Raw genomic sequence first — 576716 nt, 5'->3', positions numbered from 1 at the left:
TATGCAGTGGTCCAGCTTCACCTCAGGGAGGGCAGGGCTGCACTGATCATATGTGCCAGGCTGAGAGAGGGGGTAATAGGGGGATTCTGAGTGAACTGTTTGGGGCCCCATTTCATGATGTTTGCCAGGCATTTAAGACTGGTGAAGAAAGAAGGGATCACTGGAAATGGCAAAAAAAAGGCACAGCTCAGCTGTGGGAATGAAAAGGAAGTCAAAATGTATGTAATGTAGTGGGTCACCATGACTTTAAAAAGAGTCGGCATGCTTAATGGGCACTACCATATATCTTATTCAGATGTGCTGCATTCATTTATCCTTGTGGGAGGTTCCCATCAGCATGTTTGCCCAATACAAGCTATGTGTTTTATGGTCATGCTCAGTGTTGGCTACATTTAATCACCTTCATAGTTGGTTTGCATTATTGAGCCCGTGCTGCTTTTGGCAGCATTTGAATAACAGACAATGGTTTGAATGAGGTTTCTTTGTATGTGATAATAAGACATGGGGCTTTTTTCCCCATGCAAATTGAGAGGGAAAACCTTGTCTTTCATCCATTTTATCTAATACCAAGTTGAATAAAAAGCAGTGGAGAAGTTTCTGCCCCATATGAACCAAACTAGAAACTAGGGGCCCGCTCTCCTCCAGAGCACCATCCCCTCTAGCCTGCGATCTCCCTCTTGGCCCACATATTTCCCTCTCTTGGCTGTGAGTTTTAAGCTAACGAATGGTCATAAACTACTACAAGATCGTTTCAGGCTGGACATAAGGAAGAATTTCTTTACTGTCCGAGCCCCCAAGGTCTGGAACAGCCTGCCACCGGAGGTCGTTCAAGCGCCGTCATTGAACACCTTCAAGATGAAACTGGATGCTTATCTTGCTGGGATCCTATGACCCCAGCTGACGTCCTGCCCTTTGGGCGGGGGGCTGGACTCGATGATCTTCCGAGGTCCCTTCCAGCCCTAATGCCTATGAAACCTAATGTGAGTATAGTACATAAAAAATACATCAAAAGGAAACTAGACATTAGAATGTTTGGGATTTTCGGTTATTTGGGGAAAAATTGAAATGTTAAACTGTTTTCCCTATTCACGAAAGGAAAAGTTTTTGATATCTCAAACATTTTCCTTGGTTGTGAAAACAATTTTATGCCTAGTTCTACCCTTGGCCCTTGGGACAGGGAACCCTCACCCTGTTCCTGAGAGATTGGCGGACAAGCAGGGCCTGGGATGGCCCTTTAGGAGTAGAGTCATTGCAGCTCAGAGGGGAGAAAAGGCAAACAGAAAGCAGTATAGGGAGAAGAGACAGGGTTTCTACAATCACCCACAGCTCTGCGACGGGTGCACCGAAACCAAGCAGAGCGCAACAGCCCAATGAGAAAACCCTGGGTGTGTGCTGTGTGATCGGACAGACTGGCCAGAAGGAAAGGGGCTTCATCGGTATAAGAGAGTCACCAGCAGGCTAGTAGCCCTAGCTGAGGAAGGGAGAGGACCTCCCAGGCATGCTACTGTGGAGTCTAGAGTGATGATATGCAGAGCCCTGGCATGCAGGCAGAGTAGGGTTGCCAACTCTGACTGAAGCTATTCCAGGAGATTTTTTCTTCCAACATGACGTAATGCCATCAATTGTACTCTCCAACCTGTTCACAATATCAAATCTCCCGGACTGCTTTCAATAGTCACCGGGAGATCGATGACAATTCCAGTAGACTCCCAGCCAATCCAGGAGGGTTGGCAACCCTAAAGCAGAGAAGCCTCCTTTTTGCTTTAAGTTTTCAACTTGATCTTTGTTTTGTTAATACCCAGATAGGCTATGTCTTTTGTTCCACACTTGTAGAGATAGCAAATACTGAAGGACTGGATTGTGGCTGAAGGCTGGTTAGGAGGCTGCACAGAGGTGCACTTGGGGGTTTAAGCCCTGCAAGGCACCAGTGATCAGAGACGGAGCCAAAGCTAAAAGGGCTAGAGGCCTGAGTGATGGAACTTGAGTCCACAAAGGCCTGAACCCAGAAAGGGGCCAGGGGCCCAGGGGCAGGCTGGGAATCCAAGGGTTCAAGCCTGAATTCAGAGACAAAATGAAAAAGGGGGCAGGCCATGACCAAAAGGGCCAGGGCCTGAACCCCTGAGGCAGAGCAAGGTAGGCTGGGACAGAGCAAGCAGACCTAGGCTGAGGTGTCCACAGTTAGAGTAGCCAGTGGACCAAAGTCAAGAGGGCTAAAGCCTATACAGGCAGGTGCTTAGAGCAAAAGTAACACCTGAGAGACATGGGCCTGGCTACAGGGGTGGACAGAGGCCATGAACACAGCCCATAAGGTGACTGGTGCCCCAAGTCACTGATGAGGCCAAGGGGACCACCATTTCAGTGACCAAGAGGCAAGCCCAGAACTGGCTGGGCATGGGAAGAACCAGCTGGCTGAAGACCTGAAGCACACTTTGGGACCTAGGGACAGTCTCCCCATACACCACATGATACATCAAGGCATGCCAGATGAGGAGAAAAAGTGGGGGGTGCCCCAAGGAGCCAGAGTAGGGCAGGAGCCAAACAGCCACCAGGAGATGTCACAGAGATGCCTGGTCATGCCACATCCCTGTGTCAACCTATTGTGTTGTATCCAGTCCTCATACTTATAAAACTTTTCCTCTACTTATCCCAAAGTCCAATGTATTCAGCAATCCAAGGTAAAACAATTTTCAATGGAAACCACCGTGCAGCTTTCAAAATGGCTAGTGAATATAGTTACTAACTGTAGAGATATAATGACATGGCCAACCACCCAAGGCAGCTGTCCCACACGGGGACAGAGTCAGCTTCCAGTTGTCACCCCATTGTGGGTGCAATGGCTGCACAGTTTTTTTCTGCCCCTCTCCCCAGTCAGCATCTGGGGTGGCTGCCCCTGTTGTCCTGCCCTAGCTACGTCACTGATTAAACTGCCACACCTTACTTCGGAGTATTTCCAGATACTTAGCTAAGTTGGCCTGCTCTGCTTTCTGTGTGTGCATGAACAAATAGAAAATTCAACTAAATCCATGCCTCCTTCCCTCTATTTTTTTCCTGTTTCTCTGAACTTCGAGATTCAAAGGCTGTAATTAGGGCTGCTTGGAAAGTAAAATATTTAGTCCATGAGAAATTCCAACATTAACTTAATCCGGTTTTATTCTGAATCAGAATGTAAAGCCAACATTTCCTATTACATTAAAAAACTATTCTGAACCAAGAAAATATTTTGATTCCATCAAAGCATTTACCATTAAATATTTAACATAATAGTCATTGTTTTATAAAAAAGCAACGTCAAAACTTAGAAAAGAAAAAAATAATGCTTTTCAAGAAATGAAAGAAGAAAATTCTTCTGTCAATAAAAAACAAAATAAAAATCAACAGCTTCCCGCAAAACATACCAATTTTGATCAAACTATTTTCTGACAGAAAATTGTTCCGTCAAAAACTTTCTTCACCAGCCCTCTGCTGGATAAACATATAGGTTATACGAGCACAGAAGCAAATGTCAGTTTGTAATAATTTCATTAGTTAACCATCTTGCCATAAATATAGAGATCTGTGACTAAGTCCAGGAATTGTTTTTTTTAATTTAGTATATACACATTTATCATCTGATTAAAAACGTTATTTATCTTTATATAAAAACATATATCTCCTAACAAGCCCGGACATTTATAAATAACATATGATACTACAGCTGACTACTAAATGTCATGATTTAGGATGAAAGAAGAAACCTTTCTGATCATTGTCCTTTAGTGTTTCGAAGCCCATTTTTCATGTTTATTTGCTGTCATTGGCGATAAGTGATTGCCTGGCTGCATTGCATTTCCTCTGCGGTGGTAAGTTGTTTGCAAAAGGAACATAGGACAGGCTGTCACATCAAAGAGTAAGGACTGAAGCCCACCAGGAGGTGAAGCAAGGGTTTATGGTCTTTTGCCCTGAGTTTTGACAGTTAATTAGCTCTCATCCAATTTATGTTTGTGTGACAGCTACTATAGGGTCAACAGAAACAACTTCAAGGTTAGGCCAGCGCAAAGGATGCCAGGCAGGGAAACATGCAGGAGGAGCTACAGGAAACTAAATGTGGCCTGGTTTTTTACCCCTCAATCAGGATTGATGGACTCTTATTTTTGTGGCTGAATGGAGGGAATGTTCAGGACTTCTTTATAATAGGCGCGGACCGCAGGGATTTGACAAAATGGTTACTAAATTTAAAATTAAATATAACTGCATCCATTGGGACATACCATTCCCTTCATCACTTACAAGTCACTTGCTGGCACCAAAGAAGAGGAGAGGTTTACTAGCTAGAGGTGGTTTAGGGCTACTTCCAAAAAGGGGATTTTGGTACAGCACCATTGAGCATTGCAATTCTTAGCATTTAAGTGCTGGCCCCCTTGGTCCCCAGAGTGAATCCAGAATCCTGTAAGACACAAATGTCCCTGTATGGTGCTTGGGGAGGAGTTGGGCACCTCCGAATGGCATCCACACAAACCAGCACCCTGAATAAGGAGCATCCAAGGAGGAAGACAATGCAGGAAGGCCGAGGACAATGTGCATCGCATCACACCCATCTCTAGGATTTAGGAGCCTCCTTCCACTTAAAAGTTTCAGGCCTGAATCCTCTTCTGAAGAAAGCCACCTGCATGAATCATTCTTCTCATGCTGGTGAGAAGAGTCCCCTCCCCCCAGGTTCAGCACTCTTCTCTGGATGAAGTGGCTCAAGCTCAAACACCCCACCTCTCCAGACAAGTTTCTACCCACCAGGCTCCTGAGAAGAGGCATACTCCACCCCTTCTGCTGAAGCTCTGCCATTGTGCAGGGTGGGGAGAAAAAAATCAAGATTAATTGGGGTAAAGAAATGGGGCTTAACTGTGGGCCTGTGTGGTCAGGGCTCTCACCTGGCAGAGAATATTCTGATTTCCAGTCCCAGCTCCAAGGATTGTAACTGTATCTTGCATTAAACAGTCATGGGATAAAACGCAATGCATCTGAAGTAGAGACTGCAACTCTGGACCCTCTACTCCCAGATGTGTACGTGAGGCTAAGCACAAAGCTACTCAGCCTTGTCAAGACTGACATATTCCCAGGCATAAGAAGTGATGAAACGTCAGATGCCCGGGGGAAATTAACACTGAGAACTGAGGCACCCCTCTGTGGCAGCTGAACAGGGACTCACGGTTTTAGATGCAGGCACCTAAATTCTGTCTCCGTTCCATTTTAAGCACTTAAATCCTTTTTAGGAGTTGGCTGTTACGCTTTGCTAACATGCATTCTCCCAGCTCTACCTTTCAGATCACAAACAGCTCTTTGGAGGCTGTGCCAACACCCCAGATGAAACATTCAAATACAAAATTTCAAAAGTACCTTGTGAATGCTCTGTAGACTCTGATGCATCTAAGTCACTTCTGAAAGACAGACCGAAGTCCTAACTCAGTTACTCTGGAAAAACTCATCTTAGACATAAATATTGCTTGTTTGGCTTGGAATGAAGCAGTGCAAACCGCGTCTCTGAACTGCAGGACCCCCATCAGGAACAGAGCAAAGGGGCTTGAGCATTCAGAAGCTTCAGTTGTTGTTGGCATTTAATCCATTTCCTAGGGCTAGAAGAGAGTAAAAGGGACACGAGAGGTAATTTCTATTTTAAAATAACTCTGGGGAGAAACTGAACTAGGTCTTAAGTATAACTTATTTCATGGAAAAGTTGTGTAAAACATGCTTGGAATCATCCCCAAGCATATTCACACAACATCCCCTTTTTCCTCTCGTGTCCTTGTGACAAAGGATTTTACCAGGATTTGCAGATTCCCTGGAATCTCACGTGGCCGCATTGCAAGCACTTCTGCTATGACCTCAAACCCTCGACCTCCACACTTCCAGCTGCTTGCCCGCTTGTCTACACCGCCAGAGCAGGATCATGTAATTTCTGAAACAAAGGAAACTAGTTCTGTCATCACTTTTACATTTGCTGTTAAAAAGGGCACTACTGATTTATACCTAGGAACCTACCAAAAATCACAATTTCACGGATTTTATGGAAATCAAGAAATCTGGCATTGCCCACAGATGTGGCCCACTGCTATTTGTGCCCCGAGACATGCGCATTCTATGAACACTATACTGTAAACCTCATACCCTTCTCCTATAGGAGTAATTGGTTGAGAAAAGTTCTTGCCCATACAGGAAGCCACAACACCCAACTATTTATAAAACAGCAGTGGACTATACTATATCATGATTCCAGGTTTCTGCTCTTTGAGGTTTTAAGTGATAAATTATCAGGGGTCAAAATCCAAGACACATCTCTGGACAACCCACAACCCTGAAGAACTGGAAAGTATTATGCTGCTTCTAGTTCCGGTTAGCCTAGTGCAGTACTGCAAGTAGGGTTGCCTCAGCCTGCAGCAGCCTCCAGAACCAGATGCAATATAACCACAGTCATGTGGCACTGCACTTAACTTAATCAGTTGTGTTCTGGAGCACAGGTAATTAGTATAACCCCATTCATACAGAGAGACAGAGTTAATTTGCCTGGGCACAGTGCTACATGGACACAGCTATACTGTTTCTGGATCAGGAGGTAACCCACAGGCAGAGCCTCCTCTCAGCAGGCACAGCAGGAAGCTGCCTGGCACCATGGAAACATTCGTCAAGGGTCAGACAATTCAGGACCAAACTTTCAAATACAGGACAAAAGACCCATTTCTAGGACAGTCTGGGGACACCAAGACACAGACCCAAGATCCAGGACAGTCTTGGAAGATTCAGGACAGATGGTCAGAAGGACTACCAGAGGCAGTGCTAGAAAAGGAAGAGGACATAGACTCCCAGGAAGGTGGAAGATGGAAGTTTGTGACCTCTGGCAACAAGCAGAAATTTTCATCTCCACCTGCAGCCCTAGCAACAGAGGAGAAGGAGCACATTTTGTTGGTGGAAGAGCCCAGGCCAGGCATCCCCAAGGTTGGAAGGATCAAGACCACTCCCACCAAGCAGCAGCAATGGGTGGTTGTGGTCGGAAACTCCCTTCTGTGGAGGACAGAGGCATCCATCTGCCAGCCTGATCTGTTGTCTAGGGAGGTCTCCTGTTTGCCCGGAGTCCAGATCCGAGACATCATGGAAGGACTACCGAGGCTCATCTGGCACTCTGACTACTATCCTATGCTGTTCATCCATATGGACACCATTGATACTGCTAGGGTCAACCCTGAGAAGATCAAAAGAGATTATAAGGCTCTGGGTGCAAAGGTGAAGGGAACAGGGACTCATGGTGGTGTTCTCCTCAATCCTTCCAGTCAAGGAGAAGGCCTGGGCAGGAGCAAATGCATCATGCAGATCAATACATGGTTGCACAGATGGTGTTGCCAGCAGGCCTTTGGCTTCAACCATGGGATGTTATTCCAAGAAGGAATACTAAGAAGAGACGAGATCTACCTGACAAGGAGAGGGAAGAGCATCTTCTTAGACAGGCTCACTAACCTAGTGAGGAGGGCTTGAAACTAGGTTTGCCAGAGGATGGAGACCAAAGCCCTGAAGTAAAAGCACAAACAGAAGGAGAAAACAGGGGGCCTACTCATTCTTCCTGAGAAAGTAGGGCAATCGACTAATTACCTCAGGTGTCTGTACATGAATACATAAAGCCTGGGAAATAAGCACAAAGAACTGGAAGTCCTTGCACAGTCACAGACCTATGGTGCAATTGGAATAACAGAGACTTGGTGGACTAGTTGACATGACTGGAGCACTGTCGTGAATGGGTATAAACTTTTTAGGAAGGACAGGCAGGGGAAAGGGGAGGAGGAGTTGCACTGTATGTAAAAAGAGCTGTATGACTGCTCAGAGCTCCAATATGAAACTGGAGACCAGCCTATTAGGCTGCGCACCAGTGCCCCCACTGCAAGCGCTGGCCAGGAAGCGGGGTCACCAGCAAAAGTGGCTGTGCCACTTCCGGAACTGGCTGCAGGAGTTCCAGAAGTGGTGCGGCCACTTTTTGGTGAGTGAGATTGGCTGCAGGGGATTCCCCCCTCCCAGTCAACAGGATTGGCCACCAGGGGACCCCCCGCCCCGAGTTGCTGACTGGAGTCAGGGGGGGCATATGCCCCCCCGACTCAAGAGGCACCAGACACCCATGGATGTAGAAGTGGATGGCAACTTGGGGTTGGGATGGAGTGCACCCTCAGCAAGTTTGTGAATGACACCAACCTGGGAGGAAGAGTAGATACACTGGAGGGTAGGGCTGGGATTCATATGGACCTAGACAAATTGGAGGACTGGACCAAAAGAAATCTCAGGCAGTTTAATAAGGACAAGTGTGAAGTCCTGCACTTAGGACAGAACAATCCCATGCACCAATACAGGCTGGGGACTGGCTGGCTATGCAGCAGCTCTGCAGAAAAGGACCTGAGGGTCACAGTGGACAATAATATGAATGTGAGCTAACAGTGTGCCCTTGTTGCCAAGAAGGCTAATGGCATCCTGGGCTGCATTGATAGGAGCGTTGCCAGCAGACCAAAGGAAGTGATTATTTCCCTCTCTTTGACACTAATGAGGCCACAACTGCAGTATTGTGTCCAGTTTTGGGCCCCTGTAACAGGCCCCCACCTGGCTTACCTCAATGCTGCAGCTCAGGTGGCCGGGCTATGAATGGTGTAGCTGGCACTCCACAGCCGGAAGGCCCACTCCTCACTGGTGTGGGGCCCAGAGGCCGTGTGTTTAAAATTGGCCTGGAGGCCAGGGGGAGGGAAGGATGCAGCCAGGCACCAGAGACAGAGCTGGACACACTCCCTGCCCCCAGAAGCAACCTGATGCTTCCTCTGCCTGCTGGCAAGCCAAGAGAAGCAGCCCATGAATGCCTTAGCCAGGAGGAAGCTGGGGAAAGCCCAGGCACAGCTGTTAGAGCCAGCTGGGAGCCAGTTTCATGCACCAAGAGCAAGTGACCCAGACCAGGCCAGAGGAACCCATCAGCTCACAGAGGATTGAGGCCGAGGGGCAACACCAACCCTCTCAAGCTCACTCACAGATGGCCTGGTACACCAATAAGCTTGCCCACTGTCGCAGTGGAAAGACCACTCAGTGAATCAAAGGTCAGGTGGGGATGGGAGAGTGCAGCCCAGGGGGCCCTGTGGACACCCAACAAGGGGGAGCCCTGGAGGGACAGCCCACAAATCCCACACGCCCCCACAGTGCAGCCACACACCCAAAGTGTGCCAATGGGGGATAGCCATGATATTCAGCCCCAAGCAGGGTCAGCAGGGAACCCCCTGAGGCCCTGGTACACTTGGCCAACTAAGAAGGACCCACAGAAAAAGGGCCAAGTAGCCCGAAGGGGACAAAGGGTCAGGGGAACAGGCTCTCAATCCCCAGTGCTCAAGATCAAGCAGCCTGGCATAGGGAGCAATGGTGTCCTGCCCAACACTCAGATTGAGCTCTTGTACACATGATGGTGGGGCCATGTACACATGACAAGAAGTGACGAGAAATAATCATTTATCTAACATAATGGTATCACTGTGTACACGTGCACAATTTTTTTGTGCTAAAATTCATTTTGGCATGGCAACTTAGACCACCTCAGATATATTTTCGTTTGATCGGGGTAAATTGTCCCACTGGGGATAAAAAAGTAATGCACGTGTACATGTCTGGCAGACAGAGAAGGAGGTGGGGACGGTGCATGGGGTGCTGGAAGCCCAGGCAGGCTCACAGAAGCTTGGGCTTGGTGGGCTTTCAGCATCCCATGCACCATCTCCGCTACCTTCTCTAGCTGCCAGCACACCCAGACACTAGGGCTGTGCGAAGCTTTGGTTGCTGATTCAATTCAGAGGAGAATCAGCCCGGTTCAGTGGCTGCATCTCTGAATCAAATCGGGAAACCAAAAAAAAGTCCAAAATGATTCAAAGCTCTCTGAATCAATTCCAATGAAAAGATTTGGAGAGATCTGGAGATTCAGGCAGTCCCCACCTGCTGTCGCAAGGAGCTGGACCCAGACTCTGTGCCAGTAAGTATGGGGTGGGGGGCTAGAAGAAGGGGGAGGGGACCAGCGGGGAGACCCCCACCAGGCTCCATTCTCTGCCTGCTCCTCCAGCCCCCCTGAGCGCTCCCTGACCCCCACCTGCTCTCCCAGTCCTGTTACTGGTTGTCCAGCTGGCCCCAGTGTCCTGGCACTTTAAAAAATAAAAAGCCCTGCACTCACCGACTGCTGCAGTGGCCATTGGGGCCTCTGGGGACTCGTAGCAGAGCCCACCCATGCAGCACAGGGCAGTGGGGAGGGGGGTGGACTGCCTCCCTTCCTGGCATGAGCCTGGCCCTCCCCTGCAGTGGCAGCAGCCCCCAGGGCCACCCACGTGGGCTGCTGGCAGGTGGGTGCCACCCAGGGGGCATTGCCATTGCAGAAGGAAGGTCCAGGGTCCCCTGCAGCTGAGAGGCCACCAGCAGCTCATACCCTGGCCACAGGAGAGGTGGACAGGCTCCATGAGGAAAAAAAGGATCAGGCTCACTGCTTCCCACCCCCCCGAGCAGATCCTGTCTGCAGCTGGGGGACAGGAGGTGAACCGACAGCAGGCCATCGCTGTTCCATCGCAGTGATGGAAGCCCCTAAACTGAAATGGTGGGTCACAATTAAAAATCCACAAATTAAAAACCCACCATTTCAATTTAGGGGAACCAAACCCTCCTCACATGTACAAGCACCCTAGGGGCATAGTAAAGCACTGCAACAAATTACCCAGAGAGGTTGTGGGTTTTTTAAGATCTGGTTAGACAAAATTGAGGCTGGGATGATCTAGCTGGGGCTTGTGCTGCTTTGAGCAGGAGGTTGGACTAGATGTGACCTCCTGAGGTCCCTTCCAACCCTAATATTACATTATGATTCTCTCCCACAGCACCCTGGGGTACTGTGGCCCCTTGGTTGAAAATCACGGCATTAGAGTGTGAGAGTATGCTTCTATGAGTTAAACGCGTACTTAATTAGCTATCCTCCTTCTGAAAGAGGAGGCAAAGCAGCAGAGGTTTATATCTGCCATACTTTCCAGCTTTATCTAAAGTAACTTTGGGCAAGCTCGTGTTACCCAGGAACACCCACAGGTGTGCCCGTCCTCATTTGGAAGAGATAGATGAGGCAGGCGACAGTGCTGTGAGAGGGACACCAGTGATTTTGAGCACAGGTCCCTCTTTCCTCTACAGAGTCAACCCCATGCCAATGCTCTTAACTATTTACAGTTTATTGAACTGTAATATGCATAAACATAAAACTAAATATCATATACATATATTTACACAGTGAACATTAACCATTAACCAAGGTCAAACCCTAAATAACACTGTGGGAAAATCGCTCCCAACCACAACCCCCAGAGAAAACAATATATCCACGATAAACCCACAGCTTTCCCACCCCACAAAGGGGAACCTGTACTCAATTAAAGGGTTATGCAAGGTATAAGAGTGGAAATGTCATTTTACCCCTACAGAGGAACAGTTCCATCTTTCTTTAATGCAGACAGATAGGCATCAAATGGACCCCTACCCAGTTAGGGGACCTAGCATTCCAAAAAGCCAACAGTGATAAATTATCAGGGATCAAAATCTAAGACACAGCTCTGGACAATCCACAACCCTGAAGAATTGGAAAATATTATGCTGTTTCTAGTTCTGATTAGCCTAGCTACCTTACTCTGTCCTATGATAACACTATTTACCCATCACAGTAAAACAATTTCAGCAGTATCAACACAATGCAACATTTCAATTACAAAATATATGGTGCAAACATAAACAATCTTAATATAGTCCCTGACCCATGGCAAGAGATAGTCCTTCTTCCAATGGGGTTCCTTGGTGGGGGGTAGTGTCCAGGTAGCACCGGGGACCTCTCCCCTCAGGGCCTTGACTCGGTAGAGGGCTGCTCACCCAGCCCCTTCTCTGGGTTTGCCCACCCCAAACGTCTTTCCCCTGTGGGACCCAAGGGCCCAATGACTCACGCTCCCTCAGGTGGCAGTGGTCAGGGCACAGCTTGATGGGGTCTCCTCTGCTGGAGCGCCTCTCCAGGCCTCTCCTGCGCCAATGGGCTCCTCCCCACCCTGTGCCTCACTCTGGGCACCGAGGGCTCAGCTCCTCTCAGCTGCTGCACCACCGCTGCTGGCTTCTGGGTGCTGGGTCTCATACTGCAGCACTACTATTTCCCCATGCCAATGATGCCTAAGCTGCCCTGCCACGGCTCCCAAGGCTCGGGCTGTGCGCCACCCTGTGCACCGTGGGACCTGGCCGCTTGCCAGGAGATGGGGCCTGAGCCGCCTCACTGCGGCCCCCAAGGTCCTTTTCCCATGCGCTGCCCCATGCACCGTGTGGCCCGCTGGCCCTCCAGGGTTGCAGGCTTGAGCCACCGCTTGCAGCTCCCAAAGCCTGGGCTCCATGCATCAAACCACTCATCATGATGGGCCCGAGCGGTCTCACACCACTCCCAAGGCCGGGTCTCCACGCACCGTCAACAGCCTGAGTGGTCTTGCACCACTGCCAGGGCTGCTCCTCCAGTGGCAGCCTCAGGAGCCTTGGGTCTATTGCCCACTGGGGGAGAGCTCCCCAGCTTTTCTTGGCCCCGCTCTTCTTGAATCCCTCGCTGCATCTGCCCAGCGTGCTGAGCATGCTGGGCTTTTATTTACACCGGAGACCCCACCCCTGAAGTCTGCTGGACCTGCAAAATGCAGTCTTCAATCAGGTCCAGCAGCTCCTTGCATTCCCCACCCCTCTGGGCAGGGGTGGGGCAAGCCCCTCCCAGCTGTTACCTGATTGGTGGAAATGTTCTACCAGTCTGAAGTGTCCTTCTCCAAGCTGAGCTTGCCAAGCAAAAGCAGCCAGCTCACCACACTCGCTACTATCTTATCTGTGAAACAGTGAAGGAGACCTAGCTCCGCAGCACACCGAATTTGGCTCATGAGGGAAACATGGAAACATCACAAACCATTCAGGACCCATCGATTTTGGGTCTGTAGTTCAGTATACCGTCCCCTCACTGGGTATGATGAAATTTTCTCCTTCCCCCTCCAGAATCCCTTGCCCTTTCCAAAATTGTGGTGAAGAATGCAGTATTCCACATCAGGGCCAAAACTTGTTATTCCCTATAACACTGAAGACTTGGGTCATTGAGCAACCATAAAAAAAAAAGTTTTTCAGTCAGTCAGACCTGATTTAGACAGATTCAGCACGGAAATAAGATAAAAACCCTTTTAATTCAAGGTCAGCAATCTCCATTTTCTGATTTGTTGGGGGCCTTTATCGTTTCCACCCCATCTTGAATGTTTTGCACAGTAAAACTGGTGCTTAGTGGCTCTTTCCTTTAAATGATATGATTTGTGGCTGCCGCCTTGAGTTTGATGCACAGCTTGGGAGGTTTGCCAGATGCTTGGGGGGAAGCCATCACCTCTGGAAAGACAACAGCAGGTCTGAACAAGCACATCTTACCCCAGGATTTGAGAAGACTTTAAGAAATCGGGTGTGTAAATTAAAGCACTCCATGGCAGTGTTATCATGCAGAATTGGCACATACCCACAAATTCACCTTTGCGTCTCCCTGACCTGTATCACCGTGTAATAATATGCACGTTGTACATCATAGCATTTGTCAGCTAAGAGTGCACCTCAAGTGCTTTACAAACATTAAGCCTCATGTGCTGTGGAGCCAAAAACCCTTGAATCAATAGACAGCAATCCTCCTGTACTAGAATTACATTAGCATGGAGAAAACCCATTGCCGAATCTGCTCCAAGACATGATACATAACCATGCTGTTCAGCATGTAAACCCTGACAGCCACTATAGAGATGCAGAAAAATAGACATAAACCAAAACTGAACATTAACAAGGGAGAAAACCTACAAACTCCTGTCTGCTTTCAAAAATATGAGCAGCTGCTGCTAAGGGATGTCACGCTCTCTTTGCAATGGCATTTAAAACAATATTCACAGGTAGAGCAGATGAGAGAAAACAGTGCTCAGATGCCCGCATGGGAGCACAATTGTATTTCAGAGGAATGCTGTCCTTGCTAGTACTGTGAAAGGGCACATCCTGTCTACAATAGCAGCTGAACAGCTTCAGCTCCAGGTAAGAGGACACCCAGTGTCAATAATGACTCGTTTTCTTACTGAAGACAGATAACCAGAGTAGAGAGAGTCCGGTATAAAGCAATGCCATGTGGCTTGCTCTTTTAGTTCTCCAGATCTCTTTTGGGGCTGGAATTTTGTTCCTTCCATCTGTTTTATTTTTAGGGAAGAAAGAAACATACAATGAGGAGACTCAGTACCATACAAGGCACAGTAATACTCATCTCCTCCAATAGCAGTTTCATTTGCAAGGGGTGAACAGGGTTGAGGTTTAGACTGATTGTTGGACCAGCCAATCCAGCATGTGCCTTTGTCCCATTTCCCAAGGGGACATACTGGCAGCAGAGAGCATGAGTTTTCAAGAGCACAAGCAGGCAGGGCAAAGAGATCTACAGTTCACAAGTACATCAGGCCTTTAAAGGGTGCTGTTACCCTTAGGAAAGATGTAGGCAGAGCTGTGGATTTAGAAAATGCATTAAAGGAGGTATACACTTCTAAAAGAAGATCAATAATTTCATATCAAACACTTACTCCAATCTGAAACACCACTAAGAGGAACAATCTGACACATGAACCCATCTTTTGTCAAGAAAGCTGTGAATCAGGAATTTTCAGGGAGTCTCTCTCGAGCTCCCTTTCATCCACCGTTTCACACAATGCATTTCAGTTTCTTACTGCACTTGGAAAGCCTCCATTTTCAAGGGAGCAATATCTAAAATGCAGCTGTTTAATAGCTAGAGGCAAGAGACCATAACCATACACAACTATGAAAGGATGACCTCAAAATGGTAAGTAATGCATGAGATGGATTAGCACGTATTAAAAAAAAAAAGAAGTTGCCATGTAAAGCCTTTTAAGTACTTTAAAATTTGCAGCCGGTGTGTCAGAGGGGCTGCTGTGCCAGAGGAGTTTAAACAACAGTGCCAGGTTCCCCTGGTTCATTTGATCTCTGGAGCTTTGCTAGCAGAAAGTGCCCGAGAGAAGCACTGAAACAGTGCATCTTCTGGGCACACCAGCTGCACCCACTTTCTAGGCTATGTCCACCTGCTTAGAGCCCCTCAGAGGCCAAGTGCTTTTTGCTGTTGTGTTCCTGCTACCAGGGGAAGTTCACGCTTTACAAAGTCCTGCCACTTTTTTGCTACATCTCCTGAAGTGGTCTTGGATTCTGGGTTCCTGCAGGGCTAAGACAGCCCCCACAGGCTGCTCCAGAGCCCAGTATCTCTATAGCACTGAGCTCCAAGACAATAGTCCTTCCTGCCCACCCTTACACCAAGGGATAAGGAGGAGGAGGGCATCAACCATATGTAGCTCCCGCATCAAAAGGTATTTTGCTTGGTCTGTCATGGCCCATTTCCGTTTGATTGCATTGTGCTTCACTCATTTATGCTCTTGATATAAAAGACCTGCAGCAGAATATTCTCTGTGGGGATACCTTTTCTCTGGAGTGCCCACAGCCCCATTCGAGACAGCCTGAACCCCTCAGCCTTTGAGCACACCATTACGCCTCATCCAGTATCTGCACAGGGAGGGAGGAGGACTTCCACATGGCAAGAAAATGTGGGGCAAGGCAGGATTTTGCATTTGTACAGGTTCTGTCAAATGTCAATCAGTACAAGAGGTGGATAGGACACAGGGAGCAGAAATATCAATGCTGGACTATGTTCTGATGCTTTCAAAAATACTTCCAAAGACCTCCTATAGCTTGGAATTCATACATCTAAATACATAACTGTCTGTACAACATGCCTTATACATTACTGAGTGCTGTAAAGAAAGCGGGGAAAAAAACCCAACAAGCCCACCCACCATAAAAATATTCCAGAAATGTGTCAAGCCTATCCAACAGAGCCATATTTGATTTAAAACATTCCTCACCATCATCACATCACCAGTCATGCAAGCTACTTTCCGGGTGAGGCTCAAGCTACCTGCAGAGAATCCAATTCTCTTGTCCTCTTGCAAGACACTAATTGGGAGAGAGGGAACCCATCCTTTCTCTTCCCTCCCTGCATGTTGTGTTCTTCTAGCAATGCTACTCTGCATGGCACCGTCTATTAGTAAATGAAAGTAAATGAGAAATGAAGAACACTACCCCAGCCTTTGCCCTACTCTCCTCAGCTACTGACAGACTCCATAATCCACATAGTTCTGAGCTCCAAGACCCCGCTCCTCTAATCTGCATCTGCACCAAGAACTGATGCAAGTAGTGACCGTGCAAAGAAACATTTACGAAGACCTTGATCAGGGCTGAGCTTCTTATTGGGATTGTATCTCAGTTTGTTGCTGATACCTCAACATATGGCTGTCAGTCATGACTACAGCCAACACCTGCTATTATTAATTTCCAGTAGAAAATGCCCTTTTCACATCAAGTTTCTTTCCTCATGGAAAACTGCAATTTCTCAACAACAACAAAAAAATGGCCATTAGGAAAATCGAAATAATGGCAACCAGACATTAACTGACAAGTGCCTTCCAGACAAACAGTGAGGAAGAAAAATTTCATCTGATTTCCAAAAAACCGAAATTCCTTCCCAATATAAAGAAGTGTTTGACTTTCTATAGAATCCTAGAGTAATATAAGATTTGGAAGGTCATCTAATCTAGCCCTCTGCATCTGGGCCGGATTTGCTATATCTAAACTACCCCAGACATATCCTGCCTATTCTTGAAAACCTCCAATGAAGGATATTCTACAACTTCCTTATACAAAAAGTAGCCTTCCTTTTTTTCTTCTACCATTTACTCCTTATTCCTTTTCCTAGTTTGGGAGAAAAAATGTCATATTTTAAAATTATTTTACAGAAAGGGATATTCATTTCTAGTCACGCTCTAGTCTGCTGCCACTGTTTCTCCCACCTGAAAAGCCTCCAACACAATACAGAGATCAGTTTGATCCTGGTAGGTATATACCTCCAATTTGCACTCCAGTACCCCATAAAAGTCCCATCAGACAATTCAAACATTTTCCTTCTACTTTGGAGCAACTGGATTGATAGCAACAAAAACAGGAAACACTATTAGCATATGGTGTAATTCTTCTATTCATAGTTTCCAGTAGTAGCCTTGCAAATACTAAAGAAAGCAATGTCTCTGTCCTGAAGAGTTTACAGAGCAAAGGACAGGCAAAGAGAAAAATTGGAAAAACCACATAAAAACAAAGTGGCTGAAGCAATAATTGGCCAGGATAATACAAGGATCAAGTAACTCAAATCATGTTATATGTGGACAACATTCACAAGTTACATCTAAGTCTTCGCAATCTATCTGTAGTCAGTAATCATCCAATTTTCTTACAGGTGTCATGGTTTTTAGGAAGAACTTGAATGCGGAGAGAATAATTTAAAGCTCTTCATAAGCCCATCATCACAACCTGACTTTCAAAGGGACTAACGCACATGGCAGCCAAAACATGATACAGTCTCTACACTGTTAGAATCCCAGGCATTTTCTGAGCAATTGTTGCCAGATGTACAAGTCTGAAGCCCTGCCCCATCAAAAGAGTGTTAACCTCCTGCTCACATCTTTTCCTGTCACACACCCAAAGAAGTGGAAAGGTACAAAGTCTCCAACTGAAAAATTAATAAGAAATAAAAGATCTATAGCAGGGAGCTTTCTAAAGAAGACTGCATGCCAAAGATGCAACTACTGCACACACACACACACCTTTTGACTGTCTAGTAGCATTCCCCTTATTGTGCTAGTATTTAGAAAGTAAAGGGCAGCTGCAAATAGCAGACTGGTTACTATGGAGTCTCAGAGTTGGAGGATAAGCTTAAAATTCTGTGTAATCCAAGAGCTGGGAGGCATTTGCAATCACAGGTTTTTATCACTCATGCAGCAAAACATTTTGATCTCAGATTTTTTTGTTTATGCTTTCAGGCGTGCACACCAGAATCTCAGGAAAGAGTTATCTGATGCTTGAACCCCCAAATATTTTCAAGGGAAGTACCTGCCCTCTCTTCTGGGCTAGGGTACTTACATCTATATAGCCATATCCTTGATTAAACAATCTGCTAACCATGTTCTTCAACTCAGGTGAAGTATCCCTAAGTACAAATATCACGTCACCTATTTATCATGGATGGGCTGGCTGAGACCTCCACACTAATGCCACTTACAGCCATATTAGTAGTACAGCAGTAGCACCAAGGGAACCTGTCAGGATTAGGGCCCCATGCTACTGGGCACTATACAGTCCAATAACAAACACAGTTGTTGCTCTCAGAGTATGTCTACAATGCTTCTTTGGTACTTCGGAGACCACTACTGAGAAGGATGCCCGTCCACCCAGTTCTGTTTGCATGTACTACATGTGGAAATAAAGCCGCAAAGCCACTCTGAAGGTGTCCTGCCCTCCCTCTTCTCTCAACTAAGCCATAGAAAGGATTCTCAAGAGCAATGGCAGGGGAGCACACTCAGGGCAACTTAAGTGCCTCTCTTCTGTGTTTGACATATGCCAAGCTGGAGCCTTCAAATAAGGTGTGCTTCCTACCAGGTTTCTCAAATAAGTTCCTTAAGCAGCATGGACCAGGCTGTAGAAGCTTATGCACCAAAACAAGGCAGCATCAAGAAGAGGAGATATACCACCACAATCCACCCAGAATATATCAAGGGTTACAGCATAGCTGATGGGGTTGGGCTAGACTGTTTCCATCCTTCCTTCAGTCAATAAAGAAACAGCACAAGCTGGGTTTTTAAAACACATACACACACACACCCCTCCCCTCCAAGAACTGCTAAAACCACCTCATTATTCACAACTATCACAGTATCTATACCTCAGGCTTAAAATCTGCTTTGTACCTAAAGCCAATGTGAGCAGACAAAGCCACCTGCTTATAAGCAAGCAGTTCCCTTTGTACTTTAAAGAAGTTGGAAAAACCACAGAAATTACTGCTGCATATTCCCAAGCCCTTCCAAATCAGATCATGCCAGAGCAACACAGGGCATGTCCTGCAAAGAAAAAAAATGGAAAAATAGGATAAGTGCAGTTTCAGAAATAGGCAAGAGAGAAGGGATGATGAGAACCTATTAATACCCAGGGAGCAGTAACAATAAGAAAAGAGGAGGAATCCTTCAGGGTAATTACAAGGGATAAGACAATGAGTAATGTCCTCAAATCAGCCAAGGAAAAACCAAGATCAATTTGAAGGGGACGTTCTTACTATAGATTGAATTATGAAGGAATAATTTACCAGGAATGTGGAGGTACCATTACTAGAGATGCCCAAAAGAAAATGAAATATATTCTTTATGGAAATACATAAAGGAACTCTTTCTGCACCTAGCAGATTCAATGAAGCTTTATCTAAAAGCAAAAAGAAAAGAAAAATGCCTCATTCACTTTTATGTACTATCAAAACAAATAACAAAATCCCACTGAATTGATGCAATCTTTGGGCCCCAAACCCACAGCGCTGCTCACATGAGTAATGATTTGCAAGACCTGGCCTTTGCTGTGGGTATGAATGCCTAGGCTGGGCATTTTAGGTCCTGACCCTACAATCTGCTGAGAGTTTAATGATCCTCAGCTCCTCCTAGGAGCCAATTAGTACCTTGTAGATTCTAGCCCCAGAAAAGGTTCAAAAGTCCATATTCCTGTAGCCAATGGCACATGTAGCATGATGTGGCTGGCATCATATCTGGCTGCATTGAAGCCCCAAGCTCAAATGACCAAGTACCCGATTTCATCTGGGTTGACTGTAGACAGCCTTTAGCACCAGACTTAAAGCTATAAAGACACCTTAATTGCTCCTAAAACAGCAGTCAAATCCTCCAATTTCTGAGCATCCTAAGGCCATGTGAAATATGAATATGTCTCCTTAGGAGAACAAGGACAGCATCCCTTGCTAGGTCAAAGAGACCCACTTTGCAATTTTTCTGGAAAAGAAAGATCAATGCACAAGCACCATTTTTTAATACACCCAAATGAGAATCACACATTTCTATTTCCTAGAATAAAAGTCAGCTCCTGAACAGCATCAGTTAAGTATCTATTGCTGAGGACAAATCATGTTGTGGAGTGACAGCCAATTCCTCCAACAGTCGCTTGTATTTCAGATAAAATGACTGGCCCAATCCAGCAAGCCCTCTACATGCAGAACTCCCACTGACTTCATCTCAGCCTGACTTCCTCTTACTGCCAATATTTTTGTTACATGCCTCAAAATAAGCCTATCTGTAAAGGAATATTAGGAACGGTTTGTTTTGTTGGGTCAATGCTTAATTGGCCAAAAATGCAGCACAACATGCCCTTTAAAAACTTGGGCGGCAGTGACCATGAGATGACTGAGTTCAGGATCCTGAGGAAAGGAAGGATGGAGAATAGCAGAGTAAGGACTCTGGACTTCAGAAAAGCAGACTTTGACTCACTCAGGGAGCTCATGGGCAAGATCCCCTGGGAAGTGAAACTGAGGGGGAGAGGAGTCCAGGAGAGCTGGTTGTACTTTAAGGAAACCTTACTGAGAGTGCAGGAACAAACCATCCTGAGTAAACTAAACCACAAAAAGCAAGCTTCTAAGAAGTGGAAACTTGGACAAACAGCTAGAGAGGAATAAGAGTATTGCTCAGGCATGCAGGGATGAAGTCAAAAAGGCCAAAGCACAACTGGAGTTGCAGCTAGCAAGGGGTGTGAAGGGTAATAAGAAGGGTTTCTACAAGTATGTTGGTAGCAAGAAGAGGATCAGGGAAAGTGTGGGTCCCTTACTGACTGGGGGAGGCAGCCTAGTGACAGAGGATGCAGAAAAGGCTGAAGTGCTCAATGCCTTTTTCACCTCAGTCTTCACAGGCAAGGTCAGCTCCCAGACTACTGCACTGAGCAGCACAGTTAGGGGAGGAGGTGAGTAGCCAACAGAGGTGAAAGAACAGGTTAGGGACTATTTAGAAAAGCTGGACATATACAAGTCCATGAGGCTGGATGGGATGCACCTGAGGGTGCTCAGGGAGTTGGCTGATGAGATTGCAGAACCACTGGCCATCATCTTTGAAAATGCATGGTGATCAGGAAAGGTCCCAGATGATTGGAAAAGGGCAAACACAGTGCCCATTAAGAAAGGGAAAAAGAAGAATCCAGGGAGCTACAGGCCAGTCAGCCTCACCTCAGTCCCTGAAAAATCATGGAGCAGATTCTCAAGGAATCCATTTCTAAGCACTTGGAGAAGCAGGTGATTAGAAACAGTCAGCATGGATTCACCAGGGGCAAGTCACGCCTGACCAACCTAATTGCTTTCTATGCTGAGATGTATACCTCGATTTTAGCAAAGCTTAAGGAAGTATGGGCTGGATGAATGGACCGTAAGGTGGATAGAAATCTGGCTGTATTATCAGGCCTGGAGTGTAATAATCAATAGCTTGATGTCAAGTTGGCAGCTAGTATCAAGTGAAGTGCCCCAGGGGCTGGTCCTGGGGCAGCTTTGTTCAATGTCTTCATCAATGACCTGGAAGATGGCAAAGAGTGCACCCTCAGCAAGTTTTCAGATGACACCAAGCTGGGGGGAGGAGTAGATCTACTGGAGGGAAGGGCTAGGATTCAGAGTGACCTAGAAAATTTGAGGATTGGGCCAAAAGGAATCTCATGGGGTTCAACAAGGACAAGTGCAAAGTCCTGCACTTAAGACAGAACAATCCCATGCACCAGTACAATCCCATGGGGGCTGACTGGCTGGGCAGCAGCTCTGCAGAAAAGGACCTAGGGGTTACAGTGGATAATAAATTGAATATGAGCCAGCAGTTTGCCCTTGTTGCCAAGAAGGCTAACGGCATACTGGGCTGCATTGGTAGGTGTGTTGCCAGCAGGTCAGGGGAAGTGATTATTCTCCTCTATTCAGCACTGGTGCGGCCACATCAGTAGTACCATGTCCAGTTTTGGGTCCCTCATTACAGAAAGGATGTGGACAAATTGGAGACAGTCCAGCAAAGGACAACAAAAATGGTTAAGAGGCTAGGGCACATGACTTGTGAGGACAGGCTGAGGGAACTGGGCTTATTTAGTCTAGAGAAGAGAAGGATTTAATAGCAGCCTTCAACTACCTGAAGGGAGATTTGAAAGCTAGACTGTTCGCAGTTGTAGCAGATGACAGAAACAAGGAGCAATGGTCTCAAGCTGCAGCAAGGGAAGTTTAGTTTAGATATTAGGAAGGATTTTCTCACTAGGAGGGTAATAAAACACTGAAACAGGTTACCCAGAGAGGTGGTGCAATCTCCATCCTTGGAGGTTTTTAAGACCCAGTTAGACAAAGTTTTGACTGGGATGATCTAGGTGGGGATGGTCCTGCTTTGAGCAGGGGCTTGGAGTAGGTGACTTCCTGAGGTCCCTTCCACCCTCATTTTCTATGATTCTAAACTCCCAGCCCTGCTGAAGTCCATGGGAGCTTTAGCATTGATGTCAGTAGGGTCAACTCATTCCAGGTTATCAAAGCTGTGTTTCAGTATGCTCATATGAAAACAATAACTACCCTTAGCCATATCAAAGAGTTGTCCACATAATCCAACCACCCCTTGAGGTGCTGATGGAGAGATCCTTCACTCTGCCGCCAGTGCTAACTGCTTTACAAAATACAGCTTTTTTCTACTTTCAGCTTGCAAGGTTACTTCACTGCATCGTCTCAGATATAGATCTGGACACAAAAATCCATATGCCCTCACTAATGACTTAACATGCTGTTCCTGGGACTCAACGTGATTGCTCTTGCAGAATGTGGCAGCCTACCTGCTCTGTAATCTAGGCCATTGTAAACGCTTCAGCCCTCAGTTCTGAGGCTTCCCCCGATTCCTTACCTGTTTCCAAATTGAAGCCATCAATGGAATAGAATCAGCACCTGAATCTCCATCCACGACCTGCCAAGCAAGCTGCACTTGTACGAGACAACGCAGCTAGCAAAACCTAGAACCACACACAAGGGTCCAGAGACAAGACATTCTCTGTCCTAACAGTTTGGCCGTGGAATGAACTACCAGAAGTGACAAGGCTAAACTAAAGGCTACCTGCTTTTAAGACTGTGCAAACTTTTGTTTTGCTAAAGATTTCACACCCCAACTGGAAATGTGTCACGTATTAAAATAAAACACTGCAAACAGTCTTCAAAAACCTGAAAAAGTGAGAGGAGGACTCCACGAAGCCCATTATGGGGTTCACTCTGCTTATTTAATTTACCAGTACTTGGGAACCATGTACATATCATGGTGGTAGGTGATCTACAAAGCCCTAGAATAGATCACCTGACCTAAGCAGACAGTTGAGGGTGTTCAGCAGTGGTCTGCTGTGACTCCAGACAGTTCAGTGAAGCATAAGGATTCCCTTTGAACACCCCTTGATGTTTTGGCCACCTCTGCTATTAGGACATATTAGAGAATCAAAGCTCTTTTGCCAGTGCCCCCAACTGAAAAATGTAAGTGCTGCACAGGTAAGGGAATAGATGCTCCAAGTGCAGAGAGCTGGGATAAACACATATTTACTCCTACAGCTTTCTCTTTTTTTCAGAGCAGGGCAATGCCAGGGTCCATAGTGGTGGGACCCTGGGTGCCAACATTACAACTATGGCAGGATAAGAAGTTATTTTCAAGCTTTGTCTCAGTGCTGCAAACACCAGATTATTTTATTGTCTCACAACATTGTCAAAACGGAGGCTCAGCAAGCTGGGACCTGATTTACAGACCATTTTGTGTTACAAATGCAGTTGAGGTCAAGAACTACAAATAGAGCAGATAATTAGAAGGGAAGTTTGTGCTGCTGAGCAAACAGATCAGGCATGGGAACATTTTCTGCTTAGAGATGGCTGTTAAATTGCATTGACAAAGCTGAACTAGAATCACTGTTGCATTGGATATGTACCTGCCAAGAGCCTAAAAATTCTTGCTCGGGACTAACTGCTATCAGCATCACAATACTGCTCTACATCTATGTGAAAGCATCCTTATGAATTGTTTATGCAGTGCAGTTGTTGAGCAGCGTGCTTTACAGACAAGAAAGATGACAAGGGGCTAAATTCTCTATTGGTGTCAACATGCTCTGTTCCATTGACTATGGAGGAATCTCTTATTTTTACCCAAGAAGTATTTAAAGATAACATCATCAGGGGAAAGACCATGGGTAACATCCTCTATTTGGGCAAATGGACAGATTGCCACTGAAATCAATGGACTCGCCCAATATTTAGCCCCTTATCTTCCTCTATGTTCTGCAAAGCAGAGTGCCATCATGTTTCAAAAGGAGTTAGTGCAACTTTGCAAAACTGTTGCCTTGTGTGGAACAAGATTTTATTTGGATGTAGAAATAAAATTTAAATTAAAAAATATAAACCATCAACATGGCAAAGGGTAATCAAAGAGATTTTTGTGCCCAGGTTGGTAAGTTGTCATGACATGTTCACAAATATTGGTTAATTTTCGTATTTTACCTCTCTCTCCAAAGTTGGCACCAAGCTGCCATTGTTAGGGCCCAGTTTCCATACCTGAGGAGATGGTAAACAGACAGTTCTGTATCAAATATTTGAACATGCAGAGACTAGGCAGTGACATAAGCTTTAGAGGACATGAAATCCCTAGACTACATCTTAGCAGTTGTGCAATGCCATGTCACGGAGAAGAATATCTGCATAAACACAACTGGTGGTACGATTAACCCTTGAGGCAGGAAAATTAATAGCTTTGGTGAGCTTACTCCTCTATACCTATGGATTGTAGCTTTATCCACATACATCTAACCCTTTTTTAAAATAGTAATAAATTATACTCTCTCAGGGAAGTGAATTTCACAGGTTAAGATTTATATTAAAAAAACAATAAGCCAAAAAAAATTGGTGTAAAATTTGGACCTACCACCTGATGGCCCAGAGATGAAGACTAGACTGTACAGACACCAGACATATATTTAGGATGACAGCAAACCTCATTAAAAATTGTAGCTTGTATTTTTTTCTACCATACGACAATAGGGACAATTACAGAGAACAAAATGCAAGAAAAATCTCACGGTTGTATTATGAATGTCCAAAGTTATAACATAAAAAGCCTTATCTGACATTAAATGAAATTTAAACAAATATTCTTCGGTGTTACAATAGCTGGAACAAAACCTATTAGCAAATTTAAATTAATTCTGCTCCAGGCATTATGATACACTATCAGTTACTTCCTCATCCCAGGGGAAATATTTCACTATTGCTGTCAGTCAAATGCTTGAATACTTAGAATTTACCAACTGCATTACATATATTGATTTTTGATGAATGACATCTCTCTCTGGGCCATTATGGTTTTGTTTTCAAACCTTATTTAATTGTTCAACTATTTTTCAGAGGAATAGATGCAAAATGTTTATTCTCCAAAGGCTGTAAACAGAGATCTCAGGTCTTGTTTCTATGACAACCCCACTTGATACAGCAAACCTAGATTATCTCTAATGACAGACATGAAGTTTAAATTGCACATTCTGCACAAACAGTGCACTGTTGACCTTTTATTGAAAAATGGAATACAGTGTGATTAGCATAATGTGCTATATGAAAGGAAAATCATGGAATAATGCAGCATGTACCCTAATCATAACTACAATGCTAATCTTGAACAAACTCTCTGCCAAAACATGAAGCTCTAAAAATTAAGATTTACCAAGATATTTTCAAATCCTGTAAAATATGTAATATAATGACATTAAATAATTCTCAAACAACATATATTTCTGCTTCCCCCCCACAACACTCTTAGCAGTGGAATATGAATGGATTGAGGTTATATGGAAATATGACCGTTGTGCACAAGAATCGCAGCTATGAGAACTATTTCAAAGTCTCCTGAAGGCATACTTTCCTCATGTCACCCATACATTTGCAAGAAGAGCTGCCTGCATTTTTCTGTTCCTTTCTGCCAGGTACTCTCTGCGGAAATATGTTTTTTTTCAACCGAGAGTGAATTTGCATGTATGTTAGTAGCTGTTCAGTCATCTAGGACAGAGAGGTTACAGCAGGCGCCCTTGCTTTGCGAGAGCTGAACTAAAAACTGTGCTGGCTCCCTTTGAGCCAAAAGGCAGCAAGTTTGAGCAGGTTTTGACTTGCCAGATGAAATGCGTTAACACTCAGATTGAGTGTCTGCAGCAGTTTACAAAATGCGAGTACTTTAGGGGGCCTCGATGCAGCCATGGAGATTCCTATTCGAGCTAATAAACGTGTCACGTGTACCTTCAGGGGATAGCAAGCCGTTAAGTCTCTCCTTTACTTCACTCTGTAGAATACCTTTCATTTTCTTTCCTTTAACATTAATGAAATAACAGTAAATATTTCTAGCTTCTGAATGGGATTTCAGCTCTGTTGTATTCAGTGTAATCAGTGCAACTGTCTAGAGACTACTGTGCTGAACAATAACAGAGATGAGAAATACCTGCTTGGAGAGTGGGATTGACAGCTCCAGGGACTGGAAGCAGAACAAGGAGCCTTTCTTCTCTAATCACCAATCTAAATCTGGCTTAGGACAAGAGCGTGGTGTTGCTAGTGAGAGGTCAGTTCAGTTCCGAATGAGTGTCGAGGGGGGCAGGGGAAGAAAAACAAGCCGTCATCGCGTTATTGCCAGCCTCAGGATGGAAAGGCCGAAAGACGGATCTTCAACGTGCCTTACTTCCGAGACTGGCCTTGCTGTCAGTGAGTGATAGCAACAGCTCCCAGCCCAAAATGGAGCTGAAACCGATTGTCAACTGCTGCTTTAGATGGGACAAAGCGATTTGCAACATCACTGAACAGCAAGCAAAAAAAATTCCAGGAGGGAACCCAGGTTTCACGGATCCTCCATCACTCTGTTCAGAATGGTTTGAAGCCATTTATAGCGGCAGCTAAATTGCTTTCGTTCCCAACTACAGCATCACCCACAGTGACTGGCTGCCTTCTACAGATTAAACTGTGAAGTTGAGGCACCCTGGATATTTGCCCACGTGTTCCTGTGCTGTTTCTATTCTCAGCGCATGTCGAGAATTTCATGCTTCAGGCCCACTACTTCTTCACAGGCATCAGCAGTATTTTTTTTTTAAATAAATCCCAACAATGAGCTATCTTCCAGTGTAGCAGTCACAGAGGAAAGACTGGCTCAGCTAATGGCATCCTCTTTTCTCCACCCACAGAACTGCCTGGGAGTCTTTAAGAGGAGGCTAGATGAACACCTTGCCAGGGTCGTTTGACCCCAGCACTCTTTCCTGCCATGGCAGGGGGTCAGACCTGATGATCTGCTCAGGTCCCTGCCAACCCTACCAACTATGAAACTATATTTCCAAGAAACACAGCTCCCTGGCTTGAGACCCGAGAGAAGGATTTGTGTACACCGGTGGGGTTCAACCTCCCAGAGCTGCAGCAATTAATGCTGCCATCACTCCCCAGTGCCGAATTTCCAGATCCGCGGGGAGTTCTGCCGTCCAGATGACACGGCCCGACGCACCAGATCATGTCAGTGCAGTCTCTCCTCAGCCATATCTGGCATGTAGGGGCAGATAAGGAAAGCTGGTGCACAGGGTCGTACTGCAGGCAGATCCACTGCATAGGGAGAGACCTCAGGATCCAACCCCTGGACCAATGGGGGGCCACTCATTCGGCCCATGGGGCCTGAGAGGCTGAGCACCACTAACGCAGACAATGCTTCTGTCACTCTTCTATCTATCCACTGCGGTAGTTCTGCGTATTAGTGTCTGTCAATTCCCCAAATCTAATACAGCCAAAAAATGAACTTGGGTGAGGCCACTTTTGGGGTGGACTACATGGCATACACGTTGTTTGACTACCTCACTTCCTGTTAGAATGCTCTCCTCGATGTCGTGGGTTTCCACTAACAGAAGTGTTGTACCAGGGTGGTGTGAGGCCGCTCAGAGCACAATAGTGCTAGCGGATGAACTGGAAGCAGCGTAGCCAGGGGGAAGTGGGCTCTGCTTCTCAGCACCACTCTACCACACCTACACGGCTTCCCAATCAGGAGCTACGGCTCACAGGCACAGCATGTGTCAGCACCGGGAGCATGCTCAGTGCAGCCTGGCTGTTTAGCTCTAAAGAGAAAGGGGGGCCCTGACACAGGCTGACATTTCACAAAGGGCACAAAAAAATCCAACGGTACAGATTTGACTCTTAAAACCAAGTTAAATATTGATAACAAAAAATGCAGTAAGTAAACACGTTAGATAAGTCTTTGTGAGCATTTCCCCCTCCCATCAGGACTAGGTACAGACATTCAAAAAGCCCGAGGAGGAATCAATCTAAGTTACGCGGCTTCCTATAAGCAGTATAGTTTCAATCAGTAGCAAACAGTACACACATTTGCCCTGTGGTGGGGAGGGCAAATCTTAGACCAGGTTCCACCATTTTTAAACCAGTCTGTGTGCGCCAAACTGCTGGTCTGAGTGTAGACCAGTTGTGTGTGTCGAACTTCTGTTCCTTTACAGGTACAGACCAGTTTCAGATCACTTCTACTGTTAAAAGTGTAATGCTTGTACTTTTCCCAGCCTAAGGATAAATGACCAAGTGTCAGCATAGACATGAAAGAAAATACAAATGGCAAATGCAGTATCATACCCTCACTTCCCTCAGGGAACTACCAGTACCTCCCATGACATTTACCTCTCTCTAGCAGATAGGAGGTAACTGCCTCCTTTTGTCACTACTACTTTTCTTCAAATTTACCTTTTAATGCTTTGGGCTAAGACAGAGATTTAATAATTTTGTTTCTTTCTGTTATTATTTTTCCCACTTCATGTTCGTCTAAGGTCCCTGTCCAAATAAGTCTAGCCACTTGTACAAATATTTCAGAATAAGAAATCCAGAAGTCCCAAAAATTTAAGAAGATACCAACCAGTAGAGTTACTATTCACCTGAACCAGACTGTTGGATAACCCACACAGCTATCCATCCAGCATCCTACAATCCATGGCCTCAAAAGGCTTGAGAAAATTATTCCTTGTGCCCATCACAAGGGGCCAAAAGGCATGTCCACACTGCAGGGTGTAAGATACTCCCAAGCGTGCCCCACAGCCATTCCTGCTGACATGCTCCAAACTCTAGTAAAGTTTCCAATTTGGAGTCAAGTTCCCACAAGTCTCCCATGAGTTCCTTTAAGTGATCATTGAAAGGACACAACACTTGAACAGCGGGTTCAAGTAAAGGCCTTCTGGGCAGATTGAACAGTCCATCTCAAATTTAAATCACTCAAACACAAAAAAGGACCTCACTGCAATCTTACCCACTATGCTTCTTTCTGACTTCTACACCACTCACAAGATATAAACCCCACTTGAGATATAAACCCCTATGAGCCATGACCCCCACCTCTCTATCATCATGAATCTTTTACTTTTACCTTAATGGCCTCTTTCCAGCATACCCAGAATGAGGAGGAAGTTCAAATGGATAATAAAGAGAAACCCAGAAATATAATGCGCTATTCCTATCTGAGTAAACTGCATCCTTAAAGATATTAGAAACCCATGCTCACTGAACCATCTTCATGTAGCTAAGTAAACATATCTCCTTCTGAAAGCCAGACAGCAGGATCACCACTTGTCTTAAAGTGAATTTTTAGTCCTACAGTCTAGACAAGTGCCCTCTTATTCACTGTGTATTTATTCTTTGAAATGTAACTGATTTTATGAAATGCCAGATAATCAGAGGAGTTTTTCTTGTCAGGTGTGAAAGACTATCGTTCCCAGGAGATAGCAAGGGTCATCACTGCTACCTACACACGTCCAAGTTTTCTGTAAGGTCGACAAAACAATTACAGATCCAATCTGAGCGATAATTTTTCCATTAAAAATTGAGAACCCTTGGCGTAAATAAATTCAGCAGTCAGAATAGGACACATGGTAATATGAGAAAGAAGACTAGGGAAAAGCATTAAGAACAGAACCAAAATAAGTACTGATCAGATGTGGGAGCTCACAACAGCCTTGTCCTTGCCTGATGTTAGGGCCTCATCTAGAAGATTCCCAGCATCCAGTTTAAAAATAAAATGTTCTTCGCTCTTTTTCTCGTGAACCTAGCCTTGAAAACCCAATACAATGAAAATCACGAACGTCCTGTGGGTTACTGGCCCAAGCGAACTTTTTCTAAGGATAAAAAACCCCCCTCAAAATGTGGCAGGACATCATTAGAAAGTTATCACCAAAACCAAGCACTTAGGGGTGAAAATTCAGGCACCTGACAAACCTATCTTACAAGTATAAAAATAATTAATGTTTTGCTGTTTTATATCTTTATGTATACTTCATCACCAAGGCAAACTCCTTTGTCAATAGATGGCTGCCAACTCTAAGAATGTTATTTGATAACTGTGAGCTTAAGTGGTAAATTTACCCAGCAGTTGTGGTATTAAATTTACCCACTTAAATTGTGAATATGTATATGACAATGCCTAGAAAGACAGTGAATGGAGGGGTTCTTTTGGAGGGTTCCTATGTATGGAAGTCAGTTTCTGATGGTGAAAGGGCACATAAATAGGTGGAGTGTGATATGAAGAGGATGGAGTTTACCTGGGTTTGGTTGTATATAACATTGGTGTCTTCCATGTAAGGAGACTGGACTTGATGACCTAAGAGGTCTTTTCCATTCCTGTGTCCTATGTTCTTAGGCTAGGGACAGACATTACACACAAACCCGTTTAAGTAATCAGAAACTGGTTAAAACTTGTAACAGAACAGATGTTCAGTGCACATAAGCCAGTTTGAAAATGGCTGAAACCAGTCTGAGATAAACCTGGTTGAATGTATCAGCCTGTATAAGTCTGAATCAGACTTAACTGACTTAACTGATTTGGGTCAAGCTGCTTTATGCAATGTCTGTTCCAGACCACTTGCTGATTTAAGTTAAACCAGACTCTCCCAACATCCTAGCATGCTCTCTGGGCTGGGTGGGGCTCTCTGCTCCACAGCAGAGCTGGCCCCTCCCCTCTGCTCCCTGGCTGCAGCTCCAGCAGAGACTTGCAGGCACAGCACCATCTGTCTGGCTTCCTCCTGCTCTCCCTCTCCCCTTCCCTCACCACTCCCTGCTAAGCAGGGATCCACTGTCCCCTCTGCCTTACACAGACACCTCAGCATTAGCTAGAAGACCACATGCCAGCTACAATCTGTGCTGTGGCAGACAGCAATGTCAGCTTAAGGCTTTTTGGAGCTAATCAACAGCTCAGCTGGTAATGTCCCTCCTTTCCTTCTTTGTTTAAAGAGCCTGAACTAATGGGAGAGGCTATTTATTTTCTGATGGGGTGATTAATGCTGATAACAGAGCTGACAAATGCTCTGTTATCAAGGAGTGGGGAACCCCTCCCTAATCCTGCTGGGGCCTGGCCACACCCCCCACAGCTCAGCCTTGTGAAAGGAAAGGGAGGGCTGCTCTAGCACCCCCCGGCTTCTAGCCTGAGCCACTGCAGGCATGTGCCTACATGTCTGGGATGTCTGTGCAGTTACAAACAGGTTCAGCCTAGCCAGGTTAGACTAACCTGCCAAGATTGAATCAATTCAGGCTCAGGCTTTTTGAATGTCTGTCCCTAGCCTTAAAATATACCTGTTTCAACAGTAGCCTAACAGAAACTAGCCAGACATTCCAGTCAGCTTGCTTGATTACCCACATCATGGGTGAGTTGCTCCAGAGCCTGGGTTCCCAGATCTTGAGCAGCCTGTCTAAAGGTCTCGATTCCCAAGGAACAAGTAATTACTCAATTTTCATGCCCATTCAGTGCAAAAAACTCCACAACCTCAGAAAGTTCTCATGGAACTTGAATTGTGGTTTCTAGCCAATTACCAGTATCTGAAATGTAAGGTACCAGTGTACTCTTACCTATCTTGAGCTATGTAAGTAAAATAAACATATAAAATATATAATTGGCTTAATTCTCATTTTTCAAAGTCTAGTAACATTTTCTACATTTGAAGTTTCTATAGTTGATTTGATAAAGCAGTATAAATGTTAAGTATATTACTGTGGTATTTAAGCAATGTTGGCTCCAGTGACAAGCCTGGTATTATTTTTCATGGTATGAAAGCAGGCCAGTTTTTTTTTAAACAAGTCAAATATTTTGCAAGTTATTTTGAATTCTGGATGGAAAAAAGCCCACATACTTACAGAGGAGGTAGTGTGTGTGTGGGGGTGGGAACGGGGGGTGCATACACATACCTGAACACATACATATAAAAACACTCAGCACAACAGTTCCCAGGTCCATTGTGTTTGGAAAGGATGCCCCCCACCCCACCCCTAGCAAAAAAATCCTGCGAATAGTTAATGCTTGTCCTTGGCTTCCAGTTGTCCATTCTTGGAAAAGAATGTATTAGATGCTCAAGTATTTGATCATCAGCATTTCAGAAAAGTGAGAAACAGCTTTTTCTTCCATGAAGAAGATTACTAAACAAAGGGCAAGTCATCTCAAAACTGTAAAAAAAAAAAAAAAAAAAAAATGTTCAGCATGTTCATTTTCTGCTGTGTCCCATTTTTCTTTCCTTTAAGGAACAGGATTGATTGGATGCAATGGATACATTCTTTACTAGCAGATAAAGCTAACCCCATCCAAAATGGCTAAAAGCCTTTATCCATACAGGATTCCAGATGGCTAGAGAGATTCCTGATGCATTAAAAAGTGGTAGCAGAACTGGGAACGGTACTATTAATCATACAGCCCATGGAAAACAAGCTGGAGCTCTCAAACTGCCAGGCATGATAAGAATGTTAGGAGAAGGTGTCTGTAAACTTCTATTGACCCTTGACCCCAGGCAGGTCAGGAACTCTTTCATTAACTCTAATGCTTTTCATATTAGTGCAGCACATAGAGAAATCCTGCTGACTGCTGGGGGCAAAGAGTTCACAAGATGTGTTGGTCACATCAACAATATGCTGATGATTGTTTCTGACATGACCTAAAGGCTAATGAAGGGTTATTTGTAAAGGGGTTGCTTTCCAGGCTGAGAGGGGTTTGGGATCAAGGTAGAAAAACAAGTGGACTAAGTCACCTTGCCTCTGTCATGATGCTGTCATGAACAATTCCCTTAGTGGTATTCACACTGAGTGAGACTTAGCGTTCAGTGCCTGTGAGGAGTGGGTCTGCTCTTCTCCTGACCCTCAGCTCCATGGAACGTGGCCCCTATTCTAGGACACTAAGCTACCCCCGCCTCCGCATTCCAGCTCTGCTTCATCCATGAGACGGGAATTTTAGGAGTATAAATCAACCATTAACTCATCTCTGCCACCTGGGTCCTCTCCTTTGCCTCAGTCTGTCAGGCCTCAGTGAAGGAGATAAATGAGGCCCTGTATCAGAAAAGAGAGGGAACTACTGGAAAACAGAAGGAAATACAAAGGAAGGGACTATCTGGCAATTCCACGCAGTAGCCAGCTGGGTCTAATGGCTCTAAACTAGGCTCCAATTGCTCTACAGACAGATCCGTGGCAAAGAATTCATCATGGACTCATGCTTGCTTCCTAATCCCCTTGTTAAACAGTTACTAATTTTCACTTGAAAGGAGAAAAAACTCCCAATGCTTGCTCAACCTTAAGCCTATGCAGGGAAATTTCCAGCAAAATGTGCCCAAAAGGTCATTTAGTCCATTTTTCTTAAAAGAACCATTGTCTTGCACGTTGTGCCTCTCTAGCACTTTTCATGTCCTTTCCTATATTAAGGACACACCATACTCTTTCAGGATATACTGGACGCATCTACATTTGCATTTACTGTGCATTAAATTTACTGCGCAGTAAGTTACTGCTCAATAAGCAGTTTTTAGGCCAGTGTCTACATGTGCAGGCATTAAAGCACAGTAACACTGTGTGGGGTCTGACTTGGGATGTCCCAAGTCAGTCTGTACACACAGTATTACTGCACTGTAATACTGTACAGTATTACTGCACTGTAAGGTGTCTACACGTGTGTTACTGCACAGTAACTAAATGGGCATAAGTTTGATATCTGCATGATGCAGGGGTCAAATTTACATCCAAGTCAGTGTAAATCACCATATTTACTGTGCAGTACAGGCATGTGCATGCAGACACGTGCCCATAATCCGCAGTAATTTTCATTTAGTGCACAGCAAATGTGCATGTATAGATGTACCCACTGAATAGGTCTCCCTCCCCACCCCCAACTCCTTCCAGCCCAAGATGGTTCTTAGAAAGCCCAATTAGTTTTGTTGATGCTTCCTTTTTGTTCTTCTTTCAAACAGATATCAGCATGGCCATCTCCCTGCTGTCATAGAACCACATACTATTTTAGTAGACATGTATTGCCACAGTCTTGTTACTGCATGAACCATATTCATTAAGCATCTTTAAATTTTAAGGGGTGCTAATTAGTGCCATTTGAGGGGGTAATAATCGATATTGGTTTCCCACAGAAACTGCACAAAAAAAGACTAGCTCGTTTCACATAGAAAACAGCTGGCAGATGGTAATGACGTTAAAAAGACACTACCCAAGCTGATCTGTATTCAAACCCCATGACATTGGAGGTGAAAGGCCATGTAGCCAATTATTACTCCTCTGAGCATTCCAGTCCCCAAACACATGCAGTATATGCATATCCAGCCCTCCCTTTCGCTAATTGGCTTCTGCCTACCCTTCTGGAGAAACAGCACTGTATGCAAGAAAAGCATATGGTTAAGCAGGAGAAAAATGATCACAAACAGATCCTGACAGAATGCACATTCCAAGTGTCCTGTGGTAACACGTGCACCATGCAAACTAAAACTGTAACCAAAAGCAAGAGAAAACATTACAATTGGCCAAACTGATACTCTCCAGCATTGAAGGCAACGGGCAGTGGGGAGTATGGGTGGAGTCAAGAATATCAATATATCCAAGACTTGCTGTTCACTATAGTATTGCATTTTCATCAGATTTAGAGTATATACCAGTTTCAGTGAGTATATTAGGTCTACAAAGACTACAGGTGCAGCCTCACCATTTATAATGGTACAATGCTAGTGCCATTAAAGTTAATGAGTGACCAGTTTACACCAATGGCAGGACGGGCCTTTTGAGAAGATGCAGTATAAAGAAGAACCAAAAAATACACACTGCATCTATCATATCACCCCAGTAGAGCTTCCCTAGCTGGAAAGCTGTCATGACTGGCTCCCCATGTGGAATAACCCCGGTTTCTATTTTCCTGGAACCTCAGGAGGCATCAGCCTCTCCGGCACACTTCCTTGGTGAAGACTGTGTCTACTCCCTTTTCCTGGGTACCAAGAAGGACTCTAGCACAGACGCTCCAGGAGCTTAAGCCCATTCCCTCCCAGAGCTCCAGCTCGGCGTTCTCTGGGCTTGCCTCTTCAGAAGTCTGCTGCAGTGGAAGCAAGCAGACATGCAGGCTCTGTAAGAGGATCGCAGCCAGTCATGCTTTATTTTAGCAAGCACTATTTTAGCAAGCACTTTATTTTAGCATTTTTGGGGTTGCAAGGCAAACTACACAACCCCACAACTAGGCCTTTACCTGCTTCAGTTTCCTCACCAGCTTTAAATATTCTTTGGGCTTTAGTCAGAGTTATTGAAAGAGTTCAGGAACCTTCCTCTTCTCTAACACATGGAGTCAGTATCTCTGCTTCTCCCTTTCCTTACCCCCAGCCAGTGACTGCAGTGGTGGCCTTAGGGTTGTTGGGGCCCTGGGCAAAAGAGTCATTTGAGGCTTAATTTTGATGACCTATGAGCAAGTCGGACATTTTTTATTTCAGTTTCACTTTGGCCTAACCATGAAACTGCAATGAAAGTATCTTAATACAATATTGATAATACAAATATTCAGTGTAATTAATTTTTATTTTCATAAAGTGAGGGGCCCTGGGGCAGTCGCCCAGTTTGCCTCCCCTAAGGCCACTACTGGTGACTGATTCCTATTGTTCTACTGCTTCCTAATTTTTAGTACCCTTTGTCATATGACCCCGCCCTAATCAATCTCATCAAGTGATCAAATTCTTTACCAGGTGATCTGTTACTTGGTTACCTGCCCATTTGTCAGAACCCATTTTCTAGTTTTAGCTACATTCTTTAGCACTGCTAGGATCTGGCAAGCCTAATCTAATAGCAACTAGTCCTAATACTTCATTTACCCAGCCTCAACATGGTTTTGGGATACACACACACACACACACACACACACACACACACTCCACTGACCATCTAACTTCTAACACCAAGACTGTCCTGGGAAAAGAATTAGCCTCTTAAAATCAGCACAGGATAAAACAGATAAACTGTCACACATGATGTTTCACAGAAACAGTGGAAAAGTGTCTCTGATTATCCATAATGTGCTTGTTTATATTTTTAAATATACATTGCATCAAAGAGATTAAACTATTTTCAGAGAAGTAATCATCACATTTTTTTTTGCAGCTTACAAGATATTGTAATACAACTATTATTAACATAGTGCCCACAGGCTGCAGTTGGCCGTTATTTACACGGCAGAGGTATTGTAGGTCAGAAATTAGATATGGATTTTTCTATTTCCTTAAACACCAACTAAATCCACAGAACTTAAAATTTCACCTTGAAAGCTCTTAGATGAGTGTCCATAAATTGACAGAACTTTTTAGCATGGCCCTATGAAACACCATGACTGGAAACCAATAGGAGGAAAAATGTGTATATAGGAGAAATTGCTTATGATTTTTCCTTAGAAAAAAAATTTAATATTTTCAGCTTAGACTCATGAATTATATCGGCTTGGTTAAACCTCTGGCATTACTAATCAGGCAAGTAGCACAAACTGGGGAGTTCATTAGCAAGATCATAGAAGTGTCTTTCTGACAGATCATTTGGCATAGTGATAGGAAGGTCAGAAAATTACATTGCCTAAGGAATGTAAGGTAGGTCTGAAGTAGATCATGACTCAAAAGGAGATATTTCCAGAACGGGTCCAGGCTGGAATTAAGCCCAATGTTCCATATTATTCAGGGAAGAAAGATGAGTGAATATTTCCTCTCAGGCAGGAAAATTAACTTTTCTTAATCAACCTTGGCCTAGTGCCACATGAGGTGTGCAGAACAAATCTTCCTTCACTTATCATTTTGATCTCAGCCCCATCTTGGGCAACCTGCTTTTCAATGGGTAAAACTTTTCAGCTCTCTCGATCAGTCATATGATGCTCTAGGAAGCAAGCATTGCTAATTGGGTCAAATTATGTGTGAAGGGTTTACAATATGGATCACTGCCCTTAGGGGATTAAACTGAGATCACTGAAATAATTTCAGCTAAGGCTTTAAAATAATTTTGAAATCACAGTCCCAGGGGTGACCAGGCAGTTCTGTATCTACTCACCCCCGTTCTACAGTACAAACTGGTAGTAATACACTATTCTGTGCTTTTAAAAATGAAATATGTAGAAAAGGATGGGACCATTTGTATTGTCAATTTTATTGAAAAAGTTTTTCTACTTGGGAAAACTCTGGCAAGCCAAAGCAGCCAATGTCCAATGAGGTTTTACTTTTTAAGCCAATTTTCCAGCCCAGTTGATGGAAGCATGAAGTAGGTCAAGAAGACTGCCCCCAATGAGCCACTTGGTACACAACAATGATAACACACACCTTTTCTGCAGCTCACTTTTCACTTTACACAGTAAGCATCACTGCTTCCTTGTGCAAGAATGTAGGCCAGATCCTGAGCTGCCATAAACTGATATAAAGTGGTTTCAGCTAAGTCACAACAATTGATACAAGCTGCATATCTGGTGTTAGGATTTTATGTTTGTGGCTTAAGATCAGAAAACTTTCAAGAAAAAAAGAGGGGGTGGGTAAGAGGGGAAAGAAAGACTTTATAAAAATCTATTTTTGGGGTTGCAAGGCAGTACTCAAAAGACACTGGTGAGATGCTAATCCCTCTCACGCTGAAGCCAGTTGAAGGTTTTATGCACTGAATACCTCACTAGCAGTGTGCAAAACAGGCCCTATTTGATTTAGATTCAGCCTGAATCAGGGACAGTGATTTGATTCGTCAATTCGGATCACTGTTCCCGATTTGATTCAGCTGAATCCAAATCTGAAGATTCAATGCTGATTTGGAGAATCGGGGATTTGGCCATAGACACAGCTTTAAATGTTTTTTCTACAAACCGTGAGGTACCAGGCATGGCTCATGAACACTGCGATACTGGGGAGGACGGAGCATCCCACAGAAGCATGGGGGGGGGGGGGCCACGTGCTCAGCAGCAAACCCGGAAGTGAACCAGAAGCACTTCTTGTCCACGTCTAAGTCCACTGGGGAGCACAATGGGGGGCTCCCCTGCACCCCCCAGCTCAGGAATTGGTCGTGGGGGGACCCCAGGTGCCCCCCCAAACCCAGGAGGCACCAGTCGCCGAGCCAGGGTCTCCCCCCCCTGTACACTCCACGGTGAACCTGGAAGTAGTCTGGAAGTGCTTCTGGACCACTTCCAGCTCTGCTGCCGATCGCGTGGGGGAGCCCCCCACGTTCCTGTGGAACGCTCCGTCTGTCCCAGCATCGCAGCATTCACAAGCCGCTTGGTACCTTGAAGTATGTAGAAAAAACGTTTAAAGCTGTGTCTATGGCCGAATAGCTGAATCTTTCCAAACTGATTTGGAGGGTTCCGATTCGATTCGATTCAGATTATGAGATTTGGCCATCGAATCGGACCGAATCTCCGCCAAATCGAATCAGCAACTGAAACTTTACACACCCTACTCACTAGCTGCTTATTTCCTTACCAGGTTGGGTCCTATTCAGCCCCTCCCTGCTCTTCCATTTTGAGAACTGCTACGTTTGCAAAACCAATGAAGTGATTTTAAAGTCCAGTTCTGCAAGGCACTAAGTGCTTTTAATTGCACTCAGCACTCACGAGATTAAAATTCAGATGCTGTCAATATCGGACAGCACTTTTGAGGATGCTCCTTCATGATTATCCATTTTCAACCTAAATGCCAGGCAGGGAAAGGAGATCCACTCTATATGAAGAGATAGAGAGTTTTACAATTAAGGTCTATCATGCAATATCCATCTAGATGGATAAAAGCATACTGGGGAGTTGCATCAAATATTGTTTAGCCACATAAAAACTGCTTTAATATTTAAATGGATCCCACGACTGGGCTCTTTAGATTTGCTAGATTCACTAGGGCTATACAGCTATTAACTCACTACATTTCATCTTCAATTCCTCTTCACAGTAGGAGGAACATAAAAATGAGGGTCATCGCTTGGTCATTACATTACCCCTGGCAGAGAAATGTGCTTTGCACAAATAGGGAAATATTTTAGATGTAGAGTGTTGCAAAGTAGATGTGGCAAAATAAAGCCAGAGTAAAAAAAAAATAATGGTATTATAATGGTTACTTTGTAGAATAACATTAAGAGAATATGCAGTGTAGCACTGGTCTCTTTATCAAAGAAACCAGTATATTTCATTGTCATCATTTTAAAAGATCCATTAGGGAGAGTCTTGAAAACGTTTTGCTCAAGGTCACAGCAAAACCAAATGAGATGAAGCAGTAATTCAGAAACGTTAAATTGTTTACAGTTAATAAGTACAATAAATAAAGATACAAACATGGACTTTTCAGTAGATTCTTTTATGACCTCTTATTTCTAAGAAAATTGAATGTCAATCGAAGAAACTGATCATCTCTTTAAGTTTACATTTCATCTAACCCATTTTTAAATTTGGGAGATGTGGGACTTCCTGCCATGAATACGGATTAGAACTGCAGGAACAGTTCAGTGACAAACCTGCATGAGCCTGACAGGTTAGACAGGGCTGAGCTGAACACAGACAGTGCAAATGATATCAAAGTTAGCGGGTCAGAAAATTAGCACTGAAAGAGGAAGTCAAATCTCAGTACCTGGAAGTGGAGGAAAGAGGTGATCCTGAAGTACTCCATGTCAGTGCTGACAGAGAGAAGAACATGGGCAAGGGTGAGAAGGTGACTGTAGATCTCATCCGAGTAATTTTTTTAAGCCAGTGCAAATTAGCTATGAATGCAAAGAAAATGAAAATGTAATCCTGCTGTCCTAATTAATCATTCCTAGAGATAAGCAGCACAGAAAGCAAGGCCAGACCATCCCTCAGCTTTGGGGTGCTTCAAAGTCTGCATCTGGATCTAAATTTTGTGGCCATCCCTAATGATAACTTATCTTTGTAGACCGGCTTTCGTTCCAAAGATTCTCCAGGCACAAAGGCTCCAGTATGCTCTGGCTGAAGCCCAGTGAATTCAACTTGGATGCAAAAGGCTGTATATCTAAATCTATTTAATTAGCTAAAATAAAGAGACTATTTTTAGAGGGGCCCACTAAAGTGAGCTGGAAAAAAAAGGAACAATCTTTTTTGCAGAATAGGGACTTTAATTGCTATGGTCACATGACAGCATCCACAACTGCAAAGTAAAAATCAGAATTGCTTTTCTGAACATTGAGCAAGGAACTTTATTAGAATAAGGATCATCATGTTATCTACACAGCTGCCCTGTACTTATCTCTGTGTTTGGCTGCAGAGCACATATCTTCAGATGTTTCCAGGACCTCTAGACATCTGCAAAAGCAAAGAAGTCAGGGGTATGAAGCACTACTTACTTATTCACTATAATGCAGCTGGGAGTGCAATACATCGTTCTGATTGAAAGTAATCCCTATTTAAGCATGCATGGCTGAAAGCTGTAGTCATAACCCTCCCATTTTGCCTCTCCTCACTTTCCTAAGACTCATAATGAAAGTTTAAAACCTGAAACAATGTTTACAGGATACAAATTAAATTAATGTAAAAACTAATTCTCAGAAAAGAAAATGTGGATAAAATATATTCCACAAGAGCCTGTAAAGGGAATTCAGCCATATTATGTTCAGGTAACTTCTGTGTCTTGCTAAGAACAAGTTTTATTAAGGTCAGCAAGATATTACATTCTATTTACTAGCTGAGAGTGGATACCGGAAGAAGGGTTTTTGCAAGCAGTTGTACTTGCACGTGGCTGTGTTAGACTCCTGGTTAAATAAAATTGCACAAGGGTGCCTTGAAAGAAGTGACATACCTCTCTAGTTGTTTAATCTGAGATAGGGACTGAATGCCTGTCCAACAGTCATCAATTATACATTAAAAGAAATAGTGTTCCATTAACAGTTAAGTAACGACCTCTTGGTAAGTAAATTGTTATCATAACTGCAGACCGTCCACCTTTGTGCACTGACTTTGAGCAGGTGACAACGGGATCAAGAATATCTAATGCTGTCAGACGAAAAAAAAAAGAGAAGAGAGCAACCCCCAAAACCTTTTGGATACTTTGAAGGCATTTCCTTTAATATTTTGTAGGGTGTCAGCAAAATATTTCATCACAACAACTTTCTATTCCCGCTCATGTTGTAACACTACAATGAAGGCTAGATTATATGGTCTATCAGGCATAGCCAGGATTTATATGTCACACCAGCCCAGGTAATAGCTGAGACATGACATTATGCTCATCCATCCCACTTTCTTAATAATCCCATTTCTCCACTTGGGGAAATGCTTAGTCGATAAAATGTAATGATGTTAGTATGGTAAACTCATTTTAAAGTTAAGTGCTTGGGTCTGTCTCTGGACCTTTAGCAACAGGAAGACCTCGTTGTGAGAGCAAACAAAGGTCTGGTTTTCTTTTGTATCTGATTAACGAGAGGGTAAACGCTGGGTTTAAATGATTTTACTTACTAAAGTCCCAATTTCAATCCCAATGAAATCAGTGAGAATCCCTTCACTAGCGGGATTTAGATCAGGCTCCAAAGAAATGGACTTTCTTCATACAAAACTAAAAAGAGCTTCCTTTTTACAGCCTAATTTTTGTTACATATATTGGACCTTGCACATATAATACTCTCTTTTTGGACCCACCTTATTTCATTCCACTGCTCTGCTACCTTCTAATCCTTTTATCTGTACTCTTCATTATCTCACTAGTACGGAAAAACCATGAATGACAAAGTTTAGGAACATAGAAGAACTGTCAGACAGAGTCATGAAAGGACACTCCTGAACTATTAAATCCATTACTTCCAAAATAATAAAAGTCACACATCCACAGCTCTGAGTTCCCAGCCATCAATTCAAAATCATCCACATGGAAATTATTCCATTCAAAAGCATAGTTCTGACAGTCTTACACCTTTAAAAAATGGTGTTTTGAGTGACTAATTGGAGGTTGGCTGAGTAGTCCCACCCATTAGTACAGTTGGCCAACACTTCCCGTTCTATGACTCTGTTTCCAGCTGCTTATGACTTTGCCAGGTTTAAGCATTCAAGCTTAAATTTTCCATGCTGAGTGTCTGTCTCCAGTTGAATTGCTCTGGAAAATTTCAGCCAAAACATTTCATCATTTTGAAGAGTTGGGCTAGGAAGAAATCAGTTTAACTTGCCCTTTTAGGATGTTCTGAAACAGTTTCTTTGAAAAGCACTAATGTCCATGTGCTTAAATTTGAGGGCCTTAAATTTTGGCAAGGGAACATCCTTTATGTTAGGGATATGTCATTTTTTACCTCGCATAATTCACTCAGATTTGGCCAATTTATAAGCCTTTGAAAGAATAGTTTAAACATGCTCTGTGTAGACTCTTTAGAATTGAACTAACTGAAGAGCCCAGTCCGGATCATGCTCCAGTGCTTCATAGCTTCTATAATGCAACCAAACTGCTCATTTATCAATCCTACAGAGTAGCTGTCAGCCCAGGAATATGAGATAAAGTCGAACCTCCCCTCCCCTATAAGGGATGCTCTGTGCCTGGTTGGGCCAGGCTCTAGGACAGAGTAGAGCCTGTTTCTCCTCTGTTTTCAATGGCCTCCTCCCAGGGAAAGGGAGGAGAAGCAAGTCATCTGCATCTGAGTCAAATGCAGAGGCAAAAGCTGCATCAGGCATGAAGGAAAGAGTAAATTGTCCTCTGGCGCCTGAAAAGACTGCAACCAGAGATGAAGAAGAAAAAAATACGACTGCGTGGACAAGGTTCCAGTGTGGGAAACTGTCGGGCACTGTTACGTTTGGCTGGCAGAGAACTGACATCAGAGGAGTTGGAAGCAGAGGAGGTGGAGAAAGGAAAACGTATCAGACAAGGAACGGGAGCAAGGGGAACCCTGGAAATGTCTTGGCACAGAGACAGGGACAAGGGGATTGGGAAAGGAAAATCCCTCTGCTCTTAGCCAATATCTAGGAAACCTACAGCAAATTCCCATACAGTGTGGGCCCGCAGAGAGGATGACAACCTCCTGTTGCCATCAGTTATTCTGTTATCTCCAGTGGCAGAGATCTGTGTTGCGGTACTGAAGTTTCCAAGCCTGCTGAAGCCCCATGTGGGTGGCAATATGACACCGTATGATGGAACTGCTGTTTTTTCAGCTTGCTTTTATAAAGCTTGGAGAAGCCTAACTAAAAAAGTCATTAAAGGTAATTACTAAGGCATCAAAAGCAAGCACTCAAAGCTTCAGCAGTGCTCATCCGTACAGCCTTAGTTCAACACCATTGAGTGTACACATTAGGACCCAGCTATTAATTACATACATTTTTCCACAGGACCTCTGTATCACGTAGCGCACAACTTGACCAGCTTATTGAATGCGCAGCTATTCAAAGTTATGTTTCCTCCTGGCTATCCAGTTTATGTCCCTGTGCCTTATTCACTGCATACTATTCAAAGCCCACTCTGGTGCCCACCACTGCAGTACTGTATCCAAGTGCTTTGCAAACATCAGTGAATGTATGTTGCCACTGCTCCTGTGAGATGAGAGAATATTATCTCCATTTTACAGATCGGGAACTGGTGCAAAGAGGGCATCCCAATACCATAGGGGTTGCAACTGCAGCTTGTACTGAGGTATCCACTAAAGCATGGATTCCACCCATTTCCAGAATGGCCTTTTTCAGCACCACAAATTTTAGGAGATGCTTGGGACTTGATAATTCAGACACTTAGCATTACATAGTATTTCACAGGTGTGGAGTAAGCTCCCTTTAACATCAGCTGGAACTGTGGGTGCTCAGCATTTCTGCAGGTCAGATCATGAGGCACCGCACTGTCCAGCCAGAAAATAAGGAACGTGCATTTTGTGATACCCTTTGAAAAGTTTAATTTAAGTGACTTGACCACCATTACATAGAAAAATCACTGGCAAGGGCAGGGACAGATTTCAAGGACAGCATTCAATTACCATAACTTAAAGACTGAACTTTCTCTTCCTGCAGTTCCTGCCTGATTCACCTTCCAGCTTCTACAGAAAAATAAAGCAGGGATCCATATAGACAATAGCTTCTGTCAATATATAACCTAATTCTCCCCTATTGCTGCTCAATCCAAAGCAATGAATGAAGCAGGAAAATAAATAGGATTCCATGTGATTATGTAACTAAAGGCTGTATCATAATGTATCAAGGAGATTGAATTGAGGTTGCAGGAGCAACCCTAATTCCATCAATTCCTAGCTTTTGAGAGTTTGATTTTGAAACCTCAAAAAATGATCACAGGATTGTAGGACACTAGAGCTGGAAAGGACCTTATGAGATCATCATCTAGTGCAGCCCCCTGCTCAAGGCAGGGTCTTTTCTTGCAGTTTGTACGGGTCTTCGTGTACAAAGCAGAACAGATAAGTTAACCAGTGTCCTGTTCCCCTTATAAATCCCCACACCTCCATTCGCTCTGCAATGCATAGACTCCTGATAAAAAAAAGTAAGGCCTGGCTATGGTAGTCTTCATGTCATCAGAAGCAGCTAATATGCTAAACATATAAGTAAACTTCAAAGCTTAAAAATACACTGTGCTAATACAGTATGTCACAGTATTAGTAACAGGGGTAGTGTTATTTTGGTGCTAGGAGCCTGAATCATGGACCAGGAACCCATTGTGCTAAGATCTGTACAAATGTAGGACACGGATACCCAAGGCATTTCTAATCCAGCCATCTCTGTCGAACATGGGCTCCAGAATCTCAGGACAACTCTCCCCTTACCCCAAGCGCTATCCCTCCAAGTTTTAAAACAGTTTTGCAGGCCCACTGCCAAGCTTGAAATAACGGGGCTTCCTCTGAGCTCCTCCCCACTACTTCTGGAAAAATCACATTTTTTCATCTTTTTAGCCTTCTCTGTTGCCCACATTCCCAATGTTGCTTTTGACTGCGGGTTTTATTTGCTAGGGCTGGGGTACCATGCAGACAACAAGTTTGTTGCTCTTTCTATGACAGTAGTGCCTCATAGTCTTAACTGACAGAAAGACTCCCACTGTGCTTGGAAGTGTACAACATTCAGTACCAGATTTGCCCGGCTCCAAAGAATTTACAAGGTAAAATGACTTTTCCCATCTAAGACTGAGAAAAGGAACACAGAGGCAAAGTGACCTGCCCAAGATCACATAACATATCAGTGACAGCAACAGGAACAGACTCCAGCTCCCTGAATTCCCGGTCTAGGGGCCTGTCCTTCACATGGAAGTCAAGTAGTTGTCTGCAATGTTCGTTGCAAGCATGTAGTGACACACTGGATGCAACGTGTGCAATTAATGCGAGGCAATAAACTACGGCAAATATCACGCCAGAGTTTATTGCTCCCGGGTCCTGCATTTACCTATGCACCCAGAACCATAGCACATTGAGCTGGGTCAGAGCTGGCAGGGGGGCTGGGTGATCAGCCTGCCAGCCCAGGGCTGCTCCAACCTGGCTCAACGTGCTGCGGAGGGGCTGGCTGAGGCACGAAGATGCTCCAGTGCAAGGCTAGCCAACACGCAGCCCCCACTGAACACCCTCACGCCCCAGCCAGCCCCATCAGTATCTACAAACAGGTACTAACCTGCAGTGGAGTTAATTAGTTTCCTACAGCCTAATAGGGCTGCACGTGTAGATGCTGAGACGTTACTGTGGACCTAATTAGGCAGCTCCCCAGTAAATGTCTCATGTAGATATGCCCACTGACATGTAAACCTGTGAATCGAAGAAAAAAAATAGCTCATTCATTTTTTAAAGCCAGGCTGTCGTTTACATGATGATACTTAGTTCAGGAAAAGCATGTCGATATTCACTGCCAAGTGCAGCCAAAAAGGACGGGAAAAAAATGCATGGCTAGAAACCAAAGGCTTTGCTCTTCCTAGATAACACACTGTTTACCAACAGCAAACTAGATTAGAAAAAAGGGATTTATGCAAATGTTCTTAATTTAATAACTTTGATCAGATATGGCTTTGTTTCTTCCATGTAATTTGTGTTATACAAATAGAACACAAGGGCTTTTTTTCCACCGTAGGAAATGAGAATTATTAAACATTGCACTGAAAAGCAAAGGAATGTGTTTGTTGACATGAAAAATGGTCCTGCGGATACAAAAGCCTTTGTATGTTGATTGTAAAATGCCAGAGCTATTTAGAAAGTGATTGCAGAAGGAAAAAATTCTTTTCCAACAAGCCCTGGTTTTTCCTCCACCACCCATCTGATTCAAGCATACATCTTGAAAGTGTTTATGGCTGTGTTTTGAACTGTGACACTGGGTCAATACCCAAAAACATCCCCACTTCATATTGATGTGGTTACTTGCTAGGAGGCATAAAGGAAGCAAAGGATTTCCTCTTGGTTTTATTATTGAATGCTCAAAATGTTTCCTGAAGTAAACAACACTAACACCATCTGGTTCTTCTAAAACACAAATGGGTCAACAGTAGCAACCAGTGAATGGAAAATACAGGGTTAAAGCCATATAATGAAATATATTGTCATCGGAAAGAAGAAAAATATGAATACGTATGCTTTGCTGGAGTATACACTACACAGCATTAGAAGTCTTCAGACATTGTGTCTCTGCCTTTGTATATTTTGCTTCGTAGCAGGGAAGAGAAACAGAAAGAGTCTGATTTAGCTGCCAGCTAGTTAGAGGCACCTTCAAGCAGCTCCCTCATTTGCAAATTTAAAATACAGTTTATTCTACTCCTTATCTTTAACTATTCTAAGCCTATTGATTTACAGCTCAGGAGAATCTTTGCAGGCCTGAAGGAGAAAGGCAGCGAAGCATAAAAGCTGAAACATTTTCATATGGAGGTGGGTGTCTGTCTTTTATCCCAAACTCTTCAAAAACCATAGAGGAGCAGAGAATGAAAGTACAGCCAGCTCTGAGGCACGGGGCTGCAGCCAGCCAGTGCACAGGAAGTCAGTGAAGAGGAAATATTTGGCCCAGGACATGGAAGCAGATCACTTCTCTTGTAAAGCGGGTCATGGCATTGTCGGTGTCCACGGAGCGCAGATGGAAACTCCAATGTTGAAGGTCAAGTCCTAAGGAGGGCCAGTGGCATTGCATTCAGTTTACCTGACTCAAAAGGAAAAACTGACACTTGATCTGGATTTCACCTCAGCCATCCTCTCACACATACCTAAAATGGTTTGTTAATTTACTCTAACGAGCCTAGTAGCAGATCCAGGAACAGGGCAAAGAGGGTGCAACCCCCCCACCAGCACTTTGGCTGTGCCGTAAAGACGCGGTGAGCTCGAAACTGTCTGCCAGTCAGCGTGAGCCCCTGCCAGAGAGGCATATGAGCAGCGAGCTCTGAGCGGGGTCAGGCCAGAGCCTCTGCTTTGGTGTGGCTCCAGAGCCCGGGGGGTGAGCGCCACTGCTGTTCACCTTTCCCTTCCCTTGCCACCCCTACTGAATTCAGTTGCAAGGGAAAGGAAGGGACATGCGCTCACACTCCCAGCTCCTGATATTCAAAAGCAAGACCTCCAGCCAGACCCCACGCTGAGCGCTCACACGTGGCACAGCAAAGCGGCGTGCGACCACACTACTACACCCTCTCTGGATCCTCCCCCGAGTAAGCCATATCCAGCATTGCCCCCAAACAGACTTACTTCATCAATGGTGCAGTACGCAGATTTCTCCAAATCTTCCTTTGGAGGAACGAGTGTTGGACGGTCTTTATTCTTGCTCATAAATGAAGGGGAAAAAACATGACATTTGTGAGAGAGAAAAAACACCAAACCATAAAGTGGGGAGGGGGAAGTCTCTGCTCTTAGAACATCTCTTTAAATGATGGCAAGGCTTGACTTTCTCAGCACTGTTAAAGCCACAGATATCTTTGACCTTACCAACAGTTGGAGATTAAGCAGGTGGGAAAAGATGGAAAATCTTTGAGTGGAACTAGGGGAGACAAATAAAGGAATCCAGTTGAAAAAAGAAATCCAGGTGCTGAGAAGTGGTAATGAAACCCGATGGCTGACTGGAGTAATTTGCTGATCTACTCTAAACCAAGCACTGCTGCTCGGGAAAGGAGAAAAGAGAAGTCGGCCGTTAAGCAAAATTTTCTGAAAAAGAGAAGCTCATTCAGACAAAATGCTTCAACTCCATATAGAGACAAACCTGTAGACTGGGAGATTGTATCCTAGAAAACAGACACTCAGAAGAGATCCCACAAGTCATAATAAATAAGTAATTCAACGAGTTCCCATTCTGATCCTAATGTGATCTTTCGATATATAAATGTGGGTGTAGTGAGTAGAAGCAGAAAGATGATTTTAGCATTGTATGCAGCACTGATGAGACCAATAATAGAAAACTGCATACAGTTCTGCTACCTATCATTTAAAAAAAGATCCTGAAAAATTAGAGGGGTGAAGAAAAGAGCCACTAAAATGATATGAGGACAGGAGGAAAATGACTTACAATGAGAAACTTAAATAGCTCAAGCCATTTAACTTATCAAAAAGGAAGAAATTGATCTCAGCATATAAGTACAGACATCACGGAGAGAAAATACCAGGCATTAAAGGCTTTTTCTTCTAGTCGAAAAAATCATATCAAGAACCAATGGCTAGAAGCTAAACCAGACAAAAGCAAGTCAATAACAAGGCACACATTTTTAACAATGATGGTGATGGACAATTACAGCGAACTGGCAAGGGAAGTGGTAGATTCACCATCTCTTATGTGCCCCAATCAAGGAAGACAGCCATTCAAGTTGTGCTTTGGTCAAGTGAAAGTTACTGGGTTCATTACAGGGTAACCAGTTGAATTGCAAAGACAGGAAGCTGCACTTGATGACTTAGTGATTCTTTCTGGCTTTAAACTCCATGAAGCTACAAAGAATAATATAAAAATGACTGCAGTTTAAGGTGCATACTTAAAACTAGGAACATTTTAAAGGGAAAATAAATGTAATAGGATGGATTTGGACATTTTACCTACAGAGTAAGGTTTACAGAACACTGATCAGGATCAAGGTCATTGACTGAAGTTTTTTCTACAGCATTTGGTGTCCCTGTAATGTTTCAGTCTCTTCCAACCATCTGGCTAATAAATTCTATTTCCTGTTTTGTTTGGAACTGCTACTATGTTCTGAACTTCTTGCATCTGAATTTTGTTGAAAAACATTGCTTCAAGGAGCATTATTACATTTATGCATATCACAAACTCAAAGAAGTCTCACTTGCTTTTTTAAACAATATTATAGCTTTTAGGGAAATTATTTTATTTTTATCCCCTATAACCATTTGGACCAAAAAAGTTTGGCAGAATGCTGCAGGTGCTTGATAAAATGTCTCTTTTCAGCAACCTCAACACAAAACTGTTTGGTTTAATATAGTGGGCGGGGGAAGTCAAGATTGTATCGCCAAAAGATAGTTGGATGAGTTCTAAACATTTGTGCAAAAAGTGCCTGTAATGGTCACAAACCCACTGGGGTGGCGGTGACACCTCCTAGTAGGGCTGCGGCTCCTGTCTGACTCATACTTATGGCTTCTCCCTCTAGTTCACTCGCCCACCATGCCTTGATCTTACTATTAAAGAATGATTAAGGGAGGCTCCCAACAGACCTCGGAATGAGCTTTGATTCTGATATTTCCCTGCCAACTTGACGAGGCACCTGTAGGGCACCTGTAGGCTTAGGGGCAAAGTGTGGGGCTCCTTTTCCTCCCCTACACCACACCCCAAGCCTTGCGGATGTTATCCTAACGTTGTTCTCTCCTGTTGGGACTTCAGCCTCCTCGGCCTCTGCCCCTTTACTCTCACTAGGCCTTTTAGCCTAGGCCCACTGCATCGGACCTGGCTTTGAAGCACTATCATCCATCTATCCCCTTCAGTCTCCTGCCCCCTGGCCACTGTCTGCCAGGCTCCTAACCCACTATGGTTGCACTCCTCTGGCGGTGGGCCCTTGGCCCCTATGTCACCGTGCCCCTTGCAGGCACTGGGCCCCTGGAGCCAGTCTATTCTGTAGCCTTGCACTGCCCCCTCACTGGGCTCAACAATAGCTCAGGTCTTGAGCCCACCCATGACAAGGCTCAAGGCAGTCATGTGCCTCACAGGCACTATTCGGACCTCTAAAACCACCCTTACAATCCCAGCCCAAACCACCGGTATAAATAGTAACAAAACTATAAGCCCCTAGGCTACAACAGAAACACAACAACAGCTGAAACATCTCTCTCTAACCCTTTAAGAGGGCAGACTTTTTTTTATCTCCTCATGGGCATATCTTCCCACCCAGGACTATTCCCTAGCCTATATACTCAACCCTCTTGGGCTCTCAGACCCTCCAGTAGGCACCGCAACCCTCTGAGGTTAACAACCCCAAGGCCACTTGCCCATAAAAGCCCACTCTTTCTCAACGCAGAGCACTTGCCTCAATTCCCCGATTTTAAGTCATTCAATGCAAACCAGGTTCATTCAAGGACACAGCTGCCTTGCAGCCAGGAGCTCCTCCCTGCCTGGTGGCTGGGGAGAGACTACCTGACTGGTGCAGTCTCTGGGCTTATATAGGTCCAGCCTAAGCCCTCTTCCGGTCAGGTGAGCCTCCCATTAGCTCCTCTGTGCCACCTGCAAGCACTCTCTCAGGCTGTTTGGTCCCAAAGAGGAGCAGGCATATCCCAATGCCCTGCTACAATGCCCACTTTGTTTTAAAACCAGATTTTGCCCAGAAAGTGTTTTTGTAAAACATGCTTGACTGACTTTAGCTTGGCACCATTTCTGTTCTCTAGCAGTGTAGGCGTAACAACGCAAGCGTTTGTTTCAAGAAGGATGTGGACAGATTAGAAAGAGTCCATCATAGAGCAACAAAAATGATTAGGGGACTGCGAAGCAAGACGTATGAGGAACGGCTGAAAGAATTAGGGTTATTTAGTCTGGGGAAGAGAAGACTGAGCAGGAATTTGATAACAGTCTTCAAATACCTGAAGGGCAATTAAAAAGAGGATGGAGATGGGCTTTACTCTGTGACCACAGGGGACAGAACTAGGAATAATGGCCTCAAGCTGCAGCAGAGGAAATTTAGGTTGGAGATTAGGAGGAACTTTGGGTGTTTTTACATGTCTTCTGAGGATACCAGGGGGGTGCTTTAATTAAAGCTGTTCCGAGAGCTGCTCTAATCGAAGGGCCTGTAAAGTCTCATGTATCAACATCCCTGTGCTTCAAAATGGCTGTGGAGGCATTTTAAGTAGAGCTCATCAAATGAGTCCTAGTTAAAGCACCCCCACCGCCATTTTTAAATGTGGGGATGCTAATACGTGAGACATGGAGGCTGCTGGAGTGCGCTAATTAGCATGCTCCAGCGGACTGATGAATCGAGTCTGCTCCGATGCATTGTAATTACAGCATGTCAAAGCAGCCTCCCCGCATGTCTACAGGCAATCTTTCTGATTATGAGGGTGGCCAACCATGGGAACAGGCTATTTAGAAAAACTGAGGAATCTCCATCCTTGGAAGTTTTCAGGAGCAGGTTGAACAGCCGCTTGGCTGAGATGGCTTAAGGTGATGTTGCCTTGAGCAGGAGGCTGGACTAAATGACCTTCTGAAGTCCCTCCTAGCCCTGCTTTCCTATGATCCTATGGCAGAAAAGGCTTGTCACTAAAAACAAAAACAAAACAAAACCTAGAAAATTCGAGTTTTTCGTAACTCTGCCAAAGGTTGCCTGAGTGACCTTAATCAATTCACTTATCCTCTCCATGTCTCCTAAAATAGGAGTAATCTTTTAACACTCAGAGGTAGATGACTTAGGTACTTCAAGATGTATTTAGGTGTTTCAGATCAACTGATGAAAGGTCAGGCAGATTTTCAATTCCTAATTCTAGTCTTTCACCCGGAGCTTGAAAATAGAGTTAAAGTTGTGTACAGTCACTTGCTCCTTTAGAATAAGTGGGGCTGGGATTTTCAAAGGATCCTCTGGGAATTACAATCCTGTTGAAATGCACTAGGAAGTGAACACTTCTGAGAATGAAGCTTGTGTGTTCCTGGAGATGTACACTGTTTCTTGAATAGTAGTACTTAGGATCAAATTATTATATTTGTCTTTGCCTTCTTTCTACTTTAGGAAAGGTTTATTGTCTAGCTTCTGCCTCCTTCCCCACCCCCTCATCTACCCAAGTGTCTCACCATTAATGGCAGATAAATACCTAATGAGTAGATTGGACATTTATCTCTCCTTCTCCATCTGGACTTCATGGGCTTTGCTAGATCCTTATTAGATTTGGGTGCAGATTATTGACTTAGGTATATGAGGCTATTGTAACCTCATCTCAGGGTAAAAGGAAGAGGAGGAGGTGAAATATAATTCAGTTCTTGTTCTCTGTGCTAGGTTAAGTCAATAAAAAGTTTGAAAATGCAACCAAAAGAAACCAATAAAGAGAAAGTTAATAATTGTGTCCCATACCAAACACAGCACTTTTATGAGCACTGGGAAGCAAAGGACCTTAGATGGATTATAAAGGCTGAAGCTTTCCCTATATTAGCTCTAAAATGTGCTAGTAAAAAGGGTATAGTGTTAATAAAATGAAAAACTACTCAGAGGGCAAAATGACATCCATTTATGGAATAGGAATACTTTTATCACCGCTCAATAAAAGGAGATCTGTTGCTTATGATTAAGTTATTTCTGCTCATATTAAATGGCCATATTGGCACACAGAGTTCCAATAAAATTGGAGCACAGCACATACAAAGATTTGCTGAGCATTTTGAAGGCTCTCTGTGACTGAGGCACAGAAGTGTCACTACAACTTAGTCATTTGGGGCTAAATCCACAAAGGGACTTAGAGACAGTAGCATGTCTTTGTAGCATGCTCCACTCTCCCTCAGTCTTCACAGCTGAGTTTTGGCATGGAATTCAAATGCAATACCAGCTTGTGATGAAGAAGGGCAGGCGGAGGGACTGAGACATGATGAGCACTAGGAGAACTCGCAATGCTTACATAAAAAGAACTATAGGACTTCATTTAGCACAAGAAGTTGATTATATTGAAAGAAGCCATACAGGCAATCCCATGGCAGCACAGACTATACTTCAGCCAGGGCCTCAAAGGAGGATTTAGCAATAAGGAGATTCCACACCAATTTACTCCTTAGCTTCAGCTGAGATGGCCAATAAGGATGTACTTGCCTGGATGGATTTTTAGGTTGTCAGCACTTGTCCATTAGGGACTGGGCTGAGACCAATGGCTCAAATGAGCAACAGGTAATGGTATTCAGTAATCTGAGATAAAGCCTCTTATTTTTTGTAAACAGAACTACCTGGGATGGAGTTTAGAAGACATGAACAGTCTGTGTTACTACATCCACAGCCAATTCCTGGCCAGATACTTTCCACAGCATACAATACTCTTCAAGAGGAAGTGTCCAGAACCCATGACCTGGAGACATACACTTTTTCTAAAGAGCTGGAGCACCTGTAACTACCTTTATCTGCCCACGCTGTGTGATTTCTGGTGCACTGCCATGAAAATAAACAAGTTACACTGACACCCCATTCCTTCACACCCTATTTTCACGAAGAGATGGAAACATACTGATGCAGGCATAGAAATTATTCCAGCAATAAACTAGTGAGTGAAGTGCCTGAGCCAGCTCTAGGTCTGCTCCAGCTGGTAAAGAGGGAATTGAGGAGGAAGGCAACTTTGTTGGTTGTGTCTCAAATGGGTATTTGATGTTTCTTAATATTTTCCTGTGTTCTAGATATTTCCTAATATCAAGAACACACCTTCTCTTTTTCCTAACAGGCTCAAAAGACTCCCCTTGTGTCAGTCCCGCTATCCTTTCCAGAGCCAGATATCTCCTCTCACCCCACCGCTATTTCTGCCCCTATACCAAAGGGTGTATGCATCCTGAGGACACATCCTGAGGATTGAGCCCCATGTGCCAGAATTGGGCCCAGCTGCCTCTGCCCAGCTCCGTGCACCCAGATAGGGCCTTGAGTGGCCTCAGCTGGCTCCTGCATGCTGGGATCAGGCCTTGGTACCCCTGCCCAGACAATATGCCAGAATCAGGCCCTGAGATCCCATGCCAGGCCCTCCCAGCCCTGTGCACTGGGATCAGGCACCACACCCCAGGATTGGGATCTGGGGTCCCATGTTGCCCCTGCCTGGCCCTGTACATTGGAATTGGGCACTAGGGCCCAGCACTGCTCTGCTCCTGCCCCCCACCTCCCCCCCGGGATCAGGCCTCATGCTGCTCCACACACCTGATCTAGTGCACAGGGCCTGGGACTCCCCGTTGGTCCAGAAATTTGGGGGGGGGGCACGACACACAGTGCGACCACTTGCTTGCCACCAAGTTTTCAAACCCAGGCCAGGAGCTGGATATGGCCTGTGGGCCAGGGGCTGAGTACCTCTGAGCTAGTTTAAGGCTATTTTAGATAGCTCTGCATTAGAGAGTAGTGTATACACTGTTTCTTGTGCCGTCAGGGTGTTATTGTGCAGTAATTTACTGCACAGTAAACCAGCCTTGGGCAGGCATCTACACATGCAGCCATTTGGGAGCAGATTTGCTCCTTATGGCAGTAGCCTGCCTGCTCCAGGCCCCCTCCAGCCCTGCTCCACCCCCTGCAGCAGCCAGGAGGAGCTGGAGGCTCTGGCCACAGCTACTAGGGTGTCAGGGGTACTGTTTAAAAGCCAGCCCCCCATGGTAGTCTTTGGCCACCTGCATTCCTGGCCTGGAGCAGTCTGCATGCTGGCACAGCCCTCTATGACTGTCTGCAGAACCCATCAGTCTCGGCCCCGTCTGCCCGTCCCCCACGCCGCATAGCTAGGCTCACTGCTGCATCTGAGACCCTGTGTCCCCATGCTGATGACAACCAGCCCTTGGACTGCTGCCTGGACCATGGATGCTGATGCACACATGGATGCTGCCATGGATGCCATCCACAAGCTCCTGCAGCTCCAGCCCCGCTGCCTGTGGGCCTGCCCTGTCAGCCAGGACTGGTGGCTACACATCATCCAATGCACGTGGGATGACAAGCAGTGGCTGGACTCATTCTGGATGACCCAGGCCACTTTCCAGGAGCTCCTCAATCAGCTCTGCCTGCACCTGCAGCAGCAGTCTACCACCACATGGCCTCCCCTTCCCACGGAGATCTAACTGCTCAAGCTGGCTACACCCACCAGCCTGTGCTACATTGGCCACCTCTTTGGCATGGGCAGGACAACCATCGGCGAGGCCATCCTGAAGGTCTGTGGCACCCTCCAGGTCATGTTGGGGCATGCTGTGCTATGAGTCCATGACCCCATGGAGGCAGTTGTGGGGTTGCATGCCCTGGGCTTCCTCCAGTGCAACAGGACCCTGGATAGGACCCACATCCCCATCACCTGCCCGCCCCAGGGCAACCACCCATACTACAGTCAGTGGGGCTTCGCCCATTGTTGTCTGCTGGCTCCAGTGGTGCTGTTGTTGACCACTGTGGCACCTTCACCAACATCAGCACCGGCTAAACTGGAAGCACCCATGATGTCCACATCTTCTGCAATTCTGCCCTGCAACCCTGGTGAAGAGCTTCCTGCCAGGGGTGCCAAACCTCCCTCCAGCTCAGCAATGGTTCAAGCAACTCCACATGAATTCTGTGACTGCAGCAAAAGGGTTCTTTCAACATCTAGGGATCACCAAGTCCTGAAAAAAATTATTTTAATGACTAGGCTGGGAGTCCATGTTAAAGAGATGCAAAAACAAATCATACATCATGGTGTTTGCAAAGCATTTTGACATCTGTGGATCAAAAGCACAGCTGGTGCTGGTCATAGCCACCTTTGCTGAAGATAAATGCACTGGCAACCTGCCAGTGTATACACTGCTCAAGATGCTATGGTGAGGAGTGCAGGAGAAGTATTTAAAGCAACATCTGTAAAATACTGATGTAGGTATCTATTACAACAAGCCATTTTCCCTGCTCCCAACTAAAACCATGGCTAAACCCAAGGCCACTTCTCTCTCAGTCTGACTTTCCTGCAGCTGCAGTTAGAAACTCTCCTTGCCTCATTAGCCAGCCTCCTAGCTTGTCATCCGCTGGCTTTGCTGACACTTTTTCCCATCCATACTGCTTCATTGGAAGTCATCCTGCTTCAGTGAGAAAATAATGAAGAAAAATTTGCATCTGATGGAGTCTGCTAAGGCCCGAGGCTCAGGTTAGTCTCTTTTGCTGCTCAATTCCTGTAACATCTACATGGAGGTAAAACCCAGTGCTTCTGCAATTCTGAGGTGTCACGGTTCATAGTCAGTGAACACTACCTGGGAATTTGGAATTTGAAAGACTTCAGGGGGAGTGGTCTGGAATCCGCCTGCCATCACCCTGTTCTCTACTCTAATACAAATTCATGGCAATTCCTCCACTGTTGGTTTTGCAAGTACTTGGGGGCAGGAATCACATCATCTTAGCAGCTATACAGAGCAATAGTTAGGATATCGGCCTGGAGTTCAAATCCCATACTTTGGGATTGAGCTACTTAGACCCAGATCATGAAAGGGGGCTAGATCCCACAACACCAACTATTGTATTTTCTAGGCTCCTGGCCATGTAGTGGCATTCATAGCCCTACGCTAGGTACTGCATCTCCCTATACAATGTACGAAGATAGCCAGGCACCTCTGAATAGGCTGTACAGCAACCAAGACACTGAGCAAGGAGCTGGCCAAGTTGCCCAGTAGGAAATGCTGAAGACAGAGTTTTGTCTTAAATCCTATGCCTCCCTTCTGTCCTGGACGTCAGCTGCCTTTCACAGCACTATACGGAAGGGTTTCCTTCCGTTTGGTATTCTTGTCAGTCAACCCTCCCCTGAAAGTAGGCACCAAAACTTTTTCTCCCCAATCCCGAAGGGGGGTTGCAGCCTTTTAACCAAGGACCCTGCTGTTAGAGTACACCATAGAGGTTTAGGAAACTGGGGTTCAATTCTGTCCTCTGCATGACAGGTTGAAACTCCCACCTCCCAGGAGGCTTACCACCAGGTTAAAGGCTATGCAAGGTGAGACTGGCCCTCACAGCATCCTGTTTAAATATCCCATTCAAAAGTGAACTACTTCTATGCTTGCTGGCCAAAGAGAGAGCATGTCCCAACCCAGTAGTCAGGACATTCACTGGGCGGGGGGCAGAGTTCCAGACTCCGGCTCCAAGGGGCCTTTAAACATTTATCCAGTCCTTGAAGCAGACACATGAACCCAAATCCCCTCTACCCGGGTGAGTGACCTAATCATTTGGTCACAGAGTCATGCTGAAGCTTGCAAGCGCTCCTCTCTTTCTCTCCCCTGCTTAATCTTTAGGTATTGCATGCAGAGAGGAGCAGTTCCATCAGGAGGATGGGAGTATCCCTATCCCCAAATGGCCTCTAGCCAGGTGATTGAAGTGCTCACATCAAGTTAGAGATGAGAGTTTGTGTCCCCTCAGGCAGCCGAGGGAATTAGACCCAGGTGTCCTGCATTCCAACCTGCTGCAGAAACAGAGGGCTCAGCAACCCCAGCCCTATCCTTTGAAAGGAAGGAGCAGCTGCAGTTGTTTTGCACCAAGCCCAGCCCAGCAAACATGCTCTGGGAATGCCTATCACGCAGGGCCCACAGGGCAATGAAGCAGAGGAACCACCTGGCCTCTGGATCCCGACAGGGCTCAGGCACGGGATAGGTAGAGAGCCTGCAGAGAAAGGCACTCTGGGCAGGCCCAGAAGCAAAGCATTAGGTGCCTGAAAACATAGAGACAAAACGAGATGCCCATGCATTCTAGGCACTAATCCCAAATAGGCAACAGCTAAGTAGCGGCTTTAAGGATTGACGACTAATTCCCCACATAAATCTCACTTGAAGACATAACTTCTTTTGTTCTTTCTTCCGGGCTGAAGTTTCTGTCACTAGTTTTCCTGTCGATGAATTGTGGAGGTCAGCACTTCCCTATCTCACAAGAGACCACAACATTAAAAACTACGGCACCCAGATACTATGGTTTTGGCATTATTTCTAAAATCGTGCATACCCAGGCAGGACCCCAGGACTGACCAGATAGTAGCACAACGCAAGTTATTTAAACTTCTGGTTGTAACATGTTTTTTTTGTTAGCAGTCTTAGTTCAAGGGCTCCCACACTGGTAGTACAGCGAACGCATACCAGAAATGCTCTAGTAATAAGAACTTCCTGTGACATTCACAAAGCGGGATTGTAGACAGCAATTTCACTGATCACTAAAGCAGTAAGTAAGAATGCCAAGCATGCACAACCAAACACCAACTGAGGCTGATCTGTAAACCCAGTTAGCATACATGCTGATTCAAGCCTGCTCCAAAAGCATTTTACTGAAGCATGAGCTCCCATCAACACCCTGAGAGTGAATTTCTTGCTTTTATTTGTAAGAACAATCTGAAGAGACTTCTCAGTAACAAACCACTTCTCATCAGGCAGCTCTTGCTGAGATGAAGACAGTCTATAATTGCAGTTCTGAATGGTTATGGTGTATTTGGAGGGGGGGGGTGGTCAGGAACCATCTTATTTCCATTTTGCAAACTTGCTTGATAACTCCACCATAACCTCTAAATTGCCTGCATCTTGCTAAAGTGTTTACACATGTCATTTCTGTAAAACTTCCCTTCTTTTTATAAATCCACCAAAAAGCAGACAGTTCACATTGGTCCACACTTCCAGTTATAAATCATGAGCACAAGCCAGTTAGCCGGATAGTCAGGCTTAATCAGATAACACAGGCAAGGTACAAGCTTTCAGCACTGGGGCTGGGGGGGAAGGAACACCCTTTCCCTCCCCCTCTCCACCTTTCAACAAGCTTTCCCTCTTCCTGAGACAACAAACTGCTGGGCTCTTTGCAAGTACTGATCCTGACCCTTGTCCTGCTGCATAATTATAATCATTAGCACAAAGGATTATTCTTCCATCTTCAAGAGTCTGTCCATGTCTTTCACAGATGGCGGAGGCCAAGATTATAAAGCCCAATGCAGCTCCTTATTTACACTATCTAACTCCATTCACTTCACACCTGATTTACAGCAGTAATTAAGAGAGTCAGGCCATATCTACAATATTTCTCACTTCAGGAAAGTGTCTCAAAGCAGTGCTAAGTGGGTTTTTTTTCCCTTCTCTCTAACCATTTTGCATGTGTAATTGGCAGAAGCAGAAACACGATCTGCACTCCTAGAAACACTCCATGTCACGCTCATCCAGGACAGGCAAATTGGGCACCTATCCTCAGGCCCGATGCCTGCTCTGACAAGCTCTAATTAAAATGTATCACACCAGACTCGATTCATCTAATTAGCATGCTCCAGAAGCCTCAGCAGCATGCGCATTCAGCATCCCCACATTTCGAAACGGTAGTGGGGGCGCTTTAACTAAAGCTCATTCAATGAGTTAAAGCACTCCCCGGCCATTTTGAAGTGCGTGACGCTGAATAAACCAGACACTGAAGGTGTTTTAATTAGAGCTGTCTTGGAGAACCACGCTAATTAAAATGTCCCCCTGTTTTTTCCCCAAAGCATGTGTAAAGATGCCCCCAAAAAAGGACTTGTCTCTCCTTCTGTGCTTCGACAGAAAGCGAGGAACAAAAGAGTGAGAAATGAGGAGAAAAAAGGGATGGCTTTGGTAATGGCATACATCTTGTGTTTGCAGGTGAGTCCTAAACATGCCACAGAGGTGCTGACCTCATGTCCTGAAACTTAATAGGGTTTCCAAGCTCAGGTCAAATTGCCGGGGAGGGGAAAATTTAGAGAGGTTAGTGTAGATGGTCAAAGAGTATGGACTCAAGGGCAACTGTAAGGCCAACCCTAATTAGCAATGTAGATGTAGCCTGAGCGCCTTAAGCCTGTTTCAAATCACTTGGCTACTAGGCAGAGGAGGCACATGATTAAATATTCTGTTACTTCTTCAGTAGCTTCTGAGTTCAATGGGAACAACAGAGAGACTAAAATTGCCCTTTCATACTTGAATCAGTGATGCCATCCATTGAAGAGTGTTGATCTTTGGCACCAGGGATGACTCTTCCTTGATATTTCTAACTCTGATGAGCTTACACCAGGGATGATTTCAGCTTGTTATAAACTAGTCCAGGCTAGAAAGCAGTGTAGGATGTGAATGAGGAGGAAGGAAACCAACCAGGAAACTCAGGAAGAAACCGAAAGCAGTCCTAAAAGTTTATCTGGGTTCATCCAAATTCTCAGTTCGCTCTTAAGAACGCCGGTTCAAAGATTTTGCAACCTGTATAGAGTGGAAGTAACATCACAGGCCGTGTGTAGATGAAACAACAGGCATGCGTGCACAACACTTTAAAGCAGGCTAAATGATTTTGCATCACTTTAATGGTGTCGGTGTTTGCACGCATCAGCGGCATATTGAGCATTAATTCCAGCCGCTGTAAGAAATTCGGCAGTATAACGTGCCATAAATGACTTGGGGCACAGCAAACTAAAACTCCTCCGAGGAGTTTTAGTTTGCTGCCTCTACAGCCACAGAGTGAAGCAGTGGGCTCCGTGCAGCTCAGGGGCCCTGCAGGAAGCCCTGCAGGCAGCCTGGCAGCAGCCAGGGAAAGCATGCCTGATCTTTTTTTTCCCACCCCCCTGGAGTCTACCTGCCTGCCAGAGCTGCGCGGGGGCTTGGTCCTTCCCTCCCCAGCTGGGAGCCTGAGAGCAGGTGCCGCCTGGGGGGATGGGGGGCACTGCTGCCATGGAAGGAAGCACCAGCCCCCTTGCCCCCGCTGCAGCCCAGGGACTGCTGTGCCCACCAGCAACTCGCCCTCCCCTCTCCTGGAAAGGCAGGTAAGCGTGAGGTGTGTGCATGACACGGGGGTTTAAAGGGCCCTAAATTGAAGCGGTGTTTTTAAAAACCCACCATTTCAATGTAGGGCCCCTGTTTCACCTGCACATGCCCACAAACTTTATTTCCCTGTTGATAAGCAGCCAAGCAACAGTTTTTCACTTCATTTGTTTGAAGAGCTCCTGGCTGGTGTGAGTTTTGATTGACAACAGTATTCATTTTGATTATATTATTTTACTTCTTCATCAGACATGTATGAGCACATCCGTACTCTCTTGTTTACATGGAGAACATCAAAATCAGGACTGTATTCTAAATCACCTTTCTTTTTTGCTATTATTATTTTTTGTATTAAAAAGAATCAACCATATCATCTTTCAGCAAAAGATAAAAAGGCACCCATCATGCCTAAACTCAACCCAAAGGAATCCAGATCCAACTTTTAAAAGCCAAACAATAAAAATCCAATTTTCATAAAGCCGAATGTCTGGCAACTGAGGCTTAAATAAGAATTTGTCCTCAGCTAAAACATCAGTGCTCCAGTGCTATAACACTTATGTGCTCTTGAGAGATGTGCACACATACATATGTGGCTATATATATTCAGTCCCTTTTAACCTTCATTAAATTCCAGTAACAAATAAATAAGATAAATATAATTTGCATTTATAATATGAATTAGAAGAGCCTGCCAGATGGGTAGCTATCCTCCAGCAGGGCTGTTGTTTTTAAGGAGAGGAAAGTACTAGCACATCCCAGCTGTTTGGGGCTTGTGATGTTCCCACACTTAGAAAACCATAGCCCCTGGCTTTTCCCTATAATTAGTTAGTGCTAATACCCTTGGTTAGTCTATGGAAAAGTCACATTCTGAAAGATCACCCTTGCGAACAGCTGTACTCATGAGACAAAACGTCACTCCTCCAAGCTGTCAGCCAATTCATCTCCAGCAAAAGTCAACCGGGCCATAAATTGGGAGTTCTTTATCTCAGGACAGCAGGCTGAGCTTGGTTTAATTGCTGAGCTATGCTAATGAGCCTTGTTTGTGACACAAGGTGCTTCATGGTGGCTCTGTTTGAAAACATGGTATTGTAACCCCCTTGAGGGCAAATACAATCAGCTTAAAAACACTGCCGTCTGGATACAGAAAAGAAATCATGTAATGGTCCCTTCAGCATGGCACATTATCAAAGGCATCATTAACAGCTGTTTCATGTAATGGCAGCAGGCTCTCCTGGGTGTGCTCAGTTCATTTCACTCCTATTTTTTTAAGCCCTGAGTTTTGGAAACATGACCATCAAGTTGGCTACAAGAAAAACAGAAAGAAATCAAGATTTGAGTCTTTTCCAGCAGATAAAAGCTGGCTCACTTTTTAAAGGAAGAAATCAAAACAGGGAGGAAAAAAAACAGTAGCAAAGTGTCCCCTCCACTGAGTTCTTCGAACCATAATCACTCAAAACCCAGATTTTGCTTTGGTAACTTCGAATTAGGAATTCTGATACCAAAGAGTTCAGTTTATCATTCAAATTTCAGTCTAGGAAGCCATGATGCTATAGATGTTGTCTTGTCCAATTCTCAGCTGTTATTTTTTTGTGGGCTGGTTTCAAAAGAAACCTGTCTCTGTCTGTTTTAGGCAGAAAACCACAAGCCATCATTTCCATTGCAGGGAGGCCTGTTCTCAGCACCCTTCAAAATCAGAAGTGCTTAAATACAGAAGTGTTGTGATTACAGCTGAGCCTAGACTAACGGCTCCAGTCACAGATCACAATGACTCACATGCTAGGGACTGTACAAACATTTAGTAAAAAGACACCCCCCCAAATCGTATAACTAAGGTCTCTAGCCGTGCGCATGCTTCTGTGAGTAACTCTAGGCATACGAGTGGCTCCACCGAAAACAATGAAGCTGATGAATGGAATGAAATCAGTAATTACCGATGTGTTTAATTATTTGTAAGACTGGGAGCTAAGTGCTTCATTTTAAGTTTTATGTTTGAAAATATTGGTTATAATCTCTCTGCATCTGAGTTTAGTCCTGCAGGCTGATAAGTAATCTGGCCTAATTAAGCAACCGAGTGTTTTATTTTAAGCACATGGGTAGCTCTGTTGACTAATTGCTTTCCTCATTTGAGGCAGGATGGACTGAGCCTTTTTCCTCTAAGATGGATTGGATAATATCTACATCCTGCAGATACTTGAAACCTCATTAAACTCCCTGAAGACCATCTGGTGAGAGGAGGCACTGCCATGCAAAGATATCCCCTGCCATTGCCATGGCCAAGACATTGGCAGTGCCCTTGCCTATCTGCCCTTTACCTTTTGCAGACATGCTTCAAACATGTTTTTAAGGAAGGAATTAAGTACTTTTACACCAGGGAGGGGCTGGGAAGGTAGCTCCACTAGCTCATCACTCTTTTTCCTTGCTATTTTTCCCCTTCCTGCCAGTCCCCTTAATGTGGTGCTGCTCTTCAATACCTGGTCTTCTTATGAGTATATCATTCAGAGGAACCCCTGGGGATTTACTGGGGCATGGAAACTTGGAAAGGGATTCTGGTAAATGGGTCTTATTGACCCATTCTCTCACTGTATTAAAAGACAGCATGACTGGGGCTCTGGACTGGACCTGGGAAGACCCTATTGCATGGCCTTTGACTGTTCTCTCTGTGCCTCTCCCAACATGTCCATCTTGCCTACTTATTTTGAAAGCTTTTTGGGACTGAACTGGACTCTCTCTCACTGGGTATATGGACAGTTCCTGGCATGATAGGTTCCTGGACTTGGATACGCCTCTGGGCACTACTATTTTTAGTAGTGTCAGACTACTATTTTTAGTAGTCTGACACTACTAAAAATAGCTCATTTTTCACAAAGTGTTAGTTTTACACTGTTCATAACATAAAATAATAACAGCTGTTATGAAAAAATCCCATTGGACTAATTTAAAATGTGCTGTGCAATGATGTGCTGACTGCCCCACTTAGTCCTGCTATGTGGGGCAGCCAGTGCTTAAAAATTAGGGCTGTGCAAAGCTTCAGTAACCAATTCGATTCAGAGAAGATTCGGCCCAATTCAGTGGGCGAATCTCCAAATCCGAATCAAATCAGCCCCTTTTGAGGGCATGAAGCCTGCCAAGTTTCAAGGAGATAGGTGCAGGGGTTTCTGTATCTAGAAGATATGGGGTTTCTATATGGAAGATCACCCCATCCCCTCCCTCCTCTCAGTTTCTGTTTGCCAAGAGCCTTCCAAATCTCTCCAAATCTCTCTGAATTGAATTGGAGGCTTCTGATTCGATTCAGGTCTTTTAATGGGTCTCCTGATTCGATTCAGATTCAGAGATTCTGCGCCGATTCGGAGGTTCAGCCTTAGACTATAATGGGGAATCACTAAAATACCTATAACTTTGTCATTTTTTTTGCAGATTTGAATGAAAACCGCAGGGATGATAGCCCCATCTGAGGGCATGAAGCCTGCCATCATCCCTGCTGTTTTCATCCAAATCTGCAAAAAAAATAACAAAGTTATAGGTATTTTAGTGATTCCCCATTATAGTCTAAGGCTGAACCTACGAATCAGTGCCAGATCTCTAAATCCGAATTGGCTGAATCGAATCAGGACAGTGATTCGAATCACCAAATTGAATCACTGACCCTCCGAATCAGCCCAATCCAAATCCAAAGTGAATAATTGCTGTTCACACAGGCCTATTAAAAATACCCTGGACTTGTTTCAGAATCATGGGATGTTACCCCTTTAAAGGAACTGACCGGGGAGGGAGTTGGCTTCTTGCAGTGGGATGGATGGGTATTTATACTCAAATTTCTGGCTGAACCTTCCTTAAGAGTCCATATGTAGTGAGGTAGGGACTGACAATCCTGGATACTGTGCAGCAGACTAGCATCTATGAACCTGTTCTCTGTGGCTGTATAGGATGATATGGATGAGAAGTCAAAAGGAGTCCCCTTATGCTGGGATCCTTTGTGCACTGTCAGATCTGATTACAAGAACCAGGAGAGTGGATTCACATTGCTAGACCCTTCCATATGTGAGAAGAGTGAATAGCATTGGATTAAGCCTTAGACACAAGGTCCCGTCTAGCCAGCAGAGCATTATGCACCTGGTTAGGAGAGGCTGAACTGCACATGCTTCCTGGCTCTGCAGGAGAGATCCCAGCTGAGTCACCCCCCTGCAATTCATCTCTAAATGCCTGGAAATGAAGCATCATTTGAAAGAAGGGGGGGAAATAAACCCTCCTTCAAATGTGACAAGATTACCATAATCTAATACCAGTATAAAACATGACCTCTGCTAAGGAATTCAGAGGAGGACATTCCCCTTGTGACCTGTTATCCACCCAGGTGAGAGCCTGCTCTAATAACTCATTAGAATTGGGGGGAATTGTATCATTGCAAGATTTTCCTGAACTGAAAGAAAATGCACACACACATAGACACACACATATTTTCTGACTAGTGCAATTTCTGAGAGGACACCATGAGAAGAGGGTGAAGGTACCCTCTCAATGCACACACCTCATTGCTGATATGATTGTACCCATTACAACAGCCGTGCAGGGATTAGGAGACAATCCCACTGGACACAATAAAGATTGCAAGCATGCTCTCTCCATAGATCTAGCACACAGGCTTTTTTATTGTGCTGGATTCCTGTTCTTTGACTCAAAGCCACATTCTGCCCCTGCTAATAAATTATACATTATTTTGTCTCCCACGGGTTGTAAAGGGCTTTGAGCGGTTCTGATTCTGACAGAAACTTCCCCAATGAAGTCAGTATTTAACACTGACTGAATTCATGCAAGAACCCATTGAAATACTGTCTTGCTTTTGACTTAAAAATAAATGTAATGAACCGGCTGGAGGAGTGGGGAAAGGAAAGATTTGCTGAAAAGACACACGCCAAAAGCAGGAAGAAAAATCAAGCTCCTCCTGTAACAAAGGCAAGCCCAGGACCTAAACAACAAATCTAGCTCGGTAAATAAAGTCTGCAGGCATGACAGGTTTTCCCCCCACACACAGTTTTGTCCCGTAGAGACATAGAGTTGTGGTTGGGGTTTTTTCCACAATGCACATTATTCCATGTAAATGCTTGTGCATATTTACTAATAGAGGAAAAATGAGCAAACAGTGAGCTACCCCTGGGAATCTGAAACCCTGCACTGTAGCAATGAATCAGAGGGACAAAATCCATTTAGCAAAATGCTAATCTTTAAAGAATGTTTTTCACACTTGAGTTATTTTCCCGTACACCCTCGAACTCAGTTCAAATCTGGTGACGTGCAGCACTGATATGTGATCTCTTCCTCCCCCTCCTGATCTGCTCCATATATATTAACAAGTGTTGAACAAACAAAACCCCCAAGCCCACTTCTACAACCTGTCATGGGAGAGTATGTGACCAGATCCTGTTTTTGGTGACATGCCTGTGAACATCTGTTTTACACAGTATAAATTACTATCATGATTATTTATACAGACATATATTATCTATTATATGGCCGTGGGCATGTTATTTATTTAATCTTTGGAAATGGAGTTCTTAGTCATCAGCTGGCAGCAACTGTTCCTTCCTCAGCCTCAACTCTCTTGCTTAAACTGTCTCTCCATCTCAAGCCTGCAACACTAAAGCCAATGAGAACTTTTCCATCGACTTTAGCAGGATGAGGATGGGCTTTGATGTACAAAAGATGTGGCTTTATAAGGTTGAGTACCCCAAATTCTGAATGCTCATAATAGTACCGTCTTCCTATTCATCCAAAAAAACAGATTGCCTGCTTCCCTAATGAAAGCCAAATTCCTCGCAGTCAACATTCCCCTTTCAAGCAGATCAAAACTGGACCGGCATTTAAGATTGGAGTATATGACTTTTCAAGGTCTACAAACCAGGGGACTAATGCAGTGAGTCACAGTGTCAGCTACCTGATGTGATTTCAAATGAATTTATGCCTCAAGTGGAAGGATGCTCTTGTAATAAAGGCATGAGACAAGGCCTCCGCTCTGGTTTCCATTCCTGGCTCTGTCGCACGCTTTTGATGCGACTGTGGGCAAATCATGGACCATTCTGCGCCTTACGGTCCCCATCTGTAAAAACAAAGATAATATTCCTCTTTCTCCCCGAGCTGTTGCAAGGTGCTCATGTAACAGGGGGATGAATGTCAGACCAAAGCCTAGAAAATAAACACCCTAGGCTTGAGAGGGACTGGCTGCATCGGCTTTAAAAGCCTGTGGGGAATAGCTGGCTTTAAGAGTGATTTTAGTTCAGACTATAAACATGTATCCCTTGTTTCACTGAGCAATGCCATTCAACCAAACAGCCTCTGAATACCTGACAGAAGTGGAAAAGAAAAAGCTGTCCTCACTGCAGCTGGAGCAGCTGTGGTAGGGGAAAGTTTAGGGCTACCCCATAATGTGGAGTTCAAGCCCAGGCAGGGTCCGAAGAAAGTCAGAAAACTACTTCCCCCTTCCCACCATGCGCTCTGTGGTCGCTGGGAGCAGAGATGCCCCATGTTTATTAGTCCATCAGGCAGCAAGAAGGGATGGGAAATGGGTGGCATCTTGGCTCCACAGCTCAAAGCATGTTGGCCAGCACAGCTGAGCTGAGCCAGGGAGGCCAGCAGCAAGCTGCTGCCGGTGGGGAGCAGGGGAGGCACTGGAGAGCAGAGGGGTGTCTCTGAGGTGCAGCAAGGCAATGCATCTCAAACACCAGCCCTCACCTCATTCCTGAACAGATGAAAGGAGCCACTTACAATCATTTCACTTGGATCTGACTTATTTCCCTAAATGGCAGAACTCCTGCAAGCATGAACTGGCCAAGACGGCATGTTTCAAAAGCTACAGATTTACCCACTTTGTTGTGTCAGGAGGAAAACAATGTGCAATACCAGGGGCTCCAGAAGGGTGAACTGATTTGCCAAGAGAGATTTTCTGGCAGATGCTTTCAGGCTCCAGCTCCCTATTTGGCTGTGCAGCCAGGGATTCATCCTGTGAATTGTGTGCACATGCCAATGTGCTGAAAGTGTTGGCATGGATTCCACTGGATTTGGCCAGAGGCTGAGCAGTGAGATCGAGTGAAACATGACTCCAGTGTTTTGGGTGGGTTGTTTTTTAAAAACCAAAAAAGCCTGCATTTTAACCTATAGTAATGGCTACCAAACGTACCAACTTATCTTTGTATTGCACTACTAACAAATAAACTTCTTAGTTGCTGAATACTCTGACCACAGTCCAGCAAACTTAATCCACTGTTTAACTATAAGCTTGTAAGTGATCCCATTGCCTTCAGTGGGCCTTCATATGGCTTGAAGCAAAACAGAGCTGTTGAGCAGGCCACAAGCAGCCCCCCAGGGGTTAATGCACTGCACTTTAGGCTCGCTATGAGCCGTTTCCCCCATCACTCTGGCGGCTGCTGCTGATGCTGTCAGAGCCTCCAGGCTCCCTCTCCCTCCACCAGCTTGCACTTCCCTGCCCCTGGGTGGGACGGCACATCTGAGGGAGCTCAGGGCTCTGGGATCCACGTAGCGCTGCACAGGGGATGCCTATGCAGCAGCAGGAGTTTGAAGTGGCTAATGCGGCATGGGATGGAGCATAGGGAAAGGCCACACGACAGGAGGGAAAGGACAACGTGGGGATGGCAGGGAGCCCACCTGGAGGGCCTGTTGGCCATCATCCACTAAGTAGCTGGACAGCTCTGGAGGAAAACAGGCACTTAAGGCCTTGCTAGGTTTGAGCCAGATTGCTCAGCACCTGTCAATCCCTAAAAGGAGCACCCTCCAAGCTAGGGGCCTGATCCAAAGCTCATTGTCACTTGGAGCCTTCCCACTGATTTCCCTGGGTTTTCAATTTGGCTCCACCAGATTTGAGCTCCAAGGGGTTTCCCAAAATGGCCTGCGTTTTCCAGAGACGAGCCAATCCAGTACTGCCTCCTTGCACAAAGACATTTTTTTTTTCCTTAAAATCGGTGGGAGAAGCTTTGGCTCAAAGGGGGGCTGAACTGGGACTCAGATGAATGTGGCAAAGGAAAATGCGCAACTCAGCAGATGCCATAAGCATCTCCAAAGATTGGGGGGGGGGGGGGGGGGGGGGGGTTTACCAGATAGCCTCAGGATCCTCCCCAATACATTGACTATTGCCCTCAGACCATGGTTCTTCCTACAGCCAATCCTCAAGACCCAACTTCCATCAGACTGGCAGGTTCTCTCTCTCTCTTCCCTTCCCTCTTGCTTTTCCTGAAATGGAAACCGTAGAATTAGGAAAGTTCACAGATAGTCCAACCTTGACCACTGTCTCTCTGTCATTTTCAGTAAAGAATATTAACATTTGTCATGTATATTGAGAAAGAAAAGAATGGGTTCCCATCCTCTGCTTCTACTCAAACCTCCCGTGTGGGCGACTGCCATGACCTTGAGTCATCCCCATCATTTAACTAGCTCAGGCTTACAGACTGTAATAGCTTCAGTGCAAATTCAAGGTGAGGAAGGCTCTCAGGGCCTTCCTCACCTTGGCACCAAGCAACCTGGGCTCAATCCCCTGCTCTGCTATAGTTTTCCTGTCAGTCCCAAGACAAGTCAGTTAGTTTTTTGTGCCTATCTGTAAATTGGGGATGATCATATTGTACAGGGGTGCGGTAAGGATCGATGCATCAAAGAGGTGTTAGTGACTGTGAATAACATTGTCTCTCACTTTTCTGTTCAGTCTGTTGGCACACCCGACCTGACAGGCAGTTAAAAATGATACATAAAAGATAAGAAAGCTCTCCTTTAAACACAGATTCCCTTGGTTATGAAGGCAGTTCGTGAACTTGAAATCCTGTCAGCTTTGATGGAATGAATTAAAACTAGCGTCAGGTATTACACACGCCCCTGGCAATGTGTGCCACTTTTACCCATTTTCCTCTCCTTAAAAATTGTTCTCTCTCCTGTCCCTGCAAAAGTCCCATGCAAGTGAAAAAGCAAATTATCAGTTGATTGTCTACATGAGAAAACACTAGGAAAAGAACAAAAAAAAAATCTTTCTAATTGCTTTCATTTATGGTAATCATAAGAGTCACTTGTAAGAATAGTAGGAGCAAAATTCAGATCAAAACATGATTTTTTTTTTAAGCTGACAGTCCCTTTAAATAATTGTCAACCTTAACAGGAGTTTTCCAGAGTTGACAGCTGTAAGTGTGGCCCATGGAGCATAAAGCAGAAAATATCTGGTCTTGTTTAAGCAATCAGCTCGTCCTTATTCTGGGGCTGTTGGGGGCTTACCTGGCCTACGCCAGCTTTCAGGTTACCCATGGACACTTAGTTAGATCCATGGCATGACACTGTACTGAGCAGCCAGGAAACCCAGACACAGGGGATACAAGATGGGTGTGCATGGATCTTTGAGCAACCAGTAATCAGATCTTTTGTGTTTTCATGTGTGCTTCTAGAGGCAGAGTTTGGCTACATCTGCACAGTTCAGTAAGAGGTGCGACTGGCATACCCAAGATAGCGAGAGCCAGCTTGGCTCAGACACAGATATCCGTGAAGCTACAGCAGCATGGACATCAGCCACCCAAGTTTCAGGTGGATGTGGACAGTGTGCACTGAACCCATGCTGCCCATGTTATTGGTAACCAAGCTAGGTAGCTTACAACGGGTTTGGCTACCCATACCCATGTTGCAGTCACACCTCCACATGTCAAGTAGATATACATGAAGGCCTCTTAAGGAAAAGGCTATAGACTTGCCTACACGCTGTTTTTTCATCCATTTACCTAAATCAGGGGGAAGGAGGGAACTTGAGTTCCTGCACAGCACATCCACACAAGGGGAGTTGCATTAGGTTAACTAAATTAGGTGTTTTTAATGGATTTAGCTGAAATGAAACAAACACTGTGTCAAACCAGCCCAGAGCGCTGTACTGCATTAGCAATGATGCACAAGTTTAATAAGATCAATTTAAAATCGACTGAAGTTGACCCATGCAAATTTTACTAATGAAGGCAAGCTTTAGAGAACTTCGGTAAAATAGTTTTTAATTATCCATCCTCCTTTGCAACACCCATTTTGAAGCTGGGAATATTTTTTTTCTCTGGTCTCATGTAGCAAATGTCATCTCCTCTGGTTTTCCACAGGGTAAAAGCCAACCTGGATTTTTGTATTTTAAGTTTCTCTTTTACATAAGCAGCTTTAAGACTGTCATGAGGCTGAGATTAGCTTGATTGTTTAATTTAGGCTTGCTTTTCAAGCAGCCTACACAGCAAATATTATGGTTGTGCTTTAAAAACAGGACTCTCAATTGTATAGTAGATGTTGGGAGGGAGGAAATCTGGATTTATTTGGCTATATTTATAGTGTAGCCTTATCCCATGCTCCTGTAGAGCTTTGTGCCCAGTCCTCACCATCCACATGCAGATCCTGATGCCCCTGCTTATTTCTGCTCTGAACCCAGTCTTGGTTGCATAGCTGGGGGTAAGTTAAAAGCCAGAGCTGTACTTCAGCTGAAGCTGGAGCCTCCCTACTGGGCAGTAAGATTTAAGTCTCCCAGAGGCACAGATAATTTCCCTATAGTTCACTGGGAATGAATCCTAAACCATCATAGCACAAAGGACATTGGGATGCACCCCCCAGGCACACATGAGCAAATGCAGACTCAGTGAGAACCCAGTAACATGGGCAGGGCTTTGCTGTGAAAATGCTCAAACTCAGCTCGGGTAACTCAAGTGCTCAGACTCAATCAGGCTAACTGTGAAGGGTTGTCATTCTGTAAGTGGCAGTTACAGGCAAATCAAAAACTATACTGGATAATAGATTATATCTATAAACCATAGACAGGTATTATATACCGCCACACACTGCATTTATTCAATGCATCACCTTCCAGCAGATGCTGGATGCAGATGCTCCCTCACCAGGTAAAACAGAAATGCCAAGAAACCTCAGTGCCAAGAAGGTACTGTATTATTGCACCCATTTTACAAATGAGGAAATTTTGTGTAGTCACTTTGGTCTGTGAAGAGTGTGTAAGTGCTATCATTAGTTCAAATAAATGGAGATGTCTCATTTACTATCATCTCAAAGATGCACCTGACTACACAAAGGTGTCAGGCAGTGGACAATCAGGTCTGAGGTGGCTACAGCTAGCATTTTTAGATGTGCCCTACAGCATTACTCTATTTGTGGGTCCACAATTTAAGACACCCCTGAGGCACCTCAAAACAGAATCAGTGGGCCCATGAAAATGTTGACCGAATTGCTCACCCACAGAAACATAGGAATTTTGTGGCCCAGCTGCAAAGAAGTCACATTTCTTGATTCCTTCTTCTGGATCTTATGTGCAAAGCCATTTTCTCCTCGTTTCTAAATGTAGGTCAATTTCTGAGCTTAAACTGCTTGACAGTGTCCCTGGAGTATCTGTAATGCTTTCCCTTGAACTTTATTTCTTTATAATAAGATAAAAATGGCTCTGATCAGATCTGAGCTTCGGCATTCTAGCAGGCAGCGAAAGAAAACAGTAGCAGTACATTTCCCGAGGAAACCTTTTAACATTGCACACTGCTTTGCATAGACATCACAATTAGAAGTATAAAAAGATAGCTTACTTAAGGAACAGTTTGTGACAGTCTTACTTGCAATGAATTGCACCTTACACGGTCCTTCGAGCATGCCTTACAAAGAGCTTGGTTACCTTTTAGCTATGTGATTCCAGGTGAGCAAACTGAAGCAGAAACAATGGGCAGTTTCAGAAAATATATGGGTGAGTAATCTGATAAGATACTACCCTTGAAAAACTCCCACCCTCATGCTTGTGAAATTAGATGGGTGATATGGCCAAAAGCTAAAAAGTAGTAGATCCGTGGTACAGCCGAATATTAATAGCAGCAACAAATTCCATCTAAATTTCACCTAAAGACTTCATAAGCACAGCAGACAGAGAGTTCCCTTCATTGGGTTGGATTTCAGGACAGTTAATTCTTATTTGTTTCCTCCCAAAGTCATTTTGACTTCAGGACATTTTTAGATTTCAAATGACAAAATCATGCGCTAACAAAATCAGGCTGAACAATTTTACACCCAAGAATTCCTGCATCATGAGATTCAGCGACACTTTGCAGACATTCAATGCCTAACTGAGCACATCTACACAAGACATTTACTGCACGGTAGACTAATTAGCAGCACAATAAACGTTGCACCCCTATTAGGCTGAAGTAAACAAATTTACTTTGTAGATACAAGTACTATCCTGCTGCAGAGTTTTTTACTCCACAGCAGTGCACGTGTAGACACTGCCCGGGCTGGCTGGGGCATGAGGATACTTTAGCTAGCCCGGCACTGAAGAACCCTTAAGCCCCAGCCAGCCCCTTCACAGCTGACCCCCCTGAGTTTTTCAAAGACATTATCTTATCATATCACTCATCCATGTATTTTCTGAAACTCTGCCCATTGTTTCTGCTTCAGTTTGCTACTTGTTCACCTGGAATCACATAGATAAAAGGGAACCCAGCTGGGGCTGCTCCTACCCAGCTCAATATGCTGCAGTCCTGGGTGCACGTGAAGACACAGTGCCTGGGAGCAATAAACTCTGGAGCAATAAACTTTGGAGTTTATTCATGAGCATTAATTGAACGTCTAGACATGCCACTGACAGCTAGTTTAATCTGCTAACCAGCTCTATTCTACAATGGACTTTCACCTTCCTTTTCATCCTTATTATTCATTAGTCTTTGGCATCTTCATTGTTTCACCAGGATTCATCTCCACCTATATGAAGTATCTGCCTTAATCTCTGGATATGCTATAACTATTTAAATTAGATTATTATTATTCTGTGCTGGTGAGTTCATCAGACTGTATTAAAAAAGATCACATGCTCACCTGCATTGTGATGTTTGAATGGGAAACCGCAGAAATATGTATAGAGTTGCTCACAACTCAAAATACGCCTTTTGCAGGAAATGACAACATTTCAAAAAATTCCCCCGTCGCCCAAAATAAAAATGTATAATTTCCCATAAATGGCCAAGTGTTTCTTTTAGACTTTATTGTCTCAACAACTACATGATATAAATGTCAAAGCAATATTAATTGAAATGAAGCACTTAGGCCTTATGAAAACAAAGCATTTCAGTGAAATTTCAATGTTTCTTGTAAAACATTTTGATTTTGTCAAATCAGTATTTCCAAGTAGAAAAGTATGCAGTTGAAACATTTTCAATCAGTCCTAAGACTTTCTAACATTTCCACCCTGCACTGGTTAGAAACTTCAAAAATAAAGAGACTTTCTGGGCATTTTTTTCCATCCTTTATGAATTTTCTTGTTATAAATATTTTCTCTTCTATGTTAGAAGATCTGTTAAGAAATATATTCTTCCTTACAGACAAGTAATCAGTAATAACTTACTAAAAGGGGATTTTTTAAAGAGTTAATATGTTCAAGTTTTTTCTACGTCCATTTTTTCACTTATCTCCTCTTTGATCAGAATGAAAATAAGTAAATTCATTTTTGTTCATTTATAGGCAGTTTCACACTCAGGTTCTTAGAACGGTAACATTTGGGTTTCCAACCGCAGGGGCTGATCAATAGTTCAAACACTATTTTGAAGGAGTTCTCTTTTTAAAATTGGGAATGCATTTCTATTAGCCATTTGAAAGTGATAAAACATAGTTACAAATACAGTTAGTGCCCAAAACTTGCAGCGCAAAGAGATCCTTTCAGAAATGTGTGTGTGAACAATCACCTTTCCTTTCCACAAGCATTCTTCTAAACCAAAAAATTACTAACTCAGATTTTCACAGACAAGATTAATTTTATCAGAAGCAATTAAAAAAGGTCAGGACCTAACAGCAGAGTAAATTAAGAGAGGTCTATTCCTGGAGGGGTTTTTGCTGTACTCATCAACATTTAAACAAGACCTAAACTGCATTATAGATGGGAGCAGGCAGCCAGCACATCCTTTAAAAAGAAGGCATGGATCTAGAGCTAGAGATTAGCCTGATCCCATAAGACTTTGAGATGACAGACTATAATACCGACACCACACTCAGTCCCTAATTCTGTGCTTCATTATTTGTTTTCAGTGGATTCTCCCCATTCATGGACTGTAACTCAGAGCACACTATACTGTGTCCACTTTCTCTGAAGACTCACGAACATCTCAGAAGGAGCATAGACTTCCTTCCTTTATTACTAGACAAAATAACACCTCCACACTGTTTACTGGCACTAATAGGAACAGCTGGTCATGCCTGCAGTGCAGTGAGCATGTGCATTTTTCCCTTTGCCTGAGTAATAATGTAAAAACAACAACTTTGGGTTTTTAGCTTGCTCTTATTGCAATAGGATTCACTTTTTTATTGCCATTCTGTCAACAGGACTATTATTATGCCTTTGGTTATTATGCAAAAGCAACTTCTTGAAACAAAGTTGAACTTTCCTACCCTGCTAGCACTGAATATATCTTTGGTGGTGTTGGTTTTTCTCATTAAATTTATGGGAACTTTTATAACCCAGCATTCTGCAACAGTCATCAACATCTGTGGTTTTGCTCTGCTGCTGCTTGAATTAAATAAAATCTCTCTCCTTCCATCCTCATTAGTTACAGTGAAGTCAAGAATGCCTAATTTCCCTGGTAAATTCTTGGTTTTCTCCATCAATTGCCTAAGAAGTCCCCAAATTTTGCCCTGCATAAGTCAGACTATGACATCTTTCACGTCTTTTACTCTTCAAACAGACATTTAATCAACCGTTAATGTAGATTTATAGTAAATTATGGAAGACTGGAGAAGTTCCACAAGACTGGAGGAAAGCTAATATTATGCTAATCTTTAAAAGGGATAAATGGGATGATCCAGGTAATTATAAACCTGTCAGTCTGAAATTGATCCCAAAGCAAAAAAAAAAAAATAGAACGACTGATATAGGACTTGATTAATAAGGAAACAAAGAAGAGAAATATAATTAATGTCAATCAGCTTGGGTTTATGGAAAAGATCTTGTCAAGCTAACTTGACATCTTTTTATGAGGTTACCAGCTTGGTTGATATATATAATAATATTGATATAATAGACTTTTCTGAAGCATTTGACTTGATACCACATGACATTTTGATTAAGAATCGAGAACGATACGAAATTAACATGGCAAATGTTACACAGATTAAAAATTTGCTAACTGACAGGTCTTGAAATGTAATTGCAAACGGGGAATCATCATCAAGTGTGTGTGTTCCCAGTGGATTTATGGAGAGATCCGTTCTGGACCCAGTGCTTTGTAACTGTTTTATCACTGACCCAAAGACAACATAACATAGGCATCCGTTATTTTTTCTTTGCAATCAGGGCCTACCCAAGTACAAAGACCACTCGCAGCCTGAGGAGCAGGCCTTTACCTCCGGGTAGGGTTGGGACCACCCTTCCAGGTACTTCCTCAGAGATACAACCACCTCCATTTCTGCTTTGATAACTCTTTAGTGCTTCAGACACTCCTCCCCACTTTCAAACAAAAGGAAGAAATATCTTTCCACACCAACCTGAGAACAGCTATGGTCCCCAGGGGACCTGAAATAGGCAGCCACAGAGGCCTAATGATGCCCCACAACCTATACTGTGGCACAGAAATGACCCAACCCTAACAATCTTTAGTGGAGACTCAGAATCCTTCCATGATACGGCAATTTTCATAGTGTTAACTGCTTCACCTTGCTCAAAATTCATAAACTCTATGAACAGATTCCCCACATCATCACAGGCATCATCTTAGATCATTATTTAGAGGTAAACTCCCAGTACAATGCACTGGCAACAGTACTACTACTACAAAAGCACTCTTGTAGAAATAATAGAAGCTCCCTATGCATCTCTATTTGCTAGTGGTACACTACTACCGAAATACTGAGTCCACGTTGGGTGTCCACAATCTGAGAAGGATGTTATTAAATTAAAGAGAGTTCAGGAAAGAGCCACAAGAATGAGTAAATTAGTAAAAAAAAAAAAAAAATTTACAGTGAAAAAATCCAGGAGCTACCTTTAGCCTGGTTTAACGCAACAGAAGTTCAAACGATGGCTTGCTCTCACTTTATAAGTACCTACAGGAAGAATTACACTTTGATAATGGGGCTCCTTAATCAAACTGCAATAAAATCCAACCACTGAATGTTGAAGCCAGAGAAATTCAGGCTAGAAATAGGGCACATTTTTTAAACTATTAGAGTAATTAATCATTAGAACAACTTCAAGAGCTGAGCTAGATTCTCCATCATTGGTAATTTTTTAAATTAAGACTGGCTATGGCCCGCGTTACACAGAATGTCACCCTACAGGTCTTTCTGACTTTAAAAAAACTATGAATCTTTTCTGTTTCTCTCATCAAGAAGTCTAAAGATTTGACTCTCACCTGTTCCTGTCCCTTTCACATTTCTTTGGGGGGAAAAAAGACTGGTCTCAGATACATCCGGCAGTTCTAATCTATGGGTCTGTAAAGCACCGCGCCTATAAAAACATTCTATATAATTTATTAAATATCTGCTCTCCCAACATTTTCCATTATGTGCTGAACCCATGGGAGAGCCACATGAACACAAATCAGCATCCTGAGCTGTATCATGCCAAAGAGGAGAATTTTGCCCGTTTAAATTACATCTACTTTATTAACCACACAATATTTTGCACATTCTTATTACTACAATTCAGAAAGGTTTTAGGCAATAATGAGATTTTGCTAAATATATTCCAATAAAGCCCAATCTAGGTTTTACTAACAACATTAACCAGGGAAGGCTGGTTAATAGCTGAAAGTTGCAATCATGCATATAATCTTAACAGTCACTTCTGCACTGCAGTTATACTGTTAAGAACAATAATAATGAGAGAGAGAATTTGTGTGGCTTTTTTCTTTGAGAGGCAATGTTCAAAAGTGCCTAATGGATTTAGGACCCCTATTCTTACAGAAACATCAAATGGCTTTGTATTCCTAAAGCCCTCAGGCACTGCTGAAAATCCTCCCAAAATATCAATAAGCACTGAACCCTCATAGAGACATATTTAATTAGTCAGAGAGACTGGGAGACAGTATTGGCCTTGCAGATGAGAAATACAATTAAGATTTAGGCTCTGGCAGAGGGCTGCTGAACTACGGCAGCAGAGTTCCCTGGTGTGGACACAGCTCTATCAGCAGAAGGAGTTACACAAGCGCCCTCGAGCAGCAAAAACATTGTCAAGAGAAGCCTTCTTCTACCAGCAGAGCTATGGAAACACTGGGGTCTTTGCCAACAGAGCTTCTGCTCTTTAAGGGAGTGGGATCTTTTAACATCCTGGCCTCCAGAACCTGGTCAAACAAACTAATGCCAGAGAAGGTGTTGCCATTAAGATCCAATGACCTTATTCACAGGAGGGGAGATGCAAGATCCAGCAGTCTGGTCTGCCTTGGCTTTCCTAGAGAAAGTATTTAATGCCCCGGAAGATTTTTATTGGGACCTCTCAGGTTGAGGGTGTTTAACCCCTAACAAAGGTTCCCTTTATCCAAAATGTTAATCAGGTATTAACAATTTACATTAGCTTAAACATCTACAAACAAAGAAAATAAAGGCAAAACACATGGGTCTGATTAAAAGTGCCTTCTCTCTCAGTTGCTTAACTAGAATTCACTTGATTCTTGTAAAATGAGTTTTCCAGGACAGACCAGACTTGAATTTCTAAAGAAACCCTTCAGGCTTCCTTTTTACGCCATTAAGCAGTAAGAGAGGGAAGCACAAATCTATTTTTTATATTCCCTAGCCAAGTTACCTTGCCCTCAAATCTCCTAAGTGTCCAATGGTTTGGGGGATGGTACATTCTGTTTCTAGTTTGGAAGGGGGCGGTTGTTGATGATCTCTATGAACCTTGACTAAAGATTTAACTAAATCCCTGTTTATGGATTTTCTAAACAAGTTGTGAAAAAATGACTGATTATTCAGCCATGTGAAACTCTTGAAACTTCAAGTCATGTGTACATTTAGATTGCTTTTCTAAATAATGTCTGTGTTAAACACATAGCATATATTGGTCTCCTGCTTGGTAAAGCTATACCAAAAATTCTTCAGAAATAAATGTCTAGATAAAAACCTAACACCAGGTTCGCTCTGCCTTGGAATTCGGCACACATCCCCACCGGACCAAAGCAGTCATGCAAACCACAAAAAATCTGCAGCTCTTTTTGCAACTATATGCATCAATCTTCATTCAGTGAGGCTCAGACTCTAATACATAAGCCAAAAGCAAGCATCAGACCTTTGAAGGTATTCATTTTAATGGAGGAGAGAATGAGAAGAATATGGACTGCCCCACCCAAACTTTGTTTGAAATATTATTTTCCAATGAAGGCAAACAAAGACTCTTTAAAAATTGAACACTTGTGTCTTGTCAGATTCCCATAATAAACATATTAGCCTGATTTGCCATCTCCATGCACCTTGTATAGGATAGCAAAACTCCCTTTAACTTCAGTGGAGTCAGGGTTTCGTTCTGTCATTTTAATACTCTCATGGACGAGGTCCTCAGCTGGTGTCAGTTTTCACCAGTCATGTTTTGTTCAACAGAAGTGTACCAGCTTCCTGTAGCTGTGTATCGGGCCTTTAGGGCTGTGCGAAATTTCGACAGCCGTTTCGTTTTGGAGGTGATTCAGCCCATGTCGGTGCCCGAAACACCAAATCCAAAATGAAACAGAAGGCTCCAAGACATCTCCGAAATGAAAAGAAACCATCCAAAACATTTTGGAATATTTCGGAGGCGCTCCCGCAGCCCTCCTTTTAAAGTGCCGGAAGGCTAGGGCTGGGTAGGGGATGGGGCCAGGTAGGGAAGCCATGGGGGCTTCTCCCATGGCTTCCCTCACCAGGGCAGAGGCAGGCACAGCTGGAAGAGCCGTGAGAGAAGCCCCCATGTCTGCCCTGCCTGGCCCCATCCCCCGCCCAGCCCCAGTTTCCTGGCACTTAAAAAAAAAAAAAAAGCCCCGCATTTACCAGCTGCAACGATGGTAATCAGGGCCTCTGGGGGCTTGTGGCAGAGTGCCCCTCCCCGGCAACTTGGAGCAGTGGGGGGCAGCAGGGATCCCCCCTCAACTTGGCACCCACATGGCAGCTGCCCCATGGCGCAGGTGCAGCATAGCTTGGCTGGGCGCTGCACACTGTCTGGGAGCTGGGGCCAAGTGGTGCCAGGCTCTGGGTGACTGCTGGAGCCACCCCAGCTCCCAGAAAGCATGCAGAGCCGCGACTGGACAGCTGCCACATGGGTGCCAGGCAGGGGGGGCAATCCCTGCTGCCCCCCACTGCCACAGGCTGCACAGGGGGGCCCTGCCACGAGCCCCCAGAGGCCTGATCCCACTGCCAGAGCTGGAGAGTGCGAGGCTTTTTATTATTTTCTTTTCAAAGTGCCAGGAGGCTGAAGCCAGGCAGGGGATGGGGCCGGGCAGGACAGCCACTGGGGCTTCTCCTGTGGCTACCCCCACCCAGGGAGAGGCAGGCACAGCTGGAGGAGCCACGGGAGAACCTGCAGCTGCCTGGCTGTGCCTGCCTCTCCCCGGCCGATCCAAATCTCTGAAACAGCATCAAAACTCCAAAACAGATTCGGCCAAATTGAAATGGAAAAGTGATCCAAAACACCGAAACAAATCACCATCCTCCAAAATGGCCGAATCCAAAATCAAAATGAAACAGCCATTTAGCACAGCCCTACTGGCCTTGCAGCATCATAGCATTATGGTCAATTCAACCCAAATTTGGCACCGTATAGCCCTGGACCAAGAGCCGACCCGAGCAGGGTGTAGGGCCCAGGGCAAATCAGCCCATGAGGGGCCCTACCCCAACTCCGATCCCATGTGCCCCAGACCCAAAGAAGCTGCTGCCACTACCAGCAGCAGTGGCGTCGGTGGTGGGGGGAGAGATTAGCGAGTGGCTGGATGTGGAGCCGCTGCTCTGCCCAGTTCCGCAGGGCCCCACAAAGCCCAGGGCCCAGGGCGGCCACCCCGATTCACCCTCCCCCCCAGGGATGGCCCTGCCTGGACCCACCTTGCATGCCAATTTGTAAGATAAAATCATTTTGGCTGAGCCTTATACAAGTATGACATTTATAAGAGAAAGGTATTGCATTATTATAGGCCGGGAAGACTTAATCACCTTTGTAAACCAAACTAAATTTTAAAAAGAAATCAGAAAACAAAAGATTCTTCTTATATCATTCAGTTATCTTAAAAATGTGTACAGAAATACACAACCATAACTAGGGCCATCCCTGAGGGGGGATCAAATCAGGGCGACTGCTCCAGGCCCCATACTTTGGGGGGCCCTGCGAAGCTGGGCAGAGTGGTGCAGCAACTCCATGCTGCTGCCAGCTTCACATCCAGCAGCTCAGTGCCCCCACCCCCACTGCCGCTGCCAAATCAGCCGCTGGCTTCCTTGCGTCCAGGGGCAGAGCCCCGAACAGGCTGATTTGCCCTGGGCCCCACACCCTGCTCGGGCTGCCTCTGATCATAACAATATAGTTTTAAACTAGCTATAACACAGACTTGTAAAACACACAATTATTTTATGATATTTCAAGAAAAGGGGTCCGTGCAAAGAATTCTATTTTAAAATTTCATGCTGAACTGATTTCCCATAAAAGGAAAACCACATTCTACATTTCAGATCTGACCCGCTTGTAGAATTTGTCATGTTCTGCTCCTCTAACATATTTGTAAAATGGCATAAGCACAAACTGCTCTTAAATAAAAGAGCCATTTCAGTTTTCATATAGGCTGTTTGATTTTCATTTAAACAGAATATATGCGTTTCAGTGCTACTTTTACATTCATCCCCCAAGCTATCAATGTGAGTTATAATATCCTCAGGAAAACATGTTTCTGCAGATAAGCCATTAGGTTCTCGGGTTGCAGCTATTTTCTGATGTAGCTCATATGGTTAAGCCAACATTTCTGTTACATTTGAAAAACTATTCTACCGCTTCGTATTTAATACATTTAAAATGATAATGGAAAAGATATTATACGTGTGTGTGTGTGTGCGCGCGCGTGTGTGTGCGCGTGCGCACATGCGTGTGCATATGTACGCATGTGCTGTTATAACAGATGGTAGCAGCCACTACTATTAGGGTGGTTAACACTGTCCATTTTAAAGGATTCTTATGATTTTTTTTGACGTACTAGTATCTCCCATGTTTGAAGCAGGCCTTTAAATTCCACCAAAGAGAATGTCCTGTGTGTAGATAAGTGCTTTACTTTACCCTAGGAAAAGCCATTCAGGTTTGGCTAAAAGAGAAACTTTCCAAAAACACCAGTTCTAGCTCATCTGCACTGACATCAAATCTTTGGCATCATACTATATAACACCTGAACATGGATTCTAAACAAAGGCCCTGCCCCTGACAAAGAATCAGCTGCACATAGTGGGAAATGCAGGAACAAACAGTATCTTCAGAAGAAACTGAGAAACTCACCCATCCTCCTCTTTTTGGCCTTAGTAGGCCAACTCTACCATGGGAAGAAAGAACAGAGAAACAGCCTCCTATGGGAAAAAAGGACAGAGAAAGAAAGGATCATCCTGGATCTCCTTTATAGCCTCAGTACTAGTAGTTCAAGTCACACTCATTGATATGATTATCATTTTCTATTGCTGCTAAATAATGGTGTTCAATCCATACTTAAAGCTGTCCTGAAGTGTGAAAGGCTCATATTGAACTCTGCCGTATTAATTGGCCCACCCCCAATTCTATAGGCACAGCTACGTTGCTTCCAAGAGCACATAGATGAAGCAGCTGGGCACAGGAAATTTGCAGTCTAGATGTGGCCTAAGTGAACCTCTGGTTCAGTGTGTGGCCCAAGTCAAACTTCTTCACCTTAGTCTTCATAACTGGAAAATGGGGAAAATAATACTCTCATCTCCCAGGCTAGGGACAGACATTCAAAGAGCCTGAGCCTGAATTGATTAAATCTTTGCAAGTTAGTCTAACCTGGCTAGGCTAAATCACTTTGCAATTGCACAGACATCCCAGACATGCAGGCACATGCCTGTAGTGGCTCAGGCTAGAAGCTGGGGGGCGCTACAGCAGCCCTCCCTTCCCTTCCACAACACTGAGCTGAGGGAGGCATGGCCAGGCCCCAGCAGGATGCTCTGATTAGCCCAGCAACGAATTGATAACAGTGTTTATCACCCTATTAAGAAAACAATAGAGGGACATTGCCAGCTACCTGTTGATTCCGCCTGTTGATTCTACCTGTTGACTCAGCACGACTGTAGTCAGTATGTGATCTGCTAGCTAATGCACAGACACCTCCTCAGCAAGGCAGAGGGGAGGGGGGAATTCCTGGTTAGCAGGGAGCGGTGAGGGGGACAGGGGGAGCAGCCTGCAGTTGTGCCAAAGCTGCAGCCAGGGAGCAGAGGGGAAGGGCCAGCCTTGCTGTGAAGCAGAGAGCCCCGCCCAGCCCAGAAAGCATGCTGGGATGCTGGGGGACTCTGGTTTATCTTACACCAGCAAGGTCTGGGACAGACGCATAAACCAGTTTGACCCAAATCAGTTAAGTCTGATACTACATTCAACCAGGTTTATCTCAAATCAGTTTCAACCATTTTTAAACTGGTTTATGTGCACTGAACATCTGTTCTGTTACAGGTTTAAACCAGTTTCTGATCACTTAAACCAGTTTGTGTGTAATGTCTGTCCCTCGCCCCAATGGCTATAAATTCATTTACATTTGTGACAGTTGTGTAGGTTGTAGCTGTGTTGGTCCAAGGACACAGGCAAACAAGGTTCTTTGGGTGAATCTGATATCTTTTATTAGACCAACTTAAATAGTTGGGAAACATCTTTTAGGAAGTGAAATACGGTAAGGTTCAATATGAGCCTTCCACACTTCGGGACAGCTTTAAGTATGGATCGAACAACTTTATTTAGCAGCAATAGAAAATGGTAAGCATATCAATGAGTGTGAATTGAGCTAAAAAATATGAGATTCACCCAAAGAACCTTGTCTGCCTCTTTATATTTGTGAGGCACTTGGATACTATAGTAATGAGCAACCTAAAAGAGGATGGTGTCCAGTATGTAAGGGAGATGTAATCAACAATGCTCTGGAAAAAACAGCATGTGCTCATTAAATTAAAGTCTGTATCATAACACATGTGCAGAAAGTGGCTCAATTATACTTAGAGAACCTAAATTCTCTAATTTCCTAACTTTTAAGTGCTCATCTTGGCAACCTAAATACCAGTTCATGTGGAAATTCTCAATTGATCGTGTCACTTCTCCAAACAATTATATATACTGAGAAGCATCATTTTTTCTCAGATCTCTTCTGTTTCTGTCTGTTTACCAGGTAGCAGAGCAATGCTTTGCAGAGCCCTGGCTGATAATATGGAAATATAGAGTAGCCCATGCTGCTCTCTATCAAGTGCTGAATAAAGTTAAGGCAGCTAAAAATACACTAAATTCATAGTTTCATAGTTGATGGGGTTGGCAGAGACCTGAGTAGATCATCAAGTCCAACCCCCTGCCATGGGCAGGAAAGGATGCTGGGGTCAAATGACCCTGGCTAGGTGGTTATCCAGCCTCCTTCTGAAGACCCCCAGGGTAGGAGCGAGCACCACTTCCCTTGGAAGCTGGGTCCAGATCCTGCCCGCCCTGACTGTGAAGTAGCGCTTCCTGATGTATAGCCTGAATCTACTCTCAGTCAACTTGTGGCCGTTATTCCTAGTTACTCCTGGTAGTGCTCGGAAGAACAGGGACTCTCCTGTTCCCCGCTGGTCCCCCTTGGTAAGTTTATAGATGTCCACCAGATCCCCTCTCAGCCTTCTCTTGTGGAGGCTGAACAGGTTCAGGTCCCACAGCCTCTCCTCCTGGGTCCTGCCCTGCTGCCCCCTGATCATGCGAGTGGCCCTCCTCTGGACCCTCTCCATGCTAGCCACATCCCTCCTGGGGTGCGGCACCCAGAACTGGATGCAGTACTTCAGCTGCGGCCTGACCAGTGTCATATAGAGGGGGAGGATCAGCTCCTTGGACCTGCTCGTGATGCATCTATGTATGCATGACAAGGTGCGCTTAGCCTTACTGACCGCGTCCCCATGTTGGCGGCCCATGTTCATCTTGGAATCAGTGATGACTCCAAGATCCTTTTCTGCCTCTGTGCTGACGAGGAGGGAGTTCCCCAGCCTGTAGGTGTGCTGCTGGTTCTTCCTCTCCAGGTGCAGCACCTTGCACTTGTCAGTATTGAATCCCATCCTATTCTCATCCACCCACCCCATCCAGATCTAGTTGTAGCCTGTCCCTCCCTTCTACCGTGCCCACCTCTCCCCACATCTTAGTGTCATCCGCAAATTTGAACAAGGTGCTTTTCACCCCCTCATCCAGGTCATTGATGAAGATGTTAAACAGTGTGGGCCCGAGCACTGGGGGACCCCACTGCCCACATCCCTCCAGGTCGAAAAAGACCTGTCCACTGCCACTCTCTGTGTGCGGCCCTCCAGCCAATTTGTTAGCCATCTGACTGTGTAGGCTCGACACCACAGTCACCTAATTTTTTAATGAGAATGGGTGACAGACAGTGTCGAAGGCCTTCCTAAAGTCCAGAAGGACTACGTCCACTGCGACACCTACATTGTTTGTCTGTGTTAGCATTTCCACAGAATTGTCATGCATTTCCTAACAGGAGGATCCAAACAATATTTACAGAGATGCTGTGTAGTCTATGCCATGAAAAACATTGAGAACCCCTTAAATGTTTCATCACCTTGGCTGTACAGAAATGATATTAGTGATCACATTTGAATCTGGAAAAGTCTAAAATGATGGTCATGTCAATGCCTCATTCACAATAGACAAGGGATTGGCAATGTCTTTGGGTTGGGTGCCAAAAACACCCACAACCTCGACTTTAAGATGTTTTTGTCTCAGGGGTGGACAGCAGGGGAGCTGTGAGGGGCCCAATCCTTGTTGTGGCATCGCAGCTGCTTCCCCGCCATCCACCTCAAGGCACATGTGCACCTGCCGGCAGCGACAAGCCGGGATGGGGCTCCACAGACCCTAGTACAGCTGCTTGCAGCCTTCCTTCCAGGCTCTGTGCAGGCCCCTGCTGCCCACCAGTGGGGAGGCTGCAAGCAGCTGCACCAGGGTCCACAGAGCCCAGGCCCGGCTTGCTGCCAGCTGTGGGTGCAAGCATGTCTCATGGCAGACAGCGGAAAAGTGCCCAGGGCTGCACGGCCACAACAAGAATTGGGACCCTCATGACTCCCCTCCTGTCTGCCCCAGTGTGCACATACCAAGCAAAATGCCTTTGCATGCCATGCTCTAGCACACGTGCTAGAGGTTGCCTACCCCTGCAATAAAGAGATTTTATCTGCCTTGAAAAGTCATCAGTTGTGTGCAACTCCCACAAAGAAACAAAAGCAAACCCCTAGTGAAATTCAGGCCAACTTTGGGCATATATTTGCAGCTGGCTTTTAATTAGTAATACAGACCTTTATAAGTATCTCTCTTTCTGAAGTAAAAGTAAAGTTCAATATATACCTTATCAATGCACTCACTATGAGAACCACAGCATGCCAAGCATCGAGTGCTTCCAAGTACTGAATAAAGTTAAACACTCCAAGCACTGATGCCTGGCCCTCATCAGTCTTCTGCTTATAGCTTATCTAGCAAACCTAACCCCTCTTTTTTAGACCTAACAGCTGTTTCCAATCTTTTAAAACAGAGGATAACACTGTACTATAAACTTCTGAATTTCAAAACAAAGCATCATCTGTTAAAACCTAAGGGTCACTAAATACTACCCCAGAAGTCATACCAACACAGTCTCTTTCTTATGTCATTGGACACCTAATGTATTTTTCATTGCTGTCAGAAATAAGCCTCTTCTTGATCCTCTGGTAGAGGTGGCAGGGGGGCACAGGGTGGAATTCATCAGAAAGTATTGGTGAAGCTAATATTTTAAAAGCCCCTTTCAAGAGCTCTCCCATCTCCTGGGTGTGCTTGTCAGCATCTCCCACATTAAATAAAAATGGCTTCATTGTCCATGGAGATTTTTAAAGAAAAAAGCTTGAACATATCAAAGCTACCGGGACTGCAAGCATACATCAACACGCCAAATCCTCTCGAGCCAGAAGAGAACAAACAACCCCCTAGAGAAAAATCTCCCCCTCAATGTCTCTCTATAATGGTGCTCCAACTTGACAGCTTTCTTGGTTGTGCTCAAAAAAAATCCTTCAATCATTTTAATTAAGACAATCATTAGATCACTTTCCCCGTTAGACAGTAAGAAATATTTTCTCTGACCATAATGACTTCATTGACCAGTTGCCCATGCACATGAGACTGCAACAGTAGTGATAACTGCCATGTCTTGACTGTGCGAGGTGGAAAATGCTCAGGGAGCAACACTCTCATTCTTTACCCACCATATATTCAAAGCGCTGGTCTAATGCATTATAAAACAGGATTTGATGCTGGGACATGTCCAGCGGCTCCAACCTACAAGGAACCACCACATGGAAGGTCCTGGAGTATGCTCTGGTTACAGTATCAAGCCCTAGGTTAGGGAAAGGGAAGGACTGCACTTCTCAAATCCTTGTGTTAATGGGATAATGACATGGATGGATTGTGAAAAGGAAGTAGATCGAGGACCTCCAGATCCAAAAGCAAGTGCTTGAGCTAACGGACTAGGTCTTTTAGCTGCCACCGCCCCCTCCCCCCTGCCACTTCTCCCTCATGTTCCTAAAATACTAAAACCTGTAGAAGGCTGACAAACAAGCAAACTGCAGATATGGGCTTGTCCTGCCACTTAAAAATGGGGGGGGTAAAGATGAACATGAAAAAAAAGAAGTTTGAATGCCCCGATAGCCAGAACTTTTATTGGTTTTGCATTATAAAAGAGCATGGAACAGTCCCATTCTTTATTTTCTTCCAGGACTCGTACTTATTTCTGTTTCAAGCATGAAATTGTCCCACCAAACAATTCCAGGTCCCCTAACAGCCTGACTGGTTACACTATTAACAGAAGTGCTTCCTCCATCACATCCCTCCTTCAAAGTTAATAGGAAGAATCTAAGGGGTTTTACTGGTTGTACAGATACCGTACATCTGAGAGCCTAGCACTAGCAAGGAACACATTCATTTGACATATGGAACATGAAAGCTTAATTTAAAGCAATTATAGGGAATATTTCTCTCAACATATTTCATGTACATGTACTGTCAACACACATTAGCTGTCAGAGTGCCAGAGGACACGAGGTCAGTGCTACTGCAGTGATAACAATAGGTCTCCATCTTTTATAGCAGTTCCATAGCAGAAATACTTTTCACATTCCTCTGCTCTTCGTAATGCTCCCCACACGTGGTAGGAAGGCACAGAATGACCTAACCAGCCTTTTCCCTTTCTGACTTTGATACTTGCACCCAAGCATTACAGCACAAATGGCATAAGACCATTTGCTTTTTGAGACTGGCTGCTATCAACAGCTAAGTAAAAAGAGAATGAGCAGGGAAAGCTAGGACTTAACAAAGGTGCTGCCCTCCTGAAGACCTGATTTAGCTGATGGCTTTGCCATTTCCACTGACATCAGTAGAAGCTGCAGGTGTTTGGCACCTCTGAAAATCAGGCCATTAATTTGTGCTCAGAGAGGCAGGCAGCACCTGTATGGCTCATTGAATATACCCTTAAGGCTTCTCTTGCTCTAGCATAAAATGTAGCAGCTTGAAACAGAACTAGACACAAGGCATGATCCTGCACTATTGAAAGCAGGTCAAAATGTCCATTGAGTTCAGCGTGCAGAACCTTCCCCTGTGGTGATAACAGCTCCGCTGCTGTAACACCCCAAAAGAGTAACTATTAAAGCTGTTAATAGCTCCAGCAACTACAATCATATGAATAGGCCCTTTGCAAACAATACACCCACTTAAAAGCCCACTTCAGGCTGCCACCAAATTGCCAGAGTGTAATGAAAATCGGGCCCTCAAGAGTTATTTTGATATTGCAGTTTATTAAATTTCAAAATTTAAGTTGCAAACAAGCCACATTAGAATCCTTGTTTAATTGCCAGGGAACTGTCTGTCAGATACAAGCAAGGTCCTGGTGACAACTGGCAAGATTTATTTCATTAAAGGTAGCTGAACCTGCTCAGTTTAGCCCTACCATTCTGACCTTGGGCTTGAAATTAGTGATATGTTTTAACTGCAGTTGTATTTCTAAACCCTCTTATTCAAAATTAACATTATTTGTTTGACAACCCATTTGAGAGTCTGATTTCTATAAGCCAAATTCATCCATACCACAACAGAACACAGCCCTTTCTCAGGATCTGATCAAAAGCCTTATAAAGTTTGGTATTATTATATAATATTATAAAGTGTCGTAAAGTGGTATTTTATTATTGATCAATAGTATTTATTTGTACCGTGATAATGCTCAGAAGCCCAGTGACGCACCAAAAACGGTCTCTGCCCCCAAGGACTTCACATTTGCAGTGGGCAAAGCATGCACTGACATAGAGAGATCTCTGTCAGACTGTTACTTCCCATCAGTCAGAGACTTTTTCTGGCACCAATGAAGTTGCATACCTGCACCAACTTCCTGCAGACAGATGTTAAGGAGGAAATGCAAGCACCCAAGTGATTAGATGACACCTTCCAGAGCTGCACTCTTCCCATTAAGGCATCTTAGTTTCATAGTAGGTAGGGTCAGAAGGGACCTGAGCAGTCATCAAGTCCAACCCCCTGCCATGGCAAGAAAAAGTACTGGGGTCAAACGACCCCAGCAAGGTGTTCATCTAACCTCCTCTTAAAGACCCCCAGGGTAGGAGCCAGCACCACTTACCTTGGAAGTTGGTTCCAGGTCCTAGCCGCCCTGACTGTGAAGTAGTACTTCCTGATGTCTAGTCTGAATCTACCCTCTGCCAGCTTGTGACTGTTATTTCTAGTCACTCCTAGTAGTGCTCGGGGGAACAGGGACTCCCCCAGTGCCTGCTGGTCCCCTCTGACTAGTTTGTAACAGGCCACTAGATCCCCCCTCAGCCTTCTCTTGTGGAAGCTGAACAGGTTCGGGTCCCATAGCCTCTCCTCATAGGGCCTGCCCTGCTGACCCCTGACCATGCAGGTCCCTCTCAATGCTGTCCCCATCCCTCCTGAAGTGCGGTGCCCAGAACTGGACGCAGTACTCCAGCTGTGGCCTGACCAGTGCCGCATAGAGGGGGAGGATCACCTGCTTGGACCTGCTTGAGATGCATCTGTGGATGCACGACAAGGTGCGGTTGACCTTGCTGACCGCATCCCCACGCTGTAGGCCTATGTTCATTTTGGCATCAATAATGACTCCAAGATCCTTTTCTGCCTCTGCAATGACAAGAAGGGAGTTCCCCAGCCTGTAGGCGTGCTGCTGGTTCTTCCTCCCCAGGTGCAGCACCTTGCACTTGTCAGTGTTGAAACCCATCTTGTTCTCATCCACCCACCCCTGTAACCTGTCTAGGTCCAATTGCAGCCTATTCCTCCCTTCTAGCGTGCCCACATCCCCCCACATCTTAGTGTCGTCAGCAAATTTGAATAGGGTGCTTTTTACCCCCTCGTCCAAGTCACTGATGAAGATGTTGAACAGCGCAGGTCCAAGGACCGAGCCCTGGGGGACCCCACTGCCCACATCCCTCCAGGTCAAAAATGACCCATCCACCACTGCTCTCTGGGTGTGGCCCTCCAGCCAGTTAGCGACCCATTTTTGATACAAGGGAAGTTGCCAATGATTTCTGCAGCTGCAAAAATCTCTCCCAATAGATTTTCTACCTCAGGCCACAGGATGAGGCACCTAGGCCCAGATCCTCAAAGGTATTTAGGCACTTAATCTTCAGAACAGGTGTGAGTATATATATACAGAAAGAGAGAGAGAGAGATAAATATGTGTCTTCATGCTCCTTTAAAAAAAATCATCATTTCAGATTTACACCTAACAATATTTTTCAGCACAATAGATCTTTTTTTTTAAATCCTCAGTTAGCCTCAAGTAGGGTTAGAAACCAAGTAGCAGTGTTGCAAGTGATGCTTCTCTCCTGCAAGACAGCTATAAACAGCAGGCGGCCAGGAAAAGGCCAACTGTAATTAAAAGCTTTATTTTTAAAGCTATTTCATAGGACTTTTTTTCATGGCCGGCTGGGCTCCCAGTTCTTCTCAACTATGCTGGGCAACCTGAGTTGTGGAGTTTCTCAGTTATATATATATATTGCTATCCCTCACTCTTCCTTTTAGTTTATATTGCATGTACATGTGACAACATTTGTGGGTCGTAGGAACAGTCAAGTCAGACTCAAGCTATGCTCAGGTTCTGTTGTGCACCTTCCAGAGCAGCTTATCTGAGCCCCACCAACTAGTGAAGTTCCTAGTTACCCTACACAAACTCTCTCATATTTGTGGCCTTTTGGGGTAAAATTGGTTTGGGGTAGAATCAAACACAGCAGTTTTCTAAAATCAGAAAGCTCTACTCATCCAGAAAGTACCCGACTCTGGGGAGGCATCTGTTGTCCAGTCACTGCCCCTAATACCGCTTGGAATAGCACGGTTATGTGCGAGAGTCCAGGTGAGGATGTTTTTCGGGTGCATAACCACAGGTGGATCCAGGGGGTGCAGTGGTCCAGTTGCACCCTCCTTTGATTCCTGGTATACCTAGAATTTAAAACCAGCTGCCAGGCAGCAGCATTTCTAGTCTGGCAGCAGTGAGAGACTCAATTGACTTCATGGCTCGTTCTAATCTACTCAATTCTTTAAAGAGTGAATTCCACAGGTGTGAACAACCTCTCTCCTTTTTCACTGTTTTCATGTTCTGCTAATCAAGCTGTCATTTCTCACCAATTCTGCTGCCTATTAGCTGCTCCTGGTACCCAGCTACTATTTAAGAGCATTGTAGACCCTCCTTAACTCTAGCTAAACCCATTCACTCAGGTGAAAATTAGCTCAGGTGTGGAAATAACTTCCAGTGAAGCGTTCACTGGACCCACTGCCAAGATGCTGATGGAGACATTTAACTCTCATGAGGACAGGGCCAATGAAACAGTATGTTTTGATCCTGTTTTGTTGTGTTTTTCCTTTCTCTGCATAGTGGAAAATAAAAGCACGTTCCAAAGAAAAAAGCCTCATTTCTGCTTCCATTTTAAAAGCAATGATATTGCCCTTGGCCCCTGTCCTATTAGCAAAGCAACTCTTTACTTCTGTTTTAATTGGGGAAAACTCTATGTTGAGAGTTGTGGGATGACGCACAGGCAAGGTTCTTCCAATAGATGTGATCTCTTTTATTCCGCCAGCTGAGTAGTTGGGAAAAAATTCTTACCCGGCTTTTGGGTGCAATCACCCTTCTTCCAGCATAGGGAGTCCCTTGCTGCTCAGAGACTCCAAGGACTAAGAGAAGCTAAAAGTGTGGAGGGATGTCAGTGAGAATGTAAACAGGTAGCAATTAGAAAAATACAAGATAAAGGGGAAAAAAAACCCAAAGATGAGTAAGGGAGACACTGCAGCACTTTCCACATCCCACTTTTTAGAGCCCCCCCATCCACCCCGGACTCCACGGGCTATAAAAGTGTTTGCACCGAATCTAAAAACAAAGAGAGACACGACCTATTTAGAAGCAACAGCTGCCTACAGAGCGACCCTGGCCCCTCAGCTGCCCGCTAGACCCGCATCCTCTGCGGCCAGCCCCAGAGACAGGGACTAAACACACCGCGGCGAGAGCCAGGCTCCACCTGCGCTCCGGACCCTGCCTACGATGGAACGCCGCCGCGCGCCGCAGCCAATGAGGGAGCGCGGCTAGGGGGGCCGCCTTGGCCGCTGGCCAATTACAGCGCGGCCCTTGGGCCGAGCCGCGCCCTCGCCCCCGAACGCGCCTACTAGAGCGGCGCGCGGGCGCAGCGCGCACAGACGTGCGGGGCGCTGCAGGCTGCCGATGGAGCCGGAGCAGCGCCCCCCGGCCGTGGAGTTCGTGCCGGGCGGCCGCTGCGGCGCCCGGGGCCCCGGCAACGCCTTCAACTCCTGGAACGACTACCTGGGGCTGGCCACGCTCATCACCAAGGCGGTGGGCGACGACAAGGGCTTCCGCGCCGCGCCCGCACCAGGAGGGCCGGCCGCGGAGGACGAGGACGAGGAGGACGACGAGGAGGAGGACGAGGAGGAGGCGCCCTACTTCGAGGGCGCGCTGGACCTGCACGCGCTGGAGCTGTGCGGCCACCGCGGGCTGCTGGAGGAGCGCTTCGCCGCCTGCCGCCCCTGCCCCGGCCGCGCCGGCCCCGCCGCCGTGCTCCTCGACTGCGCGGCCGGCCGGCGGGCCCGGGCCCGGGCGCGCTCGCCGCCGGGCTGGGGCTGGGGCTGGGCGGCGCCGCCCGCGCGGCTGCTGAAGCCCGAGCTGCAGGTGTGCGTCTTCTGCCGGAACAACAAGGAGGCGGTGGCGCTGTACACCACGCACATCCTCAAGGGCCCCGACGGCCGCGTGCTGTGCCCGGTGCTGCGCCGCTACACGTGCCCGCTGTGCGGGGCCAGCGGGGACAATGCGCACACCATCAAGTACTGCCCGCTCTCCAAGGCGCAGGGCAAGGCGCCGCTCAAACACGCCAGGACCGTCTTGGGCAAGAAGCTGCGCTAGGCGGGCCGGCCCGGCCCCGGCACTGCCCGCCGGCACCGGGGTTTTAACGCGGAGCCCCGCAGCCGGACTCGGAGCGGCGCCCCAGGCTGATGCGGTGCAAGGACTCCGGATGGACGCGGGGTCTGGCCCGAGGGAGGCGCAGGATGAGCTGATGCTATAGAGGGTGGGTGGGGTGGGGTGGGATGGGGGGGAAATCTATATATCTAATTTTAAACAGAGAAGAGATGAGTTTAAAGAAATGTGCCGAGGACTGGATTTGAGAAGAGGGTTTTTTTGGGGTGGGGGGGGGTTGTTTTTTTGTGTGGCTTTTTTGTTTTTTTAATCTCAAACGTTTCGCGGTGGCGCCCACCCTCCTTCCCTCCCTCCCTGGTCTTACGGCTTCCCGGAGCCGAGGGAGAGTGCTCTGCCATGGGCTGGAGGGGGGTGGCACTACCCGGCCCGGTGGTTGTAAGTAGGTAGGTAGGTCGGTCCAGCGGATGCAGTGAGGGCTGCTGTGCGGTGGGGGGTGGGGGATGAGGCCGGCAGTGTCATGATGGGGGGGGTGGGTGGGAGGGTGAGGAGCTACCGTGGTCGCTCGCCAGTTGTTGTTTGTGTTTGTTTTTTAAATGAAATCTGGGTTTCATTGTACTGTGTTATTGGAGGGAAGGGGTCTAAAATCAATGCTCCCCCCTTTCATCCATCCCCTGTTTTCCCCGGTTGGTCATATCGCCTGTACTGGCCACAGCTGGCAATAGAGCTGTTTGGATTTGGGGGTTTTTGTTTTTGTTTTTATACAATGAAAGTAAAGGCATCACAGACTTCACCTCTGCTGCCTCTGTCTTGTTTTCCCCACACCCGCACCTGGACCTTGCATCTGTAGGCGAACTGCTCCCTCCCAGAGATGGGTCTGGGAGCTGTAATGGCCATACCTGCAGTTGCCCTGTGCTTCATGAGGAGTGGTCTTTATTATTTTTTTTTATTATGTTTTTTAATACATGTTGTTCAACTGGAGAATTTCTGTGAAAGCCACAAAGTGGTGAATTCCTCTCGGTGAATAAGGTGCCAAGCCCCTGGCTGTCCTTCCCCCTGACAGATTGTTGTGGCTCCCACGAGCTCAGCTGCTTGCTGCTCATCCTTTTTTTTTCTCCGTAAGTAAACAGAAAGCTGCTGTTTTGAATCCTCCTGGAGGAAAGAGAGACTTGTAAGACCTCATTTAATGGAAAGAAGAAGGGGAAATGCGCCCTCTGCTGCCCCATCTCAGTAGAGGCTGCTTGGGAAGTGAAACAGGCTGCATCTATCTGGTGACTTCTTTTACTCCACAGAGAACCTCACTAATCGTCTGGCTTGCTGCTTGTAGTTCGGGTCAGATTGCTGCCATCTAGGAACATCCATCTCCTGAATGTAAACTTTCTTGCTCACTCAAGTGAACCAAGAGGTATTGCAAGAGGGGAGATAAGGAGGAGTGGGGAACACCTTAGTAGTATAAAAGAGGCATCTCTTGGCTAGTGTGTGCCAGGCACAAACATCCTCATTCCTCTTGTGCAAGAAGGGAGTAGTATTACTTACTTTGTGCAACATAGCACTACAGCTTAGAGCTGCCAGCTTCCAACTCGAAAGTATTAAAGAGCAGAAAAGCCCGCACTAAATCCAACAAACCTTGTACGTGCCTTATTGCTTGAAGCCAAATTTTACAGCTGTCAGACTGCATGTTACATAATGTAGTACATTCTTGCACAAGGGATAAGGATATTGAATTAGGGTGGTGTCACACTTGACTTAGTGCAATGAACACAATAGCAGACACACATTCAAGCAGTTTTGCACCTGACAAGTGCCCTCCTGGAGTTCCCTCTCAGGCAAGGGTTCTCTCCTAACTGGGACTAAAGGTAACAGGTCACTGTGCTCGGGTGATCTGCAGTTGCTGCAAGTGAAGCACCCCTTTGCTACAATAACTGACTTTCTGTTCTGAAACCTTGCAGAACATGAGCAATTTTCCAAGCTAACAGATGAACACAGGGCTCAAACAACTCTCCTGTAGTTGCGATATCAGTGTCCAAAACCACAGTCGTTAAAGAGGGCCCTACGGTGCAAGGTCCACTAAAAACCAGTCCCAGCCCCTAAGAGCTTGCTGACACTTGGCATCATGGTTGGCAGTGTTCTCAGCACATCAGTAGCCAAAAGGATGTATTCTACAAACATCACAGGAAAGGATGGACTGACAAGACAAAGAAGGGGCTCGTACTAAACCTTGGAGGGAGTATAGATCCTAATTTTTAAATCTAAGTGACCAGGGAAGACTGATATTGCTGGAGGTAGCAGTTGACCTGAATGAAAATTGATTGGTATTAAAAGCGAAGACAAGTAGCTTAGGCTTGTGACAGAAGAGGAAGCTGGTGAAGAGCTCAGATGATGAAGTGATCTAGTCAAAGCAATCGGTTAGAAGAACTCTTTGTAGCAGCAGGCTGAATAATATTAGCAGGGCAAGATGAGACCAAAGGAAAACGTGGCCACCCTGCAAGATGATGAGAACCTGGACAAGAGTGAACATAACTGAAACGTAACCTGGATATGAAGAGCTAGCATAAGGTCAGAGTCTTAAGATGTTTTCCAGACTATGAGGCTGAGTGGTGATGTTTAAAAAGGAGACAGTGGAACTTGAGGGAAATTAAGATGATTTTAACCATAAGTGAGTTGACTGCTAGATATTTCCAAAGAAATCTTAGATTACTTGAGACTTCAGTTTGGACACAATAATATTAAAAGCATCAACATAGAAATGGTTTGCAGAAGGTATAGAACAGTGACTGTCAAAACCAGGGTCTCATTGCACTCTGGGATGCCTGGAGGTCCTCTCAAGGATGTCGTCCAAAGTCCAGCAGTATAGGGCATGCAAGCATGATAACCCAGAGTTCAAATAGGAATCCATAGTGCTAAAAACCTTCTAACCTGTTGTGGTCTTTCTGAGTTCTTTGCAACAAAAGAATTGCTGTTATTTTTTGGTAGTCAAAAAAGGAGTTAAAACTAAGAGCTGGCATCTTCTGAGTGCCTTGAGTCTAAGACAATTGAGGACCACTGGTGTAGGAGAATAGGAAAGAGCAGAGGACCTTGCTCCGTGAGAAAACCAGGAAGAACAAGGAGACCAGTCATAGTCCAAGAGGAGGATAGGATTATGAGATGATTATGGCCAGTAGCAGTGAGAAGAGGCTTCTTCAAAGAGGATGAGGATGCATCTCTGGTTCTGAGGGCAGATGTTTGAGTGTGATTTCAGTTAAGTTAATGATAGTCTGGAGTTTCTGTCCTTCAACTCCCCCTTCCTGTGACTGCAAGTAGAGTTTGATGAACTTGGCATGAGGGGGGGCAGAGAGATGGGGACCCCACCTAGAGTGCCAGGTAAGGTCCAGAGGGTGTGTATGTTTTCATTTTATGTTTCAGACTAAACTGTATTTATATTTGAGGGGGAAGGAGCTGGAGAAAAGGAAGGGAGGTAGGATGGGGCTGGGAAAGGGCAGAATTTTATGCAGCTGCAGGGCAGGAAAGAGGAGGTGAATTGCATCTGCACTCTTGCACTACATTCCAAGAAGTGACAGTCCAAAAATTGTGAGGCAAGAAGTTCTTAAGATGGTATCTTTTATTGGGCCAATTATGTAGTTGAGATAGACAAGATCTTGAATTAGAGAGAGAGTTCTTAAACTAAAAGACCTGACCATGAAACAGACTCAAAGGTACTGCCAAATATGTGATGCCAGCCATCTAACCTAAGAGTGAGACCTAACAAAGAGCGTCTTGCATTTAAAAGCTTGTCTAACTATGCCAACTACAAAGCTGGTCCAATAAAAATATCATCCTAAGAAATCCTTGCCTCTCTCCCTCAAAAGAATTTCATGAGAGGATGCTTAAGTGAGTCAAAGGACAGCTACTAGGCTTAATCTGGAGAAACAAGGTGGCTCAGCTAGGATGATGGCAGAGCTGAAAGACAAGAAAACGAATTTGTAAATGAGTGAAGAATTGCCTTTTTTGTCTATAACGTTCGGAAGGCACTGTTGGACTTCAATGCAAGTGCCTCTTCAAATCCAACTTTACTTGTTATCTCCCTTCTTCATAATGGATGCTGGTTGATGAACACTTCCACTACAGACTTTCTCGACCTACCATATTCACTGCACTTCTACGTGGGATTTTGCAGTTTTTTTAACGCACACTTTCCACCCACCTTCCCTGTGCCACTTACATTGGTTTAATGGAGCTAACATTCAAGTATATGTGCAACTTCAGCTGTATTTCTTGCTCCTGTAAGCAGAGGGAGGTACCCGTTAAAGATTGAAGTGCTGATCTATGAGAAAAATGCTTTTGGAATATAAGGACTACTGTAGCAGCACCCAGCTTACCCGCAGTAAGTGTACTGAAACACTAGCAGGATTAGCTACTAAGACTTTTAAATTGGAATTGGTGTGAGGTTTTAGCTCAGTGACTCCGCGCACAGAGGTTTTGCTTGTATCCGCTATGTTCAATGCTAGAATCCAAGTTCTTCCCTCGACAACATTTGCCAAGAGGAACGTAACAGGTTACCAATCTTGGTTTTTAATTTCAGGAGGAGGGAGAAACCAGACCATGCACGTGTGCTCTTGGTTCCATGTTTTAGATGTACAGAGGTCAACCTGTAGCAGAAGTGACTGTCCTTCCAGGTCATGCCCTGGTATCAGTAGGACAAGCAACAATGTTAGCTTCTCTGGGATCTTTCCTGCACTGAAATGACCTGGTTTGTTACAGCACCACTTCCTTCCTTCCACTTCAAAACTGTGTGCTTACAACTTCCTTTAATTGTATCTTGATACTTACTCCTACGCTGCAAGGCCTACCTGCTTAAAGTAGCCACCAATTATACTAGTACTATGCTTGCAGCAGTAATTAAAGGACTGACAGGTAAATTTGGTGCTTTCTAATCAAGCCAAATGCTGAACAATATCAGCAAGAGATACAGAAAGGGTGAAGGTTTGTGATTTATTAGACCTTATCTTTTATGAAACATCCATCTGACTTTTATTCTGCTAAGTTTCCCTTAGAAAAACAGCAGTAGTGAATCTGTTACTGAGCACTTATATTTTAATTTTTGTATGTTGTTTTACAAAGATGTATTCCTCCACTCCCATGTGGGCTACTTGAACAGCATATTCCATCTACCAGCAAATCTGGGTAATAATTTTGTGTTAATAAACTCTTCCCTGGAAAGCAGCAGATATGTGATACTTTCTCTCACCTGCACCTTTTTAAGAGTTCGACCATAATGATCAAAAACGCTGCATCTATTTCACTGTAGTTGTGTGACACTACAAATGAGCTGTTGGTATTAAATCCCTTTACTCATGCAAAGAGCAGAGAATTAGTAAAAACAGAGCAGGCATGTTCAGGTGCCTTGAAAGTAATGAAAAAGGAGCAGAGGGAATTTTCTGAGCACATTTCAACATCCCTTCTCCCCATGTTGATCAACACCTGTTTTCCTTCCCAAGTTAATTGCACCTCTGACAACTTACTAGATAAATCTGAGTCCTTTCAGCTGTTTCCTTTCTCGTGGTGGAGTTCAAGACCCTCTCCCTCAGTGCAGCGACTGCAATTCACTGGGACCATTTCAAACATGTTCAGAACCTCCATTTTGTTCTCTCAAAGCCATGCCAGGGTTGACCAGCAACCTGCCAGCATTCACAGTGCAAGGATATTTCCACAAGAGACAAAAGCATTTCAGATAAACAGCTTACAAACATGCCTCGTTTGCAAACCCCAGCAGCTCTAAAATGTCAGGATTCACAGCTTTGTCATCTTAAGGCCAAGTCAAGCCAAGCCTAAGGGCTTAGTGTTTAGAAAGAAGGGAAAGCTAAACCTTCAAAAAGACTTTATGCTTTCATCATTTCAGCATTGGGGATTTGCCTCCTAGACACTCAGTCTTTACCTCCCACAGGCAGCCCATGCTTACCCTTCTAGCTAGCCTGTAACACTAAAAAAGTATTACAGTTTAAGTATACCTTAAACTTACAATGAGATGTAAAGACATTTTTTAATTATTAAAGTGCAATCATCAATCTGATTTTATACAGTCCCTACAGATGGGCTAGCTGGTCCCAAATTCTGCTCCAGTTTCATTGATTTTTTTTTTCAATGAGGATGTTAAGTAAATGTAAAAATGAAATCATAACAGCAGCTCTTACATAAAAAGAAATAATTCTGGAACCATCACTATTCTCCCAGAAAATGCATATGTTACCCTCAACGGAAGATGTCAGGAGGAAAGATGGGAGATTTTATATTCAAACTAAAACTGGTTAGAAGTGCCCCCTGGAAAAGCACTTTAAGGGGATATTTCTATTAAAATGATCAACCAGAACAGTAGTATTTTGAAGTCCCATCTTTAGGGCTCAGAGTCAATGAAGTTAACTAAGGGAATTGATACAGTTTACAGTTCTCAGCATAAATGGTGCCAGTGTTTACACCACCCTATTCACATTCTCGAAGTTTCAAATACGTTAAAAAAAAAACTAAGGTGTAGATACCAGAATGGAGTTATGCAACAAGGAAGATGTGGTACAGTAACCACATATCACATTTACATCAAATAAATACGGCTACAGTCAGAAAAAAGTAGAAATTTTCACTTTTCAGACTGGCAGCAGTCTTCCCCATCAACTCTAAATATCTGAACACACACAGAACCATCCTGTTAGCATCTGTGTAGTTAGAGTGCAGGGTTATTAAGGCTTAGGTCCTACCCTCTGCTTTCATATCTCCCAAGATGGTAAATGTCTGCAAAAAATCCAGTTTTCTCCTGCTTAGAAATGATTCTGGTGGTCAAACAAGGAGTGGAGTTGATGGGCCTCACAGAAACTCCACATCCAGCCTTCAAAAGAAGATCACTATGGAAGTGTAAGCTTTCCTGAAAGGTGAGGGTTTGGGAAGCTTGGACATTAGGGCTCTCCAAAATTTCACCAGCAGTTTCATTTTGACGCTGTTTCAATTCATTTTGAGCTCAAAACAAAATGAGGCAAGTCAAAACGTTTTGAAGCTCAAGCTGGGCTTGCCTGCAGGGAAACAGAAACTAAAGTAAGGAGAGGGAGGGGGAAGAGTGCTCTCATTATTGACAGTGTAGCTGGCCAGTGACTGCCATCCTTTCCCAAGGTCCCCTCCAGCCCCAGTGCTCTGGGAGAGGGATGGAAACCTGCATAAAAGGCAGCATTGTTTGAACCGCCCTGCTTTCTGCCTTGGTGTCTGTTGAGTGAGGGCTCACCTTAACACACATGCAGTGTCACCCACCCATGTCATGAGTTTTGCCTGTTAGCAGCCAGAGGTGCAGGACCCCAGAAGCCCCTACACTTATCCCCTGGACAGCTGGCAAACTTTGTGGTCTCAGCAGGGGCTAGCAGGCCTGCGGCTTTCACCCTGCTGCGCCTTAACACACACAGTGTCACCCACGCCATGAGTTTTGCTTGTCCGCAGCTTAAGGTGCAGTTCCCCCCAAACCCCTGCAACTATCTCCTTGAAACTTGGCAGGCTTCGTGGCCTCAGCAGGGGCTAGCATCCCTGCAGTTTTGACCCCACTGTGGCTTAACACATATATGACATGCGTTTTTTGCTTTCAAGACTTCGAGGTGCAGTGTCCCTGAAACCCCTGCACCTATCTCCTTAAAACGTGGCAGGCTTCATGCCCTCAGAAAGGGCTACCATTCCTGCACGTTTCATCCAAATCAGGCCAGAAATGACAAAGTTATAGGCTGTTTCAAGCTTCCCCATTGTAGCCCATGGGCAAAATGAAACAGCAAACCTGTTTCAACTAAACGAAACGGAACACCAGTTTCGAAGTGAAACGAAATTTGAAACGAAATGCTGTTCTGTCGAAACACAAGTCGAAACAGAGCGGTGCCGTTTCACACAGCCCTATTGGACATGCTTGGGAAAGGACAAAAGCATCAATGTACAAATGCAAGTTCACTTTTGCCTCAACTACATCACTCTTTCAGTCAAAAAAACATCTGAATGGCAAGCTACGTTCTTCAACAGTGACAGAAAAGAATATGCATGGGGGAAGCAGAAGCTAGTTAAGCAGCTGATTTTCTTGAATACATAGCAAAAAGTTTAATTAAAGACAAAACACAGCAAGAGCTAATTTCATAAGTTGTTTATTTATCATTGAAGAAGAAACACACAGCAGTAAGTTCTGTGCTGGCTTCAAAAATCCCCGCTACTTAATCAATGACATTGTTACTGCACCCCAAAATTGAAGTCAACGCAGCCATTACCACAAAGCACTTGTTGAGAGAAAAAGCATTTACCCTGAAGACAAAGAATTGGGGAGGGGAGAAGGGGGGGGGACTGGAGAATCTGAACAATTCCTCCAAAAATCACACATTTTAAATATGACAATATTTATAGATGCTTGAAAGTCATGAATTATCCAGTATGGAAAGCAGTTATGCTATTGGCAACAGAAAATATATAGCCGTATGTTTACCAAAATGCTTGAATTCCAAAAGCCTTATGTTTTGTTGTTTTACACTGCAGCAGTATTCAGTATTAGAACAAAGACTGCAAAATGGCTTTAGAGGCATACGTATTCAAGTAAAATCTACAGAAAATAACCCAGTGTAGCTAATGGTCATAATGTTTATTGTAATTCATTCAAATTTAAACAACTTACTGAATTTAGATAATGATAAAATACCTCTCACAAAAACTTCCTGCCTTCAAAAATACCTAAATAGGGGGACAGGTTTTTAACCAATTTGGCCAATTATGGAAATGGATCCAGCTCTGCCTTTTCAATAATGCCACCATGATGTGAACAGAGATTTGTTTTCAAATGCATGTTCTGTGAGAATCATACCTCATTTCCAATAAAGAAAAAATATTCATTTAAAAATTAAAAGGCCTGGGTTTTTTTGGTCTGAGATACAGGTATTACCCAAGTTAACCACAGGGTTCACATTTTTATTTAGTAACAATCTGTGAAATCAGCAACATTTGAAATTTCAGAACCTGGCATCCAATTCCCAACCTTCTGCTGTGAGTTTTGTGCATGATCAATCTAAATACAAGTAAGTAATACAGGCTCATGCTTTCAGGTTACCTCAAAATATTGGTTAAAGAACTCCAATTCAGAATGTTTATAAGCACAAATATAATCTGTGGATTTCACCAAATCAATGCTAAAATGCCTGTTTAAACTGCATTTTGTTTTTGACTTAACGCCGTACAGTGGTCCATCCATCTTCATCTGTCTCATTTTTAATGCGACGAAGGGATTCTTTCTCTTTTTCTGTTTTCCAGGCAGCCTTCTCTTTCTCTCCATCTCTTTCTCCCTCCTTGGAAACAGAGGGAGGGACAGGGCCAGGGGCAGAGTCAGGGGCAGGGGCAGAAGAAGGAGAAACAGCACGGGCAGGGGCAGGAGGAGCATGAGATGGAGTAGGAGCAGGCGACAAAGCAGAAGCAGGAGCAGGTCGCCGCACAGCTTCACGTTCTTCGCCACGCTCTTCTCTCCTGTCATCACCACGCCGCCATGAGTTGGCTAAAAATATGCAAGGACATGCATTAAAATTGAGTCACTCACCAAGCCTAGCACTGATAATTTAATTCAGTGACGTCTATCTTCCCCTCTTGCACAATTTTCTAAGTGCTTTCAGTCCCAGATCATAAACTAGGTCTGAATTTATATCACTGTAATGGAAACCAACCAATGGTGACCTCACCACTTTTCAGTTGCTCAGAATAGAACCCAATCTCTTGAATCAACACTACCATAAATTCACTGATAATGTACATGAAACAAGCACGAAATTAAAACAAAAATTCAGGCAGCCAATTCCACCAGAATATAAGAAAACAGCTTATAATATCTGTCTGGAAAGAGGTAAAGTTTCATAACAGGACAAATCCTTAAAACTGAAAAATCAAAATGTTAAGGCAACGTGGAGAGGATTTTAAGCATATACTGGTTCAAAATACTACCAGCTATTTTTATCAACTTTCAGGCAATTCCAAAAGTAACAGAAGTGTCACTAGGTTGTAATACTTCATCTTGCTCAGAACAGTGCTACAAAACACTGTTGTGTTAAACATTACTTACTTCAGCAGAAAGGATAAAATTAAATACAACCTCAGTTTGGTATTTGAAAGCATCTATACATTAAAAAAAATAAAACTAAAGAGTCAGATCCTCTTCCTCTCACATACTCAGAAGTGTTATGCTGCTCCTTCTGAGTCATTCTATCAGGTAGGATCACATCCCAACACATTCGAGTCCCCAACTAAATCCACTTGGGTGTAAGTGCATGGTTGAAGCCTGTCAGAATGTCAGCCAACTACCGTAGTAGGTGGAATAGATTTTCTGGTACTGCTACAGACTCCTTTACGCCATGGTACCTTTATGTCACTCTAATATTATAAAGAAATGTTAAACTTGAAATAAAATATACTGCAGTCACTTAAAAGCCACCTTACATGGTTGAAGCAGCATAAAGAAGCCTTAATACAAACGAGCACTCTTACTGTCGAGATTTAAACTGGTAAAGGAAAACACTCTTACGTTCTTCCCGTTCTACTCTGAGTGGAGGTCCTCTTCTGTCCCTGTCATCAATACGCCGATCTCTAAGATCACGACCACCTCTGTCCCACTCATCTCGTCGAGATGAGTCTCGCCAGCTGGAAGTTTCCTCAGCTGGTCCTCGCCTCCAAACAGCTTCTTCCCTTTTGCCATTTAAAAGGAAATGAAAAACTAGGTTTAACTCTTTACATCCTGGCTTCTGCTGCAATGGACAATGACAGTTGGAAGACAAACATTTTCAGTGCAATAGCATCCCAGACATATAAGGCACTTAAGTTTATCAGAGGACTTAAAGACCTCTCCATTACAATGCAAGATCAACTCTTTTGGTAATAAAGGCTTCCAACAATGTTTACATATAGCAACCATTCTGTAATTGCTTCCTACAACTCAGATTTCCTTCATAATATGATTTCATAAAAGCCACACTCTCCTCCTTTAAGAAATCTACACACCACTACGTTTTAAAAATGCTGGTGGTTTTAACAATACTCAGATTTTTGTAAAAAACAGAAAATCAAACCTAGGGCGTCGGAAACGATCATCCCGATCAAAGTCACGATCTTTGTCAAAATCACGGTCCCTTTCATTTTCATCACGATCTTTATCTCTATCCCATTCTCGGTCTGCTGAGGGTCTGGAGTCTCTTGGGGGTCCCCAACTGTCTTCACGAGCCTTTTCTCGTTCTCTCCACCCACCTATACATAACAAAAGGAGTCAGAGAGTCAAGAAAACTGTTCGTTTGCCTTGAAGTGGTGGTTTTCAACCTTTTCCATTTGCAGACCTCTAAAAAAAAAAATGTCAAATGGAGGTGTAGACCCTTTTGGAAATTTTGAATGGAGGTGCAGACCCCTGTGAATTTTAAGTGTGGGTATTCACATACTTTCGACTGATCATGGTCATCTTTCACGGACCCCTTAGTTGGCAGACCCCCTAGGGTCCACAGACAAGAGGTTGAAAACCACCACCGTAAAGAAAGTGTAGCCTTCCTCTTGAGTCTTTGCCCATGCACAACTCATTCAAGGTGGACAAGGACATGTGTGCAGAATTCAAGAAGGAACCACACAGGGACAGAAAAGGCAAAAGACCTTTTGTTTGTAATCCTGATTACATGCCTAAAAGGAAAAGATCCATATTCTCCATTGAAGATCAAAAAAGGGTTGAACATAATCTGTATTTTCTACTCAAATTACACATCCAAACTTCTCCAAGAGCTTACTGATGCATGTGCAAAAACAAGCAAAAGAATTTAGTTAGCCTAACCTTAACCAATGAGTCCTCAGTGGCAACCTACAAGGAAGAAGAGTTTAGACTAACTGAACTTTATTAGGAATCATGGTTCTTTGGACTTGCTCTTACTGTTGTTAAATTTGAATTATTCCAATTAACATCTACTAAATGCTATTTGCATGTATAAGTGTACATGTGCAGGAGGCATTTTTCCCCACTTATATGGATTAAGAACCAAAATGGGAAGAGGGAGGGGGAAAAGGATCCTCCCATATTTTAGCCCAACAATCTAATGGCTAAGACGCTTGCCCAGGGAGACCAAGGTTCTAGGATCCCCTTGCCAGGAAGGGGTTAGAGCCTACATCTCCCGCTTCCCAGCAAAGTGCCCTAACTCCAGGGCCTGGGAGAAGGAGTTCTGGCTCTGCCTCAAATTAAGTTTCTGCATTTGGTGTTCAATAGACATTGGATAAAGTGGGAGGCAGGCCTGGGTGCAGAAGCCAGGGACCCTTCGCTTCCAGGACAACTTCTATTTCACTGAGCTAGTCAGGTTTTTCCCCTCTGTATCAGCTTCAACAAGACTAATGGAGGGCACTGCAGCATGACTGGCAAAAATAGGACCCAAAATCTGCTTAAACGGCAAAAACATGTTAGCTGTCTACACTTAGATATTGTACTTGGATGCCTTCAAATAAAAATAAAAATGTGGGCCTACATCATCCTATGTGCAGTTCTCACAACAAATGAATACACGCTAATATTTTCTACATAATGTGGATTTAAAAAAAAAAAAAATCAGCAAAAGAAAAGTTTCATTGAGAAGAGAAACGAATGCAAATTGATCAAACTGACAGTCACTTACACCAATACAGACCTAGACCCTGTCTCCAGGATCAAATTCTTAGTATACAGCATCTTATTATAGTTAATGAATCTAGCTTTGGGAGCGGGTTTCATTACAAAGGAGTCTCATTTAGTTACCAAATTATTCCTACCTGGTTTACCAAATGGTCTCCAAGGACCAGGTCTTGAGTCATCGCCACGTCTGGGACCTCTGTCATCATCCCCTCCACGCCATGGACCCCTGTCGTCATCACGTCTCGAGAGTCGGTCCTCATCTGAACTACGCCAGGGCCCTCTGTCTTCATCTCGTCTCAATATTCTGTCCTCGTCCAGCCCACGCCTGGGACCTCGGTCCTCGTCCAGCCCACGCCTGGGACCTCGGTCCTCGTCCAGCCCACGCCTGGGACCTCGGTCCTCATCTGCAGCCCTCCAACTGCCCCTGTCCTCATCCAGGCCACGCCTAGGGCCCCTGTCTTCATCCAGGCCACGCCTAGGGCCCCTGTCTTCATCCAGGCCACGCCTAGGGCCCCTGTCCTCATCCAGGCCACGCCTAGGGCCCCTGTCCTCATCCAGGCCACGCCTAGGGCCCCTGTCCTCATCCAGGCCACGCCTAGGGCCCCTGTCCTCATCCAGGCCACGCCTAGGGCCCCTGTCCTCATCTGCAGCCCTCCAACTGCCCCTGTCCTCATCCAGGCCACGCCTAGGGCCCCTGTCCTCATCCAGGCCACGCCTAGGGCCCCTGTCCTCATCTGCAGCCCTCCAATTGCCCCGGTCTTCATCCAGGCCGCGCCTGGGACCCCTATCCTCATCCAGGCCGCGCCTGGGACCCCTATCCTCATCCAGGCCGCGCCTGGGGCCCCTATCCTCATCCAGGCCGCGCCTGGGGCCCCTATCCTCATCCAGGCCGCGCCTGGGGCCCCTATCCTCATCCAGGCCGCGCCTGGGGCCCCTATCCTCATCCAGGCTGCGCCTGGGGCCCCTATCCTCATCCAGGCCGCGCCTGGGGCCCCTATCCTCATCCAGGCCGCGCCTGGGGCCCCTATCCTCATCCAGGCCGCGCCTGGGGCCCCTATCCTCATCTGTAGCCCGCCAGCTCCCCCTGTCCTCATCCAAGCCCCGCCTGGGGCCCCTGTCCTCATCCAAGCCCCGCCTGGGGCCCCTGTCCTCATCTACTTCACGCCTGGGGCCCCTGTCCTCATCCAAGCCCCGCCTGGGGCCCCTGTCCTCATCCAAGCCCCGCCTGGGGCCCCTGTCCTCATCCACTTCACGCCTGGGTCCTCTGTCCTCATCCACTTCACGCCTGGGGCCCCTGTCCTCATCCACTTCACGCCTGGGGCCCCTGTCCTCATCCACTTCACGCCTGGGGCCCCTGTCCTCATCCACTTCACGCCTGGGGCCCCTGTCCTCATCCACTTCACGCCTGGGGCCCATCTCATCAGTTGTTTCTGAGGGAGGATGTTCATTTTCATCAGCACCCCCACGTCTAATTGGTTCATCTCCGCGTCGGAAGGGCCTTTCATCATCTCGTGCTTCTCCCCGACGCCAGTCCCTATTAACCACACAGAAAGAGTGAGTTTACATGGAGGAAAAAATGTATGCGTTAGAGTGAGAAGAACGGTGTTTGTACCCGAAAGCTTGCAAAGAAGAATTGTTCAAACTACTTTAGTTGGGCTAATAAAAGATACCAGATTCACCCAAAGAACCTTGTCTGCCTACGTCCTTAAACCAACACACCTACAACCAGCACACCTTTGTTCAAGTAATGGTATTTTCAGCAAATTGCTTTTAGACTGGGGCTGTAAAGGTATTTGCCAACCCAATGCCATCACTATTTTCAAGTTCACGCAGCCTTATAACTATGGTAAGGAGGCAGAAGGCATCACCTGTCCTACAGGCCTGGCCCCAGGAGCAGGTCTCAAGCAGCTCCCCTGCTGGTGAACTGCAGCACTACAAAGATAAGAACAGCTCTGACTTGAATTACTGCCTGCTTCCAGGCAGGTTTGTGAGAGTCTAATAAGAGCAGGAAAGGAACTGGTATCTAAGTGTATTCCTCTTAAAGCATGGCTCCTGCTACCACCACACATGGCAATCCAGAAAAGCTGCAGACTAACATCTAGTTCAAGGGTGGGCAAAATGTGGCCCAGGGGCCGGATGTGGCCTGCCAGGCCATTCTATCCAGCCTGTGGGGCCCCTAAAAAATTTAGAAAATTAACATTTATCTGCCCTGGGCTGCCTGTCATGTGGCCCTCAATGGGTTGCCGAAACTCAGTAAGCGGCCCTCTGCCCAAAATAATTGCCTGCCCCTGATCTAGTTAATCACAGTTTACCTGCACACCTGCAGAACAATGGCTTGGGGTCACACCAGCTGCTGCTACACCAGCTTGGAGTGGGCAGAGCACAGAACACTCCAGTTTGTTCCTCCCCAAACTTCCTCTGCTAGGTGGCTACAGACAATAGCAGTTGCAAGGTTTTAGTATACCCTCAAGAGCGTCTTGGTGCAAAGGGAGCAAGGAAATGGTAATATTCATCCTATGTGTATCAGCTCAAATATGATTGGCCCTCAACACTCAAAGACTGGACAGTACTGACTGAGAACAAAAGTCTTTTTGTGTCATCATGCATCAAGGCATATCGCTGACTGCAGAACCTCTCCACGTGACCTGCATACACGTGGCCCATGTATTGTAATTCTGTGCTCACACCAGTACGTAGCTCGTTTTATTTACACCTGCAGGTAACAACCCACAGATTTGACAACAAATAATTTTCCTAAATAGGAAGAAAACTAATTTTCCAAAAGCAGTTTCTTCACCAGTGGTCAGGAACAAATGATAAGTTGCCATAAAGATGCAAATGGTGCATATGGTTTTTTGTAGCCCTGGGACAAGGAGATACCCCCTGGGTTTCAGTTTCTCATGGATTGTGATAGTTTATAAAAACAGACCATAATCCCCGGTTGGACATCCAAACTCTCTCTAAAGTCAGTGAGACTTCAGGTGCATAAAAAAATCCAGAATTATGTCCATCATCTCTATTAAAATTAGATTACTAATTTCTCTGTTGGGTCAAGTTAAAAGAATTAGTCGAGATAATATTCAATAGCCTCGTAAGTTTTCAAAGGCTATTTTGATATATGATTTGATTCATTGTGACAGCATGAAAAAAGAAAGCAGAAGTTTGAATTGTTAGACACATAGTACCTCCTATTATTTCTCCCTTTAAGCAGCCTCATTGAAAATTTCAGCTACCAGTGAACATGTTCAAACATCCTAAATATTTGGATGTGAAAAAATAAGCAGCTTCAAAACATCCTTCCATTAAACTCTCCCCTCGCAGTTCTTCTTTTCATTTTTGTTCCAAGTGGCCTTTTTTTTGCATCTTTGTTTCAGTTTGGAGCATACATCTTCAGCCCTCCTTTCACCCACCCTGAACTTAAATCACTTGCAAAGCTTTGAATTCTGCTCCTACAGGGGTTTTGTTGGGGTTTTCCTGACGTCTTTCAATTTCTTACAGACAAATTCTTCAGCAAAGTCTTTATCTAGTCACTATCATCCCCTCATTTTTAGTTCTGCAGCAGATCATGCAAGAGACAGACTACAGATTTTTAGCAAACGGAAAATCTTTTTAGCAGCTGACAATATATTAGATGCTTGTTGGTATCAACTAGATACAATTAAAATGGTTTAACTAAGCCTTGAAATGTATGCAATTTCAGTTACCAGATAAAAGAACACATGAGAAATCATACACCTGAGTTGTCTGTTACCTTATGTATCTCATCATGTTCTGCCCCCCTCCCAAATTTATGCTTCTCACACCTTTTCTCTAATTTTAGAATCCTCACAAAGGATTTTAAAGAATCCCTGGAGGCACCTTCCAAAGGTGCAAATGCTAGATAGATATATATTTGTGGCGAAGGCAACTTTGAAAACAGCAATGGTAAGAGTGCCGACAAGCTGGGCCCAAAACACATTGTGCTCAATTTCTCTATAAACACCTTTCTGGTGGTCCTCTTCTCCAGCAGCTTTCACCATCTCTGTCTGCCCAGCGAGATGACTCCTATATGTACCAAAATAAATGAGAAGAGAAAATTAGGGTGGGAAGGGACCTCAGGAGATCACCTAGTCCAACCCCCCACTCAAAGCAGGACCAACCCCAACTAGATCATCCCAGCCAAGGGTTTGTCTAGCCAAGTCTTAAAAACCCCCAAGGCTGGAGACTCCACAACCTCTCTAGGTAACCTGTTCCAGTGCTTTTCTACCCTGCTAGTGAGTTTTTCCTAATATCAAACCTCAACTTCCCTGCTGCAACTTAGTAGCATCCTCTTTGGTAACTCTAAAATACAGAGTTGTGCACACAATTTCTACACACAGCTTATTCACTTAACCCCATGCCATGGCATCAAGTATTCAAGTGTTGCACTCTACAGGACAGCAGACTAATATGAAGTTCACTGAGCTAAATAGCAGCCCTACCTGATAGTTATCTTGCTTGTTGTGGGAAAGCTTAAGAAACAACAAAAAACGGGGCCCCAACGTGCAAGGCACTGTACAATGTTTTTGAACACTGGGAGGTTAACAGATTAAACTGTTTATTAGATCTAGTGAGTACAGGATCAAATCTGTACCATAAAAAACTGGCAGCTAGATTTTAATCCTAATGTACCAATACTTAAGACAAAGACATTTTACATTACTACCATGCATGGCAGCAGGCATCCAATGATATGGATCTTAGCCTGGTCAAAGTACTATTTATTCATTTCATGACTTGACCTTCTAATAAACAAAACCTTGCAGGACAAACGTTTCGAAGTACTCTAGATACAAAACTTTTTTTTAAACAGGGAGATGACTAGGGTGACCGTATGTCCTGGACTGGCCAGGACAGTCCCAGGTTTCGGAGGCCGGTCCCAGTTGGCTGGTGAAAATTAAAACGAGCGTCCTGGGCATGAGCTGTGAAATAGGAAGCCCTAGCAGACACCAAAACTGCCCTAATAAGTTAGGTTGATTAATGGAAGACCATTACAAAGTGGACTGTTAACACCTGTGACAAAGAACAAAGGGTCATTAACAGGGCCGTTGACACCTTAGCTTAATACCAGTGGTGTCCTGCCTGCAGCAGGGGGGGAGGGAAGCAATGTCCCATATTTCATTGTCCCATATGGTCAGCCTATAGATGACCTTAACTTACCTCTATGTATTCCATTACCATCTTAATGCTAACAGTTTATAGTCCTACCCCACTATTTCACACCTACTTCCTTCTGTCCAAAATGAAATCTTGGCCTCTCCCCCAGATCTCACAGATGTCTTGCTTTGACCTCCAGTTCAACATGGCCCCAAATGAACTCTCAAACCCTGGATCCACAAGTTTGCTCAGGCCCATAATTTCAACATAATCCTCAATTTGGACGACCATCTATTCCTCACAATCGGGCTATGTCTAAATCTTGCAGATTCTTTCTATGTAACACCTTAAGATCTGGTCTTCTCTACCACAACACAATGTTTCACTGTTTCCTTACACTCTTCTCAGTCTGAGCTCTTATCCAATACCTTCATTATAGAGTTTGAGGCAGGAGACATCCCTCTCACTTTGTGTCTGTCCAGACCTAACATAACACATGCCCATGACTACAACTTTTAGAGACTGCAATATTGTGAAGAGCCTCTAAAGTATTTCTGCGTATCAAGCACCCCACTTTACACAAATGTGTATTTGTACAATTATATTAGATGCAGGTGTCAACTTGCGCTTTAGCCTATTTTTAAAGAGATGAACACTCCTCCCTCTATCAAATAAAAGCATATAATTTATAACTATGCTTGAAAAAAGCATTTCAATTGTTAATGAATAGAAGTTCTGTATGAGCTGCAGAAGACAATACAAGAGCTGTCCAACTGGCAGCCCTGGAGAGTTAACATGTGGCCCCGAACTCCCTGTTCAGGCACATCTCCCTCTGTTGCTCTCCTGCTGCGGCTGCCACTGAGTCTTTTGGCTCACCCTCCTTCCTCCTACTTCTGCTCCCACCCTAGGATTATATTTTTGCTTTCCTTTAAGAGCTCTTGTGCTTCACAATTTCATCTTATGTCATTATGGTTTTATGTCAGACAGGCGCCTCACAAAATACATGCTGACCAAACGAAAATCTCTATCCCTTCTACCCTTTCAGTCTTCAAAAATCTCGGTACTCTGGCATAACAGTAGTTTCCTGAGGCCTGCACAGAGTGAACTGAAAATAGCTGATATCCAACCATTAACAAAATATTTTAATTTCTCCCTTTCGGCGAAATATCTCTGCACTGCTTTCATTAACACAACTGAGCTATATTTTCCACTTCTTACAAACCTTTAGCAGAGGAAAAAGTAACCAATCTGTAAACAAACCAGAACCATTACCTTTCTTGAAAATGGATCATCAAGACCCCTTCTCTCCTCCTCTCTGCGACGCTCTCTCTCTTCAATCTCCAGTTCTCTTTGACGTTTTTTCCTCTCCACTTCTTCTAGTTTTCTGACCCGTTCCTGGTATTCACGCTGTTCTTGCTCACGTTTCTCACGTTCAACACGTTCCTTCTCTTCACGCTCTGCAACAAGAATGTGTAAAACATTATTTTTCTTTCAAGAAAGTTTAAATACACAATAAAGCAAGTCCTCTCTAATTGTTTAGAATAGAAGGAAAAGAGGATTCAATCTCCTCTTCACACTCAAAAACCGAGGTAAGCATTTTAGAGTTTATGAACAATGGCATTCCTCTTTTGTAACCAAGTAACTCTCAAGTAAAAGAAAAACATAATGTCTTATGTACAAAATGACTGCCCGAACTCAAATTTAAAACTCAAAACCAAAGGCTCTCTAAATCTCATTTTTTCATGCTCTTTCACTATGTGCCCTTCATCCACATTTGCCTCAGCTCACCCACTCGCCCTTCACACACCTGTCTCTGTTTTTCATTGCGTGTGCACACAGAAAGACTGCCAGAAGGTTGGTTGGTTGGCTGGCTGCACAGTTCAGTTCACAAGATGCAATGGCTGATAAGGAATAGTGAACCTTCTTAATCAGAGAGAAACTGTCTCCAACTTGATGGAATAGGGCAACCTAAAACTGACCTTGTAAGTTTTGGCGGTGGTTCAAGGAGAGATACAATTCTAGTCTGGTCATTCAATCCAAGTGTCTTAATTTTACCTTTAAGCATCTGCTCCTCTCGCAGTCTCTCCTCTTCCTCCTCTTTTTCTCTGTAATAGGCAATCCGCCGCTCCTCTTTGCGCTGTTTTTTGCGTTCCTCCAAACGAGAATGCCTTTCTTCTGCTAACCTGTCTTGGAACTGTTTCAATTTTTCCTAAAACAAATGAAGAGCAGGAGTAAAACCAACGGTCCTTAACTTTTAGTAGCTTCAGAGTTGCTGAGGTTACGGACTTCATCAGATGCCAGAATCACAAGCGTGTTGTAACTTCTTAACTTCACACTGATGATAAACAATGACTGTGTCACCATGTTTTGCAACAGCCATCTTTTTTCCTATCTACTGGCCATTTTACAAGCCAGTAATTCATTTCTGCAAATTAGAAATGAAGCAATGTAACTCCTACCTATGAGAAGAATCAGTTAGTGGTTTGATTCCTGCTTATCTTGAAGGAATTACATTTACTGCCACAAAAGAATCACATAAAGCCAGTTCTTCAGAGTACAGAGATTTTCAGTATTACTCCAAGAAGTTCTGTGATTCTGAATTATAGCCTGTGTATTATTTGTGGCCCCGAAGAACTAACTAGTCATATGGTTCTGGCTCCCTCATCTCCAGCTCCACACTGCATTAAGAGCTAAAATACAGCTTTTAATGCTTACTTCTCCTGCTAAACAACTGTATCACCATGTCAGTGATGGTGCTTAGGACGGGATATGGGTTAATCTTCCAGATCGTTTTGTGGACATCTCTCCTCCCAGCCCTATTCTTAACATAACCTGCAATGAAAGATGGTGAAATGCAGACAAAGGCTTTGGGATATGATAACTCCCTTGAATTATAAAACTGTTGTTTTAATGTTACATTGTGGCAGCCATCTTTTCCTTTTAAAGGTTTAACTTTCTGAATTTGGATTATCCCCTGAAACTTCATGATGAAGCTCTTCTGGACAGTCAGAAAGAGAGCCAAGCACCAATTTTGTCTATTAGTTGCATAAACTAAAACTCCTCCCCCCCCCCGCCCCAGCTGCATACACTAACTCATTCATCCTTTTCAAGAGGAACAGTAAGGATACAAATCAAGTCTAGTACTTCATGGAAGCATTTTTACAACAAGCACAGAGGATCTTGTTCACCTCATAAATTGATCGCCGTGCTGTCTTGAGCCTATCTACAAATAAGTCTCTATCTTCCAGCATCCTTGATAGTCTGTTCTTATGCTCAAGGGCTTTCTCACGTTCCAGCTGCAGAGTGGTGATCTATAAAAATACAAGTAGTAAAAGAAGATAAAAAGCTTTATTACATTTTTTTCAATACTCATAGACCATCACTGAAGACAGCATATCAGATAGCTGCCTACTCTCTCCACCCTGGCTGAAGCAAAAGGGTACTGTTGTCCACCAGTAAGAAACTGAAAACCTCCACATCAAACATGCCGACAAATACAGCTCTTATACAAATTACTAAATGATCCTGCCATTTGAAACGAAAACTTACCCTTTCTTCTTCCTGCTGCTCCCACAGCTCCATATCATGAACCCTTTGTTCTTCATAGGCACTCTTTATTAGAGGAATTTCTTCTAAGCGTTTTGCTCTTTCAAAATAGTCAATCTAAATAGAGAAATATATAAATATGTATGTAATTTTAACCTATCTTATGTAAAAAAGCACCAAACCTGGAATGCTAAAAACATTTGTACTTCACAGATTTGCTTCTCCAGGGGTGCGCAGAGTAACAGGATCCACTCCCCCCACCCACCCCCATCCCGGACAAGCCTTTCATGGCTCTGTTCCGAGCCCTGCCTGAGCAGCGCATACCCCAGCTCCACTCCCATGCTGTGCTGCACACGTGCACACGGCATTTATCAGCAATATTATCAGCCACATCAGCCAAAAAAAGCCAACTGCCAATTATGTCAATATTCCTTCCATTGGTGCTGATACGATACAGACCGAAGTATCAGTGCACATCTAGTGCACATTTGTATACAGACAGAAAATCAATGTAAGCCTGCCTTTATCAGCTTATAATTTGCCCCAGTGAATGCACAGGGGCAAGGAAAACAGGTAATTGTATTAAAACCAATACAACTGAGTACACAAACAAATATAATAGAGTTTGCAACAGGTAATAATAACTGTATACATTTCTGTGGAGACAAGCCATTCCTCTTATCACTCTGTACCAGTGGTTCTCAAATTGGGTGCCATGATTCCAGCCCTGCGCATTTCTTTTCAGGAGGCACATCAGACATAACCTGAGAAGCAGCTGCAGCAGAAAGGAGTACATTATGCAGACAGGCATGTTTCTGCTGAAGCTCTTCTTGATTCAGCTCTGACGTGCCTCCTGAAAAAGGAGGCATGTGGGGCAGTTTCACCCCAAGGTGGCATCAGCCTGGAGACAGATGCCACTTCCACTAGGCAGAACTGTTCCACACGCCTCCGTTTCCAGGAGACATTGTGCAGGGTTGCACACTGCTGCCAGAGCCGTTTCCAGACCTGGCTCTGTAGAAGCTGTGCTGTGCTCTGGTGTGAATATAATTATTTAATCAACTGCCTCCAATTATTTTTAAATAATTGAATTCCAGTATGCATACTACAGTATTACGATATGCACACTATATTTATTTTTAACATTTTTGGAGGGGTGCCTTGAGTCTAAAAAGACTGAGAACCATTGCTCTATACCTTCTTCTCCTGATTCTTCAGACGTTCTTGGAGTTCTTTCTTTTCCTTCTCCAGCTGTTCAACCTGTTTAGCCATAATGAAGTCAGGGTCCAATTCTTCAAGATCCTACAAAGCAGATAAAGATAATTAACAGAACAGAAAGCAAATGTTTGTTTCCTGGCATGAATGCAGCTTCCTCTATTTACTTTAACTTTTCTGCAGTTTCTCACTTAGTCTTCAAACTGGCTGACAGTGGAAACATTTTACACTTATGTGAGTGTCTATTGTACAACCTGTATATTACTTTTAAAGGCATCTAATGGACACTAATCTGAATTTTAAGACAGAGTCCAGACATCACACAAAGGATCTGGATGTCTATGTCGCATCTTATTTGCTATGTAAACAGCTAGACAGAGGAAGTCATCAGACTCCTCTCAAAAAATTCCCTTCATTCCTACTAGAACACAGCTTTTAGTCAAGCTCAGTGTTCAGTTTTACTCCAGAGGCTGAGCAAAATCAGATATTTAAAATCGCCCAAATGCATAGTCTCATTTTTAAATCAGAAAATTATTTTCTTGCATATAGCAAAGAGAGAACAAAGCAGATGGAGAACATGAAAGTTAGTTGTACAAGCACCTGGAAAAATTTGATACTCCAATGAATTGCTTACTTCAATATCAATATCTTTGAATGCCTTGGCTCCCAGTTCAGTCTTCTTGATCTGTTCCAACCTTTCGCGAACAGTTTTCTTTTTGATTTGTTCATGCTCCTGCAGAATACGCTCCTTTTCTCTCTCCTTTGCCTCCTGGCGCAGCCTTTCTTCCTCAGCTTTACGAACTTTTTGTAGTTCAGCTTCACGTTGCTCCAACTCTTCTTTTTCACGCTGAATGTTTAGACTTTCAAGACGTTCCTTTCTCTCTTCTATAGTTTGACGACGAGCAAGGATACGTTGATGTTCTTTCCTTGAATTTTTTAAGTAAGCATTAACAGCCATCTGATGTTGCTCCTCCTTCTCTTGCTAAATGAAAATGAATGGGTAAGTTAAGAACAAGAGACAGCATCTCTTTAAAAGGGATCAATCATGAAAAAGTTAAACACTGAAACCAAGACTTCAAGATTAGACTCTAAGGTCCTTTAAAGAAAATTGTCCACAGCCCATTAGCCAAATATCATAGCAAAATTATGTTATTTTAAAAACATTACAAATGTTAGATAGAAATGTTTTACACTAAATGCTGAAGAGTATGCTCAGCCAACATGAGTTCTGGGTAACTTCACAATGTGTATTTTACGTAGTGAATTGGAATGTGATGTTGCTACTACTCCTATTTAAACTATTTGTACAATAACACTTAACGTTTCAACCAGGATCTACCAGGTGCCTGTAACAAGACAGGACTAATAATCTAATTTGTATTTTTTTCAAATGACGGTTTTGCCTATGGGAAAAATACTTGATGAGAAACTGGCATCTTTTCCTAAGATTGCTAAAAATGAAATATATTAAACACCACTATCATTATTTTAACCTTCACTGTGCATGAATGGGCCTATGTGGCAAGTCATAATATAAGAATTTGGAAGTTACAGATGGCATAATTAGATATCCATTGGAATAGCTAGGGAGAGCCCTATTGACTTAACTAAGCTTTGGAACCAATCCTAAGAAAGCTATGAAACGGTTACTATGGCAACCACTACTAGTACTTAAATATGCAAGCAGCCACCTTTAAAGTTTTGCAGTTACATGCAGATGAAACTGCATAGATAAAAGGACTATACTGAACACAAAATCTGAAGAAGGCACATTGCTAGGACAGTATGTATTAATACTTTACATTCCAAGAGCCATCCCTTCTCAAAACATTACTGCAAAGCAAAAATACACTTGCCATTTATTTCTTTCTGACCAGTAAACACTAACTCAAAAGTAAGTATATTGGCAATATCAGGTTTTGACTTGCCACTTTTTTGCTTGAAAACCTTTAGAGAACCTGGAAATAGGTGATATCACAGGTAGAAGCTGAAGTTCAACTAACAGCCACCATCCTCAAGGAGGGGAGGAAGGAAGTCAATTTTTAGGCTACAAAAGCTTTAGCTCATGGTTTCTAGACTCTGCTGTGAGACTGCATTCCACATCTGTCACAATGACAATTCCAAAGAGCAATCTGATACAATACGGGCAAAAATTCAGAAAAATTATCTTTTTCTTCACCAAAAAAGCTGATAAATCTCTTCCTAGCAATCTTAATTCTGTCCCTCATGCACACGATGACACCGTCTTTAATAATGTGACCGCACAAGAACTGACTGGCTGCATTTGGGGATTTTTGGCTTCTCATGCTGCAAGATGGAGAGGGCATTGTTGGAAGTCAGTCTGACACCTTCCTTATATTTTAAAATACCGCGTTCTTAAGTTTCTTATGTTTTCAATCAATTCAAAAGTATTCAAATATCACTCATTATAACTATTAAAAACAAATGCCACAATGCTAAGGAATGTAAGAGTAGCTGCTAAGGAACAGGAGGAAAAAAAAAGATAGAGCAACACAGTACTAAAAGAAAAAAGAACACAGTCAAATTTTTGACTGTTCAAAACCTAGCAGAGCTTCTTTAACATAACTACTTACAGACAGCCTAATGTATCATAGGAAAGCTAATGCTGAGGAAGTATTCACAGCTTCAAAACAATTATATTAGGCTAACCCAGAAAATCTAGTGCAATTACAAGGATGGAGACAGCATTCTTTCGCTGTCTCAGTTGCATAAGATACATTTAGCCTTTCCCACGAATAATCACATTACAGGTTTCCTTTGCTTTATGCTGTACATGTGTTCCTAGAAAACAGTGCATAACTCGAATTTGCATACAGGGAACCCACTTTACAATGTAACAAACAGAGATATGTTTCAAGATCTTGACTGTACTGACCCCCCAGACCCATGCCTACACCACTTACAGGACAATTTTGGTACTCACCAACAGCAGACAATGCACACAAGTCCAGGGCACTGACATAATGGAGATGGCAACAACAGAAATACGTGTCAGACAACGAGTGAGGAGCACAGATCCACACAGGAGACTATATTTTGGTGCGCATCACTCCTACAATGCACTGTACAGCTGTACACTGTACATCACTCCCACAACGCAGCTCACTGCAGGCTTCCACCACACCGATTGCATGAGAGTGAATTTATCTTGCATATAACAAATTTTTGGCATAAAAAGGGTCATCACGTAATAGCGAATTCACATATGCAGAACTCTCATAAAGCGAGGGAAACCTATACTTCTACATTAAATTTGTACATACTGAACTTGATCAGCTGATTTGTCTGAAGGGGACTGGCAACAATAACTACATATAGTCATGTTGCTAATTAACCTCCAACAGTTTTTTTAGCACATCAGAAATAACACCGCTCATCACTATTCTGAGAGCAGGTCAATGAAATGTGCATTTGATTTGGCAAGAAACAGCTGTACAGCGGTTGTACAAGGATATCAGGTATACATTACACTATTTTGTACATGAATTAACAATATTTGTTGAAGTTTTCCAAGTTTAAAAATACTTACCAACAAGTGAGGGGGTTTAATAACTTCAAGAGCCTTAGCAAGAGCAGAAGACATAGCAGTCAGCTGATTTCTAATTTGCTCAGAAGGCATGCTTTGCAGCTGAGGACCAAGTGGAGCATCTTCTCGAGTAGAATAGTTCAAATCTGATCCAAAGCTCAATTTTCGAGAGGTATGATCAAGGCGAACCTTTACATAAATTAAAGAAGCCCAAGATTAAGAAGGTGACTAGGACATCGCTGGACACATCTACACATGCAAATACTGCTGCATGCGTTTACTCCAGAGTAAATTACTTTGAAGTAAACTCACCTTGGGCAGGCATCTACACATGTGTCCATTTGGGAACAGAATTGCTGCTCCTGGCATCAGTCTGTTCTCACCCCTGCACTGGCCCCCTGCAGCAGCTAGGGGGAGCGCTAGGCTCCCTCTGGGTGCTAGCCCAGAGGCTGACAGGGAGCACAGGACCAGGACAGCTGTCTCCTGGAGGAGGTGCAGAATTGTTCCTCTATGAGCTGCAGGTCCCAGCCAGCTCCAGGCTGGGCAGGGAACTCTCCCTGTGCAGGGAGCTCCCTGCCCCAGCAGAAGGACATTGCCCCTGCCCAGGTTCCAGCGGCAGAGCCTGCCCTGGCAGTAGGCAGCTCCTGGGGACGGAAGCAATCTCCCACCCCCTAGTGCCTGGGAGCAAATTTGCTCCCGGTCAGCTATCTAACTGTGCCTTGCTGCAAAATAATTACTCAGCAGTTAGTTTGCTACTTGCATTTGCAGGTAGAAAATTAACTGCCAAGTAGAGTGAATTACTGCATAGAAAGGGTCTGCACACATAAATGATGACACTTACTACTCAGTAATTTGCTTTACTATGCAGTAAAGTGTCTTGTGTAGACATGCCCACTGAGTCTGTACAACAAGTTAAAGTAAGCTAGAAGACAAGACAAAGCATACCACATATTCAACTCCTGTTACCACTATTGCAATATTTTTCTAATTATTATTTTAAAATAATGTTCTGACTCTTGTTGTGCAAATAACCAAATATCAGACAACTGAAAACATGAAGGCAATATGAAATTACTTAATGCATAAAGTACTATCCAAAGACTAAGTAAACTGAAAGAGAGAACGATATTCTCTCTTCCTTTTGTCATAACTTGGGTATTACTTTTAAGAGTACACAGATGCAATTCTATTATAAGTAAGATTGTTAGCAGCTAAGCTTTTCCATGATGCTATGCTGGAAACCAAAATAAAGAGTTTAGCTACTTCTTCATTATAGGCAAGTTAGTAGAACAAGGTATCTTGGCAGGAGACTGAAATCCTAACCCCAACATAGCTGATAAAAGTTTTGTCAACACCTTCAATGGAGCCAGGATTTCAAGCCATGTGCGTTTTTAGAGGTCTCAATAGCCTCTGAAAATACAATGAAAAGATAAAAAGTATTCTTAGGTTCATATACAAAAAATATGGTGTTGCAGGATTCAGCATTGTTTAACGTGTAATATGCTTATACACCATGTTCTACTTCCAATGCTATCTACAATAGCTGTTAAAATGCCTCATACCATCTGTTGAGATATTTCTATGCCTATAGCTGGACAAAATAGGCATCACGGCTTGTGGTAGCTTGTTTTTAATGAATACATTGGAGTGTTCCTAATGTTTGCAGTACAAATTTGTTTCACTTTCACTTAAGGATGTGTTCTCAATTAGATAGCCATACATCTCCATGATCCTTTGGGCAGTTCTATCAAATAAACTTCATAAATGTTTTTTATTTACGAAGTGCACTCCTCTGTTACTCTAGGTAAGCAACTATTTAAAAAAATATCAACAAATTGACATCACTTGCACCTCTTACAATGATTACTTCTTCCCAGTCCACCAGCATCAAGGCTGTCTTATCTAAGTGGATCATCAGCTAGCTAGCTTTCATCCAAGCCCACAGCTTGTTCAGCACAAGGAAAACTATTAATACACACTTTTACAGGAGGGTATTTATAACACTTACTTGCAAGTCACAGTGTCTGGCTGCATCTACAATAGCACGTTCCAGCTGGAAAGCATCAACAAAGGGAACAAGGGTAGCCAGACGAGAAAAATCGATGGTTTGATAAATCTGGGCCACCTGCACAAAAAAAGAACATTTAATCTCTTGCCCATTAAAAATGAAAGTAAATATATTAACATTGCTACATATGTTGTAAAGCTAACCTAATAAAAGATAGGTAGGTAACAAATCATCAAAATGAGACGAATTTATATTTTATCTAAGTTCCTTTAGGATTTTCTTCCTGGCAAACTTTACTCAGGAAGGTCAATTGATCCTATATTATTTGTCTGAAGGAGACTGACAACAGTAGCTATATGTAGCAATGCTGTTAATTAGCCTTCAATTGTTTGTTTAGCACATCAGAAATAACACTGCTCACCACTTGCAATGAGTGCAGGTCCATGAAATGTGCATTTGGCAAAACAAAACAAAGAAAAGAAGCCTACTAGAAACAAACAGATATGATAAGACTTCAAAGATGAATAAAGAAATGAAAAACCTATACAAAATATATACCATACTATGCAGCCACTATAAGAAGTGCTAGAGTTGTGCCTAATAATTTAATCCAAAACAGAACATATGGAGGTAGGAAGTGTGTGTGCTGGAAAAAACTCTCCCAATGTCGTACTAAGCATTCTTACATTCAAAGACAAATTTTTCCTTGGACATCAAAACTTTTGGCTGAACACCCATCCAAAGCTTTCCCTAAACCATACAACACTGCAAGCATGCGCTCTGTTTGGCCATACCTGCTGCAGGAGTCGAAGAATGGTGTTGTTTTGCAGATGTGGGACATAAAGCTGCAGTTCAGGTTCCTTTTCAGCTTGATCTTTCACCCAGTTCAGGACCTGTATAATACCCAGATTATTTTATCTAAGGGTCCAAAAAAACTATTCAGCTTGAAGAAGTGAAACAAATGACAATCCAGGATAGCTTAATTTCACAATTCATGAAGTAAGGTGTACCTATCAAAGATTCTGTACTAAGAGTCTTTTCAAAAGTTCACTGCTGTTTTTTATATAATAGGCACTTAATAGGTTTTGCACAAAAGTGACTGACAGTGCTAGCTACCTTAATCACACTGCTAACTTTTCTTCTGTTATTTGTTAGCATATCAAGTATCTTTGTTCTCACAGAAACAGAGAAAAACCATTCTGTGCTCCAGGATTTGTGGAAATTAGACAAATTCTGCTCACTAAGCATGTGCTGACTCTTGGGCTAAGTACAGACAGTCAAAAAGCCAAATTCAATCTTTGCAAGTTAGTCTAAGCTCCATAGATTGAACTGATAAGCAAGTGAACAGACATTCATTTTTCATTCCAGAAATGCAGCAACATGCCTGCAGTAGCTCAGGCCAGAAGTTGGGGGGTGCGCTACAGCATGCTTGGCTGGAGCATACAGCTTAAGCCAAGTCTAGCCTGCCCACTTGCAAAGGGGGTTTGCAGGGGAGGTGCAAAGCATCCTGGGATGCTGGAGAACTGAGTTTAATTGAATCTGAAAGGGATCTAGAAGAGAAGTTCAATACATCAATTTAACTTAAATCAGTTAAGTCCGATACTACATCCATCCAAGTTTATCTTGAACTGGTTTTGTCCACTCTGAAAGTAGTCTTTGTGCACCAAACTTCTGTTGTGTTACAGATTTGAACCAGTTTCCGATCACTTATACCAGTTTATATGTAATTTCTGTCCTTAATCATTCTGTGCCAAATACAAACAGATGTTCCAGACTTTCCCTCTCCCCCAGAGTTGAAATCCAGACTCTCTTTACGATAGCAAGAAAGACAGTCACCAACAGTCTAATCAACTACCTCCCCCACAAGGTCACTTTCACCACCAAAAATTTCCCATGTTGGAGCAAATTTCAGTGTTCAGATAATAAAAAGAACACATAATTACAGGTGTTGAGGGAGCTGAGAGGTTAAAATTACTTTTAAAGACTACTTGATGCATCATTTACAGTGATGTGCTCATACAACAGTGCACAATAATGGACATGGCCAAATGACATCCATAACCCTGACCGATAATAAACCAGATGACTTTTATAACAAATTAATATTTATATGAACCATCTACACAAACTAGTGATTCTCCTTATGCAGCTACAGGACTTACCTTCGTTACACGGGTACAAAGCTTTAGGGGGTGGAATTCTACTTCAAGCCAATTGTAAAGTTCCTTCACTTCTGGAACTACATACTGCACCACATTGAACCTCACCTGGAACCAACAAAATAGAAGAAGTATTTTATCAAAATAAATACTTCTTTAATCAATTTGACTTTATATCCAACAGCTTTGTAGCTAGGAAGTAAAATGAGTAACATACTTGCCTCAATATAATGTTTAATTAAAAAGTGTTTATGATTTACGGAACAATTTTCATTTACAAACAGAGGATTAAACGAAAAAGCTTTAACATACTACATTGTGAATTGTTGTTCCGCATCCTATGACAGCTGCTTTAGAGACAAAATATAATTTAGTTACCCCTTCTGCCAAACACTTTTACTTACCATATCATTAATAAGACTGACACGTGTAGGTGGGGCCTGGAGGCCCAGCAGCGTTGCCAGACGTCGCTGTTTTTCAACAATAATGCCGTCCATATCCAGAAGACGAGCAATATCTGTTCGCTCAGGAGTTATAGGGATTGACAGCGTGGCTAGAAGGACTCGGGTAGACATCCTGTTGATGAAGCATGATCAGAAACCATCAACAGTGAAAGAATCATTAATTACTAAATTTCTAATACATTCCAGCTGGAAACAGAAGCACCCAATCAATGCAAGAACAAAGGAGCACATTATTTATTCTTTCAAAACTATTCCATGTCAAAATAAAAGCAATAGCAGAAAAGAAAACACCTTGGCACTTCAGTATTGGCATTCAATACATCAGAATGTATGTAATACTCCTCTTTAAATACCAAAATGCTATACAATACCCAAATAAAAGGGAAGTAGCCGGAACCATTTTAGTCTAATTTTGCAAAACAAATCATGATTGGCACTGCACAACAACACTACTCACTGACTGGAAAGCAGGGGAACCAGGCATGAAGACCAGTGGGGTATTTCTGAAGTCACCACTGCTAGGCACTGTATGTTTGTGATCTAGAAATGGCTGCAGACACTTAGGGACTTACTCAGATTCTCAATCAGCAGAAACAGAATTCAGGAAGTCCTGCTGCTCTCTGTATTTATAAGCTTTGTTAAAGGTCCTTCTTACGCAAGTTGTTTGAGGCAGTCAGTACTTATCGCTTTAATAAAAGTTGCTTACATCTGATGCCAACCCTCTCTCAACCACATATTCCATCTACTTCTTTTCAGACTTGATTTAATTGATTTTTGCTTAAGTGTTTAAAATAAGGAGCTAGGAATCAGGTTAAGCATCTTTCCCCACCTTTGCATCTCCTCTTGCGTGAGATTCTTTCTCATTTCTCTTGATAAATGATAAAGTCGATGAAGCGTGGATGCATGGAAGAGAGCATTTCCAGATTTCCAGAAAACAGTTGAAACTTTGTGATAGTAGTTTGCCATTAACTGGGGTTTGGGTGGTTTCTTAGACAGAGAGAAGAGCCCATGAATATCCTCCACTGCCTTGAAAGCTTCCTAAAATAAAAAATAAAACAATGATTTTTTTAAATAAGTTACTGCAAACAAATAAAAAAAAGTTATAAATTTGCATTCACCAAATCATTAGTTACAATACATAACTGCTAATTAAAGTTGTGCATATTCAACTCTGTCACCCACACTGAGCTAATTACAAATCCTATACATCTGTTTCCTAAAGGTGGGCAAAAAAATCCATTTTGGACCATTTTGATGTTTGGGAAATGTGTCTGACCCGGTATGAAACTCCACCAGTTTTAAAATTCTTCTGACCAGTTCTATTAGCTGACTTTCACTGTCTCCACACAAAACCAGGACACCCATCAGATGTGTAAACAATATCTCAAGAAAGTCTAAAGCACTCTCAGAAATTACTTAGATTTCCCATACTATAAAAGGACCTATCTACCCCTAAAAAGGAAACAATTGAAGGCACACAAAATTTGGAAACGGCATTAAGACAAAGTAAAAACCCTTACATTTGTAACTGTTTTCCTTTGACAATGCTAAAGAAATAAGCCTCTTGGAGTAGTTTTGCTGTCACATGTTAGCAAAGGCTCTAAACAATCATACTTCTAGGCCTTACAAACAAGTAAAAAAGGGACCTCCATCATAAATTAAACTCTCTACTTATATAAGCTCTCTTCTGCATATAAAGTGATCTGTATCTATGGAAAATGTAAATCTTTGAAGGGGAGAGGGTTACCTCTTTTGATTTCTCACCCGTATCTGCCGTCAAAGCAGTCTCAGCCACTGTATCAGTGCCCATAAAAAAAATTATTACTGGTAGTAGCTTGTTTTAAATTGCTGCTTCTATACAACATTAAGAACACTGGATATTTGATACTCAGTATGGATGTATAAATATAGATTCAAGATAATAACATTTAACATGTTATTAACAATTGTTATTAACAATTAACATGTTAATAACAATAACATCTATCTATTAATCAAAAAGTTATCCTCAGAGTATGCACAATGGAATAAATCCATGCCAGTTTGGCATTGAAGCTTCTAAAGACTTTGGAATCACGGGTCTACATACAAATACAAAGTCCTGATATACACCTGCCATAGTTCCATGCTAATAGCACTGTCCAGTTGTACCAGCCTCGTCTCCAGGTGCATAGACTGGCTCTCTGGATTATTGAGGTTGATTGCTGTACTTTGGTTATGATGGCGTTGGATCTGCCCTAGATGCATTCTCAGGTTATCGCATAGTTTACGGAACTCAGCCTTACGAGTGTACTGCAAGCAGAACTTAAAAGCTGTGAAAATGAATGATGTACAAGGTTAGTGTTATTGAATAAGGAGTTTGAATCTAGCCACTGATTTAAACTGCATTAGAACATAAAAGTCAAGTTGTCCAAACAACCTTGATTGGGAACCCAGGTCTCCAATAGCCCATGCAGAGGCGAGCCGTCAGGGATATTGCCTGTGTAGCTCTCCAGCCAGGTGGTCTGGAATGCATTTACACATGCCCCAGCTCCTGGGCTGTCTTCTAGCAGTAGGAATCTCACATAAATTCTTACTGCTAGATACGAACACCTGTCCACGGCCTCAGTCTCATCATAATTTATATTTCACCCTATCATTTTACCTTGTTGTGCAATATCATGGTAGAGGCGTTCCACTCTAGAATTGTTTCGAAGAAGGTCCAAACACTGCCTGTATGATTCCCACAGAAATTTAACCCAAGGTGTCAAAAGCAGTCGATCAGTACGATCTTGAGTGTCTTCCCCACTTACAGCACTTAAGAGAACACTACAATCAAGAATAAAAAAGCAATGTTAGTTCTCACAATTCCTATCTTCTCATCTCATGTCCTCTCTTACAAGAATCTACAAAAAAAGCCAAAAGAACCTGAATAGCTACCAAAAATGTGGTTTATAACCTTTTCCACACTGTCCGAAAAGGCTGACCATCATGAACACTTGAAAAAATAATCCTATGCTGGTTCAGATTCAAACCTAGATTCATTTTAGGGTACAACCTACACAAGTAGGTTAGAAGTCTGCCTAGTAGTCAGGAAGACCCAAGCTTCCTTGGTTTTTTTGTTGTCCCTCACAACACTAGGCAGAAGTAGACTGTTTGAGGTTCTCATCTACAAATTACTCCCTGCTCCCAACAAGACAGGAATAGACTGATCCTCTACTACATTCAAACATCTGGTATTTGGTATTCTCCTTTTACTGGCCCATATTTCTTCCTTGACTTGCCTGCAATACTACTAGAGGGACCAGCAGCTTCAGGACTGCTTCAAGTCTTTTTAATAATTTTAATATCTACTGACATGTAGACAACATAAAAACGTATGCTATGATGTTGCTTAAGAAACAGAATAAACCAAACTGAACAATTTCCACAACAGGTCATCAGCTTTACCCATAACTCTATGCAATATGAAAGGGTTTATTCCAAAAGTCTAAAAGATATATAGTGACAATTTTACTGTGTGCTCGCTCACCTTTAGGCATACTAAAAACAGAAATGTAAGTAAGTTGTGAGAATACAAGATAAATATATTTAATTTCAGGATTATTAAAACAATTATAAACGTGTGAAAAATACCTATATGTAAATCAAAATTAAGTAACTACGCTGCCTACCTGGCAAACACAATAACCCACATTACTGAACACAAGTGTTTATGATGAAACAGAATTTGTATAGTTGGGATAGAGTTAGCCAAACTATAAAATCCAAGACATTCTTAATTGGGTGAAAACTTGACTAACTCTATCCCAACTACACAGTTCATCCAATAACAGTCACCCTAAGAAACCCTAGTGTCAGAGATAAAATGAGACCGTATGGTCAAGCAGTTTAATGTTTAGCTTACTTGAATTAGATTCCCCCTTACACAGGAATGTAGGACTGGGAGGGACAGGGATCTCTTGCATCAGAGTCCAGGCCCTTGCTATCATGTAATCATTTTCAAACACTGACTAAGCTGCACTGTACGCATATTTAGGGCTCTTGCCCCCACTGCTCCTACAGCAGAACTGTTCTAGAGCCTCTCCTATTTATACAGTATAGGCAACCCCCATTTAACGCTGTTTCACTTAGCACTATTTCGCTATAATGCTTATTTTAAATTGATACCTGACTTCACTTAGCGCTCGGTTTCGTTATAACGCTCGTGGGCACCATCTTGGGTCATTAAAAACCCACCGTGGTCGCCATCTTGGGTTGTCAAATACTTGAGGTTTCGTTTAACGCTCATTTTGTTTAACGCTCGGTGTTCCAAGAACCAATTAAAAGCGCTAAGCAGCAGTTGCCTGTAATCATTAGGCCTGTGCAAATAGGGAAGCATTTGATTTAGATTCCAATTCAGAGGAAAGCGAGTCGATTCTGAGATTCGGATCACTGTCCTTAACTGTTTTAGCCAAATTGGCTTTGGAAGATCTGGCGCTGATTCGGTGATTCAGATTGGCTGGGGAGAACCGTAGAAGCCCCCATGGATGCCCTGCCTGGCCACATCCCCTGCCTAGGCCCAGCCTCCCGACATTTAAAAAAAAAAGAAAAAGAAAAAAAAGCCCTGCGCTCACTGGTGGCAAGAGCAGTGATTGAGGCCTCTGGGCACTTGTGGCAGAGTCCCCCCTGTGCAGCACGGGGCAGCAGGGATCACCCCCCTGCCTGGCACCTATGTGGCAGCTGCCCCATGGTGCGGGTGCAGCACGGCTCCGCAGGGTGCTGCACATCGTCTGGGAGCTGGGGCCGCTGGGGCTGAGCGGTGCCAGGCTCCAGCTGACATATGGAGCCACCCCAGCTCCCAAACAGTGCGTGGCACCCTGCTGAGCTGCGCTGCACCTGCAGCATTGGGGGAGGGGAGTCAGGGGGGGGGTCCATCTGCCAACCCAACCCCATGGCACATGAGGTCTTCTGCCTGCCTTGGGCTCGGATTCAGGATGTTACAAGCATGATCCTGAACCTCATTCACCAGTACCCCATGGTCCTAATCCACATGGGAACAAATGATATGGCGGAGAGCAGTCCAGACTGCATCATGAAGGACTACGAGGCCCTGGGGCCAAGCTCAAGGAGACAGGGGAGCACATGGTATTCTCCTCTATTCTCCCGGTAAGCAGATGCGGATGGCGCCATGAGGCCTGCATCGGAGTGGTCAACCAGCGGTTTCGGAGTTGGTACTACCAGGCACGCCTTGGGTTCCTTGACAAAGACCCACATTTTCACACAGGGGGCACGCTCACGTGGGATGGGCTTCACCTCTCCCCTAAAGGCAAGCGTGCCTTCTCTTCCAAGTTGGCTGATCTCGTACAGCATGCTTTAAACTAACTTCGCCAGGGGATGGGGCCACAGGGGTACACAAGGACACTCCCCAGTCAAGACAGGTGACAAGCACAAGAAGTACCCAGGTATGACAGGGGTCCGTATAGTCCTGGGATTGGGGGGGAGGGTGCATACACCCTCAGGAGGCCTTAAATGCCTCTACAGTAATGCTCGTAGTATGGGGAACAAGCAGGAGAAACTTGCCCCCCTGCTAGCTAACACTAACCCGGACATAGTGGGGCTCACTGAAACCTGGTGGGATTCAACCCATGATTGGGTGGTAAACATCAAGGGCTACAGACTGTTCAGACAGGATAGAACGGGGAGGAAAGGTGGAGGTGTGGCGCTCTATGTCAAAGAGCAATACACATCCTCAAACAAACAGCACTGGGTCAGAGGAGGGGCAGACCAAAGTGCTCTGGGTCAGAATACAAGGGGGTCGGGGGGAAAGGGACTTAACGCTGGGTGTCTACTATCGACCACCCAACCAGGGAGAAGAGCTGGACTGGGAATTCTCAGGTCAGCTTGCAGAGGCAGTTGGGTCAAGGGATGCAGTCATCACGGGTGACCTAAACTACCCGGACATCTGCTGGGAGGAGCAGTTGGCCAGGTCTGACTGCTCACGTAGGTTCCTAGCCAAGATACAGGACCTCCACCTAATCCAGGAGGTGAACAGCCCCCCAGAGGAAATGCCTTGCTGGACCTGGTCCTGGCCACAGGCAACGACCTGGTGAGGGGACTGCGGGTTCTCGACCACCTGAGCGATAGCAATCATCGCCTGCTGGAATTCACCATCCAGTGCAGGCTCTCAAAGGCCTGCAGCACAGCAGCAGCCCTTGACTTCAAGAGGGCCGATTTCAATGAGTTAAGGAGATTAGTCGGGGAGGCACTGAGGTCCTAGAGGGTAGAGGAGTTGGGAGTCCAAGACAAGTGGTCGTTCCTTAAGGAGATGATCCAACGAGCCCAAAAGGTGACAGTCCCAACGCGAGTCAAAGGGGGCAAAAGTGCTCAAAGGCCCCCATGGTTCACCAAAGGAATTCAGGAACGTCTAAAAGCTAAAAAGGAGGCGCACACCCAGTGGAAGGGAGGGGCCATCACCAAGGAGGATTATACCTCCATTACTCGAGACTGTAGGAGGGCTGTTAGGAAGGCTAAGGCAGAACTAGGACTAACAACCAGGATCAAAGATAACAAGTCCTTTTTTAAATACACAGGGAGTAAAAAGAAAGCATTGGGCAACGTGAGGCCCCTGCAGGACACGCTTGGCAATCTGGTGGTTGCACCAGACAGTAAAGCTAACCACTTTAACAAATTCTTTGCCTCCATTTTTCTGAGCAGGGACCAGGACATAGCTACCCCCCCCACCAGACTCAGGAGAGGCACAGCCTAGGGTCAGTGAGGACCTAGTTAGGGAACTTCTGGTGGGGCTGGACATGTTCAAGTCAGCAGGTCCAGATGATCTCCACCCCAGGGTGCTGAGAGAATTGGCAGAGGTCATGGCCTTATGAACACTCATGGTGCTCTGGCCAGGTGCCAGAGGACTGGTAAAGGGCCAATGTGGTCCCCATTTTCAAAAAGGGGAGGAAGAAGGACCCAGGTAACTACAGACCCATTAGTCTTACCTCGGTTCTGGGGAAGCTGAGAAAATTATCCAGGAGCACATCTGCGAGGGACCAGCAAGGGAGATTATGCTTAAAGGGCAACCAACATGGGTTCATTAGGGGCAGGTCCTGTCAGACCAACCTGGTGGCCTTCTACAGCCAGGTTACAAAATCCTTAGATGCAGGTGTTGTGGTGGACATAGTCTACTGGACTTTAGGAAGGCCTTTGACACTGTCTCTCACCCCATTCTCATTAACAAATTAGGCAACTGTGGCATCGATACCTACACAGTCAGATGGGTTGCAAATTGGCTGGAGGGCCGCACCCAGGGAGTGGTGGTGGACAGATCTTTTTCAACTTGGAGGGACGTGGGCAGTGGAGTTCCCCAGGGCTCGGGTCTCGGGCCCACACTGACGAAGATGTTAATCAGTGACTTGGATGAGGGGGTGAAAAGCATCTTTTTCAAATTTGTGGATGACACTAAGATGTGGGCAGAAGTGGGCAGGCTAGAAGGAAGGGATGGGCTACAACTAGATGTGGACAGGTTACAGGGGTGTGCAGCTGAGACTAGGATGGGATTCAATACTGACAAGTGTAAGGTGTTGCACCTAGGGAGAAAGAACCTACAGCGTACCTACAGGCTGCGGAACTCCCTTTTTGTCAGCAAAGAGGCAGAAAAGGATCTTGGAGTCATTACTGATTCCAAGATGAACATGGGCCGCCAATGTGAGGACACAGTCAGGAAGGCTAAGTGCACCTTGTCATACATCCACAGATGCATCTAGAGCAGATCCAAGGAGGTGATCTTCCCCCTCTATATGACATTGGTCAGGCCGCAGGTGGAGTACCACATCCACTTCTGGGCGCCACACTTCAGGAGGGATGTAGACAGCATTGAGAGGGTCCAGAGGAGGGCCACTCGCATGGTCAGGGGACAGCAGGGCAGGCCCTATGAGGAGAGGCTATGGGACCTGAACCTGTTCAGCCTCCACAAGAGAAGGCTGAGAGGGGATCTGGTGGCCGTTTATAAACTTACCAGTGGGGCCCAGCAGGGAACAGGAGAGTCCCCAATTCCCCCGAGCACTACCAGGAGTAACTAGGAATAACGGCCACAAGTTGAGCGAGACTAGGTTCAGGCTAGACATCAGGAAGTACTACTTCACAGTTAGGGTGGCTAGGATCTGGAACCAACTTCCAAGGGAAGTGGTGCTCACTCCTACCCTGGGGGTCTTCAAAAGGAGGCTGGATAATCACCTAGCCAAGGTTGTTTGACCCCAGCATTCTTTCCTGCCCATGGCAGGAGGTCGGACTTGACAATCTGCTCAGGTCCCTTCCAACTCTACCAACTATGAAACTATGAATTCAGATTTGGAGAGTCAGTCCCCAAACTGGGCTGAATCTCCTCCAAATCGAATCAGCTACCAAAGCTTTGCACAGCCCTAGTAATCATGTCCCTTCTTAGCCTTCATTCTGCTAGACCAGAGGTATCAAACACATCTGGCCCTGTGGAACAGATGAATGGCACAGGACTGGTCTACAGCATGGATAAACACAGGGCCAGCCTTGCAGGGCAAATTAGGCCCATGGACACTCCCTCTCATGCCACACGCAGTGGCTGGTCCCAGAGTGGGGGAGGGAGGTGCCCCGGACTAGTCCCGTGCAGGTGCCACGTGCAACAGGTGTCCTAGGCCCGGATCATGGGGCTGATCTGGAGCTCCCTGCCAGCATCTGTTAGCCCAGCAGGATGGGAGGGCGGGGGGCTGGAAAGGAAATGGGTCCCCAGCCCACTGAGCCACTTGCCTGTACAGGACAAGGGGAAGTAAAGCCCCAGCAGTGAGGGGCTTTTCAACACCGCAGCAGCCAAGCAAGCAGGGCTGGCATGGACTTAGCCCCACCCTCACCCCACCCCATAAGAGAGAGAGAGACCGAGCAGGTGGGGGTGAGGGTGGGAGGGAACCACACCAGCCTGCCCCAGTCCCCCTAGCCAGGGTCTGCCCAGTGCAGGGGGAGAAGCCACCACTAGGGTCTTTTTGTTTTTCTTCCGTCCAGTTCATGGGGCTGGCATTGACACAGCCCCCTACCAGCCCAGCCCATCATCACTCCCCAACCCAGCCAGGGTCCGCCTGACACAGGGCAGTGAAAACCCCCACTGGGGGCTTTTTGTAACCCCACAGTCCAGCAAGCCAGGTGGGAATCGGCTCTGCCCCCTCCTGTGGAGAGGCAGGGTTGAGGCTGATACCAACTGTGGGGTTACACAAAGCCACAGGTGGGGGCTTCCACCACCTCGTGCTGGGCAGACCCCAGCTGGAGGGTTCAGTGTTATGCTGGGCCTGTGCATTCCCCTCCCTGCCCCCCACCTCTCATAGGTAAGGGCTGGGAAGGGGGTGGGGCTGAGCCCATGCACTGGGCAGACCCTGGCTGGAGGGTCTGGTGCCAGGGTGGACCAGTGCATTCCTCCCCTACCCTACCTCCCTTCTTGGGGGTGGGGAGAGGGTGGGGTTGATCCCAGCCCTGCTAAAGGGCTGCAGGACAGTGAAAAGCCCCTGATGGAGACCTTCCCCCACTCTCACTGGGCAGACCCTGGCTGAAGGGTCCAGTGCCAGGCTAGGGAGATACATTTCCCTCCCTGCCCCTACCACTCACAGGGAGGTCTGGGGAGGGGGGGAAAGCTCCAGGCCCAGATTTTCCCATACCAGACAAACCTCAGCTCGGGGGCCAAGGCCAGGTGGTACATTCCTCCTCCCCAATCCTCTCAGAGGTAGAGTTGGGGAGAGATTTTCTGCTGGCTTCCCCCTCTCTGTGGCTGATGGAGATGGCAGTGCGGGGGGGAGGTGGAAAGAGGCAGGCTATGGTGGCATATGTCCAGCAGCCAATCAGGCCTGGGCTGCCACTGGGCTGAATTTAGCAGCCTTAGGAAGCTGGCCATGAAGGGTGGTGTATGTGAGCACCCCCAGGCGCCTGGCCTGGGCCAGGGCAGGCTTCTGCATGCCTTGGCCACCCAAACACTGAACGTCAGTTCAGTCTGTTATCGGTTCAAGCTACACAGCTTAGAAAATCCGTGAAGACTGAACTGATTCCACCTCAGGCTTTCTGAACCTCTGTACTTAGCCCAACACACTCCCACTTTCTGTGTCAAGGCTGTAATAAAAATATTAAGATTGGTCACATGGCTAACTCAAGAGTAACTTCCCCCCAGTCCAATACTTCCCCTTTCTTAAATTCCCACAGCGCACTCCTATATTAGTGGGATTAACATGAAACATTGATAGCACATGGGAAATTATTAGTTAAAATGGAGAAGTTGGGAATCAGTACAAGAAATGTAAGGTGAGTAAGGAACTGGATATAAGGGAGTGGACTGCAAGAAGAATAAATAACTGGTTGCATCATTGTGCTTAAGAAGTAGTCCTCAATGGCTCAACATACAGTTGGGAAGAGGTATCGAATGGCATTTCCCAAGGGTCTGTCCTAAGTCCAGTATTGTTTAATATCTTCAATGATGATTTGGAACACAGGATTGGACACACATTTGGCAAATCTGCATTTGACACCAAGTTGGACAGAACTGCAGACACTCTGGATGGCAGGGTCAGGATCCCAAACAACCTTGACAGACTGGAGAACTGGTCCAGTCTTCAAATACCTGAAGGGTGGAGAACAGTAATAAACTATTCTCTGTGGCCACAGGGGACAGGATAAGGAACGGTCTTAGACTGCAGCAAGTGAAATTTTGACTATTAGGAAGCATTGTTTTACTGGGAGGGTAGTTAAGCATTGGAAAAGGTTACTTTGAGTGGCTGTGGAAGTTTGTAAGAGCAGGTTAGATGAACACTTATCTAGGATGGTTTAAACCAATGACTGGCAAACTTTTCAGGCTGCAAGCCAGAACAACCCAGCTCTGGTCCAACATGGGCCAGGTCACTTCTGTGGTACATCTGTGGCAGGAGACTTTCCCTGTGCCCACACCAGGGCCAGGCAACTGGGAACTGTGCCTATGATGCAGAGGACTTCTTCCCCCAGCCTGCTGCTCCTCAGCTGCATCCTGGGCACAGCTTCCAGCTGGTGAGGAGCTGTGCTGGGGCTAAGAAGCTGAAAGCTGCATCTATGCTGCTGCCACTTCTGCACCACAGCTGGAAGGCAGGAGTTTCTCCTCTTCTTCTCCAGCACAGCAAGCTGATTCTGCAATTCTGTTTCTCTTCTACTAGCTAGTCTCTTCCTTTGCCTCACTCTAGTATTCATGTGCTTCTAAGGGTTAGGTTCCTCATCCAGGAGTCTGCCATCCAAGCCCTCTTGTTCAGCACATCTCTAACATTTCCTTTCTTTCTGCACCCTCATGTCCTTAACTTCTCATTTGCACTCTGAATGGTCTCCAGCTGCATCTCTAGGTCCCCAGATCTTCTCTTCCGCAAGTTCCATCACATGACACTCCATGGACTAAATAGCTTCCATTAGGTCCCAACCAACTGTCCCTGCATCATCCTATGTTTCCTTCATTAATACCTTGGTCAATGCACTCTTCTTTGTCCTTACCTTTAAATAACCACCCCCCCTCAATTCCTACAAACTTTCGTAAATGTCCTCGTTCACTGTTCTTCATCTGTTGACTCCACTGGTCACTGCAGGCCTAATTACTAAAAATTAGATACATCAGCTACTTTTATAATGTTGTATTAAAAAAAAATACTAGAAAATTACCTGTGCAAAAATTAAATCCACATGTAGAACTTCCAGGAGATCCAGACTTGCCAGTTCTGCAATACTCTTCAGAGTATTACTGATTTTACTCCAAAACCCCTTGAACATAACCAACGTCCAAAAGTACGGACCAAGTGTTTAGTAAGTGAAAACCTATTTTAAAAGTAATTCTCAGAAGAAAGAGCTAAAGTAAGCTTTATCTAAAATATATCAGAAACACAGCACTTAGAAACATAGCAGATCTTTGTATTATGACCCAATCTATCAGACTGAAGACTCTCTGTACTAGTGCTGTACAAACACAGAAGAGAGAGGTACTGCAGTGAAAGTTTACATTTAAAGAAAGACTTCCTACCTCTCTGGAGTCTGAATATTATCCAGGTCTTCAATATCAAGCACCATCTGCTGGGATTCTTCCTTTGCAGCTTCAGTTTTCTCTTCAGCTAATTTCAAATAGGCTCGAACAACATCCTCCAAAGATTTGATGTTCACCTACATTAAAGGCAGGATATCTGAAGTGGCCTGCCTCCAAAATAGACAGCTAATGTTTGAAGTGCAAATTCTTATGAACAGTGCTAACACAAGATGCTATTTATTACATAGATTATTAAATTCCCCAGAAATCCCATTCCCTCACTGGCAGATCCCAAACACAGGATCAAGGGCCTTGATATAAAACAATTACACATTTTTTAAAGATCTGTAGCAGATGCCTGCCATGCTTCTACAGGCAAATTAAGGTTTCACAATCCATACCTGCTGGCAAATATTCTTGTACTGGTACAATCCTTCCTTTGCCAGGTGGCTCTTGCGGAGGTCCACACAGAGCTCCAGGTACTTCAGCATAATCGGCTCGTGGATTTTTTGCCATGTTCGATGTTTTTTACTTTTCATAACATCATAAAGAACATCAAGGGCAGGTTGTTTCTTGCCAACCTCAAGGAATTCTGAAAGTAAATTCCAATGATAAAATTATGCAAATCAAAGAACATAACCTACTTAATATACACTTTTCTGTATTTTCCATGATAATTTAATCAACTCTAAGAGTCAAAGTTAACTGACAGTCCAACCTGGCTGACTGATCTCATTTCATTGACCAGTGAAAGTATCAGTTTGTGTAACTATAGTGTCAATTCTCCTGAATTCTAATTGAAAGCAGAATTGTATAGAGCAGTGGGGGCCAACCTTTTTGGCAGGCATCTCACATCCTCCCCTAGTGCTACTCTGATCACTTTTTCTTACTCAATCTGCTGCTCAGTTTTCTGCTCCCTGCCCTATCTGCCAGGTAGCAGGGGGATCAGGGTGGGGGAGCAGGGAGGGGGTGCACACACAGGGAAGCAAGGGCACAGGAGGCAGGTGGCAGTGGGGACAGGAAGCAGGAGTCAAGCACAGACATAGAAGGGGCATGGGGGATAAGCAACAGGGGTTATATGGGAGGGGGGCAACATGCAAATGGCAGGGAAGACAGGCACAGAAAGAGGCAAGGGGCAAGATGGGCAGACAAGAAAACCAATGGGTGAGGGTCTGACACCTCACCCCCCACCACTACTTCCCCACCACAGCAGTGAGGGGGAGCAAATTTAAGATAACTCTCCAATAATTATAACAAATTTAAGATTTTCCATATACATAGTTTTCCACATACAGAATCTAATTGTTATGGGGGGAGGCGGGGGGGCTATCTTCAACTAAAAAACACCTTGGATTTGGGTTAAAAAAAATGTAATATGTTTAGTGAAATATATGCCCTCAGTTTTAAGGCTAATTCCAACACAGAGGCCTGCTAACTACTCCTCTTATCAACCTCAAATCCTAAGAGATGCAGTTATTAAGAGGACATCACACTGAAATAAGGGGTCTGATTTCCCTTACACTGTGAAGTACAATATGAGGTATGTCAAGCCGTTCAAGAGAAAATGATATCAGAGCAGCACAGACAGCTTACCAGATACACAACCTGTAATAAAGACAATCTTAACTATGAAAGGGCAAGAAAAGTAAACTCTGAGGAAAACAGGGAGAGGATGGAGAATAATATGGTACTGGACAGAACTGGCTAAAAAGCAAAGAACGCAGATGAGTAAAAGCCCTAATATTTTCCATAATCCATGAAAAATGGTGAGGTCCCTACAATTTGGGAAGAAAACAACAAAGGAATAAGGAATTAGAGAAAGAAAGGAATGACAGCAGTAATACACAAAAAGATTTAAGGTATCTGAAACAGGACTACACCTGCTAAACCAGTCTAACAATGGAAGTGACTCACAAAAGAGAACATTTATTTATGGTGGTGGTTGAACTAGTAATCCTATGGGAAGATTACATGAAAATTCACAGGGGCACTCAAGTTTCAACAGAAACTTGAAATCACAATCAGAATGTTTAAACTAAAAAAAATTACCATGGCTGGCAGCTTTGTATTGTCAAAACTATGGTGCTACTGTAATTTTGTGCCCAGATTACTAAATGTTAATTAACATGTTTAGCAAGCAGTGATTTTACTTAAAAGACAAACTGGTTCCTCCAGGTAAAATGTCTGAAGGCCCCATTTACATTTGGCAGCATACAGCACTACAAAATTGTTTTGCAAATTTTGCTACACCCTAACATACAATTTAGACTAGGGGTTTTCAACCTTTTGAATCAGTGTACCCCTGGCAGCAGCACCACCCACCACCGCCTCCAGAGAAACAGGGGGGGGAAGCTTGCCCTGCCATTCCCTTCATCTCCCTTCGCCAGTACCCCACACCACTGCCCACTCCAGTGCCATTGGCCTTGCCCCGCTGTTCCTCTGAGGCAGTGGAGCACCACCATAATGGCAGGGATGGAGCAGGGGGGGGCAAAGCCAGCAACACTGGCCTCACTCCGCCCCGTCTCTGCCGTCATGGCGGCGCTCCACACTGATTGGTTAGTGAAACAACCAATCAGAGTGCTTCAAGAGCATTACGGACAGACAGACAGATGGACTAAGCCCTTTATTATATAAGAACTAGCCAACTGCCGCCCGGGGGCAGGGGAGGAGAAACAACACAAAGACAGAGGCCTGCCTGTGTCTGGCTCCCCCAAACCATGTTTCAGGTCCGGCCCTGCTTCCTCCCAACCCTCTAAATCCAGGTCGGTTCCCACCCTACCTCCCCTTCAGGTCTGGGCCCATTTCCCTCCACTCTCCCACCGCTTCCGATCCAAGCCCATTCCCCCCACCCCCACACTCCGGTGCCACTCCCCACCATCCACATGCTCTGGGTCTGCCTGGCCCATGTCCACCTGCCATCCTTCCCCACTCCCTGCCAGCTGTTGGCAGGGCCTGACAACAGTTGGGCGCTGTCACCGTGCCCCTCCCCCCACTGGCTTTTGTCAGGGCCCAGTGACGCACTCCTCGCTGTCATGGTGAGCGGGGACAGAGTCCCGCATTCGGCCCTGCCCTCACTTCTCATTCAGTTGGGGAGAGAGGCAAAGGAGCCTGCTCCCCACACCTTGGCCCCTGCCACTTTGGGGCCAGGCTTGATTCCCGCCCCCTTTAGGGCTGTTGTCAGGTTGTGGCAGCGGCAAGGCGCTGCCACCATGCCCCCCATCCCACTCCCCTCCCTCCCTCTCAGTTTTAGTTGGGGCCCAATAGCTCAAAGCCTCCCTGTGTCCAGCCCTACCCCGCTTCTTGTCCTTGGCACCACTTGAAGGGAGCAGGGCAAGGGACCCAAGGCCAATGGTGCTGGCCTCACCTCCACCACGCTCCATCCAGTCTTTGGTATCACTTGCAGGGAGCTTGCCCTGCTCCCGCCCACCCCAAGCCCAACCTGCCCACCAGAAGAAACTGACACAGCCCCTGGCCCTGAGCCCACAGCAGGCAGCCTGACCTCATCCTGCACACAAATCCAGTGGGACAAATGCCCCCCATGCCTCCCCTGGGGGTGTGCACAGCAGCAGGAAGCTATCCCCCCTCTGCACAGACGAGCCACCTGCAGCTCCACCCTGTGCCCTGCCCTCACTGGGCAGCACCTGTACATGCCCCACTCCCTCCCTACCGTAGCAGCCTCAATATTCCTCCCCCACGGCCCTTTCCCCACCACCCCAGACTTACCAGCAGCAGGCTGCTCTCCAAGCTGCCGGGTTGTGCTCCTGTAAATCAGCTATTTGATTGTTATCAGCCGATATGGCTAGTTAATACATCGGCCATCAGTATCACCCCAAAAAATCTTTATCGGTGCACCCCTAACAACTACTAATACTTAAATTTAAATACTTAATCCTGTAATGGAATATTAGTACTTGACTGTGGATTGTGTTGGTCTTTCCAACTATATCACCTAATGAAGACTATTAGCTATCTAAGACAAGGGGTGTATTTATAACTATTCACAGGATTTTCTAAACAGAACTGCAACTTGGTGGAGGCCCAAATCTAGCCAGAACAGACATTAGGAAAACTAGCAGAGATTATAGCAGCACCCCTGACACGACCACGGACATACTATTTGTCACATAAGCTCTTACCACAACTGTGAGAGGCAAGGGATTTGGGCAGGGAGTGTTATCTTTTATTAGATGAAGAACATGGTGGAGATGGACTTTGACAAGCCTGGAAATGTAGTGTGTTCTCCCACAAATGTTATTAAATCCAGCTCCTTACAGCTCAGGTGTGGGCAGTGACTGAGAGGGGTTTTCTCCAACTATGCTTGGGAAGAAAAAGCACCCTGTGTTTTTATGCGGATCTCAAAAATCGTCACAATTTTGTTTCTTCGGGATTCGATCCCTCTCTAGGGAGTGAAACCATTCGGAAACTGAAGTACAACAATGCGAACACCTCCTTAAGTTTCACTTGATCAAGTACAAACAGTACGCTGTAACGTGCTGTTTTCCGATAGGTTTCAGGTGGAACGTGACATGTCCACTGACAATTAACAACGATTCGATTTTGTGGATAGCCTTGAGAAAGGTCTCCTCTCCTCTGCGGGGCTCCCACACAGCTGCGACCTTCCCTCAAGGCCCTCATTAGGCGAGGAAGGTCTGAGCTGCGGAATTTACACCATTTGCCTCCCCCCCCAACCCGGGTCATGACCCAAACGTGGGTCACGGGGGCAATGCCATGACGAGCCAAACCGTCACCCCCTAAATCCTGCCAACTGCAACCCCGCGAGGTGCCCTGGGGGAAAGGGCTCAAGCGGGTGAGTACAGACAGCACGTGCTCCACGACGTGTCGCCGCTGGAGGACGGCCAGGAGACGGCGATGCAGGATCCTCTTGATCCCTCCCGCCCCGCACGTGGCATTTCCAACCCGCTCCATCAGGGAAGGCCCTTCCGGGGGCAGGCGGGCGGTAACGTGAGGACCGGCCTTGCAACGCCGGCGGGGCGGCGGCGCCTCGTGCCAGGCCTCGGCCTCACGCGGCCCGAGCCGGGGGAGGGGGCCTGAGCCCGGCTGCCGCGGGGCCCGGCCGCACTCACCATTGGCCCGCTTCAGGGCGTTCTCGGGGCGCTGGAAGTAGACCGGCATGATGGCGGCGGCGCGCTCCCCTCAGCGCGGCCTCTCCCCCGCGCGCCCAGCCAGGCAGCCTGCAGGCCGGAAAGGGAGCGCGTCACGTGACCACCCCCGCGCGCTGACGTGTCCGGAAGCGGAAAGCCCGCCCCTTGGCGCCGCGCGCCGGAGTTCGGGCCGATGGGCGGGGCTCCCGTGTGTGCGCCGGCGTCTCAACCAGTGCTTCGTCACTGGTGTTTGCAACAGAATTTTGGGGGGGAGGGGGACACTTTAGGTGGCCCCAAAATATTGCAACAGATTATTTGGGGTGGGTAAGGGCATACTTTAGGTGTCCCCAAAATATTGCAATTTTTGGGGGGGTGAGGGCACATTCTAGGTGGCACCAAAACATTGCAAGGTTTTTTTTGGGATGGGTAAGGGCATACTTTAGGTGTCCCCAAAATATTGCAACAGATTATTTGGGGTGGGTAAGGGCATACTTTAGGTGTCCCCAAAATATTGCAATTTTTTGGGGGGTGAGGGCACATTCTAGGTGGCACCAAAACATTGCAAGGTTTTTTTTGGGATGGGTAAGGGCATACTTTAGGTGTCCCCAAAATATTGCAACAGATTATTTGGGGTGGGTAAGGGCATACTTTAGGTGTCCCCAAAATATTGCAATTTTTTGGGGGGTGAGGGCACATTCTAGGTGGCACCAAAACATTGCAAGGTTTTTTTGGGGGATGGGTAAGGGCATACTTTAGGTGTCCCCAAAATATTGCAACAGATTTTTTTTGGAGGGGAGGGGGACACTTTAGATGGCCCCAAAATATTGCAACAGATTATTTGGGGTGGGTAAGGGCATACTTTAGGTGTCCCCAAAATATTGCAACATTTTTTGGGGGGGGGGGGGGTGAGGGCACATTCTAGGTGGCACTAAAACATTGCAAGGTTTTTTGGGGATGGGTAAGGGCATACTTTAGGTGTCCCCAAAATATTGCAACAGATTTTTGGGGGGGGGGGTGAGGGCACATTTTGGGTGGCACCAAAATGTTGCAAGATTTTTGGGGGGGATGGGTAAGGGCATACTTTAGGTGTCCCCAAAATGTTGCAACAGATTGGAGGGGCACGCTTTAGGTGGCCCCAAAATGTTGCAGTAAATTTTTTTTGGAGGGGGGCACGCTTTAGACAGCCCCCAAATGGTGCAACAGACTTGGGAGGGGGGGCACATTTTAGGAGGCCCCAAAATGTTGCAACAGATTTGTGGGATGTGGGGAAGGTGAAATTTTTGCAAGGAAGTGGCTCTATTGGCATTGACTATTTATTTGATTCCCCCAACGAATATTAAAAAGATCCACGATACAACTGTTGCAGGGTTATATTTACCTGCGTACCTCTAAGGGGTAAGAAGAGGCCCTTGCCCAACAACCCTAAGGCCCCCACTGATTTCAACCCTTTTAGGTTGCAGGATCAGTCCTAATAACAGTGCGCAAAATGGACGATTTTTGGAGGCAGCTCGTTGACGCAGCATGCAACAGCCAAGTCACTCTCAGGGAGTCTTTTTTTATTTAAATTTTCCATGGTCCAAGCCAAATTAGCCAAAACAAATTTCAAATCCAAAAGCCAGTCCAGAACCATAAGCGGCCCTATTGCCAGCAAACATCCTCTACCCCCATCTGGGGCTTCAGATGTTTCCAAAACCTTTGGCGGGCATCCTACTAGATGCCTCTGAGTTTTGCTTGCCCTTAGCCATAGGGCCTTCGGAGCAAGCAAGGGAGGAGACTCCCATTTCCATAAACTGGGTTTAAAGCCGCTGTACCTTGGCGGGTACTGAACCACTCCAAAAGAGCAGAGCATCTCAGGAAAACTGCTTTCTCAGACACATACATGGTATTTCCCCTGCCAGGTTAAGAAGCCATTATGCTTGATCTGAGTCTTCAAGAAGCAATAACCAACTTTCTACTTTGTTGACTGCTGGCCTTCAACTGAAGACACGCTTCAACTTCGATGACCCAGTTCTTACTTGCTCTCTAGAGTGTTACAATGAGCAATATACAGTAAATAAGACTTATTTGCAAACTTATTTGCAAATTTATATGCATATTTTTTTCCGTGTACAATAGTTTTTCATCAAATATGATCATTTTGAGCTTCCAATACTTTTATATTTAAGACCTGGCAACACTGACTGGTGCTGAGTCCCAAGCGCCCCTAGGGGCCATGAAAGGGCACAGATCCCCCTCCGCTGCGGCTGTTAGTGGCTCAGCCCCCAGGCCTGGGGGCAGGTCAAAAGGGGGGTGTGGATGGCATGCATAGGACATCATCCCATAGCACCCAATGCATCTTGCTCTCCGTCCAAGAGGAGCTAGGGGCAAGACTGTTGTCCTGTTCAAGGTACAAGGAGGAGAAGCCGTTGTATTGCAGTGTGCTTCATTTGCTGCATCGGGTATAATGTGTAAAAGCACAAGGCAGGCATGAAGTAGGCCCCCGCTTTGCAGCTCTGAGACAAAAGCACAACAGAGCAGGCAAGACATTCTCAAAGGATGCTGTTTCATTCAACCCCATGTCATGAGACTGAAATGTCCCTCTCTTGCTCAGATACATAAAACCAAGCCTCACCTCGAGCATCTGGGCAGCACCTTCTCTGCTTGGTGCCAAGTTATTTCCATCCCTGACTTCATGTTTCCAGCTAAACACAGTCTGCAGGGCTGTGAAACAGGAGCTACAGGAGCAGCTGAGAGCAGAATTGCAGAAGAAAGAATAGCTTGGTTAGGGAACCATCAAGACCATTATGAAGGAGAGAGGGTCGTTAACACTTGTGGAATGAAGAGTTCAGAACAGATTTGGTAGACTACAGTGGTTGTCAACTGGGGGTACATATACCCCTAGAGATACTTAAAAAGGTCGTACAGAGTATGCAGAACAAATGAGAAAAAATTACTGTTTTAAAATTATTAACTTTATTGCATTTAATTTGATCTAATAAGCGTACATTTTATCAAATAAGTGCAGCTGCCCCAGGAGTACTGCAATGCCATGTGCCTGGGCCGCACTGCTCCCTCTGCCCACCCCCTGCCCACCATGCACATGGCGTCACACAGCTCCAGGGGCAGCTGCAGTGTACACAAAGCTCAGCGCACAGTGGCTGCCACCTCCACCCCACACAGATCTGAGGGCACATACCCCCCCAGGCCTCCGCCGGGGTGTGTGCAGCAGCAGGAGCCCCCCTATGCCCCTGCACAAGCTGCCCAGGCTCTGATTGTCCCACCACCCAGCCTGGCTGGGGCCCCATTCACCCCAGCCCCTGTCTGTGCCCCAATCCCTCCCTTACCACGGGGGCTCAATCTGCACCCCCCTTCCCCCAGCCTTTTCCCCTCCCCGACAGGCTTACTACTGGTGGGACATGTGCATGCATGCACACGCACGCTCAGTCTCCCCAAATAATTTTTTCTCCCTCTGCATTTAATGTTAATTAGTGTAGCCTTATATCTGCCTGAAACTTTGAGACAGAAGGGGTACACTAGATAAAAAGGGTTGAAAACCCCTGTGGTAGATTATAATGAGCCAGGAAGTCAACTGACTCCCTCAGCACTGCCTGAATAGAAATGCTGTTGCCACTGCCAAACAGTTCATTTTGAACTTTGGGTGGAGCAGGATTCAAAGGCGGGTGCAACTGCACCATTGCGCCTCCTCCCTGGATCTGCCCTTGTCTGCCTCAGACTCATATCACACAAGCTGCATGATACTGAGTCAATAGTTGGTGTAATAAATTGATGTCTTCTCTTCTCACTTTACTTTGCAACCTGGACAGTTGCATTAAAGCTGACATGTCAAACTCACCTGGCCCTGAAGGCTATCCATGGTGTAAGGTCACACTGGGCCAGATGAAGGCTATCCATGGTGTGGGTCCCCCCATGACGCTCGCTCCAACTGGTCTAGAACTGCACCACACCTGGCACCAGATCTGGCCAGATTGGCTCATGAGTTGCAAATGGTGCCCACTCCAGCCAGTCCAGGGAGGATGCTGCATGCATAGTGGGTCCCAGACTGGCTGGAGCATCCACCAGATCTAGCATGCAGGGGGACCCACCCTCTCCCCCTCCCCACCCCATACCAGATCAAGCACCTGCTCTGGCTGGTCTGGGACTGCGTCACACATGGAGCCCACTCCAGGACTTGCACTGTGCATGGCACCTGGCCCAGACTGGCTGGAGTGGGCACCATGTGTGGCTTGCATCCCAGATCAGTCAGAGTGGGTGCCACAGGCACTGGATCTGGGATGCAGGGGGGAGGAGGGTCCTGGATTTGCTCCATGTGGGGCCAGCACCAGAGACCAAGTGATGTGGCTCTGCAGGCTGTTTCTTTGACACCCCTGCTTTAAATGATTTTCCTGCACTACATTATTTAAACCATTATCATGAAAAAAATCTATTGTACATATCTCCACTGATGTCATGTGGGGAGGCTTTGCCTGATATATTGTATTGGGTGTGGTCTGAAGTGCTTGTGCATTGCTGCTTTCTGAAGCATGGAGAGGCTGCCTTACTTAGATGGCTGTGAAATTGCTATTGCATCCCAATAGTTAAGCTGTCTTCAATTTTACACTTAGAGTAACAGTTCCAGTTTTATAAAACACTGAAGCTGCCTGGCTTTTCAGTCCGTAATCTCTTAGCAAAGCTTGAGTGTTCTGAGGGATTTTGAGAAAATCAGCCATTTCCAAGTTCTAATCTATTTTAACCTGAAAAATGTTCATGCTCTGAAGCTTGGGATTTTTCACGTCCCTCTGGCTTAAAAAACTTCAAACTGAGGAAAAAAATTTTAAAATGTATTAGTGAGAATAAGCAAATTTTAACTAAAACTATATTATGGCTTATATACATCTAAATATGTCCGATTTACATAATGGCTGATTTTCATCACAGTTACTTGGGGAAAATTATGGTTTGAGCTATGCTTAGTTAAGGACATGAGGATTTATGCTGAATTTATCTGATGGAGGCAATAGTTTATGAAAATCAGGATCTTCTGTAAGGCAGTAGCTGTTGGTTCAACATGGATCAAGAGTTTACTGGTATCTACATGAGGAAGTTAGTGTGCATTCAGCTAGGGTGTGAATTTAAAACATGCTATCACCTCCACTAACTTTCCAAGTGACCGTTCTCACTTGGAAATGAGAGGTGACTTACTCCACTTTCACAATGGAATAAGCCAAATTGTACATATCAGTCCCACTAATGGTGCCTTTTGCACCTAAATGACAGTTTTCTAGCTACATAAGTAGCCTTCTTGACACTTACGCAGAGTGTGCCTTTTAATTACTGGTGCAGCGTGAATGGTCAGTGGTCTATGCACTGGCTGGACAAGGAAGTAGGTACATACGCATGTCCTGTATACAATCCATAAAAGTGTAACTGGAAAAAATGCATAACTAGTGCTATTGACCCAAGTGCTGACTGGAGAACACTTGCTTAAAAAGCAGCAGACCCAGGTTTTATGTCCTGTTCACCCACCTGGGATTTGACCACATAGCTCTGACTTCTTAGCACAGTGCTCTCACCACCACACTGTCAGGCCCCTCCTGCAGGGAGAGGGAGGCGGAGGTAGAGCTGCATGCTGCACTGGCAGGCAGGGCAACTGCGGTGCCTGTTTGGCTGCCTTTCTGGGGCACCGCACTGTTTCCCTTCCCCGTCAGACTGCATCCTGCACTAGACATTAATTGTAAGGCATTACCAGTATAATTATACTTACCATTTAACCATTTAATTTTTCACATTCCTAGTATCTACACTTATCGCACACTGCACATAGGTGACAAAAGGCCACTTACGTGGCTGGAAAAGTGCCTTGTGGGTCCACAAAGGATAACAGAATTCTGTCCCAAGCATCTACGTGGGAGTTAGTATGCAGTAGCTAGTATTCACTCTGCTAGTGTTCACTCCATGGCTTGCTTTATAACCTCCCTCTGTAGACAGGCCTCAGGGATTGTGTTCAGTTAGTTAAGGACACAACTCCTGAACTGGCTGAATAGTTTCAAAGTGATCATGCAACATGCAGCATTTGCCATTTTAGGAAGCTATGTGAATATTGAAGTGAAGCCAATATTGAAGTAAAGATCTTGGACAAATGACATGGTTCCATGGACAACAGTATCCTTGATAAGGCAGCAATTATTTGCTGCTCTGAACCAAAACCAAGTCTATCCTGACCTCAGCCATTGAGCTCCAATACACTGATGATTCTGTAGCCTGTGCTTTGGGCAATTGTTGACATCTCTACCGAAGCATACAAGAAAATGGGACTCATGTTAACTCAGAAGACTAAGGTCCCCCATCAACAAGCTTTTAATGAGCAGTCCCCAGCTCTGGTAGTTCAAATTCATGATGAGACTGGAGAATGTTGACCATTTCCCATACCTCAGAAGCCATCTCTCGCACAAGGCTAACATCGATGAAGAAATCCAACATCACCTCAGATGTGGAAGTGCAGCCTTTGGACAGCTGAGGAAATGGGTGTTCAAAGACTGTGACACTAGATCCGAAACCAAGCTCATGGTTTATTAAGCAGTTGTGATCCCCATGTTACTGTACAGAGCTGAAAGGTGGACAACGTACAGGAGACATTTCAAGTCGCTGGAAAAGTACTATCAACACTGCCTGCAAAAGATCCTTTGAATCCAGTGAGAAGATAGATGCAACAACATTAGCATCCTCTTGCATGCAAATACCACAAGCATTGAGGTGAAGACATCCAATATCAACTGGGCTGGGCCAGCCACACCATCCAGATGTCCAACTCTAAGCTCCCGAAGCAAGTTTTATTCTCTCAGCTCAGTCAAGGCATATGCTCAAGAAGAGGACAGAGGAAGCACTTCAAAGATACCCTCAAGGCTATCTTGAAAAAATGCAACATCCACATCAACTCATCAGAGACTATTGCCTAGGACCGCCCCAAGTGGAGGAAGACGCTGCTGCAAGGATCACAGTACTGCAAAACTTTACGACAACCACAGGAGACAGAAAAAAGCAGGAGCACCAGAAACAGCATGTGGCGGGCCAAATCAAGAATCTGGAGCTACCCAACCCACACAGAAACAAATGCCTGAGTTGCAGCAGAGTCTGTTGATCCCAGATTGGTCTTGTCAACTATCTTTGGACCCACAGATAAGATAATCCTGGAAGACAGTCATCCGTGACTGTGAGAGATAGCCAAAGAAGTATTTGCTGACAAGAGTTGTTCTTTGTGAAGCTGTTCAGTCTATTCAGGATCTTCTTGTTTTCACAAAAACACCAGTCGCTACGCTGATGATTCAATTCTTCATCAACCCATGGAGCGCCTGAGCTGATTTGCTATTTTAACAAAGATCTGTAAAAGTAGCCGTCACTCTCTGGAAGATACATTTATAATTAAAAAAAGAAAAATATGGATATAACCACATAGCAACTGTACTATGCATCTATGCTAAGATTGTTGTATCCTTAAAAAACTTAACACAAAACTATAGAAGCAAGGAAATGAAAAATGCAGGCATCTGTTTGACTTGCCTTTTATTCCCAGCCCAGAAGCAGACACCTCGTTACTAGAACAGTATGGACAGTCATTTTAGCTGTGTTCCAGTTCAGAACCTAGACTTCCAGCACACCTCCTCCCAATCCAAGTGGTTAATTTTTCTGTGGAAAATAGAGAGCTAGATGAAAGGGATTTCTAGATGCTGGTGTGCTTAGAAGATAATTCTTTTTTCTTTTTTTTACTTTCTATTTTAAATTGTAATAGAATTTTAATTTTTTAACAGAAAAAATTATTTCTTTTATTGATTTTTATGTATTTTTTTACAGTTAAAATATTGTGCAGCCACAAAGACATGTGAAGTTGCCTAACAACGACAGTGCACTATAAATAATTTAAATAGTGGCTTAATCACAGGGTGACTGATAGGAGACACTTTGCATTCCCTCAGATAGCTTATCAAAATAATAGTTTCTTTTTGCTGTGAGAAGGGTGGGGAGGATCGGAAGAGGAGCTGGGTGTGGAATGGAGGACTCCTGAGAAGTCTGCATAGTTGTTTTGGAAATATTTTCCTTCCCGTTCTCCTTCCTGTCTTTTCCCCCCTCCTAGCTCTACTTCTCAAAAAAACAAATGCATTACATAGAAATGACCACTTTGGATTTAACCTCAGGCTTCTGTCTGACTGGTCATTTCTGAAGCTTAAAAAAAAAGAAAGGTGTAGGTACTGTGCAGTAGGCCAATGGGAGATAATCCACCCTGACCATGTTAGATTTCTAATGGAGATTGGCTTCAGCTTGTGGAGTATCACTTTAAACATTCTGTTATTAATTCTAACTGTGGATATTATTGATAGGTACTATTTGCCTCCCTTTACAGATCATTAATGCTAATATTACATATTAATATTATAAAATTACATATTAATAGTAAATGAGACCTAGTATGGAACACCAGGGCATAGTGCTGTTAACCTTTTGCCATGATGAAAATTGACAATTTAATACCTTTGTTCCTTAGCCAGTTCTTGATCCGGTTTTTGTACCTGGCCCCTCAGTCAAGGACTATATGCCTATTTTCATAGCCTCTTACACAAGAACTTGATAAAGGTCTTTTGGAAGTTCCAAGGCAGTCTGTTAATCACTTCTCCTTTATCCATTGCTTTGTTATCACATTCAAAGAATTCTGAGAAATTAGGAAGATGTTATCTTCCTTTTCCTAGAACAGGAAAAGAAAAGAGGCAGATCATCAAGTTAAAAAAATCCAATGAAAACAGCTAGATTCCAGTTCTATAGAGAAGCGATTCTCAGGCAAGATACTGCAGCACCCTGGGGTGCTCTGAGATCTTTTTAAGCGGGGTGTGGAGTGCAGTGCAATATTTGCACTCATAGGTGCGCAAACACCTACACCATTCACAAGATAAAACCAGGATTTTAAATAGGAATATGTAGGGACAAAAACATTCTGACCTGTTACAGTCTTTCTGAATTCTTTGCAACAGAAGAATTGGTCTATTAATCGTCCATGGTAAAAAAGGAAAGAAAGCTAAGAGCTGGCATTTTCTGAAGGGTGCCTTGAGTCTAACACAGGACACCATGAGTAAGAAAAGACTGAGAGAGAACCCTTGCTATAAAGACTTACAACTTGTTGAAAGGAATTTATTTTGCAGTACACTGGGGTGGGAATTTGCAGTACATGCACTATTTTCCACTACATCTGGTGTACTCAGTTTATTAAGATATTTTGAGGCTTGTCTACAGGCAGAGTTATTCAGAAACAGTAATTATGCATGGGCTTGACTTTACAGAAGCATTTGCAGGATCTGTATTTTGTATGTATTTATACAGCACTAAGCATAACTAGAGCCTCTAGACCTAACTGTAACAAAGAGAGCTGATAATTAAATCAGACTTCCCTAAGCAATACAACTTTATTTGATGAAGCATCTCTCACATAAACTGTATCCCACAATTAGCTACAGCGTTAAATAGCACAGAGTTAACTTTACTCTCCTAAACAAGTCATAGAAAAGGAGGGTGTTTTTGCTGTCGTCTAAGGAGGCCACTGTCACTTAGAAGTGCATGACAAGACCCTGAAGCAGCTAAAACATTGCATACTCAGGTGCTGCGTCAGCACAACAACACTTGCCTACGATGCAGTTCGCGCACCACAGAGGCAATCTCATGGCTTGGGTGGACGCTCCCCGATCCTCCTCATAGCCAGGAGGATGAACAATTAAGACTTTTGGGTTAACAGTAGGGGTGACGCATAGGGGGTGCAGGTGGGTGCACGTGCACCCCTGAGCATGGCAGTGCATCCCCTACAAAAAGCCGTTGCCAACAGTACCAGGGGCTAAGACCCCTGATTGGCGCTCGCCAACTCCCCTGCCACTGACAGCACAGATGGCATATGAGTGAGCTCCACGCTTACCACCGCTGCACTCCTGCTGACGCTGTGTCCCCCCAGCCACCAGGGGCACACGCCGTTCATGGTTGACAGCAGTGATGGAGGCAGTGTAGTGGGGATAAAGACTTTTACAGTGTCCTGGCTTTGTTCACCAGTGCTGATATTTCATGTTCAATATTCAGTATTGCCAACTCTCATGATTTTTTGGTGTTGTTCTTAAAGTCTACACTTCGGGAATGTGAAAAAGTTCTCTCTTTCTTTTATTTTCACACACACACAGACACACAGACACACACACACACAGAGGCAACCCCTGCTTAACTCTGTTTTGCTTAGCACTATTTTGCTGTAACACTCATTTTAAATTGATATCCAATTCCACTTAGCGCTCTGTGAGTTTTGTTATAATGCTCATGGTCGCCACCTTGGGTCATCAAATACTTTTGCCTTCGCTTAATGCTCAGTTTTCCAGGAACCAATTAAGAGTGCCAAGTGGGGGTTGCCTGTGTGTGTGTGTGTGTGTGTGTAGCTCTATCTATCTATCTATCTATCTATCTATCTATCTATCTATCTATCTATATCTGTACACACAGGCAACCCCCACTTATATATATATATGTATATAAAAACTTAGATCTGTGTACACACACACACACACACAAAGATCTAAGTGATCTTTATACACACACACACACACACACAAAGATCTAAGTGATCTTTATACACACACACACACACACAGATCTAAGTGATCTTTATACACACACACACACACAGATCTAAGTGATCTTTATACACACACACACACACACAGATCTAAGTGATCTTTATACACACACACACACACACATATATATGTATATATATATATAAAGATCTAAGTTTTTCACATTAGCTCTTTTTATATATGCATGTGTGTGTATACACACATAAAAAGAGCTAATGTGAATATATATATGTGTGTGTACACACACATATATATAATACACACATATATAGAGCTAATGTGAAAAACTTAGATCTTTCTTTATACACACATACATACACACACATATATAAAGAGCTAAGTTATATATATATATATATATATTTAAAAAGAAAGCTAAAAAAAGGAAGCTCTAAGTTAAATATAAAGAGTGACGTATATAATATATATTTAGAAAGAAACAGCTAAAATATATCTCTATATGTATCTATGGAGATAGAGATACATGGAGATATAGATCTATAAGACAGCTAATGTGAAAAACGTAGCTCTTTCTATTACGTATTCTACATAAACAGAAAGCGCGACACGTCCCACATTCCCGAAGCACAAGGCCACCACTCCCGAGAGCCGGCAGCACTGGACACAGCTCGGTCACATCCACCCGGGGAGGGAGGAGAAACCCGGGAGGAGAAACCCGGTGTGCTGCAGGGATCCCGACGGGCCCCGCCCGCGCCGCTGGCTCGCTGCAACATCTGGCCGGCCAGCTGTTCCGGCTAGAAGAGCGCGTGCGAAGGCGGCGCGGCCGGGCCGAGACAGCCCCGCGGCGTGCCCGCGCGTCTCCCAGCCCCGCCGGGGAGGGGAGGGAAGGGGAAGCCGTGCAGGGCGGGCCGGGGCGGGCCGGGGGCCGGGCCGGGCCAGCGGAGGCTGCGCGGGGCTGGAGGCAGGAAGATGGCAGAGCCGGAGACTCAGCTGCTGCTGGGCGTGGGGCTGATCGGTAAGGACGGGGCGGGCGGGCTCTGGGCTTATCCCGGCTCCTCGTCCCCCTGCCCCTCCTGCCCCCGCAGGACACGGAGCCAGGCTGTGCCCGGGGCTGGGGGCTTTTCTGAGACCCCTTGGCCCTAGGAGAGCCCTGCCCAAGCTCTGGGGCTTTCCTCCGGCACCCCAAAGCTCGCCCCCTGTGACACCAGAAAAGGCGTCTCGGAAAAGCGGTGCTTCTGTCGCCCGGGCATAAAAGCCAGCCTCGACGAAGCGATCCCGGCGTGGGGGAGAGCCAGGACCTGCCCTCCGCTTGGTGCCCCCACAGCTGCGTTATTGGAAAGCAGCAGAAAAAGGGGGCACGGGTGCCTCCAAAAGTTTGGGGTGGCCGGCGGTGTGTCTGGGCCCATGTCGTACACCCCGTGTCTATCCTCTGTGCACATAGGAAATGCTGCATCCTGGGGCCGACGGCAGAGGGGAAACACCTAAGACTAGGGTATCCGTTTAGTCCTGCCCAATAATTTCACAACCCGAGCGAGTCCGTTTAACAGTTGAGAGCTCATTTTTGGCCTCCTCAAAGCGCCGTGCTGCAATGGTGGCGGCGGTCAAGGAAGGAACTTAGACCTCATGTTCTGCAAACATTCGTGTTCCTGCTTTATTTTAAGCCCCTGAGTGTTTCCACTGGCATCCATGGGGTTGGTCAGATGTTTAAAGTGAAGTAAGTGTTAAAATATTTGTAGGATTGGGGGTAGGGAGAGCAAAAGTCTTCATCATTAAAAGGACAGGCTTTTAAATAATCCCTCTCTTCAAATGACTGAGATTTTCTGTAGACAAATCTCCAGCAGAGCTGAGATCAGGCTGTTCTGAAGACCAGCCCCTCGTATAAATATAATCTTCAGATTTCAAAGTCCACCGGGGCTGTAAGCGTTGAGTGAAGCACCACAGGAAGAAATCTGACTTTTCCTGAAAATGTGTGTACTGGGTTAATAATATGGGAGTTACTAGAACTTAATGGAGTGCTCAGGAGTTAACTTTCAGTTTCTCGTGGTGCTATGGCCATAAAAAATTGCGTATGCCTCATGTCTGTTTGTAAATGTTTTGTTGTTTTTTAAAATATCCTTGCAAAGGTCAGACATTTGAATGTGTGCAATAGCCAACCGGCAAGAGTTAATTAGGTCTGGCAGCGGATGACTTTTTACTTTATTATTAACTGAGATATATATATATATATATATTTTTTTTTAATGAGATGAACTGAAGAGTAGTTTTAAAGCAGGAGATGAAGCATTATAAGTTACTGAATATTTTTGTTGTTGTTTTTACCTGTGTAAATGAACATTGGTAAAACACATTTAAAGGACTGATTGATTGATTGATTGATAGATATTCTCACTCACTGATATTTACTTCTCACTTCCAAATATAAATGGTATGTTCAGTTCTGGCCTTGAAAAGCACATTTCACTTTCAGTGCACAAGGCTGAAAATTTGCATACCAAGACTTCTCTCAAATAAGATTTTTACAACATTTTCTATATGCCCAAAAGTAAAAGGTTTGTAACTGAAGCATAAATACACAACTTTACTAATAGAGGCATGAGTGGATACCGGTGTGTTTAGGTGTAAAATGGGATGTTAATCTTGATTCCAGTAAAATCTGATTAACCAATCAATTTACTTCCTTGCTGCTGTTTGGCATTCTCACAGTGAACATCTTTCCACCATAGAAAAAGACACCAATGGCGACGCTTTGTGGGTCTGGTGTTTTCCTTCCACCACAACTGAACTGAGGGATCTGTTGCTAAGAAAATGCTGCCTTACAAATGAAAATAAGTTGCTTCACACCTTTTTATTTGGCCAGTATAAGAGGACATGGTTCTACATCACAACAATGGAAGTTCAAGATTCTCCCGTCTTGAAAAAGGTAGGACTGAATTGTGAAGAAGGAATATGTAGGTGCAAGGTTTGCTCAAATACCAGAATTTCACCAAAAAATTGTGTTTTGCACATGTTTTGGTATTTGTAAAAGGAGTTAAAGCCAAGGGCCACATTGTGCCACAAGCTCTGATGATTAAAATGTCCGTTAAAAATAGGAAGAATTTTGCTTAAAACTCAGAGACTTGGTATGAATGTGTATCTTGGGCACAGTGGGGAAGAAAGTTTGTAGAGTCTTTCTAGTCCAGTTGTTCTCCACTTCATTACACTCAAGGCTGACTCTTAGCTTTTGCTCGTTTCCTGACTGAAAAAACGATCGAGCAACTCTTCTGTTGCAAAGAACTCGGACAGCAACAGGTCAGAACATTTTCCTTTCCGAATGGATTACTGTCTGAAATACCTGGGTTTATCTTGTGAATCATGTAGGATTATAACATAATTTTATTACAATGTTTTATTTTTGTTGTGATTTGTGTTTGTGTAGTGTGTATAGAGACGATGGCATAATAACTCAAAATAAAGTCTTATATTGTATGTGCGGGGTGGGTGTATGGGTATGGTGGCATGTGCGTAGGGGGTGGTTTGTGAGGGGGTGTGGCTGTGTGTGTGGCAGGGCGTAGGGTATGTGGGGGTTGTGTGGGGTTTGTGGGGTGTGAGGGAGGGTTGCGAGAACCCCCTCACACTTCCCGTGTTGCAGAGTCCCCGCTGCCAGCAGCAGCAGCAGGTGGTGAGTGCTGGTGGCCTGTGCAGGTGGATAGCTCCAACCAGTGCTGCACGTGGTGGCAAGGAGCACAGCCAGGCTGGCGCACTCTTATGGTGCGGGGCTCTCCGCAGCGTACATGCAGCTCCCAGCACTTGTGCACCCCATGCAATGGAGCTGGCTGCCTGCCTCTCTGGACTCAGTTGGAAATGGAGGGGAGCCCTGGGCCCTGCTTCCTGGTGCAGTCCCGACAGATGTGCACCGGGGGCAGCTGGCTCCATTGCGGCGCGGGGCTTCCCCCAGTGGCGCATGAGTGCAGGGAGCCCGACACGATAAACGCAGGCTGGCCTGGCTGCACTCCTTGCCACCACGTGAAGCACTGGCTGGAGCCATATGCCGGTGGGTGACAGTGCATGTGTGGGTCATGAGTGCCTGCTGCTGCTGCCACTGGCCGTGGGGGCTGTGCATTGTGGGCCATGGGAGTGTGTAGGGCCCCTTACCCACACTGCCAACCCGAGCTCTGCACCCCTGTCGCCTCCCTGGGCACAGGCTCTGCACTTTTGGCAGTCCCAGCTTCGCACTTCCGCCCATCTGCAGCTCTCCCGCCCCTGCCACTTCCCTACCTGCTGACTGGAGCAAGCGCTGCAGCAGGGGCAGGAGGAGGAGCTGCCAGAGGCCAGGGAAGCCGAGCAGGTCCCCTGACATCTTCAGCAATGGCAGCAGCAGCCCCACCTGGAAGCTGCTTGCTGGCTGGGCCAGGCCCTTCAGTGCATGAGGGTGGAAGTGAGGTGTCTGGCTGGGCAGGGTACAATTAGTTGGTGGGTGCCCAGGGGCTGGTTGAAATTGCCTGGTGGGCCGTATTTTGCCCGCCCCAGTGTAGGCGTTTGCATGCCTAACAGTGCTAAGACTGAGTAACACCCCACAGGGTGCCACAAGATCCTTTAGAGAATCATTGCTCTAGCCCAAAGGACCTAGTCTTTAATAGATAACCTTTTCTCTATGAAGTCCTGGGGAAAATGTTTTGTGAATGGCAAATTCATATAATTTATTTACATTTGCTCTTCTGTGGGTAAGCAAAACAGATATAACATCACAGTCCCTCTTTTCCTTCTCTGTGGATAGCAAGAAAAGGGAAAGGCAGGGCAGAGTGGCACCAAAAACTAACTTGTTCAAAAAGGCATGAGCTTTTGAAGGCTACAGCCTATTTCATCAGATGCTAACTGAAAAAAAAGTAGAAGAGAGATATGCATGGATAAAAAAGAGGTAAAGTAGATGTATCTTTGGGAGTTAATACATACAACTCCCTTTTGAAATAGTTGAGATAGCTTGAAGCATATGCAAAGGTGAATTTGACTCCTGGATGCATTAAAGGTATCTTTGTTGGTAGGGCAGTTCATTTAATTATTATTGTCTGCTTCTATATAGATATAGAAATAGGAGGTTAAAATAAAAGTTCTTCCTTGCCCTGACAAGTTTACAATTTGAAGTTTAGGCACAAGAAATGATAAAAGAATAACGGTTATTGGCAGAGGCAAAGGGAGGCGGTTACAGCCTTCTGTGTGGATGGACGGCTTCTGTAAATTGATTGAAAGACAGCTGGTCTCTGCATGGTTTTAAGGTGTCTCCCTCTTTTTTTTTTTTTAATGGCAGGACTACATTTTCTTCCAGTGGAAGATTGGAGCTGATAGACCTGGCAAGGAGGCTGATTTTAATTAGGAAGAGTGGTACTGAAAACAGGGCGGCTACTCCTGGCAGAAGGAGTAATATGGAAGAAGATGTGAAGATCAGTGGGACAAAGGAATGAAATAAGTCAGATGAGAAGCTTAGGGTTTGAAAGGATTGATAGGTAGAAATATAGTAAGAGATCTAGGCAGGGCACCATTATACATAGTTTCATAGTTTCTAGGGTCGGAAGGGACCTGAACAGATCATCAAGTCTGACCCCTTGCCCTGGGCAGGAACGAGTGCTGGGATCATAATACCCCAGCCAAATATCTACCCAACCTCCTCTTGAAGACCCCCCAGGTAGGGGAGAGTACCACCTCACTTGAGAACCCATTCCAGAGCCTGGCAGCCCTAACCGTAAAGTAATCTCTTGATATCTCCTCCCAATCGATTTGTGGCCGTTATTCCTTGTTATCCCAGGTGGTGCCTGGAGGAACAGAGCCTCACCTATTTTCTGCTGGTCCCCCTCGTGAGTTTATAGACGGCCACCAGATCCCTTCTCAGCCTTCTCCTGTGAAGGCTGAATAGATTCAGGCCCTTTAGCCTCTCTTCATAGGGCCTGGCCTGCTGCCCCCGACCATGCGAGTGGCCCTCCTCTGGACCATCTCAAGATTAGTCACATCCCTGTTGAAGTGCAGTGCCCAGAATTGGATGCAGTACTCCAACTGCGGCCTGACCAGCACCGCATATACTTGATGTTCTTGCTGCATCTTGTATCCTGTTGGTTTTTCAGCAGCTTTCAAAACTGCAGGCCAGGCTTTGAAGCTTTCCTAGCTACACCCTGTTTGACTGTATACACTCCTCCTTTCCCTTCCTGACAGAGGGAAATATTTGCAGACTCACAGGATACTACTTGCACCTAATTTTCTGTCAAACCTGCACCATCTCTGAATTTTTTCCATGGGTATCAGATAGCATTTGAAGAGTGTTTGATGGTGCAGAACTGTAGGGTCAAATATGTAAGATCCAGGCTTGAATGTGTGTTGGAAAAGAGCTGTTACATCTTATAGCTACAAACAACGGCAAGAGGTTTTTCATATTATATTAGTTTTCTTAGAAGTGCAGATTACTTTTATCAGAAATGAGCAATGTGCAGAGAGATCTCGTAGTATTTTTTGTGTTGATACATGATGTGTTGTCTTTTTCTGAATGGTTTTGTACATGCATACCTTTACTTATTGGTCATTTAAATACTGCAGATATACTTGTATCCTCTGTTCTTTATGTAGTGTTGAGACTCTCAGCTAGTTTGTTGTAAGGCTTGTACCTCTATGGCATTCTCTAATATGCTCTTAAGGAAAAAGCACTAGACGGTTACCCCTGCTATGCTCTTATTCTAATATGACTCCTCATGCCCTTCCTGCATATCCACAAGGTTATGGTCTTCTCACTGCACTCTAACCTCATCTCCCATATGAGATTAATGAGGGGAAAAGTAACTCTCCTTATAATTTCACTTGGTCCACCAAATATTAAAACTCCTGACTATGGACGTAGGTCAAGCCTATTAGCCATGTCACTTCTACAGTTTTATGAATAAAGCCTATTACTGTGTCTCATTTTCCTGGTACTGTGATGTCTGGCATGAGCGTTGCATTTGAGTTTCTTAATGTAAACATTTACCTCGACTGAAATGGAAATATATAAAGCAACGTGCATTTTTTTTCTGTGTGTTTTGGACAGGTGACTCATTTTTCAATTGTCCTGACTGCCAAAGATTTTAACCCGGAGAAGTATGCAGCCTTCACTAGGATATTGTGTAGGTCTGTATGAAAGCTGTATGTAGTACTAAAGTTTAAATATTTGGATCTTGCCAAAATGGGAGATTGAACTTTGTTTGCATTTTGTCTGGCAGCATGGCAATCTGTTGGGATCTTGGGTTACTATTTGTTATTCCAGATATATAAATTCTAGACTGGTGATTCCTTTGATCTGGTTGTTTTGTATTTGTGCAGTAAATATTAGGACAGAGTCAAATGTTTGACTTTTTTTAACCCATGTGCTCTCGTAGGTTTTGGGCTCTTGGATTTCTGTAGCTTTTGCAGACCAAGCTCACTGAATATGCCATTGAATATCCCCTGTGGCTGTAGCTCTGTGTTCTTGCAATATCTGTCCTATAGCAGAAGGGGAGGAACCCCCATTCCTTTCTGTCCTTTCACATCCTCATCCCCTCATAATCAATGGCCCGTGTGCCAGGCATTCCCCTTTAACAAGATCGTGGTCCCTCATTCCCATAATTATAATTACAAAGAAATAATATTGGATGTCACTATGTTGGACTCTAACGGGAGGAGCTGGAAGGTGCTGGCTAATCAGCTGCCTCATTCTCTAGAATTGGTTAAAGATGTAGTTATGGGCAGTCCCTGAAACTGGGGAATAGATTAAATGCAGCATTTGCATTATAAGCAGACAAGCAAAGAGATGCTATCAAATGGAATGTAAGCTCTATCAGATACTGGAGAGCCTTGAAGATAATTCAGTTTTAGTGCTGCATAAAATAGTTTAGTTGTGGCTCTTTTTGTGGATCACTTTAACATAGATTTATAAAATGATCCCCTTTCCCCATCCAGCTTTGATTTCTGAATAGTCTGTGGGGAAAATACTAGTTGAATTCAAAGTGAATGTGACAGCTTTGTAGCTAAACTGAAATGAAAGATAAACTGCAGCACCATTTTTAAATAAGCTGTTTAAGATTTAAGTATGTTGTCCCTACATCTGAATTGGTTTCCATTTTCCTAGAAGAAACTTGGTTAGAGCACACTGGAAAGAGAAGGATTAACAAGAAGGGAGAGTTTTCTGTATACTAGGGACAGAATTAAAGTGTGTTTGCTTTCTGCCTCCTGTACAGCACTTCTGTCCTAATGTTCCTTTGATAATTCATGATGTAGATAATGCAGCTAGTCGCTGCTTTAAAAGTTGTAAGAGGGATACAAAAATTGTTTTTCCCCTTCCTGAAACACACATCTTATAAAGTTGTGCAGAAATGTTCTCGTTCTTAACCTCGGCCATGTTAATACGGCTCGGGTTCTTGCACCTAGACTATTTCTTTGTATGTGTCAAGGTTTTACCCTGAAATTGTAGCTCTTACCGACTTGTAAAAGAGCAAATTCTATTTGGAACGCGAGTCAACCATCGGTCCAAAAAGACAGGCAAGCTTTTGTGTGCGTGCTGAAAGGCTTTTCTTCTAGTATTTAAAACCAGCATCAATCACATGCCTAAATTCTGAATTCTTTCAAATAAGTGCGTTGGTGACACCATGATTTTTTAATATGTCTGATCATACTATTTGCAGTCATAGTCAGAAACCAGGCCTTTATTTTTATTTTTGTACAGAATCTATTTGAAGTATGGAAGCCCAGTTAAAATGATGGAGAGTTACATTGCAGTTCTTACGAAGGGTATCTGCCAGAGTGAAGAAAATGGATCTTTCCTCAGCAAAGATTTTGATGCCCGAAAGGCTTATCTTGCAGGTTCAATCAAAGGTTAATTATTTTTTTTAATCTAACTACTTTGGGTCTTGTTTAAATACATTGTGAGAACCATTGTAATGTCAGTCTGCATTCATATGAAATAGATTTACAATCATATTTCCAAACAGTGTTTCAATAAGTAACTAATATCAACTCTTTTAATATATTTTGATTATAATGATGTCTGTCATCTAGTCAGTCTCTTTAAAACTACTGCCAGTCAGTACATTTGCAATACTATAATCTGTCTTTCTTTCACTCTCTTAGATATAGTTTCTCAATTTGGAATGGAAATGGTTATCTTATACACTGCACTTATGTTAAAGAAAAGAATCGTAGTGTATCACCCTAGAATAGAAGCCATCCAGGAGTTTACCAGGTACAACATATATTTGTAAATACTGTGAGCCCTGATTTAGAAAAGTATCGAGACCCAGGAAAATGCTCAAGGAAATGTTTTAAGTTAAGCACATGCTAAAGTTGTATTGACATCAGTGGAGCTTAAACACATGTAAGTGCTTTCCTAAATCGGGGCTCTGAGCAGCAGAACTAATAATAAAGTTTCTGCAACCATCAATATTAGAAGAAAGTTCAACAGAGTGTATGGAGGGAGGGAGCCTTGTATTATTGTATTAAAGAGACTCTTAATGTCACCGTTGATATTTGTCTTTAAACATTTATGGCTGTAAGTGCATTGATTAGTACAAGCAACCATAAATTAAGTTTCAAATGCCAACTTCATTTCCTCAGGACACTACCTGCTTTAGTATGGCATAGACAAGACTGGTCAATTCTTCATTCCTATGTACATCTAGATGATGATGAACTGGAAGCATTAAAGACCTGTCCAGGTAGGGGTAACAAGTTACCAGTTCAGCCTGATTCATAGTATTGATTTCATCTTTGGTAAAGCAACACCCTATAGTATTTTTTTCTCCCGAAGAATCTGATACTGTGTCCCTCATGAGCTCACTTCTCAAAGCATAATTCAGTTTGGTTTTCAGATTACTGTAGAAATCAGATTGTACGGTTCTGTTTTCTTTGAGGGGTAGGGAGAGAGAGAGATATTAGTGCGATTTTACCAAGCAAATAAATAGTTCTGTTGCTGATTCCAGATGGTGTCTCCCTCACCCTTCCCCAGTGCATGTTAGAGCTGCAAGTGATTTTTCTTCTTTACTTTTGCTTTTTGCTATTGTTTTAGATCTAATGGATTGAAAAACCTTAATGTGCAGTGTTACATGGAAGTGTTGGTAACAGGCCTCACATTGTAATAGTGTTTGTTACCTTCAAAGACTTTTACATTGGTGATCAGTAACTTCTTATTTTTTGAGTTAAATTAACTCATTAATGGATATTTCATTATATATCTTAGAACTGAGTTTTGACTGTTTTATGGTGATAGTTAAGGACTGTGGGGTTTAGCCAAAAATGGGCTCCAAGTAATAGGAGTCTGATTTATGACTCCACTGTATGGCAGATATTGTAAATTTATATCATGCTTGAAAAAGCTCTTGGCTTGTATGTCTCGTGGGGGCTGAGGGGGGGTGCACGTGCACACATGCTCCTGGTGCTTTATGTAAAAATAAAAAAACCACAAAACATAATTTGCTTATATTTGGTTTAGCTTTCATTTAAAGTCCTGTATATGAAGACTTTTGTCTTCTTTCCGGACACTAGCAATATACTCGTATCCGTAAAGCCACCAAAGAGTTGGGAAAGTTCTGTTCTCTGTTTGTGCCTCTGCAGATTGACCTGAGCAAAGCAGAAGCAATGAAAGAGATAAGGTGATGGGAATACGTTAAAATATAAAGTTAGATATATAGCACCGGGAGTATAAGCCAAGACCTTACACACATCATTTGTGCATGTATGTGTCTATATACTTTGGTTAGTCTATAAGATGTAAATCTACCCTGCCCTATACTCCTGCACAAAGCTGGACATGAGAGAATGAAGAAAGGACTTTATGAACTTCCTTGCTCTTGACTCACACAGATGGTAATTTGAACATTTAATTTTGACCATTAGTATGTGTTTCTGTTCTTCAAAATTGCTAAACACGTTTACAGAGAAGAGCTATTTTGGGAAATGCACTGAGTTGTACCTACTAGCATGCTGTCGATTGGAACATGTGATGCTACAGCTGCAAAATTATGATTCAAACAACAGCAAAGGACATCTGAGTGGAGCCTCTTAAATACAGATTAGCCTTTTGAAAGTAAACACAGTTCCATTTTTAGGAATATTTTGAGCAGTGTGAGTGTTTTGACATTGGAAAACAAACCTCCTTATTACAGCTGATGTTTGTTCTTCCACGCTTAGTGCTATTAAAATTCAATTTTAAATCTTTGGGGGAAACAATTCTTCAGGCCTAGCTGAAAGCCCACTGATCTAGAGAGGGACTCCTTTGCAGTAGCTGTTGAGTCAGATGCTTAGTTTTAAAATAATTGTAGCATACACTGTTTTGTATGTGCACATATGATGTGTGTGTTATCGGAAATTTTCCTTGCTTGGTAACTCTGGTTAATCTCTACCATCCAGGTTATATTGCTGGATTTACAGATCCCGAAGTGAGTAATAGACCGGATCTCTATGACGTGTATGTGAATTTGGCAGATAGCGAAATTACCGTTTCCCCGCTAGTGAAAGGTGGGTTGGTTGCTGTTTGCCTTTGGGATGCTTTTATTGGTTTGCATTATTACTCCAGCATAGAGCCACATATATAAAAACAAAAACAAAAAACCCCCATTTTGATCATGTTTTCATGCATATTCGAAAACTCTAGTTTCTAGTGCTTGATAGTCCTTCCCCATTGAGAGCTAAAAGGCCTGTGGTAAATCCAGGCTATAGGAATGCCTTCCTGGATGTGGATGAAAATGGAGCAGGTAGGGACCTGTATAAATATATAGACACTTTCATTAGCTATATATGGTGCATTGTAAATTTACAGTTGTAACCCATGTGTGTGTGTTCTTTGTGAACTATACCTGGGTCCAGCCTAGTAATGCCCAGATTTCTAGTGGTATGCTGACTTGGGTTCCTAAATCTTAATGAAAATTTGTGGTATTTAGGCTTCCAAGTGTCTAAGGGTTGAAATGTTTAGGCACCTAAATCCTTTCAATATCTCCTTAAAAATGAGACTTAAGCTTTTAAGTCAGTTAGGCAATGTAAGATTGAGCAGAATAAAGTGCCTTTTTAAAGCATCGCAAATTTTTCTTTCCCTTTACATATCCTACTGAACTGGGTTTCGTATCCACTTAGACATTGACAGGAAATGCTGCTTGCAAAACTTGCAGTGCATGACAGATAAGGCATTTGAGCAGTAGGACATCTTAAACTTACTGCTTTAAAAACAGGCAAATTAATTCTTTTATGGATGTTGAATAACTGATATTAAGAAGGGGACTCATAATTTGGTTGCCATCGATTTCAGTTTGTAGTTTGCATACGCGTGTATATATTGCTGCTATGAACAGATAATCATCCTTTAAAAATAAGCCATTCATTTGTAAGTGCCTTAGTAATGGAATTGGAGAGGGGAGGATGTGTGTAAAATATTTAAGCTTTCATCAGAATTGTATGATATGTTGTAAATTGACATTTGAAACCCCTGGGTGCATTTTATTTGCACTCTACCAGGATCCAGTGCATTAAGGACCAGATTTCTGACCGTATTCTGATTTAGGAACCTACATTAAAACTTGGTGGATTTCGGCTCTTATGTGTCAAAGGGATGTACTATTTTTAAATATAAAGAAAAAAATATAACTTGGTTATATTTGGTTTAGCTGTCACTTAAAGTCCTGGATATAAAGATTTTGTGTCTGCCTTCTGGAAACTAGCAATGTACTTCGCATCAATAAAGCCAGCGAAGAGCTTGGAAAGTTCTGTTGTCTGTTTGTACTTTAGCAGATTGACGTGAGCCAAAAGGAAGCAATAAAGAAGATAAGGTGATGGGCATACATTAAAATATAAAGTTTCTAGTTATGGTTTTAATATGAAAGCGGCATAGGAAATCTTACTCCTCCTGCCACGTGTATATACTTTCAGAGAGCTACGGGTACAATCTAGCTGAGTTAGATGATCTGAATAAACATACGATGTATTTTCTGTTTCCCAGAGCCGATGACGATGGGAAAATTGCACAAAGAAATTGGACAGCTAATTGTTCAGTCTGCAGAAGATCCAGATAAATCAGACAGTCAAGTCATTAAGGTTAATCTTTTTTTTAATTTTTACATTATTTTTACCATTAACACTTCTGTTATATTTATTCTCTCTCTTTCTAAATCTAAAGTGCAGGATTCTCTTCCTTCTCCCCCAGGCTCAGATCTGTCACAGTATCTGGTTTATAAATACTACTGTACATAGAATAACACTGCTAGGAAAGTTAGTTATAGTAGTATTAATATTAACTAATGCATAGTGTGTTGGAACACTGTGCCACTGCAGGAAATGTCAGGCATTCTTTCTACGTATTGAACTTGAAGTAACAAGATACTGTAACGGTGTCAGATTTTATGATCTCCCATTTGCTTCACTTGTAGTGTATGCTTCTTCAAAATTTAAAGATTCACCTTTAAAGTGCTGCTCTTTTTATTTCTTCACACACCGTGCATTTGGTTTTCAGAAAAAATGTACAGCCCTGTAAACTCCTGGGCACTTTGCTGTCCCTGAATTAAATATTTTGCCATTTCACAGAAAAAAAAAAAATTTTTTTTCTTATTTAAAAAATGGCATTTTGATATTATCAACCAATTATTTTCCTGGCATTTTATTTGTAAATTATCGATTTTATACAATTAAAACATTGTCCTACCGTTGTATTCATCCCCCGCTTCTCTTTTTGTGCTTTTAAGGATATTTCATTGAAGACAAAAGAAATCTTGAGTACTCTGGCATCATTTACTGAAGCTTCTGATGATGGTGAGAAACCAACACTTAATATTGAAGCTCTAAAACAAAAGCGATTTCCACCCGCTACCGAAAACTTTCTTTATCATTTAGCAGCTGCTGAACAAATGCTTAAGATATGACTACGTCGGTGTACTTCAGTGTTACGGACCAATACAAAACGATTCTCTTTACCATACTGCTATGAATATCCAATAATTATGTAAGAAAATTAAAGATATCAAATGTTATATTTTTAATGATGTAATGCAAGATATAGAAGATCAACCTGGAACGTTATGGACGCGCATTTGGAAACATTTCCAGTCTTTCTGTTTTTTTCTGACAATAACAATTTACATAGAAGGGGCAAATAGTGTAAAGCACAAGTAGGAATGGGGCACTTGGCTCTCGGCTCGTGCCTTTTGAGCCTTTCTCCTTATGAGAGGAGGGAAATGGAAATTTTAGAACATAACATTGGATGTCCTGGTTTAAATAAATGAAATGGAATACTTTCAGCCCAACAGACACAACTGGAAAATATCTAAAACTAAAATTATACCCATTTTTCTTTTTTTGCATAGTCATAAAGTGATAGTTTATTTCAGTCAGCAGCCTGAAACTAACTCTTCTTTCTGAAAGAATTTAGGGTTGTTTTTTTTTTTTAAATGAGGAGACCTCCCTTCTGAGCCAAACATCCAATGTATCTGCAGAAATGTCCACAAAGCCTGTCAAAAGGTTCTGCAGTAGCACTTTGTTATATTCAAAATATAACTTTTTTTTTTCCTGTCCTTTGTACATATGAGCTATAGCATGTGGTTTTACATAGAGATTTTATACTTCTGATTAAAACTTTAGTAATCCATATTTATACTGTTAAAGAACTGAATGTTTGGTATGCTGAAACTGTTAGAGCTCATCACTAATTATGTACAAGCAATATTCATTTGAAAAAAGTTTGTTTACATATAAATTAAGGAAGTCTATTTTAGATTATGGATAAGGAAGTAGGCATTTATGTATCAAATGGCTACTTATTACAGCTAAAAAATCTGAAAGTACTACCTTTTATAATCCCCTATTTTCAGGGGTGTTTAATTCTACTCTGTTCTCTCTGGATGGAAACTTTTTAGTTTGTCTGAATGCAGCTGGTTTTGTCTCTCTAAGAACTGCCCTTGACTGTATTTGCAGATCAGTGCTCCATATCTTTTTCATTTATAAACTTTAAAGGTTGGAGGGGCTGTTGTTCATGGTTTTTGTTTTTTAAAACACTCCTTTAGTATGGCTGCTTTTGTTTTCAGATGTTTTTAACGGTCCAAAATTCAACGCTTAAGATACGTAGAAGGAAATGCATTTAAGGCCTGATCTAAAATCCCTCAAAATCAGTACGTGTCTTTGAGTTGATTTGAATATATTTTGGATCAGATCTTTAACATTGCAGTAGTTATCATACAGTTGCCTGCCTGAAATGATTTACATGGCTTCTTAAAAATTCTTTAATGAGCCTTATGTAAAATAGCGTGTGGTTTTGAATCATCACAAAAAAATCATTTGCAAATTATTATATTTTGTGTTTGTTTAGGTGATTCTCTTGTTGAATATTTCTTTACTGTTTGTCTCAGACATTTCATTGTAAGGGTTTTTGTAAGAAAACAAATGAAACTTAAATTTGCACTTCAGGAATTATACACCTAGCACAGATATGCCTCTAAATAATTATGATGCTATTTGTCCTGAGCTCTTGCCCTGTGTATTTCACGTTGATTGTGCTTGATTAGTCTTGGTCATCAAAAGTCATAGGCTTCATCTCTTATGTTACAACAAAATGGTAATATTTAGTACTTGGTAGCTTAAAGCGTTGAAACATTATAAATACCTAGGTCAAAAAACTAGAATTTATTTTTATTTATATTGTATGCACAGTGAGATGACTTAAGCATGTTCTTGTGGTAGGTGGGAGATAGTTTTGATTCAGTGTGCAAAACTGGAGTTCTCTTCTTTCCCCAGATGATACAAATGTTTGTAGGAGAAATGGGTCACTGGCCTTGTGTTGAAGTTCTGTATCACCTGCATTTCTACAGCCTCTTTTCCAGGAATAGCAAAAAAGGGCCAGTCTAGTAATAATCAGATTGTCTTCTTGAGACACAAAAAATAAGTGATCTTGGAGAGAGAATATCAGCGTGTGATCCTTCAGAACTTGGCAAAACAAACTGTGCCTAGTGGCCAGTGCCTCTCTTCCAAGTGAAGTCTTGACACATACAGACTTCACAGTGTTTCAAAAGGGGATTTTGAATCCAGCTGGTCAAGTTAGCAACCCTGTACTCATCCTGTTCTGCGCTGAATTGTAACAGTGTGAGATACCACATTAGTTCTGGTTTCTGGCCTGTTCTTGATATGTTCGATCAACGTGTTTTGCAACTGTTAGCTCTGGAAACTCAGTCTTTGTATGAAGCGGTATCCTTTATTATTCATTTAGTGGTAAAGATTGCACAGGTTAAATTCTCAGTTACGCCTGCTCACCCCTATTGCCTTTAAGGGTTGTGTAAGTAGGGAGAAGAGGCCTTACAGTTGAAACGTGCTAATGCTGATGCCAAAGTCAGACCAGGATCCAACTCCCTTATAACTGTATTAACTCTGTTGTGTACCCAGGAGGTTAAATCATTAAAAACATATGCAAAATAAAATGAATCCAAATGTGAAGAGAGTCTGTTGAATGAAATGGTGCCCTTTTTTAGACATTTCTTGAACCCAAGAACACCTTAAAGTGGCAAGTGCTCTTCTCCTTCTCCCCTTACCCCCAGTTCCTTGGGGCTGGTGTATGGGTGGGACTAACCTAACTTTCAGTTAAGAACGCGCAGTGTGTTTTTGTTGCTTTTTCTTGGGAGGGAGGGGAAGTTCCCAAATAATTATACCAGGGTAAACCCTGAAAAGTGCTAACACTGCAGTAGCCTGTTGATGTAAGGGAAAGGGAGTAAACTGTACTGATGAACAGCACCCATACAAGGGGCTGTACCCATGTACAACATGCATGTAGAGTGGACTGTGGCCCCTGTGGAGATAAGTGGCTTTATTACACGCAGACCCGGACATAGGCATGGGCAAACTGGGCGGCTGCCTGCAGTCTGGACAGAAAGGGGGCCGGAAAATGGAAAGCAAAAAAAATTAAAACTGCAAAAAAAAGTTTTAATATTGTGCATATATGGGACCAGCAGTGTCATCATTTGAGAACGAACTATTTAAAGACGTCGATACCAGATGTGATAAACACCTTTTGCAACCAAAAATTCATCATCTGTGGCACAGGAGGGCCCGATACTAAAAGCTCACTTGGGGCCGTCAGGTATGGCACTGATTACACACAAACCTATCTTAACAAGCATTATGTTTTTGAAGTTGGGCATCTCCAGAATGAACTTTGCAGAGGCAGCCTTCATTTGGACTCCTGGTGCATGTTGTATCGTGCAACCTGTAATTGCATCATCCCATATTGTCTTTCCACATTCTTTGTCTCATATAGTGCCCGGGGTTGACTTCCTCTGGGACTGATTTAGTGTTGTATAGTGATTCAGACTTGACTGTAGGAACCTTTGCTTCATTCAGTGCAGAAGTGGGAAGCTGTGTGTATTAAGTGAGGTAGGAGTGAGTTACGTGGTGCCCTGGTGATCCCCTTCTCTGTCATTTCCTACCAGCTGGGCTCTAGTCTTTCACCTCGTTTCCTGCTCCATCTGAGAGTCCAATATTTCCAGCCTTTTGTCCCTGCTTGTTTTACCAAGATTATCCTCATTCTTCCCTTGTCCCCACCACCATCTAAGTCAGGGGAAGGCAATTATTTTGGGCAGAGGACCGCTTAGTGAGTTTTGGCAACCCATCGAGGGACACATGATAGGCAGTCAGGGGCAGATAAATATTCATTTTCTAAATTTTTTACGGGCCCCATGGGCTGGATAGAATGGCCTGGCAGGCCGCATCTGGCCCTCGGGCCACATTTTGCCCACCCCGATCTAAGTTCTTCATCTGCTCTGTCTTCATCACCCACCGGCTCCTCAGTTTCTTCCCTTCATCTTCCATCTTTCCTTCCCTGACAGCCTGCACTCCCATTCCCTTTGTCCTTCTGCACTTCAGGTGGCAGCTTTCTCCTTCACACTGCCTGAGCATGACTTGCTCATTAGGAATGTGCATCAAAGCAAGAAACTTGCTCTCAGCTCCAGTGCCTAGACCAAGAGCTTTCCCTGGTATAAACCTCTCCAGGGCACACACAATCTTAAGAGACTTTTTTAGCTGCTAAATGTAAGCCTCTACTGATCATGAGAACTGTAATTTTTCATCAGCTTATTACTTGTCTAACTTTGTGCCCTTATGAAAATCCATCCAAAAAAGCAGACCCCATGACCCAGAATACCCTGCTCATAAGTTATAAACCCTTACTCAGAAGTGTAGGGCCAGGTAGCTTTTCAAAGTGCAGGTGAAAATATTAAAAGTTCAGGCAAAGCAGTGCACTACCTAGCCTTTTTCTTTTCTTTAAGTCTAGGAAGTTGCCTTTCCTGCCTCCCCACCCCCTAAAAAAATCCATCTGAAGTAACACCTGTCATACCATCTTGGACCAGACAGTGAGGCTGGCAAAAATTCCAACCCAGTGAAAACAGGATCTTGCAGGAAATATTGCACAACCTTAGGAATAAGCAAGTATTCCACCTTATGGATATATATCATTCCATAGCTAGAGTTGCCATTGCTTCAGCTATTTACTGTAACAAATACTAATCAAGGGGAGGGTGGTATAAGCCTTATAGTTAGCCTGGCAACTCTAAATGAAGGCCTTGAGGCTTGTCCGAGCTGCTCTGCTAGAGGGTGGTGTTTTTCATGGTCCTTTGCCTTGACTGTGGCTAATAAAAATCAGCATTAAAGCAGATGGAGAGGTAAGTTGTAAAGACTACTCTCTCCTTAGTAGCATTCGGAGTTTCTCTTGTTTATCAAGAGCAGAATTAAATGTTCTGAGTTTGCACTGAGTATATTGTTGGTACAGGACTAATGATGGGGAAAAATAGGTCAGTGTGACAGAAAATGTAACTGCAGGATTTATTCTGATCATGAAATAGCAATTAGGGACTTTAAAGGGAAATAAACATTTCCTGGTACAAAAGGTAAGATGCCAATTTTATTAGAAAATGGATATAAAAATCCCCATCCCTAAACAGTACAGCTAATCGATCCCTGTTGAATGAACTGGTCTAAAATGAGCTACTTGATCTTACAGACCTATACATTGTCATATCAGTAACTCTTGGCACACTTTGGATAGAACAGCTTGTTCTGCTGTTGCTTCTATTTCTTTTTCTTCCTAAGATGATTAAGTTATGTTATTGTCTACAGGAAATCTATCAAATGGAGCTGTCAATGTACAAGAAAATCCTCTGCTGCGGAAAACTGTATTCTATTTTCTCCCTCTATTGAAATTTAAATCTCATGTACAAGGGCATTAGATGACAATCAAGGTCCTGTGTATAATGTATAAGACCATAGCCACCTCCTCACACTTTTGCCAAGATATTGCAAGTAGGCCTGCGCACAGTGTCTAGTATTCGATTCAGATTCGGCCGATTCGGGGAACAGTAATTCGATTCGGTGATTCAAGTCACTGTCCCGAATCGATTCAGCCTAATCTGATTCGGCCACTGCCAAATTGGCTGAATCTCTGAATTGAACAGGCCCCATCCCCTGCCCACTCTCCCAGCCCTGTCAATGGCTGCCCCACCCAGCCCCAGCATCATGGCGCTTAAAAGCCCCGCACTCACTGGTTCCTGCCAGACCAGGGGGTGGGGCAATCCCCACTGCCCCACATTGCATGGTGGGGGCTCTGCCATTAGCCCCCAGAGGCCCCAATGGCCACTGCAGCACCTGGTGAGTACGGGGCTTCTTTTTTTTTTTTTTTTTTTTTTTTTTAAGTGTTGGGATGCTGGGGCTGAGCATGGCAGTCATTGACAAGGCTGGGAGAGTGGATGGGGGCTCAGGGGGGCTGGGGCCTGGTGGGGGTCCCCCCCATGTTTCCCTCTGCCCCCTACTTAACAGCACGGAGTCCGCATCCAGCTCCCTGCGGCAGTGAGCGGGGACTGCCTGAATCTCTGGATCGATTCAGACCTTTTTATTGGTCTCCCGATTCAATTCGGATTCGGAGATTCGGCCGCCAAATCGGGCCGAATCTCCTCTGAATCGAATCGGCAACTGAAGCTTCACGCAGCCGTAATGGCAAGTTCACAGAAATAGCTACTTTATGCCTACCTTTGCCTTGTGCCTCTTCTCATCTACAAGTGGGTAGTGGTACAGGGGCCTACTACCACTATCCTTTCTATTACAAAATGACAGGAAAAGAAATCCTTTAGGTTTAGGATGGCAGTGTTCTGCTTTCTCTCGGTGGCAAAATACAAGGTCTGGAGGTAGCAATCCTAGGATTATTTCTGTAAATGTAAGAAGCTTTAGTCAAGCCTTCAGTGGGCTTTAAGTCAGGCCTTAAAGAGTCATTTAAAAAAAAAAGTTTGAGTATATTAGATGAAAATCACTGTTTAGGTGGTTTCTGGACATATTTTGTCTGGACACATTTTGTTTGCTTTCGCTTAAGTTGACCTTAGTGCTACCATTGGGTTTGCACCACTCAAGTCATTCTGTCAGTCTCTGAACCCATGTCGGTTATAGAAAAAACAAAAACAAAACCTTATTACAGGCAACCCCCACTTAGCGCTCTCAATTGGTTCCAGAAAAATGAGCAATAAGTGGCACTGTGCTAAGCAAAATCCATTTCCCCATAGGAATGAATGTAAAGCCGGGGTCGTTTGACCCCAGCATTCTTTCCTGCCATGGCAGGGGGTCGGACTTGATGATCTGCTCTGGTCCCTTCTGATCCTACCAACCATGAACTAAATAGAGATAATTGGTTACCACCACTTCTCACCACTACCACCTCTCCAGCCCCACGTGTCAGCCTAGACCCGTGCTCCTATTGCCCTGCCCTGGGCTCCCACCAGCCCTGGCCCCGGTCACCAGTCCCATGCTTGCACTTGCTCCCCCACTCGCTGCTTCTCGCCGCTGCTGCCTCTCCTTACCTGCCCACCAGCTGCTCTAGCCTCACGTACCAACCTGAGCGCTCCTGCCGCCCCACCCTGAGTGCGAGCCCCGCCGGCCCAGATGCCAGGCACGGTCACGGACCCTGCACTCCTCGCCACCACTGCTGCTTCTCCCTACCTGCCATGCTCACACCTGCCCCACCACCTGCTGCCGCTGCCACCACTGCTTTTTCCCATCCACCTGCCCACCAAAACTAGCTGATTCCACTTCACGCTATAGCGGAACTGGCTGAGCGCTTGGTGAAATCGGGCATCAATGTTAAATGAACGCTATAGCAAAACAGCGCTAACCAAAACCATATGAAGCGGGGGTTGCCTGTATGGATGGTCTCTCAAAGGGAGGTAGAGGTTACATGTCCAGACAATGTAAAGTACTCGGATACATCAGTTTCTCGGCGAAACGCTACTACTACATGTCTGCCACAAAAGGTGAGGTAGCATAAACAAGGCTTGTGAGAAGGGACAGTACGGCCTTTTTAAGAGCCTACTGAAGTTTATTATTTCTACTGTCACCTTCCCCCTGTAGTATTGCTAAAGGAAGAGCAATGGAAGGAAAAAAAAAAAGAAAAAGCTTTGTCTACTATTCAGTCACAGGCTTTAATGGGATAATCAACCACATGACTGTGAGAGAAAGTAGAGAAGGCAGAATGTTTCTGAGGGGTGCAGTGCTACAACCTCTCTCGCATGAGTCTCATTTTCAGTGCAAGCATTATGCTGCTGTTACTTGCCTGCTTATACATTTGGCTTGTAGATGCTTTCTGTTTTTCTGTCTATTTAAAGGGGGAAAAAAATCGTTCCAAAGCCACTCTGTGCAGCCTCTACTCTCATTACCCAGGATTTCATTATTCAGGATGTAGTCATTTAAGCTTGAAACCTTGCACAGACATGTACAGTTCAGTCTGATCAGGAAGAACACTTAAGATGTTCCCTAAACTCCCCTGTTGTAAAAAAGCTCAGATTCTTCTGTGAGTGACTGAATTCCTGGTTCGAGGTCAGCTCGATCTATCTGAAATGCATACAAATGGATGAATTAAGCCTGCATCAATAGTAAAGGTGTTTCCTACCCCCTACAAGTCAATATTACATTGTACACCAAGCTTAAAACATGATAGAGACAAGCAACATGAGATGTTTTGGCTGGTTTTCAATGTTACTTTCTATGGTCAAATACTGAAAAGAAATGTTCTTTTAGATCACAGGGTGATAATCTCTATCTTACATTATTCCAACATAGTCTGGCAATTGCTTTTTGATATATTGTGGCTGGATCATGAATACTACTGAAGACTTCCACTGCTTTTGCTCATGAAATGAAGAGGAGAAGGACCTAGTCACTTGTATTTTCACTTTTGTAATTTTTGAGAAATTCAGCCTCCTAGTTTTGGTCTGTCCTTGCCATGGTAAGATATAAAGCAGGAGCATCAGACATTTAAAGCTATTAAAGGAAGCCTCTAGAATCTGCACTGTTGCTCTTTGTGATTTTCTAGCGAAGTCATTATGGATTAGAGAGTGATGGCTGAGAGAGGAAATGGTTTCAGCAGGCTATTTAGGAAGAAAGTCTTCTGTCCATTTAAGGCTAAAAACTAGTGTTTCAAGGTGCATAGTGGGTTGGAAGTCCCTTTAGAGACTGCAAATAAGGTTATTTCCTGGGGTTACTGGGATGGCAGTTAGAAAATTGGCAAGGCATGCAGGGAAGGGGCAGGCATTTATTTGAAAAAGATCTCTTGAGTGGGAACACAAAAGATTCAGAGGGATGAGGAAGGAGAGCTGACCTCACTAGATCATTTGTCTGATATACTGGTTTTTATTTTGGACTCTTGCACTAAGTAAGCTGTCAACGGGGATCTCATCTACTCAAGAAATGCTAGCAAGAAATGTTAAAAGGAGTTTGTTTCATCTTAGAAACACCTTCTTGTTCTATCACAGAATATTTGATGTAAGAGGAGTCTATTATTAATCACTGGAAAGATTCCACCCTCCTTTTTTTCTGTGATGAAATGCCTGCAAACCTAATAGTAAATCTCTAGTCATTTTAAACCTAGTGATTCTTTGCTACTTGGTCTGAGATTCCTGGCCCTAGTCATTTGGTAAGCATTACATACAGCAATTGCATTACATAGAAGAGGGGTATATAACAAGCCGGAAATGCACTTGCCTTCCCCAGTTGCGGGTATATGCTAAGTGAAACTGGTATCGTCATTCCCAGTACAGCAATGCTCACCAGTATTCTCAGCATATTTAAAGAGTACATCTTTTGGTGGTTGCTGTCAGGTTAGGAGGATAACTTATTATTCAAGGTATAACTGAGATGGTTGATTCAAACCAGGCTACCCCATAAAACAAAGGGCCTTTAAATTCTCCCTGTAAAACAGTGTTTAAGTTAGGGTGCTGAAGTTAATAAACCATTTTTACATTCCCTGCTGGTATTTCTTTTCCTTTATTTCCTAGATGCTTGTTCCCAATTTCCTGCTTCCTGCCCCTTGGTGTGTGGTTTTCCTTTTGTTATAATATTATTCCATCCCCTCATGTCACCCATTCACACATCACAATACAGGATCAGAGACTAAGTGATAAAGGTGCTGTGACTGCTTTGAAATAACTCAGTTCTTTAATTCAAATGTCTTGGATTACTTTTTCCTGTTGCCGTTATATTTAGTTGTTCTAGGGAGCACTATACTATTATATGTAGTTATTAAACAACGGCATGTCTTACTATAATAGCACTTAGCACCTCCAGTCGAAGATTCTTCTGGTTCTCCATTTACATGCCTCCATTGCCACTGACTATGCTATAACCCCTTGTACTAATACAAGTAAAACCACACAACCAGGAAAAATGGACAAACTCAAATAAATACTACTCAGCAATTCAAAGCCTCCTACTCCTTCAACCTGCAGTCTTGCTTCTTACCATTTTATGAAGTGTAAAATGACCTTGGGAAATTAGTGCTGTCCCGAGCAAGACTCCTTGGATAGTGCCATTTCTTTTACTGCCGAAGAAAAATACCATTTGAGTTGGCGCTGGCTGAAGCTGTAAACGCTCCACTCGTGCACTTTTGCTAGTAGTCTCTAGAACTGCATGCAGCAATTCAACGAAGGTCAAAATATCTGCTACGGTTTTTCACATACAGAATCTATTTATTAATTAGTGGATTGTCTTAAATTCATCCCTATGACCACTCCAATGGGGAAAACAGTGGCAGGGAAAGCAGTGGCAACAGGGGGAGATGCCTCTTGCTCCCCAGCCCCTTGTCCCACCCCTTTAGTGCCACTGCCCCCCGCCCCCTTTGTCATTTCCCTTGTGTAGCGGCTCCAGCCCAGAGCAGAGAGCATATGGCAGCTCTGGGCCTGGGTCAGGGTTAGAGCTGCAGCAGCCACCTGCCCCAAGTCAGTACTCGGATCCAAGACAAGACTTTGCTTGTAGACAATGCTACAGAAGCTACCTTCTGTCTAGTAGTAAGAAGGTCATTAGTGGCTCCTGTGGTCTCAAAAGTGGAGGTGACCATAGCCACATTACACAGCTCACCTAAAATGGCAGCAGCTATTTTAAACTAGTTCAGTTTTGTGAAGGCCTGATTTGTTTAGAGGTGCTGAGCTCCTTTTGCTCCCACTGGCACCACCTACCTTATTTCCCCACCCTCCATAGCGCCTCCCACTGCAGCTCCCCCTGATTTTAACTTGTTCTCCTTCCCAGACGTCAACTCCCTGCTCAAAAAGAGAGAGATGCTTAAGTTTCTCAACTAAATGGTTGTAAGATTTTTCTTTCAAACCACAGGCAGAACAAATTCTTCCCCTACCCCTTTCCCAGAACAACTGAACCTTTCAAAGAAAACACATGCTTGGAAAATTTCAGCCTAAACACAGAAGTGATGGGGTGGGTGGTTATAAAAAACAAAACAAAACAGGATCTTATTATGAGACATTTAGGACAATTTTAAATGTAAGCATTGGTACCTGTTGTGCTTATGCCAACACATGGTCTGATATATACCCCTACTGCTGCCAATGTATCAGGATGTGTATCTGGCCTTGTCAGTAAACGATGCTTTAATCTCCTGAGCACTTTCCAGGTACATAAGAGGGGACATGGGTCACTGGTGGGTAAATTATGCACAGCCCTTTGTTAATGGATGTGTGAAATAACCAAACTAGAGTCCCATGGGCTAATCATTCCCTGCAAGGCACAACCCTTCCCCCTAATTCTAATATGGAGGAGCAGTGCAGAAGCTATTCCACTCTCCTCTGGTGCAGGTCATCCCCCAAGATGCCCTGCCAGAGACACAAGCAGCACAGGCTTGTCTTTGAGGGGGTTTGCATCATTAGGGTTAGTAGAACAAAAGAAATCCTGTATTTGTGCCACCGTGACTGCCCATACGAGACATTGGACTGGAGGAGGCCTTATGGCCATGCATAAAGGAAGGGCCCAACCCCACTCAAAGGACCTGTCCAACACAACGGGGTGATCCAGTGGTTGAGCTAGGGCTGCAAGACAGAAGTTCCTAGTTCCAATACAACTCATTCAACCTGTTCTCAACACAGAGTTCAGCTTATTTCGAAGAAAAAACAAACCCAGCCAACATGACGGCATCCCCCTTTGCCTACCTTGTCTCCAGCTTTCCATGACACTCCTACCACTTCGCCATTTTTGTCCATGACTTCAATTCCTTTGTCCATCTCGGTCTTTCTGACAGAACTTACATTCATTGCAGCCATAACACCTGTGAAGTTAAAAGCTACTCTTTAAGCTCTGTTTCAAAAAGCCACTTTTTAAAACAGAGGGGCCCACTTTTTCAGCAGGCGTACAACAAATTAAGCCTTATTGCTTTAGAAAGCTAACCACCTGTTATCTCATTTGTTCCATCATTAGTGGCTACAGAAATAATATTGTATTTATTCAAATCCAAAATAAGGTTTTATTCCCTGTTCAGTATGAGGGGAAAAGTCTTGTCTTGGATCCGAGTACTGACTTGGGGCAGGTGGCTGCTGCAGCTCTAACCCTGACCCGGGCCCAGAGCTGCCATATGCTCTCTGCTCTGGGCTGGAGCCGCTACACAAGGGAAATGACAAAGGGGGCGGGGGGCAGTGGCACTAAAGGGGTGGGACAAGGGGCTGGGGAGCAAGAGGCATCTCCCCCTGTTGCCACTGCTTTCCCTGCCACTGTTTTCCCCATTGGAGTGGTCATAGGGATGAATTTAAGACAACCCTCTAATTAATAAATAGATTCTGTATGTGGAAAATTAGAACACATTTGTGATTTTCCATGTATAAGATCTTGTTATTGGGAGATCATCTTAAAAGCTGAGTGAGAAACAAGGTGACAGCAGCAATACCTGACCAAGAGCACCCTAAGCAGCAATCTGTAAATCCAAACACTGCCAAGAAGAAACTTAACAAGCGTGAATTTGGGCCCAGAGAGACCAATATAACCCTCAAGGCCTTACTGCACTTAAATCTCATTGTGCTCTCATTACCAGTCTCCCCAAGCAATAAATACCAGGAAAATAATTGTCAGACTTGAAAACCCGCTCTCCCATGAATGCAGCATAAGAGACCATTCCAGTGCTGAACAAGGCCTGCTTATGTCAAATGGCACTGTCCTAAAAAGAAAAAAAAAAAAGGAAGGATACATGCACCCGGTAAGCACAATCACATCAACTGCAATCATGTCCAAAGTGATAGCGTGCAACTAGGTTCAAAATAAAAAGCCTGCCTACCTGAGTCTGAACAGTCCCATTTTCACTGGCTTTGCTAAATCCAGCAATATAGCTATGCAACAGAAACCGAGGAAAGAAGAGTATATAAAAAAAAACGCGTGTGTGATCTAGGCCAACAGGCTTGGTTCTGGAGAATGAAAAAGACTGTTACCTGAAAAAGAAATGTGTCCTTTGGTCCTTTGTGTGTTACTGAACAAGCACCAACGTAAGACAGAACACCCTGGGAAAATTAATCTCAATGAATCCAGGAGTTTGCAGCGCTGGGTTTGACCATGAAGAAGCCAGCTGTATTATTATATGCAGTCTGTGCTCAAAGGCTCCCAAAGATCATTAAGATTGGTGTTGTGCAAACACACTTGAACTTTCTTGCTTCAACCCACGCGTTCACCCTCGGTGGCCAGACAGGCCATAAAACCATCCCCGGGCATGTTTGCTAATATAAAACAGACATTAAGTACTGGGTGCAAGACTATTTGTGCAATGCGTTCTCTCACCAGGAAAAATATTCATAGCCATGGAATTAAAAAATGTATCAAAACAAAGTCAAGTAGAAACATCCAACACAAAGAACAAGATGAAGGTCAAAATACTGGAGTCTTAGTTAGAGGCTATAAAAGCTTGATTTAACTTGATTCCAGGCCTGCTCCTTTATTAATTACTTTCCAGGTGTTACCATTTTAGATGTACATTTAGATGCTACACCTGAATTTGGCTCATAAGTGGTACAACTGGAACCCACAATGGTCAGTGCTTATTACATGGCTCTCCCTGTGCCTGACCTACAAAGGCAATGGCCATAGGCGACTGGTAGAGGGTTCACAGGGGTGCACATGCCCCCCCTGATGGGGCCAGTGCTCCCACTGATGGCTGACACTGATGCTGTCGGTAGGGCTGGTGCCCCCGCTTACAGGGCCGCCACCGTCAGTGGCTTCTGCGGGTGCCCCCCCACAGATTCAGGAGGCACCAGTCACTCGTAGTAATGGATTTATGTTGTCCTCTGCTAAAGAGGCTAGCTCATTTTCGTTGTAAATGCTCTTTGTGTTGATGAAATGATGGCCACTAGCAAGAAAGTGCAGTCTAATCTCACAATGAGAGAGGGAGGGGGTGTGTAGCACACATTTACCAGTGGATTACACAACTCATTGCTTATGCTGGCACTTAATCTTCTTCTCCTTACCAGGGTATGAACTTATGTATTACAAAAGACTGTTTCCACCAGTTTTGCTGTTGTTCATAGTGTAATAGCTATGAAGGTTTTGACCCAAACTTTTTAACAGTACCACAGACTCATGCAATAATCTGAACACCTGGCTAAATATCTTAATGTCATTTCATTTAATTGAACTCCAAAAGTTTTGACAGTCTAACTCTTCTGATTCTTTATGCACATTTCCCTGTCACATGAATTACAGCTCTGGACCCATTATCATTAGAGTTATTTTCACATTATTTGCCCCTGTTTGTCGCCCTTGCATTCACAGTATTTATGGACAAAGAAGATAAAGACTGTGTTCTGAGCAGCAGAATATGAGGACTTCGTTCCCTTCAAATTTAAGGCAGCTATTCTGAGTCTATCACAGAAAAGTCTGCCCTTGATCAAAATGTATCATAGATTTCCAAGGCTCGCCTTTGTATGTGAAAAGCATTCAGGTCTACCCGGTGATTTTGGTGTCCAACCTGACACTTTAAAGAACACAATTCCCAGAACTTTCTGAAAACTAAACTTTTTTTTTTTTTAAGGGACCTCGTGTTGGGCACCCAAATCAGGAAAATCACTCATCACCTTGGAAAACTTAGGTTTTCCACATATCCACATAAGTATGCTGCAATCTCCAATCATTACTCACCGGTGGAAAAGTTATGGGCAGGAGGACTGAAAAAAGAAAAGAAACAGAATAGTTAATGCTACTAAAAAAAGTTTTGTAATCTTGCTAATCTAGTGGCTGTAGGGGCTGGGGAGGAGAGTATGGGGGAGAAAAGGGCTAGTACACTACTAGCCCAGAAGAAAGCAATGACAGCTAAGCCTTGAATTGGGGTATTTTTACCTTTGTCTTTCAACCCCTATGCAACAGGTAGAAACATCACTGAAATAGTATTCACTCTCAGCTCATAAAGACAACTCTTGCAAAAGTCCACATGATCAGAGCTAAGGGAAGAAACATAAATGAGCTCTGAAGGGACTTCACTTCACCTCTCCCAAAGGACAGGGTTGACAACAAGGTTTTTGTAAGGAAAGCGAGAGGCCACATGCAGTAATAAATAAGCAGTCTTCAAGAGAGCATATCTGAGCCTGAATCAGTCTCTATGCTGTCTTGGCTCCCTATTTCAGGATCCCAACCAGATCTTACTCAGCAGGATGGACCCTAACCAGCCTTCAGCATAGCACCTTGTTTCATTCAGGAGCTGTGTGGATTAAGAGAAAACCTAGCACGCTATGACGGATGATTTTGTGTGTAATGGGATATAGGTACGGCATCGCATGGTGCCAAAAACCAGCGACCAGTCAGTGCATTTCCACCTAGGGATGCCCGAGTGTAGATGCTATTCAGAGGAAACAGATAATGTAAAATGCCTAAGTTTTCTTTAGAGGACGATGGGAATAGTTTGAAATTAAGGCAAAATCGGCATGAGTAACACTGGCCTCCTTTTTTTGTAACTATCAAAGCATCACCTTTACCCAGAGAAGCTTTTTTACTAAAACCCAGAATAATTGTGCAATAAACTCATGTTGCGGCAATTACCTGGTGGTCTAAATAGAAACGTAATTACGTCACCAGTATCAGGATGCACAGAGGACTTGAAAGAAAGAAAAAAGACAAAAATGGAAAATTAGGACATCTTTACCAGTCTAAATGATAAAGAAATTAGCAAGTGCATTCCTGAAGTTCTTTTCATCAGCTTATCAGACTTAGCTTCAAGGCTTTCTTTACTTAAAAGAATTTGAAAGTAAAAGATTAGACATAATGTTTCAGAAGAGACAGCATAGCTCAAACCTTGTTTCTGAGTTTATTTTATATATCTATGTAGATATATAGATACCTATAGATAACAACAACAGCATTTATATAGAGCATGTATGCAACCCTTTTAGGCACAAGCCAAAATCCTGACACAGCTGTAGAACCCAACGCTGTTGAGATGCACATGCTTCAGCGCCAGTGCACAGTGCCCCAGTTCAAATAATTTTTTGGCATGAAATTACTTTCTCTAGGACCCTCCTTTAAACTTTCTAGAAGCCACAGTTTGGCCACAGCTGATACAGAGCTGGATGCGCATGTACCTATGTACGTGTTTGATTATGTTCTCCCTAAAACTTCCCCATAGTTTCAATTGAATATGTAATATATCTGATTGCACCATCTAGATGGCACTCAGACTTTCAAGCGTGTGTGATCTTATTCTATCTTGTCTGGGTTCCTGTACTGCACCTTCATCTTAGGTAGAGGCCTGAGTTGCATGAAGTAGCAAGGAAAAGGACTCAGCCTTGCATGAGCATTTTTTAAGGGACTTCGGGCACAGCAGAATAGGATCTTGCTTAGATATGTTAGAGAGAGAATAGGATTTGGCCCTTTTTGTCCTGACTTCTTGTTCAATTCTTGTTCTGTTTTCTTCTGGCGTACCACAAACAAGGCAGCTGAAACAAGGAGAGGCATTTTGAGACTGAATTTGGCCAAGAACCTAAACATCCTGATCATTCACAAAAGGGCCACAAAAATCTTAACTACAACTGGTCACAGTATCATTTTACAGCTCGTTTCAAAAACAAGTAAAAGCACAGGGCTACCCAACCCCAGGCTGGTGCATCTGCGTCAATACTGAACCAAAAGGAAGGAGTCCACCGAATGAATCACCGTTTCAGTGCTACTTCTTGCAGAAGGCTTCATTTGACAAAGAGGTTTCTCATCCAAGCTCTGACTGAGCCCGCCACTGCTTTGCCTGTGAGACCTGACTGACTGGCAGACTGAGCTCATTTGCAGCCCACATGAAGATGCCACCTCACTGACTTAAAATACATTGTGGAGGCTTGGCATGGTCTGTATCAACAGACAGAAAGGTACAGTCTAAGCTGGGGCTGGAGTAAAATGTGCTAGGCAGATAAAGAGGATTGTGCCCTATGATTTTCTGGAAGTTTTGGTTTTTTAAGAGAATCGATGCACAAGCGAGCAATCCTTTTCCTGGCAATGGAAGCAGAATCCAGAATTAAATTTCAGCAGTTACCACGGGAATATTCCTACCAGCTTCTCCGGGAATGAAAAATCTGCATGGTAAGGCACATTTTGAAAGCATTCCTCTCTTTTTGTCCCAACTGCATCATAACCATCTACCCAGTTTTCCTAATACCACATACCCACAAATAAAACACAAACCTTGTTTTTGGAAGGCAGAAACTAGAGGGGGAAAAAAATATGTCCAGTCATGGACAACTGTGTAGCATAAGAGTCCTGGAAGCAGACAGTGTCCAGGAAGTGTGGCATCCCAGGGAACAGTCTCGGTAGGATGATCTTCCATCCCAGCTGGAAATACAGACCCTCCAAGACACTATCCCCCCTCCATCACCCTTTCCCACTGCCCAAGTCAGCGGCCTGCTGCAGGGAGAGGCAGAGGCAGAGCGGTACGCTGCAACAGGCCACCTTCCTGGGCACCAGGCTGCTTCCCTTCTCCGATGGACTGCACCCCGTGCCCAGGACATTTATTTTAATCTGCGCCCCATGCCTGGAACTGGCCTCCAAAATCTGGGACTGTCCCAGGAAAAACTGGGTGGTTGGTCACCATAAGTCTGGGTGAAACAGGAACGTCCTGGCATGGCAGGACACCAAAAAAGCGAGGCCCCAGTCACCATTTTATCTATGGAAAAAAACATATTATTATTACGAAAAGAAGCACAGTTCCTATTTTACTCAGATTGTAATGCTCTGTTTTCAAACCATTACATAACTTTACATAACTTTACTTTTTTGGGGAGAACATAGCTCTTTATTTGCAACACTGTATATTACTTAAGAGGCTTCTAAACTGGAAGTGGAACCCCAGGCTTGGTATGATGCACTCGACTGCTTTACTGTTGTTTTCTCTATAATCTGTTTGTGCATTTATGTGCACTTGGCAGTTAACGGTAACCACAGGAGTCTCAAGAAAACTTCATATATGTACAATTCTTTGGTCATATTCAAAGTATTTCACAGGATTTGTTTCTGTTTGGGGGATTGTTTTGTGTTTCTTGTCTTGGGATTTTTTGTTATTTTAGTGTGGTTTTCTCTTAAAAGTAATTAAAAAAGGTATTTAGAAGAAACAAAAACGCCAGATATAAAAGCCTGCAATGTTTCCTTCCAATCATCTCCCATGAAACTGTACCAAAGCTGAACCAGTAAACCAGAGGGAAATATTCTTCTACATTAGTCAGCTGCAACAGCACCTATATAAAAACCCAGGTATAAAGGTGTTTAATTATAACTGTAAATAGAGCCTAATATTTAAAAAGAGTAAATATATTTAATCTCACTAAATATGATTTTGAGTGGAAAGCCCAAGAAGTTCTACACACCAAGAGACATTTTAAGCTAAAGGAGAAAGTGGTTAGGGCCATGTCTTCCAATATTTATGTGTGCAATCCAGTCTCCAGGTGTGCGCGCATGTTCTCATGCGCACACACACACAAACACACACACACACACACACACTGCTGTTACTCTCAGGACTAAATATGACTCATGTATGTAATTTATCAGACCAGGTCTCCAGCGACAAAAGATCATCGACTTCCATGAAGCTTCAGTGATTTATGCCATCTAAGGATCCACCCACCAGGGTCATACTCAAACCAATATGCCTGCCTTGGGATGTACTGTAAAAAAAACCCTACGCAACTAACAGTGCATCCAGCTAAGTATGCATGTGCTATTTGAGGTGCCCCAAACCATATGTAGTGCACGTGCACCCGTTCACTACGCTGCTAATTCACAGTGTGGCACTAAAATTTGATGCTGGGAGATCCCAGTGTCAAAAAAAAAGGGCAAAGACACGGCAGTAGCGTGTGCCACCAGAAATAAAGCCTGGCCAGCCAGAGCGTGGCCAGTGGCTATGGCTTCTAGCCAGGCTCCGTACTGCTGGACTGGTGGTGCTGCTGCTGCTCTGGGAGGCCCCCGGTTAGGCTGCTGTGGCCAGCACAGATGCTGGCTGCAGCCTCCCCTACCCCGCCCAGGCCAATTTGCTGTGCGCCAGAAAGGGCATGCCCTGGGGCAAAAAGCAGCAGTCTACTTTTTATACCATGGGAAATGTGTGCCCCTACACGTGCACACTTGTCTGGACGCACCCTAAGGTCCCAGCTGGGTGAAAGTAGCCCCTTCCTCAGAGGCACTGTGGAAGGCATGCCACCACTTCAGGAGCAGGTCAGGACTAGAGTGGGAGGAACATGCCCAAGCCAGGGGCAAGGCTGCAGAAAACACTGCAGAGACTCCAGGCAGTGGCAGGGCCAGGAGGAAGCTGAGATTATTTTGATACATCCCAAGCAAAAGTAGACTGCAGAGATGTACGGATGCTGCCCACACACTTTTCCACAGTCTGCTTGGCATGGAGCAGTACCATTACACCCTCACTTTCCTGGCGCCTCAATTCACAAATTTCAAGAAACTTTAAAGCAGCCAGCAATCTGCAGATGACCAAAGGCCAAGCCTGCTCCCACAGAAAGCCATTTAATACTAGACATAAAAAAGTGTGGGAAGGAACAGGGTACTTTTACATAGGACTTTTGATAGAAGGAGCCACACAAGACCACACACAAATACAAGGGAAAATCCCAGCTGTTGCTATTTCAAAGAAAAGAGAAGGCGTTCACTTTGCAGGCCAGGCCTCGCTCCTCCTAGAATTCAGGTGCATGCTCTAGTCCAGCGTTTCTCAACCCGTAAGTCATGACCCAAAAGTGGGTCGCGAGAATATATGAAAGGGTCCTGACCAAACTTGACAAATGGATTCACGTTTAAAGGAGAAAAATGTGGAGAAACACTGTTTTCCCTGGCTGGTTGGCAGAGCTCCAGCCTGCAAGAGGCTGCTCCACACAGCCTACACAACCACCCCCTGCCCCACACGCTGGGAGACTGGGGCTGGGGGGCAGCAGGTTGGGAGTGAGGGGCACTGGCAGGGACTGGCCCTCAATTTTTACAAACAGGTCCTGGTACAAAGGTTGAGAAGCACTGCCCTAGACAACCCCTAGTTGCCTCAGCTGGGCTTCCCTGAGCCTGGGTCCCCTGGCACGTGCCACACGTAACACTGTGGCGCCAACCGGGCACTTACTGTGGAGCAAAGTGTAACAGCTGAAAATTATGTCCATGTGATAAAGGTGCTTGCTGAGCACTCTGTGAGGATTAGACCAGGTGTTTTTGTTGTTTGTTTAGATATTGTAAGCTGTATGTTGCCGCTAAGAGCCTCATTAAAGTCAAAGCTTAGTGAGGCCTTGTATGTAGTGAGGCCTAGTAAATTTAGCAAGGCCTTGTAGAAGTAGTAGTAGGCCTTGTGGCGTAGTCAAAATTAACCTTATCAAAAGAATGCAAAGGCTTGTACTGCTATTGGTCAGTCCTAAGGAAAGTTTGTAGTGGGAGAATCTGAATGGCTGTGAGTTATCAACATAGCTGAGAAGTTATAAATTGGCTAGCACATCCGGAAATCATTAGAAGGAAGATACAGCAGTGTGAGAGAATCTACTGATTTCAAATTAGCTGCTGACCTGAATTCAGTGGGCCCATGGATCTCAAGGATCCTGAGGACTGAATACCAAGGTCCTTCCCAGTACCCCTCGGACAGCGCAGGTCAGGGACGCCTGGCTTCACTGAGCTTTGCAGAAGAGAAAATTGTCGTACATCAGAGGGGACTGCCGATAAGTTGCTGACACAAATTGTTATTGTCTGTCATTGTTGCTTTGTTACTACGCGTAGTTGTGGGTTTTTTTGTTAAGTCAATAAAACTTTCTTGCCTTTTACTCCCGACCACACTCTCAATTCCGAGCCCTCTGCTGATGGCTGAGACACTCAGAAATACAAAAGGGTCCAGATGGTCCAGCCAGTGCTAGAGCCTTTGGAAAAAAGACTGACAGAAAGAGACGTGTTGGGGGATGGCACTGATGGTGCTTTCAAAATACAGGTTTCCCTCGCTTTATGCTGTACATGTGTTCCTTATGTATACATGCATAACTTGAATTTGCAGAAAGGAAACCCACTTTACAATGTAACAGATAGGGATATGTTCCAAGACCTCAGCTGTACTGACCCCCAGACCTATTTCTACCACTTTTACAAGACAATTTTGGTATCCACCAGCAGCACAAGCTCAGGGCACTATCGTAATGGGGACGGCAACTACAGAAGAACATGTCGCAGACAACGAGTGAGGAGCAGATTGACTATATTTTGGTGCATGTCACTCCCACAGTGCACCACACAAAGCAGCTGACTGCAGGCTTCCACCGCACTGATCGCATAAGAGTAAATTTACCTTGCACATAATGCACTTTTGGTAAAAAAAAGGGTCATCGCATAAGAGCGAATTCACATAGACAGAACCCACATAAAGCAAGGGAGACCTGTGCTTACATGAGGGAGAAGCCTGAACATTTTCCCAAGACCTCAAGGTAGGAAAGCTGTTATACAACTCTGAGCAGAACAGCAAGATAAGGAGAGGTTTACTTGAACGTGTCATGATAAAAAAACGTGTAAGGAACATTTATTTTTTTAAAGAAATGTTTTGCCTTCCAAGCCAACTCACACAAATCAAGTCCAAATCCATGAGTCGGTCCAGAACCACAAGTGGCCCTACAACTGGCAAACATCCTCCACCCCCATCAGGGGCTTCAGATATTTCCAGCATCTTTGGCAGGCATCCCACACGCAGGTCAAAGCCCAGAGGAACCGGATGCCCCCAAGTTTCGCCTGCCCTCAGCCATACCGCAGGAGCGAGCTAGGGAGGAGCCAAGAGCACACCTGGAAAATTGACGTATGGGACAGAAGCTGGCATATCAATCCCGAGGGGACAGGGTGCAGTCCTGCAAGGACTTGATCACAGGGGCACAAGGACACACAGGAGGGTTCCCCAACAAGTGGCGATGCCAAAGGGGCAGCACTGCACAGCACAATACAGCTTTAGCCTTTGTGTTGTTTCTGTGCACAGGACAGAGCCAGGCCCAGGGGCCTGGGCGGCTCTTCCTCCCAGCTGGATCATCTTGCAGCCACATGGCTGGGGAAGTCCAGAGCTCCCTCTCTCCCTCCCTCCACCCTTGGTAGCCATCCCACGTGCACCTGGCCACACGCGCTCCAGAACTGCAGGTTCACGTCCATGGTGCCGGCCGGGTGGGGCAGGACGAGCCACGGGGTAGCATGCGCGGGGCTGGGCAGTGCATCTGCATCGTCTGTGAGCACACGCACTCTGCGAGTGCCCACCCCCGGCTCTTAAATAGGAAACTTCCCACTTGGAAACTCAAAATGATTGTGTTTGCTGGAAAAAGCGATCATACACTATGCAAACAAGTCTATGCATCCATCTCCTTCTGTATTTGATATTGCTGGCTGTAAAGAATGAGCAAGAACTGGGCCAGCAAAGTTTTTTTTAAATGATTTTTATTATTACTGATACTTTTTTTATTATGACTGTTCGTACATGGTATAAGGGTTGAAGTGGTCATGCGAATACAGTAATAGTCATTTTTATATATACAATTTGTATCCAAGGTCAAATTAGCCAAAACTAATTCCAAATCCAAAAGTCCAAAACTGTAAGTGGCTGTACTACCTGCAAACATCCTCCGCCTGCACCTAGGGCCATAGGCGACTGGTGCCACCTTAGTCAGGGGGAGCACATGCTGTCCCAGCAACCAGTCAGTGACAGGCGGTGGGGGTCCCCCGCGACCAGTCTCACTGATGGGGCGGGGGGGGAAGGGGGTAGTCTCCCTGCAGCTGATAGCAAAGCTCCCACTCCCTGGCTGGTGCTTGCAGGGGGGGCACCAGCACTCCTGCCTGCGCCCCTCCCCCCCCCCCGCCTAAGCAGCGAGCGTGGCCGGTCAGAGGGTGCACCAGCACTCTCAGGGGGTACACATCCCGTGCACCCCCTACATATTGCCACTGCCTGGGGCTTCAGATGTTTCCAAAACCTTTGGTGGGCATCCTACTTGCAGGCTCAAGCCCAGAGGCTTGGGGTTTGGATGCCCCTGAGTTTTGCTTGCCCTCAGCCATAAGGCCCTTGGAGCAAGCAAGGGAGGAGACTCCCATTTCCAAACACTGGGCTTAAAGCCAGTGCACCTCAGCAGGTACTGAACCACAACAGAGGAGCAGTTCTCCTGCAAAGCGGTTCAGGAAAACTGCCTTCTTGGACACAGAAAAATAGTATTTCTCCTGCCAGGTTAAGAAGCCACTATGCTTGATCTGAGCCTTCAAGAGGCCAAGAAGTGATACAGTAATAGTCATACACCTGGTTTCTGCACCTCTTGTGGGCTAAGATCAAGTGGCTGCACTGGTTTGGTAGTCAAGCATTGTGTAGTGGAGGGTGCACCCTGTCCAAATGCGCTGTGGACAGGACACAAGTCTTGTGGGTAGACCCTATAAGCACGTCTACATGAGCGGGGTCGTGCGGTATGTGGCACCACAAACATATTTGCAGCGCCATGTACTGCGCAGTCTGGTGTTCTTCGTGCTACAAGGGCGTGCTGCCCGAGTGTGCACTGCACTGTTTTATTTTCCTGTGGTTTTTATTGACCCCTGGATATGCAGGAGTAAAAAAAAATCCATGAAAAAAAAACCCAGTACAGTGCATGCTCAGGCGATGAGTGCTGCTGAAAAGCAGAGCTGGGCTGCCTGGAGGCACGCTCCGCTGCTGGCCAGGCTCTGCACAGCAGAACCGCTGCAGCCCCGGGAGGCCCGTAGGACTCCAGGTAAGGCTGCTGAGGCCAGCACACAGCCTCCCCCAATCCCCATGGGGTAACTTGCCATGAGCCAAAGCGTGCATGGCATGGGTGTTCCCCAGGGACAAGTAACTGTGGCACAAGGTGCACCACTGCTGGTTGTCTCCAGGGAACCAAACATCCACGCCCTTCGAGTCTTGTAGCTTCCCACTGGCCAGCTTCCAGTGGGAGGATCTCGGCTACATACCTACTTTATGGAAATGAGGGACTCCTCCCTAGCTTGCTTCAGCGGCCATTGGCTGAGGGCAAATGAAACTCGGGGGCATCCAAACCCCAAACCTCTGGGGTTGGGCCCGCATGTAGGATGCCTGCTGATGGATCTGGAAGTATCTGAAGCCTGAGTATCTGAGGATACTTGCTGGTTGCAGAGCCACATATGGTGTTTTGAATAATTAAGTCAAAAGGATTCAGAACTGATCTGGTTAATTTGACCTGGAACATGAAAAATGTTCCAAAATATATTAAAAAAAACTATTATCATGCACCTGGCAACACTGACCGGGCTGCACATACATGTACATATGTGCACATGTATGTATATACTGTGCCACATATGTATACATATGTACATACACACTGGTATGCACACACTGTACACACAGACTGCTACATGCACACAAGTACACACACTCCTTTTACTGTAATACATATAAACACATGTCCACACACACACAAATACACATTATGCATGTACAGACACTACACATACTGTAATACATGTACACATACACATGTACACACAAATACACTACACACTTATGCTATAATACACCTACACTGTAACGCAGCAGTTCCCAAACTGTGGGTTGCGACCCCAAATGGGGTTGCAACATCAGCACATGAGGTTGTAGGGTTGGGGAGCTGTGGGTTGGGAGTGAGGGGCCATGCTGAGGAAATGGGGCCATAAATGGGGTCGTGCTGAGGAAAAGTTTGGGAAGCGCTGCTGTAATGTGTAAATAATGTGTAAATATACTGTACAAATGCATGTTAATATACATAGACATACTGCACATAAACTGTAATACGTACATGCGCACGCATTGTGATATACATACACGTGTAAACAGTACACATACTGTAATACATACACAATACACAGTAATATATGTACACACACATGCACACACTAATGCACAGACATATGCACGTACACACACTGTAATACATGCACATATGCACACATACACATAGGTACATACACATGTATTCCCTAGGGAATATACCTGTATATATGTGTATGGTTGTATATATACACAACCCCCCCCCCCCATGTGCAGGTATGTGTGTGTATATATATACACAAGCATACACACATGTATGCTTGTATATATACATATAGACATGTATTACAGTCTATATGTGTACATATGGGTATGTCCATAGTAGGGTTGAAATGTAGCTGTGCTGGTCCAGGGAATATGCAAGAAGCAAAGGGGTGGGGAGAGGGGAAGCGGGGGGGAGAGGTTGGTAGTATCTTTTCTTACACCAACAGAATGAGACATGTTATACAAATTTGGGGGGGCAAAAAATGCCTTAAATTAAGAAAAGAAAAAAACACAAACCTTTGACATTGCATTGGGATGCCTGGCTCCCTTACAGCTAACTGAAGCCTCCAGCTTTATAACAGGCAAAGATGCAAAGCACAAGAAGAGCATAAACAACTGGCATACTCATCCTGCCAAAGCAAAAGTTTGAGAAGATGCAGTCCTTGCATGAGACCCTGGGTTTCACTGTTCCTGATCAGAGAACCTTGAGCAATAACTTATACAGATTTACTAGCACATCCTGACCTCCAAGGATGTATGTTTTAAAAGGGATTGTGTTTTAAAAGGACCGTTTAAAATATCCCAGCAAAACAAAACAAATTGAAATTGGCTTCATTTTTAATACAAATATACACTAAGTTCATTTTCAGTGCTCATGTCAGCTGTCTCCAAGTTAAAACCAGTCAATTCAGGCTTCAGTGTTGTGTGCAGTGAGTTAGCAGAGCTCCTAAGTTTTTTTCCCAGCTATTTTATGGACTACCAACAAGCTTCATGCCAGGAACTAGAATGTTTTCAGTTTTGCTCCATTAACATTGTGGTCAAATATTGATTTGAGGAAGAAAGGTTTAGAAACTAAAAAACATATGTAAAGAAAAATCCCTTCCATAGTAAATCATTTCCTATAAACTCAGGAGGGAAAATACTGTGCGTGCCATGCTGTCTGCTCATATATAGCTTATAAATCCTGTTGAGGAAATGTTTACCAACTAATTCACAACTGTAAAAATGTAAGAGCAGATATTCAGTCCTACCCTGGCTAAAGCACAATATAAAAGTAACAAGGTCAACTTTCAGCGGTGGTAGCCCAACTATGGGTCATAGAAAGAAGTCAGGAGAGAACAGAGGTATTGTGCACAATGTATGTTATAAGCAAGAACTATATGGATTATTTACTGATAGTATCTGCATTGCATCAGTTTACTCTACTCCATGTATGCACTGGCCCTAGGCCAGGACTCACTCAGACTGGCACTATAGAGAGCCAGAATAGAGAAAAGGTAGATACAGAGAGATGGATCAAAGGCAGGGACAGGTAAAACACAACCCACAAGCCAGATCCGGCCCGTCAGGCAATTCCACCCAATCCACGGGAGCCCATCAATTGTACCCTGCACAGCTCCTGTGCCCCGCTCCCACACTGATGCATGGAAGGGCCTGGCCCAGCCAGCACGTACCTTCCAGGCGCGGCTGCTGCTGCCACTGCTGTAGCCACTGAGGGCACCTGCTTGGCTTCCCCGGCCTCCAGCAGCTCCTCCTGTCCCTGCTGCAGCGTTCGCTCTGGGCAGCAGGTAGGGAAACAGCAGGGGGAGGGGAGTTGCAGTGGGAGTGGGGAGAGGGGGAGCTGCAGCTGGGTGAGGGCAGGGAGCATGGAGCCCGCACCCAGGGGGGTGGCAGGAGCGTGGAGCTCAGGTGAGCAGGGCATAAGCGTGAGGAAGGATGGGGTGTGGGGACCCTCCATACACTCCCCCCCACGACACAAAGCCCCCACTGCCAGTGGCAGCAGCAGGCAGGGTGCACTCAGGGCAGTCGTGGCCCGTGCAGGTGCTGCTGCCTGATGGCGCACAGCTCCAGCCAGAGCTGCACACAGAGACAAGGAGCACAGTCAGGCCAGCCCGCCTCTATGGTGCAGGGCTCCCTTTGGCACATGTGCAGCTCCTGGCACTCGTGCACCATGGGAGGGAAGCCCTGCAGTCTGGTGCTGGTTGCCTTCCCTGCTACATGCAGGTGCCGGGACTCCGCCAGAAGCGGCAGGGGGCCCTGCACAGCTTCGCCTGGTGGTGCGCAAGTGCCAGGAGCTGCATGTGCGCCATGAGGAGCCCCGTGTGATAGAGGCAGATCAGCCTGGCTGCGCTCCTTGTCACCGTGTACAGCGTTGGCTGGAGCTGCACACCACTGGGCAGCAGCATCTGTGCAGGCCACGAGGGCCCTGATCGCCTGCCCCCTGCTGTTGCCACTAGTGGTGGGGGCTATGCACCATGGAGGGGGGCAGTGTGTGAGGGTCCACCCCAGCCCTCCATCCTCCCTCACCCCCAAACCCCCTATACCCACACTCTGCCCCAAGCCCCCCACATACACACACCCCACAACCTACCCTCCCCCCACAGCCACACCTGCTTACAACCCCCCACACAAAACACAAGAGTAAGACTTTATTTTTGATCTATTATATAGTCACCTCTATATACGCTACAGACACAAATCATGACAAAATATTTTCTGTAATTAAATTAAAATAAGTTATAGATGTTTGACTTTTAGTATATGATTTGGTGTTTTTCTGGTTCAGGTGGCAACCCTCCCCTCCCAAAACGAATACTTCCCAGGCAAGGGGAAGGACTTCCAGTAGCAAAGGTAAGGGTGGGGCTTCAGGTCTAAAGATGGCTGCCAAGGGGCAGGGCACCTGCCAAGGGGTGGAGCTACCCTTGCAGCCCTTGACAGCTCACCAAAACTCATTAGGCAGCCCTCTAGCCAAAATAATTGCCTGCCTCAATCTAAGGCAATATTGGTCCCAATGATGAGAAATGGTCTCAGAGGTTTCTTAAAGCATTTTAGTAGGCATTACACACAATTCACAATTCAATTAGGCAAGACAGGATTATTTCCACTTTTACTAAAAAAGTCACACCTAAATGTGACGTGCCCTAAACTCACTTTTTCAGGTCTAAGTATGGAAAACAGCTGAAAAAGAGGTTCTCTTCTAACTTTTCTCCTAGGAAAAATTTAAAAAAAAAAAGCACTAGTTTGATGTCCGAGTTGGACTATACACAGCACATTAGGGGCAGCTCTTGAGGAAACAGAAATGTAAAATTTTACCAGAGCCCAAACTTGTGTATATTTAATGCTACCTCTTACACTTGTAACAATGGACTACTATGAATGAGAGGTTGAAAGGATTTTTGAAGATATTTGGTTTAAGTAGAAATAAAACTCCTTCTCCCTACAATAAATTAAGTTATAAATATGCAGCTTCTCTTATATAAGGGGTGGGCAATTATTGTGGCTGGAGGGCTGCTTTATAGTGAGCTGTCAAGGGCTGCAAGGGTAGCCCTGCCCCTTGACAGGTGCCCTACCCTTCGGTTGCCATCTAGGGACTGGAAGTCCCATCTCTAACCCCTGACCTTTGCCACCAGAAATCCCTCTCCTGGACCCCAGAAGTAGTCTTTTGAAAAGGGGAGCTTGCCACCTTGGAACTGGAAAAAAATAAAGCATATACTGAAAATCAAACACCTACTACAGTTTTTTATTTAAAAAATATTTTTGTCCTGATTTACATGCGTTTGCATAGTATATATAGATTGCATAATAGCTCAAACTAAAGTCTTACTCTTGCACATTGGGTGGAGGGTGTGATGAGGAAGTGTGTGTGTGTGTGTAGTGGGGTATGAACGTGGGACCCCTTCCCCACATGCCCCCATGGCACACAGCTTGTCACTGGCAGCAGCAGGCAGCAGGTCCTTGGGGTGCTCATGGCAGATGGTGCTCCCCACCAGCGCACAGCTCTGGTTGATTCCTGGGAGCTGCACTTAGCAGCATGGAGCTGGCCTGGCCCAGCCTGGCCTAACGGTGCATGGCTCCTGGTTGGAGTGCCAGAAGCCCCATGTGGCAGCACAGAACCAGCCTGGCCTGATGGGGAATGACTCCCTGCTGGAGTGTCAGGAGCTCCATGTGGGGATCCTGGCTGGAGTACTGGGAGCCCCACGGCAGTGGAGACACAGAGCTGATGGCACACACAACCTGACGGCACATGGCTCCCCACAGCTAGCTCCTGACCAGAGTCCTGAAAGCCACATGTGGTGGCACGGAACGGGGCAGTTGTCCATGGCTTCCCCCCTATTTCCTCAATGGGAAAACCTGGGGCCCTTCTTAAGTTGCACTCTTGCACAGAGGAAGGGCTGGGGAAGAGCCATGGAGTTGCCAGGCAGAAGCTTCCTGTCTCCAGTGTCCCCTACCCTGGGCCCAAGGCAGAGCAGGCTAGGCTGAGGTAGGGCCAGGTTGCTTAGCAGGCAAAGCTCGAGCTGCTGCTGCTGCAGTCATGCCTCCTACAACCAGTGCCTCTGAAAGCCCATACCTCTCACCGGCTTTTAGAGGGGAAGACACACGCCCGTAATAAGTGTCTTTTGGAAGGGGCCCCATGGGCCAGACAGACTGGCCTAGTGGGCCAAATCAAGCCATCTTATGCCTTTTCTGTTTCAGTTACAAAACTGTAACAAATTAATCTTGCAGATTAAGTAACAAAACAAACATACCCCAAAACGATCCAGTTCAGACCAAAATGATTGTTTTTCTATTATATTAACTGCTATAAGTAGCTACAGCTGTGAGTGGTGGAAACTGGATCATATATATAAAGGAAAAAAGGACTAGAGGAGTGAGTGGATTACGCTTTGTTCATCTTTTCACCAGATGGAGGAGAAATCGTGTGGAAGAACAGAGGTTAAAAAGGTGGTAGATGGGGTAGCTGGAAACAGCACGTAGAGTGAACAACACATCTAGCCTCTCCTAATGAGAGTAACAGGAGTATTCTGGCCCACTGTTTAAAATGGCAGATAGTCTGCTTTCTTAAGATTTAATTTATTGATGTTTGCATAGTTTAAGAAAATATGCTCAAGATGATTTCAGAAGCCATATTAAATTACAGGAAGACTCAATGAGTCTTGATACATTATTACATGTCAAGCAATACAATATTTGGAAGCCGTGTCCAGAGCAGACAGTTCAAGTGAACAGACAACTATTTTTGAAATGTTAAGTTGTTAAGCTCTGGTAAATCTATCACAATTAGAGTTCATATATTTGCCAGTTTCTGAACAGAGTGCAGTACTTCATGTTTCTGTTCCTATCCATTTGCTTTTACACTCATATCATCTTGGCTGACAGTTACTGCAACTTCCAAAATTATTTTTGGAAGCATTTTATGGGGACAAAAACATAAATTATGGAAAGAAAATGATTTCTCATCTCCCTTCTCACAGACATATTCACAAATTAAAAAGGAATCAATTCTAAGAAGTTTCCCTGTAGCATCCACACCGTACAAGCCTTCTCAGAACAGGAGTTTATCCTGGCCTTCCCATGTGCACATAATAAACCTGGTACTATTTCCAATTAGGGACTGTATAACAAGCAAGAAAAACTCCACCATCCCCACAAAAAAAAAACAAAAACCAAAAGACACATCGCACACACGCTTCATACTATATGTGAAAGATGCCAGAATAACTGCCAATTGCAATGATATGCAAAACTACGATGTGATCTCTTTGAAAAAAAACCCCCACAGAACTCAATTTAGAGAATTTAACAAGCCAGCAAAAATTTCAGTATTTCCCCCCCACCTGAACAAAAACTTTAACAGCTTGCATTTATTATAGTCATGGCTACTTTCTTGGTAAATCCAGCACATGGTGTCTAAACTAACAGGAACAGACTCCTCCTCTGCTATCCATCTGCATATTTGATGATCTATTTATGCACCTTCTCAAAGTACTCTTTAGAAGCTTCTGGAGTTGGCTTTATCTGTAAATAAACATATTACAAGTTGAAATAACTTGGGTGTACAGGAAGAGACAAAAAGAAATAGGGTTTTAAGGTTTGCACTTCTATTTAACAATTAAGATTTAAACAAATTATTAATTCTGTATGTCCACTTACTGGCATACACTCTCACGAATGTTTATCTTAGAAATATTTTAGAAGTGAAGAAATGAAAACAATTCATGTTGCTTTGACTTGGGCTCTGCACAATACAGAGACAAATTTAAATTACATATAGTTCGAGAAGCTAGGGAAGATTAAGTGTGCATATGGGCAGGAAGGGGGAAGGGGGGGGGGCACCCTGCATCCTCAATAGAGTATGTGTGAACACTTAGTCCTGAGCATAAACATCAAGTTGTTCCAAGTAATCCCATTAATTCCTATGATCAAAGCCATTTCAGAGCTTTAAGTTAACACGTGCTCAGCCTTGCAGGTTTTCCATGCAAAGGTGCCATGACTGGGCCCATATTTTAAATAATACATACCGTGGGGGATTCTGGAGTCCAGTTTGCTGGACAAACCTCTCCATGAGTTTCTACATACTGGAATGCCTTCACCAAGCGAAGGGTCTCCTCCACACTGCGGCCAACCGGGAGATCATTGACACTCAGATGCTTAATGATTCCATTAGGATCAATGATGAAGAGACCTCTGCAAAACAAGTAGTTTGAGCTTTTAGAAAATGAACTCCTTACCATGTTTTTGTGCATGTCAAATTCTGTATGTTGCAGATGCAGTCATTCTAAAAAATAGGTCCTACTGGATCATATGGAGCAATGATATGCAACATTTATACAATTATGAATGTGGCCTTATGGTTACTTCCTTTTACACAAAGGGTGAGAATTCAAGTCACTAATCAGAGCGGGAATGAGCAAAATCTGGCCCACCAAATGCTGTTATCCAGCACGCAGTTGTTTCCCTGAAGGAGAATTGTATCTGGACTGTGGCTGCCCTGGCTTTTGGTGCCTGTTGCCCATTTCCCTTCTTCATGCCAGCCAGCTGCAGTAGCAGTAGCCACCCCCCACCCTGGCCCAGCCTGCCCTGCCCTACTCCCCACCCCACTGTATAGTCCAAGGCAGGGGGTGCCGAGCTCCTGGCCAGGTTTCTGCCCACGAGGCTGTCTCCACATCAGCCGCAGGGTTGGAGCCTTCACAGACAAGACAGCCTGCCCCAACAAGTCAAAGCTCAAGTGAGGTTCCCCCGCATTGGTGGGGAGGGGGTGTAGGAGAAAGGGGGCCAGGATCAGTAGATTTTCTGGGCTCTGCCAGATCGGGGCTTGGTAGGGGTGCAGGCACTGCTAATGAGGTGCCATGCTGGGTTCCCATGCACTGCTTTGGGCTGCACCAAGTGAGTGTAGCTGGAGTGGCTAGCACAGCTGCTGTCCAACCCTGGCACAGTTCCTACCCAACCCTGAGTCCCTGGCACATGGCTGGATCATGCAGGAGCCGAGCCAGCTGCACCTATGTGGCTCAAAATGGCCCACAGGAACACAGTGTAGCACTAGCTTGGCCTGGCCACATATCGGGGTAGTGGTGCAGGAAGAAGGAGAGAACACAGTGCAGCATCAGCCCAGCTGGACTCATATAACCCATGGCTCCCTTCCCCCTTCTTCCTGCATCCCTGTCCAGAGTCCCCAGCACATTGCCAGGCTGTGCTAGTGCCACAGTGTTCCCACAAGCTGCCTTAAGCGCCTCATGGCTCCTGCCTGACCAGGTCACGTGCTTGGGACAGGGGAGGGGGTACAGGGAGAAGGGAGCCAAGAGCTGCAGGTTATCTAGGTATGGCCAAGTCGGTGCCAAACTGCGTTTCCCCTTCTCCCTGAACCTCCTCCCCTACCGTAAGTCCCCAGCCAGGTCATAAAGGAGCCGTTCCAGCTGTGCCCATGTGTCCCAAGGCAGTGCACAGGAACACAGTGTGGCACTGGCCTGGCCACATGCTGGGGACTCAGGGAAAGGGGTGGCAGGGTGCAGGGAAAAGTGGGGAACAGAAGTTAAGTTCTCCTAACCTTTGTCCACCCACCTCCTTGTCCTTTAGCCAGGGGTGGGGAATTATTTGGGCTGAAGAGCCACTTAAGTGGGCCCTCCAGCCCACCCCTGGATTAGAGAAATATAACAAAATAAGAAAATATAACCTCCATCAATACCTTCTAGCTAGGGGAGGAATTCTTCCTGTTTTGGAGCTGGTGGGAGGAGGGGTAAACATAAGGGCATGTCAGCATGGCAAAATGCAGGGCATGTAGAGATACCCAAGCTAGCTCTGAATGAGGTAGCTTAAGTACCAGAAGTAGTAGCCACATTAGTACAGCAGAACTACTTTTCCTGGTTGGAAAAAAAACCACCACACAAATACGGATACAATGCTCTGAATTCCAGGAACAGGGAATTATTGAATTGAGAGCTATGCCTAATTCCAAGGATGCTTTGACTAGACATTTAAACGAACTTCTCAGGATCAGTTGTAATATACTAAAATTGGTTGAGTTTAACTAGATTGGCAACAAATATCACTGGAAGCTCCATCCTAAAAAAGTAAAGCAATTTAATTTAATTTGGAAGGTTCTCTCTCTCTCCCTCCTCAGTAAGAGGAAAAAAAAACCAAACAACAAAACCCCTACAATACACACACACAATGGGGTCGAAGTTAATGAATTATATGGAATAAATAGTTTTCCTTTTAAAACATCAAAAAAAAGGAACTCTGGACTTGAGTACAGGGTGCAAAAGAGATTTTCAGTCCGTGGAGTCCATACAAAAGCTACAAGGAGGAGACAAATGGCAGGCTCCTTTCCTTCTCAGCATGTAGGCAGTTCTGCTGTATCAAACATGTACAGCTAGAATTTCATGGGCATTTCCAAGTTACAGACTGGATTCTCTTTAGACTTCTTTATAGTCATTATTACTGATCTAACTTATCCACCTCTCACTCAGATAAGAAACAAGGACTGGACCTAACTCATTTTGCCTGTACCTGAGCTGAAAACAAAACAAAGCATCCTCTTTCTCCTAAGGATTCCTCAGGAGACTGATTCAGGGCTTCATTCACTGACCTCTGCAAGAACACAACCCCCTTCCCACCCTCTAGAAGAGCGTTCAACAAACTAAAAAGTGAGCCAAGTAGTCTTACATGTTCCCTTTTTTACCCCTAAACTCGTTTTGAGAGAAACGGGGTGCACAATGTTCTTAGAGCCAGTGACCAACAAGAGGTTACCAGCAAACAGGCTCTTACCTTAGCGCTAGACCAGGTCCTTCTAACAGCACGCCGTAATCTCGGGAGATTTGTTTTGTTAAATCTGACAAGAGGGGGATGTTCATGTGGCCCAGACCACCACTCTAATGGAGAGAAATTGAAGATCTTTCATTAAGCTCCTGCTTAGCGTCTTATTTCCATTTCATCACCAAACACCTATCAGAATCATTCATTAACCTACGCTAAACATGGTACAGTTAGTTCAATACTCTAAACAAACCTAATTTCCCGTGTTTAAACAGAAGCGACCGCACACAACTATTAAACAAAACCCCTGTTAAAACCATTCGCACTAACAGTATGAGACCATGGACAACAGCAATGGTCACTTTGGATAGGTCACAACACTGCTATTCAGAGAGAGGACCAAGTCTTCCTCAGCTAGGCCAACACTCATCATTTTTCCTTCCCCATCTACATTACCTAGCAGTGGCTGCATGAAAAGCACAGGAGGAGACACAAGTATCAGGTAAACTGGATTTCTAGAAGGGGTCTCTTAGGCATTAATCTGTCCACTTCTTTTCTTTCCTGTGCTTGGCTCTAATTACAAGCAGTGGAGAGAAGTGGAATACAAAAGGTCTGGAAAGGCAAGGCCAGAAAGTTGTGGGATTGCAGCTGGAAGACTCCTTATGCTTGAAGCACCTAAATGAGTTTTGAATACATTACAAGAGATGGGTCAGGAAGGAAGCACACTTTCAGGTCCCGAAGTTCAGAAGAACTTCCAGGGACACAATGGATTGTAACCAATGGGCAAGCTAAGGGTTTTTTAAAATGTGAATGGTTGGCAGCCTTAAATAGCAGCACAGCCATAACCAACAGAAGCACTGGCTTTTCACCTGTTAACACATACTTAGTATGTATGTGTAGACCATATATTCACAGTACAGATGTTCACATTTGTCCATGATCACAGCATTTTGAACATTTAAATGATCGCTGCATTTAAAAAGAGAGTTGATATTTAATAAAGCTACTTTCCCCCCAAGTAGACACAATCAAGGGAGTCTATTTAAAGTGTCTGCTGATTTTTGCAACACTGAGTGCTAGAGATAAACTACCTATCCTTGAAACAGAACTGATGATTTGTTTGTTTTTCTATTCCTGGCACAGACAGTTAATCATTGTGTAATCTCGGGCATTCAACCAGACCCTGATCTTGAAATGGCTTAGCCACAATAACCTTAATCATGTGAGTAGCTAGCTCTATGTTAGAGAAATCAAAGCTCATTTTCCCCCTCAAATGAAGAATGCTTGCTCAGTTTTGGAGAATGCTGGGAGATCAATGGGAGACCCATGCTGAAAAAACAGCAGCAGGGCACTTTGAACTAAAGCTCATCAAATGTGTTATTTCAAAGCGACCCGTCACCATTTTTTCAGCACAGGGACGTTGATACACATGATGAAAAAGGCTGCTGGAGCACAACAATTTTTATGCTCCAGCCTGGATTTCCCACGTGTCAGAGCAAGCTCCACACATGTCTATAGGAGCCCTTGGTGAAGTTGAAGACAGTCTACTTGATTAACTGTAAAATTCTGTAAGCTTCACTTCAGATAAAGTGAGCTGTTGCTTGCTTATCAATCTCCGAATTAGTCCATACAGTGCAACTCTGCCCTGCCTTCTGCCCAACTTCAGGTTAACCCGTTAACCCGGCTGACTGCCTCTCTGCTCTTTAAAAGTGCTGTTGCTGAGAAAAGAGTCACCCAATTCATACCTTCCTTGGGGTATTTATCCATGCCAGATGACAGAAGTGAGAATCCACAGACACAGCAACCACTTCACAATTCACATCACGAAATTCATTGGCTTTGTCACTAAAAGCCACAATTTCTGTTGGACACACAAAAGTGCTGGACAGCAAAAGAAAGTAAGTTGAAAGTTCAGTACAGAGAACTTTGAACAGAATCAAATACATTTGTCTCTAGGCACAAAACATGCTGCTGAATTGCAGATTTTACAGTTTTGACAGCTTTACAAGTTCTTGAATCACTCATTTGATTTCTAAGATACTACCTGAGTGCCAACAGGTCTTGAAACTACAACACAGTTAGACAACACACCAAGATTGAATGCATTTTTAATTTCATATCTGCAAGATGTTTACACATGTCAATTCTTGGGTGTTATACTAGGGAAGCTGGGACCAACCTATTTGGCAGACCACAAATTAGCCCTGCACTTTCCCAGAGTGCTGCTTTGCTCCCCTTCCCCTGGCTCACCTGCCGCTCTGCTTTCTCCTCCCTGCCCAACCTGTCTGTCACCTTCCCAGTCTGCCGTGTGCCACACAGAGGCTGCTGGTGCCACTTGCAGCCTATCCTCCATTAGAGGATCATGGAGAAAAGAGGCTAAAAGAGAAAAAACACCTTGCCCATCAAGATGCTGGGAAAGACTCCCAAGTTTTTACAGAATGAATACCCAACACTCCCTTTCTGGCTATCTTTGGCTTAAATGAACAGCTTAGTTGGAGATCCACTGGCCGTGGCAGTGCCCTCCCCAACACTGAACCCTTCACATCTTGGAGCTGATACAAGGTGCTGCCCAGCACACCCTCCCTGCACCCAGCACTCCCCTATGTAGGGACACTATGTGAAAAGCCACTGCTGCACTTCGGCAACAGGATTTATCCCCAACGGCACACTGGAGTCGCTGACGGTACTGTTGCTGTATCAAACGGTCGCCTCCCTAAAGCTCTTATCACTCTCACTCCAGAACCAGACGCTCAGGATAAGAGGATGCAAACCACCGTATAAGTCATTGGCAATAGTTTCATAGCTGTTAATCTATGGGCCCCATGCCTAAGCAGGCATCTCAATGAAAGCAGGGAAATAAAAGCCATCGAAACTCACGGTAGAGGTGATCTCTTTTATTAGATCATCTAGATTTTTGCACCAAAAAACCCCAACTGTCTTTAATTGCAATTAAAGACTATTAGACCAATTAGATTTTTGCAAAAAACCCCAATTATCTTCAACTGCAATTAAAAAGACAATATTTTTTGGCAAAAATCTAGTTGGTCGCACCCCCTCTACCACGAGCTTGGATGCCTTTTGCCTCTGGACCGATTCAGCTACAACCCGGATCCCCAACACGTGGGACGTAAAAGCTTGTACTCACAAATCCAGCGGGTAGAAGAAGAGCACCAGATACTTCCCCTTGAAGTCATCCAGGCTCATTTCCTTGAACTCCCCGTTGAGAACCGCCGTCCCTTTGAAGTAGGGGGCGTGCTGCGTGACAGCAGGAACGAACTTGGGACAACCTGGAGGGAAGAGTCACCTTATCCTGAGATGCCGGAGCAGGCGGCGCGCCGGGAAGGCCTGGGGGCAGGATCCCAACCAGCTGCAGCACCTTGGCTTGGGGGGGACGCAGCAGCACCCAAGGGCAACCCCAGCCCAAATCAACCCAGGCCAGGGGCAGGGACCCGCCTTACTGGTGCTGAAGGGGCGGCGGGGCAGGGGCAGCGGCTCCGCCCCGGGCCCGCGCGTCCTCCCGGCGGCGGCGGCGGCGGCGGCGGCGGCGGCAGCGAGGGGCCGCGGGGCGGCGGCGCAGCGCCCCCAGGGACCCGGCCCGGCCCGGCACACCTGCAACGAGACGGGGCGAAGGTGAAAGGGGTGCTCCTGCCCACCCGCTGCCGCTGCCCCTGCCCCGGCCCGGCCTTACACCCACCGCGGCCCGCAGCGACCTTCCCAAGGCAGCGGCCATGTTGCAAGAGGCGGGGACAGCCCGGGGCCAGGCTTTCCCGCCAGCCCCGCCCCCACGTGGCAGCTCCGCCCCGCCCCGTGCCAGGCTTTCCCGCCAGCCCCGCCCCCACGTGGCAGCTCCGCCCCGCCCCGCGCCAGGCTTTCCCGCCAGCCCCGCCCCCACGTGGCCGCCCCGCCCCGCTTGATGCTAGGGGTGCATCATTCATCCTAGGGTAAGTGATGCATTGAGATGAACGTGACATGTTGAAGCTGATTTATACAGTTGTCCAGTGGGGTTTTTTTTGTTTTTTTTTTAAGGGAATAGGTCACGTGCATTTGCCGTCCTGATGGAAAGGCATTACATCATGGGATGAAACCTCAGTTCAGAGTTGGCAACCCTAGGCCTAAGTCCTTGGCTGCACCCATCCATCTCTGCCCCTGGGGATCCAGCTAGCCTGACCCGTACTGCAGCACCCGTCTGCACGACCTGCTGTCTCAGAGATGTTTGCGCCACGGTCCGAGCCAGCCCGTGCAGTAGAGACACGCTTGCACGGCCTCTGAGTCATTGGTGACGTGTTGGGGGTGCACGCGGGGGCACATGCACCCCCTGAGCGTGGCGGTGCATCCCCTGCAAAAAGGCCCCGCGCACCGACACTGCCGGTGGTGTCTGCAGGCAGTCTGCAATTGTGGCATCCGCGTGTGGTCAGTGACCGCTGTCCAATACTTCTAGGGTCCAACTTTTTGACTCCAAAATTGGGATCTCCAAAGCTTTGGCTCCAAAGCTGGGGCACTATATCATTTTATTAAGCTGTATGCAGGATTTGTAAAAGAAATCTGATTTTTTTCCCCTCTCTTTCAGCAGCTTATCAGCAGTGTAAGCTCTGCTGTGTTGATTGCAGCTGTCAATTGCCTTGTTACTACAAAACCCAGAAGAAACCCATCCGCATTCCCACTTCTTGACGAGACATGTAAAGTGCTGCACTTCGGGATGAGCAACCCCCAACACACCTACAGGCTTGGCGGCACCAAACTGACCAGCACCACAAATGAAAGGGCCCTGGGGGTAATAATAGACCACAGTATGAATATGAGCTGGCAGTGCGATGCTGTAGCTAGTAGGGCAAATAATACTCTGGCATGCATCAATCGAGCAATCAAACCATGCATTTAAGCAATCAAACCAAGGAGGTCGGCATTCAATCAAACCAAGGAGGTGATTCTGCCACTGTACTCAGCGCTGGTGAGACCATAGCTGGGGTACTGCGTTCAGTTTTGGGCATTGCACTTTAACAAGGACACGGACAAGATTGAGAGAGTCCAAAGAAACGCCACCCATATGATCAGAGTCTTACACGGCAAGGAAAGCCATACGAGGAAAGTGTGAGGGATCTGGGACTCTTCAGCCTGAGGAAAAGAAGGCTGAGAGGGGACTTGGTAGCAGCTTACTGCTACACTAGGGAAGTACATCAAGGGCTCGATGATCAACTGTTCACCAGGGCACCTGAGGGGAAAACAAGGAGTAATGGCCACAAACTCCTGGAAGATCAATTCAGGCTCAGCATTAGGAAAAACTTCTTCACAGTCAGGGTGTTCAGACTGGAATAAGCTCCCTCCAGAGGTGGTGCAATCACCTACCCTGGAAATCTTCAAGAGGATCCTGGACAGTCACCTCGCTGGGGTCACCAGACCCACAGTTATCTTTCTTGCTTGGTGCAGGGGGCTGGACCTGATGATCTGAAGTTCCTTCCGGCCTTACAATCTATGAATCTATGAATCTCTCTGCTCAGCAGCACTGTACCTAGACTCCTGGTGTCCCCGGGCAAACTTTTAGTATCAGCACCCGCTTCGCCAGAGATTAGGATAATAATAATCAGACAACAACAAAAAAATTACCATTTTTGGTGCTGCCTGGTTCACCCATGCCTGTGCCAGCCCTGCTGCTCAACCCTGCCACTTGGGGATCTGCCTGTCAAGTATATAACTCAGGTATCCTGCTTGTCCATAAAACAGTGGGTCATGAAAAATAAAACCTTCAAGGCATTAGGCCTCAACAATTACATTCTTCTGATTAACACACTGTGTTTCCCTCACTTCCATTCTAGTATGGATTTTGGTGCTATATGTAGAACTACTGGATGCTGTACACAGGAACCCAAATGCTTCATATCTGAGAGATTAGAATACACCCAAATTGTGTCTCACAAATAGAGTTTATAAGATTAGCTGCTGAAACTATGCTGTTATTGAGGGATGTGGGGGGAAAATTCAAGATGGTGAATTTGATGCTTGCTGGCTTGATGTGCTAGGGCTAGAAACACTCCAGTGCATTTGCAAGACCAGTGATTTTTTTTCCTTACGTGCTTCACCTGGACCGGTAATCAGAAATTTAATTATGTTAGTTCATATTGGGACATACAGGGCATGTCTACACATGCATTAATGCACTTTTCCTAATGCATATTAAATTTAGTACCTCCAATACGAGGTACTAAAATGTGCATTAGGCTGCGCTAATACTTGGTAGAGCAAGCACACGCTTTTTAGGTGATGCTTAATGCACAGTTGTCTATTCTGTGCATTACCGTATTGGCACGGTTTTTGACACTGCTTTAATGTGCAGTAGAAAAGGCTACTACGCATTAAAGCGCATGTGTAGATGTGCCCATACAGGCAAGAGAAGGACAGAATGGGCATTTTTGTTTTAATTTTAGTTTTGAATTTTCCCTTTGCATTTTAGGGCATCTCCATGGTTCAATACCTCTGTCCTCTGTTTCATCACCCGTCCTTCTACTTCCTTACTGCCTCCTACTCTAGTTTTGGGTGTACAACAGGTAATAATACAGTTGCCCACTGCTGCTATTCAAATACATTTCCCTCTTCCAATGTGGTCATGTCCTCTCCATAATCTGAATGTGTCCTCAAAGATAGGCTTCTTTACTTTTCATTCCATCCAGGAAGAGCACACACCAACTGCTGAAACTTTCTTAGCCTGATGAAGGGTTTTTGAACCCGAAAGCTTGCTTAATAACTATTCTCCGACTATTTGGGTTGGTCTAATAAAAGATATCAAATTCACCCAAGGAACCTTGTCGTCCTCAAAGATAAGACATTTGCCCTCTTGGCTGTATTTCTCTTTTTCCTCTGTTTTGTTTTCATGCGGAAAAGAGTCCTAATTCAGTTCCAATTATTTCAATATGTTTAAAAAGTTTGTTTCTAATACTTATTTTATTGCCTATATACCAAGAGTCTGGTTTAAACCTAGCTACTTTTTTGGAAGAAGGGTTTTTAAACTAATAACAATATTTAAAACTTTGTATTTTTTCTCAGGATGATCTTGATCACTATGACACTGGCTTTTTGTTCTTGTGCCTCACTTTCCCCCAGGATGTAGAGTGTGGCAGAGAGGTCAGGAAAGAAAAAAAATCTGAATAGGTCTAGGAGTGGTCTGACAAGTCCCTGGCCTGTCATTGGTAGTACATAAATGGACTGCTGGCACTGGATGTGTTGGTATAGCAATGTCTTCACACACACAAGATTAGGGTTTGGAGCCTGATCCAAGTCCATAGGGGTCAACAGTAGACTTCCCATTGAGTGCAATGGGCCTTTTTGCCTACTCTCATAAGCAAAATAGGGGGATCATTTTACTGGAGCCTGGAAGGGCAGGTTCTTCGTTCTGAGCTTTGCCACTTGCCTGCTTGGTGACATTGTTCAAATCTCTTCACTTGCCTGCAACCCCGTAGAATAGTCCTAATATTTGCCTCTTTTGTGTAAGTTCTTTGAAAACTTTTAATGAAATGCCTCATAGAGGAATGGGTTTTATTGCCATTGTTGTTCAGAGAGATGGGGGTTAAAAGCACCTGGCAGAATCAACATTAGTAAAACATTTTTTTAGTGAAAATTTAATTTCCTCCCTGCAAACTTCATAATGTTGGGGGATGAGCCAAATCTCCTGTTGGTGAGTCTGATGTCTGGAGTTCCAAAAAACACACCATATGAAGAAAGGTTGGAAAAACTTGTATTTTGTCAGTTTTCAACTGTGTTAAGGGTTCTTATAAAGAGGACAGCAATAGACTCTGGTTCACAGGGGATGGCATAAGAGGTAATGGTCTGAAGTTACAACATGGGAAATTAAGGCTGGGTATTAGAAAGCACATGCTCACTATGAAGATGGTTAAGCACTGGAACAGCTAGAATGGTTGTGGGAAATCCATCATCACAGGACAGTTTTAGGAGCAGGTTAAGCAAACACTTTAACGGGAAAGTTTAGACAAGGACGATCCTGCCTTGAGCAGGGGGTTGGACTAGATGAACTTCTTGACATCCCAATTTTCCTATGATTCTATGATTTCCTGCTACTACTAGGATGTGGTCACTTTTACAATAACAATTCATATCTTTCCATGTTCTTTCCTCCCCACCTCTGACCCCATTCTTTTAAAATGACTTCACTCCACATGCTTAAATTGCTATTACAGTAATTTGTCCTTTGCTTCAGGACAACAGATGATTGCACAAGGGATTAAGAGAGTCTGCAAGAGGTAACATGGATACAGCGATTTCATGATTTTTGTACATGCATAAGCACAGGGTGGCAAAGACCTGCAGCAAGGCAGCAGCCCTGGACTTCAGGAGGGTGGATTTCATTGAGCTAAGGAGACTAGTTGGCAAGGCACTGAGGTCCCGGAGGGGAGGGGAGTTGGGAGTCCAAGAAGAGTGGTCATTCCTGAAGGAGACGATCCTCCAAGCCCAAAAGGTGGCAATCCCAACGTGGATCAAAGGGGGTAAGAGTGCTCAAAAGCCCCCATGGCTCACCAAAAGCATCCAGGAACATCTTAAAGCTAAGAGGGAGGCATACACCCAATGGAAGGGAGGAGCCATCACCAGGGAGGGTTATACCTCTGTTGCTGGGGATTGTAGGGGGGCTGTTAGGAAGGCCAAGGCGGAGACAGAACTGGGACTAGCAACCTGGATCAAGGATAACAAGAAATCCTTTTTTAAATACATAGGGGGTAAAAAGAAGGTACCGGGTAACATGGGACCTCTGCAGGACATGCTTGGAAATCTGGTGGTCTCGCCAGACGACAAAGCTAACCTATTTAACAATTTCTTTTCCTCCATTTTTCTGAGCAGGGACCAAGTCATCCCCCCTCCGGGATCCCTGATGGACCCAGGGGAGGCGCAGCCAGGCCCAGGGTCAGTGAGGACCTAGTCAGGGAACTTCTGGTGGGACTAGATATGTTCAAATCAGCTTGTCCTGACAACCTCCACCCCAGAGTGCTGAGGGAATTAGCAGAGGTCATTGCAGGACCTTTGGCTCAGCTTTATGAGCACTCGTGGTGCACTGGCAAAGTGCCAGATGACTGGAAAAGGGCCAATGTGGTCCCCATTTTCAAAAAATGGAGGAAGAAGGACCCAGGAAATTATAGGCCTGTTAGGCTTACCTCAGTCCTGGGGAAGCTCTTTGAGAAAATTATCCAGGTGCACATCTGCGAGGGGCAAGCAGGAGAGTGTATGCTTAGGGCCAACCAACATGGGTTCATTCGAGGCAGGTCCTGTCAGACCAACCTGGTCGCCTTCTACGACCAGGTCACAAAATCCTTGGACATAGGGGTAGCAGTGGACTTAGTCTTTCTGGATTTTAGGAAGGCCTTCGACACCGTCTCTCATCCCATTCTTGTTAAAAAATTAGGCGACTGTGGCGTCAATGCCTACACAGTCAAATGGGTCGCCAATTGTCTGGAGGGCTGCACCCAGGGAGTGGTGGTGGACAGGTCTTATTCGACCTCAAGGGATGCAGGCAGTGGGGTCCCCCAGGGCTCAGTCCTCATGCCTGCACTGTTCAACATCTTCATCAGCGACTTGGACGAGGGGGTGAAAAAGCGTCTTGTTCAAATCTTCAGACAACACTAAGATGTGGGGGGATGTGGGCATGCTAGAAGGGAGGAATAGGCTGCAATTGGATCTGGACAGGCTACAGGGGTGGGCGGATGAGAATAAGATGGGATTCAGTACTGACAAGTGCAAGGTGCTGCACCTGGGGAGGAAGAACCAGCAGCACACCTACAGGCTGGGGAACTCCCTCCTCGTCAGTGCAGAGGCAGAAAAGGATCTTGGAGTCATTATTGATTCCAAGATGAACATGGGCCGCCAATGTGGGGATGTGGTCAGGAAGGCTAAGCGCACCTTGTCATGCATCCACAGATACATCTCGAACAGGTCCAAGGAGGCGATCCTCCCCCTCTATGCAACACTGGTCAGGCTGCAGTTGGAGTACTGCGTCCAGTTCTGGGCGTTGCACTTCAGGAGGGATGTGGACAGCATTGAGAGGGTCCAGAGGAGGGCCAACTGCATGGTCGGGACAGCAGGGCAGGCCCTATGAGGAGAGGCTATGGGACCTGAACCTGTTCAGCCTCCACAAGAGAAGGCTGAGAAGGGATCTGGTGGCCATCTATAACTTTCCAGGGGGGACCAGCAGGCAATGGGAGAGTCCCTGTTCCCCTGAGCACTACTGGGAGTAACAAGGAATAATGGCCATAAGTTGATGGAGAGTAGATTCAGGTTGGACATCGGGAGGCACTACTTCACAGTGAGGGTGGTTAGGACCTGGAACCAACTTCCAAGAGAAGTGCTGGCTCCTACCCTGGGGGTCTTCAAAAGGAGATAATCACCTAGCCGAAGTCGTATGACCCCAGCATCCTTTCCTGCCCAGGAGTAGTTTTTCTCAGGATGTTCTTGATCACTATGACAGTGGCTTTGTGTTCTTGTGGGGGTCGGGGTCGGACTTGATGATCTGCTGAGGTCCCTTCAGACCCTACCATCTATGAAACTATGAAACCCCAAAGCAAAGAGCTAGTGTTTGAAAGCCTGGTGCATCCTCAAGTCCTGCTGCTAGATGGCAGCCTCGTTCCTTATGCAAACGGACTTTGTGCACATTGCATGGCCACAGTCTGTCTGCAAATGCTGTTGCATAGGCCAGCGATATAGAATGAAGCCTGCATCGCGGGAGCTGGGGGATTAATTTGCAGGACTCAAAACTCAATTGAAAGCTCAATCTAGCTTGAAGTGATGGGCTTCATTGGGTTAAATCTATATTGAAGTGTGTGAGAGGAAGGGGGGAAGTGGCTCTCATTTGGGGTATGTTCCATGTAGATAATACAGGCAAAGACCTTTCTGGCATCCAAAACATGTGCAGCTTTATCCTGACATTTTACATGTACAGTATTTAGGGCAGAAATCTGCACTTCTGGAGGCAGGATAAAGTTGGGTGTGTTGCTGCAGCATTTGATGGCTGTAGACCTGAGAGCCCACCCTCGCTGGGGATGACTCATCAGTTATAACAGCTCATAATCCAGCACTCTGGTAAGCTGCCCTTTTTTCTTTATTCCAGCGATGCATTTGTGCCTTTGTACTTAGCACCGTCTCAGCGTTTCATTTATAAACCCCTCTTTTCCCATAAATGAAAGATGGCTGCTGGCCCTGCTTCTCCTTGCATCCAGCAGTCATAAAAAAGTGGTTTTATGAGGGCTTCTAAGGTTTTTCTGACCCGCTCAGAGAGAAAAACACCTTTTATTTTTTTTTTTTTAAACAGCCTGTGAAGCAATTTGAAGATTTTGAAAGCTTTTCCTCTGTTTATACCTTTTATTATTCCCAAGATTGAATATCTCCCCACATGACTCAGGTCATTCTTTCCCCAGAAAACATTAAGCCAGTCCCTTCCTTCCTTTGCCAAGAGGGAGCGTATATGTGCCTGGGGCCTGATCCTGTACTACTGGTATCAGAGTGAGTAGGAGACAACCCTAATCACATGAAATGAAGCATATAATTGATGAAGAAAAGGAGCCCACAGGCCCACCTCCCTCTCTCCCCTGCAGGAACATCTGAGGCCGTGGGAGTAGCTACAAGGAGGTACAGTGCCCTAGGCAGTGTACTCTTCTTCCTGGGAACAGAGCAGATTGCCATCCCTGAGGGGCAAACAGGGAAGGAGAAAAGCTCCTGAAGCCACTGGAGGTTGGATCTGGAACAAATGGGGATAAAAGAGTCATGGATAAATTTAGATTGGAAATTTAGACAATGGCTTTTAATCATCAGAACAGCGAGGATCTGGAGCAGCCTCATAATAGGAGCATCGGGAAGGGGATGGGAAGGGGCAAGGGGCAAAAACCTAGCTAGTTTTGCATTGAAGCTTGATACATTTATGAGAGGATAATGTGGGGGTTGTCTGCGATATCAAGGGACTGGAAGATATCTTCCTGCCCTATGTCCCTAACCAGCACATCTATGCTGCTTGTGAATCACTCTGGAGTGCTACGGAGAAGTGTGTCCTACCCACACCCTTCTGCTCTTCATAGGGAAATGAGAGGGTGAAGCTGTCTTAAGGCCCTCTCTTTCCTTCTCTGCTCCCCATCTCAAACAACTGCCCTCTTGATCTCTGTCTACAGATAGATGCAGCCGCAGAGGTGTCCTCAGCAAGGTTTCTTCTCCCCGTGTCTGGGTTTGGCACATGTGGACAGTCCATTTCTTGGCCATGCTCTCCAGAGCGCTGTGGAAGCAATGTGGATATGCCCATAGCACATGCTGTTTGAAACAGCCGTAAGGTCTTGTCTTCTACCTGCTCCCCTCAGGTCCTTCCTTTTGATGTGGGAGGAAGGAGACAAGGACATCCCTAGGGAAGAGCAGAGCTTGGTCAATGCGCCATAGGACTGAAGGCTGTAGCTTGGTCAGCCGTGTAAGTGGAAGGCACCCTGCAGCTGTGAGGCCTTCGCTCCATTTGAACCACTTCCACGCCTTTTGTCCCTCTCCTTTCACCAAGATCTTTATGACAGTTACAAGGAAAAGACAGATTTTAAAGCAGGCCCCACATGTGCTTTGTTCCAACCTTGTTTTACATAAGTAAGACAGGAAATAATCAGAGGTGGCGAATTAGCCACGTATAACCTCCAGCCTTTCTAGGGATTTTGCAGTCAACTGATTGGAGCAGGTCCAAACTGTGTAGGAGGATTTAAAACAGACCCTCCTGCCCCTCCAGGCACAGAGAGGTGAGCTGGGGAGAGGTGCCTTGTGTTTGCCTCACTTCAAGGACATCTTTCCATAGCTGGGAGGGAGAGGAAAGAAAAAAAACATTTCCAACATATATTTGCCCAATGTAAAATATGACATTCATGCAGGCTGGTTCATGCCTTGGCAGTACGTGGGTGCATTTGTGCTGTTAAGACTTCAATGCGTATGTGTGCATGTGTTGTGTGTGCATACCTTCCCCACCGCAGTAGAGAGGCCAGAGAAACAACACTGCCTTCTTCCCCATAGAAGTAGAGCATCTAAAGCAGGGCTGGAGTAACTTTAAAGATGATGGTACGGAGCGGGCTCGCACTGTTTGCAACCTGGTTGGTTGGGGGGGGAGACTTCTTTTATACCTCTGCTGAAAGCTACAATTTTTTCCCCCCTTAAAGTATATTAAAACATGCATACTAAGAGCCCAATCTGTGTTCCCTGTGTGGTTAAGCATAAATAGTCTTCTGAAAATCACCTTCCTGAAATCATTTACCGTTGATTAACAGCCTAATCCTGGGAGGGGCCAGGTGCATTCGGGTTCTGTTGATATGGGCAGGGATTTGTTTTGTGACAGAAAAGGTGGTTTGTGCAGTAAATAATGTTGCTTTTTCTGCTTTCATCAATGTCCTGTCAGATCCCAAATTTCCCATTGCACAGCTGAAAGAGATGTCTGGGACCTTGCAGGTAAGTTTTCCAACAGTCCCTGAAGAGAAATGGTCAAGCAGTGTGCAGCTAATCCTTTTCAGGAGTCTCAGCCCAATACTAAGGCAGGAGAAAGTCCAGAGTGCAAACTCTTCTGATGCTCACACTGCTGCTTTGACACAGAACTAGCATCACAAAGAACTAAACCCAATGCCTCAAGTCATCCCAAGACAGAATAGTGGTTCACATTTAACAAAGATCTTGGAAGACTATGTGTAACCTGTTCACGCCTACCCTATCGATAGATCTTAAAGTTTTAAATTCCTCCTCCTGCTTTGTTCCCTAATCAAGTGGAAAAAACATTTATCATAATATTTTCCTAATGCCAGATTAATTATTTCTTAAGTACAATTGTTAATGTTTCCCGCCAAGATCAGAAAACGCCTATGTTTTAAGAAGTCTGTTAGTCTGGATACTCGCAATCAAATTTTTCTGGTCGTTAGGAAGATGATTGGGCTTGGAGTAGGATCGGCATACCTACAAACACAAAGTAGTGATTACATCTTAGGACAAGTTATTTATTTGTTGGGATTGTCTCAGAAGGATTTAATCAAGGGGGCTATTGAATGAAATTAATTTGCTTCTGCTCTTTTCATTCCTTTGACCTCTGTGACATTAGTGTCTGGTATACACAGGTGCAGGGGAGATCAGAATTGTGCTAACACATAGCACCTGTCCCACACAGCAGATATGTTTAGATACACAGACATGACTTTGGGGAGGGCTCAAGTTGGTTAGCCTTCAGCAAATTTCCTGGATTAAATATTGCTGTTAGTAGAAGTTGGACTGGATGATCTCCTGAGGTCCCTTCCTGGCCCTTCTTTCTATGATTGTGTGAGGGTTGGCAATCCAAATAGTGCACGTCTGTGCTGATGCAGGAGAACCTCTCTGAAATGAAACTGCGGGTGGTGAAGATGACTTGCCTGCATTCATCATCAATAAAATGCAGGAAGAAAACAGGTGGCCTAAAGAGTGAAAAGTCAATTGATTTGCTGTTTTATTATCAAAAAACAGAGGATCATCTTGCAGGCCAGGAGTAAGAGGCAAGACTTTTTTGAGCAATGTCTTTTACTGGACCAACTGCAGACTTGGAAGTAGGGTTGCCAACCCTCCCGGAAGTCTACCGGAATCGGCATTGATCTCCCGGTGACTATTAAAAGCAATCCAGGAGACTGATATTGCGGCAGGTTGAACAGTACAATGAATGACATTATGTTGTGTTGGAAAAAAAAAAATCTTCAGTCAGAGTTGGCAACCCTAGTTGGGGGAGCTCTCGGGCCACCCAAATTGCCTCTCGCCATTGGTGACACATAGGAGGTGCATGTGTGTGCACGTGCACCCCCTGAGCGTGGTGGTGCACCCCCTGCAAAAAGACGCCATCGATACTGCCAGCTGTGCTTGTGTGTGGTTGCCACTTGCCATCGACACTGCCGGCAGCATTTGCGGGTGGTCCGCGATTGCCACTGGCCACCGGTGATGCTGCCGGCGGTGTCTGTGGGTGGTCGCCAACTGCTGGCTGGTGCTTACCACCCCCCCTACCACTGCCAGCACCACGGCCACCTGCGGGAGCTCCCCGCTTGCCACCGCCATGCTCCCACCGTCGACATTCACGCCTCTCGCATGGCCCTCGGGCACACCCCAGCTCTGGCACAACACGCCATTGGGGCAGCACCGCAGAAGACAGCCGGTTGAACGCAGCATTCCCCAAATGAGCAGGTGGCGCCGCTGAATTTTGTATGAGCTACCGTGGGCGCGAGGACGGGGAATGCTTTCTAGACAAAAAAAATGTCCATGAATACCAGCCTGCCTTGGGCTGGAAACGGTTGGGAAACACTGGTTTTTACAAATCAGTGGAGAGGTGCCCAGCGCCCATCCCCTGGGCTCAAGCAGAGGGGCGCTGCGGGTGCTCACCCTGACCCATGCCCGAACTCCCCTGGGCTTCAGCACTGCCTGCACACCGCCCCCCCCCGCAGGGCGGACTACAAGTCCCAGCGTGCCCCGCGGCCGCGCCAGCTGTGCAGGCGGGCGCCTGCGCAGTGCGGCCCCTCGCCCCACACCCCGAGGCCGGGGGAGGGAAGGAGGGAGGGAGCCGCTGCCGCCGCCGCCGCCGCCTGTGCGAGCCGAGCCGAGCCGAGCAGAGCCGAGCCGAGCCGGCCGGGCAGCCCGAGCCCCCCGCCAAGGCTGGACCATGCGCTAGGGCGGGAGGCTGCGCATCGCCCCGCTGCGGAGCCGCCGCCAGCCCGAGCCCAGCCCGCTGCGGCGCCGCTGCCGCCCGCCCGTCCATGGAGCTGGAAAACATCGTGGCCAACACCGTCCTGCTGAAAGCCAGGGAAGGTAGGAGCCGCCGGGCGGGGGATGCTCGCGGGGTCCCTCCCTCCCGCGCTTGTCTCCGCAGAGCGGCACCTGCGCAACATCTGGCGGGGTGGGGCGGGGGGGGCGCAACATCTGGCGGGCGCAGGGGAAAGGACCCTGCCGTGTCCTCCCGGGGGGCTTCTGCAGCCTCTCTCCGCTGTGGCTTTGGGAGGGGATTTAGGAGCCCCATCCCGGTCCATCAGCGCCCACCTCCTGCTGAGATCCGGAATGACCTTTTTTCTTCTTCTTCTCATGATTATTTCCTCGCTCACATCTTCTCCACGGGTCCCTTTTGCTCTCAGATTGAGGCACCTAGGTGAGGAAGCAGCGTTGCCCCCCTCCTCGGAAACCATTTCGGCAGAGATTTGTCACCGGCGGGAGCTGGCAGGTTTGGCGAGGAGCGAGAGAGGAAATGGACAGGTCTATATGGGGGTTGAGTGGGAGAAAATAGGTGGGTCCGAGATTGTTTCGGGCTTCTAGAAACGATCTATCGGAACAAACGCTGGCGGCACGGTGAAAATGGCAGGGTTATCTCGCCGCCGCCTTTGCAGCAGCTGGAGTTGTTGGAGACGGGGACTGGTTTTATATGCAGCTCAGGTCATCTGCAGCTGGGAAATTCCTTTCCTACTGTCTTACGCTATTCTGAAAATGATGGGCAGAGAGGGATCCAAACCCCCGCCAGTCCTAGTCATCTCCATGAGAGAATTAAACTGCAGCCCCCGGATCAAACCTTTTGCATGAGCGCTGAGAGAGAAAAAATGTCAGCACTGCATAGTGACATTGATGTAACTCATGGGGCGCTGAATTTGTGTGGCTTAGTGCAGGAGTGAAGTTTTGAGGAATAGAGTCGAAATATAGCAAGTTCAAAGGACTGTAACTTTTAGTTGGACAGTTGGATTATAACTTTCTGAATCCCAGTGGAATAATATTACGTTCTCTTATCTTTTTATACTATGGTGTGGTTTACAGTTGTTGTGGTCATCAATACAGTCCTATGTCAGATTGACAGTGACTTTACTAATACTTCAAAAGGACCTGCATTAATGGTTGCTTTTTAATAAATTAACTTATTGTGTGATTTCCTCCCCCCCCACAACACGCCAAGTTTCAGCAAAGAATTTGCGATATGCTGCTTTACTGAACAGCCTTTTCTACCCTCATCAACAAAGTAACCATAATATTAAGAGAGAGTTTATTAAACAAATCTATCATCTGGAAAACATGTAGCCCCCATACATATTTTGCCTCCTCCATTACAAATGTTCAACACTTACAAATTTTGTTGAACATGCTTTCATTAATTTGAAAGTAAATCCTTCGTAAAGACTTTTCTTTTTAAACTAAACACAAAATAGAAGTTCAATACATAACTGGCTCCACCACACTGCAAAAAAATGTGCTGTGCGTTTCAGCGTGAAGATTTCAAGAGGTTATTACAAGCACCAGGAAGGAAAGTATTTCACAATTTAGGAGTTCTCTGAAGCAATTGTAAATGAATGAGATGCTTCAGTTTTAATATTGCTATATATCTATTTTAGTAATGCTAAAGTAACTTGAGAGATTTTTGCATCTGAACCTGAATTTGCAAACTCTGGCATTGATCCTATGTACTTTTATGAATGAGCTTAATATTACCACTGCGGTGGCACAGTTAAGAACACGCCTACATCTTTTGGGGGTTAGGGCCTTTACTCATTCCTGTCATGTCGTGAGTGAAGGCTGTATTCACTAAAACAATAGGGGGATTTTGAATATTTGAAAATACAGGAACTCTGGCAGATCAGGAACAGGTCAAGGAGCTGGAAATTAATTTAGTAATTAAATGATACGGTTTGGTCAATACCTGTGTTTTGAGAAGCAATGTAGCATAAGCATGGGGTCCATCCATCTCTCTCTGAAGCTAATGGAGTTTTGTCTGCCATTTTATTATTCTAAGCAGAGATTTCAAGCTAGTTTTAAATCAAGGTTTCCACAAGGCTGCAATGTGAAGTCCAGTAATAAGGATTTTTGTAAGGGCTTTGAAAGTCAAGCTAAGTGAACTCTGAAAATATTTTCCAGGTAAAATTGCCCATTTTAAATAACCAGTTTAAATTGATTTAAAATTTGTAACAAATTTGTTTTGGCCTTGCGCATGGTCTCTTTTTCCTTTATGCAAGCTCATTTGTGATTGAATGGTTCTAGAGTACCTGCCAAGGGGAAGTGACTTTTCAACTGAAAGACTCCTAGACAGCAGATATTCAAGACAGTAGATATTCACTTTTACTTAGACAGTCACTCGGACCAAGAACTTGATGGTTATAATAAGCATCACACTCGTTTGTACAGGGAATGGAGCCAATGCCATGTGTTTTTGTGTGTCCTGTCGTTAATCAACTAACACAGCTCAAATGTCAAGCCAGTGATGAAACACAACTTGCACACAGATGCTGACTAATTCAGGCAAAGTATAAATCCCAGAAAATTTTGATGCGTTTGCATTGATTTCAAGGGCAAAATCAATTGTATGCATTATTTCTTGTAAAATATGCTGCAACAAGAAGTCTGCCCTGCTTGAACATTTTTTAAGCAGTTTGACCATCAATTTCTGTCTCTCTCAGAAATATAATCTAAACATTTTCCTCAATTACCTTATTGTTTCTTAAATGGAAAATCATATTGGACAAAACCAAGCTCTAGTAGGTTTTAATAAAAAATACAAGGGGCTTAATTAAAAAGAAAGTAATGATATGGAAAACAAGATAGCTGTTTGGGGCTGTTTATTGCATCTGAAAAAGAAGCAGAACAGTAGCAAAGAAGCAATTTTGGAGATAAAGGAGAAATCTAAATAAAACATGTAGTCTTATCAAATCATGGAAAGCCAGCATACGTAAAACATACTTACCCAGACTTTTAAGGTAATTGCATGACAGAGAGGCCTTCATGTTTCAAAAACTCCAGATACAGGGTAAAAGAAGTGGCCATCAAGCAGCAGGGAAGTAGACTAGAAATGAGTACCTCTGAGGGACATCTGTCACCCGTTTAATCCTTTTCTTTCCTTCCCATTGGCAAATACTTGTCAAACTCCCTCCTGCCCCCTCCCAAAAAACAAAACAGAAGAGATAATTGAAAAAATATCCCTACAAATTTGTCCATTATAGAAACTGGAACAGATGTTACTTTCAATACTAATATGATGCATCCATTTCAGTGACCTCGGAAAGAGTGGCTAATAAACGTTTAAACACGCATTCAACCATGATGCACACAAAGGCGACTTTTAGTCTGGGAAACTATTATGATGACAGAAGCCCCGGGGTAGAAAAATCATGGTTCACATTGCATGGAGATAAGCATATTTTGCTCATGAAGGGCTTGACTCTCTTCTGGCAAAATTCCTATGGGAAGTAGATTGGTCCCAGGACAAGAGGGGGTGTGAGTGCGTGTGGGGCATGGGGGTAAGGGAATATGTTGTGGATAGTCGCTTCTTCCTGTAGTGCTAGTATCTCAGGGATACTTCATATATTCCTTTCTTATGAAAGTGAAAATGTAAGACCGTGTAAGGAAACCCATAGCAAGATTTGTTAAATGCAAATCATAGGGTTAAAATGGAAGGGATCACTGAGCCTAGATATATGTTAAAGGGTCAGAAACCTATGTTTATTAATTTAGGTTCAAAATGACAGGTAGTTCAAAGATGAAACCCCCCTTACAAAACATGATATGCATTTTTTTTTAAATCATATTTTTTTTGAGTGAAAGCATCCTCATCTACTGGCTGAACATGAACAATGCTTCATGTTTGTGAATGCACTAGAATGTGAAATTGGCCAGTACTGATCCATTTCACATCACTGGTTTTCTTTGCATCTCTCTTTCTTTAGACAATTGGATTAAAGGGTAATAAATGCATTAGATTGTTTTTAGCTATTTCTGTTGTTTAACTCAATATTTATCAGGTAAGAAATGTTATTTAAATATATTTTATTTGGATAAAGCCTTTTTAAATAGCCGTGTGATGGAGAATAGCGAATAAACCTTTGCATTTTTGTTCTCTGTTCCAGTGCCTTAAAATAAACATTGGTATTGCCATGTACTTGAAAACATGGAGCCAGGGCCCTTCCCAAAAATCATAGAATAACTGGGGCTAGAAGGGATCTCAAGAGGTCATCTAGTCCAACCCCGTGCTCAAGACAGATTCATCCCTATCTAAAGCATCCTATACATGTGTTTGTCTAACCTGTTTGAACTGCACTAATAATCCTTTCTCTCAGTTAACAGGCACAATGCCCAAACACAGCCAAGAACACCCTAACTTGCTCCACAGGTAAAGCAGGGAGATGAAATGCTACTAAAAATCAGGAGCCATTTAAAAATAAAATACAATTTGAATTCTTTTTTTATTTGCCTTCTGTCTTTTTGAGGCATCCATTCACATTTCCAGGCTGTGCTTCTGCACCACAAGAGCTAGGCAAGAAAATGGAGATTCTTGCATAAGTGCAGCACTTCAGGAACTGGGGCTTTGAGAAAAACCCCAAAGATCTTGAGACTTTCAATGAAATCACATGTTGGCAACACACAGCAATAAACAAGCAGTCCTGCAGCCAAACTTTCTCTGCAGTATGGTATGCCTGAACAGTTTTTTTTTTTTTTTAATTGGAAAAGGTAGATACTGAATATAAGGGCGATTGAACTAATAAATAAAAAAGAGGCAACAGAACCTCTTAAAGTAGGTTATATGAAGTTCCTTCTGGAAGTCAGGAGGATATCCTGAAAAGAAGCGAACTCCAGTAAAGTCTCTAGATTTCTCCAGAAACTGGTTTCTTTGCTGTCAGAGCCAAAGTTGTATCTATATTGCTCAGTAAAATCCGAATTCCTAACTTCAGCCCTACATAACTAAACCTGTCTGAGGAATAGTTTGGTTTCTTGTATGGGATGTATATCCTCAAACACATCCCATGGTCCTAGCAGAGATAAGTGCCAAGTAGATAGTCCCTAAGTGGCAAGACGGAAAGATATGAGAGGTGGAGAAGAACTGAGCTAAAGGGGAAAGGGTAGCAGGAGTGATGGGGGAAGGTGCCCATCTTCTGTCTGCCCTGCCTTTTCTCAATTTGGAAAGGACAGTATTGAGACAAATGGTGAAAGAGATGACCCTCCTCTGTTTCTGTTTGCTCTGAGAATGGAGAGTTTCAGAAATGTCTTGTGCCCGAGGATAACTCTCTAATATATGGGTCCAGCCACTAGAGAGAGAGTCTCTTGTTTTTAGTTCTCTGATCTGGCAACTGACTGAGGCTATAACTGACCTGAGGCCAGCAACTTTTTTGTGCTAGGGGCCGTACATATGCTTAGAGAGAGAGCCCCTACATTAACGACAGCAAAAGGGTGGAGGACAGGAAGTTTTGTTACCTTCCTTTTTCAGATGGGGAACAAAGATAATTAAGAGAAATTAAGTGACTTGCCCAGGATTACCCAGGACATCTGTGGCAGAGCTAGGAATCGAACTCCTATGGCCCAGTCCAGTTCCTGCGACAAGACCATCCTGAAGGCAGGTGATGCAGATATAGCAATGACCTATGCTGGAAAACTGAATCTAGACCATCAGAAAGGACGGGATCTGGAGTCCTTTAGTTTTAATTTGATCTATATTTAAGAGAGAGGCTATGGGGGTTAGACCCTAACACTTCCCCTCCTTTCCTTCCAAAGCTGAAGGATGTTTTCTTCAGAAAGGCTTGATCTTCTGATTTGCAGCACATCCTCTGACAGTTTTGAAAACTAGGTTTACATCTCGCACAGCACTCTTGGTCATATAGGATGATGATTATAGCAAGCTTCGTGCAGGGGGCTCACACTCTGATTCCTGTGCTCAGGAAGCGATGAGTCCTTCGATTCCCTTTGTCATGTTTCAGCTGTTTCACAGCTGGAAGGCCCTTTTCTTCTCTGTTGTAAGGTTCTGCTTTTGTGTACAGGGATTCTCTTGAATAATATGACCTTGAAGTATATTCTTTATAAACTTGTGTTTAAAGAAAACATTTTTTTGGAGATAACTAAATTGCTCCCCACGGTTATTAGCTTTTAGAAAGGCTGGTCTGGAAGAGAAACTATTAATTTTCTTAAACACTGGGTTCCTAAAGAATGGTTACGCACAAACCCATCAAAACAAAAACACTCTGACCACTAAAAACAAACGCAAATATGATTTTTTGTCCCTCTTTAACTTAGGACAGGGACACTAAAGGAAACCTATACTTATGCCACCCAAGGAGATCCTTTGATCACTCCAACTGGAAAGGAAGACCTCTATTTTTCAGCTCTCAGGTTGTTTGTGACCAGTGTGCCCTGTTGCCTTAGAGAAAGCAAAAAAAAGCAAAACCTGTCAGTCCTGAAACCTCATCCCATGTGAGATTTGCACCTTTCCTTATCAGCAAGATGGTCTAAAGGTCCCTGAATCTTAAGCATGGTCTTTATCCAAGAGCATAGCTGTAGAGCAAGGATGGCAGGGGAAAATAGGTAACAGAACAGTACAAAATGTATTTAGTAGAAGGGAAATTTGCTGGAGTGACAGACTGTAGCTGGCGGCAGTAGCTCACATAACTCTGCTTCTAATGGAACATTAACATACATGGGATTATTGTAATTTGACTTCAGTGGGTTTCTAAACCATTTCAGCTGACTGTAGCATCTGATGTTCTCTCCTGCAACCTATGACTCACAATATTAAAAAAAAACAGTAAGTGAAAACCGGGTTGTTTCTATAACATATAGAAATATATATATTATAGAAACAACTCGGTTTTCACTTTACATATTTTTTTGAATACTGTGAGTCATGGGTTGCAGGAGAGAACATCAGATGCTACATTCAGCGTAGATATATAGAGAGAGGGAGGAAGCCACCATGTTACGAGCCTCAACAGGTCTTTATCTTAATTGAAAGAGAAGATATTATTAGAGACAGTCATGAAATAGGTAGAAAAATTCCCAGGACGGATCAGCAATCAGTTTAGAAACAGGTGCTCCAAATATAATAAATAAGAATAAATGAGCTAGGCCACTTCTATGCAGAGGGTTAAGATTATTTCCTGTAAAGCATATAACTATTTTTTATTCCAAAAAAAAATAAAAAAGGCTGTCGGAGTTTAGAATATTTTTGCGATCATCCAGTTTAGGTGAATCATGGAAACATTTAAAATACAAGCATTTAGGGTTCACAGGAAGAATGAGCAAATGTGTGCCAAGCAGCATGCTGGGAACATTGTGATGGCAGAACCCCTGCAGAATGAGATCTGTGCATTGTAGATGGGAGGCTTGAGACTTCATTTTCTGTCCCCTTCCTCTGCATGGGGCAGCGATTGCGAGAAGAGGGACGTAACATTTGCTCTGAGCCAAACTATTTGGCATTATTTGTATTCTGGGGCTGCTTAGAGGCCAGCCTGAACCTAGAGGCTTCCCTTTCTTACCCTCTTGTACTTACGGCCTGGCCTCCCTGTTGCTGACTGGCTTATCCCATTGTGGTGGAAAGTTTGCACTTGATATGATGGAGCACTCGGGTGATTCAGGATCTTTTCTGTCCAATGTGTTAGGATCTGGATTGCTTTGTTGAAGGGGTTGTGTTCTTGATCTGTTTGACACATATCGCTGCCGAGTTGTCCTTTGTCATTGGGCTATTACAATGTAATTGTCATCCAATTTGCTTGGTTTGTACAGACATTAAAAATTGTTAAGTACTGGGCAGTGATGGTCTGTCAGGTTATTAGCTCCCGATAATATATTGGAAGCTATTAGTTCATGGTATATAGCAGAAATGATGGAACAAACAGTAACTACAGAAGCCTGAATAGGGCTCTTTGTGTCTGCTCCATTAACCGAATGTGATTACTTTCCTCAAGTAGAAAAGAATAAATCTTATGGAGAGAATGCTTATATTTGTATCTTCATGTGTTTCTTTTCAGAGAAGTTATCCAGTTATCTTCATTTAAAAATGTCCATTAAACTAGGAATTTACCATATTTATCTGGGAAGCCAATATCATTTTTGGGGTTGTAGCAATACTTTGCTTTTCTGTATTAAATAATTAAGAATCTGCTGAGAGAGTTTGGGGTACTGATTTTTGAGGAAGATGGTCAGAGAGGTGCTTGTTCTGTATGTTACTAGTCTGCTGGTGCTGAGATCTAACTGCAGAGGCTGTTTTTGTAGGCGAGAAGGAGAGATCAGTACCCCCAAACACAACCTGGGAATAAAAGAAACGAAGAAAAGTATCTCTCTGATCCAGCCCCTGCCAGAGAGCTCCGTGCTTTTGTCACCTGTAAATTGGATTACCGCAGTGCACTCATGCACTTTGAAAGCCACTGGGAAGCGACAGCTTGCGCAGAATGTAGCGACTCTTACTAGAGCAGTGCTAGCCCCAGGGAGCATGTTATACCGTGGCTCCAAGGACTACCCTGGCTATTTATCTGCTCCTGGGTACAGAACAGTATGTTGCTGTTGGTCTTAAAAACCCTGCATAGACTGAATCCTAGCTCCTGGGAAGACTCTGTCTCTTTGGGCCACTCTGATAGTTCAGATCTGTTGAGGAGCCCTTGCTCTCAGTACCTAAAGATGACCATCTACGTTGGGATGGGCCAAACACACCCTGCAGGCTGGATCTGACCCATAGGTGGGCACCCACCAGCTCCCTGAGATGCACTCCCCACCCCGGCCTTGGCCCTGGCCAGTGCACACAGCTACCCAGTGGGGCTGCTCTTTGTGGCTGCAGCTACCTGGGTACTGCTTACCTCCCCTTGCCTCCAGTGGCTCCTCTTCCTGCACTTGCTGTGCTGCTCTGGGCAGCAGGTAATGCGGGGAACCTGGGGATGTGCATCGGGTACCACACCCAGGCAGGCGGGGGGCCAGCTCCAGCTCTTGGCCTCCTTCCACTGACTGCACGCCCAGTGCAATAAGCAGCTGGGTCCATGGGAAGGGACATGCTGGGAGTAGACCACAGCTCTGCCCTGCAATCCTGACCCCAGCTCCCCCCACCTGTCCATCCCGCTCCCCTCCCGCCACAGCCCCATCCCAGCCACCCTGCTTGTGCGAGTCCCAAGCCGGTCTCCATGGCTGGACCCTGGGGCAGAGCCACTTAGGGAGTTTTGGTGAGCTGCTGTGGTCACGGAGGAGGGAGAAGTTGCTGATCAGGCATGGGGGATGAGCGGGCCATGTGACTTGCAGTAGTTTACCAAAACTCCCTAAGTGGCCTCCAGCCCAAATAATTGCCCATCCCTGCTCTACGTGATGACTGGATACTTGCAACGGAGGGCCTAAGGCCTGGATCCTGTCTTCAGATTTGTCAGTGCAGACCCATACCAATACAAATGCTGGGATAGGGTCTAAAATTGACTCTTAAGATGTCTTATAAAGGCCTTCTGCATGAACAGACATGTCTGTGCTGCTTCCTGCTTAAGAAGGATTACAACCCAGGCACTGTTGCTAGCTACAGTAAAGTTACGGTGTAGGCACGGCCGTTTGCTCATCTCAAGGGAATTTTTCCTGATTTGACACTGGCTTAAGCCTAAGCACTTAAGCATGGGCCTGACTTTAAGTCAATGTAGTGGCACTGAAAGCAGTGGGAGGACTTGGGCTTGTCTGTGCTGCAGCGGCAGTAAATTCTGCCGAGGATATTGCTGAGTATGGCTTGGTGAGATCCTGCCCAGCTGTTTTCCCTGCCCTTCCCGCCTGCATGTTCCAAGCCAAGAATTTTGCCAGGGAAGCTGCCCCGATCCATCCCCAGAACCTGCTTTTGGGCATTCTGAAGACTCATAATAGGCCCCACAAATGAATAAAAAAAACCCTAAAAGCCAGCTCTTTCACATTCAGTTGCTTTCCATGTAGAATCTCATCCCCCAAAAATCGATAAAGCCACTTCTATTATTGCTATCCATGAGAGAGCCCCTGATTCCATTGGCAATGGCAATAATTCCTGCTCATCAAAGTAAGATTGCCCCCCAAGGGAGTAATTTTCAATTAAGCTATGTAGTATGTGGTACAGCAATGAGTAGGAATCCACCAAGCATTTTTTTCAGGCAGGCATGTAACCTAACCAAAACAAAGATGGTATAATCCTAATATTTCTTTAGGATACTACAGAATGTGAAATTAAATGAAAAGACCAGGGAAAGAGAGAACTCCACAGTTTGATTACACTGTGCCGGATTATCTTTGCAAGTATTTTGCTTGGTGGATTTAAAAATGCATACTGCTTTGTCTGAAAGATTAGACTGGGAGCAAGTATTTAAGTAAATAGTCTTCGAATGAAAATCTCGCAGGGATAGTCGAACATTTCTTGGAAATTCGGCCAGGATGCGAGTTGAATGGAAAGCACCAAATGCACTGAGAATAATGGACGGGCCTGGGAAGTCAGGAGAACTCAGGTAGTCATAACCCAGCTGCTGCTTTTTCACGTAATGTCTTTTCAATTTATTTGAAGAAGCTGACAAGGACGCTCGCTTAAGGAAGAAATGCCAGTTTGAAAGGAACACAAATACACGCTTGTAGTAAATAAACTGCCCTGGGTTGGAATAATGCAAATAATATTAATAAATCAGAAGCATTGTGTGCTCTAGGATGAAATAAATTGTGTTGTGACCAAAGTTGTGCATGAGGTTTCCCTGTAAGAGGATCTTCAGCCCCAGAAATCCAATCTGGTGAATGCATTTAACCTTAAGCATAATAAAGATTTCATTGACTTCGATGGGACCACTGACCTGCTTAAAGCAAAGTATGTTTGTAGGTGAGCGCAAGGATTGGGCCCGAAGGGATTAGTCGGCTCTTGCTGGCTTTGTTGCAGTCCTGCTGAAGTCAGTAGGTCGGTGGTGGAACTGGAGTGACACTTGTCCTTTAGAACCGGATCTGGCAAAAACCCAGTATGCTGTATTGACAGTCCTCTCCCAGCACAGGATTGCATTCAGCAGAACACGTATTCTACAGTGCTGCTATCAACAGCTCAAATAGTGCGCAGAAGACTGATTAGAGATGCACCTTATCAAACCAAATCAGAGATGCGTAAGGTTTCACGAGCCTGAGCTCATCAAATGCTAACTACTCAGATGGTGGGTTACCTCAAATAGTTCGTACTTCTCAAGGAAGAGTCTTTCACAGTCCAAGAGATCTCATTTTCCTTGATTATTCTGTCTGAATTTGCTGCTACTCATCTCCTTTTTCTTCTTCCCCATCCTGAAAGCTCTTCTTGCTCCCTAGAGCTCACACACTCCAGGTAAATGGCATCCCATTTCCCTCAGTTCATCAGCTCGGGTTCAACAGCTTTAGTTCTCCTCTTTCCAAGCTGTCCTTACTATAATTTTTTGTGTTTTTCTGTGAGTTTCTTTCAGTCGGTCAGTGGGACCAGTTAATTCGAGGCCATTGGACCCCAGTAATAGGTGTTCTGCCCAGGGGATAGCTTTGGTAGGACAAAGAGAAGTGGCACTGCTCTTCAGGACAGTTTATGAACATGTCATTAACCTCCTGGGCCATCAAGTCCAGTCGTCACTCAAACCAAAGCAACTGGCCGTGGGAGCAGGAGAGAAGCCAGGCCAAGGAGGTAACCAGCAGATCTATGGGGAAAAATACTGAGCCAAGCAAAAAGGGTGGGGTTGTACTCTGCTGGTAAAGGAAGCAATATGATTGCTTGGGTGATTGGAAAGAGAATTTCCTGAAATGTGCCCAAGATCACAAGATAGACCATATGATGAACATGTAAGTTAGACACTGCAAAGAAGTGTCATTCTTACTTGCCAGTAGCACTATCCAAGGCCCATCTAAAATTGTTTGCGGGGCCAGCATTCAGTTTATGCCCAGGTAAAGCTTTTTGACACGCAACCCTGTGTAGACTACAGTTAATTGTTGTGATGAAAAGGCTGACCAAGAAAACACCTGCTGATTCCCTATAAGAAATGGCACCCTCAAGAAAGCTCTGTTCTGATTTGCAAGGCTTAATACTAAAATCCTTAGTCAGATTCTGCGCTCGGTGGCAGGTTTTGAGTGTACGTGGTGGCAGTTTTCTGGGCATAGAGTATTTTCTCCAAACTGGGGAGTTTTGAGAAGTAATGAGAGGTTCCTTAATGTGGTTTTTGGGGGGTTGGCAAGTTTGCACTTAGCTAAGTGGGAGGGGGTGGAGGGAATGGCACATCTCTTATTCTGGCTATTTTAATTACCTCAACAATAGCATAACCACCACATTGGTGTACCACAGCTTGTGGTGTTCTCAAATCTTAGTAGTAGTACCCATTGAAATCAGTTTGCCTAGAGACTGATGGCAGGATGTGACTATATAATTGATTAGATGCAACACTTTGCTCCTACTCAGCAGTCTGCTCCTTGAATAGTTCACTGACATTGGGATTATTCATGGACTGTAGGGTACGTGAGTAATGAAATGTGCTATGGCTCTAAGAAAGCAATAGGGAAATAAAAAGAAATACATATATTTTTATCAGCGACTGATGTCAGACCCCTATGTTGCAGCTTGTATAAACAAATTGGTAATTGGAAAGGTTAGAGTAAACAGAAGAGAACCTAAAAAATAACATGTCAAGTACTATGTAAATTAATTCTCTAAAATAAAACCAAATGTGGTATTTGTAGATTAGGTTGACGTGTTACATATACTTTGGAGTGGGATTGTTTGAAAGTATACGTGTACACATTTTTTTTTAATTGAATGTTTATCAATTGGGGGTGGGGGGATGTCTCAGATTCAGCTATTCCACAAAAAAACCTGAACTTAGAAGGTAAGGACAGATCTCATTTTCTTCTGAGCTCTTAATTTGGAAGAGAGACTAACAGTTCGGGACAGGGGTGCCAGGCCTTTTTGGCCCGCAGGTTGGTTAAGTAGTGCTGGGTTTGTCTGTGGGCCTGATCTAGCTTGCAGTGCTGGTCCCAGCCAGTGTCCAGTCCAGCCACATGGAAATGGCCCAGCCAGGGCCCAGTGCAGCCGCATGACCCTGGCTCTGTGCAGTTGCATGAGGCCCTAGCTGGGCCATTCCTTTGTGGTTGCACTGAGCGAGCCATAGGACCTCATCCCTGTGAGCAGGGCCAGCCTGGCCAGGAAGGATCAAGCTATGTAGGGTTTGGAAATGTGTCTGTGGGGAAACTGTAATAATATTAATTCCAGACCCTTGGGGAGAGGCTGGATTACATAACTCCATGGACCTCATCTGTACCCTAGGTTGCAGGGTTATGCATCCATGATTTGGGCTGGTTCAGTTTTTGAGTTAAACTTTTTCATGGGGGTTTCATATTTGGTCCTGGGAGGTTGATGCTTGGCTGTTCAAAAACTCTGCAGCACATGAAATTTTACCTTTTTTTGGTATCCTTTCTATTAATTCTGTCTTTTTTTTTATTGTAATTACAATTAGTAAGGCACCATTACTCCTCTCTTTGCTTACTCTTATCAGTGTGCTAATCCTGGTCATTTTCTGTAAACCTCTGATGACCTAATGCTATCTTTCAGCAAATGTGTTTGAGAAGAGGCTGTGCCGAATTAGTGAGCAGATCTCTGCACTCCATCACCAGAAAGTGAACAAGATAGCTGGTTACTTTCAAGTGGCGGACTGAGTGGTCATCCTGTGGCAATAATTTAAGATTACTAGTAACCTGGGCCTGAACTGACTGCACTACAGAGCTTTTTATTGGTGGGTTCCAGTACCGATACCTTTCGTTGATCATCTTGATCTTGCATTATGATCTTGCCCACCTTTGGATTAAGGCAGACGTTATTGGAAACAAAGCAACGAGAAAAAAAATATGTACTAGGCAAGTCCAAGAGCATTTGCAGGATATGGCCATGTTTCCACATCTGGGTACAGTACCTCAGATCATTCAGGAAAAATTAATACCGTGCTCTAATATTTATTTAGGACCTTTTTAACTTTTTATTTCCATCTTCTCTCTAGGCTTTTAGAAGATTTTAGACGAAAATATTTTGGTTCATTTAAACCGAGCCAGCAAAGGCACTCATGTCCCTTGAAATGAATAAGGTCAGCGATGAGCTGCTCATAACTGCAGGTGAGATCCTGGCAGCTTGCCTGCACAGCACCCCACTGACTTCAAGCACAGCACTCCAGCTTCCCATGGTAGTTGCAGCCTTGATGTAACAGCCTTGATCTTTGAAGTCTGCTAGTAGTGATGGCTCAGGAGACCTTTCCAACCTTAGAATATGCTGCAGCATCCTAAAAATGTAGCAGCTAAACGTACTAAGACTAGAGATGTGAAACCTGGTTATATCTTCCTTATTATACCTATGTTGCTGTAGTAGCATGATCATCATGCTAAGGCAGGGGCGGGCAATTATTTTGGGCAGAGGGCCACTTACTGAGTTTTGGCAAGCCATTGAGGGCCGCTTGATAATCAGCCAGGGGAAGATAAATATTAATTTTCTAAATTTTTTTAGGGGTCCCACGGGCCAGATAGAATGGCCTGGCGGGGCACATCCAGCCCCCAGGCCGCATTTTGCCCACCCCTGTGCTAAGGGCTCCATCCTGCAGATGTCCACGGAGGCCAATAGTTAGTTTGCAGGCATAAATCTCTGGGGCCACGTTGTGAAGCCTTCCTTCCACTGCTAAGCAGTCTGTGGGGTTACTCACGTTGGCAGTTTCTTATCAATGGAAGTAAGGGATTCATTGCTGTGCCTTTTGACTCTTTGCAAGCAACTAACCCTACTAATACAAAAATGTTTGCCAGAATGTGAGTGCCTGGTCCTGCAAAGAGTAAAAAAGGATGTTTTTATTCACAAGAAGAATCTCTCTCTAAGACTGCCTGTTTCATTAAATGTGCAATGTGTAATCCCAGCCCTTTGCAGCATAGCACAAGTGGAAGTGGATTTGTAGATAATGCTATTTTTCAATAACTCAGATTTTGCTTTTATTAGCTTTGCACTTTTTACCCAAGTGGCTTATTAAAAGTTTAAAATGAAAGAATGTTCCTGCTTTGCAGATTTCTTCCTCTAAATTCTCTGACACTGAAATTTCACTCAGTCACTGTGTGTGAAATTCAGCTTGGGGATAAAGTGAGATTTAAATGGTGCATATATTTTCAAAATGCTTCACTTCATGGCTGAAGTCCTTCTCCTTACAAGCCCACATCTTCATCTTTGCTTTTGGAAAGCTCAATACGAATCAGTTTTTGACCTAATGGTCTGCAGGAGTCTAGTGGTTTCACTAGGTCATAACTTTTAAGGCTCGTTTTAGCCCGAGTAACTTGAAAAATGGTCTGGATTTGAAATTTTAGGTATGAGATGTAAGCAGAGCAGTTTTGTTTTGTTCTGGGTGCTTTGTTAGGATTGATGAAATACAAATAAGGGATAAGGGCAGTTATCATAGAGGTAAAAGAGGCAACATCCTAAAGAGCTGGTAAACACAGCTGTTAATATAGGACTAGGTTTTATTTATTTATTTTATTTCTGTGCCACTCTCTCCAGAAATGCTTAGGGCATCTTAAAGCTTAACCCCACCTGCTTGCTGCCTGCTCAGATAAAAAAAAAGTCTTGCACTGAGTCCAAAAGATGGCCAGGCTTGGGCTCTAGCTGGCCTCAAGGGAGTGGGAGTTACGAGCTCAGGAGCAACAGGTGAGAACAACCTCCTAGGCATTTTGGCGAAAGAAACTTGGTTCACAGATGGTACTTGCAGGAGGCTGCTCTTGGCTGACCTTAGGGATTGTAATGGAGCATAAGAGAGGAGATTCTTAGATATGTAGCGCCCAGACCGTTTTTCCACGCTTATTTACCTTGCATCAGAAATAAGCCCACTGAACTAACTCCATGGCAATGTTCAGAGCTAGAATCTGTGGTATTGGCCAGCTTTACCAATCTTTTCATGCTGTCTTTGATACTTACATATGGCTTAAACCATCATTTCTACAACAAGCCCCGTTTAATTCATTTACTGAAGTGTAAATTAATAGTAGATAAAGAGCGAATGAAGGTCTCGGTCTTACCTATCCACCTATCTAAAGGTTTTCTTTGTCTTGAAACGTTTGGAGTGAATCAGTAAAAAGGTCTCCCAGACTTTTAGCAGTATTGACTATTCTCTGGTCTGAATATCCTGCTGCATTCAGCTCCTGGGTTGAAGGAAGGTGAAAGGCTCTCTCCCCGTGTTATGCATGCTCACATCTTGTCATTTTCAATTATTCTCTGCAGTCGTGGAGAGAAGCTTTCATTGGCATTTTTTACATACAGTGTTGTGCCTAACTTCCGACAACTCCTGTATTATTCCACTGTCTCGTGCATATGCATGAAGCACATTTCTTTCTTTTTTCCTAATACAAGAGATTGCAGCTTTTGGGTGGATGCCAAAGGCTTGATTCAAGCTGAATGGTATTAAATTTTATTTAGTGGAATAGAGTGAAATCACCATCATTTGCTGTTCAACCCAGTGATCCTGTCTGTCTTTGTTGGAAACTGAAGAGAATGTGTTTGGGTGCCAGCTTGTCACAGTTTGACAGATAGGCTAGAAGGCCGTTTTACCGCTGACAAGGCAATACTAATGCCATCAGTGAGGTGAATGTAGAAACCATGCATGTGTTCTTTCATGTTCTAGAGTATGGATCACATGGATGTCGCTCCTAAACCACCTACATTTCAGATCTGTGCTCCCACATGGTATCTTGCTATGGCCTTTTGCTGCTATGCTCCTCGTCTGTCCTCTATAGTACCCTGACCACCTTTTAACCACAGAGTCAAGGGAAGTTTGCAGCAATGTTTGAGCCTTATAGAAACCTTGCTCTGCAGCAGGAACCCAACCTCAGGCATGCTGAAGAGAATTACTGCTGTGGCAATGCCATGATCTCTGTGTGGGTTCAGGCATCCACTAACACGGAGCTTCGTGAAAGGTAAAGGCTACCTCCTAAGCAGAACCAGACTGCTAATTTAATGCCATTGAAATGAATTTGAGTTAGACACTTCAATAGGAATAATGAACCTAAATAGTTTTTTTAATCCAGACCTAAAAAGTCTCAGAGAGCAGGAGGATTGTTCAAACGATCTCTTCTCGGTAAGACATTAATGCAATGTTACTCCATGCACTTTAGTGAAGACTGTCCTAACAATCTACTTTCCCATATGCTGTTCTTGTCGGGATGTTTCTCGCTTGTGGGGAAGCAGGGAATCTGCAATGGATAGAGTGTCACTTGGGACCCCAGTTTGTTTTCAGCTGTGCCATTGGCTTGCTGCATAACTTTGCGAATCTTATCTTGAGCCCAGTTTACCCGTCTGCAAAATGGTTTTTGTGATGCTTGGTCCTCCTTATAGAACCGACCCCCCTTTGTTGTTGTTGGACTCAACCTTTTGTAGACTCTAGTGGGCTTGAAGCTGCTCAATGGTTATGTATTATACCATTTGCTTGATCAGAGTTTGGGTAAGAGAAGAAGAGGTATGGGAAATGAGAAAGCAAGAAAATCTCTTAGGTGAGAAGAGGTCAGGTTATCAGAAGCCTGTTCAGCATCGTTGAGTGGTTTTATACCAGCTAGATCTGGTTCAGGGCAAACACAAGTTATATAAGTGATTAAAAATAGGCATGCTTGGCTCTAATATGGTTATATTAGAGTTTACATTAATATTAATGGTGAAATAACCTATTAGGCACATTTCTATATTTTTTGGGCCTTATTTAGCAAGCTTTTGAAGTTGGACCAGGTAATAGAGTTTAAAGCCCAGGTTCGCCTCACAATCTTTGCTCTCAGCCTTGAACAGCATTTCTTGTTGAATGGCCCATCTGCAGGTGAACCAAGATGAGCACTTGTAAGAAACTTTGTGTTTAAACTTAGATCCCACACAGGAAGGAAGAGCAAGCGTGACTGAGCAGCTGCTTCCCTTTAACTCAAGTGGGCAAAGAGTAGACAGTCTTTGGTCTTCTGATGCTTTGGCTCTGGGTTAGAACAGGACTGTCCAACTTCTAAAGGGTCAGGGGTGGCATGCTCTGCAAGCCACACTAATGGGAGCTGAATGCGGTGGGGCCGTGGGCTTCCTGGCTACATGCTACACTTGCTTGGGAACTTTCCTCCTCTGCACTGCGTATGCATGGGTGCTTTCTCTTCCCCACAACACACCAAATGAGTGGTGGGCCCTGCCCCCTTCTCGCTGTGCATGATACCCTACCTCACCTTCAGCTGTCCAGCCACAGGCTTCCCTATTGCACCACACTGCACAGACGGCTCCCCATTGCTGGCACTGTGCACTGCCCCACGCTGTCCCACTCGATCCCCTGGGGTGGAGTCCGGCAGCAGAAGCTGGAGGAAGGAAGGGGGAGCCCTGAGACTCTGGCGGCTGCTGGTGCTGCAGTCAGAGCAGTAAGGGTGGCGGGAGCCCAGGGGCTGTATGTGAAGCCCTCCACCAGTTGGACAGGCTTGGGTTAGACTGCAACTTCCAGAGCTCTGTCCTCTTCCTGGGGTAGTTTCATAGTTGGTAGGGTCGGAAGGGACCTGAGCAGATCATCAAGTCCAACCCCCTGCCGAGGCAGGAAAAAGTACTGGGGTCAAACAGCCCCAGCAAGGTGTTCGTCTAACCTCCTCTTAAAGACCCCAGGGTAGGAGCCAGCACTGCTTCGCTTGGAAGTTGTGCTTGGGTTGCACAACTATATTCTGCTATTTAATTGGGCTGTATGATCAAGTTATCACTTAATCCACGGGTAGATTCATAGATTCATAGATGTTAGGGCCAGAAGGGACCTCAATAGATCATCGAGTCCGACCCCCTGCATAGGCAGGAAAGAGTGCTGGGTCTAGATGACCCCAGCTAGATGCATATCCAACCTCCTCTTGAAGACCCCCAGGGCAGGGGAGAGCACCACCTCCCTTGGGAGCCCGTTCCAGACCTTGGCCACTCTAACTGTGAAGAAGTTCTTCCTAATGTCTAGTCTAAATCTGCTCTCTGCTAGCTTGTGGCCATTATTTCTTGTGACGGAAGCACCGTTGTTTTTTACAGAGCATGGTGTGTGCTCTCATAAATTCTTTGTTTGCTGAATCTGATGCACGAGTGACAGTCCCACCCACAGGAAGGGCACACCCATGCACTAGCGGTGCTTCAAATCTGAGCAGCAGATTCTTTCCTCCTCTGATGCTGGTTGTCACAAAACTTGATCCAGTCCGTCGCACAGCGCCTTGGTGCATCTGGAAGCTGACTTTGCCAACCAGAGCGGTGTTCTGCACTCCTTTCCCAATCATCCACAGAAATTCCAAAGGATGCTGAATCATCTTTGCAAGCATCCCCAAATCCATGCACTGGTCTGCCTGTCTGTCTAGACCAGTGGTCTCCAACCTTTTTAAGTAGCAGATCACTTTTGTCATTTAAAAGCAACCCAAGATCTGCCATGCACTGCTGCCACCCCCTCCCCCCCACCCAGCAGATAAGTCTGTGGGGAGGGGAGAGGGGGGGAGATAAAATTATTTGGGGGCACACTTCCTCAGCAGGTAAATCCCACCTGGCCGGGACCCACACAACTTACCCCTGCTCCTGCCTCTGCGGCACTGTCCCTCACCGGGGGGGCCTTGATCTAGCCCTAGCCTCTTCCCTCCTCCATGGACTGACCACCTGGGCTGGGGCGCTTGCGTGCATGCACGTGGGCACTCAGCCCAGCACCCCAGCCTTAGATCGACTCCAAGAGGCTCCAAGATCTACCGCAAGAGGCTCTGAGATCTCCCAGTTGGTCGAGATCCAGTGGTTGGTGACCACTGTTCTAGACTCTAAGCAAGCTTCAGAATACAACACGCTTTTCAGGATCCTGTGATCTGACATTCGCTTAACATGACCAAGCCACCTGAGTCTTTTCCAACTAATTAACGTTCCTATGAATGGCATACCAGCATGATTTAACACTTCCACACTTGTCACCCTGCCTTGCCATCTTATTTGAAGAATTTTTCACAGGCATCTGATATGAAAGCTGTTTAGTCTTTTGATACATTTAGGGTAGGTTGCCCAGGTTCCTGAGCCACGCAGAAGAGTAGATTAAACGCGTGTCTCATAAATACAGATTTTCACTTTAGTTGACGGTTCCTTATTGTTCCAGGCTCTGTCTAGCAAAAGACCAAAGGTGTATAAATGAGGAAAATGATTTGCCTCTTTGCTTGTGTGCTCTGTAGGTGGGTTCAGCCAACTTAATCCTGCAGCTCTTACACGGCACAGCTCTCTTTGAAGCCTAGAATATAACCTTAGGGAAGGCACCGAGATAGGAGTCTCACTGGGTTATTGGGCAGCCTGAACAAACTACCCCTTTCCCTCTGAATCATGTTGGCACCATCAGGCTACACAAAACATACATTTTTTTATCCTCTCGTGGAACGTCCTGGTCTAGGATTTGAAATGGGAGGAGGAAGACCAGTCAGCTTGGCTTTTGGTTCTACTCCTGACTGCCATGGATTCACTTTGTGAATTTGAGCTGGTTTCTTAACCTATCCATTTTCTCATCTAAAATGGAGAGATGTGCCTGCTTTTTCATTGGCTAGACTGTTGTTCAAACAGCCAGTCCCTCCTTTCCCTCAAAAGGCTTGTAAAAATGTATGTTTAAAATGTTATCTCAGGTGTTTCTAATGGAGTACAGCATTCAGGAGATGTTGTTGTAACTTGGTAGGCCAGCTGAGTTTTCTCTACCCCATGGATTACAAGAGAAACATGTCAACAAACGCCTCATTTGAACCAAATGTCTTCAAAGCCAAAACGATTAAACCTGACTTGGGCTATGTGAGTTCTGTCAACTTCAGTCCAGACGGTAAAGCACCTCCCTGGCTTTTCGCCAATAGATGACGTGAGCTTTGCACATTTCATACTTGGATTCATCCTGTATAGAGTGGTGTAATACAGTTTGTATTTATAGGAATCAAAATATCTGGCAGCAAAGATAATAAATCTTTTGTGTAATGCAAATTAATTGCATCAGTGAAACATGACTTCACCCTTCTGCTGTTCAGTTTAGCTTTGCTCACCACAGTGCGCTATGAACCGTTCCAGAGCTTTCACTGGTGACCTTCATTTGGTTTTGGACTTGAGCTCATTGAGTAGAGTTCTCCTTTGCCTCCAGACTTGTGGCTTCAAATCCTATAAGGGACAATGAATTGGATCTCTTTTTTTCTCTTTAAAAAGCAGAAACTGTAGACTGGTTTGATTAACAGCTCACTTTCTTAAGAGAGGCCTGGGTTGGTGCTAGAAATTAGAAAAGTATTATAAATCATCCTGGATACACACTCCTGGAATGGTTTGAAGAGATGCTGTTAATCATGGGAGACTGGTGCCACCTGTGTCGGGGGGGCATACCGGGGTGGGGGTCCGCCTGTGGCCGATTGCGCCGACCAGGAAACACGAGCTGTGCTTCTGGAAGTGCAAGCTGTGCTTCACCTGGCGCTCCCACTCTCTGGCCGGTGCTCGCAGGGGGACACCGGCGCTCCTGCCTGCCTGTCGCCCAAACAGTACACCAGCGCTCTCGGGGTGCACGCGTTGCTGCTGTTGTTAATTATTTCTTGCCATTTTATTTTATTTTTTTCTCTTCATGGCTTGCAGTCACTTGACTTTTTTATTCTTTTCTCAGCATCCTTGACCTCATGAGTAATGTAACGAGCTTTGGGATGGATGGCGGGTAACTACCATAGGTAAATAAGTGGGGGAGAACCTTACTCATTAGTTTCTGTGGCTAGGGACAGAACGTACAAATAAACCGGTATAAGCTGTCAGAAACTGGGTCAAATCCATAACACAACAGAAGTTCAGTGCACCTAAACCACTTTCAAAATGGCCAAAACCAGTTTAAGAGATGTAATATTAAACTTAACTGATTTAAGTTAAATCAGTTTATTGAACTTCTGTCCCAGATCCCCTCCAGATTCAAATTAACTCACAGTTCCACAGCATCCCAGGATGCTTTTCACATCCCCTGCAAATGCCACCTCTTGCAGGGTAGGCAGGCTAGCGTTGGTCCAAGCTGTCTGCTCCAGCCGAGTAGGCAGGTGTGCTCTAGTACCCCTTGGCTTTTGGCCTGGGCCACTGCAGACATGTGGCTGCATTTCCAGATTCAAAAGTGAATGTCTGTTCACTTGCTTATTAGTTCAATCTGTGGAGCTTAGACTAACCTGCAAAGATTGAATTGATTCAGTCTCAGGCTTTTTGACTGTCTGTACTTAGCCTGTATGATTGTGCCAAACAAGTAGTGAACTGATAACAGCACAGTTTATTTCCAAGCAACTATTTTGAACTCAGGTACTGCTCTTTTCCCCTCACTGATCTACTGAATCATATTCTCTCTTGCTTGCCCCATTGGCCCCATGAGTCTCACATAATTCTTGGATACACAATGGCACAGCTTCAACAGGGGTGATGGAAGGTGGTTCCAATTCAGTGTTGCTTCTGATCTCATGATTAGGTCACTTAATAGGGAGGAGAGAGAGATTGATTTGAACCCCATCAGGCTGAGAATGGCCTAGAGCCTGGGCCCCCTCTTAGCAGGCAAGCAGTCTAATCGCTTCATTCATGTGGGAAGGTGGGTGATACATCCATCTCTGTTTTTAGTAAAAGTGGCTGTGACCTCTGTGTCTTGTCTTTAACTTGGTGCATATTAGGTAGGCTCCAGACATGGCTAGCAGGCCTAGCTCTTTGTGGATCTTAGGTTGAAGAAAACCGAGTCTGTGAATCCTAAGTAGTCTTAGCCACAAGGTAGGTACCAATATATTCAGTTCAGACAAGTGGTACTTCTCGGCATATGTAGTAGCAGAACTATTGGCACCAAAGGCCAGCCCAGTAACGATGCTGTGTTTCAGAGCAGCTTCCTTAAGCACTGTCTTCTGCTTCAGGCAGGCTGGTATGTAAAGAAGGCGCAGTGTAGCTGTGTCCATACAGCTTTTTGGGTAGGCTGGTTGCTATTGCTAAATGACAATGCCAGTTTGCCTGCTGCTATGCTGATAACCCACCTGTGGTGTTGTGTAGCTGTGACTACTGTGGTTGTGGTTTAGGAAGCAGCTTGCCCAGAACAGCACGGCATGCTTGAGGGCGCTGCTCTGGAGCTCAGTGTCTTACCACATAGGGCATTTACAGATGTCCTCTGGGAGACAGGGGGAGGCACTTTAATTAGTGCAACTCTGAGAGCTGCACTAATTAAAGCACCCAGAGTGTCACGTATCAATGTCTTCACGCAGAAAAATGGTGGCGGGAGGATTTGAACTAAAGCTTTTTGAATTAGCTTTAGTTTAAAGTGCCATGCTGCCATTTTTTGGTGCGGGAACGCTGATACACATGACACTGGAGTCTGCTAGAGTGCAGTAATTACCACGCTCTAGCAGACTCCATTAATCAAGTCTGCTCAGCACGTTGGATCAGTCTCCCTGCATGTGTGTAGGAGCCCATAGATGCAGCCTAAGTAACTTGGCTGGTGAAAATTTAGGTACCTGTAGCCTCTCAGGGCAGGGGCTTCTGTGGACTGCTCACAAATACCCAAGTTGAACTAAAAGTGCCTAAGGATTGTTTTTTTATGGATTTGGCTTTAAATGGCTTCCAGAAAGTCTATTGCACAACACCATTTAAATTCAACCTGAAGCCCATGGAAATGCCCATCCTTCCTCTCACTCTTGCCCCGCTACTGTTTTTTTTGTCACAGCTAGCTGCTTTGTAACTCTACTGGTGTTTTGAAGGGCATTAAATTGGAGATGGTTCAGCTTGAAGCTGTTGTTGGGAGTTTAGATGTTATCAGCTCGCTGAGGGTATGTTTTTCATAAATTGACAATTTCCCATCTGATGAAACTAAAGCAGAAATAAAACACCCCCATTTACAGTTTGCAGTACTAACCCCCTCCCACCCCCCTGCTGTCACCCTTTCTCATGGAGGTGTAGATTTTAACAGAGTCTCTTATTAGTGACATAAAACGTTTTGATGATGATGATGTTGAAGTTAACTTTTTCCATGAATTATGGCTCGGTTCCTAAATAATGTTACATTTCATTAACAAGCTTTCTGGCACTATTATCTTATCCAGTTCAGAGGAAATACAAGGTATTTTTTTAATTTCATATGCACTTTATTTATTTATTTATTTATTTATTTTGCAAGTCCTTAGCTCACCAATTTATAAATGATTCTATAAACTCTGCTGCTTATCCCAAGCATGCCTAAGACAAATAGCGACAGAGTTGGATGGAAAATATGCAGCCTTAATAGACGTGCTGTTATGCCCTGTTGAATTTTGTTGTAGTATTTATTTTGCTCAGAAAGAGAAAACAAGTAATTAGCCAAGAAAGCTCACAGCTGCATAGCACACCCCTCTCTCTCCTCTGTATACACAGTGTATCAGTATATGTGCAACTACCCAACGATGAATGATAAACAGATTATTTTTTTTTCTATGAAATATATTGAGATGATAATAGCTATAAAATATTGAATGAAAGGAGGATTTTGTACAAATTTACTCTAATACCTATGGAATTTAGTGGATGATGCTATCTCCATAGTGCTTTTTTTTCTCTCTCTTTGTCATGTAGACAAAGTTTGTGTTTGTTTCCATGTTTCTGGAATACTTCAGCCTTGAAGTTTTCTGTAGAATCTCAGTTTACATTTAAAGTTTATGTATTTTTATGTATTTGTTTATATTGTCTTTCTGATGCAATGGAAGAATGTGAAGTGCAACAGGAAGCCAGCCTAGCTAGACGGCAATCTTTGCAATGAATTGAAACTCAAAAAGGAATCCTATAAAAAGTGGAAACTTGGTCATGGTACTAGGGAAGAGTGTAAGAGTATTGCATGGGTCTGCAGGGAGAAAATTAGAAAGGCCAAGGCATGATTTGAGATGTAGCCAGGGAGGGATGTAAAAGTTAATAAAAAAGGATTCTACAAGTATGTCAGAAGCAATCAGGGAAAGACCAAAGAAACTAGAGCCCCCTTACAGAATGCAGAAGGCAATTTAGTTCTGGATGATGCAGAGACAGCTGAAGTATTTAATGTCTTCTTTAATACCAGTCTTTACAAATAAAGGCAGCTACCAGGTGATGAGTGCAGTTGGCAGCAGAGAGAGGGAAGGAGACAAACAGCTTAGAATAGTAGAAGAACAGGTTAGGGATTACTTGGAGAAGCTTCTGAGTTGTCAAGGTTGGATGGGATCCACCCTAGGGTACTGAAGGAATTAGCTGAGGTAATTTCAGAGCCATTAGCTATCCTCTTTGGAAGTTGGGTGAGGTCCTGGCTGACTGGAAAAGGGCCTGTATAGTGTCCATCTTTAATAAAGGGAGAGAAGAGGATCCAAGGAACTACAGACCAATCAGTCTGACCTTGACACCTGGAGCAGGTCCTCAAACAATCTGTAGTGAAGCAGCCAGAGAAAAACAAGGTGATCAGGAAGAGCCAGGATGGATTCACCAAGAGCAAGCCATGCCTGATCAACCCGATTTCCTTCTAGGATAAGTAAAAGGTTCTATGGGTAGGGGGAGTAGTAGATGTGAAATACCTTGACTTCAGCAAGGCCTTTAACGTTGCCTCCTATGGCATGCTCATTGGTAAGCTAAGGGAATACAAACTAGATGGAAGTACTGCAAAGTGGATATATAACTGGTTGGGTCGCCATGCTCAACAAGTAGTCATCTGTGGCTCAGTGTCTAGCTGGGAGGAGGTATCAAGTAGGATTTCCAAGGGGTTTGTTCTGGGTCTGGTATTGTTAATATTTAATGATTTGGATAATGGGATTGAGTGTACACTTAGTAAATTTGTGGATGATGCCACATTGGGTAGGGTGGCAGATACTCTGAAGGACTAGGATGCAGAATTTGAATAAACTGGAGAAATAGTCCTCAATCAATCAGATGAGATTCAGCAAGGATAAGCATGAAGTCCTGCACTTGGGACAGAATAATTGCATGCTCAAATACAGGCTGGGGAATGATTGGTTAGGTTGCATTACTGCCGAGAAGGACTGTGGGGGGAGGGTTTACCATGGACCATAAGCTGAATAAGATATTAGTTTGCTCTTGTTGCAAAGCAAGCTAACAGCATCCTGGATTGTATTAACAGGAATGTCACTTGCAAATTAAGGGAAGTGATTCTTCTGCTATCTTCAGCACTGGTGAGGTCTCAGCTGGAGTTTTGGGCTCCATACCTCAAGAAGGATAGGGACAGTTTGGAAGATATTCAGCACAGAGTGACAAATACGATTAAGGGTTTTGGAGGCAAAGGCTGAAAGAATCGGGGGTTTTTAGTTTTGAGATGGCAAAACTGAGGGAGGATTTAATAACAGTCTTTAAGTACCTGAAGGATGATTAGAGTGAGGATGGAAGTGCGCTTTTCTCTGTGTCCAAAGACAACAGGTCTAGGGGCAATGGCCTTAAGCTGCAACAGAAGAAATTTAGGTTAGAGATTACAAAGAACAATCTGACTACAAGGGTGGTCAAACATTGGAACAGGCTATCTGGAGAAGTGGTGGAATCTCCACCCTTGGATGTTTTCAAGAGCAGGTCGAATAGACACTTGTTTTAAATGCCTTAGTTGAGGGTGATCCTACCTTGAGTAGGGAATTAGACTGGAACCTTTTTGAGGTTCTTTCCAGCTCTAATTTCCTATGATTCTATGATCATTTAGCTGGCAGGATTTAAAAAAGAAACCCCCAAGCACCAGAGAGTTTGATTTAATCCCCCAGGCCCCTGAGTTTGTTCTGAGATGGGTCAATTGCTCCTCCCTGATCTCAGCAGGGCCTTGTTTTTAAACCTAATGCAATTAATGATCAAGTCAGCATATCTAAATTGCAAATAGATCCCTACCATAATCCCAAAATACCCCTTATACTTTCTCAAATACCCCATATGCCTGAACTCCAACTTCTTCACTGACTGCTTCTGAAATGCCACTTTATGGCTTTCAGTGTAGTACAGTATAGTTCAACACAGTTTTATGGCTTTCAGTACTATTTTAGGGCAGTGCAAAAGACTATTTTAATAGAAAATTGGTTTTAGTATAGATCAACACGGGTTGCTGTACTATTCATATGATTCTTTATATATACCTACATACACACGTATATGGAATCTGTATCAAATTAGATATATACAAATTCAGATTGTATACACACACACATATATCTACACACATACGTACACACATTTATTGTGTTTGTGTGTGTGTGTGTAAATATTCAGTACATATCTCCATTAAAAATAATTAAAAGCAGTCTCAGACTCTTCAGTTTTGTTCTGTATGACTGACATGGATTTCAGAGGCCTGGATGCAGGTTGCATTTACCATGTGGTATTCAGGACCTCGATTTTAGGTTTCCATTGCAGATCTATACTATTAAGAACTTCTCCAAAAGGAGAAGTTATCCTATTTCTATGAAGAAAAGAAAATAATGTGTTGGAAGAAGAAGAGAGCTCTTTCTCCTCCCTCTTATTCAATCCTTCTGTGAAAGAGAGTCTAGGAGGACTGTAGCAGTTTCGGACATTCCTTTGTCTTTTCCTGTGTGCATGGTGTGAACAGGTCCCCAGGGGCACTTTTACAGGTGCTTCAACACGTTCTCATTAGAGCATGTTGGGACGGAGTTGATTAATCGAGTCGTCTGGAGCTTTCTAATCCAAACGCTCCAGTGTGCTGCTGTGTTTCATACATTCAGTATCCCCACATTTCAAAATGGCAGCAGAGGCACTTTAACTAAAGCTCATTGAATGAGCTTTAGTTTAAGCATCCCCACCGCTAGTTTGAAATGCAGGATCTGAAGACATGTGTCACTGCAGGTGTTTTAGTTAGAGCAGTTCCCGAGAGCCGCTCTAAGTAAAACACCCCCTGGAGCACGTGTATAGGGACCATAGTAGTTCTGCATGTGCCTGTTGCAACAGTAGTGCTTGTACTCTGCCTCACCATCCACATTTCTTCATGAAAGTGAATAGTAGCTTCTCCAGGCCAGACCCTAGGCCTGTGCGTGTCCGCACAGCTCCACTGAAGCCAGCTGAGCTGTGTAGTTTTACTCTGCGTGAGAGCATCTGACCATTTGTCATAACACAGAGGGAGGATGACTTCACCAGAAACTGCCTGATGACTGTGAGGAGGGGTCTTGGACTCCCTTTAGTGATGAATTTTGGGCCAGTTGAGTGAAAGATGGAGAAAGCTACCTCCTGTTTTTAAACAGGAAAGTATTGCTCGAGCAGAACGTGCTTTTCCACCGCAAAATCCAGGAAAACCTCCTCTTTGCTCCTGACCTAGCTTTTTACTTACAATGTCTGTCACACATCCCTCCACTCCAGATCCGCTCAGATACTGCCCTGGCCAGTCTTTCCTGGCATGTTTTTCGGTCAACCTCCCAAGTGTAACTTGTTCCCAGAGAGGCTGTTCATTTTGCAACCAGATAGCCCGTTGCTCCTGAGTAAGCTTTGAGTGCTCGTCCTGCTCCTCCCCTTGAATCGGAGTTGTCATGACTTTGAGGCAATAGAACATTTTTTCCTTGTCATAATATTACATCTCAATTGGTTTTACCTGCCAGTCGTATTAGTGTCACGGTCCCTCGTTTTAACTCCTCACCATCTGATGAAGTTCGAGATCTGGCAAATGAGAGCAGTGCTTTCAGCACCGTGCCTCGCACATCCATTCCTTCACAACTCGCTCACCTCCTTTCTCTCCCCACCTAAAATAGCCCTCCACTTACCAAGCCAAAGTCATTTACAATTACCACTACTGCATTTTCTTTTGCTTCTCCATGAAAAATTCTCGACTGGCTCTCCCGTTGTGTTTTGTCCTTTCTTTTCTCTTCCTGAGTGAGAGCCGATAACAAGCAGCATCATTAATTATACCATTTCTTTCTATAAATTATCTCTCAGAGTGTTTCTAATCAGGGATGCTTCGTGTTCTGTGGATTCAGCGTCTTTACCTTGGTTTTGGGTACTGGAGAGGGTGCTGAATGGGATTCAAAAAGCAACTGAAGTTTTATTTTTAGTTTGAAGTGTTATGATGATTTGCCTCAAGGGGAAATAGGATGGATTGGCTTATGTGAATCTGAAGAAATATGGCAAAACCCTACCAACCTAAGGCTTCAATGTACTTGCCCTGCCTTATCCTAGTGGGAAAACTTAGGGATAAAAGGAGTAGGAGCTATCAAGGAGAGTTTCCTTTTTACTTCCTTTCTCATCTGTTGTTTGTTTTTAAGATGTCATTATTATCATCACGAAGTACCTAATCTATACTAGGGACAGCGTGCTGTCTATACTGTTCCTTCAGTCCCCTCCAGTGCTGAGAGGTTTTGTGTACCAGGTCCTGCTTTGCATAGGCCAAACCCTGCAATGGAGACATGAATCTACCCTATGTTTGCTATTGCTCTTGAACTTCCTGCTGCTGGTAAACTTGAAAGTGGTAGAGAGGAAGGGGGCACGTGTGTGCAAGCCAGCGGTGGGTAGGTGGGATTTACTTTCTGTAGGTGATCTCAAGAGCCAGGGAAGAGTATGGACATGCAGGAAGAGTTGAAGTAGGGAGCATTGATTTGATACAATTCCCTGTCTCAATGCTCTGACGAGCCTCTGTGCATAATCTGTGCCTGACAGCAACCTGGGGCTCATTGTAGTCTTCTTTCCCATCGTTTGGCAGAAAAACCTCCTTCAGGCTTTCTGCATGCTGAATGGGATTTCCTTTTCTGTCTGGCTGGATTTTTGGAGGTGTTTAAATAACATCTAAATAACATCATATTGGCAGTGCTGGCTGACTCATCCTGGGAAACCTGGTCAGTATGATACATTGTGTCAGACTTCAGCAAGTGTAGAAAATCAAGTGACAACCAAATGTTGAATATAGATCCATTTGGCTATATGGAGGACATCAGTGAACAGAGATTTTTACCAGTATAGTGTTTTTTACTGCTTTACTGTTGTGTCTTAGCATGCCAGTTGGGTTCATGCAGGGAGGCTCTTCTGATACCTGCTGTTATTGAATCCCTAGTTCTGTAAAACTGCTCTCATTGCACCCTTCAGGTATCCTTGTTGCGGGGATGCTTCCAGCTCTACCTCCCCCGTGTACGTTTACCATTGGATTCCAGTAGGAGAAATGGAGATAAATGATATAATTTTAAGGGGGGAGTGGCTCTCCTTCCTGTCCACACCTAGGGAGTTGTGCATTAATTCAGAAATAAGTGATACCAACTTATATGTCATAGGCCTAATGCATTTAACTGAGGGTGATGAATAACTCAGAAGGGTACCGATGGCTAAATTAGTTGTACTCTGATGTGTCTTACTGTTCTGTTTTAAGCATACCTAATGGTAATGCTCAGGGCTCTAACAATGGCTTTCTTAGAAAAACCGGAGTGTTTTATGTGTCATCGTGCCAGAAAAAATAACTTGTAGGGACAGAAAACAAATTTTTAACTTGCAAAATTGGCTTTTACTCCTGAATCTCTTTCCTCCACCTGCTGGAAACTGCTTAACACTGTGCCATAGGCCCCATGAGACGCTTCTGAGAATCTTCCTGTCCAAGTCGAGTTGTGTGGGCAGGCTGACCAGGAGGTCCTGAGCGACCGTAGGGTGCAAACCAACAGCAGCTTCCTCTTTTGCTGCTGTGCCTGCTACTTCCCGAGCCCATTGGCTTTCTATCTTTGGCTGCACAAAATTCCCATTTTTCCTTATTCATTCCAAGGCCCAATATAATCATGCCTCTGCCCATAACTGCTTGCGCTCATTTACTTTTGTGTATCCTGTTCAAAAGTCACTGGTCTTGCTGAGCCTGGCCATTGGGCTAACATGATTAAGGAACACCACTATAGCTAATGGAAGCTAGGATCATGTCTGGCCACCTTTTGACTCCTTAGCCAAAATGACAAGATCACCATTTACAGCTTGGTCATTGAAGGTTGGCCTATGGTATAAATCCAGAGTAAGGCTTAAGTTCATACTTCTGGAGCCCTGTTCATAGGTTCATAGATTCATAGATGTTAGGTTCGGAAGGGGCCTCAATAGATCATCGAGTCCGACCCCCTGCATAGGCAGGAAAGAGTGCTGGGTTCAGATGACCCCAGCCAGATGCCTATCCAACTTCCTCTTGAAGACCCCCAGGGCAGGGGAGAGCACCACCTCCCTTGGGAGCCCGTTCCAGACCTTGGCCACTCGAACTGTGAAAAAGTTCTTCCTAATGTCCAATCTAAATCTGCTCTCTGCTAGCTTGTGGCCATTATTTCTTGTAACCCCCAGGGGCGCCTTGGTGAGTAAAGCCTCACCAGTTCCCTTCTGTGCCCCCACGATGAACTTATAGGCAGCCACAAGGTCGCCTCTCAACCTTCTCTTGCGGAGGCTGAAGAGGTCCAGGTGCCCTAGTCTCTCCTCATAGGGCTTGGCAAGCCCTTAACCGTACGTGTGGCCCTTCTCTGGACCCTCTCCAGGTTATCCACATCCCTCTTGAAGTGCGGTGCCCAAAATTGAATGCAGTATTCCAACTGCGGTCTGACCAGCGCCCGATAGAGGGGAATTATCACCTTCTTGGATCTGTTCATCATGCATCTGCTGATGCACGATAAAGTGCCATTGGCTTTTCTGATGGCTTTGTCACGCTGACGACTCATATTCATCTTGGAGTCCATTAGGACTCCAAGATCCCTTCCCGCTTCTGTGCCTCCAAGTAAGTCATTCCCTAGGCAGTAGGTGTGCTGGACATTTTTCCTCCCTAGGTGCAGCACTTTGCATTTCTCCTTGTTGAATTGCTTTCTGTTGTTTTCCGCCCATATGTCCAACCTGTTCAGGTCTGCTTGCAGCTGTTCCCTGTCCTCCGGCGTGTCCACTTCCCCCCACAGTTTTGTGTCATCCACAAACTTGGACAGAGTACACTTCACTCCCTCGTCCAAGTTGCTGATGAAGACATTGAAGAGTATCAGTCCAAGCACTGAGCCCTGCGGGACCCCACTTCCCACACCCTTCCAGGTCAATACCGACCCATCCACCACGACTCTCTGGGTGCGACCCTCCAGCCAATTCGCCACCCACCGGACTGTGTAGTCATCCACGTCACAGACTCTTAACTTGTTCACCAGTATGGGGTGGGATACCGTATCGAAGGCCTTCCTGAAGTCTAAGTATACGACATCCACCCCTACTCCTGCGTCCAGGTGTTTTGTAACCTGGTCATAAAAAGAGACTAGATTAGTCAGGCATGATCTGCCTGCTACGAACCCGTGCTGGTTTCCCCTCAGCATAATTTGTCCTGCCGGGCTCTTGCAAATGTGAGCCTTGATAATTTTTTCAAAGACTTTGCCAAGGATGGAGGTGAGACTGACTGGCCTATAGTTGCCCGGGTCCTCCTTCCTCCCCTTCTTGAAAATGGGGACCACGTTGGCCCTTTTCCAGTCCTCCGGGACTTGGCCCGTGCGCCACGAGCGTTCAAATATTACCGCCAGTGGCTGTGCAGTGATGTCGGCCAGTGCCTTCAGCACCCTCGGATGGAGCTCATCCGGGCCTGCCGACTTAAAGACATCCAGTTCCTCCAAGTGCCTCTGCACCATCTCAGGATCTACGCATGGAAGTCTGGCGCCTTGCTGCTGCCTCTCTACAACCCCAGTGAGAGACTTGTCGTGCCCCTCGCTTAGGAACACTGAGGCAAAGAACTCGTTGAGGAGTTCAGCCTTGTCCCCCCTGTCTGTCACCAATTGCTTCTGCCCATTTAGTAGAGGTCCTATTCCTCCCTGGGCCTTCCTTTTACTCCCTATATAGCTAAAGAACAATTTTTTGTTATCCTTAACATTTAAAGGTGTTGAGACATCTTGAAATGTCCCAAAAGAATGCCCAGGTATCTTATTTTACAGCCTGCTCTTCAAAGAGTCCCCCTTTCTCAGTAATTCCCATTCTCACCTTTACCTGCACTTTTGCTTTATGTCCTTGGTTTGTACTGAAGTTAATTAGATTGTAAGCCTTTGGGGCCAGGAACGACTCTTTTAAAACGTTTTACCAAAGACTGTATATGTTTTCTGACACTCTCAAAATATTTTAGAATGATGTTCATGTGCCTTTCAAACTCACCTAGGGAGCACCAAGTCTTTAGTGAAGTCATAAAATTATTTCTTTGGTGATTTGACTATATATCTACCTGTAGAGAGTCAAAATATAAATGTAAGTATTTTTAGTGTAGTATTAGATGTCTAGGAACTAATATACTGGAGTGCACAGGAGGTGTCCATATTTCATTTATCTGTCTGTGGCTGTCCATGGCAGTAACCAACACCAAATACTTCAGGGGAAGGCACAACAGGCATAATAACTCTTCCTCCCAAGCAAGACCTGGCAAAACAGGTACTTTATGATGGTTGCACTGCATTTCATATGAGAGTTTGGCTTCATTTGAAACCAAAACCCAGAGGTTGCAAAGACCCATGCAGTCTCACTTGACGAAGTTACAGCCAACATTCCTGTCCCCTTCAGCTCTAAAGCTGGTCCTCAGTCAAACTACACTGCAAGACATTGTGTTTCATTCTGGACAGCATGTGTGTAGGAGCAGCAAAGCTGTTTGGAGCTTGGCATTTTAGTTATCTGCAAAAGGAGAGCCTGCCAGAAACGTTTGATGACATGGTTCCCAAAGGGAGGCTTGTGCCAAAACGCTGCGGTGGCTGTTGCACGGAGCTGAGCAAAGAGATAGTCTGTGAGTTAAGCATGTAAAAACACTGCCGTTGTTCAAGAAATAAGGAGCCATTCCCAGCCACACAGATACCTTCAAGATGCAGATATTTTTTTAAAAATTATTTTTTAAGTATCAGGAAATTAAACAGTAAAAGCCGTCGTGTCAGCCAAAGTTAACTCTGCCTAATACTTTTGGCTTGGCCACCAGAGGTGGTCGACGAGGTCCGTGCGCAGCTAAATGCTGCTTTGATTACATTTTCATTTCAAACTTAAAGGCCTTTATGCAGGCTGAACATTCTGGTGCTTGTGCTTTCCTGTCATGCAGTGGTGTGCACGGTTCCCGTGTGACCCGCGGGTGAGCGTGGTACAGTCCTTTCTCTGTGTCCGGTCAGCACAGGACGAAAGTTTGTTACTAACCCAGAGAGGGAGCCTTGTGCCTTCTGCTCAAGCTGTAGCCACCTGCGCTGTTACCTTTGGAGGTTGCCCTTCAGTCCCCAGATGTCCTCGAAGGCAGGGGTTGCTAGTACCAGATAGCCAATCAGTTTTTAACTGAGCCAAAGATGCAGCCTTTTACAAAAGACAAGCCAACAATATTAGGCCTGTATTAAACCGGGGTAGAATGTCACCAGCTAGGGCACCTTCACTTGCATTGGAGAAACAGTACAGCCATCCCCTCGGGGCCAGGTACAATTCCACCTGGGCATCTTAAGTTGGCGTTTAAGTAGGTCAGTGGCTCAGAGTCTCGGCATGTCTAGGTCAGGGTGTCCTGAGTTTTCTCTGCCCCATCTCTGCCTGCAGCAGTGGTTCATAATCTTTTTAGTTTCAAGGCACCCCTTGGAAAACGCTTTTAGCTTTCACTTGTTTTTTTGACTACAGAAAAATGATAGAACAATTCTTCTGTTGGAAAGAACTCAGAAAGACCACGACAGGGCAGAATGTTTTTAATACTATGGGTTCCTATTTGAAATCTCTGGGTTTATCTTGTGAATCGCATTGTACACCTAATAGAGCTAATATTGTGTGGACGCCTTTGGCATCCTTAAAAAGATCTCATGGCAACTCTGGGGCAGAAGCATTGGCTTACAGGCATGCTCCAAATCCAGAAATACACCAGTGAAGATGCTTGGGACTGTTTCTTAGCTGCTGTACTTGAGACCTGGATCTCTTGTGTGGTTAAAAGCAGCCACTAGAGATGACTCTCAAGGGACTTCCTCCTGGATTTGGAGTATGTGCGTAGGTGCAGATGGGTAGCATGTGCTCTGCAATGCACTGGTCAGGCCACAGCAATGCAGATGAGCCCTCCATGTGTAAATCTCTGGAATACTGTTAGCATGTCTAGTTTGGTAACTTGCTCTCCCCCACTTCCATCCCACCCTGTCTGTCGTCTTATCCTTGGGGCTGAGTTACAGAAACTAATGCGAAGGTGGAGGACCCACACATCTCTTTGCACTGGTGTGCTCAGAAACTCCAGCAAGTTGGAATAACAGGTGGAATAGGATCTGGCTTTGTGTGTTCTAACACTTATGCTGCTCAAGCTGATTTTCCTTCATCTAGACCGCTGGTTCTCAACCAGGGTACCATAAGATCCTTTCAAGGGTGCATCAGGGTGCCAAGCAATATTATTAGCTCTGTTAGTTATGCAAACATGATTCACAAGATTAAATCCAGAGATTTCAAATAGGAATCCATAGTACTAAAAATGTTCTGACGTGTTATGGTCTTTCTGAGTTCTTTGCTGTAGAAGAATTGCTCTGTTATTTTTCTGTAGTTAAAACAATGAGTAAAAACTAAGAGCTGGCATTTTTCTAGCAGAGTCTATTGAGGGGTGCCTTGGGTGTAAAAAAAGAGTGAGAGCCACCGAGCCAGATGAAGAAGGGATATTTCTGACGTATCAGGAAGATCTATGCTGTTCATCTTGCCGCTGCAGTGGAGTTGAGGAAATGTGTAATCCAGGTGGCAAATGATTTTCCTTCCTCTTCCTCCCACCTCCCTTCAGTACTGCATGGTGGCCAGAAGTAATGCTGAGCTTGTAGTGTATAAAGAGCAACTTTGCAGGCTGGATGGTAGGGAATGGGGGCTGTGGCTGTGGTTGCATATGGGTATCAGCACCCTCTGTTTAGGGGAATGGGGCCTGCGGGATGTTTCACTTTTCTGCATGCCGTATAGGCGATTGATTGCAAAGCATCCACGGTCTTCCTGTCTCGCATTGAATGCAGGACATAGAACAGCATGCAAGCAGTGGGAGTTTGGGGGAAAGTTGGCATGAAATTAAAATGTATTTAGTGATTACTTTGTTTGGTCTAGGGGTAAGTGTATAATGAAAACTAACAGGTGTGGACACGTTCTAGCTGTGCTCTCCTGTATTCAGAGTGGGTGAAAATGTTACTGCTCTTGCACTTCCAACATCTTCACCCTCCTCCTCAAAATTTTTTAAATGTTAAGTGCAGCCACAAAATATTTTAACCCATTGTGTCAGGGATTTAAAAAAATCTTTTATATGGGTATATGGCATCAAACCAGAACTGATCTGTGCAATGCCAAGTCCATTGCTGTTGGCATTCAAGAAATAATAAGACACTTTTTTAGGCAGTTCTAATGGATAATGTCCAAACACAAAGTCTACCCCTATTGATGAATTCAAAGTATATACTGTTCATAAGGTAGAGAGAGGATGATTGTTAGCTCTTTTGGGTACTGAGTGTTTATTTCAGAGTTTTCTAGGAACAAACTTAACTAAACTGGCTTGCAGCCCTCTTCAGGGTTTCATTGGGATCACAATGAAAAGAAAAGGAGAAAAAATTGAAAAAGACTTTTTCTTTGGAAAAGAGAGAACTGGGTTGATTTCACACTTTGAATCTGTGGCTGCACCTGGCAGAGGTCCCGCTACCCGGAATGAAAAGGCACATTGGGAATAACAATATGAACCAAGCAAAGCGGTCTACTAGGACATCTTCTGTCATGGAAATCACTGTTCCATTATTCAATCCTGTTGTATGTTTTTCTTAGACATACTCTACTTCCTGCAGGGAGTTTTAAGCAGATCATAACAACTTGTTCCCACAAATAAAACCAGCAGTCAATTTGCTTCTCAGGTCACATTCTTTTCTCAGATGTAGGCTTAGAGCATCCATTACAGTCAGCTGTCTGCAGTAGGAGATTTAAAAATGAAATCCAAAAGGAAAATTTTAAAAATCTGTCAGCCTCTTAAAATAGACTAGGTTTTAAAAATAATGGGTTTCACCTTGCAGATTCCGTAGGATTTGGGGAAGTAGAAAGCTGTGTGGCTTGCCTGTATCGCTGTTAGACCAAATCTAGCATATGAACACAGGAAGGAAAAGTTCTGTTTTATTCAGACTTTAGCAGGTGCTTACGTTGTGATTTATGATGAGACATTTGACTGTGTTTTACCTTCGCTTTTTCATCTCTAAAATGGGGATAAAAGTGTTGTTTTTTTTTGTGCCTAGAGTCCTATGGGGACAATTTTGCAAAGTGCTTTGAGAGAGAAATCTCTTTAGAAGCAAAACCTGTCACACTATTGCTGTCTATTAGCATTATTGTGATACAGGAGATTGAAACATGTCAATTTATTGATTTATTATGGCAATCCCTGCCCTTGATTGAGATCCTTATTTATACACCTGTTTAGGCATACAAATAATCCAAAAGAAGTGATTACTGAACAGATCTTGCTTCTTGAGTGTTCCCTGGATCATCCAACTACAGCATTACAACGCTAATACAACAAACATTGCCACTTCAACTTCTGACCTATCTGACCCTTTATGTCACTCCATTTTTTCACCAGTTTTTAAATGGAAATATATTTTAAAAGGGGTTATGATTTTACTTTCTTCCACTCGCCTTCAAAGAATTATGGATAGAAGATGAGATGGACTTATTTGTTGTGGGCAAACAAAAAAATTCTGAGGGCAGTAGATGAAAGGCTAACAGAGGATTTTAATAAAGTTTGAGGGTCTTTTAACTTAGTAATTGATTGTGGGTGGATCTAGGATTTTGAAAAGGGGAGAGGGTGCAGATTGTGATGCACTGTCCTATATAACACAACGCATTTTCCAAGTGAAAACTTGGACAAACAACTAGGGAAGAGTATTGCTCAGGCATGCAGGGATAAAGTCAACGAGGCCAAAGCACACTTGGAGTTGCAGCTAGCAGGGGATGTGAAGGGTAACAAGAAGGGTCTCTACAGCTATGTTGGTAGCAAGAGGAGGATCAGGGAAAGTGTGGGTCCCTTTCCGAATGGGGGAGGCAACCTTGTAACAGAGGATGCAGAAAAGGCTGAAGTGTTCAATGCTGCCTTTGCCTCAATCTTTCCAGGCAAGGTCAGCTCCCAAACTACTGCACCTGGCAGCACAGTTTGGGGAGGAGGTGAGCAGCCCTTGTGGTGGAAGAACAGGTTAGGGACTACTTAGCAAGGCTGGACATGTACAAGTCCGTGGGGCCAGGTGGGACATACCTGAGGGTGCTGAGGGAGTTGGCTGATGTGATTGCATGGCCGTTGGCCCTCATCTTTGAAAACTCATGGTGATCAGGGGAGGTCCGGGATGATTGAAGAAGGGCAAACATAGTGCCTATATTTAAGAAGGGAAAAAGGAGGATCCAGGAAACTACATACCAGTCAGCCTCACCTCAGTCCCTGGAAAAATCATGGAGCAAATCCTCAAAAAATTCATTTCTAAGCACTTGGAGGAAAAAAAGGTGATTAGGAACAGACAGCATGGATTCATCAGGGGCAAAGTCATACCTGACCAACCTGACTGCCTTCTGTGACAAGGTACCTGGCTCTGTGGATATGGGGAGACTGGTGGATGTGGTGTACTTTGATTTAATGTACTTTTAATGGCATCCTGGGCTGCATTGGTAGGTGTGTTGCCAGCAGGTCAAGGAAGTGATTATTCCCCTCTATTCAGCACTGGTGAAGCCACATCTGGAGTACTGTGTTCAGTTTTGGGTTGTGTGTCTGTTCCCCCCCTGCCCCCTTACAGAAAGGATGTGGACAAATTGAAGAGAGTCCAGTGGAGGGTGACAACAATGGTGAGGGGGCTGGGACACATGACTTTTGAGGAAAGACTGAGGGAACTGGGCTTATTTAGTCTAGAGAAGAGGAGATTGAGAGGGGACTTAATAGCAACCTTCATCTACGTGAAGGGGGGCTCAAAAGAGGATGGAGCTGGACTGTTCTCAGTGGTGGCAGATGACAGAATAAGGAGGAATAGTCTCAAGTTGCAGCAAGGGAAGTTTAGGTTAAAAATTAGGAAGAGTTTTCTCACTAGGAGGGTAGCAAAACACTGGAACAGGCTACCCAGGGAGGTGGTGGAAGCTCCATCCTTGGAAGTTTTCAAAACCCGGCTAGACAAAGCTTTGGTTGGGACAATCTGGTTGGGGCTGGTCCTGCTTTGAGCGGGGGTTGGACTAGATGTGACCTCCTGAGGTCCCTTCCAACCCTAACTTTCTATGATTCTGTGATCTGCAATCCCTTGTATTTGAGGATGATTGTCTTCCATGATTGCCTTATCAGCAGGTCCAAAGATGACTGACAAGGTCAATCCAATGTCAACAGGTTCATTTGCAACTTGAGCTTGTTTCTAGGGTGGGTGGCTCTGGATTCTTGGTTTGATTCGTGACGTACTGTTTCTGCGGCTCCTGCTTTTCCATCTTCTGTTGTCATTGTAAGGCTTAAAAGCATTGAGATCCTTGAAACATACCCTTCCTCCATTAATATTCACTGGAGGTAATGATTTTAGCTATAGCTAAAAACAGTCTGCTGTGCTGTTAGGTAGGTGTATTACCAGGAGCAGGTAATAGCAGAATTGCCAATGGATATTTCGATTAGCAGAACATCAAAATAATTAAAAAAGGAGAGAGGGTTGTTAACACATGTGAAATAAGTGTTTAGAAGGAAATTATAATGAGCTGCAAAGTCAGCTGAGTCTCATTGCTGCCTGAATAGAAATGCTGCTCCTGCTTGGTAGTTGATTGTAAGCTATGGGTGGACTAAGGATCATAGTAGGAATGCAGCTATACCACTATACCCTACCCCCGCTGGATCTGCTCATGTATCTGAATTTTGAGATTAAGGAATTTTTCCTTCAGTCTTTTCAGTTTGTTTAATCCTGGACACAGAAGTTACTTGAAACACTTACCATTTAAGTACTATCGTATTTGTGGGCCTTTCTGGTATCCACAGTAGCATTCCAGTGTTGTTGCTGTTATGATTGTCCAGTGCTCCCTCTGTCAGTTAATTTATGAATTTTCTCTTGCTATTTACTATGATCATCATAATATTTTTGATCCATAAAATAACAGAATTAGTGTTGGGTCCAAACCAAAAATCTCTGAATCCCAGTACTCTGAACTTGGGGAAAGTTCAGATACAGATTTTGTGGCTTGGCTGCATCTCTAAACAGAATAAAACAGAACATGCCTGGGGTTAAAATCCCTTTATAATTTCTTTCTTTTAAAAGGGATTTATTATTATAACTGTTATTATTATTATTATTTTCTCCTTTGTTTGTGTCATTGCTTAGTAATTTGAAAATGCAAGGCAGATTTTGCACCAGACTTCTTTGTTTTTAACAAATCCTTCTGTAAACAGGATTAATTTTATAGGCTTGTAATAGAGAGGAAGCTGTTATATTTTCTTGGTGTTTGCATCTATACATTATAAGCAGGAATTAACATGGCTCTGAGTATAACGTTCATTGGTTAAATACTAATAGTGGTTGCAAGGCAGCAGGAGTCACACTGGTGTTTGTGACGCAGGAATATGATAATATGACTGTTTACATTATTTTTGCTTTTCATTGCCAGAACTATGGTTATTTGAATTATGGAGTATTGTTTTTAGTTTAAATTAGGCAAATTTAAGGTGTCCCTCTAATGCGTCATCTGAAGGAGAGATTAATGTTACCGGATCACTGTTTGATATATCAGATCTTGTAAAGCCTGGAGTCTCCAAAGCGTATTGAAATCTTGGTTACACATGCTATATTTAAGGGAGGGAATGCTATCTATTAAGAGAGAGGGACTCAAAATTGGGAATCTCAGTTGTGCTCGCTGCAGTAATATCAATTCATAATTTTATGCTGACCCTCTATTTATTTATTTATTGCCCCAAAGGAGCTGAGCATTGCAAATCTCATTAACTGTAGTGAGACTTGTAGGTTAAGCTTCAAGAGAATCCAGAGACAACTCAGCTTTCATTTACCCTCTCTGTTAATGAGACCTCTCCAGCGGGTTGGAGGTATGTGTGAGAACCTGGGACCCCAAGGAATGATGCCATGGGAGGTGGAAAGGAGAGTGTGTGTATGCATGCACTCGCACACGTGCACACACAATTTCCTCTTTACACCTTTACATTTTAACTAATATATGCATATAATGCATTCTATATATTATACATATATTAATTTTGGTTAAATACAAGAGTGTAAGGAAGAAATAGCACTGCTTCCTTTTGTCTGCAGTGGATTGGCATTCACTCTCCTTTCTCCTTCTTGGCATCCCTTGTTCCTATCTCCCATTCTCCATGGCTGCAATGCGGAGCATTCCCTATCTTCTTTCAGTCTAATTTAACCATTCAGTATTGGGCCAAGCCCTCTATTTTTACAAATCAGTGTTGTTCTATTGACAGATTTCAAAGGAGTTGGGCTCATTTAGACCAGGTGAAGATTTAGCACCACACAAATCCAAATCATTTTGAAATGCTGCGGAAATTTAGATCCGGATCCAGTTCTGCAGGTTAGGCATCTCAACTGTAGTTTACAACTTTATGGTACCATATGTGCTTGCATTCAGTACACCCCAGAATAAAATACATACTTGGTTTTTGAAAGGCAGAAAGGTAGAAAAGACCTTACCATATTTCTTGCATATAATGTGCATGCCAGTTTCTAGCAGCTGGTTTTTGAGGAAAAAGGTGCGTGTTGTATGCAAGAAAATAGAGCAGTTTTTGAAGAAGCATCAGCATCATATAGGCTCAAAGGGACTTTACCGCTTTGGTTAGTTATTCCTGTAGTGCAAATCTGAACATCTACTGTATCACTGATGTTCTAAACCATGGAAAATATGAGTTTGAATGGTGAAAATAAGAAAGAAGTCAGAGACTGGTACATTACCTTGATAAAATGAGTGGTAAACCTCCACAGAGATGCATTCCAGACATAGTTTTAACTTTATGTTTGAAGAGAAATAATTTCCTAAGTTCATTTCCTAATATATTATTCAAACCTTCTGGTTTGAACAAAACAGCGAAGGGCTCAGTCAACTAATCTTCCCCTAAAGCTAATATTTCAATAGCTCACATCACTCCGGTATTTTCAACTAGCTGTGTATGCATAGCTTAACACTAAAAGGCTGCGGTAAATTATTTTCATCGAATGATGCCAGCTGTAATAAATCCTCAGCCCTTGGAGCCGTGTCTGCACCACGTGAAATATTAAGCTCCATGCTGAATCTCCTCACCAGTAGGAGTCGTGTTACTGCTGGCCTGCATGTCCTAATGTTCAGTAGTTCGCAATGATCTGTTCCTTCCTCTTCATTGACTAACTTAATAATGGCTCACTTGGAGCTGGAAGGGACCTCACCATGTCCAGCCCCTTTCTCCAGACACAATCATCCTTTCCTAAGCCATCCCAGACAATGGCTGCCACATTCTTGGTCTACAATTTGCCTGGCTGTCTTTTTCTTTCTGGCCGTTATTTCCTGCAGCTGGCGACCGGTATGACTTATCTGTACCATTTTTCTTTTCAATTCAAGGCTTGTCAGATACTGGCTGAGCTCAGTTAGCAGATGCAAGATTGTACTTTTCAGTCTTTGTGACTGTGTTTTTTGACAGTGCCTTGTCTGTACAGCTAAGTGTGTTTTGCTTAGCTAGGTTTTCCCCTAAGAACCTAACAAAGTGATTCACAGGCCCCTCGAGCTGTCTTATGGATGTACAGATGAAGACGGGTCAACATCCTGTATTTTCCTGTATGTCTAGGGAAAGATAATGACTTGGTCTGATTATGAAAACTGCTCAAGCATGATGCCTAAAAGTGTTATATCCCAGGCCAAGCATCTTGCAGCATGACTGGACTCCCTGATGCATCCTCTTAAGCCAAAGACCAAGCTGACGGCCTCTAGGAAAGATGCCTGTTACTTCAGAAAGCTAATAACTATTTGAAATACAATAACCCTGCCTGATAGGCCTTAATATGTTACTTGGGCATTCTTAAAACATTTTCTGTTCTCCTTATTGCCTGGATCCACATGGGCTATCTTGACGTTTAGATGCATTCAAGGTGTTGAGCTATCACTCATGTGGCGCTCCTTGTCATCTAAAACATAGCCCTAGCATCCCGGTAATCGCTCTGGACTCTTTACAATTCTTTCTTAGATATGTTGCTAAACGCCTTGTTGTGTGGTGAATGTAAACTCACTTATTAGGAGTGGGAAAAGACCGCTGAGCTAAATTTACCCATATATTGCTATGATATTATGCTCACTTATCCATAGTATCATACCATTTTTATCACCTTTGATTCATTGTTGCAGTTACATGCCTGTTACCTGCATGTCAAAGTTGTTGGTTTTTTTCCTTTTGTGTTGTTTTTTTCTTCCACAAAATATTTTTTTTTCTATCAATTGTCTAGGACTCTATAATTAAAACCCTTCTGCAACTCAGCATCATATCCCACCAGTCATCCTTCTTTCTCTCTTTTGCACCTTTTAACATACAAATTGTTATTGTTTTCTACTGTGATGCTATGGTGGTAGCCCCAAGCCCTGTAAAATGGAATTACTTTTCTATAAGAGCAAGACTAAATCTGTTGCAAACACAGACGCTTGAATGTTCAGATTGGGGAAAAAAAGTGAGAAATGCAATATGGAGTTGGGAATATATTCCTTGATTTATCAGGTCTGGATACTTGCATTACCTTTATTTCTGTAATAGCTAAGTGCCTCTTGCACTTAAAAAACCAACCAACCAAAACAGAAACAAAACCCTCAGGAGGTAGAAAAGTTCCAGTTTTTATTCCCATTTATGTATAAAAATGTGATTAAATTTTCCAGTTTTAAACTGAACATTTTCAGAGTTTATATGCTCCCAGTTTTGTTTTGTTTTTCAGGCTTGTAGTATTTCAATAAAAGTTCAGCAATCTTCAATAAAACATCAAATTAGGCAAATTATTTATATCAAATTCTTTCAAGGAAGAAGAATAATTTCTTGATCTGCTGCAGACCTCATCTCTCTCTCTTTCCTCTCTCCTAATCTGTAAAATGAAACTAAGGGCCTGTCTTTATTAGGAAAATTAATTCAGGAGAGTTTGGATTTAAAGTGAAGTAGCTATTTCTGACTTGCTCTGGATATGGCCTCTCATTTTCAGAATAAACATGTCTCTATAGAGAGTAAATCAAATAACTCTAGGTGTAGATAAGACCTAATACTTCCCATCTCTCACAACACTGTGGACCATAATGGATCAATCCTCAGATGGAAAGTGCTCTGAGAGCAACGGATCAGGTCGTAATAGTCTCCATTTCCTATAGTGCTTTTCTTTCTTAAAGCTCTTAACAATTGTTAATTAATTCTAACCAATATACTATACAGGAAAACAAGTCTTATACCTGTATTTTTTCTTTTTTACATGTGCAATGCAAATAAGACCCTGTTTTACATTGGGCCTTTTAATCAGTAGAATATTTAGAAGTGCGATAAATCCTAGAGAGGTCCAAGTCTAGAAATAGCTGATCATGCTTTTCTCTTGCATATTGCCAAATGTTCTTTAAATATATTTCACAAATAAATTAAATCAGGCTTTAGCATTTGACAGGTAATACTGTAGAATAAACATGGGTTATGTCTAAACCACAGCCTGTAAGTACAGTGCAGTGTTCGCTGACCCTAGCTAGCTTTAAACATGCTAGCTCAGTTACTGATTAGCCACAGCAGTATGGTGCAGGTCAGTATACCCTGCTTCTTGTTGTGGGGGGAGGAGGAGGTGTAGTCTCCTGTGCTGAGCAATGAGTTGCCTTTGCTAAGCTCGTATATGGTTATCGTATGCTGTAGTTGCTACTCTGACTCAAGTGTGCACGTATAGTTTCCAACAGCAGATCACAGAATCACAGAAAGGTTGGAAGGGACTTCCTGAGGTCTAGTCCAACCCCTGCTCAAAGCAGAACCATCCCCAACTAGATCATCACGGCTAAGGCTTTATCTAGCTAGGTCTTAAAAATTTCCGAGGATGGAGCTTCTGCCACCTCTCTGGGTAACCTGTTCTAGTGCTTTACTATTCTCCTGGTGCGAGAGTTTTTTCCTGATCTCCAACCTAAACTTACCTTGCTGCAGCTTGAGCCCATTGCTCCTTGTTCTGTTATCTGCCACCACTGAGAACAGTCCAGCTCCATCCTCTCTGCAACCACCTTCTTCAGGTAGATGAAGGCTGCTATTGAATCCCCTGTCAATCTTCTCTTATAAGCCCAGTTCCCTCAGCCTCTCCTCACAAGTCATGTGCCCCAGCCTCCTAACCATTTTTGTTGCCTTCACTGGACTCTCTCCAGTTTGTCCACATCCTTTCTGTAGTGGGAGGCCCAAAACTGGACACAGGACTCGAGATGTGGCCTCACCAGTGCTGAATAGAGGGGAAGAATCACTGCCTTCAGTGTGCTGGCAAGTTCTCCTACTCAGTCTCCTACTAATGCAGCCCAGTATGCTGTTAGCCATCATCGCAACAAGGGCACACTCTTGGCTCATCTTCAATTTATTGTCCATTGTAACCACCAGGTCCTTTTCTGCAGAGCTGCTGCTTAGCCAGTTGATCCCCAGCTGGTACTGGTGAATGGGATTGCTCTGTCCTAAGTGCAGGACTTGGCATTTGTACTTATTGAACCTCATGAGATTTCTTTTGATCGAGTCCTCCAATTTGTCTCAGTCTCTCTAATCCTAGCCCTACCCTCCAGTGTATCTACTGTTCCCCCCCAGCTTGGTGTCATCTGCAGACTTGCTGAGGGTGCACTCTGTGCCATCTTCCAGGCTGTTGATGAAGATTTTGAACAAGCTCAGAGCCAAGACCAACCTGTGGGGCACCCCACTTGATACTGGCTGCCAACTAGACATTGAGCCATTGATTACTACCCTCTGAGCCTGGCAGTCCGGCCAGTTTTCTATCCACCCTACAGTCTATTCATTCAAGTAGTACTTCCTTAGCTTGCTTGTGAAAATGTTGTCGGAGACTGCATCAAAAGCCTTGCTGAAGTCAAAGATATATTGCATCCGCTGCTCTCCCCACATCCACAGAGCTGGCTGTCTCATCATAGAAGACAATCAGGTTGTTTAGGCATGACTTGCCCTTGGTGAATCCATGCTGACTGTTCCTCATCACCTTCTTCTCCTCCAAGTGATTAGAAATGGATTGAAGACTTTCTCCATGATTTTTCCAGTGATTGAGGTGAGGCTGACTGGTCTGTAGTTCCCTGGATCCTCTTTTTTACCATTCTTAAAAATGGGCATGGTATTTGCCCTTTTCCAGTTGTCCAGGACCTCTTCCAATTGTCACGATTTTGCAAAGATAGAGCCAACGGCTCTGTAATCACAGCCAACTCCCTCAGCACCTTTGGATGCATTGCATCTGGCCCCATGGACTTGTACATGTCCAGCTTTTCTAAATAGTCCCTAACCTGTTCTTTCATCACTGAGGGATGGTCACCTCCTCCCCAAACTGTGCTTTCAGGTGCAGTAGTCTTGGAGCTGACCTTGCCTGTGAAGACCGAGGTAAAACAGGCATTGACCACTTCAGGCTTTTGCTCATCATCTGTCACTGGGTTGCCTCCCCCGTTCCGTAAGGGACCCACACTTTCCTTGATCTTTCTCTTGTTGCTGACATACTTGTAGAAACCCTTTATGTTACTCCTCACGTCCCCTGCTTGCTGCAAGTCCAAGTGCACTTTGGCCTTCCTGACTTCATCCCTGCATGCCTGAGCAATATTTTTATACTCCTCCCAAATTGCTTGTCCAGTCTTCCTCTTCTTGTAAGCTTCCTTTTTGTGTTTAAGCTCACTGAAGAGTCCTCTGCTAAACCAATCTGGTCACTTGCCACATTTACTATTCTTCCTGCACATCGGGGTGGTTTGTTTCTGTACCATCAGTAAGGTTTCTTTAAAATACAACCAGCTGTCCCGGACTACTTTCCTCTTCAGACTGGCCTTTCAGGGGATCCTGCCCATCAGTTCCCTGAGTGAGTCAAAGTCTTCCTTTTCTGAAGTCCAGGGTCCTTACTCTGCTGCTCTTTTTCCTTCTTCCTTTTGTCAGGATCCTGAACTCAATCATCTCCTTGCCCCTGCTGCTCAACTTGCCTTCCACTTCTACATCCCCCATCAATTGTTCCCTATTTGTGAGCAGCAGGTCAAGAAGAGCATGGCACCTACTTGGCCGCTCCAACACTTTCACCTGGAAATTGTCTCCAACGCTCTCCAAAAACTTCCTGGATTGTCTGCACACTGCTGTATTGCCCTCCTGGCAGATGTCAGGGTGATTGAAGTCCCCCATGAGAACTAGGGCCTGTGACAGGGAAATTTCTGCTAGTTGTCTGAAGAAAGCCTCACCTACCTCATCCTTCTGGTCTGGTGGCCTATAGCGCACACCCACCACAACATCACCTTTGTTTCTATCTCTCTTAACCTTAACCCAGAGACTTTCAACAGGCCTATCTCCAATTTCATACTCAAGCTCTAAGCAATCATACAGCTCTTATACACACAGTGCAACTTCTCCTCTTCTCCCCTGCTTGTCCTTCCTGAACAGTTTATACCCATCCATGACCGTGCTTCAGTCATGTCAGCTATCCCACCAAGTCTCTGTTAGTCCAATCACATCATAGTTCCTTGACTGTGTGAGGACTTCCAATTCTTCCTGCTTGTTTAATATTGTCAAAATCATAAACAGTTTGAAAAATATCAATGGGCATTTCTCTGGAGGCTGGCAGTGATTCGGCATAGTCCAACATTTCAAGCCATGAAGAACATCCCAGAGAACTGTAGGAATTGTAGGATGTTGCATGTGTTTCTAAATTACCAAAGCAGCAGTTCCTGCTGGTGTGTAAAGACAGTGGAAAGTGAGTTCATGTTATCCCCTGTAAAACCAGAGTGGCACAAATGAATATGATATTCGTTAATTTTTATTTGCTTTTTTTCTTTTACGGTGTTATTGGTGATTGAGCATTTGAGAAAGGTAGGAAGTAACAGAGTACGGTTCAGTTAATGGCAGCATGACCATTCTGTAGTTTAAACGTACAGTGTCTGTGTAATCAAGTGCATAGCTGTGAGGGACACGGGTACAAATATTTCTACCTGTATTTAACCTGGTGGGCGCAGGTTGCTTGGTCATAGCAGAGTCCTATGTTCCATAAAGATCTTCTGGCTTGGAACTAATTCTTTCAGGCTTCAATTTGATGGGTATCACATAACCTCTCCGCGAGATGCAGATAGAAATTAACATGCAAATAGATCATCATCTTGAGTAGGGAAGTGGCAATGTGCTGCTGAAAAGTCATTCAGAACATCTGTAGACCTTATGGTATCAAGGCGACCTTTACAAAATGCAGTACATTTTCTGCTTTGTAATGGGGCTCTCCCTAAAATGCCATATTATATTTTGATGTTGCATCCAGTGACGGGTGAATTTAAAGGTCGAGATGCATTTGATTTTGTTTCCTACAGATCCCAGTGTCCAAAAACCCTTTCTGAAACTTTCCTGAGTAATCTAAATGTTTCAGCTCTGTGTATATTTGACAAATCTTTAAAAACAAAGCAACTACACGTCAACCACATTCACCTCAACCAATGGACCTCAATCTGCAGTGATCTGTCTCAGCCTGGTAGCGAGTTGTTGGACCCCAGGAGAGGTTGTCGAGTCTGCTGCAGAGCTTTGTCTTCTATTTTAGGCTGTACAGTTCATGTATTTCTATTTGACTGTCTCAGATTTAATCCCCACTTGTGTCATTCATGCCACAGGTTGGCCACCCCTGATCTAGCCCCTTTTATATGCAGCTTCCAGTTTTCTTCATAGACAGAAAAAAAATGTCCGTATCCAGCTCTTCAGGCCTTTTTTTCTTTTGCTGCAATTTTTGTAGCTAGGATGTAGAAGAATTGCCTTCCACCACCCTGACTCATTAGTAGGCTCAGGAGAGGCACATGGGAGACTACCCTCTGGAAACAAGTGGCTAGAAAGCATGTCTTAACTGTTTCTCTTCCTCTTGCACATTTTGGTCACAGAAATCAAATAAGGACAGGCTGATTCCCATCAGTGTGGATGCTACCCTGAGAGGTTCTCCAGGGAGCACCTTCTTGTCCTAGTGAAGTCAACAGGAGTTGTCGGTGCACAGCATCTCAGTATGCAGTCAGTATGCTGATGATAGGAATGGAGACTTCTATTGACTGGTAGGAGCTCGGCCCATCACTGTAAGGATGTCTAATATCACCGCGTCTGAACTTGAGTACTCGTTACCTGCACAAAATGCTAGTCACCTTGGCTTTGCTGGAATGATGGATAGGAAATTGTACAGTTGCTCCCACTTCTGGGAGACGGCGAGTCCTTGGTGCCCCATTTAATACTCCACTGGCATTTATTTTTCAGATGTTCAGTGCTTTATATTATACATTATCCTAAATATGCATCAAACACTGCCTTGAGATGCTAAAATAAAGTGCCTCCAATGATTTATCTATTTGTTGCTCTTGAATGTCTAGACTTTTGCACTTAACGTTGTGCTCATTTCATATCCATGTGAAGTTTCATATATATAACTATTTAAATTTATAAAAAATCACTTCATACTGAAATTGTATTTATATATAAAATGAATATATAATGAGAGAGATGTGTGTGTGTGTATATATATGTGTGTGTGTGTGTGTGTGTGTATGTACTCTCTCTGTATATACATACAATAAATATAATTTCAAAATGAGGTAATTTATATATATATATATATATATATATATATATATATATATATATATAAACTTACTATGGAAATGAAGTGAGTACAATGTTAAGTGCAAAAGCACACACACACACCTCCTATTGGAATATATACATATGTATGTATATGTATGAGGTGATTTTATATGTATATATTCCAGTATGAGGCGATTTTTTTTTTTTAAATGAGGTGATTATTTTTTCATAAATTTGATTTATTAAAATATCGACTTCCCCTGTTCAGGAAAAATATTTCTGACTATAGTTCTAGGAACAGCTCTGCTGATTTAAGACAAGAAAAAGATAATTATGAATAGTTGTGTGTGAAGCCAGACTGGACTGGTTGGATTGAGAGAAAGTGCACCTTAATCCTTTGATCCTACAGATGTCTGGGAGTTGGAGCAGCAAAGGATTTGCCTTGGGGCTTTTTCATTTATGTAGCAGGGGGGATGTACATCCAACTCCAGGGAGGGCTGCAGTCCCAAATGGGTATTCACCTGTGCTTGGTGAATAGATTTTACACACTTTTTTATAACCTTTATGTATCCAGGATATTTTTGAGTTTCTGGTGCTATTAATGGAGGCAGGGACTGAATGCTTTGCCTACCGATGTGTGTATGAATTTAGTAGCAAGTTAAATGCAGGATTGTTGCCCATATTTTATGCCATATTTATGGCACAGTAGCACCTGAAAGCCCAAATGCAATTAGGATCACATTGTTCTGAGTCCTGTGCAAAATAAATGTAGTATCTGCCCACATAGTTAGCAGACTAAGATAAAAAGCAAAATATAAAAGATGGAGTAAAGTGGTTCTTTCCTAAACATGCCCTTGATTCTTTCCCATTTCTGGTATTAACCTCTGATGCATTTATATCTTTTTGGCCTTTCTTTTGCTAGGCTAGGTGAGCCAAACGGTTCTAATCTCAATTCCAGTTGAAATGCTCTTCATTCCCTTGATCATCCTAGCAGTGCATGCATTATAAAAGCATATTTTCTGTATATATTACAGGTGGCAGGACAATGCCTGCATATCCTACAGTATTATTAGATACGGTTTGCTGAGCATGGATGACTCTCCACAGGCTCCTCTTGGGAAGACAGTAAATCACGTAGTAGTGCTTTCATCCTTTAATGATCAGAATAAGGAAAAGTATGGATTGCAGCTCTAGACTGCTGATAGGTGAAAGCTAATTTGCCCATGTTGTGATATGAAACAAGAAGTAAAAGCTAGACACAATCGAAATGCTAGTAGCTGCCCAAAGGTCCCTTTCTTCATTTTGGTGCTGTTAGCAGAGCCATTTTTGGTTTGTTGAAGATGTGTGGATGTAATAAATCCATAATTGTTTAGTACTTCATAGTTGTCATTGTTGTATGCAAGGGTTCTTCTGAACACCATGACAAAGAGAGGACTCAAATTCTCCTGCTGCCAAAATGCAGGCCAGGTGAGTTTGAGAGAATCCCTGTTAGCATTTAGTAGTCCCGGTCTTTATAATGGAAGAGTGATGAATCTGTTCGGAAGAAGGCAATGGTACACATACCTACATTCATGCTCATTATTTAGTTCAGTGCTGCTCTGCGTTCGCAAGGTGATTTTGTCTTCACCTGCTTTATGAAACAGTTAAGAGATTAGAAACCCCTGGACCTCAAAAGCTGTCACTCTCCTGAATGACACCTGGGAAACCTAGCCTAGAAATGAAGGGTTTTTATATTTTACCCACCAGAAACTCTCATAAATGGCTGCATTTAACAACATATTTCCTAAGAATGCGTTACTGAGCGTTGGCTATTTATCTACAAATAAAACTGCAATTGGAAGACGCGGCTTCTTCAAGGTTTATCTCTGAAAATTGCTGAAGCGTTCCTGGTATTTTTTTTGTCAAGCAATTTGCATATTCATGATCTGTAAAATTGTTCTAGTCACTGAATTCAGTTGATAATGGGTTTTTTAACAACCAATTAAAATGTTCTGATTTAGGTTACACGACAGCTGTTTGCTTAGGCACGCCAGTACATTCGGAACCCTAGTTTACTTGTTTAAATGCAGCGATTAAGTTAGACCTCTCAACAGGTAAGAGTTTTTTTCATGTTTGAAAAATTCTTGAAGGACTTTCAAGAGATGTATAAGGAAGGCCCAAATCCCCAAGGACCTTGAGGGACCTGGCTCCCATGGATTTCAGTTAGTGAGATGCATCCCCATTGTGGACTGCTTAGACTAAGATCCACATGACATCAGTGGCGGAGCGTGAGCCCTGACTTTGTGCTATTCACTTCACCATCCTTGCTGGGCCCATTGGTCTACCTCATCAGCAGTCTCCGATGGAGAAAGATTTAAGACAAAACAAAGTTTATACCAGAGAACCTAGCAAATAATATTAACAGATGGAGGGTCAAGGGGAGAATCATTGACTCTCCTATAAGAAACACCATTCCTTGCCTGGGCAGCTGTTTTTTTAACAGAAGTTTTTTCCTTGCCTTTTTTTTTGTACAACTATGCAGTAATGTCAGATTTGATATTATGAACAAAAAGCACATTGGTGTCTGTACAACAAAAGGCAGCAAGAGAGGAGCGAGGAGCTAAGGGTTAATAGAGTAGGAGGTCATGGTAGCTATGTCCTGATCTGGCTACCACTAATCTATTTCCCAGGAAAAAGAGTCCTCTTGTATTAGTGGGAAGCCTGGTCTGATACTGATCTAAGACAGAATTCTCAACTGCTTACACAGCTGCTATGGAAACTAAAATGCCTTTGGGGTGAGAAAAAGGAATTTCCCCTGGGTGTCTTGTGTTTTCAAAATGAGGGTGTAAGCGGCCTCAAACGGCCCAAGTGAGAACCGGGTGAAACGGGTGCTGCTAGGTGCATGGGTCACGCTTAGACTTGAGGCATGCCTAACCCTGTCTATATGAGTTAACCTCTACAGTGCATCGCTCTACATTGGTGAAGGTAAATACTATACAGCTGCACTCACTGCATGTTAGCTGTAAAGACTCCAAATGGGGTAGAGAACATAGGGCAAGATGTGGGCCTGGATACAAAAGAGGAGCGAGAGAGGTGGTATCCCTGAATAGCTGTGCTTCACGCACGTTGTACAAATGCTGGAACAGTAATATACCCCATCTATAGTAAGTCTCAGTGTCTTTCCCTGTCTCTCTCTCTTATGCGTGGGTGTGCATGTGCACAGACACACGTATGCTTGCATGCACTCATGCACACTGAAGAAATCTGTTTTGATTTACTCAAGTTATTCTAGCATCACTTTCAATTACATCTGCAAACTAAGAAAATGCAGCATCCAGCTGTGGAAATCAACAAGACAACTACAGAGTAATCACGAAAAGAATAGTCAGCAGAGAGAGTGATTTGTTTGCTTCACTTGACAGCTGATAAATTCCTGATACATTTCTAGCCTTTGTCTTTTAGCTGCTGTAAAGAGCTAGCCCACTCGAGGAGCTGTGGCATTGTCTAGTAACCTTGGCCCTATTGGGGGTGGAATGAATGGGTTGGTAGAAGAGAGAAAAGCCCAGGGAGGAAAGGCAGGATTGGCACAATGACTTTAGATATGCCTTGGAGGAAATGTGATTTAGGGTGTAGAAGGAAGGAGTGTCCTTGGCTATAATGGGAGAGGAGACCATACATGCTCAAGGGGTCAGTGACCTGAAAGGATAGTGGTATGACAAATACAGAAGGGAAGTAAGACAGGGCAGCTTGTGGTTTCCGTTATGTTGGTGACTATCTGTACAAACAGCTACTGAGGTAAATGGGGACATATGAAATATGGGATGTACAGAGTGTAGTTGCTTTAAAAAAAATAAAAATTGGGCTGTGCGCTAGTGAGGGGTAAGGGTAAGGGGGAAAGCTGAGAAGATTCCCACTTGACACTCCCAGAGCCCTTGGTGGTAGTTAACCATTCCTATCTCTGGCTAGGGACAGGTATTGCAAATAAACTGGTTTAAGTGATCAGAAACTGGTTTAAACCTGTAACAGAAAATAAGTTCAGTTCACATAAACCAGTTTAAAAATGGCTGAAACTGGTTTAAGATAAACCTGGTTGAATGTAGTATCAGACTTAACTGATTTGGGTCAAACCGGTTTATGCAATGTCTGTCCCAGACCCCTTGCTGGTATAAATTTAAACCAGACTCCCTCAGCACCCTGGCATGCTCTCTGGGCTGGGTGGGGCTCTCTGCTCCACAACAGAGCTGGCCCCACCCCCCTGCTCCCTGGGCAGAGCTCCAGCAGAGACTGCAGACACAGCAGGGTCCCATCCCACCCTGCCTCGCTACTCAAGCAGGGATCCCCCTCTCATCTCCCAGAGCACAGACCTCAGCCCCACAGACCCTAGGCATGTGGTATACTAGCTAATGCTGAGAGGTGTCTGTATGTGTGTCTCCAATTTCACTGGGACAGGCAGACAGGATGGTGTCTGCTTAGGGCTTTTTGGAGCTAATAAACAGGTCAACTGGTAAGATCCCTCCTTCCTTGGAAAAGCTGTTTAAGAACAGCTGAGAGAGGCTATTGCTTTGCTGATGGGGTGATCAGTCCCCTGCTGGCTTGTTTACCTGTCAATTTGCTGCAAACAGTATAAAGAAGCAGGGAGAGGGAGGTTGAAAAGCTTCGTATCATCAGCAGATGCATGCACTGCAAACTCCACCCCCTCTCCCCTTGTCTCAGAGTGCTAACCCGAGGCTGGAGTCTGGCAACACTCCTGCCCCTTGAGCACCGAGTGGGGAAAAGCCTGGGACAGTGCAGGCAGACCTTCCTAATCAGAGTGTCCTTCCAGTACTTGGCTACACCCCCTCAGCTCAGCACTATGGAAGGGAAGGGAGGGCTACTGTAGCTCAGCCTGGCTTCTAGCCTGAGCCACTGCAGGCATGTGCCTGCATGTCTGGGATGTCTGTACAGTTACAAACTGATTTAGCCTAGGTAGGTTAGACTAACCTGCAAAGATTGAATCAATTTAGGTTCAGGCTGTTTGAATGTCTGCCCTAGCCTCTGTGTATAACCATGCTACAGGTCCTCAAAAGCAACTCACCTCTGTCCTTTTCCAACTAGCGCAGTGCCTGAAAGCCCAAGGGTGAAGGAAGCATTGGTGAACATTGGCAGCTCATAGTGCCTGTCTCCACACACAGAATTGTTTCCATAGAAATCCAATACAAGGTCATGTCCTGGCTTGTTAAGTTGGGCCCTGTCAGATGGTATATTTGTTGTGCCTTATATGTAAGTATCGTACAACAACTAGTAACTTGCCAGACATCAAACCAGTTTATTCCTTGATAGAAATGGTGGATCAGCCATAAAGAAGTTGCTTGTTGAAACGGCACATTATGATTTGTCTTGTGATACTCTCATATAATGTTTGACAAATATAATGTCTGCCAGGGCCTTGAGAATTCTGCCAGGATTGCCTTGACCCTCCAAGTGGTGGGCACATTTGGGCAGCCATGTGCGCCATATATTTTGGGCAAACCTAGTTGCCTTGTTTCTGGGACCCCTCCCTAAGGCTGCTAGGATGTGTAGAACCTTCCCTGGCATTCACTCTGGCAAGGATATTATTCCAACCAAGGATTTGGGCCAGGTCCTTGGTTTCTGTTAATTAGATCAATCATTACCTTGTTTTGCTTAATATTAAAAAAATGTGTTTTATGTGTGAGAATGATTGATAAGTGATACGCCGGTGGGACTGATATATTATTCTAACATCTGCCTCTGTATTCTTTCTCTAACTCGCATGCCGTTGCCTTTTATAGAGACTCCAGCTGCCTTCCCTGGCAGTGTCCCTTGTCTTGTAGATATTCTTTTTTTTTCTTTTTTTTTCCCTCCACCCACAGTCATTTCTGCATCAGGCACATCAAAGATTATAGTTCTGCAATGTAATTCAGTGTTTTACTGGTTGTCTTGCGTGAGTTTACTTCTTATCTCAGTTAATCTGTGAAAACACTTAGAAAGAAATTTAATAAAAAATATTCTGTCTTATGCTGGAAATTCCAAAGTCAGGCCGTAAATTAAGAACATGCCCATGGAAGATGCTGGAGTTAATGCAGCTGAAGTAGTTGATGGAAAAATACAGCCTGGGACTCCAACAAGTGCCATCTGACATGGTTTGTTCAGTTAGACATTGAGGCTCCTTCTGTATCTCAGTCTGGCCACCAAGGCAGTTAGGCCTGCTCCTCTGCTCTGTGCACATCCGCTCTATAGACATGGCAGAGAAGGTAAAAATACCCCGGCTCCGTATTCACAACCTGGGATTCCAGTGTGCTGGAGTGCAGCATCTCTGGGGCATCCTCACCAAATATCCTTGGAGGTTGACACGTAGAGTGGGAGCAGGAGCAGGTGTGCTTATTGCCTGGATGGTGAGATTAAATATCTGCAGTAGTGTAGACATACTCCTTGCCCTTAGGCCAGGGGTGGGCAGTTATTTGGGCCAGAAGTCTATTTAGGGAGTTTTGGTGAGCTGTTGTGGGCTGGGTCAGCATTCCCCTGCTTCCCGCCTGCCAGCCTGCAACAGGTCACCAAAACTCCCTAAGTGGCTCTGCCCTGGGACCTGGCCCCATGCTTTCACCACCTGGGGATCTGGACCCTGCCCAGGGTCTCCATGGTGACTGGCTGGGACTTGCGTGGGCAGGGTGTGCTTGGCCAGGTGGATGGGATGGGGCTGCAAGTGGGTGGGGGAAGGGGCTGAGACCAGGATCGCAGGACGGTGACAGCATAGGAATGGGGCCTGGGGCAGAGCCGTGATCTCCTCCCAGTATGCCCCTGCCTGCAGAACCGGTGCCCATCATAGGAGTGTGTGAGCAGTGGATCATGGCCCTGCCCCGGGCCCCAACCCCATGCTGCCACCACCCTGCGATCCTTCCCCACAATCTCAGCCCTGGCCCTGCCCACCTATCCCACTTCTGCATGCCACTCCCATCCATCTACCTGGCTGTGTGTGTCCTACCCGTGAGTGTCCTGGGCTGGTCCGCATGGAGATACTGCCCTCATGATCTGTTTGATGCCCCTGGTGGTGGGTGCGGCGTAGATGGGCTGGGGCTTGGAGCGATAGTGATACTGGCAGCGGCACCTGGAGTGGAGTCCAGCTGCGTGCTCAGTGCTGCACATGCCACACCTGGGCTGGGCAGGGCTGAGGGACATGCTGTGGGCCAGATAAAATCCTTTGCTGGACCAGATCTGGTCTGTATTTTGTCCATCCCTGCTTTGCTGAAGTGTTCGTTGCCACTTCTGGTAATTTTTCTGTGATGATGTGGTTTTGTGGATTAGGTTGATTTGTGAATTGCAACAGCCACGTGAAGGGCTGTCAGATTACAAAGACAGCTGACCTCTAAAACCCTTCTTTAAATTGGTGAAAATGTTGTAGTTGAACCAAATCTCCCATGCATTTAGTTCCTTTTAAGGTTAACCTTTGTTAGGCTATGGGTAACCTTTTCATAAATGTTTCATTGACTAAGGAGATTAAATCCCAGTGGTTTTCAATGAAGTTTAGGCACTTAGAAGTTCAATCACTTTTGACTTACAGGTTGAGGGCGCCTATACACGAGCACTGAGGCTGCTCCGACGCACTGGAATTCCAGTGTGTCAGAACGGACTCAATTTGATTTAAATTAAATTGATTTAAATCACTGGCCAGGAAGCCTCGATTTAATCGTTGATTTCTATGAAAAGTGCATTCTTGTTGTTTGTACTTTTAGAGAAGGGTAAGGGCTTGACTGTGTGTACACAAACGTGCAGACACAATAGAGCTGATGGGTGGGTAATTGGCTCTGTTATCTCTCATCTCTGTATACTGCTGTTAACAAGGATGTTATCCCTGAAGATGATGAACTCTCCCTATACATGAAGAAGGGTGTTTGTGCCCAAAATTGCAAAGAATAATTTTTCCAACTATTTAGTTGGTCTAATAAAAGATATCACATCTACCCAAAGAGCCTTGTCTGCTAATGATCTCTGGAGATAAAAATCCACAATATGAAAACTGAAACTAAGCGTCACAGAGATGCTTAATGGGATCTTCTAGACTGAGCACTGAGTCCCATTGGGTAGAGTAGTTTTCTTTAATATATAGAGGAGCCTCTGGGAACCCCATAAGATTGGGTGCTTTATATAGTCCATGGTCTGTTGTGACCTATTCATAAAACTTCTAAAAAGGTTACATGAATATATTGTCTCAAAAAGTATATAATTTGAAATTATAATCCCTATTCCATAATGATATCTTTGAGCTTTAACATATCTTAAATTAAAACTCTTGATATAAGTTTATTTTATTTAAAGTATCTTAACAACAAATAAAAAATGATTAAATCAAAAAAATCATATTTTAAAATTTTAAAATTGGATTTTTTTTTAAATAATCAATTTTTATCCACCCTGGTCTGCTGGAGCACAGCAATTGCTGCACTCCAGCAGCCTCCTGAGTCTCATGTATCGGCATCCCTGTGCTTCAAAATGGTAGTGGAGGCACTTGAACTAAAGCGCGTCAAATGAGCTTTAGTTCAAGTGCCCCCTCTGCCACTTTTAAGCATGGGGATGCTAATACAGGAGACGTGGTAGCACTTTAATTAGAGTGGCTCTCAGAGTCCCTCTGAAGTGCCCCCTTCCCTCTTCCCCACCTCTGGAGCACGTGTAAAAGTGCCCTGAGTTGGCCTTTATCCATTTGAGTGGGCATTGGCAACGTAGATCTATCCCACAGGCTATACATGGCTTGGGAGCCAATGTTTCTGCCTTCAGAGCCAGGGGAATTTGTTGTTCTGGTAGGGAGAGGCTTTGCCCACTCTGAAGCCTGATGGTGAGGAGCCGTACTTGGGCTGGGTAGCTGGAAGCTGTGCTCAGACTGCCGCTGCTTCACCTTGTCCGTCAGCTGCAGCATGTGTGCAACTTCCAGCTGCCTAGTCCCCATGCAGCTCCCCACCTCATGCACCCCCACCTCAGTGCAGGTGCTAGCAAAGCCCCCAGCTTCTAAAATGCCACTGAAGTCCCATGCTGCCAAAGCCCCCTGGCCTGCATCAGACTGGATCCAGGGTGTTCTGGCCCGTGGCTTGAACAGGTTGCCAGCTGCTGCATTAGAGTGTCTGAGCTGTTAAAGGACCCTGCAGTGAAACACTGGATGCCTATACATGTGCCGCAAGGCTGCTGCGATGCGCTGTAATTACAATTACGATTAATCGAGTCTGCTGGAGCATGGTAATTACTGTGCTCCAGGAGACTCCGGTGTTACATGTATCAGTGTCCTCGCGCTGAAAAATGGGTGTTTTAACTAAAGCTCATTGAACAAGCTTTAGGTAAAGTGTCCCCAGGGGTGCTGATACACATGACACTCTGGGTGCTTTAATTAGAGCACCTCTCAGAGCCACTCTAATTAAAGCACCTCCTCCCACTCCCCAAGCAGGTCTATAAACGTTCACTGTGTCTGCTCCATGTGTGGGATACCTAACAACAGATCCAGCATAGCAGCCTTACAGCAGCTCTAGGCCAGTATGCCAACCTGAGAGGGGGAGGAGAGAAGGAGAGTGAGCCTGTTGGAGCATCCCCACCATCTCTCTAAGATGGCTGCACTGCATGTCCTTCTGAGAGTGGTTTGTGCACAGCGGTGTGCCATGCCTCCCTGTTGAGTTTCCTAGTGCAGTCCTTCAGTGTACATACGTCCTTACTGCTTATTATTATATTTATTTTGTACTTTAAGAGTGTGGTTGGTTGAGCAATGTGAGACTTGAATTTCAGTAAGCTGTAACCAAAGTACTAAGGGACAAATTCAGCTTCCTGATTTGTGGGCCTTTCATGCTGCCACATGAATTCATGCTTTCCTTGAACATTGGATTTGGCAGCATGCATTGGCCTGGCCTAACAGTGCAAAATAAGCTCCTACCCACCCTGCCTCTGTCTGTGGATGGAAAACATGCCTGGAGAGGACAGTAGCACTGGAATGCACGAGAGGTCCCTGGAATTCAATCTGACCATGCTTCTGTAGCCCATTATTATTTAAATATGAACACCAGACACCAGTTTGTTCCTCATGTTTGCCAGGTTGAGTTACCGCAGTGCTGTCCACAGGCTGACTGTTCAAGAGGCTAGTGACCTGTCTTTTGCAATCTCCTGTTTGATTTGCTTTTCTTCTTCTTTTTTTTAATCTAAACGTATTTCCCTATCGAGACAAGCACATGTAATCTTTCTGCTGTTCGCTGTCCCGCAAACGACAGGGCTCTCTGTACCAAATATGCTGAGACCGACCACCCAGGGTTAGATCTTTGGGAAGACAGTCCATTCCTTCATAACAACTTTTACAGTTATGTTATGAACTTTAACTTTACCTGAATTTGTCTTGCCTCCCATTCCACATTTGAAAAACAACTGCTATCATACCCAGTTACCCAGCAACTCTTATGTGATGTGTTATGCTTTCCTTGATACGTCTATCACCATTTGTTTAATTACAGCAAAGGTGCCACATCTAGTTTTATTCCGTACTACACAGATGAAAATGTGACTTTTTTGCAAAGCTATACATGGTAAAGATGCTGCCCATTTAAATCCAAGTTTGTTTAGCATCTATGTCCCAGGGCAAGCCTCCAGCCAATGTTTGACCAGGCATTCTAGGAGAGGCAGCCAACAAGCTATTGAGGCACTTGAGGGCTTTTCCTGTGGAAAGAATGCCTACTGGTCACTATGGGTATAGATGCCCCTTTTGCTCCTTTGTGGCTGTAGTTCAGTTGATGTGGCCTATGACATATCTATTCAAACTTCATTATCCTTCCAAAATGACCCTGCTTACATCCCCTTTTGGAACCAGAAATTTTCCCTTTTAGTTCCATCTAGGCCTCAGAGGGGCATTATAATAATCTTTTCTTGGCTCTGTTTGAGCTCTTTTGCAGGAAGCCTCCCTAGTTTCTGGCCAGAATGGACTAATATGGCCTGGCTTAATTGTGTATCAACAGATCAGTAGAGTGTGGAAAACTTGACATTCTCTGGAGAGCTACTGGGCACAGAAAGGATGCCATCACTTGATACGAAATATAAGCAGAGCCCTAAAGAATCTTAAGCTTCATTTCCAACCCTGACTGTGTTTTTGTTCCTACAGTTTGGGGCTTACTACAGCCAACTCAATTCTGAGGGCACTGACAGAGATGCAGCTCCTCACTGTAACTCATGGCGCTTTACAGAAAGTAACTCATGGTGCTTCATACTGCCATCCCCCACAACCCAACAGATGTTCACTGTTGGGTTGGGAGGGTGGGGATTGAGCTTCACTTTAGAGCCAGTTTAGGAGGACCTACGCATCTTTAGCCTTTCTTCCCTAGCCCCCCCCCCCCCCCACCAGCTCTGGTGCTGTCTGCATGATAGGAGTGGGGGGAAATGGAAGGGAGGGAGACTGGGCTGGGGCTTGCCTAGCCTGTGCTGGAGTGGGGGGCGGGGTGGATTGGAGTCTGGGGTGCCAATCCACTCACCCCCTGTCCAACACAAATTGGGCAAACCTCAGCCTGAGCTACCTTCTCTCCCTTCTCCTCCCTCCCATCATACAGACATCCCTGGGGGTGGAACTGGGCTGATGCAGGCAGAAGTTAATGAAGGCATTCTACTTTGGAGCACCTTAATTTGAACCCTCATGTAATGAGGGTTAATTTGTCATGTGATCAAGCACTTTTAAAGCTCTCTGCAGCCATGCACTTACCAGGGCATGACTATAGAGAGCTTTCAAGGGGCTGATTGTGCAGTGAATGTCACTTTTGTCAGCTCCCTAAGTGTCATGCTGAAATCAGTGACACCAACCAGAATTTTACTCTTATAACAAATAAGTTCCATTCTTGGAAACAGCCTTTACTGGTTTCACATCCAGAAGTACAGAACATCCAGAAATAGCCAGAGAAGGATTATTCCTGCCTTGGAGTTTCCTCAGTTGCCTGATTTAACATCCTGTTGACAAGGGCTGAAAATCCCTCTGTAGGACATAAAATTCTAGCAGGTGATGAAGAAGAAAAGCAGAAGAATACAGCTATATCCTCTGGGGCAGGAGTGTTGAACTCACCTGGGGCCCTCAGCTGGATAAAAACCACAAGGCTCCTCATGAGCTCCTGCTGTCTCTTCATATAATTCAACAATGAGATTGGCTGGTACCACTAGTAAATGAGCAGTGAGAGACCCCAAACTCTCTCAGATGCAAGAGAATCAATAATGCAAAATGAATTGATACCTAAAATTAAATTTAGCAAGGTGTTTTAAGTGCATGCTTTTCTTTATGTATCTAACTAGTCACACTGATATCACATGGCTCCAGCTAGCACTTCCTGCTCCATGGAGGTGCAAGGACCAGATCCTTAGCAATATCTGCTGTACAGAATAGTTGAGGAGCTAGGAGTGTGGCTATGAAGTTGACTTAAAACCTATTTTGCCTTCTCAAATTTTGTGGTGGTTTGGTATTTGTCTAATCCTGAGATGCAGTTTAGAGCAGTGTGAAGGCTACCTGTTGTCTCTGGAGAGCAAAGTGCTTTGGACACTGTGGCCTCTCTTTTCCCATTGCACTGACTGGGGAAGGAGCAATGGCACCTATCATGGAGCCAAGGCTCTGTGTCTTAGGATTTTCCTAGGCAGGGGAGAGCTTCCCACAATGGGCCAAGCTAGCATTAGGGCAGCTTAGTTCCTGTGGAGTGCTGCATAGCTCAGGGAATAGTCTGGCCCCAAATTTCTAAATATTGAAAGCATCTTCCATTTTGGTCACTATTAATGTTCTGGGAAGAGATGTTATCACAGCTAATCCATGTGGTGCTAGTGGAATTTGTTGGCATCTGAGGATTCGTGTTGCATTCATGCATTCCATGAATTGGGTGCAGCTTTTGCTTCTGACTGCAACAGGAATGTTTCAAGGGCATCCTGAGAAGATGAAAGTGTGGTCACTGACAAAAACCACAGTGTCAGACTACGGTCTTGAGGATGTTTTGGGCAGCCCTGTGTTTTAGTTCCTGATTTCCCTTGGTACTGAGACAACTAGCAATTTATGGGAAATCCTAGCAGGGGAGAATAAAAGCAAATGACCCTTTTATTTAAGTGTTTAGCAAAGTGACGCAAGCAGTGTATTAAATCATTATGCTTGTTTTTGAAGCAGAATGCAAAAATGGTTGCGTATCATTATCTTGCAGTTCTCGCATCCCCAAATTTCCATGTTTTCTTGCCTTGCTGAGCAGGTTCCAATATGCTATGGCATATCGCAGCCCAACAGAATGTGCTGCCAAATTAATAGATATATTTAGAGCACATAAACATTGTAAACCTCCTATAGTCAACCTGTGGAACTACCTGCAACTGGGTATTGCTCAGTCAGATTTTGCAGGCAGTTTTGACAAGAGTTGGATAATTCTATCAGCGATAAAAAGTTTGTGGTTTTGCACGGTAGGAACAAGAAACCTGAATCTCGTGCTTTAGGGAACGACATGGTTAAGTGGAGAGGGTCAAGAAATAATCTCTCTGACCTTTTTCTTATTTTTTTGGGTAACACTGCACATATTACCAACAACGCCTTCTGAAGCAGCAATAAAATTGATGGACTGAGTGTGATCCATATTGAGAAACTGTAAGTGGCAACTTGCAACATTATCTATAAACCATAAAGATACACCACAGTGAGTTCCATGACGCAGAAGGCAGCATCAGCCAGTATTTTACTGGAGTGTATCATTTTTCTATTTCTATACTTGTATTGTTCTACAAAGTTTATCCTCTTCAGCTTCTGTTGAAGGAAGAGAGGAAAGAAGGAGCCTGTTGACTCTGGATCAGTATCTTACTCTTTTTGGTTTAACGCATAGTACTTCAGTGGAAAAATCAGAGGAAAGAGTATTTAGGCCATATGAATAACCTTTGCGCCTACAGTGAACTGGGACTGGAAATGACTATTATAAATTGCCTGCCCACACTTCACTTCCAATATTTATTTTTTTTGCTGTGATGAATATGCCTCACTTGCATCCAAGAGCTCAAAACCAGACTCTGAACATACAATCTTTACCGTGTGTGTGTGTGTGTGTGTGTGTATACACTTATGCTTATTACTGTGGGAATAGTAAGGTTTTGAATCTATTTAATCAGGAATTGTAAAGGTTAAAATTCAACACAGAATCTCCACTCTACTGTTTTACATATATGCCTTATGATTCAGCATTGAATTGTATAATCACTACTATTTTAAATCAAATAATGTTGTTTTTGTTTCTGGCTAGGCCTTGAAAGCAACATCTTGTATTACTGAGTAATATTTCTCTGCATACAGTAGACAGCCCATAGAATCATTTATAGGGAAGGGAAAAGGAAAAACAGGCTTAGCCAACATGCTGAAAAAGTAGTATAACATCATCAAGTGACCATGAAAACATTACATGCTGGCACATATAAAGGTTAACGCTTAAACTGCAAAACAGTCTCTTCGTAAGAAGACTGACTAAAAGAGCATGTGTGCAAATAAGATGCATAGTATGCACTATAAATACAATGGCATAGATTTCTTTTCCTGAGAAACACCACGCTAACAATTTACTAGTCCAAGATGTTGCCAAAGAAAATGGAGCCGCCTACTTAAATGTACAAGATAGCAAACCAGATATCTGCCATGACTCTCTAAATGCTATCATGATATTTAGCATGATTTATATCTCATAGCACTTTCCCATCAGTGAATCTCCAAGTGCTTGGGTGCTGCATTCTTCCTACCTATTACTAAGCATGGCTGTGAATCCTGGCGGTTCTTTCACTGTAACTAGCAGATGTATGCTCTGTGGTCACATCCAGCCCCAAAAGGGATCATCAGGTTAAATCTCACCCTGTAAATAGCCATGTATTTTTCAGATTATCCTGAGATGATCTTAATTAATTTGAATGGAGTAGTGCCTACAGATTCCTCTCAAGGCCAGGGCTCTATTGTGCTGGGGGCTGTGTGCAGTATATGTAATAAAGGGAGAGTCCTTGCCCCAAACAGCTTCAATCCTGGATAGACACAAGAAAGTGCTATCAGTGCATTCCCTGTCCAGAAAATGAGGCCGAGGGCAAAGAGAGAAAAATCAACAAATTGATAAATTTTCCCTTACCTGACACTTTCTCTCAAGAAAACTATGACTAATGCTGTGGGTGGAGGGGGAAGGGGAGAATTACTCCCAGCAAATATAGTTAAAATCTGCCTTGCAAATATGCTTGGATTCTTTAGGTGTCTTCAGAGTTTGTTAGTTTGGGTTTATTTTCTTTTTTAAATTGTCTTGTTAAAAAAAAATAAAATAAAAGAGGGGAGTGTTTTCTCCCCACCAAAGTAAACTGGCCTGGTTAACGGCAGCAGACAGCCCTGAATGAAGCAGACCTAAGATAGCCAGGAGTCAGCTGTAATATTTGTGTAATGTTCCTTCTTGCTTTAATCAAAAGAGAAAACTACTAGCCTTCCAGAGGCCTGTGAATTCTTAAAGCAAAATTCCCCACTCGGCTCCACATAGCGGATCTTGCCTCCGATATGCTTATCTATCTACGTGGGCTCAACTCCTGTTGACGTCAATGGGAGATAGATAGGCACTTGCAGGGAAAGCATAAGGCTGGAGTCGCAATCCACCCGGCAGATCTCGGAAGAGAATTTCATCCTTAATTTTGAGGAAGAATGTGATAGGCTTTAGACTAGGCAAAAAGTGTTTGCTCAAAATAATTGCATGATTGGAAAAAATAAATACAGTGAGCTACTTGTGTGAGATCTAATGTGCCTGTGGCTGCATCAGCAAGCTTTAAAAGGACATGGACTCTTCCGTTTGCATATAAAATGTGCTATTTGGCAGTCACGATCTGGATAGAGGCATTCCTTTCATTCCCTGTTACTGGTTTTTAAAGGGACATCTGTCAGCACTGAGCTCTAGACGGCAATCTATAGCTGCATCAAACTGTGTGCATAACCCATGACATTTAAATCTGAACCCTAAGGGTCAGACTTTTAGTTCAACCATCAGAAGACAGGGTGATATTTTTAGAGGGAATTGCATTTATGCTAGTTCATATGAATAAAAGATGCTGTATGCGGCTGCACTGGTGGAGGTTAACCTGGTAATTGTCATGCCGTAACAATAGCTGGTAGCATTCAGATGTTTTTGTTGCATTCGAGAGGATCAGGTGAGCATATTTAAGAATTGTGGAAAATATTCCCATTATTTTTCTTTGATTTATCAGATACAGTGTGTATATCTGGATTTGTTGAGGCATCAGGTTGCAGTGATTGGCATCTTGCCTAGCATAAGCTTTTGAACAGCTTTCAGCACTTAGAGGTGAAACACTGCAATTTCCATCCGAGAGCTCTGTTTATCTCGCTGGCAGCAAACGCAGTGACCTTCTGCTCTGTGGGGAATGATATGAATATTCCCTAGGTAAAAATTCATGATTGTTACAGAGACCTGTGAAGACTAGGACTAGAATAATATCATGGTTCGTAGAGATTGGTATTATGCTTTAATAGTGACCAGAGCTGGATGCTTCAAAGGAAGAGGCAGATGCCTGCCCCAGCACACTGAGCTGTGGAGGAGAGGTATATGTTGAGGAAAGCTTTCCTTTCTCATTTTGGCAGTTGATTAACTCATACTGAGAAAGATGAGAATCGATGGTCTTCATTCATTCTTTCCACCTTAACCACCGTAGCAGCATCTGCTATTGTTATCCACTTTATTAGCATGCCTTTTACTTCATGAAAAATTTGAGCTCAAAAGAGGAAAAACAACAACTTCTTAGTAGATTTGCAAGGATGGTATGTGACTGGAGACTGTTTTTAGCCAGCTCTCGGCACTACCCGCATTTGTGCTTGGCATTTTGTGATACTGGGGCTTCACAAAGGCAAATCCTATTCTAATGTTTAAGTTGTTGACTGGGCCACCTTGAGCTGCTGCAGTATTTATCAGATATTGCAAGCTAAGCAGGGTTGGGTCTGAGTGGCTAATATTTGGACAGGAAAACTTTCAAGGAAAATCAGAAGCCATCAGAAGAGGTAGAAATAAGTCAATGGGCAAAAGTCTTTTTCTTCTTGTTGATGTAACATCTATATTGAGTAGGCTGATAGATGCCTCGTTACCCATTATTGGACTAGTAAATTGCTAGTTACTGTGATGGTTAGAGTGTAAGATCTAGACAAGCACTTCTTTTTCTTTTACGTGCTACTTGTCATGTACATGCGAGACATTTGACATTACTCCCTGTGCTGAGCTTTGTGGTATATTGTTTGCTGATAAATACCTTCCGTGCTGTACCACAAAGGAAGCTGATTTTCAGCAGGTGATTGAGGTGATATACTCGAAAGGGGGTGGGGGGAGTATGTATGCACACACTCATGCAAAAACGCTTATAATATATGATTAATATTCATAATATTATGGTTGGTATCAGGATTTTGCATATCTTGATACCAACCATATATTTTCAGCATTAATGTTCCAGGAGCATTAAATGCCTTGTGTTAAGCCAGGACCTGTGCTATTGTTGATTTCCTACACAGTAACGAATCAGATCTTTGTAGTTGTAATGTGCTCTGGGTGCATTTTTGTTCGTTAGGCTGCTCTGTTGCCTGCTCACAGTGACTGAACTTCATTCCTGTGAAGAGGACTAGCACCAAGCATGTTTCAGTAAAGTCCTAAAAATAAGCTTTTGTGGTGCATAGACAGTGCCGTAGCAAGTTGGGGGGTGAGCTGGGCGACCGCCCTGAGCACCAAAGTGAAGGGGCACCAACGGGTGCTGCCCACCTGGGGCAGAGCCTGGGATGGAGCCACGAGTGGCTTGTTTGGGGGGCATGCGGATGGGGGAAGGGCAGCTCCCACCCCGGTGTGCAGTTCCGGGCAAGTATGGGGGGGCACGTGCCCCCCAGACCTGTGCACGGGGCAAGGGTAGGCTATGACTGTGGGCTTTGCCCCAGGTGCCAAACTTTGTTGCTATGGCACTGTGTAGACCATATTGCTATCTGCTTTACAAAGGTGAATCCCCCTGCCCCTTTCTGAACAAGTTCAGTTTCCTATTTGTGATTTTCAAATTGAGGCTGGGTATTGACGCTTCCCAGTATTCATTATGGTCCTGTACCATCATTGTGCATATTTATGAACTCTTTTTAGATGTCAGGGTTAAGAGAGACCTTGAACAGTCGTTTGCACCTGTGTCAAGTGAAGGACCAGGGGGTATAAATTAATGGCAGTTTGGTTTTTTACCTACCTGGTACTATCTGCACCAGTAGATTTTTTTTCACCTACCTGGTACTATCTGCACAATATGGAGGACAACAGAGACAATATCTTTAATGTAGATATATTTAGAATCAATGAAGCTGCTGTCATTTGTTTTTTCCACCCTGGATTTTAAGCCTATCTAACAAGTTCGATGACTTTTATTGTCATCCCAACAACTGTTTTATTACTCTGCTGGTCCGTCTTGCATGTCTTATGTGCCTTTTCAAATTTGATTTCTGTTGGTAGACTGTCCAAAATGAATACAGAGATGCAACTAGTGGGTTAGTGTACTGATAGGATATTCATTTTGTGCCTGGCCATAAGCTATAAATTACACTCATATTTCCAGAATTGTTTGGTGGGATTTTCTAATTGCTTATGCCTGGATTTTGGGATTACGTTAATATGATGCTGCCGATCAGAGTCGGTTGCAATTTTATCTAAATTATGCTGCTTACAGGAAACTGCATAACTTAGACCAATTCCACCTTGGGCTTTTTGAACGTCTGTACCTAGCCTTAGCATGTAGATGCTATCTATGATCTGCTTTTAATGTCTGGGCTTCTGCGTTTCAAAATTGCATACTGTTGCTGGAGAGAGGATCAAATTCAGGCAGTCTGCATCAGACCCCAGGATTGGGGGGCTGGAGATGCAGCGGGCAGAAATCTGGTCTGATTTTGAGTGCCCAAGAACCCCTAGAAAGGAGGCTTCGAAGATCCCACAGTAGGAATTCACGCTGTTCATAACTTTTAACATCCTTTTTTTAAAACTTAAGTATTCTCCCTCTTCCCTTTTTTTTTTTTTTAAAAAAAGAGAAACTTTACATCAAAACAATCTTTCTTGTTAATGCTCCCTTCTGAAACCTACTCCAATTTCATTAAGTTCTAAATGGACATACTGGCTGCTTACAGATGTTAATCCCCCTCTCCCCCAACAGCGCTTTACTTTAAACTTCGCACACCCCTGTGCTGAATGCAGTGCATGCCCAGAAAAGGCATTGTGTTAGTTGGACCTGGCTTGCCCAATGTCTGTATAGATCAGGTGCTTCAGCAGGGCTATTTTGGCACTTTTATCTAGTAGCTGATTGAATCAGCTGGAGATAAAAGCACGAAAAAGCCCCACTGAAACACGCAATCTATACAGACGCTGTGGATCTGGGCCAAACTAATGCACTGCCTCTTCCAGTAAAGCATGGGGTTGTTTTTTTTCCCCCCACGTCTGTTAGCAGCCATTTTTTTTTTCCCCCCATCTTCATGAATTATTTGCAGGGTTTTTTTGTTTTTAGCTGACTTTTCAGGGAATTTTTAATTTGGACATTTTTTAGTATGTTAATACTGAAAACTAGGTTCTTGACAAAAACAAGTTAACCCCCCACTAAAACGCCCTGTGTTCTGGGGAAACCCCCCCGCCCCCCCGGGTATTAATAAAAAAATTACAGAAAATGTCAGACAATGTAAAAGCGGTCTATTCTGAATCCACTGAAATAGAAACATCTCCACAGGTCTGAACATTTTTCAGAACCGCTTCTCCATTTCCTGTTGGGAATCCTTGCAGAGTAGCCGAAGACCTTGTGGCCTACAGACTACTGACCTGTCTGTTGGCCCCACATTTAAAAAGTGCAACGGTTCGACACTTCTTAAATAGACATACCTCCTCATCACTGAACAAATACAAATAATCTGTATGGGGGACAGCTGTGCTTGACAAAAGCTGGAATTTGAACACCATTTCCTAAACTATTTGCTGTTAGATTAATTCTGCTTCCATTGAGGCGAATGGTAAAATTCCCATTGATTTCAATGAAAGCAGAGTTAGACGTTTTGAAAATGTCAGCACATGCGTGTTCCCATTTCGAAGCAATTTAGAGGATGATATTTAGCCTGTGTATTGCTTTAATACCTCTTGAGGATTGGAGGTTTAAGTCAATCTAAAATACTAACAGTGCCCAGTTATCATAGTCCACTTGATGCTTGTTTGCAGCAATACCTGATACAAGCAACAACCTTTTGTCAGCACATTTCCCTTGGGAGCATTTTCCCTGCCTTGTCATCACATGATTCTTCCTAAAACAGGAGCAGCCAGATAGAAGCAATATAGCACCATTATGTTAGCTGGCATCAACAGAATTTGAGTGCCTTATTCATCTGGATTTTTTTCCTGACAGAACCTGGGATTTCAAGTTTTTTTTCTATTCTGAAACATTTGAAAGCAAAATATTTGAAAATTCCTGAAAAGGAAAGCAATTTATTTCAGGTTGAACTGAGCATTTCATTTGGAAATTTATTTTATATTATGTAACAGCACTATCAATTTAAATGAAAAGCTGTTTTGAAATGGAAAACTGGAGAATTTTGTTTGAAATTTCATTCGGGACAAAGTGGCATAAAAATCAGCAGTCCTCTGTGAAACATTTATTTTCAGTGGATCATCATGATCTGGTGGAAGAAGTGTGCCCTTGTTGTAAGAAAGCTAACGGCATACTGGGCTGCATTAGTAGGAACGTTGCCAGTAGGTCAAGGGAAGTGATTCTTCCCCTCTATTCAGCACTGGTGAGGCCACATCTGGAGTACTGTGTCCAGTTTTGGGCCTCCCACTACAGAAAGGATGTGGACAAATTGGAGAGAGTCCAGTGGAAGTCCTTGAAAATGGTTGGGGGCTGAGACACTTAACTTCTGAGGAGAGGCTGAGGGAACTGGTAGGGCTGTGTGAAATGGGCCCTATTTGATTCAGATTCAGATTTTGGCCTGAATCGGGGACAGTGATTCAATTTGTTGATTCGGATCACTGTCCCTGATTAGATTTGGCCAAATCCGAATCTGAAGATTCGATGCCGATTGGAGGATTTGCCCCCTCTCTAAATATAGGTGAATGCACCTTCAAAAATTTCCATGCTTGCATTGAAGACAGCGTGCTGTCTTCATGTCATGTGATTTTTTTTTCAGTTTAAATAACAAGCGGATGTGAGCAAAATGAATTGCAGGTAAAGTTGCAGGTAAAGGCAATGTAGCTGTAAAAATGCACAAGCAAAGGAGGTTGATGTCACGTGCTTTCATGGCATTTACTCTGAACCTCCTTGAAACATGCAGACTCCCCTCTTTCTCCCCCCATAACATGAAAATTTCATGACAAATATTGTAAAACCCTAATAGTGGTTTAATAGACCGTTTATTATTGTTTTCTATGGAAGAGGGGAATGCAAAGTAAAAGAGAGCTACTTTTGGAAACTCCCTGGAAGGACAAGAATAGACCTGCTGATTATACTGCCCTAGCTTCAGCAGATCACCATGAAGCTTTTTAATTTACTTTTCCCTAATATGTGAACAATCCCCTGAAGTGAAGGGTGCAAGTCAATCCATTTCTTATACTTTAATGCTTGTACAGTAATATATTTTGGGATAGTGGATGAAACACAATAATCTTTTTCACCTTTGGAGATCGCAGGTCTAAGTGTAATCGATGGTTTCATCAGTCATCAAAGTGAGCTGAATGTGTGGGCCAAAAAGTCCCGAGTGAAAAATGTTAGGGAGAGTTTCAGGGTAACTGAGATGCATCATAATAGCTGAGAACAGCACAAGGCTTGTGATTCAGGCTGTGTTCAGGCAAGTGTGCAAACTCCAGGGGCTTATAAAAGAGACCAAAACTCTGCACTGTCCTGCAGAATATAGGCAAGGAATGCAAGTGTCCAGGTTCACGTGCTTCCAAAGGCTTGTACAGTGTAATGTAATATGAGCTGCAGCAATGCTATCAATAGTACTTAGAGCACTTTGCTTTCAAAATGCTGCACAAACATTAATTAATACCAGGGCTAATAACAAGGAGCCATTGAAACAGGACACTCTGACTAATGACATCTAACACATCCTGGATTCTTAACCAATCAACAGTGACTGCTGGAGAAGGAAAGGATTTGGATCTGAGATAGACCAGATCTTTTGCTGGTTAAAAGAAAACTACTTAAACACCCCGCTTATGACTTGGCTGAAGAAACACTTTACTGACACCTGCAAAGCCAATTAAGAGGAAGGCTTTATATTTTTGTAGTCGTATAGTGGTCATGCAGCCCGCAGCACTTCCATAGTGCTCCCAGGTGCACCGCCCAAATGCATGCCATGCACCCCCTTCTGTCCCTATGTGTCACCAGCTGCCACCACTCTAGTGCATCACTGCCAGAGCTCTCTTTGATAGGTGAGTTTGAGGTGGGTGGTGGAGGGGGTGTTTGAACCCTCTCAGGTTGAGGTGAATCTAAAAACCCAGGACATCCACTTCCTGTGGAAATGCTCTAACCACTAAATCATTATAAATTTTGCAAATTTTGCTTTCAGCTTGACCCAGTAAGTGGCAAAACCTGCTCTTAACATATTTTTCACATATTATGTGCACTCCAATTTGCAGTAGCTGTTTTTGTGGGGAAAAAGGGATGTGTTGTATGCAAGAAAATGTTGTAAAAGGAGCAGCAGCAAGTACCACCACCTCCATCCCCAGTAGCCGTATGTTTTGAGTGGAAGTATCCGTGGATGCTGCACTTAGTGCAGAGCCTGCCATTGACAGTGTATGGTAGTGGTTCTCTGAGAACATTTGTTGCATCCAAACAGAAGAAGATCAAGGGGCAGCAGCATCTAGTTTGTGAATCCCAAACAGGCTGAGGCAGTAATCACCAACTAGTGGATCTCGATCCACCGGTAGATCTCGGAGCCTCTTGGAGTCGATCCGAGGCTGGGGTGGGGGGCTGAGTGCCTGCATGCATGCATGTGTCCCAGCCCAGGAGGTCAGTCCATGGGGGAGGGAAGGGGCAGGGGCTAGATTAAGGCCCCTGGGGGTGAGGGACACGGCCGCAGGGGCAGGTTGAGTGGGGCCCTGGCTGGGTGGGACTTACCTGCTGGGGAGGCGCCTCCAAATAATTTTTTCTTCCTCTGCCTCGATCTGCCCCCCTCCTTCCCCCCAGACTTACCTGCTGGACGGCCGAGCAGGGAGGGTGGCAGTGGCACACGGTAGATCTTGGGTTGCTTTTAAATGCCAAAGGTGATCTCCTACTTAAAAAGGTTGGAGACCACTGGGCTGAGCGATGTGACAGGCATTAAGACACTCAGCTCAGCCAAGGTGGCTGCACCTCTGGGCATTCACAAGTTTCCTAAAGAACTTTATTGGCAAAAACATAGGTGTCTCTGAACCCCCTAGACCTTATGTAGTCAGGTGTGTTTATGGATTGTGCTCTTGGATTTAGGTACCTGACTTTCATCTAAACCTCACTGTTGGGGGTTGGAAGGCAAGCTGCATGAGAGAAGCGTAGGAAAACAAGGTACGTTAGCCTTAGAGGAAAGTAGATTAAGGTGGGGGGAACATGATAGCCATTCTCAAATGTTTGAAAAGCTGCCATGGAGGAGGACAACTGTTCTCACTTGCCAGGGAGGGCAGGACTCAAAGTACTGACTTTAAATTGCAGGAAAAGTAGAATTAGATTAGATCTCAGGAAAAACTTCCTAACCCTTAGAACAGTAAAGTGGAGCAGACTGCGCAGGGAAGTTGTGAAACCTTCTTCGTTGGAGGTTTTTAAGAGAAAGTTGGAGATGCATTAGTCAGGGATGATTTCGGAGGGGTATTCATGCAAGGGTTGTATCATGTGACCCTTGGGCTTTTCTAACTGCTGTGATCCTATGATTACAGAGAATTTCTGACGCGTTTTATTTCTATGCAATGTAGGCACCCTGAAATGACAGTCCGTGTGTGTAAATATTGCCCTAAAACTGCAATTGCTCCCGTATCGCCCTCTCTCTCTCCCTTACTGGCTTTGTTTTTAAAGGAGATCAGGTAACCATTCCATGCATACTTTTGCTTGCCAAAATATTACTATTTGAATTAATGATCAGATAACATAGATGACAGTTCATAGTATCATAGTTTCATAGTGCTTAGGGTCCGAAGGGACCTAAACAGATCATCAGGTCTAACCCCCTGCCCCAGGGAGGAGCGGGTGCTGGGGTCATATCACCCCAGCCAAATATCTTTCCAGCCTCCAAGTTAATCAAATTATCATAGTTAATCAGTTAATCAAATTATTGCCATAGTACCTAGGAGCCCTAGTCATGGCCCATTGAGCTAGTGATGTTAAAACCCAGAACAAAACTAACTGAGTATAGGACAAGACAAGTGGATGCACAGGCAATCTTGATTATGTACTGAACAGCTAAACACTTCACTGAATTGTTTTTATTAAGAATTTTGCCCTGTTTTAGGCCTATAATGCTTACAAATTTATGATTATACTGTTTTGTGGTGTTTCTTCTATCACTCAGGGTTAACTTACAGCAGAACATCACTCATCATAGACAATTTTTACTTGCACCTTTTGGGTAGGGACAGATACAGACTGGAGTTATATGCATTTCTTTTGTTTGCTTTCTTGGAGACAAATTTTCAGAAGTGCTGTAAGATTTTCAAAAGCACCCAGAGTTCCTGCTGAGACCAGCTTGATCAGGCAATATTCAGTACAAGTAGAAGTTCAGATTATTATGGCCCACAAAATATCTCTGCACTTGACAGATTAGCAGGCTGCAGTATCTGCTGCCTAATTTGTACGCCATCAGAAAAGAGGTAAATTTATTTTGAATTGAAATTATTGAAATGACATGACTGCTTTTGGGCAGTATTGGAAATAACTGAAAATTGAAGTACGGTAGGGCTGCACGTCTGCCCCATAATTTGAAGAAAATGGCAAGAATTAGTTAAATTTATTGTAATTATGCTACATGTGCTAAAATCATATCCTTCCCTCCCCCATCTTGCCACTTACCTATAAGGATAAGGAACAGGCTTCCGAATTTAGGGATTATGACTCAAAATGACAGAGCTAGTTCCGAGTCGATCCTACCTTTAACACGCCACTGCCCTGAGCGTGTGTCCATCACATTACCTCGATATGTCCCTGGGAGGCTTTACAGCCTCCGACTGTACAACCACAACGAAAGGCAGTCCTTGCTCTGTACGGTTTGAGCAAAGGACAACCTGAACTTTGAGTATCCTCTCCTTTGATTGTTTTTGCACATCTTGCTCTTAAGCAGTGGCTTTTTTTTCTTTTTTTAACTGTAATTTAGAATGTTAACTCCAGCCATCTGAAATTATTTCCCATTTTCCCCCATTCAGGAGGTTATAAATATCACATTACACAGGAAGCAAATTCCCTTGTTATCAGATTGTTCTGTAGTAATTTTTCTTTTCCTCAAAAGCATAATGGCCAACTTTATCAGTGCTCAGTCATTTGTTTCCTATTAAGCCCAAGTGATTAAGATACTGTTTGACTGGCCAGGAAGAGCTACTGACCTATTTTATCTGTAAACATAGCTTTCAATTAAAAGGTACCTGAAGCTGGTTGGAAGTGAGTTTTAATAAGGTTTAATTTCCATGAATGGGAATCGTTTATGATTTCCCGGTGGGGTAGGCTAGGTATCAGTAACAAAAATGTTAATTTAAGTGCCCTTTAGCAGTTGAGCTTGACTATCAAACCAAGGAGGTGCAGAGTTCAGACTGATATACCATTCATGCTATGTCAAGCTGTATCTAGATATCACGGGAGGCCAAGATCAATGCCTTTGTTATGTTACGTTCTGTGTGTGCGGCCGTACATGGTGAGCAAGCCAAGATAAGGTAGTTTTATATTTTCATTGTAAATTCTGAATCTCTTTGATCTTTTGAGCTTTAAAAATCATTGCGCTAATACCATCTCAATGAATAGGTTTTTAAATGCCTTAATCCCCCTGCACCCCTCCCTCTTTCCTTGAAACCCTGGATGCACTAAAAAAATGTTAAAACCCTCAAATCCAAGCACAAATTTTATATACTACATGGCTAAAAAGTGTATTCCCCAGGGCAGGGACTGGGTCAACTTAGAGGTTTGTGCAGCTCCAAACAAGGTGTCAGTTCTGCACAAATAATATTGACTTGATTGATCAGAATTTCTGGTCTATAGACGAAGTACATATGTGCCTTACATTGTTACATTGTAATGTATTATAATAGGATGCTTAGGATGCTGTAAGGTAACTTGTACTGCTGCATCATACCCATCTGTCCTTTTTATGACAGCTTACCTCCTCCAAATCCAAAAATAACTGGCATTAACTTTGTTTAGCTAGCAGCGGTATAGGAGCTATGACTCATAATGGAACAATTTTGATTCTGTCCAGTAGAGGGGCCTGCCGTACATACCTACCTGCTGTTCAGGTCATTACTACAACCTATCAAATCATTTTTAAAACTGTGAGATATTGCCTGAAACAGGCAGATGTTTAATAGGCACACCTCCCAGGCTAGATTCAGGGGTAAAACTTCATATAGCTGGGCGACAACAGGGCTGCTGACAGTTAGCATGCGTAAAATTTTATGTGGCTGGTGTAACAAACTTCCCTTTCATTAAACTGAGACAATGTCAGCCAGGGTGTAAGTCCACTCATTTAGGAGTTAGGATGAAAGCTGACTTAATCATCAAACTTTTCTAGCCGAGTTAGAAATACATGAGTATAATAGTTCACTAGGGAGATGCTGGCAGACATTTGAAGACAACAATGCAAAAGGCATCATATTATCCCGTTCAGAGCGTGTGCACACAGATTTATTTCAAAACCAATTTACCCATTCCCTGGTTGGACTGACCTGTTTGAAAATGCATGGCTGAAAGAATATATAGGCTTTAGTTGCCTGATTCAGTGTTGCGTATCGCTGTTGACAAGTGCTCTGTATTCCATCCATTAATTGGATATATCAACATGTCCCACGTTAAAAGGAATGATTTATGGTGTAAGGAAACACTTTAAAGGTCCCGGAAACAAACTGATACTGTGTCTTTTACAACCCAGAAAAATCTCTTTCTGTGTCTTAAATCAAGTACTAAATCATGAAAAATCTCATGTGTCCTAAATCAAGTACTAGATAGGCTCACATATTTATCAGATGAAAGGGAAAGATGTGCCCTTTAGCCTGTTTCACAGCACTGCTCAGAACTAACACACCCAGCTTTAAATTATAACCTTAAAACAAAGAGAAGCTTTCACATTATTTTTATAGCTCCATTTGCCACATTAAAATCTGAATTGAAATGAGATGTAGATAAAAATGAAAAGCAAGTGGGTAGGCCTCGTTCTCACTGTGAGAGATCCTCACAATGGTAGATTGTTAACAGAATTCATAAAATGTCATTAACAGGATGAAAATGTGTTCCCGGCATTTCCCATTTCTGTTGTTGTTCTCACGATGACATTTGCTTCTCAAAAAACGTGATGTCACTGAGCAGGTGTTAGACAGGACAATGAAAGAGAGGCATTCTCTGGAGAAAGGAAATCCTAAAGAAAGCTTTTACTTACTAATATATATATATTTATTAGTGGTAATATACATCTATATGCAGACTTCTCGATAGAGATAGGGAGAACCACTTTCTTAGACAAATTCTTTTGTCATCTTGTCACTGTATTTCTTTCCAAAGGATGATAAAACCAAATGGCATGGGCAGATTTCCTATTCCCCCCTAGTCATTTTTGGGTTTTTTTCTAGTGCGTTCCTAATTATGGCATTTGTTTAATTAACCTCATGCTATACATCTCTGATTTAGTTAATCTATAAGGTGCAAATCTCCCCTGCCTTTGTGTATTAAATAGACAAGGATGCTAACTCCCAAATTCAACAGAATAGTCTGTAAGCTCTGGGTCACCCCTACATGTTTCCATCTTGCATGCACTGAATATATCAGGAACTTCTCTTCAGCTGTAGGCAGTGAGAGTAGGAGCCGGCCCATGATTTGTCAGTGATCCAGGTTCTTTGCCAAATAATCTCATTTTCAGGCATGAAAACATTCTTTTGCGGACAAATGTCCCGCTGCTTCTGTGAACAAGATTACAAGAGAGGAAACAGGCATTCATCAACATTCGTTTGTTGGTCATTTAAGCTGGTGACCTCTGACAGGGGAAGGATTCCTCCAAACCTCTGCTCACTGTCAGTCCGTGCAAGCTGTCCCCTTTACCCACCAACATGTATGTGCTTTATAATAAAAGCTGTTAATGAGCTGTCCCAGACAGTGATATATTATGGCCTAAAGCCCAGGGCAGCAACAAGCAAAGGTCAGCTGTCAGAAGAGAATGTGTACCTGGTTTATATATTTATTCAGATTTACAGTAAGTTTTACTAGGTCCTGCACTGGGTAGGGTTATCTATGGGGGGGTTAAGGCTTCACCCACGTCACCCATTCCTGCTTGCTTGTTTGGAGATGGACAGCAAGCGAGCAGTGCTTCAGTGCCACTTGGCACCAGGGCTGGGTATCCTGTGTAGGAAGCAGAACTCATTTATGCTGTTGCACATAATTTAAGGGTTTTTTTTCTTTACCACTTCCCCATATCCCCTAGGGTGATGCTGTTGAGATTCTCCCATCTGCTCCTGGTCTTCACATGTGAAACCAGGGAATGAGGCGATAGAGCCATACTAAGAGTACCCCTGCCACTACTCTTGATTGTGTTGGGGACGATGGTGGTAGGGGGTGCCCTCAGAACAACTCCACTGCATTGTTTCCAGGTTTGATGAGTGTGGAGTGGGAGCAGGTACCTCTCACAGGGGTAGAGGATGCTTGAGAAGAGGTGTAGTCCTATTCTAAGCTATTACTATAGGCCTGGAGTGTTCACTTGCTATTGGACCAGAAAATAACAATTGAAAACCAAGCCAAAGATAAGCCCACTTCACCCATCAATCCTGGTTTAGAAGCATTTAGTCATAATCCCATAGGGCACCTATACATGAGCAGCAAGGCTGCTTCGACACAATATAATTACAGCTCGTTGGAACATACTCTGTTAATTGAGTCTGCTGGAGCATGGTAATTACCGCGCTCCAGCAGACTCCAGCATTTCGTGTATTAGTGTCCTCACCCTTAAAAATGGCAGTGGAGGTGCTTTAACTAAAGTTTGTCCGACGAGCTTTAGTTGAAGTACCCCCACCACCTTTTTTCAGCGCAGGGATACTGATACATGAGATGCTCCAGCTGCACTCCCCACACACACACATGCACACACTCCCAGAGCAGGTATATAAATGCTCACAGACAGTAGCTTGGCCACGCTCACTTTTGAGACGAGCACATTCATCAGCTTCCTGAATCCACGTGACAGAGAAATTGCTTGAACCCAGACCTCCTGGTTCCCAGCCCATGCCCTCCTTATCAGGCCATGCTGCTGCCTTGTACCCATAAATACCAGCCTTCACTGATCATGCTTTGCCCTTTTCTAAAGCCAAGGGAAATTCCTGGGTCTTGCAGTGTGCTGTGAAGGACAGGCTGTTTGTGACCAGAAGGGGATAATATCTAATGTCAAGGGCCCATTATAGAGAACACCTTGTTGGCTTCTCCCTTGTGTCTCTCATAAATTGTTTCCATCTCCATCATGTATTTTCACTGCGGTCCTGTAGGCTCATTTCCTGGTCGCCTGCCTGCTGGGTTCAATGCTTTTGGCTACGCGTTAAGATTGCAGAACTTCGTACCGGTACTGGGGTCTGTATTCCTGCCTTGTGGATGCATTGAGTGTAGGTGGAAGGCAGTAGGAAAAGAGAGAACCATCACTGGTATGAAGCTCACATTTTCAGCTCATTAAAATGGTGCTACTTGCCATGAGTTCTTCAGGTGGGTGTTTGAGAGAGGGAGGACAGGCGTGAAGCACCTGCCTACATCATCTGAAACCGAAGCATATGCAACGCCATATTAAATCCCAGCTTTTTGTTGAGTGCTTTCGAAGCACTCCATTAACTCAGTGGCTAAACCCTCTGACTAGCTTGATCTATAATAAGGCTCTTCTTTTACTTTCCCCCTACCTCCTAATTTTCTCTCTTCTGCTGTTCTTGTTGAGCCCTTCTGCACTGGTAACTATAGAAACACCCATGAATGAGTGACTATAGTACGCGGCTACTGCTCACTTCCCTTACCAGAGCTCTGCCTGGTCTTTTCCCACGGCTTGAGATGCATCTGTTGGGGGCTTTTCTATACAAGAGGGACCAAATCTCTTCCCCTGAGAACTGGATACGTTCTGCTAGTTGTTTGGCATTTAAACCTGCCGTGTGTTATGACAGAATGATGTACGTTGTCAGTGCAATGTGTTCCAGTACATAATGCTTAGCTTCACAAATTACCTCTGTTCTTATGCATCTTTTCTCTAACACGCTGCCAAAATGATCCTAAATTCTGCAGAATAGGATTGTACTACTGTAGTGTTTTAGACAGTTATTTTTTTTCCCCTGTAGTGATTTAAAGGCAGAGTTGCTTATGGTTAGTATTTCAGGAATGACTTTTCATGGTGTATTGCAGTGTTCTGCAAAAGGAGCCATTGGGTATCTTGTTGCCAGGCAATGCTAGTGGTAAAGGAAGTCAGGCTGCATAGTTAATTAACAGGAGATACTTATGGGCAATGCCCAATCAAACCATTGAGTGTGCATAAATGGCTCTTGCGTCCCTGAATTCTTAACCCTTTAATCCTCATGTGCCACTCAAGATCTGAGTCAGTGCTGTAGCCATCCTTTCTGCAAGATATCTCCCCCAATTCAGATCCAGAGCTGGTCTCTCCTTGCACTGTCCAGCCAATCAGCAGACCCTTTCTCCACTTTACATAGCAGCAGCTTCCTCTCTTTTCTAGCCAATTAATTGGTGCTGCCAAATGCTTGATTTTAACTGGCATTTTAAGACTGATTTTTTTTTTTTTTTAACAGACAGACCACATTACATATTATTTATTAACTTTTGCTGACCCTGTGGATGTGGTACGTTTTGGAGAGAGGCCAGTGCTCTAGATGGGAATGCTTCCCCTCTGGGTGGCTGTATGGAGTTACAGGGGCTTTTTAGAGCATTTGATGAGAGACTGGCTAAAGATCTAGAGTGCTAAATAAGAGTTATGCAAGGGATGTGAATAGTAAACTCAGCTCCTTTTACTGTACAGGAAGGAGTGCTAGTTCACAGTTTCCTTTGCTTCTTTCCCATCCAGGCTCCTGTCAGTTTGGTGGTCAGGAGACCGTCAGTCTTCTGAGGACTGACAGGCTGGGATCCACAATCCTTTTATAAGATGCCATGTGGCCATATCCTTTTAGTAGTAAAGCAGCTCTTAGACTTCTTCTCCCACATTTAGCCTGTTCCCATGATAACAAGGAAACTATCAGAAGCCAGTGATTAGCAATGGGTGGGGTACCTTGAACAATAAGGCTAGGGACAGAAGTTACACAGAAACCAGTTTAAGTGATCAGAAACTGGTTTAAACCTGTAATGGAACAAAAGTTCAATGTACATAAACCAGTTTCAAAATGGCCAAAACTGGTTTAAGATAAACTTGGTTGAATGTAGTATCAGACTTAAGTGATTGAGGTCAAACCGGTTTATGGAACTTCTGTCCCAGACCTCTTCCCGGTTTAAGTTAAACCAGAGTCCCCCAGCATCCCAGCATGCTTTTCAGCTATCGGCTGGGCTGTGCTGTCTGCTCCAAAGAGCAGGACTGGCCCCACCTATCTCCACCCTAGCTGGAGCAGGGGTAGGGGCATGGCCAGATGCCGGCGGGCATTGCCCCCTGAGGTGAAGGGGTCAGGGAGGGAGTTTATTCCCCCCCTCCCCCTGGGACCCCAGCCAGAGTCTGCCTGGCCATGGCACAGCAGCCCCTGGCCAGGGTCCCTTTCCCCCCGCCTTGTTGGTCCAGGGGTGAGGGTATGGCCTGTCCGGCATCCCCTCAGGCAAAGGGGGCAAGGAGGGGGTTATTTCCCCTCCCTTCCCTCTCCACCCTGGGGTAATCCCAGCTGGGGTTTGTCTGGCCAGGGTGGAGCAGCCACTGTCCGGCATTCCCCACTTCCCACTGGAGTGATGGTGGGGTGTGGCTAGCCCTGGCAGCAGCCTCAAGTGAACGTGGAGGTGGATAGGGATTTAATTCCCACCTCCCTCCCCTATACCACTGGTATGGACCCCATCTGGGGTATGCCCAGCTTTCCCCCCCTGCTTGTGGCTCAACATGGCCCAGGTCCCCCAGAGCCCCCTCCCAGCCAGGGAGTGATCCCTCTGTGCCTTCCCAGCTGCTGGGGCTCAGGGTTCACTTGGGGTAGGCCAACAAAGGCCAAATCAAGGGGAGAGAGGGGAACAAAATGGGGAGAGGGAGGTGAGGGAAACAAATGCCACCACCAGCAGTGGCACCAGGGAAGCCATAGGTACAGCATGGCCCCAGGTGCAGAGTGTTACCCCTATGGCTTCACTGCCGCCACCCCTGTCTACCTGCCTGGCGGCCAACTGCAGTTCAGTGGCACGGGCAGTGCCTACCAGTATGGGCCCTGCTGATGGCAGTGGCTACAGGGAAGCTGTAGGGGTAGAGTCCTGTGGCTCATGCCTGGTGCATGCTGTGCCACCACCGCTAGGTAGGGGAAGAGTCAGCTTGGTGCCCAGTCATTCAGGGGGTGCAAATAATAGCCCCTCCCCAGTCATACTCAGCTTGCCAGGGCCTGCCCCCCCCCCCTCCCAATTTCAGCTTCCCTCCAGCCTGAAGAGAGGGGAGGACTCACTATAGCACCCCTCAGCTTCTAGCGTAAGCCACTGCAGACATGTGCCTGCTTTCTGGAATCAAAAGTGAATGTCTACCCACGTGCTTGCCAGTTCACTCTACTCAGGTTAGACTAACCTGCACATATTGAATCAATGTAGGCTTGGGCTTTTTGAATATCTGTACTTGGCCTTTGACTCTTCACAGTTGAACCTTGGCTCGCCCTGACTCGCACAGAAACTAGACTGATTGAGAAATGTGAAGTTACTTTACTTTTTCATTCTGGCCAGCTCTAGAAGCAAACATGATAAAGTGCCACAGAAGGAGCAATTTGGCCTAGAAGAGCAGGAAGCACAGGAAATTATGCAAGTAAGCCCTTTTCCATGAGACTTGCAGCCCAGTTTTGCAACCCTAAAAGATCTGTCCTCCACAGAAGACCTGTGCAAGTTCTCAGAAACGTTCATCCCAGCATCCCTGCTCAGGCCTTCTCCACACCAGTCACAGCAGCACTATGCAACAGATAAAATGGCCACTACAGGCCATTGAAGTGGTAGAAAAATACCCCAGCAGATAAAAACTCCAGGCACTTTATCTCAGTCCCATGATACTCACCCATTCATACAGCCCCATCAGACTACAGCCAGGAATCGGGGCCTATATAGCTGTGATTGTATTTCTAATTATTGTCTCTGCCCTCTAGGAAGAGGGGATTCAACATGAAGGATCTGGAAGTGTAAGATTGATTCTTCTGCCTCTTCTTGGAGGTTGTCCATTGGTCCCTTCTTGTTTGTTCTTGTTCTTCTGAATATGATATATGTCATCCAGTCTAAGTATAGACAGTCAAAAAGCCTGAGGCTGAACTGATTCAGTCCTTTGCAGGTTAGTCTGAGGTCATAGATTGAATAGATAAGCAGATGAACAGACATTCACTTTTGGTGCCAGAAATGCAGCCACGTGCCTGCAGTGGCCCAGGCCAGAAGTCGGGGGCGCCAGAGCATGTCTCCCTGCTCAGCTGGAGCAGATAGCTTAGGCCAAGGCTACTCTGCCCACCCTGCAAACAGGGGATTTGCGGGGGAGGTGCAAAGCATCCTGGGATGCTGGGGAGGTATGCGTTAACTTGAATCTGGAGGGGATCTGGTGTCAGAAGTTCAGTAAACCAATTTAACATGCATCAGTTAAGTCTGATACTGCATTCATTCAGGTCTCTTTTAAACCAGTTTTGTCCATTTTGAAAGTGGTTTATGTGCAGTGAACTTCTGTTTTGTTACACATTGAGTCAGTTTCCAACCGCTTATACCGGTTTATGTGTAATTTTTGTCCCTAGCCCTAGAGTGAAAGAGCGTGTTGTTACCTAAGGAAAACTCAACACATTTGCCTTTCTGTGTGCTTCTCAGGACATCTGAAAGCCCACCAATCCCAGCAATTAGCTGCAACTAATAAAATAGTCAGTGCTAATAAAACAGTCTGTCCTCTGTCGTTAACTGTTCCTGACATTTACTAAAAGACTTTTTCTCCTTGTAAGCAAGTTTATTTAGATGAGAAAAACATCAGAAAGGAAACTAATTTTCGAGAGTGAGATTCTGAGGGAAAATTTCATCTCCTTCAAATTAGGGCACTGTGGATCTGCCTCTGCACTCCACGGGGCAGAAATACCCCAGTGAAAACCACACATCCGGGGGAGAAAACCTCAGAGATTAAATCTTGTGTCAAAGGCTGTGTAATAGACTTTTTCTTTAGGGGCGGGGGGAGAAGGGGAAGTCCATACAGCTCTTTCCCATATGGACCGGTGGGGTAAATTGTCCAAGCTCAGAGCTAAATTTTCAGCGCCCGTAGCTGAGTCATTTGTTTCAAAAGAGTTCAGTTCTCACTCAATCATCTGCACCCAGGCTATAGTTTCACAAGTGCTTGCTTCACCTTCTCCCAATGCTCCTACTGTCTTTTTAAAGACAGTAGGAGCATTGGGAGAAAGTGAAGCATTTTCAAAAGAGTTTAGCAGCAAATGTGAAAAGGCATTGCAAGAGCAGCTGAGTTCTTTCAAAAATCTTAGGCCTGTCTTGCAGTGCCTGACTGGGACCAGAGCCCTTCAGGAAATCCTGAAAGGCCAGACCAGAAAACACTTAAACGCCGTTATTCAAGTGAGGAGTGTCATTGAGTCCAATGGTTCGGGTGGGTGTGAGTGAAATCACTCAATTGTTTCAGTATTTGCAGGATCAGGCTCTTAAAATATAGCCAGCAACTCCTGTCACTAAAACAAGATAATACATGTATAAGACAGGTCATATGTTTAAAAAGATGTGGCAAAAAGTGGTTACCTCCTAGACAGATGTTATCAAGCTTAGTGGAACCTGAGCTTGCGTTTTATTCTTTCCAGAAAGAAAGTGCTTTCTGTGCACTTTGGTGTTTCAGTTGTGCAAACTGTTCAGCTTAAAGAAACTGGTAGTGAAGGTAGGAGAGCACATGCAATTAAACGTTTAAGTAGGAGGAGAATACTTGGTGGTTTCTGTAATTTTTCTGTGATTTTTTTTCTTCTTTTATGCCAGTGAAAATGCCCTGAATTACTAACACCAGAGTCATTCATCAGCTCTCTTCCCCCCCCAACTTCCTCCCCAACCATTCACTCGAAACAGATGCTGCTAAAGGACCAACAGTGCAAGGTTTTGCCCATGCTGGTCAACTGCGTATCAAAATGAGAACGGCTGGAAAACCTTCAGTGAAACAGTTTTCCCTTGGAAAACTCATTTTTGTAAAAATCAGAACACTTTACCAGAATATGTCAATTTTGATAAATTTTTCTTGGAGAAAGGTCAAAGCAAAAATGTTTTAACCTTTTTTTTGATAATGTAGAAACATTGCATTTCAAGGCGGTAATAAGTTTCATTTTGCCTTATCTTGTTTGTTTCAAATAGCATCCTGTCTCTTAAAGCTATATTTAATAATAGGTTGGCATCAGAAAACTGAAGTGTTTAATTTTTTTTGTTGGCAGTGACTAGATCCAACACTGTCAAAATCAAGTGTTTAAATGCTTCTGAATAAAACATTTGGGGGTTTTCCATTTAATGAAAATATTTTTCTTTTTCTTTCCTATTTTGAATATTTTTTAAATGTTGAAATTTCTCACAGGCCAGAAAGAAACAAAAGCCTGATCTGATTGAGCCACCAGCAAAGGTGGAACAATTAACTAGTCTCATGTTTAGATTTCTGTCTTGTAATAAGGCATAGTAAGGAAGTCCATTGGAGTCAGTGGGAAAAATGCTAGTGATCACCTGGACTTGAACTGTTGCCTTGGCATGTTGTGTTTGTTTTAAAATGAGAAATAAATAGATCCCAAAAAATGGGATTGTGTTTTGGAGAGCAAGTGGCCTGATTGGTAAGATTTAGTTATTTATTCTGAGGCACTCTAAGTGTTTCTTAAATGCATTTTATATCTTTTAGCCTACTTTGGGTTGCACTGGAGGAGCCTCTCCTAGAGACTCTACATGGTGCTGAGTTAGCTGCATCTAAGCACTGCACATTTCAAATATAAAAATACACAACATGTGAAAGAACAACCCAGCAACCGAAATCCCAAAGATGTTGGCAGAATGCAGCCCAACTGGATCTAGGCAAACTCCAAGAACTAATAATTCCCCATTAATACATTTAAATAGGACATGTACCTAAACCATCTGAATGGGCTCCAAAGTTCAAGCATCATTTTGAGCACTGGATGTCACATGGATTAAAAGCAGCCAGGACATGATTCGGACAGGTTTCCTACGGTAGAAGTTTCCACAGATCAGGTTCTGAACTGTTGCTGGGCTGATCCTGACCGGCAATGAAGATGGGGCCTGATTTTCATTTCCATAAAAGTCCCTTCACTCCAACCTAAGCACACCGTAAAACGTTGGAGTGGGTGTAAGGCTTCTTCTGCTGGAGTGGTGTCATGCAGGATTTACTATAAATGAGTCAGGCCATGAGAGTCCATGGCTGATTAGAGTTTGTGGGCAAGAGGACTAGGCAAGTGACAGTTGATCACGAGTATAGTAGTTGTAAAAGTATTCCCTTGAAATGATTTCTTTTCCAGATTCAGGTCATTATTTTTCTTGGGTGGGCAAGTAAGTGCTTGCTTTTTTAAGGGACCGCTGTGGAACAAGGTTGTGAAGGACTTCACTGTAACTTCGACTTCAGTCCTCTGGCAGACAGTGCAGTTTGTAGACAGCTAGCAAAACCCTGCCGTACTCTTAGACTAAAGTTAGGAGTTTTCATGAAATTCACACCTCTGTGAATCTGGAGGACTGAACATGAAATGCATCTGCCGTTGCCTCTCAAATATCAATAGGAAACTTTCCAAGCTGAGGCTGTCAGGCAGGTTGCATCTGTAGCAACACGCAGATGATCAGTGTGTAGATGTTCCAGGACAACAGGCAAGGCATTCACAAAAACATTAACAAAACCTTGCACTGGTCTGAGCACCAGCAAAAAAAAGTGCACAGAAGCCTATGACAGATTGTTGTGTGATGGGAGCTGCAGAATTTAATTCCTTTGAAAGGCATATTTTGGGCCTTTTATCTTATCTTATTCATTTTGGCCTTAAAAACCAAATTTGAATTTTCCCATTGGAAGTTAGGGGCATTTTTACATGCGTTCCTGACACGGCGCCGGGCGCTTTTAATTAGCAATGTACATCATATGTATCAGCAGCACAGAGCGCTTCCGCGCTGAGAAAATGGCAGCAGTGCTCTTTGAACTCAAGCATATTGAATGTGTTTTAGTGCAAAGCACACTGCTGCCATTTTTGCAGTGCAGAGGCACACTGCGCCACTAATGCACATGACACACGAGGCTGCCAGAGCGTGTCAATTTACATGCTCCAGCACACTTGATTAACTGAGCCTGCTCCAACGCGCTGGGTGTCCAGTGCGTCGGAGCAGGTTCCCTGCATGTCAGTGCCCCAGGTGCTTAAATAACTAAAAATCTGACTGTAACTCTGCCTTTACTTTGTGGTTTTGTTTTTCTTTTGAGAGCACTATAGTAAATTAGAGGTTTCTTTTAGAGATTTCTGGTGATTCCACATGCTTCTTAAAGTACAGATGAGCCATAGGGATCCTCTAATGTTTTGTACAAGATAAACAAGCCTTTTGTTTCAAGGATGGTGGAAAGATTGAAAGGAAAGAATGACTGTGTGCATGAAATTAAAAAAAAAAAATTGGGGGGAGGTTCAGGTTGGGCAGCAAAAGTTATTAGAGGCATCAACACATTTCCAAATGAATGGGGACATAACATACTGGGCCTATTTAGAGAGCAGGAGAATAGGAATGAGTATGTAAATGGCACATGAAATAAAATAAATATTGACCAGGAGGTGGAATGGCACCTTCCATTCTCCCTATCTCATAATTAAATCAAAAGTTGATACAGCAAAAGCTGTGTTAGCTGGCACTTTATTAGCCAGAAAACTCTACTATCTGAGGGATGCAGCAAAAGTGAAATTGGAAGTACCACTTCTGGGGGACTTCCAGTTTCGCAGCTGGGAACCAAGGTTTTATTTGTCGCTTCCTCGGCCCATGGCCCGGGGCAAAGCAGCCTGTGTGGGGACCCCCCTTCCTGTCCCCTGGCAAACTGACACCGGGGAGTGCACCAGACGGTGCACATTTGATTACCCGGCATATTTGATTAACTGGCATCCCCCATTCCCGGATAACCGAGCTTTTACTGTAAATAAAATGAAATGTACCTCGTTTAATGCTGATGAAAACTATTTCTTAGTCACAAAATGCACTCTGTCTGTGATCTCATTGAAACCCAAAACTTTACTGATAATCATTTAAGGATTGAGCATGTACATAGACAGCAAAAGCATCCAGAATTATAATAGCATGGCTTAAAGCAAAGAGAGAGAGTTTTGTAGAAGGTATAAGCTCTGTAACTCAATTAGTTGTATCTAATTAATGGAAATGGGAGAGAATTTGTGGGTAGGTTATCTAATAATTGCTTTCCATAGGATTCCTCATGCCTTCTTTTGAAGCACTGGCTAGCAGCCAGTATTAGAAATAAAAGCCTGAACTAGATGGGCCACTAGTCTGATCCAGTAGAGAGGGGAGTGACATTGTTGTACCTGGCGCTGTATATTTCAAGTGATTTTGTTAATAACAATTTTTCATTACTTGTGTTAAAACTGCACATTTATCATAGATTTCATAGACATTAGGGCTGGAAGGGACCTCGGAAGATTGAGTCCAGCCCCCCGACCGAAGGGCAGGAATTCAGCTGGGGTCATAGGATGCCAGCAAGATAAGCATCCAATTTTCTCCTCAAGGTATTCAATGTGGGTACTTGAACCATTTCCGATGCCAGGCTATTCCAGACCTCGGGGGCTTGGACAGTAAAGAAATTCTTCCTTATGTCCAGCCTGAAACGGTTTTGCAGAAGTTTATAACTGTTCGACCTCGTCATCCCTTGGGGCACTCTGATGAACAAACATTCCCCCAGATACTGATGGTCACCCCTGATAAACTTGTAGGTGGCCATCAGATCACCCCTGAGCCTGCGCTTTTCCAGGCTAAAGAGCCCCATATCAAGTGCGAGGAGATCATCTCTCCTAGAGTAGCCCTCCCTTACACAGGGAAGTTGAGCTGGGGGGGCGGGGGCATGGCCAGGCTCTGGCAGGCCCACCCCAGCAGCTCCCTGACAGCTGGGATTACCAGTACACAGGGCTGCCCAGCCCCAGAGGGGAACTCTTCCCCCTGCTCCCTCTCCACCACAGCTGTGGGGCCGGGCGGGGGTCCCTGTTTGGTGCTGGGGGGGGGTCTTCTCCCTCCTCCCCACCCCTGCAATGGGGTTGGGAGGGGGGCTTCTGTGAAGCTGTCTGGCTCCAGAGGGGGACTCTTCCCCCTGCTTCTCCCCCATCACTGCAGGGTGAGGAGGGGGGCCTCTATGGAATGCTGTCCAGCCCCAGAGGGGGTCTTTTCCCCCCACGTCTCCCCCCCAGGGCAGGGGGAGGCTCTAGGGGAGCTCTTCCCCCTCCTCCTCCTCCCAGAAGAGCAGCAGGAGCACAGAGCTCAGCTAGGCAGCATGTGGGGTATGAGGGAGTGGGGGGTGTAGGGACTCCCACATACTCCCCTATGGCATGCAGCCCCTGTTGCCTGGCAGCAGCAGCAGGCAGGGAGGTCAGGGTGCTCGTACCTGGTGCAGGGCTGGCTCTGGCCAGTGCTGCATGAGTGTGTGAGGGAGCGGAGCCTGCCTTATCCCTGTGGCTCTGCTCCCTGAGCCTGCAGCTCTAGCACTCATAGTGGGGGAAGCCCTGCACTGTAGCCCGCTGCCTCCCCAGCTCCCTGGCACTCTGCCAGGGGTGGAGGGAGCCCCTTCCCCAGCTTCCCCACAGAATGGAGCGTGGGGTTTCCCCTCTCTGAGTGTGGAGCTGCAGGCATGCTGTGTGGAGCCATGATAGAGGCAGCCAGCACTGTGCTGGGGACAAGAAGTGGCTGAGCAGGCTGTGTGGGGCCGCACTCCTATCCCCGGGGCTCGAAGCTGTGTGCCTCCACACTCAGAGGGGAAGCCCCACACTGCAGTCTGCGGGGAAGCAGGAAATGGGGCTCCTTCCACCCTTGGCAAAGTGCCAGGGAGCTGGGGAGGCAGCAGGCTGCAGTGCAGGGCTTCCCCCACTGCGAGTGCTGGGAAGAGGGAGGGTGGGGATTCCCCTTGGCTCCCCAGGGTTGCCTGGGCTGGGAAACATAGGCTGGGGGAATCTCTTGGAGGGGAGGCTCCCCCAAGGTGGGCCAGCATCCACACAGGGGGCTCCTGAACCCCCTGTTGGGGGACAGCAGGACTAGGAACAGACATTCAAAAAGCCTGAGCCTGAATTGATTCAATCTTTGTAGGTTATTCTAACCTGCAAAGCTTGAACTGATTTGGAGGCAGATGGACATTCCCTTTTCGTTCCAGAAATGCAGGCACATACCTGCAGTGGCTCAGGCTAGAAGTTGGAGGGTGCTAGAACAGCCCTCCCTTCCCTTCCACATCGCTGAATTTAGGGCAGGGTGTGGCCAGGCCCCAGCAGGACCCCCTGATTAGGGAGGGGTCCCCCACCCCTCCAATGCTCCTCTGACTGAACCAGAAGGGAGTTGCACACAATTTACTGACACAGCAGGGAGTTGCACAACAGTTATCAGCCTATCAGCAAAATAAAAGCTTCCCTCATTAGTTCAATCTCTTCTTAAACAACATTTTCCAAGGAAGGAATGGAGGGACATTACCAGCTACCTGGTTAAGTCTGATACTACATTCAACCAGGCTTATCTCAAACTGGGTTCAGCCATTTTCAAACTGGTTTATGTGCACTGAATGTCTGTTCTGTTACAGGTTTAAACCAGTTTCTGAACACTTAAATTGGTTTATGTGTAATGGTTGTCCCTAGCCCAGGGATTTGGGGGCACTTGGCTGGGCTGGCAGTGGCCAGCAGGCTGGGTGATGTGCTTTAATGCCCCATGTCCACTGGCCTGGGTCAGGGCAGACCTCCCCCTGCCTTTCCCAGTTGAAAACATAATGTCAGTTCAGTTGGTTATTGGTTCAGCTTTCCTAAAGGAAGTTGCCCAGTTTGAATTGATTTAGCCTCAGGCTTTTTGACGGTCTGTACTTAGCCTGGGTGAGCAGGGTCTAGTACAGGGGTTGGCAGCGTTTTTGGGCAGAGTGCCCAAAACACCTGCAACCTTGAACTGTAAGATGTTGGCATGCCAGTGATGGATGGCAGCGGAGCTGCAAGGGGCCTGATCCTTGTTGCAGCAGTGCAGCTCTGGCCTCTTCCCCGAGGTGCATGTGCCAAGCAGATTACCATTGCGTGCCATGCTCTGATGCACATGCCAGGGGCTACCTACCTCTGGTCTAGGGCTAGTGTCTTCCACAACCTGCGTGAGTGCCCTAACCATTAAGCTATTGAACTAAAGCATGAGAGGGTCTTCTATCTCTTCCTCCATTGTGTTGGCAGTAGGTACACATGCAGGAAGGTAGGGTAATTTCTGTTTCATCTATGGATGAAATGGGATCACAAACTGTGCTCGAGTGCCAAGAAACAGCACTTATGTGTCTGGGTAACTGCCATTTAGGTGCATAAAGTGATAGAGACGGAGGCTAAGGGCTAAATTGTGTGGCTGAGTAACATGAAAATATTTTCCTGTCTCCTAGGATTGTTGCAAGGGTAAATGCTCACGTACTACACTGATGGAAGCCACAGAAGTAGCTAGATGGGATTTGAGGGCTGATCCCAATCCCAAATGTCATGTGTACAAGTTTTTTTGTTTACAGTATGTATAGAGCACAGAGATAGCTTTGCCATAAAGGATCAGGGTACATGACACTAGAGACATTACACATGCCTTTTGTTTTTCAGTAAGTGCAGTATAGAGAAAATGCTTTTGTTCCCTGTAGGACTAGTTGACATGATGGAGAATGAGCTTTAATCTGCAGTATGTAAGAGCTGAGTTGTTAAGCAAATGCAGTGCTGAGATTTCACTGTCACTGGGAATTCACCTTGTGTTACCATCAGCAAACTGAGATTTCAAATCAGTCAGGCACTCCAAGTCCACGTGATAAAACTAGCATCTAAAACATGGCACCTCCGTCAGGTTTTGCAAAGAAAAGCTGCCTTGAAGATTGCAGAGGCTCCTGACCAGAACAGACAGCGTAAAGACAGGAATCAAGGCACTGTGTGAAAAGCCTTCACTTCTGCAACCTGCACAATTACCAACCTATTCAGAGAAATCTCCCCTTTTAGCTCTGCTAGACAATTTACCCTGTCTCAGCTGTCTCAATGCATTATGTCCTTCAAACCCCCTAGAATTACATTTGGAGCCAGCAAGAACTGCTGGCTCCATGGGAGAGGCTGAGAGCTGAAAGGTCAGGTCGATTTAAAGCAGTTGATCAGAATCTTTAGCATAAAGACGTCACAGGCAAAATAGTAACAATACTTTATGCTCGGCTAAGAGCCAATGATTCATCAGCAGAGGCTGCTTATTTTTGTGGAACGGTGCAGAAGAAGAAAGAACTTGCTGGCTGTATTGATCCCAGCCGTAACAGGCGACCTGGGAGCCCTTCTCAATTCTGGATGGAAATGTAATGTCGGGAAGAGCATCATCCAATTTGAATATATCAATATGTTTTTAAAATCAGATGTATTTTTTAAATGTTTCTGCCCCAACCTAGTGTAGTCAGTGTCTTCCAGCACAATCTTGACGTTGGCCTTTCAGGTGAAGCTGTTATGTGCTGCTAAATGTGTGGCAGTGGAAGGGATGACTCTGAATACTGAGCCAAGGGCTTTCAACCTTTTTTAATAAGTGTATCTCTGGCGGCCAGACACAGAATGGGACAAGGGGCGCGCTCAGACGTGGAGCGGTGGCAGCGCAGGGTGGTGGGTGGCAGCAGCGGCCGCCACATGCGTGCTTCCCCACTCGCATCCAGCCAGCACCTGTGCAGCCTGCAGAGGGGCACCCCTACCCTTGCCCCCACCCCAGCGGCCTTGCTCCTGGGAGGTGGTGGCGCTGCGTCCCTGCCTACCTGCACATACCCCCTAGGGCCTTCCCGGGGGTACATGTACCCTTGGTTGGCGACCCCTGCTCTGAGCCTTTGTACTGTATGGGACAGATCCTCAGCTGATGTAAATACTTCATTAGTTAAACAGCCAAACAGTTCATCTCCTTCCACCCTTCCACTTGCTAATAGATGTTTATATAGTGCAGTAAATTCCCAGACATTTACCGTCATATAGTAAGTCTCAAAGTCTACAATTCACAGTATACAAGGCAAGTCAGGGAACAATAGTTCAGGGAAGGGAGTGTAATTAAAATTGTTAATGTGGAGAAGGAAGCAAGTTTCTGGAGGAGGAGGTTTACCAAAAGGGTCAGAAAAGGAAGGGGAAAAAAGGGTCAGGAAGTGGAAGCACCAGAGCCAGCATAATAGGAGATGCAAACTGAAAAGTGCCAAGGATTGAGAGCTAAGACTGAGAGGAGCAAAGCAGTTAACTGGGAATGCAGATGGAAATTAGATCAACAGTGGAGACTAGGGTAAGGTCCTGCAGAGCCGCGAAGGTGAGGACTATTCCATGTGTATGAGAGAAAGCAAATGAAGAGTCTCTCAGATAATATGGATGGAGGGATGGAAGAAGAAAATATCTTTACAAGGTATTTTTGATCAGCTAAACAGGGAAAGAATGAGAGGAAGGAAGTAGAGAAAGGAGAACATGATTGTAATTAAGGGAATGGTAATTAAATACACTATTTACCACACAGTAAATAGCAGTGCTTTACTGCATATTGACTGCTTGTGTCCATGTCCACGTGCATGCCCTTATCCCCTGGCAGATGAAAGCTAAACCATGCAGTGCTGTGTAGACACGCAAGCTAACTTTTGAACGACTGAGCTGGGGTAGCAGGAGCAGTTTAACCACAATACATCAGAACTTCGCAGACTAATTTACCTTGCTGAGAAGGGTCCTGCACCTACGCTATTTCCAACACATGCCCTAGTTCATTCAGAGTTACCCCAGGTATTTCTACACAACACTTCCTTGTGTGGCATAGCTTTGGCCTAAGATCCTATTAACAAAGAGCATAAAATCTAATTAAAGAACTAACAATACCATTACTCATAGAGCAAGAGAACCGGAAAAAAAAAAGAACTAGTCAGAGTTCAGGAAAAGGTCCCCTTCATCCGTATATTGTATAAAGGTTCTCTTTACATGGTCAGGAATTCACCATACACAGCACAATTTCTGCAAACTTCCGAGCTTTCCATGCAATATTGTGCTGTTTATTGAATCAATGTACTCCTTATTTAGTCTGCAGAATCATGTAGTATCCAACATGCTCTCAGTCTGTGATTGCGACTCTACTAGCTGCACAACAGAATTAACTTGGCTCTGAATTAGTCATTCAACATGCCTTGGCATCTCAAATAGAATCAAGTGAATCAGATCTTGTGTGTGGGGACTGACTTAAATGCAGTGAGTAGAGAAATCTCAGAGATGGCAGCTGGGGTTTCAAATTCAGAAGACTATGCTCACATAGACCTCACGTAGTTGGACAGGCTACCTGGCAGGGACAGGCACATTAAAGGACTGCAACGGAAGTGAAACCCTCCTCACTACACTTCCTTTTATTTTTGCTTTTTGATTTTATCCTTTCTTTATTTCTTTCCCTTGCTCTTGTCCTCATTGTTCCCTCTTTTGAGGCATAACCCTGGAAAAGGAAAAAGATGAAGAAGATGGAAAGAAAAGTTAGAATTGAAAATACCTGAGGATTTTGATACAAGAGAAACGTAATAAAATATGCCCTCATATTAGGGGGGCTTGCAAGTTGGGTGGACCAGAACCAGATGAAGTTCAACATTGAGAAACGTGAACTATTCCAGGCCACCCCAGACCTTAGAGATCAACTAGTGATACACAAGGAGATAATGAAGCCTAATATGCTGTATTTACTATGTTTCCCTGTGCCAAGATGAGCTGATCTCATAGGTGCTGTAGCCTCTAGTGACCCCAGCCAGAAGAAAATGCTATATATTGAGAATATTATCCCTATAGAGCACAGTGTGAGACTTGAGACTTTACAGCAAGCAGCAGCATATAAAAGGCAGGTACTTTGTGCAACAGTGCTCTTTCCAATAATATTATTTATTTATAAGTCTCCACCTTGAACCACCTGAGGCCTGATGCAATTAAAATAAGGTCATATTAATAAACATCACAATTAACATATCAAAGCCTGAGCTGTTAGAGGTTGGAAGAAAGCTAACTCTCTAATGGAGGCAGATGGATTCCAGGGACAGCATGTTCAAAACTTAAAAAGCCAGGCAACTTCCAATGTTTGGATTTTAATTTTAGTGTTACATGCTTAATAAAGATGTAAGGCTGTGTTGTTTTTATGGCTCCTCAGCAATGAAAGGGAACAAGAGCTGGCAATGAAGAAAGAAATAGCAGTAAGATGAGCTGGGGTTGTGGGGGTGGGTGGGATGTGGAAGAGGTTGAGATTAGAAAACATTGTGGGGAAAGGGAAAGAAAGATGAGATTAGGAAAGCATAAAGAGAGAAGATAGGTAGGTTAAATATTATTAAAGATGTTCATGAGATGGCGTTCGAAGAAGCTAGAGATGCTTGCAGTGGAGGCTGTAACACAGTCATCTCCAACCTTTGTAAGTAGGAGATCACGTTTGGCATTTAAAAGCAACCCAAGATTTACCGTGCGCTGCCGCCACTCCTTCCCCCCTCCCTCCCCCCTGTCCAGCACGTAAGTCTGTGGGGAGGGAAGGGGGGGGGCAGATGAAGGCAGAAGGAGAAAAAATTTGGGGGTGTGCCTCCCCAGCAGCTAAGTCCCACCCAGCCAGGGCCCCACTCAGCTTACCTCTGCTCCTGCTCTGCGGCACTGTCCCTCACTGTGGGGGCCTCAATCTAGCCCCCATCCCTTCCCTTCCTTTCCCTTCCCCATGGACTGACCTGCTGGGCTGGGGCATGTGCATGCATGTGGGCACTCAGGCCCCTACCCCAGCCTCGGATCGACTCCAGGAGGCTCTAAGATCTACCAGTGGATCGCATGGTGCTCTGGGGAGGTCCCCGAATACTGTAAGAGGGCCAGTGTTGTGCCCATCTTCAAGAAAGGGAGGAGGGAGGACCCAAGTAACTGTAGGCTAATTAGCCTAATTTCTATCCCAGGGAAAATCCTGGAAAAATGAACTAAGGAGTCTATGTGTGATAGGCTTGCAGAAGGTAGGCTTCTGAACGACAGCCAGCATGGCTTTGTCACAGGCAGGTCTTATCTTACCAACCTCATCTCCTTTTACGATCGGGTGACTCGCCACCTGCATAAGAGGAAGGAGGTTGACATTATATACCTCAGCTTCCAAAAAGCTTTCGATCTGGTATCCCACAATGTCCTCACAAGAAAATTGAAAGACTGTGGGCTTAACTGCGAGACAGTCAGGTGGGTAGGAGACTGACTGTGGGGCCTGTTTGAATCAATCTCTGTCATCTTGGCAGGAAGTGGTGTCCCACAGGGGTCCAGTGCTATTAAACATCTTCATCAATGATTTGGATTGAGGGTGAAGAGCTCACTGGCCAAGTACGCAGATGACACCAAGTTATGGGGAAGTGTGGTCACGCTTGAAGATAGGCTGCAGATATAGGTGGACCTAGACAGGCTTGCAAGTTGGGTGGACTGGAACCAGATGAAGTTCAACATTGAGAAATGTGAAGTGCTCCACCTGGGGACAAACAGTCCCCTGCACACCTACAGGCTTGGCAATGCCAACCTGACCAGCACTACGCATGAAAGGGACCTGGGGGTAATAACTGACCAGAGTATGAATGTGAACCAGCAGTCTGGCACTGTAGCCATCAGGGCTAACAATACCCTGGCATGCATCAATCGATGCATCTCCAGCAAAACCAAAGAAGTGATTCTTTCACTCTACTCAGCATTGGTGAGACCACAGCTGAAGTCCTGTGTCTAGTTCTGGGCATTGCACTTTAACAAGGACATAGTAAAGCTTGAGAGTCCAGAGAAGGGCCACTTGTATGATCAGAGATTTGTGGGGCAAGCCACGTGAGGAAAGAGTGAAGGATCTGGGACTCTTCGGACTGAAAAAGAGAAGGCTGAGAGGGGACTTGTATGCCTCTGATGTAGCCGTAAGATGGGGCTCAGTGAACAACTATTCACCAGGGCACCCTTGGGAAAACTAGGAGTAACGGTCATAAACTTCTGGAAGACTGTGTCAGGCTCAACATTAGGAAAAACCGCTTCACAACTATGGTGTCCAGACTGTGGAATAAATTCCCTCCAGAGGTGGTACAATCGCCTACCCTGGAAATCTTCAAGAGGAGACTGGATAGGCACCTTGCTGGGGTCATCTGATCCCGGTTGTCTTTCCTGCTTGGTGCAGGAGGCTGGACATCTTCCAAGCTCCCTTCCAGTCTTACAATCTATGAATCTATGAGATGCCCTGGTTGGTGAGCACTGCTGTAACAGTCGTTTGTATGAGGAGGGGCTATGAGGTAGGAGCTTGGGAGTTGCCTACACTTGTATCCTGGGAACCTAGGATGCTGACAGACATGCAGCTCCCCAATCTAACCCATGATGCTTCACAGAAAGCATCATGAGTTGCACTGACCCTCCTGACCCAACAGATATTCACTGTTGCATGTCTTCAGCTTCTCTCCCCTAGCTCTGCCACCCCCCGCCCCCCCAAGCTCTGGTGTTGTCTGCACATGTGGTTGCCCAGGCTGTTCTGGACAGGGGATGGGTGGATTGGAGGCTTCCTGCTGAGTCAAGGGGGACTCCAGTCCCCCTGCCCAGCGCAGGCTGAGCAAACCCCAGCCCCCTCCCTTCTCCCCTCTCTCACTGTGCAAACAGCGTGGGGGGCCAAGTTAATGAAGTTGCTGTGCTTCTGAGCACTGTCATTTGAACTCTCATGTAATGAGGGTTAATTTGTCACATGATTGGGCACTTTTGAAGCACTCTGCAGCCATGCACTTTGTCAGTAGGGGTGTGTGAAATGGGCCCTATATGAATCGGATTCAGATTCAGCCTGAATCAGGGACAGTGATTCAATTAATTGATTCGGATCACTGTCCCTGATTCGATTCAGCCAGATCCGAATCTGAAGAGTCAGTGCTGATTCAGAGAACCAGTGATTTGGACATAGATACAGCTTTAAAAGTTTTTTCTACATACCTCAAGGTACCAGGTGCGACTCATGAATGCTGCACTGCTGGGGCGGATGGAGCATCCCACAGGAGCATGGGGGGGGGGCTTCCCCCACGTGCTTGGGAGTGAACATGGAAGTGACCCGGAAGCACTTCCGATCCACTTCTGGGTCCACTGGGGAGCACACTCCCCCCCCCCCCCGGTGTCCCCCTGGCTCAGTGATCAGTCCTGAGGGGACCCCAGGTGCCACCCCAGACCCAAGAGGCACCAGTCTTTGGGCTGGGGCAGCGTGGGGGAACCCCTCTGCGCGCTGCCCGGCAGACCCAGAAGTGGACCAGAATTGCTTCTGGTCCACTTCTGGGTCTGCTGCTGAGCGCACTGGGGAGCCCTCCATGCTTCTGTGAGGCACTCCATGCGCCCCAGCATCACAGCATTCATGAGCCGCCTCGTACCTAGAGGCATGTAGAAAAACCATTTAAAGCTGTGTCTAAATCACCGAATCTTTCTGAGGTCCTCTAATTTAATTCGCATTCAGAGATTTGGCCACCGAATTAGGTCGAGTCTCCACCAAACTAAATCGGGGACCAAAGCTTCGCACAGCCCTATATGTCAGGGCACAGTTGTAGAGCGCTTTCAAGGAATTGACAGTGCAACAAATGTAACTTCTGTCTAGGCCCCTAGTTCTATCCGAGTACCCTTTGGGGCCCTTAGTAGCCCACCCAGTCTGTCAGAGCAGAGGTTTTAGGGCTCTGACTCCTGGGACTTTAGTGGCAGAGTTCAAAAGATAAAGCGATGGGTTTTAATAACTGCTGGCAACTCTGTGTGAGGAACACTAGGTAGCAATCTATGCTGATCCCCCATGTCCAGGCTCCTCCTCTCATTGGGAACTCTGTTTTTATACACAGTGATATAGAAACATAATTGTTATTTACTAAAAATAAAACCTTTAATGAAAGATTGATAGTTATTGTCTTAGAATTGACATCTTGAAGTGGTGCCTAGGAGCAATAATAGGCCTCAGATTATGCCCTTCCTACCAATCCGTAATCTTTTGCAATGAGAACAGTCCAGTCCAGTCCAGTCCAAAAAAGCTGAGATGGGAGTAGGATCACAGCCCAGTCCAAGAAAGCTGAGGGGGGAATAGTATCAGGAAAGGGAAGAAAGACCAAAATCTACAAAAGTGTGAGATCTCCTGTAGCCCGTGGAAGTAACTTACTTTTCCTTTTCTTTAAAAAAGAAATATGATCCATGCTCTTAACAGTGATCCATGTATGCAATTCCCAAGGCACTGCCACTTTAAGTGTATGTCTCATATAAGTACTGTAATTTGAAGTGTAGACAAGGGGTGTTGAATTTTGATTTCTGCAACCACCCCTTGTGTTCCAGATGAGTTGGACCCAAAGTTAAATTGTTATTCAAATCCACTAGAGAAGTTCAAAGGTAGAAACTTTGCAAACAGGTTGCTTTGTTTTCCATGTAGTGATGGGCTGTTTGCGTTTAAATGCCATGAGAACTGCTCAGTCCAGCACCCTCATATCTGAACTTGAAAATATTGGTCTCATATAATCCTCAAATCTGAACCTCCAGACTTCAGTAAGTCAGATCTTGGTTGAAACATTGCCTTTGTGACTTATCTCAGTGAATACCACTGTCAAATGTCAGTGAAACACTTTGCTGTACCGCCGAGTTTTTGTGATCTACAAGGACTGTGATATTTTAAAATTTGTTTATAGGGACTATTACTGGACTGATCACAGCATGAGTGAAGGGTGCCCAGGTCTGGATCAGCTATGACCCTGAAAAAGGATAGAATCCTGACATCTCTTCTCCTTTTTCTGCAGGGGGTGGAGGAAAGCGCAAAGGCAAGAGCAAGAAGTGGAAGGACATTTTGAAGTTCCCTCACATTAGCCAGTGTGAAGATCTCCGAAGAACAATAGGTAAGAGTCCTTTTCTCTTTCAAAAGCACCGTAGGAAAAAAAGCAGGTATTAACACGGACTCATCTAAGAAGTCTCCATTAAATATGGTCATGTTGGCATGGTTGTCCAGTCTGGGCCGTACTGGGGCCAACATGGTGCTCAGTGGTGGAAAAAGGGCTCAATGGTGGAAAAAAAGTCTTTCCTGCTTCACCCTCCATTGCATGTTTGTTGTCAAAGAGAAAAAATAAATCTGGTAAAATCAGAGATGCTTTTAGCAAGGTTGGACATTCATATTCATTTTATTCTGGTGTGATACGCACAATAGTATACGTTCCTTACAGCCAAGCCAAATGGGTCAGGAGTAGCCATACATGTTACAACATTGTCTTTGCCCATTTTTATGGATGCCTCATAAACTTTCTTCTTTAAAATATTGTGTTTTATTGATGTGAAACAAATATTGAAGGCTTGGAAATGGAGTTTCCGATGGCTATTTCTATATCATTTAAGCTACCCTACTTATGTCTGTCAAGTTTCCTCATTTTCTTAACTGCTACATTACTGAGCAAAGTTAGCAGGTATAAATCCCCTTAAATTGCTGCCTGAAACCATGGCTACTGTTCTTGCCCTAAGGGGTTAACTTTAGCTAAGTTCCTTTTCTCCTCTGTCTTTAAATCCAGACAGTGGCAGAAAATGAATGAAAGGCAAGAAATTGTTATGACGGAGATAGCAAGTGCCATAATTTGTCTGACTTTGGTGGTAATCATGAGTCTGACTGCTGGTGTTATTGCATGATTTATGCTCCAAATATGCAGAGAAAATACATGAAATGTTTTGAAACTCTCATTCATGGTCTCTTCCAGTGAATTTTCCTTTCCCTCACTTTCTGTTATATAGCAAAAGGTAGCTAAAAATGTACAAATGTGCAAGGAAAGGGAAGAGGAAGGAGAAAGAAAGAAAGAAAAGAGAAAGTAGAGCCTTTCAGTTCATGGGCACTTACCTACTCTATGTTCATGCAAACCTTGGAACTGTATCTAAGGATACTGAACCTGCTGCAAGCAAGTCAGCTTAATATATTATCATTTACACAAGGAATTATCTCTGCTGTTCCATTAACCTTGGTTCCTAAAGGGGAAAATGCATCTAATAAGACTCCTGCTGTGTAGAAATGCACAATAAACCATGAAGGAAGATGGTTAAAAATTCAGTCTGCCCCAAGGTTGTTTTTTTTTTTTCTGAAATAATATTTTATGCATGTTATTTCTGACATATATTTGTGGCAGTTCTTTCCTAGATATTTATTTTGCATCTTTTCATTAATAGGCCAGAAACAAAATGCGCGCAAAAAAAAAAAAATCCCTTGGGTGGCAGGTGGCAGATGTAGCTCCACTGCAAACATCATGTGTTTGAGGTATTTTTGGTACAGATGGAAATCTGGAAGTCTAAGGTCCAGGGTCTACAGCCCTCATTCATCTTGTGTTGTGTATCACCTAACTTTAATGAGACTGCACAAAGTTTCATCTCAACCCAAGTACATAAGGCTGTACATAAGCAGGATGTGAAGCTGCTTCTTTAATTAAGTTCCTGAGAATGAAGATCCCATGTAGGGGCTGGGGGAAGAGGGGGTGTTATTTGTATTTGCTATCACATCTTTCAAATGCATTTTTGTAAAAGATGTAGCATTCTCTGGGGCAGCCTGTTACCAAAGGTGAAAATCCTCATTGACATTAATAGGCTTAAATGTGTGAAGGATAGCAGGTTCAGACTCTTGAGGTGGTAAATAAATACCTAAATTGTATGGGTGTGGGGAGGGATGTGGCTGGCGTGTATCCTATTTATTTATTTAGTTGTATATATGTACATATGCACGTATACATACATACATACATACATACATACATGCATACAGTATATAAATGTTTTCCATTTACTGGTTTGGATACTCTTCAACAGCCTACAGTCTGTTCTACCATATAAAGCATTTGTGAGCGTGGGATTTGTGTTCATGCTTCTTAGGTTCTGATGGCAAAGGGCGCCCGTGCAAAAGCATGCTGCTTAATTTTTGCAGACGTGAGCCACTGATTGCAAGTGACCTTCTGCCACTATTATTGTGGCTATTCTGTGTATGCGAGTCTCAGTGCCCACATTTACCATGTGAAATCTTGCATCTTCCTGCACCCCACCGGAGCGCCTTGAAAAGAAGCTGTGTCTAAAAAAGTACAGCACGAAAAGAAATCTGCGAAAAACAGGAAGGCTGAAATAAACCCAGGGTCTGCAACCTCTGTTGACACAATTCTGAGTCAGTTCATACCTTTTGGTTCTCTCTGTTTACAGGAGCCTCTGTGTTTGACTATCCATCATCTGGTGTCTTACTGAAAGACTCGCTTAATAAAACCCTCTTCCTGCCCCCCCCTTTTCTTCACAGATATACAAATCAAAACATTGGGGAGTAACTGTGTTGATAAATAAGCAAATGTTGGAAACATCTTTCTGCAAGTGCTGCTTAGCTAAGAAGCCGTTCACCCAACACTATTTTTTTTTTTTTTTTAATAATCTTTCCTCTTTCATTTTGTTCAAAGTACACAACACCTTTTGCCAGGAAAGTCTGCCTGCATTGTGTGCTAATTACACGGGCAAGTGGAACAGCAGGGCTCTTGAGAGGATGCAACAGTAATGCCTTTACTTGCTCTGAATGAGGCTAGTATATTTATTATGAATGGCTAATGTATGTTTCTGTTTGCAGCTCTTTTCCCTGGGTTCAAAATAGGGAAAAGCAACTAGCTTTTCTGCATTTAAGCAGCTAGTTTTCCAAAAGTACTAAGTAACCCTTTCAATAGATGGAAACATTTATTACAATTAATCCTATTACAAATGCCGTTTGTGAATTTTATATACTGCCATTTTTACAACTCACAGATAATAGATTAGGAAAACAGAGATGTTTTCAGGGGGGTATAGGGAATTAGCAACATACTGCTTTGACAAACACAAGATCAGTTAGTGGCACAGGCGGGAGAGTGAAAAGGCCACAAATAACAGAAGAATTAAGAAAAAAGCCCCCTCTCTGAAAGCTAGAGTGCTTTTTAGATAATAAAAGATTGTTGATGTCTGCAAATATTTTTGAATGACGCAAAAGGTTCTGTTGGTTAAAAGTGTGGAATTTTTATTTATTTTGCTCAGACCCATTCTGTGCTTTATTCTTTCATAAAAAACTGCTTGGGTGAAAGAGTTGATTATTCCGATCTTTGGCAAATTTTATTTCACAACTGTCCAAAAGCTATATAATAAATCAAGATTTTTTTCCAAAAGATTGAAGTTTATGGGGAGGCTGTGCCACAGAATACGTCTGCTGTTTGTTATGTTACACTGATTTGTTGCATTATAGCAGATTGGGTGTCATGAAATCCAGCTTGTAGCATGCCCAGTTTATTACAAAACTTTAACTCCTTCAGTAAAGAGGAGTCTTATCATGGATTACATACAGTAACTAGGATAAGTCTGATGTTTTCTCTTGTTAAACTTTTACACTTAGGTTATACAATCAAAAGGATCAACACCATTAACACTAACTCTTTTTTAACACTTGTAATGTTGCTTACTTTAAGAAAAAAAAATCTTGGGCAGTTAACCTATTTCAAATTGCTGCTTTCCCACATATAGCAGAATTAACTGTGAACTTTCATTTTCAGAAGGGATGAGTTCACTAGTTGTTAAAAATACTCTTCTGTGCGAGAAATGTATTGTAGACAGGATGAACAGACTATGTTGGCTAACAGTCAAACCACAAGATTTGTAAGCTGCCTTTTTGTAAAAACTAGCTAATACAAGTTCACACTCCCAAATATTATTGAGGCCATCAGAAGGGTGACATTTCCACATACTGGGCTTCTCTGAGTTTTTGGTTGTACCTGCACTTTATTTATTAATATTTTTTTAAAAACGTGGGGATCTATGGATGGAAGGCACTGCAGAATTGTTAGGGGGCTTAAGTGTTGGTGTGTCTATACTGTAGACACTGCACTGCAACTGCAGTGTAGTGTAGACCTATTTGATCTAGCTTTAAGGTTGGGTTTTAGTAGTGGCCAGGTCCCAGCAGCATGGGCAGATGAACTGACCAAGTACTTACCCAGCTTCTCAGGGGAATTTTGCTGAGTTCGATGTTGCCACAGCCAGACTGCAACAGGTACCCTAGCTAGCTAGTTTACAGCTAGCCCTCATGTGGCTGAATTATCCTGTAGTGTTAACACAGTGACAAGTATAAACCATAATTATTTCCATAGAGCTTCATAAAGCCAGTGACTTTCTTCCATGCATCTCAAGGTGATAAACACTTGAATAATTTTATTTTCTTGAGTAGTCATTTTGTCTTCTGTTAATATCAGCTGGGCCTGTTCATGGTACTAAGTACTGAACTCTGTAGAGAAGTAATTGTTCATAGGCTATTGCATGTTTAATCATAGAAATGGGTTATTACGGCCTGTAATGGCAGGCAATTGAAAATACCCCCAAATGATCTACCATGTTAAGTGGTCCTTTCCAGAAGCACCATATCCTGAAGGTTAAGTGTCAGGACTAGCAGTTTTATTGTAAGGCAATAGGGTATAAAGATGAGGCAGCCTGTGATGTCCAGCTGCCCATCTTTGGCAGTTTACCTGCCATGGTTCCTATTTTTCTTGGTGGTAGTGTCCCTGGAGATGTATGACTTTTCTTAATCCAGCCACTGACAGCATCGTAGTGACAACTTCTTCCCATGGTGTGGATATACAGCTTTGTTTCACTTCCCGCTCATGTTAACGTCCTGCTGTACCCCCTCTGGACTGCGTAAGAAGGCTTCCACTGTGACACTCAGCATGGAAAGAGAGGAGTCCATGGATGACTGAAATCAAAATATGTCAAAATTGGAGGAACTGCTAAAAACCTCCTAAATGATTTATTGCTCTGGAAAAAGCTATGTGGATTCACGGATTGCATTAATACTGAAAACCTTAAGCTGATTCATTTTTGAAGGAGAAAGGGAGAGTCTCTCCTTCTGGTCATCTGCTGCCCATTCTCTTGATAATCTATGTCCATCTCTTCCCCATTCCTGGGCTCACTCCTTCTCTGATGGAAACAGTTCGCCCCCACTCCTTTACAACACAGCCTTCCTATGAGGGTTTTGCCTTCTGTCTTCATTTTGACATGCTGTCCATGTCAGGCATTCATCTAAATGAAATGATAAACTCCTAAGACAAAACTCTTTGAGACAAGGAACTTGCCTTATGTTATATATACTGACAGCATTTGAAATGATATTGCTTTCCTTAAAATGTTATTGTTTGTCTATAAACCCATATTTATCACAGTTTCTTTCTTTAAAATCCTTCAGACTCAAATGCAATGCTTCCAGAAACATAAGTCTTTAATGTTCTAATGATGGACAAACAGAATAATCTTCAGGGGTGTTGCAGGATTAACTGTATCCAGTTTATGGCAGTGCATGGAATTAAGAAGGGGTTTTTTGTAATTTTGTAATACCATCACAGAAAGTATGTGAAAAACAAGCTGTTTTATGCATCTAGTGAGACTCAAGACTAACACTGGATGAAAAGTTTGCTTGCCGGCAGCCGGTATTTGACAGCTTCCAGGACTGTAAAGGGGACACAGGGGAAATGAGTTTAAATGATCTCAGCCCACATTCTATTTACAGAATTTATTTCACAAGACTTAATCCATTAAGCATTGCCTTGGCAATGGCAACCCAGAAAAAAACCAAGCAAGCCGTTGCTGTTTCCCATAAAGAGCAGGCAGTGGATCCACATCTCCTCCCCAAACAATGCTTGGGAGCTCACATTAACACAGTACTATTCAATATAAAAAACAACACATTTCAGAAATAAAATCACTGACACCTTCTTTTGGGACAAAAGCACTACCAATCCTTGTCTATGATTTAAAAGGAGAAATGCCATAAGACATGCCCAACAGTTTCCAAAATCTATGATAGAAAAAGACAGAAAGGGAATGTGAAGTAAATAACCCCTTTAAAAGATGCTTTTCATCTATCATTTAAAATAGGAATTAGATATTGTAACCCACAGGGGTTGCTTTTATCTTTTTAGGTAATACAAGTCATTAACACTAATTAATACTTGTGCAGAGCTTTGAAATTGTAAGTGCTCAGTGTTGATATAGGGGTTCATTGCTTAATTTTTAAGGAAACACTTTAAAACTAATTCAGTATTTGCTGGGTTTAGGGAGAAAGACGTAGGGATAAATTTAGGATAAAATCCTTCTCCTATTTCTGTTGGAAGTCAATTGGGATTTTGCTATTGATCTCAGTGAAGAAAAGGAGTAAGGCAAAGAAAGCCTTGATTTTGCAAACAGTTAATAAAAGTGTGTGTGTGTGTGTATGTGTGTGGACAAGGTTTTTTGGGTAAATCTGATATCTTTTATTGGACCAATTCAAATAGTTGGAAAACTTCTGCTTAGCAAGCTTTCAGGTTTAAATACCCTTTGTCAGGCTGAGGAAGCATCTGCAGTTGGTGTGTGCTCTTCCTGGATGGAATGAATAGTGTGTGAAAGGATTACTTAACTTTGTGTGTGAACATTTGTGCATGTGTCTAGGTTTTTAGGTGCAGAAGGTTTAGTAGGAGCTGAGGAAAGGTAATTCTGTGGCTAGAATTGTGCTTCGGGGCAATTTGCAGATTAGCTGCTGTATTAATTGACTTTTCCATATATTTTCAAAGGCCACTAGAATAATAGCGTCCTTTTTGTATACTTAAATAGAAATATGTAATTATGGAAATGTTGCTTATTATTCCTATTATTGATATCTGAGTCATTTCTTTGAAAACTCTCCTGTTTTACATATACAACATACAACTATAGATAGCCATAGCTGCAGCTAAATTTATATAGATATACTAGAACTGCTTGATTTTTTTTTTTTCTCCTTACTTTTTTTTTTTCAATTGCAAATGGCTTTTCCAGCTGAAATATATAGATTATGGAAATTTTCTATTAAAATGAAATATTTCTGTTTTTGATGAAAAATTGAAAACTATTTTTTCCATTGTCACCCCTTCCTCCCCTTCTGAAGAATAAAAATGGGGAAACTGGGAAGAAAACAAAGGAAGGAGGAAAACAAAAACTAAAAACAAAGTATGTTCAGACCAAAACCTAGGAATAGAATTCATTTTAGTTTAATTTAAAAAAAACAAAGGAATCTTTAACAAAAATTCAAACTGAGGAAAAAATCAGTTGAATTTTTCAGTATATAACATTTTTGGTAAAATACATTATTACAAATATAATTGACAGATACTGAAAATTAATCTGTACTGATACTAATAATAGTGGTGATGATAATTCACACCCACCCTAAAGCCATTTTTGATGAAAGTATATTCGTGTAAATGAAAACCTGGCCCTATATATTCTGGAAGAGGGGGAAGAAAAGCATAGGATGTTTAAGGTGACAGATACTTGCTCTTCAGTTGTGTGCTGGGATTCTGTTTTTAATGCATGATGGAAACATGAAAAATATTTTGGGAAATTAGTCTCTGACTTCGGAAATGAGAATAATTTGGGGGGGGGGGGGGGCTGGGCAAATCCTACCTTTCAGCTGGTCAGTCATTCACAGGTTCTTAACAAATGGGCTTTGGACACCCTGGGGCTAAGTACAGACAATCAAAAAGCCCAGGCCTGACTCAGTTTAGTCTTTGCAGTTTAGTCTAAACTGCAGAGATTAAGCTGAGAAACAACTGGACAGACATTCGCTTTTGAGTCAGGAAATGCAGCCACATACCTGCAGTGACTCAGGCCAGGCACCAGGGGGCACTACAGCACGGCTCTCTGGCACATAGCCATTATGGGCTGTGTGTTTGCTGCTTCTTCCTGCTGCCCCTGAGGTCTCTGGGATTTGCAATCATAATCACAGCAGCAGGACTCTTCAGGGTTGCTCATCACTTCCTCTTCCTGCTTCCATGTTCCTCTGCGATTTGTAGTCCACAGTCATAGCCAGCAGTAAGTTTTTAGCAGGGCAGGGCAGCTCTGTACTTGGGAGGAAGGGTACTTTAACCCCCTCTCTCTGGCCCCAGACCCCAACCGGGGTTTGCCCCCTCTCCCAACCCTTCTCTGCTGGAGCAGATGGCACATCCCAGCCCAGGGCTGGAAAACTTGCTGGGATGCTGAGGGACTGTGATTTAACTTGAACCAGGAAGGGGCCTGGCACAAAAGTTTCATAAACCGGTTTGCCCCAAATCAGTTGAACCTGGTTGAATGTAGTATCGGACTTATCTTAAACTAGTTTCAGTCATTCTGAAACTGGTTTATGTGCACTGAACTTCTGTGCTGTTACAGGTTTAAATCAGTTTCTGATCACGTAAACCGGCTTATGTGTAACTGCTGTCCCTAGCCCAGGAGTTTAGGTAAATCACTAGAAAATATTGCAAGTAAACAGTAATCAGCACTGGGTATAATGTTCTTTCCGTGCTTCACTTTTCAGCTTCATATAGAATCACAGAATAGTAGGACCAGAAGGGACCTGTAAGATCATCAAGGCCGGTCCCCTGCCATGGGCAGGAGGTAGTTGGGCTCAAATGAGCTGAATGAGGCGCTTGTTTAGCCTTTTCTTGAACACCTTCAGGGATGGTGACTGCACCACCTCCACTGGGAGTGAGTTCTAGATTCTAGATACCCTTATAGAAAAGAAGTTTTTCCTTATATCCAGCCTAAATTTTTCCTCAACTAGCTTGTGCCCATTAGACCTTGTCCTCCCAAGGGATGCCTTTCTGAAGAGTTGCTCCCCTAGATCTTGGTGTTCACCCCTGACCATACTTGTAGGTGGCTATCAAGTCACCTCTCAGTCTTCTCTTATTAAGGCTGAACAAACCCATTTCCTGGAGCCTATCCTCTAGGCCCCGGGTGGCCCTTCTCTGTACCCTTTCAAGCTTATCCACATTCTTCTTGAAGTGCAGTGCCCAGAACTGGACACTGTACTCCAGCTGTGATCTCACCAACACTGAATAGAGGGGAAGGAGCACCTCTCTGGATGTGTTAGCCACACATCAGCTGATGCAGGCCAGAGTTCTGTTTGCCCTGCTGGTGACTTCAGCACACTGTTGGCTCATATTCATCTATTCATCCTCTGGTCAATGCCCCCCCCCCGGTCATGACTCTGAAACTCATGCTAAGCGTGGGCCTACTCACAAAAGTTAAAATGCAGAATAATAATGCTAACTGCATATTGCAAGAGGATGTGAGTTCATGGCTAAGCCATCTAAGAAGGAATAATGAAGTATCTCTTCCAGCTTATCTTGCTATATTCAGAATGATTTCAAGCAGACTCCTAGGTGTCTAGTGTGTAACCATATGAAATGTCTATCCTTAATTAATTAGCATGGTAAATTTTTTTTTTTGCGACTAACTCATGTTTACGTGCAGGAAGAGACATTTTCTGTATGTAATAGATGTCTCCTCCTGATTTAGTATGCTTTTCCTGGCTGTTAATCAGTTTCTTGCTGTTTCAAACTGGATAACCTCTTGTTACTGAAGAAGGTAACTCATTCAAATTAAAAATTTCTGATAACCAATAGTGAGCAAGTTTTTCCTGTCAGTTACTGCTTGGGACTCTTTCTTGATTTACACAACTAAAAAAAATGATTTGAAGATGCTAATCTAAGGGTATAAAAAGGCAGTAAAACAGCAAACAGCTCACACACTTCAAGAGTGAGAAATCTCTCTAACACCAGTTGCTGATGCGCCCGACTTACTCGAGAAGTTGAAGAGAAACAGACCGCCTCTTCATCACCTGTTTGGTGAGAAATCATCACCTTATAATTACTGGACTTTGATTTAGTTTGGGCTCACTTGACTTAATTTTAAATTCTTGTAGTAAATAAAGCCTTTCTGACACTCCTCGAATGAGGTGTCGTATCAATCCCTGGGCTAGTCCGGAATCCTAAATTTTTATTGCTGACACCAGGTCCCTTTCAGATGCAGTGTCAGCCAGTGGACTACCACTCATCATATAGTCATGGCTGATCTCAGGGCACATGGCTGATTTCAGGGGGTGCACGTACACCTACGTGCACCCCCTACACGTTGCCAATGGTATGCACTGTTGGATCCGAAGCCTAGCAGAGATGTTTTATGGCATGACACTTACTGACTAGAATTGAGTATCTAATTTTTATGTAGCATGTTATGGCAGTTTCATGCTGCCAGATTTTATTATTACATCCATTCAACATACAAAATGCTGTAATAGGTTTATAGCTGGTAGCCTTATCTCAAGCTGTGTCCTTGTAAGATCTCTTCAACTGAATATGGTCAGTCTGGGTGAGTAACTCTATGGGTACCTTTAGGGAAGACACAGGTGCTGCAGCAAATGGTGCTGAAGATTAAGGATGTCATAGATGCATAGATACATAGATGCTCGGGTCGGAAGGGACCTCAACAGATCGAGTCTGACCCCCTGCCTAGGCAGGAAAGAGTGCTGGGGTCAGATGACCCCAGCCAGATGCCTAATAGCCTTCTCTTAAAGACCCCTGAGGTAGGGGAGAACACCATCTCCCTTGGAAACCCATTCCAAATTTTGGCCACCCTTACTGGTTTTCATGATATCTAGCGTAAATCTGCTCTCTGTCAGTTTGTGACCATTGTTCCTTGTTACCTCAAGAGGCGCCCTGGTGAGCAGAGCATCTCTGATCCCTTGCTGCGTTCCCCTAATGAATTTGTAGGTAGCCCCAAGATCACCTCTCAGCCTTCTCTTGTGGAGGCTGAAGAGGTCCAGGTCCCTCAGTCTCTCCTCATGGGGCTTGTCCTGTAAGCCCCTAACCATACAAGTGGCCCTCCTCTGGATCTTCTCGAGTCTATCAATATCCTTCTCGAAGTACGGCACCCAAAACTGGACACAGTACTCCAACTGCAGTCTGACCGATGCCACATAGAGGGGAAGTATCACCTCCTTCATTCTATTTGTCATGCATCTGCTGATGCATGATAAAGTGCAGTTAGTTTTGCTGATGATTTCGTCACACTGATGACTCGCGTTCATCTGGGAGTCCACTAGGACTCCGAGATCCCTTTCCACTTCTGTGCTGCTGAGAGGGTCACTTCACAGCCGGTAGGTCTGCTGGATATGTTTGTGCCCTAGGTGAAGCACTCTGCACTTGTCCTTGTTGTACTGCATCCTATTGTGTACTGCCCACTTTTCTAACCCTACCCTCCAGAGTGTGCACTTCACCCCACAATTTAGTATCGTCCGCAAACTTGAACAGAGTACGCTTCACACCCACATCCAAGTCACTGATGTAGATATGGAAAAGTACAGGTCCAAGGACTGAACCCTGAGGGACCCCACTACCCACATCCTTCCAAATTGATACCGACCCATCTACTACCACTCGCTGGGTGCGACCGTTAAGCCAATTTGCCACCCACCAGACTATGTAAACATCTAAGTCACAGCCTCTTTATTTATGAGAATGGGATGAGATACTGTATCCAAGGCCTTCCTAAAATCCAGGAAAACAACATCCACCTCTATTCCTGCATCTAAGCATTTTGTGACCCGGTCATAAAATGAAACCAGATGGTCAGGCATGCTCTACCTGTTATGAATCCATGCTGGTTTCCCTGCTGCATTATTTTTCCTGCTGGACTCCCACAAATATGATCCTTCATAATCTCCTCAAAGACCTTTCCAAGGATGGAGGTGAGACTGACTGGCCTATAATTACTCAGATACTCCTTCCTCCCCTTCTTGAAAATAGGGACCACAATGTCAGATCATAGAATCATAAAAAAGTAGGGCTAGAAGGGACCTCCAGGCTAGGGACAGACATTACATATAAACCGGTTTAAGTGATCAGAAACTGGTTTAAACAGAACAGATGTTCAGTACACATAAACCAGTTTGAAAATGGCTGAAACCAGCTCGAGATAAACCTAGCTGAGTGTAGTATATCAAACTTAACTGGTTTCAGTCAACCCAGTTTATGCAATGTCTGTCCCAGAGCCTTTGCTGCTTTAAGCTAAACCAGACACCCTCAGCATCCCAGCGTGCTCTCTGGGCTAGGTGAGGCTCTCTGCTCTACAGCAGAGCTGGCCCCTCCCCTCTGCTCCCTGGCCAGAGCTCCTATAGAGACTTGCAGGCCCAGCAGGGTCTGCTGGCTTCCCCATGCCCCCCTCCCCTCCCTTCTCATCACTCACTGCTTAAGCAGAGATCCTCTCCTCCTCTCTCCCACAGCATGGACTATAGCCAGCCTGTGGTATGCTAACGAATGCTGTGTCAGGCAGATAGGACAGTGTCCGTTTAGGGCTTTTTGGAGGTAATCAACAGCTCGGCTGGTAATGTCCCTGCATTCCTTCCTTTGGGAAAAGCTGTTTAAGAAAAGCTTGTAATGAATGAGGCTTTGTTTTCTGATGGGGTGTTAAATGCTGATAACAGAGCTGATAAATGCTCTGTTGGGCAGGGGGCAGGGATGACCCCTCCCTAATCAGTGTCCTGGCAGGGCCTGGCCACGCCCCCCTCAGCTCAGCCTTGTGCAAGGGAAGGGAGGGCTGCGCTAGCACCCCCTGGCTTCTAGCCTGAGCACTGCAGGCATGTGCCTGCATTTCTGGGATGCCGGTTTGGTTACAAACCAGTTGAGCCTAGCCAGGTTAGACTATCCTGCAAAGATTGAATCAATTCAGGCTCAGACTTTTTGAATGTCCGTTCCTAGGCCAGAGGCCATTTAGTCCAACCCTTGCCAGAGGCAAGATCATCCCTATCAAAATCATCCCAAGCAAATCCTTGTCTAAGTTATTTCTAAAACTACTCAGGCTCTCCTGTCATATAACCATATCGCCCAGTACCCTAACCTGCCACGGTGGTGGCTAATGTCCTGCTGCTGCAGGGGATGCCCCCAGATAGGCTTCTTCCTAGTTATGTTCAGGAGAAAGCTTTCCTGCCTCTGCAGGACCTTTCCAGCCTCGCACCAAGCCAGTCAAGGCCTCTCAGTGCCATCTAAAATCTGTTTTTGGACAGGGATGGAGGTATGGAAATTAGACTGAAGTGATAGTATCTCTGCTAGTGATGTGCAAGTTTAACAGCATTGCTTCAGTAGAGCTGTACTGCCTGGGACCCTGCTGAATAGACCCCTTTCTTTCTCTGTGGAGGAGAAAACCGTCTGACTGATGTAGCCATGTCAGGGGATCTCCATGAAGGGATCCTTCAGGAGATTTAGTCACTTCTTAACCCTTTCCCAGGGAGGGGTTGATCTGAGCTAATGGTGACGGCATCCTTGCCTTTGGCACTGCTTCAGCATTTGTTGTGGAAGCTCCTGTTAAAAATTTTAACAGCGTGTCCCGGAGCCCCAGTATTACAGTGAGTCAGTGTTTCTAACCGGTGGTAGGAGCCACAGTCCAGAGTCTCACACCTCTGCCACTGGAGAATACCCTCTGCTCTCAGCCCTATCAAAGAAGTCAATTGATTTATTTTATTTTTTTAGAAGTCTGTTTCATGATGTAAACAGAAGTTAGGCTGAAGTGTTTCTTGTGGGGTAAAAAAAAAACAAACTTGTTTAGGGTGAAATCCATAGTTATGGAAGAAGGCTGAATAAGATGCTATGAGCAGTCAGGCCCTACTGAGGACCTGTTAGTATGATGGCCCCACTTGCTGTGAATATGGAAGAGTTTATCTACACCAGAGGCCTGTGATTGGACTGGGCCAGTATAAGGGGAATAGAGCTATGGGAACCACCATTAAACTGATCTCTTGGCTCTAATGCCTTGTGTAAACGGCTCCAACATCTCCCCTTATTCCAGGCTCCGCATTTGCATTACTGAGGACCAATGGCCCTGAGCTGGAAACTGGGCCAGGTTTTACTTTTTGCTCCATAGTACAGTTGAATTACTTGGGCTCTGTGTAGGGAATGTCATGCACACTCATTAGTAAGCATCTGTATAGCCCTTTGAACTTAGAAACAGCTCTGTACATCCTCAATATGAGTTATGGTACGTTGATGGTAATAGTTTCTCCATTAAATATGACGGCAGTAGAATATTGTTTACTCTTCATCCACAAAAAGAGACTTTATGTTGTTATTTCTTGAATCTTTATTAACAATTTTCATCAAACCTCTTGCTAAATGTTAAGGAAGGATGATGTTAAATCATATCTTAAAGAAAAACCTTCCCTGTGACTAAATGAGCTGCAGGCATTCTTATCTCAATGGAAGTCCAATTAATGTGTTACCTGACAGTATTGCAAGGTATTCTGTCCTATCGTGTTCCATTCTTCTAGTAAACTGGTGTCTCGCTAACAAGTACCCAAACCTGGGTATTTCCTAGACTTTTACTTGTTGGTGAGCAGGAATTAGGATGAGGATCTCGCATACACCGTTGACCTACTTGTTGCCTGTGGCCCAAACACATGCTCTGGAAAGGACTAGTAACCCTTCTTGTTTTTTTCAGCTCTTGTAGTCAGGGAAGCCTCTGAGAATTCAGGTCAAGAAGACATGATTGTACAAGACACAATTCATCTTGATTTTAGAATCAGGGAACAACTATACCGCTGTGGTTTTCTTCCCCTTTTCTTCTTATTTGAAGTGACTTTAAGTGGCAGTGGCAGAGACCGCACAGACAGTCCAGGAAACAGATGTGCTCTGTTTGTCCACCAGACAACATCTATCCATCAGGCAGGCATGCTTTACTTGTTCCCCCACTGCCCTACCATTGTACCTCAACTCTGGAAGGACGATAGCAAAGACAGAGAGTCTTGCAGCTCCCATGATCATTCAGCGCTTTGTGGCTGAAACTACAAACCTGGGTACCATTTATGTCGGTGGGCTTTTTTGCAGTTGTGGACAGATGGGCATGCTGTCAGTTTAGCTTGCCAGCTACTAACATATGACGCACACAAATTGTTCTCTAAGAGCAATGCTAGCATACAAGTCAGATTCTTTTTCTTAACCTACTATATCTTACATAGTGGCAGTTTCCAGCTGTCTTCCTTCCTCCTCCCAACAGCTAGGTAATTCAGAAACACTTAGAGTAGAATTGGAAGCCAAGAAAGAACTTTTCAGTTTGTACCGTCAATCTGGATCTCACTAGAGTTGCATTGGTTTGACATTTACTGTCCATGGTCTCATGAGCTGAATCTGTCATTTGCATAGACAGAAGGAAAGGTTTGATTAACGAGAGAAAATTTTCCAGCTGAAATCAGTTTTAAAGGTTGTGGAATGCTTTCATTAAACATACGTCCTTGAGAGAGGTAAAATGGTGGAGGACCTCAGCAAGCAACTTGGCAGCTCCCTAATACAGTATTCACAGTTAAAGTCTCACAGGGAAAACTGAACTGCCTTTTTAGGGTTTTTTTAAGACCTGGTTTACAGTAGGAATGCAATTAAAGAACACTGTGAAGGCCATATATGTGCACTACGCATATGCAGAGAAAGATTAAATTCTAATATTTTGTTTTGGGTAAGCTGCTGACCTGTGTTAAAAGCCTTCTAAGTTAAGGTCATCTGAAGAAAACCAGTCCTAGCAACATACAGTATGATGAGCTGCTTTATCATGTTCTTTCCACTCTACAGTGTAATAGTTTGCTATAAATATAGAAGGAAATGGACTGAACCAAAAGCATAATTCACTTTGAATGGCATAACACAAAGAGGTGATTTATTTTTTTTAAGGAATTAGAAGGCAAAGGGAAGGTGCATTACATATTTTAAATTGGGCTATTTGGAACAGGCTTTGAAAGGAATTAATTTTTCTTCTTTTAGTGTCTGTCTTTATAATTGCAAGATCTATGTTTCCTGCTAGTGTGTTTTTTTTTCTTTTGCACTATGCTTTGTTCATAGGGATTTAAACATTAATCAGTGCTACTTTGCTTATCATGCTATAAAAAATTCTCTCTCTTATGACTGAACAACCAAGTCAGAAAGTATTGAGTTCTTTAGATGGATTACAGTTTTGTCTATCCTGAGCTTGGGGAGCATTTACACGGTATTGGTAAGATCTGTACGCATTGAACTAGGGCCACCAACCTTCCAGCCTCTCCGAAGCTAAGCATCTCCTGGACCCTCACAAACACTCCAACTTTTTTTGTCCCTGCAAAGCCTGTGGAAATGGAAGAGCCTAACCATATGGCCCAAAGGTCACAGAGTCAAGTCCGTCCCCAGTAAATGAAGGGGAGCAGTATGTTTCATAACTTAGGATTTGCATTCAGAACTTTTTGCCGTTGTCTGTCTCCTGTTTAAACCAACGAGCGGTTAGCTAGAGAACGTCAGGAGACGGCATTTGGTATGGTGCGGTGGAAGGAGAAGGATGCCTCACGGGTAGCCAAGTGTCATGTTATTTAGGGCCTTATCAGTCCATGGTTTAACTTCCACCTGGAGCACAAATGCTAGATAGTGCAGTAAGCAAAGCCCCACGTAACAGGTTTCCTGAGCAGGAAGCCCAGGCGGAAAGCTCCATTCTACATTCATTGCCAGTTCTTGATAGTTTGAAAATGGAATAGTTTGCCCCTAGAAGGTCCACCTTCAAAAGTTTGCACCATTCTTGTTAGTTCAGATGGCAACAAGAGAACACCTGGTAACCTGGCAGAACCAAGAGGCTTCCCGTCTCATGAACTCCGGTACATCTACAGAGCACAACATAACGCTCTGTAGAAACACCCAGCCTACTACTAGATGACATACCTCAGCTATCAGAAGCAGTATAGCCATATTAACACAGCACTGCATCCAGGCTAATACCGCCAAAAGCATTTTTACACATGCAAGCACTGCAGTGCCGGACGCAGTCGTATAAGCGGCGAAATGCATGTCAGCGCTGAAAAATGATGGTAGCGTACTTTTGAACTAAAATGCATAGGAGGGGCTTTAGTTCAAAAGCACACCGCTTTTGAAAGTCAAGCTAGAAAACGTCCAGTAGCCATCCTGCTTAGTCTGTTCACGTACTTTGAGGCCAGAGTGGAGAGGGTACTAATATGAAACCGAGAAGGATTGCGAACACTTTGGAAGATAGGGTTAAAATACAGTTTGATTGGGATGAATTGGGGGAAGAAAAGATGCTGAGCTCCCTTAAATTTAGAGCAGCAGTTCTGAACCTTTTTCAGTCAATGTACCTCTTGGTCTCAGAGTGAGACTTCACGTACCCCCTTTCAATGGGAAATTAATTTTTTTTTAGGCCCTTTGACCTGTGTTAGACAATGTATGAAATATATCTCATGTACCCCCGATGAGGCTTCACATCCCCCCTGGGGGGTACATGTACCCCCAGTTCAGAACCGCTGATTTACAGCATTTGAGTCCAGAGCAATCAAGAGGTGAAGAAACTCCACAGCTGCCAGTTAAGTCAATGGGAACTGCATGTGGTCAGCGTCTCTGTATAACACTTTATAAAGAGGTAAATGTAGGAAGCAATGTTCTAAATGCAGAAATGGGGATGCTGGTAGTCATCCCTTGCTTGGAATGGGTGGGGGGGTGATACCAAAGATAGGAGCTGGGGACAAGAACAATTTGAGTACTTCACTAGCTTCAAAACAGGCAAATATTGTACTGATCCTGTCTGTTAGGGGTTCACATGTAAAACAAGTGAGGTGTTTATTCCTATCTAAGCAAGCTGGTGGTGCCCTTGCTCATGTAATTAGTCTCTGTGAGTTCCAGATCTACAGTTTCTTGATTGCGTTGGTAGGAGGGTAATAGATGACGCTCCTGGAGTTTTCTCCCTACTGTTCAGTCATGAGTGCAATCCAACCCTATAAAAGAAGTAAGAGCTTCTGACACCCAAGCTTTAAGATCCTAACAGAGCCTCGGCACCTGCCAGGAGCACAGAGCAGGACTGCAGACTCGTCTGCGGTTCCTGCATTGATGCTTGGGGCTCTGTCTACCTGGGCAACACAGGCCCTAGGGTTTCCTTGCCTATGAATGCTTTGGAGAACCTGTGTAAGCAGGGGTTCAACAGTGCAAAGGGGCAACCCAGAAAAAGTGAATCCTCATGGCATCATTGCCCATTAACAATATAACAGAATAAGCATATTTGGTAACTTGCAGAGCTGGTTTTAGGGGCAAATAACCATAGCACTTGCTCGGGGCTCCATGTTCTGCCCAACTAATTCAGTCCAAGTCGACCAAGATGTTGGTAAGAAGAAGAAACAGCCCATGGCTCAGCCAGAGCCCCCACAAGTCCGGTGCCAGCTCTTGTTCCCGACATATTTAACAACGTGGCAGGTGCATCCCACCTCGACTTAGCTGGAATATTCAGCAGCAGCCAGATGATGAATCATTGCCTTAACTCTCGTGTTAGCCTAATTGATTTTAAATCGAAATAATGAGACACTTAATGTATTGCCAACCATTTAATACATTCACATTAGGTCTAATTGGAATGTTTACTTGAAGATATTGCAGCAAACTAATGAGTTTATCCTAGTGAAGCACCACCCCTTTCTCGCTATAAAAGGAAAGTGAAGTGAAGTGTAGCTGTAGTTTGCGTATGTAAATGTTTTCCTGATCACTGACCTCTGAGGCCACCTCACCTAAACCGTGACAGTGTAATTAGGAGCAGTCAAACAAACTGGGTTTTAGAAGTGTCCTGCACAATGATAGAATCCTACACAGTAACTTGTGTTTGTTAAAGCTTATGTTTTATGCCCTGATGATGTCTAAAATGTAGTGCACTTTATTTCCAGTTCAGTTAATTATGTGAAAATCCAAGCTAGATAGATGAATGTAGATGCTGCGAATCATCTTTCTATATCCATTGTTGCTTTCTGTCTGCCCTGCTGCCACCCTTTTCAAACAGATTAAACTTTCTAATTTAATCTAAGCCAGGAAGTAGAGTTTGAAATCTTTCAAACTGGTTTGCCTATATTAAAGTCCTTCATGGGAATAACATATTTCATGGGTATAAATGTGAAAAGGTAGGAAATTTCACCTCGGGTTGTTCTGTAGGCTTAGTCCAACTAGCACACAATAAAGATTTGCTTACCTCTGAAAGGCTTAACAATCTTGGTAGTCAACACTGAGGTTTGGCACCTCCTATGCAATCCAGGCTGCTTTGATTCTTCCAAGGGATTGGGGAATCCTGCTCCAGGATGAATGCGCCACCTATACCGCCATCTGCAGAGGCTCACGTCACATCTTCCATCAAGGCCATTCCATGAAGAGGCAGTAGGGATGTAAATACTATTTTGAAATGTATTCATTTAACCTTCTCCAGTTATATCAGTTACATGATTAACCGATAACACAGCAGCTGGGATGTAGCTCCTGCTGGGAGCCACTCCTGGCACCCTTTGACTGGGGGAGGAGGCAAGCCCGCCCAGACAACACAGCCCGCTGAAGCCATTTGCTGGGAGAGAGGGAGCATCTTTGAAGGAGCACCTAATTGCTTAATCGATGAGTCATTAGGCTGCTTCCTGTTTTCCTCTTAGGCAGGTGTGGGCAAAATGTGGCCTGTGGGCTGGATCTGGCCCACCAACTGATTGTATTCAGCCTGGGTCAGCGGCCACAAAGTCATAGGATCTGGCCCATAGGGAGCCAGTGATTCTGGCTGCCACATCATGCTGGGTGGGCGGGCACAGGCTGGGTGCACACTGGCATCGGCTGTGGACGCTGCTTGGAGGTTCCCACTGAGGACTGGGGAAACTGCATGGGACTGCAGATGATGCAGCAGTGTCGCCAGTGGACCCAGGAGGACGTCCTGATCCTCAGGGAGAAGCTGTCACCGGCATCTGCAGACCATGCCAGCGCCTGCCCAGCACTGCTTCGAGCGCACGGGACAGGAGCTGGTATAAGCTGCGGGGCTGTGCTGTAGTTGCAGGATGGATGGGTGGGGGAAGGAAGGAGGGGGAAAGGGTATATAGAGAGAGATATCTGTGCCCATGATCAGTGGCAATGGCTGGTGCTGGACACCAGGCAAAACCAGGAGCTAGTAGCAGGCACACTCACCACTTCCAGGGCCCCACTGGCTGGGCTGCCCGGAGCCCATGCCAGGTCTGTCCTGCAGCTCCTCCCTGCTGCCAATGCCCCATGCCACCTTCAGGCCACCCAGGGCTTCTGGGGTGGTGGCAGTGGCAGCAGGGAGGAGTTGCAGGGCAGCCCTGACCCAGGCTCCAGGCAGCCACAGCCAGAAGGGCCCCAGAAGCAGCAAGCGCACCTGCTGCTGGGTCCTGCTTTTCCCCAGCACTGGCCGCTGCCACTCATCACGGGCAGGACCACTGCCTCTCTCTCTGTCCCCCTGCCCCTCTTTTCCTCCCCTTCCCTTTCACTCCCCCGCAATCATACCACACATACAGCATGGCCCTGCAGGTTACACGAGCTCCCAGCCCGTGCTCCGGAAGCAGCGCTGGGCAGGTGCTGGCATTAGCTATGGGCACTAGTGGCAGCTTCCTCCTGGGAATCGGGGCATCTGCCTGAGCCCCTCTTCGGGGTAGAAGGATGGGCTGGAACCGGTTATCACTAGGGATCCTGGCTTTCCCTGATTAAAAAATCACATATCATATGATTAAAATGAAAGGCCTGTAGCCTTCCCAGGCCTGCTGGTATCCCTTGCCCCCCACCTACAGCCCCCTACCGCCCCCAGCTTCCAGGGCTATGGGGCCAGTGACCTGAGTCCGCAGCCCCCTGCCCTGGGCAGGAGGCAGTGGCTGCTGCAGTGGAGCAGAGCCCAGCTCCTCCCTCCTGTGCACATGGCACCCCCTGACTTACCACTCACCTCCTGTTCCCTCACAGCCCCTTGCAGGCTGGAACTGTGCCAGCCTGCAGAGAGCTCTTTGCAAAACTGCAAAATCTGTGGGTTTCCCCGGTAGAATGAGAAATATGTGTTTTTCTTTCAGTAAAGTGGAAAATCCTTGGTTTTCTCCATTTTTACATGGGAAACATAAAACCCGGATCCCTAGTTATCACTGTGCTTATTAGTTAAATGATTAATCCTTTAGGCTAGGGACAGACATTCAAAAAGCCTGAGTCTGAATTGATTCAGTCTTTGCAGGTTAGTCTAACTGTGAAGTTTGAACCGATTTGGAAGTGGATAGACATTCCCTCTTCATTCTAGAAATGCAGGTACATGCCTGCAGTGGCTCAGGCTAGAAGCCGGGAGCCAGTGCTAGAGCAGCCCTCCTTTCACTTCTACAGTACTGAGCTGAGGGGGGCGTAGCCAGGCCTGAGTAGGACACTCTAATTATTCCCCCTGCCTTGCAAGCAGCCCAGCAGGGAATGTTTATTCCTCTCAACTCAGTGTTTATCAACCCATTCAGAAAACAAAGCCTCTTTCCAAGCTCTTCTTAAACAGCTTTTCCAAAGAAAGACATTAAGCTACCTGTTGATTAGCTCCAAAAAGCCTGTATGCCTTTGTTGTCTCCCACAACACGGATCATAGCTAGCATGTGGTCTGCTAGTTAATGCTGAGGTAACTGCATGAGGCAGAAGGGAGTGGGGAATAATCCCTACTTAGCAGGGAGAAGTCAGGCGGACGCTCTGTACCTGCAGTCTCTGCTGGAGCTGTAGCCAGGCAGCAGAAGGGAGGGGCCAGCTCTGCTGTGGAGCAGAGAGCCTTGCCCAGCCCAGAGAGCATGCTGGGATGCTGAGGGAGTTTGGTTTATCTTAAACCAGCAAGGGGTCTGGGACAGATATTGCACAAACCAGTTTGACTCATCAGTTAAATCTAATACTATATTCAACCAGGTTTATCTCAAATTGGTTTCTGCCATTTTGAATTTGGTTTATGTGCACTGAAAATCTGTTCTGTTACAGATTTAAATCAGTTGCTGATCACTTAAACCAGTTTGTGTGTAATGTCTGTCCTTAGCCTTAATTTCTCACATATGTGGAATATGGTCAGTGCATAATGGGACAGCATGTTTAGTGTCTAAAGAAAAGAACCAGGTGTCTTGGGTTCTGTTTTGAGTCTGTTTCTGAGACTAGTTTGTGGCTGACCCAGTGACAGGAAATCCTTCCAGTCATACGTTCCTAAATCACTTGGGGTCAGATTATATCTTCCATTATTCACATTGCTAACTGGTGACTTACGGTGTTGCTTCATTGCCTGAAAAATTTCAAATAGCACATTTAAATGTAAAAAGCTACCAGTATAAATTACAAAGACTTGTTATGAATGTTACCTAGAGTAACTTCATTAGATATAAAATATTATATCCAAATATTCTTAATTTTATCATATACTTTGTCTCTGATAGCTTGCTTCAGTTCCTGGGTAATAGATGAGTCTACATATTTTACTAATACAGTTATCAGGGTTATACCAGATACAGATGATAAATGTCAATAAGTGTCCACAGTAAAAGTCGTGTTATCTGGCACTTCCTTAACCAGCGTGCCGGTTGACATGGCAAAAGTGAAACCAGAAGTCCCACTTCTGGTTTTGCCGAGTCCCACTTCGAGCCACGGCAAATTTATTGATAAATTAATAGAGTTTACATGTAATCCCATATGACTGGAAGGGATTGTTCTCTCTAGGATGTACAGGGGAGGGGCAGCGCGGTGCCTGTCCCCCGGCACACTGACACACTGGACGCGGCGGGAGGCAGGCAAAGACGCCTCTCAGGTAACTGGCATATTTGGTGCCGGATAACAGAGATTTTGCTGTGCTTAATTTGATTTTGGTGAAAATCAATATTTTAACAGGCTTGCAGATCCTAGGACAAAAGGTATTTTGAAAGTAGAAGGCAGGACAGAGTGCAGTGAACTTGAATGGCATGTATGTTGAAATGTATTTCTGTGAACCCTTTTCCATTACATGTCCTCTCTGTTCAGATCTCTGTAGACAGGCTATTTGAGGAAGATTATGTTCTCTGGTTACCGAAAGCTTAAGATCAACGAACTTCCTTGAGCTTTAGCAACACAGACAGCATGGCTAATTTGGGATGGAAACATCCTGAATAGTAGGAGAATTCTTGTTCCCGGCCCCAACTGTTATCAGTGGAACATAAACAGCTTGGCTACTCGCTGGGGGCTTATAGATAGAGCAGGATGGGAATATTGTGATATGAGGAGAAACAGATGCACACAGGTCATGTCTTCACCAGTTCCCAAATTCCCGTGTGGTCCTGTCAGGAGTCCTGATGCATGTCAGAAATAAACTAAAACCTCAGGGCCTGCTTAACTGCTACATTATTTCAGTGCAACCGTATTGCGTCCCGTAGCATTACACCAACCAAACCTGAGTTGCACCGGAGGGAATTAGGCCCTCATTTTTTATCTTCTTAAGGCATCACATTGTTCTCTCTCAAATCTCATCAACACATGATGTAAGGAACTGAAGAAGCACTTAGTTGGGTCACTGCCATTTTCTCAAACGTGAGTGAATTGCCTTAAAATAAACTGCTGTCATAATTCTGACATTTGAGAATGGGGAAGACCATACAGTAGGGCTTGGATAGGAGGAGGCGAAGGAAACAATGCTGAAGAAAAAGATGGTAGATGGATTGGGACTAGAGAAAAAGAGGAGGAAGAAAGGGTAGAACGTAGAGAAGGGAAAAGTAAATAGAAGAAGGTAGACCAGATGGAAGGAAATAGGTGTTTTTGAAGGCAGGAATTTAATGAAAAAGTCCTCTTAAACATGAAAAAATTCCCCCTCAAAATACTTAAAAAAAAAAAAAGAAAAGCTAAAGAAACAATGCGACACAGATATAACTTCCCCCCTCTCCTGCTTCTCCTAAGCGATGGGTCAGAAAAGGGAAGGGAAGGGAAAGGAGGAAGCAAGGCAGCAAATGTATTTAGTTTTAATTTAAAGAAAGTTTGCTGGATTCAACACGTTGAGTATGTGATTTAGCCGTGGTTTGGCTGCTCCCAGCAACAGAGAAATGAAAAGGAAAGAAAATGTTCCTGGCCTTTGGCAGAGGAGAAGGTGACAACCCTCCAGACACCCTCATTTCCTTTCATTTGAAGTCTGGCATCCAGAGGGTGGGGAGGCTGCCGTCACTTGGTGAGCGAGTTCAAATAAGAGCACCAGGGTGCGGACAAGTGAGCCTGAACAACAGCCCAGTGAGAGAGAGGAGCGCCCACAGACACTTTTTTTTCCTTCTTGTGGGACACGACCCAGACCCTCCTAGGACGAGCCCCCTTGCTTTTATCCATAACAAACTCAAAGCTTGCTCAAAACTGCTCCCCTGCATTTGGCAGGGTCACCTCAACCCTTCGTACTTCCCAGGGACATAAATTGTGGTCAAGGCCGTTTGCCCTGTGTGGATCTTTCAGATGAGACCTTGTGTCTGCTCTGCTTGGACATTGCTGCATGTATGGCACTTCTTGTTAGGAGCAGGGTGTTCAACCTGGAGTTCTGGCCAAATTCCATCCTGGGGGTTTACACTGTGCCTGTCTAAATAGCACGGGTGGCTACGTAAGTGAAACAAACTGATAATGAACCATAACCACTAAGAAACTGTTCCTCGTGACCCTGAGCGCTTTTTCAGGGAGGGTCCTTGTTAATCTATTAATTTTAACAGATTAACAAGGACCACGCATACATCTAGATGCAGTTCCAGACCCCTGTGTTATATCCTTTTTCTCCAGGATGCATTTGTGTATGCTCTGTTACCCCTAAGCGTTTCTGTAGTACCTTCACCATAGTATCTGTTAACTGTAAAATGCAGTAGCTCCAGCATAGTATTTGATGCTAGTCTGTGATAGGGGTCAGGGAGAAAAGGCTATCTTTTAAAACAGGGTTGTCCTTCAAATATGTATTTTCTTATGAGGTTCATTATGTTTGTGTTCTTAATTAGCTACCAGACACTGTTTCCAATGTGTCCATGTCTTTACCCAAATCAGTCATGCTAATGGGGTCTCTCTCGGTGGATTAATCACAGCAGTTGAACCTGTGCAGGTTTAGATAGTAGTCTGAACAGCAGCCAGGCAGATGGATGCCTATCCATGTTCTCTTAACTTTTCCACTCTTTGGGAAACACTGTCCTTTCATTCAGTGTTTGTACAGCACACAGCAAATGATCCCAGTCTATGTGGTCTTGGTCTTGGTCCATGCATGGGCATTACCTCAGTATATGTGATAATAAGATGAAGAAGCATTTCTTCCCCCTCACAGCTTTGCTGCCCTCTGGGACATTTCAAATAGATCACAACCCCTTACATAGGACATCTCTTCAGGCAATAGTCCAGAAGCTGCATCCCTATTCTTTGTTGACTCTTCATCCTAAGAGGTGTCCACTCTGTAATTCCTGTGCAAGGAGACCTGCTGGCCCTATATCATTGGCTTCACAGATCTTGCTGTTTTCATTTCTAAAAATCATCTCTGAGTCCCTGGAGAAATCCCACCATCTTCGATTGTCAAGAATTAAAATGGTACCAAAACTCTAACAAACTCATGAAGGATTTTGAAGCTCTCCCTAGGAGTTTGATATCTGACTTCTTCCTCGTTTGCAAGCCAGAATACTAAAAAACAAGTGGAAAAAAAGACATCCTAAACAAATCCCATTTCTTTTTACAGTGTTGATTACATACTCCTTCCTTTAAGCTCAAAGAATTGTCTGAAAAGGAATTGCAGGCACAGCTTGAGTCAAACTGACCGGGCCTGGTCCCGAGATAGGTGGTGAAACCATGGAGTTCCTCATTAAAGAAACCCTGAAACCCTAAAGCTGTAGATTTATTTGGCACATGTACAGATATTTGTGGATGTTGTTTTATATTTCGGGTTTATTTTTAACAGAGACCAAAATTAACTAAAAAAACTGGTTCCTCTTGTTATATTTTTAGATAGGACCCAGGTTGGTTAAGTGAGGGAAATCTTGTAACTTCCTCATACTTGGATTTAATGAAAAGAACAAGAACAATAGCCTTTTGGGGGAAAAGTGAAAGAATTATTTATTTTTAGCGGGCACATACTGATTCTCAGACTCGCACGTTCTTACATAATGCATCAGAGGTTAGAGTTCGGTCCTGGAGAACATGCTCTTCTGTGTATTCTGCAAACTGCACAATAGAAACACTGTACTGCAACTTGCATAACATCCAACCCCGTTTCTCAAGAGTCGAGTGTATGCTGTCTGTCACTAAACAGGATACAGTAACATGTGTTTGAGACCGGATTTACAGCACAAGAGAACAGGTAGTCAGGGGGGTAGGAAGGAATCTGGACTGTTGCTTTGTTTATTTTGTTTCAGATGGTCTACTCTCAGTTGAGCAGTACAATACTCGGCAAGTGGTCGAGATGAAACAATACCAGATGTTGCGTGATATGCGCCTCTCAGTTTGTGTTAATCTTGTGGACCCAATGGCCAAGAGAGAAAGAAATGACTAAAAAATTAGAAGCTTCTATAATTTGGTTGAAAACAATGCTTCGTATTAAAGCACAACATTGTCATTTTGAGTTCCAGTTACCTTGCCAGAGGTAGAAGCAGATATTCTGTCATTACCAGGTGGTGATGCTCAGCCTTCCCAATTTACTAGCATTGATACAACCCCGAAATGCTGGATGGCATATCAGAGGCAGACAAGGTTCCTTGGGTGAATTTGATATCTTTTATTAGACCAACCCAAATGGTTGGAGAATGGTTATTAAGCAAGCTTTCGGGTTCAAAAACCCTTCGTCAAGCTAAGGAAGCTTCAGCAGTTGGTGTGTGCTCTTCCTGGATAGCATATCAGTGATCCAGGACTGCATATTGTCCTCCTTGGGCCTCAGGTGGCTTTGTTTGCTGGGAGAGAGTCCATATGCATAGGGAAAAGGAAAAGCATCTTGGAGGTGTGTTTTCATTTGTCTAAGTGGCAGCTGTTTGAAACCCTGATTCAGTAAAGCATATGTTTAATCCCATAGTTAAGCATCATTGATACGAAACAGATTTACTGAACCAAGGCCTGAAAGTTTCTCGTAAATTTGAAATACTGGAAATGCAGTAATCTGGGGAGGGCATGGGCGAGAGAGCCTTGCAGTTTGTCACATGGATATGAACATTATGCATGTGGTGCTGTATTTAATAGATTGTACGTAATTCAACCCTTCCTGTTTTCTGATATATTGAAGATGTACATTTATTTTTTAAGACAGTAAATGCAATGTGTGTGATTCCTTGAGGCAGCGAATTCAGAAGCTGATGCACATCCTTTATTTTTGTTTTAAATAATTCAGCAGAACGAAGAGCAGAACATTAAGCTGCGTGTTGAGGAAAAAGAATAGGAATATGCACAAGCTGGCAGAACTAGCATTGCTCGGAGAACTGTATTTTTCACATTTTTCGCCTTATGCAATCTTAAGTGTTTCCGAAGCCAGTAGTTACTATTTATGAAGTTTGGTGAAGGGTGTAAGGGTAGGTGGGGAGGGTGGCAAGGCAAGGAGAAAAAGGAAAAGATGACTCTAATGCAGCAGCTAAAAGCCACCAAAAGGTCAAAGTAGTTGTTGGAATTGATGTTGTGGTGTCTCCTGTTTCTACTCTTTGCATGCAACAGCCACGGGAGCCTGCAGACTTAGCAAAGCTAATGTACCTTGGGACAACAAGCTTGCTTCTTTATGCCCACTGAGAGTACATAGGACTTAGAAGACACTTGCAAAGCTGTGGTGTTGTCATGTTGGCCTGGATAAGGGAATTCTGCCTTCCACGGTACTGTGCTACACGGGGACTTTTTCCACTGAGGAAGGCAAGGTAGAGGGAGTGGATTGGCTAATGCATAGTGACTTCATAGATCTAATGGATCTCCTTGTGTGGGGAGAGGCTCAGCCCAGGAAGCAGTTTTGCTCATATTTTCCGATATGGGGAGGAGTCTAGCAACCTACCTTATACCCCTGCTTTGGGTCTTTGTGCAAGGCCTCCAAATGGCATCAGGACACACAAGCCTTTTGCTGGGCTGCTGCACAAATGGCAAGCTTCGCCCACGTCAGAACAGTGAAGTCCTGGAACAGCCTCCTAGTAGCAGGAAGAGAGATACAAATCTCTATGTTTTAAAGACAGAGATTGATCAAGCCATGGAAAGGGATTGTAGGAGGTGACTGCTTGTGATAGCAGGGGACTGGACTGAGTGACCCGGGAGGCCCACTCTGTTCACATGCAGCAAGTGCAAAAAAGCAGAGGACTGATTCTGCAGTAAGTTTCAACTCCTAGATTTCACTATGTTTTTGAAAAAAGAAAGGTCCTGAAGGACAGGTGAGGATGTTAGCATGCTTTTCAGATTCAACTTAAAAATTGTCTGAACATCTTTTGCACAAATATTCCAAACAAATTTGCCTTGAAAAGAATAAAACGTAAATTCATCCCACAAGGAGAGTAGCGAATTCATCATGTAGGAAAGGAGGTTGGATCAGACAGGAGGTGATAAATAGTCTGTGAAAGGACAGGCAGGGGAGAGCAGTGGAAAATACAAAACAGGTTCTTCCCATTGACCAAGCTACCTAGGGAGGCTGAAGCGAGTCCAATAGGTATGTTAAGTTAATGAAGTTGAGGTCTCCTGCCTCAAGCCATCATTCTGCATGTCCTCACTCTCCTACAGGCCCTGTTTTAGAAAGCAGCCGGTGAGTAAAAGCAGAACGGTGGAGAATCATAGAAAATCAGGGTTGGAAGGAGGTCATGTAGTCCAACACCCAGCTCAAAGCAGGACCATCCAAAACGAAATCATCCCAGCCAAAACTTTGTCTAGCCGGATTTGGAAAACCTCCAAGGATGGAGCTTCCACCACCTCTCTGGGTAACCTGTTCCAGTGTTTTACTACCCTCCTAGTGAGAAAATTCATCCCAATATCTAACCTCAACTTCCCTTGCTGCAACTTGAGACTGTTCCTCCTTGTTCTGTCATTTGCCACCACTGAGATCAGCCTAGATCTATCCTTTATCAAATCCCGCTTCAGGTAGTTGAAGACTGCTATTAAATCCCTTCTAGTCCTGTCTTCTGTAGGCTAAATAAGCTCAGTTCCCTCAGTCTCTCCTCATAAGTCATGTCCCCCCAACCCCCAAACCAATTTTTTCACCCTCTGTTGGACTCTCTCCAATTTGTCCACATCCTTTCTGTATTGGCGGGGTGGGAGATGACTGACCACAGTACTCCAAATGTGGCCTGAATGCATATTTTGGATTTTAGGGATAAAGGTTGCTCCTGGCAATAACTGTGATACAATGCTTGAGTAATTAATGCTTGGATTACTCTCAGATTGTTACTAATATTATTTGCTCTCTTGAATACGCTGGTAAAAGACAAACAGTGCGAAACTGTCTGCCTGGCATGCCCAGCCAATTTTCAACCCAATCTTAAATGACCTGAACTTTTGATTGCTCAGGAAATAGATTTAAAAGCTTCTTGTTTCCATTGATCACCCCCAGGAGACAAACCAGGGTCTGTGTTTGCTGCGACTGGATCTGGTCATTCTACAGGCAGTAAAACGTTCTTGCTCAGCAAGCGCTACTTCCTGCATTTTCTTCTGTACTCCATCTCCACAGATGAGATCAGTGGAAAGCAAGATGGGGAGGAGAATAGCCTAGGGATTGCAAAATACACTGGGAGAAATGTACTTTTCCATGCATGTCTTGCTTGCTGGACTGCACATTCCTCTTTACTTGATGACAGTATTATGCGTTGGGTTGTGCTGGTAGCTAGGCAGCTACCCAAAGCAACATATCCAGGTGCCAATGAAACTTTCCATCGACTGAAGTGGGTTCAAGGATAGCAATAACAACTCACAATTCAGTCTCTTGTGAGGCCACAACACAAGGCTTCGTATAATCTTTTTAACCAGAAGTTGTTCTGAAAAAGATCTCAAAATATAACCCATACCTTTTACTGCACAGCTGTTCCAGTGGTTTAGAGAGAAAATGCATTATTATTTACTGACATTTTATTTCACCTTTGCTGGCAAATTATAGCAGTGGTCAGTGGTTCTGCTCCAAATGACTTTTCTTAAGTTTGGATAATCATAAACTCTTGAGATATCTAGGGTGGCTAATATGTGTGTCAAATATTGAGGGAGAAGAGAGACCTTGATATGGACTATGTATAAAGTTGGTATTAAATGGATTTCATGCATGTAAGTGTGAAAGACGATATTAACCATTTATATATGAGTGAATAATTATTGAAAAGTCATGGTATTAAGAAAAACTTCTAAAACTCCTAAACATTCCCTCCTCTGAGATTCCCATTTAGACAGATTAGATGGTATTTAAAGTAAACTGTAAACATTTCAGAGAAGAAGCCAACTGTATTTTGTGTACTATATAACCCCAGACACAGTACCATCTTGGGGCCTGATTTTTACTTCCTTTAGACACGCTGAATACTGGCTTATTTTGTAAGCAGTCCTGCTGATATTAGTGGGACTAATTGCAGAGTTAAGTCCTACTCAGTACAGCAGGAGTAGGTGGGCAGAATTGGGCCCTTAACCCATAATAAATAATAACATAAAGAGGTAATTAGAAGGCAGGGTAGATTTGCATCTTTATACACTAACTAAATTGAAGATGTAAAGCATAAGCTTTTGTAAGCGGAGGGCTTACTTTGTCAGATGCTGTAATAAATAATAACATGTCATTCCAAATCCAGAAACCCCTGAGTAAGGATTGTTACTATGGAGGGATAAGCCAAGGGAAGCTGGTAACACAATCTGTGAATCTTCCCATTATAAGTTCCTGCCAATTTTTAACCATTTAGACTAAAATTTTCCATGATCAGTGTCTTTCATGGGCTCATTATTTTGAGTACTGGGAGAGTTGGGAGCAGAGGGCTGAAGTTGGAACTGGAAGCCAGGACATTCGCATCTGCCACCAAAGGCAATGGGATATGTGCTTTGTGCTTGGGGAGTGCTGTCTAATACAAAGTACTTGGAAACAGATCCTAAACATCTTGTATTGGTTGCCCCAAAATCAGTGAATGCTTAGCCTTACTGTACCTAGGATCCATACTTTAGAATAAGGAATGATGCCACTCTGTTGTCCCGTAGGCTAAGTACAAACAGTCAAAAAGCCTGAGGCTGAATTGATTCAGTCTTTGCAGGTTAGTCTCAGCTGCAAAGATTGAACTAATAAGCAAATGAACAAACATTCATTTTTTATTCAGAAAATACAGCCACATGCCTGCAGTAGCTTTGGCTAGAAGCCGGGGGCGCTAGAGCACAACTCTCTGGCTGTAGCTATCATGGGCTGTATGTTTGCTTCCTCTTCCTGCTGTCCCCAGGGTCTCTGGGATTTGCAGTCCAGACTCACAGCAGCAGGACTCTTGCAGGGTTGCTCTTGACTTCCTCTTCCTGCTTCTAGGTGCTTCTGGGATTTGTAGTCCAGTTGCAGCCAGCACCAAGTGAGCAAAGCAGGGCAGCTCTACACTCCAGGGAAGGGAAGTTTAACCACCCTCCCTGGCCCCAGGCCCCAGCAGGGGTTTGCCTGGGGGGGACCAGTGAGCCAGCCGTCACTGCTTAAGCTAGCGAGACTAGTGAGCCAGCCATCATTGCTCCATCTGCTCATATTAACTGAGGGCCATTTATTCTTTGCATGGGATGAGGCAGGGGTCCTGTGAAAAAGATGCTTTGTGATCATGTAGTGTATCAGAACATACACCCCTGGGGGCGGTGATACTAAATGAAATAGATAGTCAGGAAAAGTTAAGTAGACTCAGGCCAGTAGCTGAATTGTCTCCTATTTTATTCTTTTTTTTTTTTTTTTTTTTTTTTTACTAAGAAGATTACTACTGTTCTCTTCCTAACATGAGCAGTTTGATAATATTTGTTGTTTGCTTTTCACACTGTTGTGGTTGATTGCATTTTTCCTGTGGGTGGAAGGAAACGTTTTGATATCCCATGGCCTTATCCATGAACTGCTTATTCCATGTGGCATGTAAGCAGCAGGGATTTCCTTGTCCCTGGCTGGAGTGCTGCGTACCTCCCCTCTTACCTACAAGTCGGATGACATTAATCAGTGTGGGTTTCTTAGCAAGCAATGGAATTCTCAACCACGGAAAGGTCAAGGACCAACAATTCCCCAAAGGGCAGAGAAGGCGAAGGGAAGAAAACGCAGGAGCGAGCTGGTTGTGCCAGCTCACAAACACTGAACTTGAGTGTATCTGAAGCACTGGGGGGCAGAGTGCAAATAAGCCGCGTGGTCCAGCATACATGCCCAGTACTTCCATGGCAGGTAGCCCATGCTTTCCCCGACCTTGGCAGCTTGACGAGGATAATATTTTTGCAAGGATGAACTGCTCTTGAACAATGTGTCTAATGTTTAAGCGGTGGCACAAACATACTTTCCTTTCAGATCAGGCATGTGGCTCTTCTTTTTCCGCCTTGCTTTTTTATTTTTTCTTCGTCTCGCACAAACACATTTGATGTGGCCAGTGAAAAGGAAATCCTAGTCTTCATTTAAGTTCCTGGAGACATTCAGTGACTCGGAAGATAGCACAATTCAGTCTCTTGGCTTTCTGCAGCAGGCTAAGTTGAAGAGGGATGCTTGGGCTTTGTCTAACCTAGTGGTGCTCACCTTTTTGTTCATGGGGCTGTGCCAGCTCCCTCCACAAGCCGGTGGACCCAAGCTGGCACCCAGGGCAGGTGTGGTAGGGCCCCATCCAGCTGCGCGGAGGCGGTGGGATATCACAGATCTGATCCAGCCATATGAAGAAAAGAGGTTTGAGCAGGTCCCCACCTGGCAGGTGGGAGGAAAGGGGGCATGGCCCAGCCCTGCAGAGGGGAAGGGGGCATGGCTTGGCCCTGAATGAGCCTCACAGTGGGAGAGGGCATAGCCTGGCCACATGGAGTGAAGGGAGCACGACCTGGCCATGCAGGGGAAGGGTCATGGCCTGACTCCAACCCACTTCACAGGGCTTGGGAATTTGATATTGGGGAGAGGGACACTGCTCCCCCACCACCAAATTTTCCCACCCGCTGGCTGGCTCCGCGGGCTACATTTGGCCAGTGGGCCGGAGGTTGAGCACCCCGATCTAGTCTCATCGGGCAGCTCTATTGAAGATGTTGCACATCCCTCTCTGGGGAATCCAAGAGTCTCCCTAAGGGTTGGTCTATACGCTGCACAGTGACTTCAGTGTGGTGTAGACATACCTGAGGTAGTTTTCAAGTAGCCAACTAGGTACCAATAGCATAGCTGTTCTGACTGGCTACATAATATTGCCTCAGAGAGCTTGCTTGTTAAACAGTTCTGGTAAAGACGTAAAAAAAATAAAAAACAACAACAGCCTACAATGCTCAAGTCTATCCATACTGGGCTGGAAACCCACAGTAACCATACTAGCATCAAATGTGTATATAGCCATAGTCGCCTCTTAGCCCCAGGAGGGAAAACAGGATAACGAAGCTGAGTGTAAAGACACTAAAAAGGCTGTAGCCCCAGATCTCTACCCTGAAGTACTGGTGCTGTGTAGCCTTCACAGCCCTATATGGAGAAGGCGTAGTTGCTCCTCACTTACCCAGCTTTCTCTGAAGATGCTGTACCTGGAGCAAAAGGACATGGTGGATTGACTCTCTTATACCCAGTTGACCTCTGGCTGCCATTTCAGGCCAGCTGCTGGCAGATATAATTTAGAGCAGATTTCTGGCATAGGTCTGAGGGCTAGCATAGCACCCCACAGGTTGCCTTTCCTCAGCAGCCCTGCCCACTACTCAGCCCCAGCTTTGCAAAGAGATGTATGGCATTTAGCATGTTTAAAGACCTAGCCAGTGCATGCTTGAAAATGTAGGTAACCTTGAGAAAACCCCATTTCTTTCTTCATTCAGTGAAGTAGCACAATGAGTGAGCAAAGTTTACACATGAGAGTTTACCCTTGAGAGAGCATCAAATAATCTACAGCCACTTAACTAACTTGCAAGTTTTCATGCCACTTTGTCCTGGAACCCTATTAGCTTTTTTTAAGCTAAGAAAAGCATGCTGAGTCAGCATAGGATGGGCGATTCCAGGGGATGCTCTGGGAGGTGCTGGTAATCCAGTAATTAGCACTTCTCATTAGACTCCCTATCGGAGTGTGTTGCTGTGGAGACTGATTCTGGAGACAGATCAAAGGGCTTCTTAGCGATGTTTGCAGAATTAGGGGTGATAGTTAAGCTTCTTCTTTTCCTCTCTGGTTGGTTGTATGCTGTTTCCTGAAACCCTTTGGTAGTTCTGGGTTGCTTATTCTTACTGGAGAACCGTAATGTTGTGTAGCACTCAAATGCTGCTGAAGAGAGTATTTTTCAGCAATTTCTACCTATGCTGCAGTTTATGAATACAAGTTTTGGTGGGGATAAAAAGCACTATGTAATTATAAGACATTATGCGCAGCACAATATGAAACTAACCCAGGAAATGAGCAAGGAGAGTCAAAGGATATAAATTTGAGGGGAAAAAAATTGAGACAGCAACAGATGATCACAAAGAAGGAAAACATTATCAGTTTCCTGAGACAAGTCAGCTTTTATAAACATAAGGAGCTTCCCCATAAAAATATGCTTTCTCTAGCTATGTTTAATATTGTCCAAGGTTTTTACGTGTTTGGATAGCAGCCACTGAGCCCTCTTAAAGTATTCACAATAATACAGTCAGAAAGGCTACTCAGTCCTGTATATGTCTGTTAGAAAGGAAATCAGAATACTTTCCGTTAACAATCCCTGCTTCTCCCGGTTCCTCCTAGTTTCGTCTGAGTTTGCAAATTGCTTTTAAATCGCTTTTCCACTATTATACCAACTTTAGTCGGCACGCTACAACCTTCACACCCACTCAGAGGGGGTTATCGCTCAGCAGGAAGTTGAAGCAGAGAGTGAATATAAATTAAGATAACATCAATGTTTCAATTAGATGTAGAGTTTGTTTTTCAGAGGCTGATTTCTGGGCCATAAAATTAGCTTTGGTGTTAACTTGTCAAGATAGATGCTTTCATCAGAGCAAAATTTGTTCTTTTCATAGAGCCAGGGAGAGATTGATATGTGTGAGTTGGGGTGGGAAGTATTACTGGCCGTTTAATTAGTTGGGTTGAATATTGAACTTTTTTTTGCATAATATTACTTTTTTTTTTAATGGGGCTTGTTAGGCATTTGAAATAATGCTTTCACAGTTTATGACTGGAGGGGTTTGTTTGCTTAAGGAATTTGTGGGTTCAAAAACAACAGGGAGAAAGGAAGCAGAGAATTTTGTTGTATATAGCAGAATCCAATAGTTTGTTTGAAAGAGTCATTAATAAAATAGCTGAGATGTTTAAAACTTGAAGGGGCTAGTGGATCATATGTAGCACAGCAGCCACATATACTGGTTAAATACGCTTTGGCATTCTAGACTGCAATGATTTCTATGCACATCGAAATACATTTAATACACCTGGCAAAGGGTTATTCTAGACAACTCCTTCAGGTCCTACCCAAGTTGGTTCAGCATGTGTCGAGTGGTTTTGCAGAACTCTTTTTAGTTTTAAGAAAACGATTCACAAGATGTCTCCTTTAGTTTCCTGGAACTGAGATGTTTATTTTGTGCTCTGTACAACAGCAACAGTCCTGCAGATTTCATAACCTTAAACATTCAAATTACAACTTCTACTGAAATATTCTTTCAGCATGTATTACTCAGGATAGCACCAGGAGGAAGACTAAATAAAAGTACGAGACAGAAAATAAGTCAAGTATTTCAGGCAATATCTCTAGGACTGGACATAAAAACCCCAAAGGGAAAGTACTTGCTAACAGCCTTCTTTTAAGACAGACCATTAAATTCAGTTGCAACTATCAAAACTAGTGAAAAACAAGAACAACCATACCTTTATTCACAGAGCCTCATTGGACAGCTCTGAAGCCAGAGGTGACTTTGTATATTTTCTTTGGGGGAATTTTTCCATTGATTTGGCCTTGTCGCTCAGGCATTGCTGAATGTCATTTAAGACCAGAAAAATAAACTGTTCTTGTAGTCTGACTTAGCTGAATGTAGACAATATTAGCAGCATCCTGATAATCATCATCTCCTAAAGGCAGATGAATAATAACCACATTCAAGTTCCAAAAGATGGGTTTGGAGGTATCTTATGCCTTTGGCTAGGTATAGACGTTCAAAAAGCTCAAGATGGAAGCCATCTAAGTTATACGGTTTTGTCTAGGTGACATAGTTTAGATCGGTAGCGAACAGAGCACACACTCGCCCTTTTGTGGTGGGTGGGGAGGGAGCCTATCTTAGACTGGGATCCGCCATTTTTAAACCAGTATATGTGTGTGCTGAACTTCTGTTCTTTTATGGGTATAGACCAGTTTCTGATCACCTATATCGGTAAAAGTGTAAGATCTGTACCTGCCCCTTGTGTTTGCTATCACATGGGAAGCTATAGCAGGGCATGAAAGGAGTTCAGCGGTCCACTCAGTAGTTTCATGACCCAATAGTAAACCCAATCTAGGAACTGTACTTAGGAAAATCCCCTCAGAGTTATTGAGCCTATGACATGTATTTATAAAGCATGCTTTGCAGGCTCAGGATCCAATTCCTTCTAGTCCTGATTAAATTTTTGAACAAGCAGAAATATGTAAAAACATACCTGCTCTTGAGATTTTTGTCCTAATTCAGTGCACTAAATGCATTCCAAATTCCTTTGAATTTGTAACCAAACACACCCTAATATAAAGGATTTTTTACGACCAGGGTACATAATGATTGGATGAAAAGATAAGAAAAAATGTCAAATAATTCTACCTGATCAACACATCAAAGAGCTCCTCAACACAGCTCACAAAGACACTCTCATGGACCCAGAGGGACAGCTCTCCATCTTCAGCTCCCTCTGTGCAAAAATGAAGTTTATTTCCTACCTATGGGGACTTTTTACCAGCTTGTACCATCTACACTTTTCCCAGAGCCTGACGAAGGGACTTTGATCCCAAAATCTTGCAGAAAAGGACAGTTTTCTTGCCATTTTCCAGTTGGTCTAATAAAAGGTATAATTTTGGAACCACGAGTTCTAGTTTTTTTGTATATAAATTAAATTTGTTCACTCGGACTCCTGATATCCAACTACAAATCACCTTGCATGCAGTGCTAATGTTAACTGGGTAGCTGAGAGTTGTTGAGCATTTTATCCAAGTTAAATGTACTTCGCAGAGGTGAGAAACCTGAGCTTGATCTCAAACCCACTGAAATCAGTGGGAATCTTTCCATCGGCTTGCAGCGGATTTGGGATGAAGCTTGTTATTTGTGACTATCTATTTATGTATTTGATGCATCACTTCTCCTTGCTCACGTATTTTTGGCAAACAAAGTTGGTTGTGTTCGTTATTTGAAATTACTTGAATGTTTTATAACAGCATAATTCTTTTTTCTGCAAAAAATTATTTTAACTGTATCATAGCAAAGAGGTAGGTAGCTGTGTTAGTCTGAAGTCAAACAGAAGGTAGGACAGGGTGGCACCTTATAGGTTAACTAGTTCGAAGAAGCATGAGCTGTCATACGCAATGGCGTACTGGCAAAGGCAGATGTCCTTTTCAGATAAACTGGCTTTCATTAAGATAAGTTCATCCCCCCCCACCCACATGTACCTGCTCAGTCCCAGAGGAGATGGTTCACCGTCTCACCATTTGCCTGTACTCCTATGAGAGGGCTGGATCACTGCTGCCTCACTGAAAAAGAAGTGCCATCACTTGCTGAACCCTGCTGATGTTTGGAGGGGTGGCGTCTCTACAGCATCCACAACACTTCATTTGCCCCCCGATGCTGCTGACTTTAACAGAAAGTGGGACTACATTGTCAACCCCTACTGCTATTCACCCCAAATTAACAAAGAAAGATCAAGATTGCCACATGCACATTTTGGTACTAATGCACATTTTGGTGATATAACATACTTGTGAAAACTCATTCATACTCTATTGCAATTTGACTTTTCATGGAATTTTTCAAGGGCCAGGGTAAACTACGGCTGGTTATAGAAAGTAAAGAAAGGGACAGTGTATGCTACAATAGTGGATTTAATTGAGGATGTCCCTCCATCCTCTCGCGTCGTCCCAGCCGGAAGGTTTGGAACATTTCCATCTATAGTATAATGCTTCTATGAGGCATGGAGTTTATTCCTGCAGCCTAGCCCCATGAATTGGGGGGGAGGGAGGGGAATAGGGAAGGTACATAAAGCAAACACTGTCTGTTTCTGAATAATTAAATGGGATGATTAAAGATCAGATGATTATTTTTTGTTTGTTTTAAGGGAGACAGTTGACAAGCAGAGAAAATTAAGTTGGCAGGACTTATAACCAGTTTGGAGTAATTCCATTGTCACAGATAATCTTGATTGCATTTGTATTTTTAATTAGTTGAACCAGTGTACTCTACATCAAAGCAACACCCATTTTAAATGCTTAGATGAGGCTCTGTCAGAGTTTCCTCTGTAACGTCTCACATTGGAGAGGAAAATAATTTGGGCATAAAAATGTGTTCCAAGCTGGAGTTCAGAATACATGGTCTAGATGTTTGTAAATTATGATGGTTTGCAGTGCTTGAGACTAAACTTAAATTGCTTACCATTTAAAGTAAGAAGTTCAGCAAGGAATTAATGTATATGGAATAACAGATCTCTGTATATTTTACTTAACTTTAGAAAAATTGATCTTTTCCTACTGATAAATTAACTTCTTCACAGTCCTTGCTTTTTAGGATTGATGGACACCTACTCAGTACTGATACTAGAGTACTAATATATGCATCCTTCAAGACAAGCGGCGGGGTTCTGTCTTTGCTTTTTATCTCTGTAAAGTGCCATGCAAGGTTATCATGCGGCGTAGATGTTTAATATAAAAAGACACTCTTTAGTGATCTGTTGAACTAAATGTCTCTTGTATAGATTTGCATTGCAAGTAAACAGCAGACAAGGACACTTTGGGCTGCGTGGTGGAAGGGTGCGTATTGAGCGGGGGTTCAGTTCTTCAAAGAATAGACATGTTTTGCTCCCTTTTCTGAACCTGTTGTTGTCCCGGGCTTTATTATATTGAACCTGCAGCATTCTTTATGAGCCACCAAGCAAATGAGATCCCATTGCTGTATGTATATATCTTGCCAGCCTGCACAGCACGTGCAACAAAGCCCTTGTTTCACCATTAAGAATGACATAGCATATGAAAAGTGGGACCTGTATTTGGTTTTTTGGTGATAAGTGCTGAGCCCTTATACAACACTTTTCTTATTTTACATTGCAAATGCATAAAGCACATAGTGCATCTTGTACAGCTCCTCTTGAAGGTACAGTGCTGAAGATAAGATTAGAATAGAATGGAAGAGAATAATTAGAGGACCACCAGTGTCAGCAAGGCTGACTTTGGCCCCTCACTTGTGAACATGAGGTTGAACTTTTTGTATTGAAACACATTTAAGATAGATGAAAATCCATTTTTTGCAGAATGTAACAGATGTTCCAGCTTTGCATCTTAGCCTAAAATATAACAGCAGTACAGACCCTCTTAATAATAAAATCAAAGCAATTTAAGTTGTTTTACAGCATACACAAAGAACCCTTTGATAGAAAGCAAACTTCATTGCCCTTAAAGATGAGGTGGCTTAGTATGCACTCTTTATTTAGTTTATATGTAGACAGTTGTAATTTCACATTTGACTAGAGAAGGGCTGCAGTAAATTAGAAAAGATATTTTTAAGCACTAGTGTTAGGTTTGCAGGTTTTAAATGGAAAAACCTATTACTACTTAATGTTTCTTTAAATGGGGGTTATTCACTGTTTCTATTAATGCAGTGACATACACATAACTATTACATATACATTTCAAAATACTGATGTCATTTTTTTGGACACAGAAGAAGCTAATTACTGTAACTACCCACTGCTCATAAGGTAGTCTCTTGGTGCAGCGTTGCTGCATATTTTTTAAACATTTAGCTTGATTCCAGATTTTGTCATCTTTTGTTTTGTGCAAGTCTTTAAAAGAGAATGTTTTGAATGTGGGAAAGGGGTGGGAAATGGATGTGGTTTTGGTTTTGGGTTTGAGTGGTTAAGATCTATTTTATTCACACCTAAGGTGTGAATGCAGGACAGAAGTTGACCCATCTCCAGCTGAACTTCCCATAGATGGCTAACCTGGTTCAGAAATGGGGTTATGTCCTGATGGGTTTTAGTGGCTTTGAAAAAGCTGTAGATTTGGTGCAGCAATGAACCATGAAATCTGAGTTATAGGTCAGCCATTATGTTGACATGATTTGTTGTCATGGGACCTGAAGTAGGGAGAGAGTGTATTTGTCTTTGTTTTTAATGCGCCATTTGTTGGCACAAGTGGAAGATGTCTCTTCCTAAGGAAGCTACAGGATGGGAACAATAAGTGAACTGAGATCAGTCTTCGGAAGATGTACGACTTTGAATCAGCTTTGGGAAGGTCAGACTTGGAGGGTGCAGACAGAAGTGACAATTTTCATCTTATCAAGCCTCAAAAGGTAGTATGTAGCTGTGACTAAACAGAAGTGCATGGCTGCAGAGAGCTTAAAAAATTGCCGATTGGGTGAAAATCTGACTCCTGGTTACATGAGGTATCAGATAAAGACGTTTCAAAATGTAGCGTCTTCTGTAACTTGCATTTGTGGAGCTCCTTCCACTGTTTTCAGAATGGGAGGGAGAAAGGGAACGGAGGGAGTTCAGTCTGGGAGGGGTTTAGCCCCCCTGAGGGGTGTGGCAGGTGTGTTGGAGCCCCCCCTCCAAGTGGGGTTGCAGCTCGAATTCACCCACCCCACCCTTCAGCACCAGCTGGGGAGCCCCAAGAACGAGCTCCTTCCGCTGCCTTCCCCCCTCCCATTCTGAAAGCAGTGAGCATTGGCAGAGAGCCTGGTTGTTGCTATGAGAACCTGGCTGCAGGCTCCCAGCTGAAGGTAGGCTCCCCTCCCCCCTGGAACCCGCCATGAACTTCTGTTTGGTCTGCAGTAACGTTGCAATTTGAAGCACTTTGCAGAAATTGTTCTGAGTTACAGCTTGGAGCTGCACTTGTGTCTGCACCCCAAGAGAGCAGAAGGGTCCTGATCTTAGGTTATTTAAGAAACCCTGCCTCAGCTTCCTTGGAAAAATAGGCATGAAAGGGGAAATACATAATTAATCCTATGTGCAAAGGTTTCTGCCACGGGTAGTGATGGTGGAGATTATAGTTTGAATGCAAGCAGAATTGTATTTCATTTGGACCTGTTAAGTTTTTGATACAGGCTAACCTGGCCGAGGAAAATAAAACTGCAGGCCAGAGTTCCTTTTTTCTCTGCGCCCCCCGCCCCCCTCCCTCTTCCCTCTGCAGCCCCTTCCCCACTCCTTACTGTCAAGACCCTGCTTTCTTTGGGCCACCTATACACGTGCAGCGAGGGCTGCTCTAACGAGTTAATCAAGCATGCTGAAGCGTGGTAATTACTGTGCTTCAGCAGACTCCAGCATCACATGTATCAGCATCCCTGCACTGGAAAATGGCAGCAGGTGTGCTTTAAGTAAAGCTCATTCAACGAGCTTTAGTTAAAGCGCCTCCACCACCATTCTTCAGTGTGGGAATGCTGGTACACATGATGCTCTGGGTGTTTTAATTAGAGCAGCTGTTAGAGCCACTATCATTAAAGTGCCCCTCCCTCCCACCCCCAACACACACACACACTCCCAGGGCACGTGTATAAATGCCCCTTGAGCATATGGAAGTGAGGGACAAATTTGAAAAAACTGACCTTGAAATAAACATAGTTATAACAATTTGCATGTAGTATCATAGACTTAGTTCACCCAGAAATGATGCATTTTACCTTTTTTGAAACTGCTGCAAGTTTTACAACAGGTACTCCCTAAACTCACTTGTAAGTAGCACTTCAGTACCTACTTAGAGTACAAACTTGGTTTTTTTGCAAAGATTTTTATTTCTGTATATATAAATATATATACTGTAACTATTCTTCTACCAACCTGTCTTTTGATGACTGCAGTTTACTTGACAGTCCAAAACCCACTTTTACAGTTACGCCATACTTAGTGGCATTACAAAGACCACACACGCATTCCCGCAAACCCGTGCACCTGTCACCATCACCTTTCAACAGTCATAATTACACAAAGGACTACATCAGTGCTCTACCCCCTCTCCTCCCTCCTTCCCAACTCTTCTGACTTTTCCCAGTCCTTTCACTCATCACTGTGTTAGTCATCATCCTCATCATCACCATCCTTAATACTCTCTTTGGAGGGCTCGCCCCTGAAAAGTCTATGCCAGTCCCCTCTCTTCTATATGATGTCTCCCATCTCCTTCCAATTGTCTTTTACTGTCTTCCTGTAGTACCAGTACACTTCGCTCAGTCCCATTTTAATACAGCTCTTGACTGGCCGATTTTTATATCTGTTTATGAGCAAGTTCCTGGTCTTCCACAGGGTGTTCCTGAAGCAGGAGATGAATTGGTTGAAGAGGGTTATCAGAGCCCCTTGAACCCTGCCACCACCAGGAAAAGTATGTGTACTCTCTTCCACATCTCTCTGATGTATGGGTAGTTCTAGAAGAGGTGGTTGATTGTTTCCGCCTCCCGCTAGTAGGATTTTTCTGTGACACTCTGCCCTGCACTGTTTCTCCATGCCTACATGAGGAGTGCCTGATGGGTTACCTGCCAATTCAAGTGTCTGTGTTCCTTCTGTAGGTCCATGCGGAAGATTCACTCCCACATGGCCTGGCAGCTGTCACCAGATAGTATGTCCATAGGTGATATAATGTCTCTTGCCCTTGCCACCTCCTGTATCTTGCAGTGGTTTGCCAGGGTCACTGGGGCCTCATCGTGCAGTTTGTATTTGTCCTGGAAGTGTTTCAAGAGTCAGCACTGAGTGGGACTGTACTCAGTAGGCATTACCATAGATCTTATTCCATGAACAATGTGTACCCCCGGCGGCTGGGGGAGCATGGCGGTGGTGGGAGCTCGGCGGCAGTGGCGGGAGCACAGCAGTGGTAAGCTGGGAGCTCCCGCAGATGCCACCAGTGGTGTCAGCGGTGACGGGGGGGAGGAGTGGCGAGCACCGACCAGGGGTTGACGACCACCTGCAGATGCCGTCAACAGCACCAGATCGCTGACCACCCGCAGACACCGCCAGTAGTGCTGGCGGTGGGGGTGGCGAGCAGCAACTGCCCGCAGGTGCCACCAACACTGTTGGTGATGACTATGGGTTTCACTAGCCTATTGCAGCATCTGGTCCATACGGACCACATGTTTTATGGTCATGCTCAGTGTTGGCTACATCTAATCAACTTTCCAGAATCAGAAGTGCAACTTTCCCCAGCAACATGAAAGAGAATTTCTCACCTTGATCTCTGCAATGTGCATAGGATGGGAAAACATCTGGGTGTTTTTTTCATCCTTATCTCATTGTTCCTTTCCAGTTTTCCTATAATTTTGAAGAGTTTCTTTTTTTTAATGTTATCTGCAAAAATCTGAATTTGAAAACTAAACAAAGTTGATTTTCAATAAGCATTTTCAGACACGTGGCTTGCTTGTCAGTAGAAAATCACCAAAAGCCAGAACATTTTATTGGCAATGGGTGTTGTTTTTTCTTTAATTTTTTTTAAGTTTCCATGTTATTGAGAAACTGCGTGGCCAAAATGAAATTTTGAAAACAAGATGATTCATGGGTTGAACAGTAGATATATGCTTAGATATTTTGCTGAACTAGAGCCTTAATCAGAAGAGCTACTTTATTGGGATATCGGGAGCTACTTTATTCTTTATTGGGAATAAATTTAGCAGTGAATAGCAGTGACCTCTACTTAATCAAGACACATTTAGCTTCAACTGATCACACGTGTTGGAGTGGTTGGTGCATTTAGTGTGAATTTCAGATACTTTTAAAGGCAATGTAGAAAAATATAAAACGAGAAGAAATTTAATGTAGTGTTTTTACTGCTATGCTTTATATATATATACACACAGACGCACATACTTTATATAAAATGTGTGCATGTATCTGTTTTCTAATTGGCTGCTCTTTTCATTGGCACAGTAGCTAATTAGAATGATGAATAATGCATTGACTGACCTATTTCATATGCCAATTAAGTTTTCCAAGTAAAGTACTCCGAAGGCAAAGACTAATGGACCTTCACAAGTTTGTGGCCCTACCCTCTCTTATGGTCCATTCTGCATGATTTTGTAGCTGGTAAAGCCACATGCCTTCCTAAATGGGATGGGATGGAGATATCACTCTCAAAATTGTTTTAGTTCCACTGCATCATCACAAACATATGGTTTCACTTCCAAGTGTTTAACATTCCCATTTCCTCAGGAAATCATTCTTTCTATTTTTTAAACTTTTGAAGCTGGATGTATATTTTTATTGGCAGCTATATGGAGAATGACACAATGAAACCCAGGCCAAGATTAGTCTTCTAAAAATTTGATCTGTCCAGCAGATCTTTTCCCTTCACAGCGTATAGGGTCTGTAGGCAAGAACTTCAGTATTTTTGGCACTCTCTCAAGTAACCTATGAAGTGATATGCAATTAGAACACTCTTTGCTTTTGTACTTGTCTACCATAACAGAATTGTCCACCTTCTGGGCTTGAGCTAGGAATATATTTTCAATTCTTAGTCCAGCATCTGGTCCATATATCATGAAGTCCTAATTAAGCCCAGGATCCTGCAACTGATTAAGAGTAGTTGAATTGCAAGATCTGGGCCTAAGAAAATAAGTTGTGTCACCTCCTAGGAATGAAAACTGTTATATCATTTATTTATTTTATAAATCAATGTATCCAGTTCTAATGCAGACATTGCCAAGGACTGGCTGGCTCTTATGAAGCTGAGGTTTTCTGGCATTTCCTCACTAAGAATGGGTTAATGTTCTCATGTGTTGGCCAAGTTATATACTGTGGGAGCAGATCTATATCTGTCTTGTCCAGTTCTATGTTGTCCACAGATATGACTAAATTATTAATATATTTCCTTGTCTTGCATATTACAGTATCAGGCTTTTTAATATATGATTATCATGGTTTATATTTACAATATATTACTCTTTAGTGATACCATGTTCCCTATGGGTAAAAATCTAGTTTTCTACATTAGGGGAAATATCCCTCATACTGTTCTTATATTTTTGAATAATTAAGAAAAAGAAGTCCTCTGTATATTTTGTACTGCAAACAATAATAGAATCATAGAAAATTAGGGTTGGAGGGGACCTCAGAGATCGTCTAGTCCAACCTGCTGCGCAAGCAGGACTGTCCCCAACTATCACCCCCAGCCCAAGCTTTATCTAGCTGGGTCTTAAAACCCTCCAAGGACAGAGATTCCACCATCTCTCTGGGTAACCCATTCCAGTGTTTTACTACCCTCCTACTGCGAAAATGCTTCCTAATATCTAACTTAAACTTCCCTTGCTGCAACTTGAGACCATTGCGTCTTGTTCTGTCATCTGCTACCACTGAGGACAATCTAGCTCAGGGGCAGGCAATTATTTTGGGTGTAGGACCACTTATCAAGTTTTGGCAAGCTGTCAAGGACCGCACGGGTAGCACTGCCCCTTGAGAGGTGCCCTGCCCTCTGGTCACCATCTTGTGATCAGAAATCCCATCCCCTGACCTCTGATCTTTGCCACCAAAAGTCCCTCCCCTTGCTCCCAGAAGTACTCCTTTCAGCAAGGGGTTTTGTAATCTCGGAACCAGAAAACTACCAAATTATAGTCTAAAAAGCCAACATCTACAACATCTGTTAATTTGATTTCAAAAATTTTTTTTGCCTTGGTTTACATGTGTTTGTGTAATGTACACAGAGGTGATTTGCACAATAGCTTAAAATGAAGTCTTACTCTTGTATACTGTGGTGGGGGTGGTTGAGCGGGGGGTCGGTATACGTTTGTGGGGGGTTATGGGTGTGTGGGGGAGGGTATGGGTGTGTCTGGGTGTGGATAGGTGTGGGGTTGGGGATGGGGTGAGGGAGCATGTGGATGTGTGGGGTGTGGTTGGATATGGGGTTTGTGGGGGATTGTGTGTGGGGAGAAGGATGGGTAAGGTGTGTGAGGGGTGTGGGTGTCTGCGTGTATGTCAGTGCAAAGGTGGGGGTGTGGGTGCACGTGTATGGGAGGGTGTGCATGTGGGACTCACCCTACAAACACATACACTCTGCCCCCCCATCCCATTCCCCTCCCCACACACACACACACACACACACTGGGTACTTGCGCGGCCCTTGGTCCCCTGGCCTGGCAATGCAGCTGGGAGCCACATGGTGCTAGAGTAGTGCAGGAAAATGGCTGGGGGTGGGGTGGGGTGGGGTGGGGCTGGGCTGCTCAGACCTGCTGTGGGCTCCCGCTGGGTCCTACTTGCCCTGGCTCCTGTCATTTCTAAGAGGCAGCCAGGAGCAAATAAACATTAATTTTCTAAGTTTTTAGGGGCCCCGCGGGCCAGATAGAATGGCCTGCTGAGTCGGATCTGGCCCACGGACCATATTTTGCCCACCCCATTATAGATCCATCCTTGTTGGAACCACCCTTTAGGTAGTTGAAGGCTGCTATTAAATCCCCTCTCAGTCTTCCCTTCTCCAGACTAAATAAGCCCTGTTCCTTCAGCCTCTCCTCAGAAGTCATGTGCCGCAGGCCTCTACCCATTTTCGTTGCCCTCCATTGGACTCTGTCTAATTTGTGTACATCCTTTCTGTAATGAGGGGCCCAAAACTGGACACAGTACTCCAGATTATGCTATGCATAAAATACATATATTCAAAAGGAAACCTTTAAAATAATAAGTAGTCAAATATGTTTGTACCCATCTACTGTGTTGTGCCATATGTTAAATTCACATTAAGAAATCACACCTCTTGTGGTGTTTATCTTATATTGTCCTGGCTTCAGAGTGATCGAAGTAGAGTTTGGACTTCTACAGGGAGTTGATCCTTCAGCTGGGAGACAGATGAATGACAGACACATAATGTGTCTGAAGTGTGTATTTTATTCACATTATGGACACAATTGCCACTAACCTTGAATCAGGATAGCAAAAGTAGCAACAGATCCTTTTAATTCCACCTTTAGAATGCCAATGAAACCACAGCTGAAACTCAAGCATCTTTAGCCTGCCCCAGTTCAGTGTTTCTGCTCCCAGATTGTATTGCAAACCCTGCTCATGTCTTTCTCCCTTCCCCCACCATCCAACTTTCCTGTTTTTCAGCTCATTCCCCTCGCCTTCCAAATCAAAGAATTCACATCCTCACTTGAGGATCCTCACTTGAATTTAGCACACCCTCACTTTGATCCTCTCTTGAATTTAGCACATTTTCCTTTGGTTGCCATTGCTCTGCCTGTCTCTTCATAGGTGTCTGTCAGTATGGCTAGGGACAGACATTCAAAAAGCCAGAGCTGGATTGATTCAGTCTTTGCAGGTTAGTCTAGCCTGCGTAAACTGAATGAATTTGCCGGTGAATAGACAGATTCACACAGATTCACATAAGGTTAGGGATGGATTCACTTTTTTGATCCCACGAATGCAGGCACATGCCTGCAGTGGCTCAGGTCACAAGCCGGGGAGCGCTAGAGTGAGCCCTTGGCTAGGGGGAAACTAAGCTGAGGGCAGGGATGTGGCCAGGCCCAGGCAGGCCTGAGTATGACTAGGGAGGGGTTTAAACCCCCACCCTGGCCTGCAGGGACCCCAGCCAGGGTGTGCCTGGAGGAGGAGGGAGGAACCTGCCCCTGTCAGTGGTCCCCGGTCCCCCCACCCCGTTCACTCATTGGCTGGTGGCAGGAGCAGGGGTGGGGCCAGACTCTCATAGCCTGAGGGGAAGCAGGGGTTTAATCCCCCCATTGCTGGGGCAGGTAGCACAGATACTGATAGACTGGGGCTGTGATGGCCAGACGCCAGTAGCCTGAGGGGAAGGCAGGGGTTTAATCCCCACATTGCAAGCAGCGGGGGCACTACATGGTGCCCTGGGCCAAGTCCTTTCGAGGAGCGGCCATCCAGCTGCAGGAAGCAGGGATGTGACCTGGTTGCAGGGTAGGAGGGAGCCGGGGCTAATTACAGAGCCCAATTCACTGCTGCCTTGTGCTGCAGCAGCATGACCCGGACTGCCCCCTACCAGGCAGCTCTGGCAGCACTCCAGAGTAGGGTTTCGCATCGCCACCCCCTTCTCAGGCAGCCAGAGCAGTGATAGTACTCTGGCTAGGGAGGGGTGGGGTAGGCCCTGCTTGGCAGGAACAGATGGACCAGCCCAGGGCTGCAGAGCATGCTGGGATACTGGAGGACTCTGATTTAACTTAAACCAGGAAGGGGTCTGGGAAACAAGTTCCATAAACCGGTTTGATCTCAAGTGGTTAAGTCTGATACTATATTCAACCAGGTTTATCTCAAACCGGTTTTGGCCATTTTGAAACTGATTTATGTGCACTGAACTTATGTTCTGTTACGGCTTTAAACCAGTTTCTGATTAGTTAAACTGGTTTATGTGTAACTTATGTCCCTAGCCTGTAAGAATAGATTCTGTCCTCTTAAAAAATATACAGGTTTGAGGAGCATAAACTTGCAAGCGTTCTCATGAAAGGATAACACTAAGGCTGTTTAGGCCTCAAATTTATCTTACTGACTTCCTCTCATCATACAGCTGTTGTTGGACCAGGTGATACAAAGAAACCAGCATCACAGGGTTTGGGTTTGTTTTTTTCCGAGCGGGCAATTCAGATATCCCACTCAATTTTGAGCACTTGACAACCTCAGATATAGTCTGAGGGACCAAGGTAGGTTTAAGAACAAAATCAAATGTTCTAAAGAATTGGTTATATGGAAGCTTTGGTAAAGTTCTTAATCTGGTAATAACATTGGTAACTACAGAACCAGACAATATAAATGGTTTATAACAGAAGTCTTGTTATTACCACTACAAGCAAGCAAACGCTCTTAAATCTGGAGAAGAGATGGTTATAAACGTAATTAAAACCTGAAAGGTTACAAATGATTAAGAAGCCTAGAAACCTAGAAAAATTAACGCTCTCTAACATCTGCGGACAGGTTCCTCTGCCTGAATAAGATGTCAGTACAAGAGGAAAACCAAAACCAACTAAGATTAGAACTGCCTTTTTATTGCCTAATTGATGATATGAAATGGCCTAAATACTAAGCTGATCTTCTGTTTTGTTCTCTTGCCATTAGATTAGATGCATTCAGTTTAGAACTGAACTTAAATACTTTCACGTTCCTGTTCTTTCCCTGTCCTTGTATCCTGCCTCACCTTTATCCTGGCCCTGAACATGTCTTGCCTATGATGTTGCCTCGCCTCTTACAAACTCCTTAATTTATTTCCCTTAACCTAACATTAGAACTTGACCTTGCTTAGCCTACCTTATCTTAATCTACTCCTCCAAAGCAGCCTAAAGCTTCCTAAAGTCTATATGGTATGAGAACCATGGTCCAACTAGTTAAGTGTGCTCTCTGCAAAAGCTACCAGTAGCAGATATTTGAGAAAATGGTGCAAGAAAAACTGCATGCCCTACACACAAATGAAGCTTTAAAGTATGGCCAGCCCTTTTACCGGGCAAAGAGAGCTGGGCTGCCTTGACCCTAATACACGCTTGCAAAAGCTGGTTGCAAACTTGCCATGTACAAGGCCCGTATCTGATCTATCTTCTATCTCTGGATCATGGGAGTGGGCTTCATGTTATGTTATAACCTAAAATGAATAGCATCCTATTCTATACCATTAAAATCTCTAGGATTCTGGGGAATGGGCAATGAACAGATAGTTCATTCACTGATTCATAGGTTTGCCTATTTTTTCCCCGGTAGTGGGGAGGCAACATAGGGAGATGGGAATAAACGATGCTGCTTACAGCTATTACAGCCCTGAGACAGAAGTAACCAAAGCACTGACAACTTGTGTGGGTTTTGCATGTCTGTTTGCAGTGTTATGTTATGTGTTTAGAAGCGAGTTGTTTCCATAATAACAGTAACTGCCATATGGCAGCGAGGAAGGCGGTGAGAAGAACGCTTAAGGAAACACAATATGTCGTTTGACATTTTGTGCATTTCTGAAGGAATAATATATCCTAAGTGAGTGCGGCAGCTCTGGGCTGGTTCACGTTTGCTGCTGATCTTTCAAAATTAACGTTTGACACCAGCTAGTTTGTATTTGTGCCATACCAATTAGTGGTGGTTGGTTTCCCTTTCCCCTCCTTTTTCCTATGAGAGATTAACTTGTAAAGCACTTCTCTCTAATCAGGTTGTGGTTCAGAAACCAGGGACGATGCAGGGCAGGCAAACAACATTTGAAGATAATATTTAGGGGGGGGGAGGTAAACAAGCTGCCACAGGAGTAAAGATGATCACGCAACATTAAATCCTACCGGCTGGGTGCTGCACATAGAAGGCCCTGAGCGCTAGTAAATGGTCAATAAACAGATAACGCAGGATTTAAAAGACCTATAAATATACATACATTAGAAATGGACTATGACCTCTAATTTTTTTCCAGAAAGTAGTGGTGTTCTGACCCATAGGTACATGTATGTGAGAAAACTGGCCTGGGGGCTGTCATTACAGTTTCTTAGGTATTCTAAACTTTGATAGAACAACACATGTAAATTTGCATTTCAAGGCGTCTGATAAACTGTGTCTTTAGGATGTTTTCCTATGCCTTCCTTATCCTCAGAGCTAACCAATATGAACAGTGTCTTCCCTAAGTGCATACAACTCCAGCCACGAGTTGTCCTAAATCATCATCTTTTCATGGCAGAATGGCTTTATCAGGACTCTTGCCTGCATTAGCTCAGTAGAGTTGAGCCAATGGTGCTATGCCCTTGTTTCTTGGGGTTTTTTTTTTCCTTTGATGTTTCCAAGGTAGGGTTATGAGTCAGGACTTTGTGCCGTGTTTGCTTATGATGTTTTAAACCCCCTAACCAGTCCAAAAGGAGTAAAGAGGGTCTTCACTTTGTCTCTCACTTTTTTTTTTCTTTTATTGCCTCTAGAGAGAGATTACTACAGTTTATGTGAAAAGCAGCCAATCGGAAGGCTTCTCTTTCGGCAGTTCTGTGAAACTCGACCTGAGCTTGAGTGCTGCATTAGATTTCTTGACTCGGTGGTAAGTCAATTCTTGTGATATTTGCAGTGCTTTATTGCACGCTGTTCCTTGGTAATGAACTTATGCACACTGCTCTAGGAGTGGAAGAAATAAACCGTTGTTATTATAAAATGATATGCTCTATGTGAATGCAAGGATGTAAGCCTTTTATGCATTGTGCTTTGGCAGATCATTTGGTTTGGTCCCATTAATAGCTCTCTAGAAGCTCAAAATATAAAAAAAATGCTTTGCTCTCTTTCCAAAAATCATTGTTCTGCAGTGGTTGGTTTTATGCCTGACAGACCTGAATAGGTCATTTGCAGGGACTGAACTCTGAGGTTCTAGATCAGAAACCATGAATAGATACTGCTTGAACCAGGGGCCTCTTTTGCCACTTCAAAGGCAGTGATCACTTTATAAACCTCTGTATGTGGGCTGGCCACTAGGACAAGACAAATGTAAAATTGCATACCTATCATCCTGGCATCAAGACATAAGTAACTACGCTGGTATTAATGGCTTGTCATGACAACGAAGCCTTGGAGGTCAGTAGTCCCAAGAGGGGAAAAAGGGAAAACTGGATGACTTGCTGCATTGGTAATGGCTGATGTTAATAAGATCTAGCTCTCATATAGTACTTTCTGCCCGTAGATCTCAAAGCAATTTGCAAGGGAAGTCAGTATTATTTCCCCTATTTTACAAGTGGGAAAATTGAGGAACAAGGAGCAGTAATAACTTCATTGAGCTCAGTAGCAAATCAGTGCCAGAACTGATAGCAGATCCCGGATAATGAGAGTCTCATTCCAGTGCCTTTGATCCCTGACAGTCTCAGCCACTGGTTCAGATCTGGCCCATAACATTAGCACCAGATGCTCATTCCTTAATGGGTGGCTGTTTGGCAGTATGCCGCCTTATTCCAGCTTCCAGTGAACAAGTGTATTCTTGACAAAAACACTTTAATCTGGAAAAGAGTCTCATTCTTGCTGGGAGCCTTCTAGATGATAAGGCCTGAATGAGCAAAAGAGACTAAATTACGCTCTTAGCAGCAAATGGAGTTGTCTCTTTGGGAAAATTTGCCTTGCTGCTTTACCAGAGAGTGGGCAGACAACTTTATTCTGTAGTGCTGTCAGTTTACCACAACCATTTGAAAGCAAAACAATGAAAACAGATTAGGATAAAGTTGCCTTACATTAAAACAGTTGTATTATTTAAACTGTAGGCTGGAGTGAGGCCTAAATTAAAATCATGTTCTAAATAAGAGCATTAAGGTAGCCTTTGGTATAGCAGGTGGTCACTTAAAACATTTATTCGCTTTTTAGTATTCATAATATATCTTTGTCATGCAATGTGTTGGAAATCCAGCTGTTTAAGCAGTAATTCATTGGCATTTCTGATTCTGTTGTGCTTTAAAAAGTAACAACTCTTTGTATAGGCCATCTGTGAACCCACGGCGAGAAAGTGCAAGCTGTTCTCAGCCTGATTAATGAAATTAAAAGACTGTTAATATCATGTGACTGAAATCTTTTCCTTAGACGCTAATTCTTAAATTAAGTTTCACAGGTCGGCTACAAACAGGTGTCACATTTGTCCTACAGAGAAACAGGTTTTTTTCCTGGGACAAAGTGTGATCGTTCAGACATCCATGTCTTTTGCCTCAGGACAAACCCTAAAAAGGTTCATGGGATAAGAAGTACTAACAGTTTGTCCCAGGGCATTGACACGCATCTGAACAGGATTGCATCATTGGATCAATGGCAGACAAGCAGCAGTGAATTCAGCTGTTCAATAAACCCTGATTGTCACATACGTATGTGCCAATTCCAGGACGTTTCTGTCCTGAGACAAACACGGGCATGACTGGTCCTGAAAAAAATGCAACATGTGTTCCTAGCCCTACACTGCCGAGTCCTTGCACCAGACTACAAGATTGGGATCTCATTAAGCACTGACCTTTTCCTTTGGATTGGATATACTGATTCTAAAGCAGGCTGTTATTTAGGACTTCTGTATACGTGCAGGTAAAGGTGCGGTAGGATGGGTTCCCTCTGCACCAGCAATAAGGTGTGTTGGGATCTAATGCATGATTGCACAATCACACCTCCTGCCAGACACGTAGCATGGCAGGAGGTGCAATTGTGTGAATCACGCATTAGATCCCATCGAATCGTTGTCTGCATGTGTAGAGGAGCCCAGAGTCCGCAGCTGCCAAGCACTAGTGGGAGTCCCCTCAGCTATGGGACTCCTAGCCCTACCTGTACGTAGTGCACCCCTGCACCTGGGAGCCTGGTTAACTGACAGGGCTCCCAGCCACAGGGGCAGTCCCTTCTACGCATGAAAATTAAAGCTGGATAACAGCTATGAAGCTATGGCACATTTTCCAGCAATAACTTTATAGCTGGTTAGTCCTTTTTATGGTGTGATAGCTAACTTGCATGTGTAGCCAGTCTAAATTAATTGCACAATCAACCTAGTAATTGCATGATATATGTAATGTGTAGAGGTGGCTGTAGTGTGGAAATGAGTTCTTAGGTTAGACTTCTGTAATATCTTGCCATTGTCACAAATTGCAAATCAATTTTTTCAAAAACATACATAATTATGTTTCATCAGAAGGCTGAGAAATGCTCTACGTAGGGCTAAGAGTGGGCAGAATCGTGTGAGGAAAAATGGTCTTAAAATTGCACCCACAATTTTAATGCCAAAGTTATTTTTAGATGTACCAACTTGGATTTGCATGCATAACTGCCGTTTGCATATGACGAGGAGCACTAGGTACTCATTTGGATACAATTGACTATATGTAAAAGAATTATGAAGGTTTCATTTTAAAGACCGTATTACAGTCCTTTTGAATCCTGTGTTCATCATTTCAAATACATTTCCTGGTTTGTTCATGCTAAGGTGTGGAAAAAAATGAGCCGTATGTTATGCCATATCTCTGCCATGGGAGGAAAGTGGAAGAACTAAAGTCACTACTGTGCAATGGCCCATTTAGCACAGGGGTAGGCAACCTTGGGGAAGGGGCTGGGGCTGCCTCTTGCAGCTCCCCCCACTGTCCACCCCTGTATGTCAACATCTGACAAGTCGAGGTTGCTGGTGCTTTTGGCACTGTGCCCAAAAACATTGCTGACCCCTGATTTATCACCTAGATCTAAAAGGTCCAGATCTCAGAGTTTATTCCTGTTTCTGCAGAGTGAAAGGGTCATTATCCAGTATGCAATTCCCATTCAGGGTGGTTAGGAGGAGGTTAGATTGCGTTAAAATTGGCCACCCGGTCTAACTTAGTTCACCCAAGTACGGAGCTTACACATAGATTAACCTAACCAGGGGTCTAAGTGCAAACTGTACAGAAGTTCAGGAAGTTGCATCAGTCTAAAAATGGTCGACCCCAATATAAGTTAACTCTACCTCAGAGGTAGTTTAACGGAGATCAGGTCCAGCAAGACTGATCTAACTGAACTTCTGTACAGTTCCCAGTGCAGTCCTAGGACTGAAGGTTTCCTACCTGCTCCCCTGACATCGGGCTATTTTTAGCCCCCAGACCCTCATGGACCAGGCAGCCCCCTCTCCCCCCCAGACTTGCAAGCCTCCCACCATCCCAGAAGCCGCTCCTGGTGCCATTTTTATCAGTATTCACTGGTGCCGGGAGCTGAGGAATTAAGTTGGGGGCAGGGGGGAGGGCTAGGTTTATGGGGTGGGGGGTCAGAGGGCTAAATTAACCCCTGGTCCCGGGGAGGGTGGAGAGAGCTCTACCATCCCCCAACCCCCCACCCATGGATCCCATTAGCCCCTCTGAAGCCCCCATCTACCCCCCATGGACCCCGTTCACCCCTCCCACCAATCCCTCCAAGCCCTCTATGGAGCCCACTTGCCCCCCCAATCCTGCCAAACCCTCCTGGTCCCCACCAAGCCCCCAGCTAGCTCTGCTGATCCCTCTGATTTTCCCACCCCCATGGTCCCCACTTGTTCTCCTGATCCCCCCTACAGACTCTGCTAGCCCACTCGCCCTGTCCTCCCGTTTGCCCTTCGCCAATCCAACCCCCCTATGGACCCTGCTTGTCCCTCCAGTCTCCTGAAGCCCCCCTGCTAATCCCCCCATCCCAATTTACCTTCGATGGGGTTGCTGATTTTAATTTGATCTAACCATCTCCCTAACCTCTCCAAATGTCTGTACGTACCAAAGGAGTTTTGGGGCAATCAAATACTTTCCATCCTAAACCCCATCCATCCAGGGGGTGATTCTCTGGCCAAACGGGTGGCTAGAGCTACATTCTAGCAGGTGCTTGATACTAGAAAGCCTGTGGCCACCAGCAGGAGAGCAGACCGAAGCTAGCTGACAAAAAAAAAAGTGTTCACCCTCCACTGAAACAGTCATCTTTAGAAGGAATTTTTTGCAATTCATTAAAAGCTACACAACAGCTTAGGACAGGAAATGTGCCCAAGTATTGGGTATAAGGCAATCTTGGGGTATCAGGCCATCTTTGTGTCTCTGAAGAAAGTGCTTTTGGTTGTCCTTAAAAAAAAAAATGTGCATAAAGTGCCTTTTAATTTGAGATACAACACTAACCAAAGACTTGGGGGCAGGGGGGTTGGGGTTCTTTCATTTACAATAATAAAGGAATTGAATTTTTTTACTGCAGAGTGGTTACAAAATGTGGGGTGCTGCTGTATTAGTGGTAGGAGTTGCAGTGGTTTTTGTGTTTCAGTTGTGCCTGGGAGGCTTGAGGAAAAGGGGTGTGCTGGGCTAGTTGCTGTACAGACGCGTAGCAGGAGACAGTCCCTGTTCCTGAAGAGCTTTCAATCTAAACAAAGGCAGGGCCAAAGGAAGTATTATTATCCCCATAAGGGTGTTTATCTTCCTGTGACAACAATATGATCCGATATGATAACCTTTTAGTACACAAAGTCCTGGGCGTGGTGGTTGAAGTTGCTCTCGGATTTAAAAGAGCAACAAACTGCCTTGCTCTCCTGTAGCCCTAATGTGAGCGTCTAGCAGCCACCTAGAGAGTGGCGCCACATGGAGCATTTTAATGCCTTCCTTGCTGAAGTGTAATGTTTCCCGAAAGCAATATGGTGAAACCCTGGGAGGGGGCTGGGATTAATAAGGGAAAGGGCGTGCTTAAAAGCTCCAAACCTGGACAATTAGAGCCTAATACCCCAAGTCCCTTCTACAGGGATCTCCGTGGCGTGCACGCCCCTAGCTTGCTGCTATGTACCTCCCCTGACTTGTGAACTGTTCCCATACTTCAGTGCAGCTGGACTGAGAATAGCAGTGCTGATGTGTCTGCATGGAGGTCTGAGTATTTGGTTGCTTACCTTAAACATGTTTGAGAGGTTTGGGGGATTTTTTTTTAAAGCTAATTAACAATAGTCTCAGTTACCTGAAGATTTCAGTTTTTGTAAGCAGTTGATCTCAACTGGTGAAAGTCCATGTTATCCAACATCAGGTCTAGTACCGCAGCTCATAACCATTACATTGAACAATTGCTTCTGAAATTCACTAGCAGGATCATTCTGTATTGAGCAGGTAGTCGGATTTAAGCCAATTTCAAGCCCAGGCAAAAAACATTGCCCCGTAATGAGAGCAAAAAGTTTGATTTTTATAACCCCATTCAGAGGCCAGCAAAAATGAGAAGCATTCCCTTTTAAAGCCCTGTAAGAGGACCTGCGGCAGCAACAGCTCGGCTTTCCCAGGTATCTTTGATTTGGTTGGTCTTCCTAAAAGAGAAAATATGATGAAACTTTGTTTTAGCTCATTGCAAACATGAATGAAAAAATAAGTAATCCAAAATGCTCAGGTCTTGAATAAATGAGCTCAGGGCCCTTTACATTAAAAGGTGTTCCCACCTCGAGTGTACAGAGAGAGAACTGGAAGTTTGGATGGGTTAAATGACTTGCCTAAGGCTGTGCAATAAATTGGTGGCAGAGACCAGGAATAAGATTTTTCTCTTCCTTCTGGTGCCCTTAGTTGCTAGACCATAATGCTTCAAAAAGCAGGCAACAGTGAATGCAGTATGCATTATACAGGCACAACCTAGGGAAGAAACTGGAAGCTGAGTCAGACTAGCAACAATCTACCTGTTATCTCCCTTTTCACACTTCTGTCAGAGCCAGTTTAAAAACCATTTTCTCATGCCTGTAGCTTCAGAAGTCAGCAGGATTGTCCTAGGTGTTGAGAAAAATCCCTTCTTCACTTGGTGCATGTTTCAGCTGTCATTGGTACCCAGCCTGATCTGAAGTATTCTCTTGCAGAAACTATTGCTAAACCTGTATTTTGCTTGCATATTTCAAATATTTGTTCTTAAAAAAAAGGAAAGATCTTGCTTTGTTTGAAGCCTCCCTGATTGTGAGGGACACACAGGTGTTGATGCTGTGAGGCAGTTACGCATTAGCATGCTAGGTGAGCTCGACAACAATAACCTGTATGTGTAAACCTATTATGCTGTCCAGAATACCTAGAGTCCCTGCTTCTGTGCTCCTCCTGTACCTGGATTTTGAGAGAGATCATATGCTATAGCTATTTAGAGTGAAATGGATGGCCTGTAAAATGAGCAACAAGCATGCGTCAGAACAGTGTATAAGTGGCCATGCCCTACGCATCATGTAACAAAACTGGTAGCTTTAATACATTCAGGAGGGGTAGGATGATCCTGAGATTGAAGCGCTGGGATGGCACTTAGGCGATTTAAAGGCAGTTTAGGCCACCCAATCGGCTATTGTTACCAAACTTGCAGGCCACCCAATCAGCAGGGACAGAAATTACACGTAAACCGGTATAAGTGATCAGAAACCAGTTAAAATCTGTAGCACAACAGAAATTTAGCATGTAAACCACTTCCAAAATGGCTGAAACTAGTTTAAGATAAACCTGGACGGATGTCGTATCAGACTTAACTGATTTAGGTGAAATCAGCTTATTGAACTTCTGTCCCAGATCCCTGCCAGATTCTAGTTAACTCACAGTCCCCCAGCATCCCAGGATGCTGCAGGACCTTCCCTACAAACTCCCCCTCGCAGGGTGGGCAGGCTAGGCTTGGCCCAAGCTGTCTGCTTCAGCCAAGCAGGGAGGTATGCTCTAGTGCCCCCCAACTTCTGGCCTGGGCCACTGGAGGCATGTGACTGCATTTCCGGAATCAAAAGTGAATGTCTGTTCACTTGCTAATCAGTTCAGTCTACGCAGTTTAGATTAAGCTGTAAAGATTGAATCAATTCAGCCTCAGGCTTTTTTGACTCTGTACTTAGCCCTGATGACACCAGGCATTCAGGCAGGCAGTCAGCTGTTGCTGCAGCAGCTGATCAAGTCAGCCTGTCAGGAAGTCTGCCTATCTTAGTTCTCCTCCACTTCTGGGGGTGGGGGAGAACCAAGTAGCAGCCTCCTTTCACCTCCTAGCTGGAGAGCATGCCTTTGAGAGGACTCTGTAGTACACCAGGCAGGGAGCCATGCATGCATGCACACCCTGCTAGTGCTGTATTTTTGTAGCACTACAAAGGCACGTGTCCACGGACTGTTTGTCAGTCCTTTTATGTAGATTGAAGGTAATGTTACTTCTTTACTCCTGCCATTTTTCTCCTAATGTATTAAGCTCTTAGGGGCAGGGTCTGTTTCTTATTGTGTGTGTGAATAGCACCTAGGACAATGAGGCTCTGATCCAGGCTTGGTAATATAATGGTGTTCACTGTCTCTCTGGTAACCTGCATATGGCAAAAGGGACACGGCTCTTTGTGAAGGTGGTGACCCAGTGTACCCAAAGAGACAGATTGACCAAATGTTATAAATCCAACAAAAAGTGCAGGACAAGCTCTGAAAGCAGGTTTTACCCTACCATAACAGCAAGCTAGCCAGTCTCCTCCTTGCTTCATCTATCCCAATTCACCTGTAAATTACTGATCCATGCTGGTGAAGCCAAGGAGGACATTCAGATGGCACTGTATCAAAAGTCATAGGTGGTTGTGATATTTCCACAAAGGGGTCAGCTGGCAATGCACTCTATTCCCATTTAGTCCTTCATATATATTGTCCTCTTTAGATGCTCCGCAAATTAGATCCTGTGTGCCCATGAGAGTGAAGCACCCAATCTTGAATTGTATGTTCGCCCCACCCATATGCTAAAAAAGCCTGTTTTACCTCATCACACCACTGCCTCTCGCCCATCTGCCTGTGCACATTCTTTATGTGTCTGTAATATTTCCTGCATATTACTTCGGTAGCTTGTCAAATGAAAGCTTTATAAAAATGCCTGGTAGCAAAAGTAAAGATGTCTCCAGAGGTTTAATACAGGCTTTGCTTCAGACTCGTGCCAAAGTCCTCCCAGTTGTAAATAGGTTTTTAGTCATTTGGGCTGGGGAGGCAAAGGCAGCTGGATCTGATGCTACCCACTTGTTTGTGTGCCTTAAACAGGCAAACCCAGGGCAGTGCAAGGCTGAGGTGGACCTCTGACCTTTGTCTTGGATGTTCTCTTCAGGTGTGCTCTTGTCTTGAGCAGGGTTTGAATGAGATTTTTTTTTAACGTCCTTTGCAGCCCTAATTTTCTGTCAGTTGTTATTACTATATCATCATGATGTTGTGGCTCTTTTTATTATTAAATTAACTTTCCTTTAAACCCTCAGTGAGTTCTTTGCACTCTACCTACAGTTTACTCCAGCATGCTTACAAATATTATAGCAAAGTCATACCTCTTAATTGTTGAAAGAGAACCCTTAAAAATAAAGTGTTACGGGATGAATTTCCTGCGCTGAAAAAGGATCAATAAACAGCTGACCAGTTCAAGTGGATATTTCTTGTTCTGCCAGATAGTACGTCCAAAAGTGGAAATAGTAATGCCACACAGGCCTTTTGCATGAATACTTTCTAACACAATATGCATTCACGAGGGCACTGGCTTTCAGCATACCTGTACGAAAGCATGATTTTGTCTGGGTTTGATCTTCTTCCATTTATGCAGCTCCCTCTACTCTCTCCCTCTGCTCACTTTGCATTCAAGATTTCTAGTCATGTGGGGGGCTTTTCAGCTTACAAAGTGAACCAGATTTGGTCCTAGTGGAAGAAGTTGTGAACAAAAGGTGCCTAAGTCAGTCCCAGAAAAAATGCATCCAAAATCACTTTACGTTCTGCAGACCAGAAGTCCACTGTGCTTCCCTACATTGAGTTAAACTAAAAGCAGAAGGTGTATGATATCAGGGGAGAAAACAGCCCTAGTGCCCAAGTTGTTTCAACTGGGGCTGGAGGGTGAAGTCTCTGTTGGGGATATAATTACTGCATGGGCTAGGGACACAAGTTACACATAAACCAGTTTAAATGATCAGAAACTAGATTCATAAATTCATAGATGTTAGGGTCGGAAGGGACCTCAATAGATCATCGAGTCCGACCCCCTGCATAGGCAGGAAAGTGTGCTGGGTTTAGATGACCCCAGCCAGATGCCTATCTAACCTCCTTTGAAGACCCCCAGGGTAGGGGAGAGCACCACCTCCCTTGGGAGCCCATTTCAGATTTTGGCCACTCTAACTGTGAAGTTCTTCCTAATGTCCAGTCTAAATCTGCTTTCTGCTAGCTTGTAGCCATTATTTCTTGTAACCCCCAGGGGCGCCTTGGTGAGTAAAACCTCACCAATTCCCTTCTGTGCCCCCGTGATGAACTTATAGGCAGCCACAAGGTCGCCTCTCAACCTTCTCTTGCGGAGGCTGAAGAGGTCCAGGTGCCCAAGTCTCTCCTCATAGGGCTTGGCCTGCAAGCCCTTAACCATACGTGTGGCCCTTCTCTGGACCCTCTCCAGGTTATCCGCATCCCTCTTGAAGTGCGGCGCCCAAAACTGCACGCAGTACTCCAACTGTGGTCTGACCAGCGCCCGATAGAGGGGAAGTATCACCTCCTTGGATCTATTCGTCATGCATCTGCTGATGCACGATAAAGTGCCATTAGCTTTTCTGATGACTTCGTCACACTGCCGACTCATGTTCATCTTGGAGTCCACTAGTTTAAACCTGTAACAGAACATAAATTCAGTGGACATAACCAGTTTCAAAATGGCCCAAACTGGTTTAAGATAAACCTGGTTGTGAGTGTAGTATCAGACTTAACTGATTTGGGTCAAACTAGTATATGGAACTTGTGTCCCAGATCCCTTCCTGGTTTAAGTTAAATCAGAATCCGCCAGGATCCCAGCATGCTTTTCAGCCCTGGGCTGGGCTGTCTGCTTCAGAGAGCAGGACTGACCCTGCCCATCTCCTTCCTAGCCAGAGCTCCGGCTGGTTGAGAAAGAGGTAGAGACTGCAGGCACAGCAGCTTCTGCCCGGCTTCCCCCTGCCCCCTTCCACCCTCGTGGCTCGCTGCTCAAGCAGGGATCCCCCCTCTCTCACAGCTGGGACAGCAGTGGCACGGACCCCAGATGACACCTGGCCATGCCACCCGCATGCTTCCTAATGCTGAGAGGTGTCTATGTGTGTGTCTCTAATTTCACTGGAACAAAGGCAGACAGAACAGTGTCTGTTTAGGACTTTTGGAAATAATCAACCGAATGTCCCTCGCCTTACAAATGCCTTGGAAAAAGCTGTTTAAGAAATGTTTAGGGTTACCATATTTCCAGGTCCAAAAAAGAGGACACCTGTCATGCCGAGGGGTGGGGGAGGAATATGATGGTGGCGGGTGGTGACATGCCGATGCCCTGCCCCTCCCCATTCTGTTGCCCCTCACTATCAAGCCACATCCCCCACCCCAGCCCAGCTGCTGTCCCTCACTCCAGACCCGCTGACCCCAGCCCTGCCAGTGCCCATCACACAAAAACAGTACCCTGCTCCCCAGGGTACTTACTCTTGACCTGCAGCCCACTGGCACTGCCAGTGCCCCGCATACCCAGCCCACAGTCACCTGTCCTGTCCCCTGTGCCCCTAACCCCTGATCCGCAGCCTCCTGCCCCCCTCCCAGCCCTGCTAGGGCCCCTCACTACCAACCCACTGCCCCCTGCCCCCCAGTACTGCTTGTGTCCCTCAATGCCCACCCACAGGCCCCTGCCCCTTAGCTCTGCCGGTGCCTCTCACTCCTGACCCGCAGCCCCTGCCCCCCAGCCCTGTTGATGCCCCTCACTCCCAACCCGCAACCCCCTCCCCCCACAGCCCTGCTGCCCAAGCAGCTCCTGCATTGTAGGCGCACCTGTTCTCTTGCTCACTCACTTGCTTTCTCTTTCTTCCTACCCCCTCCCTTGCCAGAGCCCACACAGGAAGCACGTGACCCCCCCCCCCAACAGCCAATCAGCTTTGCTGCTCCCATGCCAGGAGAGCAGAAAACCCAGACATTTCTTATTTAAAAAACCCTGAATGCAGCACAGGGGTCCATAAAAGAGGACATGTCTGGAAATCCCCAGTTTTATGGTAACCCTAAAAAGAAAGCTTGGACTAATGAGAGAGAGGCTTTTGTTTTCTTGATGGGCTGATAAGCTTTGCATTCTGATATGCTCCCTGCTGGCTTGCTTGCTTCAAAGGCCGCAATCTGTCAGTGTTCAAGAGGGGAAATAGAGAGGTGTAAGAAATGACCTGGTTTGCAGTGTATGGGACCTGGGAGTGCTGTCAGTTTGCTGCAGACTGTAGAAAGAAGCACAGAGAGGAAGACTGAAAACTCAGTGTCATCAATAGATGCATGCACTGCACCCCTCCCCACTTTGCCTCGGAGTGGTAACCAGGGCCTGGGGTCTGGCAACACTCCCCGCCCATTGAGCAGTGAGTGGGAAAAAGCCTGGCAAGGGCTGCTTCCCCCTCCCTCTTTGGGCACACCCCAAATGGGTTTTGTGCAGGCCAGGGTGGGGGTTTAAACTATGAACAACAGGTGCCTCCCGCATTTGGGGGGGGCACTGTGGTGGCGAGCAGCAAGCAGGGACTGAACACCACTGCTGTCGGCGGTGGCAAACAGGGACTTCCTACAGCTGCCACCGGTGGTGTTGGCAACAGCAAGCAGGGACGCAGCCACTGCCAGCGGTGTCGTCGGCGGGGAGGGGGGTGGCAGGTGGCAAACGGGCACCGCCTGCAGCCACCATCTGCACTGTCTGCAGTGGTGAGCAGGGACCGCCCACAGCCGCCGATGGTAGTCAGTGGCAAGGGGGGTGGGGCGGTGGCTTCAGTGGCAGCCAGTCTCAGGGGGGGCACGTGCCCTCCTGTGCCCCCGCTACATGTTGCCCATGGTTTAAATCCCTCCCTAATCAAAGCATCCTGCCGGGACCTGGCCATCCCCCCCTCCCTTCAGCTCAGTACTATGAAAGGGAAGGGAGGGCTCGCTCTAGCACCCCTCGGCTTCTAGCCTGAGCCACTGCAGGCATGTGCCTGCATTTCCTGAATTAAAAATGCATGTCTATTCACTTGCAAATCAGTTCAATCTATTCAGGTTAGACTAGCCTGCAAAGATTGAATCAATTCAGGCTCGGGCTTTTTGAATGCCTGTCTCTAGCCATGTTGAATTTTTCAGCTAGTCATACATTTATTAGGTAAAATGTTAGATAAATATCCTTTTAATAACATCTATTAGTACTTACCTTTTTCTTCTACACTGATTTCATTTGTTTAGTTTGATTCTCACGCATGCTACACAAGCTACACTTCGTGTGAGCATATGTAAAACCTTATCAAGATTTTCCCAGTGAAGCTTTTTGCATCAGGAAATAACAGTTTGTCTAAACCAGATAATTTCCTACCCATCACTAGTATCAATAATCAGTGCAGATAGTTATGTCTGATCACTTCAGCCAGTGGCCTGTCCCAGTCGCTTAAGTAACTATTACCTCAGGAAAAAAAACAGCCAGATGAAAAGTTTATAACAGACGGGCTGCCCAGCTCCTCTCGCAGTTCAGATTGAAGAAGCAGAGCCTGCCCACAAAAAAAGTCCTGCCCTGTCCCCTGTTAACCCCATGCAGTCAAAAGTATCATAAATCTTCGCCTCATTTATGAGCAATGAATAGGGCCCTGTCTGGCCTAACCAGCACTGGAAACTCTACTAAACCTCAGGGTGGGAGTCCTTAAACACCAGCCTGTCAAATGGATAATGGGGAAGATGGTTTTAATTGCATTTTAAATAACTGTGCTGTTGTTTCTATTATGTACTTTCAAACTTTTCTGAGTACTGAGGAAAGATGGGTCTTGTGCTTCTAGCACAAGACCAGGAGTCGAGACAGTTTCATGCTCTTCCCAGCAACCCAGTGTGTGTGATGTTAGTCGAGTCATTTAAGCTCTGTTTATGCACAACTCTCTGGTAGTCTGGTACAGATACCTATTGTTAGCTGAGATGCACATAAATGGCAGTAGGGATAGAACCAATATATATATTTCTTTCTTTCCTTTTTAAAGCCTAACTCTAAACCCTGCTTCCTACAGCCTTCCCCCCACCAAAAAAAAGGAAGCCAGACTCCTAACCCTGGAGATCAGCACGCACCAGTGTTAAAAGTTTCAGACCCTTTTCAGACCTTCACACTCCTCTATATCTCACTGAAGTATCTAAGCACTGCCTGAGATTTTAAAAAGAAATAACTATAACAGTCTCCCTTTGCTTCTCTCCATGCACATGCATGTGTATGAGACATTACAGCAAAGTTATTTAAAAAAAAAAAAAAAAGGAAATGTTTGCATTAAGCTTTGAATACAGTAAGATCCACCAACATGCCCGTCTCCTGCATGGGGGGAGTTCCATCACATGGTCCAGCGTCTCTGAGGGTATTGTCCTTCTTGCCAGGCTTTCCCTGGCTCGTTTGTTGGCTAGCAGCTTCGCTCTCTTCTGATGGAATATAACAGTAAAGGGATGTGATAGTGGCAAAAGGAGAGTCAGTCTCCTATTAAGTAGAGACAGTCCCCTTTGAATATCTGAACTTTGAACAGGTCTCTGTTTACTAGGGAACAGTTCAGAGCTAAGCTTTGAGATGTTGTGTTCACAACACCCTAGGTTGCCAAGCAGGCCAGCTGCTGTGTTTTGTACCAGATGTTGCTTTCTCAGGGTCTGCATCTTCATTGCTAGATCCAATGAGTTGTAATAATCAAGCCATAGTAAGAGAGAAACTCATCTGTTTGAAGATATTGGCTTTTGTGTCATGGGGATCAGTGTCTTGTGTATGCCTCAGTAAACACTTAACACAATCCCCGTGGGTCAGTAAAGACAAATCATGCATCTAGGACTCTCAAGAGTTCTCTGAAACTGTTTGGCACCAGTCAGTAGCTATATATGGGCACTATTGCCATAAAATAGATTTAATTCATATGGCAGAGATCAGAACTGACCTGTTTTAGCAACTCATGCTTCTTCTACTTGAAATAAGCCAAAATCTCTTTACTCTGTCTTCTGTTTCAGCTGGTAAGCAAGCCGGTCACAAATGTCCATAAGTCTAATTCCAGTAGCAAGCGCTGGGTACTTGCCAGGCATTCACCATATACTCTCTATGCTTTCAGAATGCCATCTGGATTCTTGATTAAAGCAAATATTATGCTAATTCAAACTATATGGACTATCTCAGCAGCATTAGATATGAATGCCGTTCCACTAAAATCTGTGACGGGTTCTATTTGCCAGACTTCTTGGAGGAATTTTCAGAGTGCGATGGGAAAATATTTAGTGTCTAAAAGCTATTGAAGGAAAAATTAATGATAATTGTTAGGTGATTTATGAATTCTGTTAGATTCAGGGCTTAGTTCTACTCCCAAATGCTTTTCTGTTGAGACATTACCAATAAGTTCTGGCTCTTTGTTTTACACTTTCTGCCCAGAAAGTTAAATTTAAATACAAATATTTTCTCTCCTTATTAAAAGTCAGTATATTGCAATCTTTATTTTAGATTTCAAAACCCCTGGCCTGCATCTCAAATCATCACAAACTGAGTGCCCAGATAAGATGTAGGTTCTCTGACCTTTTAAAATTGCTCTTTTTGTTATTGTTGCTTTATCCTTCAGCAGAGATTTGGGGAGAAAAATGCTGTTAAGATGCTATAAACGTTCTAGTGTGTTCATGCTTTCAAGAGCTGAAATGACCTCTACTCAGATACCATCTAAATGGATAGGAAATTGGATGAAAGATTTTTCTTTTTTATTAAGAAAACCCTTGTATTAAGTTTTATGAGAACATAATCAGTTCATCCCCAACATGGTCACTAACAGAGAAGCACTATATTTGTGGTTTTTTCTTGTCCGTATATTTCTCTACAGTACAGTTTTTCTTTGTGGTCATTATTATTTACCATCCCAAATCTGATTGTTAAATCTAAACCATTCGAGCAACCTGCTATGTCTGGTAGATAAATATGCAGATTTAAGCCTCAGCTACAATGGCTAAATCAGCACTGGCCAGATAGCATGGGTAATACCGTTATTACTACTTTGTGGTTTTCATGTTGTTCCTGAGTCTGTGTAGCTAGCATATTTATTACAGCCTTCCCTCTGATTTATTGTACCAAACTCAGAGCAGTGCATACATCTTGCAGCGGGCAGCAGTTCTGAAGGTTGTTCTTCCAAGTGGTTGCCAGTTCAGACTGATTTACCTTATGTTTTCTTTTACTTCCTCCTCATTTATCACCTCAGACAGCTTGTATTGGACTAGGTTACTTAATTGGTTTGGCAAGAGGATTTGGGATCCTTTTACTAATATGAGCATTCATAAAAAAAATAAATAAATAAAAGTTTGTGTTGACTTTTTTCTGGAAAACCTCTTGAGCCTCTAGTACTGAAGCTTTTGGATCCCAGGCAGTAGCAAATTAGAATGTCTCTAAAAACCCCACAGGGAAACCCTCCCATGGCTTGGTTAGAGTGTGGTGCTAATCACATCAAGGTTGCAGGTTTGATCCTTGGTTGGACTATAGATTCATAGATTCATAGATGCTAGGGTCGGAAGGGACCTCAATAGATCATCGAGTCCGACCCCCTGCATAGGCAGGAAAGAGTGCTGGGTCTAGATGACCCCATCTAGATGCTTAGCTAACCTCCTCTTGAAGACCCCCAGGGTAGGGGAGAGCACCACCTCCCTTGGGAAGCCCGTTCCAGACCCTGGCCACTCGAACTGTGAAGAAGTTCTTCCTAATGTCCAGTCTAACTCTGCTCTCTGCTAGCTTGTGGCCATTATTTCTTGTAACCCCCAGGGGCGCCTTGGTGAATAAATCCTCACCAATTCCCTTCTGTGCCCCCGTGACGAACTTATAGGCAGCCACAAGGTCGCCTCTCAACCTTCTCTTGCGGAGGCTGAAAAGGTCCAGGTTCTCTAGTCTCTCCTCATAGGGCTTGGTCTGCAGGCCCTTGACCATACGAGTTGCCCTTCTCTGGACCCTCTCCAGCTTATCTGCATCCCTCTTGAATTGTGGCGCCCAGAATTGCACGCAGTACTCCAACTGCGGTCTGACCAGCGCCCTATAGAGGGGAAGTATCACCTCCTTGGACCTATTTGTCATGCATCTGCTGATGCACGATAAAGTGCCATTGGCTTTTCTGATGGCTTCGTCACACTGCCGGCTCATGTTCATCTTGGAGTCCGCTAGGATTCCAAGGTCCCTTTCCACTTCCGTGCCACCCAGCAGGTCATTCCCTAGGCTGTAGGTGTGCTGGACATTTTTCCTCCCTGGGTGCAGCACTTTGCATTTCTCCTTGTTGAACTGCATTCTGTTGTTTTCTGCCCACTTGTCCAACCTGTCCAGGTCTGCTTGCAGCTGTTCCCTGCCCTCCGCCATGTCCACATCTCCCCATAGCTTTGTGTCATCTGCAAACTTGGACAGAGTACATTTTACTCCCTCGTCCAAGTCGCTGATGAAGATATTAAAGAGACATTACTCCAAGGACCGAGCCCTGTGGGACCCCACTGCCCACACCCTTCCAGGTCGATACCAACCCATCCACCACGATTCTTTGGGTGCGACCCTCTAGCCAATTCGCCACCCACCGGACTGTGTAGTCATCCATGTCACAGCCTCTTAACTTGTTCACCAGTATGGGGTAGGATACCATATCGAAGGCCTTCCTGAAGTCTAAGTATACGACATCCACCCCTCCTCCTGAGTCCAGGCATTTCGTAACCTGGCCATAAAAAGAGACTAGATTGGTCAGGCACGATCTGCCCGCCACAAACCCATGCTGGTTTCCCCTCAGCATAATTTGCCCTGCTGGGCTCTCACAAATGTGAGCCTTGATAATTTTTTCAAAGACTTTGCCAAGGATGGAGGTGAGACTGACTGGCCTATAGTTGCCCGGGTCCTCCTTCCTCCCCTTTCTGAAAATGGGGACCACATTGGCCCTTTTCCAGTCCTCCGGGACTTGGCCCGTGCGCCACGAGCGTTCAAATATTCCCTCCAGTGGTTCTGCTATGATGTTGGCCAGTGCCTTCAGCACCCTCGGATGGAGCCCATCCGGGCCTGCCGATTTAAAGGCATCCAGTTCTTCCAAGTGACTCTGCACCACCTCAGGATCTACGTATGGAAGTCTGGTGCCTTGCTGCTGCCTCTCTACAACCCCAGTGAGAGACTTGTCGTGCCCCTCGCTTAGGAACACTGAGGCAAAGAACTCATTGAGGAGTTCAGCCTTGTCCCCCCTGTCTGTCACCAATTGCTTCTGCCCATTTAGCAGGGGTCCTATTCCTCCCTGGGTCTTCCTTTTACTCCCAATATATCTAAAAAACAATTTCTTGTTGTCTTTTACTTGGGATGCCATCCTCAGCTCCATGGTAGCTTTGGCCCATCTAACTGCCTCCCTACAAGCACAAGCAGAGGAGGTACGTTCATCTTTGGTGATCTCTCCCTGTTTCCACTTCTTATATGCTCCCCTTTTGGCCCTTAGGCTGCCCTGGATTTCTGTGGTCAGCCAGGGAAGCCTTCTGGCCCCTTTCCTTCCTTTACCTCGCACGGGGATCGTCTCGCTTTGTGCCCGAAGGATCGTTTCCTTAAGACACAGCCACCCATCTTGGGCTCCCATCACTTCAAAACTCCTACTCTGCAGTGCTTCCTTGACTAATCGCCTGAGTTCATTTAAATCAGCTTTCCTAAAGTCTAGCACTTTCACCCTACTAGTTACCTTACCCACTCGACGTCTTATGGTGAATTCTATTATTAGGTGATCACTGTCTCCCAAATGGCTACCGATCTGGAGGTCCCCTACCATGTCATCCCCCCCTTGCCAATACCAGATCCAGTATGGCATTCCCCCTAGTGGGACCGTGTACCTCCTGTGTCAGGTGGAGGTCCTGTACACAGGTTAGAAACCTGCGTGAGCGGTGGGACTTTGCTGTCTGCGTCTCCCAGCAGATGTCTGGGTAGTTTAGGTCCCCCATGACTACCGCCTCTTTAGCTTTTATGGTCTCCGAGAGCTGCCTCAGGAGCCCCAAATCTATTTCTTCCCCTTGATGTGGGGGTCTGTAGCAGACCCCTACCACCAAATCCCTTTCTCCTTGCCCCCCATGTAGCCTAACCCACAATCCTTCTACTTTCTCCTCCTTCGATTCCGTCTTGATGAGGGTCGATGTATATTGCTCATTGACATAGAGCGCAACCCCTCCCCCTTTTTTCCCCACCCTGTCCTTTCTGTACAATCTATAACCCTCAACATGTACCGCCCAGTCATGGGATGAATCCCACCAGGTTTCCGTTAGCCCTACTAAGTCATAGGTGTTTAGTGCAAGCAGGAGCGCTAGTCCATCCTGCTTGTTTCTCATGCTCCTAGCATTAGTATATAGGCGCTTGAGCCCTGCGACTGGTGCCTTTGCTGCCCCCCTGCTCCGTGTCCCAAGGGGCCCCTTATTTCTTACCTTCTCATTTCTTACCTGTGCCGTAGTGCTGGCCACCCCGCGGCTTGCAGGTTTCCAATGTTCTCTTTCTTCAGGCTGGGCTGTCCTTGTGGGTGCCACATGGTTTGGTGGTCCACAGCTTCCCCCACCCTCATCTTCCCCTCCCCCCGGCGAGCCTAGTTTAAAGCCTGCCAGAGGAGATCTGCCAACCTAGAAGAAAACACATGCTTACCTTTGGGGGACAGGTGAAGCCCATCCCAACTGAGCATGTCCCTCGTCGTGATGTGCGGGTCGTTGTCCAGGAAGCCGAAGCCTGCCTTGAGACACCACTGCCGAAGCTGCCAGTTGGTCTCCCGGATGCAGTTCTCGTGCCGTCTTCTGCGTCCACGGACTAGAACAGGGGTGGGCAAAATGCGGCCTGAGGTCCGGATGTAGCCCGCCAGGCCATTCTATCCAGTCTGTGGGGCCCCTAAAAAATTTAGAAAATTAGTATTAATCTGCCCTGGGCTGCCTGTCATGAGGCCCTTGATGGCTTGCCGAAACTCAGTAAGCGTCCCTCCGCCCAAAATAATTGCCCGCCCCTGGACGAGATGATCTCTTGAGGTCCTTTACAGCCTTACTTCTTTATTATAATTTTCATTATCATTTAGTTATTGTCTTAACTGGGACTGCAAGCTGTAGCTTGCATTGGTGGAGAACTTTGTCTCAATGTCTCAATAGTAAACTATTGAGCAGGGCTGTCCCTAGGAGGTGCAAATCGGGGCGACCGCCCCAGGCCCCGTGGAACCAGTCAGAGCAGTGTGGTGATGCTGGTGGGCTTCACATCTGGTCGCTCAGCCCTGCCACCGAATCCGCTGCTGAAATTGGCACGTCCGACTGCCTCCCACCCACGCCAAATCTGCCACCGGCTTCCTCGCGTCCGGAGGTGGGGCCCGCACCCTGCTCAGATCGTCTCCGCTATTGAGACACCGAACTATTGAGCTAATACTATTGCACTATGTCTCAGTAGTACAAAATTAGGACTTTCTTTTGTTTCCTACATAAAATTTATCCTGAAACTCATCACAGGTCAGCATTGGTACAATATGCAGGATACTCAGAATAATATTTTAAAAATCTAAACAGTGTATGCACATGCTTTTGTAATGCCGAGTTGAAATCAAAGATCACCCTCATATGTATTGAATATAGCTCTGTCCTTTTAATTTACCAGGCCTTGAAACACCCCATGTTTTAGAGATCTCTCTTTTTAAAGTGGTTGCCTCAAGGAGCACTAAAACTAATTAGCAGAATCTTTTTGAGGTAGAGGTAAGGTTTGAGAAACAAGTCTTAGACTGAAAGAATGAAAAACTATGGGTATACCTGTTTTTCTACCTACTGAGAAAGCTCTTGTTATTCCTAAATAAAATTGTTTTCCCATGATAGAGATTAACAAAACAAATACACTTCCTTTATCCATTAGACTAATTAATTTCCAAGCTCACAGTGAGTAGAAACATGTAAAGATCCCTGAGAGTGGTCCCTAATTATGAAACATTTTCAAAACATTAGCTTGACAAATCAGTAAAGTATAAATGAATGAAACTACTCCTATGCACACTACTTAGAACAGCTGGTTTCAGAGAATAATTTTTTCATTTTTGGTCAAAACATTTGAAGTCTACATTTTTCAGTACAAATCAGCTCTACAGGCTTCATCAGAAGATTATATTTGTTTTCCAAATTATTCATCTGGAATCTTTCAGTTGAGGTTATGTCCTAAATCAAAGTATAATGGTGAAATACGAGTGCTAATACTGGTGATCTTTTCATCTGTTCCAGGCAGAATATGAAATTGCTCCGGATGAAACACTGGGAGAGAAAGGAAAGGAAATCATGATCAAATACCTCACCCCAGAGGTAAGGGGCAAAAAAATGCTATTATTGAAGAAACTTAAGATAGAGCTTTGCTAAACAGAATCTGTTACAAGATCTATAAACTAGTGGTCTGAAGTTTATTCGTATTGCCATATTTTCTTGCATACAACGCATAGCTTTTTCCCAAAAATTACCCCCCCCCAACAAAACTGTGTGTATTAAGGGAAGCTGATTCTTTGCCTGAGATAGAAGCACCCACTTTGATGCAGGAGCTGTGGCATTATTAACCACAGACAGCTCAGGAAGTCATTTGACTTAATGGCTTGTTTTTCACTCCACAGGTGTTAATGTTTGTCTCCTTTCTAATGGTTTTGATATTCCAGTAATCAAGCTAGCCTTTCTTAGGACAGTTTGCTGTATGATAAGTGTTTGTGGTCTCTGTCCTCCTATTTTACAACCATGAAAACTTCTTAGCTCTTTTCAAAATCATAGATCCACCCATGGAGAGCAGTCTTCAGCAGCAGCTGGGATATCAGCTTTACTTGAGCAAAAAAGGGAGAGGGGGTCAGCTGAAGATTAGCTTTTGTCTCTTCTCTATGCAGCCATAACTGTGGAAAAATCTTTTTTTCTTCCATTCTGCCTTTCAGAAACAAGGCAAAGTGTATATTGTTTTGGGTCATGTTGTATGTGAGAGAAATTGATAATCTTCAAGAAACAAAACAGAATCTGTTATGAAAATGGCCAAGTATAAATGCCTTCAAATTTCAATCCAGAAGTTGGTTTTGAAAGATAATGAATTTTCTACGGACCTTGTTTACTCATTGATGCATAGAGAGTTTCCCTGGTCTCTGCTTTTTCTGTATGTCATGCACGTATGGTGTGACAAATCTCTAACACAGTGACCACCATTAAAAAGTCAACAATTGCTGACATTAAATATTTAGTTCCTACAGAACAGTCTGGAAGGTGTTAGCAAATGGCAGTTTTATCACAGTGAGCATTGCATCTTGGTGAGAGATGAATGAAACTCACTGTTCGTGTATCTGTATCCAAGGTGTATGTTTTGTATAGTATAAAAATGGACTACTATTCTTTGACCACTTTCTTCAGCCATCAGAGGCCCAGGTTTAGGATCATTTCCTTTTCTTATCAATTCCTTGATGGGCTTCAGCATATGGAGAACAGCACAGGGTAACACTGCGTACAGTGGATGGCACTCCGCGCAGAACTACAAGGCTGCTGCAAGAGCTCTGGACGGGCTGCAGCTGGGACTAACTATCTTTTGATTTTCGATTACTTTCTGACAGGGGTGCACTGATACATTGGTCTGATATTGGATTGGCTCCGATATAAAAAAAAATCGACTTGATTGGAAATCGACCTGATGTGGTCGATAATGTGGCTGATAAATGCCCCATGTGCGCACACAGCAGCAGTGCAGCACATAGGCAGCAAGGACCACAACCCGACTGCTTGGAGAGCTGCATGCAGCTGATAAGTCTGTTGTGGTGGAAGGGGAGGGGGAGAGGGCATGGTAGGGGACAAATCAAGGCCCCACACGGTGAGGGAGGGAGTGTGGCTAGGGCTGGGGCTGGAGTAGGCACTGCCCAGCCAGGGTGGGACACAGGATGGAGCTGCAGCAGGTTGCGGGGTGGTTCCCACTGCTGCACACTCCCTGGGAGGGCACTGGGTGAGGCATGTGCCCCCAGATCTGTGCACGGACTGGGGCAAGCTGGGCCCAGGGCTGTGCAGGGCTCTTCCTAGAAGGGGCTGGGGCAAGCTGTGCATGGGGTGGGGCAGGCAGTGGTGCTGGGAGGGAGTGTTGGGGGACTACAGCGAATTTTGGGGTGGCTGTAGCCCCCCCTGTAGCCCTCTCTCAGCACTGCTGCTGCCCACCCCAAGTGCAGCCCATTACAGCCCCGACAGAGTGAGTCCCACACAGCCCCAGCCCCAGCCCGCAGTGGCAGCCCACCCTGCACTGCATGCAGATCTGGGGGCATATGCTCCCATGGCTCCCAGCATGCACACAGCAGTGGGAACCGCCCCTCTTCTCCACGCATCCCCCTGGACGAGTCGTGGCTTCATCCCACGCCTTGCCCTGCCCCAGCTAGGCAACGCCTGCCCCAGCCCCACTCCCTCTCGCACTGCAGAGGCCTCGATCTGCCCCCCCTCCCACACCCCTTCTCTTCCCCCTCCCCTTCCACCACAACAGATTTACCAGCCAGACACTGCTCTTCAAGCCGCCAGGCTCCATATCGGAAATCGGATCAGTATCGGCCTATGCGCCTCCTTAAAAATGGGCTATCAGTATCGGCCCCAAAAATCTCTATCAGTGCACCCCTACTTTCTCACCATGTTTAATCTTTGTCCAAACTTCTCTGCCAAGTAAGCATTTGATCTTCAAATACAAGAATGATCCTAAGTTTTTTCCTAAGCTCCTTAAAGTTCATAAAAGTAACCGAGTACCTAAACCACTGCTTGGACAATTTTACAAGAGAAACACGCTTGACTCTCAGGATAATGAATAAACTTTATTTGAAAATGTCCTTTTAAATGCTACATTTAATAACATAAACATTGAAATGTTTTGGAGATAGAGGGGCAGGGCAGACCATTTTTTTTCCATTGGTCATTTTCCTAGGAAAAAATTTGATGGTGTACTTTTACTTATCCAGAAGAGCTCTTTGGAATCTGGTTTCGTTTACTGAGCCTGGATAGTCTCATGGACACAAGAAAGAGCTGCTGCTGCTATGACTTGCTGCCACCCATTCATTATGGGCATTATGTTCCACATTGAGTTCTGTTTTACGATGGTGGTAGTTTGGCTTTAAGTTTCTATTAACAGAGTAAAAGGGACAAATAGTGAGTTTTGAAAGGCCGGAGGAACTAACGAGCTGCTTTTTCCATCATTTCCCTTTTGTATTGGGTCACATTTTCCCCAAGTCAGATTGGCAACGATCGTTTTGTCTTCCTCTGTAGTACGAGGCATGATTCTCCTCCGAGCACTAGGCTACTCTGAGAATACAGTAACCAACTACTTCCTAGTTGTTGTGTCGGCAGTGCCCTTGTGTGCCTTTCTGTTATCTGTACCATGTTATAGGGGGTTCTTGGTATTTCTGGTTTTATGCTTCATAGTTGTTCACAAGGGTTTGAAGTGGCAATTTAGGAAAGTCATTAGGTAATTGGCAGCTTGCAAATGCACAAGACTGAACCTGATGATGAGATGGACCCTTTCTGGCCTTTGTTCCTACTTCTTTTGCTTTTTTGTGGAGGGGGGAAGCGATTTTAATAAGCGCTTGAGTAGGACTGCAGTTACGGATTTGAGATACACACAGCTGGGTACTTTTCAGGCTTCCCAGCATATTTTGGCCAATGCATCTCAGTGCTGAGCAAAAGCGCTGCTGCTGTGCTAGTCCCTTAAGCAAGTTCCCTGAGCAATGTCTTGCAGCAGAAAGACCTTGGGTTAATTTTTTGAGGTGAATGAATGTGCAGTGAAAACTAGGCTGAAATCAACCCATTTCCTCCTCATCAGGGGGAAAGTGTGAGAACAGAGCACACTACTGGAGCTCAGGCATTGGAGGCTCCATTCCCTCTACCGTATCCTCTCTGTGGCATGGGGGCAGGTTGCTTCATTTCTCATACCTATTCCTTGTATGTAACATTTTGACAATATACTTATTTACCTGATAGTTTGTTCTTGTTTATAAAATATCTTCAGATCCTTGACTACAAAGGGCTATCAAAATGTGATTCCTTTGCAATATAATTCCAGTTCTTTGGCAGTGGGGAGTTAAGGCATTTATACACATGCTCCGGAGGCGTGGGGGGACACTTTAGTTAGCACAGCTCATCAAACAGATTATCTACTATTAACCCAAGTCTCTTTCTCATACAAAGCACCTAAATATGTTGAGTAGGTCCTGATGGGATACCATCCTTGCCAGCAAAAAAGGACTCATATTTATGCAAGAGGCAAGGTGGGTGATACCTTTTACTATACCAACTGCCAGGTTGAGCTAGACTTCGACAAGCCTTCAAATGCAATGCATTCTTCATCAGGTGTGACAAAAAAAGTAGGCACAGTGATTAAAATAGCGATTAAAGTCTTTTAGGCATTTTTATATTTCTCTGTTTAATTACCTATGCCTGAAAACACACATAAGCTAAATCAGTTTTGTAACCAAACAGACATCCCAGAAATGCAGGCACATGCCTGCTGTGGCTCGGGTTAGAAGCTAGGGGCACTAGAGCAGCCCTCCCTTCCCTTGTATGGGGCTGAGCTGAGGGGGGATTGGCCAGGCCCCAGCAGGACACTGTGATTAGGAAGGGGTCCCGTCCCTTGATAACAGTGCATTTATCAGCTCTATTATCAGCATTTAACACCCCATCAGAAAACAAAGCCTTATTCATTACACACTCCTCTTAAACAGCTTTTTCCAAAGGAAAATGCACACCTCTGGCTTCTTTACTGTTCATTCCATCCAGGAAGATCACACACCAACTGCAGATGCTTGCTCAGCCTGACGAAGGGTTTTTAAACCCAAAGCTTGTTAAGAAAAATTTTTCCAACTATTTCGTTGGTCTAATAAAAGATACCAGATTTACCCAAAGAACCTTGTCTGCCTTTTCCAAAGGAAGGAATGCAGGGACATTACCATCTGAACTGTTGATTACCTCCAAAAAGCCCTAAGCGGACACTCTCCTATCTGCCTGACAGCATTCGCCAGCATACCACATGCTGGCTACAGTCTGTGCTGTGGGAGAGAGGAGGAAAGGATCTCTGCTTAAGCAGCGAATGGAGGGGAGGAGGGCACAGGGAAGCCAGCAAACCCTGCTGTGACTGCACGTCTGTGCCGAGCTCCAGCCAGGGAGCAGAGGGCAGGGGCCAGCTCTGCTGAGGAGCAGAGAGCCCTGCCCAGCCCAGCCCAGAGAGCATGTCGGGATGCTGGGGGAGTCTAGTTTATCTTAAACCAGCAAGGGGTCTGGGACAGATGTTGCATAAACCTGTTTGACTCAAATTATTTAAGTCTGATACTACATTCAACCAGGTTTATTGGTTTCAGCCATTTTCAAATTGGTTTATGTGCACTGAATACCTGTTGTGTTACAGGTTTAAACCAGTTTCTGATCAGTTAAACTGGTAATGTCTGTCCCTAGCCTAAGAGCATTAACCAACGTATCTTGGAGTAAAACATTCCTGAAAGTCCAATTTCTACGATTCTGACGCAGGATAGCAGAAATGCTCATGTGAATTTTTGCAAACTTTTTTTCACAGGTCTTATTTAGTCCTCAATCTCATTTACTAAATCTATCCCCCGAGTTGGTGGGTCTGTCTCAGATTTAGGTTCCATTTTATCTGGAGATGGAAAAGTGCCGACAGTAGTCACAAAACAGTTAGGTTATAACAGAACCGAACATCGCTGTTCCTTTCTGCTTGGCTGCTTCTGTCTTAGCCTTTTTCCCTTTGCTGGGGAAATGTATTTATTTCAGCACTGCTTTTAAATTAAAGCTTTGCATTCTATCTGCATCATTTTTCCCTCGCTGTCTGTGTGAGAGCCACCATACCCGACTCTACTAAATCATTAGCTCATTATTTGCTCACAACGCAAAGCATCTTGTGGCACTTTGTCTGAGAGATGCTATATAAAAGCAAATTGATTTGAAATGGCTCTTAAGACATTCTCCCTAAGCCATTATAGTTTATATTTAGACTCAGGTGAGTACTAAAAATGTTACTGAATAGGGTGGTTAATGTGCATTGTTATTCCCATTAATACACTTTAAAAAAAATTAAAGAATAGCAACTGTGGTCATTTTCTTATCTGAATTCCTGTTCATTCTCCTTTCCTTTAGGAAATGCACTGAATAAAAGCCATGTTTGCATTTTTTTTTCTTTTCTGCAGGAGGTTAGCCAGACAAGGGTAGATAGTTTTTCATATTCTAGTCAAAAGAGAGCAATGGATATTTTGTTAAATAAAATGTGCCTTTTGTTTCTACGAACAATTATAGGATAAGGAAGGGAGGGCTTTGTTCTGTAAAGGGGAAATTGGCTGACCAGCAGTGTCTGGCCTCCCATTTGTATACCAGCTAAGAGTCGTCTATAGTCATATTTTCTGGCAAAAATTTCTTTTTAATGGGGGTGGGAAGTGTATTGACCTTCTGTGCCAGACAGACTTTCCCACCTGAGTCCAGTTTAGCACCTCCAAGACCCCGTATCATTGTGCATCATTATGGAGTCGTCACTGTTGCATAGTATCATTTTAAAGCTGGTACTCGGGACCTTATCTTCCACTTGTAAATGCATCTGTTATCCTCTCTTCGAGATTTCTTTTCCTCCTCTTGTTTTCCCCACTGGTGAAATAAATGCAAACTCAATGCATTCATCTTGCTGGATTAGTCATCCTCTCTGATGACTACTGCTTTCCATTTCCCAGGAGAAAGGCTTAATGTATCACCCTTTAATCCCGTTTATGCAGGGGCAGGTCATACCATGATAAGAGTTGGACCCTTAGTGCTGAGGCTCCTTGCTCTATCTGTTTAGTTTTACTAAAAGCCTTGTAGGGAAGATGCTGTAATTGCTTGTTGGAACAGGCAAGAGCAAAAGTTGAAAGTGAAGCTCTGACGGAAGGAAGAAAAGCTCCTACACAACAGCTCTGCAACTTAAGCCTGAGGCCATGTCTACACCAAGAAGCTTTGCCAGCAAAGCTTCTCCAAGTCCCTCTGAGGTGTGAGAGGCCTCCACTTTGCTGCGGGAGTAACTTCACTTCCTCCGGATGGATTTGGAGCTCTCCTGCTGTCAGCAGCCAGCCAAGGGCAGCTGAAGGCACCCCCACGCCATCAGCCAGCTGCTGCAGCCCCTTCGCAAGCAGTTGCCTTCCCAGAGCGCGCTTCGTGCTCTTGCAGCACACTGACTATAACAGAGATATGTGTTTGGCCCGCTCGGAGGTAGCAACCGCTGTCTGCTGTAAGACGTTTTGGCGGCAGAAGCAGATTAATGTATCCCAAAACAGAGACTTTGTTTCCAGAGGGATGAACTTTCTGGCCTTGCTTTCCACAGATGCTCGTTCCCTAGTGAATTCAGTCCGTTGCACATGCATCAGCCTCTCTCTTACCAGCAGTGTTTTGACAGCCCCGCAACAGAGAACATGCCCTTCCATGAGACGCCGTCTGCACCTCTTGAGGCATTTGCACAGGGCACACCTGAAGTGCGCGTGGGTCGGACAGGCGCATGTCCCAAAGGGAATGGCAGTCTGCAGATCTAGTCTCTGGACTTTTCTGAGACTGCACAGGAGTCCCCCAGCCGGATTAGTGGCAAGGCAGCCAGCACTGTATTTATGACACACAAAGGAAGCAACATGGTGCTTCATGTGAACACAACAGGCTAGCTGAGGGTTATTTAGCAGTGAAAGGGCTCTTGGCTATCAAATCCAGTCCCTTGTCTTTTCAGGCAGTTATTTAACCAAGGAATTCCCCAAATCACCACTTCAGACCTTTCCACTCAATACCCAAAATGCATGAAACACCAAGAACATACCATTGATAAGAAGGAGAAACAAGGGCACTGCCAATACCCTGCCACCTTACCAGGGCAACAGATGGATAATATATGCCCAGAGGATCTCAGGAAAAAGACTGGTTCCTCTGCCACCGCAGAAGACAAAACCCTCCAGGTCAGAATTCATTTCTAATGATTCATTTTACAATCATTAGATGCCCCATTAGGTTGCTAAATGCTGTGGGGGAAATCCTGAAAATCCTGAAATCAGAAGGAGTTTTGCCATTGATTTAATGGGACTAAGATTTCACCAGGGTGCACCAATAAAGATTTTCTTGGCCCATACTGATAGCCAATTATTCACCAGGTATATCGGCCAATACCAACCTGATAAACATTTTACAGGAATGCAGTTGGGCAGCATGGAGAGCAATGCCCTGCAAGTAAGTTTGTGGAGGGGAAGGGGCATCCTGGCACTTGAAAATGGTGGTGGCAGCACTTGAACTAAAGTTAATTTGCTGAGCTTTAGTTCAAGCGCCCCCGCCACCATTTTTAAGCACCGGGATGCTGATCCCCTGGACGAGCCGCCTGCAGCTCCGTCTGACTCCCTCCTCTGGTGTCCCATTTACCTCCCTTCCCTAGCCTCTGCCCCACTCCCTCCCTCACTGCGGGGGTCCCGATCTGCTCCCCCATGCCCCTTCCCTTCAACAGACTTTCCTGCAGGCTGCTTCCCTCCATGCTGCCTGGCTGCGTTCCTGGCTCTGTGCGTGCATGTGGCTGCGCATGCATCCAGGGGCTGCGTCCAGAAGGCATATTGCATTTATTGGTAATTATTGGTTACACTGGCCCAAAAAAGCCGATAGCCAATAATGTGAATTTTCTTTTTACTGGTGCCAATCTGATATGGCACCGATATATCAGCGCACCTCTAGATTTCACCCTTTGACTTGATGGATTTCTTGTTTTCCCCTTTTATTGATTTCACTACTCTACGGGCACTATTTTATCTAGTGGTGATAGTGTTACTTAAACCTCCACTTTATATCTTGCATAATCGATACTTAATCCAGTCCCCAGAGAAATCAATATGTAATTGTTGTTTCAGAGAGAGTGCAGTCAATGTCTCTGATGATCTTTGTATCTTAGTCCTGAGAAAGCTGGGAAGTGCGTTAGGCAACGCGCTTTCTGCGCAAGCCCGTTTTACACAGACGTTCCATTTTGACGGAGGTTCTGAGCAGCAGACCAGTGACCTTGTTACATGAATTATAATCTTTATAATCCAGCTTTATTATTAATAAGCATTCTTCAATTACTGTAATACAGTATGCCAGTTGAATCTAAAACATCATACAGTTGCCTTGATTAAGAGCGCCTTTGCTGTGGTCTCAGGGTAAATGGCATTTTCTCACGGTTTGCTCAAACCTTGTTTCCTAATCCCTTGCCTGCTGTTTATAATACAAATGCTGGTTAACTAAACACTTATTGAGGATTGCAATGATGTCAAACTGCATGAGATCCTATTGGACATGACACAGAGTCTGCTCTACTCTACCCATCGCTGCCCTAGAATAAATCTATGGGTAGTCTTCTGCACTCATTTGACTGCTAAAGTTGCACGTTTTCTGATACAAGTCAGGTTCGCTAACTGCACTGCTCATCTTTTTAATAGTGCTAGCACTTGAGGACAAGTGCATGCTTGTTTTTTTTGGAAAGCCGAAGTCTCGAAGCCAAGCCTTTGTGGCTGAGCAGTCACTTTGCAACCATCTGTCATTTGTGGTTGGGAGAATCATTGGGATGACTTGGTCAGTGGGCAAAATCCATTTATCTGGTCCTTGTGTGCTGGCATTGCTCTGGCTCAACCCTTTGAAAAATGGAAACTGTTCCCAGCTGAATCGTGTCGACAAGATGCATAGAGCCAACTCTCATAATGCCTATTCATTGAGGGTAGACCCCCCACATTGCTGTTAATCTGTGGTGACTAGTGCCAGAGTCTGTGTTCTAGCCAGTGTATGTTGTATATGAGAAATCAGATGGTGCTCTCTAACAAATCAGTATGAAACCTGTGTGTTTGAACCAACAATTTGTAAAGCTGAATTTTCTCCCTAATATTGGGATCTACTGAAGCAAGATCTGCTAATTTTCTTTTTTAGCTACGAAAGCAAAATGCCCAGTCTGTTCCTAAAGGAATCAGAACTCATGGCAGAAGCAATATCTCTTATTATACCAACTAGATATTTGAAAAAAAAAAGAAGTCTTTATTTGCAAGCTTTCAGGCACAGACACCTTTCTTCAGGCATAGAAGAGTGCAAAGACTAAAATTTCTCCTAGGTGGAAATGAAAATTCATATTTCACAGGAGAGCTCAAAGTGTGGTAAGATCTCCTGGTTGGACTGTCTGTTCCTATGCCATTATCAATGAGGATGCCATGACATTCATAACTGGCCAGAATACTGTTTAAATGATGGGTAGTTTTATTCTGTCTGCATGCTTTCTAATGGAACCCTGTCTGAATTTCTTCCCCACACTCAAATCCTGAACGGCAAGTGTTTTGGATAGAATTGAGTTAAACTTCAACAAAAATCCTGGATTTGGTTTTGCCAAACCCCCAACCCATCTGACAAAGATTACAAGTTGAAAACTACCCCTAGTTTTGCCAGTCTGTCCTAATCCTGACTGCAGTTCCACTGGGAGAAGAGAGCCTTTACTTTTCACTTGCCTCTGGAAAATCATACTGCTGGTATTATGGAAATTTGTTAACCCAACCAGAATCAGCTGGGTTGAGATTCCTAAATACTGGACAAAATGTATAAAATTAGCTAAAGCCCCACAGTGCATGTAAATGAAGCAGTGAACAGCAAATAACATTTGCTATCCAACAGGACAATATGAGAAATGGGAGTACATTTTGTACCCTGCAGTCAGAAGCATATTTCTTATTCATATAAGCATATTTTTTATATGCTGGGTGAAGTGCGAATGTAACTTTCCCATGATTCTTGTGTAACCCGTATCACTGACAATGAGCTTATCCTGAACTTCAGAGGTCAGCAGCAGTCCACCACTTGTAACAACATCTCTGGTTGAGCCTTTTGGTTTAGCTTTTTGAGCTAAAGGAATATCCCTGTCTAGCCTACTTGTGGGAACAGACTGATAGACAGTCCTGGTGCAAGGCCTGCCACTATAGACAGTCCTGGTACAAGAAGGGGACCAAGACTTGCATGAGGTTATTGTAAGATATATCTCCCTTGTTTGTGCTGTTATTGCCACCTCAAAATCAGCTGTTAAAAACAAATTAAACAAGTTCCCAGCTTCTCACCTAACCCATCTACAAGCCACAGCAACTGAATAGCTTGGCAGAATTATGATGTGGTCCAGGAGGCAGCCACCCTTATCTGGTATGATCTGCAGGGAGGAAAATCAGTTTGCTGATTGTGATGAAGCATTTTATTTTAATGCTAAACTAAAAGTCTGAACTTTATCTCAAGATACTGTTTTTATCTCATAGGTAATAAATACACAAAATGTACTGAAATGCATTAAGACATCGCTAGAGACATTTTTAACGAGCCTCCAAAAATTCCTTTGCTTGTTTTAAAAAGCAACCAGCTTGTTCAAGCCGTGAAACACTTGGTCTTAAAGGGATTCAACTTTTAAATTAAAATTAAAAAAAAAAAAAAAAAGAAAGTCTGGAAATGACATTTGCAAAAATGACTTGACCTACACGACAAGCTTCTGCTTGTAAATTAACTTAATGTCATTTAATCAGGATAAAGTTTGGACCTGAATCAAAATCAAGAGCATCACAAATTTAAATATCCTAGCACAGCTGTTGTTTGTCCAACAGACAAAGCTGAGGAAGAGCAGAATGTGCCACTGTAAACAGTGTGTCATCTCCTACAATAAACGTCTTCCTTCTCTGTTCCTCCCTGATGGCCATAACTGTATGTTATCTAACCAATCGATCCTGAAGCATATGCAATTAAGGGACTTCCAATTTAGAAATATGAGGGTGTTGGTTTTGCTCTGCTGTAGTTTGGGTGATTTGGTGAAAGTGGCAACCAGCTACCTGGTCTCTGTTCATTTTTACTCACTCTGAAATTGGTTTTAATACCCTAAAAAATCTGTCTTCTGGGTTCTCATTCCTCCACCCATCACAAACTATACTCTTGATTTTTGTTTGTGTTGCAAAGAAATTCAGAGTGAAAGAGGCATAGCGCTGGCAAGTGTTTGTGCCCTATTGCCCCAAATACCATTTCAGCCGAGAGCAAAAAATGTGTTGACTTCAGTGTGTGCCAGATCTGGTCTCTTATGCACACAAGTGATCCTTTGCACAGGTGACTTCATTCAGTTCAGTAAGAGTGCTTGCAAGAGAAGGTCATTTGTACACATAAAAATTGCAACTTCAGCCCCTATAGCTGGGGTGAGCAGAGATGTGTTTGTTTTCCTGCTAGAAAGTCATTGAGTAATGTTGGAGTTGTAAATGAGTGTTTATAGATTTAGGGATTTTTTTTAATGGAACAAATGACATTTAGTTTACCAAAGCAAGCCAAGCTATGACTACTGCAACATAAGATTGCTTGCTAATGTTTAGCCTATTTATTAATCATGTAAGTAAAAGATAGAGAGGTTCTGAGAAGCTTCTGAATATTTGACTGTTCATCCAAACTGACTGAGCCTGTTAAACCTGGGTACAAACGCTACTGAGAACAGACTTTCTTCTGCCACTCGTGTTGCTAGGTCCTGACTGAGAACAGAACTGAGCCATGCAAAAATAAAGGGAGATTATATCCGACAATAGTTATCTGAATTGTTTGAACCAGGAAATGGCACTGATGTCCATTGCAGATAAACAGCTCAGAGATGACCTGGCCAAAAAGTTTCAGTGCTTAAGTCTGGAGTTTTATTTAGACTATTTTATTGTATATGGGAAGATCCAAGCTTTCCTGGTGGCCTTTGACTTTGATGATGGAGAGTAAGAGAAGGTGGCTAATAGAAATGAACTCTACCACATGTGAGGTGGAAGCAAAATTCAAAGAGCTTAATGCAGGTAAGTCGGGGGGACCAGATAACCTCCAGCCTAATATTCTCAGAGAACTGACGCGTGACATTACAGGTCTAGGAGCATATATGTTTTTAATCTACCAAGTTTGGATTAATACGGGATGACCAAAGAACAATAAATTTAGTATCTATATTTATAAAGCAGTTGGGGAGTGATCTGGGCAACTACAGGTCAATTAGTCTGACCTCAATAATATACAAAGCGTAGCAACAAATTTTGAAAGAAACAAGAATTAAAATTGTAGAGCAATATGAACAATGGGAAAATATGTAACCTAGATTAGCCAAAACCAGATCATGCTAGCAAAATACCTTTTTTTGATGACATAATTGAATTTCTAGACCAGTGATTCACAACTAGTGTGTCTCAGCACTCTGAGGTGCCTTGAGATCCTTTCATGGGTGCTATGCAATGTTAGCAGTGTTAGGTTTGCAAACATGATTCACAAAATAAACCCAGAGGTTTCAAATACAAATGCATAGTGTTAAAAACAGTCTTACCTGTTGTGTGCTTCCTGAGTTCTTTGCAACAGAAGAAATAATCTATTATTTTTCTGTAGTAAAAAAAAAAAAAAAAAGAGTGAAAATTAAGAACTGACATTTTCCAAGGTGCACCTTGAGTCTAAAAGGGTTGATGAAGGAAGTTCAGTAGATCCAGACTTCCCTTAAACATTTCATAGGATGCAATCTGTAAAACTATTAGTTAAGATGAAGAAAGCAGACATTAGTGAGAGAGAGAGAATGTGCATAAGGAACTAGCCAAAAAGGAGATGACAGTGGGTAATACTGAAAGGGAAGCTGTTGCGATGAGAAGGTTTTCCTGAAGTTCCTATAAGGATCACTACTGAATTAAATAGCTCTTGCTTAGTAGTCTCATCTTTTTTGGCACAAAAAGCAGGGCTGTGCTAATAAAATTTGCCAATGGTGCAATGTTTGAGGGCAGTCAGTGCAATAGAGGATTGGGATATCATACAGGAAGAAATAATTGAACTTGAAGACTGGATTATTAGAAATGGCATGAAATTCGACAGTGTGAAATGGGAGGCTGTACATTTGGTGACTGGTAACAAGAACTTCCATTTTAAGATGGAACTTATTAGTGGAAAATGACTGCGAATGATGGACTTGGGTATTACTAGCCAGTTGTAGATTAACTATGAGCTACACAGCTGTGGGGAAAAAAAATAAATGCAGTGCTAGGATATATCCATCCAGATATTTTCCATAGTTGTAAGGAAATATTAATACTATTGTAGAAGGCAGTAGTGAAGCCGCATCTGGAATAATGGTTTTGGTCACCTGCGTTCAAGAAAAATGAACTCAAACTGTAACGGGTACAGAAATGGCCAAGGTGAAAGAGAGTCTGTCTTACAAAAGAAGACTAAATTAATTTGCCTTATTTAACCTAGCAAAACAGAGTGAGAGGGGATGTGATGATCGTCTTTGGGGGCAAACACAAGGCAGGAAAAAAAAATTAATACAGATCTGTCCAACTGGCAGCCTGCAGGCTACGTGGGGTTAACCTGCATTTTCCCCACCCCTCCCCACCTTGTCCAGACACAGCTCCTCCTTTCCACTCCAGCTGCTGATGCTGCCTGCGTCTCTGGGCTCCCCCACCTTCTGCTTCTTACCGAAGCCCCTGGAGCAGTGCAATGCTGCATGGAGCTGCTGAAGGAGCCTTCAGCTTGGGACTCGTGCCCTGACCAAAGCCTGCGCCCATACCACCACGGCTTCTCTCAACTGCAATGCAAGCACAGCTTCCAGGGAGCTGGTAGCTGCTTCCACCCTGCTCCTGCTTCTCCCTGCCACCTCCCCAGCCCACATAGCCCAGGCCTGGTACAGCTCTTCTCCAGCTGGAAAATGCACTCACACTGCAGCTGGGGAAAGGGAGGAAGGAGAGAAGCAGCAGCAGCTTCTGGTTCCCTGGCCTTGGCACAGCTCTCCTCCATCTGGAAGCTGCACCCATGCTGCAGCCTTGGGGAAGAGTGGGGGGCACGAAGAGAAGCAGCACTAGTATGGGCATAGCTTCCAGCTCTCTTGGCCCAACACAGCTCTTTGCTGCTCAGCCCCCGTACAGGCATGGGCAGGGCAAAGATCTAGTAGCTCCATGGGCCCGCCAGCCATTTGTTACTGATCCCTGTTATGGAGAATCTGCTTTTGCTATCTTTGAAAAGGCATATGTGCATGTTTCTTATCGGTATCTATGTAGATTTTGTTCAGATTCCAAAATGGAATAGAAGTAAGGATAGAAGTGTCCAAAGTGGACAACATGGTCTAAAGCCAACTTGATCATGGCATGAATAAGGCTTCAAATATCTTCTTTTTCATTTAAATATTTCCCATATTGTATTTCTGTGTTGAGAGGGGTGTTCTAATGGGGAGACGTTTGTCCTGCAGAAAGAAGTTCTTGGATACCTTGCTGCTAATAGAAATAGGTTATCCATGAGTCCTTCCCTGAAGGTTATCCATAAGTCCTTCCATGAATCAGCAACATCCTTTGGACTGCAACCTAATTGAAGTATTCTGGGTTTTGCGAGTCGTCTCTCTTTTGGGCATCTTGAAAATTCTGCTCTAGTCTGCTCTCGTTCTTAAGTGTCATGGTTCTTGTATTACGTTGCCACACTAAGCAGGATAGTGATCTGTACCACCCAAGTTTTCACTACAAAATCTAATTGCAAAGTCTTTGTACTGTTTTGTTAAAAAAGTGTAGCCCAAGTACTTTGCTTCCCCCACCACCCCCCTGCCCCTAAAAATAAATTCATATAATAATCCCAGCTGCCTGGTTCATGAACAACTTTAAATAATAAACCAGTGTATCCACATAATGAAGAACAAACAGCCTTTGGTAAGGAAATATTTATAGTCAAATTTCTCAAGTTTTATTAAACCTGTGTGGGTGGGGAGAAGTTAAAGACATTGAAAAATATTTTGCCAGCAACTTCTTGTGAGGTATAACCTTTATCTTATTGAAGTCCACAGCAGAATTCCCTTTGGCTTCCATGATGACTAGGATGAATCCCTAATCTAAACTATACAAAAGAAACCCTAAGCTGGTTTAAATTGATGTGGTGTGTTTCCCCTTAAGTGAGAGAAGAGCATAAAGTTTGCTACTAGTTCACTGGACTTTCATCCACAGCTGATCATGATGTGATGTTTTTGTTTAATGAGAAACTACCATTTTAAAATTTCTGAAACAGAAGAGAAACGTAATATTGAAAATGTTTTTCCAACCAAAAAAATTACACAGCTTTTTAACTGGCAGTGTTAAAAAAATGATATTTTCAAAGCAAATGAGATTACACAATTTATTACTAAGCTTCTCGCAATTAATATACATGACAGAATTGCTTAAGAGTCATGCCTAGATAGGAGAGCAAGAGTGAGAGTAAGAGTAAGACTGAGGCTGAGACAGGCAAACTGGCCACAATATAGTTTATTTGAAGGTAGCCAGAAAGCTACAGACAAACCATTCTTAGTATACATCAGTGATGAACAAACTATCTTGCAGTATCAGTCACCACTTTGACTAGTCCCAATGCGCACCAAGGGGGGCAGAAGTGCTAAGAAACCCCCATGGTTTAGTAAAGGCATCCAGGGATGCCTGAGGGCAAAAAAGGAGGTGTACAAACAGTGGAAGCAAGGGGCTGTCACCAAGGAGGATTACACCTCTGTTGCTCGGGACTGCAGGGAGGCTGTAAGGAAGGCCAAGGCAGAGATGGAGCTAGGGCTAGTGACCAGAATTAAGGATAATAAAATGTCCTTTTTCAGATGCATAGGAAGTAAGAAGAAGGCACCAGGTAATGTGGGGCCCCTACAGGATCGGCTTGGCAATCTGGTGATTGTGGCAAATGAAAAAGCTGACCTCTATAACAAATTCTTTGCCTCCATATTCCTGAACAGGGACCAGGACATCTCCCCCACTAGAATTGCGGATGGACCCAGGGGAGGCAACGCCATGTTTAGGGTGAGGGACGACCTAGTTAGGGAACTTTTGGAGGGGCTGGACATATTTAAATCAGTAGGTCCAGATGCTCTTCACCTGGGGGAGCTGAGGGAGTTGGCGGGAGCTATAGGGGGACCCTGACATGGCTGTATGAGCGCTCATGGGGCACTGGCCAGGTACAAGAGGATTGGGAAAGGGCCAATGTGGTCCCCATTTACAAGAAGGGAAGAAAAGAGGACCCTGGCAATTACAGGACAGTCAGTTTTACCTCAATCCTTGGGAAGACATTTGAGAAAATTATCAAGGAGCACATCTGCAAGGGCCCAGCAGGGGAGGTAATGCTCAGGGGCAACCAACATGGGTTCATTGAGGGCAGGTCCTGCCTAACCTGGTTTCTTTTTATGATCAGGCCACAAAGTCCCTAAACGAGGGTGTCGGGCTAGATGTCATCTTCCTGGACTTTAAGAAGGCCTTTGACATGGTTTCCCACCACATTCTCTTAAAAAAACTAGGTGATTGCGGCATTGATGCCTACACAGATGGTGGCAAATTGGCTACATGGTCGCACCCAGAGAGTGGTGGTGGACGGGTCATTTTTGACCTGAAGGGATGTGGGCAGTGGAGTCCCCCAGGGCTTGGTCCTGGGGCCTGTACTGTTCAACATCTTTATCGGCGATCTGGATGTGGGTGTGGAAAGCACGCTGTCCAAAGTCACTGACGACACCAAGTTGTGGGGCAAGGTGGGCACACTGGAGGGGAGAGACAGAATCCAGCTAGATCGAGACAGGTTACAGAGGTGGGCGGATGAGAATAGGGTGGAGTTCGATGCAGACAAGTGCAAGGTGCTGCATCTAGGGACAAGGAACCAGCAACACACCTGTAGGCTGGGGAACACCCTTCTTGTCAACACGGTGGCAGAAAGGGATCTTGGAGTCATTGTTGACCTCAGGATGAACATAAGCCGCCAATGCGAGGAACCGGTCAGTAAGGCTAACCGCACCTTGTTGTGGACCTAGATGTGCATCACAAGCAGGGCCAAGGAGGTGATCCTTTCCCTCTATGCGACACTGGTCAGGCTGCAGTTGGAGTACTGCATCCAGTTCTGGGCGTTGCACTTCAAGAGGGATGTGGCTAGCAATGAGAGGGTCCAGAGGAGGGCCACTCGCATGGTCAAGGGGCAGCAGGGCAGGCCCTACGAAGAGAGGCTAAAGGGCCTGAACCTATTCAGCCTCCACAAGAGAAGGCTGAGAAGGGATCTGGTGGCTGTTTACAAACTCACCAGGGGGGACCAGCAGGAATTGGGGGAGGCTCTGTTCCCCCGGTCACCACCAGAGGTTACTAGGAATAATGGCCACAAATTGTTAGAGAGCAGGTTCAGGCTGGATATCAGGAGACATTACTGTACAGTTAAGGCTGCCAGGCTCTGGAATGGGCTCCCAAGTGAGGTGTTAGTCTCTCCTACCTTGGGGGTCTTCAAGAGGAGGCTGAACAGATATTTGGCTGGGGTGATATGACCCTGGCACCCATTCCTGCCCAGGGCAACAGGTCGTACCTGATGATCTGTTTAGGTCACTTCCGACCCTAAGTACTATGATACTACTATGATACAAATTGATTCAGCCTTTCTAAACACATTTTTCATTTCAATTTCCTTCTAGAAAGAGGTGATTTCATGTCAAAATGTCAACTGGAAAGGACATTTTCCATTTGATTCTCCTGTTCAGGAAAGTTAACATTTTCAGTTAGACTGTTTTTTCCAATGTGGATTTTTTTTTGAGAGGTGGGGGAGAAAGGTTGATGAAGTTAATTTGCCTAATGATTATTGTTCTACCATCACTCAGGAACGGTGGTACAGTCTCTAAAAAGGAGCTGGTTGCAAGGTGCGTCTTTGATAAAGGTTGAGGACCAGCTCTTCTCTGAGCTTGTTTTCCTCCAGTACCTTAAGAGTGTAAGACCAGAAGGGACCTCCCAGGCCACTGAATCCAGTTGATCATCTCTACTGGCTGCTATTTATCCCAAAAGGGTCCTCAAGAACATCCGCCCCAGCACGTCTCACATAACACTGCCACAAAGCCCCTGATTTACAAAAAAAGGGCTTATAATATGTTATAGGAAGATATCAGGAGAGACGAGGACACCACAGTACATAAGGTCATTGGACAGCCTTAGGGATGGACCACGCACCCGGCTGCAGGAGAAGGCAAAAACACTCAACAGCCTTTTCCAATCTGACTTTGAGGAAAAATTATTACTGATCCCAAATTTGGCCATTGGTTTGACCCTGAGTGCATTAGCAAGACCCACTAGCCGTGTGCCTGCCAGGGTTCTTGCTGCCAACTCATGCTCTTCTGATTATAATATTCCAAAAGGTCATCTGAGAAGGGGGTAACACTACATAAAAGGCAGGTCTCCTTTACCAGCACCTGGAGAAGGCTGAAGACAGCTTCAGGCTCTTTCCTCTTAGACGCCTTCAGGGAAAAAAGCAGCAAGAACCCAGGGAGAGACGATAAGAGTGGGCCCCGCAACCTGGAGATGAGGGGAAGCATTTTACCTGACTGTAGTTATGGGGTAGCATAGGCCTGCAAGATGGCTTATTGAATTCAGAACAGATGATCGCATCAAACCTGGGGAGAAGGCCTAGTTGCATGAGATACCTGCAGGAGTGTTGGTCTATGTGCCTTGTGTTCATGGGATTTTGTAAAACTAGATCCAGATCCTAAAGGGGTCGTCATCGTTCCCCCTCCCTTCTTAAGATAAAAGCAACTGTTGGTTAGGCATGTGTCCATAGGACAGAAGGGCCTGATCTAAAGCTCATTGAAGTAAATAGAGTTATGAAGCAAGCCTGGTCGCATGGCCTTTTATTGTGGCATAACATGATAAGTCTAGACAGGCGACCCTACTCAATTGATGCGGGCTCTGTCTTCAGTTGTTTCCTTTCTCCACTTGGATACAACACATTTGGATACCAAGGTCTGATATTAAACACATCTGATGCTTTCTGTCTTGTCATGGCTCCAAATCAGCTTTCACAATTAGGAAACAAATCTCATGCTTCCTGCTTAGTGCTGGTTTGCTTCAGTGTAGCTGCCAACAAGCAATGTTGTAATAAGTACAAAAGATGATGTCTATTTTAAGAAAACCCTATGAAGATTTTTTCTCTGCCACTGACCCATTCAGTGAACTTGGGCAAGGTGCTTCGCCTCTGTTTGGCTCTGTTGTCCCTCACATCCTGCATGTATAATTCAACTATGAACTCATCAGGTCAGGTATGGTCTGTTGCCAGGCTTCTGTCCAGTGCCTGGCACAGTGGGCCCCTGGTTTCAGGTACTCCATCTGGACGCTACCGTAATATAAACAATACCAATAATAACACAGCTGTAACTCATGCTCCCAATCCACCTGCATGGCCAGTTCCTCCATCTGTGATATAAAACAAAAATATTCTGGAACTATGAAAACTCATGTTTAGTTGGTTTATCTCATGCCGACCCAGATGACTCCATAGAAGGAAAAAGAAATTGCAGTACTTAACTACTTAAAATGTTGCAAGCAGGATCCCACTCTGGGGTCAGAATTTTTTTTTTTCTGATATCTCTGTATTACCAAAAAGGCTATGGAAATGTGTGTGTTTTATAGAACAGCACTGAGAGCCCTTCTTTCAGGGGATAGAAAAGCATTTGATCCATGCCACTCTGAAACACAAATACCTTCTAGGACCCCTCTATCTGTTCCCTCTTCCATGCGTCCTTACTTATTGTACTTTCCTGCCCTCCTCTACCTTTTTTTGCAGTTGCTCCTTTCAGCCTGCCTCCAACTCACCTACTCCACAGTCACTAATTACTGTCTTCCTACTCCTTAGTCTGTGTCTGATTAAATCTCAGTTAGTACTGTTCTTTTCTGGCTCATTGAGGTGGGAGTGGGGATAAAAGTGCCACAAAGTAGTTACTGCCTCCCTTTTGCAGGGGGCCCAGAGTGGCCTGGGTCTCTGGATCTCCTTTGCAGGGATACTAATCAAGCCACTGTGGCAGGGGCAGGCAAAATACAGCCCGCAGGCTGGATCTGGCCCACCAGGCCATGCTATCTGGCCCGTGGGGCACCTAAAAAGTTTAAGAGATAAATATTTATCTGTTCCTGGCTTCCTGTCGAAGATGACAGGAGGCAGGGGCAGTAGGACCCAGGGGAAGTCAGGAAGACTTACCAGCAAGGCCAGCCCAGCCCCACCCCACCTCACCCTCAAACCCCTCCCACCCCAGCCCACCCAACCAGAAGTCTCTGCCTGCCACAGCTTTCCCTGCACACAGCTGCTCCAGCACCAGGTGGCCCCTGGCCCCATCGCCCGACCGTGGGGCTGTGCTAGTACCCCAGGGCCAGGAGCAGGAGGGAGGTGGCCGTGCATGCATGTGTAGTGAGAGAGGCACACGGTGAGGGAGTGTGTGTGTGTCTATGCAATGAGGGAGGGAGAGACTATGTGTGTTTCTGTGCAATGAGGGAGGAGGAGAGAGAAATAGAGCAATGAGGGAAGGGGAGTGTGTGTGTGTGTTGGGATAGTCATCATAGAGGACATTCCAGTTTTCTGCTACTTTGTCCTCTGTTGATAACTGGTTGCCTATTTTTCTCTCTTGAAGAGAAAAATAGAGGACATAAAGGTGTCCGGTTTTGTATCAATAGAGGACAAATGGACTGTCCTCTATGATGGCCACCCTAGTGTGTGTCCATGCAATGAGGGAGGGGGAGAGAGAGAGAGCAATGAGAGAAGGAGAGTCAGTGAGTGAGTGTGTGCGCATTGGCAATGCGTAGGGGGTGCATACAGGTGCACATGCACCCCCTGACAGAAGCACCGCTGACACTGCCAGTAGCGCTTCTGGGCGGTCGCTGCTCACCACCCCCAACCCACTGCGGCCTGTGGGCAGTCGTTGTGCCGCACCAGCCTCTAGGGGCATGCGTCGTTCGTGTGTGTGTGTGTAGTGAGGGAGACAAAGGGAGAGTGTGTGTGTGTGTGTGTGTGTGTGTGTGTGTGTTTGGACGAGTTCCACAAGCACCCCCCAACATACACATGCACCCCCCCTTGTACTGCTATACACACAGACCCGCATACACACACCCCAGCCATGCTCCCCCCCCACATCCCCCAACAAACCCCATATCCACACACACCCCCATGCTCCCTCACCCCACACCCCCCAAACCTATCCACCCTTCCCCACATACCCAGAGCCCCCCACAAATCTATACCCACCCCCTATGCCTCCTACAGTATACAAGAGTAAGACTTCATTTTAAGCTGTTGTGCAATCACCTCTGCGAGCACTATACAAACACATGTAAATTAGGACAAAAATATTTTTTTAAATCAAATTAATGAATGTTGTAGATGTTCATTTTTTAGAATAAAATTATGTATTTTTCTACAGGCAAACAGCAGGCTGGCGCTGGTAGCTCAGATAAGCACAATTTGTACCTTTCTTTCAACAAAGTGCATCTGCTACTTTTTTTTTCTTCCCCTACTTCATACAGATTCAGCTACTAGTCTTTCTCCCTGCTACACTGTTATGAACCCTAATGCTTGCTGCAGCCACTTTGCATTCATGCATGTAGCCTCAAGAAATGTTCACACTAACTCAACTCTCTAACACTAGTTTTTCCAGTCCCACCCATATTTCAAGATCCCTCATTGTTATGGTCAGCTGGGGACAATCCATAGCACTACTAAGCATCATTCACCACATCCTCCATTGGCTGAACCTTCCACCACCATCTGGAAGCGGATTTAGGTTGTACACAGCAGCGGCAGAACTAGGATTGCACACCACACGCTTGCTATCATGGATACAAAATATTGCTTTTCAGTGCTTATGAGGGGTCACAAATATACAAAGCAAGATCAAATGCAGCTGCGTAGCATTTCGGCCAACCTAGTCTTTCCAGGTTCTCTTGCACGTGACTGTTCTGATCATGTCATGCTGTTGGAGCTCTGCTTTTAATTTTAAATGATTCCTTTCAGGGCATTCATATCTCTTCTCATATTTAATCCATGTAGAGATTTGCAAATATTTTATACGTGGAATGTTGACTGCCCACATCTGAAAATACACACATTAAGATACGAGTGCTTGAATCTGGAAACAGCTCAGGAAAAGTTAGGGCTTGAACTTTTGTCCATTGACTGAACCATTTTTAATTAATTTGAGACGAGTTCATTGTGGAATGTTTTCAGAAATTGAAGTATAACATATGCTGAACTTTATTTGTTTTGTGCAGCTGACACTTAAAATAACTCCTAATGATTCAAAATCACATCATTACTATATGACAGAAATTTGCCAGCAATTCAATCATATTTATGACTGGAGATCGTGCATAAAGTCCACCCTAGTAGTAAAAAATATTCTCTTTCCAGTTTGTCAAGTTCTGTTTCCATTTGAACTTTCACAGTTTAGGGTTCTTTGAGAAGTAACATCCACTGGATAGGCGTCGGTATTGGGTGGTAGCTTGCATTCACGGCTTCTAATCTGTGTGCTGTCTGTAACTTGCTATGTGTTGATGGCAAACCAACTATAGCCTGATTTTTCAGCAGCATTGAATACCTACGGTGCCAGTTATTTCAGTGGGACTTCTCTGATTTCCATTACAACTGTACGTGTTCAGCATCCCATGAGGACGGGGCCTCTACTCCTCAGTTTGCCTATCTGTAAAAATTCATAATAAGAGCACTTATCTAATCATGGTATAGCTTATGTAAGGCATCTTAAGTATTATAGGGCCCTTAGATAAAATGTAATATATAAATGCAAAGTATTATTATTTCTCCTTCTAACTAAGCAATTGTTGCATTGGTTAAAAAGTCAGGCTGACCCAGATTAATATTAGCCCTTTTTTGACATGAGCAGTTAGCCAAAGTTCAGGGCCTTCCATTTAGAGGAAAAACCACTGAGGAAGATAAGTGTCTGTGATGCAATCCTGTTCATCTGCAGGCTGTACTAAGTCTTGTTTCTTTGAATGCAGGAGGAATCAACAGGAGATAATTTCTTTGCTCATGTGTTTTGGCCAGCCCTTACCACAAAAAACTGTCTCAACCTTTTCACCAAGCCATTCAAGGAATACTTTCATCAATATTTCCTTAGAATCATGGGAATGGAGAGCTGGAAAGGACCTCAAGAGCTCATGTAGTTCAAAGCCCCTGCACTGAGGCAGGATCAAGTGTATGCAAACCATTCCCAAATGAACACCTAGCCCAGGGGTGGCCAGAGTTACTCACCCGGGGAGCCACATCCAATCCTCCACTGAAGTTCAAGAGCAAGGGGGGGCGGTACACCCAGAGTGGAGGTGACCACCACCCCTCACCACCCACTGCACCACTGAGACGCTCCGGCTTTCCCCATGGAGAGTGCACCCCAGGGTAAGTGGTGCAGCTGCAGTCCCCGTTTCAGCAGCCTGGTACCTGAGCCAGCAGTCCTAGAGGGAGAGGAGGAGGAAGGAAGGTGGGCTCGGGGCACATTCGGGGAAAGCTGGAGCAGCAGAAGGTACTGGGCTACGCTGTGCCCTGGAGCCACCATGGGGACAAGTGGGTGGGGCTCCAGCCAGTTTCCAAAGAGCCACAAGTACCGTGCCGGCAAATCATGGTTTGGCCACCATGGATCTAGCCCTTTCTTAAAAGTCTCTATTGAAGGAAATTCTACTGCCTCCCTAGATAGCCTGCCCCAGTGTTTTATTACCATTATAGGTAGACTTAATGGGCAACCTAAATCTTCTTTGTAGCAAGTTAAACTGCCTCTTTCTTGTACTTTCCTTCTTTTTATAACAGCCCTTTTTTTGTTAAAGAGTTCCCTTTTCTAGAATAAACAAACCCAAATCTTCAGTCTTTCCGCACAGGTCATGGTTGCTAAACCTCTTATCATTCTTGCTGCTCTCGTCTAGCCTCTCCCTGATTTGTCTATCTTTTTCTTCAAGGGTGCTGCCCAAAACCCGGATGATCTACTCTACAGCCTTGTCAGTGGTTTGCTGCCTTCAGTTTTTAGCCAGACACACAAACCTGCACAAAACAAAAGCCACCAAAACTTGTAGCCCCTCATAGGTCTTGTGTGCCCCTTTCGTTTGGGTGGTGCTATGTGCCTGTTTGGGTGGAGGCCATTATTGTTTTAGCTCTCCTATTCCATAAAGTAGTTTAATAGCTTCTTACAATTATCTTAAAATGAAGGCAGGGGTTATAGCCACTGAATTTTAAAGAGGTTAGAGCCAATCCATAATTTAATAGGAAATAACTGTTGCAGAATAAGCTTAAAATCCAAGGTTTTGCTAATTATTGGTCTTCTTTAGCCTTCAGAAACTTTCAGGCATGTTCCAGCTTACAGTATCTGCATTAAAATCTCCACAGCTTAGGACAGGGGCAGGAAATTATTTTGGGCAGAGGGCCACTTACTGAGTTTTAGCAAGACATCAAGGACCACATGACAAGTAGCCAGGGGCAGATAAATATTAATTTTCTACATTTTTAGGGGCCCCGCGGGCTGGATAGAATGGCCTGGTGTGCCGCATCCAGCCTGCGGGCCACATTTTGCCCACCCCTGGCTTAGGAAAAGGGGCAAATCTCATCCGTCCCTGTTTTAAAGAAATAATAGCATATCACGCCCTGCTGAAATACCTTGCTCGGGACAGCAGATACTTAGGATGATTTCTGAAAGTTTTGACCAGTCTGAAGAATGACAAGCTGCCGTGTTTACTGACCAGGTTCACATCCCATGGCAAATATCTTCTCATCACAGCAATGGTATAAACATTATGATGAAACAGATGATATTTTTATGAAAGGGTTATTTGTATCTTATTCAGTTCAGTGAAGGAGGACAAACCGGCATTGAATGGCCGAGGGAAGCACCCTGTAGCAAAATGTATGGAGCTGTCATAAAAGCAGGGTGTAGATTTTAGAGCACAAAGATACGACATGACATTTAAAATAACAGATAACAGGGAGCAGAGGATCAATTTGAAGACTTTCATCTGAGTTGGAATCAAATTGCACTTCCATTTGCTGTGTTCACGGTCAGGTATCTCAATCCCAGTGGACATGTATCCTTCCAGGAATAGTTCACGTACACTGAGCAGTATATAATTGTTTTTATTGCAAACAAGAGGTGGTCCAAACTGAGACCTAGTCTCCATGATAGTTTTGCTGGCAGAACTTAAATCTTGTGCTGATAGAGTAACACTGTCTCCCAGAATGAAAGATATATCCTCACTACCTGGTGGTTGCCAGTAGGCATTGTGTTGACGTGCCCAGGCCTTCTGCCATGATTCGTCCAACAGTAGCTGCCTTCCCAGGGTGCACTTTGTGGCTGTACCAGAAGCCAGGGACAGATCCTGGGGGGGGATACAGTGGTACAATTTCACTGCCCTTTGATTCCTGCTCCACCCAAACTGAAAAAAACTCCCCGGCAGGGACAGCAGTATTTCTATGCAGGCAGTGCTAAGGGAGTCAGTTGACTTCGTGGATCACTGTCGTCTCCCTGATTCCTGCTAATCTCTCTCCACTCCACAGGCATTAACAACCCTTATCCTTTTGAGTGGTCTTGATGTTCCACTATTTAAACTATCCTTTCTTTTGCAATGTTGCTGCCTGTTAGCCATTCCTAGTAATGTCTCTTCTAGTTCACTGCCTTGCAGACTGCTTTTAGCTTTAGCTGAAAAGCTTAACTCAGGTGTGGTAATATTAACTCAGGTATAGAAATGATTGACAGTGAAGCACTGCAGGCACTGTCAAGTATCGCCTCTGGCTTTTTGACCGTCTGTACTTAGCCAAGAAGGCTAGATTTTGTTTCATGTATCTGAATAAGAGGTGACCATCTACATATAATGACTGTAGGACTGATGGCACTATCTTTTGAAAATTTTGACTATTTATTGCCTAGTTTGTTGTGGTTTTTTAAATTTTATATGTCATCTATCAAATTAGTGCACATTCTAATAGTTCTATTTGTTTTTGCTTTGAAACTGAATAATATGGTGCTGCCCCCTAGCATATTAGTAAAGCTTCTAGTTTCTATTTAGCTGGAGAAAAATAGGTGTCGTGTTGTGTGATGCATCATCTGCACCCCCCATTTCAAAATCTTAGATCCACCCATGCCAGAAGCTGCATTGATTTGAATATGCTCTGGTAGCTTTGCTGTGGTAGACGATGGCTGCTGGCAGACGTTTTCATGGCAGAAGCAGTCTAGAGCTGACAACTGTTGAGAAAATGCAGGAGGAGTAAGACAAATGCTATTTTCACCTCTTTCACCGGTTTCCACTAAGATTTTGATGTTTATAGAGCGAGGCCTCAGACATTGCATCCAAATCCAAACCTAAACATGAGTGCATCTGCTGTTTATTATTTGCTGCACCCTCGTAAATAAAAGACCGGGTAACAATCAGCAATTACCCCTCCAGCAAAATGATACGAAAATATCTTGAAATGCTGATCCCTGTGACTTTGTCAAAGAAAAACATTATATGCAGTTTTTGATGGAAAGGAAACAAATAAAAAAAAAAAAAAAAGCATGAATAACTGTGTCACTTCTGTGCTATTTTCAAGCCATTTGAAAAGCCATGAAAAGTGAAAAACCACATGAGACGGTTGTGTTGTTTTCTTTTGAAATAAAAGAAACAAAAAAACTTTAATTAAAAAAAATCTTAGCTCTTAAATGCAGATTTATCTTTTTATGCTGATTGCGTCACATTTAGGCTAAGTATAGACAGTCAGAAAGCCCGAGGCTGAATCCATTCAATTTTCGCAGGTTAGTCTAAGCTGCGTAGATTGAACCAATAAGCAAATTAACAGACGTTCACTTTTGATTCTGGAATGCAGTCACATGCAGTAGCCCAGGCCAGAAGCCAGGGGGCACTAAAGCACACCTCTGTGCTGGCTGGAGCAGGCAGCTTGGATCAAGGCTAGCCTACCCACCCTGAGATTGGGGGTGGCTAGGTTTGCAGGGGAGGTACAAAGCATCCTGGGATGCTGGGGGATTGTGAGGTAAAGTAAAAGTGGAGTTATCCAGCAGCATACAAGCCGACATGCTCTGTTAACCAGCATGCCGGTTTGTAAGGTCTTGTAAGGGAAGAGTGAAATTGGAAGTGCCCACAGTGGGGTGGCGATGCAACAGGAGGGGCAGCAACACCCCAGACATGGCAGGACAGGTGGCAGCCTGAATGGGCAAAGATACCTGTTTGGGCCACTCAGTTATCCGACATATTTTGTTATCTGGCACCCTCCATTCCCTGTGGGTGTCGGATAACAAAGCTTTTACTGTACCTTGAATCTGGAGGAGATCTGGGACAGAAGTTCAATAAACCAATTTAACCTAAATCAGTTAAGTCTAATACTACATCCATCCAGGTTTATCTTAAACCTGTTTCAGCCATTTTGAAAGCAGTTTATGTGCACAGAACTTCTGTTGTATTACAGATTTGAATTGCTTTCCGATCACTTATACCAGTTTATGTGTAATTTCTGTCCCTAGCCTTAAAGAAAAACGTGTTTACAGTTTCTTAGATGATAGATATATTAGAATATTTAATGTATTAAAGTGAGCTTTTGCCTCCCATTCCCCACCCCCCATTTGCAACTGTGGAGACATGCTGGAAGATAGTGCACTATGTGATGGAAACTGAATCTGCTTTTAGCATCATGTAGTATTGACAGAGCCAAGCTAAAGTAGTACCAGTGACCCGTCCTCATAGAAGCCACACCAATCATTTGCATTGTTCCTCATCCAGACAAGAGGCAGCTCTCTTCTTTACTCAGCAAAATGTTTCCCTTGTATGGTTGCGCTTGTGGTGACCAGTGTTGCCAGGTCTTAAATATGAAATTATCGTATTTTCTGAAAAACTATTGTACACTGGGGGAAAAAAGTATGTAAAGAAGTCGTCTTTAAGTAACATCATGTTACTGTTATCATCACATGCTGCGCCACTCTACTTGACACTGCCCACTATGACATTTTCTTTAACTCTTTCTCCTATTGGTTAAACTGAAATTATTTCTATGATTATTCTTTCTTCTTTATTTTGCAGTTCAGGTCTGTGTATTGTATTCTTGTGCACTTTATTTTGCAATTTACTGTATTAGATACATGCCTGGAATTTACAAACGAGGCAAGCACAAAACCCCTTTGATTTTGTAGTGATTTAAGACTGTATATAGCATTTAAAATAAAACTCTTAGTATTATAACACAATGAGATTTAGTTATGTGATCGTTATACAGTTACGTTATGTTGCTCACTGTAAGACTCCAGTTAAAGATAAATGGCAAATATTACTCACCCTCACTTTAGTCCATGTCAAATTCCAATTCAATGCGAGTGACAACTGGGTCAAATGACACAAAAAATTATCGTACATTTGGAACGCTTTTAGTATGATCTATTGTACATTGTATGAGGGCTGAAATTATCATATAAATACGATACTTATCGTACACCTGGCAACACTGGATGTGACCCATATGCATATATCTTGCTTTCATGAGCTTTGCTACATATTTCGTGTTCTCCAAAGAAAAAGCAGCACATTTTTAATCCAGTGGTTCTGAGTATGCATTGAATCCAAAGAGCCAAAGGAAAATCAAAGTGGAAGTTATTTTAATGACCCTCTCAACATATTGGGTATGAGATTGTAAAGTATAGACTCATAAGAAAAATCTAGTGACTCATGTTGCCCGATAATGTAGAAGACTCTTTGGGACCATAAGGAAGTGTAGCCAGTGCTAACTGTACAAAGTTGGAATGGTCCCTCTGGCCCAAAGTCTCTGGTTTTGAACAGTTTTAAGGGCTGTACAATTATACAACTTGTTTTCATAGAGATACTATACCTTTGAAAATGAACTGCATGTGAAAAAACCTTATTTTGTTAGAGCAAACCTAAACAGTCTCGTAAAATGGTGTGTGTTGCATACTGGGCTCCAGTCCGTCCATATGTTTCCTTTTAAGTGTTAAGCTCAGAAAGTTAGTGTTATTAGATGACTTTACCTACCTTAATAGTGTTAGTTTTCTGTTGATTTGTTCAGAGGAAAGAAAAGATCAATTCAGAGATCAGTCAGGAGTAGTTTTGAAAACTTAAGCATTGTCTGTATCTCTCATGAACTTGGGATGGGAAGGCACGGTTAATTCACTCTGTAAATAGCTCCCACATTCTGTTGTTGTTTCTTTTTTCCCACCTACTCCTTTCATTTTATCCCGGATTTAGTCCCTTTGTGTCTTAAGGCTCAAATCGTGCTTCTAACTTTTTTAAAGTGTAAAGAGCTGGCTGGGTTGAAGCTACATGTTGCAGTGTAGATATGAACTTGATTTCAGTGTGTGTCCTCAAATCTGCTTTGGATCATGCGCTACCTGGCTCTGTTTATAGTGGGAAAATAATCTGTGTTATAAAAAGTGACTTTGGGACACAGGGACTAAGATATAGAAGTAGGATGCTTAAGAGGAGACGTTTTCCTTGCTACATTAGTGAAGTAGTGTAATAAGTCTGCCAGTGTCCAGCAGCTGGCAGAAGACACCTGTATACACACATGTCTGGACTTCTGCTGGCTGCCACAGATCCCTTCAGGTGGTGACTTCTCAGGGTGTGCTTCATGCTCTGGGAGCACCAGAGTGCATGTGTTCTGGCAGCTTGGTAACGACTGCATCGGTCTGCTGCTTGAATTTCTGGCAGTATGGACAAAGCCTAGAACAGGTTGGCCTGTTTAGCCTAAGAGAATGAAGGCTGAGAGGGTAAGTGGTTGTTCAGCACAAAGCAATCAAGAGGGTAAACATGAGGAAAAGAAAGTAGCTATTTAAGATAATGGACAATATTGGCACAAGAACAAATAGATATAAATTGGCCATGAATGAATTTAGGCTGGATGCAAATCTAACCAAAGCAGTGAGGTTCTGGAGTAGCCTTGCATATTAAAGCTAGGTACAGACAGTCAAAAAGCCTGAAACTGAATCGATATAGTCTTTGCAGGTTAGTCTAAAATGCACAGATTAAATTGAAATAGAAGTGATATTTACCTTTGATTCAGGAAATGCAGCCACATGCCTGCAGTGGCTCAGGCCAGAAGCTGGGGGGGGTGCTAGAGCACAGCTTTCTGGCTCTGTGTTTACTTCCTCTTCCTGCTGCCCTCGAGGACTCTGGGATTTGCAGTCCAGACTTACAACAGCAGGACCCTGCAGGGTTGCTCATCATTTCTTCTTCCTGCTTCCAGGTGCCTCTGGGATTTGTAGTCCACTGTTGCAGCCAGCAGTAAATTTGAGCAGGGGAAGGGTTGTTTAACCCCACTTCCTAGTCCCAGACCCCAGCTGGGGTTTGCCAGGGATGAGGGGTAGTCCCTCCCCCACTCCCTCCTTGCAAACTAGGCTGCATCCCCAGCCAGGCTTGCCCCCCTGCCCCACTTTGTCAACCAGCCCTCACTGCTCCAGCCAGGGAGCATAAGGGCAGGCCAGCCCTGCTCCCTGGAGCAGACAGCCCAGTCCAGGGCTGCAAAATGATGGGATGCTGGATGACCCTGACTTAACTTGAACCAGGAGGGGATCTGGAACAGAAGCTTCATAAACTGGTTTGACCTAAATCATTTAAGTCTGATACTACATTCAACCAAGTTTATCTTAAACCAGTTTCAGCCATTTTGAAACTGGTTTATGTGCACTGAGCTTCTGTTCTGTTACAGGTTTAAACCAGTTTCTGATCACTTAAACCGGTTTGTGTGTTAAGAACTAACTGTTTTTAAGTTGAAGTGTGATCCACTTGTGCAAAGAATTGCATGAGTTGTTTGCCTGCGATAGCAGTAAACTGGAGTTGGTAACCCCAGGCGATCCCTTCCCCTCCTACGTTTCATTAACTAACCTATGGTTAAAACCTATTGATCACCTAACGAAAAGCCAGAAGCGTTTAAATACAGTTTAGTTTATTGCCTCCTTGCTATCTTAGCTAACTATAACCAGCTGACACATTTTTCAACTCTACTGCCCTTGTCTATGTTAAGGCCTTGTCTACACTGCAGAGTCTTGCCAACATAGCTAGATTGGATGGGGTCATGAGAAGACGCACACCATAGCTGACAGAGCTGTGCTGGCAAAATCCCCAGTGTAGTCTCAGCTTTGCCAACAGAAGGGTTCTGCTAGCAAAGCCTCTGTCATTCAAGGAAGCTGATGCCTACACCAGGGGCCCTTGAACCAGGGATCAGACACCATAGTTAAAAAGGTGGCAGCTCTTTAGCATGAGTTCTGAGGCCCCAGCACTGTTGGCACCGACCTTTATCTGTTAACAAATGTTATAGCAGCAGACGTTAGCCACCACCTTTGCAAAGCTGGTAGTGCTAATATGTGCATGCATCTCTTGCTGTTCTCTGCGGTGACGCTGCAGCAGCTGAACCATTAGAGCATGAAGGACACTGTGGGAAAGTCCCCACTGCCGAAGGGACCATGGCAGCTGGCAGAAGTCATGGGCATGTCTGCACGTGCCTTCTGCTGGCTTCTGGGTGGCAGCAGGAGTCTCCAACAAAGGAGCTGCACTTCTGCTGGCAGAAAGGATGGCTTGGCCTCTGCAGAGGAGCTTTGACAGGGGAAGCATTCAGCATGTTTCCAGCAGAACTCAACTTCTCCTGGAAAATGTTGTAGTGTGTACTAGAGCTAAGTGGGATTAAACCACATAGTAATTCAAATGGGTCAGTTAATATCTGTTTTAACCCCACTCAATAGAAGGGCTCCTGGTAATTTCAAGCAGCTTTGACTCAGACCTTATATAACGACTCCTAAATGCCTTTGAATTTCTGCTATGTGTTCGCGGCAAATGTGATCCGCAGCTGTAGGACCAGGAACCAGGATTCTGTTTTTTTTTTAACTGGTTCTCTGTTTGTACCTCAGCTCAGTCACTTGGGCCTAAAATTAGACACCCCAATCTGCATTGAGGCACCTGTAAATTAACCTGGTTCACTGGTGTTTGCTCTGCCCCCAGCAATTTCCCATTGATGTCAGCAAGCAAGTTGGTAAAATTTGACTTTAGCAGCTACACACCTCAGTTTCCTGATCTTTTAAGTAGCTCTAGTAGTGCAAACCTAGCTCAGCATATCAAGGAGCCTGCTTCATTTCTATGCAATGCACTTGGAGCTGCTTTGATGTACGAGGTAAGGGGGTTATTCAGTACTCCTTTGTGCAGATTATAAACAGTCGTATCATGTCAGTAATCCTCCTTTTAGCACTTGGTTGTACTCAGGATCACTTCCCAGGCCTGGTCTCTTGTTCTCTGTGTTGGCAGGTGTTGGAAATAGTGTAAAGGCTGTCTGCTTTAGGCTCAAATGAAAATGTGCTTTCTGCTGCTCTCCAGAGAGCTTGTGGTGGAGCTTGAGTTGTCCTGATGAGACTCTGTGGGATTTCCATCCAGCTAAGAAATGTCATCCAGACCTCTGGCGAGACGTAGGAAATCTCCTACAAAGGGCAAAAGCATCCAGCATATTCTATCGATTTTATTTAAATGCTAAATACTGAGCTTGCACTGCTTAACTTGTGGAGGGAATCATGTAAACTATGGCCCTAATTAAAAACGCTTGAGCGGAGCCGAGTGCTCACTTCCACGTTGCAATCAGGGACATATTCACGTTGTAGCAGTAGAGAGAGATTTAATTCGGGTTCCACTAAACTGGAGATTCTCTCCTATTTATGCCTCTTCCCTTCTCTTCTCATCTTCCTCATTTTCTCAAACACTACAATTTACTACAATACTTCCCGGGATATCACAGATGAAGCGTGAGCTTCCCAGAACATCTGGTCAGCAATGAGCGATCAAGTGTTATGATCCTCCCACTCAGCACCATCTGGTGGTCATGGTCATGAATGAAGAACTGGCTTTTATGAAGTGCTAAATTGCTGGCAAGTATATTGAGAGTTTGGCTGTGACACACGCACGCACGCACGCACACACACACGAGATTTTTACAGGATCCTTAGGGAATAAGATGCCAAAAAAATCCTATGGAATATATAAAGGAGTCCTAATAAGATCCATGCATAAGATATAAAATGCTATTCATTTGTTATAACAATTGCTCTTTTTCTTTCCAGTGTGCAAGAGTTTGCCTAAAAACTAGTTCTTTATTATTAATTGGTCCAAAATTACCTGAATTTGGTTACTTGGCTGGGCACACGGTGAAAAACTTCCCGTTAGGGTGTTTGGAGAAGGCCTCCGGTGTGTTTTCTACAATGACAGAAGGATTAGGAGAAATTTCTTATGTGATCGGTTGGCAGAATTCCTATTTGAAATGATTATTTTAATGCTGATGGGACTTTGTTTTGCTACCAGCTGTATATAAGGTGCCCACAGCTATGCACGGACATCTTTTTATATTATATAAATTGAAAGACATCCTCTCTGTTCTTTGTGTTTGGTTCTTGCTAAAAATAAAAGGGGGGAGTTTTCAGACAATGCAATGAAGCATCAAAGACGAGAAAACGTTGGTAGAATTTGCTTTTGTTTTGAAGAATGCAAAATCAGCCTGTATGCAGTTCAGCATAGCAGATTTTTCATGGGGTTTGAAACGTGGTCTGTGAGCTGCTGGAAGTTGGCAAGCTGGGTGTTTTGCATATTCATGGAAATGAAGAAGAGGGTGAAGGTACAGACGAGCGCATGAAAGGTTATTGCATTAGTACGAGGATCTAGTGGTGTGTGGGGGAATTCGCTATGGTATCCTATTTTACTTGCAGCATGACTCGGTTCTCCTTTCCTCTGACAAAATTACTGGAGCTGATTTGGAACGATCAAGAGCATAACGTGCTAGCAGGGGAGCATCTGCTTCTTATCACAAAGATAACGTGCCCCCTTTGTTCTCTCCGTAGTCCCCAGTTTATGTCACAGAAGTCAGCCGAGATCTTGTCCAGCAGACAGAGGAAAAACTCGAAATCAGCCCCTGCAAAGAGCTTTTTTCTCACTGTACAAAGTAAGTATAACTTGACATCCAAAGATCACATGGCTACATGCAGCCAGCTTGTAAAAGAACGTGTCAGATAAGGAGAGGAATTTTAATTTGGAACCGCAGCTTGCATCTTCTTCAAGTTATAGTCATAATCTGAGACAAGCAGTGAGATCATTCAGCTGTATAATATATAATAAATATTTCCATTCCATTATACACACTACACACAGGCACTTAGTGTTTTAGGTATTTGACAGAGTGTTCCAGCCAAGTAAATCCGCTATGGACTTCATGCCATGTGAAGAGAGCTACAATGATAATGTATCCAAAGAAAACATCTCTGTTTCAAAGGGAATAAAAATCAAGTGGCTATGCCTTCCATTTAGACAGAGGAATGTGCAAGCTTTGCCCCGCATGGCTTTTCCAGAAATCTTCAACAGGAGGATGGAGCTTAAAAAAAAAAAATCAGTCTGTCTATTGAGTTAAAATGTATGTGCATTACTTTATCCTTTTGTCTGTGAAAAGGCTTATCAGTTTTGCAGAGGCGAGGCAATTGTGCTTTTGTGCCCTAAAGCTCCAGGTATGCAATTTGCATTTTTAGACACTGACCCTAGTATGCTTCATGCCAGTAGATCATAAACCAACAAAAATATGAAAAGGAGAGATCATCTAGAATGGGCCCTTGTGCTTTTTGGCTGAGCATGTTTTGTTTTCTCTGGATGATGTAATGGGGATTTGTAAAATGTGCTCTGCTGTCATTCATTGTTTTGGCTTAGTTCTTTGACCTTTTCGGCTTTCAGTTATTCTTTGCGTAGGGAGAAGATGCAGAATATTTCTGGTTCTCCCTTATAACAAAAAACAGTTTACTTGTGTTAGCCTTGTATCACATGGGTTATCTGGTATATTGTATCAGTCAAGTCCACCAGTTGCAATGAAGACAAAGGTGAAGCTGTGCTCGATGTAGGCAAGCGATGTCTCTCTCTGTTTCTTAAATCGGTTTCTCAGCTGACAGTTTACTGTAAAATGTGCTTTGTCACTGCCAGAGAGGAAAGGTAAAATGCAAAAAAATGGTGAAAGGCAGCCATTGTTCTTTAAAATACGTGAAGCTCTTAATGAAGTACATGAAATAAGCCACCTTTGGACACTCCTTGGTTGAGGTGCTATTTAGAAGAGCTTGAAAACAGCCATTCCTTTCTATGAATTGAAACAGATGTTAGTGAATTATGAATCATTAATATAAATGCTGATCATTTTACATGAACTGACATGGGGTCAAAAGAAAGTTTTAAAAAACTTGCTGTTGGTATTTGGTAAATGTGCTGAACTATGTTAATGTTGGAAGTATGCATACTCATGCCAACACAATCTTGCCTCTCTTTATGAGCTGAAGCAAAGGTTTATTTCAGGCGCATCGTCACAGATAAGATCCATCAGCAGGAGAAATGCATATGTCTGCATGGGTTTCCTTTGTTTTGTGTTTTACTGTTTCCTTGCAATTGTTTTATTTTGTTGTATATTTGAGGGTCTGGAAATGGTTAGGGATTTTTTGGGCTGGCTTTTTCTAGTAACCTACTCGTAATGAGACAATTAATACATTACTAGGAAATTGCCCATCATGAATCACGGGGAGGGGGGGCCTGGGATGGAGTACCACCACTCAGCATCCCACAGGGGCGCTGCCACCAGAAACCCCCCCTTCCCCTTCCCACTCCCCTCCCTCCCTGCCATTTCCCCCTCCCTGCCAGCTGTTTTGGGGGGGCGGCGCAGTTCAGCGGCTCCCTTGCCTCCCCCCACCCATAATGCTCCAAGCCCCCGCAGCCAATCAATACACGCCCACTCGGTGGCACATCCACAGTTGGCCCAGAGCATTATGGACAGACAGACAGACAGACAGACTAAGGCTTTTATTATATTAGAATACTTAAATCTGTTTAGATAAAATACATCCCGTCATTCAGAAAGATGTCTCATAACCCGCATGCCCAACAAATAGGATCTTGAATTGTGAATAAAAATCTGTGAAATAAACTGTTCGTTCATGATTGCCAGGTCAAAAGCAATTAGCAAAATATTTTAAACCACCAACAAATTCAAGAAAATAATTAAGAGCCCAGGTATAAATAAAGAAAAGCAAAATTCAAGAGAGGTTAATTCCTTTGAGTTCTAGAATCATATCAGCAAATAAATACATCTACAAAATGAGCATGCTGATATGATTCTAGATCTTATATGGACACATCACCTATTCATTTGCAAGGAAGAATAGTTCTTCTTAGAAAAAAATTATGGATAGAGGGTTTTTTTTTAAAGAAAGGGTCTTTATTAGTAGGAATCTGCCTAAATCAGGGTGAAGCAAAGGGTTTTTCATGGCGCACAGAGCCACTTATGCAGGCGTTTAGCGGAGCCCACGTACCTCACTGCTGATTGGCTGAGAGGCCCTGTCTCTTTTCACTGACTGGCAGAAATCTGTGCTTTCTGCAGCCCTGCCCCTCACCACTGATTGGTGGAGAGACCCTGGCAGGAGAGGAGGAATGGCAGCTGCCATCTTGGCTGCTCCCCTTCCTGCCACTCCACCAGCCAGTGCCTTCCCGTTCCCCACCTCCCTCCTGCAGTGGGCTGTGAGGCCAGGCAGCAGCTGCTGTGAGGACTATTGGCTCCCACTTGGGAGCCAGCATTTTTTTTTTAGTCAATTTTAATTTTTTTTCAGGCAATCGCGGCAAGCACCGTTTTAGCAGCGATTGCAAAAATGACCATTTTTTGCAGGTTCCGTAAAAATCGGGAAAATGCAATTTAAGTAGGTCCCTAGCTGTAAGTTCCATATAAGACCAACGTCCTGGCTAGAAAGGGGCTTGTACAAGATTTGTGCAAGATTCTCATTGCTTACATGGCCCTTTTCCGGATGTTGTTTTCTGTCCCTGAAGCGTCCTTCCAAATTCCACATGGATAGAAAAATGCAGTAGGTTCCCCTTTAAGTGAAAACTGTGTCACTGGTTGGTTCTTAGGAAAAAATTAGGTTCAGTGAACTTGCCAATCCAGAGCCTGTGCTATCACAGGGTCCTGACTGACTACTTTTAAGTCAGTTCATGATTGGATACCTTCCTTTTTCATGAAGTCTCTGTGACCATGAAGCTGGAGAGAGGGTAGTAGGAGACTGTCATGTCCCACACTGGGTCTCTCCCAGTATAAACTGAGCTCTGCCCCTTGATGCCACTGCCAGGTGAGTCATTGGCACTAGTCAGTCATGCAGGGACCTGGGATAGTAAGTTAGCAGCCAGTTCTATAGCACAGACCCTTCACATCAGTGCAACACCACCAGTATCATCTTATTTCTCTAAGCCATGACGTATGGGCCTGGTTCATAAGATTTATCTCTGCCTCTGGCTGTCCGTTCTGCCTGTCATGTCATTTTCACATGGGCTTTCTACCAAATCTTTGCATCAACTAGTTGACCACCCAAGTTTTCTTCTGGTACAGGCCCAAATCCATAGCCTGCCCTATTACTTTCTTCCTTTGTTCATGCCACTAGGGCAGGGTCATTGGACATAATCACAGTAATTACTTTTCCCCAAAAGCATGCATTGTGGCTGATGTTTTTGCTTTAAATAACAGCAACTGTGATGGTCACTTACCCACTGAGATGTGCTCAAGCCAGAAAGTTTGGATCTGGATCTAAAGATTCCCAAGAGTTCAGAAAGTTCAGCCTCAGAGGGAGTCAGTTTGGGCTGATCTCAACTGACTAACAGTTCCTGAGACTCGGGACCTTATCCAAAGTCGGCTGATGTCAGTGGAAGACTTTTTAGTGACTTCAGTAGGCTTTGAATCAGGACTTACATGTCCAGGACACACGACTTTACTTATTACTTTGTTTATTATATTGGTGGCTGTTGGTGGAAAAACTTCAAAACCAGCGGCATTGTAAAACTAAACTTGTACAATGCTACCCTGCGGTGAGATGCACAATACCTAGCACTTTGTTCCAATTTAGTGCATAGTAGTTCAAGCTATGTACAAAGTAAGATAGACATAAATGGAGCAACCTCACTTCAGAACAGGGTTGTAATTCTTTTTGTTATTGTTTGTTTGCTTTTTCTTTTGCTTCAAGTTCAGGATTATAAAATGCTTATATATCTTTTTCATCTGAGATAGATCTGTCCTTGACTACCTAAGTGGGGAGCCATTTCAAGAATATCTAGACAGCATGTACTTTGATAGGTTTCTCCAGTGGAAGTGGTTGGAAAGGTAAGAATTGCTGGTTTGTTTTTTGTTTTTCCCACTATTTTCATTTTCCTTGCAAAACATGCAGATACTAGGTCCCAGTGAGCCCTTACGTGCATAACATGTTGTTCCCATGGTGTTAATCAAAAACAGAAAAGGGGACTTTTTTAAGGTTCACAGTCTTACAGTGTAAAGTTAAAAAGGTGAGGAGTGGGTTCCCATGAATCATGGTAGAATTTGCTGAATCATGCCAACACTGTCTGAATCTCTCATTCCAATCACACAAGTTTTTCCCCACTTCCCTCTTTCTCTCTAAGCAACAGCTCTTGCCTTTATGTGGTCCTCCATTCCCTCTGTTCCCTTTTACAAAGATCTGTAGCATCCTACTTCCTGCTCCCATAAGCAGGACTTCAAGATCCCCACTCCAGTCATAAAGACTTTGTCAGTCTTAGTGTTTGATCATCGGTGCCCATTGTTTGGAGGGCCAAGAAGCAGATTGAGACTTTGTCCTGCAGAATGAACCTGGAAAAAAAAAATCATACTTGCCTTCACACTAGATTCCAGCAGGCAAATAGTTGAGTCCCCAGCCTCAAAGCAATCTGTGCACGTGCTCAAAAATAATCCTTCCACTCTCCTCAGCCACAGGCCCCAGAGAACACCTTGTTCAAGTGCTTTATAGACCATGGCTTATGCACCATAGACCCATGGAATGAAATGGAATTTAAATTAATGGGAACTAGAAATCCAGATCTCCAAAGAGGGTTGGAAAATCCTTGTGCATATTTTTGTTGTATTGCCTGTCGCAACATTTTTTCTGTGTTGCAGAGACTGCTCTGTCCCAGTAAAATCAGACAGGGAGCAAAAGGACAGCCATCTTTTTAATACAAACTAAAACTGAATAGTCTTCCAGCATAGCAGCTGGCAGTAACTGGAGACAAACCTAACATAGAATAGCCTGACCTACTGGCAAAGATGTGCACACACAGCTGCACATACACATGTACACCACTCAGTACATACCACCTCTTCCTTTTAGATAATGTAGTCACTTAAGTCTGGTCCTAGATGACCCAATTCAGGGGTTGGAGTCACCTCATTGGAAATGGAAGCAGGCTGTTTCAGCTCTTCTTAAGTTGCTTCTGAAGCTGGAGGATTTAATGGGTCTACAACAGCAGCTGATGGACTCAAAAGAACTGGTCCTGCTGGCACCATGAGGCCTTTGGATCTGCAGGTGGTATATCATCTGAAATGCGGCTTCACATCTAGTCAGCATGTCTGCAAAGTGTCTTGTTATCTGGAGTCTTGGCTTTGTGTGACACTGGTCCTGTAGTTTCACGGACACCTTGTTGTACAAGACAATTTATCTTTGCATCAGTCTGGATGGAGAGTGAATGCAACACAGTAAGGCTTCATTCAAATTGGTGCCGCAGCCAGATCCAACATAAATGAAACAGGTGGGCCTTTGTACACACCTAGCCCTGCTTCAAAAACTTTGCTGAATTCCTTTAAAACATCTTGAATGGTGTCTGTCACATTGTTGTGTACTCTTGTTAACTTAATGCCCAATGACTGAAACCATTCTTCACTTAGCAAGTTTGCTCACTGTCTTTTGGCACTTACAAGGTGGAGCACCCCTTGACCCGTCCTATAGCAGACAATGATACAGCGTTCTCCTTCTCAGTCAACTGTTTATTGTAGTTGACAAGTCTCGCTTTGCACAGAATAATAGTAGATGATTTTAAGGCCATAGCAATTCATATGTCTCTTCTGAAAGCGAAGCAAATTCAGATCCTGCATCTACCTCCATGACATGGAAAACCTCGGACCATCATTGTTGTGTAGATCATCTTTTGTAGGGACAGTGTTTCCACGTTCTTGACAAACCCAGTAGCATAGACATCAGTGAGTATTCCACCGCCCGAAACTCCCTTCAGATCAGCAACAGTATTTGTGGCAGTTGAAGGTGTACCCTTCTTTGACCTCTTTTCAGGTGGCTTGAACTTCCAATGACCAACATGTTCTGTGTGACCCTTGCTCTTACAGTGATGGCATTTGGACTTGCGGAAACATATGCATCACGTGTGGCTCCCACCACAGCTATAACAGCCTCCTAGGGATGATGAATTTGTTTGGTCAGTGATGGTGAGGTTTCTTTGGAGAATTCCCTTTGGGTTACATATGATGAGTCTCAGTCACATGATCGTGGATGGTGCTTGGATCCCCTTTAAGTGGAGAGATCCAGGCTTGTGAGCAAGTGCTTCCTCTTGAGAACTGGCAAATGTTGAGTTTTGCTTTGCAAGGAATCTGTGTTCTAGTGTTTCATCTGAAACCCCAAGCATAAGTTCATCCCTCTGTAGGGACTCAGGGCTGTACCAAAATTACAGTTTTTGGACAGACAACACAGGTCAGCTATGTGTGCTGCAGTCCCTTCACCCGGCAGCTGATTGCGCCGGTTGAAGTGGAATTCATTCAGTGGGGTTGAGGCAAAGTGGTTTTTTAGTAGTGGGGATTTTGGCTAGGGACACAAATGAGCAAATGATATCAAAAGCCTGTGAGCCAAAAACGGTCAGTAGCACTGCACATTTCTGGTTAGCCTCAGTCATCTGATTGGCTTCCATGTTGAATAGAAGATGAGCCAATTTGCACAGGAGTCCCACCTTAATGGTCTGGCCACATCAAATTCTTCGTTGTGCTTAAGGCTGTCATATTGGAGAAGATCTGCCCAGAAGGCAAAAGAGGTGGTACAGTCACCCACCTGGCAATCTTCAAAAAGTGTCTCAATGCCCATCTTGCTGGTACCATCTGACCCCAGTGGTCTTTCCTGCCCAACTGGAGGAGGCCTGGACCCGATGATCTGTAAGGTCCCTTCTAGCCCCTAACAGCTATGAAACTATGAAACACCCCATGGGAAGGAACCCCTGGTCTGGGCTCTTGGGGATGTGTGAGGCCCCTTCTGTCTTGTAGCAGGTGGCACTTGCAGGTTAGGATGAACCTGTAGCAACTTTCCTGTTCAGTGGGATCCCATCCTCATTGCCAGATTTCACTTATTCCAGGGCTTCCCTGTCCCAGTGAGATCAGACACTGAACAACTATCTTTATTGTATGAACAAAAGGCTTAACTAAATGTATTTGCAATGCTAAATTTAAGGCATGCTTCAAGTCTCCTATTTTAACATTTGCAAGCAGTGTGCTTAAGTGAGACTGAACCAGCATGGGCTAGATGCTACTTACTAGGAAAGTAGAATCCCATTTTATTATTTACCCCAAGATGCTGGGGGCTAGCATGCCGTAGCAGTTCATTACTAGTATACTGGGTACCATTAGAAATGCTCTGCATTTGAACTTTCTTTCTGCTTGGGTCACTCTTAAATGCTGATAATCAAGTCAAGTCTAAGGGGCCTTCTTTTTGAAGGATCCTTTATTAACTGTGAAAACGTGGGGAGATGTAGCATGTGTCCTAGCACCAGGTTTATTGCATATGCACTTCTGGGCATACTTCATTTTCAGGAATCCTTTAAAGGCTTTCACTGGCACTCACCTTGTTGGTGTGTGCCACCACTGCTAGTTTAGAGTTGTTTCCACACTTCATAGCTGAATTACAAAAGAAGATTAAGGGCCAGATTCCCAACTATTGTGAACCAGCATAACCTCATTTTTTTGAAGTCCATAGAGTTTGCCACTTTTATCCAGCTGAAAAGCTAGCTCTTCAAACTGAAAACAAACAACTCCAGGTGCCTGGTCATCAGCCATTTTGTGTCAGTGCAGCCCATATCCCACATGAAATCTATACAAGGTCCATCCACCATGTCCTGTTTTGTTTAGCTCTGTTTGCTGTAGCCTACTTGCATTGAAAAGAATCAGGTGTTTCCTAGCGTTTTTGCTCATTTCCCATTTGTTGGCCCATCGAAACTTCAGAATTCTCTCCAGTGCAATGGAGATTTTTTTATTAACCCTAAAAATAAACTTGGCAAGCCATCAGATGAGCCTACTCAATTTAGAAAACTAAAAGACTGTTTCCAGGATTAGCAAAAAAATAACTTTACTATCATGAAATGATTAACAGCTCTTTCTGACAGGTAGTTGGCTGCAGCAGAACGGTCAAACAGTCAGATTATTCCATGGACACTCAAGTCTATATCTTTCACTGTTAATTGTTGCTTTTAATCCTACCACTGTTCATAAGGTCTTCTTAGAAGCTAGAAGCTCCTCCAGCTTCATCCTTTTGCATTTGATTGATCTGGTTTCTTTTCCCACACTGCTTTAATAGAGCACAAATGAACATGGTTCCCTTTAATAAATAGTTCTTTTATTGTCATCAACCTCCTCATCCATATTGTTCACATAGCTGTGTTACTGCACTCCCTCTTCTGGCACGCTGGCTTCCTTGCAATAACTTCATCCTGAATATCAGTCTCTAGAAGCTCCTAATGTAATTGCATTTAGTATAACAATAGTAATTAAAAAAAAAAGATAGTTTTACAATGAGGAGAAAATTCTCCATTGGATTATACAAATGTATGGATAGTAAATATTGTACATGTTCAATTTAGGGTTGGAGTCCTGGTGCTACACCTTGACTCTTCTATGCAAGATCTGTAACATCAAATAGTGGTAATGAGCCCAGTAGAAATTATTCTAAAATAGTGTTGACAGCTAGCCTGAACCTTATCTAGAGGCCTTCTTGACAATTGTATGAGGCTTGGTTGTGTCAAGGAAAAAGGAAAATGGCTGCTTGGCTCATTCTTCCTTCCCTATCCCTTCCTTCTTTTGATCACCAGACCCTCCCGCTGGGGGATCGAGAGGAAGTCCTCAGAAAGTTTGGCACAAAGGAGGCACTCCCTCCCCAGATGTCCTGCCAGTACGGTGAAAACACATGCTCGAAGAGGCAGGGCATTTGGAAGCACAGCAGAGGGATGGGGGGAATTGTCCTTTGCAGCAAGTTTTTTAGTGATTAATGCTCTAGTAATTTTAGCAAAAATTGTAGCATTTTTTTTTTTAGTGGTTAGTTTATTCAGCAAAACAATCCATTCTAGTTAAGCCCACTTCCAGTAATGACTGAATAGCTTTGGCTGAAGATTGTATAGTTAGATTCAGAAAATTATTTAAGAATTTCTGCCCCACTTCCCCATTTCAACCAATATCCCAGTAACTGGGGCACTTGCCCAGGGTGCATATGACCTAAGTTCAATTTCCTCCTCTCCTAGAGGGTTTTGAACCCACCTAACCCACTGCCCTTAACCCCTAGACTCTAAAGTATTCAGGGGCCTGCTTCCCAAAATATCTTCTGTTGGAGCTGTTCCAGTAAATGGATCAGCTAAATAACCTAAATATTCAGTCTCATCAGGATAGATACTAGGGATCCCATATCCCAGGTGAGAGCCCTAACCAACAGACTTTGCAGTCATTTTCAGACTGGCTATGGCTTAATGAATATTAAAGTATTCCATGCAAAATGAAACATCTTCAGCAGCTGAAGTTACAAGTTACTTACTGTGAGATAACCTAAAACCCAATGAGCTGGGAAATGCAAGTTCAAGTGCCCAGATTTGATGCTGGGTCTCCAATTTGCTGCAGGTGTGCCCTGATAGCAGGCATGCTAGGTAAAGAGATCATCCCCTCTTGCATCTGGCCAGTTCCATGAAAGGTGCCAAACTTCTAGCTCTTTGTTTCCCTTGCTTAGCCTTTTTCAACTTTTTCTTGGATTCAGACCAAAACATTTTGTTTAGGGTCAAGAAAAAATGAAAAAAGAAAATGTTGGGATCGAACTGATTTTTTTAAAATCTTGTTTCAGAGGCCAAACTAAAAATATCCATATATTCACGCAGCACTACCCTTAATAGATGCATGTCTCATCATCAGATGATTCAGTACATGAATGTGTCTTTTCAAACTCCTTTAACTCCTCTTATCTTTTAAAAAAAAACCCACAGAGAGTATCATGGAGACTCGGGAACCCCTTTAGCCTTAAGACTGTATCCAAAATTATACTGCACAGTGATGACTCACTAATGTGTTGTATTTTATTACAGCTTAATATGCTGAGATTGAAAAGTTCAAGCCATATATAGTATTGAAATAATGTGATTACCTAATTATATATTATATTATATAATATGATTATCCCCAAATAATGTAATTATGTGATATTTATCTATTTTGTTCTTTCAGAAGTTTGAGCTGAGACAAATACATCTTAGAAAGTTCATTAAAAGTAGAGTATCTTCTTTTATTTCTTTCTTATTTCTTTCTTTCAGGCAGCCAGTAACGAAAAACACATTTAGACAGTACAGAGTACTAGGAAAAGGTGGTTTTGGGGAGGTGAGTAATTCTGAAAGCTTCTGTTACGAATGTTTTTCACCTGGTAGGACTTCAGGTTAAAAGAAAGGGTGGGGAGTTGTTTTTCTAGTGGTTTCTTTCTTTCTTTTCTTGATGAGAAGCAGTTTTAACCACTTAATTGCTAAGAGCTTCTGTTAACATTTCATGAGAATTATTACCCTTAATGGTCACTTCCAGGAAATACTTTTGTGTTGGCAGTTACATTTGTGTCTGAATTAAGCTTCCTTTATTATCTGCATTTCAATAACAGCAGAGGCCTCCATTTAGGCTGGGGTGCAATAACATGTCTGCCCTGCAGCGTTTGTAAGCTGAACCAAAGGCAATGTAGGAAACAGGCACAGAAAATTCAAGTCCTCATACCCAAATTATGCAACCGTTCTGGAGATGGAGCCCCACGTTTCAGCTTTCTAGCCCTGTCTCCCACATACACTGCTTCTCGTGCCATTAAAAAGAACTTTAAAAAGCCAAAAAGACACCCCAAAAACAAGCAGGACCATGAGGTGTTAAGTTTTGTGGACACAAAGTCTTTCCTTTAAGTTACCTGAGTAATTGTTTTCCCCTTTCCTTCCTGTTTAGGTGTGTGCTTGCCAAGTCCGGGCAACAGGGAAAATGTATGCCTGCAAGAGATTAGAGAAGAAGAGAATAAAGAAGAGGAAAGGCGAATCCATGGCACTAAATGAAAAGCAGATTTTAGAAAAAGTCAATAGTCAGTTTGTAGTAAGTATTACACTTGTCCTGGTCCCTGCTTGGAGGGAACTCTCCGAGCACAGATTTTATTGACATTTTTGCCTCTACTTCATAGTACATAAAGTAGTAGAAGAAACTAGGTCACTGTTCAGTCCCTCAGCACTCAGCTTGCCTGAGTTCCCCTCTGTGCTCATGTGACTGTGCTGTGCCTGTTCTTCCATAGTAGTAATAATAAAAATAATAATCATTAAAAAATTCAGTCGGCCTTTTAGTATGATTTACTGCAGCTGATGTGACATTACATTTGGATATTATGTTCAGCTGTCAAGAAGGAAGCAAAACTTGGCTGACCAGTGGGATAGTAAGTGCAGTTGGAGAAGTGAGTCCATTGATTTAAAATGACTCTTAATCTGGGAAGGTATGCTTAGAATAGATGTGATTTATCTGACATATAAAAGTGCTAGGCAGTTGAGCACTAAATTTGTAGTCTTCTCATAAGCATAGCTGGAGTCAAAAAATTACTCCATAATATTCTAATTTCCAATGTTTAATTGATTCTGTAAAAATAAACATCATGCTGTAATAAGGCTTTTATTGTCTGTTCCCTTTGCTTTTGCTGCTGCACACTGATCCATCAAATTATTTTCATTTTAATATCAAAGTTAGTGATGGATTCATTGCATCTTATGACCAAACTGCTGTAACTTTATTACAAATTTTCTTTTAGGTCAATTTAGCCTATGCCTATGAAACAAAAGATGCACTGTGTTTAGTTCTGACCATAATGAATGGGGGTGACTTGAAGTTCCACATCTACAACATGGGAAACCCAGGCTTTGAAGAGGAAAGAGCTCTGTTTTATGCTGCGGAGATTCTCTGTGGCTTGGAAGATCTACACCGAGAAAATACTGTATACAGGTAAGGGTCCCCCAGGGTCTTAGAGTATTTTTTCCAAGTGGAAAACAAAATTGCGGGCATCCTTCCCAACGGCTCATTTTAGTGCAGCGCAGTCTGTGTTTCATATTGCTCAGAGCCTTGAATTAATACAATAAGACTCAATAATAATAGAAGGAAGCAACAGCATTAGTGACTGCATCCTGTCTGAACCATATAGAACTAACAGAAGCTCCCTAAATCCTGTCTCAGCTTCCACAGCCATGTATAAAATCTAGACAGAGTCTTTATGAGATATTTCTTTAGGAGGTATTTCCTGGTTAGTAATATGCAGAGATCTTTCTAAAGTATTATACATTTATTTTAATTAGCTAGATTAGATTGTGGCCATAACATGCTAGACAGTTCACAGATAACAGGAAGACAAAGTCCCTATCCCAAGGAGGGAACAAATTAGAGGACAAAGACAAGGGATGGGGGAACAGGATACAACATACAAGCAAAGTGATCAGGGTGATTATAGGCCTGCGGGTTCTTAATTACATGGTTGCTGGTTGTTGACGTTGCATTTGAAGTTAAATATACAGGGCCTAATTCTCTTATATGCTAGGGCGTAAATCAATAGTAGCTGTAGTAAAGTTGAAGGTATTATGGAACTACCCCCCTTCCTTCCAGCAAGGAAACCAAATACGCTTTTTCCTTCAGAGACAGGTGTAAAATGGGCAGGAGAGCAGAATCAGGATGTAAATTACCTTTTCTTCACACTTTGTTTAAAGCAGAACAGGGAATCTGCACAATTGGCTGCAACAGGAAATGTTTTCAGCCCAGCAGCAAATTCCCTCCCCCAGCCAGTACTTCCCTCTTCTGCCGCTAAAAATGATGCATTGGGAAAGCTGGTTTGTTTCTTATTCATGTACTTTCTCCTATTCCCCCCACCCATGCCTTGCTGCTGCTCAAGCAACAATGCTGTCATCAGAAAATGATCGGTTGGGGCTAATCAGGTCTAAGAAAACAACACACTACATGGCATAGGTTCTTCCAGTCAGTAAGGGATCTATCCCTGCTTCTCCCAGCAGAATGATTCTCAACTAGGGTGCTGCCATGGCATACCATAAGACCTTTTTAAAGGTGTTGTGGGGTGCGACATAATATTAGTAGTAAGGCATGCAAAAACCTGTGCATGATTCACAAGATACACTCAGTGATTTCAAATGGGAAGCCACAGTGTTAAAAAATATTCTGATTTGTTGTGGTCTTTCTGAGTTCTTTGGAACAGAAAAAAATATTCTGTTATTTTTCTGGATTGAAAAAATTAGTGAAAATTAAGATGGGTATTTCTGACAGGTACCCTGAGTCCAGCAAGGGCAGCTTGAAGATAAAAAACTTTGAGAAATATAGGATATTTGAAAGAAAGGACACTATTCTGTTCTTCAGCACTGTCATGCAAGTGTGAGCTGTATAGACTATGACACATCCTTGACCTGTGTGAGCGGTTTCCAGATGAATGGGAGCAATGATTGCAGCCAGCAAGCATAATATGACCCCAAGTCTGTAAAATCTGGCATGAAGACCCTGGTAGGGACCTCCCATGTGTCTCCACAAGGATCCATACTCATTGGAATCCTATTTTGTACAGCACAGGTGTCAGACCTATGGCCTGTGGGCTACATCCAGCCCACAGCCACATCATCTAGCCTCCAGCTGGCCTTGGGTCTTGAGTGGACCCGTGCATCACATGCGCTGCACATGGCACCAGCTCCAGGACCTGCATAGCACATGGCATCCTTGCAGGGCCAGACTGGAAACTCGCTTGTATGCCAAATCCAGTGCCTGTGGAGCCTGCTCCATCCAGTCTGGGGTGGGCACCACATGCAGTGGGTGCCTGGACCAGCCAGAGCAGGCGCTGGAGCTATCATGTGGGGATCATGATAGACCCAGACGCGTTTGACACCCCCATTGAAGAGCATATGGAGAAGAGGAGCAGGACAGGGAATTTTTCTGAAGCCTCTGCCTCCACATTAGCTTAGCACTTCTTTATGCCAGGACAGCATGTGCAAGTGCATAGGCAATGGGCTTTTGCAGGGCCAATTAAAGGTTATCAGGCTGGGTCTAGTTTTCGTGGCTTCTATCCCATGGATACCAAGAAATAATTTTTAATGGATCCCTAATATACTGGTAACTTACAATTATATTAAATGCTTTTCTTTGTAAACCTAGCTTGTGAATTTATTATTATTGGCATCTGGTATTGAAGAGGAACTGGTATTGATACAACTCCATCTGGGGGGAGATGATGTACAAGAAAAAAAAAGTTTTTAAATGAAGCCACAATTTACATCATTCATGTGGCCATGTACATTATGCAATTCCTAGTTTAATCTTTGTTGCCAGGAGAAAGCTATAATGAATGCAGTATTTGTTGAAATGTTATATCATGTATAGCTGTGATCTTGCTTACTCTTGTGAGGAGTAAGATCTGAGAATATTTAGAAAAGGAGATCATTAGGAAGAACATAGGTACTGCAGGGTGCATCATGGATAATGCCATTTTAGTCATCAGTGACCCAAGAGATTTTTCTAAAGCACATAGAGGAACTAGTTACCTATTTTGTATTGAAAATCAGTAGGAGTTTTGTGCGTAACTTCTCTTTGTGTCTGAAAAATCTTCCTTCCAGTATCCAGCATGGCCTTAGGCAGTGTCATGCTATTTTTTGATTGAAATGTCCATGTAAAATTCACTTTGCTCAAGAAGATCTAGTGTCACTTTTATAAGTGCCCCAACCAAATTCTCCTGTATTCTGGGCATTGAAATTGGCCTGTTGCTTTGAATGGAAATGTAGTTTGGCTTTCTAAAGAGCTGCTTTGTGTCACCAGTGTAATAGCTGCTGCTTTGTACCCCAAAAGGTACCTGTATTTCGGTGGTGAGTGATATTACATCCTTGTATGTGCCCTTTTCTAGTAATACTATGGGAGGATCAATGAAGTTGTGTGGTCTGTAATTCTGTGAAGAGCACCGGGGCTGCTGGGAGGTCTTATATAGATCTGTGTAATACAATATAATACCTAACATGCTGCAGTTTAAGTTGAGTGACTGTAACAAAACACTCATGCCACAAACTTCATTTCTTTTTCTGTTTGCAGGATATTTGTGAGTATATCAGAGACTTTCCACATATGCTTATTAGTCAATAGCTCACAAACCAGTAACTCTTTTGGGTTTGATGTGGTATTAGTTTTGTTAGCCGGTGTGGGGTGTCTGTCATAACAAACCAATAGAGGAAACAGTATCTAGTCTGAAACTGCAGTCAGAGTTCAGTTGCTGGTGCTACCCAAAGTTTTCAGCTAACATTTCACTTTTCAACCTGCTCACTAATAGAGCTCAACTGTCATTCTTCAGGGAAAGCAAACATGAAAAAGTGTGGACTTCGTCCAATTATCACTATTTATTATTTATATTGCGGTAGAGCTTGGAGGCTTCAATCCAGATCAGGGTCACATTGCTGTAGACACTATACAAACTTATGGGAATATAGTACATCTTCTTAGTGTGAACACGGTGATACCAGGATATACCAGTGTCACTTGTTCCCATGTTGGAAGAGAAATAGGTATCACTGTGTCCACACTCAGATTTTTTTACCTGTAGAACTATTTCAGTTAAAAATATATATATGCATCCCTAACTTGTAAAGGCACTAGTCAAACTTGCAAGTATAAACCAGACATAAGAGTCTTTGCTCCAGAGGATTTGACAATCTAAGTAGGAAAGGTAAAGATTGGGGGAAAAGAAATACTATTATTATGACCTCCATTTTATAGAAGGAAACTCGGGATACAAAAAAATAAAGTCAATTGCCTAAATGCATGCGGGGAGTCTGCAGCAGAGCTGGGACACGAACCGTTATCTCCCAAGTCCCAGCGTACCATCCTAACCATCTTTCCTCCTGTCCGCAGCAAAACCATTCACATAGCCATGCAGTCGTCTTTTCACTTACCTGTAGCTCCAGGATTAAACATGACTAATAACTGCCACAAGTAAAGGTGAAAGTAAATGATGAAATCTAAAGATCTCTAAGGAAACAGCTTTAGGAGTTTGAAATTAGATGTAAAAGTATGTGGGAAATGACCTTTATCACATTTCTGCAACACCAGGAGCCTTTTGTTAACACTGAGAGATAAGTGTGCAGTAGTATGTTAAATAAAGTCATGCATTTTCCTCAGCATTCAACTGCCCTTTGCATTTTTCTGTATTGTTTGTTTGAAAAGTAGGCTGGGTACCACTGAGCACTCAGCAGAGTTTATCTTGTGAGGTCAAGAGGATTTTAAACAAGCAAGAGGAGGAGATGGAGGAGGAGAACGTTCATGGCAGGTTTTGCTGGAAATCAGCAATAAGAGCTAACATAGTTTTGGTAAATTGGCCCTCAGCATTGTCAAAAATACAAAATACTCCCATCCACGGAGAGAAAAACTCAGGACACTGAAGCAGAAGAGGTTGAAATGCCAGGGGGAGGTTCTTGCCTGCATTCTTTCCGATGAGCCCCCTGCAATAAGGCTCAATCTCCCAACACCTCTTCTTCTTGAGAGGCATAAGTAGGAAGCTTGCTACCATGGCCACAAGTTGCCATTCTTGTGTCCCCTTTAAGTTGGTGCCTTGGCCTGGTGTCCTGCTCACCTGTCCCTAGTTACACTTCTGTTCCTCTCTCTGTTGGAAAAGAAATGTCTCGTGTTGAGAAGCTAACAGAGAATTTAAATATACAGACAAGTTACCACAGGGCTGAAGAGATGAGATGTCACCACACATCAACTGTTTGGCAATGACTGCTTGCAAGCAGATGCTTATTCCACGGTAGATGGGTATGACTCTCCTACCCACGGTAACTCTCCTTATTTTCATTGAGATCTAAGTTACCATAATTTGACTACTTTATGTCAGACACCTGGCACACGGGGTAACAAAACTAAGTTATGATAACTACTAACCACAAGATAAGAGCACGCTTGCGTGCAGTTCCTGCTGAGCAGCTGACGTGCAGTGACGTCCCACCCTGTTTTATCCTGCAGTAAATGGTTTGTGTATGTTCAGACTCAGAATCAAGCCCAATCACAAATCCAGGCAGCTTTTAATAGGTAATGGGCCACATTTTTCACCCTATTACTTTACTTAGGTTGCGTGGGATGAAATTTGCTGTAGAACTTGGTCTTTTATGAGTGGGATAGTGTCTCCTCCGCCCACGTATTGTCTCACTTGGTGCCAGTTCGGTCACCTTCAGACTCATCATCTCATTCTTCTTCCCCAGGACTGGTCGCAGTGTGAGGCTCGCTCTCCTTGTTTCCTTGTCTAACCAAGCTCAACCCTTATCTCCCTGATGCAGTATTCCCCGTCCTGGTTTGGTGTCTTCCCCTCCCTAACTTTGTAAGACTTTTCCTCCTCCATTATGCCTGAGTGTTGGCAAAGGGAGACATAATGCGTCCCTGATGTCAATTCTGGTATGTGGCATGACAGCAGCCCTCAAGTTATGAGAAACCTGAAAGTGGTTTTATAATGAGAACCTTACAGCAGGGAGAGATCCCTATGCTGTCTATATAATGTAATCTCACTGGTCATTGTGGCCCCCATGCTTTACCTGCAACAGGTTAGGGTGGTATGTCTTGTTGTGTCCAGGTTGACTCAATCACTTAGCTAATAGGTTAGACCAGGGGTCAGCAACCCCCGGCACACATGCAGAGCATGGCACGCAAGGCCATTTTGCTCGGCACACCACTGCCAGCCCAGGCTCTAAGCAGCTGCTGCCAGCCACGGAGCCCAGGCTGCTCCCAGCAGGCAGCTAGGAGGCTGCAAGCCCAGCTGCAAGCAGACTGGGCTCTGTGGGCCGGCTGCAGCTGGGAGGCTGCAAACAGCTGCTCCGGGCTCCGGCATGTTGGCACTGCGGCACCTTACAAGGTAGACATTGTGGGTTTTTCAGCACTTTGGCCTAAAAACATTGCCTACCACTGGGTTAGACAATGAATTTGTATAGGATGGCTTGGCTAGGAATAATCCTGCCTCAGGCAGGGGGTTGGACTAGACCTATGGAGGTCCCTTCCAGCTCTATTTCTCTATCACTCTATGATTCTCACTGCCAGATTAGGAAGTAAAACCTTTGCTTAGTGAAACAATTTTAACTTCAGGAAATTAAGTTACACAAATTCAGCCTGTGAAATAAGTTGCAGAGTCTTTTTTGGTTTTACAGGTTCTTTGCTGTTTGAATGGACTTCCGGTTTCTTTATTGCTAGCTCGAGATACGTTCACACGCTGTACTGTGCTTATGTGATCAAACCTGCTTTCATATAAATAAACAGCTATCTTTCATTTTCAGAGATTTGAAGCCAGAAAATATCCTATTAGATGATTATGGTAAGTCTGAACAGTTTTAAAAGATTTTTTCACAGCAAAGTAGCTTTAGTTAGCTTTAGGTTACATATTGTACAAAGGCAAATAAAGCTCTGAAGTGAGTAAGAGCCTTGGCACATACTAATGTGTGTGCCTTGGGATGTGTAACACAAGAATTTGCATAATATTTACTACAGTACGGAGGAAGCCACGCTCAAGTTCTACAGTATTCTTGATCTGGTGGCCTGTTCAGTAGCGGAGCCACCTTTTTCCATTGTCTCCCCTACATGATTGGTAAGAGGCTCCCAGAATACAAAAGAAGTTGTGATACCTACATCTCTGCACTTCTTTTTCTGAAATATTTTGCCCTCTCTTTAGCTCAGTTTTCTTTTTATCCAAAACTTTGAAGTCAATACAAGATATTTCCATGTCCTCCTTGATTTTTTGCTGACCTATCTCAAGCAAAGAGGACCAGTTTGCAATTTCATAAACTTGATTTTTTTTCACTCCCATTTAACTCATTCTGGTCTTTTCTTAGTTATATTATTCCCCTTAGAATACATGATTTCTTTCTTCCTTAGTGATTAAAATATTCAAATTCCATGTTTCTAGCATTATTTCCTCATAATAGTAGGTTATTGGCGATGCTTAGGGGGTGCACGTGCATGCCCTGAGATTGGCCATGCTGCCGGAAGTGTACTTCTGGTTTCGCTGCTGGCTTGGCGATCGGCCGCTGGGGGACTCCCCACACCACCAGGTCAGCGATCAGCCGCTGGGGGACCCCCTCACCTTGGGTCAGCGATCAGCCACTGGGGGACCTCCCCCCTGAGTCTGTGATCAGCGGCTGGGGGACCCCCCCTCCTGTCCATGATCTGGTGCCCTCCCAGACTCGGGAGGCACCAGTCGCCCACGTAGTAGATGAATGAAAAGCATGTTCCAATAAGGACAGCATTTGTGTGTTTAGCCATTTTAAGGTTATTATGTTTGCTTTTCTTTCTCCAGGCCATATTAGAATATCTGATTTGGGTCTAGCGGTTAAAATTCCTGAGGGCGAATCAATCCGTGGAAGAGTAGGGACGGTAGGGTATATGGGTAAGTTTTTATTTGCTCGTTTTATTGGCTCTTTACTTTGACTGTTGTATCTTGGAGATTCTTCTAACTTGTGCAGAATAAATGAACTTTCAGGAAACTGTGCCACAGGAGTGGAACCAACGAAGGATGACTGTGACTTTTTTCCAGTGGTTGACCTTCCTATAGAGAGAGGAGTGCTGTACCTGTAAAAGGGAAAGGTGTCTTTCTATTAGAGACTGAGAGACTCTACATCAGTTAAAGAAAAAGTGTGTGAGGCAGAGTGAATAAGCCTATTTGTACCACTATGTTAATCTATAAGCAAATATGCACTCATCTAACAAAATTAAGTTCCTAAAACCAGTTTAGTCATAACAGTCTGTGAATAGGTACTTAGAATATTAAAGTGGCTTAACTGATTTATCTAAAGTTAAGTAGCTGACTTGTTACTAAACCAAATCCATGATAAATAACACTATCTTATACCAATATACACAATGTTATACCAATGTATATTGGTATTCTTATAGCATTATACAGAAGTTGTGCGTGTTCGTGTTCAGAGAGTCCGTGTGCGTGGCTATGGGGGTGAGTGTATGTGTGTAGAGTTGAGTATACCTCCAACACACAGCAAATGTGTTTTTGTTTTTAAACTAAAAAAAATAAACCGACTAAAAGGACCGATTTTTATGTTATGTAATTTCATCTTTCTCCACATAATAGGTTTGTTTGTAATTTCTTTTTAAAAAATTAAGGTCTTGAAGAACTCTTAGATTGGATCAGGCAAAAATATTTAGCTTTCACTATTTTTTTTTTTTATTCCCATCTGACTTTTTATATATGCAGCAACATGAATAGCCTCATTCTTTAATTACAGTAACTCAGCTAGCAGAAGCCAGGAGGGACTCTTACATTGTACCCACAGTTCTTTGCCGTTGTGTAGTCACTGATAGAAATGAGTATTAGGGCTTTTAGTTATTTGTCAATGTAAATGTCAAGTGTTTACACAAAGTGCATCTTCCTCCTTCACAGCCCCAGAAGTCTTGAACAATCAGAGATACACTCTCAGCCCTGACTACTGGGGACTCGGGTGTCTCATTTATGAAATGATTGCTGGACAATCACCGTTTCGTGGAAGGAAAGAGAAGGTGAAGAGAGAAGAGGTGGACAGGAGAGTCCTGGAGACGGAAGAGGTTTACTCCCATAAGTTTTCTGAGGAGGCCAAGTCTATCTGTAAAATGGTAAGGGTTCATTAGTAGACTATATCCAACATTATCCAGCAAGGCCCCACAGGTAGTATATAACTACATCTAATGGGGAGCAAAACCCAGCATTGGAGTTACCCAATAGCTTGTTTCCAGGATGGCTGCGTTCACTGTTCATCTAGCTTGTTTTTACTTGGACTTGTTATTCTAATGATATCTAGTCATCTAGCATTTATCCTTCAGGCCCCCAGGAGTCATTCTTTCAAACACAATAGGCATTACTGGCAATGGAAATACCCAACCCCATAGGAGATCTCCAAGCCATAAGAGAGTTAATCCATGCCATTCCAATGTGCATCTTTGGAAGGCAGACTGAACTTCAGCTTAGACAAAAGGGCTGTCCTACCTTTGATTTCTCCAGTGTGTTGTTCTCTGGAGGGAATGACGAGATGATTCCACTCAGTGGAGACAGAGAAGGAAAAGGAAAGGTTAATTTGGGGAGTTTCACCAATACCTTGCGCAAGAGACAGGCCAGCAGCATATTAGCTACATTCTGATTGTGGCCTTGGCTAAGAGGCACTGAGGTCTCCTTGCCAAATACTGCTGGTAGCACTGTCAAGTATCATGTCTGGAAGTCATTATGGTAATTCACACCACACAAATCCAGTCTCAGATTCCAAGGATGGTAATTAGCTGACATCACTCCTGATAGATACTCCAGGCCATATACTCTTCTTGAGCTGCTTGCATAACTCCTACAGATGTCAGTGGGAGTTGTGGGCAGGGATCAAGGACAGTATGTGGGCCCCTAATGATTATTTCATGTATGCAAGCAGCCTGCTTGCTTCTCACAAACCATATTTTGGCTAATGACAGGTAGCAAAGAAACCCTGCTGCTGTCACTCATGTGCCATGCAACATTACATTTCCGTACCAAACAGAACCCTCGAGCTTGTCATAAAGAAATGGACAGAAGACAAAAAATATTCTTCCTGCTGTTTCTGCAACTAGTCGAGCAGTGATTCTCAACTAGGATGCCACAGGACCCTAGGGTGCCTTGAGGTCCTTTCAAGGGTGCCATAGGGTGCCACACAATATTAGCAGTGTTAGACTTTTACAGATATGATTCACAAGATAAACCCAGAGATTTCAAATAGAAATCAATAGTTGTGTTCTTCCTGAGTTCTTTGCAACAGAAAAACTGCCTTGCTATTTTTCTGTAGGCAAAAAAAAAAAAGTGAAGACTGAAAGCTGGCATTTTCCAAGGGGTGCCTCAAAGCTAAAAAGTTTGAGAACCACTGTAGTTGAGGATTGGAAGTATGGTGGAGTAAAATAGAATAATATTGTAGCTGCTGTTCAGGAAAAGTTAAATTTGAGTAGGACTGAGTTTGGATTGTTGGAGTAGTGTTGCAGCTGCCCTAGCTCTGATGTCATACCTGTCAGAAATCAGTCACTTTATGTAGGCTCTAAGATAGATGTCATTCAGATGTCTTACTGTCTTATCAGGTGGCTTGCTTGGGCCCTGTGCCTTTTGCAGACTGTCAATGGATGTAAAGATAGCTGTTTTTTCTAAGAAACTGGAGGAAACTGATACTTTCTAAATTATAAAATGCAACAATAAAAAAACACGTACATCTGAAAGTTGCATGTTACTGATTCCTTTTCCCACCACTCTTCACAATGCAGCTGGTTTCCTTGGACTATAAACTCTTTCAGGTTGGGTCCATGTCTTTGGATGTGTTTTCTCAGACAGTTCCTCATGGAGGCTTTTGGCTGTTGAAATATAGCTGCTATTATTTACATTAGGCCAGATACAGCAACAGTTATTTAAATGTCTCGTTGTTGCATCAAGTGACATGTTTGTGTATGTGGTTTTGCAAATGCTTGACAAATCTAAAGCTAAATCTGTCCTTTGGGTTCTGGGACTACAGGCTACCAAAGCATTTTGGGTGTCAAAACAAGTGCAATGGAATTTGTAGCTGCTGTCTTATTTCTGTTCTCCCGTGGTACTGTTAAGGTCGTATAATTTGGACATCCAAGTTTTCAAGATTTTCTTTCAAACCCTTTGGCTGATTATATAAGAGCACAGAACCCACTGGTCTTGTCTGCTGTGTGTGTGATACCAAACAGTTACAAAGAGGGTAACAATAAGCTTCCATCCTACTTGCGAATGAGGCGCAAGCCTTTAAAAATTAAAAATGGAAGATTCCCATTGGGTCATCTTACCCTCTTCCTGGCCCAGAGCAAGAGATTTTCCTGCAATATGTCATGCACTTGTGTATTCTCACATAGGATGCAGTCCCATTTTAAGCTTGTCTTACCAAGATCCACAAATGTGTGTTGTCTGGTTTTAAACAATTCAAGTGATAAGCAGTGGAGCTTCTCATAGAGAGGTAGGGCTGGAAGGGACCTGCAGAGGTCATCTAGTCCAACCTACTGCCTGTGGCAGGAGCATTTCTGTCCAAATCATCCTATACAATCCATAATCTAAACTCTACATAAACCTACCTTTGACCCTGACACAGCACACACCTGACACGCTAATCTGCCACAAGTAAAGCAGGAGAGCAGCCAACATCCTGTTTCTTTGAAATGTTGTCAATATAGGCCCGTAAGATCCCAGATAAAGGGCCATGCTCCCTGCTACAAAGGAAGGCAACCCCCCCCCACAGTCTATACCAATCTGACCTTTAGAGGTTATGCCATCATCTGATAGCCCCATTGTTAGGAAATGCAATGCACCTTTGCTTACTTTCATTCTGCTCCTCCCCTTGCATCACGTTAAATAACATCTCCCTTCTGGATGCTCTCACCCTTCACATGCTTGTAGGCAGATATCACAGCTCTTGTTAGTCATTGCCCATCCAGTTTTTTGTGTTTCATTCTTGCAATGGTTTCTCATCAGTCAACCCTGCAGCTTTTTCTGAACTGAAGCAGAGATGAATAATAGATCATTAGGAATGGGCAGCCAGCCTTTATGGGAATCTCTCCTGCCTGCAGTTCCCATATAACCAGAGGTGGTGTTCAACTCTCTAAGCAAAGGCTAAGTCATAGGTCCCTTCTCTAGCCCCTTCCACCCACACACTGGATGACTGATACAAACTCAGCCTAGTGGGGTCGGCCAAGAAGTGGGACCCTAGGCAGTTGTCCTGCATATAATAGCTCCCTTATTTCTTTTTTCCATGAAAATTCAGTCTTTCTAGGACATGCCCACACTGCTATACCTTGTTAAACATATATATGTCTCTCTCATTAAACATGTATGTCTTTCTCCTCCCCTTGACGTGCACTCATCTCCAAGGATGTGATCCAGAGCCTATTCAAGTAAATGAAGCTGGTCTGTGCTCCTTCTGCATTGCTCTGCCTGTGGCTCTTACCTCAGTGCCTTATTTGCCTGTTTCTCCCACAACCCACTTTGTGCCCCATCCCAATCTTCGAACACTGTGTCTCAGCTGATGGACAGGGAATTGCCCTTTTCTCTTTGCAGCCCCTTAAGACCCGGTTGCTCTGTGTAACGTTAAAAAAACTAAGTAGCAAAATCCTATTTGATTCCTTTGAAAACTTCAAGCTTATCTTCCTCGTGCCATGCTCTAGGGCAGCGCTTCCCAAACTGTTCCTCAGCGTGGACCCCATTTATGGCCCCGTTTCCTCAGCACAGCCCCTCACTCCCAACCCACAGCCCCCCCACACCCGCAATCCCATCTGCTGATGTTGTGACCCCATGTGGGGTTGCCACCCACAGTTTGGGAACCGCTGCTCTAAAGTAACAAGGAGTAACCATGTCATTTTGTTGCTCTAACCGCTGCCTTTCTTTTTATCCCCCAGACTGTCTTGTTACAACTTCATTATGCCAGCTCTGTTATTAGCTTATAAATGTCTCCTGTGAATAATCCCCCACACTTTGAGGCACTCTTAAAAATTATTTTTATTGTTAAGAGGAATGGGATCATCTGTTCTGCAGCGTTGCACAAACTCCGTCTGTCAGAAGGAGTTTTGCTTCTTAATGTGTTCTCTGGACATGTTAGACTGGGATGAAATCCATCAAGATTACTGGTTAAAGTAACAGTATTTTATTTTATCCTTGCATCTTTAGTACCTAACCCCTTCAGTACTATTTTTAGTCATTCGCTGAGTGCTGACAATGTACCTGTTGTCTTATTTTTTTTAACCCTTGCAAACTTTGTGATTTTTTGCAATTCCTTTCCTCATGGACGCAGCCTTTTCCATATTATCATGCAAACACCTTCAGTTATTCCCGTCCTCTTAAGAGCGAAAGGCTTTCTGACTGAGTGCCTGTCCTAATACATGCTTAAACACATGCATAAACACATAAGTGGTTTGTGGATTTTTTTAATGGTCCCCACTCCAGTTGTTTCTTTTACTGTAGAGGAAAAAACTTCAACAAAAAGAAGGAAAGCCAGACAAAAAGAAATGCCTCCAACATTACAGAGTTTGAATCCCCCACTGGGATTTGAATGTGTAACACCAAAAGATCAGACAGTTTTTGTATCAAAACAGGAGCATTAGCATGAGTACAACATTGCCATTCCAGGCTCTTCTTTGACAGGGTTATGGTCACTGCAAATCTCTGGAGACTAAATTCTGTCCTCGTTGACACATGAGATGCTGTCCCATTTTAAACCTGTTTTACCAAGATCCAACCAGAGTTGGCACTTAAGATTGATTTCAGTGCTTGGCTTCAGTCCGAGACCCTCCAGCTTCGGAGTTGTAGCTCTGCTAATTGTTCATAGACTTCAGAATTAGAATTCAAGTGCGACTCGGGGTCATTTAGCTGGTGTCCAAGAGGGATTGTCGTTAGTCTGATGTATTTGCTTTGGTTGTACTCAATTCAATGCAAATGCATTTTATGTAAATTGAACAAAACCATTCAAATTCTAGAAGCAACTCAAAATGTACAATTGTCTCCATTGTGCCTCCCTGGTTATATCCAAATGAGGTGCAGTTTTCTGTCTTGCATCAGGCTGGCCATTGCTAGCAAGTCTCTGGAGATGCAGGAGACATACCCTTCAGTGACATGAGTAAAAGCAGGGCTTCCCTTCTAGAAAAATAATCCCAATCCACACTGGCCCCAGGCTACAGCAGCAGCCAAGAGGTCTGCTGCCCTCCCGCTTTACTTATTTTACAGAGCACAAGGGAATCCTTATAGAATTTCTATATGGTTCCCTGTATTTTGCTCCCTTTTTGTCCCTCATGGACTCTTCAAGGTGTTTGCACGACAGCTGTGTCCACCACTGCCTCGGGCAAAGGCAAAAGCAAAGAAATGCTTTATCTGTGCTGCTGTCCTGCCTCTTCCAGGCAGAGAATTTTTCTCTGTGCCCAGCTGGACCATCCTGTGAAGAGATCCAGCAGTACCAGCAAAAGTGGATTCCCACCTGGAGACCAGTTGCTGGCTCTTTTTAGCTCCAGGTTCAGTGAGGCAGAGTCTCAGCAGGGATTATAGGCAAGTGCAAAGCGATGTCCACTCCAGTTAGGCTTTGGCAGTCAGCAGCAGCAGTGCATCAATAGGCATTCATGCCCCCAAACCTGGACATCTCTGAGGAACCGGGGTCTCCCCAGAAGGTCCCACCCAGCCTGCAGGTGCACATCGTCCTTCCATACCCACCCATCTGCAGACAGGAATTTCACCTGTGTAATGTCTGATTGTAAATGCTATCTCTGGGTTAATCATCTGAGTCAGTCCAGAGGCAGAAGCACTCTAAGGACTCTTGTCCACTACAGACAGCAACTGGGCCCCATCATCTCCCCCCTTCTTCCCCTAGAGCCACCTTACAGAATTATAGTAGCATTAATGTATCTAATGCAAACTGCCCAAAGTCTAGCATTCTCCACTATGAATGTCCAGCCATGACAACAACTTCAGATTAGTAAACTATTTTCTAAGAAAGGGCTGGCAAAGGTTAAGTTCATGACCGGGGGAGAATTTAAGAATAAAGGTGACCCTTCTGTCCGGGGATTCCTTCTTTCAGAGTCCTTTCAGCTTAAAGCCAAGATGTGGAGGTAGTCCTTGTCTACCTGGCTAGCAGTCTTAGGAACAAGGCAAAGAAATATCTAGCTGGGATGGGAGCTTACCCTGTAGAGGCTTAAACCCAGAATCTGACTGTGGGTTTTAGATTTAAAAAAAACCAAAAGGAAAGGGACCTGCCTCAAGTTTGCAGCCGCATCCAAGTAGCCAAACCTAAACCTCCCTTTTCCCCACTCATCTGAAGAAGGTGAATTGCCCAGGGATGAGTCCCGAGTGAAATCCCTTGGATTGCACTAGCTTGACTTGAATCTTCTGTATATAGAGGGTGGAGAGACAACAGTCAGAGACCTTCCTTGAAGCCCTGTCCCTGCCCAAAGAAGCCGTGGCTTTCTTTCAGAGGGCAAACCACCCACCTAAAACCCAGCAGTCAATGCTACATTAGAGGCTTTGGTATCTGGCATGTTTCTGTGGATGCACTTTGCAATGAGGTCCATGGCAATGAATGCAGAAATGAAACAGGATTTATGGACCATGCAGTGGAAGGTAGACAATCAAACTGTTGATGTTATACAGGCAGCAAACTGTTTGAAGAAGCCCTAGGAAATAGGATCCTACAAGCCAAGGAAAACTCTGCCACTAACCAGGCACCAGAGGAGAGATTACAATGCTCCTGTTAGGAACAAACAGTCCTTTCAAGGTTTCTTCTCAGCCGAAGTCTGTAGTTGAGATGATTACTCTGCCAGAGGGCACATGGTAGAAGGCCAACATGTGGCCTCTTGAGCCAGCCTTCCCTCAGCCCCTCCTGGCTCCCTACCTGCCTCCTCCAGGTCTGTGCTCCCAGGGCCGGGGCGCAGCCTCCAATGACACCCAGTCCTCTGGACCATGCAATACAATTCTGCACCTCTTCTCCCTCCCCTCTCCACCCACCAGTGCGATTTGCCGTATGCCAAGCTCTCTAACAGGTGGGTGACAGAGACTGCACCCCTATTTTCTGACTTCCGAGTCTATCAGATCATCGCTCAGGCTAAAGAGGAAACCCAGTATTCCCCAAGCATCAGGCTGCCGTGTGCTTCGAGAACAAAACAAGATCTTAACGTCGAGGTGGAGACGTGGAAATGTACCTCGGCAGCCGTTTCTTCTCCCCCACGCCTGGGGTCCCACTGCGGTAAAGCTCCCACGTAGGAGAGCCGGAGACAAGGGCGGGTGAGCACCATGCTAGCTGCTCTGCTGCCCTTCCCCTCTGCCCCCCCCAGGGTTGCGTTCCCAACGTTCGTTAAAACCAGAGCAAAATGCGACTCCATTGTGCCGCGCGGGGAGAGAATCACACGTATTTGTTTGTCAGAAAGCCTTTCAGCTGTGGCAGCTGCCTCCCTGGGGAGTTTTCCAGAAACGGGATCCAAGTCCCTGCTGGACACCTGCCTCCTGAGGATGTAGAAACGGTCAGCCCGAATACTCGGGCAACACAAATTGTATTATGCCAGAGTCTCTTTAGCTGGGCTTTATTCATTCAGTCAAGGCTTTTGATGCTGTTAAAACTACAAGGCTGCACAAACACTCAAGGTTTGCAATGCAGCTGTGGCAAGCGCCGATTAGCTTTTCCTCGGCCGCCCCCTGGTGGATCGTGCTGTTCTCAGTAACGAGCTGCTCAGTAACGAGTTGCCCACTGAGCAACGCAGCATCATGATTTTTCTCCCTACTCACAATTAAGCTTTTTTTTTTTTTTTTACTCACTCCTCCTGCATCTTCTCCTCTTCTCAATGTCTGATGGGAGAGGTTCCCCTTCTGAAGCCTTGCTGCTAGTGCAGGAGAATGAAGTCCATTTCAGCCTTTTGATTGGTTTCCTTTTCCATGTAATACACTGTTGGCAGCTTTTTCAAAATCAAAGGACCGAAGTCGAAGTTGGCTGAAGTGAGCATACGGCACGCCCCGAACTCCAGGAGTCATCCCCTTCCTGAGGGCCAATATTGTACTCTCCATCAATCCTCCAGCATTAGACACCAGTTTTTCCTACGGAGAGGAGACAGAAATGAATCTCACTTTAGTCTTTTTGGAAGAGCAGTTGTTTTTAATGCATTTTTACCCTCCTTGCTTACTCAAGTGGAAGCCAAGATCACTTTATTGGGCAGTTATAATCTCTAGGCCAGTCTAAGTTTATTCTGAGCTCGGGCTCCTGTTTCACTGCTTTGGCTGAAAAAGCAGCCAAGTGCAAAAAAAGCCACTTGAAATGAATGAAAAGAAAAAAGAAAACAAATCTTTTGGGTTACTGTCATTTTTGCTCTGTAGTAGAATTTCTCAAGCTTGACTTATCTGTAAAAACAATCTGTAACGGGCTTAAACCAGCTTTGTGGATTGCCTGTTATATATACGCAGCCCCCCTTGTATAGAAAATAATCAGCATTAGAGTGTTCTGCTTCTTTATGTGTACTTGTCTTAAAAGGAGTAGGGTTCAGTGACGTTTCGCCTGTACATTTTATGTCCTTATCCACTAAAATATCTCCGTCCAATGCTGTCTTTCAAGGAGATTCGTGGCCTCTCCCAAATCAATTATCTCTATACATACCGGGTTCCCCAGGAGCTCTGGTTCTAATAAACCATTCCCCCGTGCACTTCTCCATGTGCACGCTTATCTGATTTATCAATTAGGGTGAGTTCAGTTAATCGCCATTGCCCTATGAGGGAAACCCAGCAAGCAGACTGGAATCCCCTGCAGTCTAACTGATTCTGTCATCTTTTCCAAATCTCAAAGGGCACAAATGAACTTTCTTCATTCCTTCATATAAGCGACTTGCTTTTAGAGTCAAGGCACATGTTCTACTGGAAAATATTACATGGGGAAGGAAAAAAGTGCAAAAATGTAACTTTAATGGTTAGGCAAACGGCTTAAAGCAACCCAGGCAAACCTGTCTAGTAGTTGTGTCTTACTCAAAGAGATTTGGGGGGTGAGGGGTGCTTATGAAGGGATTGCCAAGCCTCCATTTCTCATAATTGTCTGTTGAGGATAAAATGAAGGAGGTTCTGAAAGACCATGAAACACTATTTACATGGTAGCCTCGTTAGGCAGGTCATTTTCTGAATGTCTGAATGGTGCTGAGTGCTGTGGGATCCTGCCTGCCTTATCCTCTCTGTAACAGCAAGAGCTCCACTTGGTGCTTTCCCAGACCGTGATTCAAACATTTTTAAAAAGCCAAAACGAAACCTTGTAGGGCTACTGTTTTTCCAACTTTCTTACAGTCCCTCTTGGCTGGTTTCAGCTCTTAACCAAAGACGTGAAGCAGAGGATGGGCTGTCAGGGAGAAGGTGCGGTGGAAGTGAAGAGACACCCGTTTTTCAAGAGTATGAATTTCAAACGATTAGAAGCAGGAATGCTGGACCCTCCCTTTGTCCCAGACGTAAGTATGATGGAGAAATTCAACAGTTTTCCAGGATCTGGGGGTTTCTTGAGATGTCTTTCTAAAATAACTGTCTGCTTATCTTTTCTATATCTGACAGTGCCATTTGCTTTTTGGATACCCATTAGGACAGGTGAACTGGTTAAATGAAGCCCTTTCATAACTGAGTCTCAAACTTAAGCTCAGCCTTCTCTTAGATTCCCAACAGAATATATTTCTCCTCCATTTTTGTGTCCTGTGAATATTGCAAGCCAGCACCAACCCTCCTGCAAGTAGGCAAGAGTTCACAGGGAAGTGGGAATTTTCATGGAGTTTGCTTCTAGAGAGGTACACAGTTCAGAAAGGTGAGACAAGTGTGTAGGTTTATATGTACAGAGAGGAAGGGTATCAGGCCAGCAGATATGATGCTAGCCTGATACTTGCCAAAGCAAAGCTCACTTCCCATGTCCTCCACTACAGACTTCCCGTGTGACCCTGGCCATGTTGCCCAGTCTTTCTTTACTTCAGTTTCTATTATAATATAATACATCTTGTATTCATGGCCTTAAGGTCCCTTCTAACCCCATGACTCCCTCTGTAAAATGGAGATAACAACACTCACTGACCTCACCATGAGGTTGTGAGGGTAAATGTGTTAAAGACTGTGATGCATCCACATACTGCAGGAAGAGAAGCCATATGCGTACCTTCAGTAGATATACATCTAGGTCCAACACCAAAATCCAGGACCGCCGTTCAAGTGGCCCAAAGTTTTACATTGTTTTGATCCCAGGGGTTTGGCGTGGCCCATTGTAATGATAGTTATTACTGGGTACTTCACAATTTCAGAACCAGGTTCAGATATCAAGCACCCATCAAGCCAGGAGGCTTGATGCTGATTTATATGAAATAGAGCCCAACCCTTAATCTCCTTTTCTGGTGTGTCCCTCACTGGAAGTCAGTATTGCAGCAGCAGCAACAAAACTTTTAAATTCACTTGAGATATATAAGTCTGCTCCCGTACACGGAGTTACAGGATTATTTTCTTCCAAGCCTGTCCTTCTGGCTGGGCTTCCTACCCTTAACATTCCTGTATAGTTCAAAGTAAACGCTGTTGTTTTGACTTATTAGGGAACGTAACAGTTTGGCAGCTCCAGTTTACATTGCTGCAAACTTAACCAAACCAAAGTGGTTTGAAAGCTTCAAACGTTTATTTTAGCTGTTCTGGTTTGCTTTGCAGTTTATTATGTGGCCTGGCTATTCCTGCCACTTAAACCCTGGTGTTATGACCTGCTTCAATGGGAAGAATTAGGAGACAAGCTACTATTTCTTTCTGATGTAGATAATTAGAAAATTCTGTGTGCAAACTGCGGGTTCAACTCGAGTGTACTAAAAGCTTAATCGAGGTATGGAAAGACTACCAGGCATCAGTTTTGCATGTATTTGCTAAAGTGGAGGCCCATAAATTTTTGCCTCATTAAGGGCAGCCTGGCTGTTTTTTGGGAAGTTGAGAGCTGCACCCAATTTGCAGAATGTAGCATTTGCATAACTCATTTTGTCCATTGTTCTCAAAACGCTTGGTTGTCCTGCCATTTTACAAACTGAGAGAGAGAGAAGTGAGTCTCTCTGCCCAAGATTACACAGTGGTCAGAAGAAACCCTTTGTCTCCCTGTGCAATCGGTGGGAGATCTCTGCACAGACAGTATGGCCACACTGACTATGATAAATAACCACTGGGAACTATTTCTGGTTCCTGTTCCCTATGGCTGATTAATGATCTGTCATCTGAGAGGTGCCACTGTCTAATTTCAGAGTACTGTATGAAAAGTACTAAGTACTGTATTAAAATAGTTAGAAGCGATTCACTTTTCCTTTGAAGAAAACACAGGAAAGTTATAGGGGTGGCTCTGGTTAGGGGCCAACATCTGCAAGAGAGCTGAGCTACTAATAAAAACAATGGAAAAATTCCAAACCTCTTCTGTTTTCTTTAGCAATTAATGTTAATTCCTTCAAAGCTTCATTCTGCAAGCATGACAGCAGCTTGAGACAGAATGAGAGTCCTGTTTGGGGCAGACAGAGCCATCTCAGGCATGCATTTCTGAATCTCCTAGTCCTCGAATGTCTTCCCTCTCCACAACCTTCTCTGAAAGAAAACTCAACTTTTTTGTTTTACTCCGTCGTCTTCACCTCACCTCTTACCCATGTGCTGCATGGATGACTACAGCCATTTTGGCTCTATAGATGCTTTAAGGACTTCAAAGTGGGAAGCATAAAATATTGAAAACAAGTCAGCCTTTGGTGACAAGCCCACAGGCAGAACAAGTCTAGGAAAAGAGGATGCAAATTGTCACTTATTGTTAAGCCTTCTCATTTGATTGAATATGTGAATTGGAGCACATGGCCAGACTAAAGAGTGTTTTCTCCCTCTTTTTTTGCTGAGACAGCCCCGAGCAGTGTACTGCAAGGATGTTTTAGACATAGAGCAATTCTCAACAGTGAAAGGAGTAAACCTGGACCAAACGGATGATGACTTCTATTCTAAGTTTTCCACAGGATCGGTATCTATACCATGGCAAAATGAGGTAAGGATACAGTATGACTGTATCACCCCAAAGCAAAACCCTGGCCAGACTATTTAAGAGGAGCTGTACAGTTCCAGTAATATATACCTACTGGGTAACTTGCCAGATTCGAATGCTTTCATAAGTTACAAATGCACTCTTTCAAAATCTGTAATGTACCACAGATGTCAGGCTCAGGTGACTGTATCTGCTGGCTCTGCATATTTGTGTAAATTGGCAAGGGCCCTACTGTACTTCCTCCTGCTGGATTTCCATAAAGACATTTTGATAGCAGCTTTGCAAAACTTCCGCAGAATGGATTACGGCCTTAATGTGGGACTTTATTTGTGACACTTATCTCATTTGTTGTTTTGTATCTGAGATGGGCCCCAGCTGCAGCATTTGAGTGAGTCTGGATCTGAACTTTCCTGGAGTGCCAGGGTTTTCAGAGCTAAGGCTTTGTTTCTGCCTGTTATAGGAACAGAGCCAGTAATAAAGTTAGTCTCCAAGTCAGGATCAAGTGCAAACCTCCTCAAGTATTAAGGATGCTCAGAAATGAGATGTTGGAAACAGGCCTGTTTTTGTCTTGATATTCTCTAAAATTGAAAAAGAAAAACGATACAAAAGCTCTTTGTGGAGTTGCTTTATTAAACCTTATTAAAATAGTGCAGAATCATATACATTCGAGATTGAAGCCATCTGTTAGATTATGCAGTTTGTTTTCCTCCTGCAACTGCCAGCAGAGATTCAGCGATTGATACAATTCACTCTAATACAGCATTCAAAATCTTGGGGGTACAAGATGCTTTTTACGCTGTATTGATTTTTTTTTTTGATGTGTTAACAGTACCTTGTGGAAGGTGATAAATATGGTAGGAAAACCCACAAAATGTCCTTGTTTAGAACAGTGGGACTTTTTCACGAGCTAGCTACAGTCAGGCTATCATAGGCTGACAGTATCCAATGAGAACTAGGCTCCTGACAGATGTTAATTTAAAGGTGCAATGGGTTCTGATGTGGGATCCCAATAATCGCACTCCTACCATGTTACACATGTAATTGTGAGATCCAGCACCAGATTCCATCACGCCATCTTGCTGGTACAGAGGAAGCCTGATCCCAGGCTCCCCCTACACCAGTAAGGAGTGGTAGGCTTGGCTCCCTGTGCTCCCCCAGCAGGGATCCCCTATCTGCTGATCAGAGGTCGCAGCTGTCCAGCTGGAAGCCCTGATCAGGAGCTCCTAGCCTCTGGAGCGCATGCGAGTCTTGAACATCTGCATTGTGCTCCAGAGGCTGGCCAGCCCTGAATGAAATTACACATATTTTGTGTCATAACTTTGTGGCTTATTCTTCATTTGATCACACCATTCATTGAATGAGAGTGTGGTCAGCTCACTCCTTAAGTTGTGATTAGCTAGTTGATCATGGTGTAAGTGTAATGTCTGTCAGAGTTAGGTGTACCCAGTGAAGCTGAATGGGATGGTTAGGTTAGGTTGGGAGGCTAACGCTGACGAACTACTAAGTTCATTTTACTAACCTATCTCTACTGTAACATCTGCAGTAAACTGCCTGGTGATAATGTTGTGTCCTAGATTCTCACGTCATGTCTTGTTCCAGTTTAGACTGTAGGCGTCTTAGGGAAGAGCATCTTTTGTGCTTGGGTAACGCTTGGCATAATAGGGCATTCATCCTGGTATTGGCCTACTGACACGCTAGTAATGAAATAAGGATGATGCATCCCCCCTTTCTTCTTTCTGTGTTTTACCAGATGATCGAAACAGAGTGTTTTAAAGAACTAAATGTGTTTGGACCAAATGGCACTATTTCACCAGACCTAAACAAAAGCTACCCCCCAGAGCCACCCAAGAAAGGATTACTACATAGAATATTTAAACGACAGGTGAGACCTTTGGTATGTAATGAAGCAACCTCTCTGAGTCTGCATGGACTCTCCTGTGCAACATGTATGCTGCTCTTGCAGTGTTACTGTCATGAGAGAGGCATGAGGAACCAAAGAGGGCATCTTCTCTCTGTTCACAGTTGCCATTTTTGCCTCATGATGCAGATTCCAGATGTTCAAGTGGTTCAAATAAGTGCCTGTCCCTTGGAGTTCCTATTTGATTCTGTACTTACACCATTCTGAGACCTGTATGTTGCCTATTTATTATTTATTGGGTATGACTGAAATTGTTCATTTAATCCAGGGCTGTCCAACTGGCAGCCAAAAGGGTTCACTTGTGGCCCCCGGGCTTCCGGTCTAAGTGCTGCTTCCCACGTTGCTCTCTTGCTGCTGCCGCCATCGTTTCTGGGCTCCCCTTCCCTCCTCCAGCTTCTGCTGCCTGCTCCTGCCCCTTGGGGGAGATGGCCCCCATGGATGAGATAACTCATGGCTGGTATCTTTGGGCCCCAAGGACCTGTTGTAATGCAGAGCTCACCAACCACAGAGCTGGCGCCCAAACAGCATGGCATAGCTGTGCAGTGCGGGTTGGGGAAGTCAGTGCAGCTCAGCATAGAGGGGCTTGCATGGTGCAGCACAGGGGGGGCCATGCGGCATGGTGTGTGACCCATGCAGCGTGTGGCTGGGGGCCTGTGACTTCTCCCCCCTCCCCTCCCTGACCCGTCAGAAATTGAACAGCCCTGATTTCATTTTTCCATCAAATATTGCGGGGGGGAGAGGGAGATGCTGATTATTTCTCTGTGTGTGCGCATGTGTGTGTGTGCACGTGCATGTGTGTAAAAGTTCTGCTTTCCATGGAGCACTTTATTTTGTTAAAAAAATTAAAACTCCAGCCTTGGGAGGTGCAATCCAACCCTGGAGCATGAAATATCTGACACGCAACTTCCTGGAGGCACCACAGCAACATTTGCAATTCATTTTTTTTTTTTTTAATCCTGAAGTAATTGGGGCTTGGCTGAATTTTCAGACCAAGAAGAAAGCCATGTTCTAAGCAACTCGGTTGTGTTGCAGTTTCCTCATCAAGTTACAGATGGTTTGAGCTGGAATTTAAGAACAGCACCTCTTCTCCAGCCCCTGCTTCTGGTCCTCTAGTCCATCACCTATATCCAACAAAGTACAGATCTGCCAGCCTTGCTGCTTCTTTTTTGCTCAGTGCTGCTAGAAGCTGCCCAGGAAACATTACCCATTAAACATACTGACAAAGCTGGCTGCCAGGCTGAGAGAACAAGTCATGCCAATGAACCCACCCCCTGGGGCTTCCCTCCCAAAATAAATACCTCTTCCTCTCTCCATCAGGCTCCGCATGCATGAGTGGGATACAGGACTAAGGCTTGGTTTTCTTATTGTGTTGCTTGCTCATCACTGTGTCCTCTTTGCAGGTGTTATACGCACTGTTCCCCACCCCACCCCCATGTCCTGTTCCTGAAACTTTTTGCTGTGCTGCCTGTGATATGCATGTCCACTTCCCCTGTTTAAGACAAATTTCTCTGATTTTTAGTAAAGTATGGAGAATTTTTCCTAAGAGCAGTATATTTCAGCACAGTTTTCCTCCTGAAACTGCCAGCAGACATTTCACAACTGATACAATTCACCAACCTTGTCCATGCTTTCTGCCCAGCCTTTGGCTGGGATGTGCTGAATTAGCTCGACATAGGACCAGAAATTTTGGTGGTGCACTGCACTGACTCATGTAGCTTGACTGTATCCTCTTTTCTCTATCTCTGTCCCATGGTCTTCCTGTAGAGAGTCAGGGCAAGGTGGCTAAGTAAGTTTATTTCATTAAATTTTAAATACCAGGAGCAAGTGGAATAGTATGACAAGGCTGTGCCACGACCAAAATGTGAGACAAATGGCAGGTATGGGTTATTTTGGGAATCTAATTATTTTTTTCATCTCTCTCCAGCATCAAAACAATTCAAAGAGTTCTCCAAATTCAAAGGCCAGTTTAAATCACCACATAAATTCCAACCATGTAAGTTCAAACTCCACCGGAAGCAGCTAGTTCCAACTCCGCTTTTTTGAAACAACATATTGCATCCTTCCACTCTAATCTAAGGAGCTTCTAAGGATGAGAGAGCATCCACCATTGAATTAAAAAAAAAAAAAAAAAAGATCTCCCAACAGCGGAGATTTCCTATCCATTCCTTCCAGTGGAGCCTCCCATTTTATGAAGAAATTTCCACTCAGGTCTGTTTTTGGAGGTGGCACTCAAGATTGTGTGAATCAAATCTGTCTATTAGAACATTGCAATAGAAATCCGACGAACATGACTACTTGCACGTATTTAAATAGCATCATACTAGAACTGAATTTTGTCTTTATTATTTTTAAAGAAAAGTTTTGTAAATTTCTCTATTGTCTCAGTTTACATTTTGTACATTTGTATTTAAATGAAAGTCGGACTTTGGGGGTGTATATTTTCCGAGCAGCAGCTGTAAAGCCATGTGTTTTAAGACATTTTTTAAAAGAAAAAAAAATCTGACTCAAGACTTCCAGAGCCTCAAATAAGAAATTGTTCTTTTTAGTGAGTATAGAAAAATATTCATATTTCACTTTAGCAAATCGGTTTTATTGACATGCAGTTTTATGGCACAATTTATTCTAATTATTTTACGTCTTATATATTTGGTTTACAGCAACACTGCATACATTTTTCCTCTTTGTTAGTTTGTAATGTCTCATTAAATGCTAAAAGTCATGGTCAAGACTTCACCACATCTAAGAATACTGTTTGCTGCATCTGAGGTTTGTAATGTCATGGGACCAGCACAGTTGGGATTTGCATTTAATTTTGTCATTAGGTCCTCACAATATTTATTGTGTTAGATCTCTCTTTTAGGCCCTTCTCATTTTTTCTTTTTACTATTGCTACTGGGAGGAAGAAAAAATGCTAGTGAAGGGAGACAAAGAAGACAAGTTATCAGTTCTTCAGGGAATTAATTTCTGCACCCACTGAAATTAATAGCAAAGCAAATTGATTTCAGTTTTGCAAGCCAAAAGTCAGAGGCTATATCACAGCTGAGCTCATGTCTAAGTGATTTACTCAATAATTTTGTTTGCGCTGACCATAGAAATCATAATGTCACCTTTCTGGAAAAGAGAGCCAAGTGTGACAGTGCAGATGGGGATCCGAACTTGTTTGGATCCAGTATCTCTCTTCTGGCTCGTTTCTACTTTCAAGTGGGCAGTAATACAGTCCCTTGATTCGTTCTGTGCTGTCGTGTTTGAATTGGGGTGTCAAAATGGCTCCTTTCCCAGCCTCCTCAACTAGTGCTGAACTTCAGAGTTCAACATCCACTGTAAAACAGCATCGTTTGCCCCGTTAACAGTTCTTCAGTTTAATGTCTCAGGCCATCTTTCTATCATCGTTGACAGCTGTCCCACTGGTATAGAGAGGATCAGGAAGATTTGAAATCATGCTATATAGTAGCACATCTGTCTTTAAATATGGGATGTTAGATATCAAGCACTGCTTCATCCTTTTCACCTGGTATTGGAAAACATTTATCCCACTGGTGTTGACAGGGTCAACTGAGCTCAGTGTCATGCCTTTTTTACAGGCTTGCTGAATTCAACTAACTACTCCTTCCCCTTTAGGACAAGTAGGGAAACCCAGCATCCAACATGACATGTCTAAGAAGTATGTGTTTTGTAGTATTCTTATCCAGGGAAATGGAGTAAGCATCTTTGTACCATGAGCACTTGTAGCTATGGTTCCTTAGACTGTTGTGAACCCAATTCCCAGGGTTTATGCAGAGAGGGCAACAGAAGATGTGCAGGGTTTTAGAGGCAAAGCCATAAAGGATGAGGACTCAAAATAATGGGCGTTCGAAACAACTTAGGGTCCAGAAGGGACAGAGAAAACAGAGTTTCTGTAAAGCAGCTGATGGATAATACCGAAGGATGAGACAGGCTTGAGCCAAGTTTATGTACATTTGTAATGGGGCACTGTATGGCACGTAGCAGAGGCACCTCACAAGGCAGCTGTTAAGACTGATGGCTTTTCCAGCCCCTAGGAAAGATGCAGCTGATTGGGATTGTGTGAAGGATCCAGAACATCAGTGAAGATTTGTTTCCCCTTTTCCTTTTGATTGGTGTCTTAGAAAGTAGAGAGGACACAGAGGATTTTGTCCCATGCTTTGTCAGTGCAAACACCTCCCAGTTCAGCTCTGACCACGATGCCACTGCAGATTTCAGCAGCGGTGAAAAATAATGGAAAGAAAATGCTGCAAATACGAAGTAATTTCCTGCTGCCAGCTAGCTGCAACAATTTCAGCTGTCTAGTAGTCACAGGGCACTTTGAAGTGCTGTCTGAGTGAAAGCCAGACACAAAGCCCACCGAAGGGAATGGGAATCTATTCATTGAATTTAATGGCTTTTGGATCACGTCCTTAATGTAAGGCCTAGGTACCCTGGAGCGCCTTCTCCAGGATGTGTACCAGGGGAAGGTGGGGATGGCAAAGAGCGGGGATTTCACCTGGTTTTAGAAAATATAGGGGAGAATTGAAGGTACAGGCTCAAATATCTGTGGCTATATTGCTGTATTACTAACATGTTTGAGAAGCTTTGTATGCCAAATTTTAATTACTTTGCCTAATGTTTTCCTAAGGAGACATGTTTTAGAAGGTAGAAGCTGATGTCCTTAGACAAGAAATGCACCTGCTTTCTCACCTGTGCTGTACATCAGTGCCCTCGCAAAGGGGCTACTCCTAAGCACAAAAGCTAGGCAAGAAAATGCAGACTGGGGGACGGAGCATGGGCAGATGATCTGTTTTGAGCTGTGCTACTCACTTTTGTCATGTTCAATAACCCTCTCTCTCTCCTTCTGAGAAACGTTGACAGTAATGTCTACCCGCTACCCAGGATGGGGTCTGTGAAGCTTAACTCATAAAAGTGCATGAAGCGTTTTGGAGCCCCATGGATAAAGGGCAGTATAAAGGGGCCAAATACAGTTTTTGCTCTAAGACCTCAAAATGCTACATTTTAACAATCTGGCTCATGAAGGCTTAAGTTTCCGTTTCGGTTTTGCCACCTGATAGCTGGACATTGGGTTCAAATCATAATTACAACTCATCCTCCACTACAGAGTGTTTGTTAAGGCTAAATATGGAGTTGACAACACTGGCTAAAAGGAACGTCGCGAGTGGCCATAACCGTGCCAGCTGTCCTGACCGTCAGTCCAGGGACTCTCCCGACCGGGGTTTGTCTGCTTCCTCCTTATTTTTTGTTATGAGTCTCACATCCCGCTTGAGACTAGGTTGAGACCACACTGCAGTTATCTCAGCAATGTGATCTGATTGAAATTTGAATAGATTTAGATGGTTGAAACTAGTGAGTCAATTCACTGCACAACCAAACTCCCCCTAGGAGTTGGAGCCTAGCTCTCAGAAGTGATGAATACTCGCAGCTCCATTTAATGTCGGTGGGAGCTGTAGGTGTTCAGCACCTCCTATCATTTCTTCATGCTGCTTTGGACGGGGCTTACAGGAGAGCGTTTGGTGTTCTGAATCATAAGGAATAGCTTTGAAGCAGGTTTGCATATAACAAAGAAACAAAAATGAATAGTTTTCTAGTGCACAATTGATTCATTTTCGTCTATCATCTTTCCAACTAGAGTGTTGTTTCTTCTAGAAAGAGCACAACATTAGATCTAGTTGAATTATGAATTTTGAATAGGTGACCAAGGAAATTTTAGCTCTTTGAAATATTTGGAAAAGATTTGCAAACTGATCCTGAATTTTTATTTGTAAGTCTTCACCAAGCAGTCTGAAGAACAGTTTTCAGCCTAAGGATTTTTTTTTGTATGAAGTGTCTAGTTCAGCTGTTTGCTATTTTATTATTCTTGGTGCATGAGAGAGTCACATGGCATGTTCCTGTTTTTTTGTTTGGATGGTTGAAACTTTTCAAATGTGAAACTAATAAAGAATCTGTGGGAAAGGATACTCTGCAGGGTGCCCAGCTCTCCAAATGAGGGTGTTTGTGCAAAATCTGCCATTCTTCAGCGATTGATCTGAAGAAAAATAGCTATTCATGCCAGTGAAAAAGGGCACAGAGATAAACAAACACCCAAGAAGAGCTCAAATGAACATTAGTGAATAAAACTCTTGTGGTCTTCGGCTAGCTGTCTGAACACAGATCCTCACAAAGGTTTATTCAGTTGCCGCTCCCAGATTTTCAAAGAAAATATGCAATGTCCTTAAGGTATATTTTATGTCATCGTAACTGGTGATCAGCTCCACCCTTGGTGACTCTGTCCAGTAGCATTGTAAGAAATATGTGGCCAAACTTTGATGTTGCTGGTGTCTTATAAGACCCTGATGCTTCTTTTCTGCTGCAAGGTATATGTGAAATGAACTGCACATAACCCAGTTGGGAGCGTTTCTAAAAGCAGCTGTCATGTTTCAGAGTCAGATTCATTTCGTATCTTTACTTTCTCCACTTTTCAGTAGACAATCCTCTAATTCTGTAATAGAAATGAAACAAAAAGTAGGGGAAGGGAAATATGAACTCCTAAGCACAATTTATGAACTAGGTTATTGTGTATGTAACAAAGGCAGTTGCTGTTTATTTTATTTCAAAGCTACCACGTTCTGCCTTTCCACGTCGTCTGTAACTCGTTTTTAGGGTGAATTGGATCACAAAAATGAGGCCATATCCTGAGCTTGTGTAAATTGCTCTGAATGAGCAGAGTAGCTGGCCCAAAGATCAAACAGAACACAGATCCTATGAGCTCAATGTAGGCCCCATAACAAGTTTAAGAGACAAGCAGCTATTCATTCACCTGCACAAAAAAGCATGGAAGTTGGGTCTATGTACCCACAGATCTGGGCCTCTCAAGTTCCCTATAAAGGTTTTTTTTGGAGGAGGAAGAAAAAAACTGCCGGAGAAACAAGGCAGCTACTTTCCCAAGCACGATTCCAGTGCCTAAAGAAGGGGAAGAGGGAAGGATAGCCCTGCATATGATGGGAAGCAACGGGTCTGCGGCATAACTGCTTGCCCTTCATAGGTATAGGAATAAGCGGCCTTAATTCGGCCCATTATATCTGACTGCAGTGTGGGTATCCACCAGAATATTGGTGTTCTTTCCTCCTTTTTAGTTCCCTATTTCTTTCTCTTTTTCCGCCCCCACCCCCTTTTTTTTTTTTCTTTGATAGCTGGTAACGTTCACTCCCACTTGATAAAATTATGGCTACATCAGACAACAGCTGCTTCTGCGAATCGTTAATACAGCACTGGAAAAGGTGGTTTTCTCTGTTTTGAGATAACATTGGGACTATGTCTTCCTTTGTGTTTGTATGATTTGTGAGGGGAGGTGATTTCTGTTATTGGACCAACTTGAATAGTTGTGGGAGAGAGGAAACAGGCTCTGGGGCCGTTGTACCAGTGTTGTGTTGTTTATATACCACCAGTGCAGCAAGACCCTTGCGTGCTCTTCTAATTTATACAACGATGTTGATAATGTCTTGTGAACAGGTGCCCCCACATTAACAAAACTCACATGCCCTGATCTGGGCTGAAGTACGTTGTCAGGGAAGTATGGAAGAAGTTATACCTATTACATAACTAAACCGAGGACATGGGTTTCCAGTGCTGTCAATGTGAAACCTTTCACTACTAGTCAATCCACCTACAGTTTTAAAATAATAATAATAATGAATGCCAGGAGAGCAAGGTTAAAAGCACCTTCCTTGCTTTTGTGTGTCAGAAGAAAAGCAGTCTCCTTTGGAACTAATAAATAATGCCCTTTATGCAATGCCGTGGGAAGATAACTTTCCCCTCTAGCTTCAAAAGGAAAATCTCTGTCAAAAAAATTAGTCTGAAAAATTTACAACTGGATTCCCGCAAGAAGCTGCAGCTTCCACACTCATAACCCCACTGTCCTCAGCAGTAATACGAATCCAAGCATCTGTATTTAGGTCTGGTTACTGTAGAGTACTGTCAAATGTGTTTTAATAAAGAGCCATACACTGGCACACTCCTTAACAGATTGCAACCTGTTTCCTAAATTGTTTGGTTACATTTTGTTCTTAATGGGTGCGTTTACAGATACTTCTTTTAAGTGGAATTAGCCTAAAATTGCCATTTTTAAGGTGCATTAGGGGTGAATGCACCTTAAAAATGGTGATGTTAGGCTAATCCCGCCTGAATTTGATACCTGCATAAAGCAAGTATCAAATTTAGTTGCAACTAGCTTAGTCGCATTAGCCCACGTTTAGACAATGCTCATTAACACATCTACGTGTGGGCTAATGCAACTTAGCTATTCACACCTAAATTTAACATGCCTTCATGTGCATTAGCGCGTCCACGTGTAGACATGCACCTAAATCCCCTTAATGCATCTTAAGCAAAGGCATATTAAGTTTAGGCGTGTATAAATACACATGTAGACATGCCCACTGTGTACTTGGAGTCAAGAGTGATGAGATCTGCTACCAATTTGCCATTGATTTCCTTTGGCGATGCCTGTATCAGGAAGCATAAGTTTCCCTTGTAGACATGGCATTTGGGCAAGACGATCTCTGTATACCTAGTATGTTTGGGGTTTTTTTCAAATGGAGGGATGACATGCAGCCATATTTATAAAGCACTTTGAGGTCTTTGGTCAAAAAATATCCCTATGACTTGGTTATGCTTATTATTTGAACAAATGAGGCCTGATCTAGCAGCTCTTATTTTTGTGACTTCACTGAGACGACTTGTGTAAATAAGGGCTTGTGATTTATTTGAATTCCTTTGAGATGCTATGATTGTGTGAATTTGGCTTTGGGAGGCCCAGCTGGGGACACCAGCAATGTAGACTTTAAAGTGTTCACGTCCTTGTTTCAGAGCTGCAATCATATACGCTCCTCCTCTTTTTATATTGACAGCAAATAGGTGTGGGGCAGACATACCAGAATAACATTCACCAGTTAAACCTCAACATCTTTCTCCTTGCCTGTTCAACAGATTTTCCACTAGCAAATAAATTCCTAGGTACCGAGTAACTTAAATGCTGTGTTAAATCAGAATGACATGTGTTTGACAAACATTGGGCTTAAGCACTGGCCCATTTTTGAAAGCTAAAGAGATAACCACATTTCTAAGATCAAAGGACTCCAAAAGGGATCCCCAAGTCTTCTGAAAATCAAATGATCTTCACCACCAGAGATGAAGAAACATTTCAGATAGTGCCTGGATGACAAATGTATTTTTCTTTCCTGTCACCCGACAGATGTTCGGTATGTTTATTCACCAGTCTGTACGAGTTATGTTGTATGTGCTGAGTGCAATCTCCTTTGATTGCCTTTCTTTTAAATATTGGACACTCTTCTCAAAGACTTAACTTTTTAGCCTTTTGAAGGTGGAGGATGTAAAAACTTCATTTTGCGTTTCCAAGCAATGTAGATAGATCTAAAGATTTCATGAACCATCTTGTATTTGCCCATATCTGACTAATGATTAAATTGTAAAATTGCAGAATTTCATATTAGGACTAGTCTTTGACCAGCTTTAAAAACTCAAATTCATATTTGGTATAAATACACACACAATATCCTTCCGATTAAATTTCAAAAAGCGTATCCTGGAGTAAATGTTTTTAAGCACTTCTAATACTGTAGTCTCTGTAAGAGGAACAGACACTTCTAAAGAAATGTTAAAGCTGTCTCTTATAATTCAGTTGACAAACCATTTTTGTAATAAATTAAAGCAAATGTTCTCAATTAGAAGAGCTAGTGGCTGTTGGTATTGTACAAAAAATCATTCTAGTATCCAAAGGGTTACTTGGTTTGTTTGTTTTTATTTTCAGGGAGATTTTTTAACATTGTTTAATGAAACTAGTTTCATTTTGAGGTTGTTTCTGAAGATAATGGCTTCTGTGTTCTATGGCTGCTTGAATTATTTGTACATAATGTCTAATAATGTCACAGTGCTGCTGTATCTAGATCAAACCACTGTTTTGTTTTGTTTTTTGGTTTTGTTTTGGGTTTTTTTGTTTTTGGTTTGTTTTTTTTTTAGAAAAATAAATTCCTTAATTTAAATACATAAAAACTTCTTACTCAGCTTTATTTTTCCCTGTCTTTTTTACTGGGTATATGCACTTCTGGGGCCAGTTCACAGTCTTGTTGAAGTTTCTGGTGATGTTGATGACATTTCTAGACAGCTAGAATATTTGCAGCCTTTACATTTTATATTTAATTTTTCTGTCCTGTTATCCCTCAACCCAGTAGTTCAGGATCACAACTTTACCTGGGGAAGGTATTCACTATTGATCTATGACTCCATAAGTAGATGCATCAGAGTAAACTTGAAGCATTGGTTTAAGTCATGTCACACTGGTTCAGTTTGTCCAGTGGGGTAAACTGTAACTTGAATCGTTTGGACCCATCTACACAACTGGATCAGTGTTGTTACTGTAATGGTTAACAGATTCCAGCATATCTAAGTCCTTGTTCACAAAATCATCCAACAATTAAGACAGAAAACTAAGCTATGATCATCAAGGATTTGTCTTCACTGCAACATTAGTTAAAGTTAGCTACATTTGAGTGAGGCAAGGCTTAAGTGAGAGTGGCTACACTGCTAAACAGCACTCAAGCAACAAAAAGCAGAGGAGCCCAATCCAGAGTGCAGTACTATCTCAAATAAGGCTTATCCTTCAACCCACATTTCCAGACAGAACAGTTAGCCTAACTTTAAAGTGCCACTTCACTCTAGTCACAGATTTGTGCAGGTGCATGGAGCAGGGTTAGGGGATACAATTGAGCTCTCACTGCAGTAAAGACAATCTTCCTCCAAAAGTGGCCCCATCCATGGACTCCAGACCTGAAATTTTGTTAGTGAGTTGCCTATGACAGAGTAGCAAAAACTGGTACTGGAGAGGGAAGGTGACTGGGACTGGAAGCAGCAGCCAGGTTTAGGGTCTAGACTGACAAAATCAGGTTCAAAGTGGCCAGCCGGGTGAGGGACAAAAAGAAGAAACTGTGTCCACCAGAGCATGCTCTGCTCCAGAACTGGGAGTGGGACCTAAGAGTCCTTTCTCTGCTGTCAAAAAATCAATGCATCTATGGGCAAAATGAGTATCTTCACTTCCTATAAAGCTGCTACATGTACAGCAGATGGCAAGCCGCTGTTACTATCAGTATTGAGGCTGCAGACATCAGTGCAGCCTCGCTGATGATCTGATGGGTGAAATACGCCTTGTGATGACATTTTGGGCAGGTAGATACGTACCTTTATAGACTAAGACAGTGGCTCCCGAACTCTGACAGATGGTGCACCACAAATTTAAAACAATACAACCTTAAGTACCACCAGCAAATTTTTCAGTTCAACCTTAAGTATCACCAGCAAATGTTTGTCATTTAAAATTATAATAAATTATAATAAATCTGTTAATGGGTACCACTGACAAGTCTGCATACCACTGGTGATACCTGTACCACAGATTGGGAACCACTGGACTAAGGGGGGGGGGGGTGTATATAAAAAGAGAGCACAAGCTCTAATCAAGCTTACTTCATCAGATGCTGTGAAAGGATGTAAAGAAAACAGGTTAAAGATGCAGAAATTGAAATACAAATGCAAGGTGGGGGAGAGAGCGAGATGGAGGGACTGGAGCAGTGCTAAGAGTGAAAAACAAATGAGCAGTAAAGCCATGGGAACAAAGAGGATCACAAAAGCTAATCCAGGTAATGAGATAAGAAGCCATCGTCCCTACTTAAACCATACTTACAACAGTCCAGCTTGTGGATGATTTCTTGTTCCTCCTTTTCCAGTTCAAACTGGTTATTTAAACTTTTTTTTGCCTGTGAACAGCAATTGCGAGGTCAGCGATGAAGTGTCCAGGGAGGCTGAAGTGTTCGGCCACAGGCTTTTGTGTCTTTCTGCAGCTGATGTCAGGAATAAGAGCCCCGATACCAGCCACTTTCAGAATTAAAATCAAAATAGGTACAAGAACCTCAGGATCCTTCTCAGACATTATGGGCATTCAAGCCTTGCCACAGGTATGCAGGGAAAACCCATCAAGCCTCAAAGGAGTCCCCATTTCACTGGGAGACTCCCTTACTCCGCTGGTGCCTTAGGGTAGGCAGTCAGACATAATAAAGGACTCAGTCTCCTCCGGCGTATGAAACAGCTTCTCCCTTCCCTAGATGTAAAAAAAAATTAGGTTTCCCAGCTCCGGGGGTCTCTGATGCTCCCTCTCTGGCTCCTCCAGCTTTTCTACAGACCTTCAAAGGGCCGAGGGGAGACTCTTCGCTGCTTCCCTTCCTACTGCCGCAGAAAGGTAGCTTCCCACGAGGCCTGGCTGGAGGTGGGCAAAGACGCTTCTGAACTGTCCTCCACCATGCCAGCGACTTCAGTCAGCCCCAGGGGACAAGTTGGGAAGCAGCAAGACTGCAAAGCGGGTGCCAAGGCCCCCGGGCTTGGGAGAGCAACTGCATCATCTCTGCAAACCGGGGCGTGCTAGGGAAGAGGGGAGCATGGGGCTGCAAGGGTGCGGGGCAGGATGGACTGGGCTATGGGGAGTGGGCACCACGGGGCTGCTGGGGAGAGACTGCAGAACTGCAGTTTTGTGGTGGGGGCAGGCGGACGGCCAGTACTGAGGTCTGGGAGGGATGTGAAGAGGAGTAAAGAGAGGGAGGATATCGCTCCTTCCTTCCTTCAGCCTCTCAGCCTTTCAAGTAAAATCCTCCTGCTGCTTCTCCCACCCCATTCACTGCTTTCTAGCCCAAAAACTCATTTTTTCAGTCAGTGTACTGTTGGTAAATTGAAAGGCGGGGGCAACGGTTGAAGAAAGAGCACACTCCTCTACCCAGGACCTACCACAGCCAGCCCGTATCGGGAAGAGACTGCTCATTTGTGGCACTTCAGCCTCTCTTCCTTGGTGCGGATCCCAGCAACATCCATAGTCAGCACCTGCTACCATGGGGAGAGAAACCTGGACCGCCAGCAAACGTTCACATCCCCATGTACGTAACTTCACGCTCATTTTTTATATAGAGTGTTTAACTGGTAGGTGCAATTGTACAACCACTGTATATAGTTTTAGTACCCATCTCAAAGCTAAATTTCCTTATTGGTCCTTTCATAACTTAGTTCCACCAGTTCCAGTCACCTGCAAATTCAATGCGATTTTTTAAATATTGAAGAAATGTAAATTGCAACATGATATTTATTGCCAGGAGACCAGGGCCTTGTGTGTCTTCGTGTTTCTATAACAGCTGGTAAAATGGCCTTGATCCTGACTGGGCAGTACTGAAATACAAATATGAACAAATGATCGTATTATAGGTAGGCGTGAGCTGTCAAGCTTGGATCCAGATCCAAACCACTTCTCTGTCTGACAAGTACCAAGCTAAAAAGGTTTTTCAGTCTGGCAGTTGGTTTCAGCCCAATATAGAGACGATGGGTATTTGGGATCTAGACCCAAATTTCTCTTAGGATTGGGATTGCTTGGATCTAGGATTTTTGGTTCAAACCACTTCTACCGTCAATGTATTATGGCATGAGGTTCAGAAGTGCTGAGGATCTGCACGTCCCTTTGGCTATGACATTTAGTTGGTTGCACAGTCTTTGAAAATGGTGACTTCAGCACTTCTGAAAAACAGACCCTCTGCGCGTTGATCCACATGCATCAATTCAACGGGAAGGGGAGAGATTCGGAATAGTTGTGGAGTGTCTCTAACCCTTGTTACTGAATCATTAACAATCTCCTTTCTCTCACATATCTTATTCAACAGTTTGTATAGTAGATACTTAAAGAAATACTACAGGATCACCAGGGCTATTTTCCTGGACTATGCAGGGGGACACAAAGATAATGACAATAAGATGTGAAAAAAGATATGCATCTTGCTCTGATCTCCTTGCCCAGGGCTGCTCCTTCAAGAAATTCTTTCCATCTTTTTTCACAAAGTAAACTTTGCTGTGAATTGAGGTTTATTATTACAAGAGGTGCAGTTTGCACAGTATAATTTAATTATACAACCTAAGACTACTAAGTTAATTATTATGATTTTACATAGCATCATAGGTATGCAGAGAACATTTTTCCTCCTTCCCTGTCACAGGTATTTCTTAGATGCTGATCACCTTGGTAACTAGGCAATTTGATATTTGAGCTGTTGAATAGTCAAACAAAGAGCCCAGTCTAGCCCCCGCTGACTTCAGTGGGTGTCTTTCTGTTGACTGAGAGGGAAGTGGATCAGGGGCAAACAGAATTAGCTGAAATTTCACCAGCATTTAAAATGTCATTTATTCATTCACTTACTTGTTTTTGCATTGTGGATCCCCAAAGCTACTGCGCTGCCATCTCCAGCTTCCTGCCACCAGCCCCAAGACATCCCAGCCGGTACCTGGACAGCCCCATGTATCAACTGCATACATTGGTCATTGTAGGGTCTGGTTGGGTGTTGTCTTGGGTGGGGGGGAAAATTAGTTTCGTTTGAACAGAGACATTTGTTTTTGTTCAGATTCCTTAGATTGGTTAAAGACAAAAAAAATTAATAATCTCCAAATAATACCCTTTCACCAAAGGATCGTAAAGCATTTTGAAATTACTAATATGCTTGACAACATCCTAGTGATCTAGGAAAATATTATTAAGCATGTGTACCAAAGTGCAAATCAGGTTCAATAACTAGCTCCAGTGCAAATCAGTGGCAAAAACTGAGTACAGATTGCAAGGATCACTGGTGTCCAGCACCTCTGGCTGTAAGGGCCCCATCCTAGCAAATGCAGCCTCCGCTTTGTGGGATAGAGGGATTTGTCTCTTGGCATCCTGTACTACGTGGCAAGAACAGAAACTTGTGGTCCAAAGTCAGCTCTGACTTCTAGGTATGTTAGGTTTGTCTAGACCCTTAGGAGCTGAGCCTCAATACAAAATAAATCAGTGAAGCTCCATCACATTATACCAGCTAAGGCCCTTGAGACTTTGCTTTGGGGTAACTTTGCTTTTTAGGCAGCACTCAGGTTACCTCAGGATGCAAATCTACTTGGGTTTGGGATTTGAAATAATTGTTTTTAACTTTTTTCACGAACTGAGACCATATTAGAAACATGTTTCTAAAAGAGAGGAAAAAAATCATAGTCCAAACCCTCCGGCAGGATAAACCAGCTGAAGAGCTGGCTCCGCATAGTTGTACATAAAAGAAGTATGAAAGACTCTGCAAATGCCATATTTAAACGAACTGTTTCAACGTGCAGGCATCAGGATGTTCAAAAGAAAATGAACCGTGACTCATCCCTGGGTGTGTATCTAGTACTTTGTATTCTTGTTGTAAGCCATATGGTGCCGTAATATGTAAATGCAATTGCGGCCTAGCTAGACTGATAGCAGCAACCTTAATATTGCAGTAATAAGGCGTCTTCGTCTTGAATTTCTTGGACTGGTTCCCTCGACAATTGTTTCCTACTCCAACTTAATTTCATGATTTGTGGTTATCTATCTTGCCTCCCTCGTACAGAGATGGGGCAAGTATGTTTCTGCTATAGTCTCAGAGTCTAAATAGTTTTCTATGCCAGTCAAATCAGGACTGATCATATCTGTGTGGGTGGAAAGGAGGCAGGCACTGTACTGTACATAAGTCTTCATGCTAGGCCACAAAAGACATGTCTCAGTTGTGTCAGTCACTAGGGACAAGTTGAGTGAAAACCATTCTGTGACAGAAGGTACTTTACAGCGCAAATGAATGGGAGGGAAAAAGCAGCAGCGGGAGTCAAGCTAATTTCACATGTGACACAGAGAGTTAGTATTATGCAGTAGATCAAGGAACTAATGATACCGCTCACAGTTGTCATCTAATTCACAGGAATAATTACTATGCAAAATAGCTGCAGTTGACATAGTCGCGTTATGAGAAGTGGCCTATTGTAAGCCCAGGGACTTCAGAGGAGCTCCCACAAATGTACCAGTTACTGTAGACCCGAAAAAGAGTTTCCTCTGGTGTGAGAACCTCTCATTACTGAAATTCATTTCTTATCCTTCAGTAGGAGCGGTTGCCTGAGTGTAGGGAAACAGTAGCAGCTTTTTATCTGTAATTGCTCGCTGCACTTAATGAATGTGACAGAGCCACACATCGTGTGTCACTTGCACAGGGCTTCCAAAAAACTCGCATGCCATTTTTAATCGACGGTTCTGATTCTACTCCCTGCCGTTTAAGATCAGAGCCCGCGGAGATTGTTCTCTTATAATCTCATGTTCTTTCTTGTACCATATCATTACTGCATACAGAGGGACCAGTGTACTTCCAAGGCTCTCCTTCCTGTTTAACATGAAGTTTTACATTATGCTTTTTATTCTCTGGTGAAAAGAAATATGGACTTCTGAAATGTGTAGAACTCATTAGGTCACTCCTGATATTTTCTACTTTTACATTTGATTAATGAGAGATTTCTTTTCAAATGGAAGACCCTGTTTTATTCCCTTATTCATGCTAGGTGAGCCATTTTGTTTATAGCCCTTCATATGAATGAAAAGAGCAGGCCTAAGCACTGTAGCTCTCATTCCTGCATTTTGGAAATATCTATGAAAGCAACCTAAACAATGAAATTAGTTCAGTCTTCAGGATCCATTTAAAAGTCTGCATGACCTCTGGTATCTTTCCAGCTAACAAGAATTGAATAAATTCTCTGTGGAGCCTCTTGACATCATCAAACAGAAGGAATAATCAGAGCAACAACTAATAAATAATAAATAGTATTTTGCAGTAAAGAAGCAAGTGATTTACTTTTGATGGAATCACTGGAGTGCTCCCTATTCTAATTAAAACATTTTAATACCAAATCCAGAACAGGGTACTAATGCCTCAGTACCTAATTGGTATGAAAGGTTTAGTTCTTTATGGGGAAAAGCAAATTCAAAACGATGTTTGTTTAATAGATCAATGTGTGGTATAGCAGGGATGAATATTTCATAGCTAAATATTTGTGTGCAATACCTCATAATTATAAACATGCTGATTAATTTTTAAAGTGCCCATTGTGTTAAGTTATAATGTTGTTTGCAAGGCCTTTTTTTGGGGGGGGGGGGCGGTATTTTTTTAAAGTTCATTACAACGAACTAGGAAAACCTGACTCTTTTGTCCTTCACAGTAGCATAAATCCCAGAACAGCAGTAGAATTACTGCAGCTTCATGCTGGAACAGAATCGGGCTCCCAAAGTGCTGTTCCCAGTCCATTTGTTATGGGGGAAGCTGATTCATGTAGAAATCAAACCCAGTCCAGGTGTTGGCCGTATAGCATTTTCACAGCACTTTTCATCTTCAAAGTACTTAAAAGACAAAGGGCCGATTTCAGTCCATGGGTGCTGGGGCCCGCACTGCGTGAGCTGCACCAACTTGCTCTGGTTCTGGCAGAGCAGAGTCGAAAGGCAGCTCATTGCACCGCACTCCCATCCCTGCTAGTCTTCCTGGCATGGGCTGGGATACAAAGTAACAGCACCCCCATCTAATGCCCCCTTGCTGTTTCTTTCTGTAGGATGACATGAAGCTGTGTGGATTGGAATTAATTATATTTTAGCCCTTAACCCACTGTTTTGCTACTGTCCCAAATTATCCTTTCCATATTGTTGCTAGGGACCAATATCAGGCCATCTGATCCCTGGTCCCAAGTTATTCTTTTTACCTTTCCTAATACTGCAGTTATTTTGGCAGACCCCTGATCCTTCAGAAATCCCCAACTGGTGCAAGCTCTGCTAAAACTAGCATTAGTGGCTCGGAGAGTCCCTAAGCTCATTCCTTTGAGCCTCTTCGGTCTAAATGAACGGAGGCTGTTACTTTTACCTAGTTTAATTTCAACAGGTTCTGTCTCATCCGCCTTGATTGCATAGTAAACTTCCTGTGCCATCTGCAGCAACATATGGACAGGGTCCGTCTTTCTGCTAGAGAGCATGAATTTCTACTGAGCATTTCTGCATCGCTGTTTACAGTTTTGCGTCTATGCTGAGAGCTCAAATTTGGGGGCAAGAGGTTGTTCCTAATATATTTAAAACAGCTTCTTACTGTCTTTTTAACCCTACGTCATTCATTCAGTGGCCATCACACCAAGACAGTGTTGGAGTCAGTGGTGTTAAAGAAACTCAGATTACATTGAGTTTGGTGGCAAGCACACTATCTCAATGGGCTCCACAGAGGGAGACTAAGTGACCTGCTCAGAGTCACACCGGATGTTAATAGGAGAGCAGGACACTGAAACAAAGCTTCCAGGCCAGTTCCTTTACCCTGGACCATCTTTCTTCCTCTTGACTTCTATTTCTTTGATTCCTTTAGCTTTTCTTATTAGACACCAACTTTGTAATCTTCTTATATAGTCTTTATTTTCACATTTATTGCCAGGTCTTCCTCTCCCTTTCTCATAATTTATAAATTGCTGGGGGGGGGGGGGAGGTTTTTGGGGTTTTGGGGTATTTTTGTGGGGGGGGTTAGTATTTTGTGATCACTTCCAATTCTTTTAAGCAGGGTGTGTTTTTTCTCCAAAATCACATGTTTCTATGTTTGGGGAAACATGGCTTTTGGGGTATATAATAGGATGTCCTTGAACAACTCCCAGTTGTAAAATTGGCCTTTTACAGTTCTATTTTTACACTAGTTGGACCATATTCTGTGTACACAGAATAAATGTAACCAAATCGGGATCATGGGTATCTAGTCAAATTCTAATTTTAGGGTCAGTAGTTAACTCTTCTTTGTCCATCAGGATGATATTGAGTCATTCCATGTTCAGTCCAGGATCTCCGTATATAATTGTCATGTGTTGGTGCTATTTTAAACCTCAGATGTAGTGTTTGCCTGGATGCCAGTATGTATGAACTGGTAACATTTACTTGTACAAACAGAAGATAGCATTGATCAATGTGGAACTTCAGAGGGACCCGTTTGCCAAATCTCAAAGCAATTGTCAACATAAATTTAAAGTAATGAAGACTCATTATATATTTGTGTACTTCCCTGTCCAGAACATATTCAGACCTACAGAGGTAAGGTGTCCAAACCAGTACTCCAGTAAGTGCTTTCCCTACCCTTGTATTGGTCTTTGCTGCAGGCTCATTGAACCAGTCTTGAGGCATAAAAATCTTGACCCTTCGCTATGACCAAGTGATGCTGTGATGATTCGTCTCTAAGGAGTAAGTTGTCATTGAACTTTAAAGGCATGTATTATTGAGGAAATGTACTGAGAAGATAGGATGAAGCATACTATGTGGGAAGTATATAATCCCTTTTTTGGTTCAAATCTTCAAATGTTGGTATTCTGGAAAACCCAAGGTGATGTTGGTTAGAAGAGGGAAGAACTAGCTGAGATCCTGTCTCCCCCTGACATTGTAGGTTTTCAGCCTCCATACCTCAAAGTAGTGCAGTCTCAGGGTCCCTATTTGTTTCATTAGCCAGGTAGCATCAGTGTCTAAAATACACCCCCAGCTTGCTAGGAAAAGTTGCCTTTGCTTTGGGTGAGGACCTGGCCACGGTGATTCATATGTTTGTGGTGTTGAGGTTGGTTTGCCATCATTGGCTTAGGCCACCACCATCACAACAGCCCCAGGTTTAAATCCTCCCCTGGCTCTCAGTCATCTTCCAAGGTAAAGCTTTGGCCCTGGTTTTCAAAGCCATTAATGAATTGCATTAAAGACCTATGAGCCACTGTGCCAGCTGCATGCTCCTGTGGTGAAGATACAGATCACAAAGCTCTGAGTGAAGCATATGGGAGCTCCAGGTTGAAGGGGACCAGCCATGTAACAACCCCCCTGAGAAGATCGGGCAAAACAAGAGCCTCATATGAAGAAGTCCCACAACACCTTTCCTTCATAAGAGTGATGCTTTCAGTGCTGAACCCAACCCCTTCCCTTGGCTTTATGTTGGCTTCACAATGCAACGGTGATGGGCACCAGTCCCATTCCATTAGACAGATTTTTCATTCGGGTGTTTTCTCCTTTCCAGAGAGAAGTTCAGGGTTGATTTATAATGTACATTTGGAAAACACATTCAGAGCTAAGCTGCAGCCACTGGGGAGTGGAGGAAGAACAATTCAGTGGCCTGAACCTCTAAACTTTCCTTCAGGAGTTAGGCTACGACAGCCTTAACTTGACCATGCAAGTTCTTACTCTCCTCCTGGGTCATGCTTTAATGCTAACTGTAGCTGAAAGGGAAGAGTAGGACTTTGTACTTAAAATTCCCCCTGCTAGAGCTTGGGCAGAAGGGGTAGAGAGGGACAGGGAATAGCTAGGGTTAGGATGCCCGTTCCCACTACTTAGTGGGGAGTCACTGAAGGGGGCTGCATGTAACAGGACTGCAGTAATTGTCTCCTCCCGCACAGCAATGGCAGAACTGTGATTCTCTGGGTCAAAATTCACCCTCTCATCTGACCCTGAATGAGTCCATCTACAGGCTACTTCTTTTCTCAGGGCAGAGCAATGAGGGTTTTAGGTTGGCCTCATGCCTCTTAGGAAGGAGGCCAATGGCACCATTAGGATGTGTACCCAAAATGTCATAACCTTCTAGTGAGGCCATACTTGTTTCTGTTGCTTGTAGCCTTGTCACACTTCCTGTGTTTGTGCAGGAGGTCGGATACAGGGCCCAGGATGCCACACCTCCCCTTACCATCAACTCTTCTCTCGCCTTTTTTAACTCTTCCCCACATCCCTGTATCTCTTTGCTTTTAATGGGTGGGTAAAAGCTGAAAGAGATGGCACTCATTTGCCGATGCAGAGCACTTTTCCTACATGGCAAGTTTTCTATTGGATTTGCACCAAGCCCAGCTAGCTAGACTGTTGTTGTAATTACCCGCTTAAAAACTGAAAAAAGCAGCCACTGATTGGGATGAACTACAATTACCTGTGTGTTTCTGTATTTCAAATTGACCATATGGGGGAGACCAAGGGAGGGATAAGGGATGCTTAGAGTCCAGGAGGTGACATGGTTGGAGAGTTTGTTAATCAGGAGCCTAATACCTGATTTCCTAGGAGAGAAATATTTAACCTAGGAGCAATAGAGTTATCAGGGAAGAAGAGAGGCATTGATTGCTACAGTTTTGCTAACTCCAAAGAGCTCTCAGAGTAAATGTATCTTGAATTTATTTATACTGGGCAAAACTGCAAGCCTTGCTGCTGTGATACGTTCAAAGTGATAAGGCTTCCTTTTCATCATAGCGTGAGAGTTTTTGTCTCTAGGATATAAACATTAGCAATTACTAATATACTGCTCCTCTGGAGAAATTGTCTCTGAGCATCTCCAACCGAGTATGGGATCAGCAGGGCCCTTTGTGTCTGGCACCCCTTGTGCCAGAATGATGCCCCAAGACACTTTTTTAGTATGTGTCAAGACCTCCTGACTGTGCACATGACCTTGAAAATGCAGTGTGTTGGGCATGATCCTACAGAAATGCTCTTTGCTCCCAGCAGGCACAGCTGACCTGGGCCACTCCCTGTGCTCCACAGGTGCAGCTGGATGGTGCTGAGCAGAGTGCGTCCTGGTCTGTGCTTGCAGCTAACCTGCATGAAGCACCGGTTCAGCAGAATCTGGCAGCAGCTCTGGGGACTTTTGTAGCATGTACACGGCTTCTGAGAGTGAAAACACATGGCTCTGCAAGGCTTTAAGAGTCTATACAGTTAAAGCTAGTGACTGTAGCAGATGTAGTTGCTTAACCCGCAACTCCAAAGTGCCCCCACCTATTGCCAGCTGTCCTCAGCCCAGCTGCTAAAACTGCCAGCATCCCTCAATGCAGGGAGGGGTTGCATAAGCCATGGCCTGTTAGACATGAGCAGGTAAAAACAGAATTAATCAAGTTCATTTGACCAGAAAACACCTACCCCGAGACGACCATTCTGATTGCATTGTTCATATCTGGGTTGCATTCCCTAAATGCTCTGCCATCTATTTTAAGTGACACCACTACAGAATTTCACTCTGTGCATACCAGATCATGGTGCCGTGAAGTGGCTTTCGTGTAGATATGCTGTGGGCTGTGATGGAGTCAGAAACACAATGCAGGTCTCTGTCCCTCTGCTGTCATTGGTAGGCTTTGCCAATTGCCAGGGACAAATGAAGCGGATGGTACCGTTGCAAAGCAGCATAGCCTTGACAAGCTTATCAGCTGCACAAAGAACAGACATGAGCAATATGGACCAGACTCCAAGGGCAGGGGGTGAGCAGGAAGAACCAGCAGAAAAACAATCCCAGAACCAAGCTAAGTTACAGGCAAGAAGCATATTCTGCTAGCAAACACCCTATATTCTTAGCTGTGGCTTTTCTTTTCTTTCCTTTTTGAAACCAGACAGTCATGCTGCTTCCTCTTGCTCTTTGTTTTTTCTCCTTATCGCCGTTCTGTTTTTTCTCTGTGCCTTTTTGTTCTGACATGTTTCCCTTTCCCCACCCTGAAGCTAGTTTCCCTTCTCCCTTGCTGCTGCGGACACTCCTTTCCCCACTGGCAGCACTGGTCATTTTTGGCTGCTCCTGGATCCTCCCTATGGGGCCCTGAGAGCTGTGAGCCCACAAGTGTTGAAGTTGGCACTTTCTTCCTTTTCTTCTTCGGCAGCAGCAGCAGTGTCCCATGGCAGCAAATAGGCTGGTTGGCAGTCCCACTATCTTGAGAGCTGCTGCTGCAATGCTCTGCTTTGCAGTGAGGACCCTGGACACATGTAGAAGTAGTTGTCATCGGAGAAGGAAACCACACGTGGCCTGTCAGATCCCTTGGGCCACAGCGTGCAAACTTCTGCTGGTGGGGCTTTGCCTACAGAAATGCTAATAAAGAAGGGGGAACAAATGGAGTTTGTTCGCTGATCCTTGGGTTGCCACAATGAAAACAGATTGTTGCTCTAACAGACAATGCTTTTTGCTCCAATACCACTATCTGGTAAGTGCCTGGTATTACCGTTATCTGCACACCATGATAACAGCTCAATTCTCAGCCTTATCTCTCCTAAGGTAGAAACCAGTCCATTGTGATGTACAGTGCAAAGCTTTTCCTTTTGTCAAGTTAATGTCAAGCCAGTTCCATCATGCCGCCTTTCTCTGGACTACTGAACATATCTGTGGCAAGACATGCAGAGGGCAAGAGAAAATTAGCAAGTAGTTCGCTTTCCCTAGGAGTTCTCTGTGCCTTCCAGACAACCTCAGTAAGCCTTCAGTTGCCTAATAGTTACCCTGAGAGACTACACTAAATATGGTTGTTTCCTCTAGCTGGAAAAGATGGGAAGAAGTACAGTGGTATTATTGGCTCCATTTCCCAGTGGGCCAAATCCTCCAGGCAAATTTCCACTGTCTGCAATGCTAGCTATAAACTAGGTCTCTTTCTTCTTTCAGTGATGTGATTCTTCTTGAATCCTTCTAGTACAAGAGTGTCTGGCCAGGGAAACCAGTTGTACTGAGTGGGTAAGAGTTAACATTAAAGTCAAGGAGCTTTGCACGGCCACCTATTTGGAAACCTGTGAGGCAGTGCTGGTAACATTTTACCATGGCAAGTCTGTCAACGCAGGTTGTTAACACCTTGTTCTTTCTCCTGGGCAGTCATGGCCATTCACAACACTGCTGTACTCGAATACTGCCCTCCCTGCTCTGCAGGTCCTCTACCTGGAGCCCACTATCTGTTGCAAGGGGAAGATGGAAAAAGGAAACAAGTGGCATTCAAAGAGCTTCCCTGCCGCTAAGAGCATGTGGAGCTGCCCAATCTGGGGGCCGTATTATCTTTCTTCTGATCAGGAGACTGTCTTAGATTAGGTGACTTAGCTAATTGCCTTGTGGCACAAAAAGTGGTTCGTGAGAAAGCAGGAAATTCAAAATAAGTAAAATATTGAGCATGTCATAGCCAAGTAGCATGTTTATTGATACAGGAGGTCTATAGAGATATAGGTAGAGATCTAAAAATATGTGCAGAGATAGATACCATAAAGAGCCTCATCTGCTCCCTTATCTGAATACACAGCATTGCTCAGAAGTTTGTGGTTTCAGTAGAAGTTGTTGTTATGGACTGTAGCAGGCTTGCTGAATGCAAGTTGGATCCTTTTTGAACTATTACAATCCCTTTATAGTGCTTATAGTAAAGCACTGGAATTAGGCTACCCAGAGAGGTTGTGAAATCTCCATCCTTGGAGGTTTTATAAGACCTGGCTAAACAAAGCCTTGGCTGGGATGACATATTTGGGGGTGGTCTTGCTTTCAGCAGGGGGTGGACTAGATGATCTCCTGAGGCCCCTTCCAAACCTCATTTTCTATGACTCTGTGCTTCTGACATCAAATGATAAATGTTTTTCTATCTCACTGCATCGGTGATGTGTCAGATGCTGGCAGCAAGACTGCAGTGTACACACAAAAGCGGCTGTGCCAAAAACACCTGCAACCTTGACTGGTAAGATGTTGGTGTGCCACAGCAGACAGTGAGGGAGCTGCAAGGGACCCGATCCTTATTGTGCCAGCGCAGCCCCAATCCCTTCCCCATCATCCGCCCTAAGGCATGCGTGCCATGCAAATGCCTCGGTGTGCCATGCTCTGGCACCTGTGCTGGGGGTTACCTACCCCTGGTCTAGCTCCATCCTCCCTGAAACCATCCTTCAGGTAATTGAAGGCTGCTATTAAATCCCTCCCCTCAATCTTCTCCAGACTAAATAAAACCAGTTCCATCAGCCTTTCTTTAGAAGTCATGTCCCCCAGCCCCGAAACCATTTCATTGCCTTCCACTGGACTCCTTCCTGTAGTGGCGGGCCCAAAACTGGACACAGTACTCCAGATGTGGCCTCACCAGTGCCGAATAGAGGGGAATATCACGTGATGTTTATCATTTCCTTCTCTTCAAACTTCACAGCACACTGTCCTGTTTAGGTAACTGTTATCACTGTACCAGTTTCAATGTCTAATGCTGGAACCACTGCTAAAGCCCACATCAGTAGTCACTGCTAGCAGCACTGGGCTCTGGAAGTGGGACTGACTTTAGCTTATCATTTATTTTTGCTAGGTTCAGTTAGAGGCTCCAGTTTAGGTTAGTAGTATCATCCTAGGCACTGTACCAATATATAGTGAGAGGTAGTCCCTGCTTTAAAGAGATTACAATCCAGAAAGGCAAGTTAAGTGCCTAGGTTCCCTCTGCAATGAACAGGAAGACTAATTGCCTAAAAGGGATTCACAACAGCCGGCACACTGGGTGGAGGAATGGCCAAGCCAGCCGATGGGAAATGCTGAAAAGAAGATGGTGTCTGAAATCCTGCTTCCCTTCTGAATCCTGCCTCCTGTGTGAGCCTGGCGTTCACCGCCCAAAACCACATTTGAGCAATATAGGTATTGTTTCTTTGACTCTGGAGGACTGACTTATGTCCTGATGGTAGAGGTACCGCTACCCTCTTTTGATAACAGGCTGCTGGCTAGAACCAGTGGCCAGGAAGTCGGAGACCTGAGCTCTAGGAAAGTCAGACAGACAACCTTCTCCTGTCTCCTAGGAGGCGATAAGCAAGACTGGGGTCTATTGCAAAAAGCAGGCAACAATAGCATTGCCTCTTGTGCTGTGTCTTTGAGTGAAGGTGGCTGTGGCTCTTGTGCATCATGCCTAACTGAGCGCTCTTGGTGTGCGGTAGATGTGCTCAGAGTACACTTACCAGGTGGGGCCCTCAGGGGACCTACGCGTGGGAACACCTATTCTGTGAATCCCAAACAGCTTTAGGTGTGAGAGTGCATGAACTGCTTAACCTCTAAATACTCCTAGGCATGTGCAGGAGCAGAACTTGAAGCATCTAAATAGTTTTACAAGCAAAAATGTAGCCTCTCAAGCAGCTTTCTTGGACTTGGGCATCTCAATTCCACCTCAGTTTCACTTTACCTGCCTAAGTGCCTTTTGGGTCTTGCCCTAAGTGACTTGCCCAAGGCCTGTGGCAGGTCAAGAAACTGAAATACGGTCTTCTTAAAAACCTGGGTTAGTCTTTACAACCAGCAAAGCCACTTTCTCTGCCCAGCAAGCAGTGTTAACAGTGAGCCAAATGGGGTAGCATGCTTGTGGCGGAGCACAGGGTGCTCCTGCCACTTGCAACCAGTGGGTTGCGTAGCCCCGGTGCGAGGGGGCGGTAGTGAGAGGCCCCGGTGGGAAGGGGGCCACCGATGAGGAGCCCGAGAGGGGCGGTACATCGAGCCCGGTGAAAGGCCGGCACATTGATAGGCCTCGAGGAGGCTGGGTCCTGCGGTAGCAGCCCGAAGGGGAGAGTACCCTCGACTGGCCCATGCTGGGGCCAGGACCAGGTTGGTCAAAAAGGGCCAGGGGCCCACCGCGAGGGACGCCCAAGAGCCGGGGGCCTGGGGTCCCGACTGGCCTTGAGGTGGGCCAGGGCAAGAGGCCGAAGTTTCCGGGGGAACCACACCCGAGAGGGGAAGATAGCTTTGGGAAGGGAGAGAGCAGGACGGTGAGCCCAGTTGGGAGGTCAGTAGTGTGTGGGGCCTATAAGACCGGAGGCTCGAATATGGGGAGCCCCAGAGAGGGGGCGGTGATTTAAGGAGGGGAGGAGTGTGGCGGAGCACAGGGTGCTCCTGCCACTTTAAGGGCCTGGAGTGGGCAGCCTCCAGGTGCCTGATTGCGGCAGCCATTTTGAGGCCTATATAAACCAGGCAGTTTGGCTGCAGGAGGTCAGGCAGCAACATCGCCTGGTCTTAGGGCTGCTGTGAACGACCCGGAGGTAAGGGGGAGCTGCAAGGGGATGGCAGGAGGCTCCTGGTCCTGGGCATGACCTGAAACTGCACCCTGCCGGGAGTAGGTGGTCTGGTGGGGCTCTCAGTGGTGCGGGAGCCCCCAGGAAATGCCAGGCCAGTGATCACCCCGGTGAAAGGCGGGTCGGGGCGCCTTAACCCCTAGCTCCCACCACCACCGGGTGGGTGACCCCTGAGTTGGATGAGGGCCAAGAGGGCCAGTGTTATGAGGGCCGAGAGGGCCCGTGTGTGTGAGGGGCCCAGAGAGGGCGGACCCCGAGAGTGGGAGTGATGTGGGCGAGGTGCCGCGGTTGCTTCTAGGAGGAAGGGAGTGGTGGCACGGTGAGGCCCGAGGAGTAGAGTGAGTGGCTAGAAAGACCCAGCCCGAAGGGGAGAGTCCCCTCGACTGGCCCATGCTGGGGCCAGGACCAGTGAGGGTCAAAAGGGCCGGGGGCCCACCGCGAGGGACGCCCAAGAGCCGGGGGCCTGGGGTCCCGACTGGCCTGGAGGTGGGCCAGGGCTGGTAGCCGAAGGTTCCGGGGGAACCACACCCGAGAGGGGAACAAGGCTTCGGGAGGGTGAGGTAGCCCAGATGACGGCGGAGTGGCCGCCTGAGGAGAGAAGACTATAGTGGGGTCGCGTAGGAGATTCTGGGGCCCAGCGTGGGGCCGGTGAGATGTTGAACACCATGATGCCATCTGCGAGGCTTGGGCTGGGGTATTAGGGGAGGTCGGAGCCGCAGAGCGCCCCTGGGCATCGGGGCAGTCGAAGGGCAGCCTCCCGCTTAATTAACATCATAATTGAACTCAGTATCATCAAAGGCGTGGCGGGCGAGATGAGCGGGCGGTTGCCCAGAGACAGGTGGGCGGGCCATGAAGAGCTCGGCCCTGAGTAGGCCTGCTGTCACGGTGACAGGCGGGCGGGCCACAGAGCTCGGCCCCGGGAGGCCCCCTGTCACAATGCTGCACACTTCACATGACAACTTGTATAACCACAAGGCAGCCTCACAGCTTGAAATGAACCCTGGGCTGCTCTGAAAAAAAATTCAACAAGACTATTTAGCTGCTAAAAAGATGCAGTTCCCAATTCTCATGATGAACTGAACAGGCAGCTACTAACTAAGCAGCTGTTTCTTCCTCTACAATGGCTGTTCACCACGACTGATTCAAGGCAGCGCCAAAGGATAGAGCCAAACAGAGCCAAGCACCCTCTATGCTCAAGGTCAGTTGACAGTATACCATAAGGCATACTGCACATCTGCTGGCTGCACAAGGCTAGAGTGCCACCTGCTGACTGTAACTCTGCCTCTTTTAAATTAATGAGTAACAATATAGGCAATGCAATTTTTTTCCGTGCATGTGTGTTATGGTTTGTGTTCTGGTAATGCCTAGGAGGCCCCAGCCCAAGACCAGGAACCCACCAGGCTACAAGCTGAACCGTTGCTGTCGGCAGTCCCTCGGAGTCGAGGACGACGTCCATCAGGCTTGGGTCCTGGGGTGAGAACTGGAAGAGAGCAAATTCAGATTGGACATCAGGAACAAATTCTTTACAGTGAGGGCTGCTGTCCTCTTCCTTGGAGGTATTTAAAAGGAGACTGGACAGACACCTGGCTGGGGTCATCTGACCCCCAGCACTCATTCCTGCCCAGGGCAGGGGGTCGAACTCAATGACCCCTCCAACCCGAACATCTATGAAACTATACTGAACAAACCTGTAAGAACAGACAGTCCCTTTCCTGAAGAGGTTAGTCTTGGACAAGAAATGGAGGGAGAGGGGAAACATCTTAGTGGTGTAAATTCACAGTGACCCAGCAGGTCAGGAGCAGCGCACAGGTCTCCAGATTTCTGTTCCAAGTATGGTCTTGCTGTCGGTCCAGGTTGCCATCCTATGTATATTCTTTTACAGATCTATATTTTGAATACAGAAAGTTTTATACTCCCGCATGATGATTAGAATCCAGTAAAGACTGATTCCTTGGTGGTCGGCATTATGGGAACCCTGTAACCACCTTGTTTTAGGTAAAAGAAATGCGGTAGAAGTTAAGCAGGCAACATGCATACCAGCCCTCTCTGATCCAGACGATTGGGAGCAGAAAAGGGTTGGGTTAGAAAAGGAGTTTTGGAACCACCAAAGAATGGTGTTTTGCACCTGTTAGCAGTAGTGTTGCACTACGACACAAAGGAGGAACCCTGGGAAGGAACTACCAGGAGGTTAGATAGTCTTGGGAGAAAGCTGCGCTTCTTGGCCCAGACTCTGACCAACTAACACCACTCAGTTTAGTTATGTCCTATTGTGTTGCCATAGGAGAAGGACTCCTGGTTTGAACCAGAACCGCTCTGTTCTAGGCCATGTACTAACACAACATGAAAACAGTAGCTCTCATCCTACAAGAGGGTCCAGGCTAGCCATAAGGGAAGAAAGAATCTGTGCAAGTTAGAGAAGCAAAATTTCTGCACTTGGCGCTGATTGTATTTTACAGGCAATCTGGAAGGTCTTACAGGAATCACTGGAGTAGTCCCTGTTTATCAGGGAAAAAAAAGATAGCAGGATATAGCTCTTACTACATCTCAGCACACCTAAGATCCTGACAGCTATGAATTTCAGTGGCTGGCAGATCCTCACCTCAGCCCTTTGCTAACTCCTGCTAGTGCCTGGTTGTCCTTTGCTGTTTTTCCAATAAAATGCCCCTGAGACAATGCATGGTGTAATTTCAAAGTGAGAGCATCTTTCATAACAAAATGAAAACAGGGTAGATCCACAAATGGCAAAGTACTAACACAACCTGTGGATAAGGATGGATGACACCATTGGAAGAAACCAGGAAGTTGCTGGTGTGGGGCACAAGCAGGAGCAAGTGGTTGAACCAGTGCTTAAAATCGACTAGTGGCAGAGAGTCATGTTGCGTAGTGGGCCAGAAGAACATAGCAAAGCAGATGATGAAAAAGAAGGGGCTACATGCCAAGTGGTTGCCAAGAACATTTTTTTTTTTCTTCACTGGAGGTTGAATCAGAGACCTGGATTAAGAATATGCAAAACTATTGATTCTTGCTAAGCAAGATGCTCACAATCCATCTAGCAATCCTTGAGCAAAATGGTCCCTTCATCTTCACCATTCTTAAGAAAAGGACTCCAATAACGTTTGCATCTCCTTCTTGTCTTTCTCTGCCCATACTCAACATCTCATGCCCAATCACCATGTGACTGAACCTGCACAGGTTCCTAGACTGATTTAATTAGTTTAGCCTGTTTAAATGAATAAATAGTCTAAGTTTTTAACCTGTGGTCCCCTGGGGGTCCACAGACTATGGGCACAGACAGAAGTGATAATTTTCACTCGACCTGGCCCCTGAAAGTGCTTTACAGCCATGACCTAACACAAATGCATGGCTGCAAAGTGCTTTAAAAGGGCCCGATCCTGTGACAATCTGAACCCTTGTTATGTGAGGGGTCAGATGAAGGTAAGCGCTCCAGAGTGCAACGCCTTCATTAACTTGTGTCTGCACATCCCAGGAGCAGGGCCACGCTGACGAAGCCCAGCCCTGCTCCTGGTGCTGTTTTCAGAATGGAGGACAGGGGAACAGAGGAAGCTCATTCTGGGGGTTGCCCAGCCAGCACTGGAGGGTGGGTCAGGTGGCTTGGAGCCCACTCCCCCGAGGTGGAAGGCTCCAATCCACCTCCCTCCCCCCAATTCCAGCATAGGCCAGGGAACAGAACAGGCCTTCCTCCCATCCTGAGACAGCACCAGGGGCTGGGAGAGGGGGTGGGTAGGGCTAGGGGAACAGGCTGCAGAGATGCAGCCTCTCTCCTTGGATTGGCTCCAAATTGGAACTTGATCCCCCACCCTCCTGACCCAAGAGCTAATGTTTGTTGGGTCAGGAGGACTGGTCTAACTCATGGCAGTTTCTGTGAAGCGCCATGAGTTAGACTCAGAAGCTGCACTTCTGTCTGTGTCCTGTGTCTAAGAGATCTGTGAAAGATGACTGTGATTAATCAAAAATATGTGAATACCCACATTTATAGTCAAAGGAGTCCGTACCTCCATTTGAAATCTCCAAAGGGGTCTGCAAATGAAAAATGGTTGAAAACCACTGGTTAAACAAAATGTCTTGGAACTACAGGTGGTTCTTTATTCCCTCCGCCCTGGTTCACTGGTGGCCTGTCCAGTACCCATATGTATTGCTATTACCCATCATAAATGCCCTTTGTTCATGCAGTTTGTACAAGATTAAATTATGCTACTAAGCTTCTTTTCCACAGGCAACAGACACGTATTTGTTGCGACTTGTGGTGCAATAGTATCTGCAGGGCCCAGGCAAAGACAAGCTGCATGTCATTAAGATCCAGGCACTTAAACTTTGATCCTCACAAGTACTTAGGTACATAACTCCCATGGAAATAAAAGCATGTTAGGTGTTGAGACTCTGGGCATTAGTTTACTTGAGGTTCTGAAATTCCCAATGCAAACAACCTGCCAGAAGGCCTGTGGCAGAGCCAAGAAAACAATCCATGCTCCATTGTTTTAGGCTATCCCCACAAACATCCTCTCTCCCCCGGCCTGGACTGGAGTAGCTAGCAAACAACAAAGCCAGACACTTAAGCTGATGTCCAGTTTCAGCAGACAAGTCTCATTTTGCAGCTTGAGTGGTTAAAAAAACCTGACAGTGCTTGCAGAATGATGATGTTTCACTTTCTTTTTTTACTGAGATTTTTTTCAGGCACAAAGATTTCTCTCTCACAGGCAATTTCCTGAATGTTTAGACAAATCCCTCCAACATGGCAGCATTTGATCACTCCTCAGCGGCCGCTGGAGAACTTGCATGAACCTGTTGAGGGCTTTCTTCTAGCCTCAAACCCTCATTTGCAGTTAGCAAGAGGTGAAGTGGAGTTTGTTGAAGAAGCAACAGCAAGAAAATCCAATACACTCTTGATTAGATTAGCTAGACACCAGAAGCTTAACCCAGAACATTAAAAGGAGCCAGCTTTTTCCTTTCTCTCCCTTTTTTTCAGGTTCTTGGGTGCCTAAATATGAAGATGGCACCTAGAGGGATTTTTGAAACTGTGGTAGTGCCTAACTGCAATGATTTAATCACTGTAAGTCCCTGATCTGTATCTTTAGCTGTATCTGCCAGCTTTAGTATAACAAGAGAAATTCTATAGTTGGACCTGAGTGATTCACACCCAAGTGTACCAATGCAAAGGTTTATCTGCAGTAAGCCACTGGAATGGTACCAGAAATGTGAATTCAATCAAACCGGGAGCATCTGAGAAGTCCCATTATCTTCCAAATAAATTACATTAAAATGAGTGTAGTCATCTGAGGAAATAAATCTAATGTTCGTCTCAACAGAGGAGGGGTTTAGACTCCATTCTGAGCGAAATCAGTAATGGCAGTGCTGATCAGTCAGCACATCAATCCTCCCCAGCAGTGAGTCACAGCAAGCCAAATGTCTCCTTGGTATAACTCTGTCAAAGTCAACAAAGTTACACCAGGGATCTTTTGAAACCATAGGCTGGATCCATATGTGCAGGAGCTTGTAGTTTGTGGTGCTGCAAACCTCTGCGCCATGCCACAAACTGCACAATTTGCACCTTAATCAGCGCACAGCACTGCTACCTTGCAGCACCGGGGCAAAATTTGCTAGGGGAAAAAAAACCTGGGAAAAAGTGGCACAAACCACACCAAAGTGGCAGGCGCAGGGTCAAATGCAGAAATGGGGGAGCAGGCAACCCATCTCTGCATGCTGTGGAGCAGCCCATGCTGAGGCACCCCTTGTCCCAGCCAGCCACTCCCTTGCTGGCTGGGACGCAGGGTGCCTCAAGACAGGGGAGCAGGCAGCCCTGGGTTGGCTGCTCCCCTGTCTGCAGGGGCTCAGCACAGGGGCTCCACTGCAGACCCCCCACACGGACGCACACTGCACCCCAGGCCGTTGCAAAGCAGATGCCCCCAGCACATGGGACAATGTGTCCTGCTGCAAAGCACATGGGCAGGGACGTGCACTGCGGCACAAAGGAGCATCACAAATTTGTGCTACTACAATGCATGCTGCTGGAAAGGCACGCCCCTGCTCGTGTGGACATGACCTTAGTCTTCAACCTCCCTAGCAGAAAGCCCATGCAAATGCTTCTTTTCCTTTGGAGAAACTCCCTTCTCAGAAACAAGTTGCTTTATCAATGCCCAGCATTTGCCTTGTCCTCACGCCCTTGGAGTTGCAGAGGAACCCACCAACACAAATAATAAATCACAGACTTCATGTAAAAACTTCCCTGGCTGTTGAAACTCTTCACCAGTGCCACTCACTCTGTAAGACAGACAGCATTCCTCACGTCTCGGATGTGAAGCTGGAGATTGACCAGTGGCCTGTTTAATGATGCCTCTGTCTCTCTGGGGCAGGCTCAGATCGCAGGCAGCTAGCTGCACAGCTTGGTGGCCTCCATCTGTTTCATTGGTTCTCTCATGGATGACCGAGGCTCAGCTTGATCCAAAATGTTCTCTATGATAAACAAGAGAGGAGGGAGATGAAGGAATTCAGACGTGTAATCGGGTGGGGGCTTTCTTTCAATGCCCAGGGCATGGAGTGTCACCCCTCTCCTGCTAGCTCATGCCTTATCTTCCTCGCATGACTCTTTAAAAACTCAGAAGAGCAGCTCTCTGAATAAGAGGGGTTTGTTTTCCTATGATTTTACTGCCAATGAAAGGTGTTTGCTTGATGTGCCTGGAAACAATGTTCTCCTACCGTGGAGCAGACACAGGAGCCCCAAGGGAGCACATACCGCTTAACTGTTTGGCAGTCTCAGAGACATCACTTGTTCTAGTGACAGAGCTCCCCGTCTGTCCGTGAGTACGTGTCGCCCCTGTACTTGTATCGCTGAAAAGTACTTACCCCAGAAGTGCACTTATGTAACCGAGAGCACAGAGTTATATGCTCCAAAGAAATTATACTTACATTTATAATTATACTTACATTACCCTTATTGCCTCTTGCTTGAATCATTTTAAATCCCCCTATTTGTGTCTTTTGTCATATGCTGCAACCCAAATCTGAGCTGTTAGGGCATTCATCTTTTCCCACGGTGCTTTGTCTGCGTCTCAACCCTGCCTTGGCCAGACCAGGTCAATAGATAGATTAGCCTCTATGTCTATGGCCTCAGAGGTAATAAGTCAGTTTTACTCCCAGCCCAACACTAACCCACCATGAACTCTACAGAGGCCACCAAACTCTTCACATAGGGCATAGCTCAGATGGATACATTCCTACTTCAACATATTGGCCCCCAAGGATCTGAGAGTCAGATCTTTCCAGCTTCTGCTTGTTATTAGTTGGCAAGTGGAAACTAAAGCAAAAGATATAAACAGGAAGGACTGCTCAAAGGGTTGGCTTCATCCTACGAAAGTAGGCGGCATGTTCTGTTGTAGCCAAGGCACTTGTCATGCACAACACCTTAGCAAGTGAAAGATCCACTCATTACCCTCTGCATTGCAACTTCAAATGCGAGTGCCCCTACGTAAAGGAAAATTAACACTACTTTGAGAAGAAGTCCTCCATTCTTTGCAGTATCAGTTCCCAACTCCCTCCTTAGCCCAACTCACCAAGTAGGCCAGGCTGGGTAATGGCTGTCGCACTGTAGTCCAAGGTACTATGAGCTTTAGTCTAGACTAATCTCATCACATTTGTTTCACCTATGACCAAAACTACATGTGAACCCAGATCAACAGCCAGGTTTTGAGTCCAGTTTCAATGGCTGTCTCAATACCATGCGATAGGCCTTGCAATACTTGTGGCTGTTTTTTCTTTCTACCCGCTGTCAAGCTGTTCTCTTTGCAGCCTGTGACATGGTGGAGGGAGGCAAAGACAGCTGAGCTCCACTATCCACACACTTCAAACCCAAATTTGTTGCTGTCAGGGGTCAGTTCATCTCATTTTCCTCAACTCCATGTCCCTGGCTATCCACTTGTGTGTGACCGGACCCAAGTGTGCCACTGGTATCCCTCTTTAAAAATGCTAAGGCCTCAAAAATTCATCACTCCCACTTTTATTTTTCCAGCTATTTACTTCCTTTGGGAACCAGGGGGAAGGCGCATTCAGGCACAGACAAGCTTTCCTCTCTCAGGACAGCATTTCAGGCTTTCACACAAAAGGGATTTTTAAGCAATCCAAGCACAAACAATAAAACAAAAATATGCAAGAGTCAGTATTTTTTGTGACTGGTGCATGTGACAGTGAGAACTTGGTTCATTGCCTATTCTTGGGCTTAGAAAAAGTACATCTTTAAGTTTACAGTGTTATTGGCCCAACTACAAAGGATAAAATTCCCCTTAAGCCTTTGCCCAGGGCCTGATGATGATTCCAAAAATAATAAAGACTCCTTGAGGTTGGAAACTCCAGTTCAGAGAGATTTTGTTCGTGTTTTGTAAATGATACACAAAAATTCATCCAAATGAATGGAAAATGCGTAAAAGGTTTGAACATGATGTAGTGAGCAAAACCAACACTAAGATGGAAATAATTTACTTAATTCTTTGCAAAGCGCCTGTCGTTTCCAGACAGCTGCTTGCGGGGTCTCTGCTGATAACCCATTGCCAGCTTGTGAGGTGAAACTTTATGAAAGCAGAGATTGCAGACAGTGCATTGAGTTTTTGTGAGAAGGGAGAAGAGGGAAGGGGAAGAAGGAAAGAGAGGGGAAACAAACAGTTCCTACTTCTTCTTTTTCAGGGAGGATAATTGCGCTTAAAATCTGATCTTTCCCAGTAACAGGGTTGCTGATTTCCATAAGAGATAAAAGTATCTTTGGAGAGAAGAACTTAGGAATTTCAGCCAGATCCGTGTTGATGTATCAAGTCCAGGATCCTGTTTCTTTGACAGTAGCCAGTACGTGGTTTTCAGAGACGAGCTCAAGAGGAAAGACCATGATGGAACAACTCGCTCGCAGGAAAGCTGCTTCTTGTGTCAAGTGTCCATGCTCTGAAGCACGAGGACCTATCCTGCTGAGCTCTTAGCCCCAAACATACCAGCTGGCAATGAATTTTGCAGGCTATCAGTATGGGTAATAAACCATTCACTTTTGTTGCTTTCCAGTTTCGTTCAGTGTCTCATCCTTTATGGTGGGGGAAGAAGAGCACCCAGTATATCTTGTCAATTTGTCATCTGGCCTGCTCCTGTAGCACTTCATAAAATCACTTGTCTCAAATCTTGTCCATCAGAAAGAGCTGGTATGGGCGGCTAACATTAACCGTGGCTAATTATCTATCATATCCAAGCTATGAAAAAGTTAGTTAATGAGAAAAAAACCTATTCATGAGACCGGCTCAACTGTGCATCTGAGCCAGGCTGTTGGCTGATAATTCACCCTTAATTTACCTGTCTTTCAGCGCTGGTAGAGCTGCAGTGCTACTAGTCATGGTAGAAGTGTTGGCCAAGGCTGGTCCAGGCATTTTTACCCTTGTGTTTTCATACCACTAGAAAAATACTTGGATTCGGGGTGCTTCCGCCAGTGCTCAGCCTGGAGCAGGTGAGAAAATACAGTGCGTGTGCTAATGTGCACACAACCTGCAGCTCTGCTCCGGCAAGTTATTGTGAACAGACAAACTCCCGAGTGTGCAGGGAGCCCCACTAATTTCCGTAGCGCATTCTGGGATCGACTCATGCTGACCATCTTGCAGGCAGCTTGGACTTTGATTCTAGGTCATGTGTACAGCAATCCCTACAGCCACAGATCTGCAAGACATGCCGGTGTCAATGATCATCCTGATTTCTTTAGGAACTTAATTTCAGAAACACCCAAGTTCACTTATTTTTTAAATAAACAAAACCTTGGATTTGGTTGCTCATTAATGCCACTTACAGCACATAAAGTGTATCGGGATAATTCCTGTGCTCATTCATTTGAGAGGAGCAGAAGTTGTATAATCCTCCTTGGTCACACAAATTATCCAGAAGAGAGTCTCTTTCAAATGTAGTCAATGTGCCGCTTTGGATAATGCTTCCCATTTTTCTAACCAACAGAGAATTACATTTCTCAGCTAGATTTTCTAATGCAGAAGTCTGGCTGGCATGTTTGTTTAGACAGTGAAACAAACCTCAAGAGACCAGATTGTAGGACAAACATGTTCTTAAATATTTTACATTCAAAACAGCAAAAGCATTTGAAAAGAACAGTGGAAATGAGTGTTTAACCACGTTTATGCTTTGTGTATGGCAACAAAAAAACCGGCATGCCAGTTATCATTTACTTTAGGAAATGTTCTGGTAGTCACAGATTCAACAGTGCCCACACATATACAAAGAAAAAGCAATAGTGGGGGAAAAAATGATAAATTGTTGCTAAGGTTATTTGTTAGTATTTCCCAAATCTGACATAGTCTGTGTAGGGCTTAATAGTATTATCAGCTTTCAACACATCTATTTCAGTTTTCATGTATACTGGAGTTTGCATATCCACATCGAGCAGAGTATAGGAAAATAGGCCACAGAGAAGTAGGGCTAGAAGGAACCTCAGAAAGTCATCTAGACCAAGCCCCTCACACCCAAAAGGCCCAGGATTTGGGCTCACTTTGAACTCAAGGTATGAACCTCCTTGGCTGAAACATCCTAAAATGATTTCTGGCCTGTTCCTACCAGGCGTAGTACCGGAAACATTAAAAACACCCTTTAACTTGCCACAGGTGAAGCAGGGAGACAAGAGCACTAGGAAAGCATTAACCCAAAGTTACCTTTAATAACGCCCTGAGCAGCTTTACTGTACCTTAACAGGGTGCGTTCTTACCAGGCAATAAATACACTGCTATTTTTTGTCACTTTTAAGAAACAAACCCTCTAAATTTCTAACATCTCTTTATAAGCTGCCTCACTGCAACTCAGTCCATCTCCCCTGTTTTCTTCTTTTAGTGGCCGGTAGAGGGTGCTGTTAAACTTGGCAATGATTTCACTTCTCAAAGGTCAACCAAACCCAGTAATAAACCTAGTCCTGGTCCCTCCCTCACACCCAAAAGGCCCAGGATTTGGGCTCACATTGAACTCCTACCCTCCTGCTCATCTATCAGATCAGCTAAGAGGACAGTCTTATTTTACTGCCAATTTAAATCATCTCACTTTATCTTAAAACAGATAACAGGGATCAGAAGTTATGCAGCTGCTGCCAAGCCTTGAGACAAACGCACATAAGCGTGTGCTGAAGCCTCTGGACAAGAGGAACTCTGCCGAGACCTTGCAACTGGAATAGAAACTCGGGCCTTTGGACCTGATCATGCCCCTCTGGTTCTGGCTCTGGGTTGGATTTGAGGAGCCTGCCTTTAAGATCCAGTGCGATTACAACCTCATGATATTGGGATTCTCGTACAAACAGCTTTTCTCGTGAGCCAGCTGGCCACTATAGTGCAACCTCATATGACATTGCTGAGTTTGCCTTGTCTTGTCCTGAAATCTCACAAATGTCGCAAAGTGAGAACCCAGCTCTACGCCCGAGGTCAGGCTTTTGCCTCAGCTCCTCTGCCCCATCTGAAATGCTGACCCAAACCTAATCCAGAGGCAAGTACCTCCGGCTTGGCTTCACTTTAATGCCAAATCACAGTCCCTATTACGATGCCCAGAAGGAATTTCTGAGTTGTTATCCCAAAGGTACAGCTTCCAGTATTTCAAAGCCCTCTTCCCCATTGCTCTCTGCAAATTTTCTCAGTCTCCTAATTCACTGTGTTAGCAATGTAGTGCCTCTGAAATGAAAGATATCGGAAAACTGCAATGGCGGGGAAATGAATGGAGAGGGAAAAAGGCAGGTGAAGGGGGACCTGCTGCTCTTCAGCAATGATTCCTACTGTATTGTGCTTTAATGAGCAACACAAGCTGACTCTAAAGTGAGACTTGCACAACTCAGCTACCCCATAAAAAGGTACTCATAAGTATAATACTTTTCAGGTGAAAGATGACTGGTACCAAGTTATTAGCAGTAATAGGAAAATGAGACACACAAAAGCAAAAAGGCTCCTAATGCCTGAATGTGGAAAATGGAAGGAGGGACACGTTATATACTGCAGCCTCCACCAGCTGGTATTTAAAACATCAAACAAACTTCAGCACACAGCTTTTGCTTATTTGTAGCTCTCATTCTTGGCTCGGGCTCATCTGTTAGGGTAGACTTTGGCAGTTTAAAATATCAGGCAATAAACTTCTCTTACTTGCATTTTACCTCCATGTGAACTTTGTGGGAAGAGTTAACCATTACGATTGCCACATATTCCAGACTGGCCATGTGCAGAATCAAGAGATGACAATTGTATTGAGTGATTCTTACAAGTGAGGGTTAATGCATATAGAAATGTATAAATGGTCAGCCTCTTATTTTAAAGAAAAAATGTATATGTACCAGTATTAAAAAATGAATATGGTAAGGGATGCTGCATGAAGTCAAAATGATGCCCTCTGCCGATATCCACGTGTAGCAGTGCTATAGTTGCAATATTCTTTAGCTGGCAGGTATAGTTTGTCTTACAGGTGAGAAAACTCTGCTTTATGAGTCTTACAAAGTCTTTGGAAACTTTTAAACCTTATCCTAAATCCTGACGGGACAGGATAGGTAAGTGGGATAGGTAAAAGACTGACAACTGTAATTAGGTCTTTATTGTTTGTTTATAACTATGAGAGTAGCCAAGTATTGGAACAGGCTACCTAGAGAAATTGTGGAAACCTCCATCCTTGGAAGTTTTTAAGAGTACATTAGACAGACACTTAGCTGTCAGGGATAATCCTGCTTTGAGCAGGGGCTGGACTAGAGGACTTGTGAGGTCCCTTCCAGCCCTACTTTCATATGAACCCAGTTCACTGAGTGGAGATCCTCCAGTCCCACTTAAGACCTTTCTGCTCTACTCGGTTTTCTAATTTTTGTTCTTATTACTCTTCATCTTTCCCAGTGTCTGAGATACTAAGAATCAGGTGCTTGGTTTGGTCCATCACCCAAAGATTGAAGAGGTGATGCCTCTTCAAACATTTGGACCTAAGATACATTTCACTCAGTGCTATGTCTCTTCTAAAATACTAAAAGGAATAAAATTATCTTTCTAAGCATGATCATACTGCATCTGATGAATATATTCAGTATCACAGTTTAAGAAATACCTCCACATAACATGGACAGTAAGATGGATCTATTAAATAAACTGATTCTTTAAGAACATAGGTATGTATATACACCAGAATAGATTATAAATAACATCTTAACTTCATTAAAATCAAAGGCAAAACTCCCTTTGACTTCAATCATGCCAGAATTTTACCTTCTGGGTTTTTCTGGGCACGGATAGGGGGAAGAAGAGGGAGACAGAATATGTTTATCACTTATTCTTAATTACTTTAAGGAGGGGATCTAAAAAGAATTACTGAATATAGAAAATGAGAGAGGTTATACTGCTCACTTGGGTCCCAATTCCAAAAAGTATTTATGCATTCATTCATATTCCGCAAAGCACTTAAATCCTTGCTTAACTTAAGCATGTGCTCAAGTTTCAATGAAAATGTCCCACTCCTTGGTATTTAATACTTTGTTAATATGAAGGGAAAAACTTACTCTGAACTATAGTTATAAATTGAGAGACTGACCTTCTGCTTAATATTCTTAAAGCTAACAGGTCATTTTTCTCCTAATGACTGTTCAGAACTCCTATTACCATCATATGAATGTATTAAAGGAAGAAAAGGCCACAGTAGCAATCTTCTTTATACACAGGCAAAGAGAGTCATATGCAAGACTATTTATAGATTTCTCCTCCTAGAAAATTACAATGTAGTTCTGGCTTTAAAAAATGTTGATAGCAATGGTAATGTATAATACATAACTGACCTTCGCAAGAGAGAATTTTAAGATAATCAAAAGTTAATTGTGCCAGCTGATTAGACAGCTCATAAAAAGATGTCCATGAAAGCCTGGTACAGAAAGTCTGCACCAAAAAATAAGACAGTAAATAACAAGAGAATGTGAGTCACAGCCAGACTATACACAATGAGCCTTGTAAATAAAAGATGCCGACCAATATGTTCTCCCAGTTTTAAATTGCAACTTCATAGTTTGGCAGTGAATTCACGAATTCAAAAAATATAAACACATTAAAGAATTTATGCCGAGAACGTTTTGCAACTACTCCAGACTGACAAGGAGGACTTGTTGGCGCAGTTTTCCACCTGCTTTTTCCTTTATTACTCTTGACATTTCATCATCAATATACTGAGTTTACCTCTGCCCAGAGAATACCATCTCAAGCACGCCATGGAAATGGCAATACCACAACTTTAACCTCGCTGTTCTGTTGGAGGTATTAAAATGCGTGCACTGAAAAGCCTAAAACATTTGTTTGGGAGAAACAAAATCAGACTGAACGAGAACAAATGATTTAGCAAAGTAAAACTGAAAAAAATGAAGACTGGCACTTCACGCATTCTCTGCAATAGAGCTTCTGGCAGCAGAGGCAGGATGCCTCAGGGGGCTGGGAGAGACCTAATGTTTGCCAAAACTCAATTCGACTTCAAAATTATGCGCTTGCTGGCTCAAGTGCTAAACATGCACTCTAGACCTCAGAGTCTGCCTGCTTGGAGTCACAATGCCCAAAATGGGGCAGCAGCTGGCAGGTTTCTTAATGTGTTTTGAGGATTGTGAAGGATACTTTTCCATCTTGATTTTTTTTCATTATAGTTTCATCCTAGGTATGAAAACACTGTAGCTTGTCCTAAAAAACTTGACATACTGTTTCTGTTGGCTGGCTATTGGCTTCTATTTTCCAAAGCAGCTGATAGTCTGTTATGGGAAATGTCATGAAATTAGAAAAATTCAGTAATGAAAATCCTGACTAAAGAAATCCTCCTGTTAGTTCAACAAAAAGGCAAATACAAACTTGAAATAGCCTTTCAATATCTCTCCTAGAAACAGGTTTGAAAAATGAGGCTTACATCTTGGGGGGGGTTAGAAATTGGGTTTTATTAGAATTAACCCTAAACGATATGGCCCTGCAATGATAATCAGTAAACTCATCTTTGAATGACTCATCCAGAAAGTAACTTACACTGCTACTCCATATCTGCTTCCAATAATTCACAAATATATAAGCAGGAAAGGTAAAAAAATATCAAAAGGCGAAAGCAACCCTGTTTTCCATGTTGTACATTTGTGATGCCTCACAAAAATGCAAGTTTTGGAAAGCATTTTAACTTGTGAAATGCAGAAAGTAATTCATGCTACTTAGGAATTCCCCAGCCTTGCAGTTTAGGAAACAGTTGTTTCAGGGGTGTTTGGTATTAGCTATCATGCAAAACCAATTAGTCATTCAAGCCATTAAAAAGGTAAGTATCCCTTAAAAGGATGTTGTGCTTTTTCAAGCTTTAAATGCAACTGTTATAAACACAAAGACTGTTCCTGAGAGTTGAGTTAATTTTTCATTGCTTGTCCTAAAAGACTTCTTTGGATCATGTGTTGTAAATTCTTGATGCTCTTTTTGCTGCAGATTGAGCCTCTGATGAATTCTCGTCCTGTTCCTCAGACTTCTTCTGTTTTAGATATATGTCTGACTTTAAGAAGCGGCTGTAGCTGTCGTACTTCATGAGATTGAATATCTGGTGGGGGAGGACAAAACACAATGACTCATAGAAAAGGAGAAAGGAAAGTAGGAGAGTTGTAAAATGGATGTGTTCTGTCAGCACTAAAACACGTTGACGAGAAGGCATGACATTAGAATTGATCTACTCTGACAAGGGATTATGCAGAACAAGCTGTATTACAGGTAGTGGTTTCACAGTCCTGCCCCTTCCTAATCTGATCAATTTAAGAGTCAAACGGCATGCCACCCGACTGCCAGCTCTGCCAACTCAGCCTGAGATCTGAATGTCAGATTCACACATCAACACCTCCAGCAAAGGTTTTGCAGCTGGAACTTACTTAACAATTGTCAGGACATAACCCAGCTCCCTCCCACAACAGAATTGGTTCTGTTTTATTGCTGGTGGCTCTGCAAACTGAAGATGCCATGCGTCAGGGCAGCAGAAAGGCCGACTCAGAATGAACAGAGGGAAGAGAGCTGTGGGGAAAGAAGGGACCTTTATGCAGTTACCTTTCTGACTGTAAATGCACTTGAATATCACTGCAGAGCCTGGGCATGAACACAGACCACTGACACTAGCAAGAGCCTCTAAAATAAATACTGCAAACAGACAAGCTGTCAAAGTGCAAGTTTATCACAGATTGAAATAGCTGGCATAGCCAATCCTCCTTTAGAGTGGCCAAAGCCTAATCACACACTCATTGTTGCTCTCTCGATGGGTGAAATCCTGTTCCCACTGAAGCCAATGGAAATTTTGACACTGCCTGGAGCGGGGACAGAATTTCATCATAGGTATGTACTGAGGCTTCAGGTGTCTATATCCAAGAAGTGTATGTCTAATGCCAATATTAAAAATACATCATAAGAATATTTCCTTTCATAGGAAATGCTTCTTTTGAAACGGCAGCTATCTGTTTTCCCTCTTTCCACCACTTTTTCACTTTTCTTTTTCCTTCCAGGACTCTGTTTCCTGCTGCAGAAACTCAGCCTCAGGTGTTTTCTCTCCTGCTCCACCTACCCATTTCAAAGCAAACTCCTACAACACACTTATATATTACTAAAACAACAGGAAAAAGGTCTCTGCTGCTCTCAGTTGTCTAGGCCCTGATGGTATTTACGTTGGACTATAAAAGGGGGGCGGGGGGGAGGAGAAAAGACAACATACTGAAACTATAACTGCAAGCCATAATTGAGACAAAACAGAAGCATACCTCACCCTCTATGAATTCAGCAGAGTACTCTCTCTGAGTCACACTTTATGACTGACTGTATTTTACAGTGCCCAAAATCACTAATCTTCCAAGAGGAATTTTTAGATTCCCAGCTGCCTCAAGAACTAGGGTTACAAATTCCATGTGTGGATGACTGAAACCACAGCTTTACGGGACTCATCTCTAACAGTTAGTGGAACTGCGGCTCACTAGTTCATAGACACACAACTAACTGCCCTTGCTTTTCCGAGCTACCAAAGAACACAAGCAAGTGCCACTTAAGCAGCACATGTGTGCATGTGAGCTGTAATATCCTGTTCATTTATGAAACACACAGGTGCTAATGGGGTAACAGCTGTTCAGTTTTCAGATTTAAACCATTAAAAACCTCAATGTCATAATTTAAAAGCTGAGTGAACTGAAAAGGGTTTTGACCCAGGACAGCTGGCTGGATGTAGGTCCTAGGCTTCTACCTCAAATTACCTAATGGAAGTTTTCCTTTTACCTCTTATCTGGGGATGATCTTCGTGATCAGTACTATCTAACTAGATGGAAAAACACCTGTGTGGCTTTGTTGGTTTTTGCTCCCTCCTCTCCCACTTGCCCCCCCTGTCCCCCCCCCGAGCTATTGCCTATCAGAGTTTCATGGACCAGTGTTTGGATGAATATATCTCTTTTGTACAGGGCAGCCACAAAGCACCTTCTGGAGAAGACAAATACTACTAAGCTCAAAACCCAATCTGGAACGGTCTGGAAATGTGCAAACTGTACGTCATTTCAGAGATGCTGTAATTATGTGCAGAAAGGGAATCCCCTCTCTCTCTCCCCAGCCAGCCCTGCAGAGAAGAGATATACTAGGAGAGAGTAGATGCAGCTCCTTGGTTAAACAGCTGGAAAATCACAAGGTCTCTAGGAGCCACTTATGTTCCACTTCAGCCAGTGTGAACAGCAGCCCCGGTGCCGACAGGGAAAACAAACTTCACGCACAGCCTTTCTCCATGAACCGTCTCATTGCAATCCTCAGGGCCACGCTTACAGCGAACACATGGTATTTCTGAGTATGCAGCACTTCTCCAGGAGCGTTGCTTCTTACACTGGGAGCAGCGTGGCCATGTTCACGTGTAGGTTTGGCCAGGCCAGTTAGCCCATAGCATTTATTTAGTACCCCCTGGCACCACACAGATGTGGCTTCCGGAAAAGTGCGGCATGCCTACATATTTTGCTCTGCAGTACAGTAACTGAACGTGCAGACATGGCCTAGCTGTATTCAAAAAGCTACGTCTCGTAAGCTGACCTGTGGTTTGCAAGCTATGACCCCTTATAGTTCATACATACAACGCTAGCAAAACCACCAATTCTTCCCTCAGGAGTGAATTATAAAACTCCTCGTGACTGAATAAGGATTGAAGCAAAAGGGCAGAGTTGCTGCTAGAGGACTTCCTAGCAGGACCAACCAAAGCTTCATTCCAAGCAATGGAAACCTGCAACAATCCATAGATGTCCTTGTTTAGTTTAACAAGTTTACAGACATTCTTGAGTAGCACATTAATTGGACTCTACCGCAGCTTGATCGAGTGCACATTTTTAATACGTGCTTCCTTCGCTGTTCCCGTCTATTCACCCAGGCCTTGGCTGAAGGGGAGAATATTTAAAACCTCCTGTGCTTTCTCCAGTTGCATTGTCATGCCTATATAATCACCTGCTTTGAACACTAACCTGGTTTACTGTTCCTGTGTGAATTCACACTGAATTCACACAGATTCTTCCAGAAAAGAATTTTCTTCCTTGCGTGAAAATTGGCTGTTAGACCTTTTCACTGCTAACCTATCTGAAGGACAGCTGAACCTTTTGCTCCTCAATTCACTTTAATATCCGAGAGATGCTTTGCTGTTTGATGGTGCCTCAGTTAAAAACACGATTTTAACAAAAAAAAGCTGGTTTTAATAAATACAAGACCTAGGAAACTGCAAACATCCAGCAGTCCTGAGGAGCAAGCAGTGGCAGTCCCCATACTCATTGGCAAGCTGCAGGCAGGAATACATTATTCCCTTGACTGCGATACTGCAGTTTAAAAAAATTGAGAACATCTACTTCCAAACTATCTACAACATTTGCCCAAAGTCTTGCATTGCTGTGAGCTGAAATGGGAAGCTACCAATGACCCCTCTCAAGCTCTAGAAAAGTCTAGATCTGTCCTAGAAGAACAGATCCAAACCCTTTTCAAAGCTATGGGGATAGTTATGACAGTCCAGGCCTGCTGGTTACAGCAAAGAGGGGGTGGGGGGGGTGCTTTTTGTCACTTTTTGAATCAAAGGGCTGCTGAAACCACGCAGGGGTAAGAGTCCTGAAGCAGACTCCAGAGACCACAAGGAAGCCAGAGCCAGAGTTCAATGGAATGATCAGCACTAGTGACTTTGTACAAGTGAAGGCACAGAAAAATATGGGCATGAAATCAGGAATGTAGTCATAATGGTCCAGAGAAGCAAGGTTTTTGTTTTTTTATATGAGAAGGTGTAAGTAAGGCTACACACACACACACACACACACACAATATTTACTCGATCAGAAGATGAGGTTTTTTCACCCCCATGTAACATGGGGAAAAGCCCTTTGCCTTACAATCAAGTATTGGGCGGTAGAGAGCAGCCAGCTCTGGGTTGGGGCCACAGCCGAAGCTGCTGCCTGTCCCCCTACTGCCTCTGCAACACCCCAATGCTCCCCCACAGCCTCAAACCCCTACTGCCCTCAGTCTCCCCCCTGTGCTGTTTCTCCCCCTCTGCTACACTTCTTACCTTTGCTCTGTGCCAGCAGGCTCTGTCCTCATCCTCGCTGCAGTCTAGAGCATGGCACACACTCCAGCCCAGCCCTGTAGCAGCAGTGCTGGCTCTGTGCTGCTCTATGGGGTGGGCTGGAGCCATGCTCAGTGCCCCAGGCTGCAGCAGGGACAGAGCCTGCCTGCGTGGAGCAAAGATAAGAGGGAGAATGAATTTAAGATGATCCTCCAATAATTAGATTCCATAATGGAAATTTGCAATAAATAAATAAATTTACATGCATGTAAAATTACAATAAATGTATAAAATTTTCTGCGTATAGAACCTAATTATTGGGGGAGGTCATTTTGTATATGGATAAATCCAGTACATATCTTTTATCAGACCAACTGTATGGCTGGGAGAGAAATGTGACCTGAAGAAGGGTGCTTTGTTCTCCTCTCCCAGCAGCTGATCCAGTAAAAGATATGGCATGCAATCAGTCAGTTGATGGGTTCCCAACTACCAATAAGAAAAGCAAGGAAGGAAATTGCAGCCAGCTTCCCAAGAAAGCAACTGCAGCGGAAAAGGTAGGGATATAGTGTGGAACCAAGAGGCAACTCCTAAGTAAATTGTAGTTAGCGTGCATCACTCCATATTTTGCGTGCACATCCTGCACATACCAGTGTTAGCAGAGAAGAGGTGTCCTTTAGCAGGATGGAGACTATACAACTACCCAAGTGCGAAGTTCCCTCCACCCACTGTCCTCGCTTCAATCAGCTACATACAAAAACCTGGCACAAGACATTCTACGGTGTGTAACAATTTTACCTGGTCCTGGAGTTTTTGAAACATTAGAGGATGAGGTGTCTCCAATATTGTCTCATTCAAACGGGACTGTCCTTCAACATTGACTTGGGAGGAAGCTTTACTGGACAGGAAAGTCATATAAATCTCTTTAGCTTTTTCTTGCATCTGTAAAATGACATATGTGGTTAAATTAATATTTGCTCCCGAAATATATATCTAAGCCAAGTCCATCTTTGAGACATGTAATGGGCCAATTCCTGTACTATGGGCACCATCTCATAAATGGTATACAGTCAAAAGAAAGACAGCGTGTAGCAGGTTAGTCATTTTATTTGTTCTTGAGATTTTCAAGGAGGCTAATGGAATTAGTCACCAGATCCTGTTTGGGCACTGAACCCCAACAGGTTCATTTGAATAGCCCATCTTCTGCCTTCTGTTTAGCATTCGTTCGGTTTACGTACAGATTTATCTTTCTCTCATACAGAGATGGGGATTTTGTCTCCCAATTTATACTGTTCAAATTAACAAACAAAGCAGCCGAGCAAAAATTAGAGAGGCACTTACTTCTGAGGGCATTCTACATCCAGCAGTGAAGTGCACGTCATTTAGTTCACGTTGGAAGAAAGGTCCAATTCTCTGAAATGCTCATTGACTGCTACGGGAGCTGACGGTGGTCAGTTGTGATGGGTTAGGTGTGGTAAGCTTGAGATAATTTATCTGGACCCGTTATCTCTATCTGCAGATGTTCTGTTTCAGTCACCTCTTCATAAATCACCAACTGCAGCAATAACACTAAGCACTCATGCAGCACTGTTCCAACTTCAAAGCCCTTTAACTACCACTGCTTCCACTGAGATCAAATGCAAGACTCCCCAGGTGTCTCTACGCATGCTCTAGGGTGGAGAGGGGGGACGGATGGGTGCTTTAATTAGAGTGGCTCTGAGAGCTGCTCTAATTAAAGCATCCTCAGCGTCACGTGTATTCAGCATTCCTGCATTTCAAAATGGTGGAGGGGGGACGTTAAAGCTCATTCAATAAGCTTTAGTTAAAGCGTCCCTACTGCCATTTTGAAATACAGGAATGATGAATACACGTGATGCGGAGACTGCTGAAGTGTGCTAGTTAGCATGTTCCAGCAGACTCAATTAATTGAGTCTGTTCCAATGCATGCTAATTAGCGTGCCTCGGAGCAGAGCTCCGTCACATGTATAGGTGCCCCCAGTGACTCAGAAGTCAGGTAAGAGAAGAATGAGCACAGCATGACAATATATTTTTAAAGCCATTTTAGTTATAAATCTCATCCTGGAATTTTTAATTTTTCATACTTGAAGCAAGTGCACACCAGGAGGCACTGAAAGATAATTAGCTCTGAGTAACAGAACTATTCTATGTTGCATATTTAATGAGGTACAAAACTGACAGAACCACAAGTCAAAGGATTACATCTTTGATAGGAAGTGGGACTGAAGAGACATGCTCTTGTGACCATCAAGAAATCACTCGGGCACTTTCATGTTTTACATTTCAGAATAGGCAGGCAAGGTTCTTTGGGTATATGCGATATCTTTTATAAGACCAACTAAATAGATGGAAAAAAGTTTTGCAAACTTTCCAGCACAAACACCCTTCCTCAGTTAGATCACCCTGGCCAACTATGACTAGAAAAGTTACACTAGCTTAAATATTAGGGCTGTGCAAAGCTTCGGTTGCTGATTTGATTTAGTGGAGATTCAGCCCGATTCAGCAGCCGAATCTCCAAATCCGAATCAAATCAGGAGATCCTTTAATCTCTCCGAATCAATTGGAACCCTCCAAATTGATTCAGACATAGACACATCTTGAACTGTTTTTTCTACATACCTCAAGGTACCAGGTAGCTCATGAACACTGAGATGGTGGGGCGGATGGAGTGTCCTATAGCAGCGCAGGGGGGGTCTCCAGCGTGCTCAGTAGCAGAGCCGGAAGTGGACCAGAGCACTTCTGGTCCACTTCCAGGTCCACCGGGGTCTCCCTGCAGACAATCGCCAAGCTGGGGAAGCGCAGGGGGCCCCCCAGTGCACTCCCTGGAGGACCCAGAAGTGGACCGGAATTACTTCGGGTCCATTTCCAGGTCTACCACCAAGCATGTGGGGGGCCCTCTGCATGCCTGTGGGATGCTCTATCTGCCCCACTATCTCAGCGTTCATGAGCCGCCTGGTACCTTGAGGTATGCAGAAAAAATATTTAAAGAGGTGTGTATGACCGAATTGCCGATTCTCGGAATCAGGATCGAATCTTCAGATTCGGCCAAATTGAATTCGGACAGTGATCCAAATCAACGAATCAAATCACAGTCCCCTGATTCGGGCCAAATCTGAATAGAATACGACCTGCTTCACACCCCCGTAATAAATACTGGGGTAGACATAATCATATCAGTATACAGGTAGGCTACCACTCTACCTAATTTCAGTTTCTGAACTAGAATAAACCCTCATGGTAAAAGCATTCTTATACCAGTCAGTATAGCTTTGTCCAAACTATAGGGGAAGGGAATATGTCACGTCAACAATACCAGTAGTTGCCTTCAGAGACCCACAAAAAAAAATCCAGGGATGTGCAGGAAGGAAAGAAGCAATGTCAGTGATTGAGTAGATGGCAGTCTTTTTTTTTTCCTGTGTCAGCACTGAACCAATACCTGAGCATCATGATAAAGGAGACAATATGACTGCATAGGTTGTCTTAAAGACTTAAAACCAAGATCTTACTCACAAGTGGTCAGTAAAAAGTCTAACAGCACTTTTCACTAGCAGATGTATGTTAGACCCCCCCAAACCTCTGGCTAGATTCCAGTTTGGATAATAGAGTTTTGTCTACAGAAATCTCCCTCGCTGTTTCACTTGAACACACTATCTTCTTCATTTCCTTTCCTATGGTCGAATTCAGTTCTCAAGCATATGTGGCTCCCAGATGAGGAGAATAGGAGTCCCAGATGCCCATCAGATACCAAACTTTGGTGGTTAACAATTGTGCATGCTGTATTGCTAAGCTCAGTTTGTAACTATTGTCACATTTTACACTTGAGGTGACAGCAGAAATACCTGAATACTGTGCATAAAATCTGTGCTGTAGAACGAAAGGTGCTATAAGAGCACATTTCAGAGAGGGGATTATTTTTTTTTTACTGAAACACACTGCTAAATGTTTCTAATAGTTGAAAAGGATCATACATTGATGGACAGTTATTATTTCCTATCTGTGTTTATTTTGGAAGGAAAGGAATATTTTAACATTGTGAGGCAACACAAAGTGACATACTGGGCACACCTACACATGCGTTTAATGGACCTGAATTTTCTACACAGAACATTCAGGCTCTTTAAAGTGCTCCCTGGTATGCATCTACACATGCACCTCCATCAGAAGCAATTTGAGCCTGACAGGAGAAGCCAAGTCCAAGCCTGCTCCTGCCTTGCTCTTCCCCCTCTGCAGCAGCCACGGGGAGCTCCAGGCTCCCCTAGGTACCAGCCCTGGGCTGGCAGAGGAAATGGGGGCTTAGCCCTGAGCTCAGGGGGAGGCAGGGGTGCGCTATCCAGGCTCCCTGCCCTCCCCTCACCCCCACCATCTCCACGTGGCTGGGAGAGCTGCCTAAGCTGACTGGAAGCAATTTGCTTGTGGTCAGCATCTACATGTGTGGTATGGCACATTAGTACATGTGCCATTTTTCTAGTACTTGTATTTATAGGTACTAGAAAACAGAGCATTAGACTAATATACTGTGCACTAATTGCTGCGCATGTCTAGACAGTGATGCTTTACTGCACATTAGGTTAGTCTAATGCGCAGTTAGGCATCTCATGTAGACGTGATCATTGTTTATTTACTTTAAAAGCATATAAAAAGCAAATGCCTGCAGCTAATTCTAATAAAATGTTCAAGACTATGTTTAATTCAAAAAAGATCTAATTAAGTAAGAATCATAATTCTGAGGACTATATGGGTGACAGCAGAGCTGACTACTACAGATATAAAGCTGACATCATTTCCTTTGAGACCCACTAAAAATCATACTTGGTTCATACATTTGCTCATTTTGTTTTTAACTTAAGTTTTAGAGGTTGATGATAAAAAAAAAAATACTTTCTGTACTTTTTAACCTATTGGGGTCAAAGAGAACAGAGAAGCTTCCTAGTTTAAGGAGATACTTAAAGTTTTATTTTGCAAAATGTCTAGGGTACTAGGAGAGGTGTAGTAGACTACTGCTAGGGCTTGTTGTTTTTTGACTTCTTGAACCTGTGTGGAAGCTGGCTGCTGAAAATGCTGGTAATTATACCCGAGAATACTACTAGCACTTATATAGTACTTCCTCTGAACATGTAGCTTTAGCTAATTAAAAGAAGTGTAACTATAAAGAGACAGACTCAATGGGGAAGCTGTACCAGGAATGAAACTGCATGAGTCTTCAGTTCAGCTACAAAGGGGACTTCCAAAGAGGTAAAGACAGCCTGTCCTCCCACCACCTTAGGTTGCACCTTTGCTTATTAGTGACTGAGCACCACTGACATAACTAGGCAGGGGCAACTGGGGCAAGTGCCCTGGTTGCTTCCTTGGGAGGTAGACAAACAATAGCTGCTGCTGGGAGCTGCATGACTGCAGTTGTGATCAAATTGGCTGCAACGTGGCAACTGGAAATCACTCCGCCCCTATGCCCCAGCTGTGTCGTTACACTACTGCCAAGAACAGGAACATTTTAGAGCATTTTACGAACACATGCATGAAATTGTCATCCTGACACTACGCAGGCCTCATGAAAACCAAGCAATATACTACTGGTCAATACAAGAGGCCATAATCATAAGTATCACAGAAACTGTGATTGTTTGTTTGCTATATGTGGTACTGTTCCTTTATATGCCGTAACTTTGTGTGCTTCCTCAAGCATCATTTTGCCTTCTGTCTGGGTCCTGCTCAGAACAATCAAGTAACCAGCCATGTTTCCTGTATGGTACTCCTCTTCCCTGCGCTAGATATAACAGAAGCATGCCAGTGCTACCTGCAAAAAAGGACTGAACCCACTTGGACCCACATACAACGCTGCAATAGTTTAGATAAAACAACGTAAGATTATGAGGATCCAGGATTTTGTAAAGGAGGCACGGGAGCAGCAACTCGAGCTGCAGAGGTGGTACCCCCACAGCCTAGCAGAGAACGCTTGGGGCAATGAGCAAGGAAGAGGAATCTGACTGCTGCTGCCACTGTCCCCAGCTGAGCTCCCTTTGGCTGGAGTAGTTCAGGAGTGGCTCTAGAGCTTCCCTCACCCCTGGGTCAGCCGAGGGCAGCAGTAACAGTAAGGCTGATCACTTCCTCAAATGTAGTTTGGATTGCTTGGTCCATAGGGGAGGCCATACCGGACAACAACTATGTGACCAAAAGCTCAGATACAATTTTTAGTTCTGTTGTTAAATTCAGTTCAGAATTTAAGCATCCTATCAATGCAGTTACAATGAAAAGAGGATTATAAAAGCTGTATTTGGAATATGGTCCTTTGTTAGCACTGCAGACAAATTAACTACATCACCATCGTCTTACAGTGAATTACTGCAGAAGTCATTTTCAGGAGTTCCATGCTATTATAAGAACTGTAGAAAATGATTTTCCATTTTTAACATTCCTGTTTAATCCCGTAGAAGACTCTAAAATAAAGCCATGCAAAAGTCAGAGCTGTAAAAGCTTCTTGCAAATCCATAATGTATTGTGAAGTATATGCTGTTCTGAAAGTTTCCTGAAGCTTTGCTAGTATTAGACTATTGACTGAATATAGTACCTAATGATTAGTACTAAAAAATTGAAGCTAAATGGGAACCAGTTAATCACTGTCCATTCAGCATGGCAATCCATCTGAGGAATCATTGCATCAGTATCTTTACACATGTTTATCATTTCCTGTATATGGGTACACAATCCCAAAATAGCAATGTAAAGGTAAAAGTACTCTGATTACGGTATTTAATAAAGGAAAAGGGAGTTGTTATTGCACAGTGAAATATGAAATCCTACATAAGAACTTCTCATTTCCAATTCCCTTTTAGTATCCAACGTGGTACCTGTTTAAGAAACAGAATTTTCTAGCTCCTGGGAATGGCCACTGTAATCTATCCAGGCGCATCTGGCCTTAAAAGAGGAGGAAGAGAGTAAGCATTTCTTGACACCACACTCTACTTTTTACACATAGTAGTAGCCAGATGATATTGTGCACAGTAGTACTCGGTGGGTGCTGACAGACATGCAGCTCCCCAGTCTAATTCATGGAACTTCACAGAAAGCACCATGAGTTAGATCAATCCTCCCGACCCAGACATTAGCTGTTGGGTCAGAAGGGTGGGGGATTGAGCTCCAATTTGGAGCTGATCCAGCCCAGGAGCTGTGTATCTGCAGATTCTCTCCCCCAGCCCTGCCCTCCCCTTGTAGCTCCAGTGCTCTCTGCATGATGGGAGTGGGATTTGCCCAGCCTATGCTGGAGTGGGGGTGGGTGGATCCACCCCCTGCAATGCAGGCTGGCCAAACTCCAGCCCAATCCACCCCCCACAATGCAGGCTGCGCAAACTCCAGCCCAATCCACCCCCCGCAATGCAGGCTGCGTAAACTCCAGCCCAATGCACCCCCCACAATGCAGGCTGCGCAAACTCCAGCCCAAGCTCCTTCCTCTCCCTTTCCCATTGTGCAGACAGCAGTAGGGCAAGGCTGAGCTGCAGCAGCCTAGCTGCCAGAGCAGACACAAGTTAACAAAGGTGTTTTGCTTTGGAGCACCTTCCTTTGAACCCTCACGTAGTGAGGGTTAAATTGTCACATGATAAGGGACCTTTAAAGCGTTCTACAGCCGGGCATGGCTGTGGAGTGCTTTCAAAGGGCCAAACATGTGACAAATATAACTTCTGTTTGCACCCTGTGTTAAAAGAGCTGAATTGCTTCCAGGACTGATTTGTAATACCAAGGGGCTAGTTTCCCTCTTATACTAGCACCATGATAGTAACTAAGCACCTCTCATGTATTTAAGATACATGTAACTACCTCTCCCTGCCCCTCTTGGAGAGGTAAAATAGCCCAGCTGGTCATTTCTGTGTTGGAGTATGTATGTGTCCATGTCTGGTTGCCTGGACCTTCCTGGGAGGAAGCCAAGCCAAAGGACACAGAGCCCATGCAGTTCTAAGCATGCTGAGATCTGGAGTAGAACAATGAATTTCCCTCCCTTAAGGTTTTTCTTCTAGAAATTCAAATACCAAAATATATACACCATGTGTGTGCATGCACATGTGCATGCACGGGTGTGCTAACACCTGAAGTAGTTTGTTTCTTAGCTGAACTGTTTTGGATTTTGGGTAGCTGTTTTTCAGTTAAAAATCCAAAATATTAATTGAAAACAGGCATTTACCACCAAAAAAAACCCTGTCTTGTTGAAAACTGCCATTTTAACCAATAATTTTTGACCAGCCTGTTGGACCCCACTGCTGTCTTTTGAGAGTGAATGGCATAATCTAGGTCCAGCCATTGTGAAAGCTCTGTCACCAATATCTAGAGTACACCCTCTAATACTTGATAATTTTATGCTCCCAAAAGATATGGCCAGGAGGCTGGGGATATGACTAGACCCCACTGTAATCTCCTTGTAGCCATCAGAATACTTACTATCAGTTGCATTCTACATCTGCATAGTCCCCCTCCCTGAGTGCTCTGCCACCAACAAAGCCAAAATTTAGCTTTTAGAGTGCTTGTACCTGTGCTGGGAGGCTGCACCAATGCAGTGTAAATACAGTGCATCAGAGCAGACGTGATTAATTGAGTCTGCTGGAGTGTGCTAATTAGCGCACTCCAGCCAGTCTCTGCGTCTTGTGTTTCAGCATCCCCACTCTTCAAAATGGCAGTGGGGGCACTTTAACTAAGCTCGTTGGATGAGCTATAGATAAAAGCACCCCTGCTGCCATTTTGAAGCACAGGGACACTGATACACGAGATGCTCTAGGCACTTTAATTAGAGAGGCTTTTGGAGCCGCTCTAATTAAAGGCTCCCCCGCCCCCCATCCTCAGAGCATATATAAAAATGTCCATAGTGTACACAGGAGAATTGTAAACATGGGATGTTCAAAGGGGATTAAAGAAGTTAGACACTAACGCCCACCGGCACTGAAATTCAGTAGGAATCTGGCACCCAACTCTTTGGAATTTGCCAAACTTGACAAGTCAACTGTCAAAATATTCTCAAGAGTAACGAATAGAAATCGGGCGTGAACTCCACATCATCATCATCATCCATTCCTAAAGCTGCAAGCCCTACGGCCATGTGAATCCTGCAAGAGTGGGACCTATGTAGTAGAGGCAGTTTTTATGAGAACTCATCAAAAAATGTCTCATTGAAATCGAAATGAAATCTATAGTGCAGATACGTATCAGCATGTCATCTTCAAGGAAACTTCTTAATAGGAAAGAGTCTAAGGTGAATCATTTCAAGTTTCTTGTTTCATACTGATGTCAGATAATTTAACTTTGATATGAGAACAAGCATCTCATTTCAACTCTCAATCTTTTTTTAGCGTTTGCATTCTATGAAGTTACTGAGGTCTATATTTTCCTATATTTGTATAATACTTAATAGTGCATGTATAATCATTACATGAAATACAAGTAACAATGTTTCAACGTTCAAAAACGTCTTTTTACTTTATCAAAACAGAACTGATTCATCATTATTGAAACAAAACATTTCCGTAGCTGCAGCTCACAAGTTTTTGGAATTTTTGTTTCACATGAAATTTGGTATTTTCAGTTTTGTTTTGTTTTCATTTGGACTGGAAAAAAATGTTTTGTAACAGCAATTCTGGTTTCTAAACCGCTCTCGTTACAATGATTTATGTATATTCACTTGTTCGATATATTTACTTGCCTCTTTGTGAAATACAGCTGAATAACTAGGTAGAAGAACTGTCAGATTCTCTTAGGCTGCTATGAGATCTTTTTTGACAGGTAAAGTTATTCTGAGGGACATACCTGTTTCTTATCTTGTGTTTTCTTAAATTCTTCACATGCTAACCAGAACAAAACATTTTCTTCACTAAATTCTTTCTTTAAAAATTCCTGGAGAAGGAAAAACAGGCAAAATGTTAGACTTGATGTCAAACGTTTGTTTCCCTTCCTGCTTTTCCCCTATTTGGGGTTGGTATCACCTAAATGTTGCTGGGATATAAGCAAGCAATAGTGCTTTAAAATGTAACACTTTAGCTAGGGTTACCAGTAAGTTATATCAGTAGGTAATATAAAGAATACATTTACAACCACTAAACTACTCAAGCAATTTAAAAGCGTCATTCAAAAAAATACATGCACTTTTTAGCAGGAAGCAAAAAGATGTTTTAATGAGCTTCACAGATTACTTTTAATTCTAGTCTACTTTCAGTACAACTTTCTTTAACAACCAAAAATCTAAAAATTGAAGTGTTTCTAAATGACTGTCAGTGACAATAAATTCATTTAATGTAAAGTACAGCATAAGATGTATTTAAATTCCCTAGGCAGTGTTTAAACAGAATATAGTCATGTTTTAAAACAGAAAAAGACATATTAAAATTGTGTATAAAAGCAACAATATTTATAGTTTTGACATGCACAATTTTCATCTTCCAATGTAAAAGAAATAATAATGCATAACATTATATGCTGGTATCAATAATTCTAAATTTGAAGTGTCCAATAAGTGCCAAGCAATCGAGTTGTTTCATCAGTATTTTCTTCTCAATCTAAGGACTAGGTTCTGAAAATCTTTACTTAAGCAAGATTTCCTTGCTCTTATTTAGGCAAATAATCTCACCATGTACTGGCATAAACGATTTGCAAGATCAAGACCTAACATGTCACCGTTACACATGTGCCGGATCTCTATGATGATCTGTATGGGCAGACTGCTGCTCCCACCCGGGGCTCAACCAACACTGGGGTCCCTGACGCACATTATATTTATGCTGCAACTAACCTGTTAATAGTGCCATAAATAAGCAACATGCCACCCATTCAGCCAATTTATGGCACCATCACAAAGGTATTCCACATAAAATGGAATATCTAAAATGTAGAATAAATGTGGAAAAGCTTTGTGGCTCATCTGCACAGTGCAGGAACTGAATGTGTCGAACGCCCTAAGGGAGCCCCAGTGCAGAGGCTACGTCTTACCAAGTTACTCAAGCTCCATAGCAATCAGTGGGACTCTTCACCTGAATATGGACAATGTGCAAGAATACATACTGCAGGATCAGGCACCCAGAATGCATGCTACGTTACATTTTTGAGAAAGTCAGGCTTCTTTCTGCCCTGGTATTTAGCCCACTGTTATGTTTCCATCCTTCGACCTTCTAGCATTATAACCAGAAAACAAATGGCAGACAAAGGTGCAACAAATAATTATTCCTGCGACCTGACAATGCAACCCGAAAAACTAGCAGGCAGAGGACACCCCCAGAGAAGCCCAGCAAATGCCCCTATTCAACTATCCTGCCATCTCTGTCAGTTCACAAATCCGGTCATATAAAAATAAACACCCTCCCGCCATTGGTATGGAGCTTTTTTAATACAGATACACATAAAGCCTCAAGCACAGGTTAAAGTTTATGCAAATGCTAGGAGTCAAGATAACAACCCTAAATCGTTTAACTCCTTCTGGGTCCTCTAGGAGGTTCTCCAGTGACGCAGCCCATCTGGCAGTTCCTTTTAGGGCCTGGTGGCTGCTGCTTGGGTTGCCGTCATTGTCATTTATCTCTGAAAAAGACACATACCAAAATTAATAAAAGGTTAGCACTGCATTTTTTTTCTCACCATTCATAGCACTCTTAAATTGTACCTGCTTTCCTACAAATGGACGTAAAACTGAAAACAAACAGGGCTTCTGAAATTCAGTATCTTCTTCAAGAAATGTCAAAGTTGCTTGGTAGCAACAAAACTCCAAGTGGCTACTATCATCATTTTCAATGGATCCATTTGTCTTATGGATGTGAAGCACAACTACCCAGGCCTCAGCTGTAAAAGGGCCGCATGGTGGCTTCTGGCATGGCCAAAGTCATCGGGTGTTTTAGATCACCCACGCCGACGTGGTGATGAAATCACCACCATGTGGTATGAAACCAGTCTTGGTAAGCTACCTTGTAGAAATTTCCTTTAGAAATGAGCACTCTCCGAGGTGAGTGGGAGAAGCGGAGGGGGAAAGAAAAGCGATGCTTTGTTTAGCAGAAGATGACCCCTAAAAATCAAGCCATGTGACTGGGAGGTCTGCTGGTGTAGTCTCCTCTAGTCTCTGAGCACGAACGCCGTTGGCTGATGATGCTTCGATCTTAAGTCAGCTGGGGTTTTGCCTGAATAAGGAGTGCAGGATCCTGGCCAGGACTTCTCTACTAGCCAGAGCTCTCATAGATGTCACAGAGCCTGCGGGGCAGAAAGAGCCCGCATAAGTGCTGAATGCATAACTGACTGCCTTGTGCCAAGGGATGAGTTTTTTAAACCACTGGCTGCCAAGGCCAGCTGCGCTGGCTACCAATTCCCAGCTTGAGAGGAGTCCAAGCACATTACTGCTGACCCGAAGAGCTTTAAATAAACACAAAGCAACTTCCCTTGATGCACACCCAAAACCCTCAGTCAAGTCTTTGGGAGCCTTAACCATGCAGGATGAGGCCTGAAACACTGTTTTAGATCACTGGACGTTAATGTAGTTGTGAGGCCAATTACACATTCTTTGTACAGCCAAAACTCTCCACTGTAATCAGTAAAACCTTTAATGAAAGTATCTGAATATATACAGATGGGTTGGAAGCTACATCTCTAAAGAGCAAGCCTGCTAGGCCAGACAGGAAAGCTTTTGGGTAAAAGTGATTTTCACCTAAGTAAACCACTGAACGGCAGCAGGATCAGTCATGAAAATAAAATGAACAGGATTAGGCCTGTATTCTGTCTGCAGTTTGGCCTTTCATTCATACCAAATTGACGTGTTTGTTTTACTAAACCCTTTGTTTCACCCGAATAAGCAGTGTTCAGAAATGTGGATTCTTCAATACGTATTTGAATTCTACTCAGAGTCAAAAGCAGAGCAGATGTCTAAAAAAAATAATGCATGGCGTACAGTAACTTTGTAAAGCCCTCAAACACCAGCAGATGGCTAGAACGATAGACGCCAAGAGTCAAATCCTGCAGAAAAGCCTACTTAGCTAAGTGCTTGTAGCCTGCTGGAGGTCTATGGACAAATTTTCTTTTCTTATCGAAAGGATGTCTTGTTCTGAAAAGATAATAACCTCATCCACCCGCCACAAGTTGTCATTGCAGGAGTGTCCCTTTATGAGAGAAATACAACTCTGCAAAAGGGTCAGATGAGCTCCAGCTGCAGACGCCTTCCCCCTATCATTGTTTAAGGGAAGGAGACCAAACCTCATGTTCCAAATTAGTAAAATGTTAAGAGAAATAAGATGCAAATATTTTTAAATGACCAAACAAGTGGACCACCCACTGTGCATGCACTAGAAAACACAAGTAAGCCCATGACTATGCTTTGTGTAAACCGTGTCTGTCCGTTGCTTCTATGGTCTCTCCTCCTTCGGTTAGAACTGATTATGATCCCACTTCTACAACTTTTTCTGCATGCATGCCGCTGTCAACCTGCATGTAAGAGGCTACAGGATTCGATCTCTAGACTGTAAGCTCTTCAGGCAGGGCCCGGGACTTATAATACTGTACGTATGAATAAAAAGAAGAGTTTCCCCAGAGAAAACTCATGGTCTAATGGGAGTAGTATAAAAATTTAGGAATCAGAAAGTTTAGGGTGCTGTAGCTCTGATGCCAAGATAAGACCCTTTAATTTCTGTGCGACTCAGTTTCCCTTTCTAGAAAACATAACGTTGTGTAGCCTGACAAATGTTGGTAAAGCACCTCCTCAAAAGTATCTACCCACCTGCCTCCCACACTGAAATCAGGATCTTTGAGGATCTAGGCCTTTGCAACCCAGGGCTGGAGCATGCAAACGCTTGTACCAAAGACTGGGCCTGGCTCTCATGTTACGTGGTTATTTGCAGCTGTGCACACGGGTGCATGATGATGTAACCGCAACAAAATAGTATTCCTTCGCACAGAGGACAGGGCAGCGGAAAATCGGACCCCTATAAGTATAATTTACCAAGGAACAGATCAGAGTTGGATTCTATCTTCTTTACCCAGCCAAACTTTAAGCGACTTCTGATGGTTACTCATCATTTTTTTAAAAAGGACAGCACAAGCACATAACTTGAGAGACAAGTGGTCGCCAGACACAAATACTCACATGTAAGAGGATGTTGAAATTTGACTGCCATGAGAATCCTAGGCTAGAGCTGTGCTTTGGTTTTGCTAAGATCTCTCCAGGACCCAGACTACAGACAAATACTTTGCCGGCCCTGAGAACGAGCAGAGAACAAAAAAGCCTTCCCCTGCCTTATCCCGCTCCTCAAGTGCTAGCAGAACTGCAAGTGTCTAGTGTCTAGTAACTCTGGCAATGGAGGGGTGGGTCTGCACGCTCATACAGCTTAGACAAAAAACGGTCCAGGGAGAACAGCATCCTGCTAGGACTGGAGCACGGCCCGGGCTGCCGAGCAGACCCCCCCAGAGCTGCGATATTAAGTGACGCTAGGCTGAGTCCTGTGCTAAACTACTCTCACCAGGACCAAGCTACCCAGTTTCAAGCCATCTCAAGTACAGCCACAGCAGTGTAAATATATCCTGCATCAATACAGAGCTGAACCTAACAACGCTCCATTTTCAGTTGGTCTTCAGAAACATCCGTAAGGGACGCAAAAATAATCCCCCTCTTCCGCACAATTGTACAAGGCTGCACAAGGTACAAAGCAGAAAGGAGACAGGCCCTGAACATTTCTACTGATATTAGAATTACATTCGAGTTTCCTTTTACAGAAATGTAATGTGTTCCCCCTACCGCAATAAACTGGCAATCACAAACATGTTTCTGATATAAGAATTGCCACCAATAGGATCGCAGCTCTCATCTTTACACACAATTGCTTAAATCCATTTGATCTAGCAGGCTGTGCACCACACAGAGAATACTTCTTTTTGTCTTTAAATGGGCAAAAGGTTTAGTGCAGACCTTGCCCAGTAAAGTTCAACTGAGCTCACAAATGTCTTGAGAAAAAAAAAATCATACTTCCACTGCAGCAGAAGCTATATACAAATCTTTTGAATAAAGTTATTTTTAGAACATAATGGCGCAGTATGTTTTATTATATGATTCATCCTCGCTAAACCTTATTTATCCCTCTGTTTATCATCATTTATACAGATAATTTTATTTCCTTGGATGCCTCGCAATAAGCTGCTCTGCAGTTTACACTTAGAAACTGTGAGCTTAATACCAATACCTGTTATCCAAACCAAATGGGATAAGCTGCTTTTTTTAAAGCAAGAGAGGAAGTTCTCTGCATCTGTTGCAAATCGACAGACAATTATATGCACTAATACAGGAGTTACAGAAAGGCAGCCTTTTACTTCTGAACAAGTAATAGATAAAAATGTGCATTCTTCTTGCTTTGGCGCAAAACTCTCTCTTTAGCTAGACTAGGAAACAAACACATATGTATACAAGATGCAGTTGTACAGACTTTACTAGAGCGAAATTTCCCTCACTACACAATACAATTGCTTATATTACATGCAACAGCCAGAGGTTTGTACAAAGCTAAAGATTAGGCAGTTATGGTAATTACAGCATTATACCAGGGAGGAATCCTATTCAAACTCTACTAGTCTATACACAATAATATTGCATAAATAAAAAAGGCATATGTAGTATTTAAGAAGTTTCTAATTATCAGATTAGATATTATCAGGGTCCAAAGCAACACAGATTCCCATTTTACAAAGAAGCAGTTCCACTGAATCAGTAATGTCCTATTCATATATAAACAACAGCTACATGAAATTTTAGTAACAGAAATATTTAACAAGTCAAATGAAATGGTCAGAAATGGACCTTACAATCGCCTTTTATCCCCAAACATCCTATACTCAGGCAAACTTCTGATCAGAGACGTTCATTTGAAAGTAACAACTCATACCTTTGGGCATTATTTTAAAAGGACAGTGACAGACAGAAAAGATAGAAAGCTATCAAATATTAGAAATGCATGTTTAATATTTCCAAAAATAAGGATGAGAACATGATTCAATGAATCAGGTGAGATTTTCAAGCATGCCTAAATGACTAAGGAGAAAAAGTCTTAGTGACATTCATTAAAAGCGGGTGTGCCTAGATTAGACAGACACTTAAAAGCAAAAGCGCAGTGACTATCTACACACGGAAGAAGCCTTTCCTACATTGTGCTTTATGGCAACATGCAAAACAGCACAAACCCATACACAATACTGAACCTTGTTAAAGCAGTCACCTATTTTAAACCTTTTCTTGTGTTGGGTTTTGGGTTTTTTTTGCTCTTTTGCAAACTTACTAACAGAAGATCCATCGCCAACTTACCAGTCACGTATGTACCTGGATAGCATCTTATAATGAGCCTTTTTGCTTTGTTTCTACAGCTGAAGCAAAATAGCGACACTATATTAAGAAAATCCTTTGCCAAGCTTTACTTTTTGAATCAGGCCTGGTTCTTTCTGAACATTTGCGAATACTGGCATTGACTTTTTTTTAAATAAGTGCTCTGAGCATATTGCATTTTCCTAGGATTACCAGAATGCCTTCCCTGTTATACTCACCAGTCTGGAACTAATAACCAACGGTTATAAAACAATGGGAAACTGTTCATAACCATGTAGCTATAGAAGAAAAATTCCCTTACTTTCCATGTATCCAATTGTCACCCGATCAGTCCCATATACCAACTTTTTCTAGGAGCGTTTTAAAGAATCCTGTTTCTACAGAGGGTCGTCCTTTCTACACTTGGGTATTTCAATGTTATAAGCCTCAACATCCTCTTTTGAATGTCTCTAAGAACAGATGGCTACTGAAGTCCAGTTTTAACTATAAGGAAGGAAATTAAAAGGATGTTCTGCTTTTGTAGTACCTCTGGAAACCTTCACTATATAAACCTTTAAGAAACTCTATTAAAGCCATACTCAGTTTTTCACAGCAAGGCTTTAACAAGCCTGTGCAAGATCATAATCTTATTGTCCACGGCAGAAATAAAATTGCTCGTTAGGATTCTTCACTTGTTCTTTTTTTTTTTTTTAAATCCTAATTATTTCACGCAGGACGACACGATACATTGGTTTTCCTGAGCCACTGATCCTGCTGTGCTGAAGAAATTCTGCTGTGAGACGTCCTGCGGTCAGACGCAGTTACGCTTTGAGAGCACGCCTGAAAAAAGGGCCTTGTAGGGTTCCCTATTTGTGATGTCTCAGCGCTTTCCAGATCAAATGTATGGCGGTGTTTCTAAATGTCAGCTCTGCAAAGTCAATTTGGGATCTGAAAATCAAGCGCGGTTCCCTTTGGTTTGTGTTTCACCACCACTAACAGCCAGTGAGAAAGGAATTAGCATTTGTTGATGCCGTATGTGCTGCTGGACATCCCCTTCCTCCTGGGGACAGCTGCTGAAACGGGAAGGATTATACTGCACAGAAAGGGCAGTTTATGCGTCTTGTGGTATCTGATTTAGAGCAAAGCATTAAAAGGGGCGTAATCTGGGCAGTCCCACATGGGTAGAGGCCATCCCTATCAGGGACTCGGCAAATACACACGTTTAAAAGTGTCTGTGTGTGTCCCTCCACCCAGGTTTGTCCTGGAAGCTATTAAACACGAATTTAAAAGCAGCCACCCCCAGACCGGTCGCACCCAGGCAGCGTAACTGAGCGGGTGCCACGAGCATCACCCTGGCACCGCCGCCAAGGGCATCCCGGCGGCGGGCAGCGCGGCGCGAGGCGGCCCCGGGCTCACCCGCTCGCCCGCCCGCCCAGCTGTCACGGCGGGGCAGAGCGAGGGCGAGGGGCGGCCCGGCAGCACGGCCCCGACACCCGCGCGCGGCCCCTTCCTCTTTCGCTGCCACTTCCTCCGGCCGCGGCAGCGCGGGGCCGCCTTGCCGGCCGGGGCCGCACGCGGGGCCGCCCCGTCTCACCTGACGGCGGCCGCTTCCTGCTCAGCCGGCTCACGGCGCGGGTGAACATCGCGCCGCCGTGTCCGCCGCGTCCCCGAGCCGCCCGCCTGTGCGCCCGCCCGGCCCGCTCCGCCCCGCGACACCGCCCCGCCCCGCCCCGCCTCGCCTCGCCTCGCCTCGCCGCTGACAAGGCGGGGGCAAAATTGCACCTTGGGAGGTGCAGGGCTTGCACGTGCGGCGCTGCGTCCTGCCTCGGCACGGCTCGACCTGTCACCCGTCAGCGCTGCTCGCCGCCTCCCTCCCCCGCCTGCGGGACATCCCCGCTCGCTGCCACCGCCCGCAACAGCTCCCCGCGTGCTGCCACTGCCATGCCACCCGCTCGCCACCACCACAACCGCCCGCAACAGCTCCCCGCGTGCTGCCACTGCCATGCCACCCGCTCGCCACCACCACAACCGCCCGCAACAGCTCCCCGCGTGCTGCCACTGCCATGCCACCCGCTCACCACCACCACAACCGCCTGCAGCAGCTCCCCGCGTGCTGCCACTGCCATGCCACCCGCTCGCTGCCACCACAACCGCCCGCAACAGCTCCCCGCGTGCTGCCACTGCCATGCCACCCGCTCGCCACCACCACAACCGCCCGCAACAGCTCCCCGCGTGCTGCCACTGCCATGCCACCCGCTCGCCACCACCACAACCGCCCGCAACAGCTCCCCGCGTGCTGCCACTGCCATGCCACCCGCTCGCCACCACCACAACCGCCCGCAACAGCTCCCCGCGTGCTGCCACTGCCATGCCACCCGCTCACCACCACCACAACCGCCTGCAGCAGCTCCCCGCGTGCTGCCACTGCCATGCCACCCGCTCGCTGCCACCACAACCGCCCGCAACAGCTCCCCGCGTGCTGCCACTGCCATGCCACCCGCTCGCCACCACCACAACCGCCCGCAACAGCTCCCCGCGTGCTGCCACTGCCATGCCACCCGCTCGCTGCCACCACTGCCACCTGCAACAGCTCCCCGCGTGCTGCCACTGCCATGCCACCCGCTCACCACCACCACAACCGCCTGCAGCAGCTCCCCGCGTGCTGCCACTGCCATGCCACCCGCTCGCTGCCACCACAACCGCCCGCAACAGCTCCCCGCGTGCTGCCACTGCCATGCCACCCGCTCGCTGCCACCACTGCCACCTGCAACAGCTCCCCGCGTGCTGCCACTGCCATGCCACCCGCTCACCACCACCACAACCGCCTGCAGCAGCTCCCCGCGTGCTGCCACTGCCATGCCACCCGCTCGCTGCCACCACTGCCACCTGCAACAGCTCCCCGCGTGCTGCCACTGCCACGACCGCTTGCAGGAGCTCCCCACTGCCCCTGACTCCGGGGCCACGCGTCGTTCGTGCTCATGTTCAAAAAAGAAAGTGGCTGTGTTAGGAGCAGCTCGGGGCCTGCGGGAGGAGGCCAGAACAAATCTAGCTTCGTGGGTGAAAAAGCAAAATGGATCTGGCGGCCTGCGGAATAGGAGCTTTGTTACCAGGAGCAGCGTGGCAGAGCCAAGGGCCGGGTGCCTGGAGCAAAGCCGAGAGGGTTGTAAAGAAGAGAGGGTCGTTAACACCGGTGGGGTGAAGGGTTTCGCAGGGATTCGTTCCCAGACTCTGATATTGCACGCCCCCGAATTAAAACGATACAACCTTAAATACCATCAGCAAGTTTTTGTCATACAAAGGAATTATAATACAACTGTTAATGCATAATAACACTGGCAGGTTGTCTGCGTACCAGTGGAGGTGCATGTATGATGGATTGGGAACTGCTGGGGTAGATGATAATGAGCCCCGGAGTCGGAGGAGCCTAGAGAAGTGTGGCTGGAAGGGAGCTGCAGAGGTCATCTAGTGCGACCCCATGCCTGAGGCAGGATCATCCCCGTCCAAGCCATGGGGTACAATCCACAGTCTAAACTCCACGTGAGGTTGCCGTCATCCCTCAGCACGGCCCGGCTAGAAATGCTGCTGCCAGGCAATTGGTTTTAAACTTTGGGTGGAGCAGGAATCCAAGGAGGGTTCAAGTGCACCAGTGCATCCCCCTGGATCTGCCCCTACCACCCCATGTGATGAGAGGACAGTAATAATCCCATTTCACAGATGGGAGACTGAGGCAGAGAGATGAAGATTCAAGGTGTCCACAGATCCTGCTGTGTCTGAACTGAGATGCCTAGAAACTGGGTTTTCAGGGTGTTTGGATTAGAAGCACTTCATATATTCAAAGCACATGGACATACGGTTTGATTTCATCTGCAGATGTGAGTGCTCAGCCTTCCGGCAGATCAGACTCCAGTGGGTATGAGGCATCCAGAAAATACAGACATATGATTAATGGTCATCTATGATGCACTAGGTCTAAATGACTTGCCTAGCAGCAAGGAAGGGGAAGTCTATGGAAGGGGGAATTAATTACTGCAGGAAAGCAGCACTTAACCATCTTTTCTCTAGTTACCGTTTTCTGTCTCGTTCAGTACACATCTTTCAGCCTTCGAGACAAATGCCCTGTCAATAAGCATCTTCACTACCCAACCCTGATTTATTCTCAGGACGCTGCCTCTCCTGTATACTGAGTGAGGAAGGATCACAGGATCACAGGAGAGCTGGGAGGGACCTCACAGACATCTAGTCCAGCCGGTTGCTCAAGGCTGAAATGACTGACTAAACCACTCCAGCCAAGTGTCTGTCTAACCTGCTCTTGAAAATTTCCAGGGACAGAGATTCCACAATTGCTCTAGGTAATCTGTTCCAGCACTGGACCACCCCAACAATCAGAAAGCTCTTGAGCCCATTGTACCTGTCCTATCCTCTGTGGCCACAGAGAATAGTTCTATGTCCATGCCATTTCAGGGAGGGATAGGATAGGAAAACTAGGATGTGATCAGGTAATTAAATACAGTATAATAATGGATACACATGAAAGGCCATATCAAGATTGCATGGACAACTGGAATTCCGGGATTTCCTAACTCCTTGTATGCTTGACTGCGAGCTTCGTATGTTTTTGCGCTAGTGCTGTATGCAATTCCCTAAGTTTGGGGGGTTTTTAAGTACAGAAAAAGAATGGAAAACGTCATCCTGTGGAACCTTAATGACCACTTAGGATGGGATCGGCAAGTCTGAAACCTTTTGATCCCCTACACCATCCTCTGGCCCTTGAATTAAGGGTGTAACAGTCAGCAATGGGAGGCTGTTCTCTGTACCAGAAGGGGACACGCAGGCTGTGCACAGACATTTATTGACCAATGTTGAGATTCCTGAATCCGGGGGCCCATCCTACTCGTACTTTAGTAGAATCCTGTCCTCCTGTTCCTAGTCTCCAAAATCTGACTCCTTCTGCTGTTAACCAGTCCTGTTTTGTCTCATCCTCCCCACCCATTAGGCTTCTTGTCCTGGTCTTCTTTCCCACCAAATCCCAGTCTTCTTCTTTTGCTCTTCATCTGCTCTGTCCCTCCTACTCCACTCCCAGACTTGTTTCTAGACTTCCCTGTCCCAGTCTACTATTTCTGTTACAACCCCCGCATCCCCTCCTTACATGGCTTCTCATTCTTGTACTCTCTAAATTTGAGTCAGGCTGCTTCCTCTTCCACAATGTTTGGGCACCAACAGCAGGAGTATCGAGAGCACAAGAGAGCACGACAACTGGGAGCTGCAGGGAAGTACAATAGTACAGCCCCTGCACCCTCAAGCTGGATCAGGCTCAGTACAGCCAGGATCTTCAGAAAATACTTGTTGGCAAACTGAAGTCTCTACTGAGCAGGTGAAACCTGAGATATTTCAGATCATTTGAACTTGGCCAGATTTGGGGGGGGGGCAGGTTGATTTTTTTTCCCCTCGTGAAACCAGCAAAAGTCACATGTCTGGTAGCAGGACAACCCTATCCACCACGTTCCAAGCCTTTGCTCCAACACGAGAGCCTTACAAGGTTTTCTTTCAACCTAGTCCAAAGTCTGTGATCTTTTCTGTGACTTCATTTTTGGAAATAGTTGAACCATTTTTGCAGCAAATATTTGGGCAGGGGAAGACAGCCAGCATGGAGAGCTTCAACCAGAACAGTTCCAATGTAGGCAAAATTATAAGCAATTGAAAGCAAGGTCTAGTAATGGGAAACATTGTGCAACCTTAATCGTAGGTAGTTGTTCTACCAGCCCCACCTAAGTACTGTTTTCTGAAACTCATCAGCAGCATGTAAGAATTGCTGAAATTATTACATTCCTGCAGATCAATACTTGTTTTGTTCCAGCCAAGCCTTGGCACCCACCCTAGGTATAACCCTAAAATAATGCCCAGTTCCTATTCACCATGAATACTGGGGTGAACTCCTGCCCCACTGAAATCAACAGCTTTTCCATTGACACAAATGTGGCCAAAATTTCACTTTCAAAGTTTGGGGGCACCAAGATATTGAATGAACAAATTATATCTATGCCACCTCTTCAAATGCACTGATATGGCCTGTACCAGACCTATGAGTACCAGATCTAACCACAGCATTACTAGTAAAGATCTCTTGGTTTTCAGGGCAGCCTGAAAACAAATTGGAGGGAACATGTAAAGTAATAGCTGGAGACAGCTGCAAAAGAGCTACTTAGCTGCCCTCCCAAGGCAGGGGAAAGCATGATACTGGCACATATCTTTGGAATATAATTGCTCTTTTTGTGCAAGAGTTAATACAATGTATAAGGGCACCTGAACCATAAAATACAAATAACACGTGGGCCGCACACTGGAGTTCAGGGGAGACAAAAGGAGGAGGATCTGTACATTGTATTACTTTTAAGAGCCCACAATTTGGAGCTTTGCCCTGGGACATTTTCCAGTCAAAGCCAGACCAAAGATGTGCCAGATGTTGTAGAACATTAAGTACTTCTGAAAAGAACAGCTACTTGCCTACCAGCTAAAAGACTCAGCTAGCTGTAGTCAAACACTTTGACCTCAACATTTACTTGCTACATCACCTCAATAAACAATTTCCCCAGCCATGTTAAATTGTTATAAAATGACAGTAAATATTCTCTGAGTAAGTCTCTGAAAAGTGACTAGTAACAACAGCATAGTTTTAACACAAAACTAATCCCCACATTAAATATTATATGCTTTTGCAGCACTCTCCCATCTGTCAGACTAAGCCCCGAGATCTTACCACATGGTCTTTGTGCCAACATTGAGAGCCAATATAGCCATGGTAGAGAGAGCTTGATTCTGTTCCTGTTCCCTCAGTGTGGACCACGTCCAATGCCCATTGCAGCCAATGGAGATTTTCAATGGGCTTTGGATTGAGGCCCAGCGGAAACATCAACCCAGGGTTTTCTCCAGTTCCCAATGTAGTCAATAAGTGTTAGGCCCTCTTCCCAGTGCAGGCCAACATTTTGTCTTTGCTGACAACACTTGAGGTTGCAGAGATGTAAGAGTAGGCAGATTTGAGCTTGTGGACTCTCCTTTTTGGTGATGTCTGAGAAAGCAAGAGAATGGCTGGATTTTCAGAGCATAAGGTTGGTTTTGCAGGATGTGAAAAAGGGAAGAAAAGCTCTTTTTTCTTACAATCTGAGCTTTCAACACTTGCACTTCCCAGTCCTCTGTCTTTCATAGAAACTGCCAGTACCATGGAGCTTATGCCATAGCTCCTAGTAGAAATACATGCATTTTAGATATGGTCCAAGGTGTCAAATTGAACTAAGAGCCATGGCACTAAAAGGTCTAATTCATTAATATATAAATATATCTCCTCACTTCTGAGATTATCTCTATTTTTTAATCAGTCATCTTTAATAGTGATTTTACTTAAATAATCCTTGCTCTGCTTTATTTCTCCAGGCCAGCTTTTGAGTGGTAGGTCCTGCCAGAAGTAGATAGCGATGTAGCTGGACAGAGACCATCCAGCAATGAACATAAGATCAGGACATTTTTTAAAAGCTTTGGATATAAAAACATAGTGAAAGAAGCAAAGGTTCTCCTTTTAAAGATTTATTTTGACATTTATGGTTTTTCAGCAATGGATGTAGAATGAAAGCTCACACCCCCACAGGACCAAGCACGTAGCCACATCCCATATTTAGTGTGTAAAAAAAAGGCCAGTCCAGCAGTGGGGCCAAATCTGGGCCTGTGCAGAGCTGAGCATGGAGTGGGACCTCTGATAATCAGTGCACCTGCATGTCTCACTGAAATCAGTAGGAGCTGTGGGTGCTAGGCTCTTACGAAAAGGTACCTAAGCATGGATTTGAGAGCCTAACTTTAGGCATGCAGGCCTGTACACTTGGGCTCAGATTTAGAATGGGAGACTCAGAGTGGATGCTTTTGAAGACATGCTTCTTTGCAATATAATAATTGAGACTAAAATGGAAATGAATGAAGGTAAATGGTCTGTGATTTTTAAAGAGAATCATGATCCACTGTGTAATTTCTGTAATGTAAGATCTCATTGCTACGACTTTGAAACCTACCAATAAAAAAATGCGGTAAGAACTAGGTAGTTTTAGTACATATAATCCCAAATGAGACTGTAAGAAAGTTTCGCTTTGGAGGCTGTTCATGCTAGTAGCCAGGTATTACTTAGAACAATAGGGGCCAACCGTTTGGGGAAGTGTGCCATAAATTACCCCCGCACCCTCCCCAAGAGCCACTCTGATCTCCTTCCCCCTGCCTGGTTTCCTGCTTCCTTCCCCGTGCTCCCCGCCTGATCCGTTACTTCCTTTCTGCTCTCCGCCCTACCTGCTGCTCTCCTTCCTGTTCCCTCCCCGATTTGCTGCACGCTACACACAGAGGCTGCCCACGCCATTTGTAGCACTTGTGCTGCAGGTTGAACATCCCTGAACCAGAGCATTAACTACAACATGTGTGGCATGCCAGAGTTGTATCAAGGATTTTTAACAACATTGTAGACTAAGCAGCTGGATGTGGGTTAATTCATGTCCATTTTCCTAAAAGGATACAATCAACAGTCCTCCATTTAAAATATTGGAAATTTTAGCAAAAAACAAGCAATCACATTGAATTTAAAGTGAACTTTTTCCTTCTATCAGTTTTATACACTGCATGTTTGTTTGAACTTCTATCCCTAAGAGTTATGCATAATACCTTCTTACTGACTGGCTGTGTTGTAAGCTTTAGTTAAATGCAAGGTAAAGCACCTTAAGATGATGAGAGAAAGAAAGCAGAGATAAACGTGAAGGTTTAAAAAAAAAAAAATCCTCTAGTCTTGAGAAAAATAACAAATCAGAAGACAGTTAAAGATGTGTAGTTGGTGTACAGAAACTGAGATTCACTTCAAAAGTTCTAATTTTTACTTCCTGTAATTGATATATATATATATATATTTATATATATTATTCATACTAGAAACTGTAAAGCTCTAGCAGACTGAAGAATGTATTGTACTGGGTACCTGTGTATGATAAATTAAACATAGACATTTCAGTTCAATTATAATAGAGCCATAAAATCCAGATGTTAACTGGCATTTTCATTTGTAGCACCCACAGCAATTTACAATAGCAGATAAGCATCAACAGTAAACCATTTTGCTAATGCAGAAAATGGAGGTGCAGAGGCGTGAAGCACCCAACTCAGAAATACCGAGCCCTGGCAAGTTAAATGGTGTTTTTGGTGTTTCAAGCATTATACATCCTTGTCAAGTGTGTTTTAGACAGGAAATATCCTGCCTTGGACTGGATGACCTCCTAAGGGTGCCTGGACCTCCCTTCCAGGCCTGCTTTTCTGATTCTTTGATCCTTACAGTGGTTCCAGTGTCTCGTTGTAGCTTCAGAGGCATGAGTTCAAGCTTCCACACGTGCGCCAAAAGGTTCCTCGCAGCTGATCTAGCTATAAATAGGCCAAGGACTCCAGGATAGCTACACCTGATGCTAGCCACAGCATTCCCATATGCATCATTATCTACAAAAACCTACATGCCTTAACAATGCTAACCCAATGTGTTGCTTAGGCTCAGGTGCACCTTTGACCCTTCCTTGTTCACAGGCCCCTACAACTGATTTTCAAAAGTGTACTATATGCATGCTCAGCACTTTTTATATAGCGGTTCCAGGATTTGCAAGAGGCGGTAGGTCTGTGATGGTGCTAGGGAGGAAAAAGAATCCGCTGGTAAACATTCAGCATCGTTCTGCTTACTACCTAGAGAACAGGCGCCAATTTAAGCTTTCTACTGCCAGAGTTTTAGTATGAAATGGGCCAAGATGCCAATCTGGGACTACATAAGTAAAATATAATAGAAACATATTGCTGATGTTCAGTGTCATGACATTTAATTCACAACATGCTAATGTGTACAATCAGAGTGCACTGTCTTAACTTAGATTGATCATATCTTTTTAGCGTGCATACAATAAATCCTCTCAAGCCCTCTCATTGAGTTGCATAGACCTAGACTGACCCTAAGAAAGGCATTAAACTAAAAATATCAATATGTTGATATCCCCATTTTAGTACTAATGCTGGGGTTATTTGCTTCACTAAGTCCCTAGCATTCAGGAGCCAGGATTTCCCAACCTTTCCAACTGCCATTGAAAAAATAAACTGGATAGGTTGTGTCCAGACGAGCATGCATGTGCAGTTTGTGGCGCCTCAAAGCTGTCTGAGGTGCCACAAACCACAAGCGGTGCACATGCACCCTTTTACCGCACTGCTAATTTGCATCTCCGTGCCAAAATTTGACACTGGGAGATCCCTCCATCAAATGCTTCCCCCTCCCCTCCGCAGGCTGCAGCTAAAAAAAGCAGTGTGGCACATGTGGCAGCATCATGTGCCTCCAGAAATGGAGCTTGGCCATCCAGAGCCACAGTCTGGATATCAAGTCCTGGGTTTCCAAGATTAGATTTTAAAATAGACAAAGTGAACAAACAAAAATCTATGGCTAGATCTTTAGCTGAATGCATGCACAATGATGTCAGCAGAGCTAGACTGGTTCACAACAGCTGAAGTTGTAGTCCCATACATTTAAGCACATTGCCCTTTTTTTATATTTAGTTTAGACCAGTGGTTCTCAACCTTTTTAGTACCAGGACCCACTTATAAACATCAATGGCCAGTCCTGGCCCATTGCCCCTCACTCCTGACCCTCTGCCCCCCGCTCCCAACCCCCCCAGTGTGTGGGTCAGGGGTGGGTGTGTGGAGCAGGGGCATGGGGGTCCCCAAGCAGCCCCTTGCAGGCTGGCAGAGCTCCAGCCTGCAAGGGAAAAGTCACGGTTTCCCACATTTTTCTGCTTTAAAGGTGAATCCATTTTTAAAGTTTGTTGATCCATTTTTAAAGTTTGTTCGTAACTCTTTCATATATTCTTGTGACCCACTTTTGGGTCATGACCCACGGGTTGAGAAATGCTGGTTTAGACAACAAAATCAAATTAGTTTGTTTTATTTTCTGTTCTCATGTATAATTTACATTTCTTTTTCCACTACCGGACACTGCTGGACCATATTTAAACACAATTTAATAGACAAACTTGTGACATTTAATTTATTCCACGCATCTTGGGCATAGATGGCTTGACAACTTCCTTTGAACTATTGTAGATACAGACCATGAAAATGATGTACAACACCGAACCTTGGGCCTACCAAACCTTGAGCTTCATTGCCCCATGGAGGCCAATGACAGTTTCCACAATATGAGTAGGAGCACATATTCCATCCCACTGTGCCATCCTGCAGGCAGACTCCTACTGTTACTCATGTCCTTGAATCTGCAGATTGAAGTTTACATATTTTTCCTTCTTGAAAAATAAATATATTCAGTGTTGCTTTGTCGCCTTATATATACAATCTATTCAGGAAGGGTTTTACTGTGAAGTATATTGGAAAAAAAAAACCTTTCAGAGCAGTCCAGGGTTGATGGCTCTGTCAAAGGCCAAATTTCAGTGAAAAGTTTCAGAAAACTTTATACAAGGCAACAACATATCACAGCAGAAATCTAAGATGTTTGTTTTAGAGCCTGATCTCCTTTACATGAGTTTTCGACCAGTGTTTAGTCCGATGATACCCATAAAGCAATTCCTGGTTACACAAGCCTAAGATCAAAATTGGGCTTTAAATTTACAATGGGAAATTGTTTGGTTTTCTTTAAAAATTAAAACAGATCTTTGCCCCAGCAGAGATTCCCAGCCGAGGCTATACAGAAAATCCTTAACATTCAACGGTGGCTCCGGTGAGTAAACGGGGGAAGGATTCACAAACACGAACAGCAAACTCTATGGATCTGCAAAACACACCAAGAACATGGGACAGCCATATAGAAGTATTACTACTATCAAATACCAGCTTCAGAAAAACTGACTTATATTATACCAAAGCCCTTTTTGAGGGAAACACTCGTAGCAGGTGGTGTTTCTGCTACCAGCTTGCCGTTGGGTGGCTATTAACTAAGGACTTGCTTTAACTCTTAGGAGGTCTACTTGCAGAAGCTACTGAAACAACAGAACTGTTATCTTGCCATTCTCCCTTCCCAGATAGCGCTGTATCCGTAGCTCTGTTGGCCTAATGCAAAGGAAAGTTTTATGCCACATCCTCCTGGCACCAGAATCAGTGCCAGAGCCTGTGTCAGCATGGACTCTGGGGGTGATCTCTCCCTACATGCCAAATAGAAATAGATATCAGTAATGCTATCTATCCAGCTGTGGCTTTTCTAGTAGTTTCCAAGTTTTAGGAAGAAAACCAGAACATCCTGGTGAGATTATTACAGACATGAGGAAAAGCCTGGCTTATAATTGATTGAGAACAGTCATAATGGCTGTGGAGACAGTAAATATTTAATTGCCTCCAAGTACAAGGTACTGAAATAATAATCTTGTATAAAATGAGTATGCCTTGATTACCTAATGTGAAATCCAAGAATATTGTTTTAATTTCCTAGTATATGCATAATCCAAGTACTAGAGACTTCATCCTTGCTGTTTGCTTATTAATTTAAAAAAAGTTACAAAAAACATTGCTTCTTATTGCTTAGTGTTTAGTTCAAGCCCATATATCTTCGCATCCGTTTGAATACAAGGCAATATTTGCTTATCTCCCTTGTAAGACAGGCACAATGAGACACAGAAGATTTGGCGCAACAGATCTGATTACTTCTGGCAAAAGGAAATATAAAGCAATCAATTTATGAGGGGAAAAAGATGTTCTGAAAATACTCTGACCACATGGTTTTTACAGTGACTATGTGGTATTTTAATCCATGCAGTAATATATAAAGGAGCCGGTCTTAGTATTAATTCTATTTAACCAGAGCACTGATATCATAGTATAATTATCTCTTGGAAATGGAAATTTATATCAAAACATGCTCCTGGCTCCAAATCTTGACATGTTATTTTTATTGGTTTGTTCCAAAGCATTAAATGTATTTTTGCATTCATTATTGCTTTGGCAAAAGTCATATGCTGAAATATATACACAGTCCATGTATGCAGAAGGACTTTAAAAATATTTAGAGTGAAAAAATCTCTCCTGTATATTCTCAGTTTACACCCAGAGGGAACAGTGATAGATTGCTGTTGGCACATGGCTGGAACACACTATAGAGTGCGGGGCTGTAAACTCTCCTCCCCTTGAAGAATGCAGTGTAATTCCACAGTCCTGAGACCTGATATTTTTCCAGTTTTAAACCAAAAGCCAGTCTTCAGAAATGTTAGCCTTGGGCTATTGACAGATGCAAGCATGTGCTGTTTCAAAAGGGAAGGAAACAGGGACTTACAATTCTTAAGAGTGCACATCAGCTGATAACTATACCAGCACAGTGGAGCTAACTCATGATAACTTTAATCCTGAAAGAAACAGGTTTAAAATTATGATGGTTTAGGCCCAATTAAACTGTTTTAGGAGCAGAGTGACAGAATGGGTACATTTGTTCAATACGACTTATAGTAAACTAGTATAATTTAAAAGCAATGATCGTTTCCATTCACCCCTTCTTCTAAAAGCACTGATTTTACATCTATAACATACGTCTCTTCAGTTATATGAATCTACTACTGGAAAATGCTGACTTAGCTATACACACAACTATAATGTGCTGATAGAGCACATTTTCTTAATTTTAAAAACCTTTATCTTATATATGAATGGCATATCTCATCCACTGCAAATCACTCCCATATGGTGGGACATCTGGTTTTGAAGGAATTTTTTTTTTTTTGGCACAAGATTGTATTCAAAGTTATGCTTTAATAATATGTTACACATATGAAAACATACGTTTATCTAAAAATACTTAATGACAATTTATTTGCAGAAATTTAATTCTGGCTTAAACAGTTCTATTATTGTTTTTGATTTGTAGTATAGATATGCTTAGACCCAACCCAGAATGGGGCCATATTGTACTGGACACCACACAAACACATAATAAGAGTGCGTGTAGTTAAGTAGAGGCAGACAAAAGGAGAGGAAAAGGAAAGGCAGCAAAGAGAAGATACCGAACTGAGACACTGGATTAAATGAACCTGTTGCATAGAAAGTATTTGTTTCAGCTGGGAAATGACCCTAAATCTCCTGTATCATAGTGCAATATCTTAACAAGGGTATCCTTCTAGCTAAGCTATAGGACATAAAATTTACTAGCCTTCACTCAATGTATTACTGAAATGTTAGTCATTCTCTGTAGTCATGTCTTCCCTATAAGAGAATAAGAGCCTAATCTTGTAAGCCTCTAGGCTACAGACAGACATTCAAAAAGCCTGAGCCTGAATTGATTCAATCTTTTCAGGTTAGTTTAACCTGGCTAGGCTAAACCAGTTAGTAACCACACAGACATCCCCTCTCGACTGAAGAAATGCCACACGTGCCTGAAGTGGCTCAGGCTAGAAGACGGGGAGTGCTACAGCAGCCCTCCCTTCCACAATGCTGAGCTGAGGGGGGTGCGGGCAGGCCCAGACAGGATACTCTGATTAGAGAGGGGTTCCCCCCGCACGCCTCCGCTTGCTGTTGATAACAGCATTGAGCTACAGTTATTAGCATTTATCAGCCAATCAAACAAAACAACAGCCTTCAAGCTCTTCTTAAAAAGTTGTTTGAGGAAGAAATGGAGGGATATTACCAGCTATCGGTTGATTAGTGCCAAAAAGGCCTCAGCTGACACTGTCCTGTCTACCTTTGCCCCGTCTCCCAGAGCACGGACCATAGCCAGCGTGTGGTATGCTAGCTAATGCTGAGAGGTGTCTGTGTAAGGCAAAGGGGAGGGGGGAATCCCTGTTCGAGCAGGAAGTGATGAGGGGGAAGGGGAGAGCAGGGGGAAGCTAGGCAGATGCTGCTGTACCTGCAGTCTCTGCTGGAGCTCCAGCCAGGGAGCAGAGGGGAGGGACCAGCCCTGCTTGGCTGGAGCAGAGCCGAGCCTTTCCCAGCATTGCAAAGCATCTGGGATGTTGGAGGACTCTGGTTTAACTTAAACCAGGAAGGAGTCTGGGACCATAAACTGGTTTGACACAAATCAGTTAAGTCTGATACTATATGCAACCAGGTTTATCTCAAACCGGTTCCAGCCACTTTCAAACTGGCTTATGTGCAATGAACACCTGTTCTGTTACAGGTTTAAACCAGTTTCTGATCATTTAACCTGGTTTATGTGTAATGTCTGTTCCTAGCCCTACTAGAGTTCAGTACTTCTACTTAAGTCAACTAGACCTGTTCACAGAAAACCTGAAGGATGAGTCCCATGGATTCAGAGATCTCCTTAGGATACTGTGTAGGCAACCCCTGACTTCTGAGAGTTCAGAGGTACCCAAGCACTTGTGAGGGTACCTCTGTTGAGTGTCCACTGCACTGGGACAGAAAACAGCTCTTGCAATAGTTGTTGTTCAAGTCTTAGCTCCAAGAGAGAGTCTCAGATCTCACATTCAAGCATGCCTAGTTCTTCTGGTTGTAGGGAAAAAAGCCAAAACCTGCTATGCAAATATATGTGGAAGGCACAAAACTCAAGAGACAAAGAACCTGGGAAATAAGGTAGGGGGTGAATGAATGTAAAGCACAACAGCTACACTCTGTGCTATCTCTCTACATAGACACACTTAGTACTAGGAACACCTTAATGTGGAAAATGACTGTCCACACCAGGAGCTAGTGCAGCATAAATATACTAGACTCTTGCCTTATGTAGTCAATGCAAATAAGAATGAGGAAGAATGAGACGAATGATGCAAGAACAGAGGAAGGAAGGAGTGGTAACTTTGAATCCAACACATTTGATGCCTGAGCAGGCTGTGAGGGAAGGAGGAGCCAGGGAGGAAATGAATATCAACTTCTGGATCTCTCTCTATGTATATATAAAGCAAGGAAAAAAGTTATTATTTGGTCATCTTAGTTTTTCCTGACCGAATAAGAACTGTGTTTATAATATATAAAACAAGAACAAAAAAAAAAAGAGGTCATCTTAGTATTTCCTGATCAATGTTAAATCTCCTTGCTGCAAATTAAGGGCAAATGACCTTTCCAGTGACAATTAGTGCTGAATTCTCAGTAATGAATACTTAGCTCTGCACTCTCAAGGGCAGGATGATTGGAGAAGGCAGAGGATTACTGCTTGCTTCATTAGCGCTTAACTCTCACAGCACCTGCTCAAGCTTCAGGGAACCTCTAGTTCAGGGACTCTCAGGATTTTGTCAGTATGAAGTGTAGACATGTGCATTTTGAATCTATTTAAAAGGGGAACTTCCAAAGTGCGGCAGTTGGCACGCTCTATTTGGGAATAAGCTGAGAACGACTCCGACGGAGCAAAACTGCTCCAACTTTAGCCCTGGAGAAATCAGTGTTAAAGTTGAAGCAGTTTTGCTACATTTTTAGAATGTAACAATTGCTGGCCTGTCAAATAGTTCCCCCTTTTGAAAGGGCTCCATATGTTTGTCTCCACCTTTCAGTGGCTGTTGTGCAACATTACTGTTGCTTACAAAAAAAGGAAAAGAGTCTGCAAGTGCATTTATAGCTGACCCCTAGCATTACTGTAGGCTTTATTTTTTCTTAAACAAACATTGCACTCTCCTCTTCACTGCCAAGTTCCTCCCCATCAGTTTTAGTTCCCTCTCTCTCTTTCTCCGCTACCTGGCACACACTTCTCTCCTATCTACCCTTATCTCTGCCACCTGGCTCTCAACTCCTTTAACACCCAATACCTGAGGTCATCTAGTTTTTTCTCCAGTCTTTGTTTTCACAGCTTACTCCTGATACTGTTAGCTTTTAGGGTGTGAGGGTTTCCAAACAGATTTTGCAAGCCTTTTGTCTTCTCTTTGCCTCAATTTCCCCACTTCAGTTTCTGGATCATTTTGTGGCAGATTCTGCTGACTAGTGTATAACCAGTTCCTTACTGATGAAGTAGTATCAGTAAGGAACTGGATGCCTTCTCTGCTGTAGCAGCAGCTAGTAGGAGACACTGAGAAGTAAGGATGGACTAAGCACCAAAGGAATGACAAGCCAGGCCCAGGAAAATTTTACATCCTTGTGCATAGGATGCTTTTGAAAAAATTCCTAGATTTTTCAGTTTTGCAAAATACCTCCTTCTACTCTGACTATGCAACTAAATCCCAAGACAGCTGGTTGAGGTAACACTTCCAAATACATACACTTATCATCAAGGATCCTGGTTTTCTCCAATTATAAAAAAAAAACTGCCCAATTTCCAGGTTAAAAAAAAGTAACCCCAAATCCACATTTTTCCATGATCAAAATGAAACACGTGTGTGTGTGTGTGTGTGTGTGTGTGTGTGCGCGCATTTCAATTTGATCATGGAAAAATGTGGATTTTGGGTTACTTTTTTAACCCAAAATTGGGGAGGTTTTTTTGTTTTTTTTTAATCCGAGAAAACCAGGATCCCTGACCATAAGGCACCTCACAAAAACAGAGCCACACATGCCCAACAACCCACCACCGGTAAAAAGCCTGAGACACAAAAGCACCATCAATGCCTTGCTACTGTAATGACAGAGAAATTAGCATACACAAATGACTGCAGGAAAAAGATCACGCTTTATGTTACATGGGGAAACAAAAAGCCTCCACCAAACCTTTTCAACCCAACTGGGGGGAAAATCTGATTGGTTTTATTTTGAGCTGAAGAATGACACTTTCCAGCCAGGTACCCAGCTTTCCATTCCAGGTATCAGCAGGGGGACAGCATAACCAGTCGAAATTCCCACATTTCACCAAGGCCACAAATTGAAAGCTAACCATATACGCATTCTATCAGGAGAAGACAAATATAATCTCTCGATAGACATCCTGACTTTGTAAAATGGATTGTAGGCTCCGAATATGCCAAATCTAACTACAGTCTGTTGCTCTGCAGTCAAAGCACATAGAGGAGCTCTTAACGACTTTTTAACACATCACAGCAAAGGCTGATGGTCTAGCACAAGGGCAGGCAATTATTTTGGGCAGAGGGCCACTTACTGAGTTTCGGCAAGCATTCGAGGGCCGCATGACAGGCAGCTCAGGGCAGGTTAATATTAATTTTCTAAATTTTTTAGGGGCCCCACGGGCCACACATCCAGCCCCTGGGCTGCATTTTGCCCACCCCTGGTCTAGCATCAAAGGTTGAGAGGTAAGGATCTTTGTGGGCAATACCTTTTATTGGACCAACTGTGTGTTTTGGATAAAGTTAGATGAGCTGGTGAATTGCAAGGCATTTTTATCAGGTCTGAAGGAAGCAGCAGGCACACAGTGATGATTAAAAACAGCATGCGGGGCTGTCAAATTGGAGCAGAGATTCCCAAGAGTAGCAGACAAACAATTAATAGAAGAAAAGAAGCTTGATTAATGAGAGGTCAAGACCTATCAAAAGGGAAGAGGGTCATAAACATTTGTTGTATGAAGGAAAAATTTCAGGAATCAGGTGGATTATAGCATGCCACGAAGTCACTATCCATGTTCAGTCCTTGGCTTAGTTTCTCAGCTTATGTATTTTGTTCTGAAGCTCATCTTTTAAAGGTGTTTTGTAAATCCCCCTTCAGCAGGAGGATAGTGAAATCAGAAACAGAGTGGATGATCTGAGAAAAACGTGCTTCCACTGGCACTGTCTCTCTTCTTTATTATTTCTCCTGTGCGAGTTCATTCTGGTATGTATTTTGTCTCATTTCACCCACATAGGTACCATGAAGGCATCTGGTGCCTTGAATCATCTGGTGCCTTAAGAATCATATACATGACATTTTGGGAAATTCCTTGTATTTTTAAGTTTCTTTGCCTCTGTTTTCTTGAACAGGGACCGGGATATCCCACCTACCAGAGGTAGGGACAATCTTGGGGATAGCTCTGTCAGGCCTTCAGTCAACACAGATGTAGTTAGGGATGGAAGGGCTAGACATTTTTAAATCTGCAGGTCCAGATGCCCTCCACCCAAGGGTGTTGAGGGAGCTGGCTGGAGTCATCGCAGAGCCCTTGGTCTGGCTGCAAGAGCATTCGTGGTCATCTGGCCAGGTGCCGGGGGATTGGAAACTGGCTAATGTGGTCCCAATTTTCAAGAAAGGGAGGAAGGAGGACCCAAGTAACTATAGGCCTGCACCTCGGTGCTCAGGAAGCTCTTGGAGACAATCATCAAGGAGCACACCTGTGGGGGGCCGGCAGGGGAGAGCATGCTCAGGGGCAATCAGCATGGGTTCACCAAAGGCAGGTCCTGCCAGACCAACCTGATTGCCTTTTATGACCAAGTAACTAAATCCTTGGATGATGGTGTCGCCGTGGACGTAGTCCTTCTAGACTTTAAGAAGGCCTTTGACACTCTCTCTCACTCCAACCTCATCAATAAATTAAGCGACTGCGGCATTGATGCATGCACAGTTGGATGGGTAAAAAATTGGCTGATGGGGCGCACCTAGAGAGTAGTGGTGGACGGGTTGTACTCAACCTGGCGAGATGTGAGCAGTGGGGTAGCCCAGGGCTCAGTCCTCGGGCCCGCACTGTTTAACATCTTCATCGGCGACTTGGACAAGGGGGTGAAAAGCATGCTATCCAAGTTTGCTGATGACACTAAAATGTGGGGCGAGGCGGACACACATGAAGGGAGAGAGAGGCTGCAACTAGATTTAGACAGACTACAGAAGTGGGCAGACAAGATTAGGATGGGATTAAACAAATACAAATGCAGGGTGCTGCACCTTGGGAGAAGGAATCCACAGCATACATACAAGCTGGGGAGTTCCCTTCTTGAAAGCATGGAGGCAGAAAGGGATCTTGGAGTCATTATTGACTCCAAGATGAACATGAGTCGCCAATGCCAGACCGCAGCCAGCAAGACCAGCCATACCTTGTCATGCATCCAAAGGTGCATCTCAAGCCAGTCCAGAGAGGTGATACTCCCCCTCTGTGCAACTTTGGTCAGACCGCAATTGGAGTACTGCATCCAATACTGGGCGCCGCACTTCAAAAGGGATGCGGCCAGCCTGGAGAGGGTTCAGAGGAGGGCCACCTGCTTGGTGAGAAGGCAGCAGGACAGGGCCTATGAGGAGAGACTGAGGGACCTGAACCTGTTCAGCCTCAGCAAGTGGAGGCTGAGGGGGGACCTGGTGGCTGCCTACAAACTCATTAGGGTAGATCAACAGCAAATAGGCAGAGCCCTTTTCTCCCCAGCACCACCTGGGGTGATGAGGAACAATGGTCATAAGCTGATGGAGAATAGGTTTAGGTTAGAGATCAGAAGGCAATATTTTAGTTAGGGTGGCCAAAATCTGGAACCAACTTTCCAGGGAAGTGGTCCTCGCCCCTACCTTGGGCAAATTCAAGAGGAGGTTGGATGATCACGTGTCTGGGGTCTTTTGAACCCAGCAATCAGTCCTGCCTATGGCAGGGGGTCAGGCTAGATGATCTGTTCAGGTCCCTCCTGACCCTAGCTACTATGAAACTATGAAAGCTTGTCTAACTTTATCCCAACTATGCAGTTGGTCCAATAAAAGATACCACCCACAAAGATCCTTCCCTCTCGCAGTCACAGCTACATCACTCTAACACTACTACACCATAAAAGGTTGACTGACTTTAAAGGAAGAGTCTTCCCTGGTTCTTAAAAAACTGTATGGCTACAACACACCAAATGAAAATACTCAGCTATGGCACTTCTACAATAACTGGCCCTGGACTCGTTACACATCTGAAATCAAGCATATATTGAATGGTTAATTAAACTATGGCTTATGCTCTTGTTATTAAAATGGTGTTTTCTTTTGCCACAATTCTTGTTCATACTAAAATGTTGGTCTTTTTCCTTCAAGAAATTTTAAAAATGTTGTTTCAGTGAAAATTTTCATCCTGCTGTTAAGTGTTTGAGTACAGTTTAGCGAATAGTCTAGTAACAGTTATGCTTGAAATCTTCACATTTTTGTGATTTTGAAAATAGTTATACTATTTTGAACAAACAAAAATGGCTACAGCACATGTCAAAGAAGAGCATATTCCAGTGTACTGCTGAACATAACAATCCCTTCGATAATTCAGAGTGCAACAGCTGCACAATTAGTCTACATCTCTTACTTCCTGTCAAGGAATCAGTTATGGACCACGGGGTATGCTTCTTGACATGGCCACAGACTGTCATTAAAATGTATTTTGGTCATTTGCTCTATACAAATTTGACACCCTATAGTTAAGAGAAAGCCTTTATTTGTTGAAAGACAGAAGTCAGCCCCTTGAAAGATGGGTGCAATAGAACCACAAAAAACTAAAAGACTGAAGTTCTGGTCATACACAGTGGTATGCAGTGAACATCTCTATTAAAGAACAGAATCATAGAAAATTAGGGTTGGAAGGGACCTCAGGAGATCACATCTAGTCCAAGGCCCTGCTCAAAGCAGGACTAGCCCCAACTAGATCATCCCAGCCAACGCTTTGTCTACCCAGGTCTTAAAAACCTCTTAAGGATGGAGTCCACAGCCTCCCTGGGTAGCTTGTTCCAAGTGTTTTACTACCCTCCTAGTGAGAAAGTGTCTCATAATATCTAACTTTAGCTTCCCTTGTTGCAACCTGAGGCCATTGCTCCTGGCTCTGTGAGCAGCCAATCAAGAGCATGGCCCCTAGTTGGCCTTGGCAACACTTGCATCAAGTTGTCCCCACCACTCTCCAAAAACTTCCTGGGTTGCCTGTGCACTGCTGTATTGCCCTCCCAGCAGGATGTCAGGGTGATTGAAGTCCCCCATGAGAACCAGGGCCTGATTGGGAAACTTTTGCTAGCTGTTTGAAGAAAGCTTCATTCACCTCGTCCTTCTGGTTTGGTAGTCTATAACAGACATCAACCGCATCACCCTTGTTGCTCTCCCATCTGACCCTAACTTACTTTCAACAGGCCTGCCTCCAGTTTCATACTGGAGCTCTCAGCAATAATAGTTCTTTACCATAAAAGAGGAATTGCTTCTCCTCTTCCTCCCTGCCTGTCCTTTCTGAAATTTTTACCCATCCATGACAGTGCTCCAGCCATGGGAGTTATCCCACCAGGCCTGTTGTTTCAATCACGTCATAGTTCCATAACTGCATGAGGACTTCCAGATCACTGTTTCCCAGGTTTCACTGAGTGCCCGAGTGTCCCTTTCCCACACCCCATCGTTTATGCCTCTCTCCGGCTTGTGCTACTTCCAGGTCACGCACTCAGGGCCTCGATCTCTATCCCCAGCAAATCTGGAATAATAGAGTTCCTAGAGAATAGCCCTTCTCATGTGGGTGCCAAAAGCCCACTGCTGCAATGTAAGCTACATATTAATGACAGCTTGCAACTAGGAGTGTTCTTTTTTATGTTGCTGTACAACCGGTGCTAAGAGGTCATTTTCCACCTAGAAACATAACCTTTTGGAAGAAGATGGAATGAAGCTCAACAAAGATGATGATTTGGGTATTTTACAGGACTGTATCACCAATTTTGCTCCGACAAGATTCCTGCATTCTCAAAACCAAGTATTCTTGAATCATAGAGTACCCAATAAACAGAAGCTTATTTATATTTCAAACTGCTGACAGTAACTTTGAATGTAAAAGGTGAGCACATGAGTGGACATGCACAGAGACCAAACATAACTGCAGCTAGATTTAAGTATAAGTGTATCATGGAAACAGCTTAATGTAGCTAATGTGCATCCAAAAGCACTTCAGCATTCTTCGTGTTTAGTTAACACCTCATCTATTCCAACAATTAAAAACACATTTTCACAGAAGCAAGGGGGAAAAAAAGGGAATACAAATAGCCAGTGTAAAGCTTGACCTTTTGTTTTCTATTTTTGTTTAATTAATTTTAAGCAGTCTGTGACAGAGTAAAAAAATATTTTTGAAGTCTTGACAGTTTAATTACAATATTAATTTCCAATTCCTCAAAGCCATCTTAGAATAAAGTCCTGTCCCCCCCATACTCCTTCCAAGCAAGAATATTAAGCTTGATGGAGGATTTTTTTTTTATGGTTTGCATAAGTAGTCTGAAAACTATCAGACTAACAAAATGACCTCTCTTGTAAGGCTGTATAGGAAACTTTCACCTTTTTTGATATCAAGAAGTCCTACCTGTAAGTGACCATTCAATTCAAGCTAGAATAGTCAAATAGTTAACACTGAAATTACTGCTGTCAACATTAAATTTCAGGGTGTTAAGTTTTGTTTTGCCGGCATGTAAAGACATATTGCCGAGTTATTATTTGCCTACAGATCCAAGAAAACAATGCTATTTGTTTACACTCACTACAAAGATCAGTGTGCATTTTTTAATTTCTTTGAAAAAACAAAAAGCAAGCATTTAAGATGCTATGGGATGGACCGGGAAATATGAGTCTTCACAGTTCTAAATAGCCATACTACAACTCTTTAAAAAAAAGTATTACAATAAACTATTTAAAGTGGGGAAGTACAGGATTAATCAAAGTAGCACTGCAGCTATAGTTACTATTTTCAAATGTAAGCAGTGCTTTCTCATTTCATGACTTATAACCAAAGCAACACTTACATTTTCCATTGTGTACTTGTATTTTAATTATTCAAGTCAGCATACGTGTTTAGACTGTTGCTTTAATGACCTGTATTTAGATCAGGACCAAGAGGCTGTGCTTTCTATGATCAGTTTTCAAGTGCCAGATGTATAGTTAAAAGACCAGAACTTCAACTGATTCTTTAGCCAAACTGCTCTATACATTTCTTTGAGCTGGATCAGAGTTAATTCAGAGGAAGATCTGTCATTTCAATGAGATCTTTAAATTTAAAAAGTTTAGGCAATTATTTTAGTTACATCAGTGTAAGGCTTCACTAAAGTCAGAGTGATTTGTGCACCTTTAATGTGTAGACATTACAAGCATATTTCCAGTTGCTTTAATTTCAAAGTCTGAGAAAAATCAGTTCCATCATTCTGGTATAAGTATGGAAACAAACCCTTGGAATCAGAAAAAAAAGGTTTTCAGAGTTGGTCAATTAGATTCAATATATATTGGCTAAAATATGAAGCCTGATAAGGACCTATGGGTGCATCTTTCAGCCATCTAGTAACACAACTTTTCATGTGGCAAAAATGAGGATTGAAGAGCTATGTATATGATCACTGTTAGACAGTAAGGAACATTAAACTAGGCATCTGCCATTATCATGGGGTACTGCATATAATCAAATTGGAGTAAGTTGTCAGTCAGCCTACAATATTTTCTTAATGATGCTACAAGCAATTAATTATTTCATCCTAAATGCTTTTTTATCCCTTATGAAAAAAGTTATATTGAATACAGCATACTCCTGACTTGCCCAATTGAAAAGTGCATATGGTACAAGATAAAATATTTTACTACTGACCAGGAAACAGTTATGCATGATAAAAAAGGGGATTCTATATCACTGTTCAAAACTTGCAGTTCAATGCATTAGGAGCTAAAGGTGCTCACCAATTTTAATTCTGCCTGTTGGAAGTCTTAAATAGATAACTATACTATTTTCTGTTGACTGCTTCATTTGCTACAAAAATATGTGAACGAGATGGGAGAAGTGGTTTGACAACGAAGCTGTCTCAAAGCCTTCATAAATGAATGAAAAAGGACATCCTGCAGATCAAAATTTGTATTATATATATGTATCTATACACATACACACACACACACACACACACACACACACATATATATATATATATATATATTTTTATAAAAGCCTATGTCCGTTTGTCACACTTTATTCTCGCTCTAATTGGCTGACGGAAACAGTCAGAGTGCTCCAAGTGTGGGGGAGCGCCGCCATGATCCCAAAGCAGTGCCGAGGGTCAGACAGAGGGTGGGGGGCCAGCAGCGTTGGCCTCGGCTCCCCCATCCCTCTCCCTGCAAGAGGCAGAAGAGCAGCGGCATGGGGCGTTAAGTGGCAGCACTCTATCCCAGCCCCCTTCTCACCCGTCATTCTTGCTGGGCAATTGGCTGATTGAGATATATATATATTTGAAGAGTTTCAGAATTAATATGCAGAAGGAGGCAGGAGTAAGAGTTCTGAATACAACTTCAAACTCAGCAACTAAATATTTCAACATTGCATTTCGCATGAAATAAAAAATTTACTTTAAGTTGTATGCATCTTATACAAATGCATAGTTTACAAAACTCAGATCTTGTGTACTTGCTATCAATTTACTGTAAAGGAAGAAGAATTTAATGAATGACAAAACAGGATAAGCAATTTATCATAGTTTGCTTTTATTGAAACATTTTCTGCAAATGTGGATTACAACCTTGCTTAAGGTTGCCCCACCAATGTCAGCCATGATAAATCAATGATTTCTGAAATCCAAATCCTAGTGGCAAGGGGTTAGGTAATGGTCGATTGCTGCAGCTAGAGCGTGTCAGATTACAACAGTGTAACAGCATCATTCGAAAAAGCAATATGGTTCAAGAGGCTCTTTGGTGCCAAAAAATTAAACTGTCAGTGATGCACTTATGAATTCTATTGCTTTCTTCTCAATCAAAGCATTAATTCTTCTTCACAGTGCTACAGAATTACAAGCCTCAAGACACGGGAAACTCTTGTAGCTTGAATAGTCTGCAAAGAAATATCACTGTTAAAGAAAAGATGTATAAAAACAGTTGGAAGCAACCTAACTTAACGGAGAGATAAGGATATCATGCGTCTCATCCTCCTACAACACAGGTCAGCTAGAGCCCATTTTCACAGTGGACATATTGCTCTTCTCATTTCAACCAGACAGTTCTGCATATTTAAATCTTGAAGAATCACTGGCTTAGCTTTATGCCCACTTTTCATTGAGTATTTGTGGCAATACACCCACAGCATCTAAATATTCAGTAAACTCATGAAAGAGCCGTGCTCAAAAATCACAGCATACAGCCAGAACACATCAATAGTTTTACTACTTAAGTTATTTCCACACCTAGAAATAAGTAGAAACCCCACACTTCACATGATAGTGAAAGATATAAACCCTAAAATAATTTGCAAATTCATGTCTCTGATGACCCATGAAAGGTTTAGTTTCCTTTTACCAGGTAAGCATTATAAAAATTCAGACTTGTCTGTGAAAATTTCCAAACTACAATGTATAGCCGATCCTCGCTTAAAAGATATACATATATACACAAAATTTATAGAAATGCAAGATTCTTATAGACGAGATTTCTAGCTTCAGCAGAACAATAGTAAGTACACTGTAAAGAAGAAGCAAAGAGAAATAAAGGGCCAAGTTCTGCCATCACAAGCACTTGTGGTTTCACACTGACTTCAGTCATTATTGCATGCCTAAGGTGCCCATCACAGTTGCATGTATGTTCCTGCAGGTATAATTTAGCCCACTGATAAGATGTTCTTTCAAAACTTCTCCCCGTCAACCTGACCTAAGAGGTAAGGTGCTATAAGCAGAGGGAAAAAAAAGCCCAAAGGAATCACCTGATTTTCTAAAGCATTTAGATGTGTAATCAGTTATAAAACTTGGCTAGATTTGTAGTGTTAAACTGCAACCTTCCATTTCAAAGTCCTATTCTACCTTGAAAAAACACACAGAATGTACTAAAATGCAGAAATTCTCAAACACTTTCAAAACTGTAATCCAAAATTGTGAGCAACATTCCATTTTTTATGCAAGTTTACTTCACTGGACTATTGTAGCATGTCCTACACTTTTATATCACAGTGCCTGTCTCAGAGTATTCAGGTATACTGCTGAAACACGTGCACCCCCTAGCTGTCACAGGTAAGAGACAGTACTTGTATCTAACTTACATTCATTTTCAACTTCAAATTTATTGAGGCAGTTTATATCAATGTATCCATAAAATAATTCAGAAATAACCCAAGTATACCATTTAAACATCTTCATGATTTATCCATTTACACACTCAGTACACAAACAACCCAGCCTCTGTACAGGTTCGTCACATGCAAACCACCCATGAAGACAAAAACTTTAATTAAAAATAAGTCACAACTCAGTGTACTGTTTCAACTGCATCTCCATTTACCAAATGGCACATTGAATATCTTCTAAAATAAGATGTTTTAACAATCTTGTTAAAAAATTCTTGGGCAAAATATTTCTAGACTTAAAAAACATCAAGATTTTTCAAAACACTCAAGATACTATACAACTTATATTAACCTTGAAATCAGTTTACAAGGTTGTTAACCAAGGTATTTACATACCAAATAATGAAAAGCAAAAAATTCAGATTTCTAGTGACAAAAGGTGATGCATTAAGGATTTATGAAATTAAAATTAAGGCTCTCTGTATAGTAATTTATGTAACTTTACATAATAGCCAACTTTGGAAATGTCAGTCTTGCACATTCTTGTCAATCTACTGCATAAAGCAGTAGAGTATATTAAGTATTACTCTGAATAATTACATTGCTACTTCTATGTTTAAGCATGCTTTTGAAACATTGTAATTATGAAATATTTACAATGTGTAGCCTTCAAACTTTATGTAAAAGCTTAAGTATGTCTGCCTGACTTAATACAAACATCATACTTGCAAAAACATTTTGCTTCTCAAAATTAAATGCAAAATGACTTAGTTTTAATAAGTAAACCAGATTCAAAATGTTTTAGTATGTGCCTGAATGTGGACAGCAAAAGTTCACTCATAATTCAGACAGTACTGTTTTTCACCCCTTACTGAACTAAATTTCTGTTTCTCTAAAGCATATAGAAAATTAAATATTTTTAAAAAATAACTTCATGGCTACATATGATTTCTGAGTGATATCTTCATATTAGTTGAAAAAGCAATACTGTCTTACCGGGTGTGATGGTTGGTCCACAGTTAATTTCAGGATGTATGTTCAACTAAAAACCACTTACTGTATTTCAAATGTCATTTCTCTTAAAAAGCACAGTGATGTAAAACACTGAAGACAGAACAAAAAAATGGAATGGTAATCTAAAGATCAAATGCATTAGCCATTTGTTCTACTATATCAAAATTTGTAGTCAGAATTGTCTTTATTGACTTTATTTTAGTTTTTGTACACAAAGAAAAAACATGTTCATATCCATCATGAACAAAAACTTAAAAAGGCAGAACTAGAAGACATTTGTGTCCTTCACCAAAGCAAAGCTGTGCTAAAGGTTCCAAACATTTCCATTTTTTAAAATAAATATTTTCTTTTTCCGGTGTCTACATTCCAGTCCTCAGAGTGTCACTGGAAACTGAAGCCTATCATGAAATACACACTTTTAAACAGAGTTCCAGCTCACTGTGTTTGGTAGCTTGCCATACCATATCCAGCTTGGTTAGGTATTACAGGAGCACCTTGTCCCTGGGCAGGCTGAGCACCAAATCCACCCATCCAGGCAGCAGATGTAGATTGGCTTGAGAAAAGACAAAATGAAAAGTCAACTTTATGAATAAAGAGATACAACATCTGATATTGCTTCTGTTACATTTTAACTCCTGGTGAGTACAAGAAAAATCCCTAATGTCTTCATATAAGAGAGCATACAGAGGGTAGCAAGTTTTAAAGTCCTAAACTGTGCCTGGCTCTTAAACAAAAGCCAACAACTTGGGAGTATGGACCAGCATTCATTTGTCCTCCTAGAAACTAGGAGTGTTAGTGTTCATGCAGTTTCTTTTGAAGCAACTTGAGGAAGATCTTTCCTGTGCATGTAAATACGTTCAGGAATCAGTGCCTGTAACATTTCTCCTGCACTGCTCCTCCTGGGAGAAAACGCTTCTCCTGCCATCCCCTGACAAAGGTGACCCCAGTGTGGGGAGGGAGGAATGGAGGATTAGAGAAGATGCTCTACTCTTCCTGGTTGCTGGGAGGAAAGTAACAACAGGTAATGGTTTCCCCTCACATTCCCCAGACCAGGCTAAACCCAGTGTGGCAGCAGTGGTGAGGGGGACAGCTGCTGCTTCACCCTTCTCGGGGATGAGGGTCACCCTTGTCTGGGAATGTGCAGGGAGCAGGGGCAGCAGCAGCTGCAGGCTGGAACACCGGCACACTGCCCCTCTCACTAAGACTTCCAGTGCTGCAAATTTCTGGGAAATTTGCACTGCCAGGAAAGAACGCCTGCACAGGCCACTATTCTCCACAGGTACAAAAAGGCATGATTTGAATACTTGAATACAGTTAGTGCTTAGTCCATCTTAATTATACCCATTACTAGAGCTGTGAGAAGCTTCAGTCGCCGATTCGATTCGGAGGAGATTCGGACCAATTCAGCGGCCGAATCTAATCGAGAGACCCATTAAAAGGTCCGAGTTGAATCAAACGCTTCTGAATGGATTCAAAAGAGATTTGGATCGGCTGGGGAGAGGCAGGCACAGCCAGGCAGCCACAGGTTCTCCCACGGTTCCTCCAGTTGTGCCTGCCTCTCCCTGGACAGGGGGAGCTGTGGAAGAAGCCCCCATGGTAGTCCTGCCTGGCCTCAGCCTAGTCCCGGCACTTTAGAAGAAAGAAAAAAAAATCCCCGCACTCACCAGCTGCAGCAGGGGCTGTGGAGGCTCTGAGGCATCCTGGCAGAGACCCTTCGCACAGCCCCTGCTCCCCGATCACTGCTCCCTCCCCAGCCCTGCCCCTGATGCTCCCCCCCCCCCAGGCAGCCCAGGAATCAAAAAACAAACAAAACACAAAAAACCTGCATGCAGGTTAAATTCATCACGGGAGCACAGAAGGGAATTGGTGAGGTTTTATTCACCAAGGCGCCCCCGGGGGTTACAAGAAATAATGGTCACAAGCTAGCAGAGAGCAGATTTAGATTGGACATTAGGAAGAACTTCTTCACAGTTCGAGTGGCCAAGGTCTGGAACGGGCTCCCAAGGGAGGTGGTGCTCTCCCCTACCCTGGGGGTCTTCAAGAGGAGGTTAGATAAGTATCTATCTGGGGTCATCTAGACCCAGCACTCTTTCCTGCCTATGCAGGGGGTCGGACTCGATGATCTATTGAGGTCCCTTCCGACCCTAACATCTATGAATCTATGCACTCACCAGCACTATCAGCAGTTGTGGGGGCTCTGGGGCCACGTGGCAGAGACCGCCGCACTCCCCCACTGCCCAGTCCCAGCATTCCAGCAATTAAAAAAAAAAAGCCCTGCATTCACCAGCTCTGGCAGCAGTGACAGGGCCTCTGGGCACTCGTGGCAGTGCCCCTACCCCCGTGCAAAGCGGGGCAGCATGGCATGGGTGCAGCAGGGCTTGGCAGGGTGCTGGGGCCGTGAAGTGCCGGGCTCCACTGACATGTGGAGCTACCCCAGCTCCCAGACAGTGTGCGGTGCCCTGCTGAGGTGCGCTGCATCCGCAGCGTGAGGCAGCTGCTGTGCAGGTGCCAGGCGGGATGGGACAATCCCCACTGCCTCCCTGCGCAAGGGGGTTCTGCCACGAGTACCCAGAGGCCCCAATCACTGCAGCTCCAGCCAGTGAGTGCAGGGCTTTTTTTTCCCCCTTTAAATCGCTGGTATGTTGGGGATGGGTAGGGGGATTGGGGAGTGGTGACTGTGCTGGGGGGCTCTCCCATGTGGCCCCAGAGTCCCCACTGCCAGTGAGTGAGATAAGGTTTTGTTTTTTTGGGTTTTATTTTGTTTTTTTATTCCTGCTGGGGCCAGTCAGGAGGGCCATCAGGGGCAGGGGCTCTGCCAGGATGCCCCAGAGCCCCCACAACCTCTGCGGCACCCAGTGAGTGTGGGACTTTTTAAGTGCCAGGACTAGGCTGGGGTCAGGCAGGGGGTGGGGCCGGGCACGGCAGCCATGGAGGCTTCTCTCACAGCTCCCCCCACCTGAGGAGAGGCAGGCACAGCTGGAGGAGCTGTGGGAGAACCTGCAGCCGCCTGGATGTGCCTGCCTCTCCCCGGCCGATCCGAATCAGCACCAAATCTCTGATTCCAATTCAGCCAAATTGAATGGGGACAGTAATTCGACTCACCGAATCGAGTCAGTGTCCTCTGAATCGGCTGAATCCAAATCGAATACTTCCCAATTTGCACAGGCCTACCTACCCATTACATGTTAAAACTAAGTTTTCCTGGCAACCTTGTTTAACTCACAAGAGTCATTATTCAATTCCTTTAAACAGCTGTTAGCCCCTTCAGTGCAACTTAATGTTACCAAGTCAGTAATTTATACCGCACTTTTCCTATTAAGTAGGAGAAAAATTACAACAGGATATAGCATCGAAAAAAAATTTAATTCAACAGTTCTCTATACAGCAAGGGAATGCAGCTATTACATAAAAGCCTGATGCAGCTCCTACATGCTGTTCTACAAACTTAAAGAAGTTTCTATGGTTTTATTTTAAATGGAAATAACACTACAACAGTCAGCCTGTAGCTACTTCAATAAACTGAAGTTTTTCATGAAGAAAAACAGTGGTGCATAGCAAAGGTGACCTTAACTGATTTTGTAGCAGGAGTTAACACGATGCTCCTAGAACTATGACATTCCAGTCAACATCAGCCATAAGACAAAAAAGATGGGCATAACTTAAGTGCTTTGGTGGGAAGAAGAATGCTAGCAAGTCCGTGGTGAAAATGCTACTGTCAAGTCCTGTAAAGCAATGGTGCTTAATGTTTCTGGCAAGTGTGCTGAATGAATGGGCTGCATGCCAGGGCAATGTTATCTAGTCCATGGGGCTCCCCCCAAGTCCAAAAAAACGTAGTGGTGTTGGAGCAGGGGCAGCATCAACTGCTGCAGAGCTCAAAGAACCTCATCAATTCACACTGCCAAACTTTCAGACTCATGGGAGACCCACAGACTGAATGACCCAGCTCTGTAGGCTGGAACTGGCCCACAGGCCATATTTTGAGCAGTACTGCAGTAAAGATGTTATACAATTAAGACAATTTGAACTTGCAACTTTATAAATCTTGTGTAAAGGATATAAAAAAAAGAGTCAGACACACAGCTGTTAGCCCTCAGTTAGCATCTGATCAAATAAATGGTTCTGAATCACACAGCATTACAATTCCTTACAAATACCCTAAGCTACAGATTTTTTCAATGCCCAGAAGTCCATCTTCAAGTTTTCCAACTCAAGTTTCAGAAAGCTCTGGCATAGTCACAAAGTCAAGAATAGAAGCCACCTTTAATCTTGGAAAGTTCTTGTGCACAGCACACTAAATGAAGTTTAAGTCTCAGTGCTCCAGCACTCTCTCCAGAAGACTTAAACTTCTCAACACACAGACCTTGGCTTGCAAAGCTTAAGCCAAGATCAGCGCTGATGCTAAGAATCCTGAAGTGGGGAGCACTGCAGATCTAGAATTCCTAGAAGTATTTTAGAAGTATATTTTTCAAGCTTTCAAGACATGTATAACTACTTACTCTACTCCAAATCCCTGTTGATTCCATGCTTGGCCATACATTCCATATGATGGTACTTGCCACCCGTTAGCCATGTATTGCCCATACTGCTGAGGATTTCCATACACTTGACTCCACTGTCCCCACTGACTGTAGTCCACCTAAGGAAAAAAAAAATTATGGTTCTATGGACAGCGTAAGTTATATGTTTACTGACAAGATCAAATATTTAACCTATGGAATTAACTATCCTGGCTGAAATCAGTTTTTTAGTTTTAACAGAAAAATAAGGAAAAAAAAATTGCTTCTGCAATACTGGAATTAAAATTAAGGTTGCATTATTAAACTAGTTAGCTGGAGCTTTACCTAGTCCTCATAACTATAACAACTAGATTTTTTACCCCCAAAGTCACTCCCACACTTGAGTCATACAGACGTGATATTTTAGCAAAACCACAAGCCCAACCTGATCAACTAGGTTACATAAACAAAGATGACTAAACATGCGATTTCACTAAGAACTTTACTATCTAATTCAGAATGATTCACAAACTAGTGAGGGTCATCTATAGGAGCACATCAGTTTTTACACTCCATTGTTTCTGTGAAACACTAAACTAATTTTCCTAATAGGTTAAATTTTAGTTACCTGTTGGAAGTTTTTAGTCATGTCAGGGGATTCTTTACCCCAATAGCATTTAACAACATGTCCTTCAATCGTAGTTCCATTAACTGAAACAATTGCATGTGCAGCACTTTCGTGGGTTGAAAACCTAGAGAGGACAAACAGAAATGAAGCCCATACTACTCTGACAAAGTTTTAATTTAACGTTAAAAGCCACTATCGCAGTAAATGGACGTAGCTTGTTTCAACTATGACAGTTTATAGGCCTTCATCTTCTGAGATCCAAATGCATAATGAGATGTTTAAAGCTCCAAATTTTCCTATGAACATATACTTCAACAGTGACAGTATTTGGAGTATCTTCAAATACACATTGAAGATATGATGCATGTAAGAAATTAAACAATAACTACATTTTCAGTAATAGCCTTACCTGACAAATGAGTAACCTTTCTCTGGAAAAACTCTTATTTCCATGATCTGTCCGAATGGTGAAAATGTTTGTCTCATAAGTTGATCTACAATAGATGCAATGTTTTATTAGTGGTTTTGGTGCACAAAAAGAACAAAAAACAAAAAAATGAGTGAAGTAATAATACCTGTTAATCCAGAGGCAATTCCTCCACAGTAAACAGTACAATTTTTTGGACTTGACTGATTTACTACATCTTCAAATCTCAGTTGTTTTGTGCTATCTATATTTAGAAGGAAAAAAACACAGAAGGCTCGAATCTGTTTTCAATTATTTTGTACAGAATTATACATTTGGCATATGCATCCTACATTTTCAAAGGAAAAAAATCAGTGGAAAAAACCTACAGTGGACTTGATTCACGAGGCCTTTATTATTTAAGGGCTGAACGTCAAATATTTTGAATTAGGAATGAAGTGAATTTGGTTGTTAGGCTACTCCTAAACAAAAATGTTACGTAGTTGATACTAAACAGTCCATATATACTGAAGAGCAAAAAATAGGATAACATATGAAGTCTTACTTTCTTGTGTACTTTTAGGTGCTGGTGGTTTTCGTGTTGCCCAGTTAGTTCTAATCTGACGGCCTCCCAACCACTGGCCTCCCATGTGCACAATTGCGTTTTCTGCATCCTGAAGGAGTAAAATTTTAAAAATTTCAGTAAGTGTAAACAAGAGAGGTGACAAAGTGCATACAGCCTATTACTTCTGAGAATTAACTTAGTTGTCATTAGGATCAATTTACACACAAAAGCAAGACCACTTACTACTCAAGTTTATCCAACATTCAAGATAAAGAAGTTTCAGCATAAAAAGCTGCAGTACAGGAGTTCTCCACTTACCTGATACATGGCAATAATGCTTAACATGTTGCGAGTCCAGGTTTAATGCTTATGGCTTGCACTGTAACCAACTCTGGTTATCTGCATATTGGTTAACCAGATAAACCACTCAAATACAAAGCATCTTTTTCAGGCCCACTTTCTACTTTGTAACTTAACTGAACTCCTGTGGTTAACTGCACAGTAATTGTATCCATCTTGTAATTATATTCCATTTAACTGGATGAAGAGTAAAGGGGAAGCAGCTGTGAAAGGGCTGCTTGGAAGCCTTGAATAATGAGGGGAAGTAGTCATTTTAAGAGCTGCTAATACCACAGCATTGAAAGTGTAGTGTACTTAAGCAACATTTTTTAATTGAATTCAGATAAGTGCATGGCCTTTCTTCAATCCTGAGGCTCTGCTATGAAACACAAGACAAAGGTTGAACTGTACGGTAAGTGCAGACACTACTTATACTGGGGATCACCACTAATAACCATTATCAACAGAAGTTAATTGTGAGAATGATTTTTTTTAATAGAGAAGCAGTGCATGCACAAGTTGAAAGGTTCTTTAAGGGTCTAGTAGGATCTCCCTAATGTTATAAAGATGATGCAATGCAAAGAAAGTGAGAAAAAGTAGCATAAAAGGCTGGGAGGAATTTAAAGAGAAAAGGAAGGGCAGCAACAGATTACTGACCCTGCAGTGCGCTAAACACTTTCAAGAGGTTCTAACTACTTTCTCTCCCACAAAGAACAGTCACTAAACACCTTGCAGGGTTGGGCCCAAAGTCCCTTAAGGCAAGAGTGAGAGTCTTAAATATGATACAGGAAGGGGGAGATATCCGAGAAGAACCAAGTCATTTTAGAATAATTAATTTTCTCTTAGGAGAAAATATAACTGAACTGCAAGAGCTTTAGCTCCTATGAAAAAGAAGAAAAACACCTGAATTCTTGTTGGGGGTTTTTTTTGGTGGGTTTTTTTTTTTTGGGGGGGGGGGGGGGTTGTTACAGGAGACCCTTGTCATTCGCGGGGGATAAGTTCTAGAGATCCCTGTGAATGGGCAAATCCACAAATACTGTACTGTACCGATAATAGGCTAGGATAAACAGGATGGAGACAGTAATTCCAATAAAATGCTAACTAGCATTTTATTCCCTGCTCTAATAAAACCCTTAGCTGACACTACAACATACTGAATGTAAAAGTATCAAAGTGTCATCACGCTGCGCAAGGAAACAGCGTGGGTTGCCGTGGCGCACCGCAAATATTCAAAAACGCGAATCGCGAATCCATGAATAGCAAGGGTTTTGGGGGGGGGGGGAGGGGGGTTGTGTTTTTTTTTTTTTAGGTGGGGGACTTAACTGAAGAATTTAGTATAAAACAATCAACTCCTATTTATCTCCAAAAATACCAAGTTTCAAGTTGATGGAAGTTGCTACTGGCACCGTGTTTATACTGTCAAAGTCAATTTCACTACTTCTCCTAACTCAGTTAAATTTCAGTAGAAACCCAGCCTCTGGGTAAAGGTATCACAAAAGGGACTTTTGTTTTTTTTAACATGCCTGTAAAGTTACCCAAACTGGTAACATTAAATTGATGGGGTCAGTATGTGCAACCACACTCAACTCCTTTCTTAGGTATTCAAAATAATTCAAACTGCTGTTCATTTAATGAGTGATCTGTATGAATATTGCTCCAACTAGAGATTAAGTTTAAAACTGCAATGCGACTACTCACCAGTTTGTTATAAAATGATACAAAGCCATAGCCTTTTGATTTTCCAGTTGCCATATCTTTAACTACCCGTGCATCCCTGTGAAAAGAAGCACAGCTATATGAGGGAAATATTATTAACCTTTGAAATAAAAACTAAAAGGAACCACACACACTGTATTGTGAGCATAATTTTTTTCTCTTATAAATTCAGTTATCCCTAAAACTATAGTCATTCCTGAACTCTCCCTATTGCCTCTTTACCTGTTAGAAAAAAGCAGTAGGACAAAAAATAACATGTAATAAACATGCAACCTATCCACATAACCTATACTGACTAAAACTAAAATGTTCAAATTGTGAAGTTTAAAAAGGAACAGTTTCCTTTTCTAATATTCTATTGGCTAGGGTCGTCTAAGGTTTACTGTTCTATAATATTACTGTAACAATTCTATCTACTTTACCATGCATTCTCTAAATAGTTAAATGTCTTCTGCCTAGTGATACAAAATATATGAAATATTAAAAAATTGAAAAAGAGGAAAAAAAATAGGAATTAAAAGGCATACATGGCCTGTTAACAGATTTCTTTATTTTTCTTGGTCAATTCTCTACCATCATTTTGGAGTTTGGGCAGCTGTAAATTTTGAAAAATTGACATTTTCAGAAATTTAAGAAAGGAGAATAAAACTAACAACAATGCTAAGCACACCAGTACGAAAACAACAAATTTACACAGAAATTTTTAGTGAGTAAGTTAAAATGATTGGAAATATAGAACTGCACTGAATATAGAATGTTAAAATGTAAATACTAAAATATGTATATATAAATAATGTATAATAAGAATAAATAGAAATGAGAAAAAATCTACAACTGAGTTCCAGTGTGCACAGTTCCTTGCAGTTAGCCTTCAAGATCCTGTCCATTCTTATGAGCAATTCTGCAAAATAACCAGAATGCTATTACTTTTAATTGTGACTTGGACTTTAGAAAAACTGCAGGTCTCAGGTATAAATATAGATTGAGAAACAGAAGCCTGTATATTCTTTTTATATTGATTTTTAAACAATACTACTTACCACATTTAGAGATAAAAAGCAAAGTAAACAAAATAGCAGAAGGTAAGAAATAAGGTTTATGGTTCATTTAAAAATAAGCGTACAGAACAACAAGAGAAAAATGAGAATTTTTTTTTTAGAAATATATTTCGGCAAAATAGTATAAAAATGTTCACGTGTAACTTTAAGGATTTTAAGAGAGAAGATATACGGAGATTAACGTACTTTTTTTTTGAAGTAGCTAACTTAAAGACACACATACTTTAGCACTCACAAGGGTTCTTGCAATGTTCAATTAAAGCATATATTTTGAAATATGATTTCAAATATAATAGCTATGAAAACTTTAAAGATTTCTCTCAACTGGTAGAAGTGTGCATAGTACTGTAAACACAACATTCTTCCACTGACATATTGTAACTTTTAATTTATCCCCTCCTAAAAACTGGAAAGTTTTCATACTTGAGGATTTTTGTTTTTAACAAGACATGTTCACAACTTAAACGCTACTAGTTATACCAGCTGTATCACAGAATTATACCCTAAATTAACTGCTTTTCTGTTACCTATGCAAATTTTAGATTCAGTATACACCCCTTGAAATTTGCCCGAGTCACTATTCTGCACACAAAAGTTGAACAAATATTATTTATGCTAAAGAAGTATTGCTTTATTAACTGTTTGATTAGAAATATGACGGAACTTAGCATATAAAATCAGGTTAAAAGCATACTGCTTTCAACTAAGTGAAGACAAATTGGCGCACAAAATTCATTTACTGTATTTACAAACATGCAAAACACAAGATGAAATGTAACACTTCTCACTGCCCACCCAATATAAACTCTTATCACACAGAGAAATAATCTGAAAGAGATGAAGAAATATCATTTTAGAAAGAAGCAAACTTATTATAATTCTCCCTCATGTGATGTTTGCAGTATTGATCATGATACTTACGATATTTTACCAAAAGGAGCAAATGCTGACTTGATGTCTTCTGTTGTTATTTCTGGACTTAAATCCCCAACAAACACATGGAAGTGATCTGAAAATAAAGGATTTACTAATCAAATATTTAACTGTTATCTAGTAATTTAAATCCTTACGCCCTTCTCAGAAAAAGATACTTTGAGCTGAGCACTGGGAAGCCAGGAACACCCATATTCCATTTGATGTTCAGCAGCAATTTAAACTTTCCATCTGAGTTTCCCAATTTGCAAAGCAGAGCAAGAAACAGGGAGAATTAGTAAGTAAAATGCCACAAATCTTAGTATTTTTGCTATGAAAACACTTGATGGGAAGGGATGCCACAAATCTTAGTGTTTCTGCTATGAAAACACTTGATGGTGAGGGAAACAATTTCATTTAGATGTATTTGTGACTGCAACTATATTTCTATACAGATATTTTGTAATGTAACACTGCATTACTTACTGGATGTATCTTTTTTCTGGCTACTTGGTGTTGTTGCCCAGTTTACTTTGACCTCCTGAAAATAAGTGTAAGTTTTAGTATAAATTCATAAAACTACTGCACATTGTAAACTCATTCAAAGGCAAGTTACAAGGGTTAAAGCAGTACAAATCCTTCTATAACAGGAAGCATCAGATTTTCAATTACCACAGCATACAGACATTTCTTAACTAAATACAGGATACAAATGTTCAAAATGATCTTCACTGAAGTTATTCACTTAATAATTTAAATATTTTACATTGTTATTTTTTCTTAAATCTCAGCTATTAATATCCAACTTACCTTTCCCAAAATTTTTCTCCCATTCATAGCAGCTAATGCAGCAGCTGCATCTCTGTGTTCATAAAATTCCACAAAGCAATAAGGGTCATTGCTTGTATGCTGCAAAACAGAAAATCCAACAGAAGAGTTGACCCTTCTGCTATCGGGTTGCTGAGAAGAAAATCCAGGAAAATATATTACTTATAGCTAGAAATTTTAAGAATGATACTGCATCAGTTTATGAAATAGCCTTTGAAATAACATTTTACTAGTGTAAACTGGACCAATTTAGGTTTTTTTTTGTTTTGTTTTGTTTTTTAAAGATCCAGTCATTTTTGAAAGTTTAGTTTTAGAGGAAAAATACAGGATGTGCCAGATAAAACTTGTTGTTTTTTTTTTTTAAATGATTTTCACAAAAGGGATAAAAAGTTTAAGTTACACCCCCCCGCCCCGAAACTTAAAATTACCTTAGCAATGATCTGTGATAGGGAAAACATGGATTTAGGGCATTCTCTGCTTCTTTATCGTGTATAAAAAGCCTGAAAAGCTTAGTGTTCTCCCCATACGGTCTCTAAATTTGTGTTATCCTTCCTCCTGTTTAACAAGACTTTCCCTCATTTGCCTGAACATTCTTTGGTAGATCACTGAACCAGAGCTGGAGCTCTCTCAGCCCCAGTAAGGGACAATGCCAAATTTTACAAACTCATCAAGATGCAAAATGAAGTTTAACACCGATTAAAAAGTCCTTTCCCACACTTCAGCTCAAGTTTCTCTCTCCTGATACCAGTGATGTCATACATGCACGGTTTTCCAAGCATCCTGTCTGCCAGAAGAGATACAGTAGGTGATACCTGAATTCCTAATCTTAAAAAGGCAGATGCAAACAAAAACCTTGTAGACTTTCTACATACACAGTGGAGAAAAACAGTATGATCTGTTCCAAACTGTCAGCCTTTTAACAAACAGCAAACAGCTAACAGCATAAAAATCACTGTGATTAGGTACAGACATTCAAAAAACCAGAGGCAGAATCAATTTCAGTTACAATCTTGGTTTTCTGTAAGTGGCAGAAACACACATTTGCCCTTTGGCAGTGGGGCAGGAGCAAAAATCTTTCCACCATTTTTAAATCAGCCTGTGCACACCCAACTTCTGTTCTGTTATGGGTAGAGAGACTGGTTGTGCGCACTGAACCGGTTTCCAATCACTTATACTGGAAAAGTGTAACGTTTGTACCTGGCCTAAATTATATTAAAGAAAAGCAGCAATATTAAAATGAAAGGAAAGTTAATCAAGTGGTAAGAACTGGGATATTGGCATTAGAGATATTTATGACCCAGGTTCAAAGAGCTCATAAACCAGCTAATTTAAAACAAAATTGGGAGACTGCTCTCTCATGCACAGGAAAATTCAGGTTTTTAACTGATAACAGCCCACTTTGTGCATGAGAGAATCTTCCCCAACCATGTCAGCAAACGAGAGTCAGAATACAAAGAAATTTTGGCTTTTATACAAAATGTCGCAATATAGTTTCTAGCTGGACGTATATGCAGAAATCTATTAACACTTGACAGACATGCAGGATCACCATTAAGGGGGCAGGAAAAGCCCTTTAAAAACCTCTCAGAACTGAGTTGCTCTTCACTGATGGAGAGTCAGCTGCAAAGTGTGAAGCAGGGGTATATCAGGGTGAAAATAAAATATACCCGTCCCATTTTTACTCATTTTAAAGGGGTCATATTTCCAGGGTACTGCTTAACACTGAAACAGAAGTGGAATCTTTCAACATAATTTTTGGTACTCCAGTTTTGGGTGTCCAATTCAAGATAACTTGAAGGGACCCAATTCATTAAAAGTATGCAGCATCTACCCTATGGAAAAAAACAAGCCCTTTCAATGAGTCCCAAGGTGGACACCTCAAATCTTCAAACACTTGACATTTTAGGCCAGGTCTACAAAAAGAAAAAGGAAGCAGGTAACAGGAAATAAGGGTAACATGCCTTGGAAGAAAACTACACACTGGTTTGGAAGGAATTATTCAGTGCCATCCTGACTGGTGGAGGCGAGGAGCATTGGTGAGGAGGACTTGAGAAATCACACCTCAAAAGAGCTAGTTTAGCATCCAAGAAAAGACGAGCAATAAGCACTTATTAAAAGCAAGGACATGGGCAAGTGTTGTGAAAGCTGTAAACTGTATAAAATTTGTCAATGCAGTGCCATTCTAGTTCTAGAGAAGAAAGTCTTGAACTTTTACTGTGTACTTCATTTTCAAGGACCAAAACAGGGACTGAGGAGAACAAACACAATTTTAAGCCACCTATGGTCTTAGGTAGATCTTGAATTAGGCCTTTCCACAAGAAAGACTTTACTAAACCACAAAAATTCTTTAGACTTTACAAAGATTAGGATTTATATAACATGTCATTGTGAGTCCTTAACCTTTTTGGCCTTGAAAGACCACTTGTTAGACTCATGGAACATTGTGGAAAATGCCAGCTCTTCATTCTTACACATTTCTGACTACAGAAAAATAGTAGAGCAATTCTTTTATTGCAAAGAACTGAACAGGTCAGAGTGTTTTTTAGCACTATGATTCCTATTTGAAATTTCTGTGACTTATCTTGTAAATCATACTTAACAGTACCAAATTTACACATGGGACTCCATGGAACCCTTGAAAAGATCTCAGGGCACCCAGGATGCTGCAGCCCCTGGCTCCAAGGATCAGGGCAGGGCAGCGAGGCCAGTGCTGCTGGCCTCGCCCCCCACTCCACTGCCACTGTCATGGCAGCGCGCTGCCGCCACCTCCTGTCCAAACCATTCTTGGAGCACTCTGGTTGGTTGTTTCAGACAACCAGTCAGAGTATAAATAAAGCATTACAGACAGACAGACAAAGGCCCCACACACAGAATTTTTAATGTTATATCTATGGATATTAAAATATTAAACTAGAATTCCTGGATTACTGTTTTTGTAGTGCTAGTAATCCTTATCTCATTTTTAAGATACCAAATAGTGCCAATATTCAATCATGACAACAGTTGAAAATTAGGGAAAAGATACTTCCTAGCCAAAGATTATATGGCAACAAAATCTGCCACCTTTGAGTACAAACTAACAACAGTTGTCAGTCATGGATAGTGGTAAGAACCTAACCCAAGGTAACTGATTTTAATTTAGACAGCAAAAATGCATCAGATCTTATCTATTTGGACTGGAGTAAAGCATCTGCCAGAGTGGTGTGATAAATTAATAATTAGTTAATAGCTGACTGTGAGGTGAGTAAGGAAATAGCTCAAGAAGAAATGGCAACATGCTTCACTCAAAAGGGAGTTATCGCACAGGAAAGAGGTTATACTAAAGGGGGTTATATTAATAAGGATCTGTCTTAGGACTGATTTTATTAAGTATTTTCATTAGTATAAAAAGACTATAGTATAAAAAGAGCATGCTGGTGAAGTTTGCTAAAAACACAAAGTTAGGAAGCAATGTCAATATACTAAAGATGAGATTACCATACAGTAAACCGTGGATAACCTTGAGGACTGGAGTAATAGAAATGGAATTTGATAGTACAAAAAACCAAGTCACACAGCTTGGCAGAAGTTTTGGTTACCATATTTTCCAAAAAAATCACATGCCCCAAATAAGCGAGAGACTATTTTCTAGAAAGGGAGAATGAAGAAAAAGATTTTTCTAGAGTTATAGCTGCAGAGAGCATAGACAGAGCCCAACCGTCAGCTCATTCAGTCTCAATTTACCATTCACGTAAAAGCTACAGTTTTAACTCTTTCACAGCTGAGCTGTAAGCAGCTCTTGGCTGCTCAGCCAAAAACCGCTACTATAGCTATTGCTGAAGCCTGGACTCCATGGGCAGATCCAGATTTGTAAATAACTAAAACATAGTCTGCAAGGCAGTGGAGAGAGTGAGCAAGAGAAAGACCAGGAATAGCTAATGCACAGGAAAACTGCTGAAGAAAGGATTGATTAGTGGATCATTAAAAATGAGAGCATTGTTAAGATCCATGAGTGAAGAGCAATTAGCAAGAATCAAGTAGATTGAGGCACAAATTGATTCCCTCCACACTGCCTCAACAGAAATGCCACTGTGGCTGCAAGGGAACTGGTTTTAAACTCTGGATGGAACAGGAATTGGGGTGCCATCACATCAGTGCATCCCCACCCCAGTCTGCCTGGCTAGACTTCACCTCTCCCCTCCATGAGACTCCTGGACGAAAGAGAAGGAAAACTCACAATAACCATTTTACAGAATCTCAATACTTCTGTTCAGAACAGGGAAAACAAAATCAACTTCCCCGCTTAAGACACATCCCAGTACAATAAAATATAAAGAGTACTCCCTCTTAACTGGGAAGTCATCATTTAGAGACAACCAAGGAGAAGAATCAGTATACTAGTTGACCCCGGGATTACTTGAGATGCAAGTATGATGAAGCAATGAAAGGGGCAAATGAGACCCTACTTGCTCAGACTGGAACAGGTGCAGACACTGAGTAGCAATGTCAGGTAAATGGAATGCCTAAACATTTAAAGGACACTAAAAGGAATGGGTTTGTCTAGAAAAGCAAAATAAAGGCAGAGTGGGATATGACTGCTACATTTAAATACATCACAGAAGTAAAACACTTAAGGAGAAAGAGGAGCTATTTAAGCTAAAATATAATATTTGGACAAGAACAAATCAGCATACATTGGCTGTAAATAAGTTTAGACTAAAAATTCAGAAACGTCTCTGACCATCAAAGGCGCAAGGTTCTGAAACAACTTTCCAGTATGAGTAATGAAGGAAAAGAAAAAAGAAAAAAAAAACCCTTCAAACCTACTTTTCAAATGGAACTTGATTTAATGAAAAATTATAGGACAGATTCTTGCAGTAGCAGGGAACGGAATCAATGGTACATGGATGCCCCCTTCAATAACTACAGTCCTACAAAACCAAATATAGTTTGCCAAGCAAACAAGCAGTACAGAGAGATCCTCCAAATCCTATCTATCTTCTGTATTTTTGTACTAATAAGTTATACTGTATTTGATGCCATTAGATATTGAAAGCCTTACCTCTGTAATCATTTTACAGCTTTTGCACGGTCCAATCTGGCTGAATAATTGAAGTATTAGTACTTCAGTTACATCTCTGGAGAGGTTTCCTACATAGCTACATAAAAAAAAAGAAACAGTATTTTAAAATCTAGCATCTTATGTTGTCATATTTAGATGGATATTTTAATCCCTTTTATCTTCCATGTAAAAGCTCTTTTTAAATATCCTAACCTGAACAAAATACAGGATTTGCAGAATAACTTAATACACATTATTTCGAACTTTACACATTTCCTAAACAGTAACACTTTCCATGCAACTTAGATCACGGAACTGGAAGTAGTTATGCAATACTTAATATTATTTTTACTAGCATGAAAATTCAAAAACAGAAGGAAGTGTATTGTGCAAACATGTTGGGAGAACCCATGTAGGGGGCAGACATTTAAATCATATTTTACCACTTCTTCAGAAGTGATTATTTTATATTTCCAATAACAGCACATAACATATTTCTTGTAATTTTCAGGAACAAGTTAAGGTGACAAATTACCTCACAATTAGAGCACTCAATTTTTCTATTCTCTTACAACTAGCATTTGGGGAAGGGAGGGGGGGAGGGAAGTAGAAGACAGGGAGGGGGGTAACAAAAAACATCCAACAACCCAATGTTAAAGGTGTCTTACATTAGCAAGGTTTCATTTGACTGAATTGCAAAGCAAGGGCAAGAGACTATTAACTATTACAAGTTTTGACCAGAAGTAATTGTAATATTACTAATAATCCTATTTTTCCAACTGGTTCCTTTTTAAAGCTCAGGAACCTTTTAATATTTATATAACCTTCATGCAAAAATCTCAACTTAAAACCTATTATCAATTTTAGGTGAAAAAAAATGTCTATAGCTACTGACACATACTCCAACACAATAAGAAGCTAAATCTACTTTCTTCAGAATTTTAAATCAACAAGAAATCTAGAATTCATTCACATAAAGATAAGATCAGGTTATAGAAACAAGTGATAAAAATCCACACTTTCAAACTCAAATCATCTTTCAACAATTAAAAGCAGAAAGATTTGGAATGGAACTTATGAACTGTAAAATGGTATTAGGTAAGTATTAAAATGGTATTTGTCACTAAACCTACTAATTTAAAAATAGAACAACATTCACTTAGTCTGATTTAAAGGTAACAAAACTGTCATAATGTTAAGGATTCAAGTGTGTTAGTAACAAAAACATCTGGTGATCTGCCATTTTTAAAGTCACTATTAAGTTTAAGCCATATTGATAAAAAGGTCCAAATATCACAGTACTGTAAATAAAAGTTGGAAGTCTTTATTTAAAAAGTTACAACCCCCAAACAAATGTAAAGCAATCTGCCTTAGCCTGGGTAAAACTGAAGTCATGTGGTAGCCGTAATGGTTCAGGAATTATGCAAGAGGAAAGGATTTCTTAAGTGATACCTTTTATTGGACCAACTGCATAGTTGGGAGAATTAGACAAGCTTTCAAATGAATGCAAGGCAGTCTTCCAAAATGAAGGGAAGACTGCCTTGCATTCATTTGAAACCTTGTCTAACTCTATCCCAACTATGCAGTTGGTTCAATAAAAGGTATCATCCTAAGAAATACTTGCATCTCATGTAAAACGAAATTCTGCTTTACAAGGTACTTTTACATTCACATTATTTCCTTTGTCTGTTGCCTCAGAAAACTTGGGGGAAAAAACTCTCCCAGTGTTATTTCCTTCTTTTACAGCAACTCCAATAAATCAATATAACTTAGTTCTTGCATGAGCATGCTAACAAGAGAAAAAAGCACAGATTTAATACAGTGCTAAAGTATTGTTTTGTAAAAAGCAAACTTTTTTCTCCCTTCAAAGTGTCACAGGGAAGTCTGAACTTTAAACTGGAATCTAGAATTTCTTAAATGGCATTGCCTGGATACAAAATAACATACTAATATGCCATGCACAGTTAAAACAGAAGGTAGTACAAGATTACCCCAGGTAATCTTTCAAAACTAAGGGGGTTCACAAAATTTTGTTCAGTAAAACTTGAAAGATATTCAGATAAACCAGAAACCTGGATTCTTTCTTTGACGATATAGAAAATTATACAGTAGCCAGATGCAAACAAACTGAATTTCAATTTCCAGTACTATTTTTTGCACCACTGTCTATAAATATGATCCATTTTACTGAACTGAAACAAAATTTTCTTCTGGGTTACATAGCCACATCAATATGAATTACTTTGTCAATCTTCCTAAACATACACCAGTAAAGATTAAGTCATTTTGCTTTGCTTCATTTCAGACCACACCTACCATTGCGCTCAGTGTTTATACATTAATCTGCATTTGAGCCTCAAAATTGCAAATAAGGCTTCCTAACAAAGATTATTAATGATTCACCAAGTGGGGAGAAAACACATTCATTTTAAACACAAAATTTAAATGTTGGGATCTTGGTAGAATAAAATAAAGTTCTAGACATGTAAAAAGAATCCTTGTCAAGAAATAGCCATACTTTTTTTTTTACTATAGCCACTATACCCTTTTTAATATAGGAACTATAGCTAGTATTTGTTTCCTCTGCTGGCTATGCAGTACTAGAAGCTAATATCATTCCCAAATAGACTACATTATCTGTCATCAACTGCTGCTGCACAAACATGTGAGTAAATACAATGAAGTAATGTTGGCCTCACTTCCACTGAAAATTCAGGCAAGGGAATGGGGTAAGAGAAACTGTCTGCAATACAGAAAGAGGGAGAGCTCCATTCACATTCAAAAGTGTATACTAACAATATAAAAAACTATGAAGAATCATTTATGGAATTCCTTTCATGCTGAAAAAACTGAAAAGTCATTCTTCTAGTCATAGTATAATTTTTACTCCCTACTAAATTTAACCAACCCCAGAAAATAATTTTAAAATAGTTTACAATTCACCTTTTTCAACATGATTTTAAGAATGTGCAACAATTCATGTCAGGGGTTTGTGCATGTGCGCAGGTCTCTCAAATACTATTTTGGGCCAACTTATTCCTAGATCTGAAGGAAGTTTAATAGTGTAGTGGCTCAAGAAGGAATTTTTTTTAAATTGTACATATACATAGATGGTTTCATCACTATACTATAATATTAGTATTACAAAGTTATAGATAGTATCACTAAAGCAAAAAGTTAAGAGAACACTCAAGCAGACAAAAGCAACTAAGGCTATCTACATGTCTGAAACTGCAGTATCTGTTTCTGAGACCAATCTGTGCTACAGTATTATACACTCTCAGTCTAGCATCTAAAAAGAAGCTATAATTTCTAGACAGTCATATATCCAGAGCAAGTTGAAGGTGAAGATTCAACCTTGCTAATGATTTCAGAGCTTTTTAACTGTAGCCTGTATTATTACTTGTCCATACAGGTAAGGTACTATGATGATCTGTGAGCAAGATCAATGGATCAAATACCTTTGTGTAAAGTACTTGTATACTTCAATTAAACAGGATAAGATAGATATGCAAAACCTTAGAAAAGAAAGCCTTATGTTTTCCAGGTTCATGTTAAAATCACAACCAATGACTTGTAACCATCCAGCTGGCAGGGGCCAAAATTTTAATCCTAACTGTGCTAGTACAGTGAATGTTAAATTTTATATTACATAATTAGAATATAACACATGAATTTGTAGTACTATGCAATATGATGTTTGGGAAAACACAAGTGCTTATAGAATACTACTGGATGGCCTTTCAAGCCTCACTCTGATATTGGCCATGGGATATGACGATTAAAATTTGCAAAACCACACAATATAATAGAAAAAAGGCAGTTACTATGCTCACATAGCCTGTCTCCTTACTTAACGAGACATCAACTCAGAGAACATTATAGCTTTACATACATATTAATATTTGTGTGTTCAGTGCTACAGGTGTTAGTCACTTAAATGTCACATTAATAATAGGCAGTTTATCATTATAAACTAGAAGTAATTTTTATATAATCTAATATGTATGTTTCAATGCACTGTATTTTGAATTTTTCAGATGCACACAACTAGAAACTGGAACCGAGCCATATATACTAGACCTAGCATCAAACTCAAATGGAAAAAAAGAGTTCTTTGCATAGTCAACATTTTTTATTGTCCACTAGACAGGTGAGGACACCAGCTACATTTATAACTATTCCTTTTTGACCTGAATGAGTTCTTCCAGGTACTACCCTGAGGAAGCATAATGTGTCTTTAGTAACGTAGAGACAACAGAAGAGGAAAAAAGAGGCAACTTCTACCTTTAGTAGAACAAGAGGTCTAACAAAGTTTTCCCAGAAATACTGCTACTACATCTCTGACTTGGTAAGAGGGTGACATAAATCAACACTCCTAGTGAAGTGCAAGAAAAAAAGAAAAGCAATGCCTAGGAAATTCCCGGTACCTTCCAAAAATGGACACAGTCTATAGGAGACTTTGAATGAGAAGAAGTTACATTTCATCTCTGTGGCTTGGCTCAAAATTGAATTTAGGATTCAAACTTAACCGTCTCAACTTCATACCCACAGAACCAGATTCCACACCACTAAACATATTATTGGAGGGTGGGGCACAGGGGCTCAGTGTATACAGGCAACTTTCCCCAAGACAGCTAACATAAAAAATGCACAATTTTAGGACTGCTCTTTTTGCACCCTAAAAAGTGTTGAAATTATTGGCAGTCCAAAACAGGACTTTGGTTTCTATCACTTGTGATGATGGATAAGGATCTGATGGCATCCACAGTAACAAGTCCGACTCCAACTAATATTTCCACGACAAGAAATAATAACATGAAGTCCAAGAATAGTCTTATCAAAAAGCATTTGAGGATCTGAATTTTATTTCATTTTTTCTAACTTAATATCTCTTATTAAACTCTAAGCAGAAAACTAATTTTAGTCTCAATTAGCATGGCATACATGGTTCAAGAATCTTTTCATTATACAACAATGAATGTTGAAGGTGCTGTTCAGAATCCAAGTGTCACTGTATAGCAACAAACAAAAGTTCTCTCTTCTTTACACTGTCATGTTGAGGGTTATAAAAGAAATAACAGGTTATTGGACTCTTGTGCACAATAAGCCAAGTATTGTTCACATGTATAGAAAAGCCTACCAACTATGAAATAAAGACAGAAAGAGGGCGACATGGATTTCCCAGACTTAAGAACTTTCAGGTGTCTTAAGCCATGACAAAAGCATCACTACACAGCAGAAAGCAACCTGACACCATTTAGAATACTGCAAAGAAAATGAATATTGAACATAATGCATATTTGAGACAAATGACTTGGCATTTAATCCTGTCAGGAGTTTTCTGCCAATTAAAATATTGGCTCACAGATGGCTTTGGGAGAAAAACTTCCTATCAACAAAGGGTGTAACAGCAGCAGAAGGGAACACTTGAAGCTGCAGATTCTCCAACAGCTGAAATGCTACCGGGGCACAGAACAGTAATACTTATTTTACTGGCAGAAGAAAGGGTAGATCTGTACCTTATAAACTAACTAAATCAGAGATGCATAAGCTTTCCTATGCTTATTATTATTATTATTATTTTATTGGCCCTATAATCATGCGAGTTTTCAAAAAGATAAAATAACTAGTCTACCTGTTTTTAAAAAAGGGGCAGAGACTATTTAAAGACTTCTGTATGTAGTACTATCATTTGGATCCAGTAAACTTTTTGTTTCAATGAAAAGTCATGAATATTACCATCCAAGCTGGTAAGCTTAAAAAGGCCTGTTTCTTTCAACTGAGCAATAACAATTATATCATTTTAGGCTCAGAATTATTTCAGTTCTACGTTCTGCACGTTCAAGAAAAATCCTTGCAATTAAAAAACAACACACCACCTCACTTTACTTTCATAAATGAAACCGGTATCATCACAAGTGAGAACTCAAGCTCCTCTCTTGTGGGTGTGAGGTTTCAGACATCTTAGTACAAATGTGATTTTTTTTTCCCCCCCTTGTCAACAGAACAATTAAACTGACTATGGGTTAAACTAGGTCACTGCACGATGCCTCCCCGTCACTCGCTCAGCTTCGGGGGCAGAAACCAAAACACGTTTAAGATTTCTCTCTTATTTCCTTCTCCAGCTGGAAAACGCCAATACTTCATGTCTAAACTTCCCAGGGTCGGTATGAAGTCTGTTCGCTAGCACTTAACAAAGCAGGTTCCTTTAGAAATGGCACCACCTTAACATAGGCTCTCTCTCCTATTTTTATTCTTAAGAAAGAAAACTTCCGGGAAAGTCGGAACGAATCTGGTTCGCCGCAACGGAGATATTTAAAAATATCTTTGAGGCTTTCTCCCTCCTTGCCAAAAAAACATAAATAAAAATAGCAAGCGTCCCCTGAGCCCATCGGGGCAGTCGCGCCCTTTCCCCCAAAGCTCGTCCGAAGGGGCCGGCGGTTACAGCGGTGCCAAAAGAGAGCGACGTGAATCCAACCAAAGCGGAGGTTTGGAGGGAAAGAAAAGAAGAGCCCCATAATTACCCGGGACGAACTACACGGGCTGAGTCATCACTTCGCAGCAAAACCCACTGGCGAGAGGGATCTGATTCCCCAACTCGCTCGGGGCAGGCTCTCGGCCCTGCTGCTTGCACAACCCAGCGCGCGCCGGGCCTGGCCCGAGACACCGCCGTCCCCAGCCCAGCCCAGCCCGGGCCCCGCTCGCACAGCGCCCGGGGCCCCCTGAACCGACCCAAAGGACCCCCCCTCCCCCGCCGCGGCCCGGCCCGGCCCGGTCCAGCCTCACTCACAGGGTCCTGGGCTGCCCGTCGTCTTCCATACTGGTGCGCCCGCAGCCGGGGCAGGCGGGCGCTGGGGGGCTCCGGCGCGCGGCGGGAAGGTGCGGGTGAGGGCCCCGGCGCCCCGCGCTCCGTCTCGCCCCCGGCTCCGCAGCCCGAGCGGGACAGGGAGGCAGCAGCAGTAGCAGTAGCAGCAGCACAAAATGGCCGCCGCCGCCAGCCACTCAGGAAGCCGCGCAGCACGCAGGCGCAACCCGCCGGCCCGCTCCCGCCTCGGCCGGAAGTCGGCCAGGAAAGGGTGGGAGGTGGAGCCTGCCCCCGCGCCGTCTTCTGGGAGGCGTAGTCCCGGCGCCGCCAGAACTGGGAGAAGAAGGGTGGGCGCAGGACTGCAGCTCCCGGCATGCCCCCCGGGAGGGAGGGCGGTGCGAGGGCGGGGTCGCGGGGTTGGCAGGAGCCGATTCGCCACGAGGAGCCGGGGGAAGTTGTTTCATTTGCTTTTTTTTTTTTCCAAGCCTAGAGTGAGCGGGCCAGCGGGGAGCCAGGGAAGGTGGGTGATTCGAGCTGTCCTTTTTTTCTTTGTATTGTGGGCGAATGCGGCAAGGGGGCTTCCCCCACCAAGTCGGCCCCTCGCAGCCAGCGAGTCAGGCTGCGGTCGATGGCTGGGGGGCGGGGCTTGCGGGGGGCGGGGCCTGGGGCAGTTCAGGGCAGGGAGGAGGTGCCCACATGGCAGCCCCAGCCCCAGGGAGGCAGGAGCTGCTCTGCAGGGCTCTGCTTGAAGCTGGGGCATTGCCAGTGCCCTGGGAGGCTCCCTGCCTGCTGTGGGGGGAAGGAGGAGGTTGACACCACCTGGAAGCAGCTTTGGAATTGGCCTGACGTGGGGCTGAAATGTTCACGTACAGTTTGGGGATTCGGGATTTCATCCGGGGGAAAGGCGCCTTGTCGAAAGGGACGTTTTGGGTTTTCCTTTTGGGACAGCGAAACCAACCGATTGCAGTGGAGAAAGCGGCAACCCGGCGCTTAGCGGAGGGTGGGTGCCATGCTCTGTAGTGCCTCGATATCCACATTACTTGCCAGCAATTTTGTTTCCTTCCAGGCTCAGCGCTCTTCACGACACCCCGCTGCCCTCCTGCTGGGGAAATATCGGTCTGATGCTGACAAGCACCATGCCGAAGCTTTTGGTGCTTGATATGCTGTCCTTCTAAATCTGGGCAAAAGCATCTAAATATTGCTTTCAGTTGCTGACTTGAATCAGCAGGTGTTTCTTTTGACTTGTATCTTGTCGTGTCTACGGATTGCAGCTTATACCGTGAATATCATTATATGTTGTGCCTAAATATTTGCAGTGAGTAGGCACAGTGTGAGTTCAATTTGAAGATCATCGCCATGACATGCGAATGTCTAATACCTCCAGGGTCACTGGCAGGATAGAAACATGATGAGAAAAGAGACTTTTCCCTTTTCCTAGTACATTTTAAAGAGCAGTGTTACTGTGTAGTCTCATTTTATTGCTCTAAAACTTAGCAGATGACTAGTCCCGCTTATAAATTCCTTTCTTCGGTCACTTCGTAGCAAAGATCCAATAGCAAGTTTCATGTTCAAGATGTCTAGCAAAACTGGTAATGCACAATACAGCTTTCCACCTCTTATAGTAGTCATTCATAGTTCTCACTGGAGGTCTGTAAGCGTGTCTCAGTCCAGTTTCCAAGAAAGAAACAGCTGTGGTATAACTGTTGCCTTTACCTGCAATCTCAGCTGAGAGGCTAAGTAATAAATGACCGTGGAAACTGAACTCTTCTGCCTAGACGTGTTGTCCTTCCACATCAAGTTTCAGGGACATTAGCAGCGTCACGTGGAAAATTTACATGCTGCAATCTGTGCTAAAATTGAGTAGAGGACTTTGGTCTCCAGGCCTGGCACTGGTTACTATGCCACTTTGTTCACATTAACATGTTTAAAAAAGTATCCTGGGGGTTCTGGGAACACTTCTCTTACTTCTCTTAGATGTGTTGAGTAATTGTGTGCGTGTAATCTAAGTCCCCTTGTTAAGGTAAAAAAAAAAGTAAGCATTACCAAGCTATTGCTACGTATATACAGATATTTCTTAACACTGAAGTCACTTCCCATTGTTTTGTTTTGGGTTTTTTTGTTCACCTCTCACTCTGTCTAAAAATGCAGTTATGAGGAAAATGTATTTTGTCAGGACTTCTGCAGACTCCTAAACCTGTCAAATAAACTACTACTACTAGCATCACTGAAGTGTTCTCGTTATGAAAATTCTTGTTATAGGGGTGCATATAAGCACTGCATTACTTATTTCTCTTTAGCTACTGACAAGTTTACGTGTTGATGTGGGGCAACTGAGTAGAACAGCTTGCTGTGTGGTATGAGAGGGTCCACACAGGAAGTTATCGTGGAACAGTGTCCACACAGATTGTTATAAATGTTTTGGATGTGGGGGTGAAAAGCTCACTGGCCAAGTTTGCGGATGACACCAAGTTATGGGGGAGTGTGGTCATGGCAGAGGATAGGTTGCAGGTGCAGGTGGACCTGGACAGGCTGGAGAGTTGGGCGGACCGGAACCAGATGAAGTTCAACACTCAGAAGTGTAAGGTGCTCTATCTGGGGACAAACAATCCCCAGCATACCTACAGGCTCAGTGGCGACAATTTGACTTGCACCACAGCCAAAAAGGACCACGGGGTAGGGATTGACCATTGCGTGAACATGAGCCAGTAGTGCAATGCCATTACCAGCAGGGCAAACAGCACGCCAGCGTGCGTTAACCGCTGCATCTCATGCCAAACTAAGGAAGTGATACTCCCGCTGTACTTTGCTCTGGTGAGACCACAGCTGGAGTACTGTGTCCAGTTCTGGGTGCCGCACTTCAACAAAGACGTGGAAAAACTTGAGGGTGCAGAGAAGAGCCACCTGGATGATTAGGGACTTCCAAGACAAGCCATACGAGGAGAGGCTGAGGGACTTAGGCCTCTTCAGCCTACAGAAGAGAAAGCTGAGAGGGGACTTGGTAGTGGCTTACCAAGGGAGTACATCAAGAACTCGGTGAACAGCTGCTCACTAGGGCACCCCTGGGGAAGACCAGGAGCAATAGAGACAAACTCCTGGAAGACTGCTTCAGGCTCAATTTCAGGAAAAACGCCTTTGCAGTCAGGGTATCCAGACTGTGGAATAAACTCCCTCCAGAGGTGGTGCAATCACCTGGAAATCTTCAGAAGGAGACTGGACAGTCACCTTGCAGGGGGTCACTTGACCCCAGTTGTCTTTTCCTGCCTAGTGCAGGGGGACTGGACCTGATGATCTACAAGGTCTCTTCCAGCCCCTAACGATCTATGAACAGCTGTAACGTTTCAAAGTTACACTTCTTTACCAGAAGACTTCCAGGTATAGGCAAGGCCTTAAGTACTCTCTTATGTATCCCCAAAAAGTAATATTGTAAAGAGAAATTTGTCAAGTGTTTTGTCAGGAGATGTCCACTCCCTGCTGTTTATACTTTGATGTTTGCCTAAAACACAGGAAAAAAATGCTAGATTTCTACATTTCTGGAAGACTCTATTTCAGCTGGAGGCTGAAGTGGAGATTGTAGGTGGTTTAAGTATGCTTTTTAAAGAGTGTTGAAGACATGAGAGGGGGAGGACATATGGATTGTTTGATATGCAGTAGTTAGCTGCAGCAGTAATAACGGGTTTTGAATACTTAGAGATTTGCTAAGAGTGTGCATCTGGAGTGAGGGGGAAATTGACCCTTTTTGCAGAAGATGTGAGACACTCCAGGTTGTCCTCCATGGGAAGTCACAGATGGACTGCTGCATCTCTTGTCTGCCCCTGTAAGAGGGGCATTTGGATCAGTACTTATGCCGATCTGGTAGCCTGGAGCAGAGTGGCACTGACTGCCACTGAAGTTTCTAGACTGAAACTTAACTCTTTAAGTAAAAATGATTGATATTCATATTTCATAGAAACAAGTTCTATAGGGAACATAATGGACCAAGAATACTTGACATGTCCATGTCATACAGAATAACCAACTGTATGCAAAATAGCCAAGATATTTCTAAATATCTTGACAGCAGTTACATGACCCATCTCTTCCTACCAGTTTTATGGTAGAGCAATGAAGAAGTCTTGCTATAGCTCCAGCCTTGCTCTCTACTCATGTCAAATATTGGCTGCTTGACTCAGCTGTGACTGAATGCCTGATCCAAGGAAGCAAGGCTTTTCTATAGTATCTTTTATTGCACCAACTGTATAGTTGGGAGAGCTATTGGACAAGCTTTGGTCATCTGATGCCAAAAAGTTTGCCAGTCTAGCTGCTCTTCCTACTCTACAATTGGCCCAATAAAAGATATCATGGAAAAGCCTTGCCATTTCCTGGACCATCACAGTTTCAACTTCATGACAACATGGTTATTCATGCTGAGGTGTCGGAGGTATCCAGATGTGAGATTAACCACTGCACTCCTTTGTGTGCACTGAGATGTCTTGATGACAGGATACATTCCTGTGGGCACTCTAGTATACTCCCCTGTACAACTTCCATAGTGAAGTGTTGATCCTGAGATATGGTTCAGGGACCAATCCAGGTTCAAGTAACCTGTTCCAATGAAGCAAAGTACTCTAAAAGTGGCCATAAGAAAACTTTAATAAAAATCTTAACTTGAGAATACAGTAAGTAAATAAGAAGCAATACACAACAACGTAGAACAAAATGATCATTATTATGGTTACAAATGATAAATTGTTTATAAGCTTGAGAGAAGGTTACAAATGCAAAAATGGTTTTCCTTCTAAAAGAAGGAAAGGATTATAACACCTGAAACAGAAAGACAATAAGCTTAAAACAAAATCTAAGAATCCCTAACAGGTGACCCACCTGCTAGGAACAACCTTACCCAAGTTTTGAGAGACTAAGGTCTAAAGGTCCCAGGGCCTTCTTGCAGACTGGATCTTTTGTATGAACTGGGGTTCTGGGATACAAGAACACAGTATGAGGATGGTACCTTCCCTTTTATTATATAATACTGCTTTAATATAAATCTGTTGGGTATATCTACCTATTTTTGTCTTATTTCAATTCATTCTATTAATTCATATCAATTCTAATTATCTTAGAGCTGAAAATTCCCCTACTTTTAAGAAACTCTTTAGCACTGACTTTTTACTGTTAAAGCTTTCCCACCTTCACTTTGCTTCCATAATTCTCTTGCCCATTACCACTTTGTTTTAACCTGTTTCTCTTGGTCTAATACTTATAAAATGATCCTTTGTCCAATGGCCATACAAAGGGGAAGTGCTAACACTTCATCCTGGTCACTCATCATTTGATTCAGATCATCCCTGGTCATTTGCTTACCGTTCTCAATCTCTGAGAGGTGTTTAGCAAGTTCCTTAGTTTCAGATCTAGTCTGGGAAGTGGTTTTCCAAATAATGGTGTAGTCTCTTTAACTAAGCATTCTAGATATTCAGGAGATAATTGAATTTTTATGTGCTCTACATATGACATAATTGGATGCATAGTAATACCGCCAGTTGTAGCCATGAAATGTCTTGAAGCAAATACTTTGCACACGATAGGAAAGGGGCGGGCAATTATTTCTGGTGGAGGGCCGCTTAATGAGTTTTGGCATGCTGTCAAAGACTGCAATGGTAGCCATACCCCTTGATGGGTGCCCCACCCCCTGGTCACCATTATAGGCCTGGAAGTCCTACCTTTAACCCCCGACCTTTTGCCACCAGAAGTCCTTCCCCTTGCCCCAGTTATACTCCTTTTGGGATAGAGGGTGCTGCCATCTTGAAAAACGAACAAACAAAACAAAATCACATACTAAAAATAAAACATCTACTATAACTTATTTTAATTTTATTTAAAAATATTTTTGTCCTGATTTGTGTGCTTGCATCATGTATCTAGCGGCAGTTGCATAATAGTTCAAAATACAGTCCTACTCTTGTATATTGTGGGAGGGGGGGTAAGGATCTGTGGGGTGTGGGTATGGTGGGTGGGTGTGGAGGGGTGGAGGGTGTGGTTGGGGTGGGGGCTGTGCAAGGGTGTGGGGTTATGGTGGGTGGGGTGGTGGAGAGAGAGAGACAGGGCCGGGCTGCTGGCTTTGTCATTTGTGAATCTTGTGGGCTGCATGCAAGCCTCACGCGATGCAGCCAGGTAGACCCTGCACCCAGCCTCTGTGCTCCTGCTACCCCACCTGGCATGGGCTCTGTGCTCCCACCCCTGCTGGTGCTTCCTGCAGCTTCCCCCGCCCACTGGCCCCTCTAGCTCCAGCCTGCCCTGGCCAGCACCACATGGTTCCTGGCTGTGTGGGTTGACCGCGGCAGTTCCCCCCACCATACTGGCAGCGACATCATAAAAGAAATCACTACATCATTAGACACTGCAGTTTTGATTTAAATACTTCTTATGATTGGGGTAAGGTGCAACGAATCCCAAAATGTATATTGCTTCTACTATGTCCTGTAGACTTTGAGGCACTGATTCTTACCTTCCCTGAAATCATAAGTGCAGCTGGGACAATGGCAGCTAGTAATTTGCTGGTCCTTGATAAGGTTAAGGAACATTTTCATCTCAATCCTGAATGGCCTGTGAAAATGTATTTAAAATATATTCCCCATAAGATAAACACACAGTCTTTCTCTTCACTACTTTCCTGTAGCTTGCTCATGATGGAAATTAGTTGATTGATTGATCTTATTCCGAGTTCCACTAAATGGCTTAGCAATTTTGTGAATATTAAAGTCATACTTAGAAGATTTACTAGCAATAGTGATGACATTAGCATTAGTCCAAACTGAAAAAGAAACCCCCATTCACAGTTTTGTTGATTTGTTTTCCTGGTCCAATTTGATAATGATATTTTATCAGCCCAATAACCCACACAGTAACATAAAATACCAGAATAGATTCATAGAAGTAGGGTTGGAAGGGACCTTGTAGATCATCAAGTCTGATCCCCTGCCATGGGCAGGAGAGAAAACCGGGCTCAGGACTGTCTGTTTTCAATAAAAATCTCGAAGTAATCAGAACCTGTTCATATGGGGGTACCTGCAAGTCCTTCTGCAACCCCAGGGTCAATGTCTTATTGGCTTCAGCATACTTGTTCTAAGTCAGTTATTCTCAGGGTGCTGTGGTATGCCATGAAGTGTTTGCAAACCTAACAGTGCTAACATAAGATTAATGAATAACAGTGATTCATAAGATAAATCCAAAGATTTCAAATAGAAATCCATAGTTGTGGTCTTCCTGCATTCTTTGCAACAGAAAAAAACTGCTCTATTATTTTTCTGTATTAAAAAACCAATAGAAAATAAGAGCTGATGTGTTCTGAGGGATGCCTTTAGTCTAAAAAGGTTGAGCCCCACTGATCTAAGTTCTGAACACTCAAGATGCACATCTGGTATTCAAAAGCAAAATCCAAAGCAGAGTTAATGCCACACCAGAGCTTCCTTCAAGTCTTGGTTTAATGCTGGGCCACCAACTTAGGACTGACATTCTCAAGAGTCATGTCTCAATCTTGGTGGCCGCCTGCTACTAAGTCATGAATTGCATACATTAACTTATGTCTGAGGAATTTGAGAGCCATTCATACAGGAAGTTTGTTACCTTACTCATTCACAAAAAATCCTTCCACCACCTTTAGCTTTTGATAGTAATGGTCATAAGGCTTTAAAAGTTTCAACTCAGAGGTACTTTCAGCATCATCTCCCAATATTTTTAGCACCTGACAGCTGCCAAAACTTTTAGCATGTGATTGAATTAGGCCCTGTGCCTTTGACCTGGTCAGTGTTAACAGTAGCTATTTCTGATTTAGCAAATACCTCTGGATACCAATTTCTCCATGTTTTGCTCTGTTTTAC

The 576716-nt window shown here is 44.0% G+C and overlaps 7 protein-coding genes, 5 long non-coding RNA genes and 2 other non-coding genes across 24 annotated transcripts; 6 read left to right on the top strand and 8 right to left on the bottom strand.

The window, feature by feature from the left end:
• The first annotated feature begins 92822 nt into the window (after positions 1-92822).
• Positions 92823-94382, top strand: NANOS1 (nanos C2HC-type zinc finger 1). Its single transcript, XM_059730083.1, has one exon. It carries the CDS (start codon positions 92888-92890, stop codon positions 93578-93580), a length of 693 nt encoding a protein of 230 aa, XP_059586066.1. The 5' UTR covers positions 92823-92887; the 3' UTR covers positions 93581-94382.
• A 7320-nt stretch (positions 94383-101702) lies between these two features.
• Positions 101703-141476, bottom strand: EIF3A (eukaryotic translation initiation factor 3 subunit A). The gene is made up of 22 exons (XM_059730082.1): positions 141348-141476; positions 136665-136855; positions 136264-136400; positions 126919-127082; positions 126387-126586; positions 125104-125312; positions 124215-124386; positions 123814-123918; positions 122446-122544; positions 121652-121768; positions 119647-119832; positions 116731-117078; positions 116079-116183; positions 114888-115001; positions 114527-114649; positions 113394-113547; positions 112611-112795; positions 110206-110267; positions 106361-107757; positions 104662-104836; positions 104121-104281; positions 101703-103103 (listed from the first exon to the last, which is right to left on the bottom strand). Exons 1-22 carry the CDS (start codon positions 141394-141396, stop codon positions 102781-102783), a joined length of 4776 nt encoding a protein of 1591 aa, XP_059586065.1. The 5' UTR covers positions 141397-141476; the 3' UTR covers positions 101703-102780.
• On the bottom strand, positions 119397-119528 carry LOC132251296 (small nucleolar RNA SNORA19). The gene has a single exon (XR_009463241.1). It is a non-coding gene; the product is annotated as a small nucleolar RNA SNORA19 (small nucleolar RNA).
• LOC132251297 (small nucleolar RNA SNORA19) lies at positions 121975-122107 on the bottom strand. Its single transcript, XR_009463242.1, has one exon. It is a non-coding gene; the product is annotated as a small nucleolar RNA SNORA19 (small nucleolar RNA).
• A 6421-nt stretch (positions 141477-147897) lies between the features above and the next one.
• LOC109282795 (uncharacterized) lies at positions 147898-152231 on the bottom strand. The gene is made up of 2 exons (XR_009463124.1): positions 149865-152231; positions 147898-149024 (listed from the first exon to the last, which is right to left on the bottom strand). It is a non-coding gene; the product is annotated as an uncharacterized LOC109282795 (long non-coding RNA).
• Positions 152232-152872: 641 nt separating this feature from the next.
• DENND10 (DENN domain containing 10) lies at positions 152873-168370 on the top strand. The gene is made up of 9 exons (XM_006267209.4): positions 152873-152966; positions 154675-154871; positions 158991-159070; positions 160641-160789; positions 161045-161156; positions 161528-161628; positions 163319-163426; positions 164898-164992; positions 165637-168370. Exons 1-9 carry the CDS (start codon positions 152921-152923, stop codon positions 165811-165813), a joined length of 1065 nt encoding a protein of 354 aa, XP_006267271.1. The 5' UTR covers positions 152873-152920; the 3' UTR covers positions 165814-168370.
• Positions 168371-168832: 462 nt separating this feature from the next.
• Positions 168833-192305, bottom strand: LOC109282808 (uncharacterized). 3 transcript variants are annotated; one of them, XR_002089819.2, is made up of 6 exons: positions 192155-192305; positions 181241-181295; positions 180347-180372; positions 177388-177503; positions 175697-175775; positions 168833-169285 (listed from the first exon to the last, which is right to left on the bottom strand). It is a non-coding gene; the product is annotated as an uncharacterized LOC109282808 (long non-coding RNA). The 3 variants fall into 3 exon arrangements; XR_009463123.1 differs by lacking the exon at positions 168833-169285 and adding an exon at positions 173414-173791; XR_009463122.1 differs by lacking the exon at positions 175697-175775.
• A 3230-nt stretch (positions 192306-195535) lies between these two features.
• PRDX3 (peroxiredoxin 3) lies at positions 195536-203475 on the bottom strand. Its single transcript, XM_019485915.2, has 7 exons — positions 203425-203475; positions 203189-203339; positions 202876-203017; positions 201476-201611; positions 199743-199846; positions 197000-197165; positions 195536-196496 (listed from the first exon to the last, which is right to left on the bottom strand). The coding sequence occupies exons 1-7, from the start codon at positions 203458-203460 to the stop codon at positions 196443-196445; spliced, it is 789 nt and encodes a 262-aa protein (XP_019341460.2). The 5' UTR covers positions 203461-203475; the 3' UTR covers positions 195536-196442.
• On the top strand, positions 203466-206513 carry LOC132251215 (uncharacterized). The gene is made up of 2 exons (XR_009463121.1): positions 203466-203671; positions 204301-206513. It is a non-coding gene; the product is annotated as an uncharacterized LOC132251215 (long non-coding RNA).
• Positions 206514-215235: 8722 nt separating this feature from the next.
• GRK5 (G protein-coupled receptor kinase 5) lies at positions 215236-465845 on the top strand. 3 transcript variants are annotated; one of them, XM_019485912.2, is made up of 17 exons: positions 215236-215522; positions 315243-315338; positions 366082-366194; positions 386707-386784; positions 421076-421176; positions 425299-425391; positions 431622-431685; positions 432280-432420; positions 433118-433308; positions 439641-439678; positions 440657-440746; positions 441755-441963; positions 451162-451299; positions 453723-453860; positions 455608-455739; positions 455880-455987; positions 457700-457788. In XM_019485912.2, exons 1-16 carry the CDS (start codon positions 215471-215473, stop codon positions 455958-455960), a joined length of 1755 nt encoding a protein of 584 aa, XP_019341457.1. In that variant the 5' UTR covers positions 215236-215470; the 3' UTR covers positions 455961-455987; positions 457700-457788. The 3 variants fall into 3 exon arrangements, with proteins under 3 accessions (XP_019341457.1, XP_019341456.1, XP_019341459.1); XM_019485911.2 differs by lacking the exon at positions 455880-455987 and having other exon boundaries at positions 215238-215522; positions 457700-465845; XM_019485914.2 differs by lacking the exons at positions 215236-215522; positions 315243-315338; positions 366082-366194; positions 455880-455987 and having other exon boundaries at positions 386706-386784; positions 425295-425391; positions 457700-465845.
• A 16441-nt stretch (positions 465846-482286) lies between these two features.
• LOC132251214 (uncharacterized) lies at positions 482287-494594 on the top strand. Of its 2 annotated transcripts, none has more exons than XR_009463120.1 (2): positions 482287-482413; positions 483815-494594. It is a non-coding gene; the product is annotated as an uncharacterized LOC132251214 (long non-coding RNA). The 2 variants fall into 2 exon arrangements; XR_009463119.1 differs by having other exon boundaries at positions 482287-483644.
• Positions 494595-497355: 2761 nt separating this feature from the next.
• Positions 497356-525070, bottom strand: RGS10 (regulator of G protein signaling 10). 3 transcript variants are annotated; one of them, XM_019485910.2, is made up of 5 exons: positions 525034-525070; positions 513423-513541; positions 511784-511870; positions 502787-502930; positions 497356-498007 (listed from the first exon to the last, which is right to left on the bottom strand). In XM_019485910.2, the coding sequence occupies exons 1-5, from the start codon at positions 525053-525055 to the stop codon at positions 497861-497863; spliced, it is 519 nt and encodes a 172-aa protein (XP_019341455.1). In that variant the 5' UTR covers positions 525056-525070; the 3' UTR covers positions 497356-497860. The 3 variants fall into 3 exon arrangements, with proteins under 3 accessions (XP_019341455.1, XP_059586062.1, XP_006267273.1); XM_059730079.1 differs by lacking the exon at positions 525034-525070 and adding an exon at positions 519874-519964; XM_006267211.4 differs by lacking the exon at positions 525034-525070 and adding an exon at positions 518602-519494.
• Positions 525071-543471: 18401 nt separating this feature from the next.
• Positions 543472-569049, bottom strand: TIAL1 (TIA1 cytotoxic granule associated RNA binding protein like 1). 4 transcript variants are annotated; one of them, XM_006267212.4, is made up of 13 exons: positions 568849-569049; positions 562056-562152; positions 556997-557146; positions 556673-556727; positions 556196-556283; positions 554199-554274; positions 552162-552270; positions 551766-551861; positions 551600-551684; positions 551191-551314; positions 550563-550702; positions 546506-546619; positions 543472-543834 (listed from the first exon to the last, which is right to left on the bottom strand). In XM_006267212.4, the coding sequence occupies exons 1-13, from the start codon at positions 568875-568877 to the stop codon at positions 543801-543803; spliced, it is 1197 nt and encodes a 398-aa protein (XP_006267274.1). In that variant the 5' UTR covers positions 568878-569049; the 3' UTR covers positions 543472-543800. The 4 variants fall into 4 exon arrangements, with proteins under 4 accessions (XP_006267274.1, XP_059586060.1, XP_059586061.1 ...); XM_059730077.1 differs by having other exon boundaries at positions 546528-546619; XM_059730078.1 differs by having other exon boundaries at positions 546528-546619; positions 556997-557095.
• Positions 569050-569279: 230 nt separating this feature from the next.
• On the top strand, positions 569280-571087 carry LOC106738569 (uncharacterized). The gene is made up of 2 exons (XR_001371660.3): positions 569280-569383; positions 569930-571087. It is a non-coding gene; the product is annotated as an uncharacterized LOC106738569 (long non-coding RNA).
• The last annotated feature ends 5629 nt before the right edge of the window (positions 571088-576716 follow it).

This window comes from Alligator mississippiensis, chromosome 6, assembly GCF_030867095.1.
Source record: "Alligator mississippiensis isolate rAllMis1 chromosome 6, rAllMis1, whole genome shotgun sequence".
Classification (NCBI taxonomy): domain Eukaryota; kingdom Metazoa; phylum Chordata; order Crocodylia; family Alligatoridae; genus Alligator; species Alligator mississippiensis.
This window is presented reverse-complemented; position numbering and strand designations above follow the sequence as displayed.

Coding starts and splice junctions, on each gene's coding strand:
- NANOS1 (XM_059730083.1), top strand. CDS start 92,888: ATGGAGCCGGAGCAGCGCCCCCCGGCCGTGGAGTTCGTGCCGGGCGGC.
- GRK5 (XM_019485911.2), top strand. CDS start 215,471: ATGGAGCTGGAAAACATCGTGGCCAACACCGTCCTGCTGAAAGCCAGG. Junction 441,964..451,161: donor CCAAGTCTATCTGTAAAATG/GTAAGGGTTCAT, acceptor GGCTGGTTTCAG/CTCTTAACCAAAGACGTGAA. Junction 451,300..453,722: donor ACCCTCCCTTTGTCCCAGAC/GTAAGTATGATG, acceptor TTGCTGAGACAG/CCCCGAGCAGTGTACTGCAA.
- RGS10 (XM_059730079.1), bottom strand. CDS start 519,922: ATGTTCACCCGCGCCGTGAGCCGGCTGAGCAGGAAGCGGCCGCCGTCA. Junction 513,542..519,873: donor CAGGAAGCGGCCGCCGTCAG/GTGAGACGGGGC, acceptor TGTCTTTTTCAG/AGATAAATGACAATGACGGC. Junction 502,931..511,783: donor AAACACAAGATAAGAAACAG/GTATGTCCCTCA, acceptor GTCATTTTACAG/ATGCAAGAAAAAGCTAAAGA.
- TIAL1 (XM_059730077.1), bottom strand. CDS start 568,877: ATGGAAGACGACGGGCAGCCCAGGACCCT. Junction 554,275..556,195: donor GCTCCTTTTGGTAAAATATC/GTAAGTATCATG, acceptor TTCTTTTCACAG/GGATGCACGGGTAGTTAAAG. Junction 551,315..551,599: donor AAAGGTTACTCATTTGTCAG/GTAAGGCTATTA, acceptor TGTCCTCTCTAG/GTTTTCAACCCACGAAAGTG.
- DENND10 (XM_006267209.4), top strand. CDS start 152,921: ATGGCAGAGCCGGAGACTCAGCTGCTGCTGGGCGTGGGGCTGATCG. Junction 160,790..161,044: donor TCTTGCAGGTTCAATCAAAG/GTTAATTATTTT, acceptor TCACTCTCTTAG/ATATAGTTTCTCAATTTGGA. Junction 163,427..164,897: donor CGTTTCCCCGCTAGTGAAAG/GTGGGTTGGTTG, acceptor TCTGTTTCCCAG/AGCCGATGACGATGGGAAAA.
- PRDX3 (XM_019485915.2), bottom strand. CDS start 203,460: ATGGCCGCTGCCTTGGGAAGGTCGCTGCGGGCCGCG. Junction 203,018..203,188: donor CCGCCGCCCCTTCAGCACCA/GTAAGGCGGGTC, acceptor TCTTCCCTCCAG/GTTGTCCCAAGTTCGTTCCT. Junction 201,612..202,875: donor TTCTTCTACCCGCTGGATTT/GTGAGTACAAGC, acceptor TTTGCTGTCCAG/CACTTTTGTGTGTCCAACAG.
- EIF3A (XM_059730082.1), bottom strand. CDS start 141,396: ATGCCGGTCTACTTCCAGCGCCCCGAGAACGCCCTGAAGCGGGCCAAT. Junction 113,548..114,526: donor CACGGCGATCAATTTATGAG/GTGAACAAGATC, acceptor CATTTGTTTTAG/GAAAAATTGAAACAGTTCCA. Junction 104,282..104,661: donor GATCGTTTCCGACGCCCTAG/GTTTGATTTTCT, acceptor AAATGGCAAAAG/GGAAGAAGCTGTTTGGAGGC.